General features: G+C 39.1%; 2 protein-coding genes across 6 annotated transcripts; both read left to right on the top strand.

Moving 5' to 3' along the window:
- Window positions 1-32124: 32124 nt before the first annotated feature.
- Window positions 32125-33857, top strand: LOC149198684 (uncharacterized). The gene is made up of 2 exons (XM_089400336.1): window positions 32125-32771; window positions 33029-33857. The coding sequence occupies exons 1-2, from the start codon at window positions 32125-32127 to the stop codon at window positions 33855-33857; spliced, it is 1476 nt and encodes a 491-aa protein (XP_089256462.1).
- Window positions 33858-152835: 118978 nt separating this feature from the next.
- On the top strand, window positions 152836-411778 carry LOC149198683 (zinc finger CCCH domain-containing protein 64-like). Of its 5 annotated transcripts, none has more exons than XM_089402115.1 (10): window positions 152838-153060; window positions 187482-187755; window positions 263336-263465; window positions 263672-263791; window positions 317567-317684; window positions 318394-318866; window positions 319063-319408; window positions 345524-345620; window positions 409520-409665; window positions 409914-411778. In XM_089402115.1, the coding sequence occupies exons 1-10, from the start codon at window positions 152989-152991 to the stop codon at window positions 410046-410048; spliced, it is 1911 nt and encodes a 636-aa protein (XP_089258241.1). In that variant the 5' UTR covers window positions 152838-152988; the 3' UTR covers window positions 410049-411778. The 5 variants fall into 5 exon arrangements, with proteins under 5 accessions (XP_089258242.1, XP_089258241.1, XP_089258240.1 ...); XM_089402114.1 differs by having other exon boundaries at window positions 409517-409665; XM_089402118.1 differs by lacking the exon at window positions 409914-411778 and having other exon boundaries at window positions 319063-319368; window positions 409520-409601.
- Window positions 411779-576716: the final 164938 nt, after the last annotated feature.

Genomic DNA, 576716 nt, shown 5'->3' with positions numbered 1-576716 from the left:
CAACTGCACTAACCAAGATTTTGCATGCAGTTCTTTACTCAAACCACACTTATCCACCAAGTCAAGACTAACATAGCTATAATTAGATCCAAGGTCAATCAAAATAGAAATAACCTGATCACAAAGTTTACCGTCCATATCAATGATAGATGTCTGGTGCTCTGCCTGTCTATTGTCCACGACTGCATAAATATGAGGAATAATTTTCCCTACATCCCCGACAGTAGGCGGCTCCTGCGCACTGTATATCTTAGGCCTACCACCATGATTCTACAGGCAATCTCTTCTAAGGTATTCCTCACCACATGTCCAACACTTAAACCATCCAGTATCATTACCTATTTGCTGCTATTGTGATCCATGTCCCTGTCTAGCTGCATTAAATTTATTTTGAGGTGCCAAATTTTCTTTCTCCCCTACATTTTGAGGCCTTCCTCTCTTAGGCTACCATTTGCCTTTACCTTTGTCTTTCCCTTTCCATCTTGGCTGAGATCCATTCTTACACTTTGATTGTTCGTAGCAATGCTTCAATTTCCCAATGACTTCCTCAAGTGACTGAGGCTCATCATATTCAATATGATCTCTAAACTCTAATGGAAAAACACTAACAAATCATTGAAATTTAGCCTTCTCATCTAGAAGATACGTTGCATACCTTAATAGATCCAGAAACTTGGTTGTGTAATCTTCATATGTCATTGACCCCATATTTATCTCATATAATAATTTGTCCTTACTGTTATTGTACCTTTCTGACAAGTATTTCTTCCTAAAAATCCTCTTGAACTCATGCCAACTCAAGTCATCCATCCTAATGTCTCTGACCCACTTCACGTACTCCCACCAAATGTCTGATTTACCTTTCAAGTTGAAGATAGAGATTCTGGCCTTCATGTTATCTGTATACTCATGCAACTCAAAGAATTTTTTCATCCCAAGTATCTAAGCCAATGCATCTTTTGAATTATTCACATCTCCATCAAAAGTAGGTGTCTTTGCTTTCTTAAATTCATCTGGAAATTATCCCCTATCACTCCTCTTGTAAGGATGATAACAATCACGATCACAATGCCTGTCCAAACCAAAACTAGAATAGTATTTGTACTCATCTCCCCTCTTGTTCGAAGTGTCCAATAGCTTGCCATCTCTCGTCATGTTAGCTGTATATGACCTGTGTCTACCAGGAGACATACTACCATATGCCCCATCAGCTTTGTGCTCCTATCCATGGCTAATCTGAAGTGACCCTTTTCGCTGCAGTTCTGACAAACTTTGAAGGAGTATTGCATTAACCTCTGCTTGTTTCTCTTGTGCCTGTATGATCCTATCATTGTCTGCCTTACAACTCCTTATCTCTTCCTTCAAGCTTCTCAATGTGTTTTCCAAATCAAAAGAGTGCCCACTACGCTTCTCATCTGATTCATAGGGAGAGTCTTTGTAGTCTACCATCTTGCTATTCATTTTGACCTTTCTCCTATAAGGTATAATATGTCAGCTAAACCAAATCATAATAAACCAATGTACCTTAGCATAACTCAGGGAGGATACCTTATCTACAAGATCACTAAATCATTGTGATACATGTATAACATAATCATAACAACATATAGACATATAACAAATAAGCGCATCAACACATAAACATAATTCTAGTTAGAGTCCATTCATTAATGCATGACCATATCGACTACACATACCATGACTTCATGCATGACAACAACAACCATTACACCATTGTACACATCGCCACATGCAAACATCAACATGCATAAGCAATGCGTAATCAACCACACACATGCATGATATCATTTAATCAAACATAGGGGAACAATACTTGTAACCCAACCTACAAAAATGATACATGCAACCAAACATGCAAAATGATACATGTAATCGACATATAACAACATGTAACTAGTCATACACTCATGATGATGCATCCCACAACAACAACATCAACTTCCACATGACAACATCACTACAACCATGATCAACATCATGAAAATGCAACAAGCATGTGGAATGCAAGCATAATAGACACACGTGCAATTGACATGCATGCATGACCAACACACACATCCCATCAAGTCTAAGGGGTGAACCATGCTCTGATACCACTCTGTAACACCATCCTCCCACATCTACCCAAGTAACTGGCCAATCAGGGTAAACATGTGATGAGAGGCTACTATGATTGGATTCAACCTCTTATGTGGCCTTAAGGAAATGGAATCGACGAAAACATAACATACAAACCTTCCACATCAACTACAGGACACCTGAGAACCATCCCAAAACTTCAGGCAACTTGCCCGTGGGTCCCACTAAATTTGTTGATCACTTGACCTCTGGACGCTCTCATGACATAGGCCTTCCACCATCCAAGAGGCTCTAGACGCTCTCATGCTATAGGCATGTCAGCGTCCGGGACTATTTTGTCCAATTTTGTGCCAGCGTTCCCAAGATCTAAGCCACTTTCTCAGGCTTAAAGCCGAGGTCACTACCTAGAATTTCATGACATCTTCAGAATAGTAAAATAACAGGGAAACAATGATGCTAAAGCAAATACTTGAATAAGCCCTTAACTAGACCCCTACTAGCCATGATAGACATTTCGTCAAACACATCACAAATATGTAACCTACAGGTGTAAGCAATATAATTAAGCATAGGATCTCATACTTATATGAGAATCGCTAAGAATCATTGTTCCCTCATCTCATTTGTTGCATTATCATCTATTAGATCATATATGCATTGTCCTTTCATTTACAAGTAAAAACATAATGAGAGCCATACATAGTTGTTGTCATAAAACATATATATAACCAACATAATAACAACATAAATACCATAGATACGTCAACCATAGAATCCACATATAAACTGGTACATTTGCACATGAAAACCAAGAGAATTAATTTATCATTAATGAATGTAGAAACCAACCAGGGATGGGACTACCACATTCCACCTAACCATAAATTGGCTGAGCCAAATATCTCTTCAGCCAATCACCCTCGTGCCATATTCCAAGCATGAATTTGGGACTCATAACCAACCGAAAAGAACCAAACAAGCATGGATGTTACCAGAGTTCTCCACCTACATTATGAGGAATTTGAGTGCCTCCTAGTCTCTCAAGCTTTACTGTAATCCACAGTCTGATCCAGGGATCACTAGGCCCTACATCGAGACCCACTCTCTAGGCTTTACCATACATCCCATCTCAGGATTACTAGGCCCAATGGAGAGCAATCCACCTCTTGGATTTACCGTATATCCCTCCATTCACTGGCAAGGATTCCTAGGCCCACTGAGGCACACAATCCTGGCTTTACCGCAACCCACAGTCTAGCTCAAGGGTTACTAGGCCAGTGGCTTTACCATGATCCACATTCTGGTTCAGGGACCACTAGGCCATGTGTTTGTCATTTCAGAGATCCACCCCACTCAGCTTCGAATCCATCCAGTAATCCAGCTCAACCAAAGTACGAGAACCCGTCTCATGGAAATGGCAAGGCTAGGCTGAGAAAAATTGTCACACCTGGAAAAACCTGTGCCATGACAGAAAACAACCACATGCAACACCATCCATGCCAAATCTAGAAAGGAAATCACACATGCAAATTAATACATGCAAAGAATCTTGTTGTAGCTACTTGATCCTGCTTTTACTTGCTTGATCTTCTCTTCCTCTTACCTTCTTTTCCTTTCTTGATCCAATGCCCAAGTGCTCCAGTAAAACTCTATCCAAGAGTGAGTGAGAGAGAGAGAGAATAATGAGAGAGCTCCAAAACTGAACAGACAAAATGTTACCAACTGAACCTCCGAAGCCTTTTTATTAATGAGGCCTCTACTTTCTTCATTTTCCATTATTTTCCTTCATTTTCCTCCTCACATGCAACTTGCGACACTTCACCTCCCTTTTCTCCTAATTTCTTTTATTTTCATAAATAAGTGTGCCAAAAATGCCATTTTTCCTTTCCAAAGCCTTAGCCATTTCCTTCGCCAATTTCCTTAACCATTAATAACCAAATGAACACCCACACTAGGATGTATTGCCCAACATTCAGCTTGGAATAAGTGTCCCATCAACCGTGGTTATTATTTTTAACTTTTATAACATGGAATTTTCACCATGGCTATTACAAAAAGTGTCCTCAAACATACGAATTTTATTAAATAGGAAAATAAATTACATCAAATATGCAAGAGCTTGCAATCAATATTAGTCTTGCATGTAGAAATATGAGCTTTAACTAAGCTTAATTCTTAAACCAAATCTTTTATGGAAAACTTATCAGATAATCATGTATGGAAAGTGTCCATTTACATTAAATGAAAATACTAACAAATTCCTAATATTGTTTCTAACTAATGACACTCTTCTAAATGTATTATCTACACTAACAATATTTATTAGGTAAAATATTAAGCATAATAAAATATAATTTTAATCTAGTACGTTAGAATTATAATTTCACACTACAGGCCTGATTTTTTAGAAACCGTAACTCCTCTCTCTACATTGAATAAATTTTAACTCCTCTCTCTACATTGAAGAAGTAACTCCTCTTTATCTACATTGAAGGAATCACCCATTTTGTTTTTGTATTGAAGAAATTTCCCATTTTGTCTATGTGTTGAAGAAATAACCATTCTATATTTTCGTAACTCATTGACTCAGCCTTAAAATGCGCTTAAGGGTTGTTACAAAGCATTTTGTCACTATCCCTATACTCCTCGTTCCTTGATCCTGGAGGACCTTTACAGTGAACCCCACATGCTTTGCCTTCATGAAGAAACTCTCATTGTGTCCCTCTTCATGAGCAGATCAATTCCCTTTTGCTCCATTTCCCCTGAAACTTCTGTTTTGCCCAGTTTACGAGATCGACGCTAATGACCTTTGTCTCCCCTGCGTCGATGTGTAGATATTATCACTATCCCTAGCACCGACTGGAGCGACTGAGTTGTGTTCCAGTCACGTCGGTCCTATTATGGAATGTTTTTTTAATTAGGAGCCAAAGCTTCCAGCTCTAGAAGCTTCTTAACGGAAGTCTAGTAAATGGTTTGGCCCGATGGGGTCGAGGATGTCAGTTTAGGCTCCTTTCCCCTATAATGATGGAACTACCTCAAGGGATAAGACCTTCTCCCATGAGAAGAGGATCCATCTTCCATCCATTCATCCTATATAAACCTCCCTTCTTCCCATGCACAAGCTAGTGTTAATGTTGGTGTGCTAGTGCTATTTTGGTTTGGAGTAGACATCAAGCTATTACTAGTTGTAGCTATCTAGTTGTATGAGGGAGAAGTGTGATTTGGTTTGGAATGAAGCCTAAAGGGAAGAGCCTTAAAACTATTGTGGATTGAGACCATCATAGAATGCTAGCAAAAGTGTGTGGGAACCTGGTCTTGTCATAGGAGGACTGCAACGTCAAGACAATGGTTGTAATCGCTCTTTGATATTAATATACGCAACTATTGATTTATTTCTTACATAATTTGTCATCTTACATATTCATGGCTTAATGTTTCTTGACTTGTTAAGTAGGTTGAATTACAATTCATTTATTATCACGTTTGTTTTTTGTTGTTGTTTACTTGTTTCGGGTGATTGGAGAAAGGAGCGAGAGATAGTTGGAGCGAGCAAGCAAGGACATCATCAAATAGGATAAGCGGACTAAGAGTTAGGCTCTCTTAATTGGTTCTAACCTAAGGAAATCTTCCATAGAATGTATCTATTGTGGCTAGACCCATTATCAGGCTAGAGGAATTTGTTTGTGTCCACACTTATTATTTTACTTCACCACAAATTGGTGACTCCGCTCGGGATACCAATCCTTTTGTTTGTCTTGGATTTCATGATTTCGTGAGAACTTTTCTAGTTCTACTTTTTCCCTTTGGTTCTGTTTCTTTTCTCCTGCTTACTAGTCTAAGTCTAAAATTCATAGTAGCAGATCTGGTCCCCGTTTCAAAAAAATATATTTTTTTTCCTTAGCTCCCTCGATCAGCACGATTAATTCACTGATAATCGCGCCAATCAGCGCGAGTTGCTAAGAAATAGTCGCGTCGACCAACCTCTGGTGCTTGTTGTCAGTTAGGCAGTCGCGTCGATGCCTGTAAGTGAAGATTAGGGCCTGACCCCAATCTTGACCAGTGTGTTGTGCTCTTGTGATTTTGACCGCGTAAGCCTTTTGGATCGTTTTCTCCCTGAGTAGAAAGATACTTTTCATTTGGTTTTGTTTGCTTGTTGACTTATCATCTTTCTGCTTGATTGATTGAGTCATTGAGTGGTCAGCGACACTAAGGCATCTAGTTTGTCTTCCATTCAGCAGTTTGTGAACTCAATAAGTCAGATTGTACGTGTACTTGCTCCTTTCTTTTCGTCTTTGGTCCTTTTACAACTTTGACCTCTTTTACACAAGTTTGAAAAGTTTTCATTTGCTTACCTAAACATTTCTTTTCCGGCATGGATTATGTTTCTTGTCTTGTGGTTGGTAAAGTTGATGTTTCATTAGTCTGAATGAGTTTCTCTTTTCATGTGTTCACTTGCTTGAAGAGTTTATTGTCTTAAGAACTTTTTCACTGAAGAATTATATGCAAAAATTTGTTTCGTTGTTTCATGAAAAAGTGTGAACTACAATAACTTGCATCATTAAAAGATTAGAATTGCATCAGCATTTGAAAAAGGAAGAGAACTCTTTTTCTTTTGAAAGGACTAATAGATAAGTGCTTGTCAAGAAATTAGGAATTGGAATGCATTTTTCATTAGTTTATTTTAAGAAAAAGTAAGGTAGTGAAATATCATTTTGTTTTCAGTTGCTTGATTGTTTACATTTGATTGAGTAGTTTATACCCTCTCTAGTGTAGGCATTTCATCGAATTAAAAGGGTCTTGTCTCATTTAGTTGCATTTAAGTTTTTTTGAGTCGCATCGCTAAGACTTGAAAATTGAAACATAACTCAAGATAAAATTTAAAATGAATTCAATTAACCTAAGGCGCATTTGACATTAACGATCATATCTAGAAGATCTAGGCTAGAGACGTCTTCCGACGTCTTTAAACCTAGCAGTTGTCATTAGCTTCAGCATTTGACAGCGCTAGTACAGATTTGTGCTCCTTGTACCATCAAGTATATAACGGGAGACCCCTCTAGGCTGCAACCCTTTTATTCTTAAGAAGCCGAGTCAGCCGCCTTGCAAAGGTGATACACCGAACACAACATTCGGGGAGATTGCTTGCTCATACTTCTCGGTTCACCGGGAGGTATTATGTAATTCACAATTGCCTGGTAATCTTGTTTACCTAGATCATCCAGAGCAGTCATTTGATATTTTTGACTCATTAAACTTAAAAGATCATTCAAGCACTTTTCCTTTCAAGCTCGTTTCCAATCGAAAGCGATAGAGTCATCTTTGTTTCTTTCTCGACTCTTAAAAAATGAAAGAGCACCAGTCTTTTGTGTGTCTTAATCATTGATTGCCCATGATCCAAAGACACCCTGTTAGTCTTTTTTGAGACCAAATCGTGAGTTTCCTTAAAAGAACATTTTAAAGCCTTGAAGTTAATTGCTTTGTCAGCTAAGACAAGGTCATCGTGGCTGAACCATCTGGTTCACCCAATTCCTCTTCCTCTCCTCCGTCTGAAAGATTGTCTAAGGAGCCATTTCCTACGTTACTAGAGTCACTCGAGGACCAAGGTGTTGAACTCAAAATTGTTCTAAGCATTCACCCATTGTCATCTCATCCTGTGCCTACTTTCAATACCAGGTCATCTGCTGATCTTGGCCCAGAATCTTCGGACAATCCCATTCAAACTCCAAAGAACTCACCGACCACCGACAGTCAGCTTGGACTAGTTATCTACCCTTTGAACCCTCTATTTGACCATGTTGTGATATCACTGCAGCGTCCTTATAGTCCGTACGACCAGCCGCGTGTTCCATTGGAACTATCCCCTCGTACTCTCAATCCCTGTGGCTTGGCACTTTGGAATCGCCTGATCCCTTAGCCGAGACCTTCCTTGCTGATGAAGGTATCATGGAAGTCATGTCTCTCGAGGAACCACCTTGGATCGATACTCATCATCGCTCCTCATTCCTGCCTCACCCGGCAGTCATGTCTACCATTTTCAAAGAGTCCTCTTCTCCATTTCTACCACCGATTGTTACTCATGAAGTATGGTTGGAAGGAAATCTGGGTAATATTACCCAAACGATGCCGATTGACATTTCTATCAAACCCGGTATCGTTGAACACGTTCATATTGGGGTATCTTGTTCTCCGAATGAGATCAAGACATATACTCGTCTATTTTAGGAATTATGTGATGTGTTTGTGTGGTCCTACGAAGAAATGCCCAACATTGATCCTAGCATTGTAGTGCACGAAATACCAACGTATCCGCACACAAAGCCCATTCACCAATGGCTTCACCCAGTGCACCCTAGGAAGGTCGTCGCTATTAAGGGTGAAGTTGAAAAGCTTCTCAAATCTGGGTTCATCTACCCCATCCCCCTTACAAACTAGGTGTCCAATATTGTCCCGGTGACTAAAAAACAAGGCATGATCCATGTTTGCGTTGATTATCGAGATCTCAATCGTGTCTGTCCTAAAGAAAACTATCCTACTCCCTTCATTGATAAAATCATTGATGAATGTGCCGGGAGCGAGATCTTTTCCTTTATGGATGGTTTTTCTAGTTATAACCAGATCAACATTGCACCAGCCGATCAAGAAAAGATAGCCTTTATTTGTCTGTGGGGTAAGTTCGCGTGCAAGAAGCTCCCTTTCGGCCTCAAAAATGTTGGAGCCACGTTTCATCGAGCAATGTCCTATGTAGTTCATGATATTCGCAACATTTTCCAGCCTTACTTGGATGACTTTCCCACTCATTAATAAGCACCAAGATCACCCAGACCATCTTCGTCAGATTTTTCTGCGCTGCAAACACTATAACATTTGATTAAACCCACACAAATGTGTTTTCTACATGGAATCGGGACGACTCCTCGGCTTCATCATTTCCAAGGATGGTATTCGCCTTGATCCATTAAAAGTCGAGGCCATTGTAAATTTATCCCCTCCGTCTTCACTGCACCAACTCTAGATCCTGCAAGGAAAGGCCAAGTTTCTTCATCGTTTTATACCCAATTACGCTGGGCTAGCCAAAGGATTTACCTGGTTGCTAAAACAAGGAATGCCCTTTATATGGGACGAGGTGGCCCAAAAATATTTTGATGATCTCAAGGTCGTCCTCGTAAATGCTCCACTGTTGCACCTGCTGGACTATTACCAATATTACTTCCTTTACCTAGTCGTGACCCCTAACATCATTACTATGGTCTTGGTCGAAGACGACGAAGAAGGCAACGAACATGTAATCTACTATCTTAGTTGGAATCTCCTCGACACTGAAACGCGTTATGCACATGTCGAGGAGTTGTCTTTGGATGTCGTCCAAGCTATTCAACGCTTTTGGCACTATATCCTTTTGCACACGACTACAGTGATTTATGAATGCAACCCCATGACCTATATCTTGAATCATCAGTTGCTGGGGGGAAAATATTCTAAATGGATTGTGATCCTACAAGAATTCGATTTGGTATTCACTACGGCCAAATCTAAGAAGTCACTTGTTTTCGCTGAATTGATTTGTTCCCTTCCCTCTAAGTCTCTCCCTGCTGGTGCAAATGAATAGCTTCTGGATGAGACCCTCTTTCTGATTAGCACCCTTGATCTGTGATACAGTGATATCATTATGTATCTCCAGACGTCCACGTTTCAGTCCGCATTGACCAAGGATGATCGCTGAAGGATTCAAAATGACTCCCAACCCTATCGTATTATTGGTGATACTTTATACCGTGTCGGTGTCGATTCAGTTCTTCGCCGATGCCTTACGATCAAGGAAGCTGAAAGAGTTCTTGATGATTACCACTCTGGGGCATGTGGTGGTCATATGTCTGGTTATGTTAAAGCTCAAAAAATCCTTCGCGCTGGTTATTTATGGTCGTCTATCTTCAAGGACTGCATTATTCTTATTTGCAAGTGCCACGAATGCCAAATTTACCAACGCAAGATGCGTGGCCCACCCGCTCACCTACACCCCGTCATTACCGTTGGTCCTTTTTCCAAATGGGGCATCGATTACATGACATGTAACCCTCGTTCGGTTGGGGGCATGGCTATATTATCGTTGTTGTGTATTATTTCACCAAATGGGCCGAAGCGATGCCTACATACTCTACAGATGGTAAGAAGACGGCTCAATTCCTTTTCAACCATGTTATTTCCAGGTTTGGCGTACCCCAAGCCATTGTCATAGACCATGGCTCCCATTTCAGAGATTGCATGATGATTGAGCTGACATCTGCATTGGGCTTGCGCCATGATGTCTCAACCCCATATTACCCTCAGGCCAACGGCCAAGTTGAAGTTGTGAATAAAGCCTTGATCATAATGCTTCAACGTACTATTGGGATGCACAATGAAAATCAACATCTCATGCTCTTTTCAACTCTGTGGGCCTACCGAACCTCAACCAAAGACACAACTAGTTTCACACCATTCCAGCTGGTCTATGGTCTGGAAGCAACATTGCCAATCGAATGCAATATTCCTTCACTCAAGTTAGTCGTTGAACTCCTCCCCGAAACGTCACCTCAAGTGGAACGCCTCTTATATTTATAACAACTAGACGAGACTCGCCGTCTCGCCGCCTTGGTCATTGAAGCACAAAAGAAACGGGTCAAATCCCATTTTGATCAGTCGATCTCCCCTCGCGCATTCTCTGAGGGTGATTTGGTCTTACTATACGAGAAAGCTAATGATAAGCTGGGGGTAGGCAAGTTCGAACCCATGTGGCATGGGCCCTACATCGTGAAACACGTTCTGCAGAAAGGAGCCTATGAGCTTATTGATTATGAAGGAAATCCTCTTGATAAGCCCCGAAACGGGCTTTACCTCAAGAAGTACTATGCTTAGGTCACCTTGCATGGTTACTTGTGTACATTAGTGTGTCATTCATTTTTGTGCAGCATGGTTTTGTGTGATAGTTTTCAAATAGCTTTCCTGTTTACTATGCTTTTCTTGCTTTGCAGATGTTTGCGACTCCCCACATTGGTTTCATTGATGGTGCTTTCCATGGTACTTGAAACCTATCATCCGCAGCATGGGCTATTTATGACCCTAACGATGATTTGATTGACCTTCAAGGTATCTGTCTAGCTCGCACAACTAACAAGATTGTTGAATATAATGCGGTCATCAAACTGTTTTCAGAAGCAATCGCTCTAGGAATCAAAGAATTGGTTGTCAATCTAGACTCACAGTTTGTCATCCTTCAACTCAACGGGCAATATTCCATTAGAAACCCTCAAATATTGATAATGTATCTCTGTATTCGTCTATTAGAAAGACATTTTGATTACATTACATATCATCATATTCCTAGACGCATGAATACACTGACAGATGCATTAGATAATCATGTGTTGGATAGAAATTTACGAAACATGTGAAAGATAAAACAAACCATTTGTACCATAGTAGATAGGAAAATACATCATATATATATATATATGGTGATAATATTTGATACGTCATAACCCCAAAAAATAATATGTGTGTCTAAAATAACATTGGCAGCTTGTAGGCCTCATATATTTGTGGCACGCAGGCCTCAAAAAATGAAAGTGTTGGACCTAGGAACTAATCAGCATGGTGATCGTGGTAGCATGATACGGCTCGTGCAACACGAGTCAGCAATTGGCAGATCCGCTCCGAGACTCCCACCATGTGTCTCTGGTACTGACGAGGAATGTCTCCTACCCGAGCATACTCTGGGATACCACGAGTCAACCCCTCAAGGTTCCTCACGATCTCCTCCTCGTTGTCACTCCCCTCCTGATAAGGAGCGACAACATCGATAGGGTGGGGGATGCACTTGGCTATTGGGGACATCCCAACAGGCCGCTCTGGTCCAACGTTTGCATTAACAAGAGAAATGTTATAAGCACATATATACCAAAAAATAATTAAAAAATCTCAAAATCAAAAATTTGATTTTTTACCTTCATCATCGAAGTCCTCTCCATCTAGTAAGGGCATATCTGGATCTCCACGGAAATCGGTGCCACTGTATGGCCAGTCCTCCACGATGATCTTCTATCGTCGTAGCCATGAAAAGAATGCAAGTTGATATGACATGTTCTAAACCCCAGTGATCCTAGGCATCAAACGACTCTAGCAAGCCATCCGCAGATCACGTGGCACAGGAGGATCTACCTCAGTCAACTAATACTGGAACAGTGGTACACGTTCCAAGAAGAATGTCACAAGCACCGATCTGAAGCAAAATTGCTTCAGATTCCCCGCCTTCGCTTTGGACAGCTAGCACTTGATGTTCATCTTCATGGCCTCTGCCCAGTTGAAGATCGTAGGACTTGTACAGTCAGTAGCATAAAGGAACTTCGACTTGTTAGTCTCATGTTCCGTCTAGGACTCTGCCACTCTGTTGATAGTCAATAGAAGCACTCTCAGTGTCAGATACCGAACACTAGAAATCTCTATCTTCCCACTCGTGACCCATACAAGTTCACTGGTTCCCCTCTATGGGAAAGTCTAGTGATGAAGTATATATCTAAAGTTTCCAACTCCATCTCCTAGTCACCAATGACAAAAATCTCCCAATTAATGTTCCAAAGAATAATCAAGTATCGAAGCAACTCGGGTTGGGCCCGCATCCCTGGCGTGAGAAAGAATTTGAGGAGCCCGCAAACCCTCAAAGCTTCCAGGAAATTTGGGTCATTCATTACCTAGGTGTCAGCATCCTCATGTTCCCATTCTTTCCAGTGAACCATTTTCAGCAATTCTTCCCTGCAAAAGCCATTAATTTGAGTCAACAATCATGCTTGGCCCATAAAATTTAAGTTTAAACGGTGAATTTTTTAGGAAATATGGTTTTTCCCAATTCACGGCGTCGGCGCGATTGTTTTGAAAACCCCCTTAAAAAACTAAAAAAATGGTTTAAAACATAAATAAAGGACATGAAAATGGAGCTCAGGGCTTTGGCTTTTATCTGGTACTGGCGACTCATCGATTGACCTCCCGAATCTCCCGCAATCTGCTCTGGAACAATTAGGGAAAAAGTGAGTAAAAATTTTTCATATCAAAGGTGAAATGGTAAATGGTACAAATATATTTACTTTCCCCTTTTTATTCATTTTTTCATGAAAATATCAGGTTTCTGTAAATATTTTGACCTATTTTGCCTCAAGAACTAGATAATACACTTTACCTTATTTGTACAGCGCCAGGTGATGGATGTTCGACGATGATGAAGAGTCACGATTCAGCTCTTTTCTCAACTCCTTAAACTCATATGAAAAGATTGCCGAGTGTTTTTCCCTTTTGACTCGTAAAAGAAAATAAAATGGCGGATCCACTTTCAACTCTTTTCCAACCCTTTACAAGGGAAAAGATGCCTAAGCCCTTGTCATTTCTAACTTGTTAACAGATGTGAAACGTAGTGTGCCTAGTATAATATTACCCCTTTTTTGGGCTGGGAGGCACTATTTACGAAAAAAGGTACTCCTTGATTGAAATGGTCAAACGGTTCTCTCAAGTATTGTTTTCTACCTTTTTAGGCTCAAGAGACACAAATGCACGAAAAGGGACCATGTGGAGTTTTCTTTTACATGTCTTTTTCAAACTCTCTAAACATGAAAAAGATACCGAGTTACACCTCTATCGAACTCGTTAAACTATTAAACGACATCAGATTCGTCGTCATGATGAACATGAGCTTCTCATCAAACTTACTAGGTCGGATTCATCCGAAGGATGAACTTACAGTGCAAGCATATTCTATCCCCTTCAAGCTTGAAATTAAAAAATAATTGAGGTACCTGCCAGAAATGGTGGGGGGCGGGAATTTGGAAATCTATCAGTTGTGTCGGCAACTCACTCTTGAAAATGACACTCTTTTCTTCGTGTCGGGTTGGGATATCCTCCTTTGTATCATTGACCTTCCTGGGTTTGGGTTGTTCATTTTTTCCTTCCATTTGATCTCTGACATGTCATCGTGACCACCGATCTTATGGATCCAAAAGCTTCCAAACTTCCAATTGTGTCGCCGATATGTTCAAGAGTTGTCCTTCTGCAGTTACACTTACCTCTGATTCTCTGTATCATCCAAAATCATTTTGCATCCTTTCGTCTCGCGTCAATTATGTGGGATACATTATGGCCCCTCCAGCACCTTAGAGCTTGCATGCCCTAATGGCAAGTTCTTCGCACTTGATGGCAAGTTCACATCATTGGCTTTCAATCGAGTGATTTCACGGGTGTTAAACTTCAGTTCCTCTATTCACATTTCATGGATTGTGCTGACAGTACCTTGAGGACCATTGTCATTATTGATGGTTTCTCTCGCGCTTGTTAACAGTTTACATCATTGACTGGTAATCAGGCGACCTTCTATCATGTTCAACGTCAACACATATATTCACATGTTAGAATATCTACTTTGATCGGGTCATGTTGGAGCGCAAGACTCTGGACTCAAATCACAAAATTCCAGGTTGCGAAGTGATGTGACATGGTTATGATGATATGCATGTCTCTTTCAGATGGCTAGCTGCGACCAGACCATGAATTATCATATGTGATCCTTCTCATTATTGGATGGCTACGACCATGCCATGGTTTCGTTATGATCCTCTTTGACGGATGGTTGCACCCATACCTGGATCCATTTACATGATCATTATTTGGATGGTTGCATCCATGCCACGATTCATGTATCATTTGACAAAGTTCTCAGCTATGTATATGTATTTGTACTTGCTTGCAGGTTTCCAATGGTAGACTACGGTTCCCCGCACTAATTCATAAAGCATTTCATCCCTCACTCTAGCTCGGCCTTCACGCTTTAGGGGGCATCTGTTACACAACATTTGTCACTGTCCCTGTACTCCCCGTTCCTTGATCCTAGAGGACCTCTACAGTGAACCCCGCATGCTTTGCCTTCATGAAGAAACTCCCATTGTGTCCCTCTTCATGAGCAGATCAATTCCCTTTTGCACCATTTCCCCTGAAACTTTTGTTTTGCCTAGTTTACGATACCGGCGCTAATGACCTTTATCTCCCCTACGCCGATGTGCAAAAATTAGCACTATCCCTAGTGCCAACCGGAGTGACTGAGCTGTGTTCTGGTCATGTCGATCATGTTATGGAATTTTTTTTAAATTAGGAGTTGAATTTTCCAGCTCTAGAAGCTTCGTAACGAAAGTCTAGTAAATGGTTTGGCCGGATGGGGTCGAGGATGTCAGTTTAGGCTCCTTTCCCCTATAATGATGGAACTACCTCAAGGGATAAGACCTTATCCCATGAGAAGAGGATCCATCTCCCATCCATTCATCCTATATAAACCTCCCTTCTTCCCAAGCACAAGCTAGTGTTAATGTTGGTGTGGTAGTGCTATTTTGGTTTGGAGTAGATAGCAAGCTATTACTAGTTGTAGCTATCTAGTTGTGTGAGGGAGAAGTGTGATTTGGTTTGGAGTGAAGCCTAAAGGGAAGATCCTTAAAACTATTATGGATTGAGGCCATCATGGAATGCTAGCAAAAGTGTGTGGGAACATGGTCTTGTCAGAGGAGGACTGCAACATCAAGACAATGGTTTTAATCTCTCTTTGATATTAATATATGCAACTAGATTGATTTACTGCATGATTTGTTATCTTACATATTCATGCCTTAATGTTTCTTGAGTAGGTTGAATTACAATTCATCTATTATCACGTTTGTTTTCTGCTGTTGTTTAATGTGCTTGGAGAAAGAAGCGAGAGATAGCTAGAGCGAGCAAGCAAGGACATCATCAAACGAGATAAGCAGACTAAGAGGTAGGCCCTCTTAATTGGTTCTAACTTAAGGAAATCTTCCATAGAATGTATCTGTTGTGACTAGACCCATTATCGGGCTAGAGGAATTTGTTTGTGTCTGCACTTATAGTTTTATTTCACCACAAGGGTCGAAAAGAATAAAGTTATGTTAAAATCAATAATTCATTAATAGGATCCATCGAGATTGATGGAGAATTTTATTGCTTATAAATAAAATAAAAAAAAATTGATGGAGCATTATTATATCCACCAACTTTTGTATTTCATTATTGAACCCATTTTAGTTGGCTTTGAATATTTCTCTTGAAATCTAATTGACTTGGTATTGCATGGGATGAAAGATCGAATTGAATGACTTGGCATTACAGTCAACTAGAAATCAATAAAAGGTTGTTTCCCAACTATATGAGCAATGAAATTTTGTTTCCCAACAATATTTTTCATCTTCTACAATCTTATAATGTAACATATGTTTTTTAATTTGAGCAATAGATAGTTGTCCCTCAGTGTTTTCCATATTGATTAATATAACACATTGTAGTGTCACAATCCACAAGGGTTTTCGTCCTCCTTTACCAATTCTACTCAACATGTCATGATATTGATTTGATTTATTGTAGGCTTTAATTGTATTTCAAGGAATGATAGCTTAATTGTTTTTACACAGAGGAGATTTGAGTTTATGAGATACATAAGATATTTTTGTTCCAAAGCATATTGATGAACAAGGTATAAGATAGAACTATTTTCTTGAATTTTAGATATTTGAATATTGTCATTAAATTTTTCTAATACCACTATTCTATGTTAAATTTAGTTTATTTCGTGGCCCCAAAATCTTGCTCTTATACCTTCTTATTCTCAAGATTATCTAGATGTAGCTCAACACACTAGTTGCAAAGATGCACTCTCAGCTCTATCATTGTTGTGGTGTTGATAGTAAAAGAAAACAACTTATAATGGTTCAAAAAGATTAAAAAACACATTGATTTTTAACGATTTATAGGATGGAATATGTGAAGTAGATGTTAAAGAAGAGGTTGTAGGAGAAGCAAAACATAACTTTAATGGATCTACAAATCCTATACCATCTAAGGAGCTTGTAGTTTGGAAGAACCAAGAGAAGAAATCTTATTCTCTTACTTATATAACAATAAGTGAAGAGGTGAGTTATTATATTGTTTATATTTATGATTCTTATGGAACCTTAAATAAGTTAAAGGACTTGTATGACTCTAACTCGGAAATGGAGCTTGCATAACTGTTGGTGAAACTTAGAGTTGAAGGATGATGATCCCATGACTTTAACCTTCGCGATCAAAGGCATCATGCATCACATTGATGCCATTGGAGTAACGATAGGCATGTCTCTCACAACATTCATCAAGGCTCTCTATCCTACATATTCACATTGTATTGAATCCCTACGAGCTAATGGAGAAAATCAATCCCATATCATTTGACTCTCTAGTGGAGAAAGTCACAAAATATGAGAAATCTTTTGGAAGGAAGAATACAACTTGTCCACTTATTCTATGTGACTTACTCAGAAATGGAAGAATCAATCAAATGATTCTTATAAAGGAGAAGGCATTAAAAGAAGAAAGATACTATTCACTGTGATAATTGTGGTATAAATGGACATGAGTCAAAGTGATCCATAAATTTCATGGATATTCCACTAGATAGTACGTCATAACAAACCTACTTAAATATGTTAGAAAAATTGAAATCTACACTATGAGGGTTTATTTGTCCTTATATTTATGGAGTTGTTAATCATTGTTTATTGCATACGCATGCAAATTATAATTATACAGAAAATAGAGAATAGAAAAATAAAACTCACGAACCACAAATTATCACAAGATATATCCTCATAAACCATTTCAAGAGAAAACCCAGCTGGAAAGTGAGAGTATTTTACTCTATTTATCTAAATGGGAAATGGTTGCAAGTACAAACAAGTGAGGCATGTGGCTTATGGGCTGTGACATTGCACAAATCCTCTCTATTTCTTCTCTCCTTATCCACTCTTGGCTAATTTGTTCATATATGAAGTACAATGCACTCAAATAGAATGGAACCCCTTTTACTCCTAATGGCTCGATTATAACACAGCCCAATAGCCTACTAGTGGTTAAGTTTGATTCCTTCAACTCTTAACTAGAGTTACAATATGAACTCTTCTAGAGTATTCTTCATCATGATCATGTGGTTAGGCCCTTTTCCGTGAATAATTGGGTTTGACATGGCATCCTCTCGACTCAATAAATTCTTGTGTGTAGAATAGTGCAAAAAAGTACATGTTGAATCAGCAAAGTTTTAACCCCAAAAAACATCATTTGATGCCTCAAACTACTCTCAAAAGGTTTCATACCCTATTTTTCCAAATTGGGTCCCCTTGGAAAAAATGGTATTGTGAGTTTATTGCTCCACATTTTCCACTCTGAAAAGCATCAAGGTGAATGAAAAATAATACAATGATCCAATCCAAATCATGAAGACATGTAGAGTGCCTTGGGAGAAAATCAAGGGTAAGAAAAGTCTGAAAGAAGACATAGACAAAGCATAAGATCTAATGAAAGATAAATAATCTAAATCTATTGATTACATTGTTTCCCATTGCAATTTTGGAATCCCAAAGACCAAGATGTAGCCAAATCCATAGTGCATCACGATGTAGTTTGTGGTTATCCTTAAACCACTACTTCATAGAAGACTTAATGCTTATACTAGGCATCAGATTTTGGTTATCCTTAAACCAACATCTAGTAGAAGATGTCAACTTATACTAGCCATTTTATTTGTGGTCATCCCCAAAACCATTAAATTCAAAGAGCACATTCAATAGTTGGTATTTGTCCTTCATCTCTTTATGTGTATTCAGAAATACCCCTTTAGATGAAAGTGGGAATATTAGACACTTAATCCTTGGGTATTTAGTGAGTTGTGAATATTTTATAAATATGTAAATAGGAGAAATTTGAACACTGAGAATAGGAATAGAGATTAGATTTTAGAAGTTGAAACTAAAGGTCACGTAATATATGTGTGAGTGTGTGTGTGTGTGAGTGATTGCATTAATGGAAAAATAATGAAGGTTGCAATTGTTTTCCCTCACCCATATCCAACATAATTAAACTTGTTGATAGACCCTCATTTCGACCAATCAATGATCAGGAATAATACCCACACCGAGGTATACAAAGTCCATGGTTATGAGGCATCAGCATACACGAAGGAGTCATTGAATTATTATTGATGCGACTACATGTAAGTAATGTACAATGAGAACGCCCAATGACCACAACATGCCATTCAAATGCACCCATGGGGTGTCACGATACATGTGGCCGTTGATGCCAACCCTGCATGAATTTGTATAAATGCTTATACTAGACATCGACTTTTGGTTATCCTTAAACCATCATTAGTAGAAGACGTCAACTTCTACTACCCATTTAATTTGTGGTCATCTCCAAAACCACTAAATTCAAAGAGCAAATTCAACAGTTAATACTTGTCCTTCATCTCTCTGTGTGGATTCCTAAATACCCCTTCAGATTAAAGTGGGAATCTTAGACACTTAATCCTTAGGGATTTGGTGAATTGTGAATATTTTATAAATATGTAAATAGGAAAAATTTGAACAGTGAGAATAGGAATAGAAATTAAACCTTAGGAGTCGAAAATAAAGGTCACACACACATACACAAACACACACACACACACACAATATATATATATATATATATATATGAATGAGTGTCTACATTAATGGAATGAGGCATTAGCATACACGGAGGAGTCATCAAATTATTATTGGTGTAACTGCATATAAGTAACATGTACAACAACAACACCCAATGACCACAACATATCATTTAAATGCATGCATGGGGTGTCATGAGACATGTATGCATTGATGTCAACCCTAAATGAGTTTTTATAAATGTAAATACATGTGTTCCCCTGTAAATTGGTATATAAACATAACTAGCAAAACCACATTAGTAAATTTGGTTGATATATGTTGATAGGCACCTTTTTTATGTATAGAAGGTTTGGAGTTATTTATCGATGTAGGCACTTTGATGTCTGCTCATTCGGATGGCGAGGTGGAGATGGGGTATGAGGATGGACCTAAGGTGGTCGTGGTCGGGAATCAGCGTAGAGATCTGCGTTATTGTCCTCTAGTGGTTTCGAGTATGGCCTTCCTGTAGTGCCCTGAATCACGCAGTTAGGTGCACAATGGAGCAAGGCGAATCGGCAAGCTTTTTTCAGTGGTTGGGTCATGGGTCTTCCATCACAGTGGATGGGGTGGAAATGAGGGCTCTTCCCCTGTGCCTTGGGATGTCGAGGGGAGGGCGTTTCACTACTCTCAGCACACGGCAGTAGGGTATATACCCCCTGTGCTTTGTCCCCCTTTCTTCCAATGTTTATTGCTCATGGTCCAACCATTGCCTTGGTGGGTTCGAGATCTGGACCTGGGCTTGGATTTGGTGGCCCTGTTTCCTACCATGGTCAAGCGGTGCGCAACTCTGCACTCTGGGTATTTTGGGCTCCTCGCAAATGTGTGGCACAATGAACTCAAAAGGGACTTCGACTCTTGGAACGAGGTAAGTCCTCTATGCTTCCAAATATTTCTAAAAACCCCTTCTAGGACCTCAGTGTTAATTTGGGTTAAAAACACAGACCGAGTTAAAACTCTAAAGGAAAACATCTCGGAACTATTTGGGTACCCGACCCAATTGCAATATTTGATATATGAGGGCATAGCATTGCAGGACAACGGGTCCTTAAAGGAATACCACATCCTCGCAGCTTCTACCATTATTCTCAATCTGAGACTATGTGGTGGGGCTGCAACAACTAGAAAATCAAAAAACCTGGGAGGAGGTTATGGGAGCAGTAATTCGAAAAACACAGAGGCCAAACAGAAACAAAAGCAGGGGTAGAATATTTCAATAACATTCTACAAGGAAAGGACCAAGAACGGAACAGACAAAATCGGAGGTTCTTCACCTAGCCCATACATAGTGGAGCAGTTGAACTCCATCCCAGAACTAGAAATTGACAACACAGAAACAGATGTAAATTGTTCTTCATTTGAAACACAAGCCATCATTTTCCATTTCAATTATTTTTGGCCAAAACTGGTTGATCTTTTTCACTGGATCTTGACCAACTGGTCTATGGATTGTGAAATTCATCTATGCTCAAAAGGGTTTTTCATTATAAAATTCCCTTCATCGGAGGCCAGGGAAATCATTCTACATGATGGTCCATGGTTCTGGGGATCGATAGGCCTTTTCATCACTCCTTAGTTTCCTAATTTTGATGCAAACACCATGATTGTCTCCAGAATGCTTATTTGGGTCTGCCTGCACAATCTACCTCTTCACTTCTAGGACAAATGTGTTCTTACTGGTATTGGGAACATTATTGGGTCATATATTATTATAGATGCCAAATATTGGAGGAGAGGATCTACACATATGCACAGATATGTGTGGAAGTAGATCTCAGCAAAGGACTACCAGATCATATCCAACTGATACATAAACAGAGGAACTGGACTCAGATACTAAACTATGAGAACCCAACATTCAGGTGTACAATTTGTAGGAAAACAGTGCTCCTTCAGAACATGTGTCCAGATGCTAAGAAAGACACCAGTAGAAAGAAGAAGACTCGTAAATAGCGTAAAGGCTGGAATTTCCCACCACCTAAGCATGAAGAGGAGGAGGATGAGGTAGAAGAGGAACCCATAGTTTTTGGGAACACCCAAACAACACATGCACCAGAAACCCAGAGGGAACACACACAAGAACCCATGAAACCAAAGAACAACCAGGTACAAACAACAGACATGCCAGAATCAATGGAATCAAGTGGCTACAAGCGTACACACTCATCAGAAAATTCAAATTCAGACAAAGACAATTCTACACCTGATGATGTTCAGCTCGCACTTGTCACTACTTCGTCGTCTCAGGGGGGATGGCGCAAGGTTGAGAAGAAGAAAGGGAGAAAAACTTAGTTTTTCACCCATTGTATATTAGTTCATTTTCCTTTTGTATGTTTATGCTTATCATCAGCCAATGGCTAGGTGATGCTTGGTTATTTGCAAATGTAACATGTAATTTTATTTTCACTAATAAAATTATGCCTTTTTCCTTGGAAAAAAATAAGTATTAAGTTCCAAGAGATTTTAGGTTCAAATCCCCCAAGTTTACCCATTGGCCACATGTTGAGTGACATGGTTCCCTTAGGGGTTATAGTAGCAGTGGTCGAAATCAACCCCATGTCACGCAAGTATGAAACCAACCCAATTGTTGATTCATCTAGTATAAATAAAAAATAAAATTATATATATAGATATATATATATATATCTATATATATATATATATATATATATATATATATATATATATATATATATATATATATATATATATATATATATATATATATATGAACTTTTTGTTGGAAATGATACCAAGAAGGGGGGGGTGAATCAGTATTATAAATTTAACAATCTTCCATTTCCATAAACAAATTGGTATACGCCACTTCTGTTAATTAATCCTACGTATATACTCAACTATGTTTAGAGAAAACCGCGTATATCTTGCAGACTTCTAATTTAGTTAGTTGATCTTAATATGTGTATCAAAACCATAGAACAGTACAGGCAATCACACACATGAACACAAGATATAAGGTGGAAACCCAATGTGGGTGAAAACCACCTGCTGCAATTCATCTCTATCTTCTTTTAATAAGAAACTTCTTTTACAATATTTCTGTACTGGTGCAGTCTTATACCAGTACGTAGGATTCTACCTGCAGAAGGCTACAACCTTCTCTCATTCTCCAACTTCTCCTGGAAGGGAGTTACAACCCCCTTAGCTCTTGTACTAGCTGAAGTACTAGTACGTAGGTGCTGACCTACAGAAGGCTACAACCTTCTCTTTTCTTCCAGGGACCACATTTCATAAATTTTCAGACTAGATCCATCAATAACATCAATCAAACATCAAATATATCTACATCAACCAATCTTCTTTGCACCAACCAAAACTGAATCTTACAATCACTTTTCTGAATGTTGTAACCAAAATATAGTAACAGTAACCAGAAACCAATCCTGAACCCAAAATACTGCAGTAATAAGCAAACATAGCTAAAACATATTTTATGAGACATACGCTACTTCAATATGTAGAACATGCGTGCATACGTTGTTGTATTAAGGCAAACTGCGTATACGCTGTTTTGAATTACTGAACCAGCATGTTTATGCCCCTTTGCTATGCCGAACCTGCGTACATATCTATAAAATATAATTTACCCTTTTCAATTATTCAGACATCATTTATACCCAGATTATCAAATTTATAGATCAAGTCATGCGCCAAATATAACAGATCAAAATCACACAAAGATACTTCTCTTCAAGCCTTAAGATCTTGACCCATCAATAGAACTTATCCTTCCTCTAACGCTCAGGTTCCTCCTTGATTTAGATCCAGCTATGCACCATAACCCAATGACCAATATTCTAGATCTTGCTCTTCATAAAATATTCAATCCTTGAGTGCCTTTGGCTAATGATATCCTTCCCCTTTTATAGTCTTAGGCCTTACTCAATACCATGGTCCAAAACCACTTAGAACCAATACTTGGGTCCAAATACCTAGGTTCAACACTTCAGATGAGATACCATGGTCCAAAACCATAGGTCCAAATACCAAGGACCAAAAATCATGGACCAAAAACAAGTTTTCCCACATGTATGCACTTTTCCTTGCGTGAAAGTGCAATCATATGCATACGCGCATTTTGATAGGCGATCCCACGTGTATACGTGGCTTGGTTAAGAGGAACCTGCGTATGTCTCTTTTTCCTTCATTCTGAGAGCCTGAACTGTGATCTGTCATTTGAGTGTGTTGCCATCAAGGGCAAGACCTCTGTCATAGTGCCAAACCTGTGTCATAATGCCAAAAATTTCCCCCTCTGGACTTGATGGCAACCCCAAGTCACTCAAAGTCATTCTCCCCTTTTGTCATCAAGGGCAAAAGGTTATGCTCCCCCTGAGTACATGTTGAAATCTCTGCTCCGTTGTGCTGTCCATGCTCCCCCTGACTGTAGGCAAGGTCTACAAAAGGATGTTCTACAAGAAAGAACATGACTCATCATAAATGACCTTCCTATCACCAAAGCCTCATACATACATCCATCTCCCAACCAAGTGGGGATGTACCAAGATTGACTGATCCACCCAACCAAGTGGGGATACATCAAAAGCTTATACATGATAAAACAAGAACATTACATTATCCATCCCAGGCATAGTGGGGAAACAAAATAGGTCATTACATGACCTTGACAACAAAATAAAAAATAAAAAAAAATACATGACATAGAGACCAAATATCAGAAACTATCATCAGCAACATCTGTCAATCACCATCCGAACCATCAACCATGATATTCCTCTACAATTGTTCCACCAAGATCTTCTAAGATAATGCCAACAATGCATTATTAGAAGTATATGCTCCCCCTAAACCTGTGCCAGATGGTCTCTGTCAGACCCATATCAGACTCTTTTCATCCTGAGTCTAGCCCATTGTTTTTCTTCAAACCAACATATACGTGACTGTATCCACAGAAACAGGCGTATGTACGCGGATTCTCTTCATGAAACTCGCGTACAACCACTTTTATCTGAAATAGATAAGTGTCAACAGCAAGATGATGCATCAACTACTCCCAGCTTTTGTCTGAGATATTCAAATTTCTCCCTAGGCAGTGGTTTGGTAAATATATTAGCAACTTGTTCCTTGGAGGGAACATACTCCAATTTGACCTTTTGTTCAAGTGCTTGTTCCCGGAGAAAATGATATTTGATAGATATGTGCTTGGTCTTTGAATGCACGACTGAATTCTTTGAAATATTGATTGCACTTGTATTATCACATAAAATGGAGATAGGTGGAGTACAAGTGATTTGAATGTCTTGCAATGTTTGCATCATCCAAAGGAGTTGTGTGCAGCAGGATGCAGCAGCCACATATTCTGCTTCAGCTGTAGATAATGCAATTGAACTTTGTTTCTTGATAAACCAAGATACTAATCTGGAACCCATAAATAATGCACCATCACTAGTGCTTTTTCTGTCATCCACGCTTCCTGCCCAATCTGCATCTGTATATGCATGAAGTGTGAGATCTGTATCTCTAGGATACCATAAGCCATAGTTTTTTGTTCCTTGAAGATATTTGAAAATCCTTTTAACTGCCTGAAGGTGTGCTTCTTTTGGATTTGCCTAGAATCTTCCAACTATTCCCACGACATGCATGATGTCTAGTCGAGTACCTATTAAATAGAGCAGACTACCAATCATGGATCTATAGGTTGGTTGATGTACTGTTGCTGATTCATCATTTTCACTGAGGCTACATCCTGTTACCATAGGGGTGCATACTAGTTTCGAATCTTCCATGCCATATTTCTTCAAGATCTGCTTGAGATACTTGGTTTGTGATAGAAAGGAATTGTCTTTGTTTTGTTGAACTTGTAAACCAAGAAAATATGTGAGCTCTCCAAGTAGGGACATTTCAAATTCTTTCTGCATCACTAAAGCAAAGTTTTGACTCATGGCTTCTTCATTGCTACCAAAGATGATATCATCAACATACACAACAAGTATTAGCAATTTATCATTATCAATTTTTATATATAGATTGCTATCTGTTGATCCTTTTGAAAAACCTTGTTAATGGAGGTATTTGTCCAGACGATAATACCAAGCCCTTGGAGCCTGTTTAAGACCATAGAGAGCCTTTTTGAGTCTACATACAAGTTTTGGATCATTTCCAAGGATAAATCCATCTGGTTGCTCAATATACACTTCTTCTTCTAAGTCTCCATTTAGAAAGGCAGATTTCACATCCATTTGATATACTTTGAACTTCTGAAAGCTAGAAAGAGCAAGGAACATTCTTATGGCTTCAAGTCTAGCAACCGGTGCAAAAGTTTCTTCAAAGTCTATACCTTCTTGTTGAGCATACCCTTTACAAACAAGTCTGGCCTTGTTTCTAATAACATCTCCATTTTCATTCAGCTTGTTTTTGAATATCCATTTGGTCCCTATGACATTCTTATCATTAGGTCTAGGAACCAATTCCCAAGTGTTATTCTTTTCAATCTACTCAAGTTCTTCATTCATGGCCTTAACCTAGCATTCATCTTTGCATGCTTCACTTATATTTCATGGTTCAACGGAGGAGAGCAATGCTAGATAGCTTGAAGATTCATAATATTTCTTCTTGTTTGTACACCTGCCTCTTTCTGCCCCAAAATTTGAGTCTCTGGATGGTTCTTTTGGACATACCTGGATGGAGTCTTTTCTTCTACTCTTATCTGTTCTTTTGGTGCCTCATAAGTTTCTTCTTCATCATTAGTCTAATCTGATGTTGAAGGATAGTCCTCTTCATCTTCAAAATCTTTGGTTTTTATCTGCTTTGGGTTGTCGCCTGCTTCATCAACCACAACATCAATAATTTCAACATTTTTCCCTATTCTTTTATTATAACACTTGTATCCTTTACTCTGGGAAGAGTAACCAAGGAGAATGCCTTCATCTACTCTAGGTTCAAACTTGCCAAGTTTTTCATCAATCCTTTTGATGTAACATTTACTTCCAAAAAATTTGAAGTATTTTACCGTAGGAGTCTTACCATACCAAAGTTCATGAGGAGTTTGAGTATTATTTACCCGGACATTCGTTTTGTTGAGAATAGTAACAGCAGCAAATGCAGCTTCACCCCAGAAGGTTGCAGGAGTTCCAGATTCATCAAGCATAGCACGAGCCATTTGTTGAACCATTTTGTTCATCCTTTCTACCACTCCATTTTGCTGAGGAGTCCTTGCAGTAGAGAATTCTCTTATTATTCCATGTTTTTCACAGAAGTCAAAAAATTCATCCAAACTAAATTCGCCTCCTTGATCTGACCTGAGGCATTTTGATTTTGCGATCTGATTCATTTTTAACCAAGGCTTTGAAAGCTTTGAACTTTTCGAAAGCTTCGTCTTTATGCTTCTGAAGTCCTATCCAACACATCCTGGAAAAGTCGTCAATGAACAATATAAAGTATTCTTCTCCACGTGGTGACTTTTTCCTTGATGGACGACATAAATCAGTATGGACAAGTTCAAGTGGCTTACTAGCTGATCCTTCCCTCTTAGGGGAATGTGTTCTAGTTTGCTCACCAAACTGACATGATTTGCATATTGTTTTGTCTGGGATGTCAGGAAGATCGCGAATAGCCTTATCTGAGGGAAGCTTAGATGCCCCAATCTTCTGCCATAGCCAGTGTTCATCATTTTTGTCCTCCCTTGAGTATGTATAAATTATTTGGAGTTCTTATGCCTTTGATTACTATTTCTCTTGTATCAAGCTCACGAACAATATATCCATTTGATCGAAATACTACCTCATTTCCTTGATCACACATTTGACTAACACTCAATAGATTATGCTTTAAGCCATTAACATACATAACATTTCCAACTTTGACCTTTTCCTTTAAAAGAATAGAGCCTTTACCTTTTATGAGTGCAGGGGTGTCATTTCCAAATGAGACCTTCCTTTCCTTTTCTAAGGCACTATATGACTGAAGTTTTTCTTTATCGCCTGTCATATGTTCGAGCATCCACTGTCGATGTACCACTGATTTTCATGTCCTTCCACATATAAGGCTATACCACATCTTTTGGGTTGTGGTTATTTCTTTCTCCATGTTTTGGGACCCAATGAAGCGTGCTCCTCCTGAGATGTTTGCCAAAACTGACTCTTGCATTCAGAATCTTCATGACCAAAGTTGTTACAAATAGAGCATTCTATTTCATTTTCAAGAGCAGAAAAGTTATTGTAGGTCCTCTTCATGATCCCAGTCACATTCCTTTGATTTCGTGCTTCTCTAGTCATGATGGTCTTGTAGGCAACATATTGAGCAGCTTTGTGTCCAAAGTTATGACATGAGAAACATTAGCCATTAAATAAATTCCTGCGATTATCAAATCTTCCGACCAGGTGATTGTAGTTTCCATTGACATCCATTCTTGAGGAAAATTGAGAATTATTTACATGCAGTTGGTTGTAGCTTTCATTCATCCTTGAAGTAGATTGACCCCGATTTACCTAGTGATCTGCTTTATGCCTTTGTTGATGATTTTCAACCTGTTCACTTCCCCTTGCTGCATCAAGATAACTTTTGGAGGTGGATGGTTTCTGTGCTTAAGATGCTTCTTCAGTATATCCACGGCCTGTCTTGATTAGAGGAGAATGCTGCACTTTGATAATCTCATCTAAAGTTTCAGATCCTTTAGAAAATCTAATATTAAGAGCTTTTGTTTTCTCAATATCTTTTCTAAGTCCCACAATTTCACATTCTAACTTTTCATTGTGTTTTTCCCTTTCAACAAGTTGGAATGTCAGGGTATCTATGATCATACTCTTTTCTTCTAAACATATTTTATGTTTAGAAATTTCTTCATAGAGATCATCTTCATCTATAGCATCCAAGAAATCATCATCTTCAAAAGCCATCAAAAGTCTATAATCATTACCATGTTCATCTTCATCACTATTTTAAAGTCCATCATTGTCTTAATGTGTGTAATAACTCTTCTTACTTACGTTCTACTTTCTATTCCATTTAACTGGTTCCTTACCTTTATCAAGCTTATGTTTATGAGGACATTTTGTTGCATAGTGACCGACTCTTCCACAAGCAAAGCATTTGAAAGGTAGCTTACCTTTGAATCTTCCAGAACCCCGTTGAAGGTTCTTGACAAAGTTTGATTCTTCCTCTCCTTCTGACGTATGCCCTGACTCGTTGTATCCTCCTTTTCCTGAATCTTTGAATGCGGCTTCTCTCATGTCTGATGGACCCCCTTTTCTCATTTGGAAAGCAGTTAGAATTTCGTGCAGTTATGACATGGTAATACTCTGAAGATTCTGATTTTCTTCTATGGCAGAAACTTTTGATTCAACTTAGAAGACAAGGATCTTAGAAACTTTTCAACTAAAGTAACTTCTTTTATTTCTTCACCCAAGTTTTTCATGCGATTAACAATCTCATCTATACGTAGGAAATAATTAGCTACACTTTCATCATTGTGCATTTTGAGAGTTTCATATTGAATCCTAAGAACTTGTAGTTTTGCGCGTTTTACCTTATCATCTCTTTCATAGCTTAGAATGATCTTGTCCCATATTTCTTTGGTGGTTTTGAGTTGCATAACCTTGATGAATTCTGATTGAGTTAGACTCTCCAATAGAGTATTGACAGCCTTAGAATTTGTTTCATACTACTTTTTACTAGCCGTATCTGTAGGAGTTGCTGATGGAAATGTGTATCCTCCTTCCACGATATCCCAAACTTCTGTACCAAGAGATTGAAGATAGGTTGTGGTTCTTACCTTCCAATAGACGAAGTTGCTCCCATCAAAGATTGGTGGCCTGATGGATGCCTCTTTTTCGTAGTTTCTCATGATGATAGATCTTCCTTGAAGCAATCAAGCTTCTTCTGAAGGACTGACTCTGATTCCAATTGTTGGAAATAATACTGAGAGGGGGGGTGGGTGAATCAGTATTAGCAATTTAACAATCTTTCATTTCCATAAACAAATTGATATACGCTACTTCTGTTAATTAAACCTGCATATATACGCAACTGTGTTTAGAGAAAACCGTGTATATCTTACAAACTTCTAATTTAGTTAGTTGATCTTAATCTGTGTATCAGAACCATAAAATAGTAATCAAGTGCAGTAAACAGTACAGGCAATCACACACATGAACACAAGATATAAGGTGGAAACCCAATGTGGGTGAAAACCACCTGCTGCAATTCGTCTCTATCTTCTTTTAATAAGAAACTTATTTTACAATATTTCTGTACTGGTGCAGTCTTATACCAGTATGCAAGCTTCTACCTGCAAAAGGCTACAACCTTCTCGCATTCTCCAACTTCTCCTAGAAGGGAGCTACAACCCCCTTAGCTCTTGTACTAGCTGAAGTACTAGTACGTAGGTGCTAACCTATAGAAGGCTACAACCTTCTCTTTTCTTCCAGGGACCACGTTTCATAAATTTTCAGACTGGATCCATCAATAACATCAGTCAAACATCAAATATATCTGCATCAACCAATCTCCTTTGCACCAACCAAAACTGAATCTTACAATCACTTTTCTGAATGCTGTAACTAGAATATAGTAACAGTAACCAGAAACCAATCCTGAACCCAGAATACTGCAGTAATAAACAAATGTAGCTAAAGCATATTTTATGAGACGTACGCTACTTCAATATGTAGAACCTGCGTGCATACGCTGCTGTATTAAGGCAAACTTGTGTATACGTTGTTTTGAATTACCGAACCAGCGTGTATACGCCCCTTTACTATGTCGAACCTGTGTACAAATCTATAAAAGATAATTTACCCTTTTCAATTATTCAGACATCAATTATACCCAGATTATCAAATTTATAGATCAAGTCATGCGCCAAATATAACAGATCAAAATTACACAAAGATACTTCTCTTCAAGCCTTAAGATCTTGACCCATCAATAGAACTTATCCTTCTTCTAGTGCTAAGGTTCCTCCTTGATTTAGATCCAGCTATGCACCATAACCCAATGACCAGTATTCTAGATCTTTCTCTTCATAATATATTCAATCCTTGAATGCCTTTGCCTAATGATCTCCTTCCCCTTTTATAGTCTTAGGCCTTACTCAATACCATGGTCCAAAACCACTTAGAACCAATACTTGGGTCCAAATACCTGGGTTCAACACTTTGGACGAGATACCATGGTCCAAAACTATAGGTTCAAATACCAAGGACCAAAAACAATGGACTAAAAACAAGTTTTCCCACATGTACGCGCTTTTCCTTGCGTGAAAGTGCGTGCATATGCATACGCGCCTTTTGATAGGTGATCATGTGTGTATACGTGGCTTGGTTAAGAGGAACCTGCGTATATCTATTTTTCCTTCATTCTGAGAGCCTGAACTGTGATCTATCATCTGAGTGAGTTTCCATCAAGGACAACACCTGTTTCATAGTGCCAAACCTATGTCATAATGCCAACACTTTTGAAATATAATGCTTATGAATATGAGACATTTTTCTAATTTATTTAATTTATATGGTAAAATGATTCATTATTTTCGAGGAAACAAATTAGCCTCCCTATCAACCCGAGGGCTATAGTGAGTTTTTTGTTACCAAACCAAACCACAAATATACTCACTTGAGAGATCACAAGGCAGAAAGTCAATGCAACAATATTCATAACAGGGTATGATTTCTTCAGTTGAAGAAAAAAAATCCAATACAACAATTTTCATGGCACAAAGCCATTACAACAATGCACATCATGTCATTAGCATAGATTTGAACCTAGGTGGGGAATATAAGAGTCATTACGCCCAACCACCCAAGATAAACCCAATCGACAAATCATAATTTTAGTTTTATTTATATTTTGTATATATTTCACATCTTTATATATATAAGTATTCTTATTTCTAATTATATGTCTATTGAATTAATTTATTAAGTTTTTATATGTTTATTAATTATATGTTTTGTCATGTTTTTTTTTTGTAAGTAAAAGAGCTTTGAATTACAGAAGTGGTACAATTAACAAAAACTTTTCCCCGCAGCTAGGGTTCTGAGCCCGCCGCCCTGTTCTGGCTGCTGCGCCCCAGCGCACAGCTCCCCCCCTCCCTCTGCAATCAGATGGAGGCCCCTGAGGGCCCTTCTCCCCCACCGGATCCGCCCCCTGAAGTTTCAGCATTCAAGAATCTGATAGCGAACGGATCACTTCGGCAACCTTCACTGACCCAGTCATTAAAAGGTTGGAATCGATCCCTTCTGTTGCCCTGCCAGAGGAGGATACCTGCAAAGCCGCTCTGAACCTGTCTGAAAAAGGCCTCATTGGCCAGTTTACAGGCCTATGGCCCTCTCCCAAATCTGTGGAGGAATGGACCCAAAGAAACTGGCAATCTCTCATAAAAAATGGTGTGAAGAGTTACTTCGTGGGCAAAGGGTACTTCGTCTTTGTCTTTGAATGCTCAGAAGACAGAAGCCTAATTTTCAGAAACGGCCCCTACTTCATGGGGCCGCAGGGACTCTATCTAAATCAATGGAATCCAGATTTTGATCCCACTCAAGATGTTCCATCCGCGGTACCGGTGTGGGTAAGACTTCCCCATCTGCCCCTTCACTGCTGGAACCAAAAATCGTTCCAGACCATTGGGAACGCTCTAGGCAAGTATATAGATCAGGCAGTAAGAAGAGATCAATACTCTTGTGCGCGCATCTGCGTCGAAGTGGATCTCGAAGAAGGATTGCCGGAAGCGATCAAGCTCACGGTGGCAGGTTGGTCTCACATCCAAGAGCTTGATTACGAACAGCTCCCATTTAAATGCAGACACTGTCATGGCTATGGCCACTTCGCCAAGAACTGTAAGAAGAAAGCAGAGGAACAGGTTGAGAAACAGAATGGAGAACAATGGACCTTAGTCCAAAGATCAGTCCAAGCAAAGAAAAACTCAGGAAAAAGCGCTCCAACAAGTGACAGGAACAATGATACCCCAGCTCAGGAAACAGGAGATAACGAAAAAGGATCTGAGGAGGCGCAACCAGATCTGCCGACCAAAGCTCAGGCTAATGAGAATCCTGAGGAAACCTCACCAAAAAGCAAAGAGGCAGGAGGTGAAATCCACATTGAAGCCAACCAAGGCAGCCCCTCAAGTCCCACGTATGCTGACATCGCGAAGAAAAAGCCAGCTATAAGCTCTGAGTCTTCAGAAGAAGAACTCTATGAGAGGCCATTAAAAAGACCAGGAAGGAAATCCCGTAAAGAAAAAAGAGAAGAAGAAGCAGAAAGGTTCAAAACCCAAGGGAGCCAATCCACGATAGAAATGACAATCGGGAGAAGTAACAGGCCCAGGACTTCCAAGGGCGGTTCCACCCCAAGCATAGGTAAATAATGAAATTAGTCTCTTGGAATTGCAGAGGACTGGGGAGCCCCGCAAAAGTCGAAGCAGTAAAAGACCTTCTAAAATCGGAACCTGCAGATATCCTCATGCTCCAAGAGACTAAGATAGCAGGACAACCCCTGCTAGAAACCGGAAACTCAAAATGGAAGAAGAACTCAGGCATAGCTGTCAGCGCTCGGGGATCCTCGGGAGGCCTGGCAACGCTCTGGAATGGAGAACTATTCCAGCTGATTAGCACTCATGAGACCTTGCACTGGATCTACACAGAACTCACCCACACTTCAAGTAAGTTAACTATCTCTTTGGTCAATCTTTATGTTCCAGTTAACTATTCAGAAAAAAGAGACTGTTGGAAGTCTTTGGCAGATTTCCTCGAACAGGAAGCCCCTAACAACATCATCCTCGCGGGTGATCTCAATATTGTCCTGAAAGCCAAAGAAAAAAGAGGAGGCACTGATCACAAGGACCCTATGGTGGGCGTTGTGGAGGAAATCGCTCAGACTTGGGATCTTCATGACTTTAACCCATTACACGGTTTATATACCTGGTCAAATAATAGATCTGGAACAGACCACATCTCTGCTCGGCTCGATCGCTTTCTTGTGCAATCTCTCCTCATGAACAAGAAAATCATAACATCAAAAATCCTGCCCAAATTTTCCTCGGATCACAAGCCAGTTCAGCTCTGCCTAGAAGATGAAGAAGACTTGGGCCCCATTCCCTTTCGATTCTCTCCTCAGTGGATTGAAAGAGAAGGCTTTATGGACACGGTGAAAGCATCCTGGAACACCCCCATTGCAAATATCCCCAAGCTTTGTTTGGGAGCAAAAACTGAAGCTCACTAAAAAAGCTTTGAAAGAATGGATCAAGAAGCCAGCGCCCAACCCCACCTCTCTAAGAGTTGCAGCTGTCCAGGCCCTGCATTCCCTGCAAAATAATATGGAAAGCAAAATTATTAATGAAAACCTCTTGGAAAAGGAAATTAGAGCGCAGAGAGCAGCCTATAAATCTTTCAGAAACGAGGAAGAATATTGGAGACTAAAATCAAGGAGCCTGTGGCTAAAAGGAGGGGACCGCAACACCTCTTTTTTCCACCGGCAGTACAGGGCTAGATTGTCTAGGAACCACATAACAGAAATAAAGACTATGACGGGCCAAATCTGCAAGGGCAATCAACAAGTCAAAGAAGCTGCAGAACAACACTTTCAGAATCTCTTCAGCTCGGATGATCAAGGTGAAGAAATGGAGGAAGCAGAATTTCTCAATCACATACCCTCCTTAATTTCGCCTGAGAACAATGCAGAGTTATGTAAACCTGTCACAGAGGAAGAAATTATCAAAACCATCTGGTCCATGGACTCTGACAAGGCCCCCGGACCGGACGGTTTTTCCATTCACTTCTACAAAGTCTGCTGGGACATAATAAAATATGACCTCCAAAGGATGGTAAGGGGATTCATGTCAAAAGCCAAAGTAGGTGGTAGCACCAACTCAACCTACTTAGCTCTGATCCCCAAGGAATCTAACCCGGAAACTTTTGCCAGATTCAGGCCAATTTCCTTATGTAATGCTTCCTATAAGATCTTGGCAAAGCTGATGGCCAATAGAATGAAGCCCTTGCTCCCTAGAATCATCTCAACATCTCAAGGAGGTTTTGTGAAGGGTAGACACATCCTCGACAACGTCATCCAAGTTCAAGAGACCATCCACACAAGCCAGCAGAGAAAGGAGAAAGGCATGTTAATAAAGCTAGATATGGCAAACGCGTTCGACAGAGTTAATAGAGAATTTCTCAGCAAAGTCTTGCTGTCCTTTGGCTTCTCCATTCAGTTTGTTAATCTTCTAAAAGCCTGCATGAACAATCCATGGATAGCTCCTCTCATAAATGGCAGACCTGCAAACTTCTTTAAAGCGAAGAGAGGCATCAGGCAGGGATGCCCTCTCTCTCCCTATCTCTACATCATAATGGCAGAAGCATTAAGCAGAAAACTCGAAGATGAAAGACTGTCAGGCTCCATCCCGGGCCTCAAAATCACCAGTAGATTAAGCCCCATAAACCATGCTTTATTTGCAGATGATTCGATTCTTCTGGGGGGTGCCTCAATCAGAATTGCAAAAGCCTTTGGCAAGGTCATTAGGAGCTACTGCAAAGTCTCAGGAGCATTGGTAAATGAAAGCAAAAGCGAAGTCTTCAGCTGGAATACAAACCACCAGGAACTCATTAACATAGCCAACACTCTTGGATTCAAAGGGCATTCACAATGGGAGAGCATCAGATATCTCGGTCTCCCTATAATCTCAGGAGTGAACAAAAGATCGCTGTGGAGTGACATAATCTGCAAATTCAAAGCCAAAATCTCGAAATGGGGAGGCCATTGGCTGACAAAAGGAGGTAAGGTTGTTTTAATCAAATCACAGCTCTCCTCTTTAATAATTTACCAAGCTGCCTTTCTGCTTGCTCCCAGAAATATCATGGACCAAATCTCCTCTCTTCTTAGGAATTTCCTCTGGCAAGGGGGCAGGGGAAACGACAAGAATCTGCACCTGGTCAACTGGGAAACTGTCAAGAAGCCTTTCGATGAAGGAGGTCTCCAAATCAAAGATCCCTCTCTGGTTAATCTTGCTCTAGGCAGTAAGATCCTGTGGAAAATGTATAAAGAGCCAAGTCACCCTGTCAGCGCCACTCTTCGCTCAAAATACACTACCAGTGATGAGTTAAGAAACCTTCGATTGGACCACACAGCCAACAGCACTCTTTTGTGGAAACTCTGTCTCAAGAGCAGCAAAATTTTCAATAGTAAAATCTACAGAATACCGGGGAATGGCAAGAAAACCAGCATCTGGAATGATAGGATAATGGGGCGAGATGCCATAAAGGAAAATGAAGAAATCGCAGGTTTAATAGAGTGGTTAACCTCTACCGGGAAGACAAGTCTCTATGACATATCTGAATGGGACCAGCAAGGCGATTGGACAGGTTGGGCAATCCCTGCACCACCAGCCCATCTACTGCATCAACTGAACATCTTCATGGAGCAACTCGAAGAGGCCGCCCCGATCCACAGAGCAATGACAGATCGATGGGGTTGGGGCCATTCTGGCGATTACTCTGCTGCGGAAGGATACAAAGCATATCAAATAAAAGGAAACAGCAAGCACAGTCCAGCGCTTTGGAAAAACATATGGGCTCCCACTGCGCTTCCGAAAATCAATTTTTTTGTCTGGACCCTGATCCATAATAAGATCCTAACAGGTGATAACCTTGCAAAAAGAAGTTTTGCCGGCCCTCATTGGTGCGCCCTCTGTAGAAGCCACGCCGAGACTGTGCAACACCTTTTTATCGACTGTCAATTTGCAAAGGCAGTTTGGGAACATACGCTGCAAGATCTACATATAACCTCCCCGGCTCACATAACAATTCCGGATCTCTTTTCTGAATGGAGCCGCCGGTACCCTCGACACATACAGCAAAAATCGATTTGGAATAAAATTTGGAATGCGCTGCCCAAGTTCGTCTGCTGGAAAATCTGGTTGGCCCGCAATCAGAAGGTTTTCAAGGAACATCAGTTAACTTCTTTGCAGGTAGCAGCCAAGGCTAGATCGCTTCTCCTAGAGACGGTGCAGCAACAGTACTATAAAGAAGATGAAACTCTACAGCAGGTTGAGAAGCGTTGGATTGGAAAGCTTACATTGCAAAACAGGAAAACTCTCTTTGCACCTAATCTAGAGCACCCAACCTGGAAGAAAAGAGATGCAGATGAAACATTCCAGAAGTGGTGGAGAGCTCAAAACATTCATACAATATTCTTTGACGGGGCTTCTAAAGGTAACCCTGGCCCCTCGGGCGCCGGTGGGATCATCTTCTCTCCTGAAGGGCGCTCCAGAGATTTTTTCTACTGGGGCCTCGGCGTGAAGACCAACAATCAAGCAGAACTTCTCAGTCTCCTTAAAGCCTGCCAAATTGCCAGAGCAAAAGGGGTCAAGGATATCCAGATCTTTGGAGACTCGGAGATTCTAATAAAGAAGTTGAGGGATGGAGAGTTATTCCGAAATGCAGGTCTCAACAGAACTCTGGAAAGACTAAAAAGAGCTCTTTCATACTTTACAACCACCAAATTATATCATATTCTCAGAACTTCCAACAGTGAAGCGGACTTGATGGCAAACAAAGGAAGCGCACTGGTCAGAGGGCGGCTCTTCATCAATGAGGATAGCTTCATAGAAACTCCTCCATAATAGTTTGTTTCAGCAGCTGTATTAGAAGCACAAGCAAGTTGTAAGCAGGGCTGCCTCGGCAAAGCCCCTCTCCTTTTCCACCAGATTCAATAAAATTCCATAACCGTTACAGTTAAAAAAAAAAAAAATTACAGAAGTGGTACAAAAATTACAGCCTTCTCAGCTTTAGAGCTCAACAAAAACTAGACGTGGACATGCCCCTAAAGTTGAGAGAGAAGATGGCGTAGGCAAGCATGAGGATACCTCTGCTCCTAGAGGAGAATTCTGAGAGCCTCCTGACAACTACATAACAACAAGATAAGCATAACCATAGCTAGATCCAAGAACAAAGATGCATTAAAGCAGCAAAAGAGGCTACATTGATTATCAAGCAAAGCCCAACTAGTGCTCTGGAGGGTCTTCCTAGACCACAATGCATGGCTTGAAATAATTTGTTTCATCTGGCAGAGGGATCCCGATGGAATTTGGCTAGCTATAGGAGGTTGGAAACTCAAATTTTCATTAGAGAGGAGAGCCACCCTAATTGCTGACTTGGTCGTTGTTGTTTTTGGAGGGGCCTAAGCTAGCTGAGGCATGCTTCGAATCGCCAAAAGACTGGCATCGCCTAAGAGAAGGGTTGTGTGGCATGTTGTGGTGAGCTCTAGTATGCACTTGAGAGAGTGAGGGGGAGTCATCCACGATATCAGTAGAGGGAAACACAAAGCATAGGAGTTGCATGCCTAGAAGGCTAGCAATGCAGGAGTGGGTTGCTCTTGTGTGGTGTTGATGAAAATCCATTTCGAAACATTATAATCGAGCAAGACATTGACATATTCCTGATCCTTGTAATGGCAACCAAGGAGGCTTCGTAGAGCCCAAAGGTGGTCACCCATGACCCTGATCTCCTGAGCTTCTGCATCAACCACCATTCGACGATAGTGAGAAGGGATGTTGCAATAAAATTGCTTGTCCCCTTTCCCATGCCAGGGAGGGAGGGGAGGTTTGCATCTTCCTAGGCCACCCCTACGGGATTGCTCACATTCTTGCACCATGATTGTTATGAAATCAAATTCAATTCCATGGATCTGAACCCTGTCTCCACCTTCAAGCAACTGAGGAAGTGGGTGGCCATTGTCATGGACACCAAACCTTTTAACATTGTTTTCATCTCACCAGATCGCAAGGTGATTGAAATTGTGTTTAATTCACTTTAAATGCAAGAGGAGGGTGGAATTGACACCATCTTCCTTGCTCCAAACCCAAGACATCGTGGAAGGCATGCCAATGGCGTTGTTGAAGTTCCATGCCATTTGATCTATGCATTGGATTCAAGAAGCAATTAATGCCTTGAGCTTGATGACCAACACCTGGATCTTGGGATATGTTTTTCATGTTATGGATATGAATCATTATTATTATAAGTTATTCTAGAATGATTAATATATTATGGTTTTTTTTTTAAATTGTTCGTAATTTTATTACTAGGAACAAAATTGCAATATAATAATTTCAATTTAAATGTTTTTTTTTAATTAGCTATTATTATTATTATTATTATTATTATTATTATATGATCTAACTCTTTATCTAACGCACTACTACAACAACTCACTTATACTAGATTAAAGTGCCTCTCAGCGCAATAATGTTATTAATAATATTATTTTTAATATAAAATAATATTATCATTTTTACTAATAATAATATTATTACTATTAATTTTAATATTATTATTATTAATGTAATATTATGTTTTAATATTTTTAATATTATTACTATCAATAATAATAATAATATTCCCCCAATCGGGGTGAGTGCCCGAGAATGCAGGACAGATATGGTTGTCAGGGTAACTGAATGCTGGGTACAGCCCACCGCAGCCCACACGCTCATGGCGATGGGTGCGGTGGCCTCCCACATGATAATGTACAGAGGGGCATGGAGAAGTGGCAGCCAGTGCCAGGGTAGTGATGGAGGTGGGAAGGACAGGACAGGAGGATGGATGGGATAGAGAGGGAAGGATGGGGATTATGAAGGAATGAAGGGTGACGGGGAGAGCATAGCTGTGGAGGAGAGACGGAGAATCGACGAGGATTATCAACCCAGAGACCTGCAACGACACATTTGAAGCAACACCGAGTATGTTATCTATCTCTACTCGTCTTTTGTAATTCTGTTTCTGAGTTTCTATGGGGGGGAATGAGGGATATGACCAGAGAGGGGTGTCGAGAAATAGGTGGGAGAGACTTGGGCATACTGGGAGGGAAGGGGACTGGGTTTGAACCTATAAGTGGCAAAGAGAGAGACCATCAGGGACAGGACCATGAGGAATCACCCGCAATTAAGCTGGCCTGCCTGATAACCAGTGAGGAAGGGGAGCAGGTAGATAAGCAGATGCGAGGGAGGGTAATTGGGAGTGGCAGAGAGGAGTGGATGGTTGTAGTGGCTATCTAGTTCGAGGGGAGGGCGGTCAGTGCCGAAAGCTTCACTTGAACTAGGCACTAGGACACTACCCCCGGGCGCAGAGCAAAGAGAGGAAAACACCAAAAAGGCGGAGAGGCTATTGCTTGGCAGGGGAGAGGCGCTCGTAATCCTGGTAGAGGAGAGGCATTGCAGCCGTGGGCAGAGGGTCACCGGGGTAGAGACGAGTGTGGCAGGAAAGACGAGGAGAGGGGAAGTGGCAGCATTGTGGAAAGGTGGGGAAGTGACAACATTGTGGAAAGTCTGGAACTTAATGTTTATGCTCTAATTCGAAATGTATGTGAACAGGTTCGCACAATAGGAGATATGGCAAGACCATCCCGTGGAAGAGGACAAGGTAGAAGGGGAAGGGAGTTGCCTCGTGCAGCTGACTCAGGCACCTCAGAGCCCAGACGTGGAAGGAAGCTAGTAGAAAGGCTTATCAATGAAGTGGCCACAACGTACAGGGTAGGGACGGATGTAGGTATCAGGAAGATCTTAGAAGATTGGGAGGCACAGATAAAAGAGGAGGCAGATTCAGAAGAGGAAATGGAGGCCTAGCGTGAGGTAATCCCAGACCCAGGGAACACAAGGGGGAGACTCACACAATTCAAGCAGACTCTATACTTGTATTGGCTCATGAAGAGCCTCATGGGGAAGGCAATGGAGCAACTATCAATGGGGATGGCACTGACCCTCCAGGACATGCCAAACTACAAGAAAGACCTGCAGGCCATCCAGTTCCAGTTGTGCAAGCAGGACATTCGCCTAGATCGTATTCAAAGGCATATCCCTTGTATTATTGAGCTGGCAGAAGCACCAAGAGACTCAGCTGAAGACCTGGCCCCGGTTGACTCAGCCTCAGAGGATCAAAAGGAATAGTCAGGTTCCTGAATGTTTTTTTGGTTTTTAGCGGATAACATTTACTTTTATTAATGTATGCTTATGATAGACAAAAACTCAGACTCTTATCATGATATAGATGTATATATAGCTTGGGTAGATCGCCTTAAACTATATTACTTTTGGATGGCATATAACGAGGATAGGTGGCCAACAAACTTGGTTTCCCATTGGGCAAGTTGAGGCCACCTATCTCATCTATGTGGTGTAAACTTGTCTTTTATAAATAGAAAACAGAAGGTCCTACCAAGGTTTATAAAATATATATATTATTTGAAGTATAAATATTTATTTTCAATATTAATGTTAATATTTATATTATTTGTAAATAAGTTTTATTTTATTAAACTGATAGTAAATTACATAATATCAACAAAAAAAATTCTCAGTGGTTTTTCATATTGGAAACCAAAAAATTGGAAAATGTTATTGTCTTTTGTCCTAAATTGTTGGGTTGTGTTATATTCTTTCCATAACTAGCCTACATAGCTGATTGCGCAGCGAGGGGGTCACGGGGGGGTGGTAGCCCCCCCTGTCTAAGGGGTTTGAGGGGGGAAAGTTGTCCCCCCTGTCTAAGGGGTTTGAGGGGGGCAGCGCCCTGAGGAAAAAAAATTTGGAGCCTATATTAGGTTGGGCGGACCTACCTATGGTTTTGTGCATGGTTTTCACACATGGTTTTGGACGCGATGGTTTTCGGTCCATGGTTTTGGGCGCGATGTTTTTCGGCCCATGGTATTGGATGCTTCAGCATGTATAAATATGTATTGTAACATTGAAAGGAACATAATGAAAAATCAATCTAGTAGTCTCGGTTTTTGGATCCAAGGGAAAATCTCTGTGTATATGTGTTTTATGTGTTATACTCTCGCATTTGTTTATTTTCTGTTCTTAGAATTCGTATGCAGGTAATTTCTGTACGAGGTTAAAACCTACATAAATGTCTATATACTAACTGGATACATACAAAAAGGCTTGTTGACCAAGGCTTCTTTATGCAAGACATTATGCCACAACACTAGTAAATTCCAAGTGGAGTAGAAAAACCATAAGTTAACTGAAACAATCAAGAGGCGTGTGGCAATATCAATAGTACCTGGAATGACTGGATTGACTAGAGGTGCAGGATTTGGATTGTTGCAAAGTTGGTCATCAACGCAAGCAAGTACTTCATGTTCATCCACCCCCAATGCGGTACTCATATTATTATTATTAAAATATAATTTAATACAAAAAATATTTATCAATAATGTTTAATCATACCATAACCTAACATTAATACTAAAATAATAATTTATTATTAACATTAGCAATAATTTAATATTTACATGAATATTAATATAAAAATCTAAATTTGTGACTTGTAATAAAAATTTAATAAAAAAATAACATTGAATCGTTTATTTATTAGTGTAGTAGATGTGTATGTGTCATTTTTAAATATAATATTTATCTTCCTCTTTGATTCCAATTTTCTTTGCCTTGATATGTGGTTAACATTAAGTAGCATGGTAAATTTATAATCATTGCGCTAAGAGACGTTCTCCCGCCAGTATGGAAGAGATGTTGTAATGTTTGTCATGTCTTGTTGAACATTTTTACTCGGTCAAATTACATAGCAATAAAATTAAAATTAAAATAGATAAAATTAATACATATAACTATAAGTATAATTAGGTTAATCCAGATGACTCAGGCACCCAAGGACCCCATGGAAGCTCCTGCAAACGTTGATTTGGTCAATGAAGACCGGAAGGAATAATCCTTCACTGTTTATTTTGATTTTTTGGCGGATAGCTCTTTTTTTCAGACTTTTATATGTTAATTTTTAGTTTGTTAAGTGTTTTTAACTGCATAGTGCATATAGCTTGGATGGAAAGACTGGTTAAATTTTGTTACTGGACGGCTTATAGCAAACTCAAGTGGCCAACAAACTTGGTTTCCCTTCTTGGCAAGTTGAGGCCACCAAAACGTTGTATTTGGTTTAATTGGCTATTGTGAATAGAAAAGGAAGGTACTACCATTGCTTACAAAAAAAAACTATAAGTATAATTAATAATTAAATTAGTCTAGATTCATCTTACCTCATATCTACCAAGTGAAGAAAAATATCAATGCTCTTAGTACAAGTGAAAATATATTCATGAATTTAAACATGGAAGAAAATTATTATTTTAAACCCATTCATTAAATTAGAAGAAACTAAAAAAAAAACTAAAAATATATACTAGCATCTTTGATACCTAGATGAAAAATTTTAATTAAAATAATGACTTTACAAACTTATTAAAAAAAACTCAAAACCAAACCAAACCGACATATATGTTTACGATACAATTTTGGATTAAGAAAAGTAAAACCATTTTGGGCCCTACTTAACCATTAACCAAAATAAAGTCATTCCATTATTCAACATAAATCCATACTTAGCTTATGTCCCCCACATGCTCCATATATATAATTTATTTATCCCTTTATGGATGACCATTTATTATTATTCCCTGCCTACGGAAATGCATGGAGTATAACGATCACTCCGGCATTGACGGGAGATTAATTCATCATTTGACCAAAAAAAATTCTCAATTTTCCTCTTCAACCAAAATTTGGGATTAGAAATTTCCTTAATGAAATTTTTAACCAATGTTTTGAGTTTTCCCTCTTATTGCAAACTTCACATGCCTCGAGGTTATTTTAGTCAGGCCAAGTTATTTTATCCAAAGTTGTATTTTAAACAAAGGTTGCCAAGTTCTTTTTATCCAAAGTTTGGTCTTATTGCGGACTTAAACTTTTTATCGAATATGGATATCCAAAATATTTTAGTTGGCAGTTGGTAGCCCACCACTTAATGGCAAGCTGCATGCACTTGCATTGGCAGAGCCTAAGCCTCTTTGAAATAGTTTGTCTAAAATATGATCTCTCTTCTCCCTGCGCCTCAGCTCTGTCATTACCTTAGTCATGGAGTTCCTCAAGAGGCATGATATGATTTATGCCTCTTAATTACTCTTAAGTTAGCCTTGAACTCTTCAATTCAGCCCTGAACTTCCTCTTCAAGCCCTGCCCTATCAATGGTGGATAAATTCATTCTTCTTTTTGGGAATCCTATTGCAAACCATAAGGTGGTGATTCCTGTAGCGGAAATTCTTTTGCAGCAGGGACCGAATTTGGATATTAATATGGAAATGAAAGCCCTTTCCTAGACAATAAATCGCCTATGTCATTTTCTCATATCTACTGAATCAATATGAGGCATCCATGCACGTTCTTTTTACAGAGGTCGTTTTGGCTATGGATATGATTGCTAAAAAAGGAAATGAGAATAACTTGCCAAAAAAGCAAATCAAATGGCAAGTTTCAATCAAAGAAATTCTCACTATAAGTTTCAGTTGCTATGCATTTTCTTTGTTTCATCATAAGTTTTAGTTTCTATGCAAGTTTCAGTTCCTATGCATTTTCTTTTGGCTGAAAGAAAAAGAGCGATGAATAGTCTATCAATGAATAGTGTAAGAATGAAACCAACAGATATTCTCTGAACCTTTTGAAGGAAATACGAAAATATTCTACATATGCTATCATTATATTGTTTGTGGCTTGTAAATTTTGAGATTTAGTTGTGCTATTTTATGCTGAAACTTTTAAATTTATGGCTAGCATCCTTATGACATCTAGCAATGTAAGAAGGAAACCAAAAACAATATTATTATTTTTTAAATACGACATATAGTTATATAAAAGTATTTATAAACAACAAGACAAAATGCAGAAGGATATTCTTTGTTGTTTCTAATTTTCAAGATTGGGTTAGGTTACTCAGATGTTGCAACCTTTAGAGTTGTTAGGCAGTCATGCTTACCTCATTTTTATGCTTCTAATGCACTTAAAAAAAAATTCTATCCTTGAGAACTATTGATGGGAGCATTTTTTGCAATCTGTTCCTGCAACCTTTGAATAGATTATTTGTCGCTTTAATCATAAAGTTATCCATTTTTGGTTCATCGTTTTCAACCAAATTCATCAGTTCACATGCCTCAAAGTATGATTTTAATGCATCTATCTCGAGACTGGGAGAAATCCTAACGATTATATTAATAAATGAGATTTTTGTTAGCTTCCATGACAGTTTTTTGATGCACATAAAACCCTTCTCCACACTTCTCCACATCTAGTGCAGCACCAATATCTCGCTTCCAAAAAAACTTCAAACCTCTTTAATATTGTGTTGTTGCTGATAGTATACCCATGCGTACTTACGATTTTCTATATTTTGCGATAAAATTGATTAGGGTTTTACAATGTTGTCCATCCATGTTGCCCTCTTTTATCAGGTCCCTTGCTTGTTTGGTAGATTTTTTATTGGATACAAATATAGTCCTTGGAGTCTCCTGCAAAAAGTTTACATTGGCCAAATTTCTCTGTATTCAAAAATATCTTTCTCTAGTTTCCTTTTGTGTTTTGATAAGAACATTGATGACAACATGTGCATAAGTCCATTATTCAATATAAGGTCCGAGAAAAACCAACATCCTTTGTTGAATTAGACCACAAAAAGCTGCAGAAAATACACACATTGGAGCAATCTCCTTGATAAACCTATTTTTGTTCCTTCCTCTACAACCATTTTACTTACCCTTTCATCAATTTTGTGTTTTCCCTTCTTGGATTCATTCTCTTCCTGCTACTCAACAATATACCTTGTCCAAAAATCTTCTACCCGAAAAATATTATGCCATGTATCCTCCCTCCATTCCCATGTTCTATAATATGTTACCGAAGTGATACATCTCCAGCCGATGATTGCCCATCCTATTATGATGAATACAAGTTCCAAGATAAATACTACGAATTTTAACCAGAATTGTGCATCGGCAAAACCCTTTATGATTGGACCCTGGACAAGCCATCCGCCCACTGAACATAAAACACAGAGTGTGACCACCATTGCGGCTCATGAAGATAACATTGATTTGAAAATAATGGACTCAGGGTAACATGTTGTAGAAAATCATGTAGATTCACAAGCTCATGCAATGTGCTAAAGCACGGGACAAGAATCTACTTCCACTTTCAACCAGCAGAAGCCAATAAATCAATAAAAAAAATTATGAACAAGAAGAAGACAAATCAATGGCACATAACATAATAAGTTTTCCTGGGGAAATCCACTACTCAAAACCCTGCCTATTTGTATTGCATATATCATAAATATGAGTGAAGATAAAAATCTTGTTCTCACAAGAACAATTCCGCACAAGTATGCTCAACTCTCTGAGCTTATAAGCTAGCTCTTGGCCAACACTTAGCCAATTTTGCAGTTCTCCAAGCCCCTAATATCTTGCGTAATTCCTAGGATGAATAGCCCATATTTAAAGGGAATTCATGCTTTTGAAACTACACAATCCAAAATTAGGTCCTTCTCTTATTGCATGCATGATATTTACAACTCAGTAAATCATACAACTTATTGTACATTGTCCCTGCACTCTACTCTCAACTGGGTTTTTCTCTGAACTAACATGCATGAGTTTTTGATGAGGGAATCTTCAGTTAACTAGAGCGACACTTGTGGATGCACTAATGCACTAACTGACTATTAACTCTCTATTAGCTCCACAAACAGTAAGAACTAATTTAACTAACCATAACTCAATAAACTGAGTTATATAATTACAGCTCAATTTAAACTCATACTAGACCCCTAAAATTTAGGGAGAACACTTACATGACTTCCAAAATACTTCCAACTTGAAATTCCTAAGCTAATTATGTTAATTAAGCTTAATTAACTATTTACAAGTTGTTATGGGAATAGAATTCGATATTAATTCTCAGTTTAAACTGGAATTCTTGTTGCCATTTCTCAACACTCCCTCTCAACAAGAAAGGGATTATCTGCTACCCCGACCCTATCTCTGTGAAAATTGAATTTACATCTTGGCAATACCTTTGTCAAAATGTCAGCATCTTGCTCCTCCATGGGAATGTACTCTAACAACATAATTCGCCTCAATACACAATCTCTAGATGATGATATTGGATGTAAATATGCTTGGACCAATCATGAAAAATGGATTTTAAGATGGTTTGATACAACTTTGATTATCACAGTAAATCACAATTGGATCCATCTGTTGACCAAACAAACCAACCAGGATCTTCCTCATCCATATGGCCTCACATGTTTCCCGACTTGCAACCATGTACTCTACCTCTGTCGAACTAAATGCAATCGATCTTTGTTTCCTGATGTACCAAGAAATTGTTGCTGACCCAATACTGAAGATCCCTCTTGATGTTGTCTTCCAGTCAGATGGACTCCTTGCCCAATCTGCATCAATGAAGCCTTGAAGCTTCACCCCCTCTGTCCATTTGTACCATAATCCATACTGAGAAGTGTCCCTGAGGTATTTCACCACATACTTTGCCACCATCCAATACAACTTGGTAAGCTCAACCATTGCTTAACTAAGTTGGTTAACTGCATAACACATATCTGGTCGTGTTTTCACCAAGTACATGAGTGAACCCACAAGCTTCCTGTAAACAGTAGCTTCCACTAGTTCCCATGAAGCAGCATCCTCCTTCCTCCAGTTACCTGCTAGAGGAGTCTCCATGGGTTTGCTACTTTCCATGCGGAATCTCATGAGTATCTTGTTGGCATACTTGCCCTGAGACACAAACAACTCCCCATCACCCTGCTATACCTCCATACCAAGAAAGTAATGCTTGAGCCCCATGTCCTTCGTCTCAAACTCTCTTGCAAGGTCCTCCTTCCAAGACTTGAGCAGTTGATCATCACCTGTCAATGTGAGATCATCAACATAAAGTACAATGATCAACAACTTACCTTGCACCACTATGTCGTACAGGTTCACATCTGCTTCACTCTTTGTGAAGCCCAACCTGGTGAATACCAAGCATGGGATGATTGCTTCAGCCCATACAAGGCTCTCTTGAGCCGGCACACGTGTGACTGACGATCAAAGGTCTCAAAACCTTCAGGTTGCTCTATGTACACTTTTTCCTCAATCATGCCATTAAGGAAGGTTGTCTTCACATCAATCTGATGTATCTTCCAACCCATCTATGTTGATAGTGCTAATATAGATCTGATCGACGAGTACCTTGCAACAAGAGTAAAGTTCTCATCATAGTCAATCCCCTCTACTTGTGAAAAGCCACGGGCCACAAATCTAGCCTTATGTTTCTCCATGCTATCATATGCGGCTTGTTTTACCTTGTAAATCCAACAAGAGCTCACCACTGACTTGTCCTTTGGTTTAGGGACCACATCCCACACACTGTTACGAACTATGGAGTCATACTCCTCCACCATGGCATCAACCCAAACCAGTTGTTGCAATTCTTCCTTAAAGGAAGATGGCTCTGTCACAACACATTCGTCCATAAGATCCATGTATCCAATGTACCTCTCAGGTGACATCCTCTGCCTGCATTGAGAAGTGGGTGCTCCCACATTCTCCCATGCATCATCCAACAATCTGCCAACCTCTCTAGTGAACTTTCTTCCCTCTCTGGAAGACTTTACCTAAGTGGATGTATCCACTCCTGGATCCTATACATGTGGCTGCTCCACATCAATCTGAGGCTCCTCAACCTTAGGAGCTAAAAGCTCCTCATCCACATGTAGCTCAATCTCCCTCTCAAGGGAAACTCGCATGGCCTTCTCCTCATTGAATCTGACATCCCTGCAAACCATTGTCATCTTGTTGGTCGGAAAGTACACCCGATAGTTGTGAGGTGTATCAGTGTACCCCACAAATATCCCCAACTCTGTTGTCGTCTCAATATTCTTCTGTGCATATTTGGTCACATGGAATTATACTGATGACCCAAAAATCATGAAGTGACCAACATCTGGCCTCTCACCAAAATAATCCTCCTTTGTTGTCTTCATCTCAAGTATCCTATGTGGGCTATGGTTCTGAACATAAACCGCTATGTTGCATGCCTCAGCCCACAAGTGTAGTGGTAGGCCTTGATCACGCAACATTGCCCTCGTTTCCCCTACTATGCTCTTGTTCTTCCACTCAGCCACCCCGTTCTGTCGAGGGTTATGTGGTGTCGTAAACTCCCGTTTAATCCCTTCCGTTGCATAGAAGTTCTTAAACTCATTTGAGACATACTCACCATTGTTATCACTCCGTAGAGCTTTAACCTTCTTGCCCGACTCTTTCTCCACCAATGCTTTAAACTCACAAAACTTTGTGAAGGTTTGATCCTTTTTCTTCATGAAAAATATCGAGCATTTTCAAGAAAAGTCATCAACAAATATAACATAATACCTATGTTTGGTCATGGATGTTGTTGAGAATGGTCCACACACGTCTAAATGGACTCGCTCTAGAATAGCCTCTGCTCAATTGTCTTTGCCGTGAAAGGAAGACATGATGTATTTTCCCAAAGTACACCCCTTGCATGTATCAACTTGCTCAAGTGTACCTTTGGGAAGACTGGTAGAGATTTGTTGAAATATCTTCAAAGCCCCATGATGCAAGTGGCCCAATCGTCTGTGCCACAACTCCCCAACGTCTCGGATCTGCACCCTTTCTGCTTTTGTGCTCAAATAAGCACACTCCTCTTCTTCTAGCTTATAGAGATTCTTCACCTGAATCCCTACCTTCTTTACTTGACCATGGCTATGTGTCAAAGGAATGCCTTTCCGTTCGAGAAGATCACATCATAGCCTCTATCCTCAAGCATGGCAATGGATACCAAGTTATTCTTCAGCCCGGGCACATACATAACATTCTTTGAGGAGAGTGGAGCCCCATTCTCCCTCTAAAAGGTAATCATGCCCAATCTAGTAACACTATACTTCCCGTTGTCACCCATCTCGATATGCATATGAAGATATTTCTCCTCCAGGTCACTGAATAACTCTTTGTCGTCAGTCATGTGGAATGAAGCTCCACTGTCTAAGTACCATACACTTCCCATCATTTATGACACCATGCATGTAATGAGGGAAAATTCCAACTTGAATTGAGAGGCCAAGGCCTCACCCACTGCTCCTCATGAGGACTTCTTCTTGGACTTCTTGAGTGGACAATTTGTAGTAAAATGGTCCAGCTCATGACAATGAAAGCACTTAAATTTCGTCATGTCTTTCTTCTTACCTCCATGATAAGAATATAATTTGGAATGGGAAGCTTTCCCTTTCCCCTTCTCCGCCTTAATCGTTAAGGCACAGTTCTCTTCATCAACAATCTTTGATGAAGAGCCATCCCTGGTGTTCCTTCTGATCTCCTCTTGCATCAAATCCGACTACAGTCATTCCCAATCTGGTAGCTTCTCCCGACTATTGATAGAGTCATAATAAATGTGCCAACTCTTTGGGAGCCCTAGAAGATCAAGACTCACCATATCATCCTAGACAATCATGATTCCAACACTTCCAAGTTCATCATGACACTAAGTGAACTTGGTCAAATATTTTGGAATTGTCTCGCCTTTCTCCATTTTAATTTTTCAAAGTTTTTCCTTTAGTGCCAATTTCCTTTGGTCACTATTGTTCTGATACAAGTCCATCAATGCTTTCCACATAGTATACGGAGTTTCCTTACAATGGAGACTCGAGATAATGTGGTCTCGAACTCCCTCAATGATTATCTGCCTCACCTTCACCACACACTTCTTCCATTCGGCCAAATTCTGTGCATCAGATGTTGTTGGCTTGGGAATTTCTTGATCAATGAATTCCTTCAAGCCATTTTCCTCTAGCACAACCTCCATTATGTCCCTCCAGGCTATAAAATTCGAGCTGCCTTCCAAGGCATACTCAAGCCGCAAACCGTAGAACGTCATTTGTCGATCCTGAAGTAGGTATTACAAATTAGAATTTCACCTGTAACACAAAACTCAAAACTTCGAAATCTCCTCTAGTATATTGTTCTCAACTTTGATACCATGTAGAAAATCCTATATATTCACAAGCTCATGCACACTGGACAAGAATCTAATTCTACTTTCAACTATCGTAACCCAATAGATCGATGAAAACAATATGAACAAGAAGAAGACAAATCAATGGCACATAACACAATAAGTTTTCTTGGGGAAAGCCATTGCTCAAAACCTCGCCTATCTATATTTCATATATCATAAATATGAATGAAGATACAAATCTTGTTCTCACAAGAAAAATTCGCACAAGTATGTTCAACACTCTCAGCTCATAAGCTAGCTCATAGCCAAAACTTAGCCAATTATGTAGCTCTCCAAGCCCCTAATCTCTTGTGTACGTCCTAAGATGAATAGCCTATATTTAAAGGGAATTCATGCTTCCAAAACTACGTAATCCAAAATTAGGTCATTCTCTTATTGCATGCATGATATTTACAACTCAGTAAATCATACAACTGATAGTACATTGTCCTTGTACTCTAGTCTCAACTGGGTCTTTCTCTAAACTGACATGCAAGAGTTTCTGATGAGGGAATCTTCAGTTAAGTGGAGTGACACTTGTGGATGAATTAGTGCACCAAATGATTGTTAACTCTCTATTAGTTCCACAAAAAGTTAGAACTAATTTAACTGACCATAACCTAGTAAACTGAGTTATCTAATTACAACTCAATTTAAACTCATGATGGACCCCTAAAATTTAGGGAGAACACTTACATGACTTCCAAAAGACTTCCAATTAGAATTCCTAAGCTAATTAAGTTAATTAAACTGAATTAACTATTTACAAGTTGCTATGAGAATAGAATGTAATTTTAATTCTTAGTTTAATTCAAGGACAAATCAAACTAGAATTTCTTGTTGTCATTTCTCAACACATGCATGGGCCAAAATCCATGGGCAAGAAGTATGGGAATTCTTTGATAGGCGACGACTATGATGCTTTTATTGGCCATTGTTGCGCAGCTGAGAAGGAGAATAAGCCATACTAAAGATATCAATATTATGACGTGTGATGTGATGAATGAACCCTTAGTAACTTGTTTGGCATTTGGCCTAATTTGCATGTTGTTCAACCACTGCCTAAAGAAGGTGCCACTTGTGCTAATATTGTGGACATAGATAGATAAACACAAAACAACATCAATATGCATGGCATAACTAAATAGTTAATTTATTATAAGTAAATTCATAAAATAGTTAATTCATTATAAATAAATTTGCAGGCTCGTTTCAATTTTTAATTATTAAAATTTTACTTTCAAATTTAGTGAGATTGATTGATAATCTTAAAATCCAAGGGAAATAAATTATCAAACCATTAAATGTTAAGAAAATAAAATAGGATGGATTGATAACCTTAGATCTAAGGAGAAAAAATTATCATCATGCTTTAAACATTTTGATATCGATTGATGAATTGCTTGCAGATTAAAAATTGATCACAACTAATGATCCCTCCCATCTATTGTGATGACACTCCCCTTTCTTATTAGAAGATGTTGGCAGAGGTCGTGGCCATTAATATTGAACAAGCCTTAAATTATTTTGCATACAATAAGAAAATATGCTTGCTCATGTATAATTATTTCTAGATCAAACAAGAATCATTTTTCACCTCTCCAAAGTTGTGTGGTTATACCCTTGGTTTGTTATAGTCTTCCCGGGCTGCTTGTTGTGGATAATTTGTGTATAACGGTTTATTTATGGAATCATTTCATATAACATGATTTTTCTCTTAATAACAATTTGTGTCAAACTATATTTTAATTTATTGGAAATAGTCAATCGCTGAGTTGTATTCGACTTTTCAACCTTGTGCAAAAAGAGAAGAAAGACATCAAATTTTCATGCAACTTGATTGAAATTGAAGCATGCTTGCCACGTTAATCATGACTTTACTTGAATATAATTTTCATGTATCTAAAATAAAATTTCAAACATACCTTATGTAGTAGACCTGACCTAAAAATATATTAAAATAGAAAATATACCCAAAAATAACAAGATCGATCCAATAATATAACATGAAAATGCTTCTTTATTAATAAAACCCTTGAGGTAGAGCAACACCATACAATTACTCCTTAAGGAATGAGAACACTCCACAAGCCATATGTTTGTCAATACAATAATCTTTGACTTCCCATAATGAGGAGTCTCTAGCCTCTATATAGGCTTCATACATACAGTACCATGGGTCTCTCCATACCATACATCTAATATAATGAGCTTATCACATTATTCCTAAGAACTTGTGGTTCCTTATATTATGCGGGTTAACCACTCTATTTATTAACTATGGCCCATCACATTATTATATTATTCCCTTGGGTACCTCCCTCTGTACTCCATAATATACCCCCTATGTATGTTAGGATATTCCGAAACATAGGAAATAGTTAAGTACAACTTGGTCTAGTATAGAGTTAGGTAAAGTGTGTTTCTTTACCTTGTACGTTTTGTAACTTACAATCCGACGATCACGATATGTAGTGATCCGACGGTTCATTCTCTCCTCGGTATTACCGACACTTGATCCATGGCTTAACACCCGATTGGTCCATGATTTCTATTTAAAGCACATGGAGGGTCATTTGTAGGGCAATCCGTCTATGAGAGAAGCTTATGTAAATTTTCATTCTTTTATTAATAAATTGCCTGAAGTGGTCGTGTTGGCTCAGGCCGTGGACTGTTTCCCTCTTTGAGGGTTTTAACCACGTCAAAAATACTAGTGTATTGATCTACGATCTGGTTGTGAGCGGTGTCCTTTGGTGTTCTGTCTGAAGAACTTACCCTGTAAATTCCTACATGGTATCAGAGCGATTTGAGGACCGCGTCCGTTGGTGATCCAAATTTGAAGCTGGTAGAACTGCATCCGATTGTCGTTTCCTAGATCTAATGTTTCTGACTGCTTTCGGGCCGAGAGGACTGCTTTGTTGTGTTGGGAGCATCTGTTCCAGTGAGGAACCCCTTTCGTTTCACGCGAAAAGGTTTCCGGTAGCCCTAGCTGCGTCATTTTTAAGATCTGGAGGTATACAGAGTTTATTTGCAGTTTACAGTTATTTTCTCTCTGTTTATTTCGATTTCGGTTTATTTAGCCTTTTTTTATTACCGGATCTATACCTTTCATTTCTGTGTATGCTCTTTTCCCTACGACTCTGTGCGATCTGGGCAAATCAGAAACAGAAAGGAAGGATTTTTCTCATGCGTATGCTCTTTTCCGCTGCGCCTTAGTGTGATCTCGGAAAATCAGAAACATTGAGGAAAATATTTAGTTTCCGGCTAAAGCTAACTTTGAGCCGCAAGGTTCATTTTTGAAAATATTTAGTTTTTCGGCTAAAGCTAACTTCGAGCCGCAAGGTTCGTTTTTTTTGTATGTCCGTGTTGGGTTTTGTGTTTTTTGTTTTGTAGGGAAAAAGAGCCTTCTCAAAGCAAGCACGCAACCCAAAGCATCAACCCCCCCTCTCTCTCTCTCTCTCTCTCTCTCAAATTTTTTGTATAGCTCAATTGGTTCAAAGCTATTTTAAGAGAGTAGAGGTCTTGGGTTCAAATCTCCTTTTTGTGAGGGCGGATTTTTCATTTCCGCACATTCCCGCACTTCGTCGGCATCTTCAACAACTTTTTTTCAAAAAGCCATAACTTCTTCATCCGGAAGCCATTTTCAGAGCTGTTTTTTTTAAACCAGCCTAATTTTTCGAGATCTATCCATTGGAACACTTAGTTTCAGCATCTTTAGCTTCAGTTTCCATTGAAATGGAAAGTCAATACCAAGTTATCCTTGACAGCACCAACTACTTCCAATGGTTGTCCTACATTGAGGATTTACTTAGAAGTAAAGGTCTCTACAGAATAGCCTCAGGCCAAGAAAAGAAACCGAAGGATAAAGATAAGGCTGCTAAATGGGAAAATAGGCAAGATCAAGCACGTGGATTGATAGGGATGTCTATTTCTCCAAATCTTAGATTCCATATTGCAGAACTTGATACTCCTGATGAAGCATTGAAACAAATCAATAAAGTTTTTGGGATTAAAAATTAACTTAGAGCCCATCAACTTGAAAATGAGTTGCTTACATTGGACCCTAATAATTTTTCTTGCATTGAAGATTTCTTGTCCAAGTTCAAGACCCTTAGATATCTCTTGGAAGGTGTTAAGGTTAAGAAAGAAGATAGTAACCTTATCTATTCCATTCTTACTAAGTTGGGACCAGCCTACTCTGTGTTTGTTTCCACCTTCCATTCTACAAGAGAAGCCTTCATTTCTCAAGGAACAGACTACAAGTCCCCTTCCTTTGACTCTTTTTGTGATTCTTTAATAAGAGAACAAGAAAAACTCTTACACCTTGGTCTTCTTAATATTGGAAACTCTTCCAAGAAAGCGTTAGCCGCCCAGCAGCAACCAAATTCAAAGAATCCTAAGAAGTCATATCCTAAAAAGAATGGTCCTAAACCAAACAAGGGTCCTAAGCAATTTCAGCCTCAAAACGAAAAATCATTTCAACAAAATGATAAGACAAATAAAAACAAAGGGAAGAAGACTGATAGACATTGCAACTTTTGTAATCGAGATGGCCACTTAGAATCCAAATGCTTTAAGAAGATGGAAGCCTTGGAAGCAGCAATGAAGAAACATAACATCCATTTGGAGCATTCTTCACCTTCAACTTCATCTTCAGGAATGGCACTTTCTGCATGTGGTTGTCAATCATCTCGGTCTGGTTATGCATTAAATGTATCTTCTTCTTCTCATTCTCATGAGTGGCTCATTGATTCTAGAGCTTCTTATCACATGGCCAAAAACAAAGCCATGTTTTCTTCTTTAAATGATTGTAACACCAAAAATATATATGTTGGTGATGATAGATCTCTTAATGTTGTAGGGACTGGAACTGTTCATCTAGACAATGGTCAATTTAATGATGTATTATGCGTTCCAACCTTATCCTGCAACCTTTTATCTGTGTATCAGATAACTCATTCAGGTGAAGGTAAAATCGTTGAATTTTCACCTCATGATGTTGTAATCAAGGACCTAAGAGATCCTAAACAGATTTTAGCTACTGGCATTGCTGATGATTCTACAAGGTTGTATAAGTTTCACAACTTTGGGTCATCAAATCTTCCCTCAGTATTTGTTGCTCATAACGATGAAGTGAGCAAACTTTGGCATGAGCGATTTGGTCACTTAAACTATCGCTCCCTTCAGCATCTATGTAAATAAAATATGGTGACAGGTCTTCCTATGGTATCTTGCAGAGATGGTGTTTGTTCCGGATGTGTACTCGGAAAACATCATCGGGACAGTTTTGAAAAACGTGCCTCTTGGCACGCCTCAGCCCCTTTACAGCTTGTGCATAGTGATTTATGTGGTCCACTTCCAGTTGTTTCATTCTCTGGCTACAAGTATTTCTTACATTTCATTGATGATTTCTCCAGACGCACTTGGGTATACTTCTTAAAACTCAAGAGTGAAGTATTTAACATGTTCTTGGCCTTTAAGGCCTTTGTTGAAAAACAATCTGGACATCAAATTCTTAAGCTAAGATCTGATAATGGTGGAGAATATGTTAAAAACACATTCATCAACTTTTGCACTGAGAATGGAATTCAAATGCAACATATTGTTCCATATACTCCACAAAAAAATGGTGTAGCTGAAAGGAACAATCGCACCTTAAAGGAAATGGCTAATTGTATGCTACAATCTAAAGGACTTGGTCTTAGTTTTTGGGCAGAAGCAATTAACTGTGCAAATTACAGAATAAATTGCACTCCTACTAAGGCTTTAAAGAATATCACTCCAGAAGAAGCATGGAGCTCAATCAAACCAGATGTAAGTCACTTTCGTGTTTTTGGAAGTGAAGCGTGGGCCCATATTCCAGATGAAAAGCATAAAGCTTTAGAACCTAAGAGTGAAAAATGTTCTTTTGTTGGATATTCTGAAGATGTCAAAGGCTATAGACTTATTCCATTTAAGTCCAAAAATGTTATCATTAGAAGAGATGTAAAATTTGATGAAAATATATCGGCCTGCGAGCCTAGTCCGGCGGATGTGCCACCTCTCTCTATCTCTTCTACTTTTGAAAACATTTCTTCTTCAGATGATGAAAGTGAGGATGACAATCCTCCCCCACCATCTCAGGATCCTCCTTCAGCTCCTCAGCTTCCAAAATGGGTTCATGCTACTTGAGATGCAGTAGGTGATCTTGTCGGTGATCCTACAGATCAGCGACGCACACGTTCTCAGTTTGACAGAGCCTCTTCTTTACTGGCTCAAGCTCCAGTAAATTATGATCCTGACACCTTTGCAGAAGCTTCAGGCCATCCAGATTGGGAAGGAGCTATGAATGAAGAATATCATTCATTATTGGCAAATGATACATGGGATCTTGTTCCTCTACCAAAGGGACGAAAACTTGTTAGATGCAAATGGGTTTACAGAACCAAGTATGGACCAGATGGGAAAGTTGATAAACATAAAGCTCGCCTTGTTGCTAAAGGTTTTTCATAGGTTGAAGGCATTGACTACACTGAAACCTTCTCCCCTGTTGCCAAAATGAACTTTATCTGCCTTGTTCTTTCCCTTGCTGCCTCGTTCAAATGGGAAGTCCATCAGATGGATGTTAAATCTGCCTTCTTGCATGGGGACTTGCATGAAGAAATCTGCATGGAACAACCCATTGGCTTCATAAAAACAGACTCTAGCCTTGTATGTCGGCTTAAGAAATCCCTTTATGGTCTCAAGCAAGCTCCTCGAGCTTGGTATGCCAAAATGGATAGCTTTCTTTTAGAATCTGGCTTTTCTAGGTGTCATTCTGACAATACTGTCTACACCAAGAAAGTGGGCAAGTCTCTTATCATTCTTGTTCTTTACGTTGATGATCTTATCCTTACCGGTAGTGATCCCAACCTTATAAACCATGTGAAGTCTAGCCTTAAAAGGAAGTTTGAAATGATAGACTTAGGACACTTACATTATTTTCTCGGTCTTCAAGTCTTGCAATCCAAGGAAGGTATTTCCCTTTTCCAATCCAAGTATGCCTGTGATATTCTATGCCATTTTCACATGGAAGACTGTAAGCCAGCCCCTTCTCCCTTTCAGTCTGGAGTCAAACTTTCAGTCACTTGTACTTCTCCTGAAGTTGATGCTACCTTATACCGTCAACTTGTAGGAAAAATTTTGTATCTAACCCATACTCATCCTGACCTTTCCTTTGCCGTTGGCCTTGTTGCTCGGTTTATGAAAAACCCACGTGAAAGTCATTGGAAAGCAACTCAAAGAATACTTCGTTATGTTTGAGGTACAGTTCAGTTTGGGATCCATTACAGTGCCGAAGCAGCTCCTCTATTGGTTGGTTTCACTGATTCCGATTGGGCTGGTGACCCTGATGATCAGAAGTCTACTGCAGGTTATGTGTTCACTCTTGGTTCAGGACCTATTACATGGGCTTGCAAGAAATAAGGTGCCATTTCTCTTTCTTCAACAGAAGCAGAGTATCGTGGTGCCGTAGAAGCTAGTAAGGAAGCCTTGTGGCTTCATCAGATCCTGTCAGAGTTTGGCTTTCAGCAGCAGCATCCGACTACACTTTGGTGTGATAATCAAAGTGCCATTCAACTATGCAAAGATCCAGTCCAACATCAGCGCAGTAAACACATTGAACTGCACATGCACTTCATCAGAAAGCTCATTCATGACCATGTTCTTGAAGTGCAATATTGTTCAACAGATGATCAAGTTGCAGACATCTTTACAAAGGCTCTCACAGAGGTGAAGTTCACTAAACTTTGATTTATGGTTGGAGTTCAGGAAGTTGTCACTAAGGGGGATAGGCTCTAGTGCCTCCTTCCTTCTCCTATTGTGTCATATTTGTAAATCCTTCAATCCTATCCCATGTTGTTCTTAAGGGGGGATGTTAGGATATTCCGACACATAGGAAATAGTTAAGTACAACTTGGTCTAGTATAGAGTTAGGTATAGAGTTAGGTAAAGTGTGTTTCTTTACCTTGTACATTTTGTAACTTACAATCCGACGGTCACGATATGTAGTGATCCGACGGTTCATTCTCTCCTCGGTATTACCGACACTTGATCCGTGGCTTAACACCCGATTGGTCCATGATTTCTATTTAAAGCGCATGGAGAGTCATTTGTAGGGTAATCCGTCTATGAGAGAAGCTTATGTAAATTTTCATTCTTTTATTAATAAATTGCCTGAAGTGGCCGCGTTGGCTCAAGCCGTGGACTGTTTCCCTCTTTGAGGTTTTTAACCACGTCAAAAATACTGGTGTATTGATCTGCGATCTGGTTGTGAGCAGTGTCCTTTGGTGTTCTGTCTGAGGAACTTACCCTGTAAATTCCTACAATGTATACTACATTCCACCCTCTTAAACATGTTTCGTCCCCGAAACATAAGAAGAACACAAATAATAATATATACTCAAAAGAGTAGTCCACTGGTACCATGCACATGCATCTAGCCATCCCATAGAAAGATGATTACTCGATCTAGTCAATGCCTGGCTCGCTTGAGATGGGAGTTGATCCTGGCGGTTCTTCTATGTTGATGTGTTGTGGGTGGATGGTCACACCTATCTATCTGTCGTGCAGGGGTTGTTGTCCTTATTGCTAATTCGTTGTCATCTTGTTGGTTGTTTTCTTGTTGGGTGATGTGGGTGGTGATATGTTGAAGTTTTAAACAAAGGTGTATCTTTTTTTAATTCACCACCTAATGGAGCCTGATTGGTATCTGGTCCCTGTTGTGGCACCTGTAATTGTTGCTTATCTTCTGGTATTACTTTAACCACTGACTCTTCATCTGATGTGTCAGTGCCTGCAACATTTTTTTTTTCAACCTCCTTGGACTCTACCTGTGTATCGATGGAAATATCTTGTTATGTGATTTTCTTTTTTTATTCCAGCGCTTTAGGAATTTATTATGCACATTAATATTGATAGTACCAACAGATTCCATCCAAGGGTATCCCAAAACAACACCCACATTAGTCATATCTAAAGCATAAAAATCAAAATGCAATACATACTTATCCATAGCAATCTTCAAATCTTTATAAACTCGCACCTCCTCATGATCAACTTGTATGTGCTCCATTTGTTTGGCTAAGACTTGCAATAGCCAAATGAACATTAATAAAATTATGCTTACAATTAGGATTGATAGACACAATGACCTTCTCTTTATGAATACATCCATGAACCTGTAATAAGGAGATACCAGCAGAAAATAACCCCTTAGGTTTCTCATTATCTTGTTTTCTAGCATAAGACCATTTGTCGAGAAGAACTTTTTCAAATTCTTCATCAGGAAGGCTTACCAAATTCTCGCTGTCAAGTGAGTCCCACCATTTGGCCACCTCATTTTTCAAATAAAGTCATGTTGCATCTTTCCAAAGTGTCGTCCATGCTGACTTACGATTTTTTAGGAGTTCTTCAATAGTGGGACCATTATCACATCTCGTAAAAATGATCTCAGTAGAAGCCATGAGATAGAATTAGGGTTTTGAAAAAATTTACCTACTTTATACGGCAAATTTAAAATGGCCACAACTCACTCAATATAGTTCAAAATCCTTATTATAGTCTATTTTTTGAAATGGAATGGTCATTTTGCATCTTTTCATGTGATTGAAATTTCGATCTAGAAACTCTGGAACTCCGATTCACACTGCAACTGTCTTGTCGTCACAAAAAATCTGATAAAAATAAAAATAAAAATAAATAAATAAATAAATTATATATATATATATATATATATATATATATAATTATAATTAAAATTAAATAATAAATAATAAATCAAACAAATAATAAATAAAAAAATAGATTTTGAATCAGCGATATCTCCTTCATCCTAACTTCGATTTGATCGATTTTTTTTTTAATTGAGTAATTTTAAGTAAGCACTCATATCTGCAATCTGGTTTCTGAAATTCTACCAAAAAACTACAAAAAATGATAAGATATCCGCGTCCATGAATTGTCGTCAAAAAAAATTCTGCAATACAACTGATTTTAAATAAGCGATATCTTCCTCATACGGACTCCGATTTGGTCGATTTTTTTTTTAATTTAGGTATTTTTATGAAAATAATCCAGATATGCTATTTTTTTGCAAATTTTGAACCAAAAGTTTCAAATCTGATTTTCAAACTCTTCGCCCCAAAAAATTCCTACAAAAAAAAAGTACTTCCCCTCTTCACTCAAGAAAGTGTTCTGATACCACTTGTAGTAGATCTAACATGAAAATATATTAAAATAGAAAATATAACCAAAAATAACAAGATTGATCCAATAATATAACATGAAAATGTTTCTTTATTGATAAAACCTTGAGGTAGAGCAACAACATACAACTACTCCTTAAAGAATGAGAACACTCCACAATCCATATGCTTGTCAATACAATAATCTTTGACCTCCCATAATGAGGAGTCTCTAGCCTCTATATAGGCTTCATACATACAATACCATGGGTCTCTCAATACCATACATCTAATACAATGGGCTTATCACATTATTCCTAACTACTTGCAGTCTCTTACATTATGCGGGTTAACCAGTTTATTTATTAACTATGAGCCATCACATTATTACATTATTCCCTTGAGTACTTCCCTCTGTACCCCATAATATCCCCCGTAGGTATACTACATCTTACCCATTAATCAAACTTATACTTGAATGTACCAGAAATGTTATATTTAAATATTAAAATGAATGTGAGCTACGTTATCGAACAAATAATAATAATAGTAGAAACATGTCAGTGCACATGGATGGTTGCCAGGAAACCAAAACTCCCACTCCCTGTAAAATTATTTTTTTGTTTTCCCATTTTACGTAAACAACAGAGGTTGCAACTTTCCTTGTAACATGCACCATCTCGGGACACTGAACTGTTACAGTGAAGTACGACAAGAATTGTAAATATACACTAAGAGTCGCAGAGGAGATCCAGGAGAGGAAACGAAGTCAATTTCTAAAGAGAAAGAGAATAAATGATGGCCAATGCATGGCTCTTTTTTTTTCATGACTCGTAGGATCTAAACTATAGGATTCATTGTTTACCTAATACTTTATAAGATAGTTAAATTGCTTATCCATAACTTTCCTCTATATTTATTTTTCATGGATGAAGAGTTAGTGTTATATTTTCTAATTAGGCTATTATGTTTTGTTGTGTGACAGAATGCTTGTTACATTGATATGCCCATTTGTTATGCGTGACACAATTTTGGCAGAGGTTGTTGTGGAGTTTTTTAGAGGACTTATCTACATAGTGAAATGTTTCACTGGCTTTAAGAGGCTTCGTGCAAATCACAATGGGTTATCCGCCAACCTACCCTTGTATTGCTATTATAATTTGTGAGAAAATCAAAACGTAGATGGGATATTGAATTGATTGTAAATTGCTTTATTTGAAATCCTCCACTTATTTTCCCATTCATTACATTAGATAATATGTCGCCTTTATAACATTATGGATTCTTTAGGGTTTATTACGTTATAGAATCTTTATATGCTAATTTTGGATATGGTTATTTTCCATCCATTTAACACTGTCCTTTAGAGCTATACTACCCCATTAGGCCCGTCCGTAACTTCCACGCTCAATAAATTATTTTGTATCCACAAAACAAAAGCCTAAAACTTAAGCCCTATCATTCCATTTCTTACATGAAAAAAATATTTATGTCCTCGTTGAATTTTAAATAACTCTTTTGGGCTTACATCACACGTTTTCCTCATTTTAACTGGGTACCTTACATTTATTTTTTCATAATATTATCTTTGCATAGTTAACAAAAATTAACATTTAAGGGATCATAATATTATCTTTGCATAGTTAAAATATTTGATGGACTTTATCAAGAGAATTTGAAAAGCATTTTATGAGAGAATATATATCGAATTTTTACTTTTCTTTTTCTTTTTCTTTATAAAGAAAAATAAATAAATTTCTAATTTTATTTATTTATTTATTTTTATTCTTTTCCAATTTTTTTGGTCTAACCTAATCTTATGTTTTTAGATATTACTTCATAACAAGGTCATTGCCAAATGTTTATTTTCATGTTATTTTCAGATTTTGTTTGCGTTTTTATAGAGATATTATTTTGTTGTAGCAGCTACAACTACATTTCAAAATTTTGCCTATGCTTGGATTTTGCAGCTTCCCTTCTGCCCACAGGAGATCATTGTTCATTGTCGTCAAATATTCATTCTATGTTGAAGGACTTATCATTACATGCAATGCTTGTGATGTCTTGTCTTGGTCCCAATCTAAACCTTTTCAAACATAAGTCATCTCTTGCCTTGACCTTGCAACATTGTTGTTCTTCCCTTTAGAAACTGCCCAATCTTGGAAGGTAAGTCAGCCTTGAGGATCTGAACTATACAATCCTGAGAGGCAAGCCAGCCATGAGCTTATAAATTGCGCAAGAGATTCTCCTACCCTCAGAAGTTGCGCAGTTCACTAAGCCAAGGAATTTCTCAATCCCTTGTGGTTGGGAATTCACAATCCTTCTTGGAAGTGTTAATGGCCAGTTTCTTGAAAAAAGCAAAAAAACAATTCCTAGAAAATATGGAAAGGACAATTAGTTTCTTGAAGTGTCACAAGTTGCTATTTTTTGCTTTTCACCAAGCGTCGATTTTTCCTTAATTTTAGGCATGCGCATCGTAAACCCTATCTTAGCCTATATCTATATAATAGATGCCCATACAGCTCATTTTCACATTCGATCTTGGAGCTCTAGCCTTCCCAAGGAGATCAAGGAGCCTTCAGTGGAGTTTGTCGCGCTTTTCCTTGTGAGTTTAGCTTTTATCGCTTTTTCTATCGGTTTTTGTCGTTTTGCTTTTGTGAGTGTTTTTTTGCTTGTTTCTTTTCATAGTATTTGGCGTTTTAAATTATATTAGCGTGTAAAAGTGTTGGTTCAATCTGTCATTCACTTTTTACAAGTATCACATCAGCTTCTTGTTTTTTCTCACTAGTGGTCGTCGTTACGACGCCTCCCTATGCATGTTTGTTTTTCCTTTTGCATGTTGATTTTTTGCACTTGATTTTCACTGATCTATCTTACCCTTAGTTAGATCTACACTCTTTCTTGCACTATCACTCAGATATGTCACTTTTCCATCTCTTTCCCAAGCAGATCTTCCCTTACTTGGCCAGCAATTTCCATCTTCAAATGTGCATTTACATATCTAATGCTCAAGCCTTGTGCTTGGCCTCTGAGATTGCGCAATGCATAGTCCCTGACTTGCCCAAATGCACATTGCGCAGTTCCAGGGCTCAAGCCTCACCCTTGGCCACTGAGACTGTGCAATGCGCAGTATCTCCCTCAGTCTGCCCATGTTGAGTCTGCACATTGCACAAACCCAAGCCTCAAGCCTCTCCCTTGCCTGTTGAGATTGTGCAATGTGTAGTTCCTAAGCTCAACCTCTCCCCTTCAATCCAGGAATTGCACAGTTCTTCCTCTTAGACTTGTGGTTGTTGCCTTGATCTTGTTTTTGTGTTGTTTTGCTTGAGCTAATTCATGTTTTCCATGAGTGAATATTTTTATACAGGTACTGCATCTTTTTAGGTTGTCTCTCTCCATCGGTTGTTATTATCATGGCACCCAAGAGATTCACCTCAAAGGAAACCACAAAAAGCAGCACCAGTGAGATAGTTGAGAGTGTTCCTGCCACTATGCCAGTTTTCTTCGACACTCAACTATTCATTGAGAAAGACTCAGACATTACATGGCACACAATGAAAGATGTTTACACAGTAAGTAATTTCAAAGAAGATCTTGAAGACAGGCAGGTTTACATCAATGTCCAAAGGTTAGGATTACACAAGGTTGCATGCAAGTTTCCAGCCTTTCCATGTGCAGACATTGTCAACTAGATTTTGTCACATATAGATACAAAGACCATGACTCTCAATAGTGCCAGTGGACGAAGGCTTGCCTCTTTTATGGTGCATGATTTTCACTCTATGTATCATTTGTCGCTGCCAGAATCTTACATGGATTCCCACTTCTATGTGGTCACCAGCTACTTGAGCATGAAGGATGTCATCAAAATTTGGGTGAAAGATCCATCCAAATTCTGCTAGACACCCAGCAAGAGAAAGAGAGAACAAAGGAAGTAGGAGGAGGAATTGAAGAAGAAGGAATAAAAAGAGCATAAGGAATGAGAAGAAATAAAAAGGCAAGAAGAATAAAGGTAGAAGAACGAAGAAGAAGAAGAAGCAACACAGAATAAAGTCGAGGAAGAAGAACAGAGTCGGCTACTTGAAGAAGAGAGTAAGCAGTTGCATAATAGGGAACTTGCTTATGATATTTAAGTTTTGATAGTAATTCAAGATATGGAGGTGGAACCAAAGCAACAAAGCCAAGATGTTGATCTCATGTTGAGCACACAATAGATCACTATTCATTCTTCTCCTCCTCTGACAGCAAAGCAAGCTCTGAGCAAAGAAGAGGAAATTGTTCCTCTTGATGATGGTCTGGTCATGGATATGTACAATTTAACGTATAATGAGCTTCAGAAGAAAATTGTACAAGAAAGAAAGAAATACTTTCTGAACGATCTCACATATCCTGTGTTCATTAGAGAAAGGGTGATTGTGACAGATTCCAAGAGAAATCTAGAAGCCATTGTTGTGGCCAACTTGGCGTTTATAGGTGCTACCAAGTCAAACACAGAGTATCTCAAGGTTGAGAACATAATGATGGCAAATAATTTACAAGTTGCAAGGAAACAAGTGGAACAACTCCAAGTAGAGGTCCAAAAATCATCTCCCACACAGGTGTATCAAGAAAAACTTAAGGCATCCATACTTGGTGGCGTATCGACATTGCGAATGACCATGAGAAGCCTCTACGAGGAGCTTGTCACCTTTCACAAAGCAGTTGTCCGCTTGCATGGCATGCAGAAAAAGTGCAAAGACAATATTAAAGCTCTCAAGGTTGTTCATATAGCAATTGTTGTTGTACATAAGTGGACTATTGAAAAAATGTAACTAGGTTTGGTTTTCATAATGACATGTAATTATGATTTTATGTAAAGAGATGTAAATAAGAAAAATGAAATTATTATATTGACTTGCTTCATGGGTTTCATGAGCAAAGAATTTTGTTTTTGAGTCAAGACTCCCATTGAAAGTCTTTAGGGTTTATTCATCTAGTCATAAAATATAAGAGTCATTGTCATGTAAAATAAGTCATGTTACACTTAGAAAACAGTCAATCTTTTCTATGTAAAGTATCCTCCAACAACTTGTCTCCAAACCCCTTCAAGTTTGCCTACAAACTATGAGGAAGATGCAAGATGAAGTCGGCCTAAACTCTAGCTGTCAAGTTAGCCTAAAGGGCAGCAAAGAAGGGTATATGTAGCCCTACTTGGCCTCATTTGGAGACACAAAAATTGTACAAGAATTCACTGGAAAAGTGTGAAGAAGAAGGCAGAAGAAAGAGGGATAGAAGGAGGACAAATAAGGAGTATCAAAAAGGAAGGACGAAGATTCTTCTGGGTCATCATCTACTAGGTACAGTGAAGATTCTTCTGGGAAGTGCAAAGTTTGGGCAACAAAATCTTCTAGGCAATGCGAAGTTTGGGCAGCAGATTCTTCTAGGAAGTGAGAAGTTTGGGTAGTAGATTCTTTTGGGGCAACAAAAGAGAAACTCTACTAAGTGATCAAAGTAGAGGCTAAGGTTCTCTCTAGAAGAACTAGAGACTGAGATTCTCTAGGGAAGTTGTGGAGGTGCAATACAACGAGATAGAGACCAAGTTTCTCTAGGAGGAAAGACGAAGAAGGGAGAAGCAGATCAAGGTGGGTGACAAGTGTCTTGGAAGGATACTATAGTCAAGGGTTTAGTGTCATGGTCTTGGTACTTATCAATTGAAGATCTAGAAGAATAATTTTATCGGGTTTTCCTCTAAAGAGGTGAGAGGTTTTGGCCTTGGTTGGAGAAGCCTATATTTTGTGTCACTTGTCTTTATTTTGATAATTATATTGATAAAAAGAACACACTAATGATCTAACAAAGAGAAATATCATAAGTAAAATAAGAACAAGCATATCAAAATAAATTATCAAGTTGAGAAATTGTTAACATTGAACGCCCTAGATTTCTCAACATGGAATCAGAGCTAAGGTGCTAAAGACAAGAAGGGGTAGACAAAACAAGCTGACACACAAGAATCAATCTTCAAAGGAGGAATCAAAGTAAGTTGAAGGTTATCAAGAAGGAAATCTAGATTCTCATCAAACCAAAACCCTAGATCAAAAGAAAGAATCTTGAAATCATCTTCAAGAAGGAAGCAAAAACCCTAGAAGCATTTCAGATATCATCACATCATCAAAGGAAGTGGAGGCTCTAAGGAAGATTGAATTAAAATTCAGTCCTCTCTCTCTTGAAGCAAAGATCTCATAGAAGGCAATCCTCCCTCTCCAAAAGACTTGAAGCAAGAAGCAACAAGTTCATCATCAAAGTTGAAGATTTGATCTTCTCAAGTAAGTACCTCTTATTATAATACAATCTAGGAAAATGACTTCATGTTTTAAGGAAGATCAAAAGTTGGTTGGGGCATCAAACTTCCTTGCTTGGAAAAATAGGATATACATTGTCCTTGAAGTAAATGAAGTCATTGATCATGTTCACGGGAAATTTTCCTAGCCATTCGAAGAATGAGCATTATCAAAACACATGAAAAAGGATCATAAGGCTAAAAATATACTCAAGAAATCCATCAAAGATTCACTTATTTCCTATGTAGCAAAGCTAGAAACATCTAAAGAAATATATGATAAGCTGGAAGAAATTTTCTCTAGAAGCACGGTAGAAAAGATCTTAACTCTTAGATCTGAACTTCATAAGTTGAACATAGATGAAGGGATATCATCATGCCTCTCTAAGGCATCTCAAATAAAAGAACAACTAAAGGATCTAGGAGACAAAGTATCAGATAACGAAATACTCTCAGCAATTCTAAATGCATTAACTGATGAACAAGGTAACCTCATTGCCTCTAGAGAAGAGGAAGTTATCCCATACATCAGGTTATGGTCTCTCATCAAGGCAGAAGGAGACAGGATGAAGAATGAAAGTGAAGAAAGATCATAAAGAAGGAAACAATTAGTGTCAAAATGAAAAGAAAGATTTGAAAAGTTTGGTATTCCAAAGAAGAAAAGGAAGAACATGGCTAAAGTAAGATGCTATGGTTGTCACAATTTTGGACACTATAGAAAAGGTTGTCCTAATCGCAAGAGGGGCGGGGAAGAAGACTACTCTGAAACAAAGTAAAAGAACCTGAGATAAAGAAGCGTAAGAAGGAAGAAGCTAAAAGATGACTAAGGTAATATTCTTCATTAAAAGGTTTATTTCACTTGTAAGTTATAGGTAGGAAGCAATGTAAAGCATATAGGATGCATTATAAGGAAGCATCGTGATAAAAGCATTAGAGATAAGAGCTTATGACATGGGAAGCAAAAAGTATGTCTAGTACAAATTCTATTGATTTCAAATAGGAAGCTCCTAGGAAACCTCATTAATACTTATAGAAGTAGAGATCATCATTGACTAGGATCATCATAGAAGAAAACATTTGTCGGATGATGACATAAAATATCCTCAAGTTTCTCTTATAGAATTCTCATCAAAGGACTAATCGATAGAGAAAGGAAGCAAAACATTTTGATTAGGAATTCCAACTTGTGGGATTCAAGGAATAATATGATGACACAACAAGGAAATAAAGTCTAAAGTATAAAGTCCCTTTGGATGAAGCTACTACAAGAATTTTGGATGACCGAAAGTAAAATGAGGTATGCTCACATGGATTATTATGAAATTCATATGGTTACAGTTAAATATGCTCGAGATAAGAAAGGATCTCCTCCTCCGAAGTATTACAGAAGAACATATGTCACACTAGATGAAATCAACATAACATAAGGAAGCTAACTACAATCAAGATTGGAATATTCTGGGAATGAAGTGTGTGTATAAGAAAGAAAGAGATCATGATAGAATACAACAATGATAGAAGGAATTCAAAGTCCAAGAAGATTTAACTAGAAGATTTCTCGGAAGAATATGAAGACTCCGATGGAAGTTGGAAAAAGATAGAGACCCTTGACACTGAATATATGTGGGAGATCTGTCAATCTGCATGCAGGGTACTGATACTTACAGAAGATGTCATGGTGAAAGATCATCACAAAGGTAAATCCGATTTGAAGTGTTCAGTGGTTATTTTTGAACTAACATCTAGTTGAGCTTATGTAGGATTGTTAAAGGGAAGATCTATAAACGACTTCCAAGCAGACCATATAGAAGGATGTAATGTCCTTCCAAGAAATATGGCATGAAAGTAGAATGGCATGAAGCAAAGCCAGATGGAAAATTTGATGGATCACTTTCTGATGAATTAGGGACTTGACTAACTAATGGACAAAAGTGATGGATGATCTGTGCCCTATATACAGAAGTTCCCAAAAGTTTAAGACTCCTTAAAAGAAATTCATGACATCGAAGAAAGGATCTCTTTGTGCAGTTAAGTGTTTTAGAGACACCATAGGTCCTTGGTTAAGAGGGAGCATGAGAAGAAGTTTCTTACTTGGAGGAAAATTAGAAATTTCTAAGATGAAATCTTAGGTACATTCCTCCATGATGGGAATGGGTATATCAAAGGAATAAAACCCCCTGGTATAAGAAGGAGCAATGGAAATTTTGTTACGTGCTTCACCTGAGAAGACGAAATGGAGGATTGTGTAATCATTTTGCATCTGATGCTATTGTGGATGAGTTAGGGAATCCCATGGAAGAGTAGTCGTGGGGGGGCCAATATTCTTTTGGGGACTAGGGAGTCCAAGAAAGGAATAGTCCTCATGGGGTATGTTCTAAGAGAGACAATGATGAGGATGTCTATAAATCATTTGTCTTGCCGACATTTTCCTCTGTAGAGAGATAGAGTTGTTAGTCAAGGCCTTGCTATATAAATGTCAGTTGGTATGATGTTATACAAATGAGTTACAAATCTGAATTCTTCTTATAAGAGATTCTTTAGATTGAGAAAGTCTAAGGTACCATTATGAATACCTCCCTAGTTAAGAGGGAGTGTTGAAAAAGTGTAACTAGGTTCGGTCTTCATAATGACATGTAATTATGATTTTATGTAAAGAGATGTAAATAAGAAAAATGAAATTATTATATTGACTTGCTTCATGGGTTTCATGAGCAAGGAATTTTGTTTTTGAGTCAAGACTCCCATTGAGAATCTTTAGGTTTTATTCATCTAGTCATAAAATATAAGAGTCATTTTCATGTAAAAGAAGTCATGTTATACTTAGAAAAAGGTAAATATTGTCTATGTAAAGTATCCTCCAAGAGCTTGTCACCAAACCCCTTCAAGTCGGCCTACAAACTATGAGGAAGCTGCAAGATGAAGTCGGCCTAAACTCCAGTTGTCAAGTTAGCCTAAAGGGCAATGAAGAAGGGTATATATAGCCCTACTCAGCCTCATTTTGAGACACAAAATTCTTACAAGCATTCACTGGAAAATTGCGAAGAAGAAGGCATAAGAAGAAGTATCACAAAGGGAGGATGAAGAGTCTAGGTCATCATCTACTGGGTAGAGCGAAGATTCTTCTGGTAAGTGCAAAGTCTGGGCAGTAGAATATTATGGGCAATGCGAAGTATGGGTGGCAGATTCTTCTGGGAAGTGCGAAGTTAGGGCAGCAGATTATTCTAGTGCTGCAAGAGAGAAACTCTACTAAGTGATTAAAGTAGAGGTCGAGGTTCTCTCTAGAAGAACTTGAGACTGGGATTCTCTACGGAATTTGTGGAGGTGTGGTACAACGAGATAGAGAATGATTTTTTCTAGGATGAAAAGCGAAGAAGGGAGAAGCAGATCAAGATGGGTGACAAGTGTCTTGGAAGGATACTATAGTCAAGGGTTCAATGTCATGGTCTTGATACTTATCAATTGAAGATCTAGAAGAAGAATTTTATTGGGTTTTCCTCTCAAGAGATGAGAGGTTTTGGCCTGGTTGGAGAAGCCTATATTTTGTGTCACTTGTCTTTATTTTGATAATTGTCTTGATGAAAAGAACATACTAATAAGCTCATAAAGACAAAGATCATAAGTAAAATAAGAACAAGCACATCACAATCAATTATCAAGCAGAGAAATTGTTAACATTGAAAGCCCTAGATTTCTCAACATGGATAATGCAGTATAAAGGCGCATCACCCGAGTTGGTGAAGAAGACTAGGCAACTGGCCAAGTTGGAGAAAGCAAGGGTTTAGATTCTTATTCAGAATAACAAACAAATCGGCTCATTCATCGCCAACATCCAGGCCTTGTACACATGGTTGTACAATAGTGTGGATTTCATGGTGAAGTCACACAAGATTCCTTGAGTTGGCACACTCACCGAAGCCAACCGTAGGAATAAAATTAGACAGCATGTTGAAGAATACTTGGACTAGCTCAGACATTCGCTACCAAGGAATATCTAGAGGTGAACATGCATAATATGCAGAAGCACATTGGTGGCCATATCCATATTAATACCATGTTGCTCTTGCTGAATAAGGAAACTCAAATTGGTTCCATGGCAATGTACCTGGATGCAATGGAGGATAGAGCCTGTTACCAACCTGATCCCATCTCAACTTTTAGGGAAGTCATCGCACAATACAAATATTGGCACCGATATGTGACCGAGGAACTACAATTTTAAGTGGTGGAGCTTGAGTTTCCCCAAACTCAAGCTTGACCGTTGTTTGTCTTATTAGGATGTTTAGTCAACTCTACCCAATTTTGTCTTATATGGGTATGACCAATATTATAATATTCTTTTGTAATTAATTGTAAGTGAAATTCCAGGTGTCAATTGTGGAATGTGGAAAGTCATGTTGTAATGAAGTCCAAAGATCATTGTTGTAAGAAGTCAAAGAGTCATGACGGATTCCAAAAGTCATAGAGGGGGAGATGAGTAGTCATCCCATTTGTTATAAATATACCCTCATAACTCATCTAAGGGGAATTTGGTGAGGCTTTTGGCTTAGAATCATAAGCTTGGCAGTTTTGTTGAGAGCCTTGGCCTCTCCTTAGCATAGAGGGAGTATCTTTCTTTGGAGGAGTAGGTGTTGACTTCATGTTCCATTGTTGGGCCTAGTGGTTTGAAAATTTTATATGTATGTTTTGGAATTTCAATTTAATAAAATCTCAGAGCCGACACATTTTCATGCATATGTTGTGAATATAGTAGGACTATTCTTGTTATGTTTGCAATATATGTTATTTCATTTATGCTAACGCTTATGAACTATTTCGTTTGCATTAGTATGAATCTTGTTGAATGTGTGTTATTGTATATTTCAATCATGGTTATCTTGTAAACTATTTTGCAGGCTAACTTATGATCCCTTCACTCACTTTCCCTTTTCCGTGTTAGAACCTTTCATGCATTTCACTTAACTCTCTACAGAGCTATACACTTGTTTCACCAAAGTCACGAATACATCATTCTATGTGTTATCGCAGCCAAGGCATACCACTAAAACCCACTATTTCGAAAATCGGGTCATATTCTAGATGGGGCTCCTACTCTAAATAGTGTGAGATCTAATTGGGACTTCATATCAGGGAAACCCCCTAAATGTTGGCGGGTCTAGCACTGTCAACATTTATGGCGCTAGAAGGAAGGCCAAATGACAAGCTGAGCCCGTGAAATTTGTTTGAACTTTCCTTATATTTAAATGTCTTCTTCCCATATCTTAACCCTGGCATGTTTTTCAAGGACTGCAAAGTGCCCGCGGGGATAATTAATGACTTGTCAAATTTGAAGTTCAATGGCGAGCGTGGAACAACCATTCTCAAGCACACCACTTGCTTTCTTAAATTCTACACATCAAAAAATTCATTTAGAGGATAGTGCTTGAAGGTTGTTCGTCCTCATGTTCTAAGAACACATTAAATAATGGTATTACACATTGCCAATTGCTTCTATTCACTCTTTCAAACATATTGTCAAGGAGATCTATCGCTCCTTTGATAGTTATGATTATAAAGCTTCTCATAAAACAACCATGCATCTTAGAAAATCGCATGATGAATCTCTTGACAAATTTCACAATCGCTTCATTCATTTCTGTTATGAATTTTCTGAGGATGATATTGATTGGAATTTCATGAAAGAGAAGTTCAAATTTCTTGTTCATATTTCGAGTATCCAATAGAATATCAATCCTTCAAATGTCTTCCAACATACATTGGTTATGGAGCTCTTAAATCTGCGATGAAGGAAGTTGTTGTTCCAAGTGACTCCTCGTCTTCTCCTCATGAAACAACTCCATTTACGCATGTTGAGGTTGGAGAACTTGAGAATTCATTCACTGATCTACTGCCAACTTATCCCACCCCACATGTTTAGAATTTGAACGCAATTTTTTATTGTGAATTTGACTTTACCAATGATTTTCTTTCTCCTCTACCTCCTTTTGTCGGTTCCTTTGATCCTCATGACTGTGAGTTGCTATGTCCACATGTTTCAATCATTTCTTATTATGTTCATGAGGACCAAGTTTAGGAAGGAGTGAGTGTTAACCAAGAAACTTATGATATCATTTATAATGATTATGTGTGGGATTCTATTTCTGAACAAGAATCTGTGATGCAAGTTGATGTTTATCTTTTTTCAACTCTCCCTCATTATCCTGCCATCGTCCACGATTTTTCCATGCCTATTGTACCTTTCAAAGAATCAGTTTTCGACGATGTTAATTCTAATCACACTCAGGACTCGTGGGATGTCAGTTTTACATTTGAAAATGGAGAGAAAAATTCTTCTCTTCCTGATCTCTCCCATCCATCATCTAATCATTGTGAAGAAATAAAGAGTGAAATTTCTTGTTTTCAATCTCCCCCTCGATATGATTCATCAGATCATGAGGATGCCTTGCTTCCTGATGATGGAATTTTTTATCATGTTTGTCATGATCTATTCATCGATTCATCTAGTCATGACTTTGTATTTTCTACTATTGATTTTTCTAAGCCACCAGTTTTCGATGATCTATCGTTTGATGCCTTGGAACTAATACACGCTATCAAGGCACTTCATCCTAAGCTTATGATTATGTCAAGTTCTCACAATCTTGATGCTAGTTCCAATCATGATCAGGGTAGTGCTTTATCTCTCAAGAATCCTCATCAGTTGATTGCACAATTTGAAAATCAATCTATTTCACAAGTTTCACATCCTCCATTTATTTTGCATGATCTGATCACTCAATCATTGGAGGAGTCATACCTGGCAAGCTCATTAGAAAAACATAAGTTTTCCACTTTATTTATGTTTGCCAAGATTGAAAGTTCAAAATAACATTTTAACATGTCACCTTGTTGCAATGTGCACGAACACCACAATGCATTAGCAGAATGTTTCGCATGTTCTTTCTTGTTGTATTTTTTTGCTTTCATTTTCAGTCTTCGGATGTTGTAGCATTTTGCGTGTTATCTTTTTGGTCAATTGTTATTTCTGAAAATATCTCTTGCTATTGATTCCCTCACCTATATAGGTCAGTCTATGCTTCAATGGTTACACTGGAAGTTTCATTTTACGTAAGCCTGACCTATTTTGGTTAGTTTAGGATTAGGGGTAGTTTTGTTGATTTGTTTGTTTTATTTTGATTTACTATTTTCCCTTCCCTTTTCTTTCCTTTTCATTGCAAAAAACTTATGCATGAGACCATGTTTGTGCTACTATCGATGCTTGGTTATTTGTTTATTCTCTCTCTTCTCGTGGGCCTCGCACCTTTTAGTCGATGATACCCTCATGAAAAATACTTTCTTTCTCAGAGAAAACCTTAATGGAATTATGATCCTTGAATCTATAACTAGTTCCACCTACTCTAATCGGTTTTAATGATTTGTCGGGTTTTCCTTGCCAACTAAGTCGAGTAGAGTAAGGAGGGGAGGAAAATTTAACAAGTGAATTGTCTTTCATATGTGTATAAATATCCTTTTCTAAAGGGACAACCTCCTCTGCTCTCAATAAGTGAAAATCCCTCTTCTGCCCCATGAAATTAATAAGTTCCTATGCACAATTCTATGAATAAAATGCAAAAAATAAAAGGGCGAAAGAAGAGAAAGGATTCCTGCGTAGGGAGATGAAGCAAGCAACTCAACCAAGGTATTGTCTAGGTTCTCTAGAAGCGGAGCAATGTTTTTGTTCCTAAGGTGAATCCATCGGGGTACTATCTAGGCCTGCTAGCAACAGAGCAACACCAAAGATGAAAACCAAGGCTCTAGTAATCCTTTTTCACTTGTGAAACTATATACTCTCCATCCCCAATCGAAGCAGTTGACTTTGACTTGTCTTTGTTAGTGTTTCATTGATGAATAGAATGGTAGGGACTATATCTTTAACTCGAGCTAAGTAAAGAAGCTATGGTGATCAATGAAACGAACAATACTTCCTAAAGATTTAGACTTGGTCTACATGAGTTAAGACCCATACAAAGAGTTGGAGTTATACGAGTTTGTCACTAAGTGTTGTAGCTGCTACAACCACCCTCCAAATTTTTTCCCATGCTTAGTTTTTAGATCCTCCCTTCTACACACATGAACTCATCATTCATTGTCATGAAGTATTCATGCTATGTTAAAGGACTTAACATTCCATGCAGTGCTTGTGATGTCTTGTCTTGGTCTCGATATGAACCTTGTCAAACACAAGCCATTTCATGCCTTGAATTTGCAGCATTATTGGTCTTCCCTTTAGAAACTATGCAATCTTGGAAGGCAGGCCAGTCTTGAGGATTTGAACTATGCAATCCTGAGAGGCAGGCTAGTCTTGAGCTCAAAAATTGTACAAAAGGTTCTCCTACCCTCATATATTACGCAGCTCACATAGCAAAGGAATCTCCCAATCCCTTATGGTTTCTTGAAAAATAAAAAAATAAAAAAATAATCCTGAGAAAATAGGGAATGGACAATTAGTTTCCCAAATAATGGCACGAGTTCCTATTTTTTACTTTCGGCTAAGTGTCGTTTTTTCCTTGATTTTAGGTATACTTGTCATAAACCCTAGCCTAGATCAATATAGTATATTCCCCTAGAGCTCATTTTCACATTCAATCTTGTATCACTATCCTTCCCAAGGCGATTAAGGAGCCTTCAGTGGAGTTTTCCTTGCTTTTCAGAGTAAGTTTTGTTTTTGTCATGTTTTCTCACTTTTTCTAACACTTTTTGTCATTTCACTTTTGTGAGTGTTGTTTTTCTTCTTTATTTTCATATTCGCTAGATTTTTAACTTATATTAGCTTGTACAAGTGTTAGTTCAGTTTATCGTTCACTTTTTACAATTGTCGCATCAGCTTCTTATTTTTTCCCACTAGTGGTCATTGTTACGGCGCCTCACTGTGCATGTTTATTTTTCCTTTTTCATGTTGATTTTATGCACTTGATTCTCATTTATCTATATTACCCTTAGTCATATCTACACTCTTGCTTGCACTGTCATTCAGATTGACCACTTTCCCATCTCTTTCCCAGGCAGATCTGCTCTTACTTGGCCGACAATTGCCATCTTCAACTACGCATTTCACAGATCTAAGGCTCAATACTTGTGCTTGGCCTATATGACTACACAATGCGCAATCCCTGGCTTTCCCAATTGTGAATTCTGTATTTCCAGGGCTTAAGCCTCACCCTTGGCCACTGAGACTGTGCAATGCACAGTCTCTCCCTCAATCTGCCCAAGATGAGACTTCACATTGCGCAATCTCAAGCCTCAAGTCTCTCCCTTTCTTGTTGAGATTGCACAATGCTCAGTTCCTAAGCTCAACCTCTCCCCTTCAATCCAGGAATTGTGTAGTTCTACCTCTCAGACTTGTGGTTGCTTCCTTGATCTTGTTTTGTGGGTTGTTTTTCTTAAGCTAATTCATGTTTTCCATGAGTTCATTCTATCATACATATACTGCAACTTTTAAGGTTGTCTCTCTCCATTAGTTTTTATTATCATGGCACCCAAGAGATCCGCCTCAAAGGACACCACAGGAAGTAGCATCGATGAGATGGTTGAGAGTGTTCCTGCCACTATGCCAGTTTTCTCCAACACTCATCTATTCATTGAGAAATACTCAGATGTTACATGGAACACAGTGAAAGATGTTTACAAAAAAAGTAGTTTCAAAGAAGATTTTGAAGACAGGCAGGTTTACATCAATGTCTAAAGGTCAACATTACACAAAGTTGCATGTAGGTTTCCAGCCTTTCCATGTGCATACTTTGTCAACTTGATTATGTCACATATAGATGCAAAGGCTTTCCTCTTTTATGGCACATTATTTCCACTCTATGTATCATTTTCCACTGCCAAAATCTTACATGGATTCCCACTTTTATGCAGTCACTGGCCACTTGAGCATGAAGGATGTCATTAAAAGTTTGGTGAAAGAGCCATCCAAATTATGATAGACACCCAACAACACTTACAATACCAAATCTCTTAAGAATGCATTTCAGTACTTGATAGTCCTATGTTGTCAGATCTATGGCCAAAATAATACTTAGAACTTTCTTGAAGGTTGGGCATTCTTGCTACATCAAGTTGTGAAAGAAGGAAAATCAGTCAACCGGTTGGAATTTTTGGCTCCATGATTGAAGACCCATGTAAATAATGTTAAGAACCCTCCCAAGGGTAAGCAATTTAGGTTCTACAAGTTTGCTTACTTGTTGGATGCAATCTGTGCTCATAAATCGTTTCCTGGCATGAGTGGGACTTACACACCCAAGGAACCTGTTGTGCACATTTATTGAAAGTATCTTTCATATTGCAACCACAAAGGAGTCATGGAGATGCTAATAGATCACTTCCTCATTCCATTGTACAAGATGATATTTGAGGAAGAGCCACCTTTCATGTCACATGGGGTGATGGAAGTAGTGTCAGAAATAGCAGATTGCTTTGGCTCACCAGATGCCACTTACCTTGGAGTGTTTGGTAGTTAGAAGTCCCCACATATTCTACCAAGGTATGACATCGACAAGCTGGTCATGGAAGAAGTTGTCTATAATCTTTTCATAGGGTTATCAGAAGTTGGCCCACTCTTCCTTTGCAAATCAGGTTGTACGAGATCAAGAATCTGAAGGTTGCTGACACCGAAGGTAAAGAGATAGAGAAATTTGCATTCAGTTGAATGGATTACAATTTGTATGATCCCAGGAATGTTTGCAAAGAACAATGTGCAAAGATTCATTTCCAATGATCAAGCGAGACTTTTTACAGGCCCGAGGAGGAAATGATAAAGAACTGTTACAATGCCTCTAAGCCTTGCCAACTAGTCAGCTTCACAGGTACATCACAGGTTGCTCCATATTCATAAGAAACTCTGAAAGAAGAACCATCAGTCAGGTGCAAACCTATGCACAAAAAGGGGAAGTGGTTATGCGCAGTCCAGCGAAAGAACAGAGTCGCAAATGGAAAGTAGATCTAATCATCTTGAAAGCAATCATAGCGACATGGAGAAAGAGAGGACAAAGGAAGAAGGAGGAGGAATTGAAGCAAAAGGAAGAATAAGAACAAAAGGAATGAGAATAAAGGTAAAGGTAAGAAGAAGAAGAAAGGCAGAAGAAAGAAGCAACACAAAATCAAGTTGACGAAGAAGAACAAAGTCGGCTACTTGAAGAAGAGAGCAATCAGTTGTAGGATAGAGAACTTGCTCAAGAAATTGAATATTTGATAGTAATTTAGGATATAGAGGTGGAGCCGGAGCAATAAAGCCAAGATGTCTATCTCATGTCGAGCATGCAGTATATCACTACTCAGTATTCCTCCTCTAACAACAAGGCAAGCTCCAAGTAAAGAAGAGGAAATTGTTCCTTTTGATGATGGTCCAATCATGGATACGTAAAATCTAACATATGATGAGCTTTAGAAGAAGATTGTACAAGTGATAAAGAAACATTTTCTGGACAATCTCATGTCTCCTGCATTCATTAGACAAAGGGTGATTTGACAAATACCAGGAGGAATCTAGAAACCATTGTTGCAGTGAAATTGTCCTTTGTAGATGCTACCAAGTCAAACACGAAGTATCTCATGGCCGAGAATAGAAAAATGGAAAATAATTTACAAGTTGCAAGGAAATAAGTGGAACAACAAGCAGAGGTCCAGAAAGAAACTCCCATATAGGTGTATCAAGAAGAACTTAATGCATCCATACTTGGTGAAGTATCGACATTGGGAGAGACCATGAGAAGCCTCTACGAGGAGTTGGTCACCGTGAACAAAGAAGTTGTTCACTTACATGACATCCAGAAGATGTCCAAAGACAATGTTAAATCTCTCAAGGTTGTTCATAAAGCCATCATTGCCATGCATGAGTGAACAATGCAGTACAAAGGCACACCTCCTAAGTCGGTGAAAGAAAACATGACGAGTTGGAGAAAGAAGGGGTTGGGATGCTTATTCAGAATAAAAAATAGTGAGGCTCATTTATCGCCAACATTCAGACCTCATATGCATGGTTATACAATATTATGGATTTCATGGCGAATTCACACAAGCTCCCTTTAGTTGACTCACTCACCGAAGCCAAATGTAGGAATAAAATTAGATAGGAGGTTGAAGAATACTTGGACCAACTCAAATAGAAAGATCTAGAGGTGAACATGCATAATATGCAGAAGTACATTGGTGGCCCTGTCCATGTCAATACCATGTTGCTCCTGCTGAATAAGGAAACTCAAATTGATTCCAAGGCAGTGTACATGGATGCAATGGAAGTTAGAGTCTGCTTCTATCCTGATCCCATCTCAAAATTTGGGGAATTCATCACACAATACAAATCTTGGCACCAACAGGTGATCAAGGAACTGCAAGTTGAAGTGGTTGAGTTGGAGTTTCCCCAAACTCAATCTTGATTGTTGTTTGTATTATTATCCTGTCTAGTTGACTCTACCTAATTTTATCTTATATGGGCACGAGCAATCTTGTAATATTCTTTTGTAATTAATTGTAAGTGAAATTCCCAGTGTCAATTATGGAATGTGAAAAGTCATTTTGTAATGAATCCCAAAGGTCATGGTTGTAAGAAGTCAAAGTGTCATGAGGGAGTCCAAGAGTCACAAAGGGGGAGATAAGCAGTCATCCCATTTGTTATAAATATACCCTCATAACTCATCTGAGGGGATTTTGGTTGGGATTTTGGCTTAGAGTCAGAAGCTTGTGAGTTTTGTTGAGAGCCTTGGCTTCTCCTTAGCATAGAGAAAGTATCTTTCTTTGGAGGAGTAGGTGTTGGTTTCATGTTCCATTGTTGGGCCTAGTGGTTTGACAATTGTATATGTATGTTTGGGACTTTCGTTAATAAAATCTTGTTATGTTTGCAATATGTGTTGTCTCATTTACATTAACGCTTATGAACTATTTTGTTTGCATTAGTATGAATCTTGTTAAATGAATGTTGTTGTATATTTCAATCATGGTTATCTTGTGAATTATTTTGCAGGCCAACTTATGATCCCTTTTATGATCACGTGTCCCTTTCAATATGCGTATTATTACAAGCTTCTAAGGGTCCCACTCACTTTCCCTTTGTTGTGTTAGAACATTTCATGCATTGCACTTGACTTTCTACAGACTTATACACTTGTTTCACCAAACTCACGAATGCATCATTCTATGCATTATACAAGTGAAGGCATACCACGAAAACCCATTATTTCGGCAATCAGATCGTATTCCGGATGGGGCTCTTGATCCAAATGGTGTGAGGTCTAATTGGCACTTCATATCGGGGAGATCCCTTAAATGTTGTCGGGTCCAGCACCATCAACCTGTTCCTATTTTCATTTATTAAATGTTCAAATAACTCAAGTATAGAAATATAAACATTCAACATATTCAACTTCAAGTGAACCAAGTTGTTTAGAATAAAAATAAAATAATAATATCAAAAATAAATATACTCTCTAGATTCATTCCACTTAATAAATTCATTCATACATCGTGAGGAAACACATTTGAAGCAAATCAATAGATAGAATATAAAGAATATGGTTAAGATATTTAAATAGCTCTAAAATGATTTCATGCATTTAATGATCATTAAGTGTCATGGGATATCATTTGTGAGATTTCATTGCTCATTTAAAGGTCCTGAAACCACATGTTGTAACTTATTTTTACCATATTAATATTTTGTAGTTTTTCCTTTATGTTAAAACAAAAAAACAAAAAAAAAAACAAAAACAAAAAAACAGATAAAAGAATGAAAAGGAAAGAAAATAAACACAATAAAAAATCAAAAGAAAGAAAGAATAAGAGGGATAGAAAAGACATAAAAGAATAAAACGTCCCAATAATAGTGCACACGTCTAAATGTCGCTCATCGTTGTTTATTATTTTTCATGTTTTAAATAATAAATCAATTTGATTTTATCATCTCCCATCAACAATTAACAAAGGCACAAAGCTCAATGAATAAGATCCACGCACTGAGATCAACGGCTCAAGGTGAATAGCGGAACCCCCCGCATTCCGGAAACGATAATTGTTGAAAAGTGTAACTAGGTTCGGTCTTCATAATGACATGTAATTGTGATTTTATGTAATGAGATGTAAAGAAGAAAAATAAGTTTTTTGTATTGTTTGCTTCATGGGTTTCACGAGCAAGAGATTTTATTTTTGATTCAAGACTCCACTTGAGATCCTTTAGGAATTATTTGTAATCTAGTCATAAAATGATAGAGTCATTGTCATGTTACACTTTGTATAGAGTCAAACTTTTCCATGTAAAGTATCCTCCAAAACCTTGTCACTTATCCTCTTCAAGTCGGCCTACAACGATGTAAGAACATGCTAGAAGAAGTCAGCCTAACCTCTAGTGATCATGTTGGCCTAAGGACATGAGATGAGGTGTATATAAAGCCTAACTCGGCAAGCAACTCGACAAGAATTCGGTGAAGAAGTGCGAAGAAAAGGTCAAGAAGAAGTACGAAGAAGGAAGGTTTCTTTTGGGGCAGCAAAGAAGAGATTCTTCTTGGGTAGTGAAGAAGAGTCTTCTTCTGGGGTAGTGAAGAAAAGATTCTTCTTGGGCAGTGACGAGAAGAGATTCTTCTGGGGCAACGAAGAGGAGGTTTCTTTTGGGGCAGTGAAGGAGGTTTCTTCAAGGGAAACGAAGGAAGGATTATTTTGGATACTTGTTCTAGGTAACCGAGATAGAGATCTACAGACTAAGATTCTCTAGAGGAAGCCAGTGAGATCATAGAGACCGATTTTCTCTAGGAGAAGCCAAGAAATAAGCAGTGTGAAGTATAGAGATGAATTTCTCTAGAAGGAGCCAAGGAGAGCAGTTCAAGATCTAGAAGAAAGTTGAGAAAGGGAAGAGGCAAAGCATCAAGATTAGTGACAAGGTTCTTGGGAGGATACTAGAGTTAAGTCTATTTGTCGTGGTCTTGGTACTCATCAACTGAAGATCTAGAAGGAAAATTTTGATAGGGTTTTCCGCTCAAGAGGTGAGAGGCTTTGGCTGTGGATGACAAGCTTACATACTATGTCACTTGTCATTTGTTGTGCATATTGGTAATTGTCATGATGAAAAGAACACAATAATAACATAAAGAATAAAAGACTATAAGCTAAGAAGTAAAAGTATATCACAAGAAATTATCAAGCAGAGAAATATTTTAACTATTTATGCCCTAGGTTTTCTCAAACAACGATGAAGGGTTGGCAGGCTCTGCAAAGTGGATCCCATATATTTCACTTTCTCTACGTGGCATCCCCGCAACACTTGTGACCCCCCTTCGCTCAATACCATTTACCATTGCACCCACCCCCCCCCCTATTATAGACATATTTGGGCACATCAACCCCAAACTCTTATGTCGATGACATTAGGGCTCATCAACCCCTAAAAGAGTTGTTTTATACCCTAAATAAACTTAGTCATCTGAATGCCTCATTCCCCAAAAGTTCCATCTCAGAAATCATCCATAAAATGCTTAAACTGAACCATATCAGAAAGCAATCTGTTAAGGTGAGATGCATCTCACCTGCTACACTGCCTAAGTGAGATGCATCGCAGTTTGGCCCATTAGTAAGTGCGATGGGCAAGGTTGGACATAATTCTGGGACAATTTGTTAGATGGTTGCTCATGGAATCTTCTAGAAACTTCTCCTGTGCCACCTGCCTCTCTGAATTCGCCCAAGGATGACTAGGGGAACTAGGAAACCATCTCCAATTTGCCTCTCTTGTGGAACTAATTTCAACAAATGGAATAGCATTCATCATCCCCATTGATGACTCACCCTCTTGCAATCATCTATAAAAGGATCTCCCATCCAAGAGATCAGAAGGCTCAATTATTCTGAGTTGTAAGGAAGTGTTGCTAGTTTTAGTATTGAGGTGAGTGCATTATGTCATTGTTGGTGTGTTCTTGCTAATTCATGAGGTGAAGAAGGCTTGAAGCTGGGAGGATGGCGCTGGATCAGACTTCTTATGGGTTGCGATTCTCCTTGATATCAATAAAGTTCTTCAAGATTTTTCCCAATTGATTGTGTTAACTATAAATGCATTCATTTGTTTATCATTTTTCTGATTCTATGATGTTTATGTTGTGATGGATCATTATGCAGAGTTGCCAATTTGTTTCTTGGAAAATTAGTGTCTTGTCATACGACTAACCCTCTAGGTTTGGTAGCTAACCTAGAAACAAATCCCAGTCGAGTCTTTCACCTGATCTCTTAAAAGAACCTTCATTCCATCCACTTGATAGCCTTAAGTAGTCTACTTAGGTGAATGTACTGAAGCTTGGGGGGCATGCACCTAAGGGAAAAGTCAAGTTTCCTTGTAGGTTATGTGAAGGGAATCACCCCATTCACCTTTGTCTATCTGGACGAAGCCAAAAGGTGTTGGATAACCATCCTGCTTCACCGCAGCGACTTCCATCTGGTTACCGGAGACTCTCCTTTTCATCATGCTGGGGGCATGTAAACCAATTCAAGCATAATTTTTCATTTCAAGCTTGCGTAAACATGAAACTGAATCCAAGCATAGTTCCCCATGGTTCAAGCTTGCGTAAAAATGAACCCATTTCCATTTTAACCTTTGTGATTGCCATTTTATCAGCCTCTTTCGTCAGATGAGCCTTGGTTGTTTCATTCCATCACCACCATCTCTTTGGCCGATCATACGCTTTCACTTGGTTGTTTTACCCTTTTTGAGGAACAACTGCAATGAGTGGTCTTATTAGCCAACCTCTTCACATCAATCAATATGTTTTGAGAAGTTCCAACATCACCGGAACCAGTTGCTACCCTAGACACCACTCGTTCCTCAAAATAGAGTCCTCTTTAAACTCTTTTCAGACTCTCTAAATAAGAAAATATTGTCGAGCGCTTCTCTTCCAGCTCATTAAAGTATTGGAAACGACATCCCTCTTGTATTATTTTATCCTTTTTCGGACCTAAGGGATTTTTTTTTTTCAAACTCTCTAAACATGAAAAGGACCGATTTATCTTTGTTGTTAAACTCGTTAAAATAATAGCGACAAACTTGTCCATCTAGACGAGACTGAGTTTCACCGTCACTAGACTCGTTAAAACATCAAATAGCGATGAGTTTGCCTAAAGGGCGAATTATAGAACAAGCATATGTTGTCCTCCTCAAGATTGACAAAAATAAAGAGGTACTGGTCAGCAATGACTAGGGAAAAAAGGGAAAAATCTTGAAGAATTTATGGTAGCAAGTCGCTATTGAACATGACACTTTCACTTCATCTCCATGATTTAGTTGGGTTGGGTTATTCCGTTCACCGATCATCATACCATTGGTCTTTCATACCATCCATCTTTTGGGGTTAACGCTACCAATTCATCTTAGTGTCGTCGACATGTTCAAGAGAAGTCATCCAGTTGAGAAGCCATCCAGTTAAGAAGTCATCCAATTAATGTCTCATACACTACAATACCTCCAACCTTCATTTTTCATGACCGCCATTCCTGAACCTTGTGTCGTCAGTTCATTTTCACCTCCAGAAATCATTTTCTTTGTTTCATGTCATAGATGTGGGATACATCAAGGCCCTCCTACGACGAGTCGCTTCTTGTTGACATCGGATAATTATCCAAGAAGTTGACATAGAAACACCCTTTCAATGCTTTGAAGCTTGTTTACATCAATGACAAGTTTCTCTCTTCCGGCGATAGGTTGACATCAATGGCCTTCGACCGAAAGATTTTGTGTGGTGTTCGACATCGGATCATGTATTCACACCATGTGAAATGTACTATAGTACCTTGAGGATCATTATCATTATCAGTGATCCCTCTCATGTCTGTTAACAGCTCACATCATTGGCTGGTAATCAGGCGATGTCTTTCCATGTTCGACCTTAGAACATCTCTTCACATGGTTTGACTTGTACATCGAGCGAAGATTGAACGAGTTTGAAGACCCTGGATCTAGTTTCATCCATCCGGGCTGCGATATATTCAGGGATACAAAAACATCAAATGTAAAAAGGCTTTGCATAGATGGTCATCCTAATCATGGATTATGACTCTATATCTATAGAATCACAAGTTTGTATCTGCAAAGGACTATCTAATCTATATACATGAAATGAAAATTTATAACGCTAAGCATGGGAATTCCTCCCTCAGCTAGTTCATGAAAAATCATATTATTATGATGTATTGTATTGAAACATATGCAAGTCACCTTCCAGTTTGAAAATTTTGATCCTCATGATAAAGTATTTCACCCGAGATGAACATTTACGACCTCATGCTTTAGCTGGCAACTGTTATAGACATATTTGGGCACATCAACACCAAACTCTTATGTCGATGATATTAGGGCTCATGAAACCCTAAAAGAGTTGTTTTATACCCTAAAGAAACTTAGTCATCTGAATGCCTCGTTCCCCAAGAGTTCCATCTCAGAAATCATCCAGAAAATGCCTAAACTGAACCATATCTGAAAGCCCTGCGTTAGGGTGAGATGCATCTCACTTGCTACACTGTCTAAGTGAGATGCATCGCAGTTTGGCCCTTTAGTAAGTGCGATGGGTGAGGTTGGACATGATTTCGAGACAGTTTTTTAGATGGTTGCTCATGGAATCTTCTAGAAACTTCTCCTGTGCCACTTGCCTCTCTGAATTCGCCCAAGGATGACTAAGGGAACTAGGAAACCATCTCCAATTCCCCTATCTTGTGGAACTAATTTCAACAAATGGAATGGCATTCATCATCCCCATTGATAACTCACCCTCTTGCAATCATCTATAAAAGGATCTCCCATCCAAGAGATCAGAAGGCTCAATTATTCTGAGTTGTAAGGAAGTGCCGCTAGTTTTAGTATTGAGGTGAGAGCATTGTGTCATTGTTGGCGTGTTCTTGCTAATTCATGAGGTGAAGAACACTTGAAGATGGGAGGATGGCGTTGGATCAGACTTCTTATGGGTTATAATTCTCCTTGATATCAATAAAGTTCTTCAAGATTTTTCCCAATTGATTGTGTTAACTGTAAATGCATTCATTTGTTTATCATATCTTTGATTCTAAGATGTTTATGCTGTGATGGATCATTATGTTTTGACAGGTCTTTGTTTCTGTAGCTGTGAAGGTACTCTCCAAGCGTGTTAAGTACATGGAGGAGTTACGGGATCAGCCAAAGGAGTTGGAGATCAAGCGAGGATTCAAGCGAAAGTTACAGGTTGGTCTTTCATAATCTCTTTCTTATCTGTCACTCATAGGAAAGATATTGAATTGCTTTAAACTGTTTTTTTTAGGTTAGCTACCAAACCTAGAGGGTTAGTCGTTCGACAAGACACTAATTTTCTCAGAAACCCCCCCCCCCCTCGCAAACCACTCTCCCACATTCATATTTCCCACCTATTATAGCAGTTGCAACACCCTCCAAAATTTTGGCTTGCATCCAAATTTCAGAGCCTTCCTTGGTTTTTTCCTTTGATGGTTGCAAACAATCGAGCTCACCCCATGAGATCTTGTGAAGTATTTTCACCTTTTTGCTTGTTTTGCCAGTAGTTGTATTTCTGCATGTTGATTGCTTTGTCATGCTTGCGATCTTATTCTAGTGAGTTTGAAGGTTTGTATTTGTGTGTTTGGTTTGTCTTCGCTATGTAAACACCCATCGTACTCAGAAAAAAAGTTGTAAGAATTGTCGTGCAAGTGTCATCACGGTCGTCCGAAGGTCTATCCCAAGTGTCGCGCTTATCACTCTCAGCTCTAAGACAGCCTCACCGAGAGCATGTTTTGTCTTGTTGTCATGGTGGTCTATGATGTCTTGTCATCAAGTATGCTAAGTGTATGACCACAATGTCAGTCTGCACAAGCTCACTTGCATTCAACACTTAGCCATTTTTCTGAAAAATATGTCCGACTAAAAAACCCTCTTCCACCAGACCCCGACTGAGTTGCATTGTGCAGTCTAAGCCCTCATTGACCCTGTACTGTTGCCTGGAACTGTGTATTGCTTGAGGTTTTCCTCTGGGTCAGCTCCACTACGCAATCCCAGAGGTGCGCAACCTGTCTACCTCCCAGAATTGCATAGAAACTGCCTCCATGTCATAAATGAACTGCACATTTCTCAAGCACAGTCATCATACCTCCTTCTTGCCTGCCTAAAGTCTGCACTGCTCCTCAAAGTTGCGCAAACATGCCCAGCTAGTCCTTTGCTTCCTTACTCTATAGTGTTCTCAGAAATTGCATATAACTGCCTAGCTGACCCATGTTTCCTTGCTCTGCACTACCTCCAGAAATTGTGCATTAATGTTTAGTCGTTCCCCCGCTGCGTGTCTTGCATTGTTCCCAAAAATTGTGCAGTCATGCTCAGCAAGTCCCTCTGCAACCCTACTCTGTCTTCCCTCTAGAAATTACGCAGTCATGACCAGCAATCCCTCTACAGCTCTGCTTTGTCTTCCCTTTGGAAATTGCGTAGTCATGACCAGCAGTCCTGCTTTGTCTTCCCTCTGGAAACTGTGCAGAACTGCCCAACAGTCCCTTTGCAACCCCATTCTTTCCTCCCTCTGGAAACTACGTTGAACTGCCCAATAGTCGCTCTACAGCCCTGCTCTTTCCTCCGTCTAAAAACTGCGCAGAGGTGTCCCCCCTCAGGGTCCCACCTTGCAGCTGACACTAGTGACTTTCACTGCACAATCCTACCTCCCAGTGATCACTGTGTAGTTTTTCCTGACAATGCAGGTTGTCCTCATAGAATTCCTCATTCTAACCTGAGCTACGCTCTGCGCTGTCTCAGAGAATTGTCCTCCCTCCCTGTCACTCAAAACACGAGAACAATGCATCAGGCTAGACTAGGATGTTTTGGATTTGATGTCGTCCTGTCATGAGTGAATTGCATGAACAAGTACACTGATAGATCATGGTGAGATGATGAATGAGATGAAGAAGGAGTGCACATGCTAGAAGACTTGCTTGCAACTGGACGAACGTACCAAGCATATCAAGCAATAAGAAAAAGGAACACATGCATTGAACCATTAAGAAAGACCAAGACCATCAAAGACCCCGCAGCACCATGCCATGCGGAGGAGAAGACAAAGCACACCAAGAGTATTTCCATCACTCAGGAGCGCAATAACTTGACATGGACACCACAATTAGAAAGTACATGTCAGCAGTGTCATGTCGGGTTATGTCATGAGTTGTCTTGGCCACATCACCATTATAGGCCATATCCACTATAACTAAATGTAATGTAAATTGAAGTCCAATGGACGCACATAGAATTCAAAGAGTCATTTCAGTTGAAAATTCGTGGGAGGTTGAACAGTCGCAAGGATAGTCTAAGAGTCACAAGGGTCAAGCATCACCTTTGGCTATATATACCCCTCCCATTGTATGAGCAAGGAATTTTCACCTTGGATACTCCCACATAGCCTTGTGAGTCTGTAGTCTGTTATTTGAGGAGCGAGGAGTGGCTCCAATGTCCCACTACTGAGACTAGTGATGTATGGTGTACAAATGTGTCTTGGGACTTTTGATTAATTCCGAAGCCTGTTAAGGCCAACACGTTTTCACACAGGTTTTGTAGATGCTTGTAAAACTACTATTTAAACCTTTGTAATGCATGTTTCTTATGTTGTACTAAGATAGTTGAACTACTTTGGTTATTTTAGTACTTACATTGTTGAAGATTTGTTGTATTGTTTATCACTGTTGTCTTGTCCTTGTGGACTACTCTGTTGGATGGTGTACATGTTTTCCCTTGCACTTTGGTTTTAACGACTGTCGCATCCGTTGTGGACTACTCTATTGGATGCTTGACAGACCCTTATTCATTCGCGTATGTCTCTCCCTGGGTGGTACTATTACCTCTCATATAGAGGCTCACTTTACCCTCTCCCTTTACAGTAAGAGAACCCGGAAAGAATTTACATTACGCACTCACTAGGCATACTCACCTTGCTTTTTGAATATAAAAGCATAACACTCTCATGCATTGAACAACAAGAGCTAAGGCAAATCTCTAAGATAATGGCAACCAGTCCATCGTACCGTATGGGACTCCTACACCAAATGATGTGAGGTCTAGTTGGGACTTCATATCAGGAGATCCCTTGAATGTTGGCGGGTCCACCACCATCAACATTTCTGGCGCTAGAAGGAGGGGAACTCTGAAGTTGGTTATTCCACACCTTCCAGACCTGAACACAAATTTTTGTATAAGCACATCCACGTTTTCCATCTTATCACCCGTCAATTTGCTAAATCTGTCAGACTAATTCTAGGAGTGCACACTCTTCCCTATTCGCAGAAGAAGAAAAATACTACTCCCACAGGAGTGGTAGTCTCATCTGTGGAAGAAGCAATCCTCGCCACTCTTGAAGAGCTGGCAAAAGTTGTTGAAAACGAAGAGGAACCTCCAGTATTCCAAGAAGGAGAAGAAGATAACCTCTTACTCTTGGGCTCGAGTTCCAGCAAAGGAGGCAGAGGGGAAGGTAACGGAGGAGGTGGAGGCAGAGATGAACCAACAGATTCAGAGGTAGAACCGCCAGATTCAGAAGAAGAGGACGAGGACAAAGAAGAGGATGAGGACAAAGAAGAGGAAAACATGGTTGACCAAAATCTAGAATGGATGACCCAGGGCCCATTGGAACTCCTAGGTGTCTTGCACAAGATGCCAAGACACGCAGAGAAGTTGTTAACAAAGTATGACCCTGACAAGACAGTGAAGGCAGAAGATCACTTAGACATGTTCTACCTACATCTGTAGATACTCGAAGCACGTTATGACGACGTTTCATGTAGACTGTTGCCATGTACCTTGGATGATAGAGCAGTTGTATGGTACCTCAGCCTTCCTATGAACTCCATTCAGAACTAGGGGGGTGTTCAAGAGAATTTTCCTTGAGAAGTTTACTGAAGACAAAACCCACGCCATGTTACTAAAAAAGTTGGGTAGTCTTAAGATGGAGAAAAAAGAAAAAGTTAAATATTTCAACCAAAGGTTTAACCGTATCTTGAACAAGTTCACAGAAGACACCAAACCTCACAACTCCATCACTATTGACTACTACACATTTACACTGCCAACTAGCATTGTGTAGTTCGTCAAGCAAGTTGCGAAACCAACACTACTGGAAAATCACCAAGAGGCAATTGCTGTGGAGAAAGACCTGCGCGCTATTGGAGTCATTGTAGATGACGAATCAAATAATGACTCCAAAGGCATGGGCAAGAGGTCTCAGACTACTATGAGTAAGGAAAAGGAAACAAGTTAAATTGACAGCCTTACTCATCTCGTCAAATCCTTGACAAATGAAGTTTCTGAACTCAAACAATGGGTGAGCAAGACAACTCTGAATAGTAGGCCTCCCAAGTTCACACAGAGGAACAACATGACTTCAAGCAGCAGCAGTAGCCACCCAACTAAATCTGCGCAGGGCTCTAACCTTGTGTTCAACCTGGATGTGATCGCGGTAGATCATTACTGCAAGTTCCATAGCGAACGACATTTAGAAAAGACTTGCCCAAGATGGAACCAAGGAATGAGTGCTCTGGCTACACAGTTGACCGACAAATTTGAGGCTAGTGAGTGGGCTCGGCTTGAGGATGAACATGAAGAAGAAGTTGTTGCTTCATTTGATGAAGCTCCAAGTGTTGGGCATGTAATCAACATGTATCAATGCACTCGCACTGCAGAATAGACACCCACCAAGAAGGAGCCTCTGAGCGATCGTCTGGCCCTAAAGCAAAAAAATCGATACAACTTTAGAAGTTTAGGGGGCCCCACTGTGTTTGAGATACCGAAAGAAAAGGCAAGACAACATCTACTCATATTAGTTGATCTGTCGGTCAACTCAACACAAAAAACTTAAACCAAGTTCGGGAAGATAGCTACTGCAAAAAATACATTCACGAGCAGCAAACACAAGAGTAGCCCACCAAACAACACGAACACAAGTCTACCCCCGAACATCTCGGTGAGTCTTTCCGCTCTGGACTACAACATTGTTGAAGACATGAAAAAGACCTTTGCAAACATCTCTCTCTATGAGTTAACCAAGATCATGGGTTAGTAGGATATTCCTTAGCACGCGCTAGGGAAAACCTCCACAGATATTTTTTCCTCTTCCATCAAGGGACAAAGTAAGTCTCCCAACTCACTCGCATCCATACTCAATGCGCTTCATATGGAGGAAGCGAACTCGCTCTACCCACAATTTTCGTTGTCATTCGAAATATTTAACTTCAATGTCCATGACTCTTTGGTTCATTCTAGTGTGTCAGTCAATGTCATGCCACTCTCCATTACTAAGAGGATCAACACTCAATGGAGTAGCACAAATGCGCAGATCATCCAATTTGAAAGAACATGCGTTCCATCCATTAGTGAACTTCGAGATGTGATCATCCAGTTATCGTCTGACGGACGAGTTCATCAGTGCATTAACATTGTGATTTTGGACATCTCGGAAGAATATTTCTTATTGCTCAACAGAGACTGGTCCAACATGTTGCAAGGATACTTTGCTACGGACTGGTCACACATATGGCTTCCGCACAGGGTCAAAAACAACTAGATTCGGATGTTGTCGGAAAGATACATGAAACACAGAGTTACTCCCTTGAATGGTGAAAATGAATCGTTCGCTTTCACAGAACTCATGTTCAACAATTGCTTCCTGGAAACATAGCTGTGGTGTTATCTTGCACAGCCAGCCCCCACCCCACCGACACACAGTTGGGTCTCCTTCCTTGCCCAACTAAAGAAAATGAAACCTATACCATAGATTGTAACAATAATAGAAGTAGAGATAGTAGTACTAGTGCGCAAGCGATCCTTGAAAAGATAATATGTGGACCCTATACTTTGATAGATCCAAGACACAAGAGGCCTCTGGAGCTGGTTTTCTTTTGACAGACCCCTTGCAAAGGAAACATTTAGTCTCAAGTTGCTTGTATTTCAAGTGCACAAACAACATCGTCAAGTATGAAGCACTAGTTTTGGGCTTACAGAAAGCCATCAGCCTCAACGTTGTTGTGCTAAAAGTGGTAGGTGACTCAAAGATTATGGTGTGTCAGGTACGTAATATTATACACTGTGTGTCACCCTGTCTTAATATTTATCAACAGGACGTATGACTACTTATCTCTAACTTCCAAGCTTTCAATATTATTTTTGTACCAAGAATGTGTAATGCAGTTGCAGATGCAGATGCTCTGGAAAATGAAACTGCTAGGATGACACCATTGAGGGATAAATTTTCTGTTGAAATTTTGTATAAGCCATCTATCCCTGATAACATCACTAATTTACATGTTTTCTATGATGACCAATAGATACTGCATTTCATGGATAACACTGACGTCTTCAATGACGTAGCGATAGATGAAGATGATCACGAGTAGTCTTTACAGAGCGTAGCTGATGACGATAAAGGAAACCTCATCCCCAATGGGGTGGTATCACTCAAGAAGCTATATGACTTACAAAACCACCTTCAGGGGCCCATGAATGCCAAAACCCACAGTTCCACAATGTTGTATGAACAGATCAATCTGGGAATAGACAAATATCCAAAGTTCGTGAATCTCGGTACATCTTTCACACCAGAAGAGCGACAAGATTTGGTTCAGACAGTGCCATGATGTGTTTGTGTGTACGTATGATGACTTGAAAACATATGACATGCGAATAATCCATCTTGTCCTTCCAATCAAGGAAGGGGCCAATCCTTTTCAACAGAAGTTAAGGAAGGTACATCCATCACTTGAGACCCTCATTCACAAAGAATTGACTAAGTTGTTGGATTCTCAAATCATTTAAAAGGTTCATCATTCCATGTGGGTTTCAAATCTAGTCCCCGTTAGGAAGAAGTTCGGGGAGATCCACTTGTGCATTGATTTTCGTACTCTTAACTGTGCCTCAGACAAAGATAACTACCTAGTGTCCTCTATGTAGCACATATTGTAGATAATATCTGGAGTAGAGATGTTCTCTTTGCTAGATGATTTCTTAGGATATGTTGAGGGCCCCGAAATCGGGTCGACAACAAGGGGGATACCCACCCGGTCCGGAACCTGGTTGGCCGCTCCTTGCCCGTTTGGAGTAGCGGGTCTGACTGGGGGTAACGGGACCAGCTTCCCGATGCATGGGGTGTGTGTGTGTGTAAGTTTTGATTTATGCTGTTTCTAGAGAGCTTTTGAGAACTAATTTTAATCTAACTCATCATTCGACTATAAGCTGCTAAAATCAGAATAAAAATAACATATACAACCTACGCTAACCCGGGATATATCCTTTCCATCATGCGATCTAAAAAGATTTCATATAATAACTGGTAATGAAGATTATTCAGTTACTATAAGAATATAAACCATTTAAGATAAACCATTCTGCATAAGAAGTTAAACAGGACAGTTGTGGACTGCATATCACATGGTAAATCATTCATATGTCAAACATAAACAGATGATTCCATCGTACAAAAGTGCCAAATGGTAACCATAAATCTATACGTTAACATACAAATAACATTAGCTGTATATCACTTTAAGCAAATCAGTAGGAATTCGTCAAGAGATAAAAGTACCATTTATGACTAATTTCTACTCACAAACTTCAAGCAATAATGATCTACTTCTACTTACTTTGAACGCCTACTAAGAGTACAGAAATGCAACATCAGTAGCAGACATTAAAATGTAAATATAAATAAATCCGATCCTTACATTCATCAAAACCTCCTCTGAGGTGCAGAAGTGCATGTTCTGAGGACAAGTTTTCGACAAATTTCTGGACCCTTCTCCAATGCAATGAGAAGGGTTGAAATACTACTATCTAATCCTAATAATAGTATGTTACAAAATTGAGGATACGGTTCTCAAATGATCGCCCTTTTTCTAATTTAGTTAAAAAGGAAAAAACAACATTCTAAATGAAATTACTTCTGAATTTGGTCTCTGCAGTTGCAGCTGTCAAGCATAGGCTTGAGAAGAGTAGGCTGGCTGATTTCTGTGCTTAGCTGGGCTGTGAAAACGGCATCCATAAGAGCTGGCGCTACCTTCTCGGCTGTGTTCATGATGCATCTTACTGTCATGCATTGGCTGTGCGGCTTAACTAAGTAAGTCCAGTAACTTTCCCAATTTAGTCTAGCCAATGCCTGGATTGTTTTCCCGTTTGCCTGTGCTTTCTGCCTCCAGTTGCAACGTGCTTGGTAGGTACCCCGGGGTGGTCTCTGAAATCAAATTAGCCCTATGTAAATTTTCATTTACACAGTCGATAAGGATGCTCGCTTGTGTCGCCGCTGTCTCTGCTGCTTGCTCCGCCTGTGTGATTTGTTCGTCCCATTTATTAAAGAGCAGCTCTTTATGATTTTCATTAATCTTGGGTGCCCCTGCTCTTTTCCCCTCCTCGTCATTTTTCCAAGTCAGATATTCTGTTACTCTTCTGTTGGTCTGGTCATAGTCGTTCCGCAATTCCACCACCTGGCTGGTGATCTTGTCGCTTAGTTCACAAAAATGCCTCCACTGTGATATTCTACGTACCATATCTTCTTGTTGCTGTGATAGTTGGTCGTTCAAGCCGATGGACTCTGAAATGAACTCTGCCAGCTTAGGTTCGTCTTTATGTATTTCTTGCACCGTCTGCAGCTGCTTTTCTTTTTCTTCAAGACTCCTTTGATAGCTTACCTGCATCTGGCGAAAGTCTTCCTGTAGCTTTTCGAGTTGTCTGGAGGCTTCAGTGTCCGCATTGGCTTGCTGCAACTGTTGTTGTAGCAGTTGTATTTGATTTTCATGTTCTTTTAGAAGTTGCTGGACTTCAGAGGCCTTGTCGATAGTTGCAGAATCATATGCTCCTGCAATCTGAGACAGTTTCGTGAGATTCTCGGTTGGATTATTATTTGGGTCTTTCCACAAGACATCTAGATGTTCAGCATCTTGAGATAGTGCATTCTCAAGTTTTCTCTTCTTTCTTTGTCTCCTTACAACTGCTTTGTGCTGGGGGCTATAGAATATGTCCAGTGGAGGAATTTCTTCTACGTTGAGTAGAAGTTCTGAGGATGGAGCGATAGGGAGATGCTCCGTTTATGCGGCACTACTGACTATGGTCGAGACGACCTCTTGCACCACATGTGTATTGCTCACAGGTGTCTTTGGGGCTTGACCTTCAAGATTAATTAATTCATTGAAGGTGTCCCATTCTTTATCCAACTCTACTGTGACAAGAGGTGTTTCGACGATAGGAGGGGGAACCTCTCTCGGTGGTGAGGCGATAACTTGCTGCTGAGCCATCGTACTTGACTGAGCTGTGTCTTTGATTGTTTCTTCATTCTTCTCTTTGTTGTGCACAGACTCTTCAGGATGTTCAGATATTTCTTTTGCGGCGCTGGACTTAGATCTGGAAGCGCTGGAGTTTTCACTGAGGCTGATGCTCGGAGTCGGTTCTCTAGTAGCTACTCGCAGTCCTTCCAGTGGAATACTAGCCAGTCTTCTTTCTCTGTACAACGTGAATTTCCGAAGGTCGTCTGGAGACAATCTTGACTGAGCTTCTTGCAAAACTTCCTTGAGCGAGTTCTTGTTCAGAAAGAGATCATCAAACAGATATTTCTTCCCAAAGAATACCCTTATCTTGACGTTGGTTGTAAATTCCTGGGCCACTTTATTTGGGTCGAATGGTCTTGATGAGAACTTAAATAATTGAAGACACGTCACGTTCTCCACCTCATCAAAAACGTGTCCCACATCGAACAAAGAGAAGACCCCACAAGTGACGGGAAATGGAGGCCAAATGGCCTTCTTTTTGTCCTTTAGTTCCTTGGTTAAGCCGCCTTCAGAACAAGTTTGATAAGCGATTTCCCGGGCCAACAATTTATCAGGAACATACAAGGGTAGGACATGTGGAGGTACAGTGCTTCCAAAAACTCGAATATAGGTAAACCATTCTTCCCCAAACCATCTTGCGATGGGGAGGATGTCAAGTTGGGCCTCGGGGGAGCACCTTGGGGGGTCCTTATCATATATCATTCTATGTATGGGCACTATGAGCCCATGGCAAATATGGTAAAAATGAGGGGCAAACTGGGAATCCCATAAGACTTTATGATAGACATGAATGGGCAATGGGTCTTGGGTAGTCCATTTCCAACCCATAGTAGGGAATTTCGATACAAGACAGACAGAGTCCATTATATAGGCAGACAGATAAAAAGGAGGATAGGCCCTTTGGGATAAGGATCTCTTAGAACGGTAGTGGAGAACCGCCATGTATAGAGTGTCAGAAAGGATTTTGGCCCAATCCACTATCTCAGAACTAGTCGCGGCATCAATTAACAGTAGCCATTCAGATGAAAACTTATTGATATCGGGCTTACCAAATAGCCTACAGAGCATGGCTGCAGCAAAACAATATGGAGAGGTAAGGGAACCAGTGCTATACATACCGTTCTTATCTTTTTTCAACGGCTCATCTCTTCTTGACCATTCCTTAGTGGTGTCTGATAGGTCTGGATTCTCCACTGCGAACTTCCTAACAAACTCTGCATTATAGGTTGCTTGTGGTTCAGGAAGATGATACATGAGCTTCAAGTCTTGAGCAGCAAACGATCCCACGAGCCCATGTCCCTGGACTTTGAACTGTCTATGATGTAACTCCGCATCATCTAAAATCCATTTGATCATGTCTGTATACGGTAGAATCTTCGGCCTTGCCGCTATCCTATGGAGGAAAGAGCACGCTAGGTCTTCCAGGGATGCCTCTGAAGGATGTGATGCACCCGCGGCAGCAGCAGTTATCTTGACTATTCTAGGGTTCTCTTCTTCTAACAGCCTATACATGCCTTCCCATGTTGAGATACCTGCATCTTTATTGCATGCAGTATCTGTGTACAGGGGCGCCATCTCCTTGGTCTTCTCTCTTGTTTCGGAGCTTTGAGCTTTGTTCTTCTTCCCCATTTCGCTTAGTGTTTCTATCTGATTTTGCCTTCGCACTTTGCTCCTGCAGGTTATGAGTGAAATGGAAAGATTGATCAGAAAGGTGATGGGAGAGTTTTAAATGCAAGAGATAAATCAGATACGCCACCTTACGTGAAGCAAATCCGCATTAAGGCACGCGTCTTTATTCCACTTAATAATTGACAACTGATTTATTACTATCATTAAAAGCGCATAATTCCAAGTCAGGTTATAGTAAGTGGCTTTTCTTTGGGTGGCGTGCCCGAGGGATTCGTACTAAGGTGCTTTTATGATTTGCCAACGTACCCTTGCATGTCGCGCAATCGCAAACAGTAGTGATCGCAATATCGCAGATCGCAATAATTCAATGCTTGCCAATCTTCGCCTGCCTCATTTCCGTGATATGCGATCGCGCGATCGCAATATCGCAAATCGGTGGATTTGTAAGTTTTTCTTTATGGATACTAGTATGTTGCGATGCGATGTTGTTATTAATACTGAGGCGGTGCGCATATTGGTCTTTAGAAGGGAAATGAAGGTGTTTCTTATTCCTTTGTGATGCAACCTTAAAGATTTGCTTTCATGAACACAGGCTTAGGCTTAAGTCATTCAAGAAACCTTTTCTACGTGTATGTTTGTACTTTAAAATGAAATCCTTGCTTTTCCAAAAATTAACTAAGGGTCCCCATTCATGGGTTGTTGCTGGCCACAACAATTGGCGATTCACTTGGGAGAACCAGTTATCTCTGCTCTTTTTCTATTGACGTCTTCAGACTCCTAAAAAAAATTTCTCAGGAATTTTGAACTTTATTATGAAAAGATAAAAACAAATGATACTTCAAAGCGTCAGTGATGTTTTGTTTCAGCCCCATTTTATTTCAATTATTTGCATTCCCAGATTGTTTTCGAATTCAGATCAGTCATTACTTGGTCTTGTAAAAACATAAAAATAAAGTGTTCTCTATGTATCAAACCTTTTTAAGAGTGCTCCTTTGTCGCAGGTAGAGCCACTGCTGCCAGCAGGCGTCCATAGCCTCGACAGGGTTACCTATTATCCAGGAATGATCCTTTATCCTGCTTAAGGTTATTTACAACTTTTTCAGAAAAAATTCCTTTCTTGATGCTTTTTCCTTTTTTATTCTCTAAGGAACAATGTTTTGGTTTGGTGGCCAAATTATGACACAGTCATTCACTTGATTTACACTTTTGCTGAACAAGCTGGCTCGTGATGAGACCCCTTGTCTTTTGATTGCAACAATCTTGAGTCATTGCCCTGTTTTGGTAGACAGTTTTGGCAAAGTCAGCAAGTTATAATATATGTGATCATGATAAGTCGGCTCGTGATGAGACCTCTTATTCCTTGAGATATAGCATCCTTTTAGGTCGTTCCTCTGAATGTTGCGTTTTCCTTCAGCAGGGAGGAAATCGAATTCTCTTTCCTTAAGAAAGTTCTGGACGACAATGATAGGGCTGCTTTTGGTAATAGTTGTTTTCACAGAGAATCTTTATTTTAATATTGATACCTTTCATTGCGCTGACCTAAAACGAATTCCTTACTGGGATAGCTTTCTTTTAATTTTTTGGAGTTGAAACTATCATCATTTCTGGGTTAAAGTTCTATTGATAATAAAGATCAAATTCTCAAAGGATTTGCTGTTCATACGAGTCGAAGTTCAAAATCTTTAATAGAGACAAGGTGTCTTTAGTAAAAGTCAAATGCCATTTAGCCAGAACTAAGTTTATTTGAGAGAGGCAAACATTCTCTAGGGTCATGTAGAGAATATAACTAACTTTGCCTATCAATTTATTGAAAGCAAAACTAATAACCTAGCTAAATTACTCCTACTCCTATTCTAATTATATACAGGAAATAACTAAGTAAAATGATATTTCCAATGGAACCAACGATTCATTATTATCCCTAGCCGCATGAATTTTCCAAGCATTGGTAAAAAGAATCGAATTTCTCTTGGATCGAAATTGTTGGCTAGGGAATAAGAACTTCCAAACTCAATTGGAATTCTGTCTGATTTTATTTTCTCATGAGAGGTCTTTTCCAACTAAGTACCTATTGGATCATAAAAATCGGGATGGATTTCTTTTGTGATTTGGTGATCTTTCAATAGGAGGGATAACAAGTCAAATTGTGAAATGGGTTTTTCAGTTTCGATGGCTTGTAACCCGTTGCTTGTTGACGTTGAGTTTTTAGCGATTTCGTTTGAAATGAAAGTTCTTATATATAAATCGCTGAAATCTAATCTATCAAAAATTTGAAAATTTAAAAAGAAATTCGATTTTGTACAAAATGAACGCGAGTGAGAAAGAAATGATTGGGTATCTATACAAATAGTGGTATCGCACAACTGGGAGTTATTTGTGACTTTTTGCTTTTCACAAGAACTGGCCAAGTTTTGTGAATCAGGAACTGAGTTATGATTGCGAACAGGGATGAAGCTTTCCTCTTGATATGAATCATAGATCGGAGTATCGTCTTGGATAGTAAAATTATTCAAATGAGCTTTTGCTTTGAGGTGAGGGTCAGCTGGTATAATTCCTGATCTAAGATGTTTTTTATTATCTGACCCTAGTTGAGTTACTTGTGATAACTCAACATCATCACAATCGGCAAAGAAACTATCACGAAAGATTTTACAGTGTCCCCTAGGTTCCTCTTTTTCATTATATGTTTTTAGACGAGGGAGGTGAGGCAGCTCTCGTTTAATATGGATCAAAGGCTGTGTTAAAGTGGTCTCTTTATCTTGAAAACCCAATGATGGTTCGTTTGAATAACCCTCTGTGTCCGTCGAAGTATGCTTAATATTATGAGGGGAAAAATCGTCATCACTAAAAACATTGGGGTAAAGAGAAAAATGTAAATCTGGAACAACGCATTTGACAACATCAAATAAATCTCGTTCATCAGATTCACTATAAGTATCAGGTTTTAGATCATACCTTTTTGTGCCGATACTTTTTGAAAGGGAAACAATAGGTGGATCTAACCTTGGCATCAGCATTTGTTGATTTCAAATGATATTGTCCGACTCTATGTCAAAGTCATCTTCTGGTGCCAGGGTTTTTTCCCTTTCAGTACTTTCGCCTTTGTCTTCTGGTGTTAGAGCATGCAATACTCCTAGGCTAAATTCTGTTTGGTCAGGTACAGGAGGTAGGAAATACTCATCATAATCTGAAGATTCTTCATCTGTGAGCTCATTCTCGAGGTCATATTGTAGACATTTGAGATGAAATCGCATATTGAAATCCCTTACGGGTTCGTCTTCTTTCCGCAGATAGTCGATTTCATCATATACCTGGTCGTATTCATAGCAATCAAATTCCAAGATGAAAGTCCTAACGAATTGATCCCAGCTGTGAACTGATGCAACTGGGAGATTTCTGCACCATTTTCTAGCTTCCGCTGTGAATGTAAGAGTAAAAATCCTGCACAAAACGCCTTCGTCAATTTTTTGAATGTCAGAACTCAAAACTCTTTGAATGAATTGCAGGGCATGATGAAATGCAGAAGAATTATTCTTACCATTGAATTTTACCTGAGACAATAGCCTTACCACATCTGGTGGAGTGTTGGAAGAAGCAGGAACATGGATGCAACTCCAAATAGGAATTCTGTGAGTAGCCATCCCGTTTCAAGATTTATAATTAAAACATTCCAACAGACAATATGCTCAGGCCCTCCTTCTAGCGCCAAATATGTTGAGGGCCCCGAAATCGGGTCGACAACAAGGGGGATACCCACCCGGTCCGGAACCTGGTTGGCGGCTCCTTGCCCGTTTGGAGTAGCGGGTCCGACTGGGGGTAACGGGACCAGCTTCCCGATGCATGGGGTGTGTGTGTGTGTAAGTTTTGATTTATGCTGTCTCTAGAGAGCTTTTGAGAACTAATTTTAATCTAACTCATCATTCGACTATAAGCTGCTAAAATCAGAATAAAAATAACATATACAACCTACGCTAACCCGGGATATATCCTTTCAATCATGCGATCTAAAAAGATTTCATATAATAACTGGTAATGAAGATTATTCAGTTACTATATGAATATAAACCATTTAAGATAAACCATTCTGCATAAGAAGTTAAACAGGACAGTTGTGGACTGCATATCACATGGTAAATCATTCATATGTCAAACATAAACAGATGATTCCATCGTACAAAAGTGCCAAATGGTAACCATAAATCTATACGTTAACATACAAATAACATCAGCTGTATATCACTTTAAGCAAATCAGTAGGAATTCGTCAAGAGATAAAAGTACCATTTATGACTAATTTCTACTCACAAACTTCAAGCAATAATGATCTACTTCTACTTACTTTGAACGCCTACTAAGAGTACAGAAATGCAACATCAGTAGCAGACATTAAAATGTAAATATAAATAAATCTGATCCTTACATTCATCAAAACCTCCTCTGAGGTGCAGAAGTGCATGTTCTGAGGACAAGTTTTTGACAAATTTCTGGACCCTTCTCCAATGCAATGAGAAGGGTTGAAATACTACTATCTAATCCTAATAATAGTATGTTACAAAATTGAGGATACGGTTCTCAAATGACCGCCCTTTTTCTAATTTAGTTAAAAAGGAAAAAACAACATTCTAAATGAAATTACTTCTGAATTTGGTCTCTGAAGTTGCAGCTGTCAAGCATAGGCTTGAGAAGAGTAGGCTGGCTGATTTCTGTGCTTAGCTGGGCTGTGAAAACGGCATCCATAAGAGCTGGCGCTACCTTCTCGGCTGCGTTCATGATGCATCTTACTGTCATGCATTGGCTGTGCGGCTTAACTAAGTAAGTCCAATAACTTTCCCAATTTAGTCTAGCCAATGCCTGGATTGTTTTCCCGTTTGCCTGTGCTTTTTGCCTCCATTCTGCCTCCAGTTGCAACGTGCTTGGTAGGTACCCCGGGGTGGTCTCTGAAATCAAATTAGCCCTATGTAAATTTTCATTTACACAGTCGATAAGGATGCTCGCTTGTGTCGCCGCTATCTCTGCTGCTTGCTCCACCTGTGTGATTTGTTCGTCCCATTTATTAAAGAGCAGCTCTTTATGATTTTCATTAATCTTGGGTGTCCCTGCTCTTTTCCCCTCCTCGTCATTTTGCCAAGTCAGATATTATGTTACTCTTCTGTTGGTCTGGTCATAGTCGTTCCGCAATTCCACCACCTGGCTGGTGATCTTGTCGCTTAGTTCACAAAAATGCCTCCACTGTGATATTCTACGTACCATATCTTCTTGTTGCTGTGATAGTTGGTCGTTCAAGCCGATGGACTCTGAAATGAACTCTGCCAGCTTAGGTTCGTCTTTATGTATTTCTTGCACCGTCTGCAGCTGCTTTTCTTTTTCTTCAAGACTCCTTTGATAGCTTACCTGCATCTGGCGAAAGTCTTCCTGTAGCTTTTCGAGCTGTCTGGAGGCTTCAGTGTTCGCATTGGCTTGCTGCAACTATTGTTGTAGCAGTTGTATTTGATTTTCATGTTCTTTTAGAAGTTGCTGGACTTCAGAGGCCTTGTCGATAGTTGCAGAAGCATATGCTCCTGCAATCTGAGACAGTTTCGTGAGATTCTCGGTTGGATTATTATTTGGGTCTTTCCACAAGACATCTAGATGTTCAGCATCTTGAGATAGTGCATTCTCAAGTTTTCTCTTCTTTCTTTGTCTCCTTACAACTGCTTTGTGCTAGGGGCTGTAGAATACGTCGAGTGGAGGAATTTCTTCTACGTTGAGTAGAAGTTCTGAGGATGGAGCGATAGGGAGATGCTCCGTTTCTGCGGCACTACTGACTATGGTCGAGACGACCTCTTGCACCACCTGTGTATTTCTCACAGGTGTCTTTGGGGCTTGACCTTCAAGATTAATTAATTCATTGAAGGTGTCCCATTATTTATCCAACTCTACTGTGACAAGAGGTGTTTCGACGATAGGAGGGGGAACCTCTCTCGGTGGTGAGGCGATAACTTGCTGCTGAGCCATCGTACTTGACTGAGCTGTGTCTTTGATTGTTTCTTCGTTCTTCACTTTGTTGTGCACAGACTCTTCAAGATGTTCAAATATTTCTTTTGCTTCGCTGGACTTAGATCTGGAAGCGCTGGAGTTTTCACTGAGGCTGATGCTCGGAGTCGGTTCTCTAGTAGCTACTCGCAGTCCTTCCAGTGGAATACTAGCCAGTCTTCTTTCTCTGTACAACGTGAATTTCCGAAGGTCGTCTGGAGACAATCTTGACTAAGCTTCTTGCAAAACTTCCTTGAGCGAGTTCTTGTTCAGAAAGAGATCATCAAACAGATCTTTCTTCCCAAAGAATACCCTTATCTTGACGTTGGTTGTAAATTCCTGGGCCACTTTATTTGGGTCGAATGGTCTTGATGAGAACTTAAATAATTGAAGACACGTCACGTTCTCCACCTCATCAAAAGCATGTCCCACATCGAACAAAGAGAAGACCCCACAAGTGACGGGAAATGGAGGCCAAATGGCCTTCTTTTTGTCCTTTAGTTCCTTGGTTAAGCCGCCTTCAGAACAAGTTTGATAAGCGATTTCCCGGGCCAACAATTTATCAGGAACATACAAGGGTAGGACATGTGGAGGTACAGTGCTTCCAAAAACTCGAATATAGGTAAACCATTCTTCCCCAAACCATCTTGCGATGGGGAGGATGTCAATTTGGGCCTCGGGAGAGCACCTTGGGGGGTCCTTATCATATATCATTCTATGTATGGGCACTATGAGCCCATGGCAAATCTGGTAAAAATGAGGGGCAAACTGGGAATCCCATAAGACTTTATGATAGACATGAATGGGCAATGGGTCTTGGGTAGTCCATTTCCAACCCATAGTAGGGAATTTCGATACAAGACAGACAGAGTCCATTATATAGGCAGACAGATAAAAAGGAGGATAGGCCCTTTGGGAGAAGGATCTCTTAGAACGGTAGTGGAGAACCGCCATGTATAGAGTGTCAGAAAGGATTTTGGCCCAATCCACTATCTCAGAACTAGTCGCGGCATCAATTAACGGTAGCCATTCAGATGAAAACTTATTGATATCGGGCTTATTAAATAGCCTATAGAGCATGGCTGCAGCAAAACAATATGGAGAGGTAAGGGAACCAGTGCTATACATACCGTTCTTATCTTTTTTCAACGGCTCATCTCTTCTTGACCATTCCTTAGTGGTGTCTGATAGGTCCGGATTCTCCACTGCGAACTTCCTAACAAACTCTGCATTATAGGTTGCTTGTGGTTCAGGAAGATGATACATGAGCTTCAGGTCTTGAGCAGCAAACGATCCCACGAGCCCATGTCCCTGGACTTTGAACTGTCTATGATGTAACTCTGCATCATCTAAAATCCATTTGATCATGTCTGTATACGGTAGAATCTTCGGCCTTGCCGCTATCCTATGGAGGAAAGAGCACGCTAGGTCTTCCAGGGATGCCTCTGAAGGATGTGATGCACCCGCGACAGCAGCAGTTACTTTGACTATTCTAGGGTTCTCTTCTTCTAACAGCCTATACATGCCTTCCCATGTTGAGATACCTGCATCTTTATTGCATGCAGTATCTGTGTACAGGGGCGCCATCTCCTTGGTCTTCTCTCTTGTTTCGGAGCTTTGAGCTTTGTTCTTCTTCCCCATTTCGCTTAGTGTTTCTATCTGATTTTGCCTTTGCACTTTGCTCCTGCAGGTTATGAGTGAAATGGAAAGATTGATCAGAAAGGTGATGGGAGAGTTTTAAATGCAAGAGATAAATCAGATACGCCACCTTACGTGAAGCAAATCCGCATTAAGGCACGCGTCTTTATTCCACTTAATAACTGACAACTGATTTATTACTATCATTAAAAGCGCATAATTCCAAGTCAGGTTATAGTAAGTGGCTTTTCTTTGGGTGGCGCGCCCGAGGGATTCGTACTAAGGTGCTTTTATGATTTGCCAACGTACCCTTGCATGTCGCGCAATCGCAAACAGTAGTGATCGCAATATCGCAGATCACAATAATTCAATGCTTGCCAATCTTCGCCTGCCTCATTTCTGTGATATGCGATCGCGCGATCGCAATATCGCAAATCGACGGATTTGTAAGTTTTTCTTTATGGATACTAGTATGTTGCGATGCGATGTTGTTATTAATACTGAGGCGGTGCGCATATTGGTCTTTAGAATGGAAATGAAGGTGTTTCTTATTCCTTTGTGATGCAACCTTAAAGATTTGCTTTCATGAACACAGGCTTAGGCTTAAGTCATTCAAGAAACCTTTTCTACATGTATGTTTGTACTTTAAAATGAAATCCTTGCTTTTCCAAAAATTAACTAAGGGTCCCCATTCATTCTAGTATCGTGGCTGATACTAGATTGAACGAAGGGGGGTTGTTGCTGGCCACAACAGGATACAATTAGGTTCTGGTAGCAGATCTTGACAAACTAAAGACAATATTTCATACCAAGTGGGGTATGTTAGTTTACCATAGAATGTCATTTGGACTGGTAAATAAAGGAGCTACATTTCAGCACACAATGGACATTTCTTTCCATGGAATCATCAGATAGAGCATCGTGGTCTACCTTGACGACGTGATAGTCTTCTCTAGACAGCTGCCAAACCACCTGGGCCATCTTAAAAAAATATTTGAGCGATGTCAGAAGTACGGGATATCCTCAAATCCTAAGAAGAGCATATTAACAGTGTCCAAGGGTAACCTCCTTGGGAACATCATTGCCAAGAGTGGGATCAAGGTAGATCTAGACAGAGTTCGGACCATCACGTAGATTCCTTATCCCATGAACAAGAAATCTATGCAGTCCTTCCTGGGGAAGATCAACTTCCTCAGAAAGTTCATCTCTAATTATGTGCAGATTGTCAAACCCATTCAAGAGATGACCAAGAAGGACGCAGTGTACAATTGGGAAAAAAAGGAAAAGGAAGTATTCACCCAAATTAAGTAAACTATCGCAGAGGTGCAAGCACTGTAAAACCCAAACTTCAACTAAGATTTCTTGCTCTACACATTTGCTTCCAACACTTCACTTGCTGATGTGCTCACGTAGAAAGATGAGCTGAACAATGAACGATCCATCTCTTTCATGAGCGCGAGCTTGCAAGTACCTGAACTAAACTATCTCATCATTGACAAACAAGCATACAAAGTATATAAGATGGTTAAACATTTCAGACCCTACCTCTTGAAAAATCTTTGCATTGTCTTTGTGCCACACCCAGCAGTTAGATCACTGCTTGTTCAGCAAGATCTGGGTGAAAGAAGGGTGAACTGGATGATAGGACTGCAAGAGTATGACCTTGACATCAAGTTAGTTCACACCATCAAGGGTCACGATCTTTGCAAACTAACAGCGGAAGCAGTACACGTGCAAGAGGAAGAAGAAGAGCTCGCTGGTTGGAAGCAAGAAATTGAAATGTATAATGTTGAGTGAACCCCCCCACTTCGCACGGAAACTCTTGGTACACAAACATGCGCTAGCACTTTGAGCATGGAACCATGCCCTCTCACTTCTCTATGTGGCATAAGAGGGCACTCTAACTGAAATATTTATCTTACTAGTTGGTGCATGGAGTGCTTTACAGAAAACATCACAACGAAGTTTTGCTCAAGTGTCTCGATGCACAAGATTTAGAAAGGGTGTTACGTGATCGCCATCATGAACGAACTGGGGGTCACTTAGCGGGAAACACAACAGCACACAAGGTCATGTGGACTGGTTTCTACTGCCTACATTATTCAAATATGCACACACCTATGCCCGCAAGTGTCCGAGATGTGCCGACAGAAAACGAAGGTCAGTAGCCCCGCTGCAGCCTGTTCTAGTGGACGAACCATTTCAATAGTGTGGTTTGGAAATCATTGGGGAGATTTTCCCACATTAGTCAAAGCAACACTATTACATCTTAACTTCTATAGATTACTTCATGCTGTGGACAGAATCAGTTCCACTGAAACAAGTGAATGACTTGGATTTCATCAACTTCCTAGAACAGAACATCATCTCGAGGTTTGGAATTCCTGTATCACCTGTTTTTTACAATGAAACGTACTTCTCTTTGTTAAAGCTTTATGAATTTTCATTGCAAAATGGTATTGTGTTAAAGCATTATGCTAACTACTACCCGCAGGGAAATGGTCTTGCCGAGTCCACAAACAAAAATCTTATTCGCATCATAAAAAAGACCATTTACTCTGAACAACGAAACTGGCACTCCACTCTGGTGAATGCTCTATGGGTTGACCGAGTCACACCCAAACCCTCTCTGAATACCCCCCCTACTTCCTAGTATACATAAAATAAGCCATTCTCCCATCAAATATCTACTTTCCTACTCTCCAGTTGTCCCAAGAATCCCAAGGAAAGCCATGTCTATTAGTCCAACATAGGATGGGAAAAGTACACAAGATACGGGAAGAAAGGGTGAAAGCAAAAGAAAAGTTTACACTTCACCAAAAACGTATTAAGAGAGGGTTCAACAAGAAGTATAGAGGGAGTACTAGCTTCATTGTGGGTGACTTAGTCTTGAAGTGGGATAAACCCCACGAAGGCAAAGGCAAACACATGAAGTTTCACTCCCTGTGGATTGACCCATTCATTGTTCACGAGAAGCTTGGCCAACACACATATCGTTTACAATCACTTTACAGGAAGATTGACACTCTCCATGTCAATGGCCAAGACTTAAAATATTATTTTCAATGATCTTGGGCCGCTTCCCGCACTGTGTACATACTCCTTTTATTGTTGTTATGTTATTTGTTTTGATTTATTGTTTTTTTCTTTGTTTTTCTTTCCTTTGTTGTTCAGTTGTTTTGTTTTTTAAATAAGTGTTGTCCCGCACTGCATTTTGGCCTCTGAATGTGCATATGGATGAAGTTCAAAGAGCCTTGCGACACTCCAACACTTGACCAATCCTGTGTTCATCTTCTTTGTGCTTGGTTGTAACTTTTGGCTGATGAAGTCTTGATGAAAAATATGATCCGTCTGTAAGGAAATTTTTGGTCAAACCATGAACCCGTGTCTAGTCTAGGAAACCTCATGCCTATACTCAGTTTTCTACTCTTTATGTTCAAGCTTATCCAACTAGTAGAAACAGAGAAGGGGAAAATCTAAATGAGAAAACCTGAATCAGAGGTATTTACATGTTTATCTGAAGGAACAACCTCTTATGCTCTCAATAAGTCGAGATCCCTCTTCCACCCCAAAAAATAAATAAGTGCCTATGCACAGTCCTCTTTCAAAAAATAACAAAGGTGAAAGAATAAAAAGGCTTCCTACGCAAAGAGGTGAAGCAAGCAACTCCACCAGGGTACTATCTAGGCTTCCTGGCAATGGAGAAATGTTTGTGTTCGTGCATGACTCCACCAGGGTACTGTCCAGGCCTGCTGGCAGCGGAGAAACAATGAAGCTGAAAACTTATACTCTGAAAATCTTAAACTCGCGAGCCAAATTACCCTTCCCAATTTGAAACATTGTGATCTAGCTGAATTTTTTGTTGTGTTCAACTAAGTCGGTACAAGGTGAACCGTGTCTTTCAGTGGGGTAAGTGGGGAGCTGAAGTGATCTGCACAAAGAATCAACACTCCACGAAAGGCTAAGGCCCTGCGTTGAAAATGAACCAAAACAGAGAAGCTGGCATTCAACCAGTGTGTCGCCAAGTTTTGTAGCGGTTACAACACCCTCCAAAATTTTGGCTTGCATCCACATTTCAAAGCCTTCCTTAGTTTTTCCTTTGATGGTTGCAAACACTCGAGCTTGTTGGGTGTGGAGCCTGATTATCTTCTGTATTCAAAGGTATCTCCGCATTGGACCCCAGTCGTTGCCGCCCATAAAATATTCGTTGCAGGGGGGGTCTAGGGGGGCAAGCCCCCCCTGGCAAGGGGTTTTGGGGGCAACGCCCCCAAAGCTAAGAATAGATGTAAAATTGCCTTGTAAAAGTATAGTAATTTCTAGTCAATCTGGGTCGTTCATTAAGCGAAGATCTAACAGTAGAAGTTATGTTTAATTCAGGGTTTTCTGCCCTAGAAGGCAACCCCTCACTATATACGAGGGAATTGTATTGCATCTATGTAGATCTGTATTCTGAGTGAGAAAGAGAGAGGAGATTGAGAGCGAAGAGAGTGTTACAGCGGATCTACTGTAGGTTGTATCTCTTCATTTTGTTGGATAATAGAAAGGAAGGACTGGCTATTCGGGGTGGACGTAGCCCAAACTGGGTGAACCACGTATATCTGCGTCTCTCTGGTTTTATGTGTTTTCTGTGTTTATATTTATGAAATATTCTATGTGTTCCATTGCTCTATAATATATAATTTTCTAACAGAGCTCACCCCATGAGACCTTGTGAAGTGTTTTCACCTTTTTGCTTGTTTAACCAACGGTCGTCTTTCAGCATGTTGATTGCATTGTCATGCTTACGATCTTATTCTGGTGAGTTTGAAGGTTTTTATTTGTGTGTTTGGGTTGTCTTCTCTATGTAAACACCCTTCTTACTCACAAACAAAGTTGTAAGTACTGTTGCGCAAGTGTCATCACGTTCGTCCGAAGGTCTATCACAAGTGTCATGCTTGCCGCTCTCATCTCTAAGACAGTCTCACTGAGGGCATGTTTTGTATTGTTGTCATGGTGATCTATGTTGTCTCGTTGTCAAGTATGCTAAGTGCATGATCATAATGTCAGTTTGCACAAGTTCAATTGCCTTCAACACTTAGCCATTTTCCTGAAAAAATATGTCCGACCAAACAACACTCTTCCACCGGACCCCTACTGAGTTGCACTACTCATTCTCAGCCCTTAGTGACCCTACTCTGTTGCCCGGAACTATGCAGTGCTTGAGGTTGTCCTTTGGGTCAGCTACGCTACGCAATCTCGGAGGTGAGCAGCTTGTATGCCTCCCAGAATTGCGCAGAAACTGCCTCCATGTCCCAAATGAACTGCTCATTTCTCAAGCACAATCATCATGCCTCCTTCTTGCCTGTCAGAAGCTTGCACTACTCTGAGACTTGGGGTCTGCACTGCTCCGCAAAACTGCACAGACATGCCCAGCTGCTCGTCTGTTGCCTTGCTAGGTATTGTTCTTAGAAATTGCGCAGAACTGCCCAACTGACCTATGTTGCCTTACTCTGCACTACCTCCAGAAATTGTGAAAACGTGTCTAGCAGTTCCCTCATTGCCTATCCTGCATTGTTCCCAGAAATTACGTAGTCACGATCTACAAGTCCCTCTATAGACCTACTTTGTATTCCCTCTAGAAATTATGCAGTCATGACCAGAATTCCCTCTGTAACCCTGCTCTATCTTCCCTCTTGAAATTGCGCATTCATGACTAGTAGTCCCTCTGCAGCCCTACTCTGTCTTCCCTCTGGAAACTGCAAAAAACTGCCCAGCATTCCCTCTGCAGCCCCACTCTGTCTCCCCCTCTAGAAACTTTGCAGAGGTGTCCCCCCTTAGGGTCCCACCTTGCATCTCACACTGATGACTTTCATTGCACATTCCTTCTTACCAGTGATCACTGCGCAGTTTTTCCCGACAGTGCAAATTTTCCTCCCAGAATTCCTCATTTCAGCCTGAGTTGTGCTATGCGCTGTCTCAGAGGGTTGTCCTCCCCCCCTGTCACCCGGAACATGAGAACAATGCATCATTCTGGACTAGGAGGTTTTGGATTTGATGTTGTCTCGTCATGAGTGAATTGCAGGAATAGGTACATTGATATATCATGGCAAGATGATGAACGGGATGAAGAAGGATCGCACATGCTAGAAGACTTGCTTTCAATTGGACGAACATACCAAGCATATCAAGCAACAAGAAAAAGGAACAAATTCATTGAACCATCAAGCAAGACCAAGACCATCGAAGACCCCACAGCACTATGTCATGCGGAGGAGAAGACAAAGCACACCAAGAGTACATCCATCACTCAGTAGTGCAACAACTTGACATGGACACCACAGTCAACTAGTACATGTCAACAGTGTCATGTCGAGTTGTGTCATGAGTTGTCTCAGCCACATCACCATTATGGGCCATATCCATTGTAACTGAATGTAATGTAAAGTGAAGTCCAATGGATGCACACAAAAGTCGAAGAGTCATGTCAGTTAAAAAGTCATGGGAAGTTGAACAATCACAATGGTAGTCCAAGAGTCACAAGGTTCAAGCATCACACTTGGCTATATATACCCATCCCATTGTATGAGCAAGGACTTTTCACCTTGGCTCCTCCCACATAGCCTTGAGATTCTATAGTATATTCTTTGAGGAGCAAGGAGTGGATCCAATGTCCCACTATTGGGACTAGTGATGTATGGTGTACAAATGTGTCTTGGGACTTTTGCTTGATTCAGAAGCTTGTTAAAGCCAACACACTTGTAAGACTACTCTTTAAACATTTGTAATGCATGTTTGCTTAACATGTACTAAGATAGTTAACCTACTTTGGTTATTTTAGTACTTACATTGTTGAAGATGTGTTGTATTGTTTATCATTGTTATCTCGTCCTTATGGACTACCCTGTAGGACATTAGACAAACCATTCTTTTTTATTGGTTTAATGACCATCACCTCTATGTGGACTACTCTGTTGGATCATGTACATGTTTTCCCTTTCACTTTGGTTTTAACGACTGTCGCATCTGTTGTGGACTAGTCCGTTGGATGCTTGACAGACCCTTGTTGGTTTGCGTGTGTCTCTCCCTAGGTGGTACTATTACCTCTCATCTAGAGACTCACTTTACCCTTTCCCTTTACAGTAAGAGAACCCGAACATAAGTTACGTTACGCACTCACTAGGAATACTCACCTCGCTTTTTGAAAATACAAGCATAACACTCTCATGTGCTGAACAACAAGAGCTAAGTAAAATCGCTAATATAATGGCAACTGAGACATCGTACCGGATGGGACTCCAACACCAAACATTGTGAGATCTAGTTAGGAATTCATATTGGGGAGATCCCTTGAATGTTGGCGGGTCCAGCCCTGTCAAAATTTCTGGCGCTAGAAGGGGGGCCGGCAGCAGTTTATGGCTGAATGTCCTACCAACCCCACTTATCTATCATCTGGTCAAGGCAGTAACACGAACTCTCTCTCCCCCATGCGCAACCCTGAAGTTGGTTATTCCTCGCCTCCCACACCCGAATAACAAATTTCGTATCAACACATGCGCATTGCCCATCCCATCATCCGTCAATTTGCTAAAGCTATCAGACTGATTCTAGGACTGCACACTCTTCCTTATTCGTAGAGGAAGAAAAAGACTACTCCCACAGATGTGGTAGTCTCATCTGCAGAAGAAGAAATCCTCACCACTATTGAAGAGCTGGTAGAAGGTGTTGAAAACAAAGAGGAACCTCCAATCTTTCGAGAAGGAGAAGAAGATGACATCTTACTCTTGGGCTCAGGTTTTGGCGGAGGAGGCGAAGACGAACCAACAGATTCAGAGGTAGAACTATCAGATTCAGAAGAAGAGGAGGAGGACGAAGAAGAGGACAACATGGCTGACCAAAATCTGGAATGGATGACCCAGGGCCCATTAGCACTCCCAGGTGTCTTGCACAAGATGCCAAGACACATAGAGAAGTTGTTAACAAAGTATGACCCTGACAAGACAATGAAGGTAGAAGATCACTTAGACACGTTCTACCTACATCTACAAACACTCGAGGTACGTTATGACAACGTTGCATGTAGACTGTTTCCATGTACCTTGGATGGAAGAGTAGTTGTATGGTACCACAACCTTCCTGTGAACTCCATTTAGAACTGGGGGGTGTTCAAGAGAATTTTCCTTGAGAAGTTTGTTGAAGACAAAACCCTTGCCATGTTGCTAAAAGAGTTGCGTAGCCTCAAGAAGGAGATAAAATAAAAAGTTAAAGATTTCAACCAAAGGTTTAACAGTATCTTAAACAAGTTCATAGCAAACACAGAACCTCATAACTCCACCATTATTGACTACTACACATCTGCACTACCGACCAACATTGTGCAGTTCGTCAAGTGAGCTGCAAAACCAACACTATTGGAAAATTGCTAAGAGGAAATTGTTGTGGAGAAAGACCTGCGCACTGTTGGAGTCATTGTAGATGACGAACTAGTTAAGGACTCCAAAGACACGGGTAGGATGTCTCACTATGAATAAGTCAAAGGAAAAGGAAACAAGTGAAATTGAGAGCCTTACTCATCTCGTCAAATCCTTGACAACCGAAGTTTCTGAACTCAAAAAATGGGCAAGTGAGACAACTGTGAATAGTAGGCCTCCCAAGTTCGCGCAGAGGAAGAACATCACTTTGGGAAGCAACAATAGCCACCCGACCAAATATGCGCAGGGCTCTAACCTTGTGCTCAACCTAGATGCGATCACGATAGATCATTATTACAAGTTCCATAGCAAATGACATTCAGAAAAGACTTGCCCAGGATGGAACCAAGGAATGAGTGCTCTGGCTACACAGTTGACCAACCAATTCGCGGCTAGTGAGTAGGCTTGGCCTGAGGATGAAGACGAAGAAGAAGATGTTGCATCTGATGAAGCTCCAAGTGTTGGGAATGTAATCAACATGTATCAATGTGCTCGCACTGCCCAGCAGACGACCACCGAGAAGGAGCCTCTGAGCGACCGTCTGGCCCCAAAGCAAAACAATCGATACAACTTGAGAAGTTCGAGGTGCCCACTGTGTTTGAGATACCGAAAGAAAAGGTAAGACAACATCTGCTGAGATCAGTTGATCCACCAATTAACTCAACACAAAAAACTCAAAGCAAGTACGAGAAGACAACTATACCAAAAATTACGTCTGTGAGTAGCAAAGACAAGAGCAACCCACTAGACAACACGAACACAAGTCTACCCCCAGACATCTCGGTGAGTCTTCCCACTCTGGACTACAACATTGTTGAAGACATGAAAAAGACCCATGCGAAAATCTCTCTCTATGAATTAACCAAGATCACGGGTCAGTGGGATATTTTCCCGCATTCATATCCCCCCCCCCGGCAAAACCACTCTCTCACATTCATATTTCCTGCCATACATACTTCCTGCTATTTTCACCACCTACGAACATCCCGCTATATTTAGCCACTGCTATCCCTCCCCGCTCAAATTAGAAAATGACGTTGCTTATTCATATCTCCTGCCAATGTTCGTCTGCATTAAATCCCACATGCTAATAATGGTTAAGTTAAGAAAGAAACAATTATTCGCTCCTAATAAAAAATGTTATCATGTTCAACTCAACCATTTTCCAATTTTTCTTGTCACTGTAATTCTCATAATGACACTGCAAGCAGAATCCCAACAGATAGCGACCTCGAGCCACCACATTTCCGGGTAACTCTCTTTAGATTTTCTCAGTAAATTTGTTTTTCCTAATGGCTTCCCATAAAGGAAAATCGAAAGTTCTTGTAGATAATCCTTTGCTGCCCCCTGTCATTAATTTGGACGAACTCCCACTAGTTGACAACTAGTTTAAAATTGTAGAGACCAATTGTGAATTCAATCTGTAAGAACTTCACAGTTGGGCATTTTAAAAGTACGAAGATGCCAGTGATGAGTTCTATTTTGGGAATCCCCACTTCCCCAGTTTTGTTTCCCTCAAACCCACCATTTTCCAAAATTTGTTTCTTGGTGTGGAGCTCAATATCTTCCCAGCCAAAGAGTTGTAATTGCTCAGAACATTCAAACTATTTTCCATATAACAACTTAGTCAATTTGCCAAGTCCTCCAGTTAAATTCACAAGACTCTTTACACCCTTTTTCCTCTGATTCTCTAATGGAAATGTATTAAAAACTTTCTTTCTTATAGAGAGCTCACATATTTGAGTCATTTTTACTAGAAAACTCATAATTACCCAAAACCAACCCACCTTATCCCTCTACAATGTTTCTTGAGATGTCTAGGCAGGTTATTTCCTTAGTGTCTTATCTATTAGGATACCCCAATTATCAGTGGGTTGATGAGGACATTTTGGGCTTTATATCGGTGTTTTCTTCTGGTAAAAAACCTTTAATTATGTTCAACTACAGTTAGTTTCTTTTCGATATAATCCATGATCAATTTTTAAAGTTTAATGTTCAAGGATCATTTAAGCATCATTCAGTCTTGGTTTAATTTTTCTTATATCATCAGTAAAAAAGACTCAAATTTCCTTTACAAAAGTTGGATGCTGAAGGTAAACCTCGATCAGTGATCCATTGGACATATGTGGTGAGGAAAACCTCTAAAGAGTTTTCTTTCAGACATTTTGTTGATCAATTCTTGTACATATCTATTTTTTTGTTAAACAATGATGCAATCCCCAGGGTTTCAACAGATTTTAAGAGAATTTTGCATCTAAGTGAGCAGACTAAGGTTGGAGACTGGTATTTATACTAGAATTTCACTGAACTCGAGGATTTATGGCTGTGAGATTCAACCATACAAATTGCCAATGTTCCTCCCCATGAGGACTTTTGTACTTTAGTACATTAGACAAATGATGAACATGGATGAGGTTCATTTTGTTTCCAAAAAACAAAAATCTTAGTTTAAATTGAAAGCGCGAGTTGGTCCATTCATAGTCAACACCAGAGCTGTAGAGAAAGAAGTCAATGACTTATTGAGCCAGATGAAGTTTAAATTGAGTTTTAGTTGGTCATATGATCCATTAGGAGTAATCTCATCAATGAGAATTGCTCAGAAATCTACACCATATATGCATGTGGAAAAACCTAAAATTGAGCAATATGCCAACAAGGAAGAATGGGCAGAGAATACATTGCAAGAGATTGAGGAGCCAGTTTCCAGTCAAACAACATTGGAAACTCCAAGGATGACAGAAAAAGAGCTAAAGAGACCAAGAGAAAGTGTATCTCTAGCGGGGTTAGAGTTACAGAAATTAGCATTTAAAGTATTCAAAAGTAGGAAAACTATAAACCTTGATGAAGAATCTTCAGAAGCTCAAACTTTTGAAGAGCTTACTACAGTTGTACTATCAACACAGTCGCCTTTTTCATTTCAACAAATTCCTAAAGCCACATTGGATTCTCCTTCTTCTCTAAAACATCAAAGTATTTTTGCGAAGTTCTTAGAAATGAAGAAGAAAAATGAGGCCTTAAAGTCTTCCACATATGCAGAGTTTTGGAAGCAGTCTTCCACAACTCAGACTAGATTACTTTCTACCCTTGACAGTGAAAAGGGCCAGTGCCAATTAGCATTCTTGGAACCAAAGGTCTAAGATTATAAAACTTTTGTGTTTTCATTTGACACCAAGCAAATTCATCATATTGATCATATTGACCTTCATAAGAAAGCAGGAGAAATGATATATTCATCTTTGACAAGTTATACCATGGCATCTTCTAAGCTACAAGCTTCTCTAAATAACATTCATTCCCAATTAAAATTGGAAAAGATGTTATCTCTGGCAAAAGACACTAAATTCAAAGGGCTTGGAGATTTAGTTATAAAATTATGATTAGATCCTAAAGATACAAAGGCAGCTAAGGAAATAATCAAAAGCAAAAATGATGATATTCAAGCATTGAGGAAACAATTGAAGTTGCCAACAACTGAACATCCACAGGCTCAAGAAGTCAGTCAGTTAGAGAAGGAGAAGGAGAACATGCTTCGAATGATCATTGAAAAGAACATACAGATACAGAAGATGGAAGCAGAAATGGAAAAGTTAATAAAGGAAAATAGCTACAACTCAGTAGTGGAGTAGAAACTTCTACAGTAGTGACTTCAACAACAAAAATTTCTATAGTAGTAGTGTCTGCAACGGCAAAGCCACTAGCCAAAATTCAACAGAGCAGTTGTCAAAATCTATGGGAGACTTATCATTAAAAGATATTGAAATCAAAAAACTTAGAACTCTACTGGAGAAAATTCAAAATGACAAGATAAGGGTTGACAACACATATCTGGTGGAAGTTCAAAAAAATTTCAACCAGACAAATACAGAAATATGAGAATGAGTCATTGATTGCACAGAAATTAGCTGGGGCAAAGGAGAATATTTGTATTGATATAAATTCTACTGTGACTGAAATTTGGACATATATTCAAATTATTTTTGAACAAGAGGAGTTAGTGCAAAGATCAAAAGTAGTCATCACAGGAATCAAAGAAGATTTGGAGCACATGCCTCGAGAAGCTAATAAAATAATTAAAGTACTCAATTCTAAAACTAAAGAAGAATTGGAAGAATTGGGAATCGAAGACATAAATGATATTGTCCTAGAGTTAAGAAGAGTTTTGACAAATAAAAATTTGATTTTATAGTTAGAGAACAAGTGTCAAAACTTGAATGCACAGATTAAAAAGTTTCACGTAAAATTCAATATTATGTAACAAAAGGGACTTCGAGCTTTACGACATTCTACTGGCCAATTGATTCCACTAGAATATTATCAAGACAAATTTCATAAGGTAACAACATACATAACCAAATTTTCCAAAGTCAAAGGGATAATCAGTGGGAAAGCATTCTTAGAAGGCCTAGAGTATGATCTTTTCATTCAGCATGAAGTTAGCCATTTGTTCATCACTAGGCCAACTTTTGAAAAATACACAGAAGTCAATGAGGCATATAGGAAAGTAACAAAATTTTCTATCCTAGATGATAAAAGATGGGATAAGTTACTTGAACTCATCGAGTAAAATATAATGCAAGGAATTCAGTGACCAGTCACAGGAAAAAGAGGAGCATAAAGTAGAAAATTCAGTTAAAGGCAACAATCATCAAACAACACCCTTAAATTGTGTGTTGATTATTCGAATCAGTTTAGAATAGCTACTTTCTAGTTCTATTTTTGTAAATCAAAAACAGTTTCAGATATTATCTCATTTTGTAATAAATTTTGGTTTAGATCTAAGATATTTTTGGAATTAGATTCTATAAGTATTTGGTAGTTCGAAGAAGTCGGGGTTGAACCCTTGTAATGAACCAATGACATGCTTGTAATGTTCAAAGCTATTTCTGAAGATAATTGAAGGATTCTGGATTCATTCTGAACAACTTGTGCATCTATGTGAGTTTGCCTTGTTATTAGTTATGTTTTTCATATTTATTTCTGCACATGTTCAAGGTAATATAGAAGTTTGGGCAAGGCTAGATTGAATATCAATCTCTGTGAAATCCCTCGCAAAGTTATAATTATTAAAATAGATTAATTAGCTAAACAATTTGTCTTAGTTAATTCCTCTAAATATTTTAATTATTTCCTTTTGTCATCTCTTGAATGTGTATTGTTTGGTTGTAGAAAACTTTTGCGCATCTACTATATACAATAAATTAAATGTTCAATATTAATGTTTCACAGTTATATACCTTCTTAATTTCTGCTTTTCAAATCGATTCAAAGATTAATTACGTTAGGAATGAAAATGAGCCCTTTAGTTTTCTCATAAATACCTTGAAATTACATATGTTCTAAGGTTTAATGCACTAGTCATCCATTTAAATCAAAACCTTACTTAGATGCTTTGGCACAGTTCCCCAGCGTAGAACTGTCTACAAAGATACAACACCACAAATGACATTCCCTCCCAAAAATAGCTCTCTGCGAGAGTCAAAAAATATTTTTCCAGACATCAATTTTTTGAATAAAGTAAGTTCCTACAGTACTTTAATAAAATATTTATACTTAAATGTAAAATGTAAAGGAGTTTGTCCCTAAGAAATGGATTCCTTTTATTATTTGTATATTGATGGAGAATTTTTATTGCTTTAAAATCAAAAAGTCTTTTGATTAGGTAATATTGTCTCTGCCAACTTTTGGCCTCATTATTAAACCCCTTTTACTTGGATTTGAATGTTTGTCTTGAAATCTAATTGACTCGGCATTGCATGGGATGAAAGATCAAATTGAATGACTTGGCATTACATTCGACCAAAAATAAAACTTTGTGGTGTAGGTTAATCTGAGCGATGAAAGGTTGTTTCCTAATGATGTTTCTCATGTTCAACACTCTGATAATATAACATATGTTGTTAATATGAGCAATAGATAGTTGTATCCCAATGTTGTTCATAGTGATTTGTAGAAATTTCTTGTAGATTCAAACTTCTAATTGTAATATGCTAAAATAGACTTGAATCTACTATACTCATCCGCAGAAACAATTAAACAATCGCGAAATCACAAAGCATACAAGAGAAAGAATTCAATCAACACATAACACAATAATTTTATGGGGAAAACCTTGGCTAAAAACCCATGCTACCTGTATATTGCATTAACCATAAAATCAAAGAAGAAAATACAATGCTTGTTCAACCCAAACAATCTTTGCATAAGTAAAATCTATCTCACTACTTCACAAACTAGCTCAAGCCAATACTTAGCCAAATTTGTTGCCTTTCAAGCCCCTACTTCCTTGTGTTGTTCCCTTGGGAATTAGCCCATATTTAATTAGGAAATTCCTCACTCATAGCTGCACAATCCATCCATAGGTGTTCCTCTGATTGCATGCATCATCGGTTTAATTTAGATGATTGTGCAATTGATAATACACTGTCCCTAAACTCTAATATCAAATGGGTCTTTCTCAGAACTGACATGCATGAGTTATTTATGAATTAATTATCAGTTATCTAATTGATCACTGCATGTGAATTAAATCCAAATTAATTCACTTGAACTCTCACTAGTTCCTCCATCAGTTAGAACTAGTTTAACTTATTTTTGTTGTTGTTGTAAGCTTGGTAGGACTACATCTTCATCATATCCAACTTCTCACCCCGATCGAGGGGGATAGCACAAGATTTGAACCCAAGACTTCTAGTTAAGTGAGACTTCATTTCCACGGCCATTGTCAATTGAGCTATCCCAAGAGGACTAGTTTAATTGACTTTAATTCAGTTAAACTGAATTAAATAATTACAACTCAATAAGAACTCAAGTCGGGCCCCTAAAATTTAGGGATCACTCTACATGACTCTAGATAGACTCCCAACTCAAATTTACTGATCCAATTGAGTCAACTTAACTTAGTTAAATATTACAAGTTGCTATAAGAATTATAATTGCAATTTAATTCCTAATTTAATTCAAGGACATTAAATTAGGATTTTTCTTGATGCTAATTTTAACATTTCTTATTGTTATTTTCAACAGGATTCACATCTATCCCAATATAGTACCTTTGGAATGTTTTGCATGCAACTCTTGTCACTGTTGTTGTTGCTACTGCAACATCTGCAACAAAAAAGCATCCAAACAAAATAAACTGAATCAATTGTGTCTGCAACTGTTTACTAGGAAAATTGTGTTGTTGTTGACTCTACTACTGAGCCTTCTGCTATGTTATCAACACTGCTCTGCACTCCTCAGTATCTGACTGACATTGATCCTCCTGCTACTGAATATTATGGGCCCCTGTAGCAAGGTAATGATCCATGAGACAAAAAAACACCTCAATGGATCTTGCCCAATTTTTGAAACTCTTGGACTAAGGTTTCATATTGCCCCACCTCACACCTAGAGGTATGGTTGCATGTGCTCCTTCTGCCCACTTGGCTCGAAATTTCCCCCTACTGGAGGTCTCTGCTTGAGTGGATGTCTCCACTCGGTCTCCTCTTTGCTTCTCCAATTGTGGTTGCTCCACAACTTGTTGAGACTGCTCCACAACTTGTTACCACTGCTCCACAACTTGTTGAGGCTGCATGGTGAGAGGTAATTCATGCTCCATCTCAAACACCAAGTCTCTAACATTTTCCTTGCTCCTCAAGGATTTTCATGCATCTTATAACTCAAGTGCATACAGGTACTTGACTCGCACACTGATCGGTTTCACTTGTCCCGTGGCGATGTGTCTAAGGAAAACCTTTGCTTTGTTAAATATCACATCGTAGCCACAATCTTCCAATGCCATCATGGAAACAAGATTCTTCTTTAGTCCTAGAACATACATCACATCTGTGAGTCTGAGAGGGGAACCAATATCCCTCTGAAAAGTAATTGTACCGATGTCGGTCGCATTATACCTCCCATCATCTCCAAACTCTATGTTCTTCTTGAGGTCTTTCTTCTCCAAGTCACTGAAGAGATCTCTATTCGTTTCCATATGGAACGAAGCATCGTTGTTGAGATACCACATGCTTCCCATTACAATGATTTCCATACATGCAATGAGAGTGAAATCAAGTTCAAATTGTGAAGCTAGAGCTTCACTCGTTGCTATTATTGCAGGCTCCTTATTGTTTGATTTCTTCTGTGGGCATTTCGTGGCATAGTGCATGTACTCGTGACAGTGAAAGAACTTGATGTTCAACAAGTCCTTCTTTCCTCCCTCCTCGTCTGTTATGTAACCAACTCACATAATATAAAAAAGATAGATCAACGACTTCAAAATCAGCCTCTTCGAGGGGGCAACCTCCTTTACATTACACAAATTAACAATTCTTGGATGATACAAATGAAAAAACCTCCTTTCTATATATAGGAGTCTAAGGGGTCATGATATAATCAAAGCTGACATAACAATAATAATATAAGGGCACAACAATAACAATAGTGGGCTTCTATGGAGCACAATAATAACAATATGGGGACAATAAGGGCACAATAGTAATAATAAAGGCTACAATAAAAATAGTAATGGGGGAATCACTAGTATTATAGGGACATAACATGCCCCTCTCCTTCAAAAAAGTGTTGTCCTCAACGCTTGAGTAGTTCTGGATGCTTCTGTATAAAATTCTCATCCTCCCATGTGGAATCTTTAGCGGGTAAGTTCTTCCACTTGATGAGATACTCTGAAATTGATTGATTTCGTAGATGTCGAGTTCTTGTTTCTGTGACTGCTTCAGGTTCCAATATGATTTTTCCTTTCTCGTCAAGTTCTGGCAATATTGTTTGAACTAGGAGCTTTTAACCTATAACCTTCTTTAAGCACGAAACATGGAAAACTGGGTGCACTCGGGAAGCTACAAGTTGCTCCAATTTGTATGCCATAGTACCAATCTTTTGCAACACCTTGTACGAACCATAATACTTTGGTGATAATTTATTATCCTTCTTAGCATGCTTGAGGGACATTTTTTTATATGGTTGTAGCCGTAGGAATACCGAGTCACCTACATCAAAACTTATTTCATTGCGATGTTGATTTGCCTGTTGTTTCATTCTATTCTGTGCCAAAGTGAGGTTATCCTTTAAGAGTTGGAGAACTTGTTGTTGATGCTCAATGTGATCTTCCACAACTTGAACCTTAGAATTTTCCCTTAAATATGATGTGATTGATGGTGGATGATATCCATAAAGTGCCATAATTGGGTCATTTTTGTTGCAGTATGGAAGGAAGTGTTATACCACCATTCAGCCAGAGGCAACCATTTGACTCATTGTGTTTGTTTATCAAATACAAAGCAACAAAGGTATCCTTCCAAACATTTGTTTACTATCTCAATTTTCCCATCTGATTGAGGATGATAAGATGAGCTATGAGCTAACTGAGTAATGAGACAAGAAAATAATTATGTCCAAAAACTTCCAGTGAAAATGGGATCTATGTCGCTTACAATAATCTTTGGGTTTCCGTGTAGCTTTTGAATATGTTTCTATAAATGCAATAGAAATTGTATTGGATTTAAATGGATGAGATAATGCAAAAAAGTGTGCATACTTGGTAAGTCTGTCAACTACCACCATGACAACACTCTATCCTTCGTACTTGGGTAAACCTATGATAAAATCCATTGAAACCTCCTCCCAACGTTGGCTTGGAATGGATAAAGGTTGTAATAGACCTAGGGTCTTAATTGTTTCAACTTTATTTTGTTGGCAAGCCAAACATTCTGCCACAAACTTTTGATTATCTGATCTAAGGCCATCCCAAAAAAAATCCTTCTTAACCCTGTGGTAAGTTTTTAAAAATCCTAAGTGCCCTCCTAAGGGAGAGCTATGCAATTCCATAAGAATCTTTTGTTTGAGTTGGGAGTTATTACATAGCTATAACCGATCTTTGTACCATAACAAATCATTTTTCCAGCTAAATGTATCAGATGTGCCGGGATCTTGTTGTAACTTTTGAATGAGTGCCCACACTTCTTTGCCATTCTTCCATTCATCCCTGACTTCGCTTATCCAATATGGTTGGATAATAGAAATGGCACAAAGCAATGCTTCCACATTCTCATCCTTTCTTGAGAGTGCATCTACCACAACATTTTGCTTCCCTTTTTTGTAGATGATTTCAAAGTCATAACCCAACATCTTTGTGACCCATTTCGCTGCTCTTCTGAATATAATCTTTGTTCTAAAAAGTAATTAACGCTATCATGATCCGTTTTTGCCTTGAAGTGTCTTCCCATTAGGTAGGGTCGTCATTTCTTAAGTGCATGTAATATTGCCAACATTTCCTTCTCATAAATAGCTTTGTGTAAATACTTTCCTTTGATTGGATGACTTTCAAAAGCAATGGGTCTTTCTTCTTGCATTAAAAAAACACCAATTCCATTTCCTGAGACGTCACATTCCACAATAAAAGTTTTTGTGAAGTCCGGTGCTTGGCACATTGCCTCTTTAAGATGTTCAAAGACCTTTGTTACTTCTGGAGTCCATGAAAATGCATCTTTCTTCAATAGTGTTGTTAGAGGTGCTATTATTCTCCCATAATCCTTAACAAGCTTATGATAATACCATGTCAACCCGAGAAATCCTCACAAATGCTTTATGGATGTGAGGATTTTCCATTCCTTAATGGATTTAATTTTGCTAGGGTCTACCTTAACACCTTCATGAGATACAATATGACCCATATTTTCCACCTCTTGTACTCCAAAGAAACATTTGGAGCTTTTTGCACATAATTGTTTCTTCTCCAATAGTTTGAGCACCCTATCAACATGTTGAACATGATCCTTCCAAGACTTGTTGTAGATTAGTATATCATCAAAAAATACTAACACAAATTTTCTAAGGAAGGGTTTGAAAATGGAATTCATCAAACCTTGAAATGTAGAAGGTGCATTGGTAAGGCCAAAAGGCATGACCAAAAATTCATAATGACCCTCATGAGTTCTAAATGTTGTTTTCGGAATGTCTTCAGTCTTCTTTCTGATTTGATGATATCCTAAACGAAGATCCAACTTGGTGAAGTAAATAGATCCATTCAATTCATCCAATAATTCATCAACTACAGGAATGGGAAATTTATTTTTAATAGTGAGCTTGTTGAGCTCCCTATAATCCAGACACATGCGCCATGATCCATCCTTCTTGTGCACCAATACTACTGGAGCAGAGAAATAACTTTGACTAGGTTGAATTATACCAGCCTCTAGCATTTTTGCAACCATACATTCAATTTCACTCTTTTGGGCATAGGGATATCTGTAAGCCCTGATGTTTGGAGGAACACTTTCTGGAATCAAATGAATAGCATGAACATGATCATGAATAGGTGGGAGGCCTTTGAGAGTCTCAAATACCTTGGAATGATCGTCCAAGACTTTTTGGAGATCTGGAGAAATAGATGATTTCAATGTGGGAACCTCTAGCGAACATAATTGTGCAATTATGCCTCGTTGTTGTTTCTTTAGAAGCTTTGTCATTCTGTTAGAGCTGATTATCTTTCATGGTTTCCCTACGATACCCCTTAATTCAACTTCCTTTCCTTCCCATGGATAACTTGATATTATGGCACTTTCAAGAGCAATTTATGGTTCCTCCACTTGCAACCATCAGTTGACACTCTGGTGCTAGATATAGGAAGCAATTCAATTCCTTGGTTATCTTACAATGAATAAAATTATGGGTACTGCCCGAATCAATCAACACTATTACCTTTTTCTTCTTGATATGTCCTTCTATCTTGATAGTTTGAGGAGTGGTAATTTCGACCAATGCATTACAAGATATGGTCGGATTCATTTATTCTTTTTCTAGGGTTTGTTCCTGGTGTAAATCCTCTTCTTTTGACATTTCTTGTTCCTTTTATTCCTCCTCTTCACAATCCATGTAAAATAATTTCTTCTTAGCACACTTGTGACCTTTAGTATATTTGCTATCACAATTGTAACAAAGCCCTTTTGCTCTTTTTTCTTCCAATTGTTGTGGTGTCAACCTTGTAGGTTATGGAAGGCTAAGAGCAACAACACTTCCATCTTTATAGTTGTGAGTGGTAGGCTTCCTTGTTGCCATAATTTTGCTTTCCATTTTCTTACCAACCTAAATGCCTTCGCCAATGAATCAGGTTCCCAAAGATGAACCTCATGTTGGATGTTATCCTTTAAAGTCCCTATCGACACATCAATCTTATGCTCCTCTGGAATATACTTTACCCTTATATTCAGTTTTTGGAAGTCCTCAATGTGCTCCATCATTGAACCCTTTTGTTTGAGATTTATCAATTGACTAAAAAAGGTGTTTCTTTTTCTATCCTCATAATGTGCTATCATTTTTTCGTTAAAAATTTCCCAACTGACAATTTGTTTATGAGATAAAATCCATCAATACCATACAAACCGATTTGGTTCCAAATATAAAGTTGCAATGCGTACCTTTTGTGTGCTTTGCACATTATGGAGATCGAAATATTGCTCCATCTGTAGTATCCATGTTACGAGATCCTTGTCATCAAACTTCCTCATATTGATCTTTGGAACATGGTGGGTCTTCAATCCAACGTTAGAGTCTATGAAATCATGATTGACATTTCTTTTGTTCTCATCATGAGTTTCCTTTACTACCCTTTAGCCATTAGTAAGTATTTTTTGTAGCAACTTTGTCAAATATGTCTTCAAATCTTCCATGTTGCCTTTAAGTTTTTCTTCTATACCATCCATCTTAGCTTCCATGTCATTCATCTTAGCTTCCACTCCTTTCTTTAAACCATCCATCTTAGCTTCCACGTCTTTCTTTAAACCAATCCATCTTAGCTTCCATGCCTTTATTTAAACCATCCATCTTAGCTTCCACACCTTTCTTTAAACCAATCCATATTAACTTCCACGCCTTACTTTAAACCATCCATCTTAGCTTCTGTTACTTTTTGTGAGAGTGAATTTCGCTGCACTTGGTCTCGTAATTTTGATATATCATGTTGCATTACTTCATCTTATTCATGAGTCATACTAGAGCTTTCAGGTTGCTTATTAGGTGTTATCCATTTTCTTTCTTACGGGCATCAGTTAATGCTAATTATGCTTCACTATGCCCTTTGAACTCCTTAAAACTAATTTTTCAAACCAAATTTATGCAAAAAAAATTAAAAAACTACACACCTTTTTTCACTTTGTAGGAGCTCGATATTGGATTTGTTATATCTCTATAATTTCAGATCTCCAAGGTTTTAAATTATGACTTGCAGTAGCCCTCTGAGTCCTCTTTCCAACCCTGCAAGTCTAATCAAGATTGGATTCTCTAAGGAAGAGTTATGCCAAATCTCCCACGATGACCTGATTATAGACTGGTTTAGTAAAGCAAACTTGTACGAAGTGCCATGTGTCATTGTTTCGACCTTAGGACCTGAAACCAATACATAGAAAACTACAAGTCGTCCTATTTCTATAATTTTTTACAAAATTTCAATCTGATGCTCAGAGAAAAAGTTATGATGATTTTCCCCAGGTCACCTATTTAAGATCTAATTCGGGAGCATGCAAAAACCCTAACTTCCTTGGATCCTATCTCTAAAAATATAGCGAGAAAAAGTTTGAAATTCGGACCTGAGGTTCATCGAGATTTCCACTCAAATGGGTTTTAATTTCAGCTTCTGACATGTCATAGAAAAAAATTTATAGCGAAAATTCCACGATGACCTCTTTGGAGCAGCAAAACCCTATAATCCAAAGGCTCTAATACCAAATGTTACGTAACCAGCTCACAAAATAGAAGAAAATATAGATCAACGACTTCAAAATCAGCCTCTTCTAGGGGGAAACTTCCTTTACCTTACACAAATGAACAATTATTGGATGATACAAATGACAAAACCTCCTTTCTATATATAGGAGTCTAACGGGTCACGATATAATCAAAGCTGACATAACAATAATAGTATAAGGGCACAACAATAACAATAGTGGGCTTCTATGGGGCACAATAATAACAATATGGGGACAATATGGGCACAATAATAACAATAAGGGTTACAATGACAATAGTAATGGGGGAATCACTAGTATTATAGGGACCTAACATTGCCTTGAGACTTTTTTCCCTTGGCTTTATTTTTTTGCTAACTAATGCAAAGTCCTCTTCCACTTCTTTGGATGAGGTCACATCTCTGGTGTTCCGCCGAATCTCTTCTTGTACCAAGTTGGACCACAATTGCTCCCGCTCTGGTAGCTTCTACCTCCCATTAACTGAGTCCTAGTAGTTGTGCCAGCTCTTGCGAAGTCCTAGAAGGGTTAGGCTCACCAGATCGTCTTCTACAATAGTAACCCCAACACTTCCTAGCTCATCCCGACATTGGGTGAACTTGGTCAAGTACTTCGGAATTGAGTTGCCCTTCTCCATCTTGATCTTTCTGAGTTTGTCCTTCAGTGGCAGCTTCTTGTGGTCACTGCTATTTTGAAAAAGGTCCTTCAATTCCTCCCATATTGCAAATGGAGTTTCCTTACCATGGAGATTCGATACAATATGATCTCGAACTCCTTCTAGGATTATCCTTCTCGCCTTTGCCACATACTTTATCCATTGTGACAGATATTTAGCATCAGATGTTGGAGGCTTCAGGATATCATGATCTATGAATTCCTTTAGCCCGTTGTCTTCTGACATTATCTCCATCCTGTCCTTCCAAGCTATGTAATTTGAGCTACCCTCAAGGGCATACTCAAGCCTCAATCTGTAGAACGACATCTTGCTGGCTCTGAAATATGAAACTGCAAATTTGATTTCACCTACACAACAAAATCGTATTCTCCTCATCTATAGTGATTTCAGCTTTGATACCATGTAGAAATTTCCTGTAGATTTAAACTGCTAATTGTAATATGATAAAACAATAGACCTGAATCTATTCTACCCATCAATGAAAACAATTAAACGATCGTGAATCACAAAGCATACAAAAGAAAGAATTCAATCAACACATAACAAAATAATTTTATGGGGAAAGCCTCGGCTAAAAACTCATGCTATTTATATATTGCATTAACTAGAAGATATGAGAAGAAAATACAATGCTTGTTCAACCCGAACAATCTTTGCACAAGTACAATCTATCTCACTACTTCACAAACTAGCTCAAGCCAATATTTAGCCAAATTTGTTGTCTGTCAAGCCCCTACTTCCTTTCATTGTTCCATTTGGACTTAAACCATATTTAATTGGGATATTCCTCACTCATAATTGTGCAATCCATCCATAGGCCTTTCTCTAATTGCATGCATCATCGGTTTAATTTACATGATTTTACAACTGATAGTACATTGTCCCTAAACTCTAATCTCAATTGGGTCTTTCTCAAAAGTTACATGCATAAGTTATTTATGAGTGATTACGAGCGAATTATCAGTTATTTGATTGATCACTGCATGTGAATTAAATCCTAATAAATTCACTTGACTTCTCACTAGTTCCTCCATCAATTAGAACTAGTTTAACTGAATTTAACTCAGTTAAACTGAATTAAATAATTACAACTCAATAAGAACTCAACATGGGGCCCTAAAATATAGGGATCACTCTACATGACTCTACATAGACTCCCAACTCGAATTTACTGAGCCAACTAACTAAGTCAACTTAACTTAGTTAAGTGTTACAAGTTGCTATGAGAATTAGAATTACAATTTAATTCAAGGACAAATTAAATTTGGATACATGACTCTAGATAGACTCCCAACTCGAATATAGTGAGCCAACTAACTAAGTCAACTTAACTTAGTTAAATGTTACAAGTTGCTATAAGAATTAAATTAGGATTTGTATTGATGTTATTTTTAACATTTCTTGTTGCTATTTTCAACATGGTTAATCCACAAAGGCTTTCCTATCTCCTTTAAGAATTGTACTGAGCATGTCATATTGATTTGATTTATTGTAAGCTTTAACTATGTTTCAAGGAATGATAACATAATTATTTTGCATGGACGAGATTTGAGTTTATGAGATACATAAGATATTTTGTTCCAAAATTGTAAGCTTTAACTATGTTTCAAGGAATGATAACATAATTATTTTGCATGGACGAGATTTGAGTTTATGAGATACATAAGATATTTTGTTCCAAAACATACCGACCAATAAATTGTATGATAGCGTTTCTTTCTTGAAGTTTGCATATTTGAAAAGTGTCACTGGATATAAAAAGTTAAAAGTAATATAAACTGGGTAGAGTGTAAACATTTAAATGTTGGCTCAATTAATAATAAAAAAGTTAAAGTAATAAAAATAATAAACTCAATTTGTTATATTTTGAATTTGTCATTAACATGTGAATAGACTTTGTTACAATACCACGGGCCAATACCATGGCTTATCAACACATGCCCAAAAACCATAACTTATTTCACAATCAAAATATTTTATAACAATATGACAAGATTCTTAACCATGGATATTCACCCCCACTTTACCGTGGATATTATTAACTTGTAAATAGGCTTTGTTACAATACCATGGGCCAGTCCATGGCTTATCAATATCACATGTCCAAGAAACATAACTTATTTCACAATCAAAATATTTATAACAATATGACAAGATTATTAACCATGGATATTCACCCCCACTTTGCCATTGATTTTATGAACTTGTGAATAGACTTTGTTATAATACCATAGGCCAACACCATGGTTTATCAATACCACATTGCCCAAAAATAATAGCTTATTTCAAAATCAAAATATTTTATAACAACATGACAATATTCTTAACCATGGATATGCATCCCCAAATTACCATAGATATTATTAACTTCTAAATAGGCTTTGTTACAATACAATAGGCAAATACCATGACTCATGAATACCACATACCCAAAAACCATAGCTTATTTCACAATCAAAATATTTTATAAATATTTTATTTTAATATATTTTTATAACATTTTTTAATTAAATCTAAAAGGAAAAAGGTTATAAGATAATTATATTTATGTCCAACTAATGACCACAAAGTAGGTCAAAGAGATTGTTGAGTACAATAATGGTCTCCTAAAAAAAATAAGATACAATGCATGAAATAAATCAGCATCTGGCCCTGGCGGAGAAGATCTAGGAGCTAATAGGTCTGAGGATCAAACCCATCTCTCCTAACATCCAAGGTTGAATGAAGAACATAGAAGAAACTCAACAAAGTCTATTGGCCTGATGAAGAGTCAGTGGAAAGTGTGGACTGTCTACTAAATCGCTGACTAGGGGAGTTCACACGTTGTTGATGTCTGGAGGACCTAGTCCATCTCCTATAAACAAATCTGAGAGGGATATGCTGCTGAGATCTCATGTGGCGGGTTAAGGTCCCTTGGATCCTCAGTGATCTAGAGTTTGGACGTGTACTGGTATCAATCGGTCTCTATATGCCCCTGTCTGAAGGCAATACCCTGAAAAATGCCACGATCCTCTATGTGGGATCTAGTCTGATGGGAGGTTGAAGAATATGCACTCAAAACTTGAGAGCTTCCTACATATATATGGCCAATCATCTTTGATTGGGATACCTGAAAAAGTCAGCGAGAGTCCGAGAATCTTTAAATAAGTAATGGAACCTTCCCCCGATCTCGTACTAGATAGGGCATCCAAAAATGAAGTGAACCTCGGTCTCCACTTCCTATAAATGACATACCTGACAAATTTTGTCTGTTCTATCAACCTGGTGGTCCGTCTCTACTTGAAGTCTATGAGAACCTACTCTGAACTGGCCTAGAGGAAGGCAAAGAGCATGCATCCAGTGGCGAAACATATGTTGGGGTCGAATAATGAGCCCGTCTCTCAACTCCAATAAGTGCTCAACATAGAAGGCCATCTTTGGGCACAACCCTATCAGAGGATTGACCTAGGTGACATGGACGAACTACCTGTAGATGTCCTCCTTAATGATCTTATTTAACTCATGTCTAGTAGGTAACAGGTGACCAGGAGCGTCTAAGGAATATTGGAAAGGAGGGAGATGATCCAATGGAATGCCCACCAACTCTAAGAGATTTGAAACTTTTGTAAATCAACATTTGACTCGACCCAAGGGATTAGAATGAGCAATAGTCTTAGAAGAGAAATATGCCAAGTAAAGATACCGATCCTTACTCTTTAGCAAGTCTGCAAAGTCCCAGACACAATGCAAGAATGAAACCAATCTGAAGAGTGTCTCAAGCCGAAAGGGCTGAGCTCCAAACTCTTCAAGGATGATGTGTTTTGGTACTATCTGTTTGCATCTAATGATGCGACAGAGAAGAAGAATCTAGACTCTCTTAGTTGAAGTCAAATCTGACTCAAAAAAAGACGATCCCCAAATCTTTGAGCGATATAGAATAGTGGGACTGATCAAGGTGTCCATGAGGCTCATCTTGGACGAGATGTCCTGGAAGTGACGTCTAAAGCATTGTCTCTTGAGAAGGACTAAGGATCCATATCCTTTGTTGATCTGAGGTTGAAGCATTGGTCATAAACTGAAGCAGGGACCTAAGAATTGCACCCCTAAGTAAGTATATGTGTTCGTGATCTCAATCTCCTCCCCTCTAAATAGGAAGTGAAGATCCAGGGTTTTCTTCACCCCATTGAAGATCATAACCTTGGTATTACCTAGGTTGACAGTAAACTGTTGAAGATCACAAAATAGAGCTAAGGCATCCAACTGCCTTTGTAATCCTTATGGGGGTGAGGAGAGGAGGAACACGTCGTCAGCAAAGAGTAGAATAGATATCAGAACCTGGTGAAGAAGGAAGCCATCCGTGTCCTAGATATGCCCGTGTAGAAATGCCTCCAACTCATCAATATAGGTCCCAAACAGGGTAGGGGACACTGGACAACCCTGTTTAACCCCAATAGTGCTTCAGATGAAATCAAGCATCCCATGAACCGCGTAAAGATGACCAAGGACAGAATCATATAGGCGCATAATAGTTATCAATAGGGTCGCAGAGATGTTAATATCTCTGAGTCTCTGGAGTAAGGCTTCCCTCGGAACAAATTCGAAAGATTTCCGAAAATCTACGAAATAACAATAGACTTTCGAAGAGCGATGTCATGCCTCCCCAATCATAACGTGAAGGGTGAACATGTGGTCAATGGTCTGATGAGCCAGTCGAAAACCTGCCTGTACCCTAGCTAGGAGTTTTCTTTGCTCAATATCACTGGAGAGCTTCTTATGTAGAACAATAACATGCAACTTCAAGAACGTATTGCCCACCATGATTGTTCTGTAGTTATTGGGATTTGAGTTGGAACCTGATTTGTGGATCGGATGGCTAATGTGGTGTGACCATGTCGATGGAAAACCTTCATGAACTACATGGTTGAAGAGATCAATGAAGTGGCTAACCAAAGCACTGAAATTGTGCTTAAAGAACTCTGGTTGGTAGCCTTCCTTATCGATTTCTTTGTTGTCGTTCATCACCCAAATGACCTCTCTAATATCTTTGTCTGGGAGTAGGTAACATGAAGAGGGTGCGGAGGTAACATGAATTCGGGCTTGCCTGCGAATATCATAAAGGTTGGAAGTGTGGGAGAACATAGATGTAGAGTTGAGGTCAGATGGAAGAGGGGAGCGTCGAGGAAGGATGGTATGCAAGAATTGTTTAGGGGAGTGGGTAAGGAGAGCAAAAAGTTCTCATCTTCTATGAAAGACAAAGACTCGTTTCTTGCGAAGGAAGAGATGATGATAAGAAGATTTGAGGTCTGAGTAGAAGGGTTGAGAGTGGGTGAAAGCATATCAAAGTTCTCGATGTAGAGTCTTGCATTCGTCATCGTACCATTTGTTCATGGGGCAAGATCCAACTTTAAGGGAGATGGAAGTATTGGAGTGGGGGGAGGATTTGAGTGTTGCTTCCCAAATAGTAGATGAAAGACAGGTGTATTCAGTGGAATCATAATGAAGCAAGGAGAACCGCGTCTCTGATGGGGTCATCTTACTTAAGGTAGAGGAGAAGATGTCAGGGTCACCTTCATCGAATCGAAAGGTGGTTCAGGATGGGCCCCGAGGGGAAGGATGGGGAGGAAGGGGAGGGTCAAACCAAAGAGAGAAGGAAAGAAGTACATGATCAGAAAGGGGGATGGGGAAGACTGAGAAATGGTGAACAAAAGGGAGCAAGTTTTGGCTAGCAAGCACATAATCAACTACACTCACACCCTCGCCATATGGCCGACATGTGAAAGAGCGGGAGTCTGGGAAACAGGGGAGGCCATTTAGAATCAACAACTCCTGGGATTCCCCCAACTGCAATATATGCTTGCCATAAACTGTAGTGGGCCCCAAAGCATTTTCTGACATGTGGTGAAGCCCTACTGAATCTTGATCTATCCATTGGGTACATAACACATCATTTGATCGATCGTGGAGAGCAATCTAAAGATCTCTAGTACAAGCATTGAAGTCACCTAGGAGGATGACTTCCCCACCAAAAAAGTATTTAGTGATGTCAGTGTACAAGTCCATAATTAATTTTGAGATATATCTCTACCCTCTATCATCGTGATTACTAGAAATATTCCCATAGAAATTAAATCAAGTTTTTAATAAAATTAAAAATGAGAAAACTTTATATATAAAGATGTGAAATTTATATGATATAAATAATATTATTAAGAACTAGCATAGATCCATCTTAACTAATGATCCAAGCGATGAGAGCAAGCAAAGTGATTAACAATAATAGAGGAAAGAAAGTGCTTGGTTCTTTTAAAATTTTCATTATTGTATTTCCTTTGGCATGATTGAACCAAAATATAAGTTTAATATTTTACAACCAATTGAGTTTTTTTTAATTTAGATACTTTCTTAAACACAATACAATGGGATCAAATTTAAGAGGGAGAGAGAGGGGGGCAAGAGCGAGAGGGAGGGAGATAGTGACAAAGTTGGAGAGAGAGAGAGAGAGGTGGGAGAAAGAGTGAGAGAGAGGAAGGAAGAGAGAGAGGAGGGGAGAGAGGGAGGAAAGAACAAATACATAGAGAGATAGAGTGTTGAAAATGACAACAAGAAAATCCTCATTTAATTTTCCTTGAATTAAATTAGGAGAAACATAGTAATTCCACATCACAAGACAACTTGTACGAGTTAACTAAGTTAATTTGACTTAGTTGATACAGTTAATTCTAGCTGAATGTCTAACTAGAGTCATGTAGAGTGTCTCCTACTTTATAGGAACCCTGGTTGAGTTTATTTTGAGTTGTAATTAATTAATTCAGTTTAACTAAGTTAAAGTTAGTTAAACTAGTTCCAATTGATGGACTAACTAGTAGGAGGTCAAAAAATGGGGTGTTGCTTCATGTGTTCAACCAGTTAACTGATGATTCAGTCATAAATAACTCATGCATGTCAGATATGAGAGTTACCCAATTGAGATTGGAGTTCAAGGGCAGTGTACTATCAACTGTATAATTATATTAATTGTATAGATGGTGCATGCAGTCAGAGGAAGAACCTAAAGGAACTGCATTCCTATATAGGAAAATTCCTATTAAATAAGGGTCTAATTCCTCATTGAAAAACACAAGGAAGTAGGAGCTTGGAAGGCTAGGAAATTGGATAAGTATTGGCCAAGGCTTGCCTAGGAAGCGGTGATACAGATAGAGATAGTGTAGAGGTTGCTCAGCCTTAAGCAAAGCATTGTAATCTGCTCATATTTTCTAACTAATGCAATATACAAATAACAAGGTTTTTAGTGGTGGCTTTCCCTCGAAAATCATTGTGTAATATGTTGATTGAATTCTTTCTCTTGTATGCTTCGTGATTTCACGATCGTTAATTGTTTCTGCTGATGAGTAGAGTAGATTCAAGTCTTTTGCTTTAGCATATTACATAAACAATTTGAATCTACATGGAATTTCTACATAGAGGTGGAGAGAGAGAGGGAGTGACAAGGGAGAGATGGATAGAGGGTGAGGGAGAGAGGAGAGCAGGAGGGAAGAGAGAGAGAGAGAGAAGAAGAAGAGGGAGGGAGAGAGAGATAGATAGATATGGAGGGAGAGTGTGTATGTTCGGGGGTGAGATATAGAGAGAGGGAATAATAAAGAGATATATAGATAAAAATATAGATATTCTCTAATATTATATAACCAACCTAGATCCATCTTAAACATGAATTTATCAAGCGTCGAGAGGGATCAAATGTTGGGTCCCTATAATACTAGTGATTACCCCATTACTATTGTAGTTATACCCCTTATTTATATTGTTGTGCCCCTATTACCCCCATATTGTTATTTCTGTGCCCCATAGAATCCCTCTATTGTTATTTTTGTGGCTTTATATTATTATTGTTAGGTCGGCTGGATTATATTGTGACTCCTTATACTCCTATATATAGAAAGGAGGTTTTGTCATTTGTATCATCCAAGAATTGTTCATTTATGTAATGTAAAGGAGGTTGCCCCCTCGAAGAGGCTGAATTCTAAGGCGTGGATCTCTCTTTTCTATCTTTTTGTGAGCTGGTTTCATAACATTTGGTATCAGAGCTTTGGATTCTAGGGTTTCGCTGCTCCAAACAGGTCATCGTGGCATTTTCGCTATACCTTTTTTTCTGTGACGTTTCAGAAGTCGCAAAAAAAACCCATTTGAGAAGAATTGACGCTGAACCTTGGGTGGGAATTTCAGAGCTTTTCGCGCGATATTTTCGGAGATATGATCTGAGGAAGTTGGCCTTTTTGCAGACTCCTGAATTACATTCAAAACAGGTGACCTGGGGAAAATCGTCATAACTCTCTCTCTGAGGATCGGATTGAAATTTCGTAAAAAGGTACAGAAAGAGGACGGACTTCAGTTTCTTGGGTGTGTGTTTCAAATTCAAAGGTTGAAACAGTGACTCGTGGCACGTCGTACAAGTTCGCTCTACTGAACCAGTCTAAAAGCAAGTCACTGTGGGAGATTTCACATAACTCTTCCTTGGAGAATCCAATTTGGCTCAGACTTGTGGCATTGGAAAGAGGACGCAGAAGGCTACTACAGGTAGCAATTTCAGAACTGGATGATCCGAAATTACAGAGATACATCAGATTCAATATCAGGCTTCTATAAAGTGAAAAAAGGTGTGTAGTTTTTTTTTTAAATTTTTGTGTAAGCTTGGTTTAACGGAATTCAAAGGGCATAGTAAAGCATTATTATCGGTAACTGATGCCCCGAGGAAAGAAAATGCAAACACCTAGTAAGGAACCTGAAAGCTCTAGCATGACTCATGAAGAAGAAGAAGAAATGCTACATGATATATCAAAATTACACGAACAAGTGCAACAAATGTCACGCTCACAAAAGCTAACAGAAGCTAAGATAAGTGGCATGGAATCTAAGATAAAGGGCATGGAAGCTAAGATGGATGATTCGAAGACAGATTTGAAGAGAGACATGGCAAATTTGAAGACAGATATGGAAGAATTGAAGAAGTTGCTACAAGAAAGGGTCACTAATGGTGAAAAGGTAGTAAAGGAAACTCATGATGAGAACAAAAGAAATGTTAATCATGATACCATAGACGCTAATGTTGGATTGAAGAATCACCATATTCCAAAAATCGATATGAGGAAGTTTGATGGCAAGGATCCCGCTACATGGATATTACAGATGGAGCAATTCTTCGATCTCAATAATGTGCAAAATGCATTGGCGGGAATTACCACTCCTCAAACCATCAAGATAGAAGGACAAATCAAGAAAAAAAAGGTAATAGTGTTGATTGATTCAGGAAGCACCCACAATTTTATTCATTGTAGGGTAGCAAAAGAACTGAATTGCTTCCTATATCCAGCACCAGAGTGTCAAGTGATGATTGCAAATGGAGGAACAATAAATTGCTCTGGAAAGTGCCATAATATCAAGCTATCCATGGGAGAATATGTATTGACTAGCCCAATGCTTTCCATTCCAATGGGAGGTGCGGATGTTGTACTAGGAGTCCAATGGCTACAATCCTTGGGTACAATAGCTTTTAATTTTCAAGAACTTTTCATCAAATTTTCTTCGGAAGGAAAGGAAGTTGAATTAAGGGGTATTGCAGGGAAACCAGGAAAGATAATCAACTCTCATGGTATGACAAAGCTTCTAAGAAAGGAGCAAAGAGGTGTAATTGCACAATTATGCTCGCTAGATGTTTCCACATTGGAATCATCTATTTCTCCAGATCTCCAAAAAGTCTTGGACAATCATTCCAAGGTATTTGAGACTCCCAAGGGTCTCCCACCTATGCGTGATCATGATCATGCTATTCATCTGATTCCAGGAAGTGTTCCTCCAAACATCAGGCCGTACAGATATCCCTATGTACAAAAAAGTGAAATTGAACGTATGGTTGCAGAAATGCTAGAGGCTGGTATAATTCAACCGAGTCAAAGTTCTTTCTCAGCTCCAGTAGTATTGGTGCACAAGAAGGATGGATCATGGCGCATGTGTCCAGATTATAGGGAGCTCAACAAGCTCACTATTAAAGATAAGTTCCCCATTCCTGTTATTGATGAATTACTGGATGAATTGCATGGATCAATTTACTTCACCAAGTTGGATCTTCGTTCGGGATATCATCAAATCAGAATGAAGATTGAAGACATTCCAAAAACGGCATTTAGAACTCATGAGGGTCATTATGAATTCTTGGTCATGCATTTTGGCCTTACCAATGCACCTTCAACATTTCAAGGTTTGATGAATTCAATTTTCAAGCCATTCCTTAGAAAATTTGTGTTAGTATTTTTTGATGATATACTAATCTACAACAAGTCTTGGAAGGATCATGTTGAACATGTTGACAAGGTGCTACAACTATTGGAGGAAAAACAATTATACGCAAAAAGATCCAAATGTTTCTTTGGAGTCCAGGAGGTGGAATATTTGGGTCATATTGTATCTCATGAAGGAGTTAAGGTAGACCCTAGCAAAATTAAAGCCATTAAGGAATGGAAAATCCCCACATCCATAAAGCATCTGCGAGGATTTCTTGGGTTGACAGGGTATTATCGCAAGTTTGTTAAGAATTATGGGAGAATAGCAGCACCTCTAACAACATTATTGAAGAAAGATTCATTTTCATGGACTCCGGAAGCAACAAAGGCCTTTGAACATCTTAAAGAGGCAATGTGTCAAGCACCGGTCTTAGCTACACTGGACTTCACAAAAACCTTTATTGTGGAATGTGATGCTTCAGGAAATGGAATTGGTGCTGTTCTAATGCAAGATGAAAGACCCATTGCTTTTGAAAGTCGTCCAATCAAGGGAAAGTTTTTAAGCAAAGCTATTTATGAGAAGGAAATGTTGGCAATACTCCATGCACTTAAGAAATGGCGACCCTACCTAATGGGAAGACACTTCAAGGTAAAAACGGATCATGATAGCCTTAAATACTTTTTAGAACAAAGATTATCCTCTGAAGAGCAACAAAAGTGGGTCACAAAGATGTTGGGTTATGACTTTGAAATCATCTACAAAGAAAGGGAAGCAAAATGTGGTGGCAGATGCACTCTCAAGAAAGGATGAGGATGTGGAAGCATTGTTGTGTGCCATTTCTATTATCCAACCAGATTGGATAAACGAAGCAAGGGAGGAATGGAAGAATGACGAAGAAGTGGGGGCACTTATTCGAAAGCTACAACAAGATTCCAGTACTTCTGATACATTTAGCTGGCAAAATGATTCGTTATGGTACAAAGATCGCTTATACCTCTGTAAGAATTCCCAGCTAAAACAAAAGATTCTTATGAAATTGCACACTTCTCCCTTAGGAGGGCACTCAGGATTTTTAAAAACTTACCACAGGGTTAAGAAGGAATTTTTTTGGGATGGCCTTAAATCAAATATTCAAAAGTTTGTGGCGGAATGTTTGGTTTGCCAGCAAAATAAAGTTGAAACAATTAAGACACCGGGTCTATTACAACCTTTATCCATTCGAAGCCAACGTTGGGAGGAGGTTTCAATGGACTTTATCACAGGTTTACCCAAGTCTGAGGGAAAGAGTGTCATCATGGTGGTAGTTGACAGACTTACCAAGTATGCACACTTTTGTGCATTATCACATCCATTTAAAGCCAGTACAGTTTCTACTGCATTTATGGAAACAGTTCAAAAGCTACGTGGAAACCCAAAGATTATTGTAAGTGACAGAGATCCCATTTTCACTGGAAATTTTTGGACAGAATTATTTTCTTGTCTTGGTACTCAGTTAGCTCATAGCTCATCTTATCATCCTCAATCTGATGGGCAAACTGAGATAGTAAACAAATGTTTGGAAGGATATCTTCGTTGCTTTGTATCTGATAAACAGACACAATGGGTCAAATGGTTGCCTCTGGCTGAATGGTGGTATAACACTTCCTTCGATACAGCAACAAAAATGACCCCATTTATGGCACTTTATGGGTATCAACCACCATCCATCACATCATATTTAAGAGAAAATTCTAAGGTTCAAGCAGTGGAACATCACATTGAACATCAACAAAAAGTCCTCCAACTCTTAAAAGATAACCTCGTGTTGGCACAAAATAGAATGAAACAACAGGCAGATCAACATCGCAGTGAAAGAAGTTTTGATGTAGGTGATTGGGTATTCCTACGGCTACAACCATATAAGCAAATGTCCCTAAAGCAAGCTAAGAAGGATAATAAATTATCACCAAAGTATTATGGTCCGTACAAGGTGTTGCAAAAGATTGGTACTATGGCATACAAATTGGAGCTTCCTGCAGCTTCTCGATTGCACCCAGTCTTCCATGTTTCATGTTTAAAGAAGGTTATAGGTGACAAGCTCCCAATTCAGACAATATTGCCAGAACTTGATGAGGAAGGAAAAATTATATTGGAACCGGAAGCAGTCACAGAAACAAGAACTCGGCAGCTACGAAATCGATCAATTTCAGAGTATCTTATCAAGTGGAAGAACTTATCCGCTGAAGATTCCACATGGGAGGATGAGAATTTTATGCAGAAGTATCCAGAACTACTCAAGCGTTGAGGACAACACTTTTTTGAAGGAGAGGGGCATGTTGGGTCCCTATAATACTAGTGATTACCCCATTACTATTGTAGTTATACCCCTTATTTATATTGTTGTGCCCCTATTACCCCCATATTGTTATTTCTGTGCCCCATAGAATCCCTCTATTGTTATTTTTGTGGCTTTATATTATTATTGTTAGGTCGGCTGGATTATATTGTGACTCCTTAGACTCCTATATATAGAAAGGAGGTTTTGTCATTTGTATCATCCAAGAATTGTTCATTTATGTAATGTAAAGGAGGTTGCCCCCTCGAAGAGGCTGAATTCTAAGGCGTGGATCTCTCTTTTCTATCTTTTTGTGAGCTGGTTTCATAACATCAAATCTCTTGAGGTTCAAACCTTTCCTCAAGTTTTGCACTCATAAAAGAGTTTTGCACCTCGATAGATTTGATCCCTCTCGACGTTTGATAGATCCTGGACTTGTTATAGATCTAGCCCAGAAATATATGATAATAGAAATAAACCCAAGGAATAACAGATAAAAATGATTCACTTTATTGATCAAACCCTTAAGGTAGGGCAACACCATACATTCACTCCTTAAGGAAGGAGAACACTCCACAAGCCATATGCCTGTTCATACAATAATCTTTCACTTCTCTCCATGTGGAGTCTCTAGCCTCTATATAGGCCTCATACATACAATACCATAGGTCATTACCATGGTTTCCTCATACTATCGAACTAATACCATGGGCCCATTACATTATTACTAACTAGTTGTGATCCCTTACATGATATGGGTTAACCACCTTATTTATTACTATGGCCCATCCCATTATTACATTATTACCTTGGGTACCTCCCTTTGTACCCCAGATTATCCCCCCCTAGGTATATAACAGAGAGAGAGAGAGAGAAGAAGAAGAGGGAGGGAGAGAGAGATAGATAGATATGGAGGGAGAGTGTGTATGTTCGGGGGTGAGATATAGAGAGAGGGAATAATCAAGAGATATATAGATAAAAATATAGATATTCTCTAATATTATATAACCAACCTAGATCCATCTTAAACATGAATTTATCAAGCGTCGAGAGGGATCAAACCTCTTGAGGTTCAAACCTTTCCTCAAGTTTTGCACTCATAAAAAAGTTTTGCACCTCGATAGGTTTGATCCCTCTCGACGTTTGATAGATCCTGGCTTAAGATGGATCTAGGATGGTTAAAAATACAAGGAGGCATTAACTAATTTTGAGAAAATCTAAACCTTTGATATGTGACCACTGCTAAGAATGTTTTAGAATATTCTATGGAAGTTAAATCCCTACCATCCACCTAATAATTATTGATAATTAAATTAAAATTATTACCTTTTCACCATGGTAAAAAATCAAATCAAATTAAATTTATAAAAACCCTATTCTAAAATTAATTAAATTAAATTTCTGAAAACCCTATTCTAAAATAGGTGAGCCTATGGGCATAAAAACACTATTCCTAGTTATTTGGTATGGTGGTAATACTTGGGCATGCACTTCCTCTCGTGAGACTCAAAATAAAATTGAGCGCATAAAAAAGTGTGTTATGACTTATATATTTAAATATACCCAATATTTTTTGCCACATTCTCTTGATTGATGTTGGTTGTGCCTCATAAAACACACACACACATATATAGAGAGAGAATATACACATAAATTGCTATAGTTGAACAAGGATTGGCTCCCTGTTATTGCTTATAATATACCCTGTATCTACCACATATTAAAAAAAAATTGAGATAGAGATCGCAAAATTTGGTTTTACTATCAAAACAATAAATAAGATGATCAAATTAATAATATTGATAATATCATATGTTAAAAAAATGCTTGGAATGAGAATGAAGTCATTAATAAGAGAAAGTTGAAATATTACAAAAAAATGTCATTCCAAAACTAACTAATGAATTTTATGAGAATAAATAGAAAAATGAATATTGCTAAAATTAGGACCCATTTTCATGACCTCTATAGTGAAGTTGGTTGTTGGACTAACTTAAAAACACTTCAAAATGAACAAATTTGTAAAATTGTGATACAAACAAAGTTGATGATGAACACTTTTTTAAAACTTTGAAAATAATTTGTCCTACATTCAATCCCATAAGTGAGGATGAGATTATTATTTCCTTGCCAACCCCCATCAACAATTGGATCATGATAAGCCTAATCAACAATTGACTCACAAAGAGTGAACATGTCACAAGTAGGATTTAAACTTGGGTGGAGAGGATAAAAAAATTCTCCTCTCAACTACTTGCACAATCCATTTCCTTTTACATTCCATGTCCTAAATAATATAAGATGTAAGATTACTAAAGAGGATAAGTATCATAAGAGGGTTGCAAACTTGAATTTCTTGAAGAAAAGTTGATGTATGGAATCTCTTCTATATATTTGCTCTCAATTACTCTTCTTCCCTCAAACTTTTTGTCCCGATGATGGATCCTCCTTCATATTTGAAACACCAACATTTCTCTTTCAATATTGTGGGAAATCGGATGTTTCAATCCACCAACACACATCACATAAATCTTATAATCCCAATCATATCCCTATACAAAGAGGACATATGGGAATAAATTTGCTTTTTCGAAAAAACCTAAAATAAAATTCATAAGAGGGTTGTAGACTTGAATTTCTTCATGAAATGTTGATCTATGGCATCTCTTCTATATATTTTCTCTCAAATGCATTTAATCCCTCATACTTTTTGCCACGATGATGGATCCTCCTTTAGATTCAAAATGTCAACTTTTATCTTTCAATATTGTGAGAAATTTGATGTCTCAATCCACTAGGAAAATATCGCCTATCTTCCCTTGAAATTGTTAACACCTAATCATTGGGATTGGGTGAATACTTGTAAATAATATAAATAGTAAATAATGGAAAATGAAGAGTCATGGGGAGGAGAAGCCCAAGAGTCATTCCCTCCTATATATAACCATGAGTAATCTTAATGAATAAAAAAAAAATCATTTGAGGAGTTACCTCCAGGCCTGACATGCTATCAAAGCTAGCTCCATTTTTGGCATTCCAGTATGCCCTTATAACTCCCTTCTGCCAATTTTTTTCTCTACAATCTGTCCTCTGCCCCTCTCTTTTGACAAAAAATATGTCCTGCCATGCATAATATTTGCTTTGAAGACTGTCTTGCATATGAAATGCTGCTACTAGGTCGAGAGTTGGTGAGCATGGAATAGAGGAAGGATTGGAGCTATGAAGGATTGAACGCTAGCACATTCAAGTTGGAGACGTTGTCTAGTATATCCATTGGTATTCTGTCGAGCTCATCGATACATCAAGGTGAATGCGTGAATGTAACTGTGTCTGAAGTCGTGTAATACTTTGCATTTATTTAAATTATCACCACAGTCCACAGTCGTGTAATGCACCACGACCCTCAATTGTGTAATACTCCGTGTTTATTTTAATTAACACAGACCTAAGGTTCGACTCCCATACACCCCATCTGGTTACAATACCTCTGGCACCCACATTGTTCATCGAATTTTCCATCGACCGCACTGTCCATTGGACTGTCCATCCAAAACTCTGCCCCCCCTCATATAATACCTCTCCCTAAAGCCTCGACCTCTCGAACCTCTCCCAACTGCGCATCACTCCACCATACTCCTCACGTGTTGAACGTTGGCTCTACGAAATTGAACGTTGTCTATCTGTGCTTGTAGCTCCAAACCTTCGCACTGCATATTCGACTCCCTCCTGTAATCACTCTGTACTCCGGTTACCATCCTCTGACTCCTCCATGTAGGTATCACGAACTTCTCCTACGCTGGCCTTTGTCCATATTTTACTATGTGGCCCATACCGGTTGCTCCATACTTATCCACTCCCGCTCCCACTAACGCTTGTTTATATTATGTTTTATTTATTTGTTATTGAACGCCCATACCACTACATTCAATGAATGTTGTTCCATTCATAATACCACGTAGATAATACCACTCATCTCCCCATACCATTATACTTAATATTGTTGGTCTGACCTACCAATTACATTAATAGTACCTCTGGTCCGACCTGCCCATTACATTAATTAACATAGTTTGTTGCACCAGTGAATACCTCCACCACATAACCCATCCCTCATATATCCCCTCCACCACATAACCCCTCTCTCATATATACCTCTATAATATACATCAGAATTGCAATTTCTTACAACATATTGGCAACAAAAGTACATTTTTTTTACAGTACATAGATTTTAAAATGCATTCATTAATATCTATCATGGGAGTGGTTCTCATTGGCAAGGAGAAACATCCTAAGTGGTCTCGGAAGATCAAACACACTCTCATTTTCAATAAGTTGTGGAAAGGAGTCAATGAAGGTGTAGGAAATAATGCACCTGAGAAGCCCAATTCAGATAAGGAGTTCGCCATTTGGGAAAACAAGAACAACAAGGCCTATGCCTTGCTTGCAACATTTGTAAGTGAAGAGGTGAGTTGCCATATTTCACCATTTTCAAATTCTTTTTAAGCCTTACAGAAGTTGAAGGAACTCTATGAATCACACTCTGAGCTTGAAGTTGTCCAATTGATGATTAAATTGTTCAGTCTTCAATTACAAAATGATGATCATATTGCTTTAGCATCATAAGTAAGATCTATTATGCATCATATCAAGTCACTAATGTTGAACTAGACATTCTTCTAATAGCTTTTGTCAAGGAAATTTATCCCACTTATTCAAATTATCTTGAGTCATTGCAAGCAAATGGAAACCTCAAAGAGATTACCTTTGACTCCCTTGTGAAGAAATTTGCTGAGAGAGAGAAAGATTTTGGGAAAAAGACATCCCCTCAGTCTTCTGAAGAAGTTGTGTGTCTTGCATGTAGAGAGAAGAATCATGCTCAAGATTCTTCCAGAGGAAGAGGTGGTGGAAGAGGAAGAGGAAGAAGAAATTTCAGAGGTAGAGGAGGCAGCCACTCTCAGGGAGAAAAATATTATTTTCATTGCATACGTTGCAATAGAGATGGATCACATGATGCATCCACATGCAAGTTGGCTTGGGACAAAATTGAGTAGGAAATAAATCAAGCCAAAGGTAAACCAATGACAAAGAGAAAGGTAAAGCACTTTAATCCACTCACTATGTTGTGGCACATTGTAATATTGGAGTAAATGAAGACTTTTTTAATGCTTCACTTGCTTTTTGGAAACATGACTAGTTGCTTGACTCAGGAGCAACTTGCCACATGACTTTTAGAAGATATTTTTTTGAAGAATTTACTGACAATGTTGATGGAGCAGTATACTTTGCAGACAAATCAAAACTCAAGCCACTAGGACTTGACACAATCAGGCTCAAATTGCCTTGTCTTCTAGACTTTCTTCTGCATGATGTTTTGTATCTCCCACAGTTGAGGAGAAACTTGTTGTCCTTAGTCCATATCCACCAACAAGGACCCTCCATTTATATGTTTGATGGCAAGGTTGAGGTGAGAAAAGCATTAGATCACTCACTTGTCATGACGGGGATAGAAGAAGAAAGACTTCTGAAGCTGTAAGGTACCTCTACTCGTGCACAAAATTTCTTATACAGTTCTCATTATGATGAAGGTACATTTCCATCAAGTCTTTTATGGCATGCTATATTTGGACACTTGAACTATGACAACCTTTGCTTGTTGAAGAAAAATGGTGTTACTGGTTTGCCTACAATTCCTAGGAAACTTAAGCAATGTGATGCTTGTATTCTAGCAAAGCATAGCAAATGATATTTCCATGATTCACATTCCAGAGCACATAGAAAACTTGAACTCATTCATTAAGATTTATGCAGTCCAATGCATGTTCCTTCTACAAATTCAAATAAATATATGATGACATTTATTGATGACTACACCAGAATGTGTTGGTTTATTTATTGAAGAACAAATCTAATGCTTTTCAAACATTCAAGAACTTTTATACATGGATTGAAAATGATGCACAATCTCATTTGCTCTATTTGCATTGATAATGGAAAAGAATACACTTCAAATGAATCTGAAAACTATCTTCGCCAACATGGGATCAAAAATCAAACAAATGTGCCTTATAATCCCTAAGAGAACAGGGTAGCTAAAAGAATGAATAGGACAACCTTAAATATGGTATGTTCTATGATGTTTTTTAAGTATGTGAAAATTGATGTTTTGGGCTCATGTAGTTCTATGTGTTGTATATGTAAATAATAGATGTCCATCTAATGCTACTAGGAACAAGACTCCTTATGAAATGTGGTATGGCCACATTCCTTCGTAAAGCATTTTGGAGTCTTTGGTTCCACGTGTTATGCCTTGGTACCAAAGGTACAAAGAGACAAACTTGGTGCAAGGAGTCGTAAGTGTATCTTCTTTGGGTTTTCAAATACCTCCAAAGCATACCGTCTCTATGATGAAGTTAATAAGAAGTTTGTTGTATCTAGAGACGTAATTTTTCTTGAATCTTCCAAAGCTGACAATGTTGTTGAGCGACATCTTGATCGCTTGGATAGATTCAGACATGCAAAATCGTTCCAAAAATTTGATAAACAGATTCCACACCTTGAAGGGGGGATTCCTCTATTGGATCAATTTGTGGAATCTTCTTCTAAAGCACTCTCTCCCCCACATGAAGTTTCAGCCACTGATGATACTTTGAGTGATGTGATTGAAAAAATTGGGAGACTCAATCTTGATTCAATCCCAATTCAGTCAACTGAGCAGCCTGGTCCATCTCATAAAGGTCCTCCAAAATGGCTGACAAAGCCACTTGAAAGTGTTCATCTTGATGAGTTTGGAAAGACACGAACATGAAATTCAACTAGACCAAATGGATGTGATGTAGATGATTCTGATTCACCTATTGATATGGATGTTTCTTATGATTGTGAACTAAATTTGTCTATAGATTTTGAACCAACTTCCTTCAAAGAAGCCACTTCTCATGATGAATGGAAAGAAGCGATGCAAAAGGAGTATGGTGCCTTGATAAAGATTGGGACTTGGAAGCTAGTTGATCCTCCATTGGGAACCAAACCAATTGGCTGCAAGTGGGTCTACAAGAACAAGTATAGAGTTGATGGCTCACTTGACAAACACAAATCCAAACTTATGGAAAAAGGTTTTGCATAGAAGGAAGGGTTCGATTATGAGGAAACTTTTGCCCCCACAAAAAAATGGGCTACCATCCAGACACTCTTTGCCTTGGTAGCTCAGAACAGTTGGAAAGTCCATCAAATGGATGTAAAAACTACTTTCTTGAATGAAGATCTGAAAGAAAATGTTTTTATGCCCAGCTAAAAGGATTTGTTGTGAAGGGACATGAACATAAAGTATGCAAACTTGTGAAATCCTTGTATGGCCTCAAGCAAGCACCGCGAGCCTGGTATGAAAAGTTAACTGAGCATCTTCTGAAACTCAACTTCAAACATTATGATCTTGATGATGCAACTTTGTTTGTCAAGAAAGTTGGCAAAACAATTGTATATCTTGTGGTATATGTAGATGATATTTTGATGATAGGGAACAATGAGAGCTACATTGCATCCATAAAGAAGGAATTGAGGAAAGGTTTTGAAATGACTGACTTGGGCTATGTTCACTACTATCTTGGTATTGAAGTAACTCAACATCCAAAGTCTATATTCCTCTCTCAAAAGAATTACATTGGAGATCTGTTGAACAGGTTTGGCATGGCTGAGTGCAATCCTCTGACTACTCCAATGGAACAAAACTTAAAGCTCACATCCATTGAAGGAAAATAATTTGAGGATGCAACAAAGTATAGACAACTTGTAGGAAGTCTCAACTACCTAACTACTACTAGATGAGACATTTCATTTGCTGTTGGAATCCTCTCCAGGTTTATGCAAAAGTCTTATGAGGGACATTGGTTTGCTACAAAAAGAGTTATGAAGTACATGAAGGGAACCCAAGACTTTGGACTCAAGTATACACAGGTGGGTGACTTCAGCTTGATTGGATACTCTAATTCAGACTTCGATGGAGACAAAGAAATTGGGGTATCTACTTTAGGTTATGCTATGAGTCTTGGATCAAGAGTCGTCTCCTGGAGATCACGCAAAAAATCAATTCCAGCAGATTCCACAACAAAGGCAGAATATGTGGTAGCAACTGAGGCAACAAAAGAAATTGTGTGGCTTAGGAAAATTCTATAAGATTTGTAGGTAAAACAAGTACATTCAACTCCACTCATGATTGACAACACATCTGCAATAAAGTTCGCCAAGAACCCAAAGTTCCATGATTGAACGAAGCACATCAATACAAAATACCATCTGATTCGACATCATGTTGAGGCCAAGACAATACATCTACGCCACTGTTCCACTAATGAGCAGATTGCAGACATCTTCACCAAAGCGCTTGGAAGAGAAAAGTTTGAAAGATTCAAAACAATTCTTGGACTCACCAACATCCCTTCAGATTAAGGAGGGGAATGTTGACACCTGATCATTGGTATTGGGTGAACACTTGTAAATAATGTAAATAGTAAATAATGGAAAATGAAGAGGTCATTGGGAGGTGAAGCCCAAGAGTCACTCCCTCATGTATATAACCATGAGTAATCTTAGTGAATAAACAAAATTCATTTGAGGAGTTACCTCCTCGCCTGAGAGAAATGATAATGAATTTATACATAAGGGGTATGAATGCACAAAACAAGGTGGTATTATTAATTTAACCAACAATATAGTGCCAAAGTAATAATATGGCTGGCATTGATGTATCCCACTAGTTTCATAGCTTGGCTTGTACACGAGAAGGAACCCCACTCCAAGCATACAATGCAAATCCCAACACTAGGGATGAAACAGAAATTTTTCCCACTTGTAGGATGTTTCGACTAGGATTTTTCGAGGCTTGGTTGATCTTAGATGTGTTGGAAATATTGTTGTCATTGATTTCAAAGACAGGAGGAGAGTACTTATGTCCGAGATAGATATTGGAAAATGAAGATTGTTGAAAATATTGTTTTTTGACTTTTGATACCCCATTTGTATACCCTGTCTTTGAAGGAATTCTTACTCTAGTTACCTAGCTCAAATAGGAGCATACCATACATGGTTGGAATGCTTATTCTGAGACCTTTTCAGTAGTATATGACACTTCCTCTAATTCCATAGGAATGAGGAGATATGGAATATTTTATCAAGATGACTCAACCAAAGCACAAACAGGCCGACCCAACCAATTTTACACGTTAGCCCCATAAGTGAACATAAAATAATTATAAATAATGGAATATGAGTTCATTTGAATACAATCCAAGTAAGAAGAGATATGAAGTCACAATAGGAGCTAAGGAATAACTATTGGGGTGATTCTTGGAGTTTAAAGGTGGAAGCAAAAATGTGATTTATGGGGTGAACAAGTCATTTGGAAATTTTTGCTATAAATTTTCTTCTAGGATGTTTCAGAATGTGAAACTTAGAGGATGTAAATAAAAGATATTCACGTCCCGCGGTTCAAAGTTTAGACCTTGATTCACTATTATTTCGAAGATATGGTCTAAGGAAGTTAGGTTTCTTAAATGATCCTGAAACCTTCTTCAAACAAGTTAGCATGGAATTTCATTATAACTTTTGTTCTAGGATGTTTTGGACCATAAAACCCAGAGGATACAAATAGAAGATCATCATGTCCTTATTGTTCAAATTTTAGACCTTGATGCACTATAATTTCATAGATATGCTTTGAGGAAGTTAGACTTATCGAGTGCTTCTGAAGTCTTATTCAAACAAATCAACTTGGTATTTTCACTATATCTTTCCTTTTGTGATGTTTCATAATCTAAAATGTGGAGGAGTTAAAGAAGAGATATGAATGTACCTGCGATAGAAATTTCAGACCTTGTTTCACTATAATTTTGGAGATATGATATGAGGAAGTCAATATTCCTAAATGCTCCTGAAACATGCTTGAAATAGGTCATCTTGGCACTTTTGCTATCTTTCTTTCTGAGATGTTTCAGACCATGGAATTTGGATGAGACAAAGAAGATATCTTTAAGTGCTTGTGGTAGAAATTTTAGAACTAGATTTGCAAAATTGGATACGTGACATGCTGTGTGAATTCCTTCTTGTGATGCCAAAAGCAACAAGTTTTGGGAGAAGTAGACCTGGTGCAGGAAGAAGCAACAAATAACCTAATGAAGACAAAAGAAACTAAAAGAGTTTGTAAAGACAAAAGAAACTAAAAGAGTTTGTAAAGACAAAAGTAACAAGTAGACTTGGTGAAATTAGTAGAAACAACTAACAAACATTGTGAAGAGGCAAGTAGATTTAGTGAAGTAGGTTGGTGCCTATGAATATTTCCAGCAATGGGGATTGGTGTCTTCTTTATGTTGGCGCCTACATAGAAGCAAATTAGATTGGTGTTTCCTGTAGGCTGGTGCCTACAAAGGAGCAATGTGTATTGGTGTCTCCTGTAGGTTGTTGCTTACAAAGAAGTAGAGGGTATTGGTGTCTCTTATAGGTTGTTGCCTACAAAGAAATAAGGGGTAACAATGTCTCATGAAGGTTGGTACTTTCAAATTGATGTAATAGTAGGTTGGTGCCTACAAGATCTTTCATATAAAAAAGTGTTGTGGTTTTATCCCGTAAGTGTTTCCACATATATCTCATGTTACTTGTTAAGTTAATGATACTGATGTTTTATGATGTTTGAATGGTATTAAACAAGTAGAAATTGTCATTCTATTGATTCACTCCCCCTCTCAGTATAATTGCGAAATCCAATAGGATGCCTTGTAGGGTAGTTTTAACCCATATAAGTGGCTTCCACCCTCAACCCCTCTCCATGAGATTTTAACCAATAACTTAGTGGAGACTAAACGTCACATAAGCCAACTAATTTACACATCATGGGTAACTATGAACATAATTTGTGAATACTATAGATTGACCAAAGTAGTATATAACATATGGTCTTGGTTTGCCTTAGTCTGCTACTAGGGAAGCCAGACCAGTGGAAAAATCATAAACTCTTCGACATCCATACATGGTGTTCAAAAAAGAGATAAAAAGTGTTGAGTGTTTGGTCCTAAGATCGTTACTGTCTAGAGAAGTAACTAGAAAAAACTAAATAAATAATAATAGTTCATGTTAACTGAGATGAGTCGGAGGGATCCATCTCTATTGGTGCTTTGCCACTATTAGGAGAGTTGCCCAGATTAGGTGGGAGGCCGAGATGGTCTTCTGACCTCTTCATGCACCAATCCAAAGTCTTCATATATAGTTGTAGCTCATCAAGCAAGAGAAATATTTCTTCATTTGCTTCATTCATGTCCAATAAAACTCTACCTAGTATGCCTTCATGTAATAATATAAATCCATCATTTACATATATTGATTTTGTCTTCCCTTGATGTGACTCATATCAGGTACCTAAGTTGCTACTTCCCTCACGGTTTTAGTGTTGGATAAACAATTGTGTTCTCCAACAATATCACACTTGGGCTTAGTGGGCTCAACTTGGATTTCTAGTGGCGTTTGAGAATGATAATGTCTAACTGAGGATTCCACTCTCTTATGAGTGTGAGGACCCACTCTTGCCTCATAGTACCCAACCTCTCATCGACACCTTGCATGCTAATGCGACATTGTCATCCACCAAAACTGATGAATAAGACCCTAGGGAGAGTGACTAGTGACAAGGGTGACAAGGGCACAAAGAGAGTGACAAACAAGAATAAAGAAGATAGAAAGGATGATCGAACTAGAACAAGAAATACTCAAACGGTTTGGGAACGAATTGTTTGGACTGCTCAATAGGATAAGAGGGAAATGAGAAGGAAGAAGCGGAAGGAATGGGGTAACCCAAAGAAGGCAGTCGACATGTACCCATGCACGATGCAACTAAAAAAAGGAAACAATAAAATGTAACATAAAGTGTCATCGAGTAGATGGGAGATTACACTGTAAAAGTCATCCATGCTAAATAGCATTGCACTATGTAGTTGAAATCTCAAAAATCACACATAATGGAGAAAATCATGGATGTATACGAAGGTTGATCTCCTATAATTTGCTTTGCACAACGATTGTAATCAAGAGATGGTGACGTCACAACAAAACGATAATTAAAACAAGAGGAGCCTTTGCCAACTTATGGTATTAAATCACTATGGAGAGTGTGCCTAAGACATTCCCTCCCATTTATTGTTGTGTTGCGATAGAGAAAAAGAAAAATTAACTCTCTTCTTTTGGTCCATAAACTATTTTTAATCTCACGAACATTCAAATATTATTCATTCATACTCAATAGGACATTGGACCCTCAAGAAATTATTGGATGCTCAAGAAAACCGCATAATTAACTTGATTTCACCCAATTACATTATTATTTATGAAAACCTTCTAATTTAGCAATACCATAATATTTCTAACACTCTCAATTCCACTACATTCAATTGAGTGAGCCTAATAGTTAAGAGCATGTGTTTCCTCCAAAGAGGTCACAAGTTCAAAACTAAAGGGGTAGAGTATGCATGCCCTTTGTAGATTTAACGATCAAATCAATGTGTGGAGGTGGGTCCCTTGTCCCAAAAATAAAAAATCTCATATACCAATGTGGTGTCAAGTTTAGCCTTGACCTTAAAATTAGATTTTAATAATAATCAATTAAATTAAATATATGACATTTGTAATAATAATAATAGTAATAAAATTAGATAATAATAATAATAATAATCCATTAAGTTAAGTTAAGCCTATGAAATTTGTAAAAACACTTGATCTAATTTCCTTTCATTTAAGGAGTCTACGACATTATTGTTTTTAGCCTTCAACGTTAAACCTCAAAGCCCTGCTTAAAACATTTTTGATCGCTGCAAAAATAAGTTGGACAGCCTTCCAATCTCCTTCATCTGAAACCAGCTGGTGCATTTTTGGTGTACAGGGTGCAGAAAATAATAAAGCATGGCTCCTCGAATTCTTCTCTGCGGGGACGTTCTGGGTCGTTGGGATGCCCTTTGCAAGCGTCTCGCGACTGTAAGTCTTTATAATCCCTATTCTTATATTTTGAATTCACGAAATATGGAATTCAGAGCCAAGTAGTCTGTACAATATAGTTGAAGATACTATTGACAACAAATTCACCTTCTTTTCTGTAAGCAATCATCCGTTCTCAGCTTTTTGAAATTAACAACTGTGCAAAAATACGATCAGCAGTACACCTCCGAGCTTCTAAAAAATTTCTTGTTGAACTTATGGCAAAACGAACCTAGGCTTACACCCTCTTCAGCAAACAATGTATTTGCATTTGACAGTAATGGTATCCAATAAGGCGCAAGCCTTCACCTTAATAATGCAAATGGTTGTCTCTGCACATTACTACTATGAATGTGCTGGGATACCCACTACTGAGATTAATGTGTTAGGAATCGGGATATAGTAAGGGTTTAATGGCCAATAGTTCGCGGGTTGTGCTCTAGCGGCAAGTTGGAGTGCATGTTGTGAGGATGACCTGAGTTCAAATATTCACAGGTGGCTCTGCTAGAAAAGCTGCATCACAGTCCGGGTGAACATTCCAGTGACCTTGATGGCTCACGGATGTCCAGGATTAAATCGTATAGTTGCTCCCTTCGCTGGCGCTATTGCTCAAATTTGTTGGAGTAAAGCTGGACTTCAGGGCATAGTATCCTTCTTTATTAGGTCTGCGACTGTCCTTTTACTTACTTTCACGATTATGCTCTTCCTGGAGATGCATCTTTTTTGAGAAGTAGAGTTCTCATAGCTGAAACTTTAACCTCGGAATGGTCAGTTTTTTTCTTAAAATTTCTTAAAGAAACACATTCCGACATCAGGGGCTGCACTGCATAACACTGGCTCCCATTGGCTGAGATTCTAGATCTGAGGTATTTCTATTCTGCCAATTCTGCTGGGACTTGTAGCTGACCTATGCTACCCCACCCCCATCGGCTTTGCTCACAAAATGCACTTCAATGTTCCACTACGTTTCCAGGACACAAGGTGTTAGGTCCACGTGCTGACACGGTTATGTGCGACTAGATGAGTCGGAGGCAAACTCGGTTTTATGCGACGAATCGTGTGGTTCGGTTTTATGCAACGAGTTGTGTGGTTCGGTTTTATGCGATGGGTTGTGCGGAGGACAAGTTCGGTTTTATGACGCTGTGGAGACCTTGTACGGTTGGATGACATGTGGTTGGGCTGACATGCGGAGAGACCAACATATGGCTAGGCCGACTTGAACGATGGGCGAGTTAGTGAAAATGAATGGTCATCTTGGAGGAGGGTCGACCCCCTCTACACTTGGGCGCCATGTATATATATGGATGGGCGACTTGGTAGCAGGAGGCATCAATCAAATCAAGCAAGTTCAAGCAATAACAAAGACTTGGGTGGACAAGCAGAAAGATAGCAAAAGGGCGAAGGCACAGGCAGACAAGGGCAGAACCGAGGGCTGCAGCAGCCACAACCAAAGTTTGAACTATGGTGCAGACATGCCCTGGGGGAGCGCACACGACTCAACGAGTTGGGCGTAGGTGGGCGTGTCGACTCGGACGGGCGGGGAGACTTGACTCGATCGACGAGTTGGGCAGATGAGCCGCAGGTGGTGGGCATGTCTGAACAAAGGGCGTGAATGAACGGTGGGCGCGTCTGAACGGAGGGCGCGATTGAACGGTGAATGTTGGGCACGTTTGAACGATCGGGCGCACGGTGCAGGGTGGGCGCTGTTGAACAACGGATGACACGACCCGAATGGTGACGAGTTGCAGGGTGGGCGCTGCTGAACGGTGGGCGACCCAACCCGGTGAAGTAGGTGAACTGCGATTTTGAAGGCAAATTGCAGGGTGACTTGGCAAACTTTGCTGAAGGGAAATTTGGAGTTTCCAGGCAAAGGCTGATTGGATATTGTATACTTGTAAAAAGATTATTGAATTGTTATATTACTGATTGGGCAGAGTCTATACTTGGGGAGTTTCCCCTCCCATTAAAGAAAGTGTATTTCCGCTGTGCATATGAATGATATTATGTTGATGTGAAGAATGTGAATATTTATTAACATTGTGTAATAATACTTAGTAGAAGAATTGAAGAAAATAACTAAGCGTTGATGGTTAAGTGTATTCCGTACTCATAAGTATTGGTGAAAAGAAAGTGGTTACCGGTGCTGCACATGCCTATGTGCGGTTGAAAGATCACCGTCAGGATAGGGGCGTGACAGGTGGTATCAAAGCCAGGTTTGGAAATCGAAGTAAGACAGATACCACTGTACTTTGTGACAGTTGGTATCAAAGGCCATTGAAGAAGCAGATATCTCTTGACGACTGTTGATATCAGACTTTCTGCAGGGCCTTGGAAAGTTCGACAGGGGCAAGCGAAGGGCCAAGTTGAACGACAAAGAAGTGTATGGTCTTTACTAGATCACAAGCAAAGCTGATGGCTGATCAAGCGAAAGAACCTCAAGTTATGACAGGTGAATCTAGCAGGGATGCCGAAACAATTTTCATGGATAGGGTGTTGGATAAAATGAAGGAATATGCTTCGAGAGTGGCTGCACTAGAAGCCAAAAATGTTGAATTTCAAGAGAAGTTCATGAAATTGAAGGAAGAGCATGAAGACCTCAAAATGCGATACGAGTATACAGAATGGCTATATACACAAACAAAGAAAGAAGTCAAGGACATTGGAGCTGCGAGAGATCAAGGTTTGGCAGAAATCTCGAAGTTGCAGAAGGAACTTGGCGATACTTGAAACGAGATAGCTGTTTTGAAGAAAGCAGTTGGGCAAGGATGTCAAAGAACCCGAATCTTATGATGGGATGAGCACTGTGAAAGCTCTTGGCAATTTTTTATGGGATATGGAGCAATACTTGGAGCGTTTGGGTATACCTGATGATGAAGCCAAAGTCAAGGTAGCTGCTCATTTCTTGACGAAAGATGCTAAGATGTGGTGGCAAAGAAAGATGGATCAGCTTGCCAATGGTGATGTTGAGGAAATCTCTTCATGGCATGGCATGAAGAAAGCTTTGTAGACTCATTTTAGCCCACAAGATGAGACTTGGGATGCAAGGACGAAGATTAAGTACATGAAGCAAACAAGGAGTCTACATGCATATCAATGGGAGTTCTCGAGTGCGATCTTGGAGTTACCTGATATGGCGGAAAAGGACAAGGTGTTCAATTTCATCATAGGATTGAAACCTTGGGCACACAATGAGGTGAAGAGGCAAAAGATCAAGACACTAGAGGAAGCATTTGCAACAGTTGATCGCTTGGTAGAACATTACGATGAAGGAACTGAAGAGAGAAAGAAGAAGACAGATAAGTCGAAAGAGAAGTCTATGAAAGAAGAGCCTTCAAGATCGAATGACAAGTCAAAGACGAAGAAGCCTCTGAAGTGTTGGATTTGTGAAGAACCACACATAGTGAAGAATTTCCCTTCAAGAATGAAAGTGGCAGCAGTAGCACAAGCTGATGCGAAGAAGAAGAAAGAAGAACCGTCTGTTGGAGTGATGCAGATTCTGGGAGCTGCAGTAGCTACAGAAGCAGTTTCACGACGGGATCCTGAAAGGAACAAGTTAGAGTATGCAGATATGAAGATTGAGCAAGGCACTGTACTCACTATGGTGGATAGTGGTGTGACTCATAACTTCATGAGGGAAGAAATTGTGAGGAAAATTGGGCTGAAGTTTATACTAGCTCAAGCATAGTTGAAAGCAGTGAATTCTCCAACCGATTCAGTGACTGGTATAGCAGGAAAAGTGGATGTGAGCATAGGTGAATGGACGGGGAAAGTTGACTTCATGATTGTGCAGATAGATGACTATGAAGCTGTACTGGGAATGGAATTTATGAAACAGTTTGAAGCTATGATGGTGCCACACATGAAGAAGTTGTACATTTACGACGGGCGGGATGATGATCCTATTGGGGTATCAACTGTGGGAGCTACGACAACTGAGTGTAAATTGACAACGATGAATGTGGAGGAAGTCAAGCGAGATGAAGAACTCTATAAGAGGTTGTCTTGCACAGAGGCAAAACTTATGGAGTAGTCACAGGTGATTAGAGCATTGTCTGATAGTATCTTGGATCTATCAAGCAAACTAGAGGCAGTGGAAGGAGATGAAGATGCTAGACCCGAAGTTCAGATGGAGAGTCGGGAAGCATACATGCAGAGATTGGAGGAGGAAGATCCAGACAGGTGGATTGAGCTATTAGCTGAGGAAGAGGGAGAGCCTTCGGCCTCCACTTCCTCCCTCTCTTCTTAGACTAACATGGAGATGAGGCTCATTGTTAGCTGCTCATGGCAGTGAGTCTCCCATATTTTGAATAGACATCCAGGGGCGAGATGGATACGATTGGCAACAGGATGCAGAGATGAGTCATGATGATGTAGGCGGCATGCGTTCTTGTGGAGATGATGTACAGTTGGATTAGCTACCCAACTAGTCACCAACACGAGGGGATCCAACACATGATTTTCTTGCAGAGTTTGGCATATCGATGGCATGAGGCAGGTCATAGGTAGATACATCTGGGTGCCCGTACTTATGGTCTTAGCGATGGTGGTTTCCAGGATGGTGTTGTCGAGGACGACAATGTTTTCAGAGTGGTGGAGTATGTCAGGTCCACGAGTTGACACGGTTATGTGCGACGAGACGAGTCAGAGGCAAACTTGGTTTTATGTGACGAGTCATGCGGTTCGGTTTTATGTGACGAGTTGTGCGGAGGACGAGTTCGGTTTTATGCAACGGTGGGCGACATCGGTTAAAGGCGACGAGTCAACACGAGAGTCAAAAAACCGAAAGGTAAAATCGATTGTGTTGGGCATTGTGGAGACCTTATACGGTTGGATGACATGTGGTTGGACTGACGTGCGGAGAGACTAACATATGGCTGGGCCAACCTGAATGATGGGCGAGTTAGTGAAAACGAATGGTCGGCTTGGAGGAGGGCCAACCCCCTCTACACTTGGGCACCATGTATATACAGATGAGCAACTTGGTAGGAGGCATAAATCAAATCAAGCAAGTTCAAGTAAGAGCAAAGACTTGGGCGAGCAAGGAGAAAGATAGCAAAAGGGCACAGGCGTAGGCGAACAAGGGCAGAACCGAGGGCCGAAGCCAATGTCTGAACAAAAGTCTGAATGGTTGTGCAGACACGCCCTGGGTGAGCTCACACGTGTTAATTTAGGTATGTTCCATGCTTAGAGCAATTTATCTCAATTTTCATAGTTAGCTCAATATCTTTTCCAGATTAGCAATCACATCAACATTAAAGTAAACTGTAGATAGAACATAAACATAAATCGCAGAAGACAAGAGGACACAAGATGTGGCGCTAGCCAGGGACAAACCCCAATGTGGGGAAAACTTTGATCAATTCTTCTTATATGTTCTTCAATAGTTCAACAGAGAGAGAGAGAGAGAGAGAGAGAGAGAGAGAGAGATTACATTTACAACAAAAGTCAACACTTTGACTTATCTAGATAAGAGCATAGATCATCTCCAAGAAGATGATACATGAGATCAGTTGAAGACAAGCTGGTTCAACTGATTCTCCAAGGTGGCTCCTTCACCTATCATTATGCTGCATTGTTTCCCATGTGCCATTGTTGCACCATGCTGCCACAGTTGTCCCATGTGTCATACTTTACTAAGTACCATGCCTAGCTGTCCCATTTACCATGTTGTGCTAAGCACTATTGCCTAGCTGTCCCGTTGGCTTGTTGCATCTTGCTGTTGCTGCTGCACAATGTCATTGCTATCCTATTTACCATGCAGCTGTCCCTTGCAGCTCCATGCTTGCCACTGTTGCCTAGTTGTATTGCTGTAGCTCCTGTCCCTAACAGTCATGCTATCCCAATTTTGCCATTTTGCACTATGCCATTGCCATACCTTGCTGCTGTCCAATAGCCTTGCCATACCTTGCTGTTCATGACTGATCTGGTTAGGGCACTAGGCAACCCTAATTTCACCTAACAGTCATTAAACAAGTCCCTTGAGGACTACAATCCACCTTGGAAAGCCTCTTCCATAGCTACGATGCTTCCTTAGGATGCATATTAGCCCTTCACAGATCCGCTCTCACCTATATCAGTTGTTCCTACCACAGCCCTCCACGCTGCTCCTTAAGCTTCCCCACGCTGTCCCTTTGAGATGACTGCAGCCTGGTTAGGAGGACCTTTCTAGGCCTTTCGACCATCTAAACTTCACCTCCCAACTGTTGCTGTAGCAGTCCCTTACTGCGGCCCTATAAACAAAGATGTACACCCCAAAACCATGCACAAAACAGTCATTAAACTCACATATAGTCTGCGGCCTGTTTTGCAAGGTAAGACTGCTCCAACGTGTCACAAAACTGCCCTCAAGCCATCCTTCTTGTCTCCTGCAATGTGGCTAAGAGCTGCAGCTCTTGTTCTCTAAAATCCGCACCCAAAACAGTGAGAATATTTGGATAAACTCGGCTACCTTCTAGACTGCGTAGATACCTGCGTTAGGGCTGTCCTCCTTGATAGTGTTAGGGCTTCTCACTTTACTGCGTCCTCTTGGTTAGGGCAAAGTGTAGCTAGGGAATCCTTTAGGCAACATATAGAACCCTTCCATAGCTTCACTAGCCTGTCTTCTTTGCTGCAGCTAGGGCAGCCTCTTTTCCTCCAACCTCTAGGGCTTCCACTCCTAGATTTCCCTTCCATTAAAAACCCAAGACAAGTGGAGAGAAATCAACATAAAAGTGTGTGTAGAAATGACTATCAATTCACCTCTTTTTATACTAAATCGTGGAGCACATGTGTGGGTTATTTGGTTGTTGGCCGACCTTGACGAATTGTTTTATAACACAATTAAATTCATAACTCCATGAATACTTATCGGAATCAGATGATCTTTAGATCAATCCTTCACCTCTTGATGAGGGGGATCCAAGAAAAATATCAGCGGCCATAAATAAGATGACCCCATGGAGTTTGACCCTAGTTGCCAATTTTAACAACACGACCCGACAAGTTGGGCGCAGGCGCGTTGACTCGGACGAGTGGGCAGACATGACTAGACCAACGAGTTGGGCGGACGAGCCGCACGCTGTGGGCACGTCTGAACAAAGGGCACGACTAAACACATGCGGAGGGCACGTTTGAATGAAGGGCGTGACTGAACGCAGAATGGTGGGCATGTCTGAATGGAGGGCGTGGCTAAACAGTGAACGATGGGCACGTGTGAACGAGCGGGAGTGGGTGCATGGTGCAGGGTGGGCACTGCTGAACGTTGGGCGACCAGACTCGAACGACGACGAGCTGCAGGGTGGGCGACCCGACTCGAATGACGACGAGCTGCAGGGTGGGCGACCCAACCTGGTGAGGTGGGTGACCCGACCCGGTGGGCAACCCGACACAGTGAAGTAGGTGAATTGCGATTTTGAAGGCAAATTGCAGGGTGACTTGGCAAGCTTTGCTGAAGGGAAATTTGGAGTTTCCAGGCAAAGGCTGATTGGTTATTGTATACTTGTAAAAAGATTATTGAACTATTATATTACTGATTGCGCAGACTCTATACTTGGGGAGTTGCCCCTACCTTTAAAGAAAGTGTATTTCCGTTGTGCATATGAATGATATTATGTTGATGTGAAGAATATGATGTTTATTTACATTGCGTAATAATACTTAGTAGAATAATTGAAGAAAATAACTAAGTGTTGATGGTTAGGCGTATTTCGTACTCATAAGTATTGGTGAAAAGAAAGTGGGTAGCGGTGCTGCACCTGCCTATGTGCGGTTGAAGGACCACCGCTAAGATAGGGGCGTGACACAGGGGAATGCACACGGGGGATGTGTGGAGACAACCCCAAATTTTAGGGAAATTCATGGGGAATGGAGGGATGTTGGGGTCCCTAGTGTAGGGCCTTATGTCCAAAATTATAATAATAAAAATGATAAAATTTAAACAATAACGATTCATCCCATGCAGCTTCATCATTGTGAAATGTAAATACTAAATTTAAAGTTTTAAATGATATATCACGATCCAGATTCAGATTTAGACATGAAATACATTGGGTCATAGATAAAATTCTATATACATTGATTCAGATTCATCATTCATCATTCTAGAATCTAAATAGTACTAAGCAAAATAATAGATACTGAAGTTTGAAATAGTAAATTGAAATTGCTCAAAAATATTGAAGATAGAGATAGGTTTTACCCTGGATTGCATGGGCGCTCACACGCCCAACACCCCCCAAAACAAAAAAGAAAAAAAGAAAAAAAAATTCGAGTACCTGTCGTTCTCATATTTCAGGGACTTGGGGACCCCTAGGAAACGTCCCCAATTTGCTGGGGACTTCATTTGGGGACTCAGGGACTTGTTGGCCATCCCCGAGATGTTTTGACAGATTTTAGCGATGTTCTAGACAGATTTTGGGGGTGTTTTGGGCATATTTTGGGGATTTTTTGGGCAGATTAGGGGGATATTCTAGGCATATATCTTCAATTTTGACAATCATGGATATTGATGATTAGACACTGTGATTGTTTTTCTACCCATATTGTTTGTATTGCATCAAATCTAAATCTGTTCTACAATTTGCAACTCAAAACATGGGTTTTGTATGACAAGTTTCAATTTGGGTTTCTAGTGATTTAAATATTGTTTTTTCAACAACAACATTACAACATTACAACAAGCAAAGTCTCATTGTCAAAAGAAATAAGAAATGCAACATTTCAAAAAGTTGATCCTTGTGGTTATTGCTCTGGTTCTTCTCATTTTTCAAGTCATCGAAGCTATTACAGATTGTACATGGGTTTTCAGGGTTCATTCAAGTCTAGAGCTTCCACTATCCCAACCTCAAACATTATTAATACAACCATATAGTAGTGATTTGATTTAGGTACTAAATGTTTGAATAAATCCCTATTCAATCACCTTCTCAACCTGGAATATGAATCTAATCTCTTTACAAAACCAAAGTATTTTATAGTGGTTTCAACACAGATGTAAAAATGTGCAAAACCTATGAAGAAGGGAATGCTTTTTATGTTTTACATAATCATCATTAACAAGAAATATGAGGAAGAAAAGTTAGTATAGATACAATTATGTATCTCATGGACCCTTTATGGACCTTAATGCAAATTGAAAATAGTTATGCTTAGGGTTTCCTAAAGCTAAACTACATTTTGCTCATGTATAGTGGTCAATGATGGAATGTTACTTGGCCCTTTTTTAAATTGGCCAAGCTTTTTCAAAATTGATAAGTGTAAGGGTTATCATTGCATAATACTTTATAATATAGTTTGTTATGCTTACAAGCTTAAAGCAACTATAAATGTTAATGTTGAATTTTAAATTTTTAATATTTTTTTAATCTCTCTCTCTCTCTCTATATATATATATATATATATTATTGCCATCCCTAACTTGTTGCCCCTAAAAGTATGGGGGTGTGCTCTAATTGCCCTGGGGATGCATCCACCTATCCTCGTTGTTCCCCCGTCTTGAAAACTAGTGCAACCTAGGTTTTAGTAGGTTTTATGCCATATTTATTTATTTTTTAATTTTTAACGATCATAAGCAAAAATTGGAGGAGGGGGGTGAACTCCAGGTGTCCTGCTTTTCAAGGCGGATGTCTAGAACACACCCCCAACCCCTTTGGGAAACACAATTTGTACATTGTAGAAATGTTTCCTTGTGTGTTTCTTCACATTTACCAAAGGGAGGGGCGTGGGAAATGTTTCCCTAGGCACCCTGAAGTTCCCAAAAAGTGGGGGTTGGAGGGGGGGTCACTGTCCCTGTTGATTTGGGGTAGCATCGGATGTGTTCTAGCCATGAATATTGGTGGAGAGGCTAAAGCACATGAGATCTCCAAGACCCAGAAATGGTTTGGGAAGATTCTAATCAGTTTGGGAGATATTAAAATAATTAATATTTTTAATGGAGTTCCTAAGTCTAAACTTAGGAAAAATAAAATATTAATGGGTATTAATATAAAACTAGGTTAGAATGTTCCAAAGTCATGGATCAAGCCAAATCTAATCTTAGTTGTTCATTAGAGATTTAATCTCGACCGTTGAAGGACCAACGAGAAAAGTATAAGAGGAGGCTTGAGGATCAGTTGGAGAATACACCAGAGTGATCAGTCATTCTATTCTCTAGAGCGGGGTTTGCTAAGAGAGATAGAATCAGTGATCAATAGTGAGGGGCAGTGAATACATAGCAGAGAGGTAGAGTTGGTACCAGAGAGACAACGCAGAGCCCAGAGAGGTTGACGCAGAGGCAGTTGGGTGCTACGCAGAGGCAGCCAGGAGCTGCGCAGAGCCAGGAGAGGCAGCTTGTGAGACGTAGAGGGTCTAGGGGCTGACGCAAAAGCTCCAGAAGCTGACGCAGGGCCAAGAGGCAACACTGGAAGGATTTCGTGGGATAGACTGGGTGCTAGTGAGCTGGGTAGGGTGACGCAGTCCCTATCAGAGTGATGCAGAGCAGTGGGAGCTGCAATTGTTGCTGTGGGATTGTTCATCCGGTGATTAATCAGCCAGAATATTTGTCTCCGAGGAGAGGTACTACTGCCGAGGGCATTCTCTGTTGGGTGAGCCATTTCTGGCACCCTAGTTGTATTATGAAAACTGCATAATAATAAAACCCTCTGAATCGCTGCACTGGTTTTCCCGCATTGGGTTTTTCCGGGGACATTGGTCCAAAAATAACGGTGTCACTTGTGTGCTTGTTTTCTTTCAGTTGATGATTTGTAGATGTTGATACTGTACTTGTGTTTATTTTCAGTATTTACATGGTAAATAACTTGTTAAGTAATTAAACAAGTAGGAAGAAATAAACGAGATAGTACAGGAAGAATTTATAACGAGTTAAACTTAGAAATTCCAACAGTTCTCGACCCTATGGAACATTGATGCGCTTTGGGTAGGAAGGACATGGAAGAGCCTTCAGAAGTATGCTTCTGGTTTTCAGGGGGTGCGCTCTAAGGTATAAAATTTTGATCCCTGCCCTTGTAGGAAGTGTTCTTAGAAGCACGCTCCTAGAGAGTGTTCTTAGAAGCACACTCCTAGAGTGCTCCTTAAGCACTCTTGGAACGCTCTTGAAACACTCTTGAAGTGCTCCTAAAACTCTCACTTGTGTTTTCACAATTTTTTTGGGTTTGTTTTTTATGGCATGTGTGGCCTAAGGGAAGGCCCAAATAGGCTATACAACTCATGCTTAGTGTTTATGGATGGATAAAAGCTCTAGTTCACTCTATTTACTCTAATTCTATCACTCATTTCCTTCAAAATTCAACCCCTTATATGCTGCCATCATTGACTCAAAATTGTCATCCAATGTTTGATTTAGTTGTGATTCCCATCAAGCACACATTGCCATCCTCAATGATTGCATCTTTCTTAGCCAATTTCAAACCTGTGTTTTTCCTTGGCAAAATCGCGCACATTTAGAAACTAACTAGACTGCATTATGGAGTAAATCCATGACAGATTCATACAACTCACAAAGATCTTTGCCGGAGCCCACCAGGGTTTACTTCACGTCATTGCACATTTCCTTTGCAATAATAGAGATAATATTCTTGGTTCTAAACTGACCATTTTTTCCTACTTTTCTTTTGATCTAGCCAAGGCTCAACCATCTAATTCCCTGCAGATATTTTTTTGCCTGTCCTAACCGATGGTGAAAATCTTCGTCCTCATGATAATAGCACTATTTTGGACACTACTTTCAAAGTCGTCATTTCAGCAACTGTATAATATTGCTGAAACCAGGGTTGTGGGGGAGCGCCTCCCCCCCTCCCTCTCGCTTTCGCTCCCAATTTGCGCTTCGAGCAGGAGCAGCTCCAGAGCGTGCTCCCTAAAAAAAAGCTCCCTGCCTTTTCCGGAGCGTTTAGCCTTTTTTGCAATTTTTTTTTTTTGCATTAATGTTCCAAATGCAATTTGTTTTCAAAGAAACAAATAAGTTTTGAGTGGGGTAGCTTAATGATCAAGCCTATGGCCCTACTAGTATTGATAGGCAATTCTTGGTAATGTTTAAGAATTAAAGTAAAAGTGACATTCTCCTTAATCTTCATATTCATCCTTTTACTTGAATTTTTAACATTACCATGAAATGAATCATGATGTTTGAGAGTGGTTCCGACCTCATTGGATTTCATATGGAGAAAGTAGAATTTTAGATTTCATTCAAAATCCAGCAGACTTATCAGTTTTTCAGGATTTCAGGATTGGGGGATTGCAATGTTTCCATTGAATTTTGTTATGTATTAGGGTATGGAACTTGTATTTAATCAAGAACACTAATCCCTCTATGTACCTTGATGTTAGTGACATTGGTTGTTGAACTCCTCTATCATGACCCTCCTAAAAATGTACGCATCACTCAAACAAAATCTTGACTTGACATGCTATGCTTTTTCTATCTTATGTTAATGCTTAGAGGGTGATATTAATGACAAAGATCCCTATACAGATACAGAGGTAATGACAAAGATACCTCTGGATATTAATGCTTAGAGGGTGATATTAATGACAAAGATCCTGATTTTCCAACAAGACTAAAAAATTAGACATTTCTCGTGGTGGCAAGAGGCCCAAGCATAAGCAATAGATAATAGATTTACTTGTCTTTTCTAGTTTCTAGTAGTTTTTATAACTATTGACTCTTTCATATTTATTATGATATTTTTTAAAACAATATATGACAATTTAAGTTTGAAGTTGGCAATTATAACTCATTAGTAATGAATTATGAATATGATGCTTCATGAAAGTTGAAAGTTGTTTCATTTCATTTCATGTTAGATATTATTTGTTGTAATGGTTACACTTAGCTTACAAGTACAACTTTGGCGATCAATGATGATAAATGATATATATGAATTTTGAAAGCTTGAAACTTTAAGAATGATGAATCATGACACTCAATATGTTGTATGTTACTAACTTGTGGACGTGGTTGATGAAGATTATAAGTTATAACTTCTAGATGATTGTTGTTATATGGTTCAATCTATGTTTTTTATATCTAATTCATCATTCTACATGTTTTGTTGACATATATGTATCAAAATATAAAAATATAAAATACATATATATTATATAAAAAACGCTCTGAGATTCACTCCCAAACCGGGAGCTTCTAAAAATGTTGCTCCCGCACCTGTTTTTACTCCCGCTCCCCACTTTCGCTCCTGCTCCCGCTCCCGCTCCCCGCTTTCACTCCCACTCCCAAGTAACACTGGCTAAAATATTTCCAAATTAAAAAGGCCGAGTTTGTCAACTTGGAGTTTGAATGTAGTTCCTTTACCTTACTTAATTTGGCAATTATTAATCTATAGATGCATTTTATCTCCATTGATGGAGGGTAATTATTAGATTTCGGTGACAATGCAATAATAACCAGTTTAGAAGACATACAAAATTTCCACTACAAATAATAAATGAGGTAACATTGCCTAAATGAGTTGGTATACTCCATGGACCCATGTATACGTTGGAAAAACAACAAATCTACAAACAGTATAAACTTGATATTTGATGGCCTTACTTCAACTCTTCAATTAGAATCCATAATTCTTATGAGGTTCTAATGAGACCAATTTCTAATTGACCTCATGTAGCTCTAACATTAGCATTAAAATCAGGTTTTAGCTAATATTAAGCCTTCTTATATAAATGGAGAACTAAGCATATTCATGTTTTTGAACTAGGTCTCTACAATCATTAATAAGGTCAATATCTGCCAATGTTTTGTCCTTGTTCTCTGTTCCATCGTATAAAGTTTGAATCCCCCGTAACCAATAACTTATCTCTAGCAAGAGGAAAGCTTAATAGAATTATGTCTTATTCAATTTAGAATTGTTGATTTTCTAGTGCTAATCTGACAAGCAAATTTTTCTGCAACTAATAATTACTTCCAATGATATATGATATTACTATAGCACATTCGACCCTGCTGGACATATATATATATAGAGTCAACTCAACCACTTTGGAGACCAATCAATCACTCATTATCATCATCTATTTCTGTTCCAAGATAAGAAGAAAAACCAGCGAAGTCAACAGAGAGAGGAGAGAAGCCAAAGGAGAGAGAAAATTCGGGTTTCTAGGTTGTTTTTGTTCACACATGCGAAGGTACTAGGGTAACTCTGTGAAAAATTACAGGTCTGAACTTCAGATCCGATATTTCTGATTTGACCAGATTTGAGAAGGTTTGACTAGTGTTGACTTTCATTGACTTTGACTTGGTTGGAGGAGACTCGGAGGAGGGTTGACTTGGGCCTTTGTGGTGGTCTTGGTCTTTGGTCTTGGATATCTCACTTTGATCTGATTCTATAAGAAGAGGATTTTTTGGGTTTTCCCTATTGTGGGGTTTTACCCTGGCTTGGAGCCTAATTTCTTGTGTCCTTTGTCCCTTTGTGATGTTCATGTTTTGTACATTTTTTGGTAATTGCTTGATGAAGAGAATATAAATTTAATAAGAAGCTGGCAAACATTCATAAGTAATTATTAAGTTAAGAAAAATCAATCCTAACTCTCTAGCACCTTGGTTTCTCAACAAGTATTAACCAGATACATCAAGGATTCGATCAATTCTTGATACAAAGAGGGATCCACCAAATTTGAGTTAGAGTCTCTCAGCTTCTTCAGATTGGTCACCATGGGAGTGGCCATGGAATTGCAGTGCATCCCAAACTTCTGAGGGATCGTAATAATATACTTCTCTTGGTTGGAGAAGACTCGGAGGAGGGTTGACTTGGGCCTTTGTGGTGGTCTTGGTCTTGGTCTTGGTCTTTGGTCTTGGATATCTCACTTTGATCTGATTCTATAAGAAGAGGATTTTTTGGGTTTTCCCTATTGTGTGGTTTTACCCTGGCTTGGAGCCTAATTTCTTGTGTCCTTTGTCTCTTTGTGATGTTTTGTACATTTTTGGGTAATTGCTTGATGAAGAGAATATAAATTTAATAAGAAGCTGACAAACATTCACAAGTAATTATTATGTTAAGAAAAATCAATCCTAACTCTCTAGCATCTTGGTTTCTCAATAGGGATTAACCAGATACATCAAGGATTCGATCAATTTTTGATACATAGAGGGATCCACCAAATCTGAGTTAGAGTCTCTCAGCTTCTTCAAATTGGTCACCATGGGAGTGGCCATGGAATTGCAGTGCATCCCAAACTTCGAGGGATCGTAATAGAAGCCAAGAATCATCAGGTATCCATCAATCTGAGAATACCAAGCCTGAGGTGCCTGCTTGAGTCCGTACAAAGCCTTCTTCAGTTTGGAGACTGGAGCAAATATCTCTTCATAGTCCTCTCCCTCCTTCTGGGAGAACCCTCTTGCCACGAATCTTGCTTTGTACTTCTCTATGTTGCCATCTACTGCATGCTTGATCTTGTAGATCCACTTGGAAGTAACCACTGACTTCCCTTCATGTCTCGACATAATTTCATACACATCATTTTTTATGATGAATTGATATTCCTCCATCATGGCATCCTTCCAAACTTGCAGGCCTGTTGCCTTTGAACTAGAAGCTCTTTCGATCATTTGGCATGGTTCTAGATCTCTATACAATTTCTCCCTCTTGAACACAAATCACTCTTGCTGAGTTTATGCTTGATCTTGGGAGAATCCTCTTGCCACAAACTTTGCTTCATTCTTCCTGATGCTTCCATCTGCTGCCAGAACCATTGCCTTGGCAACCTTCACAATGTACTTGCAAACCTCATTAGGAGGCCATGGAAGAAACGATTATAACCAACCAAAATATACAAAGACAAGATGCTGACCAAAAATTAAGGTATAATAATCAAAGAAGAAAGATATGAAGTACTTATCTTTTGATTTTAGGATTGTAGGGAATTGTCAACTCCCTCTTGATCTTTGCCTTCTTGTAGAAATCACTGAAATCCATCTGCAATCTCATCAAGCTAGAAATGCTCATCCTCATCGTCAACTACTCTTTATTGGATCTCTTCATGCTATCAAGGAGATTACACAAGCTCAAATCTAAGGCATTCAACAGTCTTTAAATATTTGCTAAAGTTTCTTCTTATTTCAAGAGAAATTCCCTGTCTAATACTTTTGGTGAACTTCCAAGATACTCAATACAACACTGGCCAAGATGATAGGTCTGAAACGTTGAGAAATCTAGGGCAGCTAGATTAGGGACGATTTATTTTTTCTTTGATAACTGCTTGTGATGTTCTTTACTTCAACTTGTAATATTTATAATTAGCTTCTTCTTCTCTTGATTATTATAGTGTTCTTATCATCAAACAACTACCAAAACATGAAGATCAATAGAACAAAATGGACACAAGATGTAGGCTGCTAGCCAGGGCCAAAACCTCTCCTAGAGAGGAAAACCCACAAGTAATTCTTCTCTTCTTATAGAATCTTCAAATGATGAATTCCAAGACCCTTAAACCCTATACCAAGACCCCTCCAAGACCAAGTCAACTTTTCTTTAGATGAGCTCCTTTTCCACAAAAGTCAACACTAGTCAAACAACTTCAAAAACTTCAAATTTTGGCCCTTTTGTAGTAGCTGCAACTTCACTCGTGTGAGTGATAGAGGCTAAATTAGCCTTCTCTCTTCTTTGCTTGGCTTGATCTCCTTTCCTTAGGTATTCGCCCTTAAAACTTGATCTTGTAGCCACAAAATTTCGACTTCTTGATGGAGAACTTCAATATGATCTTGTAACTGCAAAAACCCTCGCCGCAACTCGCACGTGTGAGAGAAATTGACTCAAAAACTTTGGATTTGTTGTCTTAACCATTTTCTTGCTCTTTGGTTGCTTATATATTTCTTCCTCTTGTGATCAAACTTGCTTGGATGCCCACAATCAAATGAGGTCGAATGCTTCTTATATATAGGCTTCCAAGGAGTGCGAATTTCCCTTAATGAGGCCGAATTCATTTTTTGCAAGCCGACTTGGTCTTGGAGGGACTTTTGACACAATTTGACTAAAATAAATTCTTTTGACTTGTTGCAAGATGCCCAATGGGGTCTATTACAAATGACAATGACTCTTTTAACTCTTAGACTCTATGACAAAACGTTAGAAGCACACAATGGGTGCTAGACCTACAGATAAATTGACCTAGAGCATGAAACCCATGCTATAAAATAATAATAATAAATTTTCTCTCTTTTACATCAAATACATAAAATCAAGAATACATAGGATATTATGAAGACTGAACCTATTTAAAAATTTCAACACTGCCTCTTAACTAGGGAGGTATTCATAACACATAGAAGGTACATGGACATTCTCATACTAAAGAATTTCTCATAAGAAGAGTTAGATTGGTAAGCCATCTCATAATCTATCTTTTTAGGTTATATCAGTGCATCTCATCATATTAACCAACATTGTCATATAGCAAGGCCTTGACTAATAGCTCTATCTCTCCACTAGATTAGAGCACAATGCTGGGGAGACAATGGTTTATAAACACCTTCATCATTGTCTCTCAAGGCACATACCCCATCCAAATGTTCACAAGGTATGTCCTTTTAGGACCATTCTTGTCTTGGATTTACACATCCTTAATGAATCTCCTCTTTGACTACTCTTGCCTATTGGATGCCCTACCTCATCCTCAAATAGTATTGGTATAAGTCTTAGATACTTACCTAATCCTCCATTCTTTCTTCATGATATGACGACAAGAATGATGTGTCTGTCTCTCCCTCTCAACTAGGGAGGATCTGCTTATTCCTTCATATGAAAGGAATATACCCAAGCTCCCTGTTAACTAGGGACTTGTTTTCAACAACAACTATCTATTCTTTCATGGAGATCATGGTACTATCAATTGCTTGTAGGGCTCCTCTTTCTGCATCATTAGGTCATGAACAAACTTCAACTTCTACATTGTGGAGCCATCTTCTTCCATAATTTTTTCATTGGGATTCGACCATCTTCTACATCACTTCCCTTCAACGAAACATAGTGTTGAACCAATTAATGCTAGACATGTTATCCTTCGGAAAGTGACCATCTTTGTCATCATCTGGCTATCCTTCATATTGATACCTCTTCCAATTCATGTTCTTCTTAGGATCATCCATCCAAATTTACGTGTACTAGATGTAGGTGAAATTCTACAATCTTCTGTTGGTAGCCCCGTTCCAATCCAATTAGATGCTTTCATAAATCAAAAGTGAACATCAAAAATAGAATTACCTCTTCATGAAGGCCTTTCGTCATGAAATCTGCAATATCGACATCTTTTTCTTTACTAATCCATCTCCAAGGGTTCCATTACTGAGGTTATCCTTCTTCATCGTACTCATTAGGGTCTTCATAACTTTTTCACATACTCCTTTCTTCAACATCTTTATACATAGTTCCTTCTTATTAGAAACCTTATGGCCCACCTCCTTATATTCTACAGGAGGTCTTCATAACTTCTTCATGGAGATGTCATAGCCAATCCTTTTAATATCAAATGTTGATTAAGTAGCTGTAGACACATCTTCACGAACTCTTCTTTTACCTTCTTCATATACTGCTTCCTCGGGAACTTCTCTATATATAACTCTTCTTACATAGAGACAATTGTTGTCCACCACCTCATATGAGGTCATATGATGTTGATTCTATCATGTTTATAATGTAGAAGAGTTCAAGGCATATTGATTTATGCCTTTATGTGTCATTCATAAGGAAGAGTTCCTTCTTCTTCAACCATGCTCATGAGATAGAGTATTCCAACCATTCCATCTGCAACTAAGTGATGACATGACTCTATCTATTAAAAAATTACCAAATACATGCATACCTTTTTCCTTTATGTGGTCATCTAGAATTCCTTTAGCAGCTTCCTTTCCCTTGCTCGAAGATGGAAAAATACTTCAACTAAATTATAATGCTTTAGCTTTCTGTCACCATACCTTCATCCTTCTAAATTGTGGATCCCACACTAGGTGGAATGTTGACTGTAACACTTGCTTCTTCCAAGTAGAGGTGAACATTTTTAACAAAGATTCAGGTGGAGGATCTTGATGATCCTTATTCTACAATGCATCTTATCATAACTGTAATGCTTTTATCATGACTGTTGACTTGATAGTAAACTTAAAGTATGAGAGACCTTTAATAGTGAGGTCTTTCACTTCTTCCTTCTTTGTTTTCTTCTCTTCCGATTCTTCTACTTCTTCGGTCACATGGGCGCACACTTCTTTCTTTCCTTTTCTTGTTGCCCTTCTTGAGTTTAGGACAATTGCTCTTGAAATGCCCATATTCATTACGTTCATAACATTGAATCTTATACATGTCAATCTTCTTTTGAAATTTCTTTCGAGGCTCAACTTTTCCTAATTTTCCTTTCTTCCTTGTCATAACAACAAATGTTTGTGTTTGCTCATTTGATCCAACGTCATTCTTTGCTTTTAATTTGGATTCTTCAATCTTACATAATGCCCATAGATCACTGAATGGTGTAGCTTCCTTCTTTCCATAGATGCTTGATACAAAGTTGCCCCATTCATCTGGTAGTGCATTGAGTACACAAGTGGTCATCTCTGGATCTGACATTGTTTCTCCTAGCTCTTGTAGTTGATCTCTAATTTGAGATACCTTCATGAGATATGAAGCTATCCCTTCTTCCTTTGATACTTTCATCTTGTATAATTCATTTCTTAAAGATATTATTTCCCCAGTTGTACTTACAGAGTACAACTCTACCAGCTTGTCATAGATCTCTTTTGATGTCTTCAATTTTGCTACAAAGGGAATGAGAGAATCCTTGATAGATTCAATGAGGATTCTTTGAGCTGTTATTTTTCCTTTCATATACTTTGACAATGCTTGAGATTGTTCTTGAGGAGGCTTTGTGATGGAGCCCTTGACATACTCAAAAACTTCATTTTCTATGAGAATCAAATCTATTCTCTTCTTCCATGCAAGGTAGTTTGATGTACCAACAAGTTTATTGTTCTCCTTGCAGAAAGTAGTCATTTGATTTGTAGGATGAGACATAAATATAAAGTACTTACTTGACCAATGAAGATGTCTCCTTGAAGATGATGCCTTCCACTAGAGTGTGAGATTTAGAATGAGGGAGGGATGATCTTCCTTCTTCAAAATGACAATGCTTCTTCTTCACAATGAGGAGATATGTTTTTCTTCCTTCAAAAATTCTTGAGGTCTGCTCTTTTCTTCAATATGAGGAAGATTACTTTGATTTCTTTGATGATGATGAAGTGCTTCTACTTGCTTCCTTTGGATGATGATGGAGGCTTCCCAAGAGGCTTCAAATGTGTAGAGTCCTTCTTTCTTTGAGATGGAAGTAGGGTCTTTGAGGTCTTCTTTTATTCTTCCAAGAGTTCTTCCTTTAAGATGATAAGGTCTTTGTGATGTGATGACTAGATCTCCTTGATGTGCTTCTTCTTATATTCAACCCTTATGTATCCTTTTTCAATTTGAATGATCTCCAAGCTGCCTTTCCTTGTTACCCTAGCTTTGATACCATGCTGAGAAATCTAGGGCAGCTAGATTAGGGATGATTTATCTTTTCTCTGATAACTGCTTGTGATGTTCTTTACTTCAACTTGTAATATTTATAATTAACTTCTTCATCTTTTGATTATTATAGTGTTCTTATCATCAAACAACTACCAAAACATGAAGATCAATAGAACAAAATGGACATGAGATGTAGGCTACTAGCTAGGGCCAAAACCTCTCCTAGAGAGGAAAATATTACAAGTAATTCTTCGCTTCTTATAGAATCTTTAAATGACGAATTCCAAGACCCTTAAACCCTAGACCAAGACCCCTCAAAACCAAGTCAACTTTTCTTTAGATGAGCTCCTTTTCCACAAAAGTCAACACTAGTCAAACAACTTCAAAAACTTTAGATTTCGACATCTACTTCAGATTTTCGGCTACTGCTTCAGGTCTGCAACTTTTCGACCCTTCTGTAGTCGTTGCAACTTCGCACGTGTGAATGATAGAGGCTAAATTAGGCCTTCTCACTCCTTTACTTGGCTTGATCTTCTTTCCTTAGGTATTCGACCTTAAAACTTGATCTTCTAGCCCCAAAATTTCGACTTCTTGATGGAGAACTTCAATATGATATTGTAACTGAAGAAACCCTAGTTGCAACTCGCATGTGTGAGAGAAATTGACCCAAAAACTTTGGATTTGTTGTCTTAACCTTTTTCTTGATCTTTGCTTGCTTATAGATTTCTTCTTCTTGTGATCAAACTTGCTTGGATGCCCTCTCTCAAATGAGGTCGAATGCTTCTTATATATAGGCTTCTTAGGGTGTGAATTGCCCTTAATGACGCTGACTTCATTTTTTGCAGGCTGACTTGTTCTCTTGCAGGCCGACTTAGTCTTGGAGGGACTTTTGACACAATTTGACCCAAATAAATTCTTTTGACTTGTTACAAGATGCCGAATGGGGTCTATTACAAATGATAATGACTCTTTTTACTCTTAGATTCTATGACAAAACCTTAGAAGCACACAGTGGGTGCTTGACCTACAAATAAATTGACCTAGGGCATGAAACCCATGCTATAAAATATTAATAATAATTTTTCTTTCTCCTTTACATCAAATACATAAAATCAAGAATACATTGGATATTATGAAGACCGAACCTAGTTACAAATTTCAATATGAAACATCATGAATCTTTTGCTTCCGAATTCAATTCATGAAGCTAGTGGAGTTGGTCTGTATCCCTAAACTTTCAATCATCAATATGCCCTAACAGGCCTGCATAAACCATGAAACTTGAAACAAGTGTGTCTAATGTCCATGTAGCTATTATGCCATCATAAAGAAGTGGAATAACCTTAACATATGTGCATGAATATCAATTGAACTCCCCAGAGTGGTGTTATGTAGGTTGCACCTAGGAGATTGTGTCAATATAGATGGGACAATTTCTCAAAGCCATAAGCAAATGCGTAGAACATAACCAAGTGTCCAAAACCACAAGTGGAAAAGAATGTGCCATAGAGTCCCCATGCCTCTGCATATGTGATGAAATTGTCAACAAGGTGATCGTCCTATTCCATCATGTTATCAGTCAATCAAGGAATGCTCCATCTCGGCCAAACTACCAATATCCACTATGGTATTCCAGTCCAAGCAAATGTATCAAGATCAATGATCCAATATAGCCTTTGTAAGGCTTGTACTCTGCCTCTTTATTGACTAGCACTATTTCTTTTGACTTGCAGGACTAGAATTTTAGACTTGACTTTGAACTTTGGCACTTCAATTTTGATCGAATGTAGATTCTTAAGAAACTAGTGTTGAAAGATGTAACTAGTTTCGGTCTTCATAATTTTGCCTCTGTGTATTTTATGTAAAAAAACAAAAACAAAAATAAAGAGAAAGAGAAAAAATATTTTTCAAGCATGGGATTCATGCTCAAAAGAATTTATTATTATTATTATTATTAGATAAGCATGTTCGTCATGCTTTTAGGTTTTGTTGAGTCAAAGAGTCAAAGTACTATTTGGACCTCTTGAAAAGAAAAAAGAACGAGAATTTTTATTATGTAATTTTAGGTCAAAAACCTCTCTAGATGACAAGTCAGCCTTGCCCTAGTAGACATCTCTGTTCGCACCCCTCTCGATAGTATAAATAAAAGATGATATGAGCTCATTTGGACACACACTTGGATGGATTTTGGTCCAGAATTTCACAGAAAAAGAGATGAAGTGGAGGGACGAAGTCTAAAATGGAAGTAGAGTTTCTTCTTGAGATGGAATATGTGAAAGCTCTGCCTTGGTACTTCTCTTGTTGCTGATATCTTGAGGATGAATTGCTTGAGAAAAATTGAAGGTTTGACTTGGCATCTAGAGGTGGAAGTTCCTCTGTGGTCATGGGTCTTGGATGTCTCACTTTGATATGATTTATAAGAAGATATTTTTACGGGGTTTTCCCCTAGGAGAGGGGTTTTGCCCTCGCTGAGAGCCTATATTCTGTGATCTTCATGTTTTGCATTTGATAATTATTTGATGAAGAAGAACATAATTAATTTAAAAGATGCCAACATAATTCACAAATAATTATCAACGAAAGAGAAATCTAATAATTATTGGAAGCCTCCCGATTTCTCAACATGGTATCAGACCTAAGGTCTAGAATAGGAGGCTAAAGATCACATTATTGTTGGCATATGATATATTTTTGAAGGATCTCTCTGTATTGGACGAATTCTTGCAAAACTTCTATAGATTGAACAAAGTCTTGGATCTCTTGTGGATACAATGTTTCTGTGGAAAGAGGCTCGCACTTGTAGATAATTGTATTGACTCGTATCATATTGGTTCTATGATTGGTTCAAAGATCTTATGAAGTGGATTGCATTTTTCCTTGATCACACCTCTGTGATTTTCGCTCTTGTTTTATGGCACAATATATATTACACTACGTAATTTGTATCTAAAAACAGAGGTCCGCATTTGGCAGTAAGTCACATGACACAAAAGTTGACTTTTTGTAACTCGCATTCTTTGAAGACATCTACTTTAGTTCGATGATATTCTCTGGCGTAGTTTCCATTTCTGGGAAGTCTAACATGACTTGAATGACATCTCTTTTAGCTCGCTTATGGTTATGGCTTGATCATATTTCTTGTGGTTAGATGTATATCTGTATCTCTCCGACTCCCACTACGTGTTAACCTATAATGGCTCGGTTTGTGGAAAGCTTGTGGCTTGTACAAAGACTGCACAGTTTTGGACTTGGCATTGGAATCAATGGTTTGTCTATATATATATATATATCATATGACTCATCACGTTGTTGTTGTGGGACATGATAGAAATCGAGAAATAGTAGCAATTTATGACAAGTTCGGTAATTCGTTGATGACTCACACTCTGGCACTGCGACATCATTTTCATGGCATATATCACATAAAAATTCTTTATGACACGTATGACAAACTTCCCATATGACACTCTAATGAGATGATTCACTTCATAAAGCTTGCGTATACTCCCTCGCACTCCGTGGAAGCATTATCATATAAGATTCACATTTTATATGACATCGCACAATGACATTGGATCTCGTATCATTAGAGATGGCTCGTATATATATTATGAAAACACATGGCTTATGAAGCTTGATATTCTGAGGTCGATCTTCTATGATCTATATTGTGACTCGGTGATTTGATTGTGGCTCAACGATATATCTTGTACCGCAATGGCTTACATACCCTCTACATTTGAAGACTTAGTTCTAATTATGAATAGTGGAAGTTGCAGACTTGGCAATAATCTCTTGTGGAAAATAAAAAGTATGACAATAAAGAATCATGCATAATGACTTATAATATATTTAATAGTAAGTCAAAGTTGTATATGGCAAAGGTCAATGACATGTACAATAATAATCTTCGAGTAAATTGGAGCTTGATAAATGATAGTAACATGATGGATCATTGATAAGATTGAGATATTTGGAAGAATTTTGAGTCACCTTGTTGTGACATAAGAAAGGAACAATAATCCTGAGAACCCCATGAAGAAACAAGGACTTTGTAACCAAAAGGACAAAAATATGGAGTACTCGTGTTGAAATATGATTGGCCCTTGACAATTAAAGAAGGATCTAATCCTTGCAAAGAAGAAGGCATGGTTAGAGGTATGTACAATCTATGTGCATTTCATGTTATGTGATCATTAGAAAGGGTCTATTAAGTAATTAGTTTTTTTGCAACTTATTTGCATAATAAGAATCCAAGGTTTGTAGATTTTACATTTTTGAAGGATTTTGGTATCTAGGGTTCGTAAACCCTAGATGGAACTTGGATTGGAAAACCCTAACCCTTATCACTTGTTCCCTCTTATGAAGCTCTAGCTCTTGATATCTAGGGTTTGCAGATATAATCTAAGATATGGTAAAACCCTAGCAAGGATTGATGTAAAAATGAAACCTAGGGTTTGAATGTCAAAACCCTAGGTGTAGAAGTTTCTGCTCAAAGTAAAAACCCTATTAAGGGTTAGGTCATTGGATATCTAGGGTTTGTAACCAAAATCCTAGATACACACTTTTTAAAGTCATTATATCCCTAGATTAATAAAATTAACATCATACTCTTGTATCTATATATTTTGTTCTTGGTTGTACTTGTTGACGAAAATTGTAGGTACATAAAGGAAGCAAGATAAGAAGGAAGATAATCAAAGCAATGATGAGCATGATGGACCTTGAAGGAATTGATACTAACAAAAGATCTTTCTTTTCTTGAAAAAGGAAACATATCTTTAATAGGTATAAGAAGCAATCTTAGGATGACAAGATGATTACATGAAAGCAAAGATATGCATATTTGAAGATATTCTACAAGAATCATGAATGAAGAATTAGTTATGAATGTGCTTGGTAAATCTTCCATGTGGTTGCATGATGAATAGCGATCAAGACTCTCTCACAGATTGCAAGAATATAACAATATTAATCGACATCAAGTATAGTCTCCGGAAGAAAAGAAGGGAGTTAACAATGACAACTCCAAGGAATATATTACAACTTGGTAATCAAGCTCGATCCTTGGGCACTCTTATGCATGAAGGAAGATTCGTGTGGAGATGGATCATAAGGATGTTGATGCTCTAATGAGAAGGTCATCATGATGAGGTAAATATTAATAGTTGTTGTTGGTTATCTGATTAACATATTGTTTTGCTACCTGGAAGGATATTGTAGGAATATATGAAGAATGTTGAGGCAAGCTCAACATATTTGGCAGCTATGATGTCAAGATGTGTTAAAAGGTAGCAGTGTGAGAAGACAACCTGAAGGTCAAGTTTGTACAATAACAAGGAGATAACTTTCATAAGGAAGCTATGATCAACTTGAAGTTTGAAGAGGATCAATATAATTCCTTCATTGATGATAACAAGACGAAAGTGATGTGCAAGATTGATGACCTGAACCTTGTCACAAGTGTTAGAGGATGACTCCATGATGTTCAAGAAGGTTGAAGTTCTCCGATGACATGATGATAAGAAAGAAGAAGCTCATGTAACTACTACTACCATGAGATCCATTGGAAGAAAAAATAGCGATGTTGAACAAATCTCCCTAGTTGAGAGAGCTTGGATATATTCCCTTTGTGTATATCCTCCCTGGTTAAGAGGGAGTAATGATGGATAAACTTCATGTGTCATTTACTAGGCTAGGACTAATAACTGTACTTTTAGTGAAGGCCATGAGGAAAGAATGGGGTTTGGAGGATTGGGTAAGCATCTAAGATTGGTACTCCTTAAGGATAGATGTTCCGAAAAGTTTGACCTTGGAGCATCGACCAAATCATGGTGACGAATTATTGTACCTTAGGTTGAATAACCCGTATGATAGTACTGTTAGGGTTAGTATCTTCGTAGGTAGCCTAGATGACACCTAGATTTTTGGTTGGGTTGGTACCTTGGCAGGTAGCCTAGATGGTATTGAGATCCCTGTTGGTGTCTTGGTAGATAGCCTAGACCTGGATCCTTGTTGAGTTGGTGTCTTGGTAGGTAGCCTAGATGACACCTAGATCCTTGTTGAGTTGGTGTCTTGGCAAGTAGCCTAGATGACACCTAGATCCTTGTTGAGTTGGTGTCTTGGCAGGTAGCCTAGATGACACCTGGATCCCTGTTGGGTTGGTACCTTGGCAGGTAGCCTAGATGGTACCTAGATCCCTTGATGGGTTGATACCTTGGCAGTTAGCCTAGATGGTATCGAGATCTCTAGCATTGTATATGCTGATTGTGATACTCTTCTTAGAACATTTCAACTTGAGGTCATCCTTGTACCATTTGTACAATTATGAATACCTCCCTAGTTAAGAGGGAGTGTTGAAAGATGTAACTAGTTTCGGTCTTCATAATTGTACCTCTATGTATTTTATGTAAAAAGCAAAAAGAAGAAAAAGAAAGAGAAAGAAAAAATATTTTCAAGCATGGGTTTCATGCTCAAAAGAATTTATTATTATTATTATTTATTAGATAAGCATGTTCTTCATGCTTCTAGGTTTTGTTGAGTCAAAGAGTCAAAGTCCTATTTGGACCTCTGGAAATAGAATTTTTAATATGTAATTTTGGGTCAAAAACCCCTCTAGATGCTAAGTTGGCCTACTTGACAAGTCTACCTTGCCCCAATGGACATGTTTGTTCGCACCCCTCTAAACAGTATAAATAGAAGATGATATGAGCTCATTTGGACACACACTTGGATGGATTTTGGGTTGAAATTTCACAGAAAAAGAGAGATGAAGTGGAGGGACGAAGTCTGAAATGGAAGAAGAGTTTCTTCTTGAGATGGAATATTTGAAAGTTTTGCCTTGGTACTTCTCTTGTTGCTGATATCTTGATGATGATTTTGTTGAGCAAAATGGAAGGTTTGACTTGGCATCTAGAGGTGGAAGTTCTTCTATGGTGATGGGTCTTGTATGTCTCACTTTGATCTGATTTAAGAAGAGATTTTTACTGTGCTTTCCCCTAGGAGAGGGGTTTTTCCCTGGCTGAGAGCCTATATTCTATGTTCTTTTGTTTCTGTGATCTTCATGTTTTGTATTTGATAATTATTTGATGAAGAAGAACATAATTAATTTAAAAGATGCCTACATAATTCTCAAATAATGATCAACGAAAGAGAAATCTAATAATTATTGGAAGCCTCCTAATTTTCTCAACAACAAGTCCTTTGGGAACCTGATCAGTCTTCAATTGGATAAGACTTGGCAAATTACTTCTTGTATCTTGAGTTTTATCAGCTTAGGTGAGGAAGCACAATATCTATTCATCATTTTGAAAAGCGTTGACAGTATTAGGAATAAAAGTGGAGACGATCTCTGCATAAAACTATTCATTGAGGTATCAAAACATGTCATGATTAGTATTCGGTTCCACAATTTTCAAATCACATGCTCAAGGCAGACTTTCTCAAGGTTACCAATTTGCTTTAGATCGACAATATATTTGGGTTCTCAATATATGCGTATCATGCCATCTTTGTAAGGTATTATCATGTAGGAGCCACATTTTATGAAACTTCTCACAGATCTAGAGTCGACATATAAGAATAGATAAACATGATCCCAATCTAAGAACTAAGAACTTGAGGCTTTTTCCTTAGCTCCCTCTAGTTCTAGACTAGCTTCCTCGTCTTCCATAGGGAAATAGTCAAGCTGTTGAATAACCTCTTCAAGACAGACTTTCCAAAACTTGGCTTCTTCAAGTCTCTTTAATGGCTGCTCTTTCACCTAGGCTTTGGTACCATGTTGATTTTCTAGTGCTAATTTGACAAGCACAATTTTCTGCAACTAATAATTACTTTCAATGATATATGATATTACGTTAGCATACTTTAGAACATCTTTAAGCAATTAAACTCAGAAAATTCAACAATATATGCTACGGAAACAATAGAGATCACAGTAGAATAGCCATCTATAGTAGACAACAAAATTTTGCCCTAGGAAATCCAAACCCAGGAGGAAACCCTACAATATTTTCTACTAGAAATTGTTTAGTTCAACATAAGTACAATCTGAGTTTTACAAATCAACCTTGGAGCTCGTAGGGCTAGACTGTGAAAATTCCTTGAAAAAGCAGCAATCGGAAATTTATTCTTATAACTGATTAATTATGCAATTTATTTTGTTATGACAAAATAACGAATAAATCACACTACAATTTCTTCACCATAAAAATAATGCGGAAAATAATAATTGTAAAAGAGAAAATAGAGCGCACACAATAAAATGACAGTTATTTTTGGACGATGTCCCCGAAAAAATCCATTTGAGAAAATCGGTGCAACAGATGAGGGTTTTATTATTATTATGCAACAGTGAATTTTCTGAGTACAATCTGGATGCCAAACTAGCAACTCTTAGCAAATAATTTGGCCAAAATTATTAATGGAAATTTTCCGTTCTCCACAAGCAATCCAACAACAATCTGGCCACTCGAACTTGGCTATCCAAGACCCCTATGTAGGCCCCTGTGTAGCCGGTAACTCACACTACCAGGATCTGCCTCTGATTAAGACGTCCTGCCTCTTGTTGCTACTGGAAGTGATTCTCTGCCACTTTGGAAAATTTTCCTGGCCTCCGACACCTGAATTGATCTCCTCCCTAGCCAAATCGAATTGCCCTTTGAAGTTGGCTGCGCAACCTCTAGTGGAATAACTCGACCTCTTGTTGCTGCCTCTCCGGAACTGGAATTCTCCTCCAGAATCTCTGCTACTACACTGCTGCTTCTGCTACGTCCCTTCTGGCTTGAACTTCTCTCCCTTGCTCGATCCCCATCAACGACTAAGATCATCTCAAACTCAATCGGTGTGAGTTTCTAGAGCATTACCGCCTTTCTCAATTAATTGGTGTTAATTAATCACTTTTCCTAAGTTAGACTTAGGAAATATTTAATTATTGATCAATTAACTTAATTAAGCTATCTCTAGGTGTTTTTTCCTGAATTTTTTTCTGGGTTCTGGAGATCCCGTGTTACATAGCGTCTCTGACCAAAGTTGAGACTAAAACAACTGTCTAATTCTACAAAAACTAACATAGACCAGACTTCATATTAACACTCTGTAACCCTACGTCACTGAACAACAACCCTTAATCTCCTTCGCTAGTTTCTTCCAAGGTCTAAAACACTTCAACCTTGCCTTCCAAGCCTTTGAGGGCTCTCGACTCCTCTCCTCAGCTTGTGGCCCTGACAGATTCGCAATTGCGGCCCTGACAGATCCTTTTGTGCTTGGTTTTGAGGCCTTTTCGACCCTTATGCAACAACCTGAGGCCTCTTGGTCTCTTCCCTAGGGCTTCGTGTAATGACCCATCTACAATTACAAACAGAATGTGATTATTAGCATACACATGAGGCATGCATATGATAGCTACATATGCATGCATCGCATGCACTGTACTAGTATCCATATTAAATTATGAAGAATTTCCAAGCATAGGATAAAAGATGCAGTTATTGAAAATACTAAATAAATACCTAACTCGCAAGAACATATTGAATACATTAAAGTAGGTATTTATGTGTGTGTCGTCATCATAATAGGTAACCATAGAATATTATTCAAAATAAAAGATTAATGCTATATACTATACAAATTAAAATTGAAATATAATTTATACAAAATAAAATGAAAAGACAATTATAAATAAAAGAAATTACCATTTAAAAAAGGATACTATGTATGGTATACAATGAAAGTAAGTATGTTATACAAAATTAAATAAGTGTATTAGGTAAAGCAAAAAGAAAATATAATGTGTTATATCTTATCTAACCCAAACCAAATAATGAAGGCACACTACACCATTAGTATTTAAGGAGGGCGGCTGATATTATACACTCATGTTTCAAAAATGAGGTTGTAAACCTGTCATCCTAGGATGGACCACCACCTCTAATCATAAATACCTTATCCTCCTGACAAGGCCAACGAGAGATTGACCGATAGGCAACCGACTGAGATGGGGGAGGAATCGATGGAGAGGTGGTGGGTTCGGGGAGAGGAGCTTCGGGGGAAATATAAGGAGAAAAGGAGACGAAGAAGGGGGAGCGAGGAGGATAGGAAGGTTACACAATTGTGGAGCGAGCCTGCAAATTTGGGGAGTTTGAGCAATTGTTCTTGGGGTTTTGGGCACAGGGGCCAAAAGACCTTCATTTTGAAGTCTTCTGGATTTGGGAACTGGATAGATTGATCCCATATAGGCTGGGAGGAAAAGGGTCGGTTTGGTAGTAGGAGCGGGAGCAACAACATATTTGTAACACCTCCAAACGAAGTTTTTAGGTCAGTACTTGCAAATGATCTGTTAAAATTTAAGATTGTCTGGTTAATTCATAAATTTAGGGCAAAAAACTTCATTTATGGTTAAAATGCAAATTAGGGCTTGTTTTAGATTGTCAAATTTGAATTGTTAATTTCTGTTCTTCTGGTAAAATTATAAAATTAGGGTTCAACTCTCTTCCAAGAACAAAACAGAACTTGACCCTTAAACAAACTTTCACACAACAAACAAAAGGATACTTCAACAACCTTTCTTCTTCCTGTAATACACATACAAGCAACTCGGCCTCTTCTTCTAGATTAGAAATCACAAAACATATTTTTCTTTGATGCTACTCATCCTTCCTTAGAGATCTGCAGATCTCTTCTTAGCTTGTTGTTCTCACAAGATGTGATGTGCGTGAGAAATGAGAAGGGCCAATGCCCTTTTATACTGATCTTAGGGTGCCCATGGGGCATGTCTCCTAGGCTGGGCCGACTTGAAAAAATAAATAAATTTAATTTCCTTTGAATTATTTTATGAGCCGACTTGAGTAGCTGGGGAATACATCCTGCAACTACCCAAAAATCAACAAGAATCTTGATGAATGGTATCCTTAGCTCGAATATCACTTAATTTAGGGAAATTTTTAACTAACATGGCAATAAAATACCAAACATTTTAGGCACCAGAGCAACGCCTGCAATCAAAGTGATAAATACCTCCAGATGGAGATAGACCTCTTCCAGTTTTTTGTTCTAACAATAGCTTTCAAAGGCATGCCTATTTTTATGCTATAACTAATACAAAGTGTATGCTTTTGCATTAGTGCTTCTCATAGCGTTATTTTATTTTATTTTTTAAATTGTTTTTACATATAGTTGGAATACAAACTAGAAATCAAGTTGTAAGCTGACATACATTCTTCTAAGTTCTGGTCAATAAATAGTCAAGATTTGTGCAGTTTTAGGAATCATAGATACATGAAATCAATGTTTGTTAATTTTGGCAACTAGGGCCAAACTTCACCTTGGACAACTCATATGAGGCAACTGATATTTTTATTGGATTCCTCTCTCCGAGAGGTGTAGGATTGATCTAAAGATCATCCCATTCTAACATGTACAAATGGAATTATGAATTTATTTTGATTATGGACAAATTGTCAAGGTCGGCCAACAAACTCATGTAGGCTCAGAAGCCCAACAGTCACGTCTATTCATCCTCAACATTTGCATATAAATACAAGGTGCCTCCTCCTCATTTGGACACTTCATTCACTCACACATCTCTCTCTTCTTGATTGGGTACGGATTTCTGAGGCTTCTCTCTCTCCACACGTGCGAAGAAAGGACTGTACTTTTTCTGTCCCTGCGTTGACCGAAAATTGCAGAAGGCTGTTTTGACCAGTGTTGACCATCTTTGACTGCGGTTTTGTGTGGGGTATTTCTGTTTGGGCAGGCTGCAGTTCTGGGCACGAAATCCGAGGCTGTTTGACCTTTGTTTGACCAATGTTGACTGTGCTAGGGCTTGCTGCTGCATTGACTTTCATTGACCAGGTTTGACTGGATATTTTCGGACTGTTTTTGGGCTGATTTGACTTGCTGTTGGAGGCCGAGTTGACCGAGTTTGACCGAGCTGTTTTAGAGGTCAAAATCTGCCCTGTTGACCAGTGTTGACTTTCTGGTTAGGGCTTTCTGTTTCTGCTGTTTGACTGATCAGATTTCACTGTGATTGGGCAAGTGAATATTGTATATTGTACTCTCTCTCTCTGCTGAACTTTTGAAGAATTATAAGAAGAATTGATCAAGGGTTTCCCCACATTGGGGTTTGTCCCTGGCTAGTGCCATATCTTGTGTCCTCTTGTCTTCTACTGTTTTATTTATGTTCTATCTGCATTTACTGTCATGTTAATGTGATTGCTAATCTGGAAATTGATATTGGGCTAATAAGAAAATTGATGTATGTTGCTCTTAAGCATAGAACATACCATTTTTATCCTAAAATTAACAATGTTGCACTAAGTGGGTGTGTTTTTGGGAAGTGAAGTGTTCGAAGCATCATTATCCAAAAAGTCTCGGAAACGAAGCATCCTAGAAGCGTCTATTACATATAATATTTTGCATTTATATTCTTAATTTACCATATATATATTGCATTTATTTAAAAAAAAAGTTAAAACATCCAAAATATATGCAAATATGCATAACTGTACATAAATCAAGATAATAATTGCATCCATAGTATATTAATGATTAATTATTCGAGCATCAACCATCTAGATTCCGGCAATTATAAATAAACATCAAAATTTCAAGCATATCTCCAGAAGTAGAAATTATTAAATTTTAAGCATATAATAGAAAGTAGACCATTAAAACATTGAAATAGCTTATCTAGAAACTGTTAACATGGCCAATTACTATTGTTTACAGAATAGGCCATCTACACATTGAAGTAGGAAGATTGAAAAGTCCAATTTTAAAAAACTAAAGTCTAATCTATCAGCTATAGGCTATGACAAATAAAGTAGTGATTCTAGTGAATCTATCTACTATTCTCTCCTCCTTACTCCACCACGACTGCTGCATCTGTCATGGGCCTCCACTTGGAGGTAGTTAAGTAGATTGTGGCCATGGAACTAAAGATAAAGCCCCTGGTGTTGCTGCTGAAGTCTTGGACATGGGGACCATGGCATTGGATGGAGGTGGCATCTCAACGCAATCATCATCATCTTGGATAAGAGCATCCTTCGGTTGCTTTAAAAACAACACTCCATCCTCCAAATTATCATTCTCTGGATTCTTGTCCCAAACCATCAAGTCTTTATTTGTTTTTCCTTCTTTGCTCTCTCCTCCAACCTCTCACAAATCTGCCCTAAAAAACTTCCTATCTCCTTTGCTTTGTTGTCCTCTCTTCTCCAAGCTCAAGCAAATGAGATGAAAGAATGAGGAAAAGAGAAGGAGAAGAGGCCTTTTAACCTCACCCTCACTCTCCCCTCATCCCTAAACCGACCCTAGATCCCATGCAAGCTCAAAGTTAAAAGATATATATAAAAAAGGAAATTTAAGTCCTTAGAACCACACATGAAGCATTATGGAACTGTGGTGGAATTGTGTACGAAACTGTGGTTCCATGTGCAGCACTGCGTATGGAACCATCACAGTTCCAGAGTGGCAGGGACTGTGTCAACTTCAAGGAACCGTGGTTCCAAATTTCTCGGCTGTGGACCACTAGCTGCTTCAGCAACAGTTCCATACAGTGCGTGGTTCTGGCTTTTGGACCATGGGGGTGGAGTGTGGGTAGGGGGAGGGGGCAGTTCCTGCAACACTGCATGAACTACATGCCTCTAAAATCAATATTGAATCTTGGTCAAAACTTAAAAGGCTGTTATTTTTTTGTTTTTGAGAATTGAAGATTAGTTGGTTTGAGAATTGGAAGATTTAGTCTATGAGTTTAGTATGTACATTCATAGAGATCAGATTGACAGATCAAAATTGTTCTTTTACATTATTCTCATGGCTTTTCATGTTCTATATATGATTGCATGTGTTTGCAACGGGTAAACAAGGCTAGTGAATATCAGATCGACAGATATGGAATTGTTGTTTCATGCTTGTACTGTTTGCTTTTCATGTTGTATATATGATGGTATGTGGATGCAACAGGTAAACAAGGCCAATGGTCCCTTTGATGCTCTGCTATGTGTTGGACAATTCTTTCCGAACAATATTGATGGATTGGATGAGATGAAGCATTACATAGAGGGTCATAAGGAATTTCCTTTACCAACCTATTTTATAGGGGATTTTGGAGAGGGAGTTGGTTCGATATTGTCGGCAGCTAAATTAAAATCTGCCAATGAAGGGTTTAAAATGGAAGGCATTCCAGTTTGCAAGAATCTCTATTGGCTTAAAGGGAGTGGCAGGTTTATTCTTCATGGTATGGACTTGTACTTTTACATGTTTGTTCATTTTGCTATTGAAACATTTCATTCTATAATACTTCTGTAGCAAAGTTTTTACAAGTGAAATTATTATGTAGGATGTGGGCCAATCTATAAACTACATGGCACGTGTCAAGGCTTCATGGCCCACAAAACATAATGTTTATGTAATGTATGCCTGATGTCTGCTTATTTTGAATAACATTTTCCACAGTACATCCCATTATGTCATGCTTATTGTTATACATTCTGTGTTTGTGACCTATGTCACAAGGTTCGTCGAACTTTAACCTTGAAGTTCGAATTTTGGCGAACCTTAAATTTTTTTTGAGGTTCGGAGAGCCTCATCGAACCTCATAGCCATTGACAAGTCCATAGATCAAAACTCATAACCTCATGTCACAACTCAAGCTTGTAAATTATCCTTGCAGTTTCCATGTCCGTGATAACATTTTTGATGTTCACTGATGTTGATTTCTTACTATTTTATCCTATAATTCATTATATATATATATATATATATATATATATATATATATGAACCTAATGGCGAACCTCATCTGAACCTCATCAAAAAATTTGAACCCAAACTGAACCTAATCATTGCCGAATCCGAACCTAATCATTGCCAAATCCGAACTCGAACCCGAACCATGTGATATTGTTTATGACTTCTATTACAAATTCAAAAATTCCTTTTCACGTTGGAGGTTTTCCAGATCTAGGACCTGTGAACTTCAGCCCTAACATTAATTTAGAGCAGCAAATCATAGACAATATTTCATCTCACTTCAGCCCAACATACTGGGTAACCCATGAGATCAAATACGAAACATATGCAAACAAGTTTCAGCCCTCAAGCATAAACCAGATCTAAAATCACTTTAATTACTGCAGATTTACAGCAGTAAATCTATTCTATTGTTTTCAATTTGTTTGTCAAGTCATTTAACAATTTTAACCCTTAAATATGTCAAATCAGCATGAATAATAAGCACTTGAAATTACCTAATCAAAAAGACAATGAAAGCGGAAAATTAAGTCTGCAATTACACAAGTATTGGACAATTGGAAACTTTAATATATATTTATATGCATAAAGTACATGAACATACCACTGCTTTATCAGAAAGCTGGTACAATCTTTCAAGCTGTCAAAAACCCTGGCTAGGGAAACCATGAAAACCCTAGCCACCACCTAAGATCTCCAACCAGCAAGTATCAACATTGTCAAGTCTCAACAAGAAGCTTGTATCACACAATCTGTCAGACTAGCATGGTTGTCTTCCTTAGGGTTTGCAAACGCTAGCCATGTCGCATCACAAAAGTAAATGGCAAGACAACTCTAGTGGTAGCCTCCAAATCTACATGTCCATCCTAGTGTTTGAATCCTCGAACTCTAGGCCTTCCACCCTTATATCATCACAATCTCCAAGATCTCCTTGGATCATGAAGAGTACAAGAAGTCCATGATCTTGCCCTAGCTTTACATCTTAAGAGAACAAGGCTCCAAAATCATGCAAGGCATTGGCTCCATTGTCTATCTTGTACTAAGATAAGAACCCTAGTGCTACAAAAAGAGCCATAAAAACTGTCATCATCTTCAACATCATGTTTCTCTAGGGTTTACATGTATAGCACACACTCAAGTCATCACAAGAGCAAACCCTAGCATCGAACAAGAGAAAACCCTATCATCACACAAAAGCAATATTTCCAAGAATATCCAAGATGTCTGTCTTCCCCTTTATCTTCTCCAATGGTGTCCTTATGAACCCCAATGTCTAGCTCCTTGTGTTTCCTCATGAACTCTAGCATTTAGCTCCTAGGATTTCCTCATGAACCCTAATGTCTCCAAAACAAGTATAAAGAAGAGTACAATTGTTAAAATTGGCAACTAGGGCCAAAGTCCATGTGGGTCTACTTATTTATGGCAGCTGATATTTTTCTTGGATTCCTCTCGTCGAGAGGTGTAGGATTGATCTAAAGATCATCCAATTCCGACATGTACTCATGGAGATATGAATTTATTTGTGTTATGGGACAATTCGTCAAGGTCAGCCAACAACCAAATTACCCCCACTTGTCCTCCACATTTTAGTATAAATAGAGGTGGCCTTCAAGTCACTTTGACACACACTCTTGTGATCTCTCTTCATTTTGTTTTGGGTTTGATGAAGAAGAGATCTAGAGGGAGTGCTCTAGGATATACGCTGGCCTAATGATGCCCTAATCCGCTGTGAAGGGAAGAAGCCTAATGATGCCCTAATGCTGCCATGAAGCACCCTAGCCGTGGAAGAAAAAGGGTCTTCTTGAAGATCCTATGCTGCCCTAATTTTCAGTCAATGAAGCAAGTCCTTAACGCAGTCTTGGAGGAGTCTTGCAAGCAGTGATGGAAGAATTTAGTACGCTGTCATGGAAGGATGCCTTGGAATCTAATACACTGCCCTAGAGGATGCCCTAGACTCTAACGTAGTCATGGAAGAAGCCCTAACACTGTCAGGGAAGCAGGCTTCCATATCACAGCAAGCAAGTGACTTAGTGACCTAAACGCATGACTAACACTGCTGTTCTTAAGTGACCTAATCGCTGTCCTGAAGGAGTCATAACCGCAGAGAAAGAAGTCACCTAGAACACAGTCAATGAGGGTTTCAGAGGCAGCAAAAGCATGTATTCGCTGTAAAGAGGGGGCCTTGACAAGCCCTAACCGCAGTCTAATCAAGTGTTACAAGCTGGTGCCCTAGATACAGTCAAGGAAGAGATGTATACACAGTCCATGGAGGGATCTAAGCCGCAGTCCTCAAGGGCTATCAAGGAGCCCTAACGCAACCTTCTAATCTGCTGTTCAATGATGCCCTAATCCACATTTAGTAAAGATCCTAATCTGCTGTTATACATGGTTCAGACAAAGCCCTAAATACTGTTGATGAAGGTCCTTATACTCAGCCTGAAGTAGCCACTATCCGCAGTCCTAAAGAAGCACTCATTGACAACTACGTTCATAGCGAAGGTGGCTGTAAGCATTAAGATACATGCTTGCTGTAGGTAACTATGTGATGAAGGGAGCTGGTATGATCATGCTCTAAGGTTTGATAAGCCACAACTTTACTATAAAGGAAAGGGTTGAAGTCTGCTCCTTGGTGTTGATGATTTTACTTCAGAATTGCTATGTGCTAGGCCATAGGCCATAGCATCATAACAAGGGTTTATGAAGAGCTGATCCATTGAGATTAGTGCCCTCATCAGATCAACTTCATAGCACAGTGAGTTGCAACATAGTGGATTAGTGCAGCATGATGATATGCAACATAGTGGATTAGTGCAGCATGATGAGATGCAACATGGTGATAGATGCAACATGATGGATGCAGCGTGTTGGTTGTAGCATGGTGATGGGTGCAGTATGGTGATGAAATCACCTTGAAAGAATGTTTGCCTTCACCCAAGTTTGGAACTGCAGTCCATGCCCTCAGATCTGCAACCTCTTTATGTCATCTTCATGGCGAAGATCTCTGCTCTTATTTTGACAAGTCAAAATGTTGACATTTGTTGTATATGTACTATCTCTCTCCCTCTGCTGAACTATTGAAGAACATAAGAAGAATTGATCAAGGGTTTCCCCACATTGGGGTTTGTCCCTGGCTGGCGCCACATCTTGTGTCCTCTTGTCTTGGCTTGTCTTCTGCGATTTATGTTTATGTTCTATCTGCATTTTACCATCATGCTAAATGTGATTGCTAATCTGGAATGATATGAAGCTAATATGGAAGATTGAAGTAAATTTGCTCTCAGCATAGAACATGTCTAAAATTAACAACAATGATAACAAACAAATACACGATCTGTCTTCTCCATTATATATACAAGTAGGTGAGGGAGGCTAACTTAAGATAAGGACACATGTCCATACAAGTAACTAAGAAGGCCACCACCCACATAGAGTGCTCTACAATAGAAGGATGCATGTGTCAAACTAGGGTTTATCCAATCCCCAAAGTGAAATGCCCAAAAAGTCATGATGTTGCGCAACACCCCTCCTCCAAGATGGTGTTCTTTTTAACAAGATGTACAGTGCTCCCTCCATGATGGTCTTCTATCCAAGTGTCCTCCTCCAAGGCACTCCTCTAACTATGTGCCATGCCCTCTCATGTGCCCAATGCTACTCTCCTTATGCCAATTTGGTCACAAAGCTCCAACTCTCCTCAAGATAGGTGTTGTTGATGTTTGTAGCTCGGGCAGGTACTTCTCCACTGGCCTAACTGTCTAGGTGTGCAGAAGTCGCCCAAAGTTTCCTTAGATACTTGCTCTACTGGGATCAAGTTGTTTTTGTAACTTAACTTAAGTTAGACTTGGGAAAAGCACATTATGTTGGCTTATTCAGATTAAGTAAACTTAGGAAAAGTAAAGTAAATTATTTTAGTGATTATGTTTTAATCTTAACCCTTGTTCTCAATCGAGGTGAGGTCTAATATTAGCTGTTAATCACTTTGGAGATTAGTTTAGGGATTTAGCTCAATGTAAAGCTATAAAAGCAAGGATAAGGAGAATGAGAAGACACACCATACAAAAACACAAGATTGAAAGAGGCATCTCAGTAAGTGTGTTGGGTTTGAGGAAGGGGCATCAAGGAGATCCAGATCAGCCAAGGAGGGTTTGATCAGTTCGATGGGATCCAATGTTGTATGTAATTCCTTAGTTGGGTCTTCTTCATAGGAAGGGAGCCCAAGTAAGTTCAAAATTTTAATGAAGAACCGTGACTCGGTAGAATCTGTCATTTTTGTGATTGAGATTGGTAAATTTTCTTTTTGTTGAATTTATTTTGTTAATACCCTAGTCGTGTTTTTATTTAGTAAATGAAATTCTACTCGAAATTGATTGCCTGATTGCTAGGGTAAGAAAAACTAACATTTATTGATGGCCAGCAAGGTTGTTGGGCCATGTTGCACACATTTTGTCAAAGTTCCAAGGAAACGGAAATGCCAAACTTTTTCAACAAGATCAGGTCATCTATCAACAATCTACATGTCTTTCTAAACCCATTCTGCAAGTTATATAATGTAAATGATCCTAGTAAGACCTTGAGTATATGTAACAACCTAGGTAAGCCTATAATTTTGATGAAAGATTTCATCCTAGGAGGTTTTTTAACCTTGTTGATTACATGTGTTTCTAGACACAGCTAATAAGAAGAGTTTTTTCCCTCCAACTTAAACCCCAAAGCTAGGGTGAAATTTTGTGTCGCAGATGGTTTATGTGTCTTGAGCTAAGTCACCTGACACGGGGACACGGGACACAAAGGACACGAGGATTCGAGTGTCGGACACGGACACATTGACCCCCCCCGAAGATGACACATTATATATATATATATATTAAAAATTAGATATTTCTTACACAAATTCTCATTCATGATACAAATTCATTGATTCAAACATAGATACTCATCTAGATGTAAGTTTTACAAAGTAACATTATGCTTACAAATACAATTGTGACATAATACATATTCATCAATGATCCAATAGGACAAAGACAAGATACTGTAGTTTTCTCATTAAGTCATCAAAATCAGAATGTGTTACATAGGTAGTAGCAATGCCAATGGCAAATAGAAATAGCAAATAAAAAACAACTACAAGCCTCAAGGCAGTAGGTAACTCACGAGTCATCAATCCTCATCATCAAAATCAGCATCACTGTACTCATTATCATGGTCAACACTGCTCTCCTCTGCTGCATCCTCCTCTTCTGTGTCCAATGTCATCTTTGCATCTACTGGTGTGGAGGATGACCCCTCTACAGTGTCACCATCATCAAAAGTGACAGGTTCTAGCACTGGCTCATTAAGATCCAAGTTGGCCAATGCCAACTCAACACTGCTGTCCAAACCCATATCATTAGGAAAGACATTCCACATCTTTGTCTTTCCCTTCAACCACTCATCCCTCTGCTTGTAAATAAGACGAAGGTTGGTGTGCACATACACCATTGTCTCTGCGTTGGACTACTCAAGCCTGCTTTTTTTTGACACTATACAAATTCCTATATGTGCTGCAATTCCTCTCGCAACAAGAGGATGAAGTCACCTGAGAGAGGAGCCTCATGGCTAACTGATTTAGAGGAGGGTTTGTTGCCCCATGAGTTGCCCACCAAGAATAGGGCTTCTTAGCCCCCTTGTCTCTAATCACATCATTCTACAAATCGACCAGTGCCAGTGGAAAACTCTGCAAAGGCATCCTCAACCTCATCGGATGCTCTATCATGAAAAATCCATCTCAATGCATCTTTCCTCCTCTGTGAAATTTCACCATCCATGTGAGAAGGGAATTTGCAGGAAGGTCCACCATTCAGCCACTCATGGCTGTAGTATTTTGGGTTCAATGAGTGAGCCTAAAGGTGGGCAATTCTTGTCCCATCTGCTGACAAGTGTTGAAGGAAATGTAACTAGGTTCGATCTTCATAAATGTAATTTTGATATTTGTATCTATTCAAGAAAAGAGAAATTATTTTTATATTATTTGTCAATTAGTTTCTTGCTCATTGAAAATAGGTCAATCACATTTTAAAGTGCTTCTAGAAAGTCAAAGTGAAAGTGTAATTATGATGAGACCCTTTGAGGGCATGTTACATCATATATGTCAACATACAAGGTCATGGGAACACTTCCAAGCATAGTCAAATCCTCTCCTAGCCACAATGAAGTCTCCAAGCAGCAAAATAATGAATAAAAGGTGAATTACAGCGAAACTGTTAAGTCAGCCTAATGGATATTCAAGTTAGCTTGAAGAGGAGGGACAAACCTCTGTTTATAGAGGCTGTCCACTCCTCAAAAGCATAATGAATTCTCTCTGAAATTAGTGAGGGTATAAGGCAGGAGAAAGAGTACTAAGAAGGACGAAGAAAGCCAAAGTAAAGGGTTTACAAGGGCAACAAGCAAGGAGGAAGAACAACGAAGATAAGGAGACATTTTCTAGGGTTTTTGCAGCCACACGTGCGAAGATAAAGGAGGCTTCTTGCGATCATTACAACAGTGAATCACAGTGACAAGTATCTTGGTTTTGGGCTAAGAAACAAGGACTATAAGGCCTCCCCAACCAACGAAGAGGAAAAGACAGTGAGAAGGAGATTGTTTTAGGTTTTCTATCCACACGTGCAACAAGTAAACCCCTGCAGATTTGACAACAGATGAAGGCAACAGATTAAGAGGCATCATTCAGAGGTATAACTAGGTCTACAAGGACTCTAAGGAAAGCGAAGAAGGTTCTCCCTATAGCAAAGTAAAGAAGCCCTAATGTTCTAGGGTTTCTCTAAAGAAGAAAAGAAATCTGACTTAGACGAACAACAGAAGAAGGACGAAGTACTAAGGAGCAAAGTGCCGGAAGGAAGAGGTCCATGTGCCAGAAGTTATATTGCAGAAAGAGGAAGGCTTTGACTTATGCTTTGAGGATATCCTAGTCAAGGGTCTAGGGTTTGGCAGTTGTTCAAATAAGAAGCTTCAATAAGAGAAAACTTACAAAGGGTTTTCCTCTCAAGAGTGGAAAGTTTTTGCCCCTGGCAGACAGCCAAACTTTGTGCTCTTGTTATTTTGTTTTGGTAGCAGTTTGATGAAGTACACACATATGGACTAATAAGAAGAAGAAGAAGAAGCATAAGCTAACAAGAAAAGTAAAAAGACTCCACAAATTGTTATCAAGTAACGAAGAATCACACTACACTACTTTGCCCCTAGATTCTTCAACATGGTATCAGAGCTATGGTGACACATCAGGGATAGGGCACCTCAAGAACACTCATTAAGGGAAGCATCTACAAAGTTGAAGTATCTACAAAGTTGAAGCATCAAGCCTAGAAGTCTCAATCACTTCAAGTACAAGAAGGGTCTACAATTCATCGTTCATCAAGGAGGTCTACAAAGCTAGAAGAAGAACCTTATATAAAGGCACCTACAAAGAAGAGCAGGTTGAAGCAAGACCTACATCAAGCTACAAGTCTTCAAGCAAACATCATCACCAAGCAAGTCCACTTGGAGAAGGCAACTTGAAGAACATCAAGTTCCCGGGAAGACAAGCCATCAAGTCTTCAAGGAGGAAGCTGTGAAAATTCTATTACTGCAACAACTGATTTATTTTACCTACTTATCCTTCAATAAGTTATTTACGAATCCCTTCAGTAAATATTAAAATAAATTCTACTGCAGATATCACACCATTATACAGAAACAAATACATGCACAAGAATCAAACACATCAACATAGTTATTTTTGGACAATTGTCCCCGGAAAAACCCAATGCGGGAAAACCGGTGTAGCAAAGGAGGATTTTATTAATCAACTTTTCTTGAGTACAACTAGGGTGCCAAACTGGCTCACCCAACAGAGATAAATTCTTCGGCGCCTCCCCTAGGCTCAACGTCAGTCCAGCTAGCCTCTGTGCAGCTCCCAGACCCTCTGCGTCAGCACTCTGCCTCACTGCGTCAGCACTTGGCCTCTCTGCGTCACCCACGCAGGCCCTCCAGTGACTACGCAATCCTGCTGCCTCAGTGTCTTCCTGAGTGGCTCTGCGTCTGCCTCTCTGATCTCTGCGCTGGTCCTCCGACACTGTCTCTGCTTCTCTGTTACGTACTCACTACCTCTTGCTGCAATCTAGTCTTCTAGTTCAAATTTCTCAGCAAGCCTTGCGCTAGAAGTCGAACTAACTGGTCTCCCTCAGTGTGTCTCCAACTGACCTTCAAGCCTTCTCTTATACTTTTCCCATTGATGAATCAACGACCGAGATTAAGTCCCTAATCAACAACTAGGGTTAAAATAGACTTGATCTTCGTCTCTTAGAAGCTTCTCATCCTTATCTTTATTAATACCCATTAAAATTTTTATTTTCTTATGTTTAGACTTAGGAACTCATTAAAAATATTAATTATTTTAATAACTCTTCATTTGGATGGAATTTTCCAAAATGATTTCTGGGTCTTGGAGATCTCATGTGCTTTAGCCTCTCCACCAATTTTCATGGCTAGAGCACATCCGATGCTACCCCAAATCAACATTCCCTCTTAGCGAGGAATGTGCTCTAGTAATACTCCACAACTGAGCATCACCTTGATCATCCGGCATCAGTACCTGTGATGATGTTTGGCCTTCCTTCCCAACTGTTAGGATATTCCGACACATAGGAAATAGTTAAGTACAACTTGGTCTAGTATAGAGTTAGGTAAAGTGTGTTTCTTTACTATGTACATTTTGTAACTTATAATCCGACGGTCACGATATGTAGTGATCCGACGGTTCATTCTCTCCTCGGTATTACCGACACTTGATCCGTGGCTTAACACCCGATTGGTCCATGATCTCTATTTAAAGAGCATGGAGGGTCATTTGTAGGTTAACTGTTCATGAGAGAAGCTTATGTAAATTTTCATTCTTTTATTAATAAATTGCCTGAAGTGGCCGCGTTGGCTCAGGCCGTGGACTGTTTCCCTCTTTGAGGGTTTTAACCACGTCAAAAGTACTGGTGTATTGATCTGCGATCTGTTTGTGAGCGGTGTCCTTTGGTGTTCTGTCTGAGGAACTTACCCTGTAAATTCCTACATGGTATCAGAGCTATTTGAGGGCCGCGTCCGTTGGTGATCCAAATCTGAAGCCGGTAGAACTGCATCCGACTACCGTTTCCTAGATCTACTGTTTCTGACTACTTTCGGGCCGAGAGGACTGCTCTGTTGTGTTGGGAGCATCTGTTCCAGTGAGGAACCCCTTTCGTTTCACGCGAAAAGGTTTCCGGTAGCCCTAGCTGCGTCATTTTTAAGATCTGGAGGTATATAGTGTTTATTTGCAGTTTACAGTTATTTTCTCTCTGTTTATTTCGGTTTTCGGTTTATTTAGTTTTTTTTATTACCGGATCTATACCTTTCATTTTTGCGTATGCTCTTTGCCTTGCGACTCTGTGCGATCTGGGCAAATCAGAAACAGAAAGGAAGGATTTTTCTCATGTGTATGCTCTTTTCCGCTGTGCCTTAGTGTGATCTCGGAAAATCAGAAACATTGAGGAAAATATTTAGTTTCCGGCTAAAGCGAACTTCGAGCCGCAAGGTTCGTTTTTTTTTGTATGTCCGTGTTGGGTTTTGTGTTTTTTGTTTTGTAGGGAAAAAATGCTTTCTCAAAGCAAGCACGCAACCCAAAGCTTCAACCCCCCCTCTCTCTCTCTCTCAAACTTTTTGTATAGCTCACTTGGTCCAAAGCTAATTTATGAGAGTAGAGGTCTTGGGTTCAAGTCTCCATTTTGTGGGGGCGGATTTTTTCATTTCTGCACATTCCCGCACTTTGTCGGCGACTTCATCAATTTTTTTTTCAAAAAGCCATAACTTCTTCATCCGGAAGCCGTTTCCAGAACCGTTTTTTTTGAAACAGCCTAATTTTTCGAGATCTTTCCATTGGTACACATAGTTTCAGCATCTATAGCTTCAGTTTTTGTTTTAAATGGAAAGTCCATGCCAAGTTATTCTTGACAGCACCAACTACTTCCAATGGTGGTCCTACATTGTGGATTTACTTAGAAGTAAAGGTCTTTACAGAATAGCCACAGGCCAAGAGACCAAACCGAAAGATGAAGACAAGGCAGCTAAATGGGGAAATAGGCAAGACCAAGCACGTGGGTTGATAGGGATGTCTATTTCTCCAGATCTTAGATTCCATATTGCAGAACTTGATACTCCTGATGAAGCAATGAAACAGATTACTAAAGTCTTTGGAATTAAAAATGAACTTAAAGCCCATCAACTTGAAAATGAATTGCTTACATTGGACCCCAATAATTTTTCTTTCATTGAAGATTTTTTGTCCAAGTTCAAGACCCTTAGACTTCTCTTCGAAGGTGTTAAGGTTAAGAAAGAAGATAGTAGCCTTATCTACTCCATTCTTACTAAGTTGGGACCAGCCTATTCTGTGTTTTTTTCCACCTTCCATTCTACAAGAGAAGCCTTCATTTCTCAAGGACAAGCCTACAAGTACCCTTCCTTTGATTCCTTTTGTGATTCTTTAATAAGAGAACAAGAAAAACTCTTACACCTTGGTCTTCTTCATCTTGGAAACTCTTCTAAGAAAGCGTTAGCCGCCCAGCAGCAACCAAATTCAAAGAATCCTAAGAAGTCGTATCCTAAATGGAATGGTCCTAAACCAAATAAGGGTCCTAAGCAATTTCCGCCTCAAAATGAAAAATCATTTCAACAAAATGATAAGACAAATAAAAACAAATGAAAGAAGACTGATAGACATTGCAACTTTTGTAATCGAGATGGCCACTTAGAATCCAAATGCTTTAAGAAGATGGAAGCCTTGGAAGCAGCAATGAAGAAGCATAACATCCATTTGGAGCAATCTTCAACTTCAACTTCATCTTCAGGAATGGCACTTTCTGCATGTGGTTGTCAAGCATCTTGGTCTGGCTATGCACTAAATGTATCTTCTTCTTCTCATTCTCATGAGTGGCTCATTGATTCTGGAGCTTCTTATCACATGGCCAAAAACAAAGCCATGTTTTCTTCTTTAAATGATTGTAACACCAAAAATATATATGTTGGTGATGATAGATCTCTTAGTGTTGTAGGGACTGGAACTGTTCATATAGACAATGGTCAATTTAATGATGTATTATGTGTTCCAACCTTATCCTGCAACCTTCTATCTGTATATCAGATAACTCATTCAGGTGAAGGTAAAATTGTTGAATTTTCACCTCACGATGTTGTAATTAAGGACCTAAGAGATCCTAGATAGATTTTAGCTACTGGCATTGCTGATGATTCTACAAGGTTGTATAAGTTTCATAACTTTGGATCATCAAATCTTCCCTCGGTATTTGTTGCTCATAATGATGAAGTGAGTAAACTTTGGCATGAGCGATTTGGTCACTTAAACTATCGCTCTCTTCAGAACCTATGTAAAGAAAATATGGTGACAGGTCTTCCAATGGTATCTTGCAGAGATGGTGTTTGTTCCGGATGTGTACTCGGAAAACATCATCGGGACAGTTTTGAAAAACGTGCCTCTTGGCACGCCTCAGCCCCTTTACAGCTCGTGCATAGTGATTTATGTGGTCCACTTCCAGTTGCTTCATTCTCTGGCTACAAGTATTTCTTAACTTTCATTGATGATTTCTCCAGACGCACTTGGGTATACTTCTTAAAACTCAAGAGTGAAGTATTTAACATGTTCTTGGCCTTTAAGGCCTTTGTTGAAAAACAATCTGGACATCAAATTCTTAAGCTAAGATCTGATAATGGCGGAGAATATGCTAAAAACACATTCATCAACTTTTGCACTGAGAATGGAATTCAAATGCAACATATTGTTCCATATACTCCACAACAAAATGGTGTAGCTAAAAGGAAGAATCACACTTTAAAGGAAATGGCTAATTGTATGCTTCAATTTAAAGGACTTAGTCTTAATTATTGGGCAGAAGCAATTAACTGTGCAAATTACATAATAAATCGCACTCCTACTAACGTTTTAAAGAATATCACTCCAGAAGAAGCATGGAGCTCAATTAAACCAGATGTAAGTCACCTTCGTGTTTTTGGAAGTGAAGCATGGGCCCATATTCCAGATGAGAAACATAAAGCTTTAGAACCTAAGAGTGAAAAATGTATTTTTGTTGGATATTCTGAAGATGTCAAAGGATATAGACTTATTCCACTTAAGTCCAAAAATGTTATCATTAGAAGAGATGTAAAGTTTGATGAAAATATATCGGCCTGCGAGCCTAGTTCGGCGGATGTGCCACCTCTCCCTTCTACTTTTGAAAATATTTCTTCTTCAGATGATGAAAGCGAGGATGAAAATCCTCCCCCACCTTCTCAGGATCCTCCTTCAGCTCCTCAGCTTCCAAAATGGGTCCGTGCTACTCGGGATGCAGCAGGTGATCTTGCCGGTGATCCTACAGATCAGCGACGTACACGTTCTCAGTTCGAGAGAGCCTCTTCTTTACTGGCTCAAGCTTCAGTGAATTATGATCCTGACACCTTTGCAGAAGCTTCAGGCCATCCAGATTGGGAAGCAGCTATGAATGAAGAATATCATTCATTATTGGCAAATGATACATGGGATCTTGTTCCTCTACCAAAGGGACGAAAACTTGTTAGATGCAAATGGGTTTATAGAACCAAGTATGGACCAGATGGGAAAGTTGATAAACATAAAGCTCGTCTTGTTGCTAAGGGTTTTTCACAAGTTGAAGGCATTGACTATACTGAAACCTTCTCCCCTGTTGCCAAAATGAACTCTATCCGCCTTGTTCTTTCCCTTGCTGCCTCTTTCAAATGGTAAGTCCATCAGATGGATGTTAAATCCGCCTTCTTGCATGGGGACTTGCATGAAGAAATCTATATGGAACAACCTATTGGCTTTATACAAACAGACTCCAGCCTTGTATGTCGGCTTAAGAAATCCCTTTATGGTCTCAAGCAAGCTCCTCGAGCTTGGTATGCCAAAATGGATAACTTTCTTTTAGAAAATGGCTTTTCTAGGTGTCATTCTGACAACACTGTCTACACCAAGAAAGTGGGCAAGTCTCTTATTATTCTTGTTCTTTATGTTGATGATCTTATCCTGACTGGTAGTGATCCCAACCTTATAAACCATGGGAAGTCTAGCCTTAAAAGAAAGTTTGAAATGATAGTCTTAGGACACTTACATTATTTTCTTGGTCTTCAAGTCTTGCAATCCAAGGAAGGTATTTCCCTTTCCCAATCCAAGTATGCCTATGATATTCTACGCCATTTTCACATGGAAGACTGTAAGCCAGCCCCTTCTCCCTTTCAGTCTGGAGTCAAACTTTCAGTCACTTGTACTTCTCTTGAAGTTGATGCTACCTTATACCGTCAACTTGTAGGAAAACTTTTGTATCTAACCCATACTCGTCCTGACCTTTCCTTTGCTGTTGACCTTGTTGTTCGGTTTATGCAAAACCCACGTGAAAGTCATTGGAAAGCAGCTAAAAGAATACTTCGTTATGTTCGAGGTACAGTTCAGTTTGGGATTCATTACAATGCTGAAGCATCTCCTCTATTGGTTGGTTTCACTGATTCCGATTGGGCTGGTGACCCTGATGATCGGAAGTCTACTGCAGGTTATGTGTTCACTCTTGGCTCAGGACCTATTACATGGGCTTGCAAGAAACAAGGTGCCATTTCTCTTTCTTCAGCAGAAGCAGAGTATCGTGGTGCTGTAGAAGCTAGTAAGGAAGCCTTGTGGCTTCGTAAGATCCTGTCAGAGTTTGGCTTTCAGCAGCAGCATCCGACTACACTTTGGTGTGATAATCAAAGTGCCATTCAACTATGCAAAGATCCAGTCCAACATCAGCGTAGCAAACACATTGAACTGCACATGCACTTCATCAGAAAGCTCATTCATGACCATGTTCTTGAAGTGCAATATTGTTCAACAGATGATCAAGTTACAGACATCTTTACAAAGGCTCTCACAGAGGCGAAGTTCACTAAACTTCGATTTATGGTTGGAGTTCAGGAAGTTGTCACTAAGGGGGGATAGGCTCTAGTGCCTCCTTCCTTCTCCTATTGTGTCATATTTGTAAATCCTTCAATCCTATCCCATGTTGTTCTTAAGGGGGGATGTTAGGATATTCCGACACATAGGAAATAGTTAAGTACAACTTGGTCTAGTATAGAGTTAGGTAAAGTGTGTTTCTTTACTATGTACATTTTGTAACTTACAATCCGACGGTCATGATATGTAGTGATCCGACGGTTCATTCTCTCCTCGGTATTACCGACACTTGATCCGTGGCTTAACACTCGATTGGTCCATGATCTCTATTTAAAGAGCATGGAGGGTCATTTGTAGGTTAACCGTTCATGAGAGAAGCTTATGTAAATTTTAATTCTTTTATTAATAAATTGCCTGAAGTGGCCACGTTGGCTCAGGCCGTGGACTGTTTCCCTCTTTGAGGGTTTTAACCACGTCAAAAGTACTGGTGTATTGATCTGCGATCTGTTTGTGAGCGGTGCCCTTTGGTGTTCTGTCTGAGGAACTTACCCTATAAATTCCTACACCAACGTCCTCTACACTGCTGCATCCTGTACTGCTGCCCATGGCTCTACCACTGCCACTGCTACATCTATACTACAGCTCCCTCTGCATCTGTGCTACTACTAGTCCTTCCTCCCAACACTGCATCTGCACTACAACTCCCTCTGCATCCATGTTGTTGCTGGTTCTTCCTCCCAACACTGCATTTGCACTGCAACATCATACCCATTTCTGCTACTGAAATTGATTCTTTGTCATCCCCATCTTCTCCCTGAAAGAAGCAAACTTTGTTCTTCCAAGGGCCTTGGTAAGGATATTTGCTACCTGTTCTCCTATAGGAGTGTAGCTCAACTGTACAACTCCTTGTTGGACATCGTCTCTGACAAAGTGACATCGAATATCAATGTGCTTTGGCCGATCATGAAAAACTGGATTCTCAAAGAGCTTGATGCAACTCTGATTATCACACATGATCCTGGTCGCTTCCATCCTTCTTCTGAATAGGTTCACAAGCAGTTTTCTTAGCCATATGGCTTCGCACGAAGCTGTGCTAGTGGCCATATATTCTGCTTCAACTGAGCTTAGAGCTACGGATTTCTATTTCCTACTGCACTAGGAGGTCATTCCCGATGTACTTTTCCGATCCACTGAACTTCCAACCCAATCTGCATCTGTGAATCCACTCAATTTGATATCCTTACTCCTGGTGTACAAGAGTCCATAATCGACTATTCCCTGTATATATCTGAGAACATGTTTGGTTGTTGCCCATTGCGCCCTCTTCGGTTCCACCATGAACTGACCGAGGGTGTTGACAGAATAACAAATGTCTAGCTTGGTATTGACCAGATACATCAGGGACCCTATGAGCTACCTGTATAAGGTGGGATCGACATCCTTGTCTTCTGATGCATCAATTTTCTTCCAGTTGGTGATCATTGGAGTAACCATAGGCCTATAGTCCTGCATCCTGAATCTCTTCAAAATTTCTATAGCATATCTCCCTTGTCCAAGGAAGATCTCCCCCTTCTGCTGCCAAACTTCCAACCCTAGGAAATAATGCATTTGTCCCAAATCCTTCATGTCGAATTCTGTGGCTAGATTCTTCTTGCAGTCCTCAATGAGCTTGGATGATCCTGTCAGGAAGAGATCATCCACATATAATACTAGGATTAGAGGCTCATTCTCTACAACCAGATAATAGAGATTTGGATCTACGTCACTCTTGACGAACCACATCTTCTGCAAATAGCCATCAATTCGACCATACCACGCTCTAGGTGCCTGTTTGAGCCCATACAAGGCTTTCTTCAATATGCATACATGAGACTTCTTCTCATGTGTCTCAAAGCCTTCTGGTTGTTCAATGTATACTTCCTCTTCTATTACCCCTTTCAAGAATGCCATTTTGACATCCATCTGATGAATCTCCCATCCCATCTGTGCTGCAAGAGATATCATGGTTCTAATAGATGTATACCTAGCTACTGGGGTGACGGTCTCTTCATAGTCAATTCTTTCCTTCTGAGCATACCCCTTAGCCACAAACTTGGCTTTGTATTTTTCCACACAGCATATTATCTTGTAGATCCATCTCGAACCTACCACCGATCTGTCTAGAGGCCTAGGCACTACTTCCCAGACATCGTTCACCATTATAGAGTTGTATTCCTCTACCATCGCATCCATCCAAACTTGATGTTGAGCAGCCTCCTGAAAACTAGAAGGCTCCCCATCCTAAGCTACTAAGGCTTGATATCTATCTGGCTGTTTTCTCTCCCTTTTATTGTTTCTCGGTGCACCGATGAAATCTTATGCATCCTACAGAATCTGTCAAAGTTCCTGGCTCGTTCTTCCTCTGGTAACAGGTGCATCTGTTATCTCCTCCTCTTCCTGTGATTCTTCCTGTTTTGAGGGAGAATTCTTGGTTTCCGCTGGTTGAAGTGGTTTGACCAAGGACTCATCTTTTGACTACTCCTTGGAAGGCATTTCTCGAGATTTTTTGAAGGCCCTGTTTTCTATGAACTTCACATCTCGTTGAACTACTACCTTGCTGCTCCTTGGAAGATAGATTCTATATGCCATAGCATTCTCGCTATATCCCACTAGATATCATTTCTCTGCAGTTTGATCTAACTTCTTCCTTTTCTCCTCGGGTATACGGCAATATGCTAAACTCCCAAATATCCTGAAATGGCTGACTTCAGGTGTCTTCCCGGTGAAGACTTTCTCTGGAGTAATCTTGCCCAATGCCCTATGAGGAGTTCTATTCTGGACATAGACTGCCGTGTTGCATGCTTCTACCCACAGGAATTTTGGCATATCCTGATCATACATCATGGCCCTAGCTGCTTCCACGATAGTCTTGTTCTTCCTTTCTGCTACTCCATTTTGCTCCGGATTGTAAGGAGTTGTCCACTCTCTTCTGATGCCCTCCCTAGCGCAAAAATCAATGAAGTCCTTATCGACATATTCTCCACCATTGTCTGAGCACAAAACTTTTATTTTCTTCCTTGTCAGATTCTCCACCAGAGCCTTGAACTCTTTGAATTGACAGAAAACCTCATCCTTAGTTTTCAGAAAATAAATCCAAGTTTTCCTAGAGTGGTCATCAATGAAGGTGACAAAGTATTCAACACCATTAAGAGCTTTAGTGGATATTGGTCCAGAAATATCTGAGTGTATCAATCCTAGTACACTCTTGGCTCTGTTTTTACTTCTAGGAAATGTTGCTTTGGCATACTTGCCCAGAGCACATCCTCTGCATACATCATCTCGTTCTGTACTAAGATCTGGAACTCCTGTTACAGTTTTCCTGAGAATTCTTAGAGCCCCATGGTGCAAATGTCCCATTCTTCTGTGCCATAGTTCATTCAAATTCTTGTCTCCATTACTGCCTATCAGTGCCATTGGTGATTCTAGCTGTAACCTGTACAACCTGTTCCTTCTGATTCCGGTTTGCACTTTCTTTTTCCAACTCGGGTGTTTGACGTATTCTCTCTTTAATGAAGAAAACGTCATAGCCCTTGCTTTGACATTGTGATATGGAAAGTAAGTTCATCCTCAGTCTTGGCACATACAACACATTGGTAGCACAGAACTTCTCTCCCGTTTCTGTTTGAAAAACTATGGTACCCTTCCCTACTGGAGTACACTTTGCCTTATTCCCCACGGTGATTTGAAAATTCATCCTTTCCTCCTGCTAATCTAAGAAACATTCTCGGATTCCTGCCATATGCCAGGAGGCTCCACTGTCTATATACCATACCTCTGATGATGCAGAGCTTGTCACACAAGCAACTTCTTCTTCATAGAGAAATCGAAATTGCTATCTCTTGTGCAATTTTTTGAAAGTCTGCATGAGTCTCTTGACGTAGATGCCTCTGCATCACGATCTCGACCCATAATTGATTTTCCCTTTCTGTCTCTGATTCCTTGCTCTGATACCATGTGAAAATTCTATTACTGCAGCAACTGATTTATTTTACCTACTTATTCTTCAATATGTTATCTACGAAATCCCTTCGTAAATATTAAAATAAATTCTACTGCAGATATCACACAATTATACAGAAACAAATACATGCACAAGAATCAAACACATCAACACAGTGATTTTTGGACAATTGTCCCCGGAAAAACCCAATGCGGGAAAACCAGTGCAACAGAGGAGGATTTTATTAATCAACTTTTCTTGGGTACAACTAGGGTGCCAAACTAACTTACCCAACAGAGATAAATTCTCCGGCGCCTCCCCTAGGCTCAGTGACAGTCCAGCTAGCCTCTATGCATCTCCCAAACCCTCTGCGTCAGCACTTTGCCTCACTGCGTCAACACTTGGCCGCTCTGCATCACCCACGCAGGCCCTCCAGTGACTGTGCAGTCCTGCTGCCTCTACGTCTTCCTGAGTGGCTTTGTGTTTGCCTCTTTGATCTCTGCGCTGGTCCTCTAGCACTGTCTCTACCTCTTTGTTATGTACACGCTACCTCTTGCTGCAATCCAGTCTTCTAGTTCGAATTTTTCAGCAAGCCTTGCTCCAGAAATCAAACTGATTGGTCTCCCTCAGTGTGTCTCCAACTGACCCTCAAGCCTTCTCTTATACTTTTCCCATTGATGAATCAACGACCGAGATTAAGTCCCTTATCAACGACGAAGTTTAAAATAGACTTGATCTTCGTCTCTTAGAAGCTTCTCATCCTTATCTTTATTAATACCCATTAATATTTTTATTTTCCTAAGTTTAGACTTAGGAACTCATTAAAAATATTAATTATTTGAATAACTCTTCATCCGGATGGAATTTTCCAAAACGATTTCTAGGTCTTGGAGATCTCATGTGCTTTATCTTCTCCACCAATTTTCATGGCTAGAGCACATCTGATGCTACCCCAAATCAACAGAAGCAAATCCATTACATCTCAAAATCTATCAAGTAAGTACATGCCCCCTTCTGAATCAATGTCTTTTTGCAAGGAAAGCAATAAATTGGTAGGAACCAATAACTTTCTTGCATGGAAGAAGAGGACCCATCTACTACTCAAGGAGAATCAACTCCTAGAACATGTCAAAGGGAATATCACTATCCGTGCTAAGGAATAGACTCAAGCCTTAGCCAAGTACAATAAGGATGAGACAAGAGCTCAAAGGATTCTGATAGAATCAATCAAAGACTCTCTCATTCCTTATGTCTCCAAATTTGAGACATCAAAAGAAATCTATGATAAGCTAGTAGAGCTATTCTCGGTATCCACAACCGGAGAAGTAACATCTCTAAGGAATGGATTATACAAGATGAAGATAAGAAAGGAAGGAATAGCTCCCTACTTCATGAAAATCTTTGAAATGAGAGATTAACTTCAAGAGCTTGGGGAAGTCATGTCTGATAGAGAGATGACAACTGTAGTACTCAATGCTCTACTTGAGGAGTGGGGAAACTTCACATCTAGCATATATGCCAAGAAGGAAGCAACCACTCTTAGTGAAATGTGGTCTCTATGTAGAACAAAGGAAACCAAACTTAAGGCAAAAGAAGATGTGGGATCAAAGGAGCAAGCATTTGTTACCATGGCCAAGAGAAAGGGTAAATTTGGCAAGTTTGGTCCACGAAGAACAAACAACAAAGACATGTCTAAGATCCAATGTTTTGGATGCCAAGAATATGGACACTACAAAAGGAATTGTCCTAAGCTTAAAAAGGACAACAACAAAAGGAAGAGGGAAGAAGCTCACATAACTCAAGAGATGAAAGAAGAAGGAAAGAAGCAAAAGAAGGAAGATCCTCCGGATCTCTACTATGACTAGGTTAAACTCTTTACTTCTAGACTTCTTTCAAAGTTTTGAGTAGAATAGGAGCATGTAGGAATAATTTAAAATTGCATGGCTAGAAACATCCTCTAGAATCTAGCAGCATGATGTACATAGAGTTCTAGATACTCATGTAGATGTAGCATTTATGATAAGAACAAAATTGCATAAGTAGAAATACCTTCTAAAATATAGGAGCATGACTGATATAGCTCAAGGTATTCATGTAGAAAAAACATACCTAGTATAGGACATCATACATGATGAAATAAAATTGATCATGCTAAGAACCTTAGAAGACCTACATCATCAAAAGAAAGGAAACATTTTCAAGGCAAGGATCTTTAAGATCCTATGATGGAATCTTCAAAAGAAGGTTCATGGACCAAAGCAGATGTTTCATTGGGAATCCCTTTCATGGGTTTCAAAAAAAGGATGATATGCAGGCAAGCTAAGATGAAGCAAGAAGGGCCACACCAAAGGATGATCAAAGGAGAATCAAGATGAGGTATGTATGCATCAAAGTTTAAGTCATGTTATCATTTGTATATTATTGAGTCATGGGTATAGTTCTATAACATGATCAAGCATGAAAGAATCTCTTTCACCAAGAATATGCTCGAAGGCATGTACCACAATGCAATGAAGGTCAACAAAAGAACATGCTCACATAAGGAGCATAAGATTGCTGACTATGAAGCAAGAAGAAATGCTAACAAGTCCAAAAAGCAATCAATGAAGAAATGCTCTCACAAGAAGCATTAGATGGTTGACCTATCTATTTGAGAAGAAGCAAATGAAGAAAGAGATCAAGCATGTGAAGAACACCATGATCACCGAGAATCACTATCTGACAAAATGCCTTGAAGATATCTCCCAAAAGAAGGCAGGACAACTCTGATAAAGGAAGAAAGGACCCTTGACACCTATGAAGGCCTTGGAGATACAAAAGATGCAGATAACTGATTCTACTCTACAGAGATGTCATGATGAAGAAGCCATCCAACAAAAGAAAAAGCAATGTTGAAGCAATATTAGGATGAAGTCATGATGGGCTACTAGGTCAAAGCATGTAACCTAGCAAGTACATCGAAGCATCCATGAGAAGAATATTCCGAAGCATGGACAAGATGACAAAAGAGTAGCCAAGATGACAAGAAAACCTGATGAATGACAAGAAAGCCACTTTCCACGAAGGAAGCAAGACATGACAATCCAGGAAGGAAGCAAGACATGACAATCCAGGAAGGAAAGTGATCGATGGATGGTGCCCTACATAGAAGAAGTTCGAACAAAGACTTCATGACATCAAGAAAGGAAGGAGATCAAGCAGCTGGAGGACCCACAAAGAAGAAGCTGCTGATGAAGGAAAGAGTCCCCAGTTAATAGGGAGATCTGATAGGTCCCTGATCAAGAGGAAGTTTTGGATCATCCCTGATCACAAAGTAGTGACAATTGTGTTTTCCATTTCATGGGTCATGCACTAGACCAGGACTAACAGCCGTAAGTCTAGATGAAGGCCATGAATGGAAATGTAGAACACAAGATAGACACAACATTCTTGTCTTTGCTTGGAAGAAAGAATGGGAGGATTAGGTAACCATTTGGCATCCGATACTCTTTGAGGATGTGTAGGGCATCCAAGACAAGAGTAGGCAAGAGGATCGATATTCTTTGAGCGCTGGGAACCCAAGATAAGAATATTCCTAGAAGGTCATACTCGGAGAACACCTGGGTGGGTATGTAACTTGAGAGACAATGATGAAGGTGTCTATAAATCATTGGTCTCGCCAGGATTGTAGCTCATGGTCGTAAAGAGATGGAGCTGTTAGTCAAGGCCTTACACTATGACAATGCTGATGAATATGATGCTATAACAGATGGATTGCAAATCCGGTTTCTCTTATGTGAATTCTTCAAGATTGAAAATTTCCAAACACCTTGTAATGTTGTATGAATACCTCCCTAGTGAAGAGGGAGTGTTAAAGGAAATGTAACTAGGTTTGGTCTTCATAAATGTAATTTTGATATTTGTATTTATTCAAGAAAAGATGAATTATTTTTATATTATTTGTCAATTGGTTTCTTGCTCATTGAAAATAGGTCAAGCACATTTTAAAGTGCTTCTAGAAAGTCAAAGTGAAAATGTAATTATGATGAGACCCTTTGAGGGCATGTTACATCATATATGTCAACATACAAGGTCATGGGAACACCTCCAAGCATAGTCAAATCCTCTCCTAGCCACAACGAAGTCTCCAAGCAACAAAATAATGAATAAAAGATGAATTACAACGAAACTGTCAAGTCGGCTTGATGGACAGTCAAGTCGGCTTGAAGAGGAGGGACATACCTTTATTTATAGAGGCTATCTACTCAAAAGGATAACGAATTTTCTCTGAAATTAGCCAGGGTATAAGGCAGGATATGAATCCTAAGAAGGACGAAGAAAGTCAAAGTAAAGGGTTTACAAGGGTAGCAAGCAAGGAGGAAGAACAACGAAGATATATAGATGTTTTCTAGGGTTTCTGTAGCCACACGTGCAAAGATAAAGGAGGCTTCCTGCGGTCATTACAACAATAAATCACAGTGACAAGTATCTTGGTTTTGGGCTAAGAAACAAGGACTATAAGGCCTCCCCAACTAGCGAAGAAGAAGGAAAAGACAACGAGGAGGAGACTGTTTTAGGGTTTCTGTCCACATGTGCAACAAGTAAACCTTTGCAGATTTGACAACAGATGAAGGCAACACATTGAGAGGCATCATTCGGAGGTATAACTAGGTCTACAAGGTCTCTAAGGAAAGCGAAGAAGGTTCTCCCTATAGAAAAGTAAAGAAGCCCTAATGTTCTAGGGTTTCTCCAAAGAAGAAAAGAAATCTGACTTAGACAAACAACAGAAGAAGGACGAAGTACTAAGGAGCAAAGTGCCAGAAGGAAGAGGTCCATGTGCCGGAAGTTATAGTGCAGAAAGAGGAAGGATTTGACTTATGCTTGGAGGATATCCTAGTCAAGGGTCTATGGTTTGGCAATTGTTCAAGTAAGAAGCTTCAGTAAGAGAAAACTTACTAAGGGTTTTCCTCTCAAGAGTGGAGAGTTTTTGTTACTGGCAGAGAGCCAAACTTTGTGTTCTTGTTATTTTGTTTTGGTAGTAGTTTGATGAAGTACACACGTATGCACTAATAATAAGAAGAAGAAGCATAAGCTAACAAGAAAAGTAAAAAGACTCCACAAATTGTTATCAAGTAACGGGGAATCACACTACACTACTTTGCCCTAGATTCTTCAACAACAAGAATATCTTGTATGGTGGTGAAGAAGGCCTCTGATGATGTCTCATACTCGAGGCACTCACTCTGTAAAATAATGCTCCTCACAAACTCAATCATGGAATCCCATCCCTCATAAACCTCTCCTAGGATGGGTTGGTTTGTATCTGCAAATCGAAGCAAAGAAATGATAGGGTCCATGATATGAATAAGTAGATCTACCCTCTCCCACCAAGCATCATCTAACACTGTGTCCTTCACTCTTTTTGAGGCTGCTTGATTTGTCTTTTTCCAAAAAGACCAAAACTCTGAAATAACCATGGCCCCAAGAGCGGTCTTGACCTCCCTCAACCTCTTCAACATGATGAATGAAGAGGCAAACCGTGTATCCACAATCTTCAACAATGATAGATTGGTGTACTCCTTGTAGATAGTGAGGGCATTTGTATGATTTTGTACAAAGTTGCGGATATGCCGTGCATCCTCAATAATGCTTCCAATCCAAAGCACATCAGAAGCAATAGATTTAAGTGCTAAATTCAAAGAATGGACAATGCAAGGTGTCCAAAATACTTGTGGATATTTAGCTTCCACAATCATGCCAACAACCTTGCAAACAGGTGCATTATCTATAATGATTTGCACACAAGAATCAACACCTACATCTTCAATAACTTTAATAAACAACTCACCCATATATTGTGCATCCTTGTATTGTCCAAGTGCATCCACTGATTTCAAGAAAACTGGACCATTCAAGGAAGACACCATGAAGTTGATGAGTGGGTGCCGTGCTGGATCTGTCCATCCATCAGAAACAATGCTAACCCTAGATGTTGGCCATGCTGATTTAATAGGCTCAAGCATTTTGTCCACCTCTTTCTTTGCCTTTGTCAACAATGTGGTTCTAAGCTTCTTTGACCCAGGAGGCACATACCTTGATGGAACCCCTTGAGTTAGAGCTCGACACATCTCAATAAATAAAGGTGAGCGTGCAACATTAAAGGATATGAAGTTCTGGTAGAAAAAAATGCAATGGTGAGATCAAACTCTTCCTGTTTCTCTTTTTGAAAAATTGTTGACTGGACCAAGCGCCATTGCCTTTCTTTTTGGTGCTTGTCCCCCACTAGAACTCTCAAATGGAAATTTGTTGCTGCTTTTCCTGAAGAATGGAAGGGGATCATCATTCTTGTTTTTTTTAGATGTTGCAACCACCTTTGCCATACCAACATTGGCCTTGTTTTCCATTTCTTTCCTCTTAGCTAAAGACCCCTGTGTACATGCTGCAATTCCACAACTTGGTAAAGCCAACAAATGAGCTTTCAGATGGTAATATGTGCTCATGAAATGATTGTTGCAATAGTTGCATTTCCAAGCAACATTGCCTCCTCCCTTCATCTTGCTACCTAGCCCTTGCTCTCTTGTGACATATTTCCACAAGGGATATTTGTTATCTTGAGGCTGCTGTCTTCCCTCAACATTTGAAGCTGCTGTTGCAACCCCACTTCCAATAGAGGGAACACTTGCAGACCCTGATGAAATTGGAAGAGGAGGGGCATCTCCAATGGGGACATTCTTCCCCTTCCTTTGCCCCTTCCCTGCTACCCTTGATTGAGCCATGAATGCTGTAAAAAAGTAAAGAAAAAATGCACAAATTTGTAAAAAAAATGCACATGCAAACTACTGTAATAAAAATGCAAAAAAATATAGACAAAATGCACTTACCTGTTGCTTGAATTGCCTCCAAAATGCTCCCACACCCTTTGCTCTTCGCTTTCACACACCCACAACAAGAGAATGAGTATTGTGATGTTAGAATGGCCCAAATCGGCCTTTTATGGCCACGCAGAGGTAAACAAAGCGGGACACGTGTCCCGATGGGACACGCTCGGACACGATCTTGAGGACACATGTCCATCCAAATCGTGTTCGATTCACTTGATTCGGGACAGGTCAGGGCTGAGGAACGAATCTAGTTTCATAGGTCTTGATGGTCTAAGCCAAATGTGTATTCCCCTTTTGAGGGTTGTAAATGTAAAATCTTATGTATTAGAGGGTGGAAAAATAATTAAATCCCCTCGTGTAAATTAATTAATTTTTCTGGCAAAATTAAATTAAATCCTAAGCCAGAAAATTAATTAATAGAGTCAAAATTAAATTGTCTTAGGAAAAATAATTCTCCAAGTGGAAAAATTTGTGGGTCCTAAAAGAATCAATTTTTAAAGGTCCTCCACCAAGGGAATATTATATATTTCAAGAAAATTTGGACCCTTAGACCTTGGTGGTTAAGTCAAAATCATTTTTTTGAGGAAATTAGCTCATAATAATTAATTTTGAGCTAATAAAAATGGAATAAATAATAAATTCGAAAATACTTCAAAAATAAAAAATCAACGGCCAAGATTAAAAGATCTTGAAGTGGTTATCAACGACCAAGATTATTTTGACAAGGATTAAAGAAACTAACCGTTATTTTTCTACTTGGACGATGAATCTATAAATTAGAGTCATTTGAGTCTCTAGCATCTTGATGTCTTGCTCGAAAATTGCTGCTGAAGCATCTTTGTAACTGTTGTCCCACTTGGAACTATTTTTTCTATCATAGTAAAGACTTTGAGGTTCAATTCAAGGTGTTCTTGCTTATTGATTTGTGGTATGTGCTGATTACGGGCATCTCTATGTTGTGCTGAATATTGATAAGATCTGTTTTTCATTAGATGGAGATAAAATCATACTATTAATCGTTTTGGGTTAATCTTAGGTGGCTTGATTTTCCATGTGATCTAACAAATTATTTTTGAGATAAATACATAGTGCTTGCAGGTACTTCAGTCCTTGGCCTCCAAGTTGACAAACTTGGACAATAACCATTGTTGCTTGGATTCCAAATATTCATATGGTGGATTAAATCTTCACTTAGGCTATAGTATACATTAGGGTTTCTAAAGTATTTCTAGCCATTCTTCAAAGGAATAAAACTCCATAAAAATATTTTTTTTTCAAAATTTAAAAATTTTCAAAACCCTTGTATATTTGTAGATCTTGTAAATAAATTTGTAAATTATTTTTTCTAAATTGGGTTTTAAGTATTTTGTATATATTTGAGGTTTGGGTGTTGTATTTTCCATTTTTGCAGGTTGGATCAAGGGATCAAGTTGAAGAAAAACTAGATCTAGGCCCTTGTGGGTAAGATTTAGTTTCTTGAAATTTTTGCAGGGCTATTCATTGGAGATTTTGCAACAAAATTCAGATCCGGAAAGGATTTTTTTTTTGAGACAAGGGTTTTCAGTTGCAGGTCTCCCGAGACCAGTTCCAGCCTCTCCAAGGCTAGTGTCAGCCTCTAAGGCCCCAACGGCCTTTTCTGGCCCTTTTAGCGCAGGTTGTGAGCCCTAGAGGCCTCTGCCTCATCTCCAACCCCCTGCGCAGAGGGTTTAAGCCCCTTTCAGGGCTAGTCGTGGACTTTTGGGGCCTCGACCTCCCTCTGGAAGCATAGACGACAACACTAGAGGGCTTGGCATGATAAGAAGTTTTTCGGTGATTTTTTTATGGCCTCAACCAGTGTGAGGGTCAAAGACAAGTTGGATGGGGCCTACAACTTCTGTCCATTAAAGGAAAGGATAACGTTGGTTCTTAAGGAGAACGACTTATGAGAGTGCAACCACCTAAATTACAACTCCTTTGGATGCTATAGCTCTGTTAGCCCACGAATTGAAAGACATGAAATCCAGATGTATCATCATGGATGGGGTGAAGGATCACGTGATCCCTCACATATCAGGGAAGGATATTACCCATGATATGTGGTTTGCTGTGGTGAGCCTTGTTGACCACTATGTGTCAACCACCCATAGCAGTACACCCCCTTTTTTCGCAAAAGGGATAGCGCCTGATCGACGTATCCGTGCCGTTCAACTATCATCATCAGCCTGAGGATCATCTTATAATGTAAACCCAATATGCATGTGTATAATGTAAATAATCTCAGCAGATCCATGTCGTGTATGTAATCACCTAGGTGAACCTACTTTTGTCTCACCGATCCATTCTCGGATGGTCTGCAGAGTTTTCTTTCAGCCTTACCCCAAAGCCGGATTGGGTTTTGTCACTGGCATCTTAGGGGAGTCCTAGTGTTCTAGATAGAGTCTATGTAAAAGTGATTTGGGAATAATTCTAACTATTTGGTTAGGTTATTTTATTACAAATTACTTGATCTGCTAGATTATATTTGTGTCGCAGAACTGGGTAGTCTTTGAGGGTTTTTTTCAAATGGGTTTTTCCCCCTCGAGATGTAAAAAAGGTAAAAATCATGATGTAAAGTGTTTTGAGGGTTAGAAAAATAATTTATCCCATCATAGGTTTTAGGTCCTAGGTAAATTTAAATTTTCTAGGGTTAAAATTCGTGGATCCTTAAAAAAATTAAATCTTAACAGGTCCAGGGACTAAGGTTAATTGATTATTTTGCTAAATTTTATGCCTTGGGTCCGTGGGGTTAAGTCAAAGTCAAAATTTTGAGGAAATAAATGCAAAATTTTAATTTTTGAATTTATTAAAATGCATTTAACCGAAAAAATTCAAAATTTCCTCAATATTTAAAATTTCGACGGATGAGATTAAAAGAAATTTTGATCTTCATCAACAGTCGAGATCACTTTGACAAGGATCACTTGAACTAGCCGTTGGAGGATTTATCTTTAAATAGGAGGTCATTTGTCAGTCAGTATTATCTGATCTTTTGATCGTGTACTAAGCGAAAAGCTCTCTCTTGTAATCTTTTTATGAACAATAAAGAAAGACTTTGGGGTTAAATTTTTGCCAGTGTTACTCTTCATGGAAATGCAGTAAGATGTATTATTTTCATGCATAATTTCTTTTTTGCCATTAATAATAGCTTCTGAAGAGCGATTTGAGTACAGGTATCTTGCTCAGTCGCTAGGGTTTGAATGATAATTTAAGTTTTGAATATAATAGCAGGTATCTCTATTAAATCTGAATTTTATTATCGTTTTCTCGCTCTATGTTGACGACTGAATTGAGTTTTGCAGGAAAATCCTTGATTATTAGATCATCGGGCGTTCGGGGAAGTTCTCGGCTGAACCAGCCAACTCCCGATCCGTGTTTTCTGAAGAGCCCAATTTGAATTTGATCCCGGGCTTATCATAAGATATATATATATATATATATATATATATATATATATATTTTCAATGGGTGATGCATGAAGGGTTTTGAGCTTAGTACCTCCTCTAAAATTCAAATTTTTTTAATTTTTCTATGCTAAATCGTTAGATCTAGCTGTTGAGAGCCTCAGATCATCAGATCTAGGAGCGGAGTCGGACTCACACTCCCTAGATCTGATAGATCTGCCATTTATGTACATAGATCTGTAATTAATTTTAGTTTTCTAACTTTGGTTTTCAGGGTTTTAGTGTTTTTTGGGTCATTGTGTATATCGTTTGGGTGTTTTTGTTGTTGTTGTATTGCAGTTGCAGATCTAAAGCTGAAAGCTGTGCAGAGTCTAGATCTAGGCCTTGGAGGGTAAGATCTAGATCTCTGGAGGTCCATCAACATCATTTTTTGCAAGGGTTTAAATTTATTTTCAGATCTGGAAATTTTCGTGAGGGTTTCATTCAGAAATCTGAGGCAAAGCGATTTAAAAAATTTAATTAAGATTTCTGGATTTTTTTTTTTGAGGTTCAGGTGGAAGTTCTGGGCCACCATTTTGCAGATTGATTGGTTGCCTGGTTTTTTGGGGTTTACTGTGCAATTTCGATTTTTTGTTTTTTTTTTACAAGACCCTCGCTGTCACCAAACCCTATATTTTCTCATCCTCTGGCATCAAATTCGTTGTTGCCATTTCTGTCTGCAATCCGAGTTTTCTTTCCCAATCTGCATCCTCCCTTCTGCCATCAATTTTCTGCGTCTATACGCTGCCATACCCTCACGTCTTCTGCTCTGTCCAACCTGCAAGCCTGAGCCTCATCGCATATATCTCCCGCAGCCTCATCCTCTCCTCGCAGCTAGCTCATTCGAGCTCTATCCCCATCAACTCTCTTCTCCTTGCTGGGTATCCAAGCTGCCCTCTCCTATCCTTGGTCCGACTTTCATTTACGTCCATCTCTCTCACCCTTCGCGTGGTTCCTTTCTGCTGCCATCGCTCCTCACCTTGCTCAGCCTTTCCGCGCACATTGCTATCATTTACAACTCTTCTCGCCCCATCCCTCTCGCGTTGCTTCCTGCATGCCTTTTCTGGCTCCCCACGCGAACAGTCCAAGACCCAACGCGTTTCCATACCCATGTCGCTGCTCCTTCCTCCAGATCTACGTTGCCAAATCCTTTGCCCATGCTCCTCGACCTGCAAGTTCCAACTCCCTCAGCATCCTTCACGCGTTTCTCTCAAACCATTCCATCCCTGCCGTCGAACTGCTCTTTCGCCGTCGAGTTCCGCAGACCTGCACACAATAAAGAAGCACTTCGATTTTCTTTTCATTTAGTTTTGTATTTTCTTTAGGGTTTTGGTCAGTTTAGTTAGCATGTTCGATTTTCATTTTTTTTTTTTTGTTTAGAGTTAGGGTTAACGTAGGTCCTCTTTCTTTCTATTATTTGGTTTGGTTTTATATTTTTTTAGTTTGATTCTTTAAAAATAAAAATAAAAATAAAAAAAATCGACTTTATTTTCTTTTGATTTCATTTTTTTTAATATAAAAGTCTTAAAAAACATTAAAAAAGTTAAAAAATCCAAAAAATTAAAAAAATATAAAATTAGAAAAATTTTAAAACATTAAAAATTTCTAAAAGATTAAGAAAATCTAAAAAGATTTTGTGACTGAGAATAAACAAAATTAAGGGGTTTATTCGCTTAAACTTTAGAATTTTTAATGTGGCCTATGGCCCATTAAAATTTTTAATTTTTTAACCCTTTGATTAAATTAAGTTCCTAAGGAATAATTAAAAACTTTTAACCTAAAGTTCCTTAGTGTTATTTGGTCATTAAATGCATTTTTTATGATTTTCCTATGGTTAAAGTACGATAAACGTTTCGAAGTTATATTGACTATCGGAGAAAATTAATTAATTCTAGATCTTGGCCATTAACGATAATCATCTTAAATCTGGAATATCTTGCGTGATTCAGTTTTGGGCATTTATTGATTATTCATGATTGTCACTGTTCGTCACATATTGAAAATCGCTCTAGATAGTTTGTTTTATTGATGGTTAATTCAAATATCAAAGGCAATGGTCTATAATTGTTTCTATCTTGTGGTCATTGTCTATGTTGGCGTTTAATCTATCAATCTGATTTAATCGTTTAAATTCATCAAGTTGTCTATCATTAAAATTTCCTAGAGTTTGTTTTTCACAGGCTATCCTCATCCATTTACCTAGGGACTACCTCCCTTGACTTGTCTAAGAGAGAGTCTAAACGGAGTGAGTAAGGATTTAAGAGTGACAGCCCTTACTCTGAGCGTTGTCGCAGTGCCTAGACACTCTGTGTGACAACAAGCCTGTATCAGAGTGACAATCAGAGTCAGAAGTTGGTGTTAAGGGAGAAGCTCAAAAACACTGAGATGACTGAAACAAATAATGTGGTGTCATACCTCACTAGGCTATAGCAGGTTCGAGATGAGTTTGGAGCTGTTGGGGGTAGCCTTGCCCATTGATGAGCTAGTAAGGACAACCCTGAGCGAGTTCTGAAAACCCCGGGTCACCTTTGTGATAAGCATTCTAGCAAGAGAAAATCTACTAGATTGGAACAAACTATGGGATGACTTCACCCAGAAGGAGATTTGGGAGAAATCTTTGTCTAGAGGACAACAGAAGAGTGGGGATGATGAGAGCCTTGCTCTTGTTAGTCAGGCAACAAGGAGAAAAGGTTCGAGTAGTAGGGGTGAGGAGTCAACCTCATAGCCCAAGAAGAAGAAGGACTTGACTAAGGTCAAGTGTTTTTCTTGTCATAAGATTGTACACTATGCTTCACATTGTCTGGAGAGGAAGAAAGGGGGAAGGGCATGCGGTTAGCTATTGCTGTTTTAACAGAAGCTTAGGAGGTGTTTTCCTGGAAGTTTGAGACTGAATTCATACTTGTTTCCTACCTTACCTCAGGCACATTACCAATGGTGCGTGGTTGCTAGATAGTGGAGCCACAAGGCATGTGACAGGAGCATGAGAATAATTTGATAGCTTGACCAAGTGGGACTCAAAATTGCATGTGGAGTTTGGTGATGATGCCAAACATGTAGTGAAAGGGGTTGGAATAGTGATATTCCAACTTGAGTTAGGAGGCAGGATGGAAGTGAAAGATGTGCTATGGATGATAGAACTCAGGTGGAGTTTGCTCTCAGTCTCTATGATCTAGAAGGGGTTTTGTGCTGCTTTCTTGGATCGAAAGGTACTGATCATACCCAGTAGATCTAGCTCTAATGAGGGACATGTCATAGGAGTTAGAGAGAGCAACATTTATAGGCTAAAGGGTCAGCCTATTCGAGCACGAAGCAAAGTAGTGATAGAGAAAAGGAGCAAGTAGCTTTGAAGGTTGAGTAGCTCAAAGGGAGTCAACCTTCAGGTTTAGGAGGGTAGGAGTAGGAAATAGATTCCTCCAAATCTGTCAAGAAGGTCTCTTGGTATTGGATGACATTATAGGATGTTCAAGTGTAGGAGGCTTCTAGGGACTAGGCCAAGCATAACAATATTTTGAGGATGTTTCCATACCAAATGATAGGAAAGGCTTCCAGTTTAGAGGGAGCAACCAAGGCAACAAATGCAATTCTAGGATCGAGGTTAGTTCCAGGTCACTACGAGGAAGTGTTGATGTTTGTAGCTTTGGAAGGTACTTTTGCACAAACCTAAGTGTCTAGGTGTGTAGAAGTTGCCATAAGTCTCCTTAGACACTTGCTCTAGTGTGAGCAAGTTGTTTTTGTAACTTAGCCTAAGTTAGACTTAGGAAAAGCACATAATTATTATGTTGGCTTATTGAGCTAAAGTAAACTTAGGAAAAGTAAAGTAAATTACTTTAGTGATTATATTTTAATCTCAACCTTTGATATCAAGTGAGACAAGATCTAATCTCAACCATCAATCACTTTCAAGATCAGGGTTAGGGATATAGCTCAATGTAAAGTTATAGGAGCAAGGTCAATGAAAAAGAGAAGACACACCATACAACATCACAAGATTAAGAGAGGCATCTTAGTGATTTTGTTGGGTCCGAGGAAGGGGAAACAAGGAGGTCTAGATCAACCAAGGAGGGTTTGATCAACTAGATAAGATCCAATGTTGTATGTAACTCCTCAATTGGGCCATTTTCCCAAGAAGGGAGCCCAAGTAAGTTAAATAATTTTAATGAAGAACTGTGATTGGGTGGAATCTATCATTTTTTGTGATTGATGCTGGTAAATTTGTTTTCCGCTGAATTTATCTTGTTAATACCCTAGATGTGTTTTTATTCAGTAGACATAATTCTACTTGGAACTCATTGCTTGATTGGTAGGGTGAGAAAAACTAACGTGTGTCTCGGTCCGACACTAACCTTTGTGAAGTGTGTTCGTCAACCAAAGTTTTAAAATTGGTTCAGTCTGACTCAGAACCAATCAAATTGGCCGAGTTGATAGGCCATCAGGTCAACTTAGTCATCAACTTGGACTGGGGAGCTGGTTTGGTACCAAATTGGCCCAAACTAGTCAACTTCCATACTGCATGTGCAGATTCAATAGAGATTTTGTGGATTTATTTAAATTAAAAAAAATAAAAATCGGGTTTCTGTGTGATTATATGTTGGAAATACCAACTCAACATGACACTGTCAAGGCTTGCTGTAAAATCTGTTATAAATCAGGCCCTATAGTGTTGATATTGGGGCATTATTTTGTCCATTTGCCTTGCTGTTTACTCATCCTGTCGCTGCTTTGAAAGCTCATCCTATAGCTGCGTTCAACCCTCATCTTGTAGTTTCATTCCTTTTGAAAAACATCTTAGAACTTGTTGTTTACAACCCTTTCCAGCGCTGAGTGAACTATGATAGCCACCATATGTTGCTGGAATATTTTAGCTATTACAGTGATCAGGCAAAATCAGTATGTTGACCACTGGAGTGGTACCTATAGATTTTCTGAAGACTCCATGCCCAAGAATGTACCAAAGGCTACTTGTACCATCAAAGATCATCATATCACCAAAGTTTTTCAACTCTACTTCTTCTTCTTATCATTTTCTGTTGTACCAGATTCCACAAACCCTACGGGGATGATGTAAAGTGATGCTAGTATGATGAGTTTGAGTCATGTAACAGACCTAGGTAGTTTGGGACTTTTTCAGCGAGTATTACTATGGGAGGTTTTTTTCACTTGGTTAATTATCATCTCTTTACGAGGACTTAATAATTAATTGAGTTTTTTCCTCCAAGCATAACCCCAAAGTCGAAGTACGACTTGATGGTGAGGCCTTGGGTGAGTCCTAGTGTCTAGAGTCATTGTATATTACCATACTAGATCACTCATAAAGTTTCATGGAATTTGGTTAGGTCTAAGGGGGTTTATTTTTTTAATTTTTTTAACTTTCTTGCAGGGTGGAAATTGGAATAAAATTTGTATATGAAATGTAATAAGTGATGTCTAGAGAAGTTGTATGGGGTATGAGTAATAAAAATTGCACCTCTCACCCTCAACTTTCTACTAAGACACACTTTGAGGGGTTAAAAATATGTTCTGGATCTTCAAAACCCACTTTTCTTATGTTTAGTGGAAAATGTGGCAATCAATTAAGCCAACAATTAAATAAATGGAGAAAAATAAATATCCACACATGCCAAATGATGTGGAAAATCATGGAGGAGTTAAAGTGAAGTCCCAAGATTATGTGGAATCCTAAAATCAAGGAAAAAATATGTGCTCCAAGAAAATCAAATTTTTGGAGGGGACCACAAGATTCCCAAGGAAAAACGCATTTATTAAGGAAGGGAATTCAAATTGCTTGGAGGAGTCATCTTTTTGGTGGGATTTGGCTTGGAGTTTGATTGAAGATGAGTGGAGAGTGGTCTCCTACCACTCCACTCCCATATCCACTTGTCCCTCCCCAACAACGAGTTAGCTCCTCTTAAGGATTGCGTGGGCCTCTGTGGGGAATTCGAATTGCATGATGGATCTTTGGGATTGTCATCATCACACTTGGCATTTGGTTCTTCATTGGGATCTCCACCCATTCTCCTATATAATTGAGATTTGGGCTCTCATTTTGTATCTTTGCAATGAGCTATTGTGCTTGGGGAAGCTCTGTTTCTATGTACTCTTGTTCTTCATTTGAATAAAAAGACTTTGGGGTTCATTCATGATTGTTATTCCATTGGAGCATGTGCTTGGTTCATTGATGGTATAATCTTCTCTACTTGTGCCTTTGAGTTGTATTTCATTTGCTCATATGCTTTTATAGAATTGTAGATGTATAGCTATCTTACATTTACAATTGGTTTATGAATATGCTCTAGGTGTAGACTACCTCTAGTTGTTTTCATATAATTCTTTAGAGTTATCTCACCATTGTTTATTGATTTAATCTATATGAGCTAATGTGTGTTGGAAGTTTTGTAGAGGATCATTGTTGAATCAACTATCAAACGTGAAGGGAAGTCTTCAAGAGACCAACCCACTCTTGGCATTGTTTTCAAGGAGCTTTCATCGTTATTTGAATTTCATAAGTCTAATCTTTAGAAGTACTTGTTTTTGAAGCGTTCATTTTTTACATAGTTTATGCATAAGTCAAAATATCAAAAAATCCTTTATATATTTTGATCTTGTATTTTCATCTTTTTACCTAGCTAATAAAGAGCTTCTTATAAGCTAGACAAGTGATGGGGTCTTTTCCCATCACTTGAAAGTTGATTTAGTTTTTGTATATTATTTTGTAGCATTACGATGCACTTACATGCTCTCTTTTCACACTAACTTTTGTTTTAGTTTTGCAGCTCTCACATTCTTTCTTGTGTTAGATGATCCAAAAATAAAATATTATCATAGGTTATAAAGTTAGAATAAAATAATTATTAATTTAATATTTTAAATTAATAATTATTAATCTAGAATATTTAATTATTAAATGTAGACATTTAGAATTAGAATATTGTTGTAAAAAGATATGACTCTACAAATGTGTCGTATCTTAGGCTCTAATTTAGGAGAATTGTTAGTAAGTTGTTTAAATAGCTTTTATTGTAAATGGACACTTGTTATTTTATAAGTGATCCATAATTAGAGGTAGTTAGGACATTGAGCTTATAAATAGCTCATTGCAAGAGTGTTTTGTTGTTCGGGTGTAAACTCTTGCAAAATTCCAGATGTAATTTATTTTCTTATTAATAAAATTACGTGTCTGAGGACACTTCTGCATTATTGTGGTATCGGAGCTCCAATAATGCTGCAGTTGATGTGAGGAGGAGATTCGAACTCTACAGGCACATGGAAAACTCCATTAATTTGGTTAGTTAATATTTGGTATCTAATTTTTGTTGTTGTTGTTGTTCTGGAAAAGAAATTTAATTATATCATTGATTTTAGATTGAGTTGAAATCAATGGATTGCCTGTCACAGTAGGCATTCATAAGTTTGAGCAATTGAGTGCTCCGCTTAATCCGAAAAAATACCTCTGCATTAATTTGGGTACTGTAAAGTACCACTTTTCTTTTGCTATGAATTGTTTATCCATAATCTTCAATGCATATATTTTCCCAGTGTCTTTCTTTTTTGCCCTGACAACCCTGGAGTAAGAACCGACCCCATGCAATTTCTCACATTCAAAATCTTTGATGCGAAAGGGTTCCTGCGGAGCCCGGAAGGCGAAGCTCTTGGAGCGTTGGATGCCATTGCCGTTTCTTTCAATTACATTGTTGTCAGCAGCAGGAGTCAGACGAGGTGCGGAGTTCGACTCTTGTAATGATAATTTGCTGCCCATCTCATTAATTTGGGGCCTTTGAGAGATCTATTGCTTTACGCCTGAAGACGATGTTAAAGCTTCGACTCCACCATTTCCTTGGATGAATATGAATGTGAACATGAGGCATTGTCTAACCAGCTTCAGGTCCATCCTGGATTGCAAATGTAAGTGAAGAAGCTTTCAAGTGTGACTCGAGTTTGTTGCCAATCTTTTGTGTGGAAATCCACAAATCAGTTATCTCTTCGACAGTCAGATCTGCAAACCTCTTCGACAGTCAGATATCAGTGCCTTGATACTCTTCTTAGTCCCCATATTGTTAGGAGGAAATCGACGGAAGACTTCTTAGGATTTCCTTATGTTACTGCACTTATGAATTGCTTCTTGCTGCATGGTACGACCTGCCCTTTATATCACCTAATAACATTCTGCTGACCACGGTTAATGGAACTGGGGCCGTTCTAGAATTCTGCTATGTGATCATGTTCCTCTTCTATATTGACGACAAGAAATATTGGGTGAAAATTTTTGGTCTTCTGGTGAAAATTTGTTTGATGATTGCAGTACTTTGGCAACTGAAATTCAACGCAGAGATAAATTCACCAGATCAGCCATAAAGGTTCTTGTCAGCACTTAAGGGGTTGATTTAGTTCAATTTTCTTATATTAATCAAACGATGTGGAAGGGTAGCAATTTTTTTTGGAGTAATAAGGAAACTTAATGGAGAGAAAAGTATTTTTTTTTGTAATGGGGCGATAAAGTTTTTTTTTGTAATGGAGAAATAAGGTGAGTTGGGTAATTTCTCAAAGAAGTGATTTTTTATTTAAAATCTGTAAATTTGGGTTCATCACATTGTAACTCAAAGTAATTTTACTTTGGGGGGGGGGGTGACAATTTTTTTTACCAGGATTTGCAAGAGCATTGTAAAAGTCAAATTTCGAAAGTTACCTTGTAAATATTTGAGAAATTGACTAGAGCCAAGTGCAAAGCTCAGTGATTTTTCTCTTGTTTCAACGACTATACGAGGGTCAAGGCCAAGCCCCGATAGATCGTTTTTTTTTTTTTTTTTTTTTTTTTTTTTTTTTTTTTTTTTGATTGCGTAGAGTGTTGCATGTTGTGTTACCCATCTTGATATTTTTTCTGAGCCTAATTCTTGGTGTGAAGCTTCAACACTACAATGTTAAAGTTGATTAATTTGTTTTCTGATTCCGACAAACTTGAAGGCACAAAATCTTACAAAACATGGCAACGCCTCATTGAAAGCACTCTCATTTATAATGAACTTTGGCATGATATATGTGATGGTGATATTAAGCCAAATAAACCCACAGATGCAGCTACACTAGCAAAATGGGAAGTTAAGAATGCCAAAGCATTAGCTCTCATTAAATCTTCTGTTAATGATGAAATGTATGTCCATATAGCAAATGCTACAGATGCATGGTCTGCTTTGCGAATTTTTAAAGACTTCTTTGATACTCAGCCTGAATCAAAGAAAGTTGATCTACAATTAAAATTGTTGCAACAAAAATTGACTGAAGGAGGTGATGTCATTGAATACATCTCTAGACTTAAGAATATTAAGCAGGAAATCATTAATGCTGGTTTTCAAGCAGTAGATGATAGTTTTATGGTCACAATTTTAATTGCTGGACTTCCTTCTTCCTACACACATTTTTTGGAAACTCTACAATTAACTGGAAAGTTAGAGAAGCTAAAGTTTGATGAGCTCAACGAAATGTTGATCCAACATGATAAAACCTTTGGGTAAAAAAAGAAAGTTGGTGAAGATGTCTTTTTCACAGAGGCCAGCACTAGTAAATCATCAATTGACAGTTCTAAAAGCAGAGGCTGAGGGAATTTCAATCAGAATCAAGCAACACATAATGTACAAAGTCGTGGTCGAAGCCAAAGCAGAGGAAACAACTTTAACAGTGGCAACAATTCAGGCAGGAGTAATTTTCAAGGCAGAGGAAACAATCAAGGAAGAGGAAATAATCAAGGTAGGGGACAACCTCAAAACAGAAGTCAAAGCAGAGGCAGAGGACAGTCTCTTGGAAGAGAAAGAGACTTAAGTCAAATTGTGTGTTGAAGATGTAACAAAGTTGGACATTATGCTAAAGATTGTCGAACTTCTATTGATAAAATACCCAAGTTTCATCAACACTCAACACAATTTGCAAATGATCAAGATGAAGATGGTTCAGAATATGTCTTTACTTCTTCGTCGACATTACAACTTTCCTCCTATCTTAAAAGTGATTATGAAGATGCTTGGATCTTGGATTCAGGAGCAACTCAGCACATGACTTATCAACGAGACTTCTTTTGGAATTTTCAAGATTGCCAACTTAATTCCATCTTTCTTGCAGATGATACAAAACATACTCCTTATGGAAAAGGTGCAGTTAAAGTTTCTCTCCCTGGCATTGGAGAAAAAATGATTTCAAATGTATGGTATGTACCAACCTTTAAGAAGAATTTGTTATCTTTAGTCACGATTCGACAAGCAGGACATCAGGTAATTATGGAAGATGGCTTAGTTAAGATTAATTCAGTCAAATAGAGCTTGCAAACTGTGATGATAGGTTATGAAGATGGAAAATTGTTAAGGATGAAAGGGACAGTTATTCCAAGGCATTCTGACTTTGCAGGGGCAGTGACTACAGGAATTTCACCTATAAGATTGTGGCATGTAAGATATGGACATTTAAATTTTGAAAGTCTTTCTCAGTTGCAAAAACAAGGGATGGTTAAGGGACTTCCAACTTTCAAAAAGGAAAATGCAAAATGTGAAGCTTGCATTTATGGAAAACAAAGTCGAGAAAGTTTTCCAACAAGTTCATGGCGTGCAAACAGGTTGCTGCAACTAGTTCACAGTGATGTTTGTGGACCACTACAAACTTCATTAGGTGGTTGCAAATATTTCTTACTATTCATTGATGATTTCAGTAGAATGACTTGGGTTTATTTCTTGAAGCAAAAGTCAAAAGCATTTGAAAAGTTTAAAATTTTTCGCCAACTTGTTGAAAATGAAGTCAAAGAAAAGATAGGAACTCTCAGGACAGATAATGGGGGAGAATTCACTTCAAATGAATTCAAAACTTATTGCAGCGATAATGGCATAAGAAAACATCTTACAAATGTTTACACTCCACAGCAAAATGTAGTAGAAAGAATGAATCGCACCTTGTTAGGAATGGCAAGATCTATGTTAACTTTCAAAAAGTTAAGTCCAACATATTGGGCAGAAGCAATTCATACAACTGTCTACTTAAGAAACAAATCTCCAACTGCTTCTTTAGACAGAATCACACCTTATGAAGCTTGGTTTGGTTTCAAACCTCGAGTTAAACATCTTAGAGTTTTTGGATCAGTATGTTATGCCTTAGTTCCGAAAGAAAAAAGAACTAAGCTTGACTCAAGAAGTTTGAAATGCACAATGATTGGATATTCTGATGAGAAGAAAGGGTACCGTCTTTTGACCAATGGAAAATTTATTGTGAGCAGGGATGTAATTTTTGATGAAACAGAGAGTAAGAGTGCTGAAGAAATAGAAAGTCTTCTTCAAAAGTTAGAAACTAAAGGCAATCAAAGAAAAGGAAATATGCAAAGTCAACCAAATTCACCAAATTGGTATGAACTTGATTTTCCTTCATCTGAAGATGATTCATCCAGTCCATCTACTTCAACAACACCATCTGGATCTTCTAGCAGTTCATCCGCATCTCCAAGCAACAACAGTTCTTCTGACAGTGATTCTCCACCTCCAAAATCTTCAATTGATCGACGAACATCAGTTTACATTAATCCTCTTTACAATGATGGTGACTTTTCAGAATCTCAAACAAGTGAGCATCAACTACCAAAATGGGCAGTTCAACTTTTGAAAGATGTAAGGCCTGATGAGTAGAATAAAACAGGAACAAGGAAGTCACACAGAAGTGAAGGAAATTTTGCCTTGATAGCAAATGATTTTACTGAACCTTCCACATATAATGAAGCCGTAAAACATAAAGAATGGCAACAGGCTATGATTGAAGAATATCGAGCAGTGATTGATAACAACACATGGAAACTTGTTGATTGTCCTCAAAATGTTAAACCCATAGGATGTAAATGGGTTTACAGAGTTAAGTACAATCAAAATGGAGAACTTGAAAAGTATAAAGCAAGACTTGTGGCTAAAGGTTTTGCGCAGCAGGAAGGCATTGATTATGAGGAAACTTTTGCTCCTACAGCTAAATGGAGCACCATCCGATTAACACTTGCATTGGCCGCTCAGAAAGGATGGAAAGTTCATCAAATGGATGTAAAAAGTGTTTTTCTCAATGGGGATTTACAGGAAGAAGTATATATGACACAACCACCAGGTTTTGAAATTGAAGGGCAGGAACATAAAGTCTGCAAATTGATCAAGGCTTTATATGGGTTAAAACAAGCTCCCCGAGCTTGGTATGCAAAAATGGATGAATACCTTAGGAAAGTTGGTTTTCAATGAAGTGAATCTGATGATACTTTGTATGTGCGACAACAGGGTAAATATTTGGTGATTCTTGTTATTTATGTAGATGATTTGATCATCATTGGAAACAATGATGATCATATTGCATAGGTGAAAATGGAGTTACATGCAGGTTTTAAGATGACAGATTTGGGATTACTTCACTACTATCTTGGAGTTGAAGTCTTCCAACGTCCACATCATATTTTCATTTCTCAGAGTAAGTATGTAGCAGAGGTTCTTCAACAATTTGGATCAATTTGGAATGCAGGATTGCAAGCCCGTTCTTACCCCCATGGAACAAAACTTGAAACTTTCAAAATTTGAAGGGGGGGCAATGGTGGACAACACTACTTATAGGCAATTGATTGGCAACTTGATTTATTTGACAAACACTCGCCTTGATCTATCTTATGCAGTCAGTATTCTTTCACGTTTTATGCAAGAACCACGAGATAGCCACTGGAATGCAGCCAAAAGAGTTCTTCGATATATCCAAGGAACAAAAGGTTTTGGTCTTCTTTACAAAAAGACTAAAAAACTTTGTACTTGGTGGTTTTTTAGATGCCGACTTTGCTGGAAGTATTGATGATCGAGCATCAACATCAGGTTATTTAATGAGCATGGGGTCAGCAGCAGTGTCTTGGAGTTGTAAGAAACAAGCTACAGTGGCCACTTCTTCAGTAGAAGCAGAGTACATTTCAGCATGGGAAGTAGCATGTGAAATTGTTTGGTTGCGCAAAATTTTGTAGGACTTGGGAATTTCTTAGGCAGAAGCTACGTCATTATTCATTGACAGCCAGTCAACCATTAAGCTTGCCAAGAACCCAGTTTTTCATTCAAAGACAAAGCATGTGGACACCAAGTATCATCATATCAGATCTCTCATTGCCAAGGATGTCCTCAAGCCAATTTATTGTCCTTCAGAAGATCAGATCTCTGACATTTTCATGAAACCTCTTGGCAGAATAAAATTTACTAAGTTCAAGGATGAACTTGGTATCTGTTGTAATGTATCTTTGGATCATAGGGGGGAATGTTAGATGATCCAAAAATAAAATATTATCATAGGTTATAAAGTTAGAATAAAATAATTATTAATTTAATATTTTAAATTAATAATTATTAGTCTAGAATATTTAATTATTAAATGTAGACATTTAGAATTAGAATATTGTTGTAAAAAGATATGACTCTACAAATGTGTCGTATCTTAGGCTCTAATTTAGGAGAATTGTTAGTAAGTTGTTTAAATAGCTTTTATTGTAAATGGACACTTGTTTTTTCCTGGAAAGAAAAATCGTAATTTCCATTATCAAGAAAATACGCAGTAAGATCACTGTGGTCAACAGTAGAGTTGTAGAACCTATAACAAAATTTACATAAAACCCCTGTTGGGTAAAATGGACACTTGTTATTTTATAAGTGATCCATAATTAGAGGTAGTTAGGACATTGAGCTTATAAATAGCTCATTGCAAGAGTGTTTTGTTGTTTGGTTACTATGATGTTATATAGATGAGTTACCAATCTGATTCTTCTTATGAGAAATTCTTCAGATTGAGAATGATCAAGTACCATTATGAATACCGCCCTAGTTAAGAGGGAGTGTTGAAGAAAGTGTAACTAGGTTCGGTCTTCATAATGATATGATCTTTGTAAATGATGAAATAAAAGAAACAATGTTATTTTTATATGCCTTGCTACATGGGTTTCATGAGCAAGAGGTTTATTTGTTAGTGGCTCCCATTGAGAGCCTTAGGATTTATTCAAAGAGTCAATGTCATATGAAGAAGCTCTTCTTGAGCCTATGTTTAATGTATAGAAATGTGTAGAAGCCCTCCAAAGACAAGCACAATCCCTCTTGAAGAAGTCGGCCTCCAAACGATATAAAAAGAAGTCATGTCAGCTCATATAAGGAGACACAACAATTCACTCTCTCATGTTGGCTCATATAAGGAGACACAATAGTTCACTCTCTCATGTCGGCTTATATGCATGACTAACCACTATAAATAGGCGTGTAAGATCCGCATTATAGGTAGAAGAAGAAATTCGGATCCTCTGAAATTTCGGATGAGTACAGGGGTACAGTGTTTCGGATGGGTACAGACCAACATATCTGTGTTTTTCGGATGGGTACCCCAGAAGTAAAGTCTCAACATATCTATGATGATGAAGATCTCAGTGCAGGGAGAGAACACAATCACTCCTTGACATACTAGACAGTCTCGACATATCTATGATGATGAAGATCTCGGTGCAGGGAGAGATTACAGTCACAGTCTTGACATAGTTGTGATGATGAGGATCTCGGTGATCCCACAGTAACACACTCTGTCTCGGCATTCATTCTGAACACAGTCATGATCTCGGCATAATGTTAATCATGATCTCAGTCATGATCTTGATGAGGACATAGTTACAAGGTCATGATCTAGATGTAGATCTCGGTGCAACTCTCATACATATAGAGATCTCGTTGTTATGGTGAAGGTCTCAGTGAAGGAGCAACAATGATCTCAGTGAAGGTGCAACAATGGTGCAACTGTAATGACCTCAGTGATGCAATAATGATGACCTCGGTGTAGCAACAGTAATGATGATGATCTCAACAGTGACAAAGAAGTGGATTGGTGTCTTGGTCTTGGAGTGGCCTAATAGGTTAAGGATCATGGTCTTGGTATTCATCAATTGGAATCTTTATAAGAAGAATTTTGTGCGGGTTTTCCTCTCAAAGAGTGAGAGGTTTTGGCCTTGGTAGAAAGCCAACATCTTGTGTTCTTGTTTCTTTTGTTTTGAAGACACTCTAAAATAACAAGCAAAGATTGTGCTAATAAGAAAATTTAAATACCTCACAAATAGTTGTCATGGCGAGAAGAATCTGATTAACTTAAATTGCCCTAGATTCTTCAACATGAGGTAGCCGAATCCACACTGACGCGGAAGTAATTTCATAATTTGGATTGAAATCCAGAGTCCATGGGGAGATAAAGAGGCTTCTGATCCCCATAAAATACAACCCAGATTTGAAAATCAGACCTCTCTCTAGTTTATTCACAAATAGAAAAACATAGAAATCCTTGCCTACTGCAAAGACAATTACCTGACCTTGAAGCTTGGGGGTCCATTGTTTTGTGATCCAGGATTCGATAACTTTTGGATTCGGCCATATGTCCATAAACTTGCCAATCAATGCTTTTTCTGAGAGGGCTAAGGCTCTCTTGCATGGATATGACGGAGAGAGTTCCACATTCGGAATCTCAACTAATTTCTTCACAATTTTTTTGGGGGGGAGAAGAAAGCCCCCATGGTTTTTGCGCCCGTAGAAGGTCTCTAAATGCAACCACCTCCTCCATAAAGAACAGAGGAAAAACGATCTGCAAGATCAAATTTGAGAAGCCTCTTGCGATACGTTTGTCAAATGCAAGCCTGAACCTTATGGGCGCTGCAACTACAACTGTCAAGGTCTCTTTCAGACAAAACTAATCTTTAGCGACCAAATCACAAAATGGAGTCCAAGATCGAAGAGCTACAGTCATGATTTGAGCTAGCTGATGTTGCGGCTAGGGAAACCCTAGCCGCCAAGAGCAAGGAGTTGCAGAGCTCATTCTCTCCTCTTCACCCTTGGACCTCCAAAATTTGACTTCTTTAAGATCCACCAATTTTTCCACTTGGAGAGTTTAATTTCTCTAACGTTTTAATTTTTGACTCTAATTAATTAATTTTCTGGTTTAGGATTTAATTTTATTTTCGCCAGAAAAATTAATTAATTGACACTTGAGGGGATTCATTATTTTTCCACCCTATGATATTTTAGCTATGGTGTCTAAGTATGAGGGACCATGCTCTAAAATATTTTTACATAAGATTTTACAATAATTCAACCCTCAAAAGGGGAATACCTGTTCGTTATAGACCCTCAAATAACTTACCCAATTGTGCGACACAATATGATCTAGTAGACCAAGTGACTTGTAATAAAATAATCTAGTCAATTAGCTTAAATTATTCCCAAATCTCTTTTACAGAAGACTTGACTACAACACTAGGACTCACCTAAGACTTTGATGATAAATTCCACCTAGCTTTGCAGTGAGGCTCAAGGGAAAAACTCTGCCAATCATTCGTGTTTAGAAACACATATAATCAGTGAGATGAAAAACCTCCTAGGATAAAATTTGTCGCCAAAATAATAGGCTTGCCTAGGTCGTTACATAAATACACGGTCTTACTAGCATCATTTACTGTTAAAATTGGCAACCAGGGCAAAACTTCATGTGGGTCATCTTATTCATGGCTAATAATATTTTTATTAGATTCCTCTCGTCGAGAGGTGTAGGATTGATATAAAGATCATCCAATTCCGATAAGTATTCATGGAGATATGAATTTATTTTGATTATGGAATTATTATCAAGCCGACCTACAACTCATGTAGGCTCAGAAGCCCAACAGTCGCATCTATTCACCCACCAACGTTGTGTATAAATATAAGAGGACTTTTCCTCATTTGGACTCACTCATCTCATCACATCTCTCTCTCTCTACTGCGCAGATATGAGTCTCTTCTCTATTGCGCTGAAATGGGTCTCTCTCTCTCACACATGTGAAGCCGGAAGCTGTTGAATTTGAAGCTGCAACTGCAGAAGTAAAGATTGACTTGCGTGGCCTAGAAGATCTCCTCTTTGGAACTGCGATGTAGGTTCATCTGAACCTCCTTTGAAAGCCGCAACTTTTGGTGGTGGAATGAAGTCAATCCGACGAACGGTTTGCAAGATATCGACTGCCCTAGTTTGAAGCCGGAAACTGCTGAAACTGAAGCTGCAACTGCAGAAGTAAAGATTGACTTGCGTGGCCTAGAAGATCTCCTCATCTGAACTGCGCTGTAGGTTCATCTGAACCTCCTCTGGAAGCCGAAACTTTTGGTGGTGGAATGAAGTCAATCCGACTGTCGGTTTGTGAGATATGGTCTGCCCTAGTTTGATAATGAAGCTGCTAATGCTGATGCTACTGATCTAGGGTTTGCTACTGCTGATATGAATCAGATTTATTGTACTATTTCTCTCTGCTGAATTATTGAAGATAAAAGAAGATTTGATCAAAGGTTTTCCCCACACATTGTGGGGTTTGTCCCTGGCTAGCCGCCACATCTTGTGTCTCTTGTCTTGGCTTGTTTTCTGTCGATCGTTTAATGTTCTATCTGCACTTTACTTTATGTACATGTGATTGCTAATCGGTGGAATATAATAAGAAAAAGAAGTAAACTGTTATAAGCATAGAACATACCATAACTTAACATTTACATTACAAATTTGCAGAATGGGTTTATAATGACTCAAAAAGCTGTTCGCTGATGATCCTGATCTTTGAAAAAATTTGGCACAATTGCTTCCTTGGAACTTTGACAAAATGTGTGCAACATGGCCATATAACCGTGTTTGATGTTTTCTCTGTATTTGAGCACGTTGTGCTGCTCTTAGGTAGGCCATACACTTGTGTTAATGGCGTTTTTGATAACCATGTAGCTACTAAGTTTTAGCATACTATGAACATCACCTTCTAAGCTTTGTCAAAGGAATGAAATGCTAGCTGATTTTGAAGATGAAATTATCTATCTGTGTGTCAAACCATTTTCTTCCTTTCACTATTTATTTTTCCAGCGATTGTGTGGTTTATGCTGTGGTTTGAAATTAATTTCCGCATTAACTAAGTTCAACAATTTATGTGTTTAATTGAGATCATAAGGACAACCATCATCTAGGTTGGAAAATTTACATTCTATTAGAGTTAATTTCTTTGATTGGTGATGTGTTCCCCAAAAAAACCCTCGTATCCTTTGTTCCCATGTCTTGGGGACTTAAAAAGAGGCTGGGAATGTTCCATAATGGTTGGGGACATCGTCGTAGATGTAAAGACTTCTAAGCCGTTCCCAACCTGCCTTGGAAAAAATTGGAGACATTCAAGCTTCCATGATTCCTCTATCCCACTCGTAGGATAAGATTAAAAAATAAATTAGGAAAATTTAAATCTATGTCTGCACCCACCTAAAATCTAAACCATCATATCTAAATGTGAATCCTATGCTAGTAGATCAAATGCATCTAAGTCAAATGGGGGATGTTGTAGCCATTGGGATGAGAAACATTCACCTAGGTTATTGGGATCAATCAAGGATGTGGAGGGCTCTATTGAAGTCATTTAGGGATGCAGAGGCCTTCGACGAAGTGTTTTGGATTCAAATTGTGCTCTTGGACCTCCTTTTGAAGCTGTTTGTTTTCAATGCATCAATGCAAACCAATAGCCTATCAATTTGAGAACGAAAATATTTCTATTTTTATTGTTTGTTGGCTCACTGGAAAGGTTGGGGATGGCCTTCGTTCATCATCAAAAGTGTTGTGGGTTGCCTTTGTTCACCGTCAAAGCCATAAGGGTTCATTGCCAATAATTATGCTTTTAACTTTAAACTACTTAAACTTAGAACTTATATATTATAAAAACTTATATTTTATAATATGTAAATTTTAGAATGTTTATAAAGTTATTAAAAATTATATATATTAATAATTTCATTCATATTTTGATTAAATATGTGAGAGAGAGAGAGAGAGAGAGAGAGAGAGAGAGAGTAGCATCGTATAGGTACTTCCACACAACTCTTAAGTGTCTAGACATGTGGAAGTCGTCCAAAGGACCCTTTAACCTTAGCAAATTACTTTAATTAAAGTAATTGCTTTTAATAAGGAAATGTGAGCTAATTTAATGAAATGAAAAGGTTATTTGCATTAGTGAATTAGATGAATCTCAACTATTTATCTCAAGTAAAGTTGAGATCTAATCTCAACCATCAATCACTTTGGAGATTAGGGTTGTGGATTCAATCAATGACTCAAACTTATAAATGAAAGGCTAGGGTAAGGGAGAAGATACTGTTGAATTTTAGTAGCTACAATCGGTATTCCTTAATTGTATTAGCTCAAAAAAGAAAAGGAAAATGAAAAATATAAATTTGAATTTAAGTCTACTCCAAATAAAAGAGGTAAAAGTCAAATTTTGAAATTAAAATATTTGCCTGTATAATTGGTCAAGTCGGCCTAGCTAAGGGGCACATCTATTCGAGCTCATTCATCCACTATATATTGCCATTTTTCCTCCTCCATTGGTGTCAATTCAGATCACGAAAACATCAAAGCTTTTGTTCATCCATGCGAATGAAAGAGAGGAGAAGTAGACCGGAAGTTGACCATGTCTGTCCAACATTGATCAAGCATCTTTTGTTTCTATTTTGACTTCGTACGTGTGGGCCATAGACCGAACTTTTCTGAGGTTTTCTGGGCAACAGACTGAAATTCTATGGGAGATGCAGGAGGCCAAAATTCAACATATTTGACCTGAGTTGACCAAGTGTTACAAGAGGCTGGAAATATCTCTGTTTGGCCAGGTTTGACCTAGGCTTGTTAACTGGTCAGTTTGACTTTATTTGACTGACAAAATCAGATTGTATCTCTTGTAAAATTGGATAATTTCTCTAAGAAAAGGTTGTTGGGTTTTTCCCTAGTTAGGCTTTTCCTAGGGTAAAAATTTGCGTCTCGTGTTTGGATGTCTCTTCATGATCTTACTGTCATTATTGCGTTGTAGTTGAGATTTTCTATGTATAATTGCTTAATGATGAATGTGACATAAGAAGGATTAATTAAGAAATCATTGGAAGTAATTATCATATTAGAAAGTCTTGAAAAATGAACATGGTATCAAAGCAGGTTGAGAGAAAAAGCCAAGAGGAAGCCAAGGGTTCTGGTTGAATCTGTTTAGGGTTGGTTTGTGCCCTAGTTTAAACTGCAGACCTTGCCTGTTGGAGCATGCCTTTCAAATATGGAAATCCTCCTTAATCATGATCCATGGACAATGTTATGTTACCTCTCCAATCAAGGCCGAATTCTGCTTTGTTTAAAAGAAGGGAGGGCCAAAGCCCTAGAAGGAGGCAAGAAGCCTCAAATCTGCCACAAAAGGAGACCAAGTTAGTACTATATGCTGACCGATTTCTGTTCATAAACTCTGGTTAAGGCTTTGGTGGAATGTCTGTTTTGTACAATAGAGAGGGTCAAAAGAGCTTGTATAGGCTGGTTAGTAGAAGCACGAGCCCTAGAATAAGTCTAAACTATGCCCTAGTCTAGAGCACAACCAAGAAAAGAGCTAGTCCAAAGCTGAGCAAACAAACCCTATTTGAAAGCTCATTTGAGGCAAGATTGAAGGTTATATTCTTGAAGTTGTTCCTTGTGCCAAGGCTGTAAGTGATCAAGATTAAATTGTGGCTATGCTTTTTAATTCAAAGTTTGAGAACCAGTAATTGATGCTCAGAACAACAATCTGAACACTAATGTTATGATCTGGAGTTGACATTATGGTAGGAACTTGTATTTTTGCTAATTCATTTGATGATGAATATGATAAGTTCGAATATGACTATTGTAGAGATCAACATATGTATTACAAGGAAATAGAAGTCTCAGGTTTTGTAAACCTTACAAGACTAGAAGTCTTAGTTGTATAAGCCCTAGGGTATTTGGATAAAACCCCACAGCCCCATAGATAGACCTAGATTGATGATTCTGCTGAATGGAGAAACCCTAGCTCATCCAAGGAAAGGGAAGGCAAGCAACATGCACTAACAATTGATGATGAGGACGTGGATGATGAATTTGCACACGGATTTCAATGATTTCTGTAGAAGACAAGGATTAAGAGGGAGTTGACAATTCCCTACAATCCTCAAATCAAAAGATAAGTACTTTATATCTTTCTTCCTTGATTATTGCTTTATTTTTGAGTCAACCTCTTGTCTTTTAACTTTTGCTTGGCTATAATTCTTTCTTCCATGACTCCCTAATGAGGGCTGCAAGTACATCGTGAAGGATTCCAAGGCTTTGGCAGCAGATGGAAGCATAAGGAAGAATGAAGCAAAGTTTGTGACAAGAGGACTCTCCCAGGATTAAGCATAAACTCAGCTAAAGTAATTTGTCTTCAAGAGGGAGAAATTGTATCAACATCTAGAATCATGCCAGAGGACTAGAAGAGCTCCTAGTTCAAAAGGAGCAAGCAGGCCAACAAGTTTGAAGGATGTCATGATGGAGATTTTTATTTTTTATTTTTTTATTTTATTTTATTTTCTAAAGAGAGGTCAGTGGTGACTTCCAAATGGATCTACAGGATCAAGTATGTGGTAGATGGCGACGATGTGAGTGCCTTCTCAATAGCGTGTGACGACATGTGGGAATGGTAAATGGGCCCAGGGTTTCACCATTTGTTAAGGGGTACCTGACATGGTTCCAAGTGATGACTTGGTGGGTTGGTGAAACAAGGACTAGTCTTGTGTTAGGGGGTACCTAACTAGCCAATGGGTAATTGGCTTGTGGGTGACTAGATCCTTTGCAAAGGAGATGTGACTAGTGGGTGACTAGATCCCTTTGCATGATGCTGATGCAGGATGCTTTCCACGTGGTTTTGGAATAGAACATGAAGTGGATGGATACATCAACATAGCTAGCTCATTTAACCTTTTCTTGGAATGGAGAAATTTTTCAACAAGAGATCATCTGAAGAAGTCAAAGAAAATACCTCCCTAGCTAAGAGGGAGTGTTGAATTTTGGTAGCTACGGTCAATATTCCTTAATTATATTAGCCCACAAAAGAAAAGGAAAATGAAAAATATAAATTTGAATTTAAGTAGACTCCAAATAAAAGAGGGAAAAGTCAAATTTTGAAATTCAAATATGTGCCTCCAAAATTGGTCAAGTCGGCCTAGCTAAGGGACACACTTATTCACGCTCATTCATCCACTATATAGTATATATTTCCATTCGTCCTCCTCCATTGGCATCATTTCGGATCACAAAAACATCAAATCTTCTGTTCGTCCATGAGAAGGAAAGAGAGAAGCAGACAAAAATTGACCAAGTCTGTCCAACGTTGACCAAACATCTTTTATTTTTGTTTTGACTTTGCACGTGTGGGCCCCAAACTGAACTTTTCTGGCAACAAAATGGAATTTTGTGGGAGGCACAGGAGGTCGAAATTCAACCTATTGGACCTGAGTTGACCAACTATTACAAGAGGCCGAAAATATCTCTATTTGACCAAGTTTGACCTGGGCTTGTTCACTGGTCAGGTTGACTTTATTTGGCTGAAAAATTAGATTGTATCTCTTGTTGCGCCGAGAGGCGCTCTCCAACCTAGTATGGAAGAGATGTAATGTCCCGTCTTTTCGTCTCCTGTTGAACATTTTGACTTGGTCAAATTACATAAAAATAAAAATAAAATAAAATTTAAAAACTCTCTAGCCTAGTATGGGAGAGATGTAATTTTTAACATTTTGAAATCAAAATAAAATAAAATTTAATAAAGAAAATTAAATTAAATTAAATTCAAAAACTACTGATTATAATTATTAATAAAACATTTTGACTTGATATAATTACATAAAAATAAAATAATAAAACAAGAAATAAACAAGAAATAATAATATAAAAATAAAATAGAATAAAAAAATATAATTATTTAATTAAAATAAAATAGTCAATTTACCTTTATGAAACATTTTGATTCACGGTTTTCACAACCCATGGTTTTTTCCCATGGTATTATTCTCTAATCTAGCCTATAAAATAAAAAATAAAATTATTTAATTAAAATAAAATAGCCAATTTACCCTCATGAAACATTTTGGGTAGTTAAGGTAAACTTGACTTGGTCAAGTTACCGGTGGTTTTTGAGCTCCAGGGTTATGAGAACCCATGATATCAACCCATGGTATTCATGTGGAATATAGCCTATTTAAAGCGTGTAATTAAACCAACCTAGATCCATCTTAAATCCAGAACTACCAAGCGCTGAGAGGGATCAAAATTCTGTTTCTTTTAAACGTAGATCAAATTGTTTGAAAGAGATTTGATTCCTCTTGACACTTGGTAGATCCGGATTTAAGATGGATCTAGGCTGGTAAAAGACAATTTCTATAAGAAATGGTTGTTGGGTTTTCCCCTAGTTAGGGTTTTCCTAGGGTAAAACTTTGTCTCTTGTGTTTGATTGTCTCTTCATGATCCTACTATCACTATTGCATTGTATTTGAGATTTTCTATGTATAATTGCTTAATGATGAATGTGACAAAAGAAGGATTAATTAAGAAATCATTGGAAGCAATTATCAGATTTGAAAGTCTTGAAAAATCAACAGACACATCAAGTGAGCGCATGACAGTGAGATAGTGAGGATCTTATTGACTGGGTGGAGAAAGACATTCATCCAAGTGTGTAGATCCTAGAGGAAGAGAGCAAGGGGCAACAATAGAGAGAGATCTAGCAGTCAGGAAGCAAAGGACTATTTTCTAGGCAAATTTGTAGTAAAGAGATCATTTGTATAGGGCGACAAGAAAACCATACAATAGTTGGCAGGTTGAAAATGACAGGCTGCTACACGTGCGATGGGCAGCAAGCAAGTCAACACTACAACAACATACAGTAGCTAGGTACAACAATCAAATACCCTATACAGGTCGCATGCAGTGAGCACCAAGGATAGGTGAGTGGGGAGGAGGCTTGTAGGCCATACAAATTGCGCTAAAGTGGGTCTTTCTTAGCTAGAAAAATTCCAAGTTTTGGTGTTTGTAATTTTCCTCATTTAATTTCCCAAGATGGGAAGCCCTTGTATGCCTGTAAAACTAATATTAATTGACAACATATCCGAAGGGTATAATTTTTTGTGTATGCAAGTATGAGATTGACTATTTTTCTTCCACTATTTTAATTTTTTATTCCCCTGTTAAAAATTCCAGCAGTTCATTTATTCAGTAATCTACAATTAGTTATTTAACAACAAGTGATTTACTAGGAAATAAATTGTCAGTTTTTGGGGTTAGTAAAATTAACAATTAATATATTATTGCTGTCCCCAACTTGCCATCCACTAAAAGAATTGGGGGTGTGCTCTAGTTGTAGCGAAAACTTGTTCTCCCCATCCCCAAAGTTAGTGCAACATACGTGTAAATCAAATATTGAAAAGAAGAACCAACAGTTAAAGGGTTTAAGAACTTCTTTAAAACTAACTTTCAAATCCAAAGCTTTTGAAATAGATCTCATAGATGGCATCAACTAACATCAGGTTTGAGGATAGATTAGATCGTGCCTCAAATTTTCTATTATGGAAAGTGAGGGTTACACTCTTACTAGAAGAGAATGATCTCTGGGATATTTTGTCACGGATGTGGTGCCTTTACCCACAAATCCGCAATAGTTGGTAGTTGACGCACAAGAAGAAGGAAGTAAGGGCCAAGCAGATGATCATGGATACCACAAAAGATCATTTGATCCCTCATATATTCGAGAAGAAGACAACAAAGAAAATGTTTGATGCCTTGGTAAGCCTCTAATATAGTGAGAACATAAACAGAAAGATGACTTAGATCCATATTGATGACTGGATTAGATTTAGGCAGTAGTTACCTTATAAAGGTCACATAGATTTGTGATCAACTTGCAGTAGTTGGGAAAAAGCTACAAATGCAGAACTAGTGAACATGGCATTGAATGGATTCCTAGCTTCATAGGAACCATTTGTTAAAGGTATTTGTGCTCGGGAGAACCTTCCTAACTTTGAAAGGTTGTGGGATCACTATATCCAAGAGGAGAGTTGGATGGAGGAGTTAAAGGCCATCAAGAAGGGTGGTAATAAGAACCTATTTCAAATAAGGTAGAGGTAAAGGACCTATTATCGCTCCTGTAAGGAGGGTTGTCGGAGATCCTTGCAACTCGCTAAAACTGGGACACACAGGCCAAAAGTCCACTGTCACCACAGCTTAGGTCCCCACTATTCTAGCCTAACTACCTCCAAAACAGTTATGAGAGACTTCAACCAACCAACACAAGACCAATGCCTTGTATGGGGTCTAATGGCTGAAGTGGAGGAGTTATATATTGTTGCCTTGCTAGTTTAATGTGTGAAATTTGCAGAAAATTATACTAAACCAGCACGAAAAGACACCCAAATCTAACATGATATATCCCGTGAGTAGTCAAAATGAGTGTACAAACAATATCCTAATTAAATATCAAATCAAAGGAATGCTATTAGTACCTTGGTTAAAGGGGTTTCTGTGCAATTTAGCTGCTTATCCTATCGTTGCAATCTATAAAATCTGCAGAAAATTGTAGAAAACAGCAAGGTAATCCCCGTTGAAGACCACCCAAAAGTGCTCAAACACTTTTAGAGCCAAGATTTAGGGGTGGAAACACTATAAGGTAGAAGATAAGTCACAGAGGATCACTTCTAAGCCTTAAACCTGCAACAAAATGGAATTTCTAGCAAGTCGGAAATTCACTTGTCAAGATTTTGGGGTCAAAACCTTTGGAGTACGGTTTGTTTACTCTAATACGACGACTCTCCTTTAACAGTGCCCAGGCTTTGCAGCTGGCTGGGTGGCTAACACCCTTGCCGGCCACTCATGCCCAACCCTAGATGTTTTCCCCTCTTTTAAAAGAAAATTTATCTTTTAAACTTTTATCTTGGCCACCATATTGTGTCGTACGTTGTATGGTAAACCTAGAACCTGCCAAAAGAAACTTTATTGCCATAGAGTTGTGGCTGAATTTGGCCCCTGCAACCCCTATAGGAACTTGGCACCTTGAGATTGGTTTTTAGAGTTCTCATTCTGATACCATGCTAATTTCTTTGAATCTTGCTGATTTGGGGTATCATCGGATGTGCTCTAGCCACGAAAATTGGTGGAGAGGCTAAGGCACATGAGATCTCCAATACCTAGAAAGGGTTTGGGCAGATTCTAAACAGTTTGGGAGATATTAAAATAATTAATATTTTTAATGGAGTCCCTAAGTCTATACTTAGGGAAAATAAAATATTAATGTGAATTAATATAAAACTGTGTTAGAATGGTCCAAGAGACATGGATCAGGCCAGATCTAATCGTAGCCGTTGATTAGGGACTTAATCTCGGCCGTTGATTTGTCAACGAGAAAAGTATAAGAGGAGGCTTGAGGGTCACTTGGAGAACACACCAAGAGATCAAGATTTCGACTTTCTGGGCTGGGTTTGTTGAGAAAGTTGAGAGAGTGATCAGGAGTTGCAATTGAGGGGCAGTGAATACAAAAGCAGAGAGGCAGAGATAGTGCCGAGAGGAACAACCAGAACAACTGGGAAAGCTAACGTAGAGGGCAAAAGCCAGAACTGTCAGGAACAACTGGGAAAGTTGACACAAAGGTCAGAAGCCAGAATTGCCTGAACAGTCGGGAAAGTTGACACAGAGGGCATAAGCCAGAATTGTCGAGAACAACTGGAACCGCCGAGAATTGTCGGAACAACCGGGAAAGTTGACACAGAGGCCAGAAGCCGGAACCGCCGGGAATAGCCAGAATTGCCGCGAACTGCCGGGAAAGCTGATGCAGAGGGCAGAAGCCAGAATTGCCGAGATTTTTTTTTGTTGGGTGAGCCAGATTTGGCTTCCAGATTGTATTCTGAAATTGCTTAATAAATCAAACCCTCAGATAGCTGCACCGGTTTTCCCGTATTGGGTTTTTCCGGGGACATTGGTCCAAAAATAACGGTGTCATTTGTGTGCTTGTTTCTGTTTCCTTCAGTTGATGATCTGTAATGTGTTGAGCATGTACTTGTGTTTATTTTCAGTATTTACATGGTAAATAACTTGTTAATTAATCAGAACAAGTAAGAAGGAATAAATCAGAAAGTACATGGAGGGTTTCTAACTGTTAGACTTAGAAACTCCAACATGGTATCGGAGTATGGTTGCAGATCACGAGAGAACTGAGGACATCAACAGAGTAGAGCAGCCGCAGCAAAAAAATTTGTCCCAAGTGACAGAAGCTATTCTTAGCAGCAAAGCAGCAAGGGAGCAGTGACGCAATGCCTGTGTCATCAAGTTCGAGCCAAGAAGAGGTTGCGCAGAGGCTGAGGGAGGCAAAGACAGGCTCACGCAGAGGCCAGAGGGGCTGACGCAGTTGGCTGAGGAAGCTAGTTCGCCAGTGCTGGGACTGCACAGAGCCTAGAAGCTCTCGAGTCTCACCTTTAGGTTGCTGGGATCTAGGAGGCTGTGGGTAAGTTTCACAGTGGAGTTGGTGGGGTACTGTAGTCAGAACAATACCTAACAGGGCAAGGCCAAGGAGGAGGGAGTTGCTACCGAGGGTTTCTAGTCGAGAAATCCGGATCAGTGGTGCAGCTGCACAGATGATCAGAGTAGGGGGCATCTCGACATCGACAGAAGGGTTTCTAGGAGGGAAATTGAGGCTCAGAGGGAGTCACATTGAGAACTTCCAGGAGGGAAGTAGAAGAGCAGTAGAATGGCACTACACGGAGTAAGAGACCAGGACAGACTGGATGAAGCCTCAAACTTCGTAGTCTGGAAGGCCAAAATCTTATCCGTACTTGACAGAAATCGTGTCAAGCACTTCGCCTTGAAGACGATAGCGGTCCCAGTTGACCCAGCTGACAATGATAGGTATGAGGAAGCAATGGCGAGGGCCAAGAGTATCATTCTTGACGGGGTCAAGGATCATATAGTACCACATATTGCCGAGAAGAATACGACACGGGAGATGTGGGAGGCCCTGACCAAGTTGTATCAGCATACTTCCATGCAGAGGAAGATGCTCCTAGAAAATCAGCTGCGGTCATACCAAATGCAGAAGGGAGAACAGGTCAACACCTTCCTCTGTTGATTGGAGATGCGAGATTAGCTGACTTCCATAGGGGCCACACCAGATCCAGAGTTGATGGTGACAACAGCCCTGAATGCAGTCTTAGAAGACTGGGAGGTGTTTGTCTAGAGCATACTGGGTAGGGTGACCCTTCCAATTTGGGAGGAAATGTGGGCAACTCTTCGCCAAGAAGAGATCAGTAGGTGACCAAGACGGGAAGCAGCAGCAAGGGGATTAGAATCAAGGAGGAGGAGGAGGTGGATGTTGCCCTAGCATCTAAGGGTAAGCAAGAAAAGCGGAAGAAGAAGGACCTCTCCAAGGTCAAATGCTTCCACTGTGGGGAGTTGGGTCATTATGCGACCTAGTGTTCGAGGAAGAAGAGCAAGGGAGAGGCTTCCGAGACCAAGGTAGCGCCAACAAGGGCAGAGAAGGAAGTGGAGACAGACGATGATTGTGCCATGAGTGCTCATGTGCCACTTCAGAAGAAGTGGGGAGACATCGAGTTGTAGTCAGGCGGACTACAGGCGATGAGGGGCAGGATCCTCGAGGTACCCAGCCTCTTGGATTAGACCTTGCTATGGGAGCCCCAAAGAGGAGTAGCAGTACTGGCGATGTCAGTAGAGACGGATGCGGATGGAGCGACAGAGGGAGCTACAGTGCAGGATTCCTAGGATAGCGCGAGGCTAGCAGGCTGCAACAGTGCGAGAGGCATGGGAGTGTTGCACCAGTGCAGGATGGCACAGAGGTGTGCAACGGTGCGAGATGCACAGAGTTGTTGCAGTAGCGCAGAGGTCAGAGAGGGAGCACTTGTCAGTGACAGAGGGAGCTTCAACATCAAGATTGTTTCTAGCCTGACGAAGATGCAGCAGTGCAGAGGATACAACAGTGCAGAGGATGTTGGGCAGCAGGCCTAGCATCAACACAGGAACCGATGCCGGATGATCAGAGTGATGCTCAGTGAGGAGTATTACTAAAGCACAATCCTCGCTAAGAGGGAGTGTTGATTTGTGGTAGCATCGAATGTGCTCTAGCCACGAAAATTGGTGGAGAGGCTAAGGCATATGAGGTCTCCAATACCCAGAAAGGCTTTGGGTAGATTCTAAACAGTTGGGGAGATATTAAAATAATTAATATTTTTAATGGCATCCCTAAGTCTAAACTTAGGGAAAATAAAATATTATTGTGAATTGATATAAACCTGTGTTAGCATGGTCCAAAAGACATGGATCAAGCCAGATCTAATCTTAGCCGTTGATTAGAGACTTAATCTTGGCCATTGATTTGTCAACGAGAAAAGTATAAGAGGAGGCTTGAGGGTCACTTGGAGAACACACCAAGAGATCAAGATTTCAACTTTTTGGGGCTGGGTTTGCTGAGAAAGTTGAGAGAGTGATCAGGAGTTGTAGCTGAGGGGTAGTGAATACAGAAGCAGAGAGGCAGAGATAGTGCCGGGAGGAACAACGGAACTGCCTGAACAACCGGGAAAGATGACGCAGAGGGCAGAAGCCGGAACTGCCGGGAAAGCTAACGCAGAGGGCAGAAGCCGGAATTGCCGGGAAAGCTAACGCAGAGGGCAGAAGCCGGAATTGCCGGGAACAACCGGAACTACCGAGAACTGTTGGAATAGCCGGGAACGCTGACGCAGAGGGCAGAAGCCGGAACTGTTGGGAACAACCGGAACTGTCGGGAAAGTTGACGCAGAGGGTAGAAGCCAAAACTGCCGAGATTTTTCTATGTTGGGTGAGTCGGACTTGGCACCCAGATTGTATTCTGAAACTGCTTAATAAATCAAACCCTCAGATAGCTGCACCGGTTTTCCCGCATTGGGTTTTTCCGCGGACATTAGTCCAAAAATAACGGTGTCATTTGTGTGCTTGTTTCTATTTCCTTCAGTTGATGATCTGTGATGCATTGAGCATGTACTTGTGTTTATTTTTAGTATTTACATGGTAAATAACTTGTTAATTAATCAGAACAAGTAGGAAGGAATAAATCAGAAAGTACATGGAGGGTTTCTAACTGTTAGACTTAGAAACTTCAACAAATCTAGCACCCCACACTTTATTAATCTAACATATTGTAGATATATTGAATAAACGCACGACTAGGTTCTTAACACAACTAGCAGAAGCAAAATTACACAACCAGTCTCAATCACAAGTGACAAATAGATTCTATGCAATCAACAATTCTTCATTAATAACTCAAAACTTACTTGGGTTCCTGCCTTGTGATAATGACCCAATCGAAGAAAATACAATTACAACATACCCTGGATTTGATCCAGCTAATTAGGCCCTAGATCTATCCTCGATCTGCTTTGCTGATTTAGATCTTCTATGCTGCACTTTTGCACTTTCCTCAGACCCATCACACTATAATGGAAGTCCTTTTCTACTCACCACTGAGATGCCTCTCTCAATGTCTTGTGTTTCTTTATGGTGTTTCTTTTTCTTCTTAACCTTGCTTTTATAACTTTATGTACGAATATAAATTACATAAAATAAAATAAATATAAATAAATCTAAATAATAATGATTATCTAAAGTAGTCATTAGTTAAGTGAAAAGGCAGGTCTAAAAGACATGCATAATCATGAAAGGTCACTTGCCTAGGTATAAAAGCAGGGCCTCATTGTAACATTCATCATCATATTAGAATAATGCTATTTTAGTGTTTAATGCTCATTCGGATAAGATCATCTGTGATCTTATTAGCAGTTTCTTAGAAGAAACTTGCTGTTTCTATTTCTTAGTAGAAACTTGCTGTTTCTATTTCTGTAAATACATTTGTATTATTTATTGAGCTTCATTGCTCATTGTAAATCAATTCAATTCATTCATTGATGATGGTATCAGAGCTTAGGTATTTTTTCGAAATTATTTTTCATTGTTTGAAAAATTTCGTGCTTCATTTCGATTTTTTTTTTTGGGCATCACAGTTTCTGAGCCATAGTTTTTTTTTTTCTTTTATTCTTTCTATTCTACGTTTTTCTGAGCGTCGCGTTTGTTTTTTGCTGGAGTTATTTCAAAGCTTGATTTTTTGAAGAAATCCACTAATTGATCATATTTTTAAAGCTTTAGCACTTGTTTTTTTGAGAGAGAAACCCCATAAAATCTCGCCTGAATGACATAGTTTTGAGGTCGGTGAAGAAATTTGTGACTCGATTAGGTTTTGAAAGCTTCCGCGTTCTCTTTCCCGTTTCGAAACCTTACAAATCTTGAATTTACGCGGCTTGTTTTGAGATTCTCGAGGAAATTTTGTTCTCTTTGTATGATATAGCTAGTTTAAGCGAAGAATTTCTCAGAACGATTTCTCCGGAAACGCAAACCTTCGCCTCTCTTCCACAGTATACATCGAAACCGCTGACCTCCAGAGGAATTCCTGAAAGCGAAGATCGTCCGAGACTGCCTTCAGAGAGTTTCCCTGGGAAATTAATTCGGCTGGACAAAGCTTGCTGCATCGGAGATCTTCAGAGGCTGGTTTGTTGACGGAACCTACTCTACCCATTATTGCAGTCATCCACCATCTTTTTACATTATTCTCCGTGAGACTGGTTCCACTCTCGATGAGAATCACTGGATGAAATTTGCGTCGTCATACGCGGACAAAATTAGTGTTTAGGAGAAGCATGAACCGAAGGAAAACTGGTGTGGAACTTGCCATCTGAGTATTAAGCGAACGCACACATATATATAGCAGATCTTCTCTTACCCATTCCTTGTGAACACCATCAAAAGGAAATTCCAGCACGCTGTTTGCTAGTATGGCCGAGCGTTTCAAAGCATGCTGTCCACTGTGTGCCTCATAACTGTCATGAAATTCTAGAAGCTGGAGGTGACACAAACACTGTAAACGCTGTCTACTTTCCATGCATGCAAGGGCTCAATGCTACTGCGTCTGGAAATCACAACGGGGTTGTGATTTGACAATTTTTTTCTCCAGAAGGGCCTTCTCGTATATAGGTGTTTCCACCGTGCTTGATTTTGTGCAGCGGCAAGGGTGCGGGTACTCTTTTGAAGGATGAGTTATCTCTGTGTATGACGTGTTCACTTCAGCAAAAGGGCATATATACACTCTGTTTCCAGGCCTATTATCTGCTGTGTTTATCAGCCCTCTTATACAGCGTATTCAGCGTGTCTTTTATCGCTGGCTGAGTATGAAGATTTTGCTGGTTGAGTTCTTCTATGCTGAACATCATTTCTCGAATTAATTGTTCGTTGCATAAAAGTCTGCACCTGTCAAATTTCGTCTAGATCAGTCGACATCTGCATTGAAATCCGTGTAGGACTCCTTTGTTGTTTTCTGTGTCTAGGGAAACGTGCAGATGGCTAACAAATCTGATGTTGGAAGGCAGTTGGCGCTTTAATGGCACCAATTATAACATCTGGAAACAGAGAATGTTGACCATTTTTGAATATAGGCGTCTTGACCAGTTCATTTTGGGCAAAGAGCTTAGTCCTGGTACAGCTGGTGCAGATCAAGATAAGTTTGATGATTGAAATTGAGAGGTTGTTATGCTTCTCAAACTCTCTGTGACATATGATCAGTTACCACAGATTCTTTCTGGCAAGACAGCTGCCAAAATCTGGCAACATTTGAAGGAATTGCACGAAACATCCGACAAGAGCAGAGCTTTCTTTCTAAAGAATAAGTTGTTCTCCATCATGATGGATGAACATATGTCTTTACAGGAACATCTTAACAAGATTAAAGACATTCGAGATCAGCTCGAAGCCATTGGTCGGACCATGGAGGAAGAAGATATGGTAGTCATCACTCTGAAAAGTCTACCGAAACCTTATGAACACTTCATAGAAACACTCAACATTACCACCACTAATGTTGATTTGAAGTTTCCGGAATTATGCACCAAACTCCTGCAGCAAGATTGTTGGAAACAACAGTTTGGTAGTGGTGCTTCATCAACCTCCTCAGAAAATGCTTTTGCTGCCAAATATCAGTCCTCTCAGTCCTTTCAACAGAAAGGTTCTTCTCAGCGTTCTGATCTCGCTAAGAAGAATGTGCAGTGTAATTACTGTCACAAGTTCAACCACATGAAGAAAGACTGCCAGATTGCTTCTGAACAGAAGAAACAGGGAGGGTCTCATCAGACAGCGAATGTTGCAGAACATTCCGAGCAGAAGGAATCTGCCTTTTACGCCTTTATGGCTAAGAGGTCCTCAGATCATGCCCCGTCTTCTGCCTGGTACATTGACTCTGGTGCATCACGTCATTTCTCTCACAGGCGTGACTGGTTTACTAACTTCTCATCTTTCAGTGATTCCGTGGTATTCGGTGGAGGTGAGGAGTACATAGTGGTTGGCAGAGGTACAGTTCAGATCTAGTCTGGTGGGCGCACACTCATCTTCCTGAATGTGTACTATGTTCCTGGTATGGAAATTAATCTGCTGTTTGTCAGCTAGATTATGAGGAACTCTCCTCAGCTCGATGTGGTGTTCAATGCACACAAGTGCTCCATTATTGACAGGGAAACTCGTCTTACGGTTGCTGTTGGCCACGAAGATCATGGTCTATATAGGCTTCTTGACACTGGTGATTCTCTAGAAGTGGCTCTAGCAGCTCGTGTTTCTCCCATCAGCACTCTGTGGCATCAGAGATATGGGCATCTAAACATTCAGTATCTCTCTCAGCTATCTCGGGAGGGACTTGTGTCAAGGTTACCTGATATTCAGACTCAGTAGTTGGGAGCGTGTGGCGCCTGTCAAGCTGGCAAGCAACATCGGTCTTCATTCAAGGAGGGAGAATCTTGGTGCGCATCTAAGGTACTCCAGTTAATTCATGCTGATATTTGTGGACCTATGAATACATCTTCAGTTACTGGTTGCAAATATTTTTTGCTTATTGTAGATGATTTCAGTAGAAAGATGTGGGTGTACTTTCTAAAACATAAATCTAATGTATTTAGTATTTTTCAGAAGTTTAAGTCCTTAGTTGAAAAAGAGTCTGGCTGTAATATCATAACTCTTAGGACAGATAACGGGGGGGATTTTGTTCTTCTGCTTTCTCCAACTTCTGTAATACCTATGGCATCAAACGCTAGTTAACTACACCCTACACTCCTCAGCAGAACAGTGTTGTCGAACGTCGCAACCGTACGGTTGTTGAAATGGCTCGTTCCATGTTACAACACATGAGTATTCCAAACAAATTTTGCGCTGAAGCTGTGTTTACTACTTTCTATCTTCTTAACCGATCACCTACTCATGCTGTTAAGGGGAAGACTCCAGAAGAGGTTTGGTCTGGCTGTAAGCCTAAGATCAGTCACTTCAAAGTGTTTGGCTCGGTTGCATATGTTTGGATTCCAGCTGCTAAGCGCTCTAAGTTGGATTCCAAAAGCCAGAAACTCATGATGACAGGGTACAGTGATCACCACAAGGCCTATACGCTGATAGATATAGACACTGGTCATCTTAGCTTCAGTCGAGACGTAGTATTTGATGAAGACAGAGGGTTCTTTCAGTCTCCTCCTTCTGAGCAGTGCTCTGAGGATCAGCCTCACAGTGTTCTTCTTCCGTTAGGTCCACCTAATGGGAGGGATGATGCAGCATTAGTATTTGATGATGCACTACTTGAGCTTCCTCCGAAAAATAATCCTCCTCTTGCTGTTCCTGTTGTTCCTGAGCCTACTCTACCTACTGATATTGGTTCTTCTACTCTTCGGCCTAAATAGTGGGCTAAAACTATTGGTGATCTTCAGGAAAATGAGCTCCTTGAAGGTAGAACTTCCAGAAATAAGAGCAAACAACAACCTACAGTTAATTTTGCTCTTGTGGCTAACCTACACAATGTTTTTGAGCCTCAAAGCTATTCAGAGGCTAAGGGTATACCTGAGTGGGAACAGGGTATGGAAGTTGAATTCCAGAGTCTTCAGAAGAATCACACTTGGACCCTTTCTGATCTTCCTATAGGGAAGAAGCCCATTAGATGCAAATGGGTGTATAAAGTGAAATACAAAGCTGATGGAACCCTAGACAAGTATAAGGCTCGCCTTGTTGCTTGAGGGTTCTCATAGAAGGAAGGCATAGACTATGAGGAGACCTTTGCTCCTACAGCCAAGATGAGTACCATACGGCTCGTCCTTGCCTTAGCAGCTCAGTTCAGTTGGAAAGTCCATCAGATGGATGTAAAGAGTGCTTTTCTGAATGGTGACTTACAGGAAGAAGTCTACATGATGCAGCCTCCAGGATTCAAGGTTGCCGGTCAAGAACAAAAAGTCTGTAGATTAGTCAAAGCACTCTATGGTCTGAAACAAGCTCCTCGGGCTTGGTACATGAAAATTGATAAGTACCTAACAGATCATGGCTTTCAGCGGAGTCCATCTGATGCAAACCTGTATATCAAGCATACTGGTGATGATATTCTGTTTGTGGTTGTCTATGTGGATGACCTTATCATTACTGGTAGTTCAGCACATTTGATCCATGGGATCAAACAAGATTTGTGCAACACTTTTGATATGACAGATTTGGAACTTCTTCATTACTGTTTGGTGGTTGAAGTCTGGCAGACTGAGTACATCATCTTTCTCTCTCAGTCCAAGTATGCTAGAAATCTTGTGGACATGTTCAGAATGTAGGATTGCAACCCTGCCACGACTCCTATGGAACCAGGGCTCAAACTTTTAGCTCAGTCATCCTCAACACTTGTGGATGAAACGTTATTTAGGCAATTAGTGGGCAGCCTCATCTACCTTACTGCCACTAGACCTGACATCAGTTTTGCAGTGAGCTACATTTCACGCTTCATGTCAGCTCCTAAGGTTGATCATTGGATAGCAGCGAAGCGTGTGCTGCGTTATGTGCGTGGCACTCCTGATTATGGACTTCTGTACACTCGGAGTTCCGATCCTACACTCAGTGGTTACACAGATTCTGATTGGGCCAGTTCGGTTGATGACCGTAAATCTACAACTGGGTATGTGTTTAGTCTGGGATTCGGTGCTGTCACATGGACTAGTAAGAAGCAGCAGGCAATGGGTCTCTCCTCGACAGAAGCAGAGTATCTGGGAACAATTAAGGCATCTTGTGAGGCAGTTTGGCTTCGACGTATGCTTGCGGATATGCATGTTTCTCAGGCAGGTCCTACTCCCTTGTTCTGTGATAATCAGGGAGTGCTCAAACTTGCCAAGAATCCAGTCTTCCATGAACGAATAAAGCATGTGGAAACCCATTGTCACTACATTTGACAGCTTGTTGAAGACGGATCCATTCAGTTGCTGTATGTTCCCACAACAGAGCAGCCAACAGATATCTTCACCAAGCCGCTTGGTCCTGATAAGTTTGTAAAATTCAGAGGGTCTATAGTTGTTGTAAATAAATTGGGCATTAAGGGAGGGTATTAGAATAATGCTATTTTAGTGTTTAATGCTCATTCAGATAAGATCATCTGTGATCTTATTAGCAGTTTCTTAGAAGAAACTTGCTGTTTCTATTTCTGTAAATACATTTGTATTATTTATTGAGCTTCATTGCTCATTGTAAATCAATTCGATCCATTCATCGATTACATCACTTGTACATTTTATATATATAATAAATTATTATTACAAATATCTCTTGTGTATTTTTACATTAAAGCCAACAAGCTATAGGTTTTGCTGCTTCAATGGTATCAGAGCCATGGCACAAAATATAATCATGCGAGTTTTTGAACGTAGTTTGCCGCACAATATGCCATTACGTTTACGTCCTGAATGCATGGAGCAGTTTAGTAAAATTCAAGAAACATTTCAACATTTAGAAAAATCATATGCAGAAGTTAAAGCATGTTGAAAGGAAATCGATAATAAGGAAGATGACAACGACAGTGAAGAAACAAGGTGAAGCAGGAAAAGAAGATTGTGATCAAAATGATGATAATGAAAATGAAGATGATATGGATGAGGATTATGTAGATCAAGATGATGATCCAGATGAAGATAATGTGGATGAGGACTATCTTGAAAAACGAGAAGATGAACAATAACTATGAGGAAGATGCAGAAGAAGACATTGATGATGACAAAGGGGAATATTGGGAAAATCATAGAGCTCGCAATGACTCTATAATTGTTGATTTGTGCCAAGGTACAAGCCAATCTTTTCTTCTTCATGAGGAAACTAATGGTCTGAGAATTGAAGGTGGTGAGGGTGATGTGAATATTTCTGCTATGGCTGTCTCCATTCAAAACATGGAACTGAAAGAGCCTGAATCTGGTCCAATTGATGTGGTGCCAATTACTGACAGCAAAGATGTGGTATCTAGTCCACTGCCTGATTCCACAACCACTACCATATCTGAGAATCTGGATAGCTTTGCAATTCTTCCTGATTCTGAGCCCAATTCAGTAGCCACGTCTGAATCTGCAAATTCATCTTCTCTTGTTGCAATTCACACTGAAAACAAATCCGTGTCTAATGTATCTGAAACTGATGGGGTTGCTAGTATGCTATACTTAGAAACTGATTTATTTGCAGCTCTGGATATGGAAGCAGAAGCTGGTGGTGAATGTTCCACCGAATGTGTTACAAATCAGAAACTGGGTCTGCTGAAAGGAATTCTTGCTGTTGATGATTGGTTGTATGCACATTTGTGGTTGGAGCGTCTTTCTCCTCTTAATCCAGTTGCACATAAACCAATTTGTGATGGTTTGTTCAGGGTTAATCCAGTTGCACATAAACCAATTTGTGATGGTTTGTTCAGGGTTATAGAAAGGACAATTTCTTCAAACTATGCCATCGTGAGGCCATCACTTTTAGTAAATTCTGGTTCTTCTAATCGATCTGTTGATAATGCCACAATTGGAGATGGAATGGTAAAATATATGGGTCAAGGATCTTCTTTTATTGATTATTTTGGGTGCTTGAAAGACACTATTTTTTTCCTAGACCAGTTGTCCGTAACCATCCAGGCCGAGGCCGTGGCACATCAAATTTTAATAAAGGGGGGTGTGGAGGCATTGATGGCGGTCTTCCGTTTGTCCTCCGTGCAGAAAGACCGGGACCACGATTCAGACATGGAGCTATCCCGGGAAGCGGACAGGCTCGTTATGATGACAGAGGTCCGGAAACCGGACGAGATGGGCAGGGTTCAGACCCTCAACGAGCTGAACACGACAAGAGAGGCCAATAACCTGCCCCCACTCGACACCGTCGGGTTCGAGGAGCTCTAGCAAGCAGAGCATCTCTATAATGGCATACCGGAGCTCACTTCCAAGGAGATGAACAAGCAATGGAACAACTGTTCCGTCTGCGGACTCCTGGAAGTGAAATGCATGTTTGAGACCATAAGGAAGTCGTAGACCGACCCACTGTTTCGACTCTGCAACCCTTCCTCCGCTGTTGTTCGTCAACCTATTGTCCCCTCTGCTCTGTCACCAACCAACCGTCGCAGCCCTGCTCCTCGCTACACGTTTAATCGACTGTCAACAGCGTATCGTCGGTCCACGTTTAATCGACGGGTCAACAATCGTGATTCATCGCGTCTGTTCAATAACGTTGTTTTTTGTGAAACAAAAAAGAATCACGTTCTTTTTTTATGTTAATATGGTTTGGAACTACATTATATAGTTTTAATAAATTCAATTAATATAAACTATATTATATAAATTTAATATAGTTATGTATATTAATATATTTATTAAAAAAATTAAATTATTAAAAAAAGAAAAGAAAATTCAAAATATAAAAGTAGACATAACCCTGGGTTCAAGAGTAGACATGACCCTGGATTCAAAACAATGTTACCATGCAAATTATTCAAACTAAGGTACCAGTGACGTTAGGTTCCATATACCGAGATGACAACTGCAAGATGAAGACAATTGCCAACAATATAGCTTTGAGGACAAAGCCTTTGAAGGAAGGGGCGATGTTACGAATATAAATTACATAAAATGAAATAAATGTAAATAATAATGATTATCTAAAAGAGTCATTAGTTAAGTGAAAAGGCATGTCTAAAAGACATGCCTAATCATGAAAGGTCTCTTGCCTAGGTATAAAAGCAGGGCCTCATTGTAACATTCATAATCACTTGTACATTTTATATATAATAAATTATTATTACAAAAACCTCTTGTGTATTTTTACATTAAAGCCACCAAGCTATAGGTTTTGTTGCTTCACTTTACAGTTAGTTAAATCCCTAACCCTAATCTCCAAAGTGATTGACCACTGAGATTAGATCTCGCCTCACTTGAGATCAATGGTTGAGATTAAAACAAATTCACTAAAGTAAATACTTTACTTTTCCTAAGTTTCTTTAGCTCAATAGCCACCATAATTAATTATGTGCTTTTCTTAAGGTAGACTTAGGTTGAGTTACAATAGCAAATTACTTTTTCTTGAGTAAGTGTCTTAAGGAGACTTTAAATGATTTTTGCAGTCCTAGACTCTTAAGCCTATGCAAATGTACATGTCGGAGCTACAAATATCAACAAAAGCAAGCCACACATGCAAGTAAAAGCTCCAACGATGCAATGATGTAATATCCAAGGCTAGGTTGCACGAAACGGGGAAACAGGTACGAGTTTCTGAAACAGGAAGCGATATGAAACGCGACCTCCCCAAATTTTGGAAATGGGGAAACACGAATATATATATATATATATATATATATATATATATATATATATATATATATTAGGACATTTAAGAAATATGTGCAAGCATAAAGCATATATGATACATTCTAATTTATTACATTATAATAAAATTGTCAATTGTCAATGCATAAACCATAAGTCTCTAAATTTACATCACATTTACTCATGAATGATCACATAATGAAAATAGAAGTATCCAAAATCAGTGACGAGAAATTTCTAATTTCTTGTCTCGTGCTATATCGGGAGTCTCCTCCTACATAGTTGAACGACCTTAGTGCTCTTGATTAAATACAAGTTTCATACCCTAGTACCCTACATGCTCTTCATTATTGGGAGTCTCCCCTGCGTAGAGGGCTTGGTTCTCTTGATTAAATACAAGTTCCATACCCTAGTACATGATAAAGTCCAATGGAAACATTGCAATCCCCCCAATCTTGAAATCCTGAAAAACAGATAAGTCTGCTGGATTTTGAGTGAGATCTAAAATTCTACTTTCTCCATATGAAATCCAATGAGGGCGAAACCACTCTCAAACATCCTGAGTCATTTCATGGTAATGTTAAAAATTTAAGTAAAAGTGATATTCTCCTTTATTATGAAAAATAAAGGAGAATATCACTTTTACTTTAAGAATTTAACATTACCATGAACTGCATATCAACACTAGGGCAAAAGTTCACTTTTATAACTTTAGACAGGCATCTAGAAGTCACTAGGATAACCTAAAAATAAATTAGAAACAAATTAAAAAAAAAAAATATTTAGAAAACACAAGTAAAACGCTGAAACGTGAGTCGTACGCCCCTGAAACACGTTTCAGGCCATACTGGTCACGTTTCAGTTTCGTGAAACGTGGCAGTATGACCTGAAACGCATTTCAGGGCCGTACCATATGCGTTTCAGTGTTTTGTACCCGTTTCCATACAGAAACGCCCCCCTTGCCCTATGTTTCCTACAACATAGATCCAAGGTGGGTGACTTCTCTAGAAATGTCACACGTGCCTCTAATTTTGAAGATAAGGGGGAGTGCTCAACGCAAGATGTTGTGGCATGATATGACAAGCCCACATGCAAGAAGAGTTGTCCAAGAGGGTGTAAAGAATTGGAGAGAGGGGCCCTCCAAGTTCTCCATGCATACTAATATGTAGAGGACTCCTCATGCAGTGGTTTTACATGATCTCAAATGTCAAATTCATGTCATAAGACTCAAAATGCTGGATAGACAATCACCTAGGCCAAACTGTGACAAATACATAAGTATACCCATGCTTAAGGCTACAAAAGTGTGCTTTCTAGGTATGATAACCTTTAGCACAACTTTTACATAATGGTAAGGTGAAAAAAACCTAAGGGTTCCCTAAGTCAAGTGTGCTAATAGATCCACTCTGAGACCCCCATGCACACACCTCAGCCATAAATGACCTCCAAAAGATTGTTAGTATGGGCCATAAGGATAGGGACTATCTTGATGTGTGTACTAAGAGAATGGGCCATGACAAACCACAAGGGTCTAGAGAAACTACCTAGATGAAAAAAACACTCTACATGGATCACTAAGCATGGTCTAGTAACAATGCATAAAACACATGGTCACACTTAAGGTTAGTAATGATACATAATACAAATCCTCGTGGTGGCAAAATTGATCACGGAACATTGGGTTTTGGCATCGTCTCAAACACATGCATGAGATTGATTTAGATATTGGAACAAATCTAGGGAAGAAAATGAGATACTCCTAAAGTGAAACTAAGGGGTAACACCATGTCTTGAAAATTTATAATATTGGATATTTTTATAGTCATTGAACAAATGTACATGCGTCATGTAATAAAGCCATAACAAATGGTTTACTTAGAGAGTTGTTATAAGTTATCTAATCTTGACTTAATCAATATTGGGCTCTTAGTGATTAGGTTTTTGGAGTTACATAATACTCCTCTCTCTTGTTATGTATTGATAGATTGCATCATTGTCTGATCGAGCAATCAATCTCTCTCCTCTCACTCTCTCTTTTATTCATTTGTATATTCCTATCCTATGTCACAAGGCTCGCTAGATTTGAACTTTGAGGTTCAAAATTCGGCGAACATCAAAAAAATTGTTCAAAATTCAATTAGATTCGCCGAGGTCCACATATAGTAAGTAGCCGCCCCACGTGTTCAAAGAAGAACAACGTACATTTTCAATCTGTAAATTCATGAACTGACCTAGCCACTATTGAGTAATTGACTTTCAGTCAGTGTTTTAATTGGTGCCAAATAAAATGCTTCGAAATATGTTGATGTCCCTTGACGTTTTGTGTAGTTAACAGACTGTCGTTTCCGTCAGTTTGTTTTTGGCCTTGTCGGTGAAATGCCCTTGATTGGTATATAACACATGTATTAGTGTTGTCTGTTTGCATATGTCGCTGTTGAATAATTCACAATTCACCCAGGGCGTGTGTTGGTGCCATCTGTTTGCATATATAGCTGTTGAATAATTCACAATTCACCCATGATATGATGGTACGTGTCGTGACTGCGTTTTATTTGCATATCGGGGTTGCAGTGTAAGATGTGTATGCTCCCCAACAAAATGACAAAAGTTTAATTTTTCATTAGACACGTTCATTATTATTGTAATTATTTTAAAAAATTAATATAATATTTAATATATTTAAACTTTTATATATTTTAAAAATATTTTAATTAGAAAATTAATTAACTTATATAAGTTGAATAATATAGTAAGAATATGGAGGGAGTAATAGACCCTCTTCTTTGCTAAAGTCTTGCAAGGTGTACATACACTATCCCCTCTAGGTTTGAACTTGTGACCTCTGAAGAGGAGACACATGCTCTTAACAAGACATCTCTCTCTCTCTCTACATATATATATAATAGTTGAGCTTAATGTCAAAACCCATTCAAACCTTATTGAAAAATTCGAATTCGAATCGAACTTAATCATTGTTAAACTTGAATTCAAATTCGAACCACGTGGCATAGTTCCTATTGACTCTCACATTTGTGTTGTGCTTCAAAAATGAATGAGGTGAAGGGTGCTTTGTTTTCTATGGTGGTTTGCAAAATAGTGGCAAATTGGAAACAAGCAAATACAGAAAAAACAATTTTGATAAGACTAACTATCCTTTATGAAGCTTGGTGGGGTCAAGTAGAATATTTTATGGCAATATTTAAGTCCAATGTTGAGTTTTTGTGACTTCATGTTAGTTTTTGTAGCATCAGACGTGTTCTAGCCACAAAATTTGGTGGAGAGGCTAGAATACATGAGATCTCCAAAACCCACAAATTGTTTCTAAAAATTCCACCTAGAAGTGTCTAAATTAGACTATTAATCAATTTTTAAATATTTCCTAAGTCTAAACTTAGGGAATATGGTTAATTAATCAATATTAATTGAGATAAGGTGAGAATCATCTAGAAACTCACACGGATCGATCCAGAGATGATCCTAGCCATCGATTATGTTTTAATCTTGGTCGTTGGTGCTCCAACAGAGGATTATAAGAGGAGGTTGATGTGGTGATGGAGAAATCACTTGAGACACTTGAGTAGTTTGATTTCTTGGCAGATCGATTTCCAAAGTAGCAACATTTAGTTGCCGGAGAGAGCTAGAGATCGAAGTAATGAGTGAGGGGAGAGACAGTGAGGCTGGAAGAAGTATTCCAGATCCAATGAGTGCATTTGTAGAGACGTAGAAGAGCCACAGAGAAGCTGACACAGGGGCAGTGCAACAACTTCTAGAGGCAAGTTTGATTTGCTGAGAGGGAAAGACATCTTCAATTCCAGAGGCTGGGAAGGAGTCCCAGAGTGCCAGAGAAGCATTTTTCCAGCCAGCAAAAGGCATAACGACTTCATCAGAGACCAGTCAGAGGCTTGACGTCAAGCAGGTTGTGCAAAGCCTGACGTAGAGGGTTAGAGGGCCGAGTTTCTAAAGGCAAGTTGTGCCAGGGATTGCCTGTGGGGTGAGGAAATTCCTCACTAGATTTTTGCCAGTATTTTTCTCTGTAGGATTGCCAGATTTCAGCATCCAGTTGTACTCAGAATTTCTCATTGCTGCATAATAATAAAAACCTTCATTGCTGCACCGATTTTCCCAAGTTGGGTTTTTCCGGGGACATTTGTCCAAAAATAATTGTCTCATATTTTATGTATGTGTGCTAGCATTTCTCAGCTTCCAGCGCATTATTTTTTGTGAAGGTTGCAGTGTTTATTTCGATATTTGTCGTAGTAGATAAATTTTTAAATTAATTAACAATTGGGAGAAATATTACCAGTTGCTGCAATAGGATTCCAGTGTAGGAATATTCACACTTTGTGGTGCAGATATGCCTCTAATGGGTGATGTTCAGGAGGGCAAAATTTGTATATTAAAAAGAGTTCAACTTTTGGAAGTGAAAGACCTTGTGTTGTTCAACATTATCAAGGAAATGCTTACCAAGTGGGATATGTACAATACTCATTTCCATGCTTTGAGCCCCAAGCACTATGATAATACTTGTTTGAGTCAGTTTGATGATAATCGGGTGTCTCCAAACAAAGATAATGAGATGGCTGCTAGAATTGTAGTAATATTTGCCAAAATATGTTTGTCCGGACCAAGGGCTTATTGCTTCATAATCATGTTTACATGCTAAATAATGGTATTAGTACATTTGGAAATGTCCAAACACTTGTTGATAGGGAGGCTCAATGGGGAAAATCTCTTGGTAGTCATATTATGAATTGATGCCCTTGAGTTGTAGTAATTATTAATTCGAGTTGTTGCATTGGTTGCCAATTGTTCAACTGTACAACAACTATTGATATATTCGTTCTATGAGGAGCAGGTTGGCATCAACAAAGGAAAAAGATCTTGTACATCTCCATACAAAGATTCACCTTCTCTCTTGTTTAAAGGATAGATACAAAGATGGGATTTCCAAATTGGAAGATGGGAATTGCTTATGATGGTGAGTTGGACTTACTTTGTAAGTTTGTCTGATGCTTACTAATTTGTATTTGGGAATTCTTCTAGTGAATATTTTTTTACCAGAGCATAATGAGTCAATTATGGGTGTGCTCATGCAATGGGTGAGCTTTTGTGCCCGATTATACTTTTACCTTTGGCTCCTATCCTACTACTTTTGCTGGTGGTTCTTATCGTCAACTTGAGAACTTAGATGATGTAGAGGGTGGCAAAGAGTATATGAAGAGGACTAATATTTAGTTTTGATTAGTGTCCCGACTCTTGATATTTTGCCATATAAGTAAAAATATATAAAGAATCTATGTTTATGTTTTGATATTTTCTCAGTTTTTTTATTCCATAATCGTGAATGTCTATGTATTGAATGATGCAGTGAAACATGAATCTCCGACCACTCGTGATTAATCACGAGTCAAGCTCTGCTCTTCCCTCAAATGATCCGATTCAACTACGGGTGAGTCAAACTTGCGTTGACCGTGTTTGACTCATGGTCAATGCGAGTTTCACTTGCAACTCATCGATTAATTGCGATGTAGGTGATTGAGGTGATTTTCAACCCTCAACTCGATGAGCACGGGTTTTAACTTTTAGGATTCCCGCATTTTTCGTTGCGTAGTTTAGTTAGGTTAAAAATTAAAAGTCGGTCCGTAATTGACTTCACTGCTCAGGGCTACAACTCATACGTTGAGAAGGAAATAGAGGCATGGTTTCAGTTTCAATTTACTCCACATAATAAAGTCATAGTGTAATAGAGGTGTAGTGTGCAGTGTGGTCCATTGTAGCTTCAATGTGTGCTTGGTCAGAGATTTAAGTAGCAAACCATTATCGTATCATTTTAGCAGCAATCAAGAGATTTTAGTGATTGCTTTTTTACTGATTAGTATGCAGTATTTTATAAACTTTTAGAAGCAGATGCTTCTGGTTCTATGTAGTCACAGGTTAGGAGTCAAGACTCAGTACTTTGGATCATGTTTGGACTCATAACATATACAAGATACTTATTCGTTCATGATATTTTGGACATCTATTGATATTATGCATTGTTTGGACATGGCTTTATTGAATATCTTTTTTTTTTTTCTCAGTTAAGACTAACCTAAGTACCCACGGGGGATTTGAACCAGTGACCTATCGCAAGGAGTGCCTTAACAGTGCACCCAATCACCGTCAATCCAAAGCCCCGTGGGCATGGCTTTATTGAATATCAATGAAAAATGTTTTTTTATTTTTTATTTTTTTTTTTGTTTTTGTTTTTGTTTTTTTTGTTCTGTTTTTTGTTTTGTTTAATTCAATATGTGTATATCTTAAATTATTGAATTCACCGATTTTTCCCCGATCCGATTAAAACTCTTCGCTCCTTTGCCTCGCTGATTTATTGCCGATTCCGAGTATGGTAACATTGGAATGATGAAGCTTATATTATTGATGTTTAAATTTTAATGATAATTCTTTATGCTTTATTGCAATGAACTGAGAGTTTTAGCTGTTTTTCGCGTGCTGTGCCGTTGATACCTAAATTTGGGTCCTCTGTGGCACTCACATCCGATCCCGCACACATGCACTGTGTAACTTCGTGCTCATCCATGCTTCGAGGAATAAACATCTCAAGAGGGAAAGAAATATAACCTAACTAAATAATACATAATGATGCGAAACATACAATATTAATATAATATTAAGTCGTTGATAGGTCAAGTCATGCCCATTGGTGAAGTGATATGGTGGTGTAGGGATGATATAACTATAAGTCAAGTCATTTTAACATATCACCTCATCTTAGATAAATTTCACTATAAAATTGATTTTCAGGTTGTGTATGGAAGGTGAATTGCTTAAATCTTTAGAATTGGGAAGAAAAAATGGAAAGAGTTTTGCGGTCTTTTCTTAGTTTTATTTACAACATTATCTAGGTCATCTGTTGTTTCTGTTGAGATTCCAAATAACTAATTGGGTACATAACAAAGTAGTGATCTGAATTTCCAAGAGAGCGATTTAGTGGTTGTGAGAATTGTTCTTTGCAAATAATTATAGCAATTTTGGTTGTCTGTAGAATCATTGAGTATGCCAGCCACATTGATAGGTGTGTGTCTTTTCTTTCATGCATGCTTTATTCTGGTTTTATTGCTTGCACAACAATTTTGATGTGTTACATGTTTTCTATTTGGTTGCTTTTACGTGCATTAATTAACTTAATTTGTGGATCTGTTATAGTGTTCCTGATTGTGCTGTTCCTGTATTATTGTACAGGTCTGTCTATAGTCTACTTAGCTGGAAGAAGTCCATCAGGTGGGTTAACTGCAGGATTGTATTGTGAAGATGATATTGATGCAGTGAGGGCTTTTGCTGAAGAATCTGGCATTGTTGATCTATTTCTGACATATCCTTGTGTTACAATAGATGAAAAGAAATCAAACTCCGAAAATGTATTTTAAGTGAATAACAAGGCAGCCTAGACAAGTTTTACACTTTTACTACACTTACATGCTGGTTATACTTTTCTCGTTAGTTGTGTCATGCAATAACCATTCCTTTCTAGGATTGGAGATACTTGTTAATGGTTGTGTACCCCTTGACTGATTTTACTAATGAATGGCCACAAGGAATTCTCAATGGTGTTAACTTAGCAGAAGCATCACCAGGAATTGAGCATATATCGAGAGGCAATTCTGTGATATCAGAACTGGTTGCAGAACTCAAACCTCGGTAAGATTTTTGTAACCCCACAGAGACATAATCACAGAAGTGAATTATGGAGGCCATAGCCAATTGTAATGTTTACTTGATGAATATAATTTCAAGTCTAAAATGCTGGTTTCCAGAGTTTCTTGATATAGGGGATTTTTCGATATTTGTTGGGAACTCTGTTATGAATAAATATATAGGAAATGTAAAATAATGTAAATGATAATAATCATAAATAATGATTAGTTAACTAGTAATTAGGTTGAAGAGTCATGTCTAAATGAGACTTGACTCTCCATGAAGAGACACCTGCTTGGTATTTAAGCAAGCCTCTCACTCTCATTGTATCATCATTCTTATTCACACATTTAATATATAATATTTGTATCCTCATGGATACCTTTATATTCCAAGTCTTCTGGAGTAATTAATCTGAAGAAGGAACTTTGTTCACTTCATTTGGTATTAGAGCCATGTTTGTTTGGTCACTAGGCCTTTGGCCATCAACTTGTCATCAACTGTGTTGTCGTCGTGATTCCAGCATTTCGCTACATCTTTTTATAGGTGACATCCACAAACTTCTATTTCAACTATCTTGCTTCTTTACGATAATGTTACGAGCAGTGAAACAGGAATCGGCGTGTAATCGGCAAAATCGCGCGTTAAACTCGGCTCGGCGGCTAAACGATCCGACCGAAAACTTTACGAGTCAACTCGCGTTGACCGATTCTGGGTTGTCTTTTACTTTATTATTTGTGGCCGCCAGCAGCATATAATTGTTTCTTTTCGCTTTTCTATTTTAACGAGTCGATTAAGAAAATAGGTAAAAAGGGAATCTGACGTTCATGAATTTGACTGCTGAAATAGTGCTCTGCGTGATCTCAGATGTAAAGTTTTAAATAAATAAATTCCAAACCAGGACCACTTCGTATTAATAAACGATGATAACTTAAACTAATCGCAGCGATGATAACTTAAAATAATCGGAGCGATGGTACGGCGGAATGCATGAACGGAGCCATCCTCCACACCTTTTTACCAATAAACTCTGTTTTACCGACATTATCCCGAATTTATAAAATTGAATTGTCGCAATCCACGAGGCAGCTTGGCATATAGTCTCCGCTGTCATAATTCCAATATAACAATTCTTTTGCTTGAAAATCTGAACATAAATAATGGCTCTTCTACCCAACCATCCGCGACCACATCGCCTCGCCTTTCTCGAGTTCAGAGACAAATAATTCCATAGTTAGGATCCATCGGATTTGATCGACGATATTTACTAATCGCCGTCTCGCCTGAATAGATCAATGATGGCAGGATTTTTTTTTACGATATGAAATTTATTCGATTCCATTACAATAGAATAGAATATTATGAAACTTATGTTCGCATTAATTATGATTTAGGTTCGAATTAGTAAAGTTGGGGTATAAATTTTATTTGAAAGGAAAGTTTTATCCAAATTCTATAATAGTTTTTTCAAGTTTTTTCTGAGTTTCGTTTAATTTTAATATAGGTTTAAATTTTAAATTAAGAAATGGGTTTAAATTTTAAATTATATATATAATTCATTAATTTGCATATTCAAATAATTTATATATGTTAAAATATTTTAAAAAAATATTTTAAAAAAATATATAAAATTATACATTTTCTTAAAGTTGAATGTAAAAATGTAAAGTTTATTTTTATATTTAATAATTTTATATTATTTTAAAATTAATATAAAATTATGTTATTTTATATATATATATATTTTTTTAGACTTGATTGCAATATCAACAATGGAACGCCCATACTGAATTCATATTTTATGATACTTTCCATTAAAAAAAATAAAATATATACATTCATTTTTATCTTTTATTAAAACTAATATTACTATTTTTAATTACCAAGTATTTTTATTTTATTTTGGAAAGATATATGTCAAATTCCTTTAAAAACAGACTTAGTCACATATAACAATTATAAAATAAGACAACTAAAATACTTAAAACCTTATTTCAAAATAAATATTTCTCTTTATATAATAAGAATTTATTCATTAAGTATGATTAAGTATTTAATCATTAACTATGATTGAAGGCCGTGAATCAACTTGGAGAACTTTGAGAGTCAAGCAAGCGAAGGAGTGGAAGGAATCGCTTCTAGTTCTCACTCTTAAGAGTCTTAGACTCTTAGTTGCTGATTTTTTTCTGATTAGTATGCAGTTTTTAACTTTTTTGTAAACTTTTAGAAGCATATGCTTCTAAGGACTCAAGACTCAGTGCTTTGGATCATGTGTGGACTCATAACACATATGAGATACTTATTTATTCATGATATTTTGGACATCTATTGATATTATGCATTGTTTGGACATACCTTTACCCAATATTAACGAAAAATGGTTTTTTTAATTCATTATATGTGTATATTTTTATTTAATGAATTCAACGATTTTTTGCCGATTTTTTCCCAATCCGATTAAAACTCTTCGCTCTTTTGCCTCGCCGATTTATTGCCGATTCCGAGTCTGGTAACATTGGTTACGAGCTCTTGCTTTCAATTGTATGCTTCTGTGATGCCATCTCCTAACATGATGCATCCTATCATGCTTCTAATGATTCCTACCATGATGGTTATACTCTACAACAAAATTTTTGAAACAAAAACTTGAAAAGAACTAGGCGAGGAAGACTATCTCAATCATAGTAGAGATCTTTTTCTTCCTCCTTGGATTTCTTCTTTTTTGCTTCTTCCACTTCTTCAGTGATATGGACTTCTTCCCTTACTCTTTTGTTGTTGTCCTTTTTGAGCTTTAGGACAATCTCTCTTGTAGTGCCCATATTCTTGACATCCATAGCATTGAACCTTTGCCATATTCTTCTTTTGTTTCTGAGGACCAAATTCCCAAACTTCCTTTTTCTCTTTGCCATAGCAACATATGCTTGATTTTGCTCATTTGATCCTACATCAGATTTTGCCTTCAACCTGGTTTCTTCAATTTTGCATAGTGACCATAGATCTTTGAATGGAGTAGCTTCCTTCTTCCCTTAAATGCTTGATGTAAAGTTACCCCATTCCTCTGGTAGTGCATTCAGTACCATGGTAGTCATCTCTTTGTCATACATTATTTCTCCCATATCTTGTAGTTGGTCCCTTATTTAAGATATCCTCATAAAGTATTTGGCTATTCCTTCTACTTTTGATATCTTCATCTTGTAGAGTTCTTGTCTTAATGAGATTACTTCTCCTGCAGTGCTTACGAAAAACAACTCTACAAGTTTGTCATATATTTCTTTTGATGTTTCAAGTTTAGATACATAGGGAATGAGGGGATCCTTGATGGATTCTATGAGAATCCTTTGAGCCTTTACTTCCCCTTTCATATACCTTGCAAGTTCTTGAGCATCTTGCTTTGGAGGTTTGGTGATTGAGCCCTTAACATGATCCATGACCTCATTTTCTATGAGGTTTAGATCTATCCTTTTCTTCCATGCAAAAAAATTTGAAGCCCCAAACAGTTTGTCACTTTCCTTGCAAAAAGACATTTTGACAGATTCAGATGTAGACATAAATATACTTGTGAATATCCTCCTTCAACCCGCTGCCTTCTCGATTTTGATGATGATATAGGTAATAGAAAACTTCTCCTTGATGAAGATGGTTTTCTTCAAAAGTGATCCTTGATTCCAAAGAGAGGGAGATCACCTTAGATTGTTTGATGATGATGACAATGTTCTTGATCTTGCTTCCCTTGGATGAGTAGACTTCGAGATGCTTTGATCTTTTTATTTGAGTATAGATAAGATTCTTTTGAGGTCTCCTTCCTTGTGATGATGTCATGAGCAAGGATCCCAAGAATGCTTCTAGTGTAGACTTCCCCTTTGATCGATCTAGGGTTTTGATACTTTTCTTCTAGATGATGATGTAGCGTTTGACTTCAAAATGCCTTGGAGATGAGAGGATCTTCTTGATTCTTTGATGCCCTTGATATCCTTCTAGAAGCTTGATCTTTGAGAGCTTGAGTGTCCCTTGTTGAGCTGCCCTTCCTTGAGTTGTTACCTTAGCTCTGCTACCATGTTGAGAAATCTAGGGGCAGTAATATAAATGATTTCTCTAGTAATGATAATTGTTTGTGATGTAATTTTACTTTACTTAATTAGCTTCTTTCTTCTTCTTGATTATATTAATGCTTTCTATCATCTAACAACTACCAAATCATAAATAATCATCAGACAAAGGACACAAAATGTGGGCGATCAGCTAGGGCCAAAATCTCTCCAACTTGAGAGGAAAACCCAAACAAATTCTTCTTCTTATATAATCTCCAATTGATGAATTCCAAGACCTAGACCCTTGACCTAACAACCTCTCTAAGACCAAGTCAAACCTTGCTTTAAGTCACAACAATTTCTTCTTGATGCTATTGTAATTTCTTCCTTCTTCTTTAGCCCTCGGTCTTGCAATCTTTGTCTGAAATATTCCACCTTCTTGCAACTCTCGACCTCCTGAAATTCACTGTAGTTCCGCACATGTGATAGAATTAGGGCAACATTAGCCCTATTCCTTCTTCGCATGGCTTGTGCTAGACTATTTGTGACTTCGGCTTGCAAGATAGATTATTTCCTTGTTATGTTTTTGTTGGGAATCACGATTTCGGTTAGACAAAAACTCGTAGGTGTTAGTCAATGATCGCATCGCCAAAGATAAGGATCCACAAGAGGTGGTTAGTCCATGTCGCTAAACACATGGGGAGTGTTGATTTATCCAATGTCCAACAATCTCCCCTCCAACACGAGCCGGGTGTGTATCGAACTTGTGACCTACGCTCTGATACCATTTGTTGGGAATCACGATTGCTGTTAGACCAAAACCCGCAGGTGTTAGTCAACGATCGCATCGCCAGAGATAAGGATCCACGAGAGGTGGTTAGTCCATGTCGCGAAACACACAGGGATCGTTGGTTTATCCAATGTCCAACAGTTTCGACCTCCTTGAGATGAATGTTCCTTGGATTTGCTACACTAGGACAACCCCCAACCTCCTTGCATGTGTGAACATAATTAGAATAAAACCATTCAAAATTACTTCGCTCGTCCTTCTTCTTTGTCTTCTACTTCTTCGCTTGATGAGAGACCTTTTCTATTGTCTTTGTGCTTGAATTCCTTGTTGTGATAATTGTGTGTCTTAGAATGAAGTCGAGTTCTCCTTTATATAGTGATCTACCCATGTAAATAAGCTGACTTGACTGGATCCTAGGCCGACATGTCATCTTGGTCTAGGCTCATTGCTCTATTTTAAGGCCGACTTGCTAGAATAGCTTGAGCTTGGTCTTGGAGGGTTTTTTGACTCTTACAATGACTCAAATACATATGTAACATGCCCAAGAAGGGTCTTTCATACATGGCATTAACTCAATTGACTTCATGACTTAATAACTCACAATGGGAGCTTCATCTATAAAATAAAATCTTTTGAGCATGAAACCCATGTGTCAAGCATAAAATAATTTTATTTTTCTTCTTTAGATTAATTACATAAAATCATGATTACACATGTCATTATGAAGACTAAACCTAGTTACATATTTCAAGAATAAGCATGTGGTATGGGATGTATGGTATTGAGGGCTCATGGTATTACAAATTGTATTACCCATGGTATTGTTTGTATGAAGCCTATATAGAGGCTTGATGCCCATATAGAGGCTAGAGACTCTCCATTGGAGATATGTCAAGTATTGTTTTGTATTGACAAACATATGGCTTGTGGTGTGTTCTCCTTCCTTAAGGAGTAGTTGCATGGTGTTTCCCTACCTCTAGGGTTTTCTATTAATAAGATTTGAAGCATTTCTATATATTCTTGGATTTATATTATCAAAAGTTTCAATCTATTTGTAGTTATATTACAAGTAGTATACTTAGGGGTGGATAATATGGGGTACCTAGGGGTGTACCCAAGGGCATAATGTAAAAAGGGGGACCACAATAAATTAGATTAGTAAATAAAACCCGTAAGTGGTTACCTACATTAACGACGATTGTAAGTGGTTGACCCCCACTATAAAGGGACCACAATTAGTTTTTTAGTCAAGGGTAATGAATAAACGAGCCATAGCTAATAAATAAAGTGCTTAACCGACATTATGCAAGGGACCACAAGTAGTTATCGAATAATGTGATAAGCCCATGCTATTGGATGTGTGGTATTGAGGGCTCATACCCATGGTATTGTATTTATGAAGCCTATACAGAGGCTAGAGACTCTCCATTGGAGATATGTTGAGTATTGTTTTGTAGTGACAAGCATATGGCTTGTGGAGTGTTCTCTTTCCTTAAGGAATGATTGTATGGTTTTAACCTACCTCAAGGGTTTGATATTTAATAAAGAATAAGTTTTGTGATATTCTTAGATTGACTCTTGAATTTATTTCTATAATATTCCAAATAGAAATTTTACAAAGATAATCAAAGACAAGCACAAAAATAACAACACAATAAATTTCAGCAAACACCCATGAACAAAAAATGCTTCGGAACACCCAAAATGGCCAATTTTATTATAAATAGAATGCTGGAGTACAATAAAATTCTAAGGATTGCACTTGGGCTTGCTCAAGGCAAGCTACAAGTCTCAGGTGATCAATCTCCGAATGCCCAATTGCTGCAATAGTTTGCCCCTCCAGAAATCTGCGCTGGCCTAGTTTTTCTACACTGCCGCCTGACTTGGCATCTTGATTTGGCCCCTCAAAACTGCCCAGAAAATTCTGTAAATTTGGGGATGTGATCCTTGTCAAAAACCCAGAAAGGGTTTTCTCTAGTTTTGAACCTCCAAATTCGACCCCAAATAGCTTGGCCCTCCTCAAATACCAAAATGCTTCACTTGTAGCAGAAAATGATGAATTGCTGCTCCAAAATGCTAGCAATCTCCCTCCAAATGAAATCCTAGTAGCTCAACCCCTAAATCCTCCAACCAACACTCCACAAAACAATTACCCAAGAGAACTGCGCAGGCCTGTGAGAGATGATGCAGTAGCAAGCTTCAACAATTCGTACAATAGTGAGGGACTCCCTTTTGCCTCCCAAAATCTCCCTCCTTTGGCTGGAATATGATCAAGAACACCCCTGCAGCAATAGAGACCCCAACTTCCGTCACCAATCCTCCCAATGACTATGTGGCCTCTCCCTCTGCGTCCTAGTTAAACCAGAATGGTGTAGTGCTATGTGATGGCTCCCTCCTAGCCTCCAAATAAGATAGAAATCCTTCTTAGGGTGGCACTCGAGGTCCACTGAAGAGAAGGTTGAGCTTCACTCCTTGGGAAGCTCTTGTGCTAAGCAACACTTGTAACTCAGCTGAACAACTAGAGTAACAATGGATAATCAAATGTCAAAAAGCCCCTAAAATGAGAGCCTCACCTCCAATTTATAGCTAGCCATCCCTCATGCTCCTTGTGGGCTCCACCCATCAAATTCCCTCTCTCACCCAATTCGAATTCCTCCAAGGGGTGCGTATTCCCTTGGAGTGGTCCCCACTCTCCACTTCCCATCGAATTTCTTGGCTTTTCTAATGTTTGGGGGTGGCACCTTTATAAATTTTCCTTTTTCACCCATATTTCCTAAGTTTATATGCCAAATATTTATTAACTGCCAAAAATTGCAAAATTGAGAATTCCCTTAGCAAAATTATTAATTGGGGACATTACAATTTCTGTCAGAGATTTTATTATATTTTCATGATTACTACACATGTCGTCACATTTCATTGGATGCTATAAGTTACAAGCTTAACCCACTAGCCAAACCCCATGATAATATGGTCAGAACCCCACTAATTGAGGGAGCAATCTAGGCCTCGATGCTAATTGGGCCAATCTCCCCAACCATAAATCATGGTTTCTCGGTCATACCCCATGATCTAAGGGAGAATCTCTGCCCCTTGATGCTTGTTATGAAATTAAAATTCATAAAAGTTAAATATTTAAATATTATTTTAATTGATGAAATAATAAGGCATAAGTTTGCAATTATTAAATTAGATTTGCTTAAACAAAGAGACAACAGTCCCAACGGACATGTCTCTCTAAATGGGCATGGCCAATCAACTCCTATTTATGGAGCACAACCTTGTAATCATCCATTCATCAATCAATTAATAAAAAATATATATTATCATGTTACATGTTAAATGTATTTGACAATTCAATGTGCCAACGTACTAGTGTTACTTGGGAGCGAGAGCGACATTTTCAAAAGCTCTTGGTTTGGGAGCGAATCCTGGAGCGTTTTTTTATATATAATATATATATATATATCTATATATATATATATATATTTTTTAATATTTTGATACATATATGTCAACAAAAACATGTAGAATGATGAATTAGATATAAAAAACATAAAAAGACATAGATTGATCATTGAACCATATAACAACAATCATCTAGAAGTTATAATTTTCATCAACCACGTCCACAAGTTAGTAACATACAACATATTGAGTCTCATGAATCATGATTCATCAATCTTAAAGTTTCAACTTCAAGCTTTCAAAATTGAAAATTGAAAATTTCAATATATAACATTTATCATCATTGATCGCCAAAGTTGTACTTGTAAGCTAAGTTTAACCATTACAACAAATAATATTTAACATGAAATGAAATGTTATAAAATGAAATGAAATGAAACAACTCTCACGGAGCATCATATTCATAATTCATTACCAATGAGTTATAATTGCCAACTTCAAACTTAAATTGTCATATATTGTTTACAAAAAATATCATAATAAATATGAAAGAGGCAATTGTCAACAGTTATGAAAACTACTAGAAACTAGAAAAGACAAGTAAATCTATTATCTACTACTTCATGTGGCCCTTGCCACGAGAAATGTCTGATGTATGAGCAGGTCGTGGTGGTCTTCTAGGAGTCTCCTCCTGCATAGACCAATGACCAGAACTAGAAGGCACATGCCCTCCACGTGAGGGTGTAGATGGAGGCGGCGACAACAAATGAAGAAGACTCAGAACTCAAGCACTGCTACTAGATGGTAGAGGTGGCATGGTTGTTGCTTCATCTTCCTCTCTCATAAGTTCTGCTTCCAGTTCTTCAAGATGTATAGTGCCATCCTCCAAATTATCATCCTGTGGGTGGTTGTCCCAAATTTGATATGTTGGATCCTCATAAGCCCTCTCACAGTAATGACTCAACAACTTCAAGTTGTAGTGCACATAAACCAAGCTTTCTGCTCGGTTTTCATTGAGTCTGTTTCTTTTCACATTATGTATGAAGCTGTAGGTGCTCCAACACCTCTCTGCAGAAGAAGTATTTACAACCTGTGAGAGAACTTTTTTTGCCAATTTTGGCAAAAGTCCCTGGCCGCCATATGCTTCCCACCATGTGAGAGCATCAAATATGTCTCTATCTTCCATTGCATGGAAGGTACCAAACAAACTAGTGCAACTGAAGTATCTGCCTAATTCAAGACGCATACTGGCACATTCCTCCCTGTTAGGTATCAACTTGTCTAGTGCTTGCAAATATCCTGTAGATACCTCTTCATCAATATGGGGTTTGACCCTAACCCCACCCCCTAGTGCAGGTTGGCCCAACCAAGATGCAAAGTAGTATTTTGGTGTAAGGATATACGCCAACGCATGTAGTGGAACATTAAGTTTATCCCACCGTGTACACACACAATTATGAATCAGTGTATACAAGTTGGGATCATTTTTATGAACAATATCTTTTATTTGCCCCAACATGGTATCCATCTGCTCTTACACCTCCCCAATCACTGGTTTATCTATATCTGCAAACCGAATCATGTGATAAACAGCCTTGGTGAAATCCAATACTTGCCTCACACGTGCCCAAAACATACCATCAAGAGCGGTCTCCTCTGCCGTTTTTCTTTTCAGCGCGATTTTTTTGGGCGTCGCTCATGCCGCCTAGAGTGATTTTTATAACCCAGGAGCGATCGCTCCCCGACCGCTCCTGTAGCGACGCTTCCTAAGTCGATTTAGAAATAGGCAGGGAGTGCAAATTTTTTTTAGGGAGCGCGCTCCCGACCCACTCCCAAGTCACTCCCGCTCGGAGAGTGGATTGGGAGCGAGATCGAGCCAGGGGGGGGTCCCCCGCAACACTCCAATGTACAGTTATCATCCACCACTGGTATAAGAGCTAGCGATCGTCTGGCAACACCCCCAGACCACCCTGCGAGTCGTCAGGCTTTGTGGGCCTCCCATCTATCATACCTCCACTGCTATTTCCTTGCTTGACCGTCCATGCCACTTCATTTGCGTCGAAACACCTTGTCCACGCCCTCGTGCCATTCCTGACCTTTCCACTGCATCGCCACAACCTGTTGCATCCGCTACACAAGACGCTACTTTCGCCTTTCCCAACATATGACAGAGTAGACCGCTGTTGTCATCGTTGAGGGTGAAACGAAAGGTAACTGGTTGATTCGATATCCAGTCAACGGTTTACATAATGGGACGACGGGTCATCTCAATAAGTCGTAATGGTTAAAACGACAGATGACTAGACAACTATACGTAATACGTCGGACGACTATACAGATATATGTAATACGTCGGACGACTATACGGTGGTATACGTTAAACATATTTAAATTATATATGTGTATATATATATTATAATTTTATAATTATATAATATATATAATTTATAATTATATAAGATTTATAATTTATAATTGTAGGAATTTACAGGGTAAGTTCCTCAGACAGAACACCAAAGGACACCGCTCACAACCAGATCGCAGATCAATGCACCAGTATTTTTGACGTGGTTAAAACCCTCAAAGAGGGAAACAGTCCACGGCCTGAGCCAACGCGGCCACTTCAGGCAATTTATTAATAAAAGGGATCTCTACTTGAATGGTTCATGAGGCACAATACTTGCTAAGGTTTTGCAAATGGGGTAGCAAGCTAAGTGGGCTTGATTGTGGGGAAAAACTCCACAGTTAAGCGCGCTTGAGCCAGAGGAGTTCTGGGATGGGCGACCTCCTGGGAAGTCTTGGTTACCGGGTGCAAGCCCCGGAAGTGATGATTGATGCTATGTGATTCGTTCTCCACATTTCACTAGTTTCAATTCCCACTTCTTCACCCCTGTGAGCATCACCCGATGCAATGAGTGCTAAGTGAACTATTCAAAAATCATGAGAAATTAGTCAGTTACGACTACCTCTCATGGAAATGGTCATACGTCAATGACTTACTTAACGCAGTTGAATCCCAAAATGATATCTAATAAAAGAATGAAAATTTAGATAAGCTTCTCTCATAGACAGGTTACCCTACAAGTGACCCTCCATGCGCTTTAAATAGAAATCATGGACCAATCGGGTGTCAAGCCACGGATCAAGTGTCGGTAATACCGAGGAGAGAATGAACCGTCGGATCACTACGTATCGTGATCGTCGGATTGTAAGTTACAAAATGTACAAGGTAAAGAAATACACTTTACCTAACTCTATACCTAACTCTATACCAGTGTTTTAAAAACCGGCCGTTTCGAAACCGAAACGACCGAGTTGAACCGAGTTGAAGCCTTGAGGAGTGACCCGGTAGAAAAACCAGTCCGGGAGGCCGAGTCATGACTGACTCGGCCGAGTTATTGCATGACTCGGCCGAGTCAGTCATGACTCGGTCAACCCGGCCGTTTCCACATCTACTCGGCCGAGTCATTAAATTCGGCCAGTCACCCAAAGAAACAACGATTTTTCTAATTTTTTTTTAACTTTTTAACATTTAGCTGATTGTTGGGGACTCCAAGGTGTTTTCTAAATTGGTTAAGTGCTATTTGGGGTCCATTCCCCTCTCCTAGTATTGATATGATGTTCAAATTTCATGGTAATGTTAAATTCTTAAAGTAAAAGTGACATTCTCCTTAATCTTCATTTTCATCCTTTTACTTAAATTTTTAACATTACCATGAAATGACTCAGGATGTTTAAGAGTGGTTCCAGCCTCATTGGATTTCATATGGAGAAAGTAGAATTTTAGATTTCATTCAAAATCCAGCAGACTTATCATTTTTTCAGGGTTTTAGGATTGGAGGATTGCAATGTTTCCATTGAATTTTGTCATGTATTAGGGTATGGAACTCGTATTTAATCAAGAGCACCAATCCCTCTGTGTACCTTGATGTTAGTGACATTGGTTGTTGAACTCCTCTGGGATTCGCTCTCAAACCCGGAGCTTCTGAAAATGTCGCTTCTGCTCCCGTTTTCGCTCTCGCTCCCCACTTCCGCTCCTGCTCCCAAGTAACACTGAGCCAGATGATGTTGGCAACTCTAGCAGTAGCCAGTACTGGTCACAGACTTTTGTTGTAGAGGCCATTTATATCATCATATCATCATCGTGTATGTATTGGACAGTGCACTAGGTGTTATTTTGATATAATGGATATATTCATGAGCCTACTTTGATCATATGTTGTCTTCTATCTATATTCTAATGTTGTGTGTTTGAAAACATGAATGAAAATCTTTAAAATTATGTGTTTTTATAAAAAATAAATATTTAATGTATTTTTTACAATGACCGAGTCATTGAAATCGAGCCGGCCGAGTCGATACCGAGTCGGAGTCGGAGTCGGAGTCGACCCTCGGCCGAGTCGGAGTCGGAGTCGGAGTTTTAAAACATTGCTCTATACTAGACCAAGTTGTACTTAACTATTTCCTATGTGTCGGAATATCCTAACATCCCCCCTTAAGAACAACTTGGGATAGGATTAAAGGATTTACAAATATGACACAATAGGAGAAGGAAGGAGGCACTAGAGCCTATCCCCCCTTAGTGACAACTTCCTGAACTCCAACCATAAATCGAAGTTTAGTGAACTTCGCCTTTGTGAGAGCCTTTGTAAAGATGTCTGCAACTTGATCATCTGTTGAACAATATTGCACTTCAAGAACATGGTCATGAATGAGCTTTCTGATGAAGTGCATGTGCAGTTCAATGTGTTTGCTGCGCTGATGTTGGACTGGATCTTTGCATAGCTGAATGGCACTTTGATTATCACACCAAAGTGTAGTCGGATGCTGCTGCTGAAAGCCAAACTCTGACAGGATCTGACGAAGCCACAAGGCTTCCTTACTAGCTTCTACGACACCACGATATTCTGCTTCTGCTGAAGAAAGAGAAATGGCACCTTGTTTCTTGCAAGCCCATGTAATAGGTCCTGAACCAAGAGTGAACACATAACCTGCAGTAGACTTCCGATCATCAGGGTCACCAGCCCAATCGGAATCAGTGAAACCAACCAATAGAGGAGATGCTTCGGCACTGTAATGAATCCCAAACTGAATTGTACCTCGAACATAACGAAGTATTCTTTTAGCTGCTTTCCAATGACTTTCACGTGGGTTTTGCATAAACCGAGCAACAAGGCCAACAACAAAGGAAAGGTCAGGACGAGTATGGGTTAGATACAAAAGTTTTCCTACAAGTTGACGGTATAAGGTAGCATCAACTTCAGGAGAAGAACAAGTGACTGAAAGTTTGACTCCAGACTGAAACGGAGGAGCTGGCTTACAGTCTTCCATGTGAAAATGGCGTAGAATATCACAGGCATACTTGGATTGGGAAAGGGAAATACCTTCCTTGGATTGCAAGACTTGAAGACCGAGAAAATAATGTAAGTGTCCTAAGTCTGTCATTTCAAACTTCCTTTTAAGGCTAGACTTCACATGGTTTATAAGGTTGGGATCACTACCAATCAGGATAAGATCATCAACATAAAGAACAAGAATGATAAGAGACTTGCCCACTTTCTTGGTGTAGACAGTATTGTCAGAATGACACCTAGAGAAGCCAGATTCTAAAAGAAAGCTATCCATTTTGGCATACCAAGCTCGAGGAGCTTGCTTGAGACCATAAAGGGATTTCTTAAGCCGACATACAAGGCTGGAGTCTGTTTTTATGAAGCCAATGGGTTGTTCCATGTAGATTTCTTCATGCAAGTCCCCATGCAAGAAGGCAGATTTAACATCCATCTGATGGACTTCCCATTTGAACGAGGCAGCAAGGGAAAGAACAAGGAGGATAGAGTTCATTTTGGCAGCAGGGGAGAAGGTTTCAGTGTAGTCAATGCCTTCAACCTGTGAAAAACCTTTAGCAACAAGACGAGCTTTATGTTTATCAACTTTCCCATCTGGTCCATACTTGGTTCTGTAAACCCATTTGCATCTAACAAGTTTTCGTCCCTTTGGTAGAGGAACAAGATCCCATGTATCATTTGCCAATAATGAATGATATTCTTCATTCATAGCTGCTTCCCAATCTGGATGGCCTGAAGCTTCTGCAAAGGTGTCAGGATCATAATTTACTGGAGCTTGAGCCAGTAAAGAAGAGGCTCTGTCAAACTGAGAACGTGTGCGTCGCTGATCTGTAGGATCACCGGCAAGATCACCTGCTGCATCTCGAGTAGCACGAACCCATTTTGGAAGCTGAGGAGCTGAAGGAGGATCCTGAGATGGTGGGGGAGGATTGTCATCCTCACTTTCATCATCTGAAGAAGAAATGTTTTCAAAAGTAGAAGAGATAGGGAGAGGTGGCACATCCGCCGGACTAGGCTCACAGGTCGATATATTTTCATCAAATTTTACATCTCTTCTAAAGATAACAATTTTGGACTTAAATGGAATAAGTCTATAGCCTTTGACATCTTCAGAATATCCAACAAAAGTACATTTTTCACTCTTAGGTTCTAAAGCTTTATGCTTTTCATCTGGAATATGGGCCCACGCTTCACTTCCAAAAACACGAAAGTGACTTACATCTAGTTTGATTGATCTCCATGCTTCTTCTGGAGTAATATTCTTTAAAGCCTTAGTAGGAGTGCGATTTATTATGTAATTTGCACAGTTAATTGCTTCTGCCCAAAAACTAAGACTAAGTCCTTTAGATTGAAGCATACAATTAGCCATTTCCTTTAAGGTGCGATTCTTCCTTTCAGCTACTCCATTTTGTTGTGGAGTATATGGAACAGTGTGTTGCATTTGAATTCCATTCTCAGTGCAAAAGTTGATGAATGTGTTTTTAACATATTCTCTGCCATTATCAGATCTTAGCTTAAGAATTTGATGTCCAGATTGTTTTTCAACAAAGGCCTTGAAGGCCAAAAATGTGTTAAATACTTCACTCTTGAGTTTTAAGAAGTATACCCAAGTGCGTCTGGAGAAATCATCAATGAAAGTTAAGAAATACTTGCAGCCAGAGAATGAAACAACCGGAAGTGGACCACATAAATCACTATGCACAAGCTGTAAAAGGGCTGAGGCGTGCCAAGAGGCATGCTTTTCAAAACTGTCCCAATGATGTTTTCCGAGTACACATCCGGAACAAACACCATCTCTGCAAGATACCATAGGAAGACCTGTCACCATATTTTCTTTACATAGATGCTGAAGGGAGCGATAGTTTAAGTGACCAAATCGCTCATGCCAAAGTTTGCTCACTTCATTGTTATGAGCAACAAATACTGAGGGAAGATTTGATGACCCAAAGTTGTGAAACTTATACAACCTTGTAGAATCATCAGCAATGCCAGTAGCTAAAATCTGTTTAGGATCTCTTAGGTCCTTGATTACAACATCATGAGGTGAAAATTCAACGATTTTACCTTCACCTGAATGGGTTATCTGATATACAGATAGAAGGTTGCAGGATAAGGTTGGAACACATAATACATCATTAAACTGACCATTGTCTAGATGAACAGTTCCAGTCCCTACAACACTAAGAGATCTATCATCACCAACATATATATTTTTGGTGTTACAATCATTTAAAGAAGAAAACATGGCTTTGTTTTTGGCCATGTGATAAGAAGCTCCAGAATCAATGAGCCACTCATGAGAATGAGAAGAAGAAGATACATTTAGTGCATAGCCAGACCGAGATGCTTGACAACCACATGCAGAAAGTGCCATTCCTGAAGATGAAGTTGAAGTTGAAGATTGCTCCAAATGGATGTTATGTTTCTTCATCGCTGCTTCCAAGGCTTCCATCTTCTTAAAGCATTTGGATTCTAAGTGGCCATCTCGATTACAAAAGTTGCAATGTCTATCAGTCTTCTTCCATTTGTTTTTATTTGTCTTATCATTTTGTTGAAATGATTTTTCATTTTGAGGCTGAGATTGCTTAGGACCCTTGTTTGGTTTAGGACCATTCTTTTTAGGATATGACTTCTTAGGATTCTTTGAATTTGGTTACTGCTGGGCGGCTAACGCTTTCTTGGAAGAGTTTCCAAGATTAAGAAGACCAAGGTGTAAGAGTTTTTCTTGTTCTCTTATTAAAGAATCACAAAAAGAGTCAAAGGAAGGGGACTTGTAGTCTGTTCCTTGAGAAATGAAGGCTTCTCTTGTAGAATGGAAGGTGGAAACAAACACAGAGTAGGCTGGTCCCAACTTAGTAAGAATGGAATAGATAAGGTTACTATCTTCTTTCTTAACCTTAACACCTTCCAAGAGATATCTAAGGGTCTTGAACTTGGACAAGAAATCTTCAATGCAAGAAAAATTATTAGGGTCCAATGTAAGCAACTCATTTTCAAGTTGATGGGCTCTAAGTTCATTTTTAATCCCAAAAACTTTATTGATTTGTTTCATTGCTTCATCAGGAGTATCAAGTTCTGCAATATGGAATCTAAGATCTGGAGAAATAGACATCCCTATCAATCCACGTGTTTGATCTTGCCTATTTTCCCATTTAGCAGCCTTATCTTCATCCTTCGGTTTCTTTTCTTGGCCCGAGGCTATTCTGTAGAGACCTTTACTTCTAAGTAAATCTTCAATGTAGGACAACCATTGGAAGTAGTTGGTGCTGTCAAGGGTAACTTGGTATTGACTTTCCATTTCAACGGAAACTGGAGCTAAAGATGCTGAAACTAAGTGTTCCAATGGATAGATCTCGAAAAATTAGGCCGTTTCAAAAAAACGGTTCTGAAAACGGCTTCCGGATGAAGAAGTTATGGCTTTTTGAAAAAAAAATTGATGAAGTCGCCGACGAAGTGCGGGAATGTGCGGAAATAAAAAAATCCGCCCTCAAAAAATGGAGACTTGAACCCAAGACCTCTACTCTCTTAAAATAGCTTTGAACCAATTGAGCTATACAAAAAATTTGAGAGAGAGAGAGAGAGGGGGGGTGATGCTTTGGGTTGCGTGCTTGCTTTGAGAAAGCTCTTTTTCCCTACAAAACAAAAAACACAAAACCCAACACGGACATGCAAAGAAAACGAACCTTACGGCTCGAAGTTAGCTTTAGCCGAAAAACTAAATATTTTCAAAAATGAACCGTGCGGCTCAAAGTTAGCGTTAGCCGGAAACTAAATATTTTCCTCAATGTTTCTGATTTTCCGAGATCACACTAAGGCGCAGGGAAAAGAGCATACGCATGAGAAAAATCCTTCCTTTCTGTTTCTGATTTGCCCAGATCGCACAGAGTCGCAGGGCAAAGAGCATACGCAGAAATGAAAGGTATAGATCCGGTAATAAAAAAGGCTAAATAAACCGAAACCGAAATAAACAGAGAGAAAATAACTGTAAACTGCAAATAAACACTGTATACCTCCAGATCTTAAAAATGACGCAGCTAGGGCTACCGGAAACCTTTTCGCGTGAAACGAAAGGGGTTCCTCACTGGAACAGATGCTCCCAACACAACAGAGCAGTCCTCTCGGCCCGGATGCGGCCCTCAAATAGCTCTGATACCATGTAGGAATTCACAGGGTAAGTTCCTCAGACAGAACACCAAAGGACACCGCTCACAACCAGATCGCAGATCAATACACCAGTATTTTTGACGTGGTTAAAACCCTCAAAGAGGGAAACAGTCCACGGCCTGAGCCAACGCGGCCACTTCAGGCAATTTATTAATAAAAGAATGAAAATTTACATAAGCTTATCTCAAAGACGGATTACCCTACAAATGACCCTCCATGCGCTTTAAATAGAAATCATGGACCAATCAGGTGTCAAGCCACGGATCAAGTGTCGGTAATACCGAGGAGAGAATGAACCGTCGGATCACTACATATCGTGACCGTCGGATTGTAAGTTACAAAATGTACAAATATAATTAATTATATGAAAAAAATAAAAAAAAAAATAAAAAAAAAATTATTATTATTATTAAAAATTGGGTCCATTAGGAAGAAAAAGAACAAAATGGGTCCTGACGATAGTTCAAAAAAAATTCAAGAAGAACTCGACACGCTGCGAAAATGCCTTGACGATGTCGAAAGGAAGCAAGACGATTTTGGGAAGACTCAAAACGACATGACATGGAATATCAAAGCCATAAAAGACATGGTGAGCCACCCTAATAGAGGAGCCAATCCACTCTCAGCCACGCAAAGTCCCTAGACCCCAGAAGACGAAAATTCTTGAAACCATGGATTTTTGAGGCACGAGCAACCAAGAATACTCGAACTACACTTCAAAGGAAGCTAGTATTATACTAATTCTTTCAGAAGGAACCATCTTAAAATTAAAAACGAATTACCTAAGTATGATGGTAAGGACCATAAAGGCGCCGTAGTATGGGTAAATAAGATGGACGCCATTTTTTTTGCAAACCCACCACTCAACGAGCAAGAAAGGGTCATGACTGCATCCAACTACCTAGAAGCAGAAGCGTATGATTGGTTTCTGTGGTGGTCTTCTAAATGTACAGGTTGCTCGTTCAATTGGCAAAACTTTAAAAATGCCTTGTTGAAAAGATTTCATGACGAGGAAGAGGATGATGTATATGAGAGATTCGTTCACCTCAAACAGAAAGGATCGGTGAGTGAATACACTCACGAATGGGAAGTGTTAGCAGTAAGGGAAAGATGATTTTCAGATGAAGAGCTATTAAAAATGTATCGTTGTGGCCTTAAAGGTTATATTTGCGAAGAATTTAAATTACATAAACCCAAAACCATTGAGGATGCCAGACACATAGCTATAATTATCGAACGAAAATATAAACTCCATAAGGCACCATATACCAGTAACAAGAAAACAAACATCTATTCTAAAGGGAAGTTAGGTAAACCATCATTAGAGAACACTAGCAAGTACATTCCACCACCAATGTGCAACGAAGGAAAACAACAATCTAGTGTTGAAAGAAAAAAGTATAACAAATGCTGGAAATGCGGAGACAAGTATTATGTAGGACACAAATGCACAATGCAAAAACTTTACAACTGCGAAGCAGAACAAGAAGTAGAATCTTTAGAAGACAACTTTGACAAAGGAAACAATGAAGGAAATGAAAACCCTAATCCAGAATGAGAAGAGGATATGCCACGAATTTCTCTGGCAGCCATCACAGGGATAGCCCAGCCGTAGACACTAAGGCTCAAAGGTCACATCAAGAAGCAAAATGTTATTGTTCTAATAAACTCAGGAAGTATGCACAACTTCGTAGATGTCAATGTTGCAAAAAGACTGAACATTTTTGCTTACCCTATAGCAGATTTAAAAGTTATGGTAGCAGATGGGAAACGAATAAATGGAGTAGGTAAGTGCCATAAAGTTAAATTACAACTAGGTGAATATGAAATGGAGTCTAGTTTTTATATAATCCCTCGAGGAGGAGTAGACGTCGTTTTAGGGATACAATGGTTGCAAACACTAGGCACGTATTCAGCTAATCACCAAAAGCAGTTATTAAATTCAAATGGGGTGGAAAGAAGTATAAGCTGTTTGGGTTCCAAGCCCCATCCACACAAGTCATCTCTGCTTAATAGATGAAAAAACTTATTCGCAAGGGAGCCCCAACATTTGTTGCACAATGTCAGCAGTTGGAGTTATTATCGAAAGAAGGGACTCACCAGCCTTCAGAAATTTCATCCTTGATCCAGAAATACTTGAAGGTTGTTGGAAATACTGAGGGGGGGGTGAATCAATATTTCTTTTTCCGGCTAGTGTTTTACTAGTTAAAACATTTATATTCAGAACACAAGATGAACAACAAGAATAAATGCTTTTATTAATATAATCTTTGCAGTAAAATAGATACAATATATAGATGGTTGCAATAAGTTTTCAAGCACCAACTTGGACTTTGGTGAGGCTCCAACCTCCAGAGCTCCAACTCTATTTCGCCAAGGTACCAATCTTGGACTTAGGAGCACCAACTCCCAAGGACTTCAATCCTTCCATTTTTCGAGACACCAGTCCCAAGGACACCTATCCTTCCTACTTCTAAGGCATCAACCCCAAGGACTCCAATCCTTCTTACTTCTGAGGCACCAGCCCCAAGGACTCCGACCCAATTTTGTCAAGGCACGTTTGATAGTAATGTTCTGCTCTCAGAACTCTTCATTATTGAGTTCTGTCTGTTTATAGCTTCACTGTAGTCTCCATGCTACAGCATCAGTGATAACCAGTCTTCTCATGAAGGAGTCTTTACAACTCTTCATACAGTCCACACAGAGTCTCCAATAGCTAACCTCTAATCATATCTCCACACAACTTTAGTGAGTCCACTATAGCTGCACTAAACTCTGCATAAGAACCTGCTTTCTGTTCAAGCATATGTTCTTATTGTCACAGTGAATGCTTTAGCATGACTGTTTCTCTGCTGGCTACTTCTGCCTTCAAACAATGTTAGATAAAACTCTATTCATTACATCACAGAATTATACTTCAGACTGCATTGTATACCTGATTAATTCTTTCACAGGGTAACACAATTAGCTGAGAAGCTCACCCTTCGAATGCCTCTTGTCCTGTTGGTCCTTTGGCCCTTTTTTTTGTTCTACTGGACCCTGCTGCTACGGCCTCTGTTTTCTCCAACTGTTTCAACAATACAACCACACACTGTTCTTTGTTTTTTTCTGTTTTTATTCATTCCTCATGCCTCTGTCTGTCGGTTTCCTCTTTTCGCTAGCTCTTAGGCTTCCTCAACGCTCGCTTATCCTATCAGCTTCCTCCTCGGTCGCTGTCATTTCCTCTACGCTCGCTTGCTTCTTCGGCTTCCCAGCTTTCGGTTTCCTCTGTCTATTCGAGCGTTCCAATATTCACAGGACACGTTCAGGAGGAAGAGAGGCTGTATTACAGAGAAACATTGCCTATTAAAAGATATCAGAGAGATCCCTTTTTTTTTAATAACGTTCATACACAGGACTTCAGTGCTTACAAAGGCTTTCATTTGGAGAGACTGTACCATTAGGGCGAGCCCACATGTCACGTTACCATCGCAATAGCAACCGGCATCGTTCCACCCTACTGAACTATTGGAATCGTTATTATAGGCTTTTGGCCTAAAAAAACCCCCGAGCAATACAAATATTTGAATTACATAGGAATACATGGACAAAAACCCGCCCGAGCGCTTAAGGCCGGACTTCAAAAAACATTACGCCCACATCTAAAACTGCATCGGGTCCGCCTTGTTATCGCAATCGGCAGTCGCCAATGGCCGATGGCCGATGGCCGATGGCGGATGGCCGCGATATGACATTAAGCCAAATTGCAATGTTGCATCGAGTCCGGTCTTGCAATCGCAATCAGCGCTTTGCGGAGGAAAACCCTTTGGGCATTATGCAATGGGCGGATGCGATATACATTAAACCAGAGCACAATGTTGGAGCGGGTCCGCGTATATATATATATATATATATATATATACATACATAACAATATATATGAAATATTACCCAGACTTCACTTGTTTATATGCCCGGACATATATGTTGTCGGGTTCGTATATATGTATCACAATGGGGGGTCTGGGGTGATGGCACATAGCTGAACCGCCGATTTCCACTGTCGCCGATATTTATGCCCTCTCCGATAGTGTATTCCGCGCACACATATATAAACTCTGCCTTTCCGCTTCGATAGTGTATTGCATATATGTATGGTTTTATGCTGTCGATAGTGTATATAGCCCTATCTATATATGTTTTTGCTGCCGATAGTGCATATAGCCCTATATATATGAGTTTTGTCGCCGATAGTGTTAAATGCATATATATATATATATATATATCTATATCTATATCTATATCTATATATATATATATATGGGTTTTGGCCTTTGATAGCTCCGTTATGCTCTTTGCTCCTCCGATAGCTCTGTTTTGCTCTCTTTGATGGTTCTGATAGCTTTGTTTGCTTCCTCCATTGGCTCTATTTGCTCCTCTGGTGGCTTTGTCTGTTCCTCTTGGCTCCTCCGATGGCTTTGTTTGCTCCTCTTGTTGCCCTGTTCTTCTTTGGCATATATATATGGCACCTCCTGTAGCTCTGTTTTGGCATATATATATGGCTCCTCCTGTAGCTCCTCTTGGTTCTTCTTGGGCATGTATTACATGCAATGCTCTTCCGATATGGCTTCTCTTGCTCCAATGTGGCTCCTCTGGCTTGGCAATGTCTTTCAAAGTCCTCCTCTGATACCTTCTTATCTTGATGGCTTCTGCCTTTTCCGATATGCCTCTCTTGCTCTGATATTCTGCAGTATGCCTCTCTTGTTGACTCCTCTGTTAACAGACTCTTGCTTATGGTTTGGATATCCTGATGGCCTTGCTCCTATCTCTTCATGGTTCTGCTCTGCTTCCCCTTGGCTTCGTATCATCATCTAGTATCTAGAATATTGCCATATTGACATCAATGACAACCTAGGTCAACAATCTCCCCCTTTGTTATTGATGGCAATATTCTTCTTCTCTCCGCCTTTGACATCAATGGCAAATGAATGCTCAGGGACTCCCGCTATCAAACTGCTTCTGTTCGTCATGAATGGTAGATTTTCATGGGTCTATGACTCCCCCTGTCATAGTGCTCTTCTTCTTTTTTACTCAAGATAGAAGGATTGATGCTTTATCATTTATTAGCACATTATTCCCTCTTCATGTCTCATAACTACTATATCATGGCTTCAACAATGCTTAAAGATGCTCTACTTCAATGCTTTCAATCAGATTGCAAATAGACATACACCAAGTGTCCATAATTTATGTTCTCACATCAAATCTTTGAGTCAAGACATTTAGCATCTGTAATATCAGCACCATAATTATTTGCCCTATTTCTCTATTATTAGATGACTTTCTTTGTTGTTCCAAATACTACTTAGAGATTAAGTGGAAAGCATCTTTAATCAACAGTCCAAAGAATGGTTACATGATCATGTTCTTCAATGGAGTACTCCTGAGAAATGATCTTCATCAAAGAATGATTGTTAATATATCTCAACAAGGATTTCATCAGGACCCTTTTCACTAATAGCTTTTGCAATAATGCTCAAGAATTACAGGCTCCCCCTAACTGTATGCATCATCTCTTTTGGCAGTCTTCCCATCAAATGCTCAGATTGTCAAAATTCAGGCCAACGACATATGCTGTTGGCTGGAGGGCTCAAGGGACTTTCGGGTTGTATTTGCTTCCTTCTCCATACTCCTGTAACTTTCTTCTTTTGCATGGTTCTAGCTTGTGTAAGAGCCCAAGTTAAGTTACAATCACGTGCCATGTGACCTGTTAGAGTCGGTCTTGTAGCCCTCCATCAGCGATCAAAGCTCTTTGCATTTGCATAGGTAGGTGTATCATCAGTGTCAATTTTTGCATTCCATTAGGCATGCCATAACCCTGATGGAGGAGCTGGTGTCTTTGTCCCCCTCTTGGCATTGCTGGATCAAAGTTATTTCAGTCCTTAAATCTCTTTTAAGATTGTCTTGTCTTGTCTTCAGGTCAGATTCCTAGGTCTAGGGTTTTGGTCAAGTCGGTTTACAAGGTCATGTCTCTGAAGGTCAATAAGTGCCCAGCAAGCCAGAGGGATGTTTTGATGGTGTTTCTTCGCAAATTTCTATTTTGTACAGTTAATCTTCACCTTGGATTTAAAAGCTCTGTTTTTAAAGCCAAGGTCATTTTTAAATGATTTTGCAAAAAATGTAAAAATTCAAAAGTTTTCAAAGGACAGCGTGTAACCCTGGCTCCCTTGCCAAGATCCCTCAGATGATATCCCTGCAAAAAGAATTGAGCAAAAGCATCAAATCAGTCAATTTCAGGACAAAGGAAACCAAGAGAAGTCAGTTTTATAAAGTGTCAAAGCAAAACATTATAAAGTGGGTTTGGGCATGAAATTTATTCAAATGAAAGCTATAAAGGCCCAATCTCCCTCCATTTACCCTCATTATGCATTCAAGTCACTTGCAAGAGAGTTTGGGCGAGTGATTGAGTGAAAGTTGAGCGAATTCGGGAGTTTGACAGGCGCGCGACCCGTCAGGCCAGGCGCGCGACCCGTCCAGCGCGTTCCCACAGTTCATTTTTTCAACGGGCGCGACCCGTCAGAGGCGCGCGACCCGTTGGGTGAGGCGCGCGACCCGTCAGCGCCCTCCCTTTGAAATCACCTGCAAATTCACCCAAGGAGCTATCAAATCGCCGATTTGCTTAAGGTAGGCCCTCCAAACTCAAAATTGGTTGCTTGTTATGTTTGAAGGACATCATGAATGTGTTTTTAAAGATCAAATTGTGCAAGAGAAAAAGCTCCATATGGCTGTATATTAACTTTGTAAAAATTTGCTAGGGTTTTATGCTGTTTCAATGGTTTTTCCCTTGTAACCATTTTTCCTCATTCCCATTTCATTTTCCTTGTATTTCCATGTAAATTTCCCTTATAAATTTGTAAAGAAAATAAACCCTACCCCTTTTCCCTAAAAAATAAAAAATCAAGCCCTAACCCTGCCCCTCATAATACCCATGTAAACACATGTATTTAATGATGCATATGCAGTGATGTTTGCAGTGTTTTTCCCTAAATTCCCTGTTGTATACATGTATTCCCATTTTCCTTTTAAAAAATGTCCCCCCCTAACATTCCCCTCATGTTCCTTGTCCCCTTGAAACAACATATAGATCAGCATTTTGCAAGGCAGAAACAGCAGCACATTTTGTCCACTTTGTTCCTTAAACAATGTCAGAAACCGAAACCTATGAGCAAAGTGATGACCATTCATCAGCTTCAGAGATTGAGATACAGAGGAGGCCTGATAAGGGTGGAAAGGGTGGTCATCATAGGCGAGAGGAACCCACCTCTTTAACAGATTTACAGGCTTGTCCTATGGCAGTCACATGTTTCCAGTATATGTCTTGCCATGAGTTTTGTGAGAGGATCTCTCGGATTCAGCACCACAGAGAGTTGGCTCGCCTATTTGTTTTACACTTGCATGATGGACATGTCAACCTTGCCGGGGTGGACTTTACATTGACACCCGAGGTGATCTCACAGGCCACAGGGATACCTAATGTCGGGGAGGTGTGGAATAAATGCAAGGTGTTGGACAGTGTTCACTTTGAGCCTTTTGTTAGACCAGCATCCATGAGACACTTGACAGGTGTGTTTCCCTTCAGATTTCTCAGGAGTGAGTATGCTCCCATGATGAGGCTCATCATGCTCTATTTTACCTGTGAGGGCAGATTTTCACAGATATATTCGTACCATATTCGCCTATTGATGCACTTCACACGGGTACAGATGATGAAAATCCCTGTTTTCTTCTATCAGAACATTCAGAGGATGGTGTCCATGATGCAGAGGAGGAGTCCGGCACAACAGTATAGGAGCCTGTACCATTATGGTTTGATTCAGCTTGTAGTATTACATCAGTTGGCTCAGTAGGGCATCTCATGGGAGGAGTTCATCTCTCGTGAGCTTTTCACAGCACCACCCTCGCCACATCCTGAGGTTGTTCACGAGGAGGGAGGACCATCACAGCAGCATGACATCCCCGTCACTAGACATGTCAGTTCCTCACCTTTGGTTACTTATCAGAAAGGCCCGAGGGCCTTATTTGCAGCAGCTCGGCGAGTACTTTCTCCACAGCAGGTGGAAGGGGTCTCGCCTTCATCATTAGCTCAGCGAGTGTTATCTCCACATCAGGTGGAAGGGGCCTCGCTCTCTTCAGCAGCACAGGCAGCACAGAAGGGCAAGCAGCCCATGATTGATGAGGGGCCATCAGGAGTTCCAGATATAGTTGATCTTGAGGTCAGTTCTCCGAGCCAAGAGGCAAAGGAGATCATTCAGCACCTTAGAGCTGAAAATGAGGTATTACAGAAGAGACTAGAAGGTGCACAATGGACAATCTCATACCTGGAGCAGCGCAACAAACAGTTGGAGGATGAGAAAACTCTTGATGAGTTGTGGAGGATTCGTAGTGACCGAATCTTGAACCGAAGAAGGCCCGGTGATCTAGTGCCAATGGAGCGGGAGACCATGCTTATCCGGGTCAATGCACACTTGGAGAGGCTGTTGGCTAAGGCCAACCAAGATAAAAAGTTGCTGAGAAACATGAAAAACCATTATTGGGCACGGATGCACGTGTGCAAAGCAAAAATGAAGGTGCTTCAAAGGCGGTTGGCGAAGGCACTAAAACGGAGAAAGAGGCCCGATCCCCTCCACATCTTGGCCGAGGCTTCATTGAAGGATCAAGGCACTAAATAGCCTAGCCACAGCACAAATCCCAAGAAATTTTGAGCATTTTGGGTAAATTTTGGTTTTTTAAGGCAATTTGCAGGTTTTTCCCATTAACGGGTCTCACCCCCCGCGCGACCCTTCATTTTGGCAACTCCATTTTGCAAAAACTCAGCATTTCCAGATTTGTCATGCAAAGTTACACATGCTCATGGATGGACAAAAGATTTTGTGAAGTTTTGGGCCTCCAAAAAGTCAAAAAACAAGCAAAAATTGACTTTCTGCCACATTTTTGAGACACAGAAAGCAGTCTTGGGAGATTGCAATTTTGGAGGGGCAAATGACCACCAAATTCAGAAATTCCAGTTGGGTTGGAAAGTAGACTCACAGACTTTTCCAACAAGCCTACTCTTGCCCAATTTGGACACCTGCAAGTGCCCCAAAAGTGGCCCCAAAGGCGCGCGACCCGTCAGGCAGTTTTTTCCAAATTTCACTGTACAGCTCAGAAAAACGCAGTTTGACCCTGTTTGACTTTTTGGGGTGGATTATTATCCTCTTTGATGTAATTATTGTACTTTTATGACACTTTTACTCTTATGTAACTCTTCTAGAAGATTCATTCATGAAAAGGGTGAAAATTAAATGAATGAATTAGTTTCCTAGCTTATAGAGGCAAGTTGTTTTGACTGCCTAGTTTGTAGTGTTTAGTTTAGAAGTGGTTGAAACAGCTCCTAGGATAGTGAGCTCGACCCATGGAGGTAGGGAAAGAGGTTAGATCATCTATATTATGTACTTTCTTGCTCATTTTCATGGTTGGACTCTTGAGGGAGAAGCTATCATTGTATTATTCATTGTATCTCTGCAATTTTTGGCTAAGGAAGACCAGGGTTTTGCAGTCCTCTTTGGGATTCTTGTGGACTCATGTGTTGATGGTGTGTTTCTCAATGTACTTGTAAGTGTGTTATGTGAATCATTTCCTTTCTTTTCCTTCTGCACATTAAACAAATGAAGTGTTAAAGTAAGAATTCATGCCTGCCATGCTCTGCTTTTAAGTTTGTTTAATTTCAATGTTTTCTACTGTCTAAAGAGAATTCAAAGTTATTGTTTGCTCTCTTTAGCTCCTCACCTTTCATTCCTGACCATCCACCTCAATCAAAGGCATCAATACTGTCTCCTACCTCGCCCCAAAGAAACCCCTGCAGAAACCGTGTCCATCCCCGCACCCAAAATTGCCCTCTCCTCAATTTGCCACCAAAAACCCAAAAAACCCCAAATCAACCCTTTTGATCAGTTTACTAGCCTAATATCAGTGTTACCTTGTTGGTCATCTCATCTATTGAAGATTTTACCGAGATAGACCGGAGAGAGCCTTCTCCTGCCCCGTAGGGCTAGCTACGAGGCTAAATGGTTTGATGTTGCCTTGAGGTTTACCTTTCTTAGCTTGAGGTGAAATTTCAAGCGCTAACATGACCAATGTTATGACACTTGAAGCATTCTACATTGTTCATGAATAAGAATTCATGATTTCTTCCTGCAAAATTGTTTCTTGGAGATTGTTGGGGACTATAATATCTCTCTATGAGTTGGTTGGGTACCACATCTATCTTTATGATATTTCCATGTGACCAAAGTTTGTACAAGAATAACAATAACCAAAAAATGAACTTTGGTACCTGGGAGATGGAGATTTCCTTGATGTACTTCTAAAGCCTTTCTGCCTTGTGATCCTTTGATGATAACCATTGCCTCTCGCATCTTTGACATCATCTACATTTCTTCTTGGAGTAGGATTTCTTCTTTTGTAGCCTTGATTTTTCTCCTTGCCTTTGCTGGAGCTGGGAGCATCACCATTTCTTTCTGGCTTCTTCACATCCCTTTTGTTTGAGGCATTATCATTCTTGTTTGAGGATTCACCTGCATACCCGAGACCTGATTTATCAAATGGACATCTGTGATAACTGAGCATGTCATCCAAGGCCTGAGAGCTCTTCAAGGTTTTGTTCATCCCTTCAACCTTTGTTCTGAGGAAGACAATCTCTTCTTCCAATCTTTCACACACTCATTATTCTTCTTAGCAAGTTGTTTTTTAGTTTCTTCCTTGATACAAGTAGCTTCATATGCTTCTATTTTAAGGGAGATGATATCTGACTTCATTTTGAAGATTTCTTCATTCTTTGCTTGACTGCTGTCCATTTCTTCCTTGATCCTTGTAGCTTTACATGTTTTAGCCTTGAGAAGCTTGATGCTAGATTTTAATTTGAAGATTTCTACATCCTTTGCTTTCATTTGACAGGTCATGGTGTTTCGTGCTTCATCAACCTGTCCTTCTATGACTTCCAATGCTTCCAGGGTCTTTTCAGTTCCTTGTGCTTGTTTGTTAAGTTTAGGTATGTTCTATGCTAGAGCAATTTATTTAAATTTTCACAGTTAGCAATCACATCAGCATTACGATAAACTGCAGATAGAACATAAATATAAAACGCAGAAGACAAGCCAAGACAAGAGGACACAAGATGTGGCGCGAGACAGGGACAAACCCCACAATCTGTGGGGAAACCCTTTGATCAAATCTTCTTTTATCCTTCAAAGTTCAGCAGAGAAAGAGAGAGAGAGTACATTTACAACAGAAGTCAACACTTTGACTTATCTAGATCTGAGCATAGATCATCTCCTATAATGATGAGATCAGTTGAAGACAATGCTGGTCGTACAGGACAGAATTTTCCCCTGAAGATCATACATCTGGTATCAACAGGATGTTCAGCAAACTAAGCCAATCATGATCAACCTTTGACCCAAAACATCTCCCAGAACTCTGATGTCTTTCGCTGCACTAGCTGTCACTGCTTCAGCAGTTAGGGCACCAAACATTACAGCACCAGTCCTCCAACAGTCATCAAAACAGCCTTTAACCTTAGTAGTATTAACTCACAAGACAACTCCTAGATTATGCTGATGATCTGGGCATATATGAGCCCTTAAACACTCATGAACAAACCTTGACTGTGGTGTTATGGCCTGTGGCCTAACACACAGTCTTCCTGTAGCTTCCAGGCAGCAGAACGTTATCCTTGATCCTTCAAAGATACCCCAACAGATCTGATCTAGAGCTCCTCTAACTCGGCCCTCCTACAAGAAGAAAACACAGTCACAAAATGATGCCTAAACAGTCCCTTACCTCATGCTGTCAACAGAATTGTTCTTGCTGCGTTTAGGCCTCCTTTTGCTGCGGCTTAGGGTCAGTGGATGACAGTGTATTATGGCTCCTCAGATCTGCTGCTTATACTGCTTCCTTAGCTGCGAATGAGGCCTTCATAGATTCCGGCTTTAGGCTTCTTTATCACTGCGGATTTAGCGCTCTCTTGACAGTGAATTAGGGCTCCTTTATGACTGTGTATAAGGGCCTCTTGGACGGCAGATTAGGGCCTCCCTTAGAGTGTAGATTAGAGCTCTTCTTAACAACATAGAGAGCCTACCATGACTGCGTATTAGATCTTCCCTAGTGCTGTGTATGATGCTTCCTTGACTGCATATTAGTTCTCCTCTTAATTGCGGCCAGATCCTTCATTTAGGACTGTGGCTAGGTCTCCTTCATTTAGGACTGCCTCTCATATCTTGACTGCAACTTCAAGCTTTGACTGCGGCTCCATGTCTAGACTGCGGCCTCATGACAGCGACTTCTCTTCCATGTGAGATCACAGAACCATCCGAATATGTGTGAGTTATGTGCTTCTATGGCTGCATGAACAGGGCTCTGCGTATAGGGCATCATCTGCGTGAACAGGTCTCTACGTGAACAAATCTCTGCGTTTAGGAGTCTTCATTACAGCGTGATAATTCCTTCCCTTACTGCGTTGTGCATTGACTGCAGCTAGGGTAAGGCTAGATCAGCCTTTAGAGAAACGTATTCTCCTTTAGATCTCTCTGTCCACAAAACCCAAACACGTGGAGAGAGATCACAAGAGATGAGTGCAAATGATATTAAATCCTCATCTATTTATACTAAAAACGTAGAGGTTGAATAGACACGTCGGCTGGGCTTCTAGAGCCTACATATGTGCTGGTCGGCTTGATAATAATTACATAAACAAAATAAATTCATATCTCCATAAATACTTATCGGAATCGGATGATCTTTGGATCAATCCTACACCTCTCGACGAGAGGGATTCAATAAAAATATCAGCTGCCATAAATAAGCCGACCCACATGGAGTTTGGCCCTAGTTGCCAATTTAACACTCCCTCTCAACTAGGGAGAACTCCATCCGCTGATCCATATGTACGACTGTACTATCTCTGCCATTAGTGCCTTGCACTACTCTGCCTAGCTTTGCTCAGCTCTGCTGGCTCTGCTCTGCTCAGCTCAGCTCTGCTAGCTTTGCTCTGCTGGCTCTGCTCTGCTCTGCTCATCTCCGCTGAACTATGAAGAAGAAGAATTGATCGAGAATGAGTCATATCATTCTCCACTGACCTGAAGTCAGTCTCAGAGTGCATACCACTAGTCCCAGACCAGTCTCAACTGACCCGAAGTCAGCTTCATAGTAAGTACCACTCCTACCACTGGTCCCGGACCAGTATCGCAGTCTCAGAGAGTGTACCACTGGTCCCAGACCAGTCTCAACCGACCCAAAGTCAGCGTCATAGTATGTACCACTCTCACTGGTCCCAGACCAGTATCGCAGTCTCAGAGAGTGTACCACTGGTCCCAGACCAGTCTCAACCGACCCAAAGTCAGCGTCATAGTATGTACCACTCTCACTGGTCCCAGACCAGTACTGCACTGACACGAAGTCAGTCTCGGAGTATGTACCACTGGTCCCAGACCAGTCTCAGGCTTCAGCCGACCCGAAGTCAGCATCATAGCATGTACAACTCCTACCACTGGTCCCAGACCAGTATCATTGATCCCAGATCAATGGAGGACATCCTAGCGTAGGGAGTACAGTAGATACAACGATGTGTCCATCGGTATTACTATGGTCCCTAACTTCATTTCCCTGCTCATTGATCAGATGAGAGGTACTTCCCATGAGTCCCAGACTGCATGGGTAGGAAGCCTCGACAGGAGAACTTAATCAATCCTGTCCTCACAGGAGAACACATCAATCCTGCTACAATCACCATGGAGAACACATCAATCCAGGCTGCCATGGAGAACACATCAATCCAGGCCTCACAGGAGAACACATCAATCCTGCTACAATTGCCATGGAGAACACATCAATCCAGGCCTCACAGGAGAACACATCAATCCTGCTACAATCGCCATGGAGAACACATCAATCCAGGCCTCACAGGAGAACTAATCATCCTGTTACACAAGAGAGCGAATCATCTTGTCCCACAAGAGAGCGAATCATCTTGTTCCAGTGCGCACCACCAAGGGAGGGTGAGTCACCCTGTGGTCGTATGTTGCTCCAGTAGATTCTGTAAGCCCCACAGAGCTCCCAGAGCTCAATGTATGCAACATGCAGGACCCTTTTACAAAGGTCTCTTGATGACTCCAAGTCATTCAGGAAAATCACAAATTTGATCTTTCCCCTGCTTTAGCAACCTGTATATCATCTCAGTGCGATGGAGCCTCCTTGCTCATCGACTTTCCATATCCCAGATAAGGCAGTATCTGATGTCTGTCCGCTGGAGCAATTGTCGAATACGGAATTCCTCAATAATTGAATCCCACCTCTGGTTGTCACAGAGAATCACAGTGGTATTCATCATGTGTACAAACAGCTCACTGAAGAGCTTCAGCAACCAGACTACCTCACAGAAGGCCATACTATCAGCAATGTATTCTGCCTTGGTGGTGCTCAGAGTCACCGACTTCTGCTTCCTGCTCATCCAGGATATCGAGGTAGATTCCAAAGAGAAACAACACTGAGAAGTGCTCTAGTGATCCTCCATACTGCCTGCCCACTCATCATTCGAATAATCATGTGGTTTCATATTTCCGACAGTGTATCTCAATTCATGAGAGATTGTGCCCTGAAGATATCTCAGAAGATTCTTGGCACCAATCCAGTGAGGCTCAACCAAATATGAGCTCACCATGCTAACTGCAACACAGATGTCCGGACGGAGGTTCTCCAAGAACATCAATGCGAATGAGTTTATGAAACTCAGAGGCATTTCCCAAATAAGGTCCGACATCACTACCATATAACTTCTTAAAGTTAAGATCCTTGAGGTAGTCACAGGCTTGCAACTTATCTTTCCATATTCAGAATCCAACTCCCTCTGTCTCCTATAAATGAGAGGGACTGCACCTGTCAGACATAGGTTCCAGTACGAGAGGTTTATCATCCACAGCCTTCAAGTAATGGTTTGGATCGGTTTCACTCCTAGTGAATCTCAGCTGCATTAGACAGCTATCAATCCTCTCATACTACGCTCGAGGTGTTTTTCTTCAAGCCATAGAGGGCTTTCTTCCACCTGTATACATGAGTCTCAAACTCCTCGGGTTGTTCCAAACCTGTGAACTTGCTGCATGAGGGGAATGGTCCCCTTATAATATTTTCCTTCAGTACATGTACCTTCATGCTTCTTTTTGAATTCAGGCATCCTAGTCACCATCTTCCCTGAACTCAAAAACATATTTAAAAGATCTATTTTCAAACATGTACCTTTTCATCGATAAGTGCCACTGTGTAACCTTTGACTTCCATTTCCAAGATGGACATCAGGTTCGATCAGGTACATAAAAGATTTTGGGGTTCCTTGCTTTCGTGGAAGAGTCGACCATTTCCTTGATGACCTGCATTACCAGTCATTCTTTTGATCATTGAAGATGTCCCAGGAATGGTTGTTATCTTCATCAAGAGATGTGTTTCTGCCATTCAGACACTCCTTCGCATAACGGCCGAACTTATTTCAACAAGGCATCCGCCTTTCCTTCCACCCTTAGATCCGAACTTCCCAATGAAGTGATCTTTAGATGGGTCCTCAGAAACTTCCGCTGCACCATTTTGATAACATTCTCTGCTTTGACTTCACCCTAGGTGAATTATGAGGAACCCATTGATCCTTCTGTCTTGTCCCAACTGTCTTCGGTGATTGCTCTTTCACTCTTGCATGGGCATTGTCTTCACCTAAGCTCTGATACCATGTTAAGTTTAGGTATGTTCTATGCTAGAGCAATTTATTTAAATTTTCACAGTTAGCAATCACATCAGCATTATGATAAACTGCAGATAGAACATAAATATAAAACGCAGAAGACAAGCCAAGACAAGAGGACACAAGATGTGGCGCGAGCCAGGGACAAACCCCACAATGTGTGGGGAAACCCTTTGATCAAATCTTCTTTTATCCTTCAATAGTTCAACAGAGAGAGAGATAGAGTACATTTACAACAGAAGTCAACACTTTGACTTATCTAGATCTGAGCATAGATCATCTCCTATAATGATGAGATCAGTTGAAGACAATGCTGGTCGTACAGGACAGAATTTTCCCCTGAAGATCATACATCTGGTATCAACAGGATGTTCAGCAAACTAAGCCAATCATGATCAACCTTTGACCCAAAACATCTCCCAGAACTCTGATGTCTTTCGCTGCACTAGCTGTCACTGCTTCAGCAGTTAGGGCACCAAACATTACAGCACCAGTCCTCCAACAGTCATCAAAACAGCCTTTAACCTTAGTAGTATTAACTCACAAGACAACTCCTAGATTATGCTGATGATCTGGGCATATATGAGCCCTTAAACACTCATGAACAAACCTTGACTGTGGTGTTATGGCCTGTGGCCTAACACACAGTCTTCCTGTAGCTTCCAGGCAGCAGAACGTTATCCTTGATCCTTCAAAGATACCCCAACAGATCTGATCTAGAGCTCCTCTAACTCGGCCCTCCTACAAGAAGAAAACACAGTCACAAAATGATGCCTAAACAGTCCCTTACCTCATGCTGTCAACAGAATTGTTCTTGCTGCGTTTAGGCCTCCTTTTGCTGCGGCTTAGGGTCAGTGGATGACAGTGTATTATGGCTCCTCAGATCTGCTGCTTATACTGCTTCCTTAGCTGCGAATGAGGCCTTCATAGATTCCGGCTTTAGGCTTCTTTATCACTGCGGATTTAGCGCTCTCTTGACAGTGAATTAGGGCTCCTTTATGACTGTGTATAAGGGCCTCTTGGACGGCAGATTAGGGCCTCCCTTAGAGTGTAGATTAGAGCTCTTCTTAACAACATAGAGAGCCTACCATGACTGCGTATTAGATCTTCCCTAGTGCTGTGTATGATGCTTCCTTGACTGCATATTAGTTCTCCTCTTAATTGCGGCCAGATCCTTCATTTAGGACTGTGGCTAGGTCTCCTTCATTTAGGACTGCCTCTCATATCTTGACTGCAACTTCAAGCTTTGACTGCGGCTCCATGTCTAGACTGCGGCCTCATGACAGCGACTTCTCTTCCATGTGAGATCACAGAACCATCCGAATATGTGTGAGTTATGTGCTTCTATGGCTGCATGAACAGGGCTCTGCGTATAGGGCATCATCTGCGTGAACAGGTCTCTACGTGAACAAATCTCTGCGTTTAGGAGTCTTCATTACAGCGTGATAATTCCTTCCCTTACTGCGTTGTGCATTGACTGCAGCTAGGGTAAGGCTAGATCAGCCTTTAGAGAAACGTATTCTCCTTTAGATCTCTCTGTCCACAAAGCCCAAACACGTGGAGAGAGATCACAAGAGATGATTGCAAATGATATTAAATCCTCATCTATTTATACTAAAAACGTAGAGGTTGAATAGACACGTCGGCTGGGCTTCTAGAGCCTACATATGTGCTGGTCGGCTTGATAATAATTACATAAACAAAATAAATTCATATCTCCATAAATACTTATCGGAATCGGATGATCTTTGGATCAATCCTACACCTCTCGACGAGAGGGATTCAATAAAAATATCAGCTGCCATAAATAAGCCGACCCACATGGAGTTTGGCCCTAGTTGCCAATTTAACATTGTTTCCTTGCTTCTTGTAGTTGAGACTTGAGAGAGGAGACCTCTACCTTGTACTGACCAATCTCTTCTTCAAGTTTGTTCAAGCTCTTGTGCCTTTGTTCAAGTTGACTTGATAAGGTATCTTCCCGTTTCTTTACTTTATCCAATTGATTTGTCATAGATATGACTTCTTCATGATGCTTTCTTTTGCTTTGATGAAATTCCTTCTTAAGCTTAGCAAGCTCTTCATCCCTTTCTTGTACTTGAAGCTTGACAAGGTCAACTTTCTCCCTTGTTTGATCTTGGTCACTGGCTAGTGCTATCTTCTTAAGTTCCTTATTTTCCTTTTTCAAATTGTTAATCTCTTCCATGGCAACCATAAGTTGAGCGAGGAGATATTCTACAAAATCTTTTTCATTCTCTTCATCTTCTAGGTCTGCTTCAGCCTTGATGTCATCATTCTCATTTTTAGCTTCTATGATGGGTTCTAGATTTCCTTCTTGATTTCCATCATCTTCTTGACTGATGGTCATGGTCAATGCCCCTTTTGAGTGAAGGTCATGAAGTTTGTCCCATATACCCTTTGTTGATGAATATTTCCCTAGCTTGTTCTTTACAGAATCAGGAAACCCTTTCAAGATTGCCTTCATTGCTTTTGCATTGTACTCGGATTCTTCATCCATCCTGCTATTAGCAATCACTGATTTCCAGATTCCAATGCCTTGAGTTTGTAGGAAATTCCTCATTCTTGCTTCCCATATACTAAAGTTCCCATTGAGCCTTGGAGCCTCCTCAAATTGATTGTCTTCTATTTTACTAGTAGAGGGAGACACATCCTTAGGAGGATTGGAGAGTTTCTTCCTTGACTTTGCCATTTGTGTTATAAAGTTCAACCTTCAAGCTGTTAGGCTTTGAATGGAGGTACTGGCTCTGATACCAATTGTTAGAAATACTGAGAGGGGGGGTGAATCAGTATTTCTTTTTTCGACTAGTGTTTTACCAGTTAAAACATTTATATTCAGAACAGAAGATGAACAACAAGAATAAATGCTTTTATTAATATAATTTTTGCATTGAAATAGATACAATATATAGATGGTTGCAATAAGTTTCCAAGCACTAACTTGGACTTTGGTGAGGCTCCAACCTCTAGAGCTCCAACTCTATTTCGCCAAGGTCCCAATCTTGGACTTAGGAGCACCAACTCCCAAGGACTTCAATCCTTCCATTTCCTGAGACACCAGTCCCAAGGACACCTATCCTTCCTACTTTTGAGGCATCAACCCCAAGGACTCCAATCCTTCTTACTTCTGAGGCACCAGCCCCAAGGACTCCGACCCAATCTTGTCAAGGCACGTTTGATAGTAATGTTCTGCTCTCAGAACTCTTCATTATTGAGTTCTGTCTGTTTACAGCTTCATTGTAGTCTCCATGCTACAACATCAATGACAACCAGTCTTCTCATGAAGGAGTCTTTACAACTCTTCATACAGTCCACACAGAGTCTCCAATAGTTGACCTCTGATCATATCTCCACACAACTTTAGTGAGTCCACTATAGCTGCACTAAACTCTGCATAAGAACCTGCTTTCTGTTCAAGCATATGTTCTTATTGTCACAGTGAATGCTTCAGCATGACTGTTTCTCTGCTGGCTACTTCTGCCTTCAAACAATGTTAGATAAAACTCTATTCATTACATCACAAAATTATACTTCAGACTGCATTGTATACCTGATTAATTCTTTCACAGGGTAACACAATTAGCTGAGAATTTCACCCTTCGAATGCCTCCTATCCTGTTGGTCCTTCGGCCCTTTTTTTTTGTTCTGTTGGACCCTGCTGCTACGACCTCTGTTTTCTCCAACTGTTTCAACAATACAACCACACACTGTTCTCTGTTTTTTCTGTTTTTATGCATTCCTCATGCCTCTGTCTGTCGGTTTCCTCTTTTCGCTGGCTCTTAGGCTTCCTCAACGCTCGCTTATCCTATCAGCTTCCTCCTCGGTCGTTGTCATTTCCTCTGCGCTCGCTTGCTTCTTCGGCTTCCTGACTTTCGGTTTCCTCTGTCTATTCAAGCGTTCCAATATTCACAGGACACGTTCAGGAGGAAGAGAGGCCGTATTACAGAGAAACGTTGCCTAATAAAAGATATCAGAGAGATCCCTTTTTTTTTCAATAACTTTCATACACAGGACTTTAGTGCTTACGGAGGCTTTCATTTGGAGAGACTATACCATTAGGGCGAGCCCACATGTCACGTTACCGTCGCAATCGCAAATGGCATCGTTCCACCCTACTAAACTATCAGAACTGTTATTATAGGCTTTTGGCCTAAAAACCCCGGGCAATACAAATATTTGAATTACACAGGAATACACGGACAAAAACCCACTCGAGCGCTTAAGGCCGGACTTCAAAAAACATTACACCCGCATCTAAAACTGCATCGGGTCCACCTTGTAATCACAATCGGCAGTGCCCAATGGCCGATGGACGCGATATGACATTAAGCGAAATTGCAATGTTGCATTGGGTCCGGTCTTGCAATCGCAATCGGCGCTTTGCGGAGGACAGCTCTTTAGGCATTATGCGATGGGTGGATGCGATATACATTAAACCAAAGCACAATGTTGCAGCGGGTCCACGTATATAATATATATATACATAACAATATATATGAAATATTACCCGGACTTCCCCTGTTTATATACCCGGACATATATGTCGTCGGGTCCGCATATATGCATCGCAATGGGGGGTTTGGGGTGATGGCACATAGCTGAACCGCCGATTTCCAATGTCGTCGATATTTATGCCTGCTCCGATAGTGTATTCCGCGCACACATATATAAACTCTGCCTTTCCGCTCCGATAGTGTATATAGCCCTATCTATATATGTGTTTGCTGCCGATAGTGCATATACCCTATATATATGAGTTTTGCCGCCGATAGTGTTAAATGCACACACACACACACACACACATATATATATATATGTATATGGGTTTTGGCCTCCGATAGCTCCGTCATACTCTTTGCTCCTCCGATAGCTCTGTTTTGCTCTCTCTGATGGCTCCGATAGCTCTGTTTGCTTCCTCCATTGGCTCTGTCTGCTCTTTGCTCTGTTTGCTCCTCTAGTGGCTCTGTCTGCTCCTCTTGGCTCCTCCGATGGCTCTGTTTTCTCCTCTTGTTGCCCTGTTCTTCTTTGGTATATATATATGGCACCTCATGTAGCTCTGTTTTGGTATATATATATATATGGCTCCTCTTGTAGCTCCTCTTGGTTCTTCTTGGGCATGTATTACATGCAATGCTCTTCTGATATGGCTCCTCTTGCTCCAATGTGGCTCCTCTGGCTTGGCAATGTCTTTCAAAGTCCTCCTCTGATACCTTCATACCTTGATGGCTTCTGCCTTTTCCGATATGCCTCTCTTGCTCTGATATTCTGCAGTATGCCTCTCTTGTTGACTCCTCCGTTAACAGACTCTTGCTTATGGCTTGGCTATCCTGATGGCCTTGCTCCTATCTCTTCATGGATCTGCTCTGCATCCCCTTAGCTTCATATCATCATCTAGTATCTAGAATATTGCCATATTGACATCAATGACAACCTAGGTCAACAAAGGTTTTGAAGATCTGCCAATGAAATTACCCCCTGAAAGGCAAATTGAACACATCATTGAAGTCAAACCAGACTCGACACCAATAAACATTAAACTGTATCGTTATCCCCATCATCACAAAACAGAAATAGAATGATTGATACAAGATCTATTGAAGCATGGAATCATTACGAAAAGTAGAAGTCCATAAGCGCACCTGTAGTATTGGTTAGGAAGAAGGATGGGTCCTTTCGATTATGTATAGATTACAAAGGGTTAAAAAAATCACTATCAAACATAAGTTTCCGATTTTGTTTAGTGATGAAATTCTAGTTGAACTACACCGTGCAAAATATTTCTCAAAATTAGATCTAAGATCAGGGTACTACCAAATACGAGTAAGACTAGAAGACGTCGAAAAGACAACTTTCAGAACTCATGAAGAGCACTATGAGTTCAAGGTTATGCCTTTTGGATTAGCAAACGCGCCTGCCACTTTCCAAGCTACCATGAATGAACTCTTCCACCCATACTTGTAGGAATTCATGTTAGTGTTTTTTGATGATAACCTCGTTTATAGTAAGATAGGGAAGGAAAACCTCAAGCATCTGGAAGCAGTACTATGTGTATTAGAGAAGAATCAATTCTATGCCAAGATATCGAAATGTACCTTTGGGCACAAAGAAGTTGAATACCTAGGACACGTTATATCCAAAGAGGGAGTCAAAGTGGACCCCAACAAAGTTAAAGCAATCAGAGAATGGCCCAAACCCAAGAACGTATCCAGGCTAAGAGGATTTCTAGGCCTAACTGAGTATTACAAAAGATTTATATAAAACTATGCACATTTGACAGCGCCCTTGAACAATTTGTTAAAGAAGAATGCTTTCCAGTGGAATGACCAAGCAGACAAGTGTTTCGAGAATCTGAAGGAAGTAATGTCAACCACACTAGTGCTAGCGACTCTCGACTTCTCCAAACTATTTGTAGTCGAATGTGATGCTTTGGGATTCGGAATTGGAGCTGTATTAATGCAGGACAACCACCCTATAACATTCGAGAGCAGGAAACTTAATAAACGAGAAGGCTTGAAATCAACATACCAAAAAGAGATGCTCGCCATCATACATGCTTTAACAAAATGGCGCCAATACTTGCTTGGAAGTAAATTTTCAATCCGAACTGACCACAATAGTCTGCAATTCTTACTTCAACAAAAGACATTATCAACAAAGAAACAAAAGTGGATGGAGAAGCTATCAGCTTTCGGCTTGGAAATATTGCTCAAGAAAGGGAAGGAGAATGTTGTAGCTGATGCGCTCTCACGTAAGGATGCCGACAACACAACATGTGCTGCCGTGATAGTTGTTCCGGAATGGTTGGATGAAATACAAGCCGAATATGCCAAGGATGAGGATTGAGACTCCATGATTAAAAATATCAATCAATATACCAATTTCGAGTGGAAGAATGACATAATATGGCACAAAGGGAGAATTTACCTAACACCAACATCCAAATTTAAAATGAAAATTTTAAAAGAATCTCACAATTCGCCTGCATCTGGACATGTCAGATTCTACAAGACTTACTACAACATTTGACAATCATTCTATTGGAAGGGCATGAGCGAGGAAATTCAGAAGTATGTTGCAGAATGTGATATGTGTCAAAGGAATAAGAGTGAAAATATCCCAACCCCAGGGTTGTTACACCCACTACACATACCGAATCAGAAATGGGAAGAGATTTCGATGTATTTCATAGAAGGATTACCTGTATCTGATGGTAAGGATAAGATATTTGTTGTAGTCGACAGACTCACTAAATATGCCCATTTTATGGCTATCAAAAAAACTGACACAACCAAGCAAATTGCGGAAATGTTTTGTAAAAACATATACAAACTACATGGGTTTCCCAAGGTCATAGTAAGTGATAGAGACGCAAGGTTCAAAGGCAATTTTTGGAGAGAATTCTGCCACCAGGCAGGAATATCCCTCAACATGAGTACAACCTATCATCTCCAGACAGATGGTCAAACTGAAGTCGTAAACAAATGCTTGGAAACATATCTTCGTTGCTTCGTCACTGACAAGCAAAATAAATGGACTCAGTGGCTACACCTGGCGGAATGGTGGTATAACACCACCTACCATATGTCGACTAAAATGATGTTAAAATTGGCAATTAGGGCCAAACTCCATGTGGGTCATCTTATTTATGGCAGCTGTTATTTTTCTTGGGTCCTTCTCATCGAGAGGTGTAGGATTGATCTAAAGATCATCCGATTCCGATAAGTATTCATGGAGTTATGAATTTAATTGTGTTATAAGACAATTTGTCTAGGTTGGCTAGCAACCAAAAAAGCCCACACATGTGCTCCACGATTTAGTATAAAAGGAGGTGACTTGATAGTCATTTCTACACACAACTCTCTCTTGATTTCTCTCTGCTCGCTTTGGGTTTTAGTGGAAGAGAGGTCTAGGAGGAGGATGCCCTAGCTGCAGTCTGTCCTAACCAAGAGGATGTAGTCATGTTAGGAAGAAGGAGCCCTAACCTATACGATGGTCTCTACGCAGTCTAGAAGGAAGCCTATAGTCCTATATGCTGGTTTCTATGCCCTAGATAGCGTGGAAGGGCTGTATGGACAACGTAGGCTTGGAACCGTGGTTAGGAGGCTGCCCTAGACAACGTGAAAGGGCTGTATGGACAGCGTAGTCTTAGCCGTAGTTTGAAGGGTCAAAGGGACAACGTGGGGAAGCTTAAGGAGCAGCGTGGAGGGCTGTGGTAGGAACAACTACTGTAGGTGACAGCGGATCTGTTAAGGGCAAGTTTAGGGCTGTTTCTAGGTATGGTTAAGAGCAGGAAAGGCAAGCAGCCAGGCCGAGGAGAATAGGAGCAATACGCTGCTGTTTTGGGCACCATTCTGTGGAGGCAGCAACTACAGGATTGATGTTGTGCTTGGCCGCAGGCCTAAGCACACAGCTGTGACTGCATTAGGGGTGTTAAGGGCTGATACGCATCCTAAGGAGGCATCGTAGCTATGGAAGAAGCTTGCCAAGGTGGGCTGTAGTCCACAAGGGACTTGTTTGATGACTGTTAGGTGGAAGTAGGGTTGTGGAACTTGCCCTAACTGGGAATGCCAAAACTGTAGAGGCAAACATAACAACAGTGTCTTTGGAGGTGTGTTGGGTCCATGATTTTGGATCAGTTTGGATGGGATGTACTTGCAGCCTGTAGTAGCCAAAGTGGAGGGGCAGACTTGATGGTTAGATGCCCTAACCAGTGGCAACATCTACAAGGTTTCTTAGGTGTTGGATACTGCCACATATGAGCAACAATGTCACTAACAATGGGACAACAAATGCAATCAGGGTGGAGCATGATAGATGGGACAACAAGGACATGATGCTTGCATGGGACAACAAGCAACCATGGTGCAGCAGTATGAGCAGTGACAACATTAGCTAGATGTCACAGTATTGGAAGGTGCAACAGTATGACGTGTACAACATGGTCATGAGGTCCAGCATTGTGATGATGGGTGCAACATGGTGCAACACGGTGAGGTGCAACATGATGATGAGATGCAACACAATGATAGGTGAAGGAGTCACCTTGGAGAATCAGTTGAAGTAGCATGTCTTCAACTGATCTCATGTATCATCTTCTTAGAGATGATCTATGCTCTTATTTAGATAAGTCAAAGTGTTGATTTCTGTTGTAAATGTACTATCTCTCTCTCTCTCTCTCTTTGTTGAACTATTGAAGAACATATAAGAAGAATTGATCAAGGGTTTCCCCACATTGGGGTTTGTCCCTGGCTAGTGCCACATCTTGTGTCCTCTTGTCTTGGTTTGTCTTCTGCGATTTATGTTTATGTTCTATTTGCAGTTTACTTTAATGCTAACGTGATTGCTAATATGGAAAAGGTATTGAGCTAACTGTGAAAATGGAAATAAATTGCTTTAAGCATAGAACATACCTAAAATTAAAAAATGACACCTTTCCAAGCTCTCTATGGTTATGAACCACCCAGATGGAATGATTTTGCACTACTCGATTCTAGGGTTCTAGTAGTCAAAAACCACTTAGAAGAAAACCAAAGAATCATTAACTTATTAAAAGAGAATCTAACGATGGCATGTAATAGAATGAAACAATAGGTTGATTGACATCACACTGAAAGAGAGTTCGAAGAAGGAGATTGGGTCTTTGTCAGACTCCAACCTTATAAGCAATTATCATTAAAACAACAAGGGAAAAATAAAATATCACCTAAATATTATGGGCCATATCAAATAATCAAAAAAATAAGTAGTGTAGCCTATGGATTGAAGCTGCCAGATAAGTGTCGAATCCATAATACCTTCCATGTATCAAATCTCAAGAAAGTACTGGGGCAAAACCAAATAGCTCAAACTGAGATACCATAGACCGATGAAGAAGGAAGAATCATCTTAGAACCTGAAGGTATACTTGCTACTAGAGAGTAAGCACTACGGTCCAAGACAATAAAGGAGTACTTGATTAAATGAAAGATATTACCAGAGGAAGATTTGTCCTGGGAGTTGGAACGTTTTCATCAGCAACACCCGACGTTACCCATACTTTGAGGACAAAGTATTTTTAAGGGGAAGGCAATGTCATGAATTTAAAATTCATAAAAATTAAATATTATTTTCATTAATGAAATAATAAGGCATAAATAATTAGTTTGCAATTATTAAATTAGATTTGCTTAAACAAAGAGGCAGCGGTCCCAATGGACATGTCTCTCTAAATGGGCATGGCCAATCAACTCCTATTTATGGAGCCCCACCAGGGCCTTGTAATAATCCATTGATCAATCAATTAATAAAAAATATATATTATCATGTTACATGTTAAATGTATCTGACAATTCAAAGTGCCAACGTACAGTTATCGTGCACCAATACTACAACATCAACACTCCCTTCAATCAAGGGAAACATTCTCAATTACTTCAAGCTTGTCCAACTTCATCCAGGGACAGTGAGAATGTCAGCAAACAACTCGACCATAGAAATACATAGGAGCCTCACTGCTCCTTTTGTACCACATGCATTTATCATCATGATTGTACTTGATCAAACAATCTTGAAGCTCCCTTGCTTCTCAACTTGCCAAACTGCAATTGGAGCAAATGTCTTCTCAACGTCCTCTCCCTCTTCCTGGGAGAATCTTCGCTTTGCACTTTTCTATGCTGCCAACAAATGCTTGATCTTGTGAATCCATCTTGAAGTCATTGTTGACTTTCCATAGATCTTGGTATGTTGACCTCCTTCATACTTGCCCCACCCGGATAGAATACCTTGGTCAGGTTTCTAGTCCGCAGCAGTGAGTGTGCTAGAACTCTTTGTAGTTCATTTCGGAGATCTTCCATGTACCTCTATATATTTGTAATTATGAATACCTCCCTAGTTAAGAGGGAGTGTTGAAGAATGTAACTAGTGTCGGTCTTCATAATTGTATTTTAGTCATGATGTAATTTATTTATCAAAAGAAAGAAAAATAAATTTTATTATTAAAGAAATTGACTTATTAAAGCATGGGTTTCATGCTTGGGTCATTTGTTTATAGGTCAAAGCCTCCATTGCAGGCTTCTAGGGTTTATGTCAAGTGTCCTTGTCCATGTCATAATGTAAAGAACCCTTCTTGGGATTTATTTTTCAAGAAATAAAATTATTTTAATGTAAATTAGGTCTTCTAGGCCTCCTCCACCAAGTCTGCCTCAAACTGGACGAGTCGGCCTAAATTGAGGGGCAAAAACACCTATATAAAGGCAACAAGTCGACCTCATTTGGAGCACTCACTCACCAAGTTTGATTTGTATCTTCTGGGCCATAAAAAGTGCGAATGTCAAGGAAGAAAAGGATGAAGACTAGCGAAAAAGGAAAAAGGTCTCACTCAAGCACTAGAAGTTGAAGTTCTCTCTCTCTCTCTCTCATGTGTGAATTTGCTGAGTTGTTGGAGGGGCCAAAACTACAGTTTTGCTGTTGGGTCGAAGTTCTGTTGTTGGGGGTCGAAATTCTGTAGTTGGGAAGTCGAATTCCTGGATTGTTGCTAGGTTGATGCTGCTGAATAAGAAGAGACTACTAAATCATCTTGAAAGGCTGACTTGGTGGAGGAGAAAGGTTTGTTGTTCTAAGGTCTTGGTCTATCTCAGTTTGAATCTACTGAAGAAAGAGTTCTTTGATTGGGTTTTCCCCTATATAGGGGTTTTAGCCCTGGCTGAGTGCCTACATCTAGTGTCCATGATCTTCATGTTTCTGTTTTGAATCTTGATAATTGCTTGATGAGAAGAAGATAAAGGAAAAACACAAAGAAGTTAATAAGAACATAATAACATCACAAGTAATTATCAATATAAGAAAATATTTCTGCCTTTCTGATTTTCTAACACAAACGAAGTCCATCTCATTTGATTCCTTGTCGGAGAACACGAGAAAGACTTTGGAAGGAAGAATACAAGTCAACCTACTAACTTTGTGTGCCTTGCTCAAAATTGGAAGAGTCAATCAAATGATTCTTCTAGAGGAGAAAGAAGTGAAAGAAGAAAGAGATCTGATCTTCACTGTGACTTGTGTGGTAGAAATGGACATGAGGCAAAGACATGTAGAATCCCTTGGGAGAAGATAGAGGACAAACAAAGTCAGAAAGAGGCAGAGACAAAGCATCAAACCCAACAAAAGATGAAGCATCTGAATGTTATAATTACATTGTTGCCCATTGCAATTTTGAGATGCTAGATTCAGAGAGTTAGCCAAAGCCATAGTCCATCCAATTTGTGGTCATCCTTAAACCACCATGTAATAGAAGACTTAAGGCTTCTGTGAGACATCAGTTTATGGTCATCGTTAAACCATCATCTAATAGAAGACATTAGCTTCTACCATCCATTCGGTTTGTGGTCATCCCTAAAACCACTTGATTCAGAGAGCACATTCAACAATTGGTAGTTGTCCTTCATCTCTTTGTGTGGACTCATAAATAATCCTTAGGGATTTGGTGAATTGTGAATTTTGTAAATACGTAAATTCCTTCTCTGATACCATGTAGAAATTCCTTGAAATCCTACAACTGCTATGATGACAAATCTGCAACTAATTTCGTTGCACCAAGACACAGGATTTCTCTACGATAGACAGGTAGCAGAATAAAAGAAACACAGAGATAAAGAACACAGTCACACAATAACACAATATTTTTCTAGGGAACCCAACTAGGAAAACCCTCTTCTTGTTGTAGATTTTATTGACAAAAATTGAGCAAATAGAATTCTTTACAAGGCAAGCTGTTTCAACAGAAAACAAGGCTGCTCTCTCTGCTAATACCTAGCTCGAAACCTACTTGAAAAAACTCGATTCAACCCCTATTTGCTTGCACAGCTTCTGCCCCTATCTTCTAGCGCTAGAAATCTCCTATTTCCTAGCGCAGATCAGCAAGGAAATTGTCTCTCTCAAACTGCGTATAAGCTTCTCCTTACATGCTCTCCTAGCAAGAACTCTTTCTCACACAAACTCGTGCTCAACAATTATGATACAATGATGTGCCTTCATTCTTCTAAGCATTTCGACTCATGCTATAACTGGCAAGTTAATTTTTAGAACTCAGACTTGTGATCGATTTGTTAACTGAGTCGAACTGACTCTTCTAACTCGTCCTTGCCTCAATTAGACACTGAGAGTCTCACTCGTCTTTTTCCAAATATAAACTCTCACTTGGAGAACAACAAAATTGAGCCTCCAATTTCTTTGCATGAGTTAACTGCTCCATGAACTCGTCCTCGAACTCGTGCATGCTAAAGAAGGAATGATCGAGGTCTTTCTTGACAAGTCAAGAAGACCTATCTTGCTACTATTTTCAACATAGATTGATGCCTCCAATCCTCCCACAGAATCTCCTCAACCAACATGCCCCATAACTTCCCCAACAATGGAGCCCATCCCTCCTCCCCATGCAAACACTCTAGAGTCCATTCATGTAATAGTTCTTCAAGCTCCCCCCTTCATGCCTCTAGTTTCTAACACAATTGTATCAAGGATATCCCCCTATCAATCTCCTACTTTTGTTCTCCCTCTTTCTCAGGCACATCTAGTTGGAATTTCCCAATCCCCCTCTCCTCCTCGGGATATCATTGCGTCAATGTCTCCTCTAGTTCTTGAATAGGCCTTCCTAGTCCAACCCAGATAGGTGAAACACTTCGTCAACACTTTTCCTCAACAACAAACAACCTAAAACTTTGTGAGAAAAATTGTGTGTTCCATGCTTGATGATTATACAATTCCAACACCACTCCCAATACCAAGTGTTTCACATTCACTTCAGGGATAATCCTATTACTCCCATGCTTCAATGAAAATTTTGCTTTGGAAGATTGGTTGCTAAAACTCCGAGTAATGCACCAAAGATATGTGGAGTGGATCCAAGATGTAGTCTTGGTCAATTCACTTCTAGTTTTGCACATAGTGGACAAAATTCTATCGTGGCTCTGCTTGCAATAATGTTAAAACTGGCAACCAGGGCAAAACTTCATGTGGGTCATCTTATTCATGGCTAATAATATTTTTATTAGATTCCTCTCGTCGAGAGGTGTAGGATTGATATAAAGATCATCCAATTCCGATAAGTATTCATGGAGATATGAATTTATTTTGATTATGGAATTATTATCAAGCCGACCTACAACTCATGTAGGCTCAGAAGCCCAACAGTTGCATCTATTCACCCACCAACGTTGTGTATAAATATAAGAGGACTTTTCCTCATTTGGACTCACTCATCTCATCACATCTCTCTCTCTCTACTGCGCAGATATGAGTCTCTTCTTTACTGCGCTGAAATGGGTCTCTCTCTCTCACACATGTGAAGCCGGAAACTGCTAAAACTGAAGCTGCAACTGCAGAAGCAAAGATTGACTTGCGTGGCCTAGAAGATCTCCTCTTTGGAACTGCGCTGTAGGTTCATCTGAACCTCCTCTGAAAGCCGCAACTTTTGGTGGTGGAATGAAGTCAATCCGACGAACAGTTTGCAAGATATCGACTGCCCTAGTTTGAAGCCGGAAACCGCTGAAACTGAAGCTGTAACTGCAGAAGCAAAGATTGACTTGCGTGGCCTAGAAGATCTCCTCATCTGAACTGCGCTGTAGGTTCATCTGAACCTCCTCTGAAAGCCGCAACTTTTGGTGGTGGAATGAAGTCAATCCGACGAACGGTTTGCAAGATATCGACTGCCCTAGTTTGAAGCCGAAAACTGCTGAAACTGAAGCTGCAACTGCAGAAGCAAAGATTGACTTGCGTGGCCTAGAAGATCTCCTCATCTGAACTGCGCTGTAGGTTCATCCGAACCTCCTCTGGAAGCCGAAACTTTTGGTGGTGGAATGAAGTCAATCCGACTGTCGGTTTGTGAGATATGGTCTGCCCTAGTTTGATAATGAAGCCGCTAATGCTGATGCTACTGATCTAGGGTTTGCTACTGCTGATATGAATCAGATTTATTGTACTATTTCTCTCTGCGGAATTATTGAAGATAAAAGAAGATTTGATCAAAGGGTTTCCCCACACATTGTGGGGTTTGTCCCTAGCTAGCCGCCACATCTTGTGTCTCTTGTCTTGGCTTGTTTTCTGTCGATCGTTTAATGTTCTATCTGCACTTTACTTTATGTACATGTGATTGGTAATCGGTGGAATATAATAAGAAAAAGAAGTAAACTGTTATAAGCATAGAACATACCATAACTTAACAAATAAAGATAGCATTGCTTCTGCTTGCAATAAAGAGTAGCATTGCTTCATAAGTGTTGAAGTTTCTAGGTTTACTTAGTTTAGAAACTCTTCATGCACTTTTTCTGATTTATTCCTACCTACTTGTTATTTTTCTTTAACAAGTTATTTACAAAGTAAATACTGAAAATAAACACTAGTGCATGCTCAACATATTACAGATTAACAACTAAAAGAAACAAGAACAAACACACCATATGACACCATTATTTTTGGACCAATGTCCCAGGTAAAACCCAATGCGGGAAAACCGGTGCAACTATCTGAGGGTTTTCTTATTAAGCAATATCAGAGTACAATCTGGGTGCCGAAACTAGCCTACCCAACAGAGAATTTCCTTAGCAGCGATACCTCATAGTTTGAGAGAAATCTCCTAGCTGAAACCCCGGAAAATCCTTCCAGCAGTTCCTCAGCACAAAACTGCTCCTGCAACCCCAGTGTCTGCCCAATGTGGACTGTGTCAACCCCTCCTTGTCCCACGCTGGCCTCGCGTCAGCCCCAAGAGGCCCTGCGTCAGCTCTGGGAGCCTCTGCGTCAGCTAAGTTGGCCCTTCTGGAGCTCTGTGTAGCACTTGGCTGCCTTGCGTGGCCTTACGTGAGCCCTTGATGGCTCTGCATCACCCTCCTTGGCTGCTGCGCTGCTCTCCCGACACAATCTTTGCCTTCTCTATTTCTCTGTACTAAATGCCCCTCAGCTGCTCTCCCGATCACTGATTCTATCTCTCTTAGCAAACCCCGCTCTAGAGAATAGAATGACTGATTATCTGGTGTGTCCTCCAAGTGACCCTCAAGCCTCCTCTTATACTTTTCCTGTTGACATGTCAACGGCCGAGATTAAGTCCCTAATCAACGGCTAAGATTAGATGTGGCTTGATCAATGTCTTTTGGACCATTCTAACACAGATTCATATTAATACACATTAATATTTTATTTTCCCTAAGTTTAGACTTAGGGACTCCATTAAAAATATTAATTATTTTAATATCCCCTGGTCTATTTAGAATCTGCCCAAACTCTTTCTGGGTATTGGAGATCTCATGTTCCCCAACCTCTCCACCAAATTTCGTGGCTAGAGCACATCCGATGCTACCCCAAATCAACACTCCCTCTTAGCGAGGACTGTGCTCTAGCAATACTCCTCACTGAGTATTACTCTGATCATCCGGCATCTGTACCTGTGCTGATGCTAGGCCTTCCTGCCCACCATCCTCTGCACTGTTGCCTCCTGTACTGCTGCCCATGGTTCTGCCACTGCCACTACTGCATCTATATGACAACTCCCTCCGCATCCGTGCTGCTACTAGTCCTTTCTCCCAGCATTGCATCCGGACTGTACCTCCTCTCATCATGCTGCGTCGTGCTGCCCACTGCTGCATTGCAACTTAGTTACTGAGAAGTAAGTAACTGATCTCCCAGCTGACCGCCCTATTGGGCTAGAAACACCCACTGATGCTGAAGCTCCCTCTGTCGCTGACAAGTGCTCCCTCTCTTTGACTTCTGCGTTGCTGCAACACCTTCTTGCATCTCCCACCATTGCACACCTCTCCATGCCTTCGTGCATTGGTGCAACACCCCTGTGCCTCTCGCATTACTGCAGCTTGCTAGCTCTGCGCTGTCTCGGGACTCCTGCACTGTAGCTCTCTCTGCCGCTCCATCCGCATCCGTCTCTACCCACATAGCCAATCCTGCTACTCCTCGTTGGGGCTCCCATAGCAAGGTCTAATCTAAGAGGCTAGGTACCTCAAGGCTCCTACCCCTCATCACATGTAGTCCATCTGACTACAGCTCGATGTCTCCCCACTTCCGCTCAAGTGGTGCGTGTGCACTCGTGGCATAATCATCGTCTGTCAAAACTTCCTTCTCTGCCTGTGTTGGCACTACCTTAGTCTCAGAAGACTCTCCATTACTCTTCTTCCTTAGGCACTGGGTCGCATAATGACCCCACCTCGCCACAGTGGAAGCACTTGATCTTGGAGATATCTTTCTTCTTCCACTTCTCCTGCTTTCCCTCGGATGCTAGGGCCACATCCTCCTCCTCCTGTTGAACTTTGATCCCTTTGCTGCTGCTACCTGTATTCGAGTGCCGTCTGATCTCTTCCCGGCGAAGAGCTGCCCACATCTCGTCCCAAGGTAGGAGAGTCCCTTTGCCCATGATAGTCTAGACAAACACTTACCAATCTTCTGAGACAACATTTAGGGCTGTCCTCACCATAAGCTCCTGATCTGATGTCGCTCCTATAACAATCAACTAGTCTCGGATCTCATTTAGTCCTCCGAGGAAGGTGTCAATCGATTGACCCTTCTTCATCTGATACGACCTCATCTGGTTCTCGAGCATCATTCTTCTCTGCACAGAAGTATGCTGGTACATGTTCTTAAGAGCCTCCCACATCTCAACTGCCGTTTCCTTTTTGGCTATATGTGGTGCCACATGATCGTTGACCCCGTCAAGGATAATGCACTTGGCCCTTGCCATCGCCTCTTCGTACTTGTCGTTATCATTGGGGTCGACTGGGATAGCTATAACCTTCAAGGCGAAGTTCTTGACACGATTTCTGTCAAGCACTGATAAGATTCTAGCCTTCCAGACTGCGAAGTTCGATGCTTCGTCCAGTCTATCCTGGTCTCTTACCCCATGTAGTGCCATGACGCTCCTCTACTTCCCTCTTGGAAGTTCTTTGTTCGACTCCTCTGAGTCTCTACTTCCCTTTTGGAAGTTCTCTTCTGGACTCCCTCTGAGTCCTGATTTCTCTCCTGGAAATCCTTCTGCTGCTTGTCGAGATGCCCCCTACTCTGATCATCTTGTGCAACTGCACTGCTGATCCAGGTTCCTCGGCTAGAAACCCTTGGTAACAACTCCTTTGGCCTTGCTCTGTCAGGTACTGTTCTGACTACAGTACCTCACTAGCTCCACTCTGCAATATTTCTGCAACCTTCTAGACTCCAGCAACTGCCTCTTTGTGAACTGCGTCAACCCCTCTCTGCCTCACGCTGGCTCTGCGTCACCCTAGATGGGTCTACGTTAACCCTGGGATGCCCTGCGTCAGCCCTCTGGCCCTCTGTGTCAGCAACGCTGGCCTCTCTGAGGCTCTGCGCAGCTCCCGGCTTCTTTTGCGTGGCTCTGGCTGGCTCTGCATCACACTTCTTGGCTTCTGCGCTGCTAGAAACAACTTCTGTCACCTCGGGACAACTGTTTTCTGCTGCTATTGCTCCGCTCGGCTGATGTCTTTTAGTCCTCCTGTGATCTGCAATCACGCTCTAATACCATGTTGAAGTTTCTAAGTTTACTTAGTTTAGAAACCCTTCATGCACTTTTTCTGATTTATTCCTACCTACTTGTTATTTTTCTTTAACAAGTTATTTACAAAGTAAATACTGAAAATAAACACCAGTGCATGCTCAACATATTACAGATCAACAACTAAAAGAAACAAGAACAAACACACCACATGACACCATTATTTTTGGACTAATGTCTCCGGAAAAACCCAATGCGGGAAAACCGGTGCAGCTATCTGAGGGTTTTCTTATTAAGCAATATCAGAGTACAATTTGGGTGCCGAAACTAGGGGCTGAGGTTCGGGAAAAGTATAAGAGGAGGCTTGAGGGTCACTTGCAGGACACAACAAATGATCAGTCATTCTATTCACTAGAGCGGGGTTTGCTAAGAAAGATAGAATCAGTGATCGGGAGAGCAGCTGAGGGGCATTGAGTACAGAGAAACAGAGAAGGCAGAGATTGTGCCGAGAGAGCAGCGCAACAGCCAAGGAGGGTAACACAGAGCCAATAAGGGCTCATGCAGGGCTACGCAGAGGCAGCCAAGTGCTGCGCAGAGCTCCAGAAGGGCCAGCCTGGGGTTGACGCAGGCCTAGAAAGGCTGACGCAGGGCCAGCGTGGGACAGAGAGGGCTGAGGTTCGAGAATTAGAGAAGGGGTTCGAGATTTTGTGTAGGCCAAGACTTGAAGGGAGAGGCTGAGATTTCTAGCTGGCTGCGTAGACCTAAGGAGGAGGCCAAGACTTCAGCTAGAGGGGTCGAGTGTCTTCCAGGGTGAAGCTGTCCAGGTGGAGGCCGAGACATTGCTAGGGGCCAAGTTATTTTTCAGATAAGCTGATTTTAGAGGTCGAATTTCCTCTACCCCAAAAATCCGGTGGGCCATTTCCAGGTTCAAATAATTGCAGTAATTTCTGTGTATTTTTCTGTGGGTCAAGGCCTTAAATTTTCCAGATTAATAAAAGTGAAGGAAGATTTGTTGGGGTGAAAATTCCTGCATCTTATGGTTGATTTTCCTATTAATTTCTGCTCCATAATTTTATTGTCAAGCTATAAATACCAGTGTATTTATTTTCCAGCAATTTCAAAATTTATTTGAGCATAAATATTTTTCTGGTATAAAACAATTGTGGAGAGAAATAAATTAGACCTGGTCTTAAAATTTAACTAAATAATGCTAGTTCATATTTTCTGCTTATCTAAAAAACATTCTTTATTTTCATTCTGAATATTTTGAAAGATCGACTTGGCAAATCGTCAAGAACTGTCTCATTTCTTTTGATAAGCTAAGCTATTTAATTGTGATGGAAAATTTCCGTCTCTCCCAATTTTCATATTTTCTTTGTATCTCTAAAAATGTTGTTTCTGAAACGAGTTACTATTTTCCCGAATGAACTGCCTTGGTAACTGCCCCTGATACAATTAGAGCAAATCATTTGGGAACTATTGCTTTTCATTCTATGCAATCCCCAGGCTGTTTCATTCAGGACTGGGGAGTCTGAAAAGAGTCCAAATCAGTCTGGACTAGTGCATTTCTAAAACTTGTAGATTATCTTCTAATTTTAGGCTGTGAACCAAACTGAAGTCGATAGGAAACCTCTGGTCTCTAAGATCTTAAGCAGTCATAATTGCCTTTGTTGTGTGGCAAACTTCGAAGCAGAAATTAGCTGCAAGGCAATGTGAGATATATCATCGATTAATGCACAATTTCTATTTCCTTGTTTGGTTAGGTACCATATTGCAGGATCCGAAGGTATCTTTTATTCTCGGGAGCCTTATGCAAATAATGGAGCTTCACATGTAACACGTTTTCTTGGACTTGCAGCTGTTGGTAATGACAAGAAAGAGGTTAGATCCTACTTGCTTTGTCCTTCTGCTAATGTATTTTCTATTTTGTTATAGCACCTAGGCAGGAGACACTTTTCTGAAAATTTAACCCTTACTGTGCACAGCTCCATTAACCAGTTTACATTTGACATCCTCCTTGCAGTTATACAGTCAATGGTGTGATTTGAAGATTTCAAAATGTTCAATTCACATTAATCTTGACAATATGGTTAGCTAAAGAACTACAATTAAATGTTAGCTGTACCATTTGCTGTGACATTATGGTTCTTGAAGATTCAATTTGTTTGCTGTGATCTCTGAAACCCTTATACATGGATGCAAAATATTAGACAGGATAAAACCTTCCCTGAGGTCTGAGTTGAACCAGTTGCAGGAGTATAATGACCACAAAAACACTCCTGTAAGGGTAACTGAGTTTCTGTTGCAGAATATGGAGTAAGTAAATTAAAGTTCAAACTATCTCTGAATATCTTTATCACTGTACAAACACGAAGTAGTTTGGAACATCTCAAAATCTTAACTCTTTGTTGCCTCTTATTTTGAACTCAGCATCATCATGGACCATTATCTGTTTTATTTTGTACTTGCATGCATTTCTGTTATATTTAATTGTGTTTTTATATCCATTCTTGTTATATATTTGTGTTGGTTTATGTCTTGTTAGCCTGCATTATCAGACATATTTTGACTGTGGATATTTGGCTTACAGAAGTTTATCCATGCACTTTCACCCGTACCTGCTTCAATGATGCCTGTGTCCGAGCTTTTAGCAAGGCCTCCAAACTCAACACCTTCTCCATATAAAGTTGAGCAACCATCTGTCGGGGCAAAGGATACAAATAAACGGACTGAAACTTCTGATGCCCAGTATTGGCGGTATGATGTCTCCAAAAAGAGGCAAAGAGGAGGCACTGAAGATGGTGAAAGATTGTGTTTCCAGTTTTTATCCTCTGGTTCTTGTTCACGAGGTGAAAGCTGTAAGTTTAGACATGATACAGATGACAAAAATCCGTTCTCAAAAGGTGCATGCTTCGATTTTATCAGTAAGGGTAAATGTGAAAGAGGTGCAGAGTGCAAGTTTCGCCATAGTTCAGATGATGGTGGGAGTAGTGATTTGCTTCCACCCGGCATCTGCTTTGATTTTGTCAAGAAGGGTAGATGCGATAAAGGTGATGACTGCAGGTCAGACTTACATTTATTTCTGATATCAGTCATTATACATTAAAAATTCTATATGCAATTGGCTGACATGTGGCACTGTTTTATCTTTATATCTTTATAAACTTCCCACAATTCAACATATAGAATAGTCATTTTTCTGCTTTTTTGTCAAATGTTTACTATTCTAACCAAATGATATAGATGCTTCCCATTGCAGATTTAGCCATGATCCTGATGCTGGAAAGAAAAGGAGAAATACAGTGTCTAATACACATCAGCCCTGCTGGTTTTGCTTGTCAAGCCCTAATCTAGATACTCATCTTGTAGTGAGTGTAGGGGACAATTTCTACTGCGCACTAGCCAAGGGTCCATTAGTTGAAGAACATGTGTTGATAGTTCCCATTGAACATTTACCTTCTACTCTTTCCCTGCCTTCAGATGCAGATAGTGAATTACAGAGGCTTACGCATGCTCTTAAAAGATATTTCAGGAAGCATGGAAATGCAATGATTGTATTTGAAAGGTACTTGAATCTAAGGACCACTAATCATGCTCATTTACAGGTATCAGAAAAAAATCTACCACCTTTTTTATGCAATTCCTTCCTCAAATTTGCATATCTTTTCATTGTTATTAAGACACATCAATTTAATTTTCTACGATTATTTAGATGCAAAATGTTTTCAAGGTTTTAAATTGTTAAGAACAAATTTTTCCACAAGTTTGCTTAGGTGCAAATATACGTGGCATTAAGTATGCTTGCAACTGTCAAAATAAAATTAATTTGGAGAAACTAAATTGACTGAATATATTCTAAAAATGTTTTTTAGATTGTGAAGGTTGGTTAATTTGTAGACATTGTATGGAGAAACCAACTAGAGTTGCTGTATTCTTAAAATATTTTTTAGATTATGCAGGTTGGTTAATCTGTAAACATCGAAGATCTGGTCACCTGCTATTAATTACACATTTTAATGCATGCTTTCCTATGGCTATCATTTACTTTTTACCTTATCCTGTATTTAACTGCCCTCCTAGTGGAAATCTATCATTGTGAATTGAGGCATGAGTATTTTATGCGTCATACCTCCATCTTTGTTGATTGCATGCACATAATTTAGATAGACTGCTGAGTTGAATCAGAAGCATAATGCCATTCTTGGTGTCCTAATGTCATCAAGAGAAGTATGAGTTGTGAATCCGCTAGATGCTTCAGCATCAGATTCATCAGTGAATTCCCTGTCAGTGTTTATGTCACTATCAATGTACAAATCAGCATCATCCATTGTTGCATTTGGAACAGGGTCGATCCATGGAGTAGAATAATTGGATGACTCTTTAGCCACATTCTTCAGTGCCAACTGCAAGTTACTACGAGTACGAACATAAACAAGATCTTCTAATCTTCCAGATAACAATCTATTTCTTTTTTTGGAATGAATGTGGTCAAAGGAACTCCAATTCCTTTCACATGCTGATGCACTTGTTCCCTGGCTTAAGATACGAATTGCAAAATTTTGCAATTCTGGTGCCCCTGAACCATAAAATTCCCACCATACTGCTGGATCACTTCTGCTCCTATCATACTTTGCTGATTGTGTTCCAAATAACCCTTCTTCTAACCTGTATGCCCTCAACTGACTTCTGATCAAACCTGCAATATCTGGATCTGGATTTAGCTTCTCAATAGACTAGATAAGTCCATTCATGATTTCTTCATCCCTATGTCTTGGTAACCCAAACAATCTAGGGTCCAAATAGCATGCTGCTGCATGTAATGGACTATGCATCATCTTCCATCTATGATCAATTAAATCCCATATCTCCTTGTAATCAGCTTCCACATTATTAAAAGTAGTTGCAATGGTCTCTTTGCAACGATCAATGCTTTCATAAACAAAACCCATACAAGGTTTGTCACCATCAACCATGCGGAGCACATTAACAATTGGGCCACAAATTTTTAAAACCTTGTTTGCATTTTCCCAAAAGCCATTATTGAGCACTATTTGTTCAACATTTTTCCCCTTAGTTTCTTTTGAGAGGGTAGATCTCTCCCACTCAGTGTTACAAAAAATAGCTCTTAGGCTCGCTTTTTCCTCAACAACTCTTTTCAGAGTAATATAAAAAGTGGTAAACCTTGTATCACAAGGCCTCAACAACTCTTTTGATGCATTCTTCCTGTATATGCTCAAAGTGAGACGATGGTTGGTTGACATAGAGGATAGAGTACATCTAGGAGTCGGTTCAATAGATTTAGGAGTTGAACCAGGATGAGTTGAACAGAACTTCCTGGCATATATGTAAGCCTACGGGCAGAAGGAGGAGGAGGCCACTGATAGCAGAAGATCAGGCCACGAGACAGAGAGTCTCGTTATGTAATCAACTGTTTATATGTTTATATACAGAGGAATTCGATTATGAGTGTGGAAATGTGTTAATCGTGTGTCTATTGATTGATTACTATGTGAACTCGTAGGTTCTGTAACAGAGGTTGCAGGCAGAGTCGAGGCAGAGTACAGAGGAGAAGAACGAGCCAAGCGGTTCATGATGGATCTTTGAATCCATTGAGAGATTAAATAGAGTCCATAGTCAGTGATAAAAATCACAGAAATCAAGCTCAGGAGGGAGTTGCAGCGGAAACAGTGAAGGAATCGAAACCTTTGAAGAGGAGCTAAATCATGGAAGAACTGAAGACTTAGCATAAAAACTAAGTAAAAAGAAGGAGCGAGAAGTGAAGCATCGGCGCTCAGCAGCCGTTGGATCTGGAAGATCAACGGTCTAGATGATGTCGCTGAGGAGCAAAGCGAAATATCGCATCAGCGGAGTTTATTACTCAGTTTAAGTCCCGCAAGTATAAAACCCGACTTACACTAAAAATGAGTGCAAAACATAGTCGGATTTAGAATCCGGACTTGAAATTTTATAAAGAGTGGCTTATACCCTTATCGGGTCCGGAAGATTGATCGGATTGGCGCTTTGAAGTGGTGGGGTCCGACCATCGAGAAGAGCGATTGCGATAATGCGATGGATCCTGGACCGTCGGATCGAGAGTCCAGATCGACGGTCCAGAAGTGATCGCTTATCACATATCGGAGAGGCCAAAGGTCTAGCGACAGTGGAATAGCGAAGGGCCGATACGCCGATAGCGATAAAGCGCTGATCGGCGATCGGAGGAATCAGAGGTTGGGGCAATCAGAGCGGCGGAAGAGTTAATACAGAGGAGCGGACCTGATGATTTGATGAATGCGGGTATATAGTTTTTGAAATCTGAATAAAGGGTTCGGAGTGGAATCTCCTTTGTATTCCGTGAAAGTGTCGTGCCGAGTCATTTAACATAAAAAGGTGGTGTTAATAGTCCGATAGTCGCATATCGGAGTCGGAGGGGTGATGAAGCATGTATGTATGAACCGTGAAGGGAGCGATAGCCGATTGCGATAAAGGCAATTCTCAAAAAATGTGCAGAAACCGTACTAAAGGCGGAAAGGTATGTTTTGGGAGCATTTTCCTTTGTAAATGGGTTTTATAAGGAAATAGCACCAATAGAGCATTTCATGCGATATAACATATATGAACCAAGGTTTTGAAAGGGAAAGGTTATATATGTGTGGTTTAAGGGTTTATAAAGGTTAACGAAGGTTTCTACGGGGTGATAGAGTCTCGATAAGAAGGATATAACGGAAGACTTTAATAAATGGATAAATGAAGGCTTGAGGATTAATTTAACTCCTGATAGGAGGTTTAAGCGGGGTGATTGGTTCCGATATAAAAGGAACTGTGGCTAAAAGGGCCTTAACCATGTATGGTTGAAGATTTGACTCCTTTGTGAGTCAAATACCTGGGACAAATGTATTTATGCATGTTTATGCTTACTGTGGGTATGTGTGGGGGTAACCCTGCATCATTCACCCATCGTTGTGCTGCATTTCGTCATCATGTTGCACCTCACCGTGCTGCACCATGCTGCACCCATCATCACTATGCTGCATCTCATCATGCTTCATTAATCATGACTGTAACCATCACTGTACTGCATTATGTGCCATTGCTGCACCATGTTGCCATAATGACTTATGTGTAGGCTGCACCTTGCTTTCTTGTTGTCCCTTGCTTGCTTGTTGTCCCTAGCATGCTTGTTGTCCGTAGCATGCTTGTTGTTGCATGCTAGCTATCCCTTGCATGCTAGTTGTAACATTGCATGCTTGGTGTATTTGCTTCTAAGTACCATACAACTGTCCCAATGCTAGTTCGCTGTCCCTTCCATGATGCTCTCCTTCGAAGACAGATGCTCTGGTTGTTTCGGCAGTTCCGGCTGTTCCCGGCAGTTCCGACAGTTCTTGGCAATTTCGGCAGTTCCAACAGTTCCCGGCAGTTCTGACAATTCTGGAAGTTCTGGCAATTCTGGCAGTTCCCGACAGTTCCCAGCAGTTCCCGCTGTTCTCGACAATTCTGGCTGTTCCCTGCAGTTCCGGCAGTTCCGGCTGTTCCCGGCAGTTTTGGCTGTTCCCGACAGTTCCAGCAGTTTCGGCTTCTGCCCTCTGCGTTAACTTTCCTGGTTGTTCTAGCAGTTCCCGGCAGTTTCGGCAGTTCTGGCAGTTCCCGGCAGTTCCTGCAGTTTCGGCAGTTCCCGGTAGTTCTCGGTAGTTTTTGCAGTTCCCGACAATTCCAGCTGTTTCGATTTCTGCCCTCTGTGTTAGCGTTCTCGGCAGTTCCAGCTTCTGCCCTCTGGATTAGGGCAACGTTATCCCTTAGGATCTCTCCTCCTACTAAAACCCAAAGACAAGTAGAGAGGAAGGGATCCCAAGTGTTTTGAAATGACTTGAAGGCCACCTCTATTTATACTAAAACGTTGAGCACAAGTGGGGTTTATTTGTTTGTTGGCTGACCTTGACGAATTGTCCCATAACACAAATAAATTCATATCTCCATGAATACTTATCGGAATCAGATGATCTTTAGATCAATCCTACACCTCTCGATGAGAGGGATCCAAGAAAAATATCAGCTTCCATTAATAAGATGACCCACATGGAGTTTAGCCCTAGTTGCCAATTTTAACACTCCCTCTCAACTAGGGAGAACTCCATCCGCTGATCCATATGTCCGACTATACTATCTCTGCCATCAGTGCCCTGCACTACTCTGCTCTGCTGAGCTCTGCTTTCCTCTACTCTGCTTTGCTGAACCATGAAGAAGAAGAATTGATCGAGAATGTCTCATACCATTCTCTATTGACTCGAAGTCAGTTTCATCTAAAGAGAATGTATCACATCACTCTTACTGACCCAAAGTCAGTTTTATTGATCCCAAATCAATGTCACAAGAGAGTGTCTCAAACCACTCATACTGATCCCAGATCAGTTTCATTGATCCCAGATTAGTGGAGGTCATCCTAGCATAGGGAGTACGGTAGATACAATGATGCATCCATCGATAGTACTACTATGGTCCCTAACCCCATTTCCCTGCTCATTGATCAGATGAGAGGTACTTCCCATGAGTCCCAGACTGCATGGGTAGGATGCCTCGACAGGAAAACTAATCATCCTGTCCATAGGAAAATGAATCATCCTGCACCAAAGTCGCCACGGAAGAACTAATCATCCCGCCCACAGGAGAACTAATCATCCCGGCCCGCAGGAGAACTAATCATCCTGTTCCATAGTTGCCACGAGAGAACTAATCATCCCGGCCCACAGGAGAACTAATCATCCTGTTCCACAGTCGCCACGGGGTATCATAGGGGAAGGTTGAACCTGTCATCTTGTACATAGTGCACCACCAGGGGAGGGTGAGTCGCCTTGTGGTCGTATGTTGCTCCAGTAAGTACCCCAAGCCCCCTAGAGCTCCCAGAGCTCAATGCATGCAATATGCAGGACTGTTATAAGAAGGTTTCTCAACGACTCCAAGTCGTTCGAGAAAGTCACATATTTGACCATTCCCCGTGGCTTTGACAAAATGTCTGCGACCTGTACATCAGTCTCAATGCGATGGAGCCTCCTCGCTCATCGACTTACCATATCCCAGATAAGGCAGTATCTGATGTCTATCTGTTGGAGCAATCATCGAATACAGGATTCCTCAATAATCGAATCCCCCCTCTGGTTGTCACAGAGAATCACAGTGGTATTCATCATATGTACAAACAGCTCACTGAAGAGCTTCCACAACTAGGTAGCTTCATACGAGATCATACTCGTAGCTATGTATTCGGTCTCGACAGTGCTTATAGCAACCGACTTCTGCTTCCTGCTCATCCATGATATCGAAGCAAAACCCAAAGAGAACTAGCACTGAGAAGTGCTCTAGTGATCCTCCACACTACCTGCCTAGTTAGCATTCGAATAATCATGCAGCTTCATATTTCCGGTAGTGTATCTCAATCCATTAGAGATTGTGCCCCGAAGATATCTCAGAAGATTCTTAGCACCAATCAAGTGAGGCTCAGCCAAATATGAGCTCACCATGCTAACTGCAAAACATATGTCTGGACGGAAGTTCACCAAGAACATCAATGCAAATGAGTTTATGAAACTCAGAGGCATTTCCCAAATTTGGTCCGGCATCATCGCCATATAACTTCTGAAAGTTAAGATCCTTGAGGTAGTCACAAGCTTGCAGTTTACCATTCCACGTCCGGAATCCAACTCCCTCTTACTTTTGCAAATGAGAGGGTTTGCACCTGTTTGAAATAGTTCGTCCTCAGAAGGTGCTGGTATGAGAGGTCTATCATCCACAACCTTCAAATAATGGTTTGGATCGACTTCACTCTTAGTGAATCTCAGCTTCATCTGACAGCTATCAATCCTCTCATACTACGCCCGGGGTGTTTTGCTTCAAGCCATAGAGGGCTTTCTTCCACCTATATACATGAGATTCCCGATCATGATTCTCAAACTCCTTGGGTTGTTCCAAACCTGTGGACCTATTGTATGAGCGGAATGGTCCCTTTATAAGATTTTCCTTCAGTACATCTTAGACATGTAACTTCATGCTCTTCTTGAATTCAGGAATCCCTTATCACCATCTAACTCACATCGGGTAGGGCCTCATAGGTGGACCTCCGGTGTTATAGATGTGATATGTCAATTGACATGATCCCCAATGGACCATCCTGCAACTTGATACAAATTGCCAACCCTGAACCCATGAGAAAAAGCATCTTTGAAAATTCTATTTTTTAACATGTACCTTTCCATCGATGAATGCAACGCTGAAACCTTTGACTTCCATTTCTGAGATGGACACTAGGTTCTTGTTGCGATTAGGTACATAAAAGAGATACTTGTAAATGAATAGAGTTACCCTCATTCAATTGAGGGGTAACATTCCCTACACCCTTTCCGGGATAGGTGGCATCGACTCCAAGTATAATCCCACGGTTGTTTCCGTCTCTACCAAATTCGAGAGAGAACCCTTCTATCCGATGAGGTGCCTTGAAGCACTACGATCAATAAGCCAGATTCCCAAAGAATCTGAAGGAGAGGGCCAATACAAGATAACGCTTCTTTATCTTATCATAAACAACATTTGATTCTTCATACCTGGGGTTCCTTGCTTTCTCTGAAGAGTCGGCCGTTTCCTTGATGACTTGCATTACCTGTCATTCCTCTGATCATTGAAGATGTCCCTGGAATGATTGTTATCATCATCAAGTGATGTGTCCCTACCTCAGACACTCCTTCGCATAATGGCTGAACTTATTACAACCAAGGCATCTGCCTTTCCTTCCACCCTTAGATCCGGGCTTCCCATTAAAGTGATCTTTAGGTAGGCCATCAGAAACTTATGCTGCGCCATTCTGATAATATTCTCTGCTTCGACTTCACCCTTGGTGGATTTGAAGAGGGATGAGGAATCCACTGATCCTTTTGTCCTTTCCCAACTGTCTTCGGTGATTGCTCTTTCACTCTTGCTTGGGCATTGTCTTCACCTCAGCTCTGATACCATGTTAATTTTAGGTATGTTCTATGCTTAGAGAAATTTATTTCAATTTTCACAGTTAGCTCAATATATTTTCAGATGAGAAATCACATCAGCATTAAAGTAAACTGCAGATAGAACATAAACATAAATCGCATAAGACAAGCCAAGACAAGAGGACACAAGATGTGGTGCTAGCCAAGGACAAACCCCAATGTGGGGAAACCCTTGATCAATTCTTCTGATATGTTCTTCAATAGTTCAGCAGAGAGAGAGAGAGAGTACGTTTACAACAGAGGTCAACACTTTGACTTATCTAGATAAGAGCATAGATCATCTCTAAGAAGATGATACATGAGATCAGTTGAAGACATGCTGCTTCAACTGATTCTCCAAGGTGACTCCTTCACCTATCGTTGTGCTGCATTTCGTCATCATGCTGCACCTCACTACACTGCACCATGCTGCACCCATCATCACTATGCTGCATCTCATCACGCTTCATTAGTCATGACTGTACCCATCACTGTACTACATTATGTGCCATTGTTGCACCATGTTGCCATAATGACCTATGTGTAGGCTGCACCTTGCTTGATTGTTGACCCTTGCTTGCTTGTTGTCCCTAGCATTCTTGTTGTCCTTAGCATGCTTGCTGTTGCATTCTAGCTGTCCCTTGCATGCTAGCTGTAACATTGCATGCTTGGTGTATTTGCTGCTAAGTACCATACAACTGTCCCACTGTTAGTTGTCCCTTGCATGCTTCTCTCCTTTGGAGGCAGATGCTTCGATTGTTCTGGCAGTTCCCAGCAGTTCTGGCAGTTCCGACAGTTCCCGGCAGTTCCGACAGTTCCCGGCAGTTTCGATGGTTCTCGGCAGTTCTTGGCAGTTCCGACAGTACTGGTAGTTCCGACAATTCCGGCGATTCCTGCAGTTCCCGACAGTTCCCGACAATTGTGACAGTTCCGGCTGTTCCCGACAATTCTGGCTGTTCCCGACAGTTCCGGCTGTTCCCGGGAGTTCTGGTTGTTCCCGACAGTTCCGGCTTCTGCCCTCTGTGTCAACTTTTCCTGTTGTTCCGACAGTTTCGGGTGTTCTCGGCAGTTCCGGCAGTTCCCGGCAGTTTCCGGCAGTTCCCGGCAGTTTCCGGCAGTTCCTGGCAGTGCCCGATAGTTCCGGCTTTTGCACTCTGCGTCAGCTATCCTGGCAGTTCCAGCTTCTGCCCTATGGATTAGGGTAGCGTTATCCCTTAGGATCTCTCCTCCTACTAAAACCCAAAGACAAGTAGAGAGGAAGAGATCCCAAGTGTTTTGAAATGACTTGAAGGCCACCTCTATTTATACTAAAACGTTGAGCACAAGTGGGGTTTATTTGGTTGCTGGCCGACCTTGACGAATTGTCCCATAACACAAATAAATTCATATCTCCATGAATACTTATCGGAATCGGATGATCTTTTGATCAATCCTATGCTTCTCGATGAGAGGGATCCAAGAAAAATATCAGCTTCCATTAATAAGATGACCCACATGGAGTTTGGCCCTAGTTGCCAATTTTAACAGGTTTTCCTCCTACTTTCGCCAACATCTTAATAACTCTGGTAGTTTCATTTTCCTCCTCTTCTTCTTCCTCAGAAGATTCTTCTTTAGCACTGTCATCCCCTTCATCAGGTGTTCTTCTCTGAGCAGTCTCAATTGTTTCAATCCTCGTACGCAGACTTCGGATCTCCTCCAGTAGAACTGCATTTGCTTTTAGTCTTCCTAGACCAATGCTAGCTTCTCTCCTTGGCGGCATGTGTACTGCAATCAACCTTAATCTCTGTATGCTCTGATACCACAAATGACGCAGGAATCAATTGTTTCGAGAAATCTCAACAATCGGCCCCCACGTTTGCTATCTCCTTTATAGTCCAACCCCTTCGCTGCACTACTTTGATTTCCTTAATATAAGCTCGACAACAGATCTTACCTTTATTTAACAGAGCTGCTCAGTGGTACACTGTAGATCACCTCACCTTTGATTCGACGTTCCATGTTGTATCGCATAATCACAAGTCGCAAGGGTTTGGGTCTGGTGCTTTCCCCTTTGAATTGTTGTGATGCGATTTATTGCAATCGCAAATCGCACTGTCCCATGGCCGGGGTCCGATAACATACAAAGGATTTCTGTGATGCGATATTTCGGCGATCGCACTTCACAACTTCTTAAAGCCTGCAGTCCAACCACACACTAATGTTTTATTGCGATGCGATATTGCGGTGATCGCACATCACAATTCTTCAAGGCCTGAGGTCCGCCCTTCTTATAAACAAATCTTGCGATGCGATATGGTGATCAAATGGTCGGCGAAATTTCGCACCGTTGGTTGGAACTTAGATCAACGACTGGGATTTAAGCGGGCTTCAACACTATTTTTAACACTAAGGACTGCGATCTCCATTGAACTCTAAGTTTATCACATACAGCATAAAAACAGAGAAATATTCGACTGTATCCCAAATACAAAGAAACAAAGGCCGAAATGAAATTTCACATAGAATCGATATATAAACATACACATGGCATCAATTATTCATTATAAAAATGGTTACAGAGTCTTAGCCCTTTGGCTCGATTACAACTATTGAAAGACCCCTGTTTTAATTTGGAAATCCTCACTCTATTACTTGACTCTCGCTTCACTCAATCCTCTCTTATCTCTGCCAATCCTTCCACATTACATTTTCCTCCTTTTTATCAATCCAATCCTGCCTAACAACTCAATCTCTATTTTTAAACATTCTAACAGTGAATCTCTATTTTCAAGCTCTATCACACACCTATGCTAACAACTTATCTTTGGATCTAAAATAAGGCAATTTCTACTTATTACAATAATGAAATACAACTCATTTCTTGAGAGATCCAACCCTCAGGGTAAACATTGACTTTTGACCACTCAGGTCAGTGAAATTCAACTTGTTTAGCCACTACATGTGAACAAACTTTCACATTGCTGGCTAAGTCTAGATGCTCCTGCATCATCACCTTTGATGAAGACACTGTCCTTGGGAAAGCCAAAGATCTCCCAATCTCAATAAAAGACAATGATGATGCTACTGAAAAACAAGATGAACCTCTGACAGATGAGCCTATGCCCGATGGATCCTATTGATCCACCTCCTGAAGATCCCTCTACCTCAAGGAAACAACCTTTATGGCACAAAGATACTCTCGAAGATGCTGAAAGACAAACTGCTCCAAGAGGGACATTTCACGAAAGTAAGAAGCCAAACATGTTTTGAGGGTACTTGAATGCTATGAGTACTATCGTTCAAGCTCTTAACCATGCATGCTTGAAGACACTGTAAAACACCAAGTATGGAAGGATGTGATGAATGAGGAATATGAATTTAATATGAATCTTTCACGTGGTGCCTAGACCCAAGGACAAGTCTGTGATCACCACAAATGGCTTTACAAAATTAAACATGGAGCTGATGAAAGTGCTGAAAAATATAAGGCCAGGTTCATTGCTCGAGGCTTCTCTCAAAAGGAAGGAGTGGACTATGACGAGATATTTGCACTAGTTGCTTGATATACCACTATCCGATCCATTATTTCTCTCGCTGCCAACGAAGGATGGAGCCTACATCAAATGGAAGTGAAGATTGCTTTCTTGCATGGCTCACTTAAGGAGGAAGTCTACTTGGAACAACCTTAGGGGTTTGAAGTACAATATCGAAGGACACATGTATGCATGTTGAAGAAATCCCTCTATGGTTGAAGCAAGCCCCTAGGGCTTTGTATAAGAGAATTAATAGCTATCTTATGAAGCTGGGGTTCACAATGAGCTATGCTGATCCAAACCTATACTTCAAGGTTGAAAAGGACATGCCTCTCAGTTTGGTCCATTATGTTGATGATCTCTTTCTGACAGGTGCAGACCCTCTCATTTATCAATGCAAGAAGGAGTTGACTTTCGAGTTCGAGATGAAGGACTTAGGACTGATGTGCTAGTTCCTAGGCCTGGAGGTCTACCAAAAGCCGAGTGAGATTTTCCTTTCTCAAGGAAAATACATTGTGAAGTTGTTAAAGAGATGTGAGATGGTGGATTGCAAGTTTGTTTCTACTCCGATGGAACTCAACTTTAAAAAGCTATGTGGAAGTGTTGCTGGGCTTGAATTGGGAAACCCTTCCGAGTATTGACAACTTGTGGGGGCCCTGATGTTCTTGGTAAGGTCCCGTCTAGACATATGCTTCGCTGTGAACACTTTGAGTCAATTTATGGTTGAGCCTCATCACATACATTGGATTGCTGCTAAGAGTCTCTTGAGATATATTCGTGGCACAATCAACTATTGGCTGAGAATCGAGATACACTGTCGAGAATTTGAGGCTACATGGATATTCTGATGCGGACTGGGTTAGCAATGTGGTAGATAGAAAGAGCACATCAGGAGGCTGCTTCTCATTGGGATCTGCTTCATTTTCATGGATGAGCAGGAAGCAGAAATTAGTTTCTTTAAGCACTGTCGAGGCCAAATATATTGCTGCTAGTATGGCCTATTGTGAAGTTGTCTGGTTGAGGAAGCTCTTCAGTGAGCTATTTGAGCACGTGTTGGATGCCACTGTGATCTATTGCAACAACCAGAGTGGGATTCGCCTTTCAGAGAATCATGTGTTCCACGACTGCTCCATGCACATTGATATCAGGTACCACTTTATTCAGGATATGGTACAACGAGGAGCATTAAGGCTCCAACACATCAGGATTGATGAGTAGGTTGCAAACATTCTCACGAAGCCCTTGGGGAAGGTCAAATTCTTTAGCCTTTCGAGAGAGACTTGGGGTCGTGGAAGGACCCTGTCATGAGGGTCTCGCTTGAGTTGGACACTGAGCTCTGGGAGCTCCTGGGGGCTTGGGGTACTTCTTGGAGCTATGAGCGACCATAGGGTGAGTGGTTCACCTTCCCCTATTGGTGCATTGTGTACAGGGTGAGTGGTTCACCTTCCCTTATTGGTGTATTGTGTACAGGGTGAGTGGTTCACATTCCCCTGTGATACCCCATGATGGTTGATGTGTGTGTAGGGTGAGTGGTTCACCTTCCCCTACGATTGATGACATCTGTATATGCATAGGATGAGTGGTTTACCTTCTCCTATGGCATATGAGCAGGATGAGTGGTTCACCTTCTTCTGCGGATGCCCCAACATACATCCTACGCATGTAGTCTAGAACTCATGGGAAGTACCTCTCATTTGGCCAATGAGTTGGGAAAAGTGGATAGGGATCATAGCACTATAGATGGACGCAACGTGTATTGCCGAACTCTCTGCCTAGGATGCATGGTGTTCAACAACTTGATCTGGGATCAAGTCCGATTAGGGTTCTACCCCTGGTTATGTGGACTGACTTTTGTCAGTGGAGAGTGGGAAGGTCTTGTGACTTACTCTCTATCGATTCTTTTTCATTGTCTATATCAGTGTTCAACAGAGCAGAGACAGGACGCATAGATGGCTTATGATGACTGGATGGTATGATGATGGATGGATTGGTAGGTGGAATTCTCCCTAGTTGAGAGGGAGTGTTAAAATTGGCAACTAGGGCCAAATTCCACTTTGGAAAACTCATTTGATGGAGATGATTATCGCTTTGAATTCCTCTTATCGAGGGGACCAAAATCTACCTAAAGATCATCAAATTTAGACAAGGGGAAATATGTTTTCCCACATGTGCAAATTGTCAAGGTTGGCCACATCATCATGTAGGCTCATGAAGCCGAAGAGACATGTCACTTCACTCTCAACGACTTGTATAAATATGAGAGACCTCAAACCTCATTTGGCATAATCTCATCACACATATTCTTCTCTCTCCTCAATTAATTGGTTGGTTCAACTTATTGGGCAACTATTTTCTCGCACATGTGTGGCAAGAAGAAGGACGAATTTTAGGACAAATTACAGGGCTGAATTTCAGGAATTGTTGCAGATTTGACCAGTGTTGACTAGGGCCATATTGAACTCCTTTGACACCGATTTTCATGCCAGAATTTCGGTTTTGGAAGGCCGTATTGATTGAGACAGGGATGGAGCAGATGCTACAACAGAGAGGTATGTATTATTGATGTGTTGTTGATGGATAGTGTCCAGGTTGGACAATTTGGTTGGTTTTGTATTGGATGCTTGTGGACTATTCGATGACAGCGTGAGAGTGAACCAAGTTGGCCGTAAGTGCAGTGACCTAAGGACTTTAGGCATGCTAGAAGTGGTCGAGTTGGACCAGCCTAAGTAACAACTTATGGAGGATTGTAGAGGCTTGCTTCAAGCCCTAAGGAACAAGTCTCTTGAAGGACCAAGGGATTGTTAGAAGTGGCAGAAGATTTCAAAGGTCTGGTCAACTAGGAGCAGTTTGTAGCCCTAGACCTGCCTTGTGGAGAAGGACATCTATGTGAAAATTCCTGAATCTAACACATCAGAAACCCCTACTACAAATATTGGTTTACAATCTCCTTCTTGTTCTTTACATTAACAAGTTATTTAATTGCATAAACATCGAAGTAAACACTATTGCAGCCTTCACAAATATACAGATCATGCACTGAAATAAACTGAGACAATAACACAAGGGACATCGTTATTTTTGGACAATCGTCCCCTGAAAAACCCAATTCGGGAAAACCAGTGCAGCATCTAGAGGGTTTGTATTATAAAGCAGATTTCGTGAATACAACTAAGGTGCCAAAAATGGCTCACCCAATAGAGAATATCCTTGGAAGTGGTACCTCTATCCGGAGACAGATATTCTGGCAAATCAACAACCAGATGATCAAACCCCAGAGCGATTCCAGCTGTTTTGTATGCTTGACAGTGAAAGCTGCTCCAAGCACTGCTCTAGAACTACGTCACTCCTTCAGGATCTGCGTCACCCTCCTCTGCTAAGAATCTGCAGATCTGCTCCTAGTCTGCCCCACAAAATCTCCCAACGTTGCCTCTGAAGCCCTCTACGGCTTCTGCGTTAGCCTCTACGGCTTCTGCGTCACCCTCTACGACCTTTGCGTTAGCCCTTCTTGGGCCTACATTGTCTCTCCTGACACTTCACTGCCTCTCTGCTATGTATTCTTCAACCTCGGATGGAAATCCATTGCTGAACTGCCCCTCACTGCCACTGATCACTAACTCGATTTCCTCAGCAAACCCTGCCCTAGAAAATCGAATTCTTGATCTCCCTTGGTGTATCTTCAACTGACCCTCAAGCCTCTTATACTTTTCTTGTTGCCGAATCAATGACCGAGATTAAGTCCCTAATCAACGACTAAGATTAGAACTGGCTTGATCCTCGTCACTTAGAACTTTGTCACCCAATTTATATTAATACACATTAAAATTTTTATTTTCCTAAGTTTAAACTTAGGAACCCATCAAAAATATTAATTATTTCAATATCTCTTCATTAGGGTGGAATTTCTCCAAATGATTCTGGGTCATTGAGATTTCGTGTGCCTTAGTCTCTCCACCAAATTTCATGGCTAGAGCACATCTGATGCTACCCAAAATCAACACTCCCTCTTAGTGAGGAATGTGCTCTAGTAATGCCTCACCATAGAAGCATCACACTGATCCTTCGCATTGGTCCTCTATGCTGATGCTAGGCCTGCTGCTCCACATCCACTGCACTATTGCTTCCTGTACTGCTACCCATGACATTGCCACTACCACTGCTACATCTGTACTGCAACTCCTTCTGAAAATGCTACCTCATGCTACCCATAACACTGTCACTGCTAACTGCTGCATTGCAACTCAGTTACTGAGAAGTAAGTAATCGACTTCACCCAAACACTGACATCCTGGTCAGTCTGGAAGCCTCGTGATGCTGAAGCTACCTCTGCTGCTATCCTGTGCTCCCTCTGTTGCCACTGCGCTGCTGCAAACACCTTTGTGTCTCTCGCATTGCTGCAACCTCTACTGCGCTGCCTCAAATTTCTGCACTCTAGCACTGCCTTGCTACTCCATCACACCTTGCTCCACTTGACACCTGTCATCATGCTACTATCTTTAAGGGCTCCCGTAGTCGTATGTGATCCAAGAGTTTGGGCACCTCAAGGATCTTGCCCCCTTCTGTAGTCCTCTCGACTACAACTCTATGTCTCCCCACCTCTTCTCTAGAGGCGCATGAGCACTCATGGCATGATCGTCATCGGTCTTGACATCCTTCTCTGCCTTTGCTAGAGCAACCTTTGAGTCGGAAGTTTCTCCCTTGCCTTTCTTCCTGGAGCACTGAGATGCATAATGTCCTAGCTCCCCACAACTGAAGCACTCAACCTTGGAGATGTCTTTCTTCTTCCTCTTCTGAACCCCCTGCTGTCCCGCTGATGCGAGAGTTGCATCCTCCTCCTTCTTGATCTGAATTCCCTTACTGCTACTCCCTGCCTTGGTCATTCTCCTGAGCTCTTCTTGTTGAAGAGCTGCCCACATCTCCTCCCAATTGGGAAGAGTCACTTTGCCCAAAATGCTTTGGACAAATGTCTCCCACTCCTCGGAGACTGCATTCAGGGCAGTCTTGACCATGAACTCTGGATCCGGTGTAGACCCCACGGAAGTAAGTTGGTTGCGAATCCCTTGCAACCTGAGAAGGAAGGGATCTATCTCCTCTCCTTTCTGCATCTGATATGACCTCAGCTGATTTTCTAATAACATCTTTTGCTACACGAAAGAGCCCTGGTATAAGGTGGTCAGGGTCTGCCACATTTCCCTTGCTGTGTTCTTCTCAACAATATGTGGTATTACATGATCCTTGACCCCTTCTACGATCATGCATTTCACCTTCGCCTGGGCCTCCTCATACTTTTCATTTGCATCAGGGTCAACTAAGACAGCTACTGTTCTCAAGGCATAGTCCTTGATGCGATGTTTATCTAGGATTGCCAAGATCCCGGCCATCCAGATGACAAAATTGGAAGCCCTGTCCAATCTGTCCTGATCCCTCAATTCGTTCAATGCCATCTCTACTCCTCTTCTCTAGACTCCCTTTGAGTCCCGATTTCTTTCTCAGAAATCCTCTGGCCAACTGTCGAATCACTCCTCTCCAATCCTCCTTTGCCACTGCAACCCGGATCTAGATTTCTTGGCTAGAAATTTGTCGAAGTAGTGCTTCCCTCTACCTTCGTTCAGTCTCCTTAGACACTGTTCCACACCGACAGAAACAACGTCCCACCAGCTCCTCATATCAAAATCTGCATAGCTCCCTTAGCCCCGACAACTTGAAGAATCTGAGCCCTTCAAGCTCTGCGCAATCTCTGTGTAGGCTGAATCTGCTCCTCTCGACCAACTACGTTAATCCTTCCTGGCTCAGAAAGATGACGTGGCTCTATGTGAGCCTGATCTGCCCTCCTCTGCCTCTGCGATAGCCTTGATGGCTGACGCAGCTACTGCGTGGGCTCCTCCCAGCTACTGCATTTTCCTATCCTTGCTCAAAATGTTGACACAGGCACTGCGTGAGCCTCTGCATCACACTCTCTGCACTGCGTCAATCCTCCTCTTTCCTCTTCAACCTGGAACAACGTTGTCTCTTGGGACAACTGCTTCTTTGCTGCAAATTCTCAGATTTTTCGGCTGGTGTCTTTAGTCGCCTATGATACCATGTGAAAATTCCTGAATCTAACACATCAGAAACCCCTACTGCAAATACTGGTTTACAATTTGCTACTTGTTCTTCACATTAACAAGTTATTTAATTGCATAAACATCAAAGTAAACACTATTGCAACCTTCACAAATATACAGATCATGCACTGAAATAAACTGAGACAATAACACAAGGGATATTGTTATTTTTAGACAATCGTCCTCGGAAAATCCCAATTCGGGAAAACCGGTGTAGCATATGGAGGGTTTGTATTGTTAACCAGATTTCGTGAATACAACTAAGGTGTTAGAAATGGCTCACCCAACAGAGAGTATCCTTGGCAGTAGTACCTTTATCCGGAGACAGATATTCCAGCAAATCAGCAACCAGATGATCACAACCCACAACGACTCCGACTGTTCCCTATGCTAGAGAGTGAAAGATGCTCCAAGCATTGCTCTAGAACTACATCACTCCTTTAGGATCTGCGTCACCCTCCTCTACTCAGAATTTGTTGATCTGCTCCTAGTCTGCCCCACAAAATCTCCCAATGCTGCCTCTGAAGCCCTCTACGACTTCTGCGTCAGCCTCTACGGCCTTTGCGTCAACCCTTCTTGGGCCTGCGCTATCTCTCTCGACACTTCATTGCTTCTCTGCTATGTATTCTTCAGCCTCAGATGGAAATCCCTCGCTGAACTACCCCTCATTGAATTGATCACTAATTTGATTTCCTCAACAAACCCTGCCCCAAAAAATCAAATTCTTGATTTCCCTTGGTGTACCTTCAACTGGCCCTCAAGCCTCCTCTTATACTTTTCCTGTTGACGAATCAACGACCGAGATTATGTCCCTAATCAACGCCTAAGATTAGAACTGGTTTGATCCTTGTCACTAAGAACTTTCTCACCCAATTTATATTAATACACATTAATATTTTTATTTTCCCAAGTTTAGACTTAGGAACCCATTAAAAATATTAATTATTTTAATATCTCTTCATCAGGGTGGAATTTCTCCAAACGATTTCTGGTCTTGGAGATCTCATGTGCCTTAGCCTCTTCACCAAATTTCATGGCTAGAGGAAATCCGATGCTACCCAAAATCAACAGTCACAACAAAAGTTGGGTAGTCCTCCATGCCCTAAGTTTATTGTTGGAGAAGGACATTTGACAGTGATAGTGGGAAGCCCTCCGACCTTAAGTTTGTCTTCATCGGATAACACAAGAAGGCACTAGTGGGAAGAAAGTCCCAAAATAGCCGAGGAGTAGTAGTGGGCAGTTGAGAGTTGTTCACAAACGGAGTTGTGAACAACTCGACAGGAGTCTTGATTTGTTGATGCATTGAAGGACTAACGGTCAATGAGAGAGCAGGTGGAGCTGAGTTCAGTGATCTAATGGAGTTGGTTCATTGATAGAGGCAGAGTTGTGTTGCTGTAGATCGGGAGCCAAAGGACTGGGCAAATGTGTACAGGGTACGACCAAGGCAACTGTGAGGAGCTCTACATCAGCTAGATGGTCAATGTACTTTGTTCAGGGTAGATTGGTTGTCAAAGGACTGACACCAAGCCCTAGTTGTTGTTGTCTTGTATTAGTGGATGTATGAGGGCCATTATCCCTGGTACGGGAGCCCTAGATAGTTGTATTATCAGTTTGATTAATATAACAAAGTTGGTTTGTTGTATAAATTTATAAAAAGTCGTATATATTTTGTGCACCAGTAGATTTATGTTGTATATTGTTCTGCTATGTAAAGTAGTCTTGTTGTGATACTTGGATTGGTAGCATCAGTGATTTAAGATTCTATCCTAGACTCCAGTATCTTGGAAAAACAAAACCACAGAAAGATACACAGAAATTCAGCCTAGAACAATCACACATGCGAGTTGGAGGTCAAGAATCCACACGTTCAAGGTCTCTTTCTCTCCTTTGGCTTCAAACTTCTTCTTCTTGACTTTGCCTTTTTTTCTTTGCTTGGTGGAGCAGAAATAAACTTGATGTCTGTGATTTGAATTACCTTTTGGGAGGGAGAATGAATGCATATATATAGTCTTCTGGAGGGGGCCAAATAGGTGCCAGGCTAACTTGATCACTAGAGGGCCGACTTGGACTTCTTGTGGAGCCAAAAACAAATATTCAAAATTCAAAATTTTCATTTGACATGGTCATGAAGAACATGCGTTGTATTTTCTTTTGACAAATACATGAAGAATATAATTTTCTTTTGAGCATGAAGAACATGCTTTACATGGTCCGCAGGTTTTTTTCTCTGTTAGCGAGGGTTTCGTTGGGGGATCGCCATGGTCAGCAACCGAAACAGCGAGGGCAAGGTCAATGAGGGTGGGCATGGTACTGCTCCATTCAATGACGAAGCGCCGGTGAAAGATGTTCTGCAGTGGGTTCAAGACGAGCCTCAAAGGACGACGCAGGCGTGGTTTATGGGAGGACCCAATAACTCCGACCAGCAAAAATCGCGGAATGCCTATGCTGCTTCCAAGTTGGAAGATGCAGATCTGGAAGCCGCGGGGCCTGAATCCTTTGCCCCTTTGATCAGAACTGCAAATGACACAGTTATGGGCACCTTCAACATTCAGCTACTCAGATCTGATGTTGATCCATCATATCAGAAGCCCAGAAGAGCAAGAAGCCTTAAAAAAAACCAGATCTGTGGGCATGCAACTGTAAGGCGGCAATCTCAGACGGGTACAAACCTGAAGCAGCTTCCCCTCTTGAACCAGCCAGATCTACCTGAAGAAACACATGCATTTCAGATCCAAGTCAATCTCTCAGGCAAAACGACAATGCAATGGGTACGCGCAACAGATCTCGTGCAGGATCTTCTGCAAAAACTCGAAAGCCGGCTGGGGATCCCCTCCTCTTACCTCAGACTGCTATATAAGGGTAAGCAACTTATGAATCCCCTTCCTCTCTCCTTTTACAGCATTCAAAAGGACGCTTCTATTGGGGCTTCTTTCCATTTAAGAGGTGGTTCCTTTGGGCAAACCTCCTCTGCCCCCTCTTTCTCTTACAAAGATGCAGCTCGCAAAGACGCGGCCCAACCTCAGTTCTCTTCGAAGGCAGCCCAGCTAAATGGCGCTCCAAAGCCGTTTCTGGTAGACAAATCAGAGGAAATTCCCTCCATTAACTTCAATAATCCTGAGATTGAAAATCGCTACCAGATACTTGCAGAATCAGCACTCATATGCAGATTTAATGGACTATGGCCTCGCACAGCAGATCTTTACCAATGGGTCCATTCCTCTTGGACTAAAAAGTGCAAGATCTACTTATGTTCAAAAGGATTCTTCTTGGTGGTTTTTGACTTAAATGAAGACTACCAGAAAGCCTTTACGGGAGGCCCTTGGTTCTGGGGTTCGGCTGGACTTTTTCTCACCCCTTGGTTTCCAGACTTCGACCCCTCTACAGCTGTCATCTCTAAGCTTCCCATTTGGGTCAGGCTCCCGAATCTTCCGGCTCATTTCTGGGAGTTCTCTGTCTTCTTAGCCATTGGAAATACTTTAGGACGCTACCTGGCTACAGATACCTCAAGAAAGGTAAATGGTCTCTACACTTACGGCAGACTATGTGCAGAAATAGATATCAGCAAAGGACTGCCGGATCAGATTAATCTCAAGTTTGGAGATTTCCACTGGACTCAGCCATTGGATTACGAGAACACAGCCTTCCGCTGCCGCCATTGTCACCAAGCGGGGCACCTCCAGAGCACTTGCTCCCAGTTCACCGATAAAAAGAAGAATCTGAATCGCAAGCCCAAATCCAAGAGATGGAATCCTTTTGAGCCTCCCCGTCCTTTGGACGATTTATATTTCTCTAGTTCGGAGGAGGAGGACTCTGAAGCAGATGTGCAGAAGGATGAGGAAATTGAAGTTGATTTGCAGAATGATGAGATTCCGATGGATGCTCCCTCGGTCGGTCCGGTGGCTCCCTCTAACCCTCAGATTTCTCAGAAACGTTCTCTTTCTTCTTCGTCCTCAGACTCTGATAAGGAAACTCAGCCGCCAACGCAGAATGATCTACAACTTGTTATGGCTCAGCCAAACTCCACTGGGTGGGTCAAAGTGAGCAAGAAAAAAGGCAAAAAATGCCGTATTGTAGGAACTACCCCCTCGGGATAGCTCTCTCTGCTCAGTGCTATCCTTCTGTACTCCTGTGTTTTCTTTGGCCGTTTCTTTCTCTGTCTCTAAGGAGCAAGGTTGATAGCCTTTCACCTCCGACTCCCTTGCTTCTCTGCTTGGCTTGTATGCAAGCTTGATTGTACTATACTTTTCTTTTCTTAATAGAATTAGTCTTTATTCAGAAAAAAAAAAAAGGAACATGCTTTACATCAATGATAAAAATATATTAATATGGAGACCGACCATAGCTACAAAATTTAACACTTTTCAATTGAACATGAAAACTTTTCCCTATGATTAATTAATATATGGATTCTAATCTTTCTTTTGTATTTGTTATGAAATGTTGCATTGCGAGGGACCAACAACATTTTCACCTTAAATTGCTGCCTATTCCTTCATAAAATTTAAATAATGACCTTGCTAATTTATATATATTACTTCAAACACCCCATTTTAACTTTAGAACTTCCCTTTATATATTTAATTTCCTTCACCTTTTAAATATATACCCACTTACACACCTTTAACTCCATGGATAATTTCCTCCATGTAAAAAGATAAAACTTATCATTCACGTAAAGAGATATTTGTATTTTATTTTTTTCTTTAGCTTGAAAATACCACCATGGGCAATTGCCATGGGTTGCGAAAACCACAAGCTTGTAAACCACCAATTGCATTTATGTACTTTTCCTTTTCTTACGTGTTATTTTTGATATATTTGAGAAAATTCCCTTTTTACTTTCACATGCACTTTTTATTTGGAAAAATTACCTTTTTACTTTCACATGTACTTTTTTAACAGTAATTTGGAACCTTTTTATATATATGAGTGTTTTTTCCACAACCCTAGAATTTTTCTTGTAGAACTTTTACTTTTTATTTTTTCTCAATTACAAGAATAAGAGTGGCCAAAAGCCTAAATGTGGTTAAGGACCTAGAGAAGGAGGAGACCCCAAAAGTTTTATGTGACCAATGGTCGGATTAGACAATGAAGCTTTGGTACTAAATGATATGAACAAAGTTCGTTATCACACAAATATTCAAAATATGGAATATGAGAATATCCATCATAGGATAAATATTATTTATATAGAAAATGTTTGAATGTACAATTGATATGGTCAAATACAATGATGGGCTCTATTACCACACAATCTAGCAGGGCCTAAAGAGGGAAACCCCAAGGGACAAAGAGCTAGATTAAGTGATAACAATGGGACAATGGCCTACTGTCACCACAACCAAGGTACCCTTCTCTTTACGAACTTTCACTGATGGGAGGAGTCCTAGTATGATTATGATTACCTATAATAGATATTCTAGGTTTGAAGGTTCAAGGTGATGGAGCTAGAGCTCATTCAAAGAGAGGCTCAATAAAGGTACGAGGCTTCAAAGAAGCAAACCACTCTCTAAGAAAAACCCTAGAAAAGAAGGCACAAGACCTAGGGTTTTGAGGTTTCTTGATGGTAATAGGTATTCACAAGGTCAAGGCCTGAGAGAAGAAAGGGATTCTTATGATTTATTCCAATGAATACTAAGCTCATACAACCCTCAAAGAAGTCCCCAAGGTGAGAGAGAAAGACCTAGGTTTTTCGTCTTGGAGTAACACCTAGGGCAACATATTTTATGATGAAACCCAGTTGTATGCCCAACAAACATGGAGCATAGGTAGCCTAGACCCTGAGCTTGATGTGAGGACTCTCAAATTCCTGAAAAATCACCTTCCTAAAATTTCGTTGCAAGCCCTAGATTTTTGCCCTACCTTTAGGGGACCGAAATTTAGGAGGAGAAAATATCGATGCCCTAGGTACCAATTTCAAACATTTAACCTCGTCAAGATATAATGGAGTTTCAGGAAGAATTAAAAGACATTCATTCACTATGAACATTCATTACATGCCTTGCATTGGATAACATTTGCAATACTCTACTAGAAAATGTTTCCAAATTCAATCTTCAACAATTAGGGCACAAATTCACATATTCTAGAGCAACAATTCCATACATTAGACAACTTTCAAAGAAAAATTCCATCAACATTAAGTTCTTACAAAGGCACATGCAATATATCCATCCATCATTGAAGAAGAAACTCCAAAGAAGAAAAGCGAATCATCTTCCACACATTGAATTGGATCAAAAGAGTCTCCAATAGCTCCCAAGAAAAAATGTGAGTTCTTTTACAAGAGAACCAATCCAAGTGTGATGATGATCTCTCACAAATGAAAGTGGGTTCTATTTATATGAGACCTTAGAGGTCAAATTATTAGCCTAGGCCCCCCTAACATTATAAAAATGTGCAAAATACAAGCCTTTGTCTCAAGTAAACCAAGTATCTTTTTCAAATTCTATATTAGCCTTCCAAATGCTCGCTGAGTTGATGACATCATGCTGATGTAGGGTCGTTGGAGGGCCACATTGAGTCCTCTAGGTGCCAAGATGGGAGAGAGGGCTCCATAAATCACCAATTAGGGGATGACACCTGATTCTTCATGCAAGTCATCATGTGGGGTCGCAAAGTAAGTTTCGAGCACACATGTTGTTCTCATGGGTCTCTTGATGATAGAATAGCTTGTATAATGCTCCAAATGAGGGCTTTGATGATGGTGTTTTCCCTCCCATGTCTCAAGGGTGAAACAAACGTCCTCTAGGCCTCAGATCAACTACCACTCCATATGGTACGCTAACTAGGAACACTGGTCCAAGTGCATCATCTCGTGAATAATGCAGGGCAATAAAAAAACTCTAGAAGACGCTGAGGGTGCCCATGGTGTGAAACGATGCTCTGCACATGATGGGAGTCCTATAGCTCGCAACGCATCCCCTGTGGTGTCAATATGATCCTCTGGTGGACTTGGGCCTCAGTTAAGTTGCCCAGAGTCCAGACCATGATGAAACCACCTGCCAATTACATATAATGTCCAATGTGCCTCCTTACCTTCAGGTACAATAATTCATTAGTGTATCTAAGTGAAACAAGCTTGTTTATCAAGTGCACAATGAGACTTCATGGCGGTTTCCCTTCCAAATTTGAGGCTTTGAGCTCGAAGTAGTGTTACCTCCCTAGGTAGGAGTGGTTAATAAGCAACCCTATTAGGTGTTCCCAGCCCCTAAGGGGAAACATAGGTCTAAAGTACATGCTTCAATTGATAGGGGTCATGTGAATAATGATGAGATGGATGGAGACACATGGGTCTCAAGGCCATATTCCATGGGTACAAGGGTGGCAATGATGAGGAATGTCCACATATGGGTATACAAATGTAGGAGGGAGCAATCGTGGATACATGAGTTACCTCTGCCTTTGTCTTTCCAACCTTCTTCATTTTCCTTTTGCCTTTTTTTGATTTTTTTCTTTGTATCATTGCTTGGGGCTCCAAGAAATGAGAGCATGCTGTGTATGATATAAGTAGTTACTACCCCCTTAAGATGGGGTAGTTCATTGTCCACCAGGGGTTGGGACATGCAGGGTTGCTTAATGATGTGGGGGCACTCACAGGCCCTAGGAACTAGGGTGATGGCCATAATGATAAGGAGTAGAGCTCATGTTTGGCTTTTGTCCACGTGCTATTTTAATGCCTCAACCATCTTTTGCATTTTATACTATTCTTCTCATTTGTTTCTTGCTTGTGGCCATGATGTGGTTTTAACATTTTTTTAGCTGCATCAATCTCTGGGGCAGCATTTCCAGGCCCGACCCAGATATGTGGACAAGGGGAGGGGGGTGTGCCAATGCCTTGTGGACCCAGAGATGGAATATGATGAAATAGGGCTTGTAATATGCAAAGGGGAGTGTAAAATGTGAAACGGGAAAACGGGACCATGATACCAAAATCAAGGTTTCCCAAGTAGTGCCTTTCCTAAAGCTATAGACCAATAGGGGAGATCCCACAAGACTAGGGTTGAGGATTAACCCCCCATTTGAGGTGAGGGAACAAGGCCTCGGTCAAAACCCTTCCTTCTTCTAGGTCACGCAATAATCCATGCCCAGAATGTTCAATGGAAAACAAGCATAAGCACCAGATTGCACAATAAAAAACATACTTTCCAGGTTGGAATGCCCACCTTCGAACATATGCTATTGACAAATGGGCAAGGGGACGTATGAATGATTCAGGGAGTGAAGATCAAATGGTACAATACATCAGCTACATTGGTGGCTGTTAGGGGCTGCCGGCTGCCGGCTGAAGAGATTTCTAGGAGAAAAATTTCTCCTATGGGATCACCCACTTTTGCTGGGTAACAAGCCCTATATAAATATTAGACGGGAGTGCCCTTTTGTAATGAGTCATATCTTTTGAGACATGCCCTTTTATAATTATTAATTATTATTATTTATATTATTTATTATTTGTATTATTCCATGATCATGTTCATAACACTCTGGTTCTCTTCACCTTCTATGTTTTTTCCTCCTCTCTACTTATGATCCCAAGCATTCTATCTTCTCTACAGGTTGTCTACCAAAACCCCCTACGTAATTATGTTCATTCCCTTTTTCATATTATGTATAAGAGGAAGTAGAAGGATTCTCATTAATAATGCTTCAGTTTCCAATTTGTTGCCTCTAGTGGTTCAGTCTAATCTTAATTACTAGTCTGTTCATTTCTTGTCTTCAGATTCCCCCAATCTTCCATTGCAGCTTGAACCTCCCACGTCACATCATCTGCATGTGCTAATCTGTAACTTACTTTGCTGTAACTAATCTATATGTACTGTTTTTAATATTCACAAACTATCAGCATCTGCAAAACTTTGACACCAATAAACTATCTTTGTGTTTTTTCTTTATTTCCTTTTCAAGTTTACACCCATCAATTCACCTTATGGGTTTTTCATGATCCCCATTTCTCACGTTTCTATTCTAATTGTGAGATGATGAAATTGTTTGACTTCCTTCAAGTTATATTGGGTTATCACAAATTGGAGATGAAATTACAGCTGATGCTGCTTTATGGTAAAATATATTATTGAAATTCTAATAGGGATATTCTTTTTTGTGAGCAGGTTGTTCCCATACCCTTGTCCAAAGCATCAGCCGTGCGAAGTGAATTTTTAAAGGCAGGGAAGAAGTTAGGATTTGAGTTTGATGTGATTAGACCTGGTATGTTCTTGACACTGAAATGTGAAGAACTTTACTGTAATAAATTTTAAAATTGCACAAATCTAATGGCTATTCTTAATGGTGTACACCTCATGGATTTATGTTTTTACGTTACTTCTTGTACATTATATAGGAGATGTTTGGGTACTACTGTTTTCTATTGATATCATTGTATTCAGCAGTCCCATTGACCTGATTTTTTGGTTATTTGCCGGACTTTGACATAATTATCTTGTCATCTCTGGCTGCTGTAATCAATTAATTTCATTGGACTTGTCATTATTGTCTTCTATTTTGCTTTTTATTATTCATGATAACACTTTTGCTTGTATATTTTGCCTGGAGATGTACCTTGTATGCTTATATGCTATCCAGTTCTATTTACTATTTTGCTTTTTATTCTTCATGATAAGACTCTACTTATTTAGTTTGCTTTGGAGATGTACAGTGTACCTAACATGCTTATATATCCTTCAGTTCTATTGACCCTTTTTGCTTGCTTGAGGACGTTTGTAAAGTGTCAACCTCAATAGCTGATTGTGTTGAAGAAAGTGTAACTAGGTTCGGTCTTCATAAATGTACTTTTGATATTTTTATTAAATAATATTTTTGTTATATTTATCAATGAGTTTCTTGTTCATTGAAGTAGGTCAAGCACATGTCAAAGTGCTATAGGTAAAGTCAAAGAGTCAAAAGAAAATGTTGAAGACCCTTAAGGGCATGTTACACCATGTACATATTTGTATAAGAGTCAAAGAATATCCCTCCAAGCAAAGACAAGTCCTCTCCATGCAACGACATCATCAAAGGAGCAAAAATGATGAAGGAAACTCAAGTCGGCCTACAGTCATCATGTTGGCCTCAAGTCGGCCTACAGTTATCATGTCGGCCTCAAGTTGGCCTAAAGGAGGGACAGTCCTCTATATATAGAGGCTGTCCACTCCCTCAAACGACAAGCAATCCACCTCTGAAATCAGCGAGCAAGGAAGACCGAGAAAAGGGTGAAAAAGGACGAGTATAAGGAGCCTCTAGTGCAGCGAAGAAGGAGAAGTCATCACTGAAGGTTGGAGGACTGTTTCTAGGGTAAAACACAGTCACGTGCGAGAAAAGGAGGCATCTCTGCAGTCATAACAGTAGCAACGTAACAGTCTCATACTTCTCATTGTTTGGGCTTGAAACTTAGGCCTATAAGGCCTCCCACTAGAGCGAAGAAGAGACTCTCTCAATCGAAGAAGAAAGGAACCAAATACTCAAGGAAACCTCCCACACATGCGAGAATTTAGGGCTGCAGGACAGTCATATCAAGTCTGCAACTACACCTTGAAGAAGGAGCTCGGTTGGTCAAGAGGAAGGAAGGGATCATCACAAGTAAAGGGTCTCACTAAAGATCAAGGATAAGTGTCTCTTCTAGAGCAAGTGCAACAAGGACTATCAACAGTTGTAAGAAGAACAAAGTGCCGAAAGAAGGAGGACAAAGTGCTGGGGAATGAAGTGCAGGAAGGAGGAAGGACTTGACTTGTGCTTGGAGGATATTCTTGTCAAGGGTCTAGGGTTTGGCATTGATCAATAGAAGCTTCAATAAAAGAAATTTACAAAAGGTTTTTCCTCTCTAAGAGAGAGGTTTTTCCCTGGCAGAGAGCCAACATCTTGTGTTCTTGTTTCTTGTGTTTTGGTAGCAGTTTGATGAAGTAAACACACATGCATTAATAAGAAGAGAAGAAGATTAAGCTAACAAGATAAATTGTAAAAGTGCTTCACAAATTGTTATCAAGTCTAGAAGAATCCTACTATACATAATTGCCCTTGATTCCAACAGATTGGTCATGTTGCCACCTAAATCCACACCTAAGGTTAATGTGGAAAAATCCCTAACTCCCTTTGCTGTGGCCTTGGGGGCAAGCTGTGAGTTGGGGTTGTTACCCAATTCCCAACTCATCCGTCTAGGTTCACTTCTAGTTGAAGCCAAGGGGGGTAGACCCTAAAGGAAACTAAGGCTTGGTTAGTTTTTTACTAAGCAAGTTCTAGGAGTTAGATTCAACTATAAAGGACAAACCATCATTAAAAGATATAGCATGAAATTCAAAGAAGTAAATTGATAACAACAAGTAATAACCATTGACTATCATATCAATTCATAAACCATAGGCAAATGATAATAAACAAATGAGTAAACACTTGAATAAGATACTTGACAAAATAAATAAGGATATGAATATGTAGACCAGTGCCAAGAGTGTAGATGATAGTTGCTCAAAAGGAAAATACTTGGAAATATTAAATGCCTTGAAAATAAAATGCACTTTAAACTTAAACAACAATTGCCCACAAGATAAATCAAGTACAAAGTGCTAGAAAATGAATGTGATGGAATGCCTCTTGGTTTATTTTAGTTAATCCTAATCAAGAGCAAGTTTCAAATCAACTCTGGTCCCTAGACCTCACCCTCGCCCGGGCCCGACTCTCAGAGTGAGGAGTTAATAGGGGTGGAGGGTCCCTATCATCTAATACAACGAGCTTATGTTGGAGGTGAGCTTTACTCTAAGAGCAAAAAGAATTAAGATCTAAATAATTTTAGCAAGTTGAGAAACTAAAACAAGTTAATTGCTCAAAGGAAAGAAATAATTTGCAATTGCCAACTGATGATAAAATGCCTTGAACAATTAAATGTGCTTTTGAGAAAGGAACAAGAACAACTTGTGCAAATAAGCAAATGGAATTGCAAGAGAGCAACCTACACGCTATAACCAATTGCAAGAAAATGGGAGGCTCAAGCATAAAAAATTGCTCACAAAGCTCATGCAAGTGATTAGCATGTAAAAGTTTAGAGAAAGTGAACCAATTTGCATGAGATGAAAGAAAAAGGAAATGAAATTTGAAAGCGACTGATGTTAATCTAATCTACTTTGGTGTTAAAGCAATTAATCAATCAAACCATGAAAGCCTTCCCCAAAATGGGAAGAGTGGGACGCCAAGGGGAAAGAGTCCCCAAGCTCCCAAGAGAAAAATATTATTTTATTACAATCCCTTTTGTTGAATGAGGGATGAGGGGCAAGCTTGGAGATAGGCTTATAATGAAGTTCCTTGAAGGAACAAATGCATTCTCCAAAAGTTTGTAAGTACAATGTGAATGTTGCAAATAAATTTCCCGTTGAAGAGCAACTCAAACTTATTGAAGAGGAAAACTACAATGAGTCTCTTTGGGAAGAAGAGAGAAAAAATTACTTCAATTTGGAAGAGATCTAATGAGTTACAAAGGGATTTTTGGGTAAGTCTCACAAGCAAATCCTTCTACCAAAAAGTACAATGGTTTTCTTGAAGAAGGTTAGAATTTTTTGGAGATTTGGTAGGTTTGAAAGATGTTTGTGAAGATGCCAAATAACCACTCCAAAACCGTGCAATCCTCCTTGCAATTTGTGCCCAAAACAGTGAGGAAAAGGACTGTCAAATTTGTCCTAAAATCAATCCCAAATCTCAGTCACAAAAGAATGGCTTTTGCTGCTCATAAGATTTGTCAAAACAGTCCCAAAAAATTTCACAGAATTCATCAAGGAACACCCCGTAAGCACTACCTTTGAAGAATGTCCTTGTTTCCGCTCAAACTAGTTGGGTTCCTAGGAGGGGATCCTATAGAGCAACTACTAGGTCAAGGGCAACAACGAAGCGATAGCCCACTGTCACCTCAGCTAAGGCTCCTTGCTCTTTATGAACTTTCACCGATGGGAGGAGACCCAGTATAAGAGGAATCACAAGGAAGGATGAATCTGAGAAAGGACAAGAAGTGATTCCCAAGCCCTGTTCACAAGAGAGGCTCGATTAGATAGCTCGCTTGCTTCAAAAGCAAGGTGGTGGGCTCTTTAAGAAGGGCTAAAGGTATTCTCGAGGCTAGGTTTTGGGAATATATTTTGTCAAGATGATTCCTAGACCGGAGAATCCTTATGGAGAATTGGTCTTTATGTGATCTTTGTGAAATTAGAGTTGTAAAGTTGCGGGACCACAAAAGACCAAGTGGACCTAAAATTAGGTCAAGGGTATGGAATTGATCAACCAAGGAGAGGCTTGACCTAATTAGGGAGGGGAAGAGGATCGAAAAGGAAAAGTTTTCTTTTGAAGGTTGAATGCAATGATCCAATTAAGGACACTAGCCAAGGGAAACGTAGGGCAAGAGTTGGTCCTAGAGGTAGGGCTTGCTATATCTTGGGATCCCAATGTCGAAATTTCTTCAAATTTGGAGGACCTTTAGAGGAAACCCTAGCGTAGTTATGGACCAAAAATCGAGGTGTTTTGATGGCTACAATGAGATTTATTTGATGCCCTAGGTGACCTATGGTGGCTAGGCCTAGAAAGAGAGAGAGGAGGCAAGAAAAATAAGCATTTAGGTGACCACCAATGGATGGATTAGTGCCTTGCCTTTGGGAGAGATGGAGTCAAGATGAACTTGTGATTTGGAGAGACTATACCCAATCAAGGAGACCTCTAGACAACTTCGCATGGAAATTAGGGCATGAGATTAGCTGCCAGAAGATTTTATACTTTGATATGCAATAATTGATGACTTATCAAGGTATTTTCAACAAAGATAACCTCTAGGAACATTCACCCATTCATACATGACACATGTAATGATGCAATGCTTCAAGAGAGCAAAATTTCCACAATTTCGCATAGAATAATAGTAAATTTTAGACCTATATAGTGAAAATCCCAACAAGATTCATGTGACAAAGTAAATAACAAGAATAAACATGAAAAAAATTCACTTACATGTACAAATGAGTATCACAATCACCATATTATGCCAATAATGAAGCTCCAAGACCAAGAAGATAGAATCCAAACATCAAAAGTCATCCATGAAACCAAACTTGTCCTCCAAAAGGGAATGTAAAATTCTCAAGTAGCTACTAAACCCAAATCCAAGTGATGGTGAGATAAATGAATCAACTCTCATCTATTTGTACCATCCCTAATGAGTTTGATTTGCCTAATTGGCCTAGTTAAGCCTCAAATAATAAAATTATGTGCAATAATAACATCCTTTGGTGACAAGCCCACCAAGATAGCCAAATAACATAAAAATAAGCCTCTCAAGAGGGCATAATGATCAATAAAATGAGTCTTTGGGCTTTTGAGAAGGCCTAATGAAGTCCAAAGTGTTCCATGGTGAGAAAATGGACTCCAATTTTCCAAATAAGTCATTGTGGTGCTCCCAAGTGGGTGTGGGGGCACAAGGACATCTTTATGGGTCTCCAAGTGGATCAAAAATGCTTGTAAACCATTTGTAAGGGTTAGGATGATGACATAAGCCCTCCCTTTGTCTCTTGCAGTGAGACACAATTTGATTTTTGAGTAGCCTGGGAGGTACTCCAAGCCCTAGGGTTCAGGGTTTGGAGGGAAAATCGCCACAAGAGTCACTTGTGGGCTTGGAACCCAAGCATGGAGTTTTGCACCCATCGGGATTTGGGCCAAAACCATGAAGAATTTGAGCATGAGAAAATTTGAGGTGATAGAGCTTGGTGTGGCGATTCCAACGCTTCGAAGATCACTCAAATCGGAGCTCTAGAACTTGAGTTATGAATTTTTGAAGTTGACAATTAATTGTTGGACAGACAAGTCATGTCGGCTTGGTCCAAAAGTCATGTCTCTTCATCTAATGTTTATAAATAAGAGGTGTGTGAGAGTCATTTCTATCATCCAATCTACATCCATTCATGAGTAATACACTTCTGAAATAGCTGAATTTGCTAAGGGAGAAGGAGAAGCTTGTAGGGGACTGTTTTTGGGTTAATTTGTCCCTTAGGGAAGTTTTGGGTGGTGGATAAGCCTTTTCCTTGTGGTGTATTCCTCCCACAAGTGAGCCGTAGCTAGGAGGAGCTGCTACAACTCAATCGCAGGCCTAAAGGGCACTGTTCAAGAGGCTAAGGTACAACAGAGAGACACAGGCAGGTTGATGTGTGAACAAGAGGTTGTAGGGCAGCCTTTGGAGGCCTAGAAGGTAGACATAACAACAACGTAAGAGAAGGCAAAGGTTTGGGAGAAGGTCGCATTGTTTGGGAGGTCTGGAAATGAAGGAAGCCCTAACCAGTGACCTAAGTGCAGAGAAGAAACACCAACCCTTGAGTTAGCAAAGGTATGTATTTGTGTAGTTTTGGATGCTAGTTGGATGGTCCATGCGTGGGTAGAATTATAGCAGCCTATAAGTGCCATGTGTTGAGGTCAACTTGGGCAGTTGGAGACCTCAATTAGGAGCATAATTTATAGTGAAGTGTTGGGTGCCATTGGTCTAGTGGAGGGTAATGTGTTGGCTACCCAAAGTAGCCCTAGACAAGCAATATTGAAGTGACGAAGAGAGTTGAAGGTTGGGTGAAGTTTGGTGCCTAATGTGCAACACTTTGATGGACAAAAGTGACTGCTAGATTGGCGGATTGGAGCTCAGGGATTGGCCAACCTAGAAGAGCAGATTGGATCAACCCTTGTATGCGCAACATAAGTGACTTAAGTGACTTGAACAGTGTTAGGTGGCAGCCCTCCTGGAATCTCTATGTGTTGTCCTTTGAAGGACTAAGGGGCAACTAGAGAGCAGTATGGAAGCGAAGGATTGATAGGACAGGATACGACATAGAAGTTGTAGCGAAGATTGTCATTGTATCTTGTATTCCATAGACTGTTGTATTATTCAGATTGGTTTAATATAACGAAGATTGGGTTGTACATTATTGTACAATATTTGTTAAAATTTGTGTATACTTGTGCATATGTGATTTATTGCTTTATATTTTCCGTTGTTCTTGTTGAGATTCTTGGTTTGGTAACGTCATAAATTCTAAGATTCTAACCTAGACCCAAGATCGTGGAAATTCAACATGGTATCAGAGCATGTCTGAGCTACTTTGGAAGTCAGTGAATCAGAGTTGTGCACAACGAAGTACAACTTAAGAGGGAGTTGGTCACATTGTAGGTGACAATGTCAAAGTTGCAGGCTGGTATCCGATATGAGGACAGGTTGGAGGGGTTGTCCAACTATAGTCCATGGAAGGAGAGGATCAAATCAGTCTTGCAGGTCAACAAGATCTGGGGGTTCACTGAGAAAATCATCAAGAAGCGAACTGACCCAAAGGAGCTGGAAGTGTATGAGGATTTGGATATGAGGGCGAGATTAATGATCCTTGACAGTGTGAAGGATTCCCTAATACCTCATTTGTACGGGAAGAACACCGCACATGAGATGTGGATGGCTCTTTAGAATTTGTTCTAGAATAAGAACGAGAACCAGGGATTGGTATTGGAGGATAAGTTGAAGTCCACCAAGATGATACAAGGGGAAGGAATGACTTCGTATCTAACGAGATTGTCTCAGGTCAGAGATGAGTTTGTCACCATTGGTGTGACTATTTCAGATTCAGATATGGTGAGGATTTCTTTGAAAGGGTTCATCGAGGAATGGAAGCCCTTCATCAAAGGGATTGTTGCTAGAGAAAAGTTGCCAGACTGGAATAGGCTGTGGGACGACTTCATTCAGGAAGAGTTGCGAGACGAGGATCTTCATCCAAAGAAGAGGGCTTCAAAGGATGACATGGCACTTGCAGCATGAATGAAGGGTAAGCATAAGAAGGACTTGAGTAAAGTCAAGTGTTTCAATTGTGGCGAGATGGGTCATTTTTCATCGAGATGTCCGATGAAGAAGAAGGGAGATGACGAGAAGAAGAAAGGAAAGCAGGTCGCCGATGTTGCCACCTCTGTTGAGATAGATGCCCTCACCAAGAGGTTGGAGGAGGAGGACTTTGCCATGATCACTCATTTCTCGCAAGGTACTATCGATGAGGATGGATGGTATGTGGACAATGGTACAACAAAACATATGACAGGGTCACAGGAGGTTTTTGAGACTCTAGCTTAATGGGACTCGAATTGCACATTGTGTTGGGTGACAAGAGTCAGAAGGAGATCTGAGGATCGAGAGTTGTACCATTCAGAATGGAGACAGGACAAGTGATGAGGGTCCAAGATGTACTTTTTGTACCAGGACTCTAACTCCAAGCACAATTCCATCAGAGCTAGAGCCTCTAGGCCCAAGTCTTGCCTTCCCATCCTGGAACAAGACCTCAAACCCCTTCTTCTCGAAAAGACTGGAACAAGGCTGGAACAACACTGGAAAAGTTGCCTTGCCTTCCCATCTTGTCTTCCTTCCACAAGTGAGCCACAGCTAGGAGGAGCTGCTATAGCTCAGCTGCAGGCATAAAGGGCATTGTTCAGGAGGCCGAGGTACAATAGAGAGATGCAAGCAGGTTCATAGGAGAAGGAGAAGCTTGTAGGGGTCTGTTTTCGGTTAATTTGTCCCTTACAAGGCCACAAATCTCAACAACAAGAGGCCGCAATCCTGTAGGGCAGTTTTGGGTGGTGGATAAGCCTTTTCCTTGTGGTGTCTTCCTCCCACAAGGGAGTCACAGCTAGGAGGAGCTGCTACAACTTAGCTGTAGGCCTAAAGGGCATTGTTCAGGAGGCTGACGTACAACAGAGAGACGCAGGCAGGTTGATGTGTGAACAGGAGGCTGTAGGGCAACATTTGGAGACCGAGAAGGTGGACATAACAATAACGTAGGACAAGGCAAAGGTTTGGGAGAGGGCCGCACTGTTTGGGAGGTCTGGAAATGAAGAAAAGAGGATTCTAGCAGGCAGCTAGGAAGCCATAACCAGTGACCTAAGTTCAGAGAAGAAACACCAGCCCTTGAGTTAGCAGAGGTATGTATTTGAATAGTTTTGGATGCTAGTTAGATGGTCCATGTGTGGACAGAATTATAGCAACATATAACTGCCATGTGTTGAGGTCAACTTGGGCAGTTGGAGACCTTAATTAAGAGCACAACTCATAATGAAGTGTTGGGTGCCATTGGTCTGGTGAAGGGTAGTGTGTTGGCTACCCAAAGTAGCCTTAGACAAGCAACCTTGAAGTGACTAAGAGAGCTGAAGGTCGGGTGAAGTTTGGTGCCTAATGTGCAGCACTTTGATGGACAAAAGCATAGTTACGGGGGAGCGCCTCCCCCTCCCCCCGATCCCGCTCCCAATCCGCGCTCCGGGCAGGAGCGACTCAAGAGCGCGCTCCCTAAAAAAAATCTCTCCCTGCCTTTTTGGGAGTGTTTTGCTTTTTTTGCAATTTTTTTTTTGCAATGATGTTCCAAATGCAATTGTTTTTCAAAGAAACAAATAAGTTTTTAGTGGGGCAGCTTAATGATCAAGTCTATGACCCTAGTATTGATATGCGATTCATGGTAATGTTAAATTCTTAAAGTAAAAGTGACATTCTATTTAATCTTCATTTTCATCCTTTTACTTAAATTTCTAACATTACCATGAAATGACTCAGGATGTTTGAGAGTGGTTCTGACCTCATTGGATTTCATATGCAAAAAGTAGAATTTTAGATTTCATTCAAGATCCAACAGACTTATCAATTTTTCAGGATTTCAGGATTGCATTGTTTCCATTGAATTTTGTCATGTATTAGGGTATGGAACTCGTATTTAATCAAGAGCACCAATCCCTCTATGTACCTTGATGTTAGTGACATTGGTTGTCGAACTCCTCTATCATGACCCTCCTAAAAATGTACGCATCACTCAAACAAAATCTTGACTTGACATGCTATGCTTTTTCTATCTTATGTTAATGCTTAGAGGGTGATATTAATGACAAAGATCCCTATACAGATACAAAGCTAATGACAAAGATACCTCTGGATATTAATGCTTAGAGGGTGATATTAATGATAAAGATCCTGATTTTCCAACAAGACTAAAAAATTAGACATTTCTCGTTGTGGCAAGAGGCCCAAGCATAAGCAATAGATAATAGATTTACTTGTCTTTTCTAGTTTCTAGTAGTTTTTATAACTATTGACTGTTTCATATTTATTATGATATATTTTTAAACAATATATGACAATTTAAGTTTGAAGTTGGCAATTATAACTCAGTAGTAATGAATTATGAATATGATGCTTCATGAAAGTTGAAAGTTGTTTCATTTCATTTTATAACATTTCATTTCATGTTAGATATCATTTGTTGTAATGGTTACACTTAGTTTACAAGTACAACTTTGGTGATCAATGATGATAAATGTTATATATGGAATTTTGAAAGCTTGAAACTTTAAGATTGATGAATCATGACTCAATATGTTGTATGTTACTATGTTACTAACTTGTGGACATGGTTGATGAAGATTATAACTTCTAGATGATTGTTGTTATATGGTTCAATCTATGTTTTTTTTAATGTTTTTTATATCTAATTCATCATTCTACATGTTTTTGTTGACATATATGTATCAAAATATAAAAATCTATATATTATATAAAAAACGCTCTGGGATTCGCTCCCAAACCGGGAGCTTTTGAAAATGTCGCTCCCACACCTGTTTTCGCTCCCACTCCCAAGTAACATTGGACAAAAGTGACTGTTAGATTGGTGGATTGGAGCTCAGGGATTTGCCAGCCTAGAAGAGTAGATTGGATCAACCCATGTACAAACAGCAGAAGTGACTTGCAATAGTGTTAGGTGGCAGCCCTCCTGGAGTCTCTATGTGTTGTCCTTTGAAGGACTAAGGGGCAACTAGAGAGCAGTACGGAAGCGAAGGACCGATAGGACAAGATACGACATAGAAGTTGCAGCGAAGATTGTCATTGTATCTTGTATTCCATAGACTATTGTATTATTCAAATTAGTTTAATATAGTGAAGAATGGGTTGTTGTACATTATTTTACAATATTTGTTAAAAATTGTGTATACTTGTACATATGTGATTTATTGCTTTATATTTTCCGCTATGCAAATTAATTCTTGTTGAGATTCTTGGTTTGGTAGCATCAAAGATTCTAAGATTCTAACCTAGACCCAAGATCGTGGAAATTCAAGAACACATCCTCATATGGACCCTGGAACATCTGCCAAGTGTATGGTGCAAGTGTGGAATTGGCTAGGCATGGTGAACTAGGTGCATCATCCTCATCCAAAAGGTGGAAAACGAGCAATCAATGAGTGGTGCTTGGAATCCATGAAGTAATCTTTGTTATGGTGGAGGCCCATGGCTCTCATTGCTCACCCTACAAGTGCCAATGTGGTCCTCTGGAGGGCTAGGACCCTGTATAGGGAGACCAAGCCCCAAATGGAGACCCATCTGCAATCTTGCATAAGATCTAATGCATTCCCCTGCCCTCCAATACAACGGATCATTAGAATAATAAAATAAAATAGCTTACATGTCATGGAATCAATGGGGCACTTCATGGTGGCATGCCATTCCATAGTGGGCTTTGGCATGTACAAGTGTCTCCAAGCTCAATAAGGGGGTTAATGAAGGACCCTATTAGGTGGTTTCAACCTTTAAAGGGGGTGACATGTCCATGGTACATCCATCAGGTGGTAGGTGGCAAATGATATAGTGATGGAATGGAGTGGGGGTCAGGGGAATGCTCCAAGCCACATGCCATGGTACAAGGGTAGCTATAATAAGGGAAGCCCACACCTGGGTATATGAGTATAGGAGGGAGCAAATCGTGGTACATGAGTTACCCCAACCTTTTTTTTTCCACCCTTCTTCATATGCCTTTTACCTTTAATTGATTTTTCTTCATAACTGCTCAGGGCTCCAGGGGGTGAGAGTATGATGGAGTAACAGTAAGTACCCCCCTTTAAGGTGGAGCATTTCATTGCCCACCAGGGATTGGGACGATATTGGAAGGGGGCTCATCTAGGGCCCATAGGAACCAGGGTGATGGCCATAAACACGGGTTAGAGCCCATGTTTGGCTTTTTCCCATGTGCTAAATTTGTATGTCCCGACCATCTTTTGCATTTTGTGGTACATTTCTTGTTGAGAGTGCTCAAATTATGTTTTTTCTTTTCTTTTTAGCTGCATCAACCTTCAGGGCATGGTTGCAAGTCCGACCCAAGGTGTGTACAAGGGGAGGGGGAAGGTAACCCTATGTGGACCTAGTGGACACATGTGGAACCGGATGGGAAAAATGATGAATGGGGCTAGAATGAGCGGAAAGGAGTGATGTATACAGTGTCGGGAAGCTGGACAACGCAACCAAAATCATGATTTCTCATGTAGTGTCAACCTTGAAGCTAATGGCTAGTAAAGGAGATCCCACGGGACTAGGATACAAGGGTAGCCACCAAATCGAGCGGAGAAGACAAAAGTATAGATCTAGCCCACTCTTTTTGCTAAATCCCCCCACTAATCCATGCTCAAAAGTGTCCATGAAAAGTAAGGAAAATTACTCAACTATACCAATGAAAAGCCATACCTTCGAGTTCAGGAGGCCCACCTTCAAACATACAATCATAACAGATGGGCGAGGGGCCACAGTAAGGAAAATTACTCAATTATACCAATGAAAAGCCATACCTTCAGGGTTAGGAGGCCCACCTTCAAACATACAATCATAACAGATGGGCGAGGGACCACATGGCTGCCTCGGGTGGCCGAGATAATGGCACATCGAGTTATCAGGTTGCTGCAAGGGACTGTTGGCTGCCAGTTGAGGACCATCTAGGAGAAATATTTTCTCCTATTCATACTACCCACAGGTAGTGGGTAACAGTCCTCGCTGCCTCAAGCCTCTGTCAAAAGACAACGAAGAAATAAGTTAACAACTAGCTAATGAAGACTCACAAAATTAAGTATTGAAATCAGCATATCGTAAAGTTAATTAGTAGGAATATTTTGAGTCTAAATAAGTGAAAAAAACTACTCTAAATGTGGTCAAGGGAGGCTAAAAGAATTTGGTCCCTCTTGAGATAAATAGGACCACTTTTAGGATGGTGGCCTAGATATGGAGCCTTCTGCTCATATTTGTAATTGAAGCACAAATAAATTAACCAATAGAATTTGAATCTCAAATGATGGAAGGAAAGATATGGAGGCTTATGAAAATACCCTCTTGATCCTTCTTCTTTGTAGTGCTTTGGAGAGTTTTTGGCCTTTGGATTATGTGCTTCTTGTCGTCAATGGAGGTGGCTAGTCACACAAAAGACATCCCCAACTCCAATGCAATTGGCAACCTGTTTAAACACAACCACACTCTTGCAAATCCAACTATTAGTGTTAATGGGAACTTGCCATATGATGACAAAGTTGGATTTGTAGTTCAACCAAGAACATACAAACTCCAACTAAGCCTAGGATATGTGCAAACCCAAGGAAAATGACAAGTAATTGTAGCTTTCCTTGCCTAGACAAAAATGCCCTTAGGCTACACTACAAAAATATTGCAAATGCAAGGAAATTAATGAAAACACACTATGTTACCTCCTGCTACAAGGAGAAATACACAAGAACGCAACTTGATGACCCCCAAAGACTTGATATATTTATTACTTGAATCAAAAGAAATTTTAGTAGAGTTATAACAAGCTTCCAACTTCCAACCTTGAGAACAATAGAGCCCAATGGGTCTCTTTATATAGGAAATGGAGAGAATCCAAATGAAGGAATGATCAACCAAGTGGCAATGGGTGTCAATCCCAATGTCCAACGAATTTATCCTAGTGTAACGATGCCATGCCAAGTGTGAGATCCAAGAAAATCGAGCTGCTATAGGTGGCAGTGCGTACTCCCTTGTTGGACAACATATCATTGTGAAAAATAGTGCGTGTTCCCTTGAGTTGTCAAGTGTGGATGAGTAGGATTATAGGGGAGACAACTCCCACGAAATTTGTGCTCAACTGTTGTTTTATTTCCCCCATTGAATTACACTTGTGAAAGTTGTTGCGTGTTGTCCCTCTTGGCCTACGTGGACTGCTGTAGGAGAAACATGTGTGGACAGATGTAAGGAAAATGGAAGAGTTAACTCCCATTTGATTGCTCTTTCAACTCCAGTAAGGCTGCCACCTCTCAAGTAATGAACTTGGCCTACTTCTAATTGCTTGTGGACCACATTTCATGGGATTTGGTCCCTCAAACTATTTGTAGAATTCACCAATTTTCCCCTCCACTTGGCACTAAAATTTGGCCTTCCTATGTGGCCTTCCAAGTCGCCATTAACTTAGATTTTGACTTCACTTGACTAAAGATGAATTTCCATATCATTTTTCTCCTTATTTGACTTGGAGAGAATTTATTATTTTCTCTCATTATTTAATTTATGGGCAATTTATTCCCAATTTATCCACTAGACTTAGGAAAAGTGGGTTTTGAGGGGTTAGAAGTGATTTTTTGACCCCCAAAGTGTGTCCTAGAAGAATTTTGAGGTGGAGAGGATGAATTTTAAGTACTCATACACCCTCAACATCTTCTGCCATTGCTTATTTACATTTTACGTAAGAATAAATTAATTTTTAGTTATTAAAAAATCCTATCTAGACTTAGTCAAATTTCGCAAAACTTTATAGATGACCTAGAGTTGTAATATATTTGAGCCTAGACACTAGGATGGACCCAAGGCTCAATCTTTAAGTCGTCACCCCAGCTTTGTGGGTATTTATGAGTGAAAAGCTTTGCTAGTTATTTGTTGTTGAAAAACGAGAATAATTAGCTAAGTGAAAAAAACACTCTAGGTTGTACTCACTTGTTGATTGAGTCCCAAGTCTCCTAGCACTGTTACAAAGCTTTATTCATTGTGCTAGCGACATATTTACAATTCCCCACAGGGTTGTAGAATTTGAAAACAAAATGTAGAGAGAGGAGAAAGGGGCTAGATTGCCTTGCCGACTTCTAGAATTCTGAAATTTTTTGATGTGTAATCTGTTTCTTGAGCTATGGAGTCTTCATAACATCTGCTAAGGCAACTCAAAAGTCAACATTTGGCTCCACATGGGGAAGCGTGATAGATTTTCATGAAAGCTTGCTAGAACTTGGAATCTGCATCCAATTCAAACAACAAAGCACAATCAGTAGTACCTATACCTACACCAGACATATGTCAAAATAATCCAAAAATCAACATGACATGACAAAGGAAATGCTGAAAGGAAATGCATAAGTAAAATGCTAATACTAAGAGCAAGAAATAAGAGAGTAGGGTTAGAAATACAATTTCAAAATTGCCCCTTGGGCATCAGATGTTTTCGGTGAAGTCCATCTTGATAACCTGCCTACTCATAGGCAGATCCATAGGTTCCTTTTCTAATGTACCTTGTCCAATCTTGACCATCTTGGGACTTTGGCTTGCCCCATTGTTGACTTGTTTGTGGCCATCAGATCTATTCTGCCTCTTCCTTTTTCCTTTTTGACTATCAACTTGTTGAGGCTTGACCCTGCCTAAAACTGGCAATCTTCTTTTTACATATTTTTTCTTTTTCTGCTTTTTTGTTTTTTTCTTGGTAAGCTGTAATGGTGACAATGGTTCAATTACTACCAACTCTTCTTCCTTGTCTTGAAAATGTCTTGATGGAAAATTTGAAGTATCCAAGTGTTTTGCGGTATGCCCAACTTCTTTATTCTTAATCTGCTTTGTCAGGGGTGCTGGAAAGTTCATCAACACTGCATAACTTCCTAGCTTGAATGACCCACAAATAATTTCGTTGTTGGGTTCCTCAAATTTTCAACATGATATCTTCGCTCTAGTTCCCGATCAAGCTAGACAAAGGTATTATCTGGCATGGGGATGGTGGCATATGAGAGGTCTTGTTGCACTCAAATTGTCAAAGTTCCTTGCTTTCCCAAGGGCAACATCTTCATCGAATGTTACATCCCTACTAATTTCAAGCTTCCTTTGACCAGGAATATATATTCTAAATGCTTTGGAATCTTCACAATACCCAACAAACCTACCTTTTCTTTCAATGGCTTCTAGCTAGTTTCTTTTGTCCTTAGGCACATGGAAATATACAAGGCAACCAAATATACAGAGATGACTAATGTTGGGCTTGACACTTGTTAATACTTCTACGGGAGTCTTGTTGTCAAATACTTGATGAGGTACCCTGTTTTGAACATATACCGATGTATTTGTTGCTTCACCTGAAAGGAACTTCGACAACTTTTGATCATGGAGCATCGCTCAAACAACTTCCACAATAGACCTGTTCTTTCTTTCAACCACTCCATTTTGTTCGGGATTATAGGGCACAATCGTCTCTTTCTTGATGCCTTCCTTCTTACAAAAATCTATGAATTCATTTGAAATGTATTCTCCACCATTGTCAGACCTGAAGATCTTAATTTTCTTCCTTGTTTGATTTTCAACCAAAGCCTTGAAGTTCTTGAACAAATTGAAGGCCTCATCCTTATGCTTCAAGTAATATATCCATGTCTTCCTTGAGAAATCATTGATGAAGGTAATGTAGTAGAGATGGCCACCAAGTGAATGTACGGGCATTGGTCCACATATGTCAGAATGAATGAGTTGGAGGATGTCATTAGTCTTGTTCTTGCTAGAGGGGAATGGTCCCCTTGTCTTCTTTCCACTGGCACATCCTGGACATACTCCATCATGTTGAGCTTGAACATCAAGGATCCCAAAGACCAACTTTTTCAATTTCGGAAGAGCTTCATAGTGGAGATGAGCCAATCTACGATGCCACAACTTGCTTTGATGATTAATGTCATGGACCATCGCTAGAAGGGGTCTTCCAATGACTCTATAGAGTCCTTCAAATCTAGATCCCATTGTGAAAGCATCTCTCATAGGGGATCCCACCAGCCAAGTAAGTACTTTTCCCTTAATGAAGGCGACCCTCATCCCTTTGTCTTGCAAAGCAGATATAAACACCAAATTCTTCTTCATTCCCGACATGTACATCACATCATGAAGCAAAACGGATTCCCCAAAGTCCACTACACTAGTGATTTAGATAAATCTCCACTGTTCATTTCTAGTGAGATTGGTAAATAATCTCAACCATTGATTAATGAGTGATGAGGGTTGTGGAGAGTTAGTCATTAAGTCAAAATTATAAAGGTAGGCGAGTTAGAAAGGAAATGATATAGTGAAAGACATAGTAACTCAATTGCACAAAGAGACAGAGGTGTTCATTCAGTGTGCAAGCCAAGGAAGAGAAGGAAGACAGTGCAATAAGTCTCAAGGGACCTATGCTCAGCCAAGATTTGCAGAGTAACCATATGATTTCATGGGAGTTGTACTCAGGGTTGTATGCAGGGGGAGATTGACTTAGCAAGGGTTGTACAATCTCAATGCACAGGCCGTAAGTACAGCAGTTGGAGAAGTCTATGTTCATGGGTTTTTCCTAGCCGTACGAATCAGTCGTACAGGGCTGTACAGTCATGTGGTAGAGGAAGCTTTCTGCAGTTTTCTTGTTTTCCAGTGGGTGAGTTTTCCCAGAGTCAGAATCACTTGTAACTTTGGAATAATTTTTAATGTAAAACCTAATTTGGAGGTCAGGAAAAATTATCTGTGTACTTGGAATTTATTTTTCTTCTCCTAATTTTTCTTCCAGCAACTGTAATATTTCTATGGTCTGAAATTTTCAGTTTAAAATAAAATATCAGCAAATATTTTTTTTTCTTGTTTTCTAAGTTGTGTAAGTCCTGATATGACTGCAAGCTTAACCTTTGGCTTGTTAAACCGCGACCTAGGGGCATCTAAGGTGTCAAAATCACTTGGGGATCGCACCCAGCCCGGGTCACACCAGCCTTTACATAGTTGAATTTTTTCCCACGGAGTTTCAAACCGGTGACCTTCACATCATAGAGTGCCACCGTCTATTTTACTTCCCGTGAGCAAATTTCAACAAATAATTTTACTTGAGATCAAAGGAAATTATTCACCAAGGTTTTGGAGAGATTTTAACATTGTCCACTCAAGCCCAGTGGCTGTCCCTGTCAGTGTTTGAGCAACACATTCCCCATTGTCATAAATCGAGAACAATTTTCTCTCACATGAGGGAGGAGTCGATGAGAACATGTGTTATATTTGTACTAACTTTAGCCTTGTCTATTTTGGATGACTTGGTCTAAATTGTGTCACTCTCTTTATTGAATTTTATTGGAGACTTGGTCAACTTTGATCACTCTGCCCACAATTTTGAACTCTATATATAGTAATACAAATGAGTATACAAATCTGGCAATCTTCTCCCATTCTTGCATACTTGCTTTTTTGTGTCTCTGTTCTTCCACTGGTGCTGTGCTCATATCATATAAATGGATTTTTTGCTGAATTCATTTCTTTGATCACATTTTGTTTGGAGATTAGTAATCTCTGTTTCATAATTTGGTGTTGCTAATTAGTCACAGGTTGGATTTGATATAAAGACAGCTTGGTGGACAATAAAATGTCCAATTCAAATGAGATAACTTGCCAAGTTGCCAACTATTTTTGATATAGTCTTGTAACCTCCTTGTTTTGGCTTACTTGATCAAAATGACCTCCATGAATTTGACTTTTGCTTCTGCAGAAAAGCTGGTTGAGTTACTAGTCAATGAATATGAATAACTCTCAGTAGCTTTATTTCTTGATCTACCAATGAATATTTATCTTCACACTTCTATTTTTGAATAAATATTGTTTTAAGACTCAAGTGCTAAGTTACCAAGATTCATATACGGATACAAATACGGATCTGGATCCAGATTTGCTAGTTTTTTGAAAATCCAGGATCCGGAGACAAGTAGTATATGTCAAGTACAAAAAATATAATAATATTTTTAAAATTTTAAAAAACACTGAGTTCAATAATCAAATCCGTAAATAAATCACAACATTTAGAACTGAAACCATTAGATATATTATAAATATGAAGACTGAAACACTGAAATGATGCATCCTCCTTCATACAAAAAGGATAATATCATAAATGATAATATGTAACGACCCATCTTTAATTGCACATATTATGTGCCCCTGTATAAAAAATAATAATACTAAAATATAATAATAAAGGAATAAAAATGATAAATATAAAATAGAATAAAGATTTAGTATGGTATCAATAATTAATTAATTAATCTAAAGTTTTAAAGTTATATTAAAGCAAACATAAATAAACTTTATATATTAGAAAAAATATATATATATATATATAAATAAAACAAAGTATATATATATATAAGGTACATATCAATATAATCAAGTAGTAAAAAGTATGTCATATAACCTAATAGTGTTAATATGTATACGATGATCAAATGTTATAATACCTTCAACCTTATAAATATAAACCATCGCATAAAAGAACAAAAACATTAAGCAAAGCAGAAACGTCTGTACGGGAGGATGACTCACAGCTGGAGGAAGCTGTCACCGCGAGAGTAAGCGGTGGAGTCGGTGTACAGGGCGGCCACCGCTTAGCCCTGACTATAAAATCACCGAGAAATGGCTGAGAAGGGGGGGGAAATTGAGCAGTGAAACCAGAGGAGGAGGAATTGAGCAGTGAGAGAGATTTGCTACTGGAAGAGCTTTAGTCCGTCTGAGGTTCTGGGCACGGGGGACAATGGGCTTCTGTGAGAAGCTTGCTGGATTGAGTAGCCAGCTTCTACTCAATCAGGATGGGCGAAATTGGTCTCCCTGGGTAATTGGAGCTCAACATCAACAGCATCGTCAACTGCACGGGATCAGCTAGCAGTTCAGGTAAGTGCAAAAATTGAGTTTTTATGCTTCCTATTTTCCAGTTATGAGCATTTACATGTTTCCTGTTTTCCAATTTATGGGCATTACACATGGTATCAGAGCCTGCGTTCAAACCCTTCGGGACCTCACAGGCCCTACACAGCTTGAATTTCGTATAAACCTCTATCTGAGCGTATAAACGGCTGTCTGAGCGTCTGTCTGACGGCTAGGATTTCAAATTTCTGGTTATATATCTGATGCGTTGTGGTCACGTATCATTCATGCGCTTTCCCCTATTTTGTCATCTTCTGTTCCTGTTATGGAATTCCATGGTGAACCCGATGCTTGTTGCCTTGCGGAGCCACCGAGGTATTTATGACAATATTGGTGTTCGTATTCCCCAAATATGATCTGATCTGACCTGACAAATCGTTTCGTTCAGCTTTGAGTTTATTTTATTCTTGCCAATTTAGAGCTTCACGTGAAATTCCCTCCTGTGATCGAGGGTTAGTTTGGCCGTTCTACAAACGGAGTCGTGATTTACTGTGTTGTAATTGACGTTTAGTATGTTTGGGGATTTTTACAGTGGAGGGGACGTTTAGTATGTTTGGGGATTTTTACAGGAGTTGGAATTTAAGTTGTCTGTGTTTGGAGATATTTATGGCGACCCCCAAGGAAGACATTGAAAAGATCAGGGAACAATTATCTGATGAATTATACAGCAAGGATGTGCGTCTTCTTATGGATCTCATCCAGAATGTGGAGGATAATGACTATGCACCAGATGTGCAACACAGATTTGTGTGACGCGGCTGTTGCTTTCCTTCGTTTGCGGCAAATTTCTGCGATACAGTATTTCTTTTTTTTTTTTCTCTTCTTCGCTTTCGGACGGATCTTTTACTACAGATGCCTTTCAAAATTATCGGGCTTTAGCGCGGATTTTCAAGTTACAAGCCATACAACGAATCCACCAATCGACAACGTCAACCCCCCAAAGTAGCGCCAATACAATGCACCGAGAAAGAAATCAAGGAGGCATCAATGTTTTGCTCAAAATATCGGGCTCGAGGCCAAATCTTAAAGGTTTGTATTCGATGACCACCAGTCACGAGCTATCAAGCGAATGACAAATGATAATTCGAGCTCAACATACAGGGCATAAGTCATGCGAGGAGCCTGCGAGGGAGAGTATATCTTTGCACCACACGTCTGTTTGACTCCATTCGCGCAATCTTTGCGTCAATTCGATGGAAGAAGAATCCAGGTCGTTGGATTCGCGTTTCAATCAGGACCCGAATTACGTGGTTCCACTCCAAATCAGCACGATTGCCCGGACCATAATTACTCTAAACTAATCGAAAATTAAGGTGCAAGCTTTGAAACGCAATTTGAATTTTAGGTTGGAAAAGACGTTCTACCTGTAACACGTATGGCCTTGGTTTTTTTTTTTTTATACGTGAGTGATCATTTCAATACGTTGGATTCTAATCTAATTAGAATTAGAATTAGGAAAATAATAAGTTTAAAGTGTTTGAGTTTGCATGTTGAGGAAGTTTCACGGTGTTAGAATCCAAATTATCCTATTAATCGATTTTACCAAACAGCGTCCTTTTTAAGTCATGGGTTTGTCTCTTTGTCAATCTGTAGACAGTTTTGATGCCCTAGACGGTGACGAACCTATAGCTCGAGAATTGGGGAAGGCATTACTCATGGTATCATGGTAGTAGATTAATGATATCATTAACATCAACCTTTTAGTACTCAATTAACATCAAGCATCTGGCAGTTATAAGTTATAGCTTTGTCATCAAATGATCAATCATAACATCAATCTTCAAGTTTCAAGTTTCAACATATATAACATTTGTCATCAATAAACTGTAGTAGATAATATCAACCATGAAATGAAACAGAGCATCATGACCAAAGAGTTGTAATATGCAGTCAACAGTTTCAACTTCAATTTTCATAGAATGTTTACAAAATGGGCCATAATAAAGACAAATAATTCTAACTTATTGAATCTATATCGTTAACTGAAAAGAAAAATAATTCTACTATCTACTAAGCTTTCTCAAGCTTCTTGCCACAAGCAATTTCGAATTTCTTCTCCTGTGGTATGGTAGCAACATGAATCGTTTTGGGAGCGTAGGGAATTGTCCTGAGATTTTTGTCTTCCTTGTTGCCTGTTCATATTTTGTGTCTCATTGTTTGAATCCATCCATTTAGCACATATCATTTCATCTTTCTTTTGTGCTGTTTCCACTCAGTGCCAAGCCATGTGCTCATTCTAGCACTATTCATCTCCAGACCGCACTAGTTTTGCAGGCTTGGTTTTGTCTCCACACTTATCATGTTGACTTATCTTATTGCCTAATTCCATCTTTTGCACCTTCATCTACTTTGTCCATCTCTCTTGGTGCCAATCCATGCGCTCATTCTCGCACTATTCTTCATGTCTGGACCACACCGTTTGCATGCTTTATTTTGTCTCCACACTTATCCTATTGACTTATCTTCTTGCCTGAATCCATCCTTTGCACTTTTCTTCATCTACTTGGTCTATCTCTCTAGTGTGCCTTTTTCCTCTGATTGTGTGCTACTCCACAGTGCTCCAAGCTGTTTTGCACAAGCATGCTCTTCTGTGCCCATGCTATTTCACTTTGCCTTACATCCATGCTTCATTTTTGATCTTGTTTGAATTCTCCATGGTGTGTGCTGTTCACATTCGTACTTTGACTTGTCATGAATGCTTCCACATCAACAACAGTCAAAAATAAGTTTGAGTAACAAAACTTGCGGTGATAGGCAATAAATGATGTTATCCCAATATGACCAGATACAATAATAAAGTTGATATGATTTTTAATGTATTATTTGGTTTGACAAATTGTTGCATGGAATGATCAGTTTGCAGCATTTAGGAATTATCTAGTTCTGTGAAATTGCACGTGAAAAGCTTGATTTTGTTGTTTGAAATTTTGTAAGGATGGCCTTAATGATTGAAACTATTTGTCTAAGGCATTTTATTGTTGACTGAATTTCCTGTGTAAGGCTTATTGATTGAAATTGCTTGTGAAAGGCTCCTGTTGTTTGAGCTACTTTTGAAAAAGCATTTTGCTCATGACTATAAAGAGGAGTTTAAAAATTGAAAATTGCATGTCCAAACCTCAGGTTTTCAAGGGGATGCGTGAAACATTTTACTCTGAATACAAGAGAACAATTAATGGCTTGGTGAAACTTTTGGAGTTTGTTGTCAATTTAGCCACATTTTGGTTGGGAAGTTGATGTAGTTTCATGGTCGCCCAAAAGGCTTGACCTGACCACATTGTTGATGGGGTTGTAGTTTCCAAATACAGGTATCAAATGTTTACTTAATCACAGAATATGTTAATGATGGATTTCCAAAGTTAAATCAGAAAATTTATGCTGTCGGGGAGCCCAAAAGAAAGACAAGCTTTAACTCTAAAAAGTTGTGGTATGTTACCGTTGGGTTAGAAACTAGGCTTGATGAGGTAGCTAGAAGAGAAAGTTATGATGAGAGAAATATAGAAGCTCTCATTCTAATTATCTTATCCATGACAGTCTGGTAGATGAAGTTATTCCACATGCATAGGATGCATATTGTTGATTTTGGGTAGCATACGATGTGCTCTAGCTCCGAAATTTTGTGGAGGGGCTAGAATACATAAGATCTCCCAGACCCATAAATCATTCGGAGAAATTCTACCCTGTTTAGGAGAATATTTTATGAAATAAACTGATACAATTATATATATGCTCTAATCCCTTAAGGGTACAAACACTAATGGAATAACCCTTTGGTGCGTGACACTTGAATAAATTGGGTTACATTTTCTTGATGACAAATATAATTCATCTTATAGTATGTCAATAGCATGGTCATAAAATATTCGTAGTTACAACTTGCATGCATCTAGATGGTACTATGAAATGGGTCTTGGGTTGAATGACATTTAGCTCAGTATATATATACATCAACCTATTCAAATGGGATGATAAGTATGACTTGTGATCAGTGATGAAGGTACTATCTCAAGGTTCTGTTATCTGTTTGACAGACAGATTTTTACGCACATATAAATCTGCTCTTGAGTCTTAAAGTATGCTGTCAGAAGGTTCAACTTGCAGTTTTATAGCTTCAAACTCTAGTCTAGGATTTAGGTATGAAAACAGTGTATCTAGACTTCTAGTCCTTAGGGCAGATCTGGAATATGGTGAGCTTCTGTGATTTCCAGATTTGTAGAGAAGAAATAAAATGAGTCTCCTGGGACTGCTAAGTACATCAGTGTTGAATGTGAATAAAAGGATTTCGTTACTTTAGAATTATAAATGTGTATGAATCCTCTATAAATCCTATTACAGTCAAAAAGCATTTTGCATCAACCATTAAAGTATCGAAATCATAAACCAGGACATGTCTATGGTAAATTTTACGGCTAAGGGTTAATCTAAAATGGAAACAAAACAACCCTTCTTTTATGGATTTAACCCATATCCAAGTAATATATTCGGGATATAGATATTTATGACCCCCTTCAATGTAATAGTCAGATTGAGGTATGACAGGTATGTTACCGATGTGCATTGTAAACGAGACATCTAACATTTTCATTTTGTAGATGTTATTAGGCAAATAAACCTTAGATGTCTTACCTTTGGAGCTAATAACCTTACTTCTGCATTATTCATTTTAGGATAAAATACTCTGCATTAGGACAAGGAGGTCGCGAGACCACCCTCCTTGACCTCGGTACCAGTAAGATCCGCCTAGCGGGTATAAATAGCAAAACTATACCCGTTTAGGAATGTGATGTTGCAAAAGAAAATTATGCGTTAAATTCGGTTGTCTACCTCAAAATTTTGATAAAATTTTATTATGTGTTCAGGAACCATTACAATGGTAAGGACGTATGAGCGACGTCGACGTGATCGGGCAGCATCACCACCATTAATGCCGCCACCGTCGCCATCATTGTCCCCGTCACCATCGTCACCACCAAGACCATTGTCATCATCAAACGCTCCAGCGCCAGAATTGACTGTGATAATGAACTCTTTGGAAGCCTTATTGGAGACATTAAAGGAATCCACTAAGGCCAGAACCAAAGGGGAATTTCATCATGTAGTCACCAGTTCAGTAGAACCAAATAATTATGAGCCCAGAAGACCAAAAGAAGACATTTCCAGGGAGCTTCAGAAAATTAGACTCCCAGAATTCTCAGGAGGTCGAGCAGGTGAACGCGCTGAAGCATGGTTAGAAGGAATGAACAGATGCTTTAGGTTAAGAGAATATTCGTCTTCGGCAAAAACAAAAATTGCCGTGTTTCAACTAAAGGAAAGTGCCCTGATTTGGTGGGGAAATCTGGAAAAGCAGCTACACCTTACATCAGATAATGGCCCTTGGGAACTATTTGAGGAAAGGTTCCGCGCAAAGTACTTACCTCCATACTTTCAACAACAGCAAGCGAGAGCCTTTCATACATTAATTCAGGGAAATGAAACGGTGGAAGAGTACGAGATTAGGTTTATGGAGCTTGTAAAATACATTCACTATTTAGACTCTGATGAACGTCAAGCTGAACGCTTCATATTTGGGTTAAATCCTCGCATTAGAGCCTTGGTAAGCATGTGGAAACCGTCATCAGTAGCCGAGGCGGTTGAGTGTGGTCGTTATGCAGAAGAGCACCTTGGAATCAGAAAAGAGATAGGGCTAGCAGAACCTTTACAATTAGGATTTCCTGGAAAGACTCCTCGAAACTTTATCAACGGAGGTAGCTCAAGGCCACCTTACGATAACAGGTCTACCTCTAGAAATATTGTAACAAGAGCTCCCATGGCGGTAAACACTATAGCCTCGGAATCATCAAATGCTAGGTCATGGTCATCTCAAGGGACTGCCGGCAGAGGTAGAAATTCGAGAGAAATCAGCATGAGAGGACGAAGCTCGTTCTCTAGAAATTCACGTCCTGAGTCAAGAGGATCAATGCCGCTAAATTGTTGGGGATGTGGGGGACCGCATTTTCAACGGGATTTCCCTGAAGCTTCGTCGAATATGTCGCATAGGACTGGAGAGGGACCAATATCAAACAATCAAGATAATCATAGAATCCATGCAATAATCAGCAATGACCAAGCAGCGCATCAACCTACTATAGCGGGATCTTCAGGTATGGAACAAGGGAATCGTAACGGTCGAACCATTACGTATACTGGGACGTAGGGTTCGATAGCTGAGGAACCGCCTGGTGGACCAAGTTAGGGTCCATTGGGACAAGTACAGTCCTGGATCAGCGACTTGGGAAAATACAGAGGACATATGTCAAAGATACCCTAGACTATGTCAATTTTGAAGAACTTTAAACTATGTTTAGTATATATTTTACTCTATTGCAGGCAGAGACCCAGAAACATTTCGAATGATTATAGATAAACGTGAAATTTTGTGACATAATATATGTTTAACTTCTGCTGGTACATGGATACCAAAACGATATATGTGGTTCATTTTATTAAATTATAGTTGTCGAAGGAAAGTTAAGACAGTTAAAGGATTTTACTTCTAATAGAAATTAAGATATTGTAAATCTGTTTTGTTCTTTTTACATGTCAATATGATCAATGGCATAGAAATCCGGAAGTGAATACATTTTAGATGGAAGTCAAAAGACATGCATAGAAAATGGTAAAAATATGTTATACTGTAGTATCATATGTGAATAAAACATGAGTTATTTTGAATATGCTGATGCACATTTTACGAATGCATGAGTGAGTGTATGATTGCAGATTCAAGTATCCAATTACCGGGATGACCACGTGATGACAGAACCTCAGAACAATTAAAGCTCCAAGTGATTCTATGATAGGGTGTTAGCCCTAAGTTCTATTGGGAGGGGTGGAGGTGTTGCCCACCGTTTATCCTTCGAACCCTGGGGTCATGGGAGGACTGTGTGAATCACGCTCCCCTAGACGTGTGATGATGACTGCCGGATGCCTACTGGGAATCAGGTCGGTATGATCGACGCTGCCACCTTAGAGTTTATGAATGGTTAGGTCAGTAAAACTGACGCCATGGCATACTCCAGTAGAGGACGGATAGGATGGGAGCGAAAGAGATTAGGAAGGATAGGGTGATTTTAGAATAGCTTGGGAACTTGGATACGGTAAAATTTATCAATCAAAATCATAAACTTAAAACTCTCTAACTTCGGGACGAAGTTTTCTGAAGGGGGAGTGTATGTAACGACCCATCTTTAATTGCACATATTATGTGCCCCTGTATAAAAAATAATAATACTAAAATATAATAATAAAGGAATAAAAATGATAATTATAAAATAGAATAAAGATTTAGTATGGTATCAATAATTAATTAATTAATCTAAAGTTTTAAAGTTATATTAAAGCAAACATAAATAAACTTTATATATTAGAAAAAATATATATATATAAATAAAACAAAGTATATATATATATATAAGGTACATATCAATATAATCAAGTAGTATAAAGTATGTCATATAACATAATAGTGTTAATAGATATATGTTGATCAAATGTTATAATACCTTCAACCTTATAAATATAAACCATCGCATAAAAGAACAAAAACATTAAGCAAAGCAGAAACGTCTGTATGGGAGGATGACTCATAGCTGGAGGAAGCTGTCACCGCGAGAGTAAGCGGTGGAGTCGGTGTACAGGGCGGCCACCGCTTAGCCCTGACTATAAAATCACCGAGAAATGGCTGAGAAGGGGGGGGAAATTGAGCAGTGAAACCAGAGGAGGAGGAATTGAGCAGTGAGAGAGATTTGCTACTGGAAGAGCTTTAGTCCGTCTGAGGTTCTGGGCACGGGGGACAGTGGGCTTCTGTGAGAAGCTTGCTGGATTGAGTAGCCAGCTTCTACTCAATCAGGCTGGGCGGAATTGGTCTCCCTGGGTAATTGGAGCTCAACATCAACAGCATCGTCAACTGCACGGGATTAGCTAGCAGTTCAGGTAAGTGCAAAAATTGAGTTTTTATGCTTCCTGTTTTCCAGTTATGAGCATTTACATGTTTCCTGTTTTCCAATTTATGGGCATTACATAATAGTAAGTACAAAAATGAGCATCTCATCCATGATCAATCTACTAATATCATAATGTGCAGTAGGTTTAACTACATATCCTCAAATGGATCTACATTATCTTTTGTAGCAGTACATGACGCAACAGTGATGTTGGGTAGTAGGCCTAGCATCAGCACCAGGACCTATGCCGGATGATCAAGGTGATACTCAGTGAGGAGTATTACTAGAGCACAATCCTCGGTAAGAGAGTGTTGATTTGGGGTAGCATCGGATGTGCTATAGCCTCGAAACTTGGTGGAGAGGCTAAGGCACATGAGATCTCCAATACCCAAAAATGGTTTGGGCTGATTCTAAACAATTTGAGAGATATTAAAATAATTAATTTTTTTAATAGAGTCCGTAAGTCTAAACTTAGGGAAAATAAAATATTAATATGTATTAATATAAAACTGTGTTAGAATGGTCCAAAAGTCATGGATCAAGCCAAAATTAATCTTAGCCATTGATTAGGGACTTAATCTCGGCCGTTGCATTGTCAACGAGAAAAGTATAAGAGGAGGCTTGAGGGTCACTTGGAGAACACACCAAGGGATCAAGATTTCGACTTTCTGGGGCTGGGTTTGCTGACAAAGTTGAGAGAGTGTTCAGAGTTGCAGCTGAGGGGCAGTGAATACAGAAGCAGAGAGATAGAGATAGCACTGGGAGGATCAACGCAGTAGCCGGAGAGAGGGATGCAGAAGCAGGTTGCAGCGAAGGGTTCACCCAGAGCCAGCCGAGGCTCACATAGAGGCAACTAGGAGCTACACAATGCCTCAAAGGGCCAGCGTAGGTGACGCAGAGGGCCAAAGGACTGACGCAATGCCTCCAGAGGCTGACGCAGGCCAAGCTAGAGTGACGTTGGGCTAACGTTGGGCCAGAGAGAGGTTGACGCAGTCCCTAGAGGCTGACACTGGGGTTTCGTGGGGCAAATTGGAGTTGTAGAGCTGCCAAAGTATTTATCTGGGGTTTCAGCCGAAATATCTACTTTCGAGTAGAGAGGTGCCACTGCTGAGATTTTTCTTTGTTGGGTGAGCCAGATTTGGCACCTAGATTGTATTTTGAAATTGCTTAATAAATCAAACCCTCAAATAGCTGCACCGGCTTTCCCGCATTGGGTTTTTCCGGGGACATTGGTCCAAAAACAATGGTGTCACTTGTGTGCTTGTTTTGTTTCTTTCAATTGATGATCTGTAATGTGTTGAGCATGTACTTGTATTTATTTTCAGTATTAACATGGTAAATAACTTGTTAATTAATCAGAACAAGTAGGCGGAAATAAATCAGAAAAGTACATGAAGGGTTTCTAATAGTTAGACTTAAAAATTCCAACACTCATCCACATATATTGCCCCCTTTCCACTCATTATAACCCCATTCATCATTTCCCACCTAGGTCCACATTCCTCCATTGGGTCCACATAGGGTTGGCTTTCCCCCTCCCCTTTCCCACACCTTGGGTCGGTCTTGGAATGATGCCCTGGAGGTTGATACAACTGAAAAGAAAAGTAAAATCATAATTGGACACATTCAACAGGAAAATGTACCACAAAATGCAAAAGATAGTCGGGACAAACACATTTAGCACATGGGAAAAAGCCTATACATGAGCTCTACCCCATCATCATGGCCATCACCCTGGTTCCTACAGGCCCTATATTAGCCTCCTTTATCATTTAGGAACCCATGGTTGTCACAACCCTTGGTGGGCAATAAACCACCCTACCTTAAAGGGGGGTATCCATTGTTATATCTCACACATCATGCTCTTACCCCTTGAGCCCGTGCAGTTAATTAAAGAAAAATCATAAAAGACAAAAGGATATAAAGAAGGGTGAAAAAATCAAGGTCGGGGCACTTCATGTACCATGATTGCTCCCTCCTATACATTATATACCCAAGTGTGGGCTTCCCTTGTACCCCATAACGTGGCCCAAGGCTTCCCCTTTTCATTCCCTACTCCATTCATCTCTTTATTACATGCCACCACCTTTTAAAGGATGTACCTTGGACTTATTATCCCCTTTAGAAGTAGAAACCACCTATAGGATACTTGGTTGAACCCATTTGGAGCTTAGAGACATTAGCACATGCGAAAGCACATTATAGAAGGGCATGCATTTATGAAGTCCCCACCTATTGTCCATGGTTTGTAAGCTCTTTTACTCGATTTCCTTAATGACCTGTTGTACTAGAAGGCTAGAGGATGCATTGGATGTTATGCAGGATTGCGGGTGGTCTCCTTTTTGGGTTGTCTCCCTATACAGGGTCCTAACCCTCTAGAGGGCTACATTGGCACATGTAGGGTGTGTGTAGAGAGCCATGGGCCTCAACAACTATAGACAACAATCCACGGATCCCCAAAGATGTTCAGAGGTTGCTCGAGATTCACCTATTGGACGAGGAAGATGCACCTGGTTCACCTCTGCTCAGTCAACCCCACAGTTGTACTATGCACTTGGCATATGACCCAAGATTTTATGTTGATGTGGCATCATTACAACATCATCCGAGCCCTTACAGATGGTCTACAAACATCTTTGACTTACTTGGAGACCCATGGGGTCACTTGCGTGACCTCATAGCCATTGAGAGCACCACAGGTTTATTATGTGGAGAACAAGGGGCCAACCCCTTGTCCATTACTTTCGAAAGTCCAATTCATCATTTTGGCACTTATGGACTTCATCAAGCCTCGTAGAGAGCCCAACGGCATGCATTATTGATTATTCGACCTCTTGGGAGGCTTATTATTTGTTTATGAGCTAGTTTGGTGGGCTTGTCACAAACAATAGTTATCTGCACATTATTTTAGTTGATGGGCTAATGTAGGCTCAAATTAGGTAGTTCAAACTCCTAATGAGTGTGTAAATAGGAGAGACATGAATTCATTTTGTATCATCACTTGGACAAAGATCATATCTTCTTGTGAGATTTTCGCTATCTTTTGAGGATGAGGCTTTTTGGATGAATGGATGAATTTTGATGTTTGGTTATTCTTATTTGTCTTGGAGCTTCTATGATTGGCATATCTTGATGATTGGATATATTCTTCTTACATGTAAGTACTATGTTAAGGCTATTTTGATTCTTTATTTTGCTGCATTCATGATATTTGGATTTTTGCTATTCTAGGGTTAATTTGTTGCTTTTCTTGGAAAAAATTTGTGGAAATTAAATCTCTAAATAGTGTTGCATCATGATTGGGCCATGTTTGAATGAATGAATGTTCCCAGAGACATCCTTGCCTTGACAAGTCACCAAATATTGTTGAACAAAGTATAAATGACCTTGAAGCTACTTCCATTAAGCCCTAATGCCCAACGAAGTTGTCTTCGCCTCCTTGACAAGTGGAAATCAATCTAAACTCGAAATCTTCCATGACTCCATCTCTCCCAAAGGAAAAAGCATTGATCCTCCTCTGGTGATCACTTTAAAGCCTTTTTTTTCACCTTCCCCTCCTTTTCTAGGCCTAGCCTACATAGGTCACCTAGGGCATCAAATATCTCACAATCTAGCCATCAAATACTTCAATTTTTTGTCCACAATTGTGCTGGTGTGTCCTCAAGAATCCCTCCAAATTTCATGAGATTTCGACGGTGGGATCTTGAGATATGATAAACCCTATCTCGAAGACCAATTTTTGCCCTTGGTTTCCTTAGGCTAGAAACCTCACTGGGGCCCTTGCATTGCCTTTCATCAAAAATTCATTCCTTGATCTATTTCCCCTCCCTAATCAGGTCAAGTATATCATTGGTTGTTAAATCTTATCCTCTTGACCTAACCGCAAGTCCACTTGGTCCCATGTGGTCCATGCACTATCAAGGTTAATTCTTCAAAGATCACCTAGAACCCAAGTTTCCACAAGAATTCGAGGGCTTAGGGATCTCCTTTACAAAACACATGCTCAAAACCTACCCCTTGAAATTCTTCCCAAGCTCTTCTTATAGAGCCTTCCATCTTGTCTTCCAAGACAAGCAAGCCACAATCTTGAGCCTCTCTTGTGAATAGGCTTCTAGGATTAGCCTTCATCCTTATCTTTGATCTATTCATCTTTGTGATCCTTTTCATACTGGGTCTCCTCCATCGGTGAAAGTCCGTAAATAATTGGGAGCTTTAGCTGAGGTGACAGTGGACTATTGCTCTATTGTTTCCCTTGACCTAGCAATTGTCCCTTTAGGATTCCCTCCTAGAACCCCTACTAGTTTGAGCTGTAACATTTTGGTGCAGTTGCTGGGGACACGAGACGTGTGTTTGTTCTCCGTAAGACATATTGACATATCATTATTGGCAACTCCATTGGAAGAACGAAGCCCTGGTTCTTCATTGAACTTCAAAGTCAATGCTTGTAGGGTGAAGCAAGCATTTGTTAAGGCAATTTTAGTTCACCCTGGCGACTCCCATGATATCAATATATAAATATCAATGGCTTCTAAAAAGCTTCATGAGTGGTTTCTTGCTTTGGATATCACATGGGTTCTAGGATACCCAAATGGCCTGGATTGGAAGTTTATGCAAAATATGCCACAATTCAAGGGTGATCCATCCACAACATTGGACCACATAGCAAAACTTATGAAGCATGCTTCCGAAGTTAATGTGGTTCATCTAGACAACCTCGTGGAGTTATTTATTGCTTCTATTGAATACAAACACCGAGGTTGGCTTGACTCATGTGAGCTTGAAAGCATTTCATCATTTATCAAGTTGCTCAACAAATTCATAGAATATAAGGGACCCAAATTCCGATCTAATGAAACTGGTTGTGAGAGCCTAGAGGAAGCCCTTTGGAGCGAAAGTCTCATTAGTCAAGATGAAGAGGTTGGAGATAACCTTGAGGATCTTAGTGATGAGCAGGAAGGTGAGTGCTCATTAGGTCCACATAATGAACAAGAAAGCACCAGTGCTGGGAAGGATGAGTTTGTGGAAAGTGGAATTGAGACCAACCTTACCTTTCTCAAGGATATTACTCGCGATGACTCCTCTTTTGAGAACCTTGAGAAAGATGATCCCATTAGCCCCTTGGAAGATGACATTGGAGATTACTTCCACATTGAAAAGGAGTAGTGGGAAATCATTGGTCCTTAATTTGACTGTGCTCCCATTTATGACACTGACAAGGAGGATGAGGTTGAGATTGGTCCTCCCTTTCTCCCAGGATTATTTATGAGGACACATCCATCGATACCCTTGGGAAGGAGAATTATCATTTTCCCTTGCATGAAAAGGAGCAGTTTGATATGGTTAACTCTCCTTTTTGGGAAGACCCTATCTTTGGCAACAATAATGATAGGATCGATAAGGCCCTTGCTCATACCTACCTTCCTTATGATTGCAGAAGTATGTTCAAATCACTTGAGCCTCTAGAGTTGGATTTTTAGGAAAAGGATCTCGTTGAGACTTCACCTTCCCCTTTGCCCTTTTATATTGTTCATCATCTTGAGTCTTCATCAAGTGATTCCCTCACCCCTTGTCATACAATCACACGTGACTGTGATCCCTTTCCCCCTTTCGAGTATAGTTTCGAAGAAGACACCCTCATTGATTATACTTTACTTCCTTGGACACACCCTTAGGGTTTTGATCACTCCATGACATTACCTTGAGCAACCTACTCGTTGCACTCCCTTCCCTCACCCTTCGTTCCCCTCTCATCACGACCTTTTGGCATCTGCAAAGCATAATATTATAAACAATGATTGTGCTGGGGAGTTCTTGATAGTGATATTTCATTCCACCATTGTGTACTTAGAGGGAAAGCCCGACACTTCTAAATTAGCTTATTTTCCTTCTCCTGGGGATCCCTTTTACCTAGAATGGAGATCATATTTTCCCACCTCCCACCCGCTTCATCTTTCGCGTAATTGTATCTGCATTCGCTTTAGGATTAGCTGCATGAGTAATCATACTAGCAGGCATATGTATATTGATATGATGATATGTTGGTTGCATTGGCTTTATGATTACACTTAGTATTAACACTACTATATGCATGGTAGGGTAGGATGCATTGCATGTTGATTTTGCATTAGAACTAACATCATATGATATTTCTCATGGTAGATTAGCTGCATTTAAATTAAAATTTGTATATTTTATTTTTCTGTTGATTTTACCACCTAACACTTAGCATGGGTGATCATAAGACACCGTAAAAAACATGTGTCCCCGTGGGTTTAATCGTTGATATGAGCAGGTAATAGGTCTATGGTAACCAATAGATTGTTGTTTTCGTGACTTCGTTCGAGTAGCTTCATCTACTTCATTAAGAGATCACGTCCCAGTTGGAGCCAAATGTTACCCACCATTTTGTGGGTGATATCCCTAAGAGATTTTTTTTTCTCCAAGATGGTCCTTAGCCAGTAGCCAGTAGCCCCTAGCAGCCACCAACTAGCTCGTTGTGTCATTTCTTCTCTCTTGAGCTAGCCATGTGGTCCCTCACCCATCTTCCATGATCGTATGTTTGAAGGTGGGCCTACCGAACCTAAAGGTATCCCTTGTCATTTGGTAATTGAGTATTGTAGTTTGCTTATCATGGATACTTCTGGGCATCGATTAATGTGGGGATTTGGCGGAAAGAATGGGCTAGGTCTATGCTCTTGTCCCCTAGACCCCTTTTGGATGTTAACCTTGGATTCTAGTCTCGTGGGATCTCTTTTATTGACCATTTGGCTTTAGGGATGGTACTTCATGGGAAACCTTGATTTTGGTTGCGTGGTCCCGCTCCCTCATCCACATATATTGCCCCGTTTCCACTCATTATAAACCCATTCATCATTTTTCACCTGGGTCCACATAGGGTTGGACTTCCCCCTCTCTTTACCCACACCTTGGGTCAGGCTTGGAATGATACCGCGGAGGTTAATGCAACTCAAAAGAAAAGTAAAAGCATAATTGGCCACATTCATCAGGAAAATGTACCACAAAATGCAAAAGATGGTCTGGACAAATACATTTAGCACATGGGCAAAATACTATATATGAGCTCTACCTCATCATCATGGCCATCACCCTGGTTCCTACAAGCCCTAGATAAGCCTCCTTTATCATTTAGGAATCCATGGTTGTCCCAACCCCTGGTGGGCAATGAACTGCCTTACCTTAAAGGGGGGTATCCACTGCTATATCTCACACATCATGCTCTTATCCCTTGAGCCCCGAGCAATGAATTAAAGAAAAATCATAAAAGGAAAAATGCATATAAAGAAGCGTGGAAAAATCAAGGTCGAGGCACCTCATGTACCACGATTGCTTCGTCCTATACATTATATACCCAAGTGAGGGTTTCCTTGTGCTAGCAACGCTTGTATCCCAGCATGTGGAGCAAGGCTTCCCCTTTTCATTCCCTACTCCATTCATCTCTTTATCACATGCCACCACCTTTTGAAGGATGTACCTTGGACATATTATCCCCTTTAGAAGTAGAAACCACCTATAGGATACAATGATGTGTGGTTTAACGAAAATTCTTGTTGGGTGAAGCCCACGAGACCGCTGTTCAAATCTCATCGAGTATAGAGTCCTGCTATGATCTCGGCACAAGGAGTAGACTCCCCTTATCTATGAGTCTTGGCTCTTTCTAAATCATAAGATTTGGTATATCTGGCTAGCAGGTTGCTAGATATACTCTTGGTGTTATAGTGGCAGCAACGAGGGTTGATCCTGGGTCTCCCTTAGATTAGTCCAAATAGTTACCGATTCACCTTGTGGTTAAAAAAAAAGAAACCACCTATAAGATAATTGGTTAACCCCATTTGGAGTTTGGAGACATTAACACATGCCAAAGCCCATTATGGAAGGGCATGCCATTATGAAGTCCCCACCTATTGTCCATAGTTTGTAAGTTCTTTTACTCGATTTCCTTGATGACCTGTAGTACTAGAAGGCTAGGGGATGCACTGGACCATATGTAGGATTGCAGGTTGTCTCCATTTTGGGTTTGGTCTCCCTATATGGGGTCCTAACCCACACGAGGGCTACATTGGCACATGTAGGGTGTGTGTTGAGAGCCATGGGCCTCCACTATAGTAAACATCAGTCCATGGATCCCCAGAGATGTCCAAAGGTTGCTCAAGATTCACCTATTGGATGAGGAAGATGCACCTGGTTCACCTCTGCCCAGCCAGCCCCACAGTCGTACCATGCACTTGGCAGATGACCCAGGACTTGTATGCTGATGTGGTATCATTACAACATCATCTGAGCCCTTACAGATGGTCTACATGCATCTTCGACTTACTTGGAGACCTGTGAGGTCACTTGTGTGCCCTCACAACCATTGAGAGTACCACAAGTTTATTATGTGGAGCACTAGGGGCTAACCCCATATCCATTACTTTCGGAAGTCCAATTCATCATTTTGGCACTTATGGACTTCATCGAGCCTTGTAGAGAGTCCAACTACATGCATTATTGATTATTCGACCTCTTGGGAGGCTTATTATTTTGTTTATGAGCTAGTTTGGCGGGCTTGTCACCAAAACTAAGTATTTGCACATTATTTTAGTTGATGGGCTAATGTAAGCTCAAATTAGGTAATTCGAACTCCTAATGTGTATAAATAGGAGAGACATGAATTCATTTTGTATCATCGCTTGGATAGGGATCATATCTTCTTGTGAGATTTTCACTATCTTTTGAGGATAAGACTTTTTAGATGGATGAATGAATTTCGATGTTTGGTTATTCTTCTTTGTCTTGGAGCTTCTATGATTGGCATATCTTGGCGATTGGATATATTCTTCTTACATGTAAGAATTATGTTAATGCTATTTTGATTCTTTATTTTACTACATTCATGATATTGGGATTTTCGCTATTCTAGGGTTAATTTGTTGCTTTTCTTGGAACAAAATTGTGGAAATTAAATCTCTAAATAATGTTGTATCATGATTGGGCCATGTTTGAATGAATGAATGTTCCTAGAGACATCCTTGTCTTGATAAGTCACCAAATATTGTTGAACCAAGTATAAATGACCTTGAAGCTACTGTCATTAAGCCCTAATGCCCAATGAAGTCGTCTTTTAGGCATCCTTGACAAGTGGAAATCAATCCAAACTTTAAATCTTCCATGACTCCATCTCTCCCAAAGGACAAAGCACTAGTCCTCCTCTAGTGATCACTCTAAAGCTTATTTTTTTCACCTTCCCCTCTTTTTTAAGGCCCAGTCTACATAGGTCATCTACGACATCAATTATCCCACAATCTAGCCATCCAAATACTTTGATTTTTGGTCCACAACTGCGCTGATGTGTCCTCAAGAAGCCCTCCAAATTTCATGAGATTTCAACGGTGGGATTTTGAGATATCGTAAGCCCTAGCTCGAAGACCAACTCTTGCTCTTGGTTTCTCGTAGGCTAGAAACCTCACTGGGATCCTTGCATTTCCTTTCATTGGAAATTCATTTCTTGTTCCCTTTCCCCTTTCTAATTAGGTCAAGTATATCATTGGTTGCTAAATCCTATCCTCTTGATGTAACCTCGGGTCCACTTGGTCCTATGTGGTCCCATGCACTATCAAAGTTAATTCTTCAAAGATCACTTGGAACCCAAGTTTCCACAAGAATTCTAGGGCTTCGGGATCTCCTTTACAAGACACATACACAAAACCTAACCCTTGAAATTCTCCCCAAGCCCTTCCTAGAGAGCCTTCCGTCTTGTCTTCCAAGACAAGCACGACACAATCTTGAGCCTCTCTTGTGAATAGGCTTCTAGGATCACCCTTCATCCTATCTTTGATCTATTCATCTTTGCGATCCTTATCATACTGGGTCTCCTCCCATTGGTAAAAGTCCGTATAGAGTAGGGAGCTTTAGCTGGGGTGACAGTGGGCTATTGCTCCATTGTTGCCCTTGACCTAGCAATTGTCCCTTTAGGATCCCCTCCTAGGACCCCTTCTAGTTTGAACGGTAACACTTCGATTGCAACTCCCACATCTCTATAAATTTTCCTCAAAGTTGTCTTGTGTCCTTGTACCACTTCAGAATCCTTGTTTTGCGCTGTTCCACCAGGTAAAGACAAAATTTTGGAATGATAATACTTGGGGTGCCATGCATAGGCCAAAAGGTGTAATGGTGTGGTCATTTTTTTCCACCTTTCTGTAACTATGTCTTTCACTTCATAATAAAATGTTTCGAAAGGGTCATTTTCACTTGCCTTGATAAATTCCCTTATCTTCTCCAACATACTATTAATTTTTTCATAAAATTCCCCAAAGCAAGGTGTATCTGTGTCAAATGTCCTAATCAAGGTCAAGATTGGTTCAGTAAACCGTAGAAGGTATTGGACCTTGTCCCACCATGCATCATCAAGAATTATGGGCTTGATTGTTTGCCCTCTATCAGAAGGAGAAGTCCTCCATGATTCCCAAAGAGGTCAATGACCATTGCTTGTAATGCTTGTCTCACCTTCACAAGCCTCTTTATGACAAAAATGTGGGAGGCAAAACGGGTTTCAACAACCTACGAGTTTCAAAAAGTCAAATCTCAAATGAGAAATCATATATAAATTTAAAATTAAGAATTTCTAAATTTCAATACAAATAATGTCAAGCCAAGCAGTAACTCCACCAAATCAATTCATATATTATTCTTTCAGGTTGGTCTTTATTATATACATGAGGGAGAGACTGTTCACTCCATCTCCCGATGACTGTTCATATTTCTTATTATTTATTTACATCAATTACATTTATTCACCCAATCCTGATGATTAGGTGTCAACATTCCCCCCCTTAATCTGAAGGGATGTTGGTGAGTCCAAGCATCATTCTGAATCGTTCAAGCTTTTCTCTTCAAGCTTTGGTGAAGATGTCTGCCATTTGCTCATTAGTGGAACAATAACGGAGATGAATTGTTTTGGCGTCAACATGATGTCGAAACAGATGATATTTAGTATTGATGTGCTTCGTTCGATCATGGAACTTTGGGTTCTTGGCCAACTTTATTGCAGAGGTATTGTCAATCATGAGTGGAGTTGATTGTACTTGTTTTACCTGCAAATCTTCAAGAATTTTCTTGAGCCACACAATTTCTTTTGTTGCCTCAGCTGTTGCCACGTATTCTGCTTCTGTTGTGGAATCTGTTGGAACTGATTATTTGTGTGATCTCCAGGAAACAACTCCTGATCCACGACTCATAGCATATCCTGAAGTAGATACCCCAGTTTCTTTGTCTCCATCGAAGTCTGAATTAGAGTATCCAATCAAACTGAAGTCGTTCACCTGTGTATATTTGATTCCAAAGTCTTGAGTTCCCTCCAAGTACCTTAGAACTCTTTTTGCAGTAGACCAATGTCCTTCACAAGGCTTTTGCATAAACCTGGAGAGGATTCCAACAACAAACGACATGTCTGGTCTGGTAATAGTTAGGTAGTTGAGACTTCCTACAAGCTGTCTATACTTTGTTGCATCCTCAAATTCTTTTCCTTCAATAGATTTGAGCTTTAAGTTTTGTTCCATTGGAGTAGTAAGAGGATTGCAATCTATCATGCTAAACCTGTTCAACAGATCTCCAATATACTTCTTTTGAGAAAGAAATATGGACTTCGGAAGTTGAGTTACTTCAATACCAAGATAGTAATGAACATAGCTTAAATCAGCCATTTCAAAACTTTTCCCCAATTCCTTCTTTATGGATGCAATGTAGCTTTCATTGTTCCCTATCATCAAAAGATCATCTACATATACCACAAGATATACAACTGTTTTGCCAACTTTCTTGACAAATAAGGTTGCATCATCAAAATCATAATGTTTGAAATTGAGTTTCAGAAGATGCTCAGTTAGTTTCTCATACCAGGGTCGCAGTGCTTGTTTGAGGCCATACAAGGATTTCACAAGTTTGCATACTTTATGTTCATGTCCTTTTGTAGCAAATCCTTCAGGCTGGGACATAAAAACATTCTCTTTTAGATCTCCATTCAAGAAAGCAGTTTTTACATCCATTTGATGGACTTTCCAACCGTTTTGAGCTGTTAGGGCAAAGAGTGTCCGGATGGTAGCCCATTTTGCTGTGGGGGAAAAAGTCTCCTCATAATCGACCCTTCCTTCTATGCAAAACCTTTTGCCACAAGCCTAGCTTTGTGCTTGTCAAGTGAGCCATCAACTTTATACTTGTTCTTGTAGACCCACTTGCAACCAATTGGTTTGGTTCCTAATGGAGGATCAACCAGCTTTCAAGTGCCATTCTTTATGAGGGCATCATACTCTTTTTGCATCGCTTCTTTCCATTCATCATGAGAAGCAGCTTCTTTAAAGAAGTTGGTTCAAAATCTGTAGACAAGTTCAATTCACAATCATAAGAAACATCCATATCAACAGGTGAATTAGAGTCATCTACATCACCTCCATTTTGCTGGTTTGAATTTCTAGTTCCTGTCTTTCCAACCTCATCAGGATGAACACTTTCAAGTGTCTTTGTTAGCCACTTTGGGGGACCTTTCTCAGATGGTCCAGGCTGCTCCATTGATTGAGTTGGGACTAAATCAAGATTGAGTCTCCCAATTCTATCAATCACATCACTTAAAGCATCATTCATTGTTGGAGTTTCATGCGGGGGAGAGAGTTCTTTAGAAGAAGATTCCACATGTTGATCTAGAATAGGAATCCCCCCTTCAAGATGTGGAATCTGATTATCAAATTCTTGAAATGATTTTGCATTTGCGAATCTATCCAAGCGATCAAGTTGTCGCTCAACAACATTGTCAGTTTTGGATGATTCAAGAAAGATTACATCTCTAGATACAACAAACTTTTTATTAACTTTATCATAGAGATGGTATGCTTTGGAGGTGTTTGAATACCCCAGAAAGATACATTTACGACTTCTTGCACCAAGTTTATTTCTATGTACCTTTGATATCAAGGCATAACATGTGGAACCAAAGACCCTGAGATGCTTTACCGAAGGAATGTGCCCATACCACATTTCATAGGGAGTCTTGTTTCTAATAACATTAGATGGACATCTATTCTTTATATATGCAACACATAGAACAACATCAACCCAAAACATTATTTTTACATTTTTGAAGAAGAGCATGGAGCGTACCATATTTAAGATTGTCCTATTCATTCTTTCAGCTACACCTTTTTGTTGGGGATTATAAGGTACAGTCGTTTGATGTTTGATCCCATGTTGGCGAAGATAGTTTTCAAATTCATTTGATGTGTATTCTTTTCCATTATCAGTGCGAATTGGTCCAATATGAGATTGTGCATCATTTTCAATCCATTTATGAAAGTTCTTGAATGTTTGAAAAGCATCAGATTTGTTCTTCAATAAATAAACCCAACACATTCTGGTGTAGTCATCAATAAATGTCATCGTATATTTATTTCCATTTGCAGAAGGAACAGGCATTGGACCACATAAATCTGAATGAATGAGTTCAAGTTTTCTATGTGCTCTTGAATGTGAATCATGAAAAGACTGTTTGCTATGCTTTTCTAGAATGCAAGCATCACATCGCTTAAATTTCCTAGGAATTGTAGGCAAACCAACAACACCATTTTTCTTCAACAAGCGGAGGCTGTCATAGTTCAAATGTCCAAATCTAGCATGCCATAATAAACTTGATGGAAGTGTACCTTCTTCATAATGAGAATTGTATGAGAAATGTTGTGCACGAGCAGAGGTACCTTGCAGCTTGAGAAGCCTTTCTTCTTCTATTCCCCTCATGACAAGTGAGTGGTCAGATGCTTTTCTCACCTCAAGCTTGCCATCAAACATATGAATGGAGTGACCTTGCTGGCGGATGTGGACCAAGGACAACAAGTTTCTCTTCAGCTGTGGGAGATATAGAACATGATGCAGAAGAAAGTCTGGAAGACCAGGCAATTTAAGCCTGATTGTGCCAAGCCCTGATGGCTTGATTTTTGATTGGTCTGCAAAGTATACTGCTCCATCAACATTGTCAGTAAATTCTTCAAAAAAATATTTTCTATGAGTCATGTGGCAAGTTGCTCCTGAATCAAGCAACCAATCATTTTTCCAAGAAGCAAGTGAAGCATTAAATAAATCTTCATTTACTCCAATATTACATTGTGCCACCACATAATGAGCAGATTCAGGTGCTTTACCTTTGTCTATGTCATTAGTTTTACCTTTGGGTTGATTTCTTTGCTCTTCAATTTTGTCCCAAGGTATTTTGCATGTAGAGGCATCATGTGATCCATTTCTTTTGCAGCGTATGCAGTGCAAATCTACCTTTTCTCCTTGAGAGTGTCTGCCCCCTCTGCCTCTGAAATATCTTCCTCTTCCTCTTCGACCACCTCTTCCTTTGGAAGAATCTTGAGCAGGATTCTTTTCTTTATGAGCAAGGCACACAGCCTCTTCAGAAGATTCAGGGGCTGTCTTCTTTCCAAAAGCTTTCTCTCTTTCAGCAAACTTTTTCACAAGAGAGTCAAAGGTAATATCTTTGAGATTTCCATTTGCTTGCAATGACTCAAGATAATTGGAGTAAGTAGGATAAAGTGCCTTGAAAAAAGAGATAAGAGGAATATTCAATTCAACCTTAGTGAATTTGATATCATGCATTATAGATTTTACCTCGGGTGCAAGAGTAAGAGGATCATTATTTTGTAATTCAAGAGTGAAGAGTTTAATCATGAGTTGAACAACTTCAAGTGCAAAATGTGAGTCATAGAGTTCTTTTAGCTTTTGTAAGGCTTTGAAAGCAGTTGAAAATGGCGAAATATGGCGACTCACCTCTTCACTTACAGATGCTACGATTAATGCATAAGATTTGTTGTTATTGTTTTCCCAAATGGCGAGCTCTTTGTTTGAGTTACGTTGTTCTGGCTCTTTGTCTCCGTCTCCAATACACGCTCCTTTCCACAACTAATTGAAAATGAGGGCGTGTTTTATCATGCGGGACCACTCAGGATAGTTCTCCTTGCCAGTAAGAACTATTCCCACAATAGATATGATTGAATGCATATTGTAAAAAAAAACTTCTGTTGGCAAAAAAAATCTGTGTACTGTTTTAAAAAAATACTTTTGCTGGCAAAATGTGCTTTTGATGTAAACAAATCATAGGTCAGGTTCTTGTGTACACGATCATCAAAATATAAATAATCTTTTATATCCCAACCAACACATTAATCTAAATTTTACAAGAGCTCAACCCATATGGTTATTGCAGCATGTATTAAAATGATGTAAAAAAGGTGTATTAAAACCATCCAAAAGCCACAAACTTATTCAAATACCTCCTACGCATTTATGTATATGAAACACTGCCTTTTGGAGAAAAAATTTAAATATATATCAGTGTTATATATATCAGAAATACTGTGGCGCCAACATGTCAAGAATGGAGGAACCACACCAAAACGGGATGGCTTCCACCAACGCTTTTGCTACGCAAGAAAGTGAGCACCTCTGCACCAAGTTTGTAACTTAACAAGAGTATTCTAACTGCATCAGCGACATCACAATGAGGTCTTTCGCTGTAAAAAGCAGGACTACTATAATGTTGTTGCAGCTGAAGTCGGTGAAGCCAAAATGATGCTGCTCCTCCACGTAGCTACTCGAACCAGGGCGCGTGGGAGGTTCGAACTTGGAACTGCCACCCAACAAATTTTGGCTTTAACCAACCGCTCGAAGGGCTCTTCAGAGAAGGATCATATGGAGCATATTGGCTTTCTGAAGCTCAGAGGCCTTCCTTTCTCGGTGTCGAAGAGGGACATCGTTGAGTTTTTCAAGGAATATGATCTGAAAGAGAAAATGTACTCATTGTAACTCATTCCGATGGGAGAGCCACAGGCGAAGCCTTTGTGGAATTTCTAAGTGGTGTTGATTCAAAGGACGCTATGAGGAAAGAAGAAAATGATGATTGGCACCAGATATGTAGAAAATGACAAAAAATCCGAAGAGGGAGAGTGAGCAAGGAAATACAAAGAAATCAGTGCACATCCAGGGAATCAAAGACCCTGTCACAGGAGAGAGGAGTTACAACACAAGGCGGAGAATAATGTCAGAGATTTGCAGCGTTTAAACAGTGGCCGCGTTTAATGGGTAGCGACTGTGGAGGGGGTAGTGGACAAACTGCAAAAAGATGGCAGAAGGGAGTTACAGGGCTAGAAGGAGATGCCAAAAATGGAGTTGGCTTTGATACCATATCAGGCCAGGTAGTAACTCCACCAAATCAATTCATATATTATTCCTTCAGGTTGATCTTTATTATATACATGAGGGAGAGACTGTTCACTTCATCTCCCAATGACTGTTCATATTTCTTATTATTTATTTACATAAATTACATTTATTCACCCAATCTTGATGATTAGGTGTCAACAAATAATATTGATTAAAAAAAGAGTACCTTCAGTAGCTCCAACTTTGAAAAACCTCGATATATGCCCTGGGATGTTGAATGATTGGTAATGAAACTTAAATCTAAAGAAGATTCTAAACTATAGGACAAAATAAAAAGTCTCAAGAAATTATTACTATTATTTTTTTTTTTTTTTTAATTTGCTGTAAAATTAAATCTAAAATCTAAATAAAATCTAGACCTAATCTAAACTAACTTACATCTAATATATATGAAACAAAATATGAATACTAACTAGAATGAAAACTAAATAAAACAAAAAGAAAAATTCCAATTTTTTTATTTTTTATTTTTTATTTATTGTTTCTTTTTATTTTTTATTTATTATTTATTTATGATTTTTTTGAAAAAAAACAAAATTCAATACAACCTAAGTCAAACAAAATTAAAAGTAGATAATATATGAGAAAGAGTCTAGCTCTAACAAATCGATTCCTTTTTTTTTCTATGCGGAGCTTTAAACCTAAAAATATATAGATATAAAACCTAGCCCAAAAAAAAGAAATAAAATGGAAATTATAATACGTCTAAAACTATTTAAAATCTAGTTTCATTAAAACGCAGGTGAATTGAAAAAATCGACTTTCAAAAAAACGCAGCAAACCAAAATTGAAAATTTTGTTTAGTGTGTGCAGGTATGCGGCTGAGAAAAAAAAAACATACACAGGTGGAATTGGTTGCGTGAATATGGTTGTCAGGACAGAGGAATGATTGCAGGTCGGCGTGAAGATGTGGAGAACGCACAAAAAGAGTTGCAATTGCATGTGAAAAAATCCGCAGGCCTGGAAGAAATGGCAGCAAGGTTTTCGAGCAGCAGAAGAGAGGGAAACTCACGGGATGGAAATGAGCCACTGATGCAAATTGGCAGAGGGGACAACACGCAGATGGAGGCTGTGCGCAACAGTTTATAGCAGCGCTTGGGTAACTTGAGAAGGCAGCTACAATGGAAATGCTGTAGCGCAGAGATGGGAGCTGGGAAAAGGAGCAATGGCAACGATGAAACTGCGTTTGGATACGGATTCGATGGTGGATAGGGGAAGGATGAGGGTGCTGTGATGACGGTGGTCGAATGAATGGATGTGAGGAGGGCAGCTACAACAGAAACGTGAAAAGGAGAGGTAACAGCGTGCGTGGAGGTGGATTGAGCTATGCGTATAACGGCCAACAGATGGGCAGCTGAGATAATACGCTGTTTGTTTTTTTTTTTAGGCTGGGCAGCGATAGGATTAATGAAACGATGAGGATGGCTGTATGTAAGTGCGGAGAAACCCACTTCACAATAAAATTCTTTTCCTGCAACGCAAATGAAACTCCAAACAACAGAACTATGCCCCTGCAGAAAACTGATTTTGGGGCCAGATCTTACCCTCCAGGGCCTAGATCTGGCTTCAAGATTGAAGCTTACCTTCAGATCTGCAACCTGCAATGGCAGAACAAACATCCAAAGATAATATATGCAAGGATAAAAACTAAAACCCTACAAACCAGCTACAAAATTTACAACTTTGTGACTCTGCAACAACCAGATTTGCCAGTAACCCTCCATAATATTTTTAGAATATTAGATTTACTATGAGATACTTCAGAAATCTCTCATGCAACTCAAAAAAATAAACTTTAAATGTTAGACACAGAATCGAAACTGGTTGGGCTCTACAGGAAAATGCTTTGCGGGAGTTGGCTGGTTCAGCCGAGAACTTCCCCAAACGCCCACTGATTTTCTCAATAAGGGTTTCCTGCACAGCTCACTTCAACCATCAATAAAGAGAGAAAAATAGTACTAGATTCCAGATGCAATGGAGATACCTGCCATTATTTCAGAAATTCTAATACCATTCAAACCATAGTAAGTGAACAAGATACTTGTGTTCAACAATACTCTACATCAAGCTATTACTAATGGTTGAAATTAAAATTATGCAGAAAATAAAACAACTCACAACACTCTAGGAGAGTAACACCAGCAAGATTTCAACCCCAAAGTCTTTCTTTATTTGCACCAGAAAAAGTTTACAAGAGAGCTTTCTTCAGCACAATACTCACAGATTGAATGATCTCAAATGACCCCTAACACCCTATTTAAAGGAAAAATTCCCAACGGCTAGTTCGAGTGATCCATGTCAAAATGATCTCGACCGTCGATGAGGATCAAAACATTTTTTAATCTCATCCGTCGAATTTTTAAATGCATTAAAAAATTGACATTCTGCATTTATTTACTCAAAAATTTGACCTATTATTATTTTATTATTTTTAAAATTTTTATTTTATTTTATTATTTTTTAATTATTTTTTTAAATTTTCAAATTTTATTATTATTTTTATTTAGTTATTTATTTATTTTTTTTAATTTTTTAATTATTTATATCCTTTTTTTTTTCAATTTTTTAATTTTTATTTTTAAATGGATCCTCGAACTTAGCCTTTGGAAAAATCACCTAGGACCTAGGACTTAGGACTTATGAGGGGATTAAAACATTTTCTAACCCTCAAGACACTTTACATCATGACTTTTACAATTTTACATCTCAATGTTGAAATTTGGTACCGGAGGACAGGTGGTTCCCTTAGGCTTTGGTCTTTGGCCTAGGGAAAAGTGTCCAAAAGAATTTAATTTTTCTCCTAAAGTAACTTTATAATTTTATAAAGTTAAATCTAATTTAAAAGTGACTTTAAGTGATAAAGTTACTAAGTCTAATTTTAAAGTGACTTTTATAAAGTCAATGAAAAATTAGAAAGGAAAAATGACTTTGGAAATAAATCACTAAGTGGGTCTTTATTAAAGTGGGTGAATTAAAAAATAAAAAGTGAGATTTAAATGAGCATTTAATCTCAGCCTTAGATCTAAATCTATTTCAGCCATTGGATTTAGGGATCACCCAAAAGTCACTTGGGGTTAGATTAAAGGAGGAAAATGAGGAAAAGATCATTCATTCTTTCATGAGCAGATTGGGAAAAGGAGAGCAAGAGAGCAAGAGAGATTTCTGAGCAGGGAGGAGAAGGAGACAGCAGCTTGGCACACATTCCAAGGCAGCAGTTGAGCAGATTTGTACAGCTGATTCAGCACACAGTGAAAGGCAGATTTTGGCACGATTTTCGAGGAGTGGTTTGCACAAAAATCGAGGAGCAGTTTGCTGGTTTTTCTGCACACAAAACAAGGGCCGTACAGCGCATTTATTGCAGGCCATACAACGCATTTAATGCTGTCCGTACAACTGCATTTAATGCTGAAAGTGGGCACGAAAATCGAGGAGGCCGTACAACATTTATTGTTGTCATGTTTGCTGTAATTTCCAGATTGCTGTGAGGCACGGGAAAAGAGATAAGTTGTAAATTTGCTTGCTGATTTTTTGCTCAATATTTCTCACTGTAAAAAGGCAATTTTCAGAAATAAAGAAGAGCTCTCGAACTGGTTTTCCCCAAGAGTTGTAGGGGGTTTTTCCAGGGTCAAATTGACCAAAAATTTCAGTGTTTAAATGTGTTTTAATAGCTGTTTATTACTGCTGATTTTTATTTCTGCAATTTCCAGCATTCTATAAAATTTTCAGAATTTGTGTTTTCAGCAAATTTATTTTTTCCAGCTTGTTAAATGTATGGTTATGGGAAAGGGCATTTAACTATATGGGAGAAATAAGGAGAAACTGAAAACCGGGGTGGGAAAACAGAAATTTCTACATGGTATCAGAGCTTGAGTGCTGAAGGGCAGTTTGGGACAGCAAAAAGAAAAATTACAGCTGCTGATTTTTCACTCTAAAAATTCCAGCAAGCTGATTTTTTCATAAACAACAGTTTTATCTTTACTACAGCAGTGCTATTTTTCAGTTTTAGGACAGCAGGATGTCATTGGGATTGAGGGTGGAGGATAGGCTGGATGGGCATACAAATTACAGCGTTTGGAAGGAGAGAATGCAGAGTATCTTTGAGGAGGCAGAAGTCTGGGATATCATGGTGCATACCACATAGAACCCTGTTGTTGTGCCTACTGATGCTACTTAGTTGGCTGAGTATAATAAGAAGAATAATAAGGGTAAGAGGCTGATTCTAGACGGAATCAAAGACCATTGCATTCCTCATGTGAGAGGAAAGAGCAATGCCCATGAGATGTGGACAGCATTGTCCAATCTCTACCAGAGTACCAATGAGAACCGGAAGATGGTCTTGAAGGAGAAGCTGAAGAACATTAAGATGGGTAATGATAGTGCAGTTGGATATCTCACAAAAATTACTAATGTGAGAGATGAGTTGGCAGCGATTGGAGAGGCCATTCCACCCACTGAGTTGGTGTGGATTGCAGTGAATGGCCTCCCCCGTTCATGGTTGAACTTTGCTGATGGGGTTTGTGCACGTGAGACCCTTCCCACATGGGAGAGGTTTTGGGATGATTGCATTTAGACAGAGATCAGGAAAGGTCAGCTTGGGGCAGCCAAGCCAATTGAGTAGGATGAGGATGTAGCACTGGTGGCAGGAGACAAGAAAGGCAAAGGGAAGAAGCAGGCTTCCATAAGTAGTGGTGGGGGCAAAGGCAAAGGTAAAGGTAAACAGAGGAACACACAAAAGGACTATTCCAAGGTGAAGTGTTGGAATTGTCAAAAGATGGGACACTATGCAGTTGTGTGTCCGGAGAAGAAGAAGAAGAAGGGGAAGAACCAGAACGTGGCAGCTTCAGCAGAGATTGAGGACTTTGCAGGTCGTTTTGACCGGGAGTTTGCGTTCACTACGTGTGAGTCCTCTAGTGCAGGATCACCTGCCACACAGGTTCAGAGGGAGCATGCTTTTCCCTCGATTAGCGGAGCATCTTCAAGTATTTGGTATGTGGACAGTGGGGCTTCACGTCACATGACAGGAGTCCGTGAATACTTCTCAGAGCTTTCAGAGAGTGGCACTGATATAGAGGTAGTACAAGGTGATGACAGAGTTGTTAGAGCAGTCGGGGTGGGGACACTGACATTTCAGAGGGAGTCCAAACCTCCCTTGAAAGTGTCGGATGTTCTTTATGTGCCAGGGATGAGGAAGAACCTCATATCCGTCTCAGCTTTAGAGGACAGAGGATATGAGGTATTGTTTAGGGGAGGACAGGTGTTGATGTATCCCAGGGGCACTCCAGTTGATTCGGCTAGAGTGATAGGTGTACGCCATGCAAAGGTGTACAAGTTTGCATTCCAGCCCCTTTTGGCATTGAGCAATAGTACCGCCAGTAGAGCTAGCAGTTCTGAGTTGTGTGAGATTTGGCACCGCAGGATGGGACATATGTATCATGGAGCCTTGAGGACATTGCGGAAGATCACTACAGGTGTGCCAGATTTCAGTACTGATCACTTTGATACTTGCAGAGGTTGTGTGATGGGCAAGTTTGCCAAATCCCCTTTTCCCAGCAGTGACAGCAGAGCGACTGGGATACTTGATTTGAGTCATTCTGATGTGAGCGGTCGGATGTCTCATGTTTCCTTGAGTGGATATGAGTACTATGTTTTATTCATTGATGATCACTCTAGGAGGACCTGGATTTATTTTTTGAAGAGCAAGAGTGAGGTCTTCAAGCGGTTTCAGGAGTTCAGAGCTCTTGTGGAGACACAGACAGGTCGAAAGATCAAGTCCTTGAGGTCGGACAATGGAGGAGAGTACACCCTTGGAGAGTTTGTTGACTATTGTGCGGAGGCAGGCATTAGGAGGGAGTTCACTGTTCCTTACAACCCCCAGCAGAACAGGGTTGCAGAGAGGAAGAACAGATCCATCATAGGGGCTGCCAAAGCCATGTTACATGATCAGGGGTTGCCATTGTTCTTGTGGGCAGAGGCCTGCAACACAACTGTTTACTTGTAGAACAGGAGTCCGCATCGTGCCTTGGGGCACATGACTCCGGAGGAGGCTTTCTGTGGGAAGAAGCCTGATATTGGTCATCTTCATATCTTTGGATGCATTACATACTCCTATATACCCAAGGAGAAGAGGACCAAACTAGAGCCCACCGCAGAGAAGGGTATCTTTGTGGGCTACAGTGAGACCTCAAAGGCCTTTCGGATTTACATCCCTGCACAAAGGAGAGTTGTTGTCAGACGGGATGTGAAGTTCAAGGAGGACAGGGCCTTTAGGAGGTCACGGGAGTTAGAGTATCTGGATCAGCCAGACCCTCAGCGGTAGTTGAGTCAGTCGCAGGGATCAGGAGGATCAAGAGGTACATCTATGAGGATGTCAGGTCCGTCAGTGAGCAGTGGCTCGCCGAGCCAGAGGGGTGGTGCTCCAGGCAGCATGCAGAGCAGTTCACTAGGGAGTCCACTGATGGACAGTTCACACGGTACTTCAGCTTCTACAGGTTCAGGTGCAGGCAAGAGGACATCAGACAGACAGTCAGGAGTTCAGGCTCCTGATGATGATGAGGAGGAGTTTCATTCTCCGGTGGGAGAAGTATGCTTAGGGAAGAGAAAGCCTAAGTGGCTTCAGGACACCTCGAGAGATGCCACATCTGTTGCTGAGCCGAAGAGGCCGGTCAGAGAGAGTAGACCACCTGAGAGGTTTTGTAGCTACATGGCGATGGTTACCAGCATCCTTGACTCGAAGCCTTCTAGCTATGAGGAGGCAGCTAGCCAGCAGGTCTGGAGAGAGGCCATGCAGGAGGAGTATTCTTCTATCATGAAGAATGATGTTTGGGAGGTGGTGCCGAGGCCTGAGGGCAAATCCGTGGTTACTTCCAGATGGCTTTACAAGGTAAAGCATGCTGCAGATGGCAGCATTGAGAAATTCAAAGCAAGGTTTGTGGCTAGAGGGTTCTCCTAGGTAGAGGGAGTTGATTATGAGGAGACCTTCGCTCCCGTGGCTCGATATACTTCGATCTGCTCCATTATATCGATAGCAGTAGAGATGGGTTGGAAGATCCACCAGAAGGATGTGAAGACCGCATTTCTCAATGGCTTCATACAGGAGGAGGTGTACATTGAGCAGGCACAGGGCTTTGAGGTGCATGGGAAGGAGTCCCATGTGTGCAGACTGAAGAAGGCCCTTTATGGCCTGAAGCAAGCTCTCAGAGCTTGGTACTCCAGGATAGATACATACTTGCAGGGGTTGGGTTTCACAAAGAGTGAGGCAGATCCGAACCTTTACTTTATTGTGATAGGTGAGGAGCCTCTCATTCTGGTGCTGTATGTGGATGACTTGGTCATTACAGGTGCAGAGAGACTCATAGAGCACTGCAAGAGAGATCTTGCGACGGAGTTTGAGATGAAGGACATCGGCTTGATGCATTACTTTTTGGGCTTGGAGGTGTGGCAGGAGGAGGGGCATTTCTTCCTGGGGCAGGGGAAGTATATTGTGGACATCCTTAGCAGATTCCACATGGAGGATTGTAGACCCATGTCGACACTGATGATCACCAACTGGAAGAAGCTTCATGCTTCGGATTCCGAGTTGGTGGATCCCACATTGTACCGGTAGCTGATTGGTTCCTTGATGTATTTGGTCAACACTAGACCAGATATCTGTTTTGCAGTCAACACGATGAGTCAGTTTATGTGTGAGCCTAGGAAGGTTCACTGGGTGGCTGCAAAACACATTTTGCGGTACTTGCAGGGGACAGTGGATTATGGTCTGGACTACAGGCAGGGAGATGGAGTGAGATTGGCAGGATACACTGATTCTGATTGGGCAGGTTGTGCTTCTGATAGGAAGAGCACTTCAGGGTGCTGTTTTGGGTTGGGTTCAGCAGTAGTGTCATGGTTCAGCCGGAAGCAGCAGTCAGTAGCATTGAGTTCAGCGGAAGCAGAGTATATGGCAGCCAGTCTAGCTAGTTGTGAGGCTATCTGGCTTCGCAAGATGTTGTTTGGCTTATTTGGTCAGCCGTTGAGACCTTCAGTGATTTACTGTGATAATCAGAGTTGCATTAAACTCACGGAGAATCCAATATTTCATGACAGGTCAAAGCATATCGGGATCAGATATCATTTCATCAGAGACTATGTTCAGAAGGGAGTTGTGAAGCTTGAGTATATTTCCACTGATGAACAGGTTGCAGATATTCTCACCAAAGCCTTACCACGGGGCAAGCATGTCTACTTCAGAGACAAGATGGTGTGGTGAGGAACACCTTCCTCGGTAAGAGGGAGTGTTGAAATTTGGTACCGGAGGACAGGTGGTTCTGTTAAGCTTTGATCTTTGGCCTAGGGAAAAGTGTCCAAAAGAATTTAATTTTTCTCCTAAAGTAACTTTATAATTTTATAAAGTTAAATCTAATTTAAAAGTGACTTTAAGTGATAAAGTTACTAAGTCTAATTTTAAAGTGACTTTTATAAAGTCAATGAAAAATTAGAAAGGAAAAGTGACTTTGGAAATAAATGACTAAGTGGGTCTTTATTAAAGTGCGGTGAATTAAAAAATAAAAAGTGAGATTTAAATGAGCATTTAATCTCAGCTTTAGATCTAAATCTATTTCAGCCATTGGATTTAGGAATCACCCAAAAGTCACTTGGGGTTAGATTAAAGGAGGAAAAGGAGGAAAAAGTCATTCATTCTTTCATGAGCAGATTGGGAGAAGGAGAGCAAGAGAGCAAGGGAGATTTCTGAGCAGGGAGGAGAAGGAGACAGCAGCTTGGCACACATTCCAAGGCAGCAGTTGAGCAGATTTGTACAGCTAATTCAGCACACAGTGAAAGGCAGATTTTGGCACGATTTTCGAGGAGTGGTTTGCACAAAAATCGAGGAGCAGTTTGCTGGTTTTTCTGCACGCAAAACGAGGGCCGTACAACGCATTTATTGCAGGCCGTACAACGCATTTAATGTTGTCCGTACAGCTGCATTTAATGCTGAAAGTGGGCACGAAAATCGAGGAGGCCGTACAACATTTATTGCTGTCCTGTTTGCTGTAATTTCCAAATTGCTGTGAGGCACAGGAAAAGAGATAAGTTGTAAATTTGCTTGCTGATTTTTTGCTGAATATTTCTCACTATAAAAAGTTAATTTTCAGGAATAAAGAAGAGCTCTCGAACTGGTTTTCCCCAAGAGTTATAGGGGGTTTTTCCAGGGTCAAGTTGACCAAAAATCTCAGTGTTTAAATGTGTTTTAATCGCTGTTTATTACTGCTGATTTTTATTTCTGCAATTTCCAGTATTCTGTAAAATTTCCAGAATTTGTGTTTTCAGCAAATTTATTTTTTCCAGCTTGTTAAATGTATGGTTACGGGAAAGGGCATTTAACTATATGGGAGAAATAAGAGGAAACTGAAAACCGGGGTGGGAAAACATAAATTTCTACACTCAAGGGGGAAAACCCATTTGACATAGACCCTCATAGACCACCCAGTTCTGCGACACAACTATAATCTAGTAGATCAACGCACTAGGATTCCCCTAAGATTCTAATAACATAATTCATTCCGGCATTGGGGTTGGGTTGAAGGAAAACTCTGCCGATCATGGATCGGTGAGACAAAAAACCTTCCGGAACGTAGATTATCACTAGAAAATTAGGTCCACCTAGGCAATTTACTACATGACTCAACTCTGCTAAGATTATTTACAATTCACACATGCAGATTGGGTTTACAACATAATATGATCAAGTTGACGATGACTGTCGAATGGCATGGACACGTCAATCAAGCACTATCTCTTTTGCGAAGAAAAGGGGGTGTACTGTTACGGGAAGTTGACACGTAGTGGTCAACATTTGGCTCTACTTGGGTCACATTGCTGCACTGCAGGAATGTGAGAATCCAGAATTTGCATCCACGCAACACACAACCGAAATAAGTGGCGTCCATCCAAAAATCATCATATAACATTTAAGCACATGAAAGATATAAGCTATTCATTTATTAACAAGGAAAGTAAATCTAATCCTAAAACAAAAATAAAATGCTGAAATAACAAGGAGTAGGATTAGAAATACAATACAAAGGATGCCCTATGGCATCAGATATCATCTTTGAAGAACAGCTTGAGCATTTGGCCATTCGCAGGTAGATCAAGTGGTTCGCCATCCAATTTGCTTAAGTGGAATGAGTTTGGTCCAGCTATATCTCGAATGATGTATGGTCCCAGCCACAAACTGTCGAACTTCTTATGTTTTCCTGGTTTCTCATTCTTGCGATCCCAAAGAAGTATCATATCTCCCACCTGCAAAGATCTAGATCGAGAGAATTTATCAAAGATTTTCTTAATGTTAGATTGATTTTTACATATAGCATCAAAAGCTGTTGTACAAGCTTCATCTAACTCCACAATCTGATCTATTCTATTCTGAACAACATCTTAATTAGTAGAAAAATTCTGAAGGAGCTGATAAGCTGGCAATTTCAGGGGCACAGGTAAGGTTACGTCCAAGCCATAAACTAATTCAAAGGGAGATTTACCAATAGCTTTCTTCTTAGTGATTCTATTTGCCCATAAAGCATACTTGATTTTGCTATCCGATGATCTCTTATTATCTCCTACTATCTTCTTGATAATGGTTATGAGATTCTTGTTACTTGATTCGGCCATACCATTACCCTGAGGATAGTAATTTGACGAATGAGATAAGACAATGCCATACTTGAAGCAAAAAGATGAAAACTCTGAGGGACTAAAAGCTTTGGCATTGTCAGTAGTGATTTTAGCAGGGACACCAAATCTAGTAATGATATTATTTTCAATGAAATCCATAATAACCTTTTCAGTGGCATTCTTAGCAAGAATGGCTTCAACCCATTTAGTGAAATAATCCGTAGTAGTCAAAATCCATGAATAGCCATTGCTAGAATTTTCATGGAACTTCCCAATGAAGTCCAAACCCCAATGCTGAAAAGGTGCCTCTACAATGACAAGTTGTAGGGGCAGGGCAGCAAGCTTCTGTTTCCCAATGAATAGTTGACAGGCTTGACAAGTTCTAACAAACTTATGCACATTAGAAAAAATTGAAGGCCAATAATAACTAGCTCTTAGGATTTTGTGGGCGGTAGTTTCTAGCAGCATAATGACCACCACAAAATCCTAAATGAAACTCAGAGATTAATTTCTTGGACTCAATGTCATCAACACACCTAAGCACTATGCCCTTAGGATTTCTCCATCCAAGGCCATCCTTCATAAGGCAATACTTAGTGGCTTTTAGTCTAAGAGCCCTTCTCTTATGAGCAGCTAAATGGTTAGGACATGCAAGATTAATTAAGTAATAAACTATGTCCTTGTACCACTCATGCTCTCCTAATCTTTGCAACTCAGGCAAAGATAGATCGCTAAGACAAAATAAACCAAGAGTCTTTTCGTTACCTTCAGTCAACATTTGAGCCAAATCTTGTCCTTTGACTAGCTTGGTGGGTCTGATCTCTAAATCATATTCTTGTATTTTAGTAACCCACCTAGCGCGAGTCCCTAAGCAATCAGTTTGAGTTAATATATCTTTAACAACAGAATATGGGACGAAAGCAATGATTTTAGAATAACCCACATAAGTTTTGAAGTGCTTAAGGGACTTGACCAGGGCATAAGCTTGCTTTTCCATGGTATTGTATTTCAATTCAGAATTTTGAAGCGCTCTACTCATGAAAGCAATAGGCTGCTCGTGACCATCTTTATTCTTTTGTAACAGGACACCAGCAATGGTATCTTCGGAAGTGAAAGAAAAAATCATGAAATCCTTGGAATAATCGAGACTAACTAAGACAGGAGCTCTTGCAATAGCGCATTTGATTTCTTGAAAAGCCTTTTTGCTGTCTTCTTGCCAAACAAATTTTGCATCTTTCTTTAGAAGGCTTTGAATAGGCTTAGCTATTTCTGTGTAATTTGGAATAAACCTTCTAAGAAAATTTGTCTTTCCAAGGAAAGACTGAAGGGATTTAAGATTATGAGGAAGAGGAATCTTTTGGATTGCTTCAATTCTTTCAGGATCAATCTTGATTCCATCCTTAGAAATGATATCGCCAACTAATTTCCCTTCTGTTACTCCAAAAACAGACTTAGCTGGATTCAAAAAAATCTTGTATTCTCTACATCTATCGAAACCCTGCCTAAGATGATTTATATGACTGATACAATCTTTAGAAAATACAGTAAGATCATCTTGGTAAATCTCAATAAATTTCCCGATTAACCCCTTTAAGGCATAATCCATAGTCCTTTGAAATGTAGCCCCAGCGTTGGTTAATCCAAACGGCATTCTGATGTATTCAATAGTAACCCATGGCGTGGTGAATGTGGTTTTATGACGATCTTCCTTTTTAACCCATACCTGATTGTACCCAGAAAAACCATCTAGCAACGACATCATTCGAGAACCGGTTACTCTTTGCAGCAAAGTCTCCATGTTTGGCAAAGGGTAATTATCTTTCTTGCATGCTAGATTAAGGTTTCGAAAATCGACACAAAGCCTTATTGTACTATTCTTTTTCCTAACAATCACCAGATTTGAACACCATGTCGAATGCCTTGTTTGAGCGATAATTCCTGCTGCAAGCATTTTCGCAAGCTCTTTCTGAACCAAAGGGGCTAATTTAGGATTAATTTGCCTAAGTTTCTGGTGAAAGTGTTTAGCATTTCATCTTTTAAGGGGATAGTATGTTCCATGACATCTTCCCTATAGCCCTTTAATTCATCATAAGAAAACGCTAAAACATCTCGATATTCGTGAAGTAAATTAGTTAACTTTTTTCTTTCCTCCACACTAGTATCTCTACCAATTTTAACAATCTTTGGGTTTTCAAAAGTACCAATGTTTATCTCGAGATATTCGCCTGGGTTCATCTTATTTTCTTCTCTCAACTTCGTGGCATCATGCCGATCAAAATGTTGCTCTAAGGCAACCACATTCCTAGGAGTAGGATTTATGATATGCTCATGATTTAAAGATCCATCCTCCTCAGAATCTATCCGGAAATCCTCAAACTCATCCAAACTATTAAGAAAACGAATGACTTGCTTTTCATCATTAAAGACTTACCAATGCTCTGAGTTATCTAGAACAGATGGTCTAAATATTACTTCCATTTTGATCTTATCCTTAATTAGCTAATCAGATAACTGGAAAGTAGTAGCAGCTACAACAAGTTCATCTGCCAAACTATTTTGCTCTCTTGGGATAGCTTTGAGGTCAAGGGCATCAAAGTGCTCCATAGTATCCCACACAACATTTCGATAATTCCTTAATCTTTGATTTTTACATGTGAATTTATTTTTAAGCTGCATGATAATTAAATCAGAATCCCCCTTAATGCTAAGCAATTTAATTTTCAAAGATTTTGCCAATTCAAGACCCAACAATACAGCTTCATATTCAGCGACATTGTTGGTTGCTTCAAATTCTAATCGATAGAAAAACTTGAAAATGTGATCAAGGGGAGATTTAAGCACTATTCTAGCACCTTTACCATGCCTAGACGATGCACCATCGAAGTACATGTACCAAACTCTATCATTGAGATCCTTAATCTTATCATCGGGAGGAATTATGAAATTAGACATGATGGCATAGTTCCCAATGTCAGATTGCTCTTTGATTATCTCGTTGTGAGGTCTCTTAGGATTTTCGACATGGAATTTTCTTTCGGGCTCTCTATTTAGTCTTACAAAACCATCACCCCTAGGAGAAGGAATCATAGCATATGGCCAATTCATTTGAATACTTCCTCCTAGATCAGAGGCCCACTTTCTGGATAAAAGCATACCCCAGGCATCAGACACATCCACAACAACAATATCCATAACAATCATGATGTCTGGGTAAACTGATAGATGAACTTGCAAATCTTTGATCAAACCATGCACTTCAATTTTCTTAGAATCCATGGCACATATATTATAGTAGGGTCTAGAAACTCTCAAGTTAAGCTGTTCCATGACCCTTTTAGTCATTACACAAGCTGATGCACCAGAATCCAACATGAAATTATTCAATTTATATCCATTAACTAACAAGGTGATAAACAAAGGTTGGTGATCTTTGTTATCCGCATCTAAACTTTGCAAATATATGGGAGCATCATGATAGTCAACTTCCTGAGTATTCTGTTGAGAAATATTTATTTGAGGACCTTGAATAGCTTTTAGTAACTTATCTCTTTGGGAAGGGATTTTAGCGATTTCGGAGACAGGAACCCAGATTTTCGCATTGTTGAACCAACTTCCCAAATCGATATCTAATCCAGAGTTTAAACCAGGGTTAAAGGTTTGAGGGGGAATTTGATTCCCGCTCTGATCTTCATCCCTTTTCTGATAGGTCAAACCTTTATCTCTAGCAATTTCCATGATTTGCTTGGGAGAAGGTTTTTCACCATATAACCTAGCCAAAATGTCATCTTCATTTTCAAGGTTATTTACACTAAAAGCTGATGAAGGATTCATAACATCACAACTATTTTCCTCTATCCAATCATCCATAGACAAAGGGAACTTGCTACCTACTACATTTATTTGATTACCTGCCCCAAACATTCCATTATCCAAGATTCTTCTAACGATGGGGCAAGTGGCTTCTTCATGAAGAGCATCACAAACCCGACAGTAAGGAGGAGCATTATCAACCAAATTAGTAAACGGATTAGGAGGTCTCTGCTCACTAGATTGACCCTTCTTTTGCCAATTGTTATTTCTGTTATTATTATTTCGAGGCTGGAAATTTTGCGTTTGTGCTCTTTCCATTTGGACCAACCTATTTTGCAAAGTGGCTATCTCCTTATTATGATTAATTTCCATGGTTTCAATCTTTTGAAGCAATTTGAGAACAAGTTCACTTTCAGGCTCTTGAACTGCTTTTCCTTTAGGTTCTTTTAGTTTCGTAGCAGCCCTATCGAAACCTGGGATCTCAGACTTCCCAGATGCTGCCTTGTCCTTTTCAAGCTCTATAGCTAAGGTCTGGCAATCTCTATAATCATTAAGTCTAGCACGCCTTAATTCATAAGATGGCTCAGGACTAAAGGCATCAATGTAAAAATCTCGAAGAGATTTTTCGGTAGGTTTATAGTCTTGAGGTAATTCTCTAACAATACCATTAAACCTTTTATTAAATTCTTCAACAGTTTCATTCTCTCTCTTTTTTATTATGCTGATAGCTTTTACGAGGTGTCTTCCCTCTCTCTTATCTCCATACTTTTCTTTAAAGGCATCAATGATCGACTGTAAGGAATCAAATGAATTCTGAGGCTTTTCAGTAAACCATTCATGAGCATCGCCCCCCAAAGTTAAAATAAAAAGAGTCATTCTGACATCCTCATGATCGAAATCAGGAGACCTTGCGTACTTGGCCATCCATATACTAAAATCTCTTAGATGCGAATTTGCACTAATCGCATTATCTCCCTGAAAGCTAGGCAACTTATCTATCCCAAGTGATGGAAGAGCATTGGGATACCCTGGAATGTTAGAAAAATTGCAAGGGGCATACATATTCATGATGTCGTGCCCAACTGGACTAGTAAAAAGCAAATGGATATCAGAGAGTGCTTCTTGTCCGAGGTTAACAAGAAGTGTACGAGAAGAGAGTTTGTGTAATCGTACCCTGAGGGCCCTTTCAGGATCAGGAGCAGGATTCCACAGACTGCTTGGATGTCTTCTAGTATACACTCTTGTAGATAATATATGAGGTGGAGTCACCACCCGGACAGGAAGTGAAACACGGAAAGGCTCGAAGTGAAAGGACCAAGGACAGAAAAAACTCTATACCCGACAACGGTGCCAAAAAATGTTGTCGCACAGATTGTCACGACAACGCTTAGACCGGGGGCTGTCACCCTGATCCCCGATCTCTCCGTTTAAGCCTGTCTCTTGCGGCTAAGGGGGGTAGAGCCTATGGGATAATGAATGACCAACTGGGGACCAGTTGGGTTGGGAGACACGAGGGGAAACAAGCACTAAATTGATTTTATTAAGTTAATAGACCAGTGCCTTGTGAAATAAATGATTAAACGATTATTTATCAAATGCTGCAGAAATATGAACTCATTAACAATCGTTTACCATCAAACAAAGTTTAACTTTTACCAAATGTGAGATAATCAATAAATGCTTAATGGCTTAATGATACTCCAACAATTAAAATTCGGAAGGTTAAATGCTTTAAATAACTACATAATTTTAAATGCTAACAAGAGATCACATTCATGTAGCTAATCTTCAAATGAACATTTAAGCATGTTTAACCACATAAAGAAGTGATAAATATTAACCCCACATCAAAAATGTTAGCCTCAGCAGGAGAGATGTATCGCAAACATGACAAAGCCACGAGCCAAAACTGAATTTGGTAAAATATTTCCAATATATATATATATATATATATATATATATATATATATATTTAAATAAAGCAAGACTAAGCCACTTGAAATCTAAATAAATGAAACTTGAATCTAAAGAAGATTCTAAACTATAGGACAAAATAAAAAGTCTGAAGAAATTATTATTATTATTAGTTTTTTTAAATTTTCTGTATATATATATATATATATATAAAGCAAGACTAAGCCACTTGAAATCTAAATAAATGAAACTTGAATCTAAAGAAGATTCTAAACTATAGGACAAAATAAAAAGTCTGAAGAAATTATTATTATTATTTTTTTTAAATTTTCTGTAAAATTAAATCTAAAATCTAAATAAAATCTAGACCTAATCTAAACTAACTTACATCTAATATATATGAAACAAAATATGAATACTAACTAGAATGAAAACTAAATAAAACAAAAAGAAAACTTCCAATTTTTTTTTTTTTTTTTGTTATGAATTTTTTGGAAAAAGCAAAATTCAATACAACCTAAGTCAAACAAATTTAAAAGTAGATAATATATGAGAAAGAGTCTAGCTCTAACAAATCAATTCCTTTTTTTTTTTCTATGCGGAGCTTTAAACCTAAAAATATATAGATATAAAACCTAAAAAAAAAAAATGGGAAATTATAACACGTCTAAAACTATTTAAATTCTAATTTCATTAAAACGCAGGTGAACTGGAAAAATCGACTTTCAAAAAAATGCAGCAAACCAAAATCGAAAATTTTGTTTAGCGTGTGGAGGTATGCGGCTGAGAAAAAAAAAAAAAAAACATACGCAAGTGGAATTGGCTGCGTGAATATGGCTGTTAGGACAAAAGAATGATTGCAGGTCGGCGTGAAGATGTGGAGAACGCACAGAAAGGGGTGCGATTGCATGTGAAAAAATCTGCAGGCCTAGAAGAAATGGCAGCAAGGTTTTCGAGCAGCAGAAGAGAGGGAAACTCATGCGATGGAAATGAGTCACTGATGCAAATTGGCAGAGGGGACAACACGCAGATGGATGCTGCGCGCAGCAGTTTATGGCAGCGCTTGGGTAACTTGAGAAGGCAGCTACGATGGAAAGGCTGTAGCGCAGAGATGGGAGCTGGGAAAAGGAGCAATGGCAACGATGAAATTGCGTTTGGATACGGATTCGATGGTGGACAGGGGAAGGATGAGGGTGCTGCGATGACAGCGGCCGAATGACTGGATGTGAGGAGGGCAGCTATAGCAGAAACGTGAAAAGGAGAGGTAACAGCGTGCGTGGAGGTGGATCGAGCTATGCGTATAACGGCCAACAGATGGGCAGCTGAGATAATACGCTGTTTTTTTTTTTAGGCTGGGCAGCAATAGGATTAATGAAACGATGAGGATGGTTGTACGTAAGTGCGGAGAAACCCACTTCACCATAAAATTCTTTTCTTGCAACGCAAATGAAACTCCAAACAGCAGAACTATGCCCTTGCAGAAAACTGATTCTGAGGCCAGATCTTACCCTCCAGGGCCTAGATCTGGCTTCAAGATTGAAGCTTACCTTCAGATCTGCAACCTAAAATGGCAGAACAAACACCCAGAGATAATATATGCAAGGATAAAAACTAAAACCCTACAAACCAGCTATAAAATTTACAACTTTGTGACTCTGCAACAGCCAGATTTGTCAGTAACCCTCCATAATATTTTCAGAATATCAAATTTACTATGAGATACTTCAGAAATCTCTCATGCAACTCAAAAAATAAACTTTAAATGTCAGACCCAGAATCGAAACTGGCTGGGCTCTACAAGAAAATGCTTTGTGGGAGTTGGCTGGTTCAGCCGAGAACTTCCCCAAACGCCCACTGATTTTCTCAATAAGGGTTTCCTGCACAGCTCACTTCAACCATCAATAAAGAGAGAAAAAACAGTACTAGATTCCAGATGCAATGGAGATACCTGCCATTATTTCAGAAATTCTAATACCATTCAAACCCTAGTAAGTGAACAAGATACCTGTGTTCAACAATACTCTACATCAAGCTATTACTAATGGCTGAAAATAAAATTATGCAGAAAATAAAACAGCTCACAGCACTCCAGGAGAGTAACACCAGCAAGATTTCAACCCCAAAGTCTTTCTTTATTTGCACCAGAAAAAGTTTACAAGAGAGCTTTCTTCAGCACAAGACTCACAGATCGAATGATCTTAAAGGAAAAATTCCCAACGGCTAGTTCGAGTGATCCATGTCAAAATCATCTCGACCGTCAATGAGGATCAAAACTTTTTTTAATCTCATCCGTCGAATTTTTAAATGCATTAAAAAATTGAAATTCTGCATTTATTTACTCAAAAATTTGACCTATTATTATTTTATTATTTTTAATTTTTATTTTATTTTATTTTTAATTTTTTAATTATTTTTTAAATTTTCAAATTTTATTATTTTTATTTATTTATTTTTAATTTTTTATATATTTTTTTAATTTTTATTTTTAAATGGATCCTCGAACTTAGCCTTTGGAAAAATCACCTAGGACTTAGGACTTATGAGGGGATTAAAACATTTTCTAACCCTCAAGACACTTTACATCATGACTTTTACAATTTTACATCTCAAGGGGGAAAACCCATTTGACATAGATCCTCATAGACCACCCAGTTCTGCGACACAGTGATAATCTAGCAGATCAACGCACTAGGATTCCCCTAAGATTCTAATGACAAAATTCATTCTAGCGTTGGAGTTAGGCTAAAGGAAAACTCTGCCGATCATGGATCAGTGAGACAAAAAACCTTCCGGAACGTAGATTATCATTAGAAAATTAGGTCCACCTAGGCAATTTACATACATGACTCAGCTCTACTAAGATTATTTACAATTCACACATGCAGATTGGGTTTACAACATAATATGATCAAGTCGACGATGACTGTCGAATGGCACGGACACGTCAATCAAGCACTATCCCTTTTGCGAAGAAAAGGGGGTGTACTGCTATGGGAAGTTGACATGTAGTGGTCAACAGGGTCCATGGGAACACTTGATCTAATTAAAAACACAAGAAGAAACCTATTTAGAAAACCAGATTGAATTTATTTGAAATCTGTCTGTACATTGAAGGGATCCGTTTCTGAAAGGTGGGATCTGTTTATGTAAGACGGGATCCGTTTCCCGAAAAGCCTGATTTGCCACGTAGCCATTTCTCAGCCGGTTCAAGCCGGCTGCGGATCGGATACATGGATACGCAGATCTTGGACAAAGGCCTGCCGGATCTGGTAACTTAGCTCAAGTGTTGATGTCTGTAGCATTTAGTTCATTAATACCAAAGGAACTTTTCAGCTGTAAAACTTTGTTCATTCATTTTGAAGGCTTCTTTCAGACTCTTATTTTTTTGTTCTTTCTTTTAGCATCCGTGTTTCGAGGAGTTGTATCAAAGCATATAAATTTTCATCCTTAAAAATATGCAAACCTCTGTCAAGGTCCTTATGTAACATAATGTAACATTAACAAAGGCATCTGCAGAACATATGCAAATAAATGTGGCACGGAAGTTATTATTTGTAGTTATCAATTCAATTTTGGAGTCGTGCAATTTTCCTACAACACTAATATTCCTGAATCACATGAGTACATTTATATTTGGAGGTTTAATCATTTCATTGCATTAGATATTGTGTACTTGTTCTTTTTGGCAAACTCAGCAGCTAACTGGACAATTATCTATTTCGTAGCAGGAGAGAATGATATTGATGTCAGAATATCATTGAAGAAAGTATTACATGGAGGAATGGGCTATTTCTTTGTGGAGCTCCCAGAGGGAACTATATTAGCACATTCCCTTGCACCTGAAGAGAAGATGCCTATACAATTTGGACGTGAGGTTAGTAATAGTAACATAAATTTTATGCTTTTCTATTATATTTCCTTGAGTCAGTAACACTTAGTTAACTTTTCTGTAAGATGATCACAATGAGCTGTGGTGGTGTTGTTTTGATATAGAAATCTTTGAACAAAAATCATGTGCAAGTTGCATGGGTATTTAACCTGAATTATAGTGATTTGCTAAGGAAATTTTGGAGTTGGAAAATGATTCTTTGGTAATCTTAACAAGTATTTATCTTGTTGCAGGTACTAGCCAGCCTATTAGGAAAAACAGGCCAAAGTGATTGGAGAGACTGTAAATACAGTAAAGAAGATGAAACAACAATGGCAGAAGACTTTAAAAAACGATTTGAACCATTTGATCCAGTCCAATCTACCTAACCACAGGCAATGGGTTATGTTTTAGATCCTATTAGATAAAAAGTCACGTGTAAGATTGATTTGGTAACTTATTAGAATTTGTGGTTGTTGTTTCGAGGAAATTTGTTGTAATATAATTATGTGGATGTAATATCTTCCTGACTTAAACAATTCTTTTCTGGGAACGACATTTTTGTAGCTGACGTGTTCTCCTTAGATCTTTGACTTTAGATCACTCATGTGTTTAGGAGAATCGACTCTCAGTGTTAAATTGCTCAAATATTGAGGATCTGCATTTGAAGGCGCTGCAACTTTTACCCATTCAGCATTATTTAAAAAATGTTACAGCAGTTTGTTGTGATCCTTAGGAGATCATTCCCAAAAATTTTGCGGGTATACTGACACATGTATTGGCCTAAAGTATTATACATCAGCAGAATATAGGAAATTTAAACTTAGAGATTCAGGGTCCATAAAATGGCACTAGCTACTGATTCCATTCGTGCAGAGAAGCTGTTGTTTGCTGGAGATTCTGCTGGGGGTGCAGTGTGCACTTGAGAAGCTGAAAACAACTCTTGAGGAGGGCAGTTCACATACTTTCAAATGACAGAGTTGCCTGCAGATGTCTTGAAGGCAATGTCCCTTCCTCAATTCACTTCAATTGCCAGTGAATCCAAGCGATCTTTGCAGTGGTGAGCTCTGAGTTGGAGTGGGTGGCAGTGGTGTGCGATTCCATTCATAACTTCTTGCACTGCTTCAAGCCTTTTTAAATATCCTTCAGTGTTGACTCCAGGCAACAGTGTCAGAATGAGCATGCCACTGGGGACAAGAGACAGTCACTAGGTAGATCCACACTTGCTTGGGCAAAGAGGGCTCAGACACATAAAAAATGAGTAGTAGGGCAGTGGGAGCATATCAAGCAATGTTGTTGGAACGAGGCATGCAGAGGCCACCACAGGGTGTTAAATGTCTGGGTTGGCATCCTTAGGTTTTTGGTGTGTGGGAGTCATGAGTGTTGAGAACTTAAGCCCCCTGCTCCCCATCCAGGCAACATCAATGTCCTTTTGATTCAACAAAGGAGTGCGGGTGAGTGCCCCCTCCAAACTTCATTTCTTGCAATGTTGAACTAGGCTTCAACAAGCTTAGAGGAAGGGTGTTTATCATGGTTGACAATGAATTTTGACAAATTCTGACTACTTTTCTTTGTGGAATAGTCGCCCTTCGTCAAGCTGGGCTCTCTTATATAATATATTTGATGTAATTTGCCTTTGAATAGTTGGAACAAAGATCTTGTCAAATAATTCTGGTTATTGTTGGAGAGGAGATGCTTCCAAACTTCCTTAAGGCCCTGGCAATGAATGTGTAGTCTCTCATAATAGTGATGTCTGAGGAGGTTCAACTTGTACTCCTGGTAGGGCTACCAATGCTTCTGCATCATTGTTCATTGCTTGGCCAATCTCCCAGGTATAAGAGACTTCTTTGTTTCATTTGGGATCAAAGATGATCGCCCTTGCGTGTGGCTTACTATTTTAAATTGCTCCTATATTTAGGAGGACAATTTGCCTTAAATCACTTTTTATCGCTTTCTTGATCTGAATGTAAAGATTCAGATCCTTGAAGTTTGCTGCTTACAGACAGTAAAAAATTATCTTTTCACAATCAGTGCGCCTAGGGGAGATTTTTGAGGTCTAATATAAACTAGTAAGTATCTATATTCTCTTGGTGAGGAAGAAGTTGCCAGTTCCCTGAAACTGTATTAGCGGATAATTTGGTACAAATATTTGAATACGTGGCTTCTTATTTTAACTACCTATGATTTTACATTGTTTGGATGTGTTACACAGAGCTATAGATAATGTCATGCTATGCAGTCATACTAGTACCACGAGTTTAAGATGCCACTTAAAATGTCATGCTCTGTACTCATTATTAATACATACCTGCATATGGAACATATTTATTGAGTTTGGATTCATTCTTTAGATTCACTTTTTAACTAAAAATGGTAAATATGATCACCATCTATGTGACACAAGTTTTTGGAATGGGAGAATGGGTGCCCACAACATCTAGGGCACACCCCAAATTTTTAGGGCAGGAAATTATATATTTAAAAAAAATAGAATTCACAAAAACATGTTTTATTCTACTGCAGAGGTGGATACCTTTACTCCATTCCAGCTATAGCCAAGGGTGATGATATATGACAACAGAGGTTGCCATTCCTTTGTGTTAGAAAATAAAAAAGGCAAAAATATTGTCTTATGTTGATAATTACTTGTGTTATTCTTGCATTCTTATTATCTTCTTTCATCTTATTTTCATCAAGCAATCATCAAATCAAAACATGAAGATCAATGTGTTGAAATTTGATGACTAAAAAGTTTCTTGCAATCCCAACTTGGTTTTACTTTCACCTTATCACTCCCATTTAGTTAAATATCATTTCTCATAAATATACATTCAGCATATAGAATTCTGAAAATAAAATTTTCAGATTAAAACACATGGCACTGTCAACACATGCTGAAAACAAATATGGACATAAACAAAGCAGCAACACACGTAAAAATACATAGATTTTTGGTCAACTTAGACCCAGGCAAAACCCCTTCAATCTCCTCTTGGGAAAACCTATTAGAGAGCTCTTCAAATTTATTTATCTTTCAAGTTCACGGAAAATACATTTGCAGACAAAACAAAACAACAAAATACAACTTATCTCTTCAGCGCAAAACTCCTTGAAAACCGTGTCCACTTTGCCTCAATTTCCATGCCCACTTGATGCTGAAAATATGTACTGTACGGTTATATATTGTACTCTACAGATTTTGTATGGACTATACGGATTTCTGTACCATTGTACGACTTGTATGGATTTTTCAAAAAAAAAAATCAAAAACTTCTCTAACGACATGTAACTCACAACATTAAATGATGTTCGTATTGTACCTTCTGATGTATTCTATGCCTTGATTTCCATGCCTAGCTTTGCCCAGAAATCACTTTCAGCTTGCTGCAACAAATTTTTCCTTCAGAACTTTTCTTCAGATCTCAGCCTCATTTCTCCAATCTGCTCATGAAGAATGAATGCAATCTCTCTTTTCTTTTCCCCCTTTTGTTTCCCTAAATGACTTTTGGGCAACCCTAAGATCTAATGGCTCAGATTCATTTTGTTGGAAATACTGAGAGGGGGGTGAATCAATATTTATTTTCAATTATTACTGTTACCAGTTAGATCACTTATATTTAGAACACAAAAATGAACAATAGAAGTAAACGCTTTTATTAATATAATCTTTATAAGGATTCAAGTACAATTTGGGTAGGGTTCCAACCCTTGATGAAGACACCCAGGCTCCAACCTGGTATGTGCTAAGCACCTACTTGGACTTCTAAGGCTCCAACCTTGTCAATTTTGAGGCACCAACCTCAAGGACTCCAACCCTATATTTGGTTCAGGCTTCGACCTGGTTTCTTGAGGACTCCGACCCTCTAGGGCTCCAACCTTATCTTCCAAGGCACCAACCTTGTCTTTTCGAGGCTCCAACCTCTTGGGTTCAACCCTATCCTCCAAGGGACCAACCTTGTCTTTTCGAGGCTCCAACCTCTTGGGCTCCAACCCTTACTTTACTTTGTCAAGATGTATTTGGTTATACTTCACGGCTCCCTATGTCTTCTTCAACGAGCCCTGTCAATCTTCAGCAATGTCTCCTCAAAATTACTTCATCAATGACAACCTTGTCTTCACATGAAGGTGTCTCCACAGCTCTTCATGGTACCCAAACAAGATCTTCAAGGTCACCTCATGATGACTTTAGTCATACATCACTAGGTCAACAATGTCTCCAAGAATGCTTTCAAGATCAGCTACTACAAGGTGTCTTCACTGCTTCAAAATATTCTCAAATAGTCAAATTGCTTTTACAAATCTTCAAGCTATGCTTCAAGAAGGTTTTCCACAGGATGCCCCAAGAACTCTCCACAATCTTAGATCTTCAATGTAACTCCACAAGGCCTTTAATAACTGCTCCAGTGTTCAAAGGATGCTCTCAAGTATGCACATCAATTCTTCAATAAGCTGCTCTAAGAATCCCCTCAAAAATATGCTCAAAAGTGTCAACAGATCTGCTTCACAAGAGGTCAATTAAGTATGCTACAAATCTGAATAGATCTGCTCATAAGGTAGGCTTGTAGGTCTGTTTTATTGCTGTAATTGTTGTTGCTGGTTAGGGCTAGTAACCCACTGCTACAACCCTCTTAAACCTACCCAACTAGTCCTTCCACAGTTGCAGCCTTGCTCCAAGATGATGTTGTTTCTACTCACTGCTCCTAGAAGACCCTACAACCTTGTTTCAAGGCCTTTAAACCATTTCCCAACTGGCTGTAGCAGCTTGGCCTTCTTCCTACAGCTGCACCAACCTACAGCAGCTCCAAAACACTCACTACAATACTTGCAATAAGCCTATTTGTAGTAAAGAGGCCTTCTAACTGTGCCTTCTTATAGTAAGTTGTGCCCTTATGACTAAGCTGTAATCCGAGAAACTTTCAATAGGACTGGTCCCTTTAATTGTTGCACCAATGTCACTGTAATTACATTCACAAAATTACCCAAACAAGTATTTCGATGTCCTTGTCTTCAAGATTACTCCTCGCTGTCCTCCCTACTGTCTACCACTGAATTATGAACTTTAGACCCAAAAATAATGGCTAAAGAATGGGCTCAAATCCCTAATAAATAGTGGTTTTCGCACAACAAAATGAAAAGACACGTCCTTGTTTGGAGGCCAACTTGTGTAGGCTGCTCAGGTTGGCTCCATGTCCAGATTTAATAATTTAACTTAAAAGATTCATAACTTTCAAACTGCTTGGAATTTCGAGTTGTGTAATAGCTCATTGGAAAGGCAAAATTATGCTCTTCAAGATTGTGAAGGTCTCATGGTGAAATTTTGCCTCTAAGGAGGTGAAAATTAATTTTTAAATTGACTAGTCGTTATTTAGTGTAGAAATATAGGATATCAACATTTTTCATGGATGGGCTCCTCATGGATGAGCTTACTTTTATTTGGTTTCTTCATCAAGGCTCCTAGGCTCATAAATGTCATCATGTCCCCAAGATAGTGATGTATCATCAATTATATGCAACATGTAATTTTTCATCATCATCGTATAGTCTTCCATTATCAAGATCATTGGAGGTAAGGACATCTAAGGTTATGGCTTCATAAGATCATCATGGTCATCAAAGGTAAGGACATTCATCACATAGGTCATCAAGAGCTCCTAGATCATCAAGGTGTTGGCATTATGACATAGGTTTGACACTATGACACAGGTGTTGTCCTTGACGGCAACTCACTCAGATGACAGATCACAGTTCAGTCTCTCAGAATGAAGGAAAAAGAGATACACGCATGTTCCACTTAACCAAGCCGCGTATACACGTGGGATCGCCGATCCAAAGGCGCGTATGTGTATGCACGCACTTTCACGCAAGAAAAAGCGTGTACATGTGGGAAAACTTGTTTTTGGTCCATGGTATTTGGTCCCTGGTATTTTGGCTCGTGGTATTGATTCAAGGTATCTTGACCGTAGTGTTGACCCCAGGGATTTGGTCCAAGGTATTGCTTCTAAGTGGTTTTGGACCATGATATTGAGTAAGGCCTAAGACTATGAAACGTGGTCCCTGGAAGAAAAGAGAAGGTTGTAGCCTTTTGTAGGTCAGCACCTACGTACTAGTACATCAACTAGTACAAGAGTTAAAGAGGTTGTAGCTCCCTTCCAAGAGACGCTGGAGAATGAGAGAAGGTTGTAGCCTTCTGTAGGTAGAAGCCTACGTACTAGTATAAGACTGCACTAGTACAGAAATATTGTAAAAAGAAGTTTCTTATTAAAAGAAGATAGAGACAAATTGCAGCAGGTGGTTTCCACCCACATTGGGTTTCCACCTTATATCTTGTGTTCATGTGTGTGATTTCCTATATTGTTTACTGCACTTGATTACTATTTTATAGTTCTGATACACAGATTAAGATCAGCTAACTAAATTAGAAGTCTGCAAGATATACGCGGTTTTCTCTAAACACAGTTACGTATATACGCAAGTTGAATTAACAGAAGTAGCGTATATGAAAATGAAAAATTGTTAAATTGCTAACACTGATTCACCGCCCCTCCCCCCTCTCAGTATTATTTCTAACAATTGGTATCGGAGCAGGTCCTTTAGAAGAAGCTTGATCGCTTGAAGGAAGATCTATCATCATGAGCAACTACGAAAGGGAGGCATCCATTAGGCCACCAATATTTGATGGGAGCAATTTCGTCTATTGGAAGGTAAGAACCACAACCTATCTTCAATCTCTTGGTACAGAAGTTTGGGATATCGTGGAAGGAGGATACACATTTCCATCAGCAACTCCTACAGATACGGCTGGTAAAAAGCAGTATGAAACAAATGCAAAGGCTATTAATACTCTATTGGGGAGTCTATCACAATCAGAATTTGTCAAGGTTATGCAGCTCAAAACCGCCAAAGAAATATGGGACAAGATCATTCTAAGCTATGAAGGAGACGATCAGGTAAAATGTGCAAAACTACAATCTCTCATAATTCAATATGAAACTCTTAGAATGCACAATGATGAAAGTGTGGCTAATTATTTCTTACGTATAGATGAGATTGTTAATCGCATGAAAAACTTGGGTGAAGAGATAAAAGAAGTTACTTTAGTTGAAAAGGTTCTAAGATCTTTGTCTTCTAAGTTTGAATCAAAAGTTTCTGTGATAGAAGAAAAGCAGGATCTTCAGAATATTACTATGTCACAACTGCACGGAATCCTAACTGCTTTCGAAATGAGAAAAGGGGGTCCATCAGACATGAGAGAAGCCACATTCAAAGCTTCAAGAAAAGGAGAATATAATGAGTCAGGACATACGTCAGAAGGAGAAGAAGAATCAAACTTTGTCAAGAACCTTCAACGGGGTTCTGGAAGATTCAGAGGTAAGCTACCTTTCAAATGCTTTGCTTGTGGAAGAGTCGGTCACTATCCATCGAAATGTCCTCATAAAGATAAGCTTGATAAAGGTAAGGAACCAGTTAAATGGAACAGAAAACATAACGTAATTAAGAAGAGCTATTATACACATGAAGACAATGATGGATTTTCAAATACTGATGAAGATGAACATGGTAATGATTATAGAATTTTAATGGCTTTTGAAGATGATGATTTCTTGGATGCTATAGATGAAGATGGTCTCTATGAAGAAATTTCTAAACTTAAAATTTGTTTAGAAGAAAAGAGTATGATTATAGATACTCTGACATTCCAACTTGCTGAAAGGGAAAAACGCAATGAAAAGTTAGAATGTGAAATTGTGGGACTTAAAAAAGATATTAAGAAAACAAAAGCTCTTAATCTTATATTTGCTAAAGGATCTGAAACTTTAGATGAGATTATTATCAAAGTGCAGCATTCTGCTCTAATCAAGACAGGTCTTGGATATATTAAAGAAGCATCTCAAGCACAAAAGCCATCCACCTCCAAAAGTTATCTTGATGCAGCAAGAAGAAGTGAACAGGTTGAGAATTGTCAGCAAAGGCATAAAGTAGATCACCAGGTAAATCGGGGTCAATCTACTTCAAGGATGAACAAAAGCTACAACCAACCGCAGGTAAATCATTCTCAATTTGCCTCAAGAATGAATGTCAATGGAAACTACAATACCCTGGTTGGTAGATTTGATAATTGTAGGAATTTCTTTAATGGCCAATGTTTCTCATGTCATAACTTTGGACACAAAACTGCTCAATGTGTTGCCTACAAGACCATCATGACTGGAGAAGCACGAAATCAAAGGAGTGTGACTGGGATCATGAAGAGGACCTACAATAACTTTTCTGCTCTTGAAAATGAAATAGAATGCTCTATTTGTAACAACTTCGGTCATGAAGATTTTGAATGCAAGAGTAAGTTTCGGCAAACATCTCAGAATGAGCAAGCTTCATTGGGTCCCAAAACATGGAGAAATAAAGAACCGCAACCAGAAAGGTGTGGTATAGCCTTATATGCGGAAGGACAGGAAAATCAGTGGTACATCGACAGTGGATGCTCGAAACATGACAGGTGATAAAGAAAAACTTCAGTCATATAGTGACTTAAAAAAGGAAAGGAAGGTCTCATTTGGAAATGACACCCCTGAACTCATAAAAGGTAAAGGCTCTGTTCTTTTAAAAGAAAATGTCAAAGCTGGAAATGTTATGTATGTTGATGGCTTAAAGCATAATCTATTGAGTGTTAGTCAAATGTGTGATCAAGGAAATGAGGTAATATTTCGATCAAAAGGATGTATTGTTCGTGAGCTTGATACAGGAGAAACAGTGATCAAAGGCATAAGAACTCCAAATAATTTATACATACTCAAGGGAAGACAACAACAATGCTATCTAGGCAAAAATGTTGAACATTGGCTATGGCACAGAAGATTGGGGCATCTAAGCTTCCCTCAGATAAGAAAAGCATGCAAATATCAGGCTGTTCGTGATCTTCTTGACATCAGAATTCCAGATAATACAATATGCAAATCATGTCAGCTTGGTAAGAAAACCAGAACACACTTCCCTGAGAAGGAAGGATCAGCTAGTAAGCCACTTGAACTTGTCCATACTGATTTATGTGGTCCATCAAGGAAAAACTCACCTCGTGGAGAAGAATACTTTATATTGTTCATTGACAACTTTTCCAGGATGTGTTGGATAGGACTTCTAAAGCATAAAGACGAAGCTTTCGAAAAGTTCAAAGCTTTCAAAGCCTTGGTTGAAAATGAATCAAATCGCAAAATCAAATGCATCAGGTCTGATCGAGGAGAGGAATTTACCTCGGATGAATTTTTCAACTTTTGTGAAGAACATGGAATAAGAAGGGAATTCTCTACTGCAAGGACTCCTCAGCAAAATGGAGTGGTAGAAAGGATGAACAGAACGGTTCAAGAAATGGATCGTGCTATGCTTGATGAGTCTGAAACTCCTACAACCTTCTGGGGTGAAGCTGCATTTGGTGCCGTTACTATTCTCAACAAAACAAACGTCCGGGTAAACAACACTCAAACACCTCATGAAATTTGGTATGGTAAGACTCCTAATGTAAAATACTTCAAAGTTTTTGGAAGCAAATGTTACATCAAAAGGACTAATGAAAAGCTTGGCAAGTATGAACCTAAAGCAGATGAAGGCATTCTCCTTGGTTACTCTTCCCGAAGTAAAGGATATAAGTGTTACAATAAAAGACTTGGAAAAATTGTTGAAAGTATTGATGTGGTGGTTGATGAAGCAAGCAACAATCCAAAGCAGATAAAAACTGGAGATTTTGAAGATGATGAGGACTATCCTTCAACATCAAATCAGACTAATGCTGAAGAAGAAACGTATGAGGCACCAGAAGAACAGATAAGGGTAGAAGAAAAGACTCCATCCAGGTATGTCCAAAAGAACCATCCAAAGACTCAAATTTTGGGGCAGAAAGAGGCAGGTGTACAAACAAGAACTATTACAGAAGCTTCAAGCTATCTAGCATTGCTCTCCTCCGTTGAACCACGAAATATAAGTGAAGCATGCAAAGATGAATGTTGGGTCAAGGCCATAAATGAGGAACTTGAGCAGATTGAAAAGAATAACACTTGGGAATTGGTTCCTAAACCAAATGATAAGAATGTCATAGGGACCAAATGGATATTCAAAAACAAGCTAAATGAAAATGGAGATGTTATTAGAAACAAGGCCAGACTTGTTTGTAAAGGGTATGCTCAACAAGAAGGTATAGACTTTGAAGAAACTTTTGCACCGGTTGCCAGACTTGAAGCCATAAGAATGTTCCTTACTCTTTCTAGCTTTCAGAAGTTCAAAGTATATCAAATGGATGTGAAATTTGCCTTTCTAAATGGAGACTTAGAAGAAGAAGTGTATATTGAGCAACCAGATGGATTTATCCTTGGAAATGATCCAAAACTTGTATGCAGACTGAGAAAGGCTCTCTATGGTCCTAAAGAGGCTCCAAGGGCTTGGTATTATCGTCTGGACAAATACCTCCATCAACAAGGTTTTTCAAAAGGATCAACAGATAGCAATCTATATATAAAAATTGACAACGATAAATTGCTAATATTTGTTGTGTATGTTGATGATATCATCTTTGGTAGTAATGAAGAAGCCATGAGTCAAAACTTTGCCTTGGTGATGCAGAAAGAATTTGAAATGTCCTTGCTTGGTGAGCTCACATATTTTATTGGTTTACAAGTCCAACAAAACAAAGACGATATCTTTCTATCACAAACCAAGTACCTCGAACAGATTTTGAAGAAATATGGCATGGAAGATTTGAAACCAGTATGTACTCCTATGGTAACAGGATGCAACCTCAGCACAAATGATGAATCAGCAGCAGTACATCAACCAACCTATAGATCCATGATTGGTAGTCTGCTCTATCTGACAGGTACCCAACCAGACATCATGCATGCAGTGGGAATAGTTGGAAGATTCCAGACAAATCCAAAAGAACCACACCTTCAAGCAGTTAAAAGGATTTTCAAATATCTTCAAGGAACACAAAACTATGGCTTATGGTATCCCAGAGATATAGATCTCACACTTCATGCATATACAGATGCAGATTGGGCTGGAAGCATGGATGACATAAAAAGCACTAGTGGTGGTGCATTCTTTATGGGTTCCAGATTAGTATCTTGGTTCAGCAAGAAACAAAGTTCAATTGCATTATCTACAGCTGAAGCAGAATATGTGGCTGCTGCATTTTGCTGCACACAACTCCTTTGGATGATGCAAATATTGCAAGACATTCAAATCACTTGTACTCCACCCATCTCCATTCTATGTGATAATACAAGTGCAATCAGCATTTCAAAAAATCCTGTCATGCATTCCAAGACCAAGCATATACCTATCAAATGTCATTTTTTTCAGGAACAAGTGCTTGAACAAAAGGTCAAATTGGAGTATGTTCCCTCCAAGGAATAGGTTGTTGATATATTCACCAAACCACTGCCCAGGGAGACATTTGAATACCTCAGACAGAAGCTGGGAGTAGTTGATGCATCATATTACTGTTGACACTTATCTGTTTCAGAGAAAAGTGGTTATACGCAAGTTTCATAAAGAGCATCCGCGTACATATGCCGGTTTCTGTGGATACAGTCGCGTATATGTTAGTTTGAAGAAAAAATAGTGGGCCAGACTCAGGATGAAAAGAGTTTGATATGGGTCTGACAGAGACCATCTGGCACAGGTTCAGGGGGAGCATATACTTCTAATAATGCAATTGTTGGCATTATCTTAGCAAATCTTGGTACAACTTCACAGTTGTTTTTGATTCAGGTGGAACAGGTGCAGAGGGAGATCATGGTTGATGGTCCAGATGGTGATTGACAAATGCTGCTAATGATAGTTGCTGATGACTATCATAGTCTTGTCTTAGATATTTGGTCTCTATGTCATGTATTTCCTTTATTATCAAGGTCATATAACGACCTATTTTGATTCCCCACTATGCCTGGGATGGATGATGGAATATTTTTGTTTTATCATGTATAAAATTTTTGGTATATCCCCACTTGGTTGGGTGAATGAGTCAATTATGGTATATCCCCATTTAGTTGGGAGATGGATGTATGTATGAGTTTCTAGTGATAGGAAGGCCTTTTATGATGTATAGAGTCATGTTCTTCTTGTAGAACATCCTTTTGCAGAGCTTGTTTACAGTCAGGGGGAGCATGGACAACACTCTTCAGCAGATAAGAGATTTCAGCATGTACTCAAGGGGAGCATAACCCTTTGCCCTTGATGACAAAGGGGGAGAGTGACTTCGGGTTGCCATCAAGTCCAAAGGGGGAGATTGTTGGCATTATGACACAGGTTTGGCACTATGACATAGGTGTTGTCCTTGATGGCAACTCACTCAGATGACAGATCACAGTTCAGGCTCTCAAAATGAAGGAAAAAGAGATATACGCAGGTTCCACTTAACCAAGCCGCGTATACACGCAGGATCGCCGATCCAAAGGCGCGTATGCGTATGCACGCACTTTCACGCAAGGAAAAGTGCATACATGTGGGAAAACTTGTTTTTGGTCCATGGTATTTAGTCCTTGGTATTTTGACCCATGGTATTGATTCAAGGTATCTTGACCGAAGTGTTGACCCCAGGTATTTGGTCCAAGGTATTGCTTCTAAGTGGTTTTGGACCATGGTATTGAGTAAGGCCTAAGACTATAAAAGGAGGAGGAGATCATTAGGCAAAAACACTCAATATTAAATATCTTATGAAGAAGAAGATCTAGAACACTGGTCATTGGGTTATGGTGCATAGCTGGATCTAAATCAAGGAGGAACCTGAGCGCTAGAAGAAGGATAAGTTCTATTGATGGGTCAAGATCTTAAGGCTTGAAGAGAAGTATCTTTGTGTGATTTTGATATTTTATATTTGGCGCATGTCTTGATCTGTAAATCTGATGATCTGGGTATAACTGATGTCTGAATAGTTGAAAAGGGTAAATTATCTTTTACAGATCTGTACACAGGTTTAGCATAGCAAAGGCGTGTATACACGCTGGTTCGGTAATTCAAAACAATGTATACGCAGGTTTGCCTTAATATAGCAGCGTATGCACACAGGTTCTACATATTGAAGTAGCGTACGTCTCATAAAATATGTTTTAGCTACTTCTGTTTATTGTTGCAGTGTTCTGGGTTCAGGATTGGTTTTTGGTCACTGTTACTGTATTCTGGTTACAACATTCAGAGAAGTGATTGTTTGATTCATTTTTGGTTAGTGCAAAGGAGATTGGTTGATGCAGATATATTTGATGTTTGATTGATGTTATTGATGGATCCAGTCTGAAAATTTATGAAACGTGGTCCCTGGAAGAAAAGAGAAGGTTGTAGCCTTCTGTAGGTCAGCACCTACGTACTAGTACATCAGCGAGTACAAGAGCTAAGGGGGTTGTAGCTCCTTTCTAGGAGAAGCAGGAGAACGAGAGAAGGTTGTAGCCTTCTGTAGGTAGAAGCCTGTGTACTGGTATAACACTGCACCAGTACAGAAATATTGTAAAAAGAAGTTTCTTATTAAAAGAAGATAGAGACAAATTGTAGCAGGTGGTTTTCACTCACATTGGGTTTCCACCTTATATCTTGTGTTCATGTGTGTGATTGCCTACACTGTTTATTGCACTTGATTATTGTTTTATGGTTCTGATACACAGATTAAGATCATCTAACTAAATTAGAAGTCTGCAAGATATACGTGGTTTTCTCTAAACACAATTGCATATATACGCAGGTTGAATTAACAGAAGTAGCGTATATGGAAATGAAAAATTGTTAAATTGCTAATACTGATTCACCCCCCCCCCCCCCCCCTTGATCAGCTAACTAAATTAGAAGTCTGCAAGATATATGTGGTTTTCTCTAAACATACTTGCGCATATACGCAGGTTGAATTAACAGAAGTAGCATATATGGAAATGAAAAACTGTTAAATTGCCAAAATTGATTCACCCCCCCCTCTCAGTATTATTTCCAACACAAGGTACACCGGCACTTCTTCATTAGTGACTTGGCATCTTCATCAATGAAATTATAGCATCTCAAGAATATTTTCCATCCCGACTACTGTCGTATTGATATCAATGACAACCTAGATTAACAATCTCCCCTTTTGTCATTAATGACAATATTCTTGCCCTTTCAAATATTCTCTCCCCCTTTGACATAAATGGCAAACGGGGTGTCCAAGAAGTCCCCCTGTCGAGCTGCTTCTTTTCTTCATGAATAGTAGTTCTTCATAAGTGCGTTACTCCCCCTATCATGGTGCTCTTCTTTTTGGCAATGTGGTCCATGATATGTTTGTATTTCTTCATGTGGTGAACCAACTTCTCCTGCCTACACAACCTCCTCTCTCTCAAGAAAGATTACCTGCTTAGTTGATCAAGTGGAAGATTTCTTAACAATAATTCATCAGATAAATAAGAGATCATGTTTTTCAATGGAGCTACTCCCGAGAGATGATCTATGAACAAATGATTGTTCAAGTGTGACTCATCAAAGTTCTCATAGGATCCATCCATGACTAGCTTCTGTAAGAATGCTTAATCATCATAACCTCCCCCTAACTATAAGCATGGTCTTCTTTATGACAGAGTCTCCCCATCAAATACTTAGATTATCAAGGATCAGGTCAACAACACGTGTTGTTGACCTGGAGAGTTCAAGAAATTTTCGGATTGTATTTGCTTCCTTCTCCATATTTGTGTAACTTTCTTTTCTGGCATTTCTAGCTTGAGTAGCTGCCCAAGTCAAGTTACAATTATGTACCATATGTCCAATGTTATGACACTTGAAGCACTCTATGTTGTTCATGAATAAGAATTCATGACTTCTTGCAAAATTGCTTCTCGGAGATTGACAGGGACCATTATATTATATTTGTGATATGCCCTACAATCTTTTGCCATGTGCCCAAAGTTTGTACAAGAGTAGCAATAACCAACAAATATACTTTCGTACCTGGGAGAAGAAGGTTTCCTTGATGTACTTTTGAAGTCTTTTTGCCTTAGGATCCTTTGATGATAAACATTGCTTCTTTCATGATTGACACTATCTACATTTCTTCTTGGAGTAGAATTTCTTCCAATGTCAACTTAACTCTTGCCTTCGCTGGGAGCATCAACATTTCTTCCAGGCTTCCTCACATCCTTGTTGTTTGAAGCATTATCATTCTTGCTTGAGAATGCATAACCAAGGCCTAATTTATCAAAGGGGAAACCTTTGATGACTTAAGATGTCATCTAGGGTTTGAGAGCTTTTCAAGTTCTTATTTAGCAAGTCAACTTCCTTTTTAAGAAAGACAATTTCTTCTTTCAACTTTTCACAATCTTCATCTTTCATAACTAGTTGCTTCTTCATTTCTTCCATCATCCTTTTTACTTCATGTGTTTCGATTTTTGGAAATATGACATTTGATTTTAGTAGGAAAATCTCTTCATCCTTTTCTTTTAGTTGGCATATCATAGTGTTTCTCTCCTTTTCTGCTTCATCAACCTGCCCTTCTATGATTACCAATGCTTCCATTGTCTTCTCAGCTCCTTGTGCTAACTTTCTTGCTTCTTCTAGTTGAGATTTGAGAGAGGAGACCTCTACCTTGTACTGACCAATCTCTTCTTCAAGTTTGTTCAAGCTCTTGTGCATTTGTTCAAGGTGACTTGACAAGGTATATTTTCGTTTCTTCGCATTATCCAATTGATTTGTCATGGATATGACTTCTTCATGATGCTTTTTTTTGTTTTGATGAAATTCCTCCTTAAGCTTGGCGAGCTCTTCGTCTCTTTCTTGTACTTGAAGCTTGACAATGTCATCTTCCTTCCTTGTTTGGTCTTGATCACCAGCTAGTGCTTTCTTCTTAAGTTCCTCATTTTCCTTTTTCAAATTGATAATCTCTTCCATGGTAGCCATAAGTTTAGTGAGGAGATCTTCTTCAAAATCTTTTTCATTCTCCTTGTCTTCTAGGTCTTCTTTAGCCTTTCATTCTCTTTGTCTTCTAGGTCTTCTTTAGCCTTGATGACATCACTCTTATCTTCAGCTTCCTTGATGGGCTTTGGATTTCCTTCTTGTTTTCCATCATTTTCTTGACTAGAGATCATTGTCAACGCTCCTTTTGAGTGAAGATCATGAATTTTATCCCATATGCCTTTTGCTGACAAACATTTTTCAAAATTAGCCTTCATAGAATCAGGTAGCCCATTCAAGATTGCTTTCATTGCTCTTGTATTATGTTCCTTGGATTCTCCATCCATCATGCTATCAACAATCATTGATTTCCATACTTCAATGCCTTGAGTCTTTAAGAAATTCCTCATTCTTGCCTCCCATATATCAAAGTTTCCATTGAACAATGGAGCCTTCACAAATTGATTGACTTCAATTTCAGTGGTTGAGGGAGACACATCTTTAGGAGGATTGGAGACTTTCTTCCTTGGCTTCGCCATTTGTGTTCTAATGATCAACCTTCAAGCTGTTAGGCTTTGAGTGAAGGTACTGGCTTTGATACCAATTGTTGGAAATACTGAGAGGGGGGTGAATCAATATTTCTTTTCAATTGTTACTTTTACCAGTTAGATCACTTATATTTAGAACACAAAAATGAACAATAGAAGTAAATGCTTTTATTAATATAATATTTATAAAGAATCAAGTACAATATGGGTATGGTTCCAACCCTTGATGAAGACACCCAAGCTCCAACCTGGGATGTGCCAAGCACCTACTTGGACTTCCAAGGCTCCAACCTTGTGAATTTTGAGGCACCAACCTCAAGGGCTCCAACCCTATATTTGGTTCAGGCTCCGACCTAGTTTCTTGAGGACTCCGACCCTCTAGGGCTCCAACCCTATCCTCTAAGGCACCATTCTTGTCTTTTTGAGGCTCCAACCTCTTGGGCTCCAACCCTTACTTTACTTCATCAAGATGTATTTGGTTATATTTCACGGCTCCCTATGTCTTCTTCAACGAGCCCTGTCAATCTTCAGCAATGTCTCCCCAAAATTACTTCATAAATGACAACCTTGTCTTCACATAAAGGTGTCCCCACAGCTCTTCATGGTACCCAAACAAGATCTTCAATGTCACCTCATGATGACTTCTGTCATAGATCACTAGGTCAACAATGTCTCCAAGAATGATTTCAAGATCAGCTACTACAAGGTGTCTTCACTACTTCAAAATATTCTCAAATAGTCAAATTGCTTTTACAAATCTTCAAGCTATGCTTCAAGAAGGTTTTCCATAGGCTGCCCCAAGAACTCTCCACAATCTTAGATCTTCAATGTGACTCCACAAGGCCTTTAATCAATTCTTCAAAGGCTTCTTCAAGAGGACTACAACAAATTTAATAACTGCTCCAGTGCTCAAAGGATGCTCTCAAGTCTGCACATCAATTCTTCAATAAGCTGCTCTAAGAATCCCTCAAAAATATGCTCAAAAGTGTCAATAGATCTGCTTCACAATAGCTCAATTAGGTTTGCTGCAAATCTGAATAGATCTGCTCATAAGGTAGGCTTGCAAGTATTTTTTATTGATGTAATTGTTGTTGTTGGTTAGGGCTATTAACCCACTGTTACAACCCTCTTAAACCTACCCAACTAGTCCTTCCACAGTTGCAGCCTTGCTCCTAGATGATGTTGTTTCTACTCACTGCTCCTAGAAGACCCTACAACCTTGTTTCAAGGCCTTTAAACCATTTCCCAACTAGTTGTAGCAGCTTGGCCTTCTTCCTACAGCTACACCAACCTACAACAGCTCCAAAACACTTACTATAATACTTGCAATAAGCCTATTTGTAGTAAACAGGCCTTCTAACTGTGCCTTCTTATAGTAAGTTGTGCCCTTATGCCTGAGCTGTAATCCGAGCTACTTTCAATAGGACTGGTCCCTTTAATCGTTGCACCAATGTCACTTTTAATAGGACTGCACCAATGTCACTGTAATTACATTCACAGAATTACCCAAACAAGTATTTCGTTGTCCTTGTCTTCAAGAATACTCCTCGTTGTCCTCCTTACTGTCTACCACTGAATTATGAACTTCAGACCCAAAAATAATGGCTAAAGAATGAGCTCAAATCCCTAATAAATAGTGGTTTTCACACAGCAAAATGAAAGGACACGTCCTTGTTTGGAGCCCTACTTGTGTAGGTTGCTCAGGTCGGCTCCATGTCCAAATTTAATAATTTAACTTAAAAAATTCATAACTTTCAAACCACTTGGAATTTCGGGCTGTGTAATAGCTCATTGGAAAGGCAAAATTATGCTCTTCAAGATGGTGAAGGTCTCATGGTGAGATTATGCCTCTAAGGAGGTGAAAAATAATTTTTAATGTGACTAGTTATTTAGTGTAGAAACATAGGACATCAACATTTTTCATGGATGGGCTTCTCGTGGATGAGCTTACTTTTGTTTGGTTTCTTCATCAAGGCTCCTAGGCTCATAAATGTCATCATGTGCCCAAGATAGTGATGTGTCATCAATTATAAGCAGCATGTAATTTTTCATCATCATCGTATAGTCTTCCATTATCAAGATCATTGGAGGCAAGGACATCTAAGGTTATGGCTTCATAAGATCATCAAGATCATCAAAGGTAAGGACATTCATCACATAGGTCATCAAGAGCTCCTAGATCATCAAGGTACACTTGGCACTTCTTCATTAGTGACTTGGCATCTTCATCAATGGCATTGTAGCATCTCAAGAATATTTTCCATCTTAGCTATTGTCGTATTGACATCAATGACAACCTAGATTAACAATCTCCCCCTTTGTCATTGATGGCAATATTCTTTCCCTTTCAAATATTCTCTCCCCCTTTGACATCAATGGCAAACGGGGTGTCCAAGAACTCCCCTTGTCGAGTTGCTTCTTTTCTTCATGAATAGTAGTTCTTCATAGGTACGTTACTCCCCCTATCATGGTGCTCTTCTTTCTGGCAATGTGGTCCATGATATGTTTGTATTTCTTCATGTGGTGAACCAACTTCTCCTGCCTACACAACCTCCTCTGGCTCAGGAAAGATTACCTGCTTAGTTGATCAAGTGGAAGACATCTTAACAACAATTCATCAGATAGATAAGAGATCATGTTCTTCAATGGAGCTACTCCCGAGAGATGATCTATCAACGAATGATTGTTCAAGTGTGACTCATCAAGGTTCTCATAGGATCCATCCATGACTAGCTTTTGCAAGAATGCTTAATCATCATAACCTCCCCCTAACTGTAAGCATGGTGTTCTTTCTGATAGAGTCTCCCCATCAAATACTTAGATTATCAAGGATCAGGTCAACAACACGTGTTGTTGGCTAGAGAGTTCAAGAAATTTTCGGATTGTATTTGCTTCCTTCTCCATATTTGTGTAACTTTCTTTTCTGGCATAGTTCTAGCTTGAGTAGGTTCCCAAGTCAAGTTACAATTACGTGCCATATGTCCAATGTTATGACACTTGAAGCACTCTATGTTGTTCATGAATAAGAATTCATGACTTCTTGCAAAATTGCTTCTCGAAGATTGGTGGGGACCATTATATTTATCTTTGTGATATGCCCTACAATCTTTTGCCATGTGCCCAAAGTTTGTACAAGAGTAGAAATAACCAAGAAATATACTTTGGTACCTAGGAGAAGAAGGTTTCCTTGATGTACTTCTGAAGTCTTTTTGCCTTGGGATCCTTTGATGATAACCATTGCTTCTTGCATCCTTGACACTATCTGCATTTCTTCTTGGAGTAGGATTTCTTCCAATGTCAACTTGACTCTTGCCTTTGCTGGGAGCATCAACATTTCTTCCAGGCTTCCTCGCATCCTTGTTGTTTGAAGCATTATCATTCTTGCTTGAGGATGCATAACCAAGACCTGATTTATCAAGGGGAGATCTTTGATGACTTAAGATGTCATCTAGGGTTTGAGAGCTTTTCAAGTTTTTATTCAGCAAGTCAACTTCCTTTTTAAGAAAGACAATTTCTTCTTTAAACTTTTCACAATCTTCATCTTTCATAACTAGTTGCTTCTTCATTTCTTCCATCACCCTTGCTACTTCATGCGTTTCGATTTTTAGGGAGATGACATTTGATTTTAGTAGGAAAATCTCTTCATCCTTTTCTTTTAGTTGGTATAGCATGGTCCTTCTATGATTACCTATGCTTCCATTGTCTTCTCAGCTGCTTGTGCTAACTTTCTTGCTTCTTCTAGTTGAGATTTGAGAGAGGAGACCTCTACCTTGTACTGACCAATCACTTCTTCAAGTTCGTTCAAGCTCTTGTGCCTTTGGTCAAGGTGACTTGACAAGGTATCTTCCCGTTTCTTTGCCTTATCCAATTTATTTTTCATGGATATGACTTCTTCATGATGCTTTCTTTTGTTTTGATGAAATTCCTCCTTAAGCTTGGCGAGCTCTTCATCTCTTTCTTGTACTTGAAGCTTGACAATGTCAATTTCCTTCCTTGTTTGGTATTGGTCACCAGCTAGTGCTTTCTTCTTAAGTTCCTCGTTTTCCTTTTTCAAATTGATAATCTCTTCCATGGCAACCATAAGTTTAGTGAGGAGATCTTCTTCAAAATCTTTTTCATTCTCTTCGTCTTCAAGGTCTTCTTTAGCCTTGATGTCCTCATTCTTATCTTCAGATTCCTTGATGGGCTTTGGATTTCCTTCTTGTTTTCCATCATTTTCTTGACTAGAGATCATTGTCAACGCTCCTTTTGAGTGAAAATCGTGAAGTTTATCCCATATGCCTTTTGCTGACGAACATTTTTCAAAATTAGCCTTCATGGAATCAGGTAGCCCATTCAAGATTTCTTTCATTGCTCTTGTATTATGTTCCTTGGATTCTCCATCCATCATGCTATCAGCAATCATCGATTTCCAAACTTCAATTCCTTGAGTCTTTAAGAAATTCCTCATCCTTGCCTCCCATATATCAAAGTTTCCATTGAACAATGGAGCCTTCACAAATTGATTGACTTCAATTCCAGTGGTTGAGGGAGACACATCTTTAGGAGGATTGAAAAATTTCTTCCTTGGCTTCGCCATTTGTTTTCTAATGATCAACCTTCAAGCTATTAGGCTCTGAGTGAAGGTACTGGCATCGATACCAATTGTTGGAAATACTGTGAGGGAGGTGAATCAGTATTTATTTTCAATTGTTACTTTTACTAGTTAGATCACTTATTAGAACACAAAAATGAACAATAGAAGGAAACGCTTTTATTAATATAATCTTTATAAAGAATCAAGTACAATATGGGTAGGGTTCCAACCCTTGATGAAGACACCTAGGCTCCAACTTGGGATGTGCCAAGCACCTACTTGGACTTCCAAGGTTCCAACCTTGTCAATTTTGAGGCACCAACCTCAAGGGCTCCAACCCTATATCTGGTTCAGGCTCCGACCTGGTTTCTTGAGGACTCCGACCCTATAGGGCTCCAGCCCTATCCTCCAAGGCACCAACCTTGTCTTTTTGAGGCTCCAACCCTTACTTTACTTCGTCAAGATGCATTTGGTTATACTTCACGGCTCCTTATGTCTTCTTCAACGAGCCCTGTCAATCTTTAGCAATGTCTCCTCAAAATTACTTCATAAATGACAACCTTGTCTTCACATGAAGGTGTCTTCACTAGGTCAACAATGTCTCCAAGAATGCTTTCAAGATCAGCTACTACAAGGTGTCTTCACTGCTTCAAAATATTCTCAAATAGTCAAATTGCTTTTACAAATCTTCAAGCTATGCTTCAAGAAGGTTTTCCACAGGCTGCCCTAAGAACTCTCCACAATCTTAGATCTTTAATGTGACTCCACAAGGCCTTTAATCAATTCTTCAAAGGCTTCTTCAAGAGGACTGCAACAAATTTAATAACTGCTCCATTGCTCAAAGGATGCTCTCAAGTCTACGCATCAATTCTTCAATAAGCTGCTCTAAGAATCCCCTCAAAAATATGCTCAAAAGTGTCAACAGATCTACTTCACAAGAGGTCAATTAAGTCTGCTGCAAATCTGAATAGATCTGCTCATAAGGTAGGCTTGTAGGTTTGTTTTATTGTTGTAATTGTTGTTGCTGGTTAGGGCTAGTAACCCACTACTACAGCCCTCTTAAACCTGCCCAACCAGTCCTTCCACAGTTGCAACCTTGCTCCAAGATGATGTTGCTTCTACTCACTTCTCCTAGAAGACCCTACAACCTTGTTTCAAGGCCTTTAAACCATTTCCCAACTGGCTGTAGCAGCTTGGCCTTCTTCCTACAGCTGCACCAACCTACAGCAGCTCCAAAACACTTACTACAATACTTGCAATAAGCCTATTTGTAGTAAACAGGCCTTCTAATTGTGCCTTCTTATAGTAAGTCGTGCCCTTATGCCTCAGCTGTAATCCGAGCTACTTTCAATAGGATTGGTCCCTTTAATTGTTGCACCAATGTCACTTTTAATAACACTGCACCAACATCACTGTAATTACATTCACAGAATTACCCAAACAAGTATTTTGTTGTCCTTGTCTTCAAGAATACTCCTCGTTGTCCTCCTTACTGTCCACCACCGAATTATGAACTTCAGACCCAAAATTAATGGCTAAATAATGAGCTCAAATCCCTAATAAATAGTGGTTTTCGCACAACAAAATGAAAGGACACGTCCTTGTTTGGAGGCCGACTTGTGTAGGTTGCTCAGGTCGGCTCCATGTCCAGATATTCATAACTTTCAAACCGCTTGGAGTTTCATGTTGTGTAATAGCTCATTGGAAAGGCAAAATTATGCTCTTCAAGATGGTGAAGGTCTCATGGTGAGATTTTGCCTCTAAGGAGGTGAAAAATAATTTTTAATGTGACTGGTCATTATTTAGTGCAGAAATATAGGACATCAACATTTTTCATGGATGGGCTTCTCATGGATGAGCTTACTTTTGTTTGGTTTCTTCATCAAGGCTCCTAGGCTCATAAATGTCATCATGTCCCCAAGATAGTGATGTGTCATCAATTATATGTAGCATGTAATCTTTCATCATCATCGTATAGTCTTCCATTATCAAGATCATTGGAGGTAAGGACATCTAAGGTTATGGCTTCACAAGATCATCAAAGGTAAGGACATTCATCACATAGGTCATCAAGAGCTCCTAGATCATCAAGGTACACTTGGCACTTCTTCATTAGTGACTTGGCATCTTCATCAATGGCATTGTAGCATCTCAAGAATATTTGCCATCCCAGCTACTGTCGTATTGACATCAATGACAACCTAGATTAACACATTTAGATCAATGGGTGAGAATAAATGTGCATTTAATTCTCACTTTCTATTTTTTAACTCACAAATTAAATAAAGAACTCACATTGTACTTTCTTTTGAAAGTCACTTTTCACTTTATAATTTAACATTGACTTTACCACTTATAAAGTCACTTTCACTTTATAAAGTCACACTTAGAAAATAATTATTTTGGACAATTTTCCCTAGGTAGAAACTAACCAATGGGAAACCACTTGTTCAAGGTACATTAAAAATCAACACAATGACACCAAATGTAGGCACTTAGCCAAGGCTAAAACCCCTCTTTAGGGAAAACCCAGCCAAACTCTTCCACTAATCAAATTGAGATAGACCAAGACCTTAGACTTGACCAAGAGACCTTCCTCCTCCACCAAGTCAACCTTCCAATACGATTCAACAAACTTCAGTAGTCTCCTCTTGTCCAACAGCTACAACCCAACAACGATCAGGAATTTTGGCCTAGCTACTCTAGAATTTCGGCCTAGCTACAATATTGCAATTTTGGCCCTTACAGCAACCCAACAACTTCACACATGTGAGACGAAGAGAGAAAATTCGACTTCTTGTGCTTGACAAAGATTTCCTTCTCCTTCGTTAGGGTTTCCTTCCTCTTCCTTGAATTTGACACCCTTTTCTATCTCCAGCAACTGCAGATCAAACTTGTGGATGTGCTTCAAATGAGGTCGAGTTGTTGCCTTTATATAGTGAATCTGTGAGGCTGAATTCCCTTGATTGGACCAACTTGTCCTTCTTAAGGCCGTCTTGGTGGACGAGACCTAAAAGACCTATTTTACATTAAAATAAATTTCTTTCTTGATAGATGAATCCCAAGAAGGGTCTTTTACATTATGACATGGACAAAGACATTTGACATAAACCCTAGAAACATACAATGGAGGTTGTTATCACTTAGAGAAAACCATGGTTGTAAGGGAAAAACTCTAACGTAACCAATAACCAATCTTTTGAATTGAAATCTAGCCCTTTCAATTCGAAGGGGCGTCCCTTCTATAACTCAATCAAATCTAACTGGTTATGCACTTAGAACAATGGCTAGATTTGATTGGATCATATAAAATTGGTTTATAAAGGAAAGGTAAAACCATTGGGCATGGATTCTCTGATACAAATACACTAGCTACAGGTGGTACAAATCAATCTAACAAAGTCAAGATAGCTATAGGTTTCTTAGGAAAATCATTAACGAGATAGGGTAGAAGACAATAGAAGTAAACATAAAAAACAGAGCAACCATGTGAATTCTGCAATTGATATTTAAGTTGAAAAACACATAAGAAATTTGAATAACTTGAAATAGAGAATTTACACAAAATTCTATTCCATAACCTTTATTCAAATTACTGAAGATCAGTGGATTCAAGTTTTGACTAAGAAAGAGGAAAAACACAATAGGAAAATGACTGGAAACATTCAACACATGAATCTATGAAATTTTGTAATATTTCTTGCAACGAGTTCTATTAATATAAAAAATAATATATGCTAGGTCTAATTTTCAAGAAATTTTGAACCCTTCTTCATTTTACAGAGCTTGTCTTTATAAAAAAGATTATAACTCACAGGAAGTTTCTAGTATCTATTTAATTACAATCTTCTAAAAATAAAAGTCTATATGTCAAATACATGCACATAATATATTTTTCCAAGCTTATCTATATCTAAATCATAATAGCATGCTACAAACTTGGCTAAAAGCTAGGATCAAAAATCGTTGATTGATACTTTGCCTGAGAATGTGGATTTGATTGCCATCTGTTAATTTAATGCCCAATTCGAATATGATGAGGTGGCTCTTCAACTGAAAGTAGATTAGGTGTCTTTTTAAATATAGAAAAAATTAATTATGGTGAATTCCTAAAAAATAGGCCTCAAAGATCCATTCGAATCTCTCAAACCGTGACACTTGTGTAAAAAACTAAGAGAGGTTTTTGTTAATGGGTCCATTGTCGACAAAAACCTCTTTCAGATTTGGAAAATTTGTTTCCAATTTTTTGGAAACCGCGTCTAAGGTTGCCGCCTTTTACAGGAAAAACAGAGGAAAACTGAGTTTCTGCTGACATCTGCTTAGTTAGCGCTCGTTTGATAGATGATTGTTCATTTGCTGATGTGTTCTCCATCAACGCATATTTTGGACATAAGATAAAGAATTGAATTTTTCCCTTTGACGTTGATCCTCTAGTTGATTAGAGATTTAATTGACCCTTTTTACTAAATGCGTCGCTACTCTAAATGTCAGCACATTTTTTAAATTTTTGAACATAAAATAACCCTGTCACTCTCATTGTCAACCCTTTAACCCTGTTTATTACAAATTGGCGTTGACACTCCCGTTGTCAGTGCTTGAAAAACTAACAATTAAAATTGTGATAACAGTTGGCTCCATAGGGATGTTGTCAATCATAGATGGCAGAAAGAACCCCTATAGACTAGATGCCTAATCCATTGGGTTGATCCCAACTCAACAACTACAACTTGCAACCTACACTTATTATGCAACTGAAAACCAAATTGGAAATTCACATAAATGCTGAAAATTCACTACTACTGTAAATGAAAGAAATGCTCGAACAAATTGAGCTTATTTATGTACATTAGCTACCCTATTCCAATCAGTTGAAAACAACTCATCTCAAGTGAAATCATGTTTCCAATGAAACCAACCACGCTGCTGATTATTTGAATGAAATATGTTTTCATCTCCTTCAATTAGAGAGAATTTTTTTTTAAATGACAACTCAACATGCTATGTGAATTTATCCCCATAACTCATGAAATCTGCAAAATTCACTTTAGCTGATGATTTCATTAAGTTTGCAAGAGGTTCATTGGAAATATGAACAAATACTTCTTGTTGATCATAAAAAAGAAGACGATAATTGTGATCTATAGTTGCTATTCGTTCTCCATTTCATTAAACTCAAGATCATTTTCAAAAGAAATAGCAACCATTTGCTTATCTTCCTTATCATCCATCTTGAGAGAAAGAATTGTACATTCTTGTAAATCTTCAAATACAATAGCTACATTATTCATAATAGGAATATTCTTTTGACTATCAATTTTTTTTTAATTTGTTACTTCAAAAGGTACAAATTCTTGAATGACATCTTTGTTTTCAAAGGAATCTAGAGCAACCTTTTCTTCTTCACTGTTTCCCTTAAACTCTAATCCATAACTGTCATGAATTGGCTCATTGTTTTGATAAGGTTGCTCATGCACATTTTTTTGTAAAGAAAACATTATTAATTGATCTTGTAACCTATCAAGATCCTCTTTACAAAATGAATCTGAAAAAGAATGTACCGTAGAAAAAACTGACTGATTGTCTATGCTTTCTGATTTTGTGATTTCTAAAGATGTAAATCCCTGAATAGTTTCTTTATTCTCATAAGAATCTAAACCAATAATTTATTCTTCTAAGACATCATCATATTGCTCACGAAAATAATCTTTATAAGTACTATCTTGATAAAGAAGTTTTTTAAGAATCTTCTCCAAACTGTTTAACCTACATTCTTCGCTAGACAAAGCAGACAAAACTACCTTATCCTTTTCTTTAAGATCCTCAAGAAATACAGGGCTTGCCATAAACTCTGTTTTCTCTTTCCATGTATCGAAAGGATATCCTAAAAACTTGTAATAGATCTTATAGATTTAGCAGGTAAACATTCAACCCAAGTTCTACATTTTCCTTGTAATGAATTATAAAACATTCTCATATGTATTATTCAAAATCTAATTCATGAAGATCAGTAAAGTCCTCAAAATTTGAGATATGTTTTTCAGTCAATCTTAAATTATCTCCATCAAATTTAGGATCTTTCCTCTTTATAAAATCTTCATATGTGGGTAGAGGATTAGGAAAACCAAGAATATCTGTAAAATCCAAACATGCATACCTTGAAACAATAGTAACAACATCTGAGTTCTTCACAAAACCAGTGGAGTCACTGACGAATTCTTTGAGCTATGAATCCTTCTGACAATGGAGGCACCATGAACACTTTTGAAATCTGGAGTATTTGACAATGTGTTGAGAAACCAGTTCTAGTAGTATTATGGTTTGATCTTGATAATTACTTGTGAGTTATGTTGGCTTCTATTACTTCTTTATTATATTATCTTTCATCAAGCAATTACCAGATTATATGTGTATGAAGATCACAAGAACAAGAGACACAAGATGTAGGCACTCAGTCAGGGAAAAACTCCTATCTAGGGGAAAACCCAGTCAAACTTCTTCCTTCAGTAGTTAAGATGAGATAGTCCAAGACTCTTCGACCTAGACACAGACTTCCTCCAATCACCAAGTCATCCCTTCCTTCCAGCAACTTCAATATCTTCGACCCTGCAACATAAGAACTTCAATCTATCCAGCAATAGAACTTCTACATCCCCAGCAGCAGATCTTCGACCCAACAAATTGGGAACATCGACCTCCCCAGCAGCAGATCTTCGACCCAACAAATCCAGAACTTCGACCTCCCCAGCAGCAAATCTTCGACCCCAACAACAACCTAGTAACTTCGTACGAAAGAGAGAGAGAGAGAGCCCAAAACTTAGACTTGTTCCACTTCTGTAATTCTTCCTTCTTCTCCTTGAACTTCACACTTTTCTGCACTTCCTTCCTGTGTATCGAACTTGTTGAGTTGGTGAGAAAATAGATCAAATTTCACTTTTATAGATAGTCTCTTATGTGGGTTGAATTGTCCTATTGTAGGCTGACTTCATCAGGTAAGGGCCGATTTGGTATGGAGGTGACAAATTACATATTTGACTCAATAATAATTCTTTTTACACGATTCAAAAGCCAAGAAGGGTCTCATTAAATGGCCAATGACTCTAATGACTTAATATAAAACCTTAAAATCCTCAATGGGGACTTTGACCTATAAGATGATGACCCAAACAGGAAACCCATCCTTTAATAAGTCATTTTAATAATAATAATTTTTTATTTTTCATTCTTTGATAAATACATTTCATAATTACTCAAATATAAATATGAAGACCGAACCTAGTTACATTGTTCAACACTCCCTCTTAACTAGGGAGGTATTCATAATTTACACACATATATACAAGTACAAGGAAGATCTCAAAACACAAGAATTATGAAGAGTTTAGGCACACACGGTGCCACAGACTAGATTCCTGACCAGGGCAATCTATTCGGGTGGGACTTGTTGAGAAATCTAGGGCATTAAGATTAGGTGATTTCTGTTCTATTGATAACTGCTTGTGAATGCTTTTTACTTCTTAGATTAAGATCTTATTTTTCTTATATTAGTATAGTTTTATTCTTCATCAAATAGTTACCAATGCTTAAACCATAAAGAGACGAGACATAGAATATTGGCTATCAACCAGGGGTAAAACCTCTCCCACTTGAGAGGAAAACCCAAACCAATTCTTCTTCTTATAAAGACTTCAATTGACGAATACCAAGACCAAAACCCTTAACCTATTTGCCTCTCCAAGACCAAGACACAAAGTTTTGATGAGATCCTTCTTGAGTCAAGCTTATTGCATTTTGCTCCTTCGGTCAACGTAAGTCAAACTGTCTGCATTTCTGATATTTCGGTATCTTCCATAGATCTACAACTCTCGGCATATTTGTACCCTTGCAATTCACACGTGTGAGTTGTTTGGAGATATATACCTTCTTTGCTTGACGAGGAGACTCAATCTTGTAAACTCGGCTAGCATGTACGTTGATACAAAGAACTTCTTCTTGGCTTCTTCGTTGACCGAGGAAACCCTAGTGCAAAACCCTTAATACATGTCACACCTGCGAGGAAAAGGTAAAAAAAACAATACCAATATAACTCATATTCTCCTCTTTCTTCTTATGCTGGATGAGAGGCTTCTATCTCTCTTTCTCGCACCTCCTGATGTATTTTAGAGACATAACTGAATTTTGTACCAAGGATGAAACCCGAGTTGCTTATAAATAGTAGTTTTCCCATGTAAATTAGCCGACACAACTTGGAGACTAGGTCGGCCTACCTTTTGGAGATCATTTTATTTTCATCTTGAGGCAACTTGAGGAAGATATGTTTGCTTGGCCTTGGAGGGCTTTCATATACTTTTAATGACTCATACAAAAATGCAACATGCCCAAGAAGGGTCCTTCATACATGACATTGACTTTCTTTGACTTTATGACTAGATGACAAAACCTAAAGGTTCATAGTGGGAACCTTAACTAAAATAAAAATCCTTGATGATGAAACCCATGATTCAAGTACCACAAAAATAATTTTATTTTCTTCTTTTCATCAATTGCATAAAATAACAATTACATATGTCATTATGAAGACCAAACCTAGTTTCACTTTTCAACACTCCCTCTTAACTAGGGAGGTGTTCATAATGGTACTTGGTCATTCTCAATCTGAAGAATTTCTCATAAGAAGAGTCAGATTGGTAAACCATCTGTTTAGCATCATATCAACTAGCATTGTCACATAGCAAGACATTGACTAACAACTATATCTCTCCACAAGATATGAGCACAATGCTGGCGAAACCAATGATGTATAGACACCCTCATCATTGTCTCTCTCGAAACATACCCCACCCGAGTTCTTAGGGTGTGTTCCACCAGGACTATTCTTATCTTGGATTCCTAGTCCTCAAAGAATATCGGTCCTCTACGACTACTCTTATCTTGGATGCCTTAACCCATCCTAAAAGAGTATCAGATGTCAGATGTTTACCCAATCCTTTGTTTTTTCTTCCCTAGTGAAGACAAAAATGATGTGTCTATCTCTCCCTCTTAATTAGGGAGGAAATATCTATTCCAATAAAGGAATGTACTCATTCCTACGAAAGGAGTGTACTAAGCTCCCTCTTGGCTCAAGAATTTTTCTTTGAAGTTTCTACCAAGTAAAAAACTTGTTTCCAGGCTCCCTCTTAATTAGGGACCTACAACAGCTCCTCAGGAGGAGATGATGGGACAGCCAACTGCTTGAAGACTCATCTTCATGATGTCATTAAATTCTTTTCATTATTCAGGAATCTTCATGTTTGGGACTTCTTCATAGGGCACAAACCATCCATCACTTTCATCCATGAGTTAGTCATGTCATCATCGGAAAGTGATCCATCAATCCATATCTGGTCTTCCTTCATGCCATGTTGCCTATTTCCATGCCATGTTTCCTAGAGGATCTTTCATCCTACTACATGGGCATCAATGGTGGAAGATATCATAGATCTTCCCTCGGCAGCCCTGCATAAACCCATCCAGATATTATTCAAAAAATAAGAAATGAACACTTAAATCAAAATTACCTTTGTGATGGTATTTCATCATGACATCTTCTAGTTTGCATCATCATTCTGCATGCATATCGACACATCTCCCAAAGATATATATATTGTCAAGGGTCTCTTTATTTTTCAGACTCCATCAGCGTCTTCATATCTTTCATGGAGATATTCTAGTCAAATCTTTTGGTCTTTGAATGTTGTTTGCCTTTTTCATGGTTTCATATCTCATGATCTCTTCCTTCCTTTCTTCACACATGTCATTTCTAGGAATTTCCAATCAAAATTCCTTCAATTGTTGTCAACCACATCATATTACATACGAGGACATAGTATGTTGACTTCATCTAGTGAATGTGTGACCCATGCATTCCTGCATCCCTTCAAAGGAGGAGATCATTTTTCTTTTGATCATGCTCTCAAGATAGAGCATTGATCCATGTTACCTACAACCACATGACATGACTTTACAATATCGAATACAAGCATACATACCTCATTTTTCTTTATGTCATCCAGACTTCCTTCAATAGCTTCCTTGATTGAACAGAGCTTCAATCCATTGATCTACTTCATCTTTTATGTCATCATACCATCATCCCATGAATTCCACAAGTTAGGAATTCTTGATGAAACACTTGCTTCCCCTCTTGATCGGTGAACCTTTCAATGAAGATTCCATCAAAGAACCTTGAGAATCTAGAGTATCCCCATCCAACAGATGTTTCCTTTTGACTGATGTATGATGAGCTTTGTCTTGGATGACTTTTTCCTTTCCATAAGTGCCACTTATGTTTCCAATGAGGTTTCCAAGAGCTATATTGTTGGGTCCCTATAATACTAATGATTACCCCATTACTATTGTAGTTATACCCCTTATTAATATGGTTGTGCCCCTATTGCCCCCATATTGTTATTACTGTGCCCCATAGAATCCCTCTATTATTATTTTTGTGGCTTTATATTATTATTGTTAGGTCGGCTGGATTATATTGTGACTCCTTAGACTCTTATAAATAGAAAGGAGGTTTTGTCATTTGAATCATCCAAGAATTGTTTATTTATGTAATGTAAAGGAGGTTGCCCCCTCGAAGAGGCTGAATTCTAAGGCGTTGATCTATCTTTTCTATCTTTTCTTGAGCTGGTTTCATAACATTTGGTATCAGAGCTTTGGATTTTAGGGTTTCGCTGCTCCAAACAGGTCATCGTGGCATTTTCGATATAACTTTTTTTCTGCGACGTTTCAGAAGTTGCAAAAAAAAACCCATTTGAGAAGAAATCGCGCTGAACCTCGGATCCGAATTTCAAAGCTTTTCGCACTATATTTGCGGAGATATGATCTGAGGAAGTTGGTCTTTTTGCAGACTCTTGAATTACATTCCAAACAGGTGACCTGGGGAAAATCGTCATAACTTTCTCTCTGGGGATCGGATTGAAATTTCATAAGAAGGTACAGAAAGAGGACGGAATGTAGTTTCTTGTAAGTATTTTTCAGATCCAAAGGTCGAAATAGTGACTCGTGGCAGGTCGTACAAGTTCGCTCTACTGAACTAGTCTATAATCAAGTCAAAGTGGGAGATTTCGCATAACTCTTCCTTGGAGAATCCAATTTGGGTCAGACTTGTGGCATTGGAAAGAGGACACAGAGGGCTACTGCAGGTCACAAATTTAGAACTAGATGATCGGAAAGTACAGAGATACATCAGAGGCAATATCGAGCTCCTACAAAGTGAAAAAATGTGTGTAGATTTTCTTAAATTTTTTCTTAAGCTTGGTTTGAAAATTTATTTTGAAGGAATTCAAAGGGCATAATAGAGAATTATTATCGGTAATTGATGCCCCGAGGAAAGAAAATGCAAACACCTAGTAAGGAACCTGAAAGCTCTAGCATGACTCATGAAGAAGAAGAAGAAATGCTATATGATATATCAAAATTACAAGAACAAGTGCAACAAGTGTCACTTGCACAAAAGCAACAGAATCTAGGATGGATGGTTTAAAGAAAGATGTCGAAGCTAAGATGGATGGTTTAAAGAAAGGCGTAGAAGCTAAGATGGATGGCATGGAAGCTAAGGTGAATGGAATGGACGCTAAAATTGATGGCATGGATGATAAAATGGAAGAATTAAAGATAAATATGAATAAGTTGCTACAAGAAATGGTCACTAAGGGTGAAAGGGTACTAAAGGAAACTCATGATGAGAACAAAAGAAATGTTAATCATGATTCCATAGACTCTAATGTTGGATCGAAAACTCACCATATTCCAAAAATCGATATGAGGAAGTTTGATGGCAAGGATCCCGCCACATGGATATTACAGATGGAGCAATTCTTCGATCTCAATAATGTGCAAAACACACAAAAGGTACGTATGGCAACTTTATATTTGGAACCAAATCAGTTTGTATGGTATCAATGGCTTTGCTCTCGTAAACAATTTATCACTTGGGCAATTTTTACGGAAGAATTGATAGCACATTATGAGGATACAAAAAGCAACACTTTTTTTAGCCAATTGATAAGTCTCAAACAAAAGGGTTCAATAATGGAGCACATTGAGGAGTTCCAAAAATTGAACATAAGGGTAAAAGATATTCCAGAGGAGCATAGGATTGATGTGTTCATAGGGTCTTTAAAGGATAATATCCAACATGATGTTCGCCTTTGGGAACCTGATTCATTAGAGAAGGCATTCAGGTTAGCAAGAAAAATGGAAAGAAAAATGGAAAGCAAAATTATGGCAACCAGGAAGCATACCACTCACAACTATAAAGACGGAAGTGTTGTTGCCCCTAGTCTTCCACAACCTATAAGGTTGACACCACAACAATTGGAAGAAAAAAGAGCAAAAGGGCTTTGTTACAGTTGTGATAGCAAATACACTAAAGGTCATAAGTGTGCTGAGAAGAAATTATTCTACATAGATTGTGAAGAGGAAGAAGAAAAGGAGCAAGAAAGGTCAAAAGAAGAGGATATACTCCAGGAACAAAGCCTAGATGAAGAACAAATAAATCCGACCATATCTTGTAATGCATTGGCGGGAATTACCACTCCTCAAACCATCAAGATAGAAGGACAAATCAAGAAGAAAAAGGTAATAGTGTTGATTGATTCAGGAAGCACCCACAATTTTATTCATTGTAAGGTAGCAAAAGAATTGAATTGCTTCCTATATCCAGCACCAGAGTGTCAAGTGATGATTGCAAATGGAGGAACAATAAATTGCTCTGGAAAGTGCCATAATATCAAGCTATCCATGGGAGAATATGTATTGACTAGCCCAATGCTTTCCATTCCAATGGGAGGTGCTGATGTTGTACTAGGAGTCCAATGGCTACAATCCTTGGGTACAATAGCTTTTAATTTTCAAGAACTTTTCATCAAATTTTCTAGGGAAGGAAAGGAAGTTGAATTAAGGGGTATTGCAGGGAAACCAGGAAAGATAATCAGCTCTAATGGTATGACAAAGCTTCTAAAAAAGGAGCAAAGAGGTGTAATTGCACAATTATGTTCGCTAGATGTTTCCACATCGGAATCATCTATTTCTCCAGATCTCCAAAAAGTCCTGGACAATCATTCCAAGGTATTTGAGACTCCAAAGGTCTCCCACCTATGCGTGATCATGATCATGCTATTCATCTGATTCCAGGAAGTGTTCCTCCAAACATCAGGCCGTACAGATATCCCTATGTCCAAAAGAGTGAAATTGAACGTATGGTTGCAGAAATGCTAGAGGCTGGTATAATTCAACCGAGTCAAAGTTCTTTCTCTGCTCCAGTAGTATTGGTGCACAAGAAGGATGGATCATGGCGCATGTGTCCGGATTATAGGGAGCTCAACAAGCTCACTATTAAAGATAAGTTCCCCATTCCTGTCATTGATGAATTACTGGATGAATTGCATGGATCAATTTACTTCACCAAGTTGGATCTTCGTTCAGGATATCATCAAATCAGAATGAAGATTGAAGACATTCCGAAAACAACATTTAGAACTCATGAGGGTCATTATGAATTTTTGGTCATGCCTTTTGGCCTTACCAATGCACCTTCAACATTTCAAGGTTTGATGAATTCAATTTTCAAACCATTCCTTAGAAAATTTGTGTTAGTATTTTTTGATGATATACTAATCTACAGCAAGTCTTGGAAGGATCATGTTGAACATGTTGACAGGGTGCTACAACTATTGGAGGAGAAACAATTATATGCAAAAAGATCCAAATGTTTCTTTGGAGTCCAGGAGGTGGAATATCTGGGTCATATTGTATCTCATGAAGGAGTTAAGGTAGACCCTAGCAAAATTAAAGCCATTAAGGAATGGAAAATCCCCACATCCATAAAGCATCTGCGAGGATTTCTTGGGTTGACAGGGTATTATCGCAAGTTTGTTAAGAATTATGGGAGAATAGCAGCACCTCTAACAACATTATTGAAGAAAGATGCATTTTCATGGACTCCGGAAGCAACAAAGGCCTTTGAACATCTTAAAGAGGCAATGTGCCAAGCACCGGTCTTAGCTACACCGGACTTCACAAAAACCTTTATTGTGGAATGTGATGCTTCAGGAAATGGAATTGGTGCTGTTCTAATGCAAGATGAAAGACCCATTGCTTTTGAAAGTCGTCCAATCAAGGGAAAGTTTTTAAGCAAAGCTATTTATGAGAAGGAAATGTTGGCAATACTCCATGCACTTAAGAAATGGCGACCCTACCTAATGGGAAGACACTTCAAGGTAAAAACGGATCATGATAGCCTTAAATACTTTTTAGAACAAAGATTATCCTCTGAAGAGCAACAAAAGTGGGTCACAAAGATGTTGGGTTATGACTTTGAAATCATCTACAAAAAAGGGAAGCAAAATGTGGTGGCAGATGCACTCTCAAGAAAGGATGAGGATGTGGAAGCATTGTTGTGCGCCATTTCTATTATCCAACCAGATTGGATAAACGAAGCAAGGGAGGAATGGAAGAATGACGAAGAAGTGTGGGCACTTATTCGAAAGTTACAACAAGATTCCAGTATGTCTGATACATTTAGCTGGCAAAATGATTCGTTATGGTACAAAGATCGCTTATACCTCTGTAAGAATTCCCAGCTAAAACAAAAGATTCTTATGGAATTGCACACTTCTCCCTTAGGAGGGCACTCAGGATTTTTAAAAACTTACCACAGGGTTAAGAAGGAATTTTTTTGGGATGGCCTTAAATCAGATATTCAAAAGTTTGTGGCAGAATGTTTGGTTTGCCAACAAAATAAAGTTGAAACAATTAAGACACCGGGTCTATTACAACCTTTATCCATTCCAAGCCAACGTTGGGAGGAGGTTTCAATGGATTTTATCACAGGTTTACCCAAGTCTGAGGGAAAGAGTGTCATCATGGTGGTAGTTGACAGACTTACCAAGTATGCACACTTTTGTGCATTATCACATCCATTTATGGAAACAATTCAAAAGCTACATGGAAACCCAAAGATTATTGTAAGTGACAGAGATCCCATTTTCACTGGAAATTTTTGGACAGAATTATTTTCTTGTCTTGGTACTCAGTTAGCTCATAGCTCATCTTATCATCCTCAATCTGATGGGCAAACTGAGATAGTAAACAAATGTTTGGAAGGATATCTTCGTTGCTTTGTATCTGATAAACAGACACAATGGGTCAAATGGTTGCCTCTGGCTGAATGGTGGTATAACACTTCCTTCCATACAGCAACAAAAATGACCCCATTTATGGCACTTTATGGGTATCAACCACCATCCATCACATCATATTTAAGAGAAAATTCTAAGGTTCAGGCAGTGGAACATCACATCGAACATCAACAACAAGTCCTCCAACTCTTAAAGGATAACCTCGTGTTGGCACAGAATAGAATGAAACAACAGGCAGATCAACATCGCAGTGAAAGAAGTTTTGATGTAGGTGATTGGGTATTCCTACGGCTACAACCATATAAGCAAATGTCCCTCAAGCAAGCTAAGAAGGATAATAAATTATCACCAAAGTATTATGGTCCGTACAAGGTGTTGCAAAAGATTGGTACTATGGCATACAAATTGGAGCTTCCTGCAGCTTCTCGATTGCACCCAGTTTTCCATGTTTCATGTTTAAAGAAGGTTATAGGCGACAAGCTCCCAGTTCAAACAATATTGCCAGAACTTGACGAGGAAGGAAAAATTATATTGGAACCGGAAGCAGTCACAGAAACAAGAACTCGACAGCTACGAAATCGATCAATTTCAGAGTATCTTATCAAGTGGAAGAACTTATCCGCTGAAGACTCCACATGGGAGGATGAGAATTTTATGCAGAAGTATCCAGAACTACTCAAGCGTTGAGGACAACACTTTTTTGAAGGAGAGGGGCATGTTGGGTCCCTATAATACTAGTGATTACCCCATTACTATTGTAGTTATACCCCTTATTAATATTGTTGTGCCCCTATTGCCCCCATATTGTTATTACTGTGCCCCATAGAATCCCTCTATTGTTATTTTTGTGGCTTTATATTATTATTGTTAGGTCGGCTGGATTATATTGTGACTCCTTAGGCTCCTATATATAGAAAGGAGGTTTTGTCATTTGAATCATCCAAGAATTGTTCTCTTATGTAATGTAAAGGAGGTTTCCCCCTCGAAGAGGCTGAATTCTAAGGCGTTGATCTATCTTTTCTATCTTTTCTTGAGCTGGTTTCATAACATATATCTTTCCATGGGTGACTGTCATAGATTCTAACCATCTTTCATGCTTCTCTATGATGAAGTCACAAGCTCTTTCTTTCAATGTGTCTATGATGCCTTGATGTGTCCCATTATTTTTCTTAGTGAATCATGATAGCCATATCTTACAACAAAAGACTTAGGAAATTGAAAAGAACTTATGACATGAGGAAGAATATCTCAGTCACAATAGAGATATCTTACTTCCTTTTCCTTGGACTTCTTCTTTTCAGCTTCCTCTATTTCTTTGGTGACATGGGCTTCTTCTCTTCTTATTTTATTATTGTCCTTATTGATCTTCGGATAATCTCTTTTATAGTGTCCATATTCTTGACACCCATAGCATTGAATCTTATCCATGTCCCTTTTATTTTTCCGAGACCCCGACTTTCCAAAATTTCCCTTTCTTCTTGTCATTGTAGCATAAGCTTGATTTTTCTCACCTACTCCCACATCATATTTGGCCTTTAGTCTAGATTATTCAATCTTGCACAGTGACCATAGGTCTTGGAATGGAGTAGCTTCTTTCTTCCCATAAATACTTGAAGTAAAGTTACCCCACTCCTCTGGTAGTGAATTTAGTACAACTGTGGTCATTTCTCTATCAGACATGACTTCTCCCAGATCTTGTAGTTAATATTGGATCTCATATATCCTCATAAAGTATGAGGCTATTCCATCTTCCCTTGACATCTTTAGCTTGTAGAGTTCGTGCCCTAATGAGATGACTTCTCCAGCAGCTCTTACAGAATATAACTCTACCAGTTTGTCATAGATTTCTTTGAAGTCTCGAGTTTTGATATATATGGGATGAGGGGATCCTTGATGGATTCTATAAGAATACTTTGAGCCCTAACTTCCCCGTTCATATGCTTTTCAAGAGCTTGAGCATCTTCCTTTCCTGGTTTTGTGATAGACCCTTTGACATGTTCCATCACCTCATTTTCAATGATATTTGGATCTGTCGTTTTCTTCTATAGCTTGAAGCCCCAACAAATTTGTTGCTTTCCTTGCAAAAATACATTTTGACAGATTCAGATGTGGACATAAATATACTTACTTGATAGGATGCTCCTTCTCCTTGTTGCTTCCTTGATGTTGTTGATGATATAGAGAATAGAAAACTTCTTCTTGATGAAGATAATTTTCCTCAAGAATGATCCTTGATCCCATAGAGAGGGAGACCCTTTGGATCCTTTTGTTGGTGGAGTTTTTGTGATGAAGATCAATGATGAATTCTTGGTGATGTCTTCAATGGTAAGGACTTTGCTTCAACGAGAGATACATCACCTTAGAATCTTGATGACAACGCCTTTTGATCTAGCTTCCTTTGGGTGAATAGTTTTCAAAGCACTTTAACTTTAAACTATTTGAGAGTGGATTCTAGGAATGCTTCTTTGATTGATGAAGATATGATCTTGATCTTTAAGTGCTTGTATTGAATGAATAAACTTCAAGCTTACCTTGATTCGTAGATATCTTCAACTTGAGTCGATGTAGGGTTTTTGCCTTCTTTTGTTGATGATGATCTCAATACTTCTTTTGGTGTAGTTTTCTTCTTCGATCTAGGCATTTTGACACTTCTTCGTAGAGCTTGACATCAAGATGATATTTGCTTTGATTCCTTCCTTGAGATTTGATCCTTGAGTGTCACTTGATAAGATGCCCTGCCTTGACTTAGTCATCTTTTCTCTAATACCATGTTGAAAAATTTAGGGCATTAAGATTAGGTGATTTCTCTTCTATTGATAATTGCTTGTGAATGCTTTTTACTTCTTAGACTAGGATCTTATTTTTCTTATATTAGTATAGTGTTATGTTTCATCAAACAGTTACCAATGCTTAAACCATAAAGAGACAAGAGACACATAAAATAGGCTATCAGCGAGGGCCAAAACCTCTCCCACTTGAGAGGAAAATCCGAACAAATTCTTCTTCTTATAAAGACTTCAATTGACAAATACCAAGACCAAGACCCTTGACCTATTTGCCTCCCCAATACCAAGACACAAAGCTTTGATGAGATCCTTCTCAAATCAAGCTTATTGCACTTTCCTCCTCCTTCAGTCAACGTAAGTCAAATTGTATACACTTTTGAAATTTCGGTCTCTTCCACAAATCTGCAACTCTGGCCTATCTATACCCTTGTAATTCACATGTGTGCATTGTTTGGATATATCTTCCTTCTTCACTTGACTAGGAGACTCAATCTTGTGAACTCGACTAGCATGTACGTTGGTATAGAGATCTTCTTGGCTTCTTCGTTGACTGAGGAAACCCTACTACATAACCCTTAATACATGTAACACGTGCGAGGAAAAGGTAACCAAAATAGTGCCGAAATAGCTTGGATTCTCCTCTTTCTTCTTACGTTGGATGAGAGGCTACTATCTCTCTTTCTCACACCTCCTGTTGTATTTCATAGACATAACCGAATTTTGTACCAAGGATGAAAGTCGAGTTTCCTATAAATAGTAGTTTGCCCATGTAAATTAGACGACATGACTTGGATACTAGGCTGACATGCCTTTTAGAGATCATCTTATTTTCATCTTGAGCCGAATTGAGGAAGATACTTTTGCTTGGTCTTGGAGGGATTTCTTATATTTTTAATGACTCATACAAAAATGTAACATGCCCAAGAAGGGTCCTTCATACATGACATTGACTTTCTTTGACTTTTATGAGTAGATGAAAAAACCTAAAGGTTCAAATTGGGAACCTTAACTAAAATAAAATTCCTTGATCATGAAACCCATGAGTCAAGTACTACAAAAATAATTTTATTTTCTTCTTTTCATCAATTACATAAAATCACAATTACATATGTCAATATGAATACCATACCTAGTTACAGTTTTCAACAAGACTAAGATGGACTAAATCTTTTAGCCTCTCTAAGTACCATCAGGCTTACTTTCTAACCATCTACTCAGGGAACTAGGTGCGTAATGCAAGGTCAGAGCTCTATAACCAACGCCACCCTCCCTACTTCAGAAACTAGACATCAATAGACAGGTCAACCAGATGTCCTCCTAGGCATTTTGTATTACACAAGATGCCTCCTCAAATCTCTTCCAAACATTTATCATCAATGAGATTAGCGATATCAACAAAACCAAGAATATTTCTAAGATATTCAAACTTCTTATTAGGAAGGGACTTTGTTAATACATCAACTACCTATTAGTTGGTCAGGACATATTGTAGCTTCACGATCCCATCCTGTACCAAACTTCTAATGTAGTGGTACTTATTATTGATATGCTTTGTCCTTGCATGGAACACGAGATCTTCAAACATCTTAATGATGCTTTGATTATCACAATTTATCACAGTAGGACTTAGAGGCTTCTCAAATAAATCTGACAGAATTTTCCTCAACCATACAACCTCCTTTCCTACTTCACATGCAGTCGCATACTCAACTTCAACACTACTCAAAGCAACATGATCTTGCTTTCTATGCATCCATGAGATAATCGCATATCCCAAGCTAAAACATTCACCAATAGTGCTTCTTATATCAGTCTCACTGCTACCCCAATCAGAATCTGTAAAACTTGTCAACTTGAATTCCTTGCTGTCATACTTTAGATAGTGATGTATAGTGTCGCGTATATATCTTAATATATGTTTGTTAGCTATCCAATGATCATGACGAGGCTCCAACTAAAATTGACTAAGAATGTTCACAAAAAAACATATATCCGATCTAGTATTTACCAGATACATCAGAGAAGCCACCAACTTACGATAGGTGGTAGGATCTACGAGACTTGAGTCAGAGCTTCTCAACTTCTTGAGATTGGTGATCGTGGGAGTAGTCATAGACTTGATTATATACTTTCCTTGCCCCAAATATATCTCCCCAGGTTTCTGCCATACTTCCAGACCTAGGTAATAATGCATTAGTCCCAGATCCTTCATCTCAAACTTGACAACCAACATCTTCTTGCATTCTTGTATCCTTCGCTCTACACCTATAATAAATAGATCATCCACATATAATAGAATAATGACTGGCTCATTATCCACAACTTTCATATAGAGATTTGGATCAGCAATACTTTTGATGAACCTGATTCTTAGAAGGTATGCATTCATTCTTGCTACAATGTCCTAGGAGCTTGCTTCAAACCATATAGGGCCTTCTTGAGTCTACAAACATGAGAGTCTTTTCCATTTATTTCAAAGCCTTCAGTTTGTTCAATGCATACTTCTTCATCGATGGTTCCATTCAGGAATGTTGTTTTTACATCCATTTGATGGACATTCCATCCCATTGTAGCAGCCAATGAAACCAAGGATCTTATAGTAGTATATCTTGTAGTAGGTGCAAAGGTTTCTTCATAATATATGCCTTCCTTTTGAGAGAAACCCCTTGCAACGAATCTAGCTTTGTACTTGTATATGCTTCCATCAACAACATGCTTGATCTTGTAGATCCATTTAGAAGTGACAACCGATCCGTCACTTGGTCTAGGAACTATTGCCCAAACCCCATTCTTCATGATGGATTGATATTCTTCATGTGTTTCCTTTTTCCATACTTCTTAATGACAACTTCTTCAAATGTAGTTGGTTCAGCTTCTATTAGTTTTGACATGTATGTAACATATCCAAAATATCTTTTTGGTCTTTTGCTTTCTCTAAAAGTTCCTTTCACAACTCCATGTCCTTCAGAATCTTCAAGAGTAGCTTTTAACCAATTTGGCTTTTTCCTTGTGTTAGGTATGATCACAGGTTGAATAGGCTCAAATGGTTCTTCTTCTTATTCTTCTTTATTTGTACTAATATTGTCTTGGTGCTCTTCTTCTTTGAATAGTGGTATGTATTCGTCATTGGAATCAATAGGAACATCTTTGGGTCTTTTGTAAGCATGATTTTCATCAAATATAACGTCTCTGCTTACATCAATATGTCTTCCTTCATTGATCTAGATTCTATATGCCTTTGAAGAAAGACTATAGCCAACGAAGATCCCTTTAATGCTTGTAGAATCTATCTTTTTTTATTTTTCCTTTGGAACGTGGATATAGGCGGGACATCCAAAGATTCAGAGATGGTCCACACATGGCTTCCTTCCTGTGAATGCTTCTTTGGGTGTCATATTATCGAGGATTCTGTGAGGGCTTCTATTTTGTATATATACTGTGGTAATTGCTACTTCTCCCCATATAAATTTTGGTATATCTTGATCACAACTCATTGTTCGTATACATTCTTCAAGTGTTCTATTTTTCCTTTCTGTAACTCCATTTTGTTTGGATTGTAGGGAACAATAAGCTCCCTCTTAATTCCTGCTTCTTTATAATATGCAATTATTTATTTTGAAGTGTATTCCCCACCATTATTGGATCTCAAAGTCTTTATTCTTCTTTCGGTTAAGGTCTCTACTTAAGATCTAAATTCCTTGAAATTTTCAAATACTTTGTCCTTTGATTTGAGTAGATAGAGCCATGTCTTTCTAGAGTGATCATCAATGAAGGTTATAATAAATACGACCTCCAAGTGATTTGTCAGACTTAGGCCCACACACCTCTGAATGAATGAGGTCCAATATTTCTTTAGAGCTTGTTTCACTGCATGTAAAGGGATTCCTTATATTCTTTCCTAAGGCACATCCCTTGCATATTCCTTCACGATCTTCTTTGATATTGGGAATGTCATTTACCAATTGATTGAGAGAGGGAATGACCTTATAATGTAAATTTCTATATCTTCTGTTAGAGTCGGTCTTGTAGCCCTCCATCAGCGATCAAAGCTCTTTGCATTTGCATAAGTAGGTGTCTCATCAGTGTCAATTTTTGCATTCCATTAGGCATGCCATAACCCTGATGGAGGAGCTGGTGTCTTTGTCCCCCTCTTGGCATTGCTGGATCAAAGTCATTTCAGTCCTTAAATCTCTTTCAAGATTGTCTTGTCTTGTCTTCAGGTCAAATTCCTAGGTCTAGGGTTTTGGTCAAGTTTGTTTACAAGGTCATGTCTCTGAAGGTCAATTAGTGCTCAGCAAGCCAGAGGGATGATTTTAATGGTGTTTCTTCACAAATTTCTATCTTGTACAGTTAATTTTCACCTTGGATTTAAAAACTCTGTTTTTAAAGCCAAGGTCATTTTTCAAAATTTTGTAAAAAATGGTAAAAATTCAAAAGTTTTCAAAGGACAGCATGTAACCCTGGCTCCCTTGCCAAGATCCCTCAGATATTATCCCTGCAAAAAGAATCGAGCAAAAGCATTAAATCAGTCAATTTCAGGACAAAGGAAACCAAAAAGTCAATTTTATAAAGTGTCAAAGAAAAACATTATAAAGTGGGTTTGGGCATGAAATTATTTCAAATCAAAGCTATAAAGGCCCAATCTCCCTCCATCGACCCTCATTGTGCATCCAAGTTACTTGCAAGAGTGATTGAGTGAAAGTTTGAGCGAATTTGGGAGCTGGACAGGTGCGCGACCCGTCAGACCAGGCGCGCGACCCGTCAGAGGCGCGCGACCCGTCAAGCGCGTTCCGGCAGTGTAATTTTTCAACGGGCGTGACCCGTCAGTGGCGCGCGACCCGTTGGGTGAGGCGCGCGACCCGTCAGCGCCCTCCTTACCAAACCGACTGCAAATTTATCCAAGGACCCTCCGAAATCGCCAAATTGCCTAAGGTAGGCTCTCCAACTTAAAAAATGGTTGCTTGTTATGGTCAATGGAAATCTTAATTGCATTTTTAAAGGATCTCCATGTACAAGAGAAAAGCTCCATGTTGCTGCATTTTAAATTTGTAAAATATGCCTAGGGTTTTATGCTGTTTGAAAGGTATTCCCCTTGTAATCATTTTCCCCATTTCCCATGTCATTTTACTTGTCTTTCTATATAAATTTCCCTTTTAAATTTGTAAAGAAAATCCAAACCCTACCCCTCTTCCCTAAAAAATAAAAACTCAAGCCCTAATCCTACCTCTCATTATACCCATGTAAACAAATGTATATAATGATGCATATGTAATGATTTTGCAATGTTTTTTCCCTAAAATCCTTGTTTTATGTATTTATTCCCATTTTCCCTTTAAAATTATCCCTCCCCTAACATTCCCCTCATGCTCCTTGTCCCCTTGAAACAACATATAGATCAGCATTTTGCAAGGCAGAAACAACAGTACATTTTGTCCACTTTGCTCCTTAAACAATGTCAGAAACCGAAACCTATGAGCAGAGTGATGACCAGTCATCAGCTTCAGAGATTGAGATACAGAGGAGGCCTCATAAGGGTGGAAAGGGCGGTCATCATAAGCGAGAGGAGCCCACCTCTTTGACAGATTTACAGGCTTGTCCTATGGCAGTCTCATGTTTCCAGTACATGTCTTGCTATGAGTTTTGCGAGAGGATCTCTCGGATTCAGCATCACAGAGAGTTGGCTCGCCTATTTGTTTTACATTTGCATGATGGACATGTCAACCTTGCCGGGGTGGACTTTACATTGACACCTGAGGTGATTGCACAGGCCACAGGGATACCTAATGTCGGGGAGGTGTGGAATAAACGCAAGGTGTTGGACAGTGTTCACTTTGAGCCTTTTGTTAGACCAGCAGTCATGAGATACTTGACAGGTGTGTTTCCCTTCAGATTTCTCAGGAGTGAGTATGCTCCCATGATGAGGCTCATCATGCTCTATTTTACCTGTGAGGGCAGATTTTCACAGATATATTCGTACCATATTCGCCTATTGATGCACTTCACACGGGTACGGATGATGAACATCCATGTTTTCTTCTATCAGAACATTGTGAGGATGGTGTCCATGATGTAGAGGAAGAGCCCGGCACAGCAGTATAGGAGCCTTTACCATTATGGTTTGATTCAGCTTGTAGTATTACATCAGTTGGCTCAGCAGGGCATCTCATGGGAGGAGTTCATCTCTCGTGAGCTTTTCACAGCACCACCCCCGCCACATCCTGAGGTTGTTCACGAGGAGGGAGGACCATCACAGCAGCATGAAATCCCCGTCACTAGACATGTCAGCTCCTCACCTTTGGTTACTTATCAGAGAGGCCAGAGGGCCTTATTTGCAGCAGCTCGGCGAGTACTTTCTCCACAGCATGTGGAAGGGGTCTCGCCTTCATCATCAGCTCAGCGAGTGTTATCTCCACATCAGGTGGAAGGGGCCTCGCTTTCTTCAGCAGCACAGGCAGTACAGAGGAGCAAGCAACCCAAGATTGATGAGGGGCCATCAGGAGTTCCAGATATAGAGCTTGTTGATCTTGAGGTCAGTTCTCCGAGCCAAGAGGCAAAGGAGATCATTCAGCACCTTAGAGCTGGAAATTATGTATTACAAAAGAGACTAGAAGGGGCACAATGGACAATCTCGTATCTGGAGCAGCGCAACAAACAGTTGGAGGATGAGAAAACTCTTGATGAGTTGTGGAGGATTCGTAGTGACCGCATCTTGAACCGAAGAAGGCCCGGTGATTTAGTGCCAATTGAGCGGGAGACCATGCTTATCCGGGTCAATGCACACTTGGAGAGGCTGTTGGCTAAGGCCAACCAAGATAAAAAATTGTTGAGGAACATGAAGAACCATTATTGGGCGCGGATGCACGTGTGCAAGGCAAAGATGAAGGTGCTTCAAAGGCGGTTGACCAAGGCACTAAAACGGAGAAAGAGGCCCGATCCCCTCCACATATTGGACGAGGCTTCACTGAAGGACCAAGGCACTAAATAGCCTAGCCACAGCACAAATCCCAAGAAATTTTGAGTATTTTGAGTAAATTTTGGTTTTTTCAGGCAATTTACAGGTTTTGTCTATTAACGGGTCTCACCCCCCGCGCGACCCTTCATCTTGGCAACTCCATTTTGCAAAAACTCAGCATTTTCAGATTTTTCATGCAAAGTTACACATGCTCATCCATGGACAAGAGATTTTGTGAAGTTTTGGGCCTCCAAAAAGTCAAAAAACAAGCAAAAATTGACTTTCTGCCACATTTTTGAGACACAGAAAGCAGTCTTGGGAGATTGCAATTTTGGAGGGGCACATGACCACCAAATTCAGAAATTCCAGTTAGGTTGGCAAGTAGACTCACAGACCTTTCCAACAAGCCTACTCTTGCCCCATTTGGACACCTTGAAGTGCCCCAAAAGCGGCCCCAAAGGCGCGCGACCCGTTAGGCAGAGGCGCGCAACCCGTCAGGCAAATTTTCCAAAAATTTCAGTGTACAGCTCAGAAAAACGCAGTTTGACCTTGTTTGACTTTATGGAGTGAATTGTTATCCTCCTTGATGTAATTAATGTGATTTTATGACACTTTTACACTTATGTACCTCTTCTAGAAGATTCATTCATGAAAAAGGTGAAAATTAAATGAATGAATTGGTTTCCTAGCTTATAGAGGCAAGTTGTTTTGACTGCCTAGTTTGTAGTGCTTAGTTTAGAAGTGGTTGAAACAGCTCCTAGGATAGTGAGCTCGACCCATAGAGGCAGGGAATGAGGTTAGATGATCTATATTATGTACTTTCTTGCTCATTTTCATGGTTGGACTCTTGAGGGAGAAGCTATCATTGTATTATTCATTGTATCTCTGCAATTTTTGGCTAAGGAAGACTAGGGTTTTGCAGTCCTTTTTGGGATTCTTGTGGTTACATGTATTGATGGTGTGTTTCTCTATGTACTTGTAAGTGTGTTATGTGAACCATTTCCTTTCTTTTCCTTCTGCACATTAAACAAATGAAGTGTTAAAGTAAGAATTCATGACTGTCATGCTCTGCTTTTAAGTTTGTTTAATTTCAATGTTTTCTACTGTCTAAGGAGAATTCAAAGTTATTGTTTGCTCTCCTTAGCTCCTCACCTGTCATTCCTGATCATCCACCTCAATCAAAGGCATCAATACTGTCTCCTACCTTGCCCCAAAGAACCCCCTGCAGAAACTATGTCCAATCCCCGCACCCAAAATTGCCCTCTCCTCAATTTGCCACCAAAAACCCTAAAAACCCCAAATAAACCTTTTTGATCAGTTTACTAGCCTAAGATCAGTGTTACCCTATTGGTCATCTCATCCATTGAAGATTTTACCGAGATAGACCAGAGAGAGCCCTCTCCTGCCCCGTAGGGCTAGCTACGAGGCTAAGTGGTTTGATGTGGCCTTGAGGTTTACCTTTCTCAGCTTGAGGTGAAATTTCAAGCGCTAACATACTAGCGACCATACTGGGGAGAACAAATTGTTTGCTGACTGATGTGTTTAATTCATAAGTCTTAGACGGAGTCTGAAGATACGCCAGGTAGCCTTCGAAAACGCTCTTGTTTTACATCAGTGCAAGAAGATAAACGCTGCTTCAGTCGACCTCCGTGAGCTAGTGAATGTAACACTTCATCTGCATCTTTACCCCAGTTCATTTGTAAACTCTAAACTTTCGGATGATTAAGTTAAGAGTTTTCATAGGCTGATTGGTTATTTGTTCCTTGATTTCCAAACTGGCTTCCAATTCTGGTCGTATATTCAAATCTCATTCATGCCCAACTATTTTTGAGTATCTCGAAGATATTGATTTTGACGAGAGTTTTGAGTTGTCTTTGTTCAAAACCAAATCTGAAAGTGCACTTGATTCTCTAGTTCCTAATCCTGATTTTGCAGCTGCTCTTGAAATTGAGAGACATAATACATTGGTTGACAATTTCATCCTAAGATCTCTCCAGACACATATTCAAGCTACTACCCTTGCTGATTTTGTTGAGACTATATCTGGTCATATTGGATCTACTATCACGGCGCATGAACAGTCCAATCCTCCTTTTATTTCTGTTTCTCCCATAATTACTCATCCCGCATCTACAGTTGGTTCGCCTTCTACATCCCATACCACTTCTCCTCCTCATACTCCTCACACTACAGCTACACCTACTCCGCCTGCTACTCCTAGACCCACTCTACCTAAAGCAATGGCTGCCCGGTTTGCCCCACTGGCTCTGCCCCCAAATCTTCATGATATGCCAGCCGATTATCAAAGTAAAATTCCCATGTTTGATGGCACTCCACAAAGTATTACTGCTCAGCAACATATTGACAAAATGACCACTTTCTTTGATCTATATGAGTTAGATGAAAAAGATGTTAGCATGCGATTGTTCGTGCAAACATTTGGAGGAGAAGTTAGAAAGTGGTTCAGAGGGTTGACAGCTAGAAGCATTCCCACCTTGGAAGCACTTCAGAATCAATTTTTAGATCGATGGGAAATCAGAAAGGATCTGCTTCAGATTAATGCCGAATACAACAACCTCAAGCGTAATCCGGGTGAGTCCGTTCAAGATTATATAATCAGATTCAATACAGTTTACAATGCTATTCCTGATGATTTGAGACCATCAAGGAAATCAGCTTAAATTCCCGGATGGCTTTGATCCGGAGATGGCCTACTCATTGAGAGATAGAGATCCTCCTACCTTGGAGGATATGCAGAAGATTGTTGTTAGCGTTGAGGCAAACTTAAATGATAAGAGGGCAAGAATGAAGGCTGAAAAGCGAGTCACAATCAAAGAGGAAGCATCCACATCAAATCAGGTTCTCCGTGAACTTGAACAGATTAAAAGGGCATTTGAAAATGTTCGTATTGACAAGCCGGAGCCTCAGATTCGTAATCCAAATTTCAGAGGTCAACAGTAGCAACAATATAGAATCAAGCAGCGTGAAACAAAGGCACAAGAGGCAGCAGTTCAGCAGCAAATGAAACCTCCTTTTCAGCAGAATTTTGTTAGCCAAGAATCAGAGGATGAAGGTGATACGGTGGGAGAAGAGAATCACTTCTTCACTCCTGATGATCTGCCCACTTATGTTACAGAAGAAGATGAGTTGGTAAGTCACTCCATCATCCCTGAGGATGAAAATTATATCTTGTCACATGATGCAGCACTAGAAGAAGAATCGGAAGATTATCAACGAGGGTACCTAAATGCTTTATCCGCTCAACAGAGACAATTAAGAAACCGAGCTGTTCCCATAAATCCCATTCAGAAAAGGAAAGATACTGCAGCAAAGAATGATTCGGCTTCCCCACACACAAAAGGAAAAGACATAATCGGTCCTTCAACAAGTCAATCATCACCAACAGCCAAGATGGATCAGCAATCGAATACACCAAGAGATAAAGTTGAAAAAAGAGATAATCCGGTCAAAGAAAGTGAGAAGGTTTCAGTTTTCAGTTTGGAGAATGAGATTGCAAAGTTGAAGGTGTCTATTCCCTTGACGGAAATCATGAAGAACACCACTTACCGAGGTCAGATCTCCAAGATGTTGAATTTTGATCCAATGCTAGACACGGTAAATGTACAAGATGATCAGCGGGGCTGATTTTTGGGCCTGCTTTAAATGGTGAGTCTCCTGAAAGCGATGTTCCTCCATTCTATATCAGTTTGCGATTGCATGAGTATGTGTTGCACAATGCCATGTTTGACTCGGGAGCTTCGCATAATTTGATGCCGAAAACGATTATGGAGAAGTTGGGACTTGACATCACAAGGAAATATCATGATTTGTATTCGTTTGATTCCAGCCGGGTAAGATGTATTGGTTTGATCAAAGACTTGGTGGTGAGTTTAGATCAAATCCCAGCAAAGAATGTTTTGATGGACGTGGTGGTGGCGGATATTCCTCCGCGGTTCGGCATGTTGCTTTCAAGATCTTGGGGAGCCAAGCTCAAAGGTACACTTCAGCTCGATTTTTCCTATGCTACAATTCCGGTCTTCGGTCAGATGAGGAAGTTATATCGGGAACAAAAGATTAAATACATGATCACTAGTAAGGAAAAGCCAGTCAATCACCCTGTAAATTATGTACAAGCAGATTTAGAATCTTTTGTTTTGTTTGCGGATAATTTCAATGAGATAGATAGTCAGTTAGTTCAAGTAGAAGATATACCAGACATTTCAGAAAATTTTAGAGAAGTTTTGAGAAAGGAAAGTGAAGAAAGGTCTGCTGTCATAAAGCCAATAGCTGAAACAAATGGGCAGCAAACAGAGAATGCATCGACATCACATTTTCAGCACTTAGAAGACGATGAGGATGGTCTTTGGACTATGGATTTTGATGGCGCGGTGGGCAGCGATGGTGCTGGTATAGGTGTGTGGATTCGAAGCCCATTTTCAGTCCAAAACCAAGTTCCAAGCAAGGTACGGGTATGTTCATATAAATTGGCATTTGATTGTTCAAATAATGAGGCGGAATACGAAGCTCTTATTGCTGGTCTGAAAATCCTTCGGAAGTTGAAGGCAAAGAAGATAGCGGTATATGGCGACTTTGAGTTGGTTATCAAGCAAGTGAAAGGTGAATTTCAGGCCAAACATCCTCGTATGCGAGCATATCGGAATGTTGTCCTAGATATCTTAAAACTGTTTTCAGAACATACTTTGACATGTGCGACCCGTTGGGTGAGGCGCGCGACCCGTCAGCGCCCTCCTTACCAAACCGACTGCAAATTTATCCAAGGACCCTCCGAAATCGCCAAATTGCCTAAGGTAGGCTCTCCAACTTAAAAAATGGTTGCTTGTTATGGTCAATGGAAATCTTAATTGCATTTTTAAAGGATCTCCATGTGCAAGAGAAAAGCTCCATGTTGCTGCATTTTAAATTTGTAAAATATGCCTAGGGTTTTATGCTGTTTGAAAGGTATTCCCCTTGTAATCATTTTCCCCATTTCCCATGTCATTTTCCTTGTCTTTCTATATAAATTTCCCTTTTAAATTTGTGAAGAAAATCCAAACCCTACCCCTCTTCCCTAAAAAATAAAAACTCAAGCCCTAATCCTACCTCTCATTATACCCATGTAAACAAATGTATATAATGATGCATATGCAATGATTTTGCAATGTTTTTTCCCTAAAATCCCTGTTTTATGTATTTATTCCCATTTTCCCTTTAAAATTATCCCTCCCCTAACATTCCCCTCATGCTCCTTGTCCCCTTGAAATAGCATATAGATCAGCATTTTGCAAGGCAGAAACAACAGTACATTTTGTCCACTTTGCTCCTTAAACAATGTCAGAAACCGAAACCTATGAGCAGAGTGATGACCAGTCATCAGCTTCAGAGATTGAGATACAGAGGAGGCCTCATAAGGGTGGAAAGGGCGGTCATCATAAGCGAGAGGAGCCCACCTCTTTGACAGATTTACAGGCTTGTCCTATGGCAGTCTCATGTTTCCAGTACATGTCTTGCTATGAGTTTTGCGAGAGGATCTCTCAGATTCAGCATCACAGAGAGTTGGCTCGCCCATTTGTTTTACATTTGCATGATGGACATGTCAACCTTGCCGGGGTGGACTTTACATTGACACCTGAGGTGATTTCACAGGCCACAAGGATACCTAATGTCGGGGAGGTGTGGAATAAACGCAAGGTGTTGGCCAGTGTTCACTTTGAGCCTTTTGTTAGACCAGCAGTCATGAGATACTTGACAGGTGTGTTTCCCTTCAGATTTCTCAGGAGTGAGTATGCTTCCATGATGAGGCTCATCGTGCTCTATTTTACCTGTGAGGGCAGATTTTCACAGATATATTCGTACCATATTCGCCTATTGATGCACTTCACACGGGTACGGATGATGAACATCCATGTTTTCTTCTATCAGAACATTGTGAGGATGGTGTCCATGATGCAGAGGAAGAGCCCGGCACAGCAGTATAGGAGCCTTTACCATTATGGTTTGATTCAGCTTGTAGTATTACATCAGTTGGCTCAGCAGGGCATCTCATGGGAGGAGTTCATCTCTTGTGAGCTTTTCACAGCACCACCCCCGCCACATCCTAAGGTTGTTCACGAGGAGGGAGGACCATCACAGCAGCATGACATCCCCGTCACTAGACATGTCAGCGCCTCACCTTTGGTTACTTATCAGAGAGGCCAGAGGGCCTTATTTGCAGCAGCTCGGCGAGTACTTTCTCCACAGCATGTGGAAGGGGTCTCGCCTTCATCATCAGCTCAGCGAGTGTTATCTCCACATCAGGTGGAAGGGGCCTCGCTTTCTTCAGCAGCACAGGCAGTACAGAGGGGCAAGCAGCCCAAGATTGATGAGGGGCCATCAAGAGTTTCAGATATAGAGCTTGTTGATCTTGAGGTCAGTTCTCCGAGCCAAGAGGCAAAGGAGATCATTCAGCACCTTAGAGCTGAAAATGATGTATTACAAAAGAGACTAGAAGGGGCACAATGGACAATCTCATATCTGGAGCAGCGCAACAAACAATTGGAGGATGAGAAAACTCTTGATGAGTTGTGGAGGATTCGTAGTGACCGCATCTTGAACCGAAGAAGGCCCGGTGATTTAGTGCCAATTGAGCGGGAGACCATGCTTATCCGGGTCAATGCACACTTGGAGAGGCTGCTGGCTAAGGCCAACCAAGATAAAAAATTGTTGAGGAACATGAAGAACCATTATTGGGCACGGATGCACGTGTGCAAGGCAAAGATGAAGGTGCTTCAAAGGCGGTTGACCAAGGCACTAAAACGGAGAAAGAGGCCCGATCCCCTCCACATCTTGGCCGAGGATTCACTGAAGGACCAAGGCACTAAATAGCCTAGCCACAGCACAAATCCCAAGAAATTTTGAGCATTTTAAGTAAATTTTGGTTTTTTCAGGCAATTTACAGGTTTTGTCTATTAACGAGTCTCACCCCCGCGCGACCCTTCATCTTGGCAACTCCATTTTGCAAAAACTCAGCATTTTCAGATTTTTCATGCAAAGTTACACATGCTCATCCATGGACAAGAGATTTTGTGAAGTTTTGGGCCTCCAAAAAGTAAAAAAAAAGCAAAAATTGACTTTCTGCCACATTTTTGAGACATAGAAAGTAGTCTTGGGAGATTGCAATTTTGGAGGGGAAAATGACCACCAAATTCAGAAATTCCAGTTGGGTTGGAAAGTAGACTCATAGACCTTTCCAAAAAGCCTACTCTTGCCCTATTTGGACACCTGGAAGTGCCCCAAAAGCGGTCCCAAAGGCGTGCGACCCGTCAAGCAGAGGCGCTCGACCCGTCAGGCAAATTTTCCAAAATTTCAGTGTACAGCTCAGAAAAACGCAGTTTGACCTTGTTTGACTTTATGGAGTGAATTGTTATCCTCCTTGATGTAATTAATGTGATTTTATGACACTTTTACACTTATGTACCTCTTCTAGAAGATTCATTCATGAAAAAGGTGAAAATTAAATGAATGAATTGGTTTCCTAGCTTATAGAGGCAAGTTGTTTTGACTGCCTAGTTTGTAGTGCTTAGTTTAGAAGTGGTTGAAACAGCTCCTAGGATAGTGAGCTCGACCCATAGAGGCAGGGAAAGAGGTTAGATGATCTATATTATGTACTTTCTTGCTCATTTTCATGGTTGGACTCTTGAGGGAGAAGCTATCATTGTATTATTCATTGTACCTCTGCAATTTTTGGCTAAGGAAGACCAGGGTTTTGCAGTCCTTTTTGGGATTCTTGTGGTTACATATATTGATGGTGTGTTTCTCTATGTACTTGTAAGTGTGTTATGTGAACCATTTCCTTTCTTTTCCTTCTGCACATTAAACAAATGAACTTCATGACTGTCATGCTCTGCTTTTAAGTTTTTTTAATTTCAATGTTTTCTACTGTCTAAGGAGAATTCAAAGTTATTGTTTGCTCTCCTTAGCTCCTCACCTGTCATTCCTGATCATCCACCTCAATCAAAGGCATCAATACTGTCTCCTACCTTGCCCCAAAGAACCCCCTGCAGAAACTATGTCCAATCCCCGCACCCAAAATTGCCCTCTCCTCAATTTGCCACCAAAAACCCCAAATCAACCTTTTTGATCAGTTTACTAGCCTAAAATCAGTGTTACCCTATTGGTCATCTCATCCATTGAAGATTTTACCGAGATAGACCGGAGAGAGCCCTCTCCTGCCCCGTAGGGCTAGCTACGAGGCTAAGTGGTTTGATGTGGCCTTGAGGTTTACCTTTCTCAGCCTGAGGTGAAATTTCAAGCGCTAACATCTTCTATGTCGTAATTAAATGGGATTGATTTCTACGTGAACTAGGGCTTGAGGAGATGGTGTTAATACTCTATATAGACTTCCTTCATGTACTCCAATAACCCTAGCTTTATCAATGCTTGAATCTTTTCCCCAAGCTAGAACTTTTCCATCTACAAAAGAAATTCTATCACCTTTATCTTCTATGCAAGAAATTGAAAGTAAACTCTTTTTCAAACCTGAAACATAGAGCATATTGTTGAGATGTATCTTTGCTCCATTGTCTAGCATCAAAGAAGTTGATCCCAGGCCTTTAACAACATGTTGATTTGGGGTAGCATCGGATGTTCTCTAGCCATGAAACTTGGTGAAGAGGCTAAAGCACATGAGATCTCCAATACCCAAAAATGGTTTGGGCAGATTCTAAACAGTTTGGGAGATATTAAAATAATTAATATTTTTAATGGAGTCCCTAAGTCTAAACTTAGGGAAAATAAAATATTAATGTGTATTAATATAACACTGTGTTAGAAGGGTCCAAAAGTCATGGATCAAGCCAGATTTAATCTTAGTCATTGATTAGGGACTTAATCTCGGTCGTTGAATTGTCAATGAGAAAAGTATAAAAGGAGGCTTGAGGGTCACTTGGAGAACACACCAAGCTGATCAAGATTTCGATTTTCAGGGGCAGGGTTTGTTGAGGAAGTCGAAAGAGTGATTAGAGTTGCAGCTGAGGGGCAGTGAATACAGAAGTAGAGAGGCAGAGATAGTACCAGGTGGATCAGTGCAGAAGCTGGGAGAGAGGGACGCAAAGCCAGCCAGAGGTTCGCGCAGAGTCATCCAGGGCTCACGCAGAGGCAGCCAGGAGTTGCACAGTGCCTCAGAGAGCCAGCATGGGTGACGCAGATGATCTAAGGGCTGACGTAGGGCCTCCAGAGGCTGACACAGGGCAAGCCAGGGTGACGTTGGGTAGACACTGGGCCAGAAAGGGCTGATGCAATCCCTAGAGGCTGACACTAGGGTTTTCATGGGGCAGATTGGATATGGGAGTTGTCAGAGTGTTTATCCGGGGTTTCAGTTGGAATATCTACTTCTGAGTAGAGAGGTACTACTACCGAGATTATTCTTTGTTAGGTAAGCTAGTGTTGGCACCCAAATTGTATTCATAAACTGCATAATAATAAAACCCTCATATAGTTGTACCAGTTTTCCTGCATTAGGTTTTTCTGAGGACATTGGTCCAAAAACAACGGTGTCACTTGTGTGCTTGTTTTGTTCCTTCGGTTGATGATTTGTAATGGGTTGAGCATGTAATTGTATTTATTTTCATTATTTACATGATAAATAACTTGTTAATTAATCAGAACAAGTAGGCAGAAATAAATCAGAAAAGTACATGAAGGGTTTCTAACAGTTAGACTTAGAAATTTCAATATGGTATCAGAGGGTGGTTGCAGATCATAGGAGAACTGAGGACATCAGCCAAGTAGAGCAGCAGCAGTAGAAAACAGTTGTCCTGAGTGACAGAAGTTGTTCCTAGCAGAGAAGCAGCAAGGAAGGGGTGATGTAGTGCCTGCGTCATCAAGTTTGAGTCAGGAAGAGGATCAACACAGTGGCAAAGGGGAGCAGACTCGACCTACGCAGTGCCCAGTCATATTTCTCAATCAGGAAGGATTGACACCCGTGGCCAGGAGGTACGGATTTTGCTGGTGCCGGGATTGCGCAAAGCCTAGAAGCTCTAACCTTCAGTTTTTTGGGGCTTAGGAGGTTGTGGGTAAGTTGCCAAGTCAAGTTGGTGGGGTACTGTAGTCAAAACAGTGCCTAATAGGGAAATACCAAGGAGGAGGGAGTTGCTACTGAGGATTACTAGCCAAGAAATTTGGATCAGTGGTGCAGTTGCACTAAGGATCGAAGTGGGGGCATCTCGACATTGGCAGAGGGGTTTCTAGGAGGGAAATCAAAGCTTAGAGGGAGTCACACCGAGAACTTCCAGAAGGGAAGTAGAGGAGCAGTGAGATGGTAGTGAATGGGGTAAGAGACCAGGATAGACTAGACAGAGCCTCAAACTTTGTAGTTTGGAAGGCCAAAATCTTATATGTTCTAGACAGGAATTGTCTCAAGCACTTTGCCTTGAGGACAATAGCGGTCCCAGTTGACCCAGTTGATAATGATAAGTATGAGGATGCAATGGCGAGGGATAAGAGCATAATACTTGACGGGGTCAAGGACCATGTAGTACCACACATTGCCGAGAAGAATATGGCAAATGAGATGTGGGAGGCCCTAAATAAGTTGTATCATCATACTTTCGTGCAGAGGAAGATGCTACTAGAAAATCAGTTGCAGTCATACTAGATGTAGAAGGGAGAACAGATCAACACCTTCCTCGATTGATTGAAGGAGATCCGGGATCAATTGACTTCTATAGAGGCCATGCCGGATCAAGAATTGATGGTGAGAACAACCCTGAATGTAGTCTCAGAAGACTGGGAGGTGTTTTTCTAGAGCATACTGGGCAGGGCGACCCTTCCAGATTGGGAGTAAATGTGGGTGGCTCTTCACCAAAAAGAGATCAGAAGGCTAAGCAAGGTGGGAAGCAGTGGCAAGGGGATCAGAATCAAGAAGGACGAAGAGGAGGATGCTGCCCTAACATCTGATAGAAAGCAGGAGAAACGGAAGAAGAAGGACCTCTCCAAGGTCAAATGCTTCAACTGTGGGGAACTGGGTCACTATGTGAGCCAATGTCCGAGGAAGAAGAGCAAAGGAGAGGCTTCTGAGACCAGCGCTACGCCAGTAAGGGCGGAGAAGGAAGTGGAGACAGATTATGACTGTGCCATGAGTGCTCACACGCCACTTGAACGGAAGTGGGGAGGCATCGAGCTGTAGTCAGATAGACTACAATCGATGAGGGGCAAGATCCTTGAGGTACCCAACCTCTTGGATTATACCTTGTTACGGGAGCCCCGAAGAGGAGTAGCAAGACTGGCGGATGATTCAAATGACAAAATCTCCTTTCTATATATAGGAGTCTAAGGAGGCACAATATAACCCAGCCGACCTAACAATAATAATATAAAGCCACAAAAATAACAATAGAGGGATTCTATGGGGCACAGTAATAACAATATGGGGACAATAGGGGCACAACAATATTAATAAGGGATACAACTACAATAGTAATGGGGCAATCACTAGTATTATAGGGACCTAGCATGCCCCTCTCCTTCAAAAAAAGTGTTGTCCTCAACGCTTGAGTAGTTTTGGATGCTTTTGTATAAAATTCTCATCCTCCCATGTGGAATCTTCAGCGGATAAGTTCTTCCACTTGATGAGATACTCTGAAATTGATCAATTTCGTAGCTGTCAAGTTCTTGTTTCAGTGACTGCTTCCGGTTCCAATATAATTTTTCCTTCCTCATCAAGTTCTGGCAATATTGTTTGAACTGGGAGCTTGTCGCCTATAACCTTCTTTAAACATGAAACATGGAAAAATGGGTGCACTCGAGAAGCTGCAGGAAGCTCCAATTTGTATGCCATAGTGCCAATCTTTTGCAACACCTTGTACGAACCATAATACTTTGGTGATAATTTATTATCCTTCTTAGCTTGCTTGAGGGACATTTGTTTATATGGTTGTAGCCGTAGGAATACCCAATCACCTACATCAAAACTTCTTTCACTGTGATGCTGATCTACCTATTGTTTTATTCTATTCTGTGCCAACACGAGGTTATCTTTTAAGAGTTGGAGGACTTGTTGTTGATGTTCAATGTGATGTTCCACTGCTTGAACCTTAGAATTTTCTCTTAAATATGATGTGATGGATGGTGGTTGATATCCATAAAGTACCATAAATGGGGTCATTTTTGTTGTTGTATGGAAGGAAGTGTTATACCACCATTCAGCTAGAGGCAACCATTTGACCCATTGTGTCTGTTTATTGGATATAAAACAACGAAGATATCCTTCCAAACATTTGTTTACTATCTCAGTTTTCCCATCAGATTGAGGATGATAAGATGAGCTATGAGCTAACTGAGTACTAAGACAAGAAAATAATTATGTCCAAAAATTTCCAGTGAAAATGGGATCTCTGTCACTTATAATAATCTTTGGATTTCCATGTAGCTTTTGAATTGTTTCCATAAATTCAGTAGAAACTGTACTAGCTTTAAATGGATGTGATAATGCACAAAAGTGTGCATACTTGGTAAGTCTGTCAACTACCACCATGATGACACTCTTTCCCTCAGACTTGGGTAAACCTGTGATAAAATCCATCGAGACCTCCTCCAAATGTTGGCTTGGAATGGATAAAGGTTGTAATAGACCCGGTGTCTTAATTGTTTCAACTTTATTTTGTTGGCAAACCAAACATTCCGCCACAAACTTTTGAATATCTGATTTAAGGCCATCCCAAAAAAATTCCTTCTTAACCCTGTGGTAAGTTTTTAAAAATCCTGAGTGCCCTCCTAAGGGAGAAGTGTGCAATTCCATAAGAATGTTTTGTTTGAGTTGGGAATTCTTATAGAGGTATAAGCAATCTTTGTACCATAACGAATCATTTTGCCAGCTAAATGTATCATATGTACTGGAATCTTGTTCTAACTTTTGAATAAGTGCCCACACTTCTTCATAATTCTTCCATTCATCCCTTGCTTCGTTTATCCAATCTGGTTGGATAATAGAAATGGCGCACAACAATGCTTCCACACCCTCATCCTTTCTTGAGAGTGCATCTGCCACCACATTTTGCTTCCCTTTTTTGTAGATGATTTCAAAGTCATAACCCAACATCTTTGTGACCCACTTTTGTTGCTCTTCAGAGGATAATCTTTGTTCTAAAAAGTATTTAAGGCTATCATGATCTGTTTTTACCTTGAAGTGTCTCTCCATTAGGTAGGGTCACCATTTCTTAAGTGCATGTAGTATTGCCAACATTTCCTTCTCATAAATAGCTTTGTATAAAAACTTTCCCTTGATTGGACAACTTTCAAAAGAAATGGGTCTTTCATCTTGCATTAAAATAGCACCAATTCCATTTCCTGAAGCATCACATTCCACAATAAAGGTTTTTGTGAAGTCCGGTGTAGCTAAGACCGGTGCTTGGCACATTGCTTCTTTAAGATGTTCGAAGGCCTTTGTTGCTTCTGGAGTCCATGAAAATGCATCTTTCTTCAATAATGTTGTTAGAGGTGCTGCTATTCTCCCATAATTCTTAACAAACTTGCGATAATAACCTGTCAACTCGAGAAATCCTCGCAGATGCTTTATGGATGTGGGGATTTTCCATTCCTTAATGGCTTTAATTTTGCTAGGGTCTACCTTAACTCCTTCATGAGATACAATATGACACAAATATTCCACCTCTTGTACTCAAAAGAAACATTTGGATCCTTTTGCATATAATGCTTTCCCCTCCAATAGTTGTAGCACCTTGTCAACATGTTCAACATGATCCTTCCAAGACTTGTTGTAGATTAGTATATCATCAAAAAATACTAACACAAATTTTCTAAGGAAGGGTTTGAAAATGGAATTCATCAAACCTTGAAATGTAGAAGGTGCATTGGTAAGGCCAAAAGGCATGACCAAAAATTCATAATGACCCTCATGAGTTCTAAATGATGTTTTCAGAATGTCTTCAGTCTTCATTCTGATTTGATGATATCCTGAACGAAGATCCAACTTGGTGAAGTAAATTGATCCATGCAATTCATCCAGTAATTCATCAATGATAGGAATGGGAAACTTATCTTTAATAGTGAGCTTGTTAAGCTCCCTATAATCCGGACACATGCGCCATGATCCATCCTTCTTGTGCACCAATACTACTGTAGCAGAGAAAGAACTTTGACTAGGTTGAATTATACCAGCCTCTAGCATTTCTGTAACCATACGTTCAATTTCACTCTTTTGGGCATAGGGATATCTGTACGACCTAATGTTTGGAGGAACACTTCCTGGAATCAGATGAATAGCATGATCATGATCATGAATACGTGGGAGACCTTTGGGAGTCTCAAATACTTTTGAATGATTGTCCAAGACTTTTTGGAGATCTGGAGAAATAGATGATTGCAATATGGAAACATCTAGCGAACATAATTGTGCAATTACACCTCTTTGCTCCTTTTTTAGAAGCTTTGTCATACCGTTAGAGTTGATTATATTTCATGGTTTCCCTGCAATACCCCTTAATTCAACTTCCTTTCCTTTTGTAGAAAATTTCATGAAAAGTTCTTGAAAATTAAAAGCTATTGTACCTAAGGATTGTAGCCATTGGACTCCTAGTACAACATCAGTGCCTCCCATTGGAATGGAAAGCATTGGGCTAGTCAATACATATTCTCCCATGGATAGCTTGATATTATGGCACTTTCCAGAGCAATTTATCATTCCTCCATTTGCAATCATCACTTGACACTATGGTGCTGGATATAGGAAGAAATTCAATTCTTTTACTACCTTACAATGAATAATATTGTGGGTACTTTCTGAATCAATCAACACTATTACCTTTTTCTTCTTGATTTGTCCTTCTATCTTGATGGTTTGAGGAGTGGTAATTCCAGCCAATGCATTACAAGATATGGTTGGATTCATTTCTTCTTTATCTAGGATTTTCTCCTGAAGTATATCCTCTTCTTTTGACCATTCTTGCTCATTTTCTTCCTCCTCTTCACAATCTATGTAGAATAGTTTCTTCTCAGCACACTTATGACCTTTAGTGTATTTGCTATCACAACTGTAACAAATCCCTTTTACTCTTTTTTCTTTCAATTGTTGTGGTGTCAACCTTATAGGTTGTGGAAGACTAGGGGCAACAACACTTCCATCTTTATAGTTGTGAGTGGTATGCTTCCTCGTTGCCATAATTTTGCTTCCCATTTTTCTTGCTAACCTGAATGCCTTCTCTAATGAATCAAGTTCCCAAAGGCGAACATCATGTTGGATATTATCCTTTAAAGTCCCTATGAACACATCAATCTTATGCTCCTTTGGAATGTTTTTTACCCTTATGTTCAATTTTTGGAACTCCTCAATGTGCTCCATTATTGAACCCTTTTGTTTGAGACTTATCAATTGGCTAAAAAAAGTGTTGCTTTTTGTATCCTCATAATGCGCTGTCAATTATTCTGTAAAAATTGCCCAAGTGATAATTTGTTTACAAAAGCAAAGCCATTGATACCATACAAATTGATTTGGTTCCAAATATAAATTTGTAATACGTACCTTTTGTGTGTTTTGCACATTATTGAGATCAAAAAATTGCTCCATCTGTAATATCCATGTTGCGGGATCCTTGCCATCAAACTTCCTCATATCGATTTTTGGAATATGGTGGGTCTTCGATTCAACATTAGAGTCTATGAAATCATGATTAACATTTCTTTTGTTCTCATCATGATTTTCCTTTACTACCCTTTCACCATTAGTAAGCATTTCTTGTAGAAACTTTGTTAAATTTGTCTTCAAATCTTCCATGCCTGTCTTCAAGTCGTCCATCTTAGCTTCCACGTCGTTCATCTTAGTTTCTACACCTTTCTTTAAACAATCCATCTTAGCTTCTACACCTTTCTTTAAACCATCCATCTTAACTTCTACATCTTTCTTTAAACCATCCATCTTATATTCTGTTGTTTTTTGTGCAAGTGACACTTGTTGCACTTGGTCTCGTAATTTTGATATATCATGTTGCATTTTTTCCTCTTCTTCATGAGTCATGCTAGATCTTTCAGGTTGCTTACTAGGTGTTTACAATTTCTTTCCTCGGGGCATCAATTATCGATAATAATGCTTTACTATGCCCTTTCAATTCCTTCAAACTATTTTTTCAAACCAAACTTATTAAAAAATTTGAAAAAAATTACACACATTTTTTTACTTTGTAGGAGCTAGATATTGAATCTGATGTATCTCTGTAATTTCAAATCATCTAAAATTGCGACTTGCGGCAGCCCTCTACGTCCTCTTTCCAATGCCACCAGTCTGATCCAAATTGGATTCTCCAGGGAAGAGTTATGCCAAATCTCCCACAGTGACCTGATTACAGACTAGTTCAATAGAGCAAGCTTGTACGACGTGCCACAAGTCACTGTTTTAACCTTTGGCTCTGAAAAATATATGCAAAAAACTACAGTCCGTCCTCTTTCTATACCTTTTTACGAAATTTCAATTCGATGCTCAGAGAGAAAGTCATGACGATTTTCCCTAGGTCACCTGTTTGGAATGTAATTCAGGACTCTGCAAAAAGACCAACTTCCTCCGATCATATCTCCGAAAATATAGCGCAAAAAGCTCTAAAATTTGGACTCGAGGTTCAGCGCGATGTCTTCTCAAATGGGTTTTTTTTCAGCTTCTGAAACGTCGCAAAAAAAAAAATTATAGCGAAAATTCCACGATGACTTATTTGGAGCAGCGAAAACCTAGAATCCAAAGCTCTGATACCAAATGTTATGAAACCAGCTCACAAAAAGATAGAAAAGATAGATCAACACCTTAGAATTCAGTCTCTTCGAGGGGGAAACCTCCTTTACATTACATAAATGAACAATTCTTGGATGATTCAAATGACAAAACCTCCTTTCTATATATAGGAGTCTAAGGAGTCACAATATAACCTAGCCGGCCTAACAATAATAATATAAAGCCACAAAATTAACAATAGAGGGATTCTATGGGGCACAGTAATAACAATATGGGGACAATAGGGGCACAACAATATTAATAAGGGATACAACTACAATAGTAATGGGGCAATCACCAGTATTATAGGGACCTAACAAATTACCAAAACCATAACACAAAGATCAAAGACACCAGATGTAGGCAGACAACCAGGGAAAAACCCCTATCTAGGGGAAAACCTAGTCAACAACTCTTCTTTTATTAGTTTCACAAGATGATCCAAGACTCCTTGACCTAGATACAAACTTCCTCCAATCGCCAAGTCATCCCTTCCTTTCTTCTCCAGATGATAACCTTCCAGTAACAACTTCGACCTAGTCAGTTCGATCTAGCAACAGACTTTCAACTTCCCCAGCAACAGAACTTCAATCCATCAGAACTTTGACCCAATAGTAACTTCGACTTTCCCAACAACAAAACTTCGACCCAACAAATAGCCTAGTAAATCCACATGTGTGAGAGAGAGACAACCTAGAAACTTCGATTTTTCCTTCTCCAACAAATTTCCTCCTTCTTTTGCAACTTCACACTTTTTCTATTGCCTCTTCTTAGATATCGAACTTGTGTGAGTGTGTCTTCCAAATGAATCGAACTGCTTGTATATATACTCTTTTCTGGAGTTCGAATTACCCTCATGTAGGATGACTTGATCATGTAAGGGTCGGATTAGTGTGGAGGTGACAAATGAATTATTTTACTCAATATTAATTCTTTTTACATGATTCAAAAGCCCAAGGAGAGTCTCTTTAAATGGACAATGACTCTAATGACTCAAGACAAAACCTATAAGTCCTCAAAGGGGACTTTGACCTAAAACATGATGACCCAAGCATGAAACCCATGCTTTAATAACTCATAATAATAATAATTTATTTTTGTTTCTTTTGATAAATACATTTCATTATGACTCAAATACAATTATGAAGACCAGACCTAGTTACATTCTTCAACACTCCCTCTTAACTAGGGTGGTATTCATACATACATATACAAGTACATGGAATATCTCAAAACACATGAACCATGAAGAGTTTAGGCACTCATAGTGCCATAGACTAGATTCCTAACCAGGGAAATCTATTTGGGTGGGACTAAGATGGACTAAATATTTCATCCTTTCTAGTTACCATTAGGCTTACTTACTAATCATCAACCTAGGCAACTAGGTGCATAATACAAGGTCAGAGATCTATGACCAATGTCGCCCTCCCTACTTCAGTAACTAGACATCAACACACAGGCCGACCAAATGTCCTCCCAAACATTTTACAAACACAATGCCTTAACACATCAAATCTCTCACCCGATCAAATAGATTGGTAGCATCGAACATGCTTCCAAAACTTCTAGAGATTTTCCTCAACAATCACAACCCCAATTACTAACAAACTTTCAAATATACATAAGTACACACACACCATCGGGGTTTTTCAATCATCTTGACGTTGCTTTACAATTTATCACTGTAGGACTTAGAGGCTTCCAAACAAATCTTGACAAAAGATTCCATAATCATACAAATTCCTTTCCTACTTCACTTGCAACAACATATTCTACAACTGGATCCTGCTTTCCTTCTTTCAGCAACACCCCAACATTCATTCTCCAAATTCTTCTTCAAGGTATCCATCATTACTATAATATGACCTCCCTCTCAACTTTGGGAGATATACCCTTTCTTTTATCCAGGATCCCTCTTAACTTAGGGAGATCAACTTCTTTCTATGACATCGAAGAACATTTCATGGCTTCCATCCTTCTATTAAAGTCATCTTGATCATCATCATTCATTTAACTTCCTACATCACGCTTATCAATCAAATCAACTTTACTTATGAATATCTTCAATATATTGAAAATTATGTACCTACACAACTTAAACAGCAAGTACAACCAAATACATATCCAAAAGCATGAAGTTAACTATATCAAAATCATACAATAATGGAAGCATTAGACTTTAGACATCAAATACCTAAACTTAGTTAGGTTCATAATCAACACGAGACATATACTTTTATACTTCAACTTCTTGCTAAGGTTTTGTCATAAACCCTAGATTTCATCATCAAAACTTTGAGCAACTCAATCAAGATAACAATCTTCATTATATCTAGGGTCTCAATATTTCTTCCAGAGATATGACAAACTCTACTATAATATATTGCAAACCCTAGAATAAATTCGAACAAGTATGGTTCTACAGTGCATCCAATAACTTTAGAATTCATATGTTAGACTTCTACTAGGATTTAATGCAAACCCTAGATTCCATCTTTAAGACACTAAGCCTTAGATGTCAACAATCAAAACCAATCACAACACAATCTAAGGTTTCAACAATATGACCAACTTCTACTAGGGTTTGTTGTAAACCCTATATTTTATCATCATAATGGAAACAATATCACCATATCCTAGAATATCAAACTTCTACTAGGGCTTAGTTACAAACCCTAGAACTTATCAACAATGAGGTTAGCACATATACATATCTAGGATAATCATGCACAAGCATATCATATATTGGACAAACCCAAGACACAAATATCAATACATTTAAAGTCAAACATATAACAATATTGATTAGGCTAGGGTTTTGATCAGAAAGAAAAACATACACCTAGGGTTTCATTCCTAGGAGCTTACTCTCAATACATTTAAAGTCAGACATATAACAATCTTGATTAGGCTAGGGTTTTGATCAGAACGAAAAACATACACCTAGGGTTTCATTCCTAGGAGCTTACTCTCAATGCATAAGAGTTTTACACATAAACCCTAGTTTACCAAAACCTCAAGGTCTATGAACACATTACCATCCAACCATAAAGAAATAGGGTTTCCATAGCAATACTAAAACTCCAAACATGACATTACCATCAAAACCCCAAACATCAAAAGAATAGTATTTTCTAGATTTCATTAGTAACCCTAAGTAGACTAGGGATTTTACGTTAGTATCGACATACCCTTAGGTTAGGGTTTCCTAGAGAACCTTTTAGGGTTCCACAGAGGGTGGATTCAATCTAATGATTAATCTCCCAAATAAGAATCTCTATTATTCAAAGGTCCTAGACATAACACTTGTTAGTAATGTAAAGTATATTTAAATGAATGTACCTTTATCTTGAAGAGAAAACAATTTATGGTCTAAGACATACCTTTGATTTCATTCCTAGACAAATGTTACAAGTCATCACTTTCAATAGATCTTCTCCATATTCCGTAAGCATATCAGCAAGCTTTTCCTAAACAAGGAAATGTGAAAAGAAATGTTATTAGCATATAGTATAACCTCATTTAGATAAAAGAAGGAAACCAAATATAAGAGATAATACAAGGAGTAAGATACTTATCTTTCGAAAAATGGTGAGGGCTCCCTCTTAATACAATCTCGAGGGGTACCTATAACTTTATCGAAACAATTCAAAAATGTTTTTCTAAAGCATGTTAAACCTATAAATACTAGAAATCAAAGCATAAAAGAAAACAATTCAAAACTTAGAGTAGAATGATATTTACAGGGTAAAGTCCCTAACAAATAGGTTTTTGACTTTGGATCCTTCCATCTTTTTCTTCTTTGGTGAACCTTCGTTGGCAATGTTTGCTTGATCCCTATTTCTCTTTTTATTCCTCATATTGTCAGGACAATCATTTCTATAGTGACCCATCTTGTGATAATTGTAGAATTCTATCTTGGATAGGTCTACCTTCCTTCTAGACCCTTTAGACTTCTTGAAGGTTTGTTTTTTCTTGTGATGAGTAGAATAAGCATTTGAAATTTTCTCATCTTCATTCTCTTTGTTGCTTACTAATGAAATTATGACTTCTTTTTGACTGCATGCATTTTCAAATGTAGGAGTATCCTTCCAAATCTCTTGAGTTGAATCTCTTGAGGTTGAGGATAGATCTTTTCCTTTGACTAGATCCAAGAGTTCATTCTTCTCGAGGATGAGATCTATCCTCTTTTTCCATGCCCTGTAATCGAATGCTCCTTCTAATTTGTTTTCTCCCTTTATCGAGTTAGACATTCTTCTTGAAGATAGTAGGCTTGAATTATTATATGATCCTTTTCCTTGATGACTCTTATTCAAACTTCTTAAAACTCCTTTCAATAGATCTTTGGACTTCATTTTTCCTTCTTCTTCACCTTAGCTCTGAAACCATGTTGGAAAATCAAAAAGGTAGAAAGATTTTCTTTAAGCTGATAATTTCTTGTGATAGAGCTTGTCTTTATAGAAAAGATTATAACTCACAACAAGTTTATAGTATCTACTTAATTACAATCTTCTAAAATAAAACTGTATATGTCAAATACATGCACATAATATATTTTTCCAAGCCTATCTGTATCTAAATCATAATAGCATGCTACAAACTTTGCTAAAAACTAGGATCAAAATTGTTGATTGATATTTTGCCTGAGAATGTGGATCTGATTTCCATCTATTAATTTAATGCCAAAGTCGAATATGATGAGGTGGCTCTTCCATTGAAAGTAGACTAGGTATTTTTCTAAATATAGAAAAAATTAATCCTGGCGAATTCCTAAAAAATAGGCTTCAAAGATCCATTCAAATCTCTCAAACCATGACACTTGTGTAAAAAACTAAGAGAGGTTTTTGTTAATGGGTCCGTTGTCAACAAAAACCTCTTTTAGTTTTGGAAAATTTGTTTCCAGTTATTCAAAAACCACGTCTAAAGTTATCGCCTTTTACAAGAAAAATAGAGGAAAACTGAGTTTTTTGTTGACATTTTCTTAGTCAGTGCTTGTTTGATAGATGATTGTTCATTTGCTGATGTCTGCTCCATCGGCGCATATTTTGGACATAAGACAAAAATGTGAACATTTCCCTTTGACCCTGATCCTCTAGTTGATTACACATTTAACTAGCCCTTTTTTACTAAATGCGTTGTTACTCTGAATGCCAACGCATTTTTTAAATTTTCAAACATAAAATAACATTGACAGTCTCGTTGTCAGCGCTTTAACCTTATTTATTACAAATTTGCACCAACACTCCCATTGTTAGCGCTTTAAAAACTAACAATAAAATTGTGATAGCAAAATCTTTCACCTAAGAACCATTGACCCAAGCATGAAACCCGTGCTTTAATAAGTCAATTTTTTTATAATAAAATTTCTTTTTCTTTCTTTTGAAAAATACATTACATCGTGACTTAAATATAATAATGAAAACCAATACTAGTTACATTTTTCAACACTTTGAACCATCATTCATTTTCTTCTTGTTTTGGGTGATCTTTTGTCAAATTGTAACAAGGTTTTCTTTGAATTGATGGAACTTGAGATCTCAATGTATTGTTGCAATGTAGTTGGTTCCATTTCAGATAAGGGGATGGAGAAGAGCTAGCATCCATTTGAATTTTTTTTTTCTATTTTTGAACACTGGATAAAATGCACAGGGAGGAAATGCACAAAACATGATTAAGATTCGTACGGAACACATTTTTTAACACAACAGATATTCAAACTGGCATAGTTAGGGAAGTCACTCATGTTCATTGTGTTATATACCTAGGGGGGATAATATGGGGTACCAAGGGAGGTACCCAAGGTAATAATGTAATAATGGGATGGGCCATAGTAATAAATAAGGTGGTTAACCCATGTCATGTAAGGGACCACAAGTAGTTAATAATAATGTAATGGGCCCATGGTATTAGTTGATGGTATGAGGGAACCATGGTAATGATCCATGGTATTGTATGTATGAGGCCTATATAGAGGCTAGAGACTCCACATGGGAGATAGTGAAGGATTATTGTATGAACAGGCATATGGCTTGTGGAGTGTTTGTCAGGCCAGGGTAACTCCAGAATGAATGAGCGGAAGAAGAAACTGATTGATTTATTCATTAGCTAACTATCAGTTATATACATAAATATGACGGATCAGTTCATCTTCTTGATGACTGTCCCGTTCACCCATCCGTTGAGGATTAGGTGTCAACATTCCCCCCCTTAATCTGAAGGGATGTTGGTGAGTCCAAGCATCGTTCTGAATCTTTCAAGCTTTTCTCTTCCAAGCGCTTTGGTGAAGATGTCTGCAATTTGCTCGTTTGTGGAACAATGACGGAGATGGATTGTTTTGGCCTCAACATGATGTCGGATCAGATGATATTTAGTATTGATGTGCTTAGTACGATCATGGAACTTTGGGTTCTTGGCCAACTTTATTGCAGAGGTGTTATCAATCATGAGTGGAGTTGATTGTATTTGTTTTACCTGCAAATCTTCAAGAATTTTCCTGAGCCACACAATTTCTTTCGTTGCTTCAGCTGCTGCCACATATTCTGCTTCTGTTGTGGAATCTGCTGGTACTGATTATTTGCGTGATCTCCAGGAGACAACTCCTGATCCAAGACTCATAGCATATCCTGAAGATACCCCAGTTTCTTTGTCTCCATCGAAGTCTGAATCAGAGTATCCAATCAAGTTGAAGTCGTCCACCTGTGTATACTTGATTCCAAGGTCTTGAGTTCCCTTCAAGTACCTTAGAACTCTTTTTGCAGCAGACCAATGTCCCTCACAAGGCTTTTGCATAAACCTGGAGAGGATTCCAACAGCAAATGAAATGTCTGGTCTGGTAGTAGTGAGGTAGATGAGACTTCCTACAAGCTGTCTATACTTTGTTGCATCCTCAAATTCCTTTCCTTCAATAGATGTGAGCTTCAAGTTTTGTTCCATTGGAGTAGAAAGAGGATTACATTCTGTCATGCCAAATCTGTTTAACAAATCTCCAATGTATTTCTTTTGAGAAAGAAATATGGACTTTGGATGTTGGGTTACTTCAATGCCAAGATAGTAATGAACATAGCCCAAATCAATCATTTCGAAATTTTTTCCTAATTCTTTCTTTATGGATGCAATATAGCTTTCATTGTTCCCTGTCATTAAAAGATCATCTACATATACCACAAGATATACAACTGTTTTGCCAACTTTCTTGACAAATAAAGTTGCATCATCAAGATCAAAATGATTGAAGTTGAGTTTCAGAAGATGCTCAGTTAGTTTTTCATACCAGGCTCGTGGTGCTTGTTTGAGGCCATACAAGGACTTCACAAGTTTGCATACTTTATGTTCATGTCCTTTCACAGCAAATCCTTCAGGCTGGGACATAAAAACATTCTCTTTTAGATCTCCATTCAAGAATGCAGTTTTTACATCCATTTGATGGACTTTCCAACCGTTCTGAGCAGCTAGTGCAAAGAGTGTCCGGATGGTTGCCCATTTTGTTGTGGGGGAAAAAGTTTCCTCATAATCAACCCCTTCCTTCTGTGCAAAACCTTTTGCCACAAGCCTAGCTTTGTGCTTGTCAAGTGAGCCATCAACTTTGTACTTGTTCTTGTAGACCCACTTGCAGCCAATTGGTTTGGTTCCAAATGGAGGATCAACCAGCTTCCAAGTGCCATTCTTTATGAGGGCATCATACTCCTTCTGCATCGCTTCTTTCCATTCATCATGAGAAGCAGCTTCTTTGAAGGAAGTTGGTTCAAAATCTGTAGACAAGTTCAATTCACAATCATAAGTAACATCCATATCAATAGGTGAATTAGAGTTATCTACATCACCTCCATCTTGTCGGTTTGTATTTCTGGTTCCTGTTTTTCCAATTTCATCAGGATGAACACTTTCACGTGTCTTTGTCAGCCACTTTGGGGGACCTTTCTAAGATGGTCCAGGCTGCTCTGTTGATTGAGTTGGATTTGAATCAAGATTGAGTCTCCCAATTCTATCAATTACATCACTTAAAGCATCATCCGTTGTTGGAGTGTCATACAGGGGAGATTGTTCTTCAGAAGAAGATTCCACATGTTGATCTAGTATAGGAATCCCCCCTTCAAGATGTGGAATCTGATTATCAAACTCTTGAAATGATTTTGGTTTTGTGAATCTATCCAAGCGATCAAGTTGCCGCTCAACAACACTGTCAGATTTGGATGATTCAAGAAAAATGACATCTCTAGATAAAACAAACTTTTTATTTACTTCATCATAGAGGCGGTATGCTTTAGATGTGTTTGAATACCCCAGGAAGATACACTTACGACTTCTAGCACCAAGTTTGTTTCTATGTACCTTTGGTATTAAAGCATAACAGGTGGAACCAAAAATCCTGAGATGTTTTACCGAAGGAACATGTCCATACCACAATTCATAAGGAGTCTTGTTTCTTATAGCACTAGATGGACATCTATTCTTTATATATGCAGCGCATAGAACAGCATCAGCCCAAAACATTGTCTTTACATTTTTGAAGAAAAGCATGGATCGTACCATATTCAAAATTGTTCTGTTCATTCTTTCAGCTACACCATTCTGTTGAGGATTATAAGTCACAGTTGTTTGATGTTTAATCCCATGTTGGCGAAGATAGTGTTCAAATTCATTTGATGTATATTCTTTTCCATTATCAGTGCGAATAGACCCAATATGAGATTGTGCATCATTTTCAATCCATTTATGAAAATTCTTGAATGTTTGAAAAGCATCAGATTTGTTCTTCAATAAATAAACCCAACACATTCTGGTGTAATCATCAATAAATGTCATGATATATTTATTTCCATTTGCAAAAGAAACAGGCATTGGACCACATAAATCTGAATGAATGAGTTCAAGCTTCCTATGTGCTCTTGAATGTGAATCATGAAAAGATTGTTTGCTATGCTTTCCTAGAATGCAAGCATCACATTGCTTATGTTTTCTAGGAATTGTAGGCAAACCAGCAACACCATTTTTCTTCAACAAGCGGAGATTATCATAGTTTAAATGTCCAAATCTAGCATGCCATAATAAACTTGACGGAAGTGTACCTTCTTCATGATGAGAAATATATGAGAAATGTTGTGCATGAGCAGAGGTTCCTTGCAGTTTAAGAAGTCTTTCTTCTTCTATACCCCTCATGACAAGTGAGTGGTCAGATGCCTTTCTTACCTCAAGCTTTCCATCAAACATGTGAATGGAGTGACCTTGCTGGCGGATGTGGACCAGGGACAACAAGTTTCTCTTGAGCTGTGGGAGATATAGAACATGATCCAGAAGAAAGTCTGGAAGACCAGGCAGTTTAAGCCTGATTGTGCCAAGCCCTGATGGCTTGATTTTTGACTGATCTGCAAAGTATACTGCTCCATCAACATTATCAGTGAAATCTTCAAAAAAATCTTTCCTATGAGTCATATGACAGGTTGCTCCTAAATCAAGCAACCAGTCATTTTTCGAAGAAGCAAGTGAAGCATTAAACAAATCTTCATTTACTCCAATGTTACATTGTGCCTCAATATAGTGAGCGGATTCAGGTGCTTTACCTTTGTCTGTGTCATCAGTTTTACCTTTCTGCTGATTTCTTCTCTGCTCAATTTTGTCCCATGGTAGCTTGCATGTAGAAGCATCATGTGATCCATTTCGTTTGCAGCGAATGCAATGCAGATCTGCCTTTTCTGCTTGAGAATGTCTGCCCCCCCTGCCTCTGAAGTATCTTCCTCTTCCTCTTCGTCCACCTCTTCCTCTTGTAGAATCTTGAGCAGGATGCTTTTCTTTATGAGCAAGGAAAACAGTCTCTTCAGAAGATTCAGGGACTGTTTTCTTTCCAAAGGCTTTCTCTCTTTCAACAAATTTTCACAAGAGACTCAAAGGTTATATCTTTAAGATTTCCATTTGCTTGTAAAGACTCAAGATAATTGGAGTAGGTAGGATAGAGTGCTTTGAGAAAGGCAATAAGAGAGATATCCAGCTCAACCGTAGTGGATTTAATATCATGCATTATAGACTTTATTTCAGATGCAAGAGCAAGGGGATCATTATTTTTCAGTTCAAGAGTGAAGAGTTTAATCATGAGCTGAACAACTTCAAGTGCAAAATGTGAATCATAGAGTTCTTTCAGCTTTTGTAAAGCTTCAAAGGCAGTGGAATAGGATGAAATATGACGACTTACTTCTTCATTTACAGATGCTGCGATCAATGCATAGGCTTTGTTGTTCTTGTTTTCCCAGATGACAAGTTCTTTATCTGATGTAGGCTGCACAGGGTCTTTGTCTTCTTCTCCGACACACACTCCTTTCCACAACTCATTATAGATGAGGGTGTGTTTTACCATCCGAGACCATTCAGAATAGTTCTCCTTGCCAGTGAGAACTATTCCTAACATAGAAATGATTGAATGCATTCTGTAAAAAAATATCTCTGCTAAAAAAACTTTTGTTGATAAAAAAAAAACTTCTGCTGAAAAAAATCCTTATGCCACAGCCTTATGCATTTTATTTTCTTCTAATGTTTGATAAAAGCATCAGCATTTCTTATATTACTGCAATATTACTATGTTTTGAAAAAGTGCGCAATGGATCACTTCATTCTATTAATATATCACTTCAATATATTAAAATATATCATGCAATACTACAAGTGCTTTGATATATAAACACTCTGACTGATATATAAACACTCTGACTGCTTTGAAAACTGCTTACCATACGCAGCAATGTTCACTCTCAAACATACCAGACATTCACACATACGGCGCCACTCGATGTTACAATCTTCCCACAACAACCATATTTGACTCCATAAAATATTCAGACAGCTTCCAAAACAGCGTCCAAAAACGCATTCAATAACTTATTCAACCAGCGCAAAAGAAAGTTTATTGAAACAGCGCATTGAAGCAGCTGGTCAATATGTATACTGGTCAATCATTAACAATGCATATACATACGATGTCAGTTGAAAGTTGTTGCGTTCAACAAACCAGCCCACGGGAAACTAAAATCCCGCCTTGCTGCTCCAACTGCCTTGCCCGATCAGCTCAATCTTGGATACCAAGACACCAAAATGCCCGAAAAAACTGCAAGAAAGCCCGAATCCGCCTTTTCCATGTCAGGCACGTTCGAGCAAGCTTGGCCGATGTGAAATGTATGCCCGCTCCTCACCAGAAATGGAGACCCTGCAGCTAAATAGCTTCGGTCGTGCGGTTCACCATCCCAACTTTAGCAGAAAGCAACCATTTCCCTCAACTTACAAGAGATGGAGGATTCCTTCTGTCGCTAAAACTACTCGCCCTGCCAATGAGCTCTCAGCGCAAGATCTGTTTGAGTTATTTTTGCGAGAAAGAAAGATTACTGGAGATTTTGTCTCCAAAACTTCTGATATGCTTTGGAAAAAGGAAGTTTTGGAAGTGAATGAATCCAGAAGAACGGAAGTGAAAGAAAAACTTCAACAGCCTCAAAAGATAACTGATGATGAAAGTGGAGGCGGCTTCTTGAAGCTAAGCCATATAAGAAAGTGGGTTTCTGGTGATGGTGAAGTTCCAGTAAATGAAACTGCTTCTACAGTTGAATGGAAAACAGATCGCGATGTTTCGGACCAAATGTGGCCTCGGGTCGAAATGTGGGAGCCGGATGGAGGTTTGGAGCAGAGGGACTGCGATGGCTGGAGAATGTTCCGCAGCGCACCACGAATTCCCCTCGAAAGTTTCAAATCAATTCGGATAGCAAGAAGAATTTGCTTGAAAACGTTACCATGCAGATGCGCAGGGAATCAATGTCAGAGCCAGGCAGAGGCAGAGCAGGTGTGGCAGATGCAGGTCAGAGCGCTGGCAGTTAATGCGCAGAGAGACAGAGGACAACAGCAGAAATGAATCAATGCGCTAACGTTCAGGGCAGAGTAGCGCTCAGGACTGAGCAGTGCTCAGGACAGAGGCAGGAGTTACAACTATTTCTGGAACTTGGCTCTGATACCATGTCAGGCCAGGGTAACTCCAGAATGAATGAGCGGAAGAAGAAACTGATTGATTTATTCATTAGCTAACTATCAGTTATATACATAAATATGACGGATCAGTTCATCTTCTTGATGACTGTCCAGTTCACCCATCCGTTGAGGATTAGGTGTCAACAGTGTTCTCCTTCCTTAAGGAGTGAATGTATGGTGTTGCCCTACCTTAAGGGTTTGATAATAAAGAAGCATTTCTATCTATTTCTATCTTGTTATTTATTGGGTTTATCTATATTATCATATATTTCTGGGTTAGATCTATAACAAGTGGTATCAGAGCACTTTCTTAGGCACAACCGTGGAGAAATTTTTTATACCACTTGTTATAGATCTAACCCAGAAATATATGATAATATAGATAAACCCAAAAAATAACAAGATATAAATAGATAGAAATGCTTCTTTATTATCAAACCCTTAAGGTAGGGCAACACCATACGTTCACTCCTTAAGGAAGGAGAACACTCCATAATCCATATGCCTGTTCATACAATAATCCTTCACTATCTCCCATGTGGAGTCTCTAGCCTCTATATAGGCCTCATACATACAATACCATGGGTCATTACCATGGTTCCCTCATACCATCAACTAATACCATGGGCCCATTACATTATTATTAACTACTTGTGGTCCCTTAGTGGACATGGGTTAACCACCTTATTTATTACTATGGCCCATCCCATTATTACATTATTACCTTGGGTACCTCCCTTGGTACCCCATATTATCCCCCCTAGGTATATAACACATTGGGAAAAATGATTCATTGACATAGTCACAGAAGTCACTCATGTTCATTGGAAAAATTGTTTCATTAGAATAGAATAAGTGCAACATGAAAAGGACAATTATCATTTACAATAATTGAATAATATCACTCTCAATCAAATAAGCGAATGGTGAAATTTAATATTACAATTGATAGTAGACGCTAACATGATTTCAAGGATTTGTGACAACACTAAAAAATCAATGATGTAAACAATAAAGTATAAATCTAACTATTCCAAGTGTTAGAAATTATTTAGGAAAAATGTTTTCCACATAGCCTTGGAGCTGGCATGTGGGAAATTCTCCTAAAGTGACTTAGGATTTTATTTAACTTATGAGATATGAAGTTAATGAGAAAAATTTCACTTTATTAATGTCAATGAGAGATTAAATCACAACCATTGGATTAAGAGGGCCCAATATTAAATCTCAACCTTTGATCTTGGAAGCTAGGTGGAATGCCAAAGGACAACCTCCCTTGGCTTTATAGTGGCTCAAACCACAAGGAGAAGCTCCAATCAAATTGTTGAGTGGAGGCTCATGCGAAGGGAGGAGGCCAATTTGAAGGAAGGAGGATGAGTTGTTGAGTATAGTAGTCAAGTGGCACGAATTTCAAGACAAGACCACTAGCATGAATTCCAAGGCAATATGAGAATTAATTGTAGAATGTACAACTAAAAATAAGTAGTTTGTACAACATTCGAGGGGCGTGAAACTTGGGGTAGAGAAGGGGCACAAATTTCTGAGCAAGTGTTGTATTGTACAACTGTTTTTTGCAAGCAATTCAAGGCAGTTTTGGCTTTGATTTGGTGGTTGTACCATTCATACATGTTACGATTTGGACAACCGAGGGAACACACTTTGAGGAAAGTTGTACAACTAATTTAGGGGTTGTTTTGTGGCTGAGAAATAGAGATAAGTCTGCAATTTCATTGTTGGGTTAATTCTATTGTGCAAACTTTGATTGTTGAAGCATAATAATAAAATTCTCCCTCTCCCAAACAAGTTTTCCCTCCGAGGTTTTCCCAAGGACTTTTGTCCAAAATTCTTGAGTACAATTTCATGGTTTGCTTAGTTATATGTTGATTTATAAGTTTAGAATTTGTCCTTTGTGTTTTTGTTCTAAAAAAATAGAATTGAATTTGCTGAGTGAATGTGTTTTCTGAGTGTGATTTTTATTGGAATTGCAACTTGAGTGTTGGCAAAGTGTTTGACGGAAGTTCTACAAGAGAAATTTCAATTGTAATGAATTGTCTGAGTGGTTTACTTACATGGTATCATAGTTTTGTTGCTCAGATTGAATCAGTGGTTGGGACAACATACTCAACTTTTGCTCATCAATTGAAGGGGATTTATTTCTTTTACCATGGCTACTGGTTTGAGGTTTGAACACAGATTGGAAGGAGGTTCAAATTTCAGTGCGTGGAAGAGCAGGATTGTACTGATATTTTAGCAGAATGAGGTATGGAATATCACACAAAATGTGTGTGTTGTTCCACAAGATCCAATTCAGTTGGCAACCTACAATAAGAAGAAGGTGAAGGCAAAGAGGATTCTTCTTGATGCAGTCAAAGACCATGTGATTCCTCATATCACAGGTAAGACCCATGCATTTGAAATTTGGGAAGCACTTTGCAAATTATATCAAAGTTCAAATTAGAATAGGAAATTGGTGCTTAGGGAGAAACTAAGAAGCACCAAGATGACAAAAAATGACACAATCTCTTCATACCTTACCAAACTAACACATATACATGATGAGTTGGGGGCTACTGGAGATGGAGTGGATGACTCTGAGATGGTTAGAATTTCCTTAAATGGATTTTCTAAACCATGGGACAACTTTGTGCGTGGGATTGTTGCTAGAGAGAACTTGCCTGATTAGACAAGACTATGGGATGATTTCATGTAGGAGGAGTTGAGACTTGGGGGTTTCTCTTCTAGCCAAAAACTTGGAGATGATGAGGAAAATGTGGTCCTTGCATCTAAGGGCATATATAAATTCAAGAAGGGGCCCAAGGATGTGGCCAAGAAGAAGGGTGAGCAGAAGAAGGATATGAACAAAGTTAAATGCTTTGCTTGCCACAAGATGGTGCATTATTTGGTGACTTGCTCGAATACGAAGTGTTAGGGTCCTATAATTTATAGGATCTCAAGGTGATTGAGTATTTTATCTCAAAAATCTTATATTGTAAATAATTGTCAATCTGCAAATGATTTCCAAATAAAAGAAAAATAGAATAAAATTGAAAAGAGGGTATAAATAGAAGAAAAAAATAGAGGAAAACAAAAAATATTGAAAAATAACGAAAGATAGAATCCCATCAAAAGAAAGAAAAACAAAAAAGAAACTAATACTGAAAGTGTTGCGAATCTAAATGCCACTACGGATAGATAGTTTTCTTCATGATTGATAAATAAAGGTTGTGTGCAGCTTGTTTAAAATGCCACAATGACTAGTTATTTATTTAATCATACAGTATAATCATGGTTAAACATGTTTAAATTTCTGTAAATTAGACTAGAGAATAAAGATTTTCCAAACAATTTAATCTTGGTAAATCAGTAGTTAGATTAGACTACAGAATAAAGATTTTTCAAACTGTTTAATCTTGGCAAGTCAGTAGTTAGGTAGAAAATGACATTGATTCAATTGTTTAATCTGAATCAATAGGAGAAATAAGTGATAGGATTTAGGTAGTTTTTTCATTTCTCATAAAAGAAAATAATATGGGTTTGCTAGTCTAAATGCACCCCCTTTAGAAAAATAAAATATTAGCTTAGTTAAAGGGTAGGCAGAAATAGTTGGTTTTATAAACGTATTTATGTGCCCTTTACCCTAAGTCTAAATAACATCACAAGGAAAGTGCATGATGGGGATAAAGTGTTTTTATATGTTTTATATTCCAAACTTTATCCTAAGTTTCAAAAGCAAAAATAATCAGTGGCGTATATGGACAAGATTTGCTTTGTCGTTTATGGTTAAAGGGGGTCGCACTCAAAGTTTCGGGATTCACCAATATCCACGATCAACGTTATGTTTTTTCGGCCCCCCTATTCATCCTACCTTTACCGCCAGGGGGGAGGTCTGAAAAGGCATTATTCTCCGTTGGGCCCCATCCTTACGTGTCATCTTCCCCTAATTTTGTACCCCCCTAGCCAATACCACTTACCGCCTCTTACCCCCTCCTAAAGTCGTCTTTCCCTCATCCTCTTTACCATGTCCCTACCCCGACACCTCCGCCACTCATATTGCGCCACGTTTCATAGTTGTTTCCCAATTGAATGTGTTCCCTATAAAATTATCGTTGTGCATTCAATTTTCCCTCATAGGTAACTGTTCAACCTTTAATGGTCCCGCGCCAACCTCCAATGGAACTTGCCATCCTTCCTTAAAAATCCTAAACCATCTTCATCGCCTGTTTCACTTGTTTATTTTTTGTAATTCACAGTTTTCTACTAAGCAACCAGTTGCACAACATTTTCTGAACCAAATCGGAATTGTCAACGCTCTTCCTCCTTTCCCTGACAGCTCATAACCTCAAACTATTCTTGATAAGCTTTCCCTTCAATCGTTGTTATCATTCACTGATCTAAATATGCCTCCAAAGAGCAAAATCCAGGAGAACCATGTTAATCCATTAATCCCTCCATCCATAGACTTAGATCATATTCCATTAGTTGATAGGGATTATAGGATCAGTGAAACACAGTGCGACTGTGAATTTTTGGAGCTTTATTATTGGCTAGAGGATAAACATGCTGACAAAACATATGAAATTGGACTCTGGGAGTCCAATCTTCCTCATTATATTTTCCCTTTGACCTTCCATGCCCCTGAATTCACCAGAAAATTCCAAGCATGTTATGTTCCCAGCCAAAGAGATATTATGACCCTGTTTTCAATTACTACACAATCTATTAACCAGATGATGCTAGCTCGCCCTATGGAAAATAGTGCCCCATTCTCCTTTGAAGCCCTCACCCAACTCTATCATAAGCTTGATTTTTCTACGAGGGCCAAGATTTTTGAGATCTTCTTACTAGAAAATGCCCAATTGCCAAAGAAGAATCCTCCATACCCTTCCTCAATATTCCCTGATCAAGCTAAACATATTATATCCATAATTTCATAAATTTTGGGTTATTATTCTGATCAGTGGGTAGATGAACCCATTCTAGGTTTCCTTTCCATCTTTTCCACAAATAGCAAACCATCTGTTTTGTTTAATTTTAGTCAATTCTTGGCTGATAACATTCATGAGCAGTTTCTTAAATTTTCAACAGAACAAGTGTTTAATTACACTTCAATTTTAGTTTATATGTTTCTATATTATCAAGCAGACAGGTTCAGTTTTGCCATGCAGAAACTAGATGACGAGGGAAACCAACAGCCTGTGATATTTTGGACTTCATTAGTCATGAAAGAGCAGCAAGAATTCTCATACAAACAGTTCATTGAAGAGTTTGTTCACCCAGCTATGAATGTTTTAAACAACTCAATACAACCCACAATCAGTGAAGACATCAAAAGGATTATGCATTTGACAGATCGGGTCAGGACTGGAGATGGTATTTATACCAAAACTATATAGAAATCAGGGTTTATGGATGTGAGTTATCACCATAAAAACTCCCAAAATACCTCCCCATGAGGATTTTTTCCCTTGAATATATCAGATAAATGATAAATTAAGATGATATTCACTTTGTTGTGGCCAAAAAGAAGTCCCAGTTTCAGATAAGCACACAGGTGGGCCCTTCCATATGCAATACCAGGTTAAAGCAGATAAGATCCTTAAAGAGGTGAAATTCAACCTAAGTTTCACATGGTTTTATGACCCTTGGGGTATTATTTCCAAGCTAAGAGTAGAAAACAAAACTACTTCATATATCCATACCTCAAGGACTGAGATAGAGAAATATGTGAACCAATAAGAATGGGCAGAGAATACGTTGCAGGAAGCTGAAGAACAACTTTTTTCTACTTCAAATTTACAGACTCCCACTCCTTAAGAGAAAACAAGTAAAAGACAGAGAGAGGAGGGATCATCATCAACAATAGGTAGTGAGGCCAAGGAGTTCATAATCAGTTACAGGAAAAGGGCAAAAGTGACTCCTAGGATAGATGTAGAAAAGGAGACAAAAGATCATGCTGCCATCATAATTGGAGACTCACCACCTTCAAGCAACAAGTTTGTTACATCTCCTACTAGACCTTCAATATCACATGGTAAAAAGGAAACATAGCTATCTTCCCAAGATGTCCAAGGAGAAAAGGAAAAGAGTGTTTTTGACAGGTACCGAGAGATTAAACTTAAGAATCAAATTCTTAATAACAACACCTATAATCAGTTTTGGAAGCAGACTTCTAGTTCACAGAGCAGTTTATTATCAGTTTTTGACATAGAGCAGGGAAAGATGAAAATGGTCTTCCTTGAGGCCCAAATTCCACATCCAAAGACACCAGCAGACTACAAGAGCACATCATTTGAATTCAGCACAAAAGATATCCATCCCATTGATCAAATGGAGATGCATAAACACACTGGTGAGACAATTTCCTCTACATTAACTAATATAGTTGCCATGTCACTGTCAAAGCTGTAGATTTCATATGCAAACATTCAGTGTCAGTTGAAAATGGAAAAGGTATCTTCTTTAGAAAAATATAATAGGATCAAATCTTTGGAAGATTTGGTAGTCGAGATAGGGTATGATCCTAAAGATATAAATGTTGCAAAGGAGATCATCAAGAAGAAAAATCTCGACATTGCAGCATTGAGAAAGCAGCTGAAACTGCCAGCTACAAAGGATCCCTTAACTAAATATATTGAAGAAAATAAGACACAGAAGGCTAACATAATGAAATTAATCATAGAGAAAAATATTCAGATTAGACAGATGGAGGCGGAAATGGAGAAAATGATTAAAGAGAAAGAACAGAGTCAAAGGATGGCCATAGTCCCCCTAGATGTTATACCCATCACTCAGCTCCCAACTACAGGAACAACAACTTCTTCAACTCAAACTACAAGTGTTGAACAGGTGACAAAGACAGTGGAAAATATGTCAATCCAGTCAGAAGAAATTAAGACATTGCATGGGCAGCTCAAATCTCTAGAAGAACAGAAAGCCAAAACTGAATTTTCTCGTCTGGTTGAAGTGCACAAGTCACAAACACTGTTGGAGAGATTATAGAAGGTGGAGAAGGATATATCAAATGGCCAGACCTTGGCCCAAGCCAAGGAAACCATATGGATGGGTATTCTAGATTCCATGAATGATATTTGGCCATGCATCCAAATCATATTTGAATAGAAAGAACTGATACAAAAGGCCACTGAAACCATTGTTCAAGTAAGGGAAAATTTGGGAGACATGCCTATAGAAACCTCCAATATCATCAAATTCCTGAATTCAAAGACTAAATATGAACTTGAAGAGTTGGGAATTAGTGACAGGATTGCCACCATCTTGTAAGTCAAGAAAGTTTTGACTAAAAGAAATCTCATTGATCAATTGGAGGAAAGGCGTGAAACACTAGAGCTAGAAGTGAACAGGGTTTTCAACAGGATTGAAGCATTCAGAAAAGATTGCCCATCATATATTCCATTAATGATAAACTCATTACTCAAGAAGATTATGTTTTAAAGATGAAGGAAGTGGCCAGAAGCAGTATCAAATTCAGTGGTATAAAAGGCAGCATGACAGAGAGAGCATTCTTAGAGACAATGGGAAATTATTTCTTCATCCAAAATGAGGTAAAACATGTCTTCACGGTAAAGAAAACATTTGAAAAGTATACTAAGGTTGATGAGATTTACCAAAGCGTAATTAAATTAACCATTTCATATGAAAAAGGTGGGAGGAACTATGTGATTTATTCGATTGAAGTAACTCAGTTGCAGTAAGAATTATCAACCAGCACAACAACCATCGCAACACAGTTATAGGCTGATTCAACAACTGAATCCACCCAAACAGAGCCACCTCGTCATGCAGTTTTCCACCTTGCCTATCATTCTGCAAAAGATCGATTTTATTATTTAGGATAATGCTAATAACACATTGTCGGTTGAGACAACGATTTTGTAATTATTTATATAAAAACTTCACAGTTTTAAGTATTAAGGGTTAATTGTTGAATATAATTTTCCTTTGCAAATTGTATTTTTCAAAGTTGCTGGAAGCATCAATAATACAGGGAGATTTTCATAGGATTCATGTGGTGTACGAAATGGTGATGTTCTTCTTCAGTTGATGTCTTTAAATCATTGTCTTTTCCTTTGTTATTTCTGGAAATCTTAATTACATAACAGAAATTGTGATGAATAAGATATTTTATTTAGAGCACCCTATTCTGGTTGTTAGTAATTTATATTTTTTCTGCTGAATTCAAATTAAGGAATCCTTCATTGCTCCTTAGTTTCTACTGAATCTTACATTTCTTTTGTCTCATAATCCATTTAATATCCTGAAAGATCCAACTAGTGCAACCTAGCTTTCCCTAGGAAACTCCTTCAAAATTTGATGCAGATCTAGTTAATCTTTAGATTCCATATCCTAATGGAATTATAGAAATTTAATCAACCAAACAGTGCAATAAAAAACAACTAGTATAGTCATAACTAGCCTAAAATTCACATAAAACATAGCTAAATTTTACAGAGAGATCCCTCTCTAAAGCTGGCAAGGCTAGATCCCAACTTCCAAATTGGTTTTGATGTTGTCCTATGTGTTTACTCCTTCAACCTCAGAAATACAGAACGACAACATAGTGGCGACCATACTGGGGAAAAATACTTTTTAAACTGAAAAATAACTATTCCCTGGTAGTCAATCAGTGTTTCAAAAAAAATAAAAACTCCTATATCACTATGAGGTACATGATCTGAGGCTGTAATCTTGTATATATTTGAGTGTGTTATTAATTTTGATTTTATTAGCCTTGTGAGGAGTTTTTAATAGATATGGCTCCTAAAATAATTTTCACTAGAGCTCACCTAGATCCCATCCTTGCTAAATTTTTAGATAATCCAGAGAAATTAGTGAGAAATAAAAGTCTTACAGAGAGCCAGGGTAGTAATAGTCCTTTTTCTAGGTCTAAATCTCTTCCTAAGAAGTTTGAAACTATTCAAGACATAGAGTTTTATTTGCCTTTCCAACATAGTTTGTTTAGGATAAAATCTGAGAACTTTATAGATCAGACTGTCATTGATGAAGCTTTATTGTGACCATATATACCCCAAACTCAGCATCCTGAATTAGATCCCGATCTAGAATATCTACAACAATTTGATAAATTACAGGGCCTAGTATCGGTTTGGACCAAGCCATTAAAGAAGTTTATATTCACCAATTTTCAGCTTTAACAGTTGCAGTAGCTCCTTTGTCCACCCAATCTTCCTAGTCTATTAATCTACAACCCCCTTGTCCTACTCATTCTATAGTCTCTACTTTTCCACCTGTAATAACTCAGACTGTTGTTCCTACTATCCCTGTAGTTATCACAACTACACCTTCCACATGTCCATCTTCCAGTCAATCTCTTAGACCAGCTATGGCAGCTAGGTGTGAACCTTTGGTGTTACCAATCCAGCTAAATGATATGCCTGTCAATTATCAATCTAAAATTCTAACGTTTGATAACACTGGTTCTCATACTGCAATAACACGTGGATAGAATGAATGATGTTTTTTACGTTCAAGAAGTAGATGAAGTTGATGTAAAGATGAGATTGTTTGCTCAAAGTCTAGGAGGTGATGTCAAAAATGGTTTAGGAGTTTACTTGCAGGAAGTATAGAAAACCTTGATGCATTCCATCAAACTTTCTTAGCTAGATGGTAAATCAACAAAAATCCACTTCAACTCCTGAATGAATATAAAAGACTTAAAACAAAACCTAATGAAACTGTGGAGGAATATTGTGAACAGTTTAACAATGTTTACAATGCAATTCCTACAGACATCAAACCCTCCCCTGGCCTAGCTTTAATTGATTTTCCTGATGGTTTTGATGTAGACATGGAGTATCAACTTAGAGAGAGAGACCCTACCACTTTAGAAGAAATGCAAGCCAATGCTATAAAAGTTGAAGCTAACATCTTAGCCAAGAAGGCCAAACTAAAATCTGAACACAGGGTTACCATTAAAGAAGAGCCTTCCACTTCTACCTCTGATCATAAAATTGATAACCTAGTGAGGGTAGTGGAAAATATGATGCAAAGAGTAAACATAAATGATCAAGCTCAAATGAGAGAAAATCAAACTGCTCCTCAAAATAGGAATCAAAACTTCAGAAGAAATGTCCCCCAGATCAAACAACGAGAGCAAAAGGGTCCAGACCAGTAAGTCCGGCCTCCTTTTCAGGAAAACTATACTGATGATGAGGGTAATATAATTGAAGATTTAGATGACAGTCAAATAAATCTGATGGGTATAAATGATGATGAAATTATTTTTCTCACTCAAGAGGAGCAAGAGTTTTTTCTCCTAACTCAAACTGAACTTGAATATGAGGAATTAGATGAATATAAACAAGGTTTTGAGAATGCCATTATGGAAGTCCATAGGCAGTATAACCTTAGGAGAAAAAAGACTTCAGACACTCTCAACAATAAGAACTCTGAGAATCCTGCTAAGAAATCCTTTGACACTGATGCTAGGAAAACCATAGATAATTCTCCTAAGAAAACTGTTGATAATTCTGGCAAAAAGAAAGTAGAAACTCCTGTCAAAAAGATAGTTGATAGTGTTTCCAAAACTACTCAAATTGATATCCCAACCACAAGTCAGTGAAAAGAGCCTATATCAAAAGAAATTATTGATCAATCTGATTTTCTCAGCCTGATTAAGATTCAAACATCGTTCAACATTAAGAATAAATTAGCAAAACTAAAAATTCCTATTCCCCTAACAGATTTAATGAACAAAAATATGTACCGACCTCATGTGATGAAAGCTGTAAACACATGGGAAAACACAGACTCTGTTAATTTGTATGATGATCAGCCTGAACTCTTATTTGGGCCAGAAGTTGAGGGAAAACCATAGGAAGGGGGTGTTCCTCCATTCTATGTTAGCTTGAATATTCATGATAAGATCCTCCATAATGCTATGTTAGATTCAGGGGCTTCCCACAATTTAATGCCTAAAGCTATTATGGAAAAGCTAGGACTTGATATTTCCATACCTTATAAAGACTTATATTCCTTTGATTCCAACAAAGTAAGATGTCTAGGTCTCATCAAGTACCTATGTGTTACTTTAGCTCAAATCCTGGCCAAAAGTCTAGCAATGTACATAGTGGTTGCATATATTCCCCCCAAGTATCGCATGTTGTTGTCACGCTCATGGGGAGAAAAATTATAAGGGACCCTACAAATGGATATGACCTTTGCCACCATACCAGTTTTTTGTCAGCAAAGAAGATTATATAGGGAAACTTTGATGAAATTCATGGTGAGTAGTCAAGAGAAGCCTCACAACTATCCTCTTTACTCTGTCCACTCAGATTTAGACTCTTTCATTCTTTATAATGATGGAGACATCAACACTCAGGTGATCAAAGAAGAAACTAAGATTTCTAAAACAGATCCAAACCAAACACAAGCACTAGAACAAAAAACTCTTCCTGAACCTCTTTGGAACATGAGCTTTGATGGCTCTTGTAGCAAATATGGTTCTGGAGCAGGAGTGTGGGTTGAAAATACAAGAAATAATCATGCTGAAGGTCATTCATACAAGCTCAACTTTCAATGTACAAACAACATAGCCGAGTATGAAGCTCTTATATTAGGATTGCAATTGTTGAAAAAATTGGGTGCCAAGAGAATCTCCATTCAAGGGGGTGTCAAGTTAATCATTAAACAAATTAAAGGAGATTATTCAGCCAAACACCCTAGATTGAGATCATACAAAAATGTTGTGCTTGATTTTCTAGAGAGTTTTGTGGAATATGACCTTTCTACAATTCCTAGAAATCAAAATATCATGGCAAATAGTTTGGCTTTTTCAGCGAACTCCTGTAAAATGCCTTACCCTAATCGAAAATATATAGTGGAAATGAAACGTCGACCAGTTGTACCATATAATATGAAGTATTGGCAGGTGTTTGGCAGTGATAAACAAATTGAAAGTTTTATGCAATGTAAGGATGAATTTGAAGATGATAGTATAGACTTAGAGTCTGAATTAGAAAATCAAATAGTTGTACATTCTAATGTAGAAAGGCAGTTAGAAAACTCAGATGTAGATATACATATAGATAAAGTTGTAAATAACTTAGAATTGCTTGAGACAGATCCAAAGAAAGAAGAGTTTGAAACACTCCAGTTAAAGGATAACGTTCTACCAAGACGTCTAGTTCCACTAGAAGAATTATTTGATTTCAATGATGTGACAAAGAAGCCTAAGATTGAGCCCACAGGGGCAGCAGTAGAAGAATGCAACATAGGCATTGAAAAAGATCCTAAAATCATAAAACCATCCAAATCACTGTCAGCTGCTGAAAAACAAAAATACATTGTTGTATTCAAAGAATCTGGAGCTGTGAAGATCTAAAAATTTATGATACATAGATTATACCACATAAAACTCCAATTAAAGATGTTCAGAAACCATTTAAACAAAAACTTCGAAGAATAAATCCAGTGTTGATGCCTTTAATTGAGAAAGAAATTTAAAGAATGTGACGAAGAAGCCTAAGATTGAGCCCACAAGGGCAGCAGTAGAAGAATGCAACATAGGCATTGAAAAAGATCCTAAAATCATAAAACCGTCCAAATCACTGCCAACTGTTGAAAAACAAAAATACATTGTTGTATTCAAAGAATCAGCGATGTTTTTCCCTAGAGCTATGAAGATCTAAAAACTTATGATACATAGATTATATGTTAGGGCCCCACCCTAACCCCCTTACTTATGTCTTGGGATCACATCATAGTCAAAGAGTCAATAAAGCCCATATATTTTGTAAGTGGTTAACCCGAAATTAATGACGGGACCACAGTTAGTTGCAAATGGGCCGTAGCCGTAGTATTAGATAGATGGTATTAATAAAACTCACGGTATTGACCCGTGGTATTGCATGTATGAGTCATATATAAAGGATAGAGACTCCCTGCGAGGAGCATCGTGTCTTATTTTGTAATCGAGCTCTGCTCTATTGGAGGTTGCCCCCTCGAAGAGGTATGTGAACATTGCTCTTTGAATAATAAAATCATTGCTATTCTATGTTCTGGGTATCTTTTCTTCGCATATTCTGTGTTCTGGGTATCTTTTCTTCGCATATTCTGTATCTGGGTATTATTTTGCAGGTTAAGTGCATAACAAGTGGTATCAGAGCACTTTCCAGGGCTCGGTGGGATCTCCAATTTTTAGCAAAAAACAATTTTTGGCTAGAGACGTGTTCCGACGTCTTTAAACCACGGAATCTGTTGTTGAGCGCATAAACCTGCGGATTTGGGGAGGCATGCACGCAGGAAATACAAGAGGTGGTCACGTCTGTTGGACTCCCTTGTAACCCCTGTGGGTACCCCTTCAAGTAGTAGCGCATTAGACAGAACCGCGCACGGACTGTCTTCCATGTACCCTCTGGGTATATAGGAAGCCCCCTAGGCTCCCTTGAAACCTCGCCATAGATAAACCTTCGGCCGTCTTGTGGCTACAGTACACCGAGAACAGCACTCAGAGAGATTACTCGCCCGTACGATAGGGTAGTCGGGTTGTACGGGTAAGGGTACAGCCGATCCTCCTTAGTTAGAGCCCTGAAACATTGGGCCGAGTACTACTGTCAGACCCTTATGTATATTGCGATCTGTAGCACCTGACACTCCTCAAGACCACAGTTCCCTTTCTATCAGGGGATCACACATCATCTATTCTAGATCAGCAAGTGTAGCAGCAGCAGACGTCAGTCCAGCAGCTCCATCAGATCAGCAGCAACAGTTGTTCCACCATTCAGATCTCTCAAATCCACCAGATCGGAGTAGTTGTGAAGGGTTCCTGTACCTGGATATACTTTTCGCAGGACTTTTGGCGGCATTGACATTTTGAGGATTTGGCGACTGCAGTATTGATCAAGAAGGAGTAAAACTCCGTTAGGAGTTTTCCAAAAAAAAAAAAAAGTCTGAGATCTCCCGAGGCGCTTATTGGTGATCTAGCCCATCAGCATCAGGACGACGAGCTGAGCACAGTGATACCATTCAATTTATTAGTACTTTGGCGGTCCCAATTTTTCATCCAGTGGTGTATGGTAGAAACTAGAGCTCAAGCGATGGCCAATGAAAGGATAGACAAAATTGAAGCAAATCTGAAAACCCTCCAAAGTATGATTGAAGGCCTATCTAACCAGGTACAGCACGTACTCGATAAGGGCAAGGAGCCAGCCCACGAGGAAGCGTATGATGGCCATGAACACCATGAGGGTGAGTCTAGCCACTCTCCTCACGTCTGGCACACTAATCCACCACCCAGTCACCGACCTCCCAAGTTGGATATGCATAAATTTGACGGTTCTCACCCGTCCGCATGGCTAGCACAAATGGAGCAGTATTTCAGACTGAATCATATCCTAGATGATTGGACTAAGCTTACGGTAGGGACCATGTACTTGGACAATGAACGATGGCAATGGGCGGAATGGCATCAGCGTTGCAATGGACCTTTTCCGACTTGGGCCCAATTTACCAAAGCTCTTCGAGCTCGCTTTGAACAGGAAGACTCTTTTTTGGGGCGTCTCACTAAGCTTAGACAGACGGGTACAGTGGATGAATATATTACCGCTTTTGAAGCCTTAGCCTTCCGCACTAAGAGTCTCACAGATGAGTTCTACACGGAATGTTTTATCAGCGGTCTTAAAGAAGCCATCAAAGCTCAAGTTCTACTCCACCACCCTCCCACGTGGACGGAAGCTTGCCAGGTAGCTCGTAAGGTGGAACGTGCATTAGCAGCCCAATACAGCCGCCCCAGTTTCCCCACTAAAGGTCGTCCCCCACAAGCTCACAATACGACTCAGACACTTAAGATCCAAAAGGTGTCACCTGCGGAAATGGCCGAAAGAAGGAAGCAAGGACTATGTTACTACTGTGATGAAAAATATTCCCCTGGTCATAAATGCAAGGAGCCCAAGTTTTTTCAAATAGATGCCACTGACTACAGCTCAACAGAGGAAGATCCACCACTCGAGGAACCTGAGGCGATAGAAGAAGACAACCAAAAGGAGATTGTATCTGACGAACCAGTTATTTCGCTAAATGCATTGGCCGGAATTTCTTCCCCTCAAACTCTCAAAATCCGGGGTTTTATTAAACATCGCCCAGTAGTAGTCTTGATTGATAGTGGAAGTACCCATAATTTCATCCATCAAAAAGTCGCCGACGCAGTGCATTGTTTTGTACACGCAGTTTCTAACTTCCAAGTCCAAATCGCGGATGGGGGCACAATGAAATGTGAAGGCCGCTGTGAAAATGTCAAACTTCAAATGGGGGATTATCAGTTGAAAACACACATGTTTGCCATCCATATGGGGGGATGCGACATTGTCCTAGGCGCTGAATGGCTCCGCACTCTTGGGCCAATCACAATGGATTTCCAGGAGTTATATATGAGTTTTAAGCAAAACAACTACACACATACCCTCCGCGGACTCCAGGCAGGACCCCCCTCGATCATCAGCTCGCATAGGATGGAAAATTTGTTAAAAAAGGGCAATCATGGAGTGGTAGCTCAATTTAATGCCATCCAGGTCGTTGAAACCCAGTCCCCGCAAATTCATCCTGAGATGCAACAAATTTTAAATAAACATAGGCAGGTCTTTGACAAGCCTAAGGAGCTTCCACCATCATGAGGGGAACATGATCATAGCATCACATTGGTTCCAGGGGCCCAACCCCCAAATGTGCGGCCATACAAATATCCATTCACCCAAAAGAATGAAATAGAAAAGATAATCAAGGAACTTCTGGAAGCAGGTGCCATTCGTCCCAGCATTAGTCCTTATTCATCCCCAGTGGTCATGGTGCTCAATAAAGACAGAGAGTGGCGGATGTGTCCAGACTTCAGGGCCCTCAATAAGTTGACAGTCAAAGATAAATTTCCCATCCCGGTGGTTGACGATTTGCTGGACGAACTCAATGGGGCTCAATTCTTCACTAAGTTGGATCTTCGCTCAGGCTACCACCAAATTCGCATGAAGGAAGTCGACATTCCCAAGACGGCGTTCTGAACTCATGAAGGCCATTATGAGTTCCTGGTCATGCCATTTGGTCTTTGTAATGCCCCTTCTACTTTTCAGAGCCTTATGAATCACCTTCTTAAACCATATCTCAGGAAATTTGTCCTGGTCTTCTTCGATGACATCCTCATCTATAGTGACACTTGGGCTGCACATCTTCACCATGTAGATCTACTCTTGCAACTTCTCCGCCAACATCAATTATTTGTCAAATTGTCCAAGTGTTCGTTTGGCATGGAAGAAGTTGAGTATTTGGGCCACATTGTGGGGCGGGAAGGTGTCAAGGTGGACCCCAAAAAGATCCAGGCAATGCAGGAATGGCCTCAACCTAAGACCTTGAAGAGCTTGAGAGGATTTTTGGGACTCACCGGCTATTATCGCAAATTTGTCCGCAACTATGGCCTCATAGCGAAGCCCCTCACTCAACTCCTAAAGAAAAATTCCTTCTTCTGGAATGAGGAAGCCCAACAGGCATTTACAACACTCAAACATGCCATGTGTTCCACTCCAGTCTTAGCACTACCGGACTTCAACAAATCTTTTGTCATTGAATGTGATGCTTCAGGGACAGGTATTGGGGCAGTCTTAATACAGGAAGGGCGACCCTTGGCTTTCACAAGCCAACAACTAAGTGGGAAGAATCTGGGCCAATCTACCTATGAAAAAGAAATGATGGCCATCTTACATGCAGTCGACACCTGGCGCCCTTACTTATTGGGGCGACGTTTCCAAATCTGCACAGATCATCACAGTCTTAAATATTTTCTGGAGCAACGCCTATCTTCCCCACAACAAAATAAATGGCTAGCTAAAATGTTGGGATATGATTATGAGATCATTTACAAGAAAGGGAAAGAAAATAGGGTCGCAGATGCATTATCTCGCCAATTTGAGGAAGAAAGTACTCTGCTAGCAATTTCCCTCCCCATTCCAGAATGGATTGAAGAAGCTCGCAGAGAATGGTTTTTACACCCAGGGCTATCCCAACTCATTTCTCAATTGCAGGTCGATCCAAATTCCATCAAGGGCTACTCCTGGCAGGATGATATTCTTCGCTACCGGGACAGAGTAGTAATATCACCAACATCAACCCTCAAAAGTCGCATATTGGCCGAATTGCACTCATCCCCCATTGCAGGACATTCGAGCTTTAAAAAAACTTATGCTCGCACCAGAAGATCATTTTTTTGGACCGGCATGAAAAAGGACATCCTTACTTTTGTCGCAGAATGTGATGTCTGTCAACGCCACAAAGGAGAAACCGTCAACACACCAGGCACATTACAACCATTGCCCATTCCAACATCAATTTGGACGGAGGTTTCCATGGATTTCATTACAGGTCTTCCAAAATCAGGGAACAAGTCAGTCATCATGGTGGTGGTGGACCGCTTGTCAAAGTATGCTCATTTTTGTGCCCTACCCCACCCGTTTACACCAACTTTGGTTGCGCAAACTTTCATGGATCAGATATTCAAACTACATGGCATGCCCACTTCTATTGTGTCTGATCGCGACCCGATCTTCACCAGTAATTTTTGGCAAGAACTCTTTAGGCTACAGGGCACTCAACTAAAACTCAGCACTTCCTATCATCCGCAAACGGATGGTCAAACCGAAGCAGTCAACAAATGTCTAGAAACCTACCTCAGGTGTTTCACTTCAGAAAAGCAACACCTTTGGGTACAGTGGTTACCTCTGGCGGAATGGTGGTATAACACCAACTATCATGCCTCTACTAAAATGACTCCTTATGAAGCAGTATATGGTCAACTTCCACCTTCCCCTATTTCTTATCTCCAGGGATGCTCCAAAGTACAAGCAGTGGATCAACTCCTACAACACCGCGCCACCATGCTCGCCCATCTTAGAGAGAATCTTCATCAAGCTCAGAACCGCATGAAGCAACAGGTTGACCAGCATCGCTCAGAGCGCCAGTTTCAAGAAGGGGACCAAGTCTTTTTGAAGCTGCAACCATATAAGCAAACATCACTCAAAGACAAGGGGTGTCAGAAGCTATCTCCAAAATTCTACGGACCCTACCAAGTACTTCAGCGCATTGGAGAAGTGGCTTACAAGTTGGCTTTGCCACCTACTACAAAAATCCATCCAGTTTTCCATGTATCATGCCTCAAAAAAGTAATTGGGAACAATTGCCGAGTTCAAACCAGTCTACCTGAACTGGACGATGAAGGGTCAATCTGGCTTCAACCCAAACAGGTCCTCACCACAAGAGACAAGCACCTGCGTGGCCGCATGATTAAGGAAGTCCTCGTCAAATGGAAAGACACCTCTCCGGAAGATGCAACTTGGGAACCAGCTACTATTCTTCAGCAGTTTCCGCAGCTTCAGCCTTGAGGACAAGGCTAGTCTTAAGGGGGAGGGCATGTTAGGGTCCCACCCTAACCCCCTTACTTATGTCTTGGGATCACGTCATAGTCAAAGAGTCAATAAAGCCCATATATTTTGTAAGTGGTTAACCCGAAATTAATGACGGGACCACAGTTAGTTGCAAATGGGCCGTAGCCGTAGTATTAGATAGATGGTATTAATAAAACTCACGGTATTGACCCGTGGTATTGCATGTATGAGTCATATATAAAGGATAGAGACTCCCTGCGAGGAGCATCGTGTCTTATTTTGTAATCGAGCTCTGCTCTATTGGAGGTTGCCCCCTCGAAGAGGCATGTGAACATTGCTCTTTGAATAATAAAATCATTGCTATTCTGTGTTCTGGGTATCTTTTCTTCGCATATTCTGTGTTCTAGGTATCTTTTCTTCGCATATTCTGTATCTGGGTATTATTTTGCAGGTTAAGAGCATAACATTATACAACATAAAATTCCAATTAAAGATGATTAGAAACCATTTAAACAAAAACTTTGGAGAATAAATCCAGTGTTGATGCCTTTAATTGAGAAAGAAATTAAAAGAATGTATGACTCTAAAATCATAGTCCCTCTTAGGTACTCTAAGTGGATTTCCAATATAGTACCAACTAGGAAGAAAACAGAGGAAATCAGATTATGCATAGATTTTAGAAACCTTAATAAAGTTTCCCTAAAAGACAACTACCCTTTACCAAAAATGGATCACATCTTACAAAAGGTAGTTGGATCTTCTAGGATTTCTTTATTAGGCGGTTTCTTAGGCTACAATTAGGTTTTAGTTCACCCTGATGATCAATATAAAACAGGCTTTACTACTCCATGGGGTAGCCACATTTCAAAGAGAAATGGATATTGCCTTTTTTGATGAAATTGGCAAGTTTATCGTGATCTATCTAGATGACATTACTGTTTATTCCAAGACTGATGAAAAACATTTGTTACATTTGAGAAGAGTATTTGAGAAATGCAGAAGGTTTGAATTTCATTAAATCCTAAGAAAACACTTTTCGGCCTTGAAGAGGGAAAACTTATCGGTCATATCATCTCTAAGGGAGGTATTAAAATTGATCCCAAAAGGATTGAAGCTATTTTGAAAATCAACCATCCTAGAAACATTAAGGAAATTCAATCATTTATTGGAAGAATAAACTTCCTAAGGAGATTCATCCCCAACCTTGCAGAACTCCTCAGAAGCATAACAATGTTAGGTCCCTATAATACTAGTGATTACCCCATTACTATTGTAGTTATATCCCTTATTAATATTGTTGTGCCCCTATTGTCTCCATATTGTTATTACTGTGCCCCATAGAATCCCTCTATTGTTATTTTTGTGCCTTTATATTATTATTGTTAGGTCGGTTGGGTTATATTGTGAGTCCTTACACTCCTACATATAGAAAGGAGGTTTTTTCATTTGAATCATCAAAGAATTATTCATTTGTGTAAAGTAGAGGTTGCCCCCTCGAAGAGGCTGAATTCTAAGGCATTGATCTATCTTTTCTATCTTTTTGTGAGCTGGTTTCATAACATTTGGTATCAGAGCTTTGGATTCTAGGGTTTCGCTGTTCCAAATAGGTCATCGTGGCATTTTCCCTATAGCTTTTTTTTTGCGACGTTTCAAAAGCGGAAAAAAAAAAAAAAAAAAAAAAAAAAAGCACGAAATCACACTGAACCTTGGGTCCGAATTTCAGAGCTTTTCGCGCAATATTTGAGGAGATATGATCTGAGGAAGTTGGTATTTTTGCAAACTCCTGAATTACATTCCAAATAGGTGACCTGGGGAAAATTGTCATAACTTTCTCTCTGAGCATCGGATTGAAGTTTTGTAAGAAGGTACAAAATAGGACGAACTATAGTTTCTTGTATATATTTTTTAGAGCCAAAGGTCGAAACAGGGACACGTGGCATGTTGTACAAGTTCACTCTACTGAACTAGTCTATAATCAGGTCACTGTGGGAGATTTGGCATAACTCTTCCTTGGAGAATCCAATTTGGATCAGACTGGTGGCATTGGAAAGAGGACACAGAGGGATACTGCAAGTCGTAATTTCAGAACTAGATGATCCGAAATTATAGAGATACATCAAAGGCAATATCGAGCTCCTACAAAGTGAAAAAATGTGTGTAGATTTTTTTTTAAATTTTTGCTTAAGCTTGGTTTGAAAAATTATTTTGAAGGAATTCAAAGGGCATAGTAGAGCATTATTATCGGTAACTGATGCCCCGAGGAAAGAAAATGCAAACACCTAGTAAGCAACCTGAAAGCTCTAGCATGACTCATGAAGAAGAGGAAGAAATGCTACATGATATATCAAAATTATAAGACCAAGTGCAACAAATGTCACTCTCACAAAAGCTAACAGAAGCTAAGATAAATGGCGTGGAATCTAAGATAAAGGGCGTGGAAGCTAAGATGGACAATATGAAGACAGATTTGAAGAGAGACATGGCAGATTTGAAGACAAACATGGCAGATTTGAAGACAGATTTGACAAATTTTCTACAAGAAATACTTACAAATGGTGAAAGGGTAGTAAAGGAAACTCATGATGCGAACAAAAGAAAAGTTAATCATGATTTCATAGATTCTAATGTTGGATCGAAGACCCACCATATTCCAAAAATCGATATGAGAAAGTTTGATGGCAAGGATCCCGCAACATGGATATTACAGATGGAGCAATTTTTCGATCTCAATAATGAGCAAAACACACAAAAGGTACGTATTGCAAATTTATATTTGGAACCAAATCAGTTTGTATGGTATCAATGGATTTGCTCTCGTAAACAAATTATCACTTGGGCAATTTTTACGGAAGAATTGACAGCACATTATGAGGATACAAAAAGCAACACTTTTTTTAGCCAATTGATAAGTCTCAAACAAAAGGGTTCAATAATGGAGCACATTGAAGAGTTCCAAAAATTGAACATAAGGGTAAAAAATATTCCAGAGGAGCATAGGATTGATGTGTTCATAGGGACTTTAAAGGATAATATCCAACATGATGTTCGCCTTTGGAACCCTGATTCATTAGAGAAGCAATTCAGGTTAGCAAGAAAAATGGAAAGCAAAATTATGGCAACTAGGAAGCATACCACTCACAACTATAAAGATGGAAGTGTTGTTGCCCCTAGTCTTCCACAACCTATAAGGTTGACACCACAAAAATTGGAAGAAAAAAGAGAAAAAGGGCTTTGTTACAATTGTGATAGCAAATGCACTAAAGGTCATAAGTGTGCTGAGAAGAAATTATTCTACATAGATTGTGAAGAGGAAGAAGAAAAGGAGCAAGAAAGGTCAAAAGAAGAGGATATACTCCAGGAACAAAGCCTAGATAAAGAAGAAATGCATCTGACCATATCTTGTAATGCATTGGCGGGAATTACCACTCCTCAAACCATCAAGATAGAAGGACAAATCAAGAAGAAAAAGGTAATAGTGTTGATTGATTCAAGAAGTACCCACAATTTTATTCATTGTAAGGTAGCAAAAGAATTGAATTGCTTCCTATATCCAGCACCAAAGTGTCAAGTGGTGGTTGCAAATGGAGGAAAAATAAATTGCTCTGGAAAGTGCCATAATATCAAGCTATCCATGGGAGAATACGTATTGACTAGCCCAATGCTTTCCATTCCAATGGGAGGTGTTGATGTTGTACTAGGAGTCCAATGGCTATAATCCTTGGGTACAATAGCTTTTAATTTTCAAGAACTTTTCATGAAATTTTCTACAGAAGGAAAGGAAGTTGAATTAATGGGTATTGCAGGGAAACCGAGAAAGATAATCAGCTCTAACGGTATGACAAAGCTTCTAAAAAAGGAACAAAGAGGTGTAATTACACAATTATGTTCACTAGATGTTTCCACATCGAAATCATCTATTTCTCCAGATCTCCAAAAATTCTTGGACAATCATTCCAAGGTATTTGAGACTCCCAAAGGTCTCCCACGTATTCATGATCATGATCATGCTATTCATCTGATTCCAGGAAGTGTTCCTCCAAACATCAGGCCGTACAGATACCCCTATGCCCAAAAGAGTGAAATTGAACGTATGGTTACAGAAATGCTAGAGGCTGGTATAATTCAACCAAGTCAAAGTTCTTTCTCTGCTCCAGTAGTATTGGTGCACAAGAAGGATGGATCATGGTGTATGTGTCCGGATTATAGGGAGCTCAACAAACTCACTATTAAAGATAAGTTTCCCATTCTTGTCATTGATGAATTACTGGATGAATTGCATGGATCAATGTACTTCACCAAGTTGGATCTTCATCCAGGATATCATTAAATCAGAATGAAGACTGAAGACATTTCGAAAACAACATTTAGAACTCATGAGGGTCATTATGAATTTTTGGTCATGCCTTGGCCTTACCAATGCACCTTCTACATTTCAAGGTTTGATGAATTCCATTTTCAAACCCTTCCTTAGAAAATTTGTGTTAGTATTTTTTGATGATATACTAATCTACAGCAAGTCTTGCAAGGATCATGTTGAACATATTGATAGGGTGCTACAACTATTGGAGGAGAAACAATTATATGCAAAAAGATCCAAATGTTTCTTTGGAGTACAAGAGGTGGAATATCTGGGTCATATTGTATCTCATGAAGGAGTTAAGGTAGACCCTAGAAAAATTAAAGCCATTAAGGAATGGAAAGTCCCCACATCCATAAAGCATCTGCGAGAATTTCTTGGGTTGACAGGGTATTATTGCAAGTTTGTTAAGAATTATGGGAGAATAGCAGCACCTCTAACAACATTATTGAAGAAAGATGCATTTTCATGGACTCGAGAAGCAACAAAGGCCTTAGAACATCTTAAAGAGGCAATGTGCCAAGCACCGGTCTTAGCTACACCAGACTTCACAAAATCCTTTATTGTGGAATGTGATGCTTCTAAGAAATGGAATTGGTTTTGTTTTAATGCAAGATGAAAGACCCATTGCTTTTGAAAGTCGTCCAATCAAGGGAAAGTTTTTACACAAAGCTATTTACGAGAAGGAAATGTTAGCAATACTACATGCACTTAAGAAATGGCGACCCTACTTAATGGGAAGACACTTCAAGGTAAAAACGGATCATCGAAGCTTAGGGCCTTCTCTACAGGCCTCAACTTCTGTCAATAAGTCACCCAATAAAAATAATAAAAACAATGATATTTACAATGGTTTTATGTAAGAAAACCTTTATTTCTTACATAAAACCATTGTAAATATCATTGTTTTTATTATTTTGATTGGGTGACTTATTGACAGAAGTCGAAGCCCGCAGAGAATGCCCTAAGCTTCAATTGATATGTTACCATAATTACTTCAACAACTAAAGAAATTAGGTGTGGATATTACTGAAATGGAACACTCAAGGCTATTGATCAAATGTTCTTGGCACCTCACAAGGAGAGTGCCATCCCCAATTGGAGCCACTATTAGGGTCCTATAATTTATAGGATCTCAAGGTGATTGAGTATTTTATCTCAGAAATCTCATATTGTAAATAATTGTCAATCTGCAAATGATTTCCAAATAAAAGAAAAATAGAAAAAAAAAATGAAAAGAGGGTTAAAAAAAAAAAAAAAAAAAAATTGAGGAAAACAAAAAATATTGAAAAAGAATGAAAGATAGAATCCGATCAAAAGAAAGAAAAACAAAAAAGAAAATAATATTGAAAGTGTTGCAAATCTAAATTCCACTACGGATAGATAGTTTTCTTCATGATTGATAAATAAAGGTTGTGTGCGGCTTGTTTAAAATGCCACAATGACTAGTTATTTGTTTAATCATACAGTATAATCATGGTTAAACATGTTTAAATTTCTGTAAATTAGACTAGAGAATAAAGATTTTCCAAACAGTTTAATCTTGGTAAATCAGTAGTTAGATTAGACTGCAAAATAAATGTTTGCCAAACTGTTTAATCTTGGCAAATCAGTAGTTAGGTTGATCTGGATTTAAACAGGAACGCAACAAATTACAGAGATAACCATAAACACAGAGATGTAGTGGAAATAATACTTCATTTCATTAATGTAAAATACTGAAATATGCTTACAAACAGAAATGGAAATAAATCAGTTAGGGCGATGGTAGCTTATCTCTGAGAAGAGATGTGACGGCTACATGCCTCTGAACTGCCTTACAATGAGGCTCAAGGGCCTTTTTATTATTGAACAATAAGAGAAAACCCTAAACAACCAAAACCCTAACTCGAGGAGATGTAACACCAAGAGTTTATGGGCCCCGTTGAGGTGAGTTGGATAGCCAACTTCCCAGGGCCGCGATTTGGTCATATTATCTCCATTCGATGCGTATGATATCTCGTTGGAAAGATATCTCCGAGGAATACGACGAAAAAATATGATTTTAGGCAAAAAATCATTGGTGGTAGATTTCCAAAAAAAACGTTGTTTAGAGCCTCAAAATGGCTCCAGAAGTTTAGGACCCGAAAAATTGCTAAAAATAGTAAATTGTGCTACAATTAAGGAAACTAAAAAATTGAAAGAAGAAATGGTGGGGGTCAAGTGGAATTGGCAGGTGGCCACCAATATCCACCTGGATCATTCCTCCCCCCTTAGGAAGAAATGGTCCACATTGCGTTGAGTTCCTCCATGAGATGAGGGAACTTCTGCTGAACTTGGTCCCTAGTGCGCCCCCTGCCCTGGTGAACGAGTTGACCTGATTTGGCAACTCGATAGAGTTGGATATTCTGCTGGTGAGTGTGCTTGATCTGTGTGTCCATGATCCGATCAGTTGCAGCTTGTTCCATGCAATCTGGATTTAACTTTGTGGGTGTGAGTTGTTTTGTAATGTCGGATGTGTCTAGTAATGGTGGAAAGTATGGCTGAAGGCAGTCCACATTGAACACTAGCTGCAGGCCAAGGAATGGGGGAATGTTGAGCTCAAGTGAATTGTCTCCCATAGCCTTGGTAATGGTGTAAGGACCATATCGGAGTGGTCTGAGTTTCCAATAGGCTTCAATAAGGCGTTCCTTTTGCAAATGCAACCAGACTTTGTCGCCCACCTGAAACTTGTGTGGAACCTGATGTTGATCATGTCGTTGCTTGTACTTGGCATTTGATTTCTCTAGAATGTCATGGACCTGCTGGCGAATGTGTTGGATGTGCTCAATGAAGTTGTTTGCCTTTTATTTTTCGGACTGGACATGAGCCGAATCTGCATGAGTAGCTACAAATGGCATGGCCACATCAATGGGACATAGTGGTTGAAATCCCAAGCCCACCTGAAAAGGGATGTGTCCAGTCAAATTGTGGAGAGCCCGGTTGTAGCTGTGTTGAACATAAGCAAGGCTCTCATCCCATGTGCGTGGATGCTTTGAATTGTACATGCGCAGAATGTGTATGGTAATCCTGTTGACAACCTTTGTCTGGCCATTAGTTTGAGGATGGAAGGTTGTGGACTTAGTGAGTTTGGTGTCCAACATCGACCAAAGACTAGACCAAAATGTATTGAAGAACCTGCTATCTCGATCTGAGATGATAGACTGTGGGATCCCAAAGTGTACCCACACTTGTTCAAAGAAGAGTTTAGCAGTGGCTTCTGCTGTGATATTCTTCTTGCAGGCCGCCATAATAGCCATCTTTGAGAACCTGTCGACGACAAAAAAAACACAGTCATTTCCATGCTTAGTGGAAGGAAGGCCTGACATGTAATCCATGGAGATGGATTCCCAAGGTCGACTAGGGGTAGGGAGTGGGGTATAAAGGCCTTGCTTCTTGATGGTCGGTTTGGCAATGGCATAGGCAGTGCATGATCTGATGTACTTCCTAACATCCTGTCAAAGATTCGGCCAATAGAAATACTTCTGCAGTACTGCCACCGTTTTCTCGACCCCGAAATGTCCAGCAACCTAACTGTAGTTTGCTTCCTAAATCATCTTGGCACGCTTGCTTGAAGGAACACAAAGGTGACCCAGGTGGCATAACAGGGCATCATAGAGGTGAAAATATGGAACATTTTGACCCTCCAAGAGTGTCTGGTATGTGTGGCCGAATTCTGGGTCGCTTTTGTAGAGAAGTGGCAAATCAGAAGTCTCGTGCCCACAAGAGTTGATCACGGTGATTAATGCCATGATCGGTGGTCCACTGAGGCAATCTGCAATATTATCGGTGTTTCACTTCTTATACTTGATATTCAAATGGAACTATTGCAGGTATGTGGACTACTTCTGATGGCGATCATTCTGCAATTTCCCTTGGGTCTGTATGAACTGCAGGGGCCAGTGGTCTATGTGGATCACCGTTTCCTTCCCCAAAATGTAATGCTTCCATTTTCGGCAGGCTTGCACAATGGAATACATCTCTTTGTCATAAATGGGATACTTCCGGACTGTGTCTGAAACTGTCTCACTGTGATATGCCACTGGATGCCTGTGTTGAGTAAGGACTGCCTTAATAGTATAGTCAGAGGCGTTTGTCTCAACCTCAAATGGTTGTTGCAAGTCTGGTAATGCGAGAACTGGTGTCGAGCAGAGGCAATCTTTCAACTCTGTGAATGCCTTCTGTTGAGATTCAGACCAAAATAATTTTGCTTTCACTCCTCCCTTGGTGACTTGACTCAAGGGCCAAGTGATATGAGAAAATCCCAGCACGAACCTACAGTAGAAGTTGGCAAGACCTAGAAAGCTGCAAAGCTCTGTCAGAGTGGTTGGAGATGGCCAATCCTAAATCACTTAGATCTTGGCTAGATCCACATGCACCCCCTGTTCATCAATAATGTATCCCAGATACTGAACCTGGATCATGCCAAAAGTGCATTTCTCCAAATTGGCACATAACTTGTGTTGCCGCAATGTTTGGAGAACCTGTCAAATGTGGTGGAGGTGCTCTTCCCAACTCTGGTTGAAGATCAGGATGTCGTCCAAGTATACCACTACAAATGAGTTGGTGAATGGCAGCAAGATGTCATCCATTAGCCTCATGAAGGTTGCAGGAGCATTCGTCAATCCGAAAGGCATAACCAACCATTCGAAAAGGCCCTCCTTGGCTTTGAAGGCAGTCTTCCACACATTGGAGGGTTCGATTGGTACCTGGTGATATCCTGACTTCAAATCGATCTTGCTGAAATATTTTGCCCCCTTCAGTTGATCCAGGAGGTCATCAATCCATGGGATCAGGTACCTATTATGGACAGTGATCTTGTTTAGCGCCCGATAGTCAATACAGAGTCTCCAAGTCCCATCCTTCTTTTGTACCAACACGATCAGGCTCCCATAGGGCGATGAACTCGGATGGATGTGACCTTTCTGCAGTAGCTCCTGAATCTGCCTCTTGATTTCATCGTTCTCCAGAACAGAGCACCGATAGATTGGTCTATTGGGCAACGGTGCACCTAGGTTCAAATCGATGGAGTGCTTGACCTGACAGTGTAGAGGAACCCCTGTGGGGGAGGTGAAGATGTCCTTGTACTCCTCCATGACCTTGTCCATCTGTAGTTGTCGTGTGGAGGGGCCCTGTCTGGAGGTCGTGGCCACCATCTTCTTCTTTCCTTGAGGGCGTATCATTAGGAAAACAAATTTTCCAATTTTGGAAATGAGCTTACTACATTGTTTTATAGTAACCAAATAGAAGGTGGTAGGTGGTGTTACCTCTGGTATCCTGTACAACTTATTTCCCAAAGTAACAATAATAGCACGGGGCCTTGATTCGTACAAAACATGTCGCTTCCACAAGTATGGTTGTCCTAATAATACATCACAAACTTCAATGGGAGCAATGTCACACAATACCTCATCTGTGAAGGGCTTGATGTTGTATGCAAGGCGACACTGTTGTCTCACGCGAGGATCCCATCCTTGGTGAAGCCACCTAATGGTGTACGGTTGTGGATGTGTTGTGTTTGGTAAGCCCAACCGCTTCATGACCTCTACCGAAACGAGATTCTTTTGGCTCCTGCTGTTGACAATGAATTGTAGCGGGGAGCCCTTTACCCACATCTGGGAGTGCAAGAGACGCTCCTCCTCCTCTGGATCTTCGGGTTCCTCCTTCTGGATCTTCGTGGTGGCAACGGTGGCATTGGGCTTCGCATCGATAATTTGCTTCCCTTTTTCATTCCCCTTGTCGGTTTCTGACTCAAAGTCGGAACATGCATCTGATTCTAAAACCTTTAGCTCGGCCACCAGTGATTGCTTGGCCCGACACTCACTTGTGTTGTGAGTGGAGCTCTTATGGAATTCACACCATTTTCCCGTGTCCTTTTTCGGCTTCACGACGTTGTTCTTTTCTTGCAGCTTTGGCAGGTTGTCTTAGGCCGCCCCGCCTTGGCTTTGTCCTTTGTTCTGCGATTTGGGGGCACCTTCCCCTTACTTTAGATTCACATATCCAATGGCTCGCTTCCTCTGTTTAAACTTTTGCTCGACCTTGACGGCATATCGGTATGCTGTGCCAAGCGAGGAGATGTTCAGGAATTCTATTTCTTCCTGGATTTACTTGTGCAGGAAGCCACGGTATTTGAGTACCAAATGCTGCTCCATATTCTTGATACCCAACTTTGTGCGAAGGGTGTGGAAAATATTGGTAAACTCCGGCACATCTTGGTCCCTTCCCTGCCGCAACGTGGTCCACTTTATGTATTGATCCTCATAGCTTCCGACAGGGTAGTACTGCTCTTTGATGGCATCCCGGAATTAATTCCAAGTGTGTGTGGCTGAAAATAGTGAGCTTGTACTTTCATCCTTCTGCTCGCAGTAGGTTTCCCACCAGTCCTTGACATGGGGGGCTACTTTGAGGAGAGCGAAAATAATCTTTTCCCGAATGGAAAAATCATGAATAGAAAAATAACCCTCTAGCAGATTTAACCATTTATAGAAGGCATCTGCGTCTATCTGACCCTCGAATATGGGGATTTCAAAATTAACTTGTACCTTAAACAGTGTGGCATTTCTAGAGGAGCTGTTGGAAGCTAACACGTCGCCCCTAAGTAGTCGTTGAAGGATCTAGGTAAAGTTGTCCATCATCGCGTTCCTTTGTCGCTCGAGGGTTTCTTCGAGCAAGATTTTGATAGGATCTCCTACCCCCTCATCTTTCTTTTCATCCACCATGGGAGTCCGTCAGGATTTGCGAGGCTGGTCTTGCAAAGGTTCAACCAGTTCAAGCCCTAACTCCTTATATCCCTACCTCGTTAGGGACATGCAACAAAAAACAGAGAAAAAAAGCAGACCGCTCTGATACCACTGATCCGGATTTAAACAGGAATGCAACAAATTATAGAGATAACCATAAACACAGAGATGCAGCGGAAATAGTACTTCAATTCATTAATGTAAAACACTGAAATATGCTTACAAAAAGAAATGGAACTAAACCAGCTAGGGCGATGGTAGCTTATCTCTGAGAAGAGATGTGGTGGCTACATGCCTCTGAACTGCCTTAAAATGAGGCTCAAGGGCCTTTTTATTATTAAACAATAAGAGCAAACCCTAAACAACCAAAACCCTAACCCGAGGAGATGTAACACCAAGCATTTATGGGCCTCGTTGGGGTGAGTTGGACAGCCAACTTCCCGGGGTCGCGACTTGGTCATATTATATTTGTTTGACGCTCATGAAAGCCCGTTGGAAATATCTCTTCGAGGACTACGATGGAAAAGATGATTTTAGACAGAAAATCGCGGGGAGTCTGAAAAGGCGGTATTCTCCGTCGGGCCCCATCCTTACATGTCATCTTCCCCTCATCCTCTTTATCGTGTCCCTATCCCGAAACCTCTACCAGTCATGTCACTCACATTTCATAGTCGTTTCCCCATTGAATGCATTCCAGGCATAATCACTGTTGTGCATTCAATTTTCCCTACTGGGTAATCGTTCAACCTTTAACGGTCCCGCACCAACCTCTAACGAAATTTGCCATCCTTCCTTAATTATCCTGAACCATCTTCATCGCCTGTTTCACTTGTTTATTTTCAGTAATTCACAATTTTCTACAAAGCAACTAGTTGCAAAGAATTTGTTGAACCAGATCAGGATTGTCAGCGCTCTTCCTCCTTTCCCCTGACAGCTCATAGCCTCAAACTGTTCTTAGTAAGCTTTCCCTTCAATCATTGTTATCATTCACTTATCTAAACATGCCTCCAAAGAGAAAAATCCAGGAGAACCTTGTTAATCCATTAATCCCTCCATCCATAGACTTAGGGTCATATTCCATTAGTTGATAGGGATTATAGGATCAATGAAACATAGTGCGACTATGAATTTTTGGATCTTTATTGTTAGATGGAGGACAAAAATGCTGACAAAAAAGATGAAATTGGACTCTGGGAGTCCAATCTTCCTCATTATATTTTCCCTCTGACCTTCCATGCCCCTGAATTCACCAGAAAATGCCAAGCCTGTTATGTTCCCAGCTAAAGAGCTATTATGTCGCCATTTGGTGAAATCCTGTTTTCAATTACTACCCAATCTATTAACTAGATGATGTTAGCTCCCCCTTGTGGAAAACAATGCCCCATTCTCCTTAGAAGCTCTCACCCAACTCTATTAGAAGCTTGATTTTCTACCAGGGCCAAGATTTTTGAGATCTTCTTACCAAAAAATGCCCAATTTCCAAAGAAGAATCCTCCATACCCTTCCTCAATCTTCCTTGATCAAGCTAAACAGATTATATCCATAATTTCATACATTTTGAGTTATTATTTTGATCAGTGGGTAGATGAAACCATTCTAGGTTTCCTTTCCATCTTTTCCACAGATAGCAAACCATCTATTTTGTTTAATTTCAGTCAATTCTTGGCTGATAACATTCATGAGAAGTTTCTTAAATTTTCAACAGAACAAGTGTTTAAATACACTTCAATTTTAGTTTAATATGTTTCTATATTATCAAGCAGATAGTTTCATTTTTTCCATGCAGAAACTAGATGACGAAGGAAGCCAACAACCTGTGATATTTTGGACTTCATTAGTCATGAAAGCACAACAAGAATTCTCATACAAACAATTCATTGAAGAGTTTGTTCACCCCGCTATGAATGTTTTAAACAACTCAGTACAACCCAGAATCAGTGAAGACATCAAAAGGATTATGCATTTGATAGATCAGGTCAAGACTGGAGATTGGTATTTATACCAAACTATACATAAATCACGGTTTATGGATGTGATTTAACACGATACAAACTCCCAAAATACCTCGTCATACCTCCCCATGAGGATTTTTTCCCTTGAATATATCAGGCAAATGCTAAATTAAGATGATATTCACTTTGTTGTGGCCAAGAAGAAGTCCCAGTTTCGAATAAACACACAGGTGGGCCCTTTCATATGTAATACAAGGTCAGCAGGAGAAGCAGATAATATCCTTAAAGAGATGAAATTCAACCTAAGTTTCACATGGTCTTATGACCCTTGGGGTATTATTTCCAAGCTAAGAGTAGAAAACAAAACTACTCCATATATCCATACCTCAAGGCCTGAGATAGAGAAATATGTGAACCAGTCAAAATGGGTAGAGAATACATTGCAGGAAGATGAAGAACAACTTTTTTCTACTTCAAATTTATAGACTCCCACTCCTCAAGAGAAAACAAATAAAAGATAGAGAGAGGAGGGATCATCATCAACAACAGGTAGTGAGCCAAAGGATTCAGAATCAGTGACAAGAAAAGGGAAAAAGTGACTCCTAGAATAGATGTAGAAAATGAGACAAAAGATCATGTTGCCATCATAATTTGAGAATCACCACCTTCAAGCAGCAAGTTTGTTAAATCTCCTACTGGGCCTTCAATATCACATGGTCAAAAAGAAACAGAGCTATCTTCCCAAGATGTCCAAGGAGAAAAGGAAAATAGTGTTTTTGACAGGTACCGAGAGATTAAACTTCTTAAGAATCAAATTCTTCAGAATAACACCTATAATCAATTTTGGAAGCAGACTTCCAGTTCACAGAGTAGATTATTATCAGTTTTTGACACAAAGCAAGGAAAGATGCAGATGGCCTTCCTTGAGGCCCAAATTCCACATCCAAAGACACTAGCAGACTACAAGAGCACATCATTTGAATTCAGCACCAAAGATATTCATCCCATTTATCAAATGGAGATGCATAAACAGACAAGTGAGATGATTTCCTCTACATTAACTAACATTGCCATGTCACTGTCAAAGCTGCAGATTTCATATGCAAACATTCAGTCTCAGTTGAAAATGGAAAAGGTATCTTCTTTAGCAAAAGACAACAGGATCAAATATTTGGAAGATTTGGTAGTCAAGATAGGATATGATCCTAAACATATAAATGTTGCAGAGAAGATCATCAAGAAGAAAAATCTCAACATTGCAGCATTGAGAAAGAAATTGAAACTGCCAGCTACAGAGGATCCCTTGACTAAAGATATTGAAGAAAATGTGACACAGAAGGCTGACATGATGAAACTAATCATTGAGCAGAATATTCAGATCAGACAGATGGAGGCAAAAATGGAGAAAATGATTAAAGAGGAAGAACAGAGTCAAAGGATGGTCATAGTCCCCCTCGATGCTATTCCCATCACTCGGCTTCCAACTACAAGAACAACAATTGAAGCAACTTCTTCAACTCAAACTACAAGCACTGAACAGGTGACAAAGACACTGGAAAATATGTCAATCCAGTCATAAGAAATTAAGACATTGCATGGGTAGCTCAAAGCTCTAGAAGAATAGAAAGCCAGAACTGAAGCTTCTCGTCTAGTTGAAGTGTAGAAGTCATAAAGATTGTTGGAGAGATTACATAAGGTGGAGAAGGATACATCAATTGGTCAGACCTTGGCCCAAGCCAAGGAAACCATTTGGATGGGTATTCTGGATTCCATGAATGAGATTTGGCCATGCATCCAAATCATCTTTGAACAGAAAGAACTGATACAAAAGGCCACTGAAACCATTGTTCAAGTAAGGGAAAATTTGGGAGACATGCCTATAGAAGCCTTCAATATCATCAAATTCCTGAATTCAAAGACTAAATATGAACTTGAAGAGTTAGGAATTAGTGACAGGACTACCACCATCTTGGAAGTCAAGAAAGTTTTGACTAAAAGAAATCTCATTGATCAATTGGAGGAAAGGTGTGAAACACTAGAGCTGGGAGTGAACAAGTTTTTCAACAGGATTGAAGCTTTAATTTAGAAAGGATTGCCCAGCATATATGTCATTAATGATAAACTCATTACTCAAGAAGATTATGTTTTAAATATGAATGAAGTGGCCAGAAGAAGTATCAAATTCAGTGGTATAAAAGGCAGCATGACAGCGAGAGAATTCTTAGAGACAATGGGAAATGATTTCTTCATCCAAAATGAGGTAAAACATGTCTTCACAGTAAAGCCAACATTTGCAAAGTATACTAAGGTTGATGAGATTTACCGAAGGGTAATTAAATTAACCATTCCAGATGAAAAAAGGTGGGAGGAACTATGTGATTTATTGGATTGAAGTAACTCGGTTGCAGTAAGAATTATCAGCCAGCGTAGCACAGTTATAGGTTGATTCAGCAACCGAATCCACCAAAATAGAGCCACCTCGTCATGCAGTTGTCCACCTTGCCTATCATTCTACAAAAGATCAATTTTATTATTTAGGATAATGCTAATAACATACTGTTGGTTGAGACAATGATTTTGTAATTATTTATATAAATACTTCACAGTTTGAAGTATTAAGGGTTGATTGTTGAATATAATTTTCCTTTTCAAGTTGTAATTTTTCAAAGTTGCTGGAAGCATCAATAATATAGGGACATTTTCATAGGATTCATGTGGTGTACGAAATGGTGATGTTCTTCTTCAGTTTATGTGTTTAAATCATTGTCTTTTTCTCTGTTATTTATGTAAATCTTAATTACATAACATAAACTGTGATGAATAGGATATGTTATTCAGAGCACCCTATTCTAGCTTATCATAATTTATATGTTTTTTGTTGAAGTCAATTTAAGGAATCCTTCATTGCTCCTTAGTTTCTACTTAATCTTACATTTATTATGTCTCATAATCCATTTAATATCCTGAAAGATCCAACTAGTGCAATCTAGCTTTCCCTGTGAAACTCCTTCAAAATTTGATGCAAATCTAGTTAATCTTTAGACTCCATAGCCAATGGAATTATAGCAATTTAACCAACCAAACAATCCAATAAAAAAAAAACTAGTACAATCATAACTAGCCTAAAATTCACATAAAACATAGCTAAATTTTACAGAGAGATCCCTCTCTGAAGCTGGCAAGGCTAGATCCCGTCTTCCAAAGTGGTTTTGATGTTGTCCTATGTGTTTACTCCTTCAACCTCAAAAACACAGAATGATAACACGAAGAAGAAGTAGGTTGCAACATCAACAGAGGCAGATGAATTTTCCACACAATTTAAGGAGTTCTCATTGATTACTTATCCTGATTCTAGTGAAAATTCCTCAGATGTTTGGTATGTTGATAGCGGAGCCTCATGTGGAAATTTGTAACTAGGTGTGGTCTTCATAATATCCTATGTCTATTGATTTTATGTATTTGATGTAAAAGATAAATAAAATTTATTATTATTATTTTATAGCATGTGTTTCATGCTCTAGGTTAATTTATTTGTAGGTCAAGCACCCACTGTGTGCTTCTAAGGTTTTGTCATAGAGCCTCGAAGTCAAAAGAGTCATTGTCATTTGTAATAGACCCCATTGGGTATCTTGTAACAAGTCAAAAGAATTGATTTGAGTCAAATTGTGTCAACAGTCAATGTAAGACCATATCAGGCTACAAGAGAACAAGTCAGCGTGCAAAAGATGAAGTCGACCTCATTAAGGGAAATGTGCACTCCTAGGAAACCTATATATAAGAAGTATTTGACCTCATTTGAGACAGGGCATCCAAGAAAGTTCAATCACAAGAAGAAGAAATCTACAAGCAAGCAAAGATCAAGAAAAAGGTTAAGACAACGAATCCAAAGTTTTTGGGTCAATTTCTCTCACACGTGTGAGTTTCATCTAAGGTTTCTACAGATACAAGATCATATTGAATTTCTCCATCAAGAAGTTGAAATCATGTTCCTAAATCAAGTTTTAAGGTCGAGTACCTAAGGAAAGAAGATCAAGCCAAGTGAAGAAGAGATAAGGCCTAATTTAGCCTCTATCACTCACATGTGCAAAGTTGTGGCTACTACAAAAGGGTCAAAAAATTGCAGACTTGAAGCAATAGCCAAAATTCGGAAGTAGAGGCTGAAATATGAAGTTCTTGAAGTTGTTTGACTAGTGCTGACTTTTGTGGAAAAGGAGCTCATCTAAAGAAAAGTTTACTTGGTCTTGGAGGGGTCTTGGTCTAGGGTTTAAGGGTCGTGGAATTCATCATTTGAAGATTCTATAAGAAGAGAAGAATTACTTGTGGGTTTTCTTCTCTAGGAGAGGTTTTGGCCCTGGCTAACAACCTACATCTTGTGTCCATTTTTTTCTATTGATCTTCATGTTTTGGTAGTTGTTTGATGATAATAACACTATAATAATCAAGAGAAGAAGAAGGCTAATTATAAATATTACAAGTTGAAGTCAAGAACATCACAAGTGATTATCAAAGAAAAGAGAAATCATCCCTAATCTAGTTGCCCTAGATTTATCAACATGGTATAAAAGCTAAGGTAACAATGAAATGCACCTTGGAGATCATTCAAATTGAAAAAGGATACATAAGGGTCGAATATAAGAAGCAAAAACATCAAGGAGATCTAGTAATCACATCACAAAGACCTTATCGTCTTAAAGGAAGAACTCTTGATAGAATAAAACAAGACCTTGAGGGCCCTACTTCCATCTCAACGAAAGAAGGACTCTACACATTTGAAGCATCTTGGGAAGCCTCCATCATCATCCAAAGGAAGGAAGAAGAAACAATTCATCATCATCAAATAAATCAAAGTAATCTTCCTCATATTGAAGAAAATAGGAGACCTCAAGCATTTTTGAAGGAAGAAAAACATATCTCCTCATCTTGAAGAAGAAGCATTGTCATTTTGAAGAAGGAAGATCATCCCCTCCCTCATTCTAAAGCTCACACTCTAGTGGAAGTCATCATCTTCAAGTAGAAATCTTCATTAGTCAAATAAGTACTTTATATTTATGTCTCATCCTACAAATGAAATGACTATTTTCTGCAAGGAGAACAATAAACTTGTTGGTACATAAAACTACCTTACATGGAAGATAGATTTGATTCTCATAGAAAACGAAGCTTTTTTGTATGTCAAGGGCTCCATTAGAAATCCTCCTCAAGAACAATCTCAAGCATTGGAAAAGTATATGTTGGGTGTGAAGCCTAATTATCTTTTGTATTCAAAGGTATAGCCGCATTGGACCCCAGTTCGTAATGGGGTGGCAAATATGCCCATAAAATATACGTTGCAGGGGGGGTCTAGGGGTCGGCTGCGACCTTTGGGAGCCCCCCCCCCAGCGGCAGGATCGGGGGCAATGCCCCTGAAGCTAAAAATAGATGTAAAATTGCCTTGTAAAATGTTATAATTTCGTAGTCAATCTGGGTCGTTCATTAGGTAGAGATCTGATGGTAGAAGTTATGTTTAACTTAGGGTTTTTTGCCCTAGAAGGCAACCCCTCACTATATATGAGGGAATTGTATTGTGTCTATGTAGATCTGTATTCTGAGCAAGAAGAGAGAGGAGATTGAGCGAGATAGAAGAGGGAATTATAGCGTATCTGTTGTAGGTTGTATCTCTTCAGTTTGCTGGATAATATAAAAGGAAGGACTGGCTGTTTCTTTGTGGACATAGCCCAAATTGGGTGAACCATGTATATCTGTGGCTCTCTTGTTTTATGCGTTTTCTATGTTTATATTTCTGCAATATTTTATGTGTTCCATTGCTCTATAATATATAATTTTCTAACAATATATTAAAAGAGAAATAAGGGCTCAAAAAATCCTCATTAAATCTATCAAGGATTTGCTCATTCCCTTTGTCACAAAATTGAAGATATCAAAAGAGATCTATGACAAGATGGTAGAGTTGTACTCTATAAGTACAACTGGGGAAATAATATCTTTAAGAAATGAATTATACAAGATGAAAGTGTCAAAGGAAGAATGGATAGCCTTATATCTCATGAAGGTATCTCAAATTAGAGATCAACTACAAGAACTAGGAGAAACAATGTCAGATCCAAAGATGACCACTTGTGTACTTAATGCACTACCATATGAATCGAGCAAATTTGTATCAAGCATCTATGGAAAGAAGGAATCTACCCCATTCAATGATCTATGGGAATTATGTAAGATTGAAGAATCTATATTAAAAGAAAAGAATGGCATTGGATAAAATGAGAAAACACAAGCATTTGCTATTATGACAAGGAAGAAATGAAAGTTTGGAAAATTTGAGCCTCGAAATATATTTCAAAAGAAGATTTACATGCCTAAGATTCAACATTATGAATTTAATGAATATGGGAATTTCAAGAGGAATTTTCCTAAACTCAAGAAGGGAAACAAGAAAATGAAAGAAAGAAGTGAAGCCCATGTGACCAAAGAAAGACAAGAAGCATAAGAGAAGAAAACACAAGAAGAAGTGAAAGACCTCTACTATTAAAGGCTCTCATACTTCAAGTTTTTTTCAAGTCAACAGTCATGATAGAAGCATTACAATTATGGTAATCTACATTGTAGTAGTGATTGAGATGGCATCATTATTAGAAGCATAGAATAATAGTAGAAGTAGAAGGTTGTACAATTAAAGTAAGTTATCTAGCAAGATTGAAAGAAAGAAGCTCATCACACCTCATCATCATTAGAAAGAAACATTTGCTAAATAAGGATCATTAAGATCCTCCACCTGATTTTTTGTTAAAAAGGTTCACCTCTACTTGGAAGAAGCAAGCGTTACATAAATGGTCAACATTCCACCTAGTGTGGGATCCACACTTTAGAAGGATGAAGGTGAGATCACAGAAATATGCAGCATGATAATTTAGTTGAAGTATTTTTCCATCTTCGATCAAGCGAAAGGAATTTGCTAAAGGAAGTTTAGATGACCACATAAAGGAAAAAGGTATGCATATATCTGGTAATTTTTTAATAAATAGAGTCTTGCCATCACTTAATTTCAGATGGAATGGTTGGAATACTATATCTCATGAGCATGGTTGAAGAAGAAGGAACTCTTCCTTATGAATAACACATAAAGGCACAAATCAATATGCCTTTGTTGAGAAATTTAAAGGGAAAAATCACATTAGAAAATTTATGTCGACGCGTTCGAACCAACGAGTGTGGTTCATTGTCAGGACAAGTTGAAAAATCAGATCATGGCTACATGTTAAATAGGGATGGCATATTTATATTTCTCTTTCTTAGATAACTTCTTGAGATATTATTTTCTTTAGATTTGATCAATATTATTACTATGTCTTTATCATCAACCAGCCATCAAAACAAGAAAATCAATCATGTACAAGTACACAAAATATTGGCACCATGCCAGGGAAAAAACCTCTCCAAAACTTGAGAGGAAAAGCCCTTGAACTCTTTCTTATGGAATCTTTATTGAGAAATTACATGACCCAAACTTGACCTTGAAATGCCTTCAACATCAAATGACAATACCTCAGAATATGTACCCAGTAACACTATTCAGTTCTGCAATTGAAGAATTATATCAGTCTGCACCAAAATAGTTCGGATAGGCTCTCCTAGCCTCGATCTACTCTTGCTCCATATATATATTTATTATACGTTGTCATAGTTATGAATATAGCTGATGTACAAGGCTTCCACAAGATGATCCGGTTGACTGTCACCACAGCGAAGGAGGGTGCCCTAGAATTCAGAGTGTATATGCATACGTGGATGGAGTTAGGGCTCTTCTAGCCTTACGGTACCCTCGCACTGTCATCCGCAGTCTCCTCCTTCCTATTGAGGTCAGGACTGCCCTTCAAACGCAATCATGAAATGCAATATGCTAACCCAGATCTGGATGTCGAGACGAGGTGCAGGCTCGATGAGGGGACAAACTTCCTCATACGTTGCGGCTACTTCGCTACCTTGCTTCTTCGTGAGAGAAGTGTATTGAATTTCCTTGTGGAGGCTCCATACGTAGCCTATATATAGGCTTTCCTTCCCATTCATTGAGCCGACGTGAACTTCAATTAGGCCAATGTTTCCTTCGATCATTTAGTTGAGCCGACGTGGTTTCATAGCCTTCCTTTGAGCGGTTTCAAGAGTAAAACTGTGGGTACATATTTGAGTATTTCTTTGATGATATAGAAGGACTCACATTCATTACATTTACACAAATAATACATGACTATCTTCATGACTTGTCTTGATCTCTTTAATTAGAGCATAATTATTTAAATACAAAAATACATTAATGCAAAAATAATGAAGACCGAACCCAGTTACACTATTTCCAACAGCCTTGAACTCTTCTACATTATAAACATGATAGAATCAACATTATATCACCTCATATGAGGTGGTGGAAAACAATTGTCTTTATGCAAGAAGAGTTATATATATAGGAGATCTAGGGGAAGCATTGTATGAAGAAGGTGAAAGAAGGGTCTGTGAAGATGTGTCTACAACTACTTAATCAACATCTGATATTAAAGGATTGGCTATGACATCTCCATGAAGAAGTTATTCCTCCTATAGAATATAAGGAGGTGGTCCATAAGGTTTCTAATAAGAAGGAGCTGTGTATAAAGATGTTGAAAAAGGAGTATGTGACAAAGTTATGAAGACCATAATGAGTATGATAAAGAAGGATAACCTCAATAATGGAAGCCTTGGAGATGGATTCATAAAGAAAAAGATGTCGATATTGCAAAATCAGATGTCATGACAAAAGGCCATCATAAAGAGTTAATTCTGTTTTTGATGTTCACGTTTGATTTATGAAAGCATCTGCTTAGATTGGGACAGGGCTACCAACAAAAGATTGTAGAATTTCACATACATCTAGTACACATAAATTTCAATGGATGATCCTAAGAAGAACATGACTTGGAAGAGGTAGAAATATGAAGGATAGCCAGATGATGACAAAGATGGTCACTTTTTTGAAGGATGACATGTCTAGCATTAATTAGTTCAACATTATGTTTCGTCGAAGGGAAGTGATGTAGAAGATGGTTGAAGCGCTCCGAAGAAGTTATGGAAGAAGATGGCTCCACAATGTAGAAGTTGAAGTTTGTTCATGACCTAATGATGCATAAAGAGGAGCCCTACAAGTAGCTGATAGTACCATGATCTCCACAGAAGAATTGTTAGGCCCCTATACTACTAGTGTAACCCCTTATTGTTATTAGTACAACCCACTTATTATATTGATGTACCCATGTAGTGCCCATATTGTTACTATTGTGCCACATAGAAGCCCACTATTGTTATTATTGTGCCCTTACATTATTATTGTTATGTCGGCTCTGATTATGTTATGACCCCTTAGACTCCTATATATAGAAAGGGGGTCTTTTCATTTGTATCATCCAATAATTGTTCATTTGTGTAATGTAAAGGAGGTTGCCCCCTCGAGGAGGCTGAATTCTAAGGCGTTGATCTATCTTTTCTATCTTTTTGTGAGCTGGTTTCATAACATTTGGTATCAGAGCTTTGGATTTTAGGGTTTCGCTGCTCCAAACAGGTCATCGTGGCATTTTCACTATAAATTTTTTTCTACGACGTTTCGGAAGCTAAAAACAAAACCCATTTGAGAAGAAATCGCACTGAATCTTGGGTCTGAATTTCAGAGCTTTTCACGCTATATTTGCGGAGATATGATCTGTGGAAGTTGGTATTTTTGCAGACTCCTAAATTACATTCCAAATAGGTGACCTGGGGAAAATCATCATAACTTTCTCTCTAAGCATTGGATTGAAATTTCATAAGAAGGTACAGAAAGAGGACGGACTTTAGTTTCTTGTATATATTTTTCATAGCCAAAGGTCAAAACAGTGACACATGGCACTTCATACAAGTTCGCTCTTCTGGAAAGGTCTATAATCAGGTCATCTTGGGAGATTGTGCATAACTCTTTCTTGAAGAATCCAATTTGGATCAGACTAGTGGCATTGGAAAGAGGACACAGAGGGCTACTATAGATCGCAATTTCAGAACTTAAATATCTGAAAGTACAGAGTTACAGTCGTTTCAAGATCGAGCTCCTAAAATCAAGAAAAAGAAAGATGAGGAAGTTTGATGGCAAGGATCCGATAAATTGGATACTTCAGATGGAGCAATATTTTGATCTACATGGTGTACCACTGTTACAAAAGGTATGTATTGCATCTTCATATTTAGAACCGAATCAATTTTTATGGTATGAAGGGCTTTGTTCTCGTAAACAACTTGTTACATGGTCAATTTTCACGGAGGAAATGATAGCACATTATGAGGATACAAAGAGCAACACCTTCTTTAGAGCAACACCACAACAATTGGAAAGAGTAAAAGGGCTTTGTGACATAGTGAAAAGCAAAATTATGGAAACCAGGAAGCATACCCCTCACAACTATAAAGATGGAAGTGTTGTTTCTCCCAGCCTTCCACAACCTACAAGGGTTACACCACAACAATTGGAAGAAAAAAGAGAAAAAGGGCTTTGTTACAATTGTGATAGCAAATGCACTAAAGGTCATAAGTGTGTTGAGAAGAAATTATTTTACATAGAATATGAAGAGGAGGAAGAAAAGGATCAAGAAACATCTAAAGAAGAGGATATACGCCAGGACCCCGCCCCAGAGAAAGAAGAAATGAATCAGACCATATCTTGTAAAGCATTGGCAAGAATTACCACTCCTTAAACTCTCAAGATAGAAGGGCATATCAAGAAGAAAAAGGTGCAAGAAGTGAAAGATCACATTGAGAAAGAAGAAATTAATTTGTAATTCATTGGTCGAAATTACCACTCCTCAAACTATCAAGATAGAAGGACATATCAAGAAGAAAAATGTTCAAGAAATGAAAGATCACATCGAACATCAAGAAATGAATCTGACCATATCTTATAAAGGATTGGAAGAAATTACCACTCCTCAAACTCTAGAGATAGAAGGACATATCAAGAAGAAAACGGTTCAAGCAAAGAAATATCACATCGAGCATCAACAACAAGTTCTCCAACTTTTAAAGGATAATGTTGCTTCGGTGCAAAATCAAACGAAACAACGAGTAGATCAACATCATAGTGAAAAATGTTTTGATGTAGGTGATTGGGTATTTTTACTGCTACATCTCAAACAAGCTATTTATGAGAAGGAAATGTTGGCAATACTACATGCACTTAAAAAATGGCGACCTTACCGAATGGGAAGACTCTTCAAGGATGAGGATGTGGAAGCATTGTTTTGTGTCATTTCTATTATCCAACCAGATTGGATAAACAAAGAAAGGGATGAATGGAAGAAGGACGAAGAAGTATGGCCACTTATTTAAAAGTTGCAAAAGATCCCAATTCAAACAATATTGCCAGAAATTGAAGAGGAAGGAAAAATCATATTGGAACCTGGAGCAGTCACAGAAACAAGAACCTGACAGCTACAAAATCGATCAATTTCAGAGTATCTCATCAAGTGGAAGAACTTACCCACTGAAGATTCCACATGGGAGGACAAGAATTTTATACAGAAGCATCAATAACTACTCAAGCGTTGAGGACAACGCCTTTTGAAGGAGAGGGGCATGTTAGGCCCCTATACTACTAGTGTAACCCCTTATTGTTATTAGTACAACCCACTTATTATATTGATGTACCCATGTAGTGCCCATATTGTTACTATTGTGCCACATAGAAGCCCACTATTGTTATTATTGTGCCCTTACATTATTATTGTTATGTCGGCTCTGATTATGTTATGACCCCTTAGACTCCTATATATAGAAAGGAGGTCTTTTCATTTGTATCATCCAAGAATTGTTCATTTGTGTAATGTAAAGGTGGTTGCCCCCTCGAAGAGGATGAATTCTAAGGCGTTGATCTATCTTTTCTATCTTTTTGTGAGCTGGTTTCATTATTTTTGTTGAAAACAGGTCCCTAGTTAAGAGGGAACTTGGGTATATTCCTTTCATATGAAGGAATAAGTAGATCCTCCATAGTTGAGAGGGAGAGTTAGACACATCATTCCTGTCTTTATATCATGAAGAAAAAATGGAATATTGGGTAAGCATCTAAGACTTAAACCGATACTCTTTGAGGATGAGGTAGGGCATCCAATAGGCAAGAGTAGTCGAAGAGGAGATTACTTGAGGATGTGTAAATCCAAGATAGGATTGGTCCTAAAAGAGCATACCTTGTGAACATCTGGATGGGGTATGTGCCTTGAGAGACGATGATGAAGTTGTCTATAAATTATTGTCTCCCCAACTTTGTTCTCTAATCTAGTGGAGAGATAGAGTTGTTAGTCAAGGCCTTCCTATATGACAATGCTTGTTAATATGATGAGATGCACTGATCAAAGTTGAAAGATAGCTTATGAGGTGGCTTACCAATCTGACTATTATTATGAGAGACTCTTCAGTATGAGAATTTCCATGTACCTTCTATGTATTGTGAATACCTCCCTACTTAAGAGGAAGTGTTGAAATTTGTATCTAGGTCTGGTCTTCATAATATCTTATGTATTCTTGATTTTATGTATTTGATGTAAAAGAGAGAAAATTTATTATTATTGTTTTATAGCATGGGTTTCATGCTCTAGGTCAATTTATTTGTAGGTCAAACACCCATTGTGTGCTTTTAAGGTTTTGTCATAGAGTCTAAGAGTTAAAAGAGTCATTTTCATTTGTATAGATCCCATTGGGCATCTTGTAACAAGTCAAAAGAATTTATTTGAGTCAAATTGTGTCAAAATTCCCTCCAAGGCCAAGTCGACTTGCAAGAGAACAAGTCAGCCTCATTAAGGGAAATTCACACTCCTAGGAAGCCCATATATAAGAAGCATTCAACCTCATCTCAGAGATGGCATCCAAGCAAGGTCGATCACAAGAAGAAGAAATATACATGCAAGCAAAGATCAAGAAAAAGGTTAAGACAACACATCAAAAGTTTTTTGGGTCAATTTCTCTCACATGTCGAAGCATTAGTTTTCTTGTACATAAAAAAGTTTCCCTCCTTACATAAAATTTCATTGGAATTCTGATGTATATATTGGGTTTACGGGTTCCTGGGCGGTGACGTCGGCCTGTTGTCACCACCAGGACTGCAAATCCCAAGGCGTGATGTCATCATTGTCCCATCTGTTTTCTTACTCGCTGAGGGGCATTTTGATGTTGACTCCTTTCCATATGGTGTATATAAGAATGTTTTGGATGTTTGATGGGATGCTATGTAGATCCCTGGTTCCATGTTATTTCCCAAGAATTTCCCCTTGCACACTTAACCTTTTTGCACCGCATATAATTTCGCTATTACACATTGTCAAACGTTGTCCTAATTGGCAATAAAAAATACTCCTCAAGTCCAACTATCCCTCTCTTCATTGTCTATGTGGAGTCTTGTGGATTCTCCACATGTACTAAGAATTAGAGATGGTACAGAGGAGCATTCAATCACAATCATTTTGTGTTTTTCGCAATTTCTAATTATTAATCTTAACATTGTAATTATGATTACCTTTTTACTTTGAAAATATATCGATTTGTCATACAAATATTTAACTAATTTTATGTATTTTTTAAACATAACCTCTTAACTTTTATTATATAAATTAAATGGATTGCGCAATAAAGCTAAGCATAGTAAAAACTTAAGTTTGTTTTTTTTCCTCATCAATTTTCCGATAAATTTTACCAAAATCTAGTCACCTTATTGAAATTGTAATTTGAAACGTTATTGAAATTGTAATTTTGAATAGTTAGGCTTGTACAATTTGAATGTTTAATTTGCTTATATATTTAACAATAGAATTTAAATAATAGAAAATTTCTATCACATTAAAAAATTTATCGTCAAATTATTTAAAAAGTCAAAACATAAGTGTTTTACTTTTAACTCTTTTTAAACATATTTTTTAATCAATTTTATCAAAATTTAATAAAAATAGTGTGGACATTTAAAATGGTTAGACTTTGACCCGCTAAATCTATGTATTTGTTTTTCTATTTTATTATTTCATTTTTATAGAATTATTTAGGGTCACTATTTTACTCTTTTTTCGACATCTTTTCCAGTCAATTTTTCATGGAATTAGGCAAGGATTTCTTTGAAACTTAAGTTTTAGCTATGTAATTCGAGTGCCCCAAGGTTTTTCAAGGTGTTAATCTATTTATGCATTCAAAAACACATAAAATTACATAAGCACACTATATATTGAACAAATATTGTTACATATAAATACATATAGAACTAAACAACTCCTAAAGAATAGGAATGAACTCTTTTACTTACAAAGCATCACACCTACGACAAGTAGGAATTATATTTTCTAAGTCTCCTCCTTAATGATTATTTATCTCGATCTCAATCAGCAAATTCTAGTTGTGGTCCAACCTGTTGTTTACAAACATGATCAAAAAATATGTTGACATCCATATAAAGGAACAACTATCCACCAGAATGCATGGGCTCCTGACCAATGCAACTGCTAGTCTACTAGGATGTCTTTCGTGTAAATGGTTCAATCAACCATTATTTATACATACATGTACATGTACCTGCAAGTCTCCCTCCATCATCATCATCATGGGTTTTCTTGGATTGCTCATAACCACGCACTCGGTCACTTTTCCCATAAGAAAAGGTGTGAATACTCATCCCATTCTAACGATCAGTATTTGTTTTAACATTGGAACATTGTGTGACTTCACATAATGAATAGTTTACATATGAATTATATAATTACAATTTGTATTAGGATTTTATTTATGACTTGTGCCACAATTTTTATATATGGAGAAATAGTAAGTCAAAGTATATTTTTTAATGGTGACGCCAAAGAATGATTTATCACATATGCCATTTATATGTCATTTTTTTTAAATTGGAAAAAATTGTGATTGAACACATGTTTCTCATTCCAAATAATGTGAAGGTGGATGATTAAGGTTTCCATAGCTAAAAAGTTTCATGATATTTGCATGTATCAATGCTACCCTCTAACAACGACTAAGAGAAAGATCTTCACTATGAGAGTGCATCAAAATGTAGACTCCAAAACGAATGGCTATTTTGATTTTCAATAATATAATATCGTTTTAAGGGCATGTTTATATTATATGGTTATGAAAAACATTCTTATATCATTGTTTGTTATATCCATCTCTCATTGAAACATCATTTTCATGATTTCCTTAAAGATCCTTTTTTTTGTTTGTCAAGTTGTCTGAAGTCTCGAGAGATTACATCAGGCTTGACCTGTGACATGAGAAATTGTGACCCAGGGGCATCTAAGTCGTCAAAAACACCTATGGTCACACCTAGCCTAGCCCCACACCGGCCCTTAACATAGCTAGATTTTTGCCCACGGAGTTTCAAAATGGTGACCTTCACATCACGGCGTGGCTTAACAGTACACCCCATCACCGTCAATTCTACTCCCCTTGGATTATTTCCTTAAAGATAATTGAATTAATGGGAATCTACCACTTCATATCGATTAGATTTGGACAATTTGATGTTAAGACAATCAAAATGATATATAGAAATTGATATATTGATGTCCAGGTGTTAAATTTAGATAACGGTGGTATGTTTTGTGCTTACCAAAATTACTTCAATGTTCCTTTAGCAGCCCAATGACAATTTTAATTTAGTTTTCCAATAGAATTCACATTAACCATTGACATTAACAGTATATAGAACATGAAACAAAATGCATAAGACAAGCCAAGAAAAGAGGACACCATATTTAGCGAATGCCAGGGAAAAACCCCAATGTGGGGAAAACCCTTTGATCAAATCTTCCTATTATTATATCAAATGTTCAAAAGAGAGAGAGAGTACAAAAAGTAAAAATTGACTTTCCAATAGAAGATCAAAACAACCCTGTCAAAGTTCTGCAATACTATCTCAGTGAACAACATTCAAATCAGCCCTAACCAGAAAGTCAAATATGGTCAATGCAATAGTAAAACTTCTCTTTTGAAGCTCGTTCAAAGGTAATCAAACTCGGCCTCCGGCAGTGGTCAAATTCAACCCAAAATAGTGATAAAATTTGTAGTCAAACTTAGTCAACCTGCAGTCAAACAGGTCTGCGATCAACGTAGGTCAAAGTCCTCCTTTTGCCTCATTTCTTGTGCCAAAAAATGTGACCTGTTCAGGCAGAAATCTACCATGAAAAATAAATTCAAAGGATGCCTAGAAAATCAAAGTCAACACTAGTCAAAATTGGTCCAACTGTAGAATTTTCTGAAATTTTCAACCCTGCAATTTTGTCCTGTAATTCGACCTCCTTATGGCACACGTGGGGGAGATTTAGAATGCCCAATGTTGTACGAATCAATGAGAGGAGAGAGAATGTGTGAGTGATGATGATGCCAAATGAGGTGAGAGGGCACTTGTATTTAACAAGTCGTTGAGGGTGAAGAGTCACATCCATTGGGCTTCATGAGCCTACATGATGATGTGGCCGACCTGAACAATTTGTACATGTGTGGGCATAAATTCAAAAACACACTTCTGCTTATTCTAATTGGATGATATTTATATCGATTTTGGTCCTCTCGAAAATAGGAATTTAATGCAATCATCATCTACATCAAATGAGTTATCCCAAAGTAGAATTTGGCCCTAGTTGCCAATTTTAACACTCCCTCTCAACTAGGGAGAATTCCACCTGCCAATTCATCCATCATCATCGATCATCATGTCATCCTATTATCATGTACCATCATTGTATCTCATCTCATCTCTACTATGTTGAACATTGATATGAATAATGAAGAAGAATCTATCGAGAGTGAGTCAGAAGACCTTACCACTCTCCACTAACAAAATTCAGTCCAGAGGTAGAACCTCAATCAGACTTGATCCCATATTAATTTGTTGAATACCATGCATCCTAGACATAGGGAGTATGGCAGTGCACGATGCGTCCTTCGGTAGTGCTATGGTCCCTATCCAGTTTTCCCAACTCATTGGCTAGATGAAAGGTATTTCCCATGAGTCATGGACTACATGGGTAGGATGTATGTTGGGGCATCAATAGGAGAAGCTGAACCACTCATCCTACTAATATTCCATAGGACAAGGTGAACCACTCATCCTATGCATATGTCAATTGTGACGAAGGTGAACCACTCGCCTTGTACATGGCACACCAATAGGAGAAGGTGAAACACTCACCGTATGGTCACTTATAGCTCTAAGAAGTACCCCAACACCCTAGGAGCTCCCAGAGCTCAATCTCCAACTCAAGCAGGACCCTCATGGGAGGGTCTTTCCACAACTCCAAGTCTCTCTCGTAAGGCTAAGAATTTTACCTTCTCTAAGGGCTTCGTGAGGATGTATGTGACCTGCTAATTAGTTCTGATGTGTTGGAGCCTTATTGCTTCCCATTGTACCATATCCCAGAGAAAGTGGTACATGATATCAATGTGCTTGGAGTGGTCATAGAACATGAGATTCTATGAAAGATGAATCCCACTTTGGTTTTTGCAAAAGATAACGGTGGTACCCAGCACATGCTCAAATAGCTCACTAAATAGCTTCCTCAACCAAACATCTTCATAACTGGCCAAACTAGCTACAATGTATTCGGCCTCGATGGTGCTTAGAGCAACCGATTTTTGCTTCTTTCTCATCCAAGAAATTGAACCAGACCCTTATGAGAAGCAACATCAAGATGTGCTCTTACGATCCACTACACTACCAGCCCAATCAACATCAGTATATCCATGTAGCCTCAAATTCCTGGCAGTGTGTCTCGGTCCATAATTGATTATGCCACAAAGATCTCTCAAGATATTCTTAGTAGCAATCCAATGTATGTGATGGGGCTCGACCATAAATTGACTCAACATATTCACAACAAAGCATATGTCAGGACGCGAGTTTACGAAGAACATCAGGGCCCCCACAAGTTGTCTATATTTAGAAGGGTTTGCCAATTCGGGCCCATCAGCACTTCCACATAGCTTCTTGAAGTTGAGTTCCATCGAAGTAAACACAGTTGCAATCCACCATCCCACATCTCTTGAGTAGCTTCATAGTGTATTTTCCTTGAGAAAGGAAAATATCACCTAGCTTTTTCAAGACCTCTAGACCTAGGAAGTAGTGCATCAAACCTAGGTCCTTCATCCCAAACTTAGAAGCCAACTCCCTCTTGCATTGCTAAATGAGAGGATTTGCACCTATTATAAAGAGATATTCCACATAAAGGAACAAAATGAGAGGCATGTCCTTTTCAACCTTGAAGTATAAATTAGGATTAACATCACTCCTCATAAATCCCAGCTTCATAAGATAGTTATCAATCCTCTCATACCAAGCCCTAGGGGCTTGCTTCCACCCATAGAGGGTTATCTTCAACCTGCATATGTGTGTCCTTCGATTTTGAACTTCAAACACCTGAGGTTGTTCCAAATAGACCTCCTCCTTTAGCGAGCCATGCAAGAAAGAATTCTTGATGTCCATTTGATGTAGGTTCCATCATTAAGAGGCAATGAGAGAAATAATCGATCCGATAGTAGTATATTGGGAAACTGGTGAAAATATATCGTCATAGTCCACTCCTTCCTTTTTCGAGAAGCCTCAAGCAACGAACCTGGCCTTATATTTTTCAACACTCCCATCAACTCCATGTTTAATTTTGTATAGCCATTTTGAGGTGACTACGAACTTGTCCTTTGGTCTAGGCAACACATCCCAAACATCATTTTTCATGATAGATTCATATTCCGGATTCATCGCATCCTTCCAAACTTGGTGTTTTATGGCTTCTTCGAACATACATGGCTCAGATTGAACAATAGTACTCATAGCAACTAAGTACCCTTGATACTTATTTAACTTCTTGCTTTCACGGAATGTCCCTCTTGGAGCAATATGTCTCTCAGCATCTTTGAGAGTATCTTTGAGCCACAAAAGGTCTTTTACTCAAGGTAGAGGGATCACTAGGTTATGGATCAATGGGATCCATCAAGCATACGTTCATTTGTAGGAAGTTCATCATGTTTTTCTACAGAATCATCATTATTATCCTTTGTTGGAATGGGGAGATCTCGGGCCTTCCCAAGGGAAATATCTTCATTGAAGGTGAAATCATGGCTAATTTCCACAGCTCTTTGTCCGGGCACATAGATTCTATATGCCTTTGAATTTTCACTGTATCCCACAAATATACCTTTCTTCTCAGATGATTCGAACTTTCTTCTTTTCTCTTTAGGCACATGAAAATACACGGGACAACCAAATATTTTAAAATGAGAAACACCTGATTTCTTACCAGTGAAAACTTCTTCGGGTGTCTTGAAATCCAGTGCTTGATGCAGGATCCTATTTTGAACATACATGATAGTGTTGGTAGCTTCTCCCCATAAGAACTTTGGTAGACCTTGATCATGAAGCATAGCACATGTGACTTCCATGCTTGTTCGATTCTTCCTTTCAGCAACACCATTTTGCTCAGGAGTGTATGGAACGTTTGTCTCCCTCTTAATGTCAACTTCTCTACAAAATTCATTGAATTAATTTGATTCATATTATGTTCCATTGTCGATCCTTAATATCTTGATCTTCTTCCCTGTTTTATTTTCCACCGAGGCTTTGAAAGAACAGAACCATTTGAAAACTTTGTCCTTCTTCTTCAAGAAGTAGATCCATGTTTTATGAGAGAAGCCATCTACAAAAATTTCATAGTACAAGTATCCTCCCAATTATGTTACGGTCAACATACCAAATAGGTCAGAATGGACCAATTGAAGAATATCGAAAGTTTTAATTTCACTTGAAGGGAATGATCCCCTTGTAAGTTTCTCAAATGCACAACCCTAACAAACTCCTTGATGGTTCATGTTGAAATCAGGAATACCTGTGACCATCTTCCATAATTAAAATTGAAGAGAAGTATCACAATCCAAGGCTCTTAAATGACTTCCTGCAACTTGATAGAGACCTTCAACCCTAAATCCAAGTGTAAAAGCATCTTTAGAGTTTCTTTTCCAAATATATATCTTTCCATTAATGAATGCTACCTTGAAGCCATTATCTTCCATTGCATAAATAAACACCAGATTCTTCTTCAAATCGGGAACATACAACACTTCTTGTAGATGAATGGTTTGACCTTGATTCAAGTGAAGAGTGACAGTACCTAATCCTTTCACGGGATAGGTGGCATTATATCTAAGTATGATTTCCGAATTAGTTTTCTTTTCAACCAAATTTGAGAGGGCCTCCTTGTACCCAGTGAAGTGCCTTGCGGATCCACTATCAATCAACAAATGATCCAAAGTATCCAAAGGAGAGGAAGTAGATAAAGAGAAAATAAGATAAAATACTTTTTGTTTTCCTACAACATTACTTTCCTCATACTTGGAATTTCTCGTCCTTTTGGGAGGTCGACCATTTCCATCTTGAACAGCGAGAGCATTCCTCTTTCCTTTATTGTTGAGCCTATTGTTTCTTTGATTTCCATTTCCTTTGAAGTTGTTGTGGTTGTTGTTTTCATCATCCCTTGGAGTATCCTTCTTGTGAGGACACTCTCTAGCATAATGGTCAAACATGTTGCAATTGTAGCACCTTCCTTTTCTTCCTTCTTTGAATCCTTGCTTGAATCCTTGACCCTGTTTTCTTGGACCAACATTATTCTTCCTCTTAGCATGAGCGGAGAAGGCAGTGGGATAATTTCCATTTGAGAGCTTGTCTCTCTCCACCATCCTTGTCTCTTCTTGAGTGCATCGAGCCAATAATTCATTGAAACTAAGAATATTTTCATTGTTAGGAATGGTTGTGTTAAACACATCCATGATCTTCGATGAACTCCAAGCGCAATGAGGGTGATCTCCCTATCAACAATAACTTATCCAATAGATAGAAGGTCATTCTTGATTTGAGTGATCCTCTTGAAGTAGGATTGGATAGACTCCCCTTTATCCATCTTGATGTCCTTCAACTTGTTCTTGAGAAATAGGATTTGATTTGCATTTTTCACTTTGAACATCCCAACCAGCTTATCATACATCTCCTTAGATGTTCCTAAATCAGAAATATAAGCAACCAAATGCTTGTGGTGGAGTCTATAATAATTATTTTATCTTTGACCTCACCTTTCTTGTATTTTTTCTTTGCAGTAACAGGTGCATTTGAAGAAGGCTCCATGACTCTTCCCTTCGCATAGTCCATGGTATCATGCTCTTCCAAATTCAAGTCCAAAGTCATCTTACATGCATGATAGTCAGATATGTCCTTGCGCTTATCCTCAGATTTGAAGTAAGATGTAGAAGCCATTGAAGCTAGATCAATAGTCTTGACCAATAGATCTCTCTTAGTGATTGCTTTTATCTCTCTTGCTTGGACTTTGTCTGCACTTGTGATATGATACCATGTTAAATTTAGATAACAATGGTATGTTCTATGCTTAGCACAATTACTTCAATGTTCCTTAGCAACCCAATGACAATTTCAATTTAGTTTTCTAATAGCAATCTCATTGACAGTAACAATAGATAGAACATGAAACAAAATGCAAAAGACAAGCTAAGACAAGAGGACACCAGATTTGGTGGATGCCAGGGAAAATCCCCAATGTGGGGAAAACCCTTTGATCAAATATTCATATTATTATATCAAATGTTCAAAAGAGAGAGAGAGTACAAAAAGTCAAAATTCACTTGCCCATAGCAGATCAAAAGAACCCTATCAAAGTTCTGCAATATTGTCCCAGACAACAATAGTCAAATCAACCCTAAATAGAAATTCAAAGATGGTCAACACAACAATCAAACTTATCTTTTGAAGCTCGGCCAAAGGTAGTCAAACTCGGCCTCTAACAGCGGTCAAAGTCAGCCCAAAACAGTTATAACATCTGCAGTGAAAGTCCTCCTTTTGCCTTGGTTCTTGTGCCCAGAAATGTGGCCTGTTGAGACAGAAATCCACCCTAAAAATCAAAGTCAAAGGATGCCCAGAAAGTCAATGTCAACATTGGTCAACGCTGGTCAAACTATAGAATTTCTTGAGATTTTTAGCCCTGTAATTCAGCCTCTTTGTGCCACACGTGGGAGAGAGAGAAAATGCCCATTGTTGTATGAACCAATGAGAGGAGAGAGAATGTGTGAGTGATGATGATGCCAAATGAGGTGAGAGGGGACTTGTATTTATACAAGTCGTTGAGGGTGAAGAGTCACGTCCATTGGGCTTCATGAGCCTACATGATGATATCGCTAACCTGAACAATTTACACGTGTGGGCATAAATTCAAAAACACACTTCTGCTTATCCAAATTGGATAATCTTTATATCAATTTTGGTCCTCGAAAAGAAGAATTTAATGCAATCTTCATCTCCATCAAATGAGTTGTCCCATGGTGGGATTTGACCCTAGTTGAAAATTTTAACACTAAGCAATAAAAACGAGATGTTTAGAGGGTGTTTTGTCATGTGACCCGATTTCATAGTTCTTTATTTTTTCCCTTTGAAAAACATTGTCAACAATGTAAATGAGTGGGACTTGTAATCTTAACTTTGACTTTGATAATGATAATTCATAGTTATAATAAGTTGGCAAAGTCATCAATTTGTGAAGATTGATAAACTCCATCTATTATCATCATAATCAAGGTTAAATTTAAGATGATACGTAACAATGTTATAGACTATTAGTACATGTTTTATTTTAGAAAAATCAAACTTTTTTCAATCGAAGTTAGGTTTCATGAAATCAGATAGTTTTTTTCAAAATTTAGAAATTAATTTTCATGAATTTAAATAAAAAATTGTTTGTATTTTAATAACTATGTCAAAAAATATTTTAATAACTAAATCAAAAAAATTTATATTATAACTATACACATTATTATTAAATTATAATTATAATAAATATCAAATTTTAGAAATATATTATTTTTAAATTAAAAAATAAATTATTATTAAAATATTAATTACTATTATTAATATATTAGCTACTATTAATTAATATAATTAACTATTAATGTATTAACAAAAACTAACTACATAGTGGCAATGTTAGTGTCTTTGATTTTTAGATATATATATTTATTTATTTAAATCACGTCGAAAAAGCAAAAACACTAACATTACTACTGCATATTTTTTTGTTAATACATTAACTTAGCTAATATATTAATAATGGTTTCCTTGTAATTTATATAAATATTTTTTATCACATTCATTTCTACACTTGAAAAGTGTCCTCATCTCAAAATAAAAGGTACTTATAAGCCCATTGGTGTTTTTGTCAGGTCATTGGAACAGGTAAATGACAACAGTTAGGTTCTCACTTAATGTCGCTATAAAATTCAAAGTGGAGTAAATGCAAGGTTGAAGTGCATAATCTAAAGAATGTACTCGCATCCTTATTCACTTTACGTAAATAAATAGAAATTAAATCTTCCTATAACAATATTATTATATTTGTAAATTATGTTTAATAATTATTAGTGTTATTATTGATTTTTAAGGTTATAATCAAGTTAGCTATTAAATTGGTGTATGAGATTTTATTGTTTGTGGGATAAGGGATCTATTTTTGCGCAGCGATTTTGACTACCAAGTCTACAAAAGCATATACTTTACCCTCTCTAGTTTTGAACCCGATCTTTTAAGAGAAAACATATTATCTTAACCATTAAACTCACTCAAATTGTATATCAATAAATTGGAAACACATTCTCTTAACCATTACGCCCACTCAAATTGTATATCGGTAAATTATATTTAATAATTTATATTAAAAGAAACTGCCATATTAATATGATATTTAATTTACAATCCAAGTCATTTTCTAATGAAAAATAGCATGTTAATTTATTTCCCTTTTAAGTCACAATATATAGTACCAAGTATAAAAACCATGTTCACCTTTGTCTTTATAAAATTATGTCCATTTATTTGTCTTTTACCCAAAACAATGGTACAATTGTAACATGGAAACATCAAGACACTATTATTACATGAGAGAGGCATAGATATTTGACATTGGACTTTGAAACTTAAGCACGAAATTTTTTAAATAAAAATAACATTTTATTTTTAATAATAATAATAAAATTAATTATGCTTAAAATTAATCGTAACCAAAATTTAAAAAAGTTTATAATTTAGTATGAAAAATATTAGAAAATAATAACAAAACTATTAAGTCCACTCAAACTGTATATCTGTAAATTATATTTAATAATTTATATTAAAAGAAACTATCATATTCATATGATATTTAATTTACAATCCAAACTATTTGCTAATGAAAAATAGTATGTCAATTTATTTCCCTTTTAAACCACAATATATAACACCAAGTATAAAAACCATGTTCACATTTGTCTTTATAAAACTATGTCCATTTATTTGTATTTTACCCAAAACAATGGTACAATTGTAACATGGAAACATCAAGACACTATTATCACATGCGAGAGACATAGATATTTGACATTGGACTTTGAAACTTAAGCACACGCAAGTTGTATATGGGTAAATTGGAAACACATTCTCTTAACCATTAAGCCCACTCAAATTGTATATCAGTAAATTATATTTAATAATTTATATTAAAATAAATTGCCATATTAATATGATATTTAATTTATAATCCAAACCATTTTCTAATGAAAAATAGCATGTTAAGTTATTTCCCTTTAAGCCACAAAACAATGGTACAACTGTAACATGTCCATTTATTTGTCTTTTACCCAAAACAATGGTACAACGGTAACATGGAAACATCAAGACACTATTATTACATGAGAGAGAGATAGATATTTAACAATGGACTTTGAAACTTAAGCTCACTCAAGTTGTATATCAGTAAATTGGAAACACATTATCTTAACCATTAAGCCTACTCAAATTGTATATCGGTAAATTATATTTAATAATTTATATTAAAAGAAACTATCATATTAATATGATATTTAATTTACGATCCAAACAATTTGCTAATGAAAAATAGCATTTTAATTTATTTCCCTTTTAAGCCACAATATATAGCACCAAGTATAAAAACCATGTCCATTTATTTGTCTTTTACCCAAAAGAATGGTACAATTGTAACATGGAAACATCAAGACACTATTATTACATGAGAGAGACATAGATATTTGACATTGGACTTTGAAACTTAAGCACAAAATTTTTTAATTAAATAAATAAAAATGAATTTATACTTAAAATTAATCGTAACCAAAATTACAAAATGTTTATAACTTAGTATGAAAAAATATTAGAAAATAATAACAAAACTATTAAGCCCACTCAAACTATATATATGTAAATTATATTTAATAATTTATATTAAAAGAAACTATGATATTAATATGATATGTAATTTACAATCCAAACTATTTGCTAATGAAAAATAGCATATCAATTTATTTCCCTTTTAAACCACAATATATAACACCAAGTATAAAAATCATTTTCACCTTTATCTTTATAAAACCATGTCCCTTTATTTGTCTTTTACCCAAAACAATGAAAAATAGCATGTCAATTTATTTCCCTTTTAAACCACAATATATAGCACCGAGTATAAAAATCATTTTCACCTTTGTCTTTATAAAACCATGTCCATTTATTTGTCTTTTACCCAAAACAATGGTACAATTGTAACATGGGAACATCAAGACACTGTTTAATGTTACAATTGTAACATGGGAACATCAAGGCACTATTATCACATGAGAGAGACATAGATATTTGACAATGGACTTTGAAACTTAAGCACAAAATCTTTTAATTAAAAATAACATTTTATTTTTAATAAATAAAAATAAATTTATATTTGAAATTAATCATAACCAAAATTATAAAATGTTTATAATTTAGTATGAAAAAATATTAGAAAATAATAACAAAATTAAAAAACACATATTTTACTATTTAATATAAATATTAAAAAAATGCAAATGATTTTAGAGGGAAACAAATATAAATATTAGATGATTGAGTTTAAATTAGATCAAATTTTGTGTGTTAAGAGGGGGTTAAGAGGGGCTTGCCAACCTAGTGCAATTAAATTAAATTAAATAATTAATAATTGTAATTTCAATAAAACATTTTAACTCGATCAAATTATATAAAATTGAAAATAAAAAAATAAAAACATAAAATTAATAATTGTGTTTATAATTAATTATAATTAATAATTAAACCAACCTATATCCATTAACTTCTCATCTACCAAGAGCCTAAAGTGATCACATATTTTTTCATTCTGAAATAAGTTAGCATCTCAAGAGATTTGATATCTCTCGACACTTGGTAGATCTGAAATTAAGATGGATCTAGATTGGTTAAATTAAAAAATTAAATAAGTGTAAATCCATTTAAACTTCGATTTATTAAACATTGTAATGAATCAAATTCCTTAAGTCATAATTTATCTATTATAGTTTTAGGGGTTTTTCTAGCATATTTTCTTGTGGAATTTGCCCAAAATCTAGTAGGGATTTGTTGGAATCACAAGTTTAAGTTGTGAATTATCTATAATTTGAGTGTCCGGTGAGTTTTTCAAGGTGTTGAATCCATATATGCAATTAAAAACACATTTTAAACGACAAGAAAATAAAATTCAACAAAACAATTGTTTCGCCAAATTTATGCCAAAAACTCCAAAAGATATAATAGTTATACAACAACATTTCTTAATATGTAATTTTTTATATAATTTAATATTAAAAAAACAATAATTAACATGAAATTAAATGATTAAAAACTTACACATTAAGAAATTTGATTATTCTTTAAGTTTAAAATAAATTCATTTAATTTTACAAGTGATGACTAACTATTTTATAATGAAGATTTCACTTTTATAAAATAATTATTTAATATATATATATATATATATATATATATATATATATATATATATATATATAATAAGGTATCCTTTTAAATTATGGTGGATAAAATATGATGGTCAACTTCTAAGTGGTATTTCTGCATACAGACTCAATTTGAGGTCATTCTTGTATCATTGGAAAGGTCTATGTGTGTAGAATAGGGAATAAAAGTGTCACACTAATGAAAACAAATGTACCCCCAAACAATGTCATTTGATGACTCAAATGCTCCTAGAAAGTTTCAAACCCCAATTTGCCAAATTGGGTCCTGTCGGTAAAGATGGTCTTATGAGCTTATTCCTCCACTTTTTCCACTTTAAAATCATCGATATGGATGACAAACAATATAATGATCTAAGCCAAATCATACTTCATGGGTCTTGGATCAACAACTATCTCTTAGAGATCATGAAAATAACATATTTCAGTGGATTCCACTAGAAAAGCAAAGTATGTGGTTGCTATAAAGGCAGCGAAGGAGATTGTGTGGCTAAGGAAGATACTAGACGATTATCTAGGAGAAACATGTTAATGCAACTCCTCTTTTCATTTACAACACTTGTATAATAAATTTTCCCAAGAATCCCAAATTCCATGCTCAAACCACACACATCATCACTAAGTACCATTTGATTTTGTTGATTTTTCATATGTCTTCTAAATTGGTAATTACTTCTAATAATTTAATCCTTTTCATATTCTCATTCATCATCAAGCAATTATACATAAGACATCAATAATAGAATCATTTATGATAGTAGGATCATAAAGAGATAACAAAACAAGAAACACTGGAATTTTACCTTGGGAAAACCCACATAGGGGAAAATCCAATAACCTTTTTCTTAGAGAAATCATTCAATTCAACAATACAATATGCACTTCCAGTGAAAAATAAAGTCAAACTGACCACAAATATACCCACATCAAACTTGGTCAACCAGAGACATATTTAGTATCCTGAAAATCCAGCCTCCTAAAATCTTGACCTCCTGAAATTTTGGCCTCTTGCCTCAAAATCAGTGTGTTTCTACCTCAAGGAATTTCGATCTACTCTAAGATGGTCTACCCATATTTGTTCTCCCTGGAAAATTGACTTGCTCTTTCACTTTGGTCAACCTTTATCTCTCCTCTTCTTTGCTTGAATAGAAGTGATATGAATTGCCTCTCAATTGATAAGGTGTAATGAGTATATATAGTGAATGGATGAACCCGAAATGATGTGTTTGAAGGTCAAGCCGGCTCTATCTTTTGGAGGGCCAACTTAGTATTTGGAACAAAAAAAATCAAACTTTAGAAATTCAACATTTTTCTTTTTTGAAGCCGCCATGAAGAACATGTCTTATATTTTTTATTACTTTTGAACCTCTGAATTTTCCTCCTTTGAAAAACCATGTTCCTTTTTTCCAAACATGTTGTCACACATTTTCACTTCATCTATGAATTACAATTCATTCAAGCCATGCAAGCCACGGTGAAAAGGTAATTATCAATTCTCAGCTCAAAGTCTATGTTTTCTTTATGAAATAGATTTAAATTATGTTATAGCTACCGAAAGATGCAAATTTTATGGCTAACTAGAATTTTCATAGCCAAATCATAAGTTTTACAGGTCCACATGTGTTAGAAGACAAACAGGACACATGAAGAGTTGCTAGATGTCATCCACATGGACATCAACCTATTCAGTGCAGTTGGAATCTTAGTGTGAATTGTATTGGTCAAAATAAAAGTCAAACATGGCTATGAAATGTTTTTTCACGCATAATGTCAAGAAATCAACCTTATCATCAAGAGAGTATGTACAATATCAAGCGAGTGAGATCTGTTGATGGTGTGTCAGTTTAATCCCTCTCATGATTCGCTCCTTCAGTAGTGAATCATGAGAAAAAATTTCCTATTTTGATTTTAAAACCAAGAAGTAAAACTTAGCACTTAGTTCTCAACATTATTTTCTTAGATTCTTATTTCATAAGACATAATAAAATGCTTTGATTTGGAAGCGAAAGACAATCATTTTTCAGTTCATATTGTTGTTATTCCTCTCTGGAGAAGACTTTGTTATTCATTGATTTTCAATTATTGCTTTCTAGAATAGTTTTATAGAATAGTTTTGCTTTCGAATTGATAGATAGATTTCCTTCTGAATCCTTTAGAATAGATTTATTTCAATCTTTTATAGATCATATTTAGAATATAACTATTTCAAAATATTTCTCGAATCAACTTCTTTTTCCAATTCAATTATATTATATTTCCTTTCATTTTCCTTTTTCAAGTCAATTATATTATATTTCCTTTCATTATTCAATAGAATAGATTTTCATTTATTGTTCAATAGAATAGATTTCATTTTTTGTTCACAAGGGTGGTTTTCAGTTTCTTGAGAACATCATAGTTTACTTTGAAGTTTATTTCCATTAAAGTTTGAAATTGACTTTTGGACAGAACATGTGTGTATGCTTAATTAGATCTAGTCACAAATAGGCTAGATTTTATTTTGTAATTAGAATAGTTTTGTTTAATTGAAATTATATATCCTAGCACATACAGTGCACGTACACTTCACAAGCTCAGAAACCATGATCGATAATTTGATGAAGTAATTTAACCAACAATTAGATAACCCAACAGTTACATATATTTGAAAGGCTAAAACATTAATTATGAAGACCGAACATGTTAGTGACGGTATCTTTATCCCTCCGTCAGAGATCAAATCCTCTTGTTGCATTGCATATTAAGTGTCTCGCCCAGTCAGCTGCATTCCATTAGGAGCATGGATCATCTGACGGTAGTGGCTTGTTGTACAGTTTCCCTCATGTCCTTTACCTGCTGGCCCATGTTGATTCATCAAAATCATATACAGTCACCTTTTTGTCTTTAAAGTTTGCAAAAGTCTTTTCTAGGGTTTTATTGTCATTAGGTCTAGGGTTTCATTAGGGTTTCATCAACAAGGGTTTTAAAATGTCCAATAATAGTTAGCAAACACATGAGGAGGTTCCAGTATCAATAAATTTCATAATCAAGTGCTTAGAGATGTATTTTTCCTCAAAACTCTGTTTTGAGGAAAAACAGAGTATTTTGGTTTTATTGTATAAATTGATGTAATTTCATTTCTTTCATATGTAAATCACTTCTCCTGCAACCCTGGTCACTTTCCCTAGCCTCAGTAGCTCCAATCCCCTACAAAGCAAACAAAACACAAGTCATTCAATTCATCACAAGCTCAAATAAAGTCAAAAGCTCAAAAACAAAGTTAAAAAATAAAGTCATATTCCAAACATTCTAAAAGTGGGTTTTTATGAACCAAATATTTAAAAGCTCCTTGTATATAAATTATGTTTTCAATTCAAAAGCTCATTTCATCCAACAAGAAGAATTGAAGCAAGGCAAGGCCGTGTGTGAGCAAATAAGAGAAATTGGGGAGAAACTTCTCGAATTCAGAGACGCGATGCACTAGGTGAGTGGCACGGCGCATAGGGCCGCGATTTCCAGTGCAAAGTTGAACGGGTGCGGTGCACATAAAGGGCGTGGCGCGTTGGGTTTGAGGCACGGCGCATAAAGCTGCCAAACCCAGTTTCTTCAAAAACTTCCTCAAGTCGCCTAAATCGCCCAAAACCTCCAGTGAACAAGTAAGTTAAGTTCTCCTCTTGGCTAGTGAAGGAGTTTGTCATCAAGTTTATGGTGTTTGTGTAAGCAAAAATCAAACCCTACCTCTTTGCATCTCTCAAAGAAAACAGTGCTTAGGGTTTCAAACTATCATTTTGCTGCCAAAATTTATTTTTCCACTTCTTCATTTGTCCACTCCCTCACTCATTTTCCTAGTTTATTTCCCATTCCCTAACTCCCATATTCCCAAAAATTATCTATCCCTATCCCCAATTCCCATTTCCCAAATCCTAAATACAAATCCCCAAACCCTAAAGTGTTGTCCCTAAACTTAATATTACTCCCTAATCCCCTGTTTCCCTAACAAAACCCTATCCCAACAGTCCCAAAATCCCCACACTCTCTCCCTCCACAGTTCCTCATATCCTTTTCCCTTGGTGGCAGAAAATTAAAAAACACCATAAATTCCTACTCTTCATCAAGAAAGCTCACTTACTAGTAGAGATGGAATCTGATCCTTCATATGATCATGAAGAGGAGACCCACAGTGATTCTCCTACAGAGGTACATGCACCCAAGAAGCCTCATAGAGGTGGCAAACATATACGAGAAGAACCTACCACTCTTGCTGAGTTACAGGCCTGCCCTCTCGCTATCACTTGTTTCCAACACCAGTCCAGTTTCACCATGAGTTGGCCCGTTTGTTTGTGCTTCATTTACATGATGGTCAAGCCACTCTAGCTGGTGTCACATTCATTTTAACACCAGAATCTATTTAACTAGCAACCGGTATTCCTAACATTGGAAAGCAATGGAACAAGAGGCAACAAATTGACAGGCAGCATTATGAACCATACATCAAACCCGGTTATTTGAGACAACTCAGTAGAGTGTTTCCTTTTCGATACCTCAAAGATTCATATTCTCCTTTAATGAAACTGATAATGAAGTATTTCAGCTATGGGGGTCGGTTTTCCCGCTTATATGCCTACCATATCAGACTGCTGATGCATTTTACCAGGGTGAGGATGATGAATCTCCCTTACTTCATGTGCCGAAATATTGATAAGATAACCACCCTAGTACAACACAAGACTCCTCCGTAGCAGTTCAACAGTATATATCATTTTTCTTTCATTAAAATTGTGGTCATCCATCAGCTTGGTCTATAGGGCATCACTTGGGAGGACTTCATTTCTCGTGAGTTCTTTACAGCTCCTAAGGGACCTTCAAAGGATTTGCATGAGACAAGTGAACCTTCATATCAGCATGAGGGTCATGAGACACAGACCGCTAGTATGCCGGTATTATCAGAAGGGCATTAGACAGTTGTTTGCAGCGGCAGAGTGAGTACTATCTCCACCCGAGGTGGAAAGGGTCTCGCTTCCGTCATCAGCACAGCAGGTTCAGGACAAAGGCAAGAGGCCATTACAGGATGAGGGACCATCAGGTGAGCGGGAGACTGATTTCAATATCATTGAGGGTGATGATACTGATGTGGGCCCGCAATGCACAAATCTCAAAGAAGTCATCCAGGAACAACAGGTGGACATCAATGCCTTGTCCCTCAATTTGGAAAGGGCTAAATGGATTATAAAATACTTGGAGCAAAGAAATAAGCAACTTGAAGATTAGCAAGTGATTATGGAGTTGCAAAACATTCGAGAGAATCGCCAAGCTGCCCAAAGGAGGAGGGTGGAGCTCACTTCACTTGAGCAAGAGATCAATGCCGATCGGGAGTCATGGCTTGAAAGAGCTAATATCCACTTAGAGAGGTTGTTGGAGAAGGCCAACAAGGAGAATACATTGTTGAGACATATGGCATATCATTACATGGCGAGAAACAAAGTCTGCAAGGCGAGAATCAGGAGCTTAAAGGCAAAATTGAAGAGGGCATCAAGGAGGAAAAAGGAGCATGATAGACTTCAGATATTGGTTGAGGCTTCCTTGGCCCAACACAATGCTTTATGGAGAAGACTCAGCCCAAATTCCAAAAAAATTGGGGCACTTTTTTCATTTTTGGAATTTTTTGCTCAAAAAACAGGAATTTTTGCTCTATGCGCCGCGCCCCCTGGCGCTCGCTTTTGATGGGAGCCTCCAAATGAAAAAAACTCAGCATTTTTGTATTTGGCATGGAAAAATATGCTTTCCTACCAATGGCCAAGAAATTTTGACAGGTTTTGAGCCCTCAAAAAGGTAAAAAACAGTCAAAAAATGACCTTGCCCCTATTTTGACACACAAGAAGCAATGTTGGGAGAACTGAATTTTTGAGGAGCAAATGGAGGCCAAATTGAAAAATTCCACTTGGGTTTGAAAGCAGACAGGCAGACCTTTCCAACAAGTGCACTTGGAGTGAATTTGGACACCGGGAAGGCCTTCAAAAGTGGCTCCAAACAGGCACTACGCATAGAGAAATCAGTGCGGCGCATAGAGGAAATTTTGCTCAGTTTGACCAAGTATACTCTGTTTTTCACCTAGATTTTGCCAGTTTGACTTTTTCACCTTCTTAATGTCAAATTTGTGATGTAATTTAATGTACATTGATGGATCATGATGTAAATATGCCAAGTTTTCACTTATGGAGGTAGATTCATTTATTAAAAAGTTGTTTGAAACTGAATGAATCAGTTCCCTTGTTTCTAGAGGCATGCTGTTCCACTGCCTAATTTCTAGTTCTCAGTTTAGAATTAGTTGGAACAGCTCCTAAACATGTGAGCTCGACCCCTAGAGTCTAGGATGAGCTATGGTTTGTCTATATTATGTGGTTTTTCAGTCATTAGCATGGTTGGACTCTTGAGAAAGCAAGGAGCTTCATTGTACACTCATATCAGCATTTTGGCTAAGGAATTGAGACCAGGGTTTACAGCACTCTTTGGGATTCATGTGGAATTTTGTTTTGGTACAGTGCTTTCTTCTGTATTTCTGAAATTACTTATGTGTATGTATGACATTATCTATCTTGTTTCTTCTTAATTAAATCAAACAAGAGTGAAGGTAGAATCCATTGAAATTGCAGTGCGCTACCTAGGGTTTGCTTTAGTTTCTTGATGTTTTCAGCTGTTTGAAGAGGATCCATGGCTTCTCTTGCCCTCTTCAACTCCTCACATGTCTAATTTCTCCATCTCATTCGATTTGAAGTGCCAAAATTAGTTTCCTACCTTGCCCCATTGAGATCTCTGCAAGACTGAGCCTCATTCCCTGCACCCAAGATCTGCCTTTCCATTAGAACCAACAAAAACATCATTTTATTCAATCAAACTCTTTGCACACATACCTAGCCTAAAATCACTTAGCGTATTAGTCATCTCAAGCCCTTAGTGATCATATTTTGCTGAGATTGACCAGGAGAGATCCCTCTCCCGACCTGGTAGGACTAGCTACCAGGTTAAGCGTAGTTTGATGTTGGTCCTGGATCCTATCTTTCTCAGCCTGAGGTAGATTTAGGCTCTAACATAGTGGCAACCGTACTAGGGAAGAGATTCTTTGTTTTTTGGTGTTCTTTGTTTTATAAACTACAGACGGAGTCTAAAGATTAGCCAGGTAGCCTTCGAAATGCTTTTGCTTTGCATTAGCGCAAGTAGATAAAAGCTACTTCAGTCAATCTCCAGTCTAGTCTTATAAACGGAATATCTAACTTGCAAATCACCCCAGCACATCTGATAATTCTAAGCTTTTGATAGGTTTTGAACAAGTTGTTAATTTCCATTTGATTTCTTGGAAATAATAGCACACTGGCTTTCAGAAGATATACCAGAGCTAATCCAGATCCAAATCCCCCTCCTGTGTACGAAAATCCCAATATTATTCCAAGAATGCTTCATTAAGAAAGTTTCATGATTCCTGTGTTCAAATCCCATTCATGTCCTATGGTTTTTGAGTATCTTGAAGATCTTGAGTTTGACAAACAGTTTGGTCTGTCACTGTTTGAAACAAAATCTGAAAGTTTTGTTGGTTCTACTGTCCTGAATCCAGAGTTTGTCACAGCTCTTGAAACTAAAAGGGCCAATAAATCAATTGATGATTATATCTTGAAACAGCTCTAGACGTCAATCGTGGCTTCAAACATCATTGATTTCTTAGAAACTGCATCTAAAACCCTTCAATCCTCCGTAATTGCATCTAGCTCCGAAATTCCCACCGAAACTCCTTTCATTCCTACCATCCCTGTGCAGCCTTCTATCTCTGATCAAAAATCTGCAGTGGTGTCACCTCCGTCAACTCCGTCTACCCCTCAAACATCCAAAATTTCTTCGCCTCCACACACACCTCCTCATATACCCCATACATCAGCTGCACCCACTCCCCCAACATCCCCAAGACCAAATCCACCGAGAGCAATGGCTGCTCGTTTTGCACCCCTTGTGCTGCCTCAAAATTTGGGTGATATGCCTGCCGATTATCAAAGCAAAATTCCTTTGTTTGATGGCACTCCTCACAGTGTTACACCTCAGCAACATGTGGACAGGATGACCGATTTCTTCGACCTTTATGAGATTGATGTAGAAAATGTGACAATGATACTATTTGTACAAACCTTTGGTGGTGAAGTAAGGGAATGGTTCAGAGCTTTTCCTGCTGCAAGTATCACTATATTGGCTAATCTGCAGAGACAATTCTTGGATCGTTCGGAAGTGAAGAAAATTCCCCTTCAGATCCTTTCCGAATATGAGCACATCAAGCGGAATGTTGGTGAGTCTGTCCAAGATTATTGTATTAGATTCAACTCTGTTTACAATGCAATTCCTAATCATATGAAGCCACCTATGGGGCTGGCCTTGATTAAGTTTCCAGATGATTTTGATACTGATATGGCTTATCAATTAAGAGAGAGAGATCCAGCCACTTTGGAAGACATGCAGAAGATTGCAGTCAGCGTTGAAGCAAATCTACTTGCCAAAAGAGCTAAAGCTAAAGCTGGAAACAAAGTCACAATAAAGGAAGAGGCTTCCACTTCAGATCAAGTGCTTCGGAAGATGGAGCAGATGTTTGATAGGTTAAAACTTGACAAGCTTGAACCACAAGTCAGAAATCCTAACTTCCGTGGTCAGCAGCAGCCACAATTTAGAATCAAACAAAGAGAGCAGCAAGCCCAAGACCAAGCAGCCCAGCAGCAGGTGTAGACACCCTTACAGCAAAATTTTGTACATGGTTTGGAATCAAATGAAGAGGAGAATGTAATTGGAGAAGAAAATCATTTCTTTACACCTGATGACATGCCCATTTTCATCACTGAAGATGAGGAGTACTCTGAGAATTCAGCTATACAAAGGGACGAAAATTTCATTTTGGAAACAGTTCTTGAGGAAGATTCTAATGAATACCAAAGAGGATACATGAATGCTTTGTTAGCTCAGCAGCGACAATATTCACTCCAAAGTAGAGATGTGCTCGTAAATCCAATTCAGAAAAAGGAGGCAACAACGCCAAAGAATGATCCTCCCATTATGCAGAAAAAGGGAAAAGAAACAGTTGATCCTACCACCAACAAAATGCCATCAACAAGTGAAAGATCCAATCAGCCAAGTGTGTCAAAGGAGAAAACGGAAAAGAAGGATGTTTCAGCGAAAGAGGTAGAAAAAGTTTCAGTTTTTAACTTAGAAAATGAAATTTCTAAGTTAAAAATATCCATTCCTTTGACTGAGTTGATGAAGAACAGCAATTATAAAGGTCAGGTGTCTAAAATTTTGAATTTAGATCCATCATCTGACATGGTGAACGTGGAGGATGATAGTCCCGAGTTGATTTTTGGGCCAGCATTGGAAGGTCAGTCTCAAGATAGTGATGTCGCTCCTTTTTATATCAGTCTCAGGGTGCATGATTATGTGTTACACAATGCTATGTTTGATTCTGGAGCCTCTCATAATCTCATGCCTAAGGCCATCATGGAGAAATTGGGATTGGATATCACTAGAAAGTATCATGACCTTTACTCTTTTGATTCTGGTAGAGTAAGGTGCATTGGTCTTATCAAGGATTTGGTGGTCAGTTTGGATCAGATTCTGGCTAAAAATGTTTTGATGGATGTGGTTGTGGCGGATATACCTCCTAGATTTGGTATGCTTCTTTCCAGATCTTGGGGAGCAAAGATTAAAGGGACAATGCAGCTTGATTTCTCCTATGCTACCATTCCCATGTTTGGTCAGATGAGGAAACTATACCAGGAACAAAAGATGAAGTACATGATCACTAGCAAGGAGAAACCGGTAAATCATCCAATCAACTATGTACATACTGATTTAGAATCATTTGTTTTGTATTTAGATAGCTTTAATGATGTAAATAGCCAAGTAGTTGAAGTAGAAGACATTCCCGAGATCACTGAAAATTTCAGAGAAGTCTTAAAGCAAGAAAGACAAAGACTTGATAGTACCGCTGAGCAATCAGCCTTCCGACAGCAGCAACATATTGATGGACAGCAAGGAAGAGAAACAGAACAAACAGAATTTCAGCATTTGGAAGAGGACGAAGCAGGCCTGTGGAGCATGGATTTTGATGGCGCGGTAGGAAGGGAAGGTGCTGGAATTGGCATTTGGATACGCAACCCTGTTTTCGCCCCAAACAAAGTGCCAAGCAATGTAAGGGTCTGTTCTTATAAACTAGCTTTTGACTGTTCAAATAATGAGGCTGAATATGGAGCTTTAATTGCTGGTTTGAAAATTCTTAGAAAATTGAATGCTAAAAGGATTTCAGTGTATGGCGACTCCGAGTTAGTTATCAAGTAGGTGAAAGGGGAATACCAAGCTAAGCATCCTCGAATGCGGGCCTACCACAATGCGGTGTTGGATATCTTGAAAGTATTTTCAGATTACACTTTAACATGTGTCCCCCGTGCTCAGAATGTCATTGCAGATTCACTTGCAACATCAGCAAATAATTTGAAAATTTCGATGAATTCAAACAAAAAGTTTGAGATTCACGTGAAGCATCACCCCACTGTCCCCGACAATCAAAGGTATTGGCAAGTGTTTCAAGATGATGATGAGATCAATGAATTTCTGCAAAATGAAGGTAAATTCAAAGACACTTCTATTGATGTAGAATATGATGATGGTGAGGCGGATATAGAAGTCAATCAAATGGAAGTTTTTCAGCTCAAAGATAACATCATTCCTAAAGGTCTAATACCATTTTCGATCAAGATGATGTGGCTCGAAAACCAAGCTTGCTGCCAACCGAGAAAGGAGTTGAGGATGTGAACATTGGATCAGCTGAAAATCCTAAGATGGTAAAATTATCAAAGGCATTGCCTCCACAGGTGAAAGAAAAGTATATCAGTTTGTTATCCTCTTTTACTGATGTCTTTGCTTGGGATTATTCATACTTGAAGTCATATGATACAAACATAATTCAGCATGTCATCCCGATCAAGCCAAATCAAAAGCCTTTTCGATAGAAGCTAAGAAGAATAAATCTGAAGCTGCTGCCCTCAATTGAGAAGGAAGTGAATCGGTTGTACAAAGTGGGTATCATAGTCCCTATAAGATTTTCAGAGTGAATTTCAAACTTGGTCCCCGTGCGCAAGAAAACAGGTGAGATTCGGCTATGTATTGATTTTAGAAATCTGAACAAAGTATCTTTGAAAGACAACTATCCATTGCCTAAGATGGATCACATACTTCAAAGAGTAGTTGGAGCATCCCGCATGTCGCTACTCGATGGGTATTCGGGTTATAACCAAATTTTGGTCCATGAGGATGATAGAGACAAAACAGCGTTCACCACTCCGTGGGGAACTTTTCATTATGCAAAAATGCCTTTCGGGTTGAAAAATGTTGGTGCAACCTTTCAGCGGGTGATGGATATCACATTTGCTAATGAAAAAGATGTCTTTCTAGTTGTTTATCTAGATGATTTGACAGTTTTCTCTAATTCAGATGAAGATCACTTTTATCACTTGAAGATTGTGTTTCAGTGGTGTAGGAAGTATGGTATCTCTCTCAATCCAAAGAAAAGTTTGTTTGCCATGGATGAAGGCAAGCTTCTCAGACACATTGTCTCAAAGGAGGGCATCCGCATCGATCCAGCTCGGGTGGAGGCCATTCAAAAGATTGATTTTCCATGAAGTAAGAAAGAAATCCAATCCCTCAATGGTAAGATAAATTTCTTACGTCACTTTGCACCCAATCTTTCAGAACATTTAAGGGAAATCACAAATATGCTCAAAAAAGATAGTGCAGTAAGGTGGACTGAGGAAGAAATTAAGTCTTTTAATTGGTGAAATTAGCTCTTTCTTCAGCTCCGGTTTTGATCAGCCCAGACTATACTCAGGATTTTATTTTGTTTTCATTTGCCTCGGATCATACTATGGCAGCAGTCTTGATGCGGAAAAGAGACCAGCTCGAGAAACCAATTGCATTTTTCAATAGAACCATAAGGGATGCGGCATTGAAGTACAATATTATTGAAAAACAAGCCCTTGCTTTGGTAAAAGCATTGAAAGATTTTTGGGTTTATATTTTGCATTCTCACATCCTTGCTTATGTCCCTAACGCTATTGTTAAGGATGTCTTAGTGCAAACAGATCCGGAGGGGAGAAGAGGCAAATGGATTGCTGCCTTGTTGGAGTATGACGTGGAGATCAAACCGACAAAGCTCATTAAAGGACAGGGGCTGGCTAAACTAATGGCTAAGTCAAATTTGCATGCCCTGGACATTAATCTCATCGCTGCTATGTCCGAGGAAGATGAAGAAAATCTGCTCGCTCAGGTATCAGAAATTTTCCTTCTTTCTCCTTGGTATTCGAACATTTTTTATGTACTACAAAATCTGTCATTGCCACCTGGAATGGCTAAGAACAAAATTAGGACACTGAAATTGAAGGTTGCAAAGTTTTATATTATGAATGGTGCACTCTATTGGAAAGACCCCGGTGGTGTCTTACTCAATTTTTTAGTGGAAGAAGAGGCAAAACAGGTTATGGAAGACTTTCATAAAGGAGATTGTGGAGGCCATCTTTTCTGGAAGACAACAGCCAATAAAATCTTGAGAGCAGGGTATTATTGGCCAACTCTTTTTGTTGATGTGTACAAAACAGTAGCTAGTTGCCACGAATGTCAGATTTTTCAAGGTAAGAGGAAGTTGCAGCCTTTACCACTCAAGCCCATTGAAGTAAGTGCTCCATTTCAGCAGTGGGGTTTGGATTTCATTGGTGAGATCCATCCTTCTTCTTCAGCACAGCATAAGTGGATCCTCACAGCGACAGATTATTTCACCAAATGGATTGAGGTGATTCCCACGAGGCAGGCCACTGATTCGGTAATTATCTCATTTCTTGAAAACAACATTTTGTCTCATTTTGGTTGTCCCAATAAGCTGATCACTGATAATGCAGCAGCCTTTAAATCTAAAAGAATGATTGACTTTTGTCATAAGTATCAAATCACTTTGGGGCACTCGACTGCCTATTACCCACAAGGCAATGGATTGGCAGAATCCTCAAATAAATCTCTTATCAACATTATCAAAAAGCTGCTGGAAACTAACAAGAAAAGTTGGCACAAAAAGCTGGTCAATGCACTTTGGGCAGACAGGGTAAGTCAAAAGAAATCTATAGGCATGTCTCCTTTTGAGCTTGTGTATGGTGTGGACACAGTCTTCCCAACCTCTCTGGCAGTCTCGGTGGTCAAACTTCTGCAAGAAGCAGGCAGCAAAGATGATAGTTTGCAGCGAAGGATCAATCAAAGATTCATTTGCAGCAAACTAGAGAGGAGGTATTTCAGAATACTTTCAAGCTGTAAGAAAGAATTAAGAGAATATATGATCGAAAGGCAAAGGCGGACAGGTTTGAAATAGAAGACATAGTGTTGAAATGGGACGCAAGGAACGAAGAGAAAGGTAAACATGGAAAGTTTGAAAATCTTTGGAAAGGACCTTACCAGATCGCTGCATATAGGGGCCAGAAAGCTTTCCTTTTGCAAGAAATTAATGGCGAAGACTATCCTGGTGGGCCAGTCAACGGTCGACTCCTCAAGCGGTATTATTTGTGAAATGTTTTCTACTATCCTACCCATCATTGTGTATACCGGTTTGTTTCAATTCCATTTCAAGTGTGTGCTGTTTTCATTCTTCAGTTTGGGGCCCATGGTGAAGGCTATAAAACTGAGGTTTGATTTCAGTTTTGGTTTGGTTAGTTAGAGTCAGGTCTTTCAGTCGAAATTGAGTCAGTTTGAGTCACATTTCAGTCCTGAAATTGAGTCAAAGAGTTTGGTTTTGATTTGTCGAAGTTATTGACTCCATAGCCCAATGGACGAAGGCATTGCCTGCTTTCCCAGAGATCTGTAGTTCTTGGCACCTCCAAGCAGCTACCATCCCCATTCGAGCCAATGTTAGTGTCGGTATCTTCATCCCTCCATCAAAGATCAAATCCTCTTGTTGCATTGCATATTAAGTGTCTCGCCCAGTCAGCTGCATTCCATTAGGAGCATGGATCATCTGACGGTAGTGGCTTGTTGTACAGTTTCCCTCATGTCCTTTACCTCCTGGCCCATGTTGATTCATCAAAATCATATACAGTCACCTTTTTGTCTTTAAAGTTTGCAAAAGTCTTTTCTAGGGTTTTATTGTCATTAGGTCTAGGGTTTCAGCAACAAGGGTTTCAAAATGTCCAATAACAGTCAACAGGCACATGAGAAGGTTCCAGTATCAATAAATTTCATAATCAAGTGCTCAGAGATGTATTTTTCCTTAAAACTCTGTTTTGAGGAAAAATAGACTATTTTAGGTTTTATTGTATAAATTGATGTAATTTCATTTATTTCATATGTAAATCACTTCACTTGCAACCCTGGTCACTTTCCCTAGCCTCAGTAGCTCCAATCCCCTACAAAGCAAACAAAACACAAGTCATTCAGTTCATCACAAGCTCAAATAAAGTCAAAAGCTCAAAAACAGAGTTAAAAAATAAAGTCATATTCCAAACATTGTAAAAGTGGGTTTTTATGAATCAAATATTTAAAAGCTCCTTGTATATAAATTATGTTTTCAATTCAAAAGCCCATTTCATCCAACAAGAAGAATTGAAGCAAGGCAAGGCCATGTGTGAGCAAACAAGAGAAATTGGGGAGAAACTGCCCGAATTCAGAGACGCGACGCACTAGGTGAGTGGCGCGGCGCACATAGCAGGCGCGGTGCATAGGGCCACAATTTCCAATGCAAAGTTGAACGGGCGCGGCGCACATAAAGGGCGCGGCGCGTTGGGTTTGAGGCACGGCGCATAGAGCTACCAAACCTAGTTTCTTCAAAAACTTCCTCAAGTCATCTAAATTGCCCAAAACCTCCAGTGAACAAGTAAGTTAAGTTCTCCTCTTGGCTAGTGAAGGATTTTTTCATCAAGTTTATGGTGTTTGTGTAAACAAAAATCAAACCCTATCTCTTTGCATCTCTCAAAGAAAATAGTGCTTAGGGTTTCAAACTATCATTTTGCTGCCAAAATTTATTTTTCCACGTCTTCATTTGTCCACTCCCTCACTCAGTTTCCCAGTTTATTTCCCATTCCCTAACTCCCATATTCCCAAAAATTATCTATCCCTATCCCAAATTCCCATTTCCCAAATCCTAAATACAAATCCCCAAACCCTAAAGTGATGTCCCTAAACTTAATATTACTCCCTAATCCCCTGTTTCCCTGAAAAAACCCTGTCCCAACAGTCCCAAAATCCCCACACTCTCTCCCTCCACAGTTCCTCATATCCTTTTCCCTTGGTGGCAGAAAATTAAAAAACACCATAAATTCCTACTCTTCATCAAGAAATCTCATTTACTAGCAGAGATGGAATCTGATCCTTCATATGATCGTGAAGAGGAGACCCACAGTGATTCTCCTATAGAGGTACATGCACCCAGGAGGCCTCATAGAGGTGGCAAACATATACGAGAAGAACCTACCACTCTTGCTGAGTTAGACCTGCCCTCTCGCTATCACTTGTTTCCAACACCAGTCCAGTTTCACCATGAGTTGGCCCATTTGTTTGTGCTTCATTTACATGATGGTCAAGCCACTCTAACTAGTGTCACATTCACTTTAACACCAGAATCTATTTCACTAGCAACCAGTATTCCTAACATTGGAGAGCAATGGAACAAGAGGCAGCAAATTGACAGGCGGCATTATGAACCATACATCAAGCTCGGTTATTTGAGACAACTCAGCAGAATGTTTCCTTTTCGGTACCTCAAAGATTCATATGCTCCTTTAATGAAACTGATAATGAAGTATTTCAGCTGTGAGGGCCAATTTTCCCGCTTATATGCCTACCATATTAGACTGTTGATTCATTTTACCAGGGTGAGGATGATGAATCTCCCTTACTTCATGTGCCGAAATATTGAGAAGATGACCACCCTATTACAACACAAGACTCCTCAGTAGCAGTTCAACAGTATATATCATTTTGCGCTCATTAAAATTGTGGTCATCCATCAGCTTGGTCTGCAGGGCATCACTTGGGAGGACTTCATTTCTCGTGAGTTCTTTACAGCTCCTAAGGGACCTTCAGAGGCTTTGCATGAGACAGGTGAACCTTCATATCAACATGACGGTCATGAGACATAGACCGCTAGTATGCCGGTATTTATCACTTATCAGAAGGGCACTAGACGGTTGTTCGCAGCAGCAAAGTGAGTATTATCTCCACCCGGGGTGGAAGGGGTCTCGCTTTCGTCATTAGCACAACAGGTTCAGGACAAAGGTAAGAGGCCACTACAGGACAAGGGACCCTCAGGTGAGCGGGAGACTGATTTCAATCTCATTGAGGGTGATGATACTGATGTGGGCCCGCAAAGCACAAATCTCAAAGAAGTCATCCAGGAATAGCAGGTGGACATCAATGCCTTGTCCCTCAATTTGGAAAGGGCTAAATGGCTTATAAAATATCTGGAGCAAAGAAATAAGCATCTTGAAGATCAGTAAGCGATTATGGAGTTGCAAAACATTTGGGAGAATCGCCAAGCTGCCCAAAGGAGGAGGGTGGAGCTCACTTCACTTGAGCAAGAGATCAATGTCGATCGGGAGTCATGGCTTGAAAGAGCTAATATCCACTTAGAGAGGTTGTTGGAGAAGGCCAACAAGGAGAAGACATTATTGAGACATATGGCATATCATTACATGGCGAGAAACAAAGTCTGCAAGGCGAGAATCAGGAGCTTAAAGGCAAAATTGAAGAGGGCATCAAGGAGGCAAAAGGAGCATGATAGAATTCAAATATTTGCTGAGGCTTCCTTGGCCCAACACAATGCTTGATGGAGAAAACTCAGCCCAAATTCCAAAAAAATTGGGGCACTTTTTGCATTTTTGGAATTTTTTGCTCAAAAAACAGGAATTTCTGCTCTATGCGCCGCGCCACCTGGCGCTCGCTTTTGATGGGAGCCTCCAAATGAAAAAAAATCAGAATTTTTGGATTTGGCATGAAAAAATATGCTTGCCTACCAATGGCCAAGAAATTTTGACAGGTTTTGAGCCCTCAAAAAGGTCAAAAACACTCAAAAAATGACCTTACTACCCTTATTTTGACACACAAGAAGCAGTGTTGGGAGAACTGAATTGTGGAGGGGCAAATGGAGGCCAAATTGAAAAATTCCACTTGAGTTGGAAAGTAGACAGACATACCTTTCTAACAAGAACACTTGGAGAGAATTTGGACACTGGGAAGGCCTTCAAAAGTGGCTCCAAACAAGCGCTATGCATAGAGAAATCAACACGGCGCATAGAGGAAATTTTTCTCAGTTTGACCAAGTATGCTCTGTTTTTTGCCTAGCTTTTGCCAGTTTGAATTTTTCACCTTCTTAATGTCAAATTTGTGATGTAATTTAATGTACATTGATGGACCATGATGTAAATATGTCAAGTTTTCACTTATGGAGGTAGATTCATCTATTAAAAAGTTGTTTGAAACTGAATGAATCAGTTCCCTTGTTTCTAGAGGCATGTTGTTCCACTGCCTAATTTCTAGTTCTTAGTTTAGAATTAGTTGGAACAGCTCCTAAACATGTGAGCTCGACCCCTAGAGGCTAGGATGAGCTATGGTTTGTCTATATTATGTGGTTTTTCAGTCATTAGCATGGTTGGACTCTTGAGAAAGCAAGGAGCTTCATTGTACACTCATATCAGCAATTTGGCTAAGGAATTGAGACCAGGGTTTACAGCACTCTTTGGGATTCATGTGGCATTTTTTTTTGGTGCAGTGCTTTCTTCTGTATTTGTGAAATTACTTATGTGTATGTATGACATTATCTATATTGTTTCTTCTTAACTAAATCAAACAAGAGTGAAGGTAGAATCCATTGAAATTGCAGTGCTCTACCTAGGGTTTGCTTTAGTTTCTTGATCTTTTCAGCTGTTTGAAGAGGATCCATGGCTTCTCTTGCCCTCTTCAACTCCTCACCTATCTAATCTCTCCATCGAATTCGATTTGAAGTGCCAAAATCAATTGCCTACCTTGCCCCATTGAGATCTTTGCAAGACTGAGCCTCCTTCCCTGCACCCAAGATCTGCCTTTCCATTAGAACCAACAAAAACATCATTTTATTCAATCAAACTCTTTGCACGCATACCTAGCCTAAAATCACTTAGCATATCAGTCATCTCAAGCCCTTAGTGATCATATTTTGCTGAGATTGACCAGGAGAGAGCCCTCCCCCGACCTGGTAGGGCTAGCTACCAGGTTAAGCGTGGTTTAATGTTGGTCCTGGATCCTACCTTTCTCAGCCTGAGGTAGATTTAGGCTCTAACAGAACATAGCTACAAATTCAACATATTTGACATCTTGAACAGGCCAAGAACATTTAGTTACTACTTTGTTCTACAAGTGAAAAAATTCCAAACATCTTCATCAAAGCACTTAAAGAGAAAATATTGAAAAGGTCATAAAGATGCCTAAACTTACAAACACCCCTTCAAATTAAGTGGGGGGGGTGTTAGATATCTAATCCTTGGGATTATGGTATTGGAAATTGTTAGTCTAGGAGAAATGAAGGGTCATCTAGCTTAATAAGAACAATCATCCAACCTATGGGAAGATGAAACAAAAGTGTGTGTGTGTGCATGCGCGCGTGCGTGCGTGGATATAAGGATAGGAATGCATCTTATATAATGAATGCCCATGTGAGTGGCACCTTTAATGTAAAACGAAATATGTTTGAAAGCCTTCTAGTTGACGAGGGATGTATAAATCCACACATTGAAATATGTTTATATCGAAGGCTTTCAAACATATTTTTTTATATCAAAGGCACCACTCACATGGGCATCCATTATATAGGGTGCATTCCCATCCTTATATCGTGTTTCTCTAATGCTTATTAAGGTAACATTCTTGATTGGCAAAGATCCACTTATGAGTACTTATTTACTCTGGCTCTTGGATTAGTTTGTTGGTCTCTCAAAAAGAAGCAAGTTGTGGATCTCTCACTAAAGAAGTTGAATCTGTTAAAAACATTATTTTCAAGAAGAAGATTGATGGATGTAGAGGATTCTTCAATAGCTAGAACTTCCTAAAAAACACCCCTTCACCCTATTTTGTGACAATAAAAGTACCATTCATCTTATTTTTAATATCATAGATCATCATAGACCTAAGCACATTGAATTATGAATGAACTACATTTGACAACTCAATTATCGAGAACATTTTCTACCTGTACCTTCAACATACTAACATGTCAACATATTCAAAACTTTACTAAATATCATCTTCTCCAACTTGATGAATAGTATTAGTGTGGGATATTTCCAATTAATGGGGGGTGTTGGAAGTAATTTAATCATTTCTTTCAACCATGATCAACCTTATACTATATCATTATCATATTTGTAGGTCTAGTTAAGGTCAACCTTGTACACATAAGATCAAAACCCTTATTTGGGAAAGTGCCCTACCTCTTAGTTAAACATTTATGCACATACTCTCATTTTTATTACTCATTCAAATGATTCATTTATTCTTAATGAAAGTGATTTTCCTAAGGGCATAATCAAGTGTTGTGCTTTCTCTTGTGCTTGGGTTTCTTTCTGCCTTGAGTGCACTTGTTCATGGGTTGTTTTTTCTCTCTAAAGTTTCACTCCTCTTGTGTAACATATATTCAAGTATTGTGTTTCCCTGGTGATGGTTTATGTTTCTCTTTATTACAAAAATTAGGTTTGTGTTGGTTCCATTCAATTCTTTCACTATCTCTTGTAATTTGAACAAACAACTAGTACTACATTAAAGATAAGTAGGGTGTAGATTTTGTAATATTCATCTCTAAAACTTTAACATCCAAAGAAATAACTCTTTAATAGAATGAAGAATCATAAATGAAGTCTTTCTAAATTCCATATTTAATGAGGATGATACAAAAGGGTTGGAATTGATAATGAGGAATGATGACTCTTTTCGTTTTTAATGAAGCTCCCATTTCATGAGGAATAATTATAATGTGTTTTTGTGAATTTCCATATTTAACAAGGATAGTCAAAAAGGTTAGAATTGATAATCAAGAATGACAAATTTCTCATTTATAATGAAGGTCTCATTTTCTTGAGAGTTGTCTTTGGTATCTTAAAGTAGTTGCAAGGCATTTAGAAAGAGTAGTTGAATGTGTGATGCATGCACAAATACTCATGGATCAAAGCCCATCCCATATTCTCCTTAAAATTTATTTCATTATATACTTACCTACTAATTTAAAATAGTTATAAAAATATCTAAAATTAACAATCAAATAATTAAAAGACATGACCTCCATATTCTTTATAAAACTTCAACAATTTTAAAAAAAATACTTTAAATTAAAAACTTTATTTTTCTTTAAAACTTTACAAGTTAAGATTAAAATTTCCCATATATATACCCTAAATTACACATAAAAATATTTTCAATAAAATTGTAAAAATAAGTTAAATCTAATATTAGTTACTAAAGTTTGTATATAAGTAAACCATAAATATTAGAACTTATAAAATGGTAAAGCATCAAAATTTCATGAAAATCTACCTAAATTTCACATAAAAATACTTTCAATGAAATTTGAACAATATGTTAAATCTAATGTTAGTTACTAAAATTTGTATATACGTAAACCATACGTATTACTGATTATAAAGTGGTAAAGCATTAAAATTTCATAAAAATAAAAATAAAAACTAGGTTTAAGATATAAGGTGTCAATTTTACAAAATATTTTTTCATCTCAAAATAAATTATTATATTTATATAAAATTGAAATTTATAATTAAAAAAAAAAAGCGTTTATCAACAAAAAATCCTATAATATAATTATATATTATAACATATATCATTATATTTGTTTTCCAAATGGTAATATATTTTATTGAAGTTATATATATTAGGAATTATATATTATAACATATATCATTATATTTGTTTTCCAAATGGTAATATATTTTATTGAAGTTATATATATTAGGAATTATAAGAAGGTTTAAAGGTATTATAATAAATTTCATTATGTTGTTGGTTATAATTGAATTTAGATGGGGAGGAGAATAATAGTCATTTCTCTTAACTACTTAAAATAAATTTAATTGATAATGACAAACTGCAGCGAAGTTTCAAGACGGCAAGGTGGCAGCATAACGATAATATAGGGACTGCAGGGAATCGATTAAGGCCAAACGCGAACTCAGAAGAGCAGCAAAGAAGAGCGAGGAAGAGTAGAGAGAAATTGCAACAGAGGAAGGACTGTAAGATGGCGGAGCACCAGGACAGGGGAGTAGGAAGGTGGACGAGGAGTAAGGGAGCAACTCCAACGGAAAAAGGAAAGAGCACGGTCGAAGAAGTTATGCAGAGGATATATTTTACTATCCAGGATGATTCGGACGAAGAGTTTGACATTCGCAACTATATTGCAGATGAGGAGCCTCAACGAACAGCGCAAGGAAAAGTGGGTATGGGGAAGGTCCAAGAGATGGAAGCGGGGGACCGAGAGGAGGAGACCGACGATGAAGTGGAGGTGGAGAGACGCGGTCGGGGTAGAGGAGCGCGAGGAAGAGCTAACCAAAGAGGGAGAGGGAGGCCTGGAGGTCGAGGCAGCCGAGGGAATAGGAATGTACGTTCGGAATTTGAGGAGGGAGCAGATACTGAGGTAAGAGGAAGAAAGAGGGGTAAGAAAGACATGAGGAGGAGATTACAGGAAGCAGAAGAAGCATATGTCCATGATACTAATCCCAATATCAGAAGGATTATAGAGCATTTGGAGGAAGAAGCTCTACAGGAGATTTCAGAGCCTGAGATGGAGGATTGGGAGCAATTCCTCCCTGATCCTGGACATACGAGAGGACGAATGTCCTTGTATAAACAATCTTTACATGTATATTGGGGAATGAAGCGACTATTGGCTAAAGCTATGGAACAGGTGGCTCTAGAAATGGCTGAACTGGTTCAGGGAATTCCAACCATGAAAAGGGAATTGAAAAATATTCAAGTGACTCTACTCATGCAAGAAAGAAAGATGGATGATATCCTGCAGATGCTTCAAGCGGGTGGACTGGGCGTCAAGGTCGAGAAAGAACCAAAGACAGATGCACCGAATCAGTAGAGGATGCAGCTGCTGCTAGGAGGTTTTTATATATACTGTTTTTTGTTTTTTTGGTAATATACATGATACTGTATCAGAAGGAAAACAATTTACCCATAGTAAGAATAGATGCATATTTAGCGTGGATAGATAGGTTGGTAACATACTTTTTTTTGGATGGCTTTGAAAAACTTTAGATGGTTAAGTAACCCGGGTTCCCTTAAGGGCGGGTTGAGACCTGTCCAACTTTGTATTATCTTTTATTTGCAGTAATGGAAAACAGAGTATCGCCTTAGCTTACAAAAAAAAAAAAAATTAATTGATGATAAAAAAGATTTATTATTATTTATTTATTTATTTATTTTAATAATATTTTGAATTAAAAATTTGATGGGGATGAGATTTTGGTGCGAACCAAAATCGCATTTCCCCAATAAAATCGTCTTGAGGCTTGTGGGTTATGGGCCCATGAAGCCTTTCAGAATTGCTTCTCATGGTCTCACTTGCCTTATGGGCTAATGAATCATTCTTCATCATCTAACTCTAAATCATCAAGCTGGTGTTGATCCATCCGTTCAATTTCTACCTTTACCCGATCGGCATACCTGATATATAATTCCATTAGTCTGTCAACCTTCTCAAATTCGTTCTCCACGAACTTACTCATCAACCGTTCCTTTCTTGAACCGAGTTCGCGCACTTTGAATGTCAGACTAAGAATAGCACATTGGAGAGCACATCTTGACACACACACTCGCTCGCATCCATAGTCCGCCTCATCAAAAACACTACTCTCTTTCCTGCTCCTCGCATTGGGCCAAGCATTATAGTTACAGGTCCAATCTACAACCCTTCCAACCCTCTCGTTTTTTTTAGAAAAGAGCATAAGGAACATTCTGCAGCTGGTTTTCTAACATAACAAATTTGTTTTACTTCAGCCTGCGAGTAACCTCTTGCGGGGAGGCAAAGAGGCACTAGGATCCGATCCCCTAGTCTCCACCTCCACCTAAATACAACCCTCAATTCTCATAAAAAACAAACCTAAAATCATGCACACTAACATGCCTATTCTATGGCATTCATATTTTCATTTTCAGCTGAAAAGAAAACCGGAAAACGATTCAAACAAAAACATACAAAAACACAAATTCACAAAGAGGAATTTTCATTATTTATAAACTCATATTACAGTTTTATGGTATCTCAACCTTAATCAAGAATTTCTCTAGCAACTACATTTTTTCCCTCTCTCACACACACAGGTTTTTCTCCCTGTTTTTTTCTCCTTTCCTAATGAATTCTTCATATCTTATTATACATACATTCAGTTTTAATTGAATTTTTAACTGAAATTAGTTCATTTACTAAATTTTGTTCACGGTTGACCTGGTTGTCCGCGTGTCTTCTTTCGCTAGTTTTTTTCCACTAAGGTGTTCGGATGCCCCTGCATCAGAATCCCCAGGTACAAAATTTATGAGCTCCTAGTCATATGCGTTTCCTTAGCAATTCTACCCACTGTTTCACTTCGTCAGTGGAACTGCCTTCATGGTCTTCTGTGAGCTGCAACCAAATCTCTGCAATAGCAAGTCCTTCCTACTACCAGATACCTTACCAAGCTTCTCTCCTGAGCTTAGTCTTTCAACATCTCTATGGTTCTTTCGTCTTGAACCAATTGCTCTAGGTTTGCTGCAATCTTCTCACCTTCACAAAATAAAATAAAAAATTACAAGACTACAAATCTTCAGCAAAACTTTACCTCTTCTTTCTTCGCATGCAAAAACTCCTTTCCGCAGGAAATATTTCCTGCTCTGATACCACATTATGGGGACAAGATTTTGGTGCGAACCAAAATCCCATTTCCCCAATAAAATTGTCTTGAGACCTGTGGGTTATGGGCCCACGAAGCCTTTCAGAATCACTTCTCACAGTCTTACTTGCCTTATGGGCCAATGAATCATTCTTCATCATCTAACTCTAAATCATCAATCTGGTGTTGATCCATCCATTCAATTTTTGCCTTTACCCTATCAGCGTACCTGATATATAATTCCATTAGTCTGTCAACCTTTACAAATTCGTTCTCCACGAACTTACTCAGCAACTATTCCTTTCTTGAACCGAGTTCACGCACTTTGAATGTCAGACTAAGAATAGCACACTAGAGAGCACATCCTCGACACACACACTCGCTTGCATTCATAGTCTGCCTCATAAAAAACAAAATCAAAAACACTACTCTCTTGCCCGCTCCTCGCATTGAGCCGAGCATTATAGTTACAGGTCCAATCTACAACCCTTCCAACCCTCTCGTTTTTTTTAGAAAAGAGCATAAGGAACATTCTGCAGTTTGTTTTCTAACATAACAAATATGTTTTGCTTCAACCTGCGAGTAACCTCTTGTGGGGAGGCAAAGAGGCACCAGGATCCGATCCCCTGGTCTCCACCTCCACCCGAATACAGCCCTCAATTCTCATCAAAAACAAACCTAAAATCATGCACACTGACATGCCTATTCTGTGGCATTCATATTTTCATTTTCAGCTGAAAAGAAAACCGGAAAACGATTCAAACAAAAACACACAAAGACACAAATTCACAAAGAGGAATTTTCATTATTTACAAACTCAAATTACAGTTTTAAGGCATCTTAGCCTTAATCAAGAATTTCTCCAGCAACTACATTTTTTCCCTCTCTCACACGCACATGTTTTTCTCCCTGGTTTTTTTTCTCCTTTCCTAATGAATTCTTCATATCTTATTATACATACATTCAATTTTAACTGAATTTTTAACTGAAATTAGTTCATTAACTGAATTTTGTTCACGGTTGGCCTGGTTGTCCACGTGTCTTCTTTCGCTAGTTTTTTTCCACTAAGGTGTTCAGATGCCCCTGCATCAGACTCCCGAGGTACAAAATTTATGACCTCCTGGTCATATGCATTTCCTTAGCAATTCTACCCACTGTTTCACTTCGTTAGTGGAACTACCTTCATGGTCTTTTGTGAGCTGCAACCAAACCTCTGCAATAGCAAGTCCTCCCTGCTACCAGATACCTTACCAAGCTTCTCTCCTGAGCTTAGTCTTTCGACATCTCTGTGGTTCTCTCCTCTCGAACCAATTGAGCACTCTTGCTCTAGGTTTGCTGCAATCTTCTCACCTTCACAAAATAAAATAAAAAATTACAAGACTACAAATCTTCAGCAAAACTGTACCTCTTCTTTCTTCGCATGCAAAAACTCCTTTCTGCGGGAAATCTTTCCTGCTCTGATACCACTTGATGGGGACGAGATTTTGGGGCGAACCAAAATCCCATTTCCCCAATAAAATCATCTTGAGGCCTGTGGGTTATGCGCCCATGAAGCCTTTCAGAATCGCTTCTCACGGTCTCACTTACCTTATGGGCCAATGAATCATTCTTCATCATCTAACTCTAAATCATCAAGCTGAAGTTGATCCATCCGTTCAATTTCTGCCTTTACCTGATTAGCATACCTGATATGTAATTCCATTAGTCTGTCAACCTTTTCAAATTCGTTATCCACGAACTTACTCAGCAACCGTTCCTTTCTTGAACATAGTTCACGCACTTTGAATTTCGGACTAAGAATAGCACACTGGAGATCACATCCTCGACACACACACTCGCTCGCATTCATAGTCCACCTCATCAAAAACAAAATCAAAAACACTACTCTCTTGCCCACTTCTCGCATTGGGCTGAGAATTATAGTTACGGGTCCAATCTACAACCCTTCCAACCCTCTCGTTTTTTTGAGAAAAGAGCATAGGGAACATTTTGCAGTTGGTTTTTTAACATAAAAAATCGGTTCTGCTTCAGCCTGCGAGTAATCTCTTGCGGGGAGGCAAAGAGGCACCAGGATCCGATCCCCTGGTCTCCACCTCCACCTGAATATAGCCCTCAATTCTCATCAAAAACAAACCTAAAATCATGCACACTGATATGCCTATTCTATGGCATCCATATTTTCATTTTCAGCTGAAAAGAAAACCGGAAAACGATTCAAACAAAAACACACAAATTCACAAAGAGGAATTTTCATTATTTACAAACTCAGATTACAGTTTTAAGGCATCTCAGCCTTAATCAAGAATTTCTCCAGCAACTACATTTTTTCCCTCTCTCACACGCACAGGTTTTTCTCCCTGTTTTTTTTTCTCCTTTCCTAATGAATTCTTCATACCTTATTATACATACATTCAGTTTTAACTGAATTTTGTTCACGGTTGGCCTAGTTGTCCACGTGTCTTCTTTCGCTAGTTTTTTTCCACTAAGGTGTTCGGATGCCCCTGCATCAGACTCCAAGGTACAAAATTTATGACCTCCTGGTCATATGCATTTCCTTAGCAATTCTACTCACTGTTTCACTTCGTCAGTGGAACTGCCTTTATGGTCTTCTGTGATTTGCAACCAAACCTCTGCAATAGCAAGTCCTCCCTGCTACCAGATACCTTACCAAGCTTCTCTCTTGAGCTTAGTCTTTTGGCATCTCTGTGGTTCTCTCCTCTCGAACCAATTGAGCACTCCCACTCTAGGTTTGCTGTAATCTTCTCACCTTCACAAAATAAAATAAAAAATTACAAGACTACAAATCTTCAGCGAAACTGTACCTCTTCTTTCTTCGCATGCAAAAACTCCTTTCCACAGGAAATCTTTCCTGCTCTGATAACACTTGATGGGGATGACATTTTGGTGCGAAATAAAATCCCATTTCCCCAATAAAATCGTCTTGAGGCCTGTGGGTTATTGGCCCACGAAGCCTTTCAGAATCGCTTCTCACAATCTCACTTGCCTTATGGGCCAATGAATCATTCTTCATCATCTAACTCTAAATCATCAAGTTGGCGTTGATCCATCCATTCAATTCCTGCCTTTACCCAATCAGCATACCTGATATATAATTCCATTAGTCTGTCAACCTTTTCAAATTTGTTCTCCACGAACTTACTCAGCAACTGTTCCTTTCTTGAACCGAGTTCGCGCACTTTGAATGTCGGACTAAGAATAGCACAATGGAGAGCACATCCTCGACACACACACTCACTCGCATTCATAGTCTGCCTCATCAAAAACAAAATCAAAAACATTACTCTCTTTCCCACTCCTCACATTGGGCTGATCATTATAGTTGTGGGCCCAATCTACAACCCTTCCAACCCTCTCGTTTTTTTGAGAAAAGAGCATAAGGAATATTCTGCAGTTGGTTTTCTAACATAATAAATCCGTTCTGCTTCAGCCTGCGTGTAACCTCTTGTGGGGATGCAAAGAGGCACCAAGATCCGATCCCCTGGTCTCCACCTCTGCCTGAATACAACCCTCAATTCTCATCAAAAACAAACCTAAAATCATGCACACTAACATGCCTATTCTGTGGCATTCATATTTTCATTTTCAGCTGAAAAGAAAAGCGGAAAACGATTCAAACAAAAACACACAAAGACACAAATTCACAAAGAGGAATTTTCATTATTTACAAACTCATATTACAATTTTAAGGCATCTCGGCCTTAATCAAGAATTTCTCCAGCAACTACATTTTTTCCCTCTCTCACACGCACAGGTTTTTCTCCCTGTTTTTTTTTCTCCTTTCCTAATGAATTCTTCATATCTTATTATACATACATTCAGTTTAACTGAATTTTTAACTGAAATTAGTTCCTTAACTGAATTTTGTTCACGGATGGCCTGGTTGTCCGTGTGTCTTCTTTCACTAATTTTTTTCCACTAAGGTGTTTGGATGCCCCTGCATCAAAATTATTGGTTAGGAGAATGATTTTTATTCTCTTTACTTAGACTCAATTTTCACATGTTTAACAAGTATATTGTTATAAAAAAATTGAGTCATATTATTGACTCACTTTATATTATAGAGTTTATCTTAATTACTGTTTTTGAAATCAGTAGTACTTGGATGCTTTCTTCGAACAATCTACTCTTTAAATATTCAAATTACTAAATTAATTCATGCAAAAATAATGTTTTAACGAACTCACAAGTAATTGTCCAAAAAATCACAATACCAACCTAATATTAATTAACACTTAAAACAAACCAACCAATCAAACTACTTACAATACAATAACTAATCTAACATTAATTATTTCTCTATAATATTTATTTGATCCATCCCAATTTCATACTTGCATTTGAAAATTGTACTCATCTAAGCATACAAAGTACTTATAATACCATTTTCATATAACAATACGAAGTACCTATAAGACCATTGGCATTTTTTTTCATATCATTGAAACATAAACTAGCAATTTCACCTAAAGGTGAAAAGGAACATCGAAGCAGTGTGACTCGATCGTGCGACGAAGCAATTCACTGCTACCGAAACAAGGGTGACATAGACGTTAACCAGGAGAGAAAGGCAGTTATTGCATTGCTCCCGATTGACTCTCCTCGAATTGCAGTTTGCAAATCCGTAGGCAATAGGTGAGCTTGATCCTGGCATGTAGGTGTACAAGACGTAGGGTGTGTCATACACGATTGTGATTTGTATCATTTTTTGAAATAAGCTTACCACAATGCCCACTACCAACAAAAGGATTATCGGGTGTGAATTTATCCTTATTACACTCAAACCACTGTAAGGTTGTATCTTGTGCTCCCACCACAGATAACAAGAGGAGTACCATAAACAAGCAATTTTCGTCCACATGTCATATTTTAATAGGATGAAGGATGTCAAAATGTAAGCTCACTTATTCACTTCATTGAACAGTGTTTGCACATGAAAACCCATAGAGGAAAATGCCTTTGGCATAAAAATAACTACATGTGGATCTCAAAATGTCTTCCTTATTACCATGTAAATGTAAGGTTGAAGTGGATATTTGATTTGAGTTTTCAAGTCACTAACCCACAACTGTAATAAAAGGTGTAATCATATTCTTATTGAGATGAATTTAAATTCACTTATAATATTATCATAATTTAATAATTTGCACTGATAGTTCATAGAGCATAGAGTAAACGGTGACAAGATGTTTTGTTAAGGCACTTTATGGTGAAAATGTCACTGGTTCGAAATCCTGTGGGCAAAAATCCAACCATGTTAAGGGTTGGTGTGTTCCAGGCTAGGTGTAATCACCAAGTGATTTTGACAGCTTAGATTCCCTTGGGTTGCTGCTACTCAAGCCACATGTTGGGTGTGTCAATTATCTTAAGATTCATATTACTAGCTATATATATACAGAGAGAGAGAGAGTCCCAAGGGGAGTATTTATGGGGTTAAATGTATATGACATGACCTGAATATGAAGCTATAAATGAGGTTAAATTTGCATGTAATGTGTAAATGTATATGTAATAGGAACAACCTAATAATAAAGGTGCCACTTGTAATTTGTGAATAGGTATATATAGAGATCATGTAATTATTGTGGAGGACATACAATTTGGGTGTATGAAAGTATTAGGTTTTTTGGAGGTTTTTCTCCTATTTTTTAAGGAGTTATTGCATAACTTATCTCTCTTATTTATCTCGTGTTGAAAAGTGTGCAACAAGAAATGCTAAATTTAGAATGTGCTAAAAATAAACCTGCTAAAAATAGCATGTCTAAAACTAGAAGTTTGGCCAGTGAGGTCATTGGCCAATTGGGTGAGAGGTGAAACTGCTAAAAATAGAAAGCTCTAAAAATAGCATTTATGGCTTCCTTCCTATTTATAGCAGTCCCTAGTCTATCTATAGGAAGTAAAATTAATTTTGGTCTTAACAGCAGTTTAAAATATTAATTAATTAATCTCAATTGAGTTAATTAATTATGAAAAATTAAACTTGAAGTCTTTGTGAGATCATGCAATTATTTTCTCCCTTGATTTAGGAATTTATCCCTTGATTAAAGGAGATAAGGTTCAGCTCTATAATGAGAGAATCAATTGACTTAGTTCTAACTAGTCAAGTCCAATTAGATTATTTTAAAAAGTTGTTAAACTAATAAAATATAGTTTGTTAATGTTTGCATGCATGTGACAACTATTATTTTAGATAATTGAGGATTCACTCATGGATAATTGTTGCATGTCAGTTCTGTCAGAGACCCAGTTGAGATCAGATGTGGGACAGTGTACTATCAGATGCTTAACTATTTCTAGTAAGTAGTTTTTGCATGGTTGAGGAACTAGCGATCTCAAGGAATATGTAGTTGGACCATTGGTTGTTTTTGGTATGTTGGAATTAATAGCATATGCTTTTGCTATTATTTCCTAAGAAAACTACATAAGGACCATAGGGAAAGCCTATATAAATAGGGCTTGGGTGGTTCATGAGACATATCTTCATATCTTCATAGTTCATTGAGAACTAAATAGCTTGAGAGCTAATTCTTTTTGTATTGTGAAGAGGATTTCCACTTGATTGATAATACATGGTTGGGGTTTTATGCTGGTGCTTTCCCCTGGATATATCTTGTGTTATGTGTGATTAATTCTCTTGATCAGTTATGCATGTTTCTACTTGATGTTGCTCATGATTTCGATTATGCTTCCGCTTAATGTTTTGTAGAAGTAGAACAAGTATTATGCTTTAGGACATTGCATATATCGGTTTGTTCTATAGGTGAAATTTCTACATGGTATTAGAGCACAGGTGATCAAGCAAGAACAGTATACTAGCAGGAGGAATTTGAAGTTTCTTATTCTTGATATAGATCTCAAGTTCTTATCACATCTATTTCATCGATGGTGTTCAATGGTTTGAGGCTTGAGTATGCCCTTAATGGCAATTCAAACTATATAGCTTGGAAGGATCGCATGGAGGCAGTTTTGGAAGATAATGGTCTTAAGGATTTCATTGATTAAGAAGTCCCTAAGCCTACTGACAAGACTGAGCTGGTGGAATGGGGTAAGTGTGTGGCTAGAGCTAGGAGAATTCTCTTGGAGGGTGTTCGAGATCACATAGTCTCAAGCCTCCATGGGAAGGAGTCTCCGTTTGCAATGTGGAAAACATTGAAAGATTTATATCAGAATAGCAATGATCAAAGGAAGTTGGCACTGAAGGACAAGCTTTGAAAGATCAAGTGTGAGAAGGGTGACTCTATTTCTACATTCTTGAACAAGCTCACCACCTACAGAGATGAGCTTGCAAGCATAGGAGTCACTACAGCTGATGAGGATATGGTGAGTCTAGCACTCCTTGACCTTCCTAAGAGCTGGCATAGCTACTAGGACTCAGTAAATGGAAGGGACAAACTACTAGAATGGGAACGACTATGGTCGGATTTGATGCAGGAGGAGATCAGACGGAGCACCAGGGATGGAGCTTCTTCATCAAAACATGATGATGAAGAGAACTTGGCTTTAGCTTCTAAAGCTAAGAAAGGGAAAGGGAAGGCATCCCATTCCAAGTCTTCTCAAGGAGGGAAGAAGTTTGACAAGTCAAAGGTGAGATGCTTTCATTGTCATGAGTTGGGTCATTATGCTAATAATTGCCCAAAGAGGAAGTCCAAGAAGAAAGGTTCCTCCAAGGAATCTGATGGTGATGCACTAGCTTCACAGTTTGAGATGGATTTCTCACTTATTGCATGCATGGTTTCATCCAGCATGTGATGTATTTGGTATTTGGCAGTGGAGCTTCTTTCCACATGTTAGGTGACAAGAATCTTTTCAGCACTTTGGAGGAGAAGGATCTCCAGATACGGATCGAGATGGGCGATGACAGAAAGTACTGTGTCTCGGGTAGAGGTACGGTTATGTTTCAGAGGGAGCATGGTTCTCCCCTCACTCTTTCTAATGTTATGTATGTACCAGGGCTGAAAAAGAATCTTGTGTCTATTGCTATGCTTTAGGATAAAGGCTATGATGTAGTCGTTAATTTGGGAAAGGTTTTCCTAAGGCATATCAGCACTGGACAGACCAAACAGATTAGGGTTTGAATTAAGAATCTCTACAAGTTACAGGTAGAAGATTATGCTGCTCTCAGTTCCAAGGCAGAGGAGGTGCACGGCCAAGATATTAGCGAGTTATGGCATAGAAGACTGGGCCACTTTCATCATGGAGCCTTGAAGATCATGCAGCAAATTTCTACTGGATTACCCAAGTGCAAATTGGAGCAGACATGCACATGCAAAGGTTGTACTCTAGATAAGTATGCGAAGGCTTCCTTTCATGATTGGGATGGTAGAGCAAGAGCAGTTCTGGATCTAGTTCATTCAGATGTATGTGGGCCTTTCTCTACAGCCTCCACCGCAAAGCAAAGGTACTTTGTTATTTTTATAGATGATTTTTCTCGTAGATGTTGGATCTACTTCATGCAAAAGAAGGATCAAACCTTCTTGAAGTTTTGTGAGTTCAAAGCTTTGGCAGAGAAAGAATCAGGGAGGAAGATAAAGGCCTTGCGGAGTGATAACGGTGGAGAGTATGTTTCCCAGCAGTTTAAAGACTTTTGTGCTTCAGAAGGAATTAATCTGGAACTCACGGCACCTCATAACCCACAACAAAATGGGGTGACTGAAAGGAAGAACAGATCTATTGTGGGAGCAGCTCGAGCGATGTTGCATGACCAAAGCCTACCACCTCATCTGTGGGCTGAGGCATGCAATACAGTAGTTATCTTCATAATAGAAGTCCTCATCGTATTTTTGGGATGAAGACACCTATAGAGGCTTTTTCAGGGAAGCGGCCAGATGTAAGTCACTTCCGTATCTTTGGATCACAAGTTTACTGTCATGTGACCAAATATGCTCCGAAGAAGTTAGACCCAACAGTTGAGTTGGGAATACTTGTGGGGTATACGGATACACCTCACAACTATCGGATGTTTCTTCCTGCCAGTCAAAGGACAGTAGTGCACAGGGATTTGAAGTTCAATGAGCAGCGAGCCATGCGAGAGTCACTTGAGAGGGAGCTCAAGTTGCATGGTGATGATGAGGAACTATTATTCCCTAAGGAGGAGGAGCCTCCTGATGATGCGAAGCAGCCGCATGCAGAGATTCCAGTGGTGGAGATCACCACTACTGGAGAGTCTTCCAGAGAGGGGAATAAACGCTCTTGAGAAGCTAACAGATTGATGCAGGATGCGAGAGAGAATGTGGGGTAGCCATCCTCTCATCGCAGACAGAGGAGATCTCCCGATAGATAGACTAGCTACATGGCCTTGGTTGGGGAGTGTGTAGCGACCGAGCCTTCTTCTTTTGAGGAGGCAGTGCAGCAGCCAATTTGGATGGATGCGATGGTAGAGGAGTATGATTCTATCATGAGGAACAGTGTATGGGATGTTGTTCCTAGACCGGGGGACAAGTCAGTGGTTACTTCCCAATGGCTTTACAAGGTAAAGCAGGCAGCTGATGGCAGTATTGAGAAACATAAGGCAAGATTTGTTGCCCATGGTTTCTCACAGGTTGAGGGGATTGACTATGATGAGACCTTTGCTCCTGTTGCAAGGTACTCATTGATCAGATCGATTCTAGCACTATCAGCACAGATGGGTTGGAAGATCCATCAGATGGATGTGAAGACAGCTTTCCTCAATGGGGAGATTGAGGAAGAGGTATACATTGAGCAGCCCGAAGGATTTGAGACCTTCGATCGTGAGTCACATGTGTGTTGGCTCAAGCGAGCATTATATGGGCTGAAGCAAGCACCCCGTGCTTGGTATACCAGGATCGACAACTATTTCACTGGGTTGGGCTTCACCAAGAGTGAAGCGGATGCGAACCTCTACCACATCATTGTAGATGGTAAGCTATTGATTATTGTACTTTATGTCGATGATCTGATTTTGACATGTGATGATGAGTTGATCAAGTCTTGCAAGAGAGTTTGAGATGAAGGACATGGGCCTCATGCACTACTTTCTAGGCATGGAGGTGTGGCAGAGAGATGGGGAAGTATTTGTTTCTCAAGGCAAGTATGCCAATGAGATACTGAGGTGCTTC

This window comes from Pinus tabuliformis, chromosome 2_1 (genome assembly GCF_031772625.1).
Source record: "Pinus tabuliformis cultivar Carrire ecotype Pingquan chromosome 2_1, CPIR1, whole genome shotgun sequence".
Classification (NCBI taxonomy): Eukaryota; Viridiplantae; Streptophyta; class Pinopsida; order Pinales; family Pinaceae; genus Pinus; species Pinus tabuliformis.
The sequence above is the reverse complement of the archived record's forward strand: the minus strand, read 5'-3'. Positions and strand labels throughout refer to the sequence as shown.

Excerpts from the sequence above, each read along its gene's own strand:
- LOC149198683 (XM_089402114.1), top strand. The coding sequence starts at position 152,989 with ATGGCTCCTCGAATTCTTCTCTGCGGGGACGTTCTGGGTCGTTGGGAT. Across the intron at positions 263,466-263,671 it reads ATTGTTGATCTATTTCTGAC|TAATGAATGGCCACAAGGAA; the intron begins ATATCCTTGTGT and ends GACTGATTTTAC. Across the intron at positions 318,867-319,062 it reads GATAAAGGTGATGACTGCAG|ATTTAGCCATGATCCTGATG; the intron begins GTCAGACTTACA and ends TTCCCATTGCAG.
- LOC149198684 (XM_089400336.1), top strand. The coding sequence starts at position 32,125 with ATGGGGCCGCAGGGACTCTATCTAAATCAATGGAATCCAGATTTTGAT. Across the intron at positions 32,772-33,028 it reads GGCAGCCCCTCAAGTCCCAC|AGGACTGGGGAGCCCCGCAA; the intron begins GTATGCTGACAT and ends TTGGAATTGCAG.